Genomic DNA, 553,924 nt, shown 5'->3' with positions numbered 1-553,924 from the left:
AGGATTTTCTTAATAAGGCCCTGCTGATCTATAGAAGCAGCACCTACAAGTGTTATCACATTGTCTCAGTTGAGATGAATCCACAGCAGTTTCTTAGCTTAACTATGGTCAGACAGCAGCCATAACACGAAAGATTCAGAAGTGCTCCCGAGACTGATGCTTCCCTGTGAACGGGCTGAGGCAAAAGTTTATAGCGGGAAGAATAACACCATGGCATTGGGAACAGAAAGGGCAAGAAAGGAGTAAGAAAGCCCTCAGATTGATTAATGAGCTGGTGCCACAGATGCCACTCTATTATAGGACGTTGTTACCAGGCATGGAACAGCAGCACAGGCCTAGAATCCTAGCCACTCACAAGGCAGAGACAGGAGGATTACGAGGCTGAGGCCAGCCTGGTCACTATAGTGACTTAGACCACGTCTCAAAATCCAAATTAAAACACACACACACATATACACACACCAGTTTTTAAAAGGGCTGGCGATGTAATACAGCAGAAGAACACTTTTCTACTATACATGAATAGGGGCTGAGGGTTTAGCTCAGTGGCACAAGCACCTGCCTGGCAAACACAAGGTTGTGAGTTCAATCCCTGGTACCAAAACCAAAACAAAACAAAAAAATTAATCTATGATACATGAAGTCTTGGGTTCCATCCCTTGTACCATACCAGAAACAAAACAAGATAACAAAGTCATCAATGTCTAGTGTTTTCCCAGACTATAGAAAACAAGAGATAATATTTTTAAGTACCACAAAGTCACAAAGGATGAACTTTTGTAATTTTTCCAGACATATAGATGTCCGTAGTTACCACCTTACTCTTAAAGTGTGATGAATTGTGTAGGGAATGAAACACATTTTAAAGGTAATACAAAATCTTTCCGTCCGACCAAGGGTTTGGGCTGCCGTCTCACAGGATCTGACTGAGTTCTCCAGTGTTGGTTCCACTTGGCCAGTCACACTCATTGAGCGTTCAGGGTGACTCTAAAGAGAAGGTGTGGACAGGGCCAGGCACTCAGTGAGTGCTGTATAAATGCCCTTGGGGTTGATTTGCATCTATTAGGAAAAAGTGGCTACCTGGGGCTGTCTTAAGAAGCTTCTTTCTGGGATGTACTTAAATGCTAAGTGTATTTCTGTGATTAATTGTTCTGTTCTCCAGGATTTAGAAACTTGCCTCTTGAGGACCAAATTACCCTAATCCAGAACTCTTGGATGTGTCTGTCATCATTTGCCTTGAGCTGGAGATCGTACAAACATACGAACAGCCAATTTCTCTATTTTGCACCAGACCTAGTCTTTAATGAGTAAGTACCTATTAATTAGCCTCGATAAAACAAACCGCAGAATTATTCGTTACACTTTTTTCCCCATTAAATAATTTCTAAACAGATGTTCACGTGTGAAGAAATCTAATGAAATCAATGTTTTTCAGGAGTAAAAGTCTATATTGATTTTTGAGAAGGTAAAAATCACTTTTTAGGACATTTCAATGTGCACACATCTGCGTATATGTAAATCCTGCCTAATTTTATGTGGGAATTGTCCCAGACAAACTAATCCAGGTGGCTCTAAAAACTCAACTGGTACAAAGCCATGATTAATAGACAACAGTCTCCTTTGGTATCTATCGCAGTTGAGAAGACGATCTAATTTCTAGGAAATGTGTGTGCATGAAAGTGATAGTTTTTGGGAGCTTTTCATAATGGTGCTTTTGTTCGCCGTATACAGCTGCTGCATGTGTTTTGATGACAATCATAATTATCCTTCTTTTCAGTCACCAAAGAAGCCAAAATGTGATTCTGTCATGAAACATTTTTATTTTATGAGGCATTTGAAAAGATTGAAAGAATTTTAATAGAATTCGCTTTGGCTATGAATTTCCCCCCTGTGTTAAGTTTGTATTTTAACAGTGTCTGTGTTCCCCATTAGAAGATTTCATTTATATTTATAGTCAGTGATGCTTCTTTATAATTGTTGGGTCAAGAAATATTTAAAAGAGAGTGTTGGAATTATGGTAGTAACCAAGCCATATCCTAACAGATGGTGCTTTCTCTAGCAAAAGAAAAATGGGGACTTCAGGAAAGAGGGAGGCAGATAACAAATGGGTTGGTGATAAAAGGGGGACACAGTGCCAGGATACCTCAGTACCATCCGTAGTAATCTGCCTGAGAGCACAAGTCCACCCCATGGTGTGCCACGGAGATAATTTCATCCTGAATAAAAATAATGACATCACTTGGATCTCGAGGTGGTCCCTGTCTTGGCAACCAGTCAGAAAGACCCATTCGAGGACTGTGTAAATTTTCACCAGAAACCAGAAGTAAAGCCAAATAACTGACATGCACATTCTAATTCACTTGTTTTCCTCAGTAATCAGCTGATACATTATTAATAGGAAGCTAGTTTTATAAACCAAAAGAAAAAAATACTAACGAGGATTCTTGTTGCAAGGGAGTGTGGATAGAAAAGAATCTCTCTCTCAAAAAAAGTCTCTCCTGGTACTCATAGAGCCTCCACATTTGAATCTGGTTCAGCAGAAGTTTAATACGATCCATGTAATCTATCCATTTTTCATAAAATATAATATGATTTGCCCTAGTTCTTAAGTGTACGGTTTACAGGCATTCGTAACATTCATGTGGTGATCTGTCTCCTGTACATTCTCATCATTCCAAATTGAAACTGAGCCAATTCAACTGTGATCCTCCACTCCTGATAAACTCTGCTCTATGAATTTACCTGCATTCTAGATATCTCCTAGAAGTGGAATTACAAAGTTTTTGTTCTTTGCATTGAGCTTTTTTCACTTAGTATGATAATTTCGGTGTTTCTCCATATGGTAGCAGGTATGCAAGTTTCATTCCCTGTTCATGGCTGCATTGTATTCTGTGATTTGTATGCAGAGTTGCTCTTCATTTTCCATGTTTTTCTTGCTTGTAAGCTGGCCTACGGGCTACTTCTGTGTGTCACCTCAAAGTCTGTCCTCTGGTCAGTGTAGCCGTCAATTCAGACACAAGCATTTGCACAAAATCTGAGTCACCACAAGTGCACATGCCAGCAGAGGTCAAATAAGACAAGCTCACACACTGCATGCAAGCCTCCCCACCTTTTTTCTTTTGCCTCTATTTAGTGCTACTCTTTGTGCATGTTCATGCTTTTCGTTGGTGGTTAAAATGGCCTCAAAAATGGCAATGAATGTCATTTGGTGTAGCTAAATTCAAGAAAGCTGTAACTGCCTTCCAGACAAGTTATGTGTAGATGGAGCTATGCTTGGGCCAGAGTTAGCCTGCTCCCAGCCATGAACTCAGCAACACTGAATAAACAATGCGAATAAGGAAGGCATCTGAACAGAGACACACACATAAAAGAAGGTTATCTGTGCATCCGTGGGCCAAAGTGTTGTGGCCGGTGGTCAGTGGACCCTAATCCTTTATTTCTCCTTGGAGGAGTGGTTCCGTATTTACTGATTCAGGGTTTGTTATGACGTGCTGGAGTGTAACACTGCAAATAAAGAGAACCGACTACATTTTGTTTTTCCAAATTTGTCTCGATGTCATACAGATCATGTTTGTGTTTGAGTATTGTGAGTAATGCTACTGTGAACAAAGGCATACAAAGAGTCCTCAAGATGGCTATTTCTGCTTTCAGTTCATTTGGACATGTATTGAGTAGAATTGCTGGACATAGGATAGTTCCACTTGCAGCATTTTATATTTCACTAGCAAAGGATAGGGTACCAACTTCTCCATACCTTGCCGCCACTTCCCTGTCAATAGGCTACCAGGTCTGAAGTGAGGTCTCATTATAGCTTTGATTTGGAGCTCTCTAGTGACTATGGGCATATTTTTGCCTGGTTATTGGCTAGTGGATGTTTTCTTTGAAGAAGTATTCATACAAGGCATGAGCCCATTTTTCAATTGGATTGTCTTACTATTTTTCAATTAAAGGCATTATTTATATATTCTGGTAATTAAATCTTCAACAAACTTATGATTTATGAGTCCTTCTTCTCATGTGTAGGTTCTTCTTTCTCAAAAGTATCCTTCGATATACAAATGTCTTAAAGTTCATGAAGTCCAACATGTCTTCCTTCCTTTTGTTCCCTTTGGTTTTGGTGTCATGTATTTTTAACATTTGAGTGTAGAGGATCCAAACAAAATACATACATGTAAGAATCTTTTTCAACAATCGAAGCATAGGAGAAAACACTTTCTATTTGAATTTTTCAATGGTACCTCCTCAGTGAAATCACAATGTTTTAGACATTTTTGAGGGCTAGCGTCTAGAATTGTGCCCAAAGCATTGTTGCTACCTCGTTAGTATTGCCGAATAAATAGATGATTGAACAAATGAACCAAATAATCTGTTCATCAGTCTGAAAGTAGATTTCTCCATTTACACTTCTAACATGAGGATAACATTCCTGATAAAGGGTTGCAATATGTGATCCATTGTTTTCATGCACAAATATATGGCTGGAGTATAGAAGAGGAGTTAAATGTAACAGTTGGCTAATTGTATTGACCTTCAGCTTTGAAATGCAACTGCAAACTGCTAACAGTCTTCTCTTCAGCTATGTACTAGCCATATTTGAGCCAAAAGAAAGGCAGACCGTAGGGAATCATAAAGGAAGCCGCCTTTCTGATTTTTCATTAAGCACTGGGATGAAAATATGAGTTAATAATTTTAGTGTGGAATTTTTCTTATTATAAACCCCAAACTTTTCCACTGTTATTAAATGTTAAGTATTCAATTTTATCTTGAAACCACTTACCCTATATTGCTACAGATCACTGCAAATATTCAGATTTCTTGTCAATTCAACACACATATTAAAACTCCCACTGAAGCCTGTAATGAAAGTTTTCCAGTTTTTTCCCCTGAAAAGGAGGTTCAGTGTTAGTCGTTTTTTAAAGCCTTAGCTAGTATTTTAAAATTAAAAGTCTATTAAATACATACAGAGACAGAGAGACGGAGAGAGAGAAAGAGAGAAACACTATCTTCTTTTCATTGAGAAAACAAGCAGCATTTGAAATTTCCATTTTTTAAAAATTTCTGGGTAAATCTGTGGAAATAAAGTTTACAGCAGGAAGTCCCCCTCCTGTGCTGGGCCTTATGAAAACCCAGGAAACCTTCACAGACAGAGGCGCAGGTCTGCAGCAGGTGTTGGTCCTTGCATGGAGTGGCCACTACCTGCCTTCTCTGCCTGGCTCTGCACTCTTCCCTGGTCCTGGATAAAGAAAATCAGTGTCAGATGTGGGAAACAGCCAGCCCCTGTCTACAGAGGGCAGGAGTAGCACAATGAGGAAATATGTCTCTTTTTGCATGAAAGTAGGTTGCAAAGACCAGTCTCCCTGCCTGACAGAGGAGACTTGGCAGGGCAGTTTAAGGGACTGAACACACAGAGAAGCCTGAGGAGGGTTGATAGCATGTAAACAAGTCATTCAAGCTTGTGGAGGACAGAAAGGACAGTTCCTGCATGATATTTCCTTCCTTCTTTCTAAAAAACACTACTACTTCCCCTTTGTCAGCCTCATCCTGATACTCAGCAGGGATGTGAGTAGAGGGAGACTTGTAAAACAAATGGGTGCCAGAGTGCTGCGGAATGACTTGACATTTAGGGCTCCGGAGGGCTGAGCAAGGTAAAAACCAGAACCACGAATTGACTTCCAGCTCTCTTCTTGAGCCATTTTCGTTTTAGCCAAGCCTCCTTTCATTTTGTTCCCTCTTAAGCAATGAGAGCAGTGGCATCAGCTCAGTCTGTTCATTCAATGCGTATATCTTGAGGAGTATCATGCTGCCACCCGTCCTACATAGACCCTGGGAATGCAGCAGCAGATGAACCCAAATTCCCTTGCTTGGTGGGGCTCCCACGAGTGAGCATGGAGAGGGAAGTGGGGAGCCACAGAGGCCAAGGCAGCAATGTGAAGAAATCAGCTGCAGGGTCCACGGAGTGAGCTGCAGCAGCATCCAGGGTCACAGGGCGCAGTGGGAAGGAGATCTCCCCAGGGTTTGCTGGAGCCTGGTGTTGGCATGCTGACCTCCTCCTGGGGGAGCTTTGAGGGTACACATTCGTGTTTGCAAAAAACAACAAAAGATTGACAAAAGATTCCCTTCGTGTGCAGTCCTTCACACCTGCTGCTCACTCTGGGGGAAGATTGGATCTTCCTCACTCTCATCTCTGCTCAGGATATTCCTTCTGCAGAGACCACCCCTGACCTCCCGGCTCAGAGCAGAGCTCCCTGCCCAGGCCCTCTCCATTCTTTCATGCTTTAATTTTATTCCTTGTATGTCCTTGGCCCCCATCATGGTGTTCTGGGGCAGGGGTTGGGGGCTGGCTGGCCGCCTGGCTGGTCTGCCTTTGCATTGCCAGCACCCAGAAGACTGCCTGGCATTGGAAGGTGCATGAGGAACTAATTTTAAAATGCTCATTTCGGCATTATTTCCTGCTGCCTCGCAGCCTAAACTGCGCTTCAGCCTTTCTTTTTGCTTAGTCCTGTCTCTGTGGCACTGCTCCTGACATTGGAACCCAGGGCCTCACTCAGCTAAGCACAAACTACCATGGGCCAGTCAAATTCCCAAATTCTTCAGAGCCCTTTTTTTCCATGTCAATCTTTTTGTTGTTTTTTACCATCTATATGCATTCACCACTCCAGATCTAACTCCTAGATCACAGAAAGTATGCTTTTTAAAAGTGACCCTAAGTCTAGCACAATGCCTTCTACACAGTCGGCATGCATTAACTACATTTGGTTTGCTAGTGACTACTTTTCCTGGCACAAGGGTCAGAAGCAAGATTCCCAATGTGCTCACCTCTGTCATATTTTGGGGCTTAACGTGAACTTAATGAAAAAGCCATTTTTGTAGATCTCTTTCTAATTTTACTTCAAGAAAACTGCTTCATGTTAATATTTCTTGCTGATGTTTCTTGTAGTGTACTTGAGAAATTTCCTGAGGAGTTAATGAAGCTGGGTAATTGCCAGTATGGTATGAAATTAAGACAAAACAAATACGAGACTGCAAGTGGGAAGAACTGCCTAAGCTATCTGTAACTGTATGAGATGCCATAGAGTCGTAATGATGCAAGAAATATAGCCAAGCTCTTTACTCTGGCTAACTAGAGGGAGCTATTTTTCATTTTGAATAAAAGTCAAAAACAATTTAGGAAAGTATGTTATCTGTAAAAGGCTTGGTGCATCTAATATTAGCATATTGCTTTTTTTTTCAGTGTAATGTGCCCAAGGGCTTTGGTCTTTCAGCTGAAAGCACTCTTCTTTTCAATGTAAAATAATCCTTGAAGTCAGTTTATTGAAAATTTGATGAGTAGAGAAAAATGTTTTTCTGCAGTGACTCTGTTGCAAGACTCTGTTACCAGGAATGAATCAGTCAAAAACAAGGAGGGATCCTGGCTTCCTACTTTGATACAAATCACAAAACACAAAAAATGTAATTTTGACAGCATCATGCTGATTGGAAAAGGGGAACAGGTGTCAGTATGCCTTGGTTTTATGAAAAGGTTTTCTGAACTTGAATCTCCGTATCCATCCAGAATCAAAACGAGCCACATGATTATCCCTTGGACTCGTATCATGAATAGGAGGTGAATTTGCTTGTATGTTGCCCCCCATGTTACTCATGAGCTGCAACTGACATGTCACTGCCCACTTCCGTGGACCCCACAGTGTGGATGTACTATCAATCAAGTAGTTCGGGGGGATTTGAAGAATTCGATCCCAGGCTGAACTCTTCCAAAAGGTGTTACATTAAACACCATCTCCAATAGATTGTTTTATTTAATCCTCTCAACTGAGGCAGGAATTTATTTTCCCTCTTGTTTTAAAGATGAGACAGAGGTTCAAAGTTTTCAACTCTAGGATCTCAGACCTAAGCTCTATGCTGTTCCGCTACATGAAGACTTCTGCACTGCTGGACTTTGGCTTTTTGGTCTGCTGCAGTGTAGACCTCTGGAGCCTCATAATGTTTTTGGATACTGTATATGTTTGGAACTCTGTTTAACCACTTGTCACCTCTCATAAAAGGTATCTTTGAGAATAGGTAAGAGGTTGTCGATGTGCAAATAGCTCGGATGGGAAATAAAATGTTCTTAGAAAAACTGAAACTGTGGCTCAGAGTTTACATTGTCTCTTCAATGTGGCAGTATTTAAAGAGCTCAGCTACAGAAGAGTTAAGGCCCAGTCCCTAACTTCATTGCTGAGGACCCTGATAATGTTGAATAGATAAGTTAATTTTGCAGTCTTCATTTTTCTTCCATAGGGCAAAGAAATTGGAGTATATGCGTGGTTTGCAGTTTTTTTTCTCAGCATCTGCTTTACATTTAAAATTATCTAGATACCAAAGAGTTTTTGTTGTCTAAATTATAACTATTGGTAGTTACCCACATTAGGAATTAAAACAGTTTTTAAAATGTATCAGTTCATTTAAAATCAACGACAAACCTTATTGCATATTCTACAAATAACATTATGCAGTGGTGCCTTGGTTCACAAACCCAAATCATGGAGAAAATTAAATTCATGAACTGAGGCACCATTGTATAACATATGAGTATCTTTTATGAAAAATAAACTTCTTTCCAAAGCAAAATATTAGAAGAGTACCGTTGTTTGCATCTTTGCAAAGCCTTGTCATCTATCATCCTTGAAGACAGTAGCATTCTCGTATCTGCTTCTTACACTCAGTCTGCCGTGCTAGGTTGTTGTGGACAACACTTATGTGAATAGCTCAGCCTCATGCAGATGGGAAGTAAGGAAAGAAGGAAGAGCTTGGGGAGGCTTCAAGTCCTCTCACTCTACTTCAAGACCTGCTTGTCTCGATGATCTTAAACCTAAGCCAGGCTCTAACTCTTCTTGGCCTTGGGGAAGCTTTGCTTGAGACCTGGATCTCTGTTACTTTGTGAAAAAAAGGCTTAGTAATTTATATTCCAGATACCACACATTCAAAGCTGGGCAGAACATAGCCCCTGCATTTAAAGGAGCCTAGGTCTGCTAGTAAAATACCCCCTGAGCCTACCACTCAGGGCTCACTATTCTTGTGTAACCCATCATTTGCAAATAATCATCAGAGAGATGTTATTGCTATTTTATAAAATGCACATGCGTCAGGCAAAGAGGTGTTATGACTTAGCCAAGTACATGTGGCCGTCATCGAGAGGAGTGCTCAGTTTGAGCACAGCCTTGCTCTCCGAGCTCCTGCTGTTTTTGTGTTATCCGTCCCGTGTGTTGCAGAAAAGGGATGGGAAGGTCCCTGTGGTCCCTTCCCTCTCCCAATGGTTTGCAGTGATGTTCTACTTCACCGGTGTGACTCTCTACTCTTGCCTCTCTGAAAACTTGTGGTTAGAATGAGGTTTAAAAAGAAGACAGTGTTATAAATGAGTATCTGAGTCACCTCCCCCAGTGGGAGGGTAAATCTTTTTTGGTGGAGCTAAAAGTTTATAATGACTAGCATTGTCTCAGTCAGTTGTAAAAATGGTGATTATCTACAGTCTGCAGAGCTCAGCGTTCACTGTTGTAAGGAATTTAGAAAAGGGGTGAGTCTCCACCCTCCAGAATCCGGTGTTGTGGCTGTGAGTTACTGGGCAGCTGAGACGCAGGAGCATGAATAGTGCAGTAACTAGAAGAAGACAACGGACATGTGATAAATACGTTTTACAAGTGAGTGCTTTAGGAGTTGAAAGAAGGCAATTGTTTTGGGCGAGAGTGGTCAAATAAGGCTGCCTGGTGGCAGCCTCTAGCTTGCAAGGCCAGGCTGTCCTCCAGGAGGGTAGGATTTGGGTGCACGTAGTAGGGGGGACCCAGGCATGAGAAAAGATCCAGACAGAGATGAATCTAGAACCCAGATTGAAGCTGTCAAGCCACATGAAGACTTAGATTTGCATACCCGAATCCACATGCCTTTCATTCACTGTTTCTGTCTTCCCTGCCTCCCTCTTTCATTCCCCAGGATTGAGTCCAGCCTGCAGGGACTTAGAAGAGACAGTGAGCACGTTCCCTCTCCTTCTGTCTTTTCCTGCCTTTGTGTTTCCGTCACTGCCTGGCTAGTCTGTCTCCTTCCCTCCCGCCCTTCCTTCCCTCGTCTTTCCACTTCTGCTTCATCCTCCTTCTCCCTTTGGCTCTGTAACCCTTTACTGTTTCTCTCGTAGAGTACAAGAACGTCACCAGATCTTTCATTTATTAAATAAAAAGTCCACCTCCCACTTTCAAGTGAAGTGCAGGAATGGTTTCGTAAACTTTTCCAGAGGGAAGAGAACTGACTGGACAAAGTGACTTTCTTTAGTGTACTATAAATTTTTGTGCTCTTTTCTTTCAGTGCTTATGCTAATGAAAAGCTCCCTCTCAAAGTGGCAGCCTTGGTCTTAAACTCATTGAAATTTCTGTTTCCAAGATTGCCTGATGAAATGGTGTTGCTTTTTTCTACTGCAATCATTACGAGTTTCCCTGACCGCTTGTCTCAGATCATTTATGCCACTGCTGCAAAATCCCCGAGACTGAGTAGCTTGTAAACAACAGGTGTCTGAAGGTTCTGAAGGCTGTTAGGTCTCTGGCTTGGTGTCCAGGGCAGGCTGCTGTCTGCTGCTAGATCTGCTGTGTCCTTCCAGGGATGGAAATCCCGAAATTTGCCCCTTCAGACCTTTGCATGAGGGTCCTTGTGCCATGGATAAACACCTCCCAAAGGCCACCTCCAAACACTGTCATACTGGCAGGCGAGTCTCAGCATACAGGGCTGCAAGAGATACATTCACCTAGACCACGGTGCTGCTTATTCCTTTTTCATGTTGCAGGGGACATTGCTGCCAGCTGAGTGGTCTTCCCCTCTCACCTGACAAACACACACACATGGCTTCATGCTGAGCACTACACAGAATAAGGGACAGGCATTGCACCTCATTTCTCTCTTTCACGAGGTTGCCAAGAACTTGTGCTTCAGGGGACCTGCTAGGGTCCTACCTGCTGGAGAATCACAGGGTGCTAACACTTTTGAGGTGCTGACCTTAACAACCAGTGATCCTAAGCAGTAAGTGCCCAAACACAACAATTTGTCATTAGAGAGAAACTATATGGCGTGGCGTGGTGGTGCATGCCTATAATCCCAGCATGGATTAGGTGCATGCCTATAATCCCAGCATGGGCAGGCTGAGGCAGGAGCACTGCCACATGTTCCAGGCTAGCCTTGGCTACATGGTGAGTCAAGGCCAGCCTGAACTGCCTAGTGAGACCCTGTCTCAAAAAGACAAAAGAAAGAAAAAAAAAACCTATATAGACATAGGGAAAATTCACAAAATTGCAAAGGGGAACATACAAAAATGTGAGTTGTGTATTTCTGAGCGATCTTAACTAATGACTTTAGAAGTGGATGCACAAGAACTGTTTAGGTTATGCGTTGTGTTTTCGTCATTCTGTGTGCCAGTTCTATGCACAAGGCATGTCACTGCTGGTGTAGTAGCCTGTCGGTGTGACATTTCCTTCACCCAATAATGAATGATGGAGTTGTTCATAATGTCCTGAACAGAATCTGCTTTGTGACAGATGTTCAGAATCAGTACTAAGAAAGGACACAGCTAATCTCTAATAAATTAATTAAATTAATAGATTTAAACGTTTTTTGGCTATTCAGACAGACAGTGTATCAGATTTTAGAATGATTTAATCACCAGCAAACAAAACTCCTTGACACCCAAGATAATGTAACCTTGCAGTGTTTTCTAAGGTTTAGTTTTCTTAATGGAAATCACAGCACATGATCTTTTGCATCTTTGGAGTTTTTCGGCTGTGTTCTTCTCACAAAGGAAGACTTTGGAGCGTGAAGGAGTCTGTTGTCCTGTAAAGTGAGCAGAGTCATCTTGTGTGTCCCCACCTTACAGATCTACATGCTGGAGTCACCTCCCCAAGTGTGAGCGGCTTTCTACTATCACATTGGAAGCTCGGCTGCACACTCTGAACTTGTAAGAGTAAATGTGCTTCTTCAGACTATGCCAGGCTCTCAGGATAGCAGTCTGTGTAGTCACATGGTGATTTTTACCTCAGAATATGGCTCCTTAGGTTTCTAGTTAATACAAAAAAAATCTATAGCAAAAAAAAAGTGATTTGCTGTCACTCTTTATTATTTTTGGTTGTTGTTGTTGGGATTTGGTCTCACTGTATAGTTCAGGTTGACCTCAAATTCTCAAGTGATCCTCCTGCCTCAGCCTCCTGAATGGTGGGATTACAGGCATGTGCCACCACGCCTGGCCCAATTTGCTGTCACTTATCTAAATGGTAGTCTAGTAATATTTCTAAATCAGCAGCTGACTTTGTTCACATTCTTGAAATGCAATACAGTATGCCCTCTTTTACAGATGAATAGATGTTGGTCATTTATTGAAATTAAACAGTACTTTTAGGTTTAGACCCACTCAAATATCCCTGAATGAAACTGTAATAGCTTACTGAAAGTTTTATGTTTTCTCTTTAATCAAATAGGTTAATATGTACAATTCCCCAAATTTAGTATTGAAATCTATAGCCCACAAGTGTGAGACTTGATAATAATAGTAATAATAATAATAATGAGCATCTGTCACTAGAGATTGTTGTTGTTTATATCTTCTCTATCACACAATGATTATTGGTATCCAGGGGGATCAGTTGGCTCCTGGACTCTTGTGGATATCAAAGTCTGCAAAAGTTCAAGTTTCCTGTATAAAATAATGTAGCATTTGCAATAACTTACAGGCATCTCTAGATTATTTATAATACCTAGAACAGTGTAAATGTTATGTAAATAGTTGTTATACTGTATTGTTTAGGAAACAATGAGGAAAAAAGTCTGTATATGTTCATGTCAGATGCAGTTTTTTCCTGAATATTTTTGATCTGTAGTTGGTTGAATCCATAAATGTGAGACCCACAAATATAAAACCATCCTTTAGTGTTTCCGACCCTTTTAAGCATTTATTAAGTGTCCATGAGATTCCAGGCATGCTGCCTAGTGCTTTAACCTGACTGTATCTGGACTGTATCTTCCTGTGAAGGAAGGACATATCCAGTGTTCATGCCTCTGCCTGCACCAGAGACCTCCACTGCTGGTGTAGATAATAGATCGTATACTAGGATTGCTTTTTAACCCCCTGAAGTTTGCTGCATTCCTGATCTTACTTCAGTGTGCATTTTCTAGACGTTTATCTTGGGAACAGCTGCACAGCGTATGAGACAGAATTTTCCTCCAGATTTGCTTCGCAGTCACTTTGTTAAATGAATTATATCATTATTGGCCTTGGAAAGTTCACAGTTGAAGAAATACTAATGATAAACCTTTGTTTAACCCCCAAAATTTTGATCGTGTGATTTTATCATAGATACTCCCAACTTCCTGTAAAATCTGAATTTTCACAGGGGATCATGGCCACATATTTTTTTTCTTCTACCAAAAATATGTATTCTTATGAGATAGGGGCCCCCAAATTATATAAGAGAAATAGATGTAACTTTCAGCCTGCTAGATGTCTGATACACCAAGCTCGTGTTCCCCAAGATTGAGGAATGAATTCTAAGGAACAACAGAGATTAAGAGGTGGAAACATTACGGAGGGAGGGTCAGCTCCTGAGAGAGACAGGAGGGGGCGAGTGAGCTGACTCCTCAAAGGAAGTTCTCTAGAGCAAAATCATCAGGTGGGTACAACGTGGGACAAAACTATGATCAACCAGTAAGATCACACCTCTAGCCACTGAAGTAATATTGATCCAGTGGGGAAGCAGGTCACATCGCAAGAGTGTGTGGAAAGAACAAGGACTTTCTTTGGTGGAGCTGAGTCAGATGGTCCTGTCATCCACTCGGGTGACTGATGTCTGTCTGAACTGTACTGGACCAAGCAGTATCAGTCATTGTGTTTATTTAACCTTGGGCAGGCATGCAGTCCTGGCCACCTCTGTCTTTATCTTGGAGCTCGGCCTGCAGGGGATGCACCTCCAGCCCAGGCATAACCTGTTCTCATCTCCTGCACTGCCTCCCTCAAGAACCCAGTCCTGTCTGACCGCCTGGAATATTTCTACCTAACTTAGCTGTCTGTGATACTTGGATCCATAAGAAACTGCTGACCGTGTTGAGTATTGGAAAATGCATGGTCCAGATGAATACTGTAGAAAATACTGTGCTTAATATTTATGGTAAAAACAGTTTTCCATGCTCTGAAACTGTCCACAGTAAATTATGGTTGCCACATTACCAGGAGCCTTTGAGTGTTCAGATCGCCACCTGTTATTTTGACCAGTGTGATGTTCATTACGGGCAGAGGAGATTGTGACACTGAAGTCCAAGGACAGTTGTATGAAAACATCCCTTCTGGAACATCAATTAAGGTGACGGACAAAATACTAAGTAGGCTTTTAACCATTTACTAGAACTGAGGCCAAAACTGACCGGCGGAGCACTGATCTATCTTAAGGTTTCAGTCCAGGAAAGCAGACCACAAGCACCATTCCCATGTAGTTCCTCAGTCCCAGCTGCATGGAAGCTGTGTAGATGCTGTAAAAATGAGCAGACATCAGAAGCACAGCTAGCAAAATGGTCCTTGGTAAATCTTGCTTGTGAGTTAAGGGGAAAAAAAATGTAGTAAGACCTTGAGCAGGGCAGTAAACTGAAATAATTTGAATGCCCACATTGAGGTCATTTTTATTCTAATTAAGGTTTAAAAGGGAGAAAAAAACCTGTTTCTGTGACTGTTTTTTAGAGAAATAACAAGCTTGAGACAGGGACCATCTGTTCCACTGACCGTGTAACAAGATGTTAGATTTATTCAGATGTAATGGTGGGAGGTGGACAGTATCAGGGTGAGGTCTGGGCTTTCAGATCAGCTGTGATCTCATGATATTTAGCTCTGCTGCAAATGGGTGCTGCTGCTGCCTACATTATGACACTAGAACACACACATTCCTAGAGGCAATTGATTGAAATAATAGCGTGTTAGCAAACATGCTTAGTGACAGGTCTCCTCTTGAGATTCCAGAGACTTGAGAACACTCAACCCCAATTAAGCATTGCTTTGTTTTCCTAAAAAAAAAAAGAGCAGTTCAATGTCTGTGAAATCTGTTGGATTTACCTCTTCACAGTTGCTGCCAGATATTTATTTACCATTCACATAATTACGAACCCATGCAGCTTATAAAAATATCATAGAAAAATATGTGCCCTACTTTCAAGGAGAGAGATAACAGACCACAGTAATGAGAATTGTCTGATGTTTGGTGCAAGATCTAACATGAAATAGCTGTTTTATTTCTGTAATTGCTTCCTGAACAACATGATGTCTTACCCACTGGAAAGATGATCATTTGCCCACCTGAAAGTGTTCAGTTGAGGTAGAGTTTAGTGCAATATTACTAAAAGGTCTTAAAAAAAGTCACTGTACTTATCACAGGTTCTGATAGGTAGAAGAGCTAGGGACCCCTTGCGTGTTAGCATTTATAAAATCAACCAGTGTGGAAGGATTGCATTGATTACAATTGAATTTGTGGGGAGAGAAAGGAATGATAAAGGAAATTCTATTTCCCCTTCTCCTGTAGGGCACCAGCACAACAACAGACAGGTCTTTGAGGAACTCTTTCTGGTGACCTTTAGAAGTATTTATTAATGAATTTTTCCCCTTTCTTCTTTCAAAAAGTATTGAGTTTGGCTTGCAATAAAGGCACAGATATTGTAAGACTAACAATATATCAAGACACAAAAGATAAAAGGCAAATTATAAAACTAGAGGAAAAAGAAGACACACTGTGTATTTTGAGAGAAGACTGAAACACCTGAACCCTAAGAGAAGTAACTTAATGTAATACAACTTTCAGTGTCTTTCATAGCAAGTAAAATCATGGACTTCAGACGTTCTTTTTTGCTTTGCTTTTTGTTTTTAATTTGGAAAACGTTTTTAGTAGTGAAAAAATACACATAAACTGACAATTTAATCTTTGTAACACTCTTTAAACGTGCAGTTCAGCAGTACTCAGTACACACTGTCAGTAATAATCAGTTTCCAGCTCTTTCACACCATAACACTGAAGCTCTGTACCACTCAACGATTCCCAGTTCCCATCTCTTCCATCTCCTGTGACGGCCAGTCCACTGTCTGTGTGTTTGACTCTTCTAGACACCACACACATGTGCAGTCATGCCATTTGTCTTCTTAGGACTGCTTTGTTACTTGGAATATATCATAAAATACCATGTGTGTCTTAGTGATTTTTCTCATTGCTGAGATGAAATACCTCACGTGCAGAGATAAGAAGGAAAGGTTTACTTGGCTGACAGTTTGTGGAGGTTTCAGCCCCAGTGTTGGCTAGCTCCAAGGCAGGGTGACACATGGCAGAAGGGCCTCACAGAGGAGAAATAGTTCACAGTTGACAGAAGGCAAGAGGGCAGCAAAGGAGTGAGGAAACAAGTGACAACTCAGCCCTCTTTCTGTCCCTTACAGTCTGTCCAGACTACACACCCTGAGGGCTGGTAGCACTCACACTCAGGGTGGGCCTTCCCATTATCCACACCCAAAACCCAATCAGTGGACTGATTCAGAAATGACACACCCTTGATTCCAGCATTGCACACTTAATTGCAGCATCATACACTCTAGATCCAGCTACCTGTGAAAGCCCCACCCATGACCACGTGAGACTTTGGGGGGATATCTAGACACAAGTCATAACAGTGTGTCAGAATTTTCATCTTTTTCACAGATGGATAATATTCCTTTCTGTGTGTCACATTTTATGCTAGCCATTCATCTGCTGATGGAAGCCTGAATTGATTTTTTTTCTTTTGGCTACTAGGAATCCTGATGTTATGTACACCTGTCCTTCAACCTGTGTTCTCAGTTCTTACAGAGATTCTTTAAGCAAAGGCATTAAAGAAGCTTTTAGCAAGCCCAAAGTTTAGGAACAGTGTTTTGCATGGGTCTGTCTATAAGGATGGCAAGTGATAAAAAGTGGGGGGAGTCATCTTCAGCAGCTGTTTGCAAAGGTATAGGGATCTCTCACAAGGGGCTGTCTCTTAGGAAGCACATGTAATGTTAAATAATTATCACTGTAAAATGCAGTGCCTTACAGGGCTACCCTGTGACTTTTTAGTAATCAGGTTCAATGCCGAGAGTCAGACGTGTGAGACCATTAAGGAATGAGTGGTCAGCGCTGCCTGGCTCCATTCCCGATGAGAATGCAGCAGAGCACTTGATGAGGTCAGTGTGAGCATTTGTGATGGAGGCTGCTGACGAGAACCCAGGAAGGGCAGGGGAAGAGGAGGCCAAACCATCCCACAAGTTTCCAGGGTGGAAGATCTTAAGAGCCCAGCTCACATTGTCACTATAGACGGCCCACACAGCAAAGGTCCTGGTAGACATTTAGGCTAAAACTTAGAGCATCCAAGTTCTTCAGCTCCTCCATGTCGGGAATGTTGTGTAGTCTGAGCTTGTCTAATATTTGCGTGTATCAGAGTAAAAGAGAAATCCAGGTGATGATTACAGGTTGCTCATACATGGATCTCCCTATAACCGTGAGTAGGCTTTTTGAGTAGTATTTGTCTTAGTAATATAAGCAAGGACATGCATACCAAAACAAGCATGTTCCATTGGCCCGTAGGTTCAGTAGATTATTCTTGTAATACAAGATAGGGCAGCACCATGGACATACATAAAGACAAAATTGCACAAGTCCTATGAAAATTGTTTAGAGTGTTTAGGTACTAACAGCAGGCAACTAGCATACAAATCATTTACATTATGCATGTTTTTCCTGCTCTGATTTTAATGGGACTTTTTCTAATTCCTGCTATTAATATGTGAATGAACTGTTTGTAACCTCAAGTTCTCAGAGTCAAGAAAGAAGTGTTGTCTAACTCTGAATATTCACACTTGTTCCAAGTGGAATTTGGTTTGGAAAAGTTGTATTGTTTTAATTTAACATTTTAAAACTATTTCAAAAATGATCATTTGATGTTAGTTTAGTAAAGTGGATGTTCTGGGAGAGGACCAGACGAAATCACAGCTATAAATAAAATTGTTTTCCCTGTTTGAAAATTTCAAGTTTCTCAGTCTAAGAAAATTTCAAGTTTACAAACAATGCTGTTGAAGTATTTCTTTTAAAATATTTTAGGGCTGTTCTTTTCCTAGAATTTAATCCACATGCCTTAGATAGAAACTACAACACTTTGCCCACTTTGGTTCTTGTACTTACTTATTTACAAATTCGTGTTTATTCTGTCCCACAAATGAGATGTGTGGAAATGGGTGACACATACAAAGACTTCAGTGCCCACGGTCCAGAAGTAGACTAGCACCTGTCAGTCATTCACATCTTCACACCAGCCTCTTTCCTACCTCAGGGGACTTGCCACCTCTATTTTATCCCACTGTTCAGAATGACTTTTGATCGCTTGCTTTTGTATTTTAGAATCATCTTACATTCTGGCTTCTCTTTCCCAATATAGTCAAGTGAATTTGTATATTCTATTCGAAGTGAGATAAAATTATAAAATGAAGACAAGCGTGTAGCAAAAGAGTGTTTCTGCAAAACAATGTTACAACACTAATAATAGTATCAGGTCAGAAAGATTGTCCTTGTTTCACTTCTTTGGATATGCATTTATGTACATTTCCCCTAATTGTGCAAAAATGACTTGATCTGAAATGTGTTTCCAGGGTGCCCTATTTTCACGCAATTACAAGCCATATTGAGTGCACAGTACTCCTCATTTGGAGAACTCAATTTCATGCCATGGAAACGGCAGTGGAATTTGAAACACAAAATCCCACCACATAGTGGGGAGCAAGAGATAAACAAATGAGTGATGATAATAGCAAAACCAAGCGCTCACTCTCTCCTAGCTGAATGACTGGAGGAAAAGGAAAGACTTTTACTGGCCTCATCAGTATAGAGAGAGGAAAAGGCCTGAGTTTGGCAGTGAAGTCCCGAGATTTGGCTCCTGGCTTTCTCATGTATAAAATTTCACATCAAGGACTTGGCAACAGGGCCTCAAAGATATGAGTACGAGATTTAGCCATAACAAATGCAGCTGTGGAGTATGGGGGACGCTCCAGTAAGTGACAGCCAGGGGCCATACTTGAGCAAAGAGTTCAAAGAGACATTGTTCGTATCGCAGTGCCAAAAAAACCCTCTTCCTTTAGGTGCGTTGTCACACATGAAAGCCCTGATCTGTTTTCAGGTGGAGTCTGAGTTTCTAACCTTTGATCTGTGTGTGGAAGTTATACTAACACATCTGGGTAACAGAAACACCTTGCCAAGGAGGTGTTGGTTCTCGTGTTCAACAGGAGGCAGGTCACCTGCACCTTCTGCACAACTGTCTTATCACTGGCATAGTTTACTGTCCTATATAGAGAAACAGTAATGAAACATTGTCTTCCTATGTTGTGATTTTAAGAATTTAATGCTTCCTTGGCTTATTTCAACCAGACTGATCACTGTTCTCTCCGGTAGTATATTCCCCACATTAAGTTAAAAAAAAACAACCAACCAAAAAAACCCACTTTGTTATGAACTTTATAATTTAAGAAATTCTGTACCATTGATTCCTGTGTCCCTGCAAGACTGGAATTATTAGTAGCCCAGTTGGTAAACATTCTAAGCCTGAGAGTCGCATTACACAGTCCAGGACCACAAAGCCAGCAGCTGGAGAATGACAGGCTATGCGTTGCAAGGCCCTCCTGTGGCAAAGCCAGGGTGCCTGTTCTGCTGCTGGCACAGTTAGATGAAGAAATCAAACTCGTACGACTCCATTTTTAGAACTGCAGTGTCACATGAATGTGGTCCGTGGACATCTTTGTTTGCAGTCTGCTTTATCTCCATTGTTATAATCTGAACCCATTAATCCCCCGCTCTGTCTCTCCTTGAAAACTTTTCAAATGCCACGTCTGATTTTGGGCCACTTGATAATCTTACTTTTGGTCATTGTGAATATCGTCTTAATCATCATTATCATATACAAGTCCATGCTGTATCTTCCATTTCTGTATCTTCCCTTTTTCTTTCTGATTTATTCAAGAAATACTCATATTGCAAATATTGACACTTAGCATTTGATGGCCATTTTCTCCTTGACATTCAAAATGATTAGTTGGACACAGATCCTACCTTTAAGAAGCTTATAGTTTGCAGTCAGGATGACAAAACTGAAACTTTTTTTTCTCTAAGCACATACAAATTTTGCATTTAAGAAAATCTTAACATACACAGGAAAGCTCAAAAGAAGAAATGAACAGAGAGTTCATAGCCAGGATAGTTTAACTCAGAACAAACGCTTCAGTTGTCCCACCTCACCCCAGGCCACTGATCGCAGATACAGTTTGCTTGGTAGTAAGGGGGAATTAGAGTACAAGCTTGAAAAGAGCAAAAACTTAAAATCCTAGAAAATTTGGGGTCTGTGGTAAAGCCCCTTGCACAAATCCAGGGCTCAGCAAAGAGTTCACTCTAACAGGAACAGCAAAACTCATCCAGCTAGCAAGCCCAGGAGCATACCAAGGAAGCAGGAAGAAATAAGACACTCAAGCCTATATCACATCGTGTATGCAATCTAAATTTGATCTATATGACTCTCACAGAGAGGATCTCAGCTGATAAATTCACATAAAAACTACCAACAAGAACAAGCAAAATACTTACGTTCATGAGTGTTGTGAACACTACAACTTTCTGTAGAGTCCCTTCCATGAGCCAGCGCTTGGGGTTCACCCAGAGGACAACGTGCCAGGATAATGCAGAACTACAAAACACATATGCTTAAAATATCTCTCAATGTAAGGATATATATTTTTCATAAAGGAAGAAATGTTTAATGAAAAATAGTGAATTTGTCTGAGAAAGAACATTTCCAACTTCCTCAGCATGAAAAATACTGCCACTAAAAATGAGGCACTAAATCATGGTCTAGAAATGAACACAGAAAAAAGTATTTTATTGGAAGATACGTCTGAAAGAAATACCCATAATGCAGTGCAGAGAGCTGAGGTAGGCAATATGGAAGATAGGTAAATGTGGAAGACCCACTGAGAAGGTCCAACATACTGCAAATAGAAGTTCAAGAACGAAAAATGACCAGAACGGGATGAAGGTGACATTTAAACAACAATGACTAAGGACATTTCAGAAATTGAAATAATAGCTTCACTTTCAAATGTAAAAAGGACATTGTGTCCTGGTCAGGAGATAAAAGTACGTCTGTACCTATGAGAACATCATAATTAAACTGCAGGCATCAGATAAATGGAAAAAGTTAAAGCCACAAAAGAGAAAATGTAAATGTCTTAGGAGAGAATCACAATTAGACTAAGTGCAAATTTCCTCAAAAACTGTGATGAAGACCCAAGTGTAACTGGGAGAGATATTTAAAAGAATTAAGGCGAATTCCCTGTCAAGTTGGAAATCTTTAGCTTTAAATTACCCTCCAAGAATGCAGGTAAGAGACAGACATTTTAAGAAAAACTAAAACTGTAAGACAAATTTCTCTTAGTAATTAACCCTCCTGAAAAACTGATAAATATTCTTCAATGAGAAATTGAACCTATAAAGAGTAAAGTGATGGTAATCAAAGAGACACAGTGGTGGATCGAAACAGGTGTGGTGTGTGTAAGTATGAGAGACACTCACTTCCCTGGAGATTTGAACACAAGTCAGAATGCTCATGCTAAAGTGCCATAACATGGCAGACAGGAAGCAGAGAGCAAAGATGAAACCATCTGAATTTCGTCTGTTTCTAATGGAAAAGTTATTGATCACCTTTAATTTTAAGAATCAGAGTTTTAATAAAGCATCAAAAAATGTTTTATACATACATACACACATGCACATATATAAAGTCTGTTAAAACATGCGTACATCAGGAAAAGAAAAATGTATAAATATTTTAATACTAAATTTATTGAGGTGTCATGAGGTGAATACAGTTACCATCGGTGCTCAAAGTGGTGGCTGTCAGCTTCCAGATGTTCATTAGTACAGGGAACTGCTGATGTGTGTCTACATATTTTTGATGCACTCTGAATATATACCTTCTGGATCCAGTAGAGGAGGACAGAAAGAGCTTTAAAAAGTTGATCAGTCTAACTAAAGGAAGGAAAGTATAATCAGCAAAACAGACGAAAAAGGGATTAGGGAAGAAAGTTAATAGAAAGGAAAATTCAAATATATCAATAATAATAAATGGAACAAATTAAACTGTGCTATTAAAATACAGAGACTGTCCACATTTTTACTCACCTTTCTGCTATGTAGGATTCACACAGGTAATTTGAAAATAAATACCAGGCAAGCTGTAAAGAGAGTGAAAAGGGGAGAGGGAGGAAGACATTAGGATCAGAAAAACGTTTAAGGCAAAAAATACCAGAATAACATTGGAAGCTGGGTATAGCAGCCTGTGCCTGTGGTCCAGCTACTTGAGAGGCTAAGGTAGAATCAATTATGCTCCATTTCCAGTCCCTTAAAATTTTAATTTAGAGACAGGAACTTGCCAGGTTGCTATATTGTCCAGCAAGGGCTCAAACAAGGTGGTCCTCTTGCCTCAGCCTCCCACAGTGCTGGAATTGCAGGTGTGTGCCACTATGCCTGGGTTATATACTATTTATTGATGCATGCATAGTAAAATGTATATGTCTGAGAGGAACTGATAATCCCTCAACTGGAGTAGTTCCTGTGAATAAAAGAGATGAGGTCAGAGCAAGGAGGAAGACAGGGTAGGCCTGTTCAAGCAAATACAGCAACAGTATCAGCATCTGTTCATGTGGGTAGCTTTGGACGGTGGATTATTCTGAATGTATTAAGATGTTTCCTTGGTGTCTGCTGCTATTTTGTATGTTTAAAGGAGCTTCTTCATGTAACATAGGGAGATGATGGGAGAAGGAGGATACACCATAATCATTCAGAGCGAAATGTACCAGGTTTCACCCTGAGCTCCTTAGCGCTACACTTGGAGCTGAGCTAGGAGAAACATCCACCACTCATGAGGAGTCCTGGATGTATCTTGGAAGACTGATGTGACATTGCTGCCCCACAGACGACTGCTTATGTGCAGGGACCCTGAGAAATGTGTCCCCATGGTGACCTCTTTCTCTGTCTTTGGTCCACCAAGTCCTTTCCTTTTTTTTTTACTACTAGATTATCTTTAAAAAAACTTTTTGCAGTCTGGTCAAACACTAGTAACTTAGGGCCTTCCAGTAGGTTTTTACACTGAAGAAAAACATCTAAAAACTAAAGTGATACCTTGCTTCTCAGGGAAAGAGAAAAAAGTCACTTCTGTGACTGCATCAGTGCGTTGTTATGGAAATGAGTGGATCATAGAGGGAAGGGGTTGGTGGACCACGGGTGTGTCTGGAAACGTGTGCGTAAGGCGCCAGGGTCTTATTGCTTGCTTGGTTATCAAAGCAATTCCACGTAAGGTTTTCTCCTTTTAATCTTTCTGTTTAACATTTCCTTTGAAAACCTTTTGTGACAGTAGGCAGCATATTCCATGACTTCAGTAAGCAGCAGGGTCCATGTGGCACTAAGACTGGCTGTAACTGTCCTCTGCCTCGCATCCAGCCCTATCCTCTCTCATTGTGGTCAATGCTGGACACCTGTGGCCAGAAAGGAACAAGAGGTGGTGAGCCTCGCCCCATCTTAGCAGCGTCTTTGCTTTGCATGGGGTCTCAATGTGACACACGTGGACGTTACATAGAGCACAACTCCCAGCAGAAACTGCAGTGCAGCATGCTCCGAGTGGGACTGGCCTCCGTGCTTTACGTGTGCTCTTACAGGGTGCTGGGAAGGGCACAGCAGTGCTGGACTTTTTGGATTTTTGCAATTTACCAGTCACCATGAAAGACATCTAACTTGTCTTTAAAATATCTGCTCCATGTTGAAGCCAAGAGATATATTCAGACTTCGGTCTGCTGTTGAGCTGCCCGGGGTCCCCCAGCCTGGGCGTGATGGTGCATGTTCATATTCTCAGACGTTTGCCCCTTTTGCTTTGCAGAGAGAAGATGCACCTGTCTGCCATGTATGAGCTGTGTCAGGGCATGCACCAGATCAGCCTTCAGTTCGTCCGGCTCCAGCTCACCTTTGAGGAATACACCATAATGAAAGTCTTGCTGCTGCTTAGCACAGGTACATTGATGCCCACCCGGGTACTTGTTCTGTATCATCAGATCACCTTCCCTGTAGGAGAGTAGACCATTGATTGTGTTCAGGTTGTTGGCACCAAGAATAATGGTTTCAAAGTGATGGGAGGAGGGTGCTGGCCTTGGAAGGATGGAGTTACTTGCTGAGGGTAGAACTCTGTGCATGTGGAAGAGTGCAGCTCCTCATTCCTCCACTCATGCAGCCACTAGGTGCTTGCTAAGTACCTGTTAGGTATACAGTACGGTCAGACCATCCACTGATCAGCGGGTGAACAGTGCAATTTCCACCTTTGGGGAGCACATACCAGAAGCCAAGTTCAAGGACAACTTTGATGTTCTATTAGAAGTGGGGTTCTGCAATGACAGAGGTGAGGAGAGTTGCAGTGGCTCGGAGGAGGATGAGCATTCAGGAGCTGTAGATTGGATATGAGGGTCATGATGCCGGTCCTTTCTGGACAGGGAAGCTGCATATGGACATGTGAGAAATATAAACAAGCCATGGGGACGCGGTTTGGCAGTGAAAATGGCTGCCTGCTAATTTTTAATTTTGTGTTTGGATTTCATTTTTCAAGGCGTGTCTGATTGTGATGGGTCAGGAGGAAGTGGGGCAGTTGGAATGCTGATTGGGCACAATTATCCAGGGCACATTGGAGAAATTGTAATGTTAGTAGCAGGTGGGCAGCACAGGGCAAAGCTGTGTCTCCTGGCTTCATGGCCCTGTGTCTAGGAGGAGTGAGGTGGATTGAAGGGAGGTAAACAGGCAGAGACAAAACTTGGCCTGATGAGAAGCACAGAGAGCTGCTAGAGGTTGTGGACACAGGGCCTGGATTTACAATTGATTGTGTGACAAATAGGGAACAAGTACGCTCAAGAAACATCACAAGGTTGGCCTTGGCCAGTGGCCAGAAGGAGAAATACAATGGATGTAGGTCAGAAACTATGCAGGTTTTGAGCAGAGAAAAATGACTGCCATAGTCATGATGCTGCTAAGAGAAATCTATCGATGTTTGGAATTGGATAATTCGAGAATATAGTCACACACTACCAGGAGTTTTTTGGATGGGTTAACTTTGTAATGCCAACTCTGTGTACTTAATAGATGGCCAGAAGATGGAGAAGATCTGGGGCTAGTACTCAGGACATGGATTTGAAATAAAAATTACCCTTAAGGAAAATTGTAGTTGAAACTCCAGTGATACATGGAGTTGCGGGAAAGAGACATGTCAGAGGCAGATGGCACAGAGGCCGATTCGCAGAGCGATCAGGACTTGGGAGAGCGTATACTACAGGAAACCTAGAGTATCGGCTTCCCCGAAGGAGTACAACTAAAGGGATGGCTTACACAGAGACAATCGAGAAGGGCAGGAAGGCTTCTAGAGGTGGGCATCTGGCAGGTACCAGACAGCCCAAAACTTGCTGTCTGGGAATGGTGCCAGATTGATGGGAAACCTTTTTAAGCTCATGGAAGGAAAGAGTTGAGGACAGAAGGTGCCAGGGAGACAGGAGAGGACAGGGTTAGCCTTGGAAAAGGTCTCAGGCACTTGTTCCTCGGACCAGAGTACAAAATTTCTCAAACACAGAGAAAAGAATCCATTCACAGGGGAAAAGAGCAAGGCCCAGAAAAATAGCAGGAGACAGTTCAGAGAGAACAGCTCTGAGGCAAGTGCTGTGGCTGGTGAGGAAACAGAAATGTTTTGGGTGTCAAGAGCCAGCGGGGAGGCCAAGGCAAGTGGGCTTTCAGAGGAGCAAGTTTTGAATGTGAAGTGGAACAGAGTGTCCAGTCCCTGCATGCTCAGCCCTCATCTGGGCCTGGATCTGGTATCAGAGGTGTGGGCAGAGGTCCAGTCTTTGGAAGAGTGCTTTGGAGAAGTGGCCTTATGAGGGAGATGGCCAAGGTGGAACAGACCCTGAGACATGTTATTTCCAACCAAGAGTGACTGGGTCTGAGGTGGATAGAAAATAAAGAGATACGGGGCGACAGTGGCGAATACTCCTGCCTCCCTGTGGAGCACCTCACAATTTGCAATTCCATTTTTTCCTGTATTATCTCACTTGATGCTAAAAGCAACCATGGGAGATTGACAACTCCACTGTAAAGTAGGCAGAAGGAAGCATCTGAGCGTTACATGCTCAGCATGTTGTGTGAGTCAGGGCCCAGACCTGAGGCTCTGGACTTCACATCCAGAGTGATTCTTGCGCTGCCAGGACCCAGGAGCCTGGGCTAATGGCCTCAGGTCAGGATGGCAGCAGGCAGCCGGCAGAAGGAAGTGTAGGCACCATCACAGAGGGGCACCCTGAGCCCTGACGGAGTGGCGCCAGCAGTGCACAGCTGTGTTGTGTTTGGCCTGCACAGATGAAGAGTCTGCTTTTGGCCTTTTGTTTTCTTTTATTTTCATTGGATCTGACTGCCCAGGGCAGGGCGTGTTCCCCCCAGTGTGCCGCAGGTCCCACCATTCCTCACTACTTACGCCCAACCCCACTTCCTGTAGCTTTTTCGTTTCCAGCTCCTCATCTTGAGATAGACAGGAAAAACGAACAAACAAACAAACACTAGGCTGTTTCTCCTGTGCCATTCTCTAGTGGTGTGGACCCCTTTCCTAATTTTTTCCTTTGTGCAATATAACTTTGGAAAAGTAATCTTTCAATCCAGTGAAAATAGTTTTAGTCCACTTTCAAACCATGTCATGAGCCATTCCTAGTTCAAAAAATGTTTAAAATGTTCTGTCTAATGCAGTATAGGTTTTAAATGAAGTCTTATTTTCTAAAAATGCCCAAGTTGCTAATTCTTCACATTCTTCTGTGTCCATTTAGCCCTTTAGCCTCTAATAGATTCTGGTATCATTTTAAAGTTCCCTTAATTCATTTATTAGCTTTCAAGTAGCTCCGTGCTTTCAATTCTGAACTTTTAAGTGCAGAAAAAGTACAATGAAAAGGCAGGAGAATGTAACTAAAGAATTTCATGAGTCACAGAAACTGCAGGCTGTAGTGGGCTTATTTTGCTAATCTGTGATTGAATGCATTAAAATGGTCCCTTTTGTTTAGGAATGTGAAATTGCACACCTGATACCTTCTGTATATCAAGACAGGGTTTTTTAGCAATGACATCAAAGAATCTCATATTGTTTCTGCTTACAGAGGAAAACAGACCAACTTCTACCCCAGTTGTATCTCTGTTCTTCTCCAGCCCATAGATTCTGGATGTCCTCCAGCAGCCCTGCTGCATTTAATAAGTAAATTCAGAAATTCTGGGAAGATCTCCAAAAATTGAGGTTTTGCTTAAATTCCCTTTATTTGTTGGTTTGTTTCAACTTCTAAAAAATCTGGCTGGGAAATTGGTACGATATATTTCACTTACAGCAGTCAAATGTAAGAAATAATATTTGATGCAAAGTGTTGTACTCTTGAGACTTTTGTGTAACACAGCCATCAGAGATGGGAAGGTCTTTGATTAATCTTAGTTGCTATGTACCAAAGAATATTGGAATAGAATGGTGACATTTATTCACTCTATTTAAATGGCAGACTATTGCTTCGTGTATAGGATTACGTCCATATAAGTATCTATATTGGAAAATTAAAGGCTTGCTTTATACAGTTTTATAACAAAGACGTTAATTTGTGGATGGGCAGTATAGGATATTATTTGCAAGCTTTTAATTTCCTTTAGAAAATTTTAAGTTACCATTAAAATTTTAAGTTACCATTAAAATTTGGGTAGAAAATAAATCTGTAGTTTTACTATCAACATACTAGTTACTACCATGCTTCTTTGTTTGTATGCTTTTAAAGCAATGCTTTTTAATTTTAAACAAAAATCCCCACCCCACCTCCCAAAAAAGAAAAAAAATACCCTACTTGTTGTAAGATGATGGCATTTAACTCTTGGTGTGAAAGTCAGATATTTAAACCACAGCTAATACTTTGGCACCCACAGGAATTTGTACAGTCACTGTCGGGAATTTGTTTTTCCCTATAAAAAAGTAGATTTAAATGAACTATAAATCAAAAGTCTCAACAATTAGACTAAAAAAACAATTAGACTCAAGAAGATTATTAACATAATAGTAGAAGTTAAACTGCAGGATAATTCATATTTTTAGGATAACAGGCCTTATTTGGAAACAGAAGTTATGCCTGCTTTCAGGATTGCAGTGATACTGAGAAACTGTACAGAACTATTCCAGAGTGCTGATGACCCAAGGCAATTATTTATACCAGTTATTTAAAAAGTAGTAAATTCAATATGCAATAAACAAGCAAAAGTAAAAGCACTTTCAAACTCAGAATGCTACTATCCCAAGATGGCTTTTCATTAGGTCTTTCTCCCCTAAAAATGAAGTTCTAGGTGAGCTTCCTTTTCAGATTTGAAGCACACACAATAACCACCATTGGCCAGAGTGAACAGAAAATGGTGCAAGCAAATTTTGGAAGTGGATGCCTTTGGTTCGATCTCTGCCCCTTCCTCTCCTTCCCTTATACCCTTCCTCAATGAAGTACCTTCCCATGAGTCCTAGAAAAGGCATCTCCTTTCACCAGTTACAGGCACAGTTGATCTGCTAGACATCTCAATCTCCAGGTTTTCTTTGTGAAGGTGTGGAGGTGCTGGGGATGGGACCCAGGGACTCACACGTGCTGGGCAGTCACTTTGCCTCTCAGCTCGGGAGTTCGCACCCAAAATATTTTTTTAAGTAAACTTTATTTTGTTCAGCTATAAAACCTAGCCACTCCATAAAAGTAAGGAAGAAAGCATAATGCTTAAATTTTCTCTCTCATGGAAGGTTAAAAAATATACAATTTTCTCTCTTTGAAAATTTTAACTTGTGCCTCAAATGTGGAGCCACTGTTGGTGTTACCCCAACAAAATCTGTACCCAGACTATCTCCAGGTCATTCTGGGGTCTCAGGGACAACATCCTCATATTCAGGGGTCTTGGGGCAAAGACAGAGGAAAGTGATTTTCTGGTGCAGCATCCTGCCCTTGGGAGACAGCCATTGTCCCAGGGTGCCTGATACTTGAACTCACAGTATGAAGATAGTGCTTTCTAACGCAGCTTTTCAAATTGTCCTGCAGAATCAGAATGTATTTTCCTATCTCTGAGGTGTTGGCAAATTAGAATTCGTAAAATACTTTAATGACAGGCCAAGAGTCACGTGGCACTGTGCTTAGAGGGCAGGCCTTGAAAACAGACAGACTGCCATGTATACTACCCCTGCTCTGCCATTATTCAGTGTGTGTTTGGGTACATCAGTCAACCTCCAATGTAGATACCTTATCTGGGAAATGAGAACAGTGTAACGGCTTTGTTCTAATATTGGTGCCAAGATCAACTGAGCTAATATATGCAAAATTACACGCATCTGAGACATAGTAGTTGTTTTGTATATGTGCCAGTGCTTATCAGAATATAGCTGCTACATTCATTCAAAATTGCAGTTAATTGAGATGTAGTACCCAACCTCATAGTCAGTATAAGCTGAAAATATTCCAGGCCATTTATCTGCTAAGATGCAAAAGCTGTTTTTCGTCCTGGGAATTCATGTCTGTATTCCTTAACAGTTCCAAAGGATGGCCTCAAATGCCAGACTGCATTTGAAGAAATGAGGACAAACTACATCAAAGAACTGAGGAAGGTGGTAACTAAGTGTCCCAATAATTCTGGACAGAGCTGGCAGAGGTTCTACCAGCTGACCAAGCTTCTAGACTCCATGCATGATGTAAGTAGAGCCCTTGGTTCTTGTTACGTGAAGGACCAGCAACCACACACACACACACACACACACACACACACACACACACACACACACACGTGCTGCTGGCCAAATGAAACCAGAGAACTGAGAGTTTTCAGGGCTTTGGGAGGAGCAGGGAGGGGCGGTGTCCAGTGGGAGGCAGCAAGAGTTAAATCTGACTAAGGACATTTTTCTTTGGATAACCTTTCAAACAAACCCCATTTACAACAAAGGCTGTGGCTTTGTGCCCTGGACCAGGAATGGACCTCAGATTTGCTACAGGTGTGAGATTGAGTTTCACATTTTTGCTTGCAATTTAGGAAATGTTTGGTTAATAAAAATGTTTGCTTTAACATTGCACAAATAATGTCCATCTTCCACCACTGTTAATCTAATAACCCAATCTTTCAAAAACATTATTAGTGGTTCAGGGCCAGCTGGGTTCATCTCAGTCTTTGCCAAATTTTGAATCCTATATTCGTGATTCTTCATAGGAGTCACCTTTCTTGTCTTATGTAAATACAGAAGAAGGATTCTGAGCTTGTTTCTGATCTAATTAATTAAAGATGAAGCTGAGATTTCTATTTGTTAGCAGCTTCTACAAAATAATGATTTGGGTAACTTACTTTGCACATCATTTAAAATATGCTTCTTGTTTCGCTGTGTGAGGAACTTACCCAGTTCTGGCTCGAAGTATCTTGTATGCAGTCATGCTAAATTAGTTCTTCGTGTTTGTGAAGTTTCCATACTTTCTTTGGGAGCATTTATTATTCAGATTGGGTCTATACGAATTGAATAATAAATTATTTTTCAAATATTTCCTGTGAAGGAAAATGTTGGCAGGCGCAGCAGCCAGTATTGCATTAGGTAAGGTTCCTATCAAGATAATGGTTCATCCTCTAGGTGTCTATGCCAATAGAATGTTCTCTCTCTGGTGCTAATGGCATGGGGTTGGTTAATGAAAAAATATTATTTTCTTTTTCTTTTCTTTTTTTTTTTTTTTGTCTTTTTCCTTTTTATCAGTACTGGGGATCGAAGAAAAAATATTATTTTCCAGTGTTTTATATTGAGTCCCTTGAATGTTCATTGACTTTTGCGTTCTCTGAACTTTCCCTGTAACAAGATTCAAAATTTCTCTCAAGGTGAACTCAGTGATAAGTAGTTTTGCTTAGTGTTGGGGCTTTATAGAGTGCAATTTACTGGGAAGTCTTGGAAATCAGAGATGACGGTAGACAAGGCTTGAAGAACAGCTCATAATGCTCCATCTGAAGGGAATTTACAGACAGCTGAAGCCACATTTCCCCATCAGTTTAATGTCAAAGCTGCACATTACTTACATGAGGATGCAACAAATTCTCTGTGTTCCACTGATTTCATGAAATGGCCTTCTCTGCAGAGATTAGAGTGGGGGTTTGTGGGAGATTTTTCTTAATGAATTTTCTTAGTTGTATGGCAGGCACTAGTGCGGTACCTAAATTAATATCTAATGATTGTTACAGCACATGAAGCAGCACAGCACAGTGAGGACACTGAGTGGCCACACCTGAGGTCTGTGGGGCTCCCTCCTCTCCTGGCCATTTGTAGCACAAGCATAGTGCAAGGGCAGGACAGGAGCGCAGTGGGTAGTGGTCAGACAGTTAAGTCACAAGGGCTGGTTTTTCTGTAAAACTTACCAGAGAAAACTGGTGTCATTTGGGATTTTTAAGATAATATATGACATATGATAAACTGGGCAGATTCAAAGCACACAGTTTGGTAAGTTTGGATCTCTGATCAAGTACCGATTAGTAGATCATTGTTTATCAACAGATAGTACTGATGAAGCTATTGACACAGTAAAACTAGCAGGCACACCTGTCACCCCAAAGTTTCCTCCTGCTGTCCAAGTTCTTTCTACTTTGCTTTCTGTCTGTTTAGATCAATTTGTATTCTCTAGAGTTTCACATAAACAGTGTCATGTACGAGACTTGTTATATGTGTAATTTTACTCACTGGCTATGATCATGTTGAGATTCATCCATGGTATTTCAGTGCCTAGATCAGTAGTTCAAGGATTTATTTTGTTTTTTGAGTATTTTTTTTAACTGAGTAGTAGCCACTGTATGGATGTTCCACAATTCTTTTGTGAACTCAACTATCATGGACAGTGGGATTATTTTCAACTTGAGGCCATTACAAATAAAACTGTGTTAAGCCTTAATAGAGGAATTTTCAAATAGACATAGATTTTTCACTTTCTTGGGTACTACCAAGTAGTAGAATGTCTGTTTATCTTATAAGTATGTTTTTACTTTGTAAAGAAAATGACAAAACACTTTTCACAGTGTATGTACAGTTTTACATACCCATAGAGGTATATGAGAGTTCAAATTCCTGCCCATCCTACCTAACCCTTGGCATGTTTAGTCTGGTTGTAGCCATGTGATGGTAGCAATATCTCTGGGGTGGTATCTCACTGTGATTGCTTCATGGCTGCTTATCTTTTCATATGTTCATTTACCATCTGTCCTTAGTTACTATTCTCTTGTTGCTGGGCAAATACCCAATACCCAGAATGAAGGAAGGAAAGGTTTATTTAGCTCACAGTTTGTGGAAATTTCAGTCCATAACCAGCTGGCTCCAAAGCAGGGTGGCATGGCACAGGGGCAACACTTCAAGGCAGCAGAAGACAGCAAAAGCAACAAAAGCAAAAAAGGAAGAGAGCAAGCTTCTTTTCCTTCCTTATAATGTAAGCAGGCTTCCACACCCTAGAGCTGGTGTATGTAGGACTCATACCATTTCCGTGCCCGCCTCTTACCCAGCCTGGGGATGTTTACAAAGTAAGGACCCTGGCCCCCTGTTGAGTTACTTAGTTAAACTTCTAAATGTCTCAGGGTGACACAAATATCCACCATTACACCATCCTTACACCTTCTTTGGTGAGTTGCTTGTCAAACTCTTGCTCATTGTTTTCTGATTGTTCAGTTCTGTCTATACTCTAGATTCTGATCTTCTGTTGGATAGATATCTTTTCAATTATTTTCTCCTAATCTATAACCTTTTATCTATTGTAATTTTGAAGAGCAAGAGATTTTCATGTTAACAAACGTGTTAGTTTTCCATTTCTATAACTAATGCCTGAGGTACTCAGCATATAAAAGGTTTGACTCAAGTTTTAGACGCTTCCATCCATGATCAATTGGTTGGACGTGTGGTGTAGCAGGAGCCTATGGTGATCTGGGCACAGAGAGAGCAAGGAAGAGACTGTGATACCATGGTCTCTTTAGAGTGGCTGCCCCAATAACCTGATAACCCAATAACCTCCCCACAAGGCCCCATGTGTCAAGTTTCTTAGCACTTTCTGCTTGTACCACAGGCTGGGGACAAGGCCTCCATACATGGCCCTTTGGGGCCAATTAAGATCCAAACCGTGGTGCTGAAGTCCAGCTGGTCCTTGCTTTTTAGCACTGTGTTTAGCACTATATCTAACACATACCTATGCACACCACTGTCATAGAATTTTTAACCCAGGTGTCACTGTCCTCTGACATCCTATATCTCAGAGACCATTTTTGTAGGGGATTTTCCTGAGCATTTTTGTTGATTTCAAACTGAAGAGTAAATTTAGTCCCTCTTATTGCACTTGAACCAGGAGAAAAAAGCAGACATTTTGGAATCATTTTAATCCTAAAAACTTTTCACAGATTTTTAAGGTGGCCTCTCAGAAGCATCCTGACTACTCTATGTCTCTGCTCCTGACAGAGCATTGAAAAATAATGTGTGGCAATGAAGGCAGACCTTTTAAAGCTTCCAGGGATGCACATGGCCCACTGTCCCATGGCTCTACCATGCATGCCACAGGCTCGCTGCCCCTGGTCTACAGAGACTTCCCCTAAGTTCATGCTCACTCAGCCTTGAGACTGCCCACAGCTGTTTCCTTAGAGTAAGTTAGTGAATCAGCATTCATTAAATTTTCTTCAGGGGAGCAAAGAGCTACCGCACACCAGCTCTGTATTTAGAGCCCAGTTTTGGGTCACCTTGTAGAAAAGAGAACATTATTTCTAAGGGTCTCACACATGAGAACCATCAAAACCAATTCAATGTAGATCACAAGTTTTTTGTTTTGGTTTGGTTTTTGACTTGGGTTGGTTGTGGTTATGGTTGGGTTGGGTTGGTTGTGCTGAGTTGGGTTGATTGGTTGTTGTTGAGTTAGGTTGGCTTGGTTTTACAGCATAGAGGTTTGAACCTAGGATTTTCACACTAAGCTACATTCCCAGCCCTTTTTTATTTTATTTTTAAATTTTAAGACAGGGTCTTACTAAGTTGCCCAGAATTTTAAAAATCCTTCTACTCAGCCTCCTAGAGTGCTAGGATTATAGGTATGTGTCAACACATCTGGGTGTCGATCCCAGCTTTGCTTTTAAAATGTGCATTTGAAAAATGGGTGGGGATGTAGCTCATGTAAAAGCCTTGGGTTCCATCCCCAGTACTGAAAAACAAGTACATAGCATGCTGGATTCCACACGCCCACACACAGCGCTCAGGACACACATAGCTTTGTTCACGTGGTGCACACGCGTGTTGGCAGAACAGCAGCAGGGTGAGGGAAGGAAGACGTGAAAGAGCAGCTTGACAGTTAAGTGCTTGAATTGGGCAGCAGCCTTAATGACTGTCAGCCCTCTGAACCTAAGAACGACTTCAGAGAAAGCAGCTGTGGTGAGATCCTTAGGAGTAGATGTGTTTTTGCATCGTCAGTGTTGGATGTTGTGTGTAAAAACATTGTGATTTTTATTCTACTGTCGAGAATTGACAGTGACCATTTTGAAGCTCTCATAGGAGTCCTAATAATTTCCTGTGTGTACGAGAAGCACATTTCAGTGTATCTAATGGATTTATTGCTGACTTGTGTTTATAGAGAGCAAGGATAGACTATATAGCCAGTGTATAGAACAGAGAATATAAAAACCATACTAATAGTATCTCGAGGCAGAATTGCTCTTTTTCTATTAAAGAGTGTGCACTTGTGATTTTCAGTATGTACACTTAGCAAAAGTGCACCCTAGTTCTAGCAATATGGCTATACCTCAGAGGCTATAAAATAGGTGGGTGACATGAACCCAGCCCTGGATTAGCTTAGATTTCACTGAAGTGGCTACAGCGCAATGCAAGGTGGAAGATAATCAGGTGCTGAAATGGGTCCCCTGAGCCATGGGACACTTGATAGCATGTGCATGCTTCTACATTCCATCCTTGATTGGCAAGACTGGACTGCGGCCTGAGACCAGCAGTGCAAGTATGAGCCGAACACGTGTCCTGAGGGACCTTACTTGTCTGGGACAGGAGGATGTTGGCCTCTTTCGCAACCATTTGTGTGTCTGAAAGCACAAGACTGCCAGACAGCGTCCGGAGGTCCCAGGGCAGCAGGCTGAGTGTGTGAAGAGGTTGGCAAAGGCTGAGCAGCAGGCTGTTTGACGCGCATCCTGCGTGGATACCGAGCCTTGGGAAAAAGGTGCGGAGCCAGCTGTGCTTGGCAAGGGTGTGGAAGAGTCCTCGGGGAGGCTCAGAAAAACGTTTGTGTAGAAGAAGCCTGAAGAGTGATTTCGCAGCATTTCCAGGCAGCTGGTGGCCGCTGGAATCTCCTAGACTCTGTGCAGTGTTCCTGACGCCACATGGGAAGATGGAACGCTTCCTGCGGCCAGCAGCTGCTGTGTGCAGGCCGGGCTGTCCTTCAGAGATAGGAAACCAGCACCGTGAGGGTTAGAAACAGCTGCACTGTTCTTCGGCTCCCTCTGGACTCTTCTTTGTTGTCCTGGAAGGCATCGTGCGTGTGAGCCACACTGTCACACGTCAGGGCCATCCACCTGGTTTTGTATGAAAATGTCCTGCGTGTTTAGCAGCACCCAAGATGAAGTGTTAGGGCTGCCTGAACCTCAGCCAGGCGGATTCTGATTCTGCGTATGGTCATCAAACCTGGCTGAGAGCATGCCTGGGCCTGGCAGGCAGCCTGTGCTACTCAATTGCTCACTGTTCCCTGTGTGACAGAGGGAAGGCTCTGAAGACCCCTGCTCCATGGTGTTGTCGGGGCCACCAGGGAGAAAACTTCAGAGCCTGGGTTAAATTCTGCCATCGCCAGGCCATCATTTTCTAAGGCTTACTTCAAACAAAATCTGAGTCATTTCCTTACCTTCTTGGAAAAGGTTAATTTAAAACATCTAAATATGTTCAGTGGCTAATTGTTAGATTAAGAACAGTGCTTACCAACTGTTGGTTGACAGCCAAGCAATATCCTAAGATGCGGTTAGACCACATTTTGGAGAAATGAGAGGAAGGATCCTGCAACAGAGGAAATATATTGTATTGTAAGTTGTGGCAAAATACACAAAAGCAAATTCTACCATCTTGTTTTGAAGTGCATGATTCAGTCATGTTAAGTACATTTTATCTTGTGTAACCAATGTCTAAAATTTCTCATCTTACAAAACTTAACTTCTACGTGCATTACACAAAAGCTACCCCCTTTCCATCTCCCAGCCCCTGGCAACTACTGTTGTACTTTCTATCTCTAAGTTTGACTCTTACCTCTTCATAGGAATGGAATCTTGTAGTATTTGTCTGGTATGTTTGGCTTGTTTCCCTTAACGTAAGATCGTCTGGGTGCATCCATATTGCATCATGTGTCATAATGCTCTTATATTTGAGGCTGAGTACTACTCCTTGGTCTGCACATATCCCAAGCCGTTTGTATACTCGTCTGGCAGGGACACTCGTGTGGCTCCCTTTGACTGTTGTGAACACTGCTACTGTGAACATGGGTGGGAAATGTCTTTGCAGCCTTGCTTTCAGTTCTTCAGAGCATATTCTCATAAATGTAGCTGGTACAACCTGTGAAAATTGTATGCTTAATTTTTGAAGCAGCAACCAAACCGGTTTTCACAGCAGCTTGGCCATTGCACACTGCCAGGAGCCAGGCTATAGACTCTGCTTTATATCCTGGCAAACTTGGCTGTCATTCATTCTTTCTCTTTCATTTTTTTTCTTTTCTTTCCCTGCCTTCTCCTCTCCCTCCCTCCTTCGCTCTCTTTCTTTGCTTCTTTCTTTCCTTTAATCCCCCTCCTTTCACTGTGGCCATCCTAATGGTGAGAAGCCAGTCCCATTGTAATTTTGATTTGCATTTCTCTAATGATCAGTATCTTTTCAAGTGTTTACTGACCATTTGTGTATCTTCTTTGGAGAAATGTCTGTTGTAGTCTGTGGCCCAATTTTAATTAGTTTCTTTGTTACTGATTTGTAGAAATTTTTATATAGCTTACATATTAGCTTCTTATCAAATATATGATTTGCAGATATTTTCTCACATTCTGGTTTTGTTTGGGTATTAAAAATCTCGTATGAACTATGATAGACAGACCATAGTGGCTTCTTTTAACCCTCAACCAACAAAATCAAAGTTGTATCGAAACTGTCTTATTACAGTTCACTCAGAGAGGGGAGAAGGTATTTTTTTCTGACATCACTCTTTTCCTGTTGTTACACATTAGCCTTGCATGAGTGGCATCCCCTGCAGGGCATGTGTCATTGCTCAGGGTGGGTCCTGAAGCTGATAGGAGTGTAGCGTCCTGTAGGAAAGCTGGTGAGACATGAGGGCCTCTCCTTGCCTCCCACATCCACCTAACACCTGAGATGTGCCCTGTCTTGGGCCGAACTTTCTAGAAAAACAAAAAATTTAGGTAGAAAGAACCAGTCAGGGCCATGCTTCTAGAGGATCTCGTCTAAATCACACCTGACCCTAAGGAATCTCTCCCTAATCTGAAATGTATCTAGAGGAGATTTTGGAAGACGTCTCATTGTTTAACACCTGTGTTAATAAATCCCCTGCTTATGCGGTTGAATCTTTCTTCTCACAGCATAATAATCAGGATGTAATCCCAAGGCTTTGCTTAGTGCCTTTTTTCCTAAATCATGTTATTAATCCTTCTAATGCCTCTGTGATGTGAGGGTGAGTAAATATTACTATTTAAACCTAATCATCCTGTCTTAATTCCTTTCTCTGTAAAAAGAGAGTAATAATAATATTTATGCAGATTTTTGGCTATTTTTTAATGGAGAAAGGAATTAAAACGAGGTGCTCAGTGCATTTTCCCAGGATCACAGGTGAGGCCGGAGCAGTGCAGGGGGAGATGTCAGCAGCACCTGAGAGAGATGTCACTTGGAGTGGCAGGACCAGCCTTCCACTTGGTTAGTTCCTTTGCCCCTGGCAGAGTCAGTGTCATTCTGCATGTCTCCACAAAGTGGGCGTCATCAAGGCCAGTGTTACAGTGTGTGACCCAGGTAGTAACACATGGGAGGGTCTGACTCTTGCCCTGATTTTGGTTACTGCCATCTTGAAATTCATCATAAACTTGGAACAGAGGCTGTAGGCCCCATGAGACAAGCAGCCTGTCCTGGGCATGGTGTCAGCTGTCTAGGGTGGTGGTGATCAGAGGCGTGTAAGGAACCACCTGTACAGTAAGGATCAGTAGCAAGTGTGCCGAGGGGTCAGGGCAGCAGAGTTAACGGAAGCAGAGAGCCCAGGTGGACCAGGTCAAGTGCCATCTTAGCCTGCAGGGAGCACCTTTTAATGGCCAAGAAGATGCCAGTTGGCCAGTGAAGTTTACGAAGGTCACAGGCCTAGAGAGGATGTATCATTACATTACATCCCTGCCCACCATTTTCAAATTCAGGGCACTTTTGCAGTGACTCTCAGACCTGTGCAGAACAGCAGGAAACACATACCACCAATGTGCTCATCTGTGTCCAGTTGGCCAGGTGACTCATCTTCAGTCTCAGCTCTCACACTGTAAATTAGTGCCTGTCTTGAGACGCGTGCATTGGCAGTGTGCACTGATGCACAGAGATTCAAACAGAAATGGGCATGAAACAAGGTTATGCATATATCATTTGATGAAACATTGTCACCAGCAGGTGGTGGGATCCTCACCTTCTATTTCCCGCAGGAGTAGGGTATTGACCAATCGGTAACTTTGTTTTAGTTTTTTGTGGGACTAGGGCTTTCACACTGCACTGCATACTCAGTCCTGTTTTGTTTTGTTTTGTTTTGTTTTGTTTTGTTTTGTTTTGAGATAAGGGCTTGCTAAGTCACTGAGTTGCCCAAGCTGGGCTCAAACATGCCATCCCCGCCTCAGCCTCCGAGAGTTGCGATTACCAACACATGCCACCGTGCCTGGCTCTCACGGTGGTTTCATGGGCCATCACTACTGTAACTGTTGGGAGTTGGCTGAATGCGTGTAACCTACAGGAAATGTGAGCTCAATGGTCAAGGACCTCTGAAGGAACAACCAACCATGGAAGCCAGGGGAGGCTCTCTTTAAATGACAAGGTCTACAACCTTTAAGCTGCACAGTGTCACCTGGTGTCTGGCTCACTCCCCAAGGACCTTTCCCTGCCTCATTTCCTAAAGGCTGGAAGAGTCTTTGTGAGAAGCAGAAGGTCACATCTGGCTACCACCGTCTTTCTCAACTTGGAGACCATTTCCCATATGCCATGCTCGTGTGTTCCAACAGACAGGAAAAAACCCTTGTTCTCTCAAAAGCTATTGTCACATCTGCAAAATGTCTTCTCATCCAGGGAACAGACAACTTTTTGGGTAAGAACTAGGTTGCTATTACAGGTTTTCTAGGCCATAGGTTCTTACAACTATTCAACTGGATGACTGTAGCATGAAAACAGTAGTGGTAACATACTTCAACTACTTTGCATAATTTTAACACATCAGGAAATAACATTTAAAAATTTTTTCAACCTCTTCAAAAGTATAAAAAATACACATCAAAAACTTGCAAAAACATTAGGCCAAATATGGCCCGTGGGCCATAGATCACTGACCTCTGTTTAAGTTAGGAGCATCATAGAATGAAGGAAATAAAATAGGCCACCCTGACGTAAGCATTCCTATTTAAACCTGCCCTGGCTACTGGGACCTGCCCCTTAATACTTCAGGTTCTGTTGGCTTACTTTCCCCCCAGAAATTGACACAAGAATTTAACTGCTTAATCTAGATTTACCCTAATATTGAGGTTGGTAACATATAAACAAGATGATTTAGATTTTTTGGTTTGCTTAGTGTAGTATACATTTGCAAGAAAGATCTAGGAAATATTGAAAACAAAATTAGGGAAAGTTCATACTTCTATATACAGTAACATGCCAATGCATTTCAGACTCAACCCTTTCATTACATTTCCTTTGTGCGGCAATGTTCTAATTATCCCTTTATCTTTAAGCTCTGCTTTCTTCTTCTCCATTGTGTCATTTTTCTTTGTGTTTTTCGCATGTACAATAGACCTTATTCACAAGAAGGCGGAGTTGCGGTCTGGAAAGAGGCTTGTAATACAAGGAAACTTAAACAGGGTGGAAATTAAATAAATTTACCAAAAAACTAGAAGGAGAATGAGCCGGTTTTGCTTAGCACAGCATCCACATGACACTTTTATGGGATTTTAACATTCAGCACTGACCAGAGATCAATGATTGGGGTTGAATTTATTATAAAAATGGTGACGAGGATCATATAACAATACATAACCCTCAGAGGCTCCCGGAAGGGGAGTGGATGCAGAGTTTGCAGAAAGGCCCTGGGTGTTCCTGAGTCATGGGACGGCATCCACTTGCATCCCAGCTCCTGCCCCCTCCTGGACCAACCCAAGCTTCCCTGTCTGGGTCACTCCATCAGGGCAGGCTGGACAGTGCTTTTTGCTGCAGTGTTGAACGTGCCCTATCCCATCCTGGCAGCCAACCTGGCATTTTCCAGTACAGCTCACGTGATGATACAGCAGGGCTGGTGACCCCATAGAGCCCTGTGTCCTGCCACGAGGACACCTGAAGCTAGGTGTCCCCATCTACTGCAAGCCCATCTGGGGCAGAGGAGAGCATTCTCTTCAAATGAGGAATCAACAAATGAGTCCATTTGTGCACAATACCTCAGAGCCGCAGGCAGCAATGTCCCCAAGTGCCTCTGCCACACTGAGTGTTCTCACTGATGAAGCTTTGGTCACCAGATACCTTTGGATATCTGATGATACAGTTCTTCAGGACTTTCCTAAGCTGAGCCCTTAAGAGAACCTGCCAGCAGCTCTCAGGCTATCAGCCAAGTGGCTTAGATTATGTTTACTTTGGGTCTGGAAACAAAACAGATGCTCCTAAGGCTGTGGCAGGGAAGGGACTTGTTACCATGTCATACTTCACTGACGTGTAGTCAATCAAAGAGGAGCAGGACACTGGCTGCAGCAAGCCCACCTGTATACTTGCATGCATCACACCTGCCCACCCAGCTGGAAAGAGGGTGGGGTCTTGAGCCTGGGGTGTGTGTGTGTGTGTGTGTGTGTGTGTGTGTGTGTGGTATCTGGAATCGAACTCAGAACCTTGCACTTGCCAGGCAGGCACTTATGCTGCTGAGCTGTTCATAACACCCATCATTTACCATTGGGCCACCATCTTACAGTGTAGCATTCAGTGGAATTAAGCACATTCACGTTGTTGTACCATCATCATCACAGTGTCCATTCACTTCCTGTGGGCATCTGGATTGCTCCCAAATTCTAGCTAGAGTGAATACGGCCACTATAAGCATATGTAAGATATATGTGTATATCTATACATATATCTATCCAGATCCCTGGTTCAGTTTTTTGGGCTGAAGGCCTGATTGTGGAATACTGCACTATATGGTGAGTCCATGCTTAATTTTTTGAGAAGCTACTCTTCTGTGTCCCACAGAGCTGATGTATTTCACATTCCTTTCCCAATGGCACCCACAGTGTCCAGTTATTCCACATCTTACAAGAAATTACTATTTCCTGTTTTCTAATGGCCATCCTATTGGGTGTGAGGTATTGTCTAATTGTGTTTTTGGTTTTAATTTACGTTTTTGTAATGACTGGTGGTATTAAACATCTTTACATTTGTTTAGCAGCCTTTTTGAGGGGGGTGGTACCAGGAATCACACTCAGCACCTTGTCGTTGCCAGGCAGGTGTTGGGCTGCTGAGCTAGCCCTGGCTCCTTAGCAGCCTTTTTTATACCTGGATTGGAGAATTTGATTTGTTTTTTAAGCTGGATTTTTCTGCTGTTGATCTGTAGCATACATAAGCATGCTATTAAAGCCTTAGTAGATAAACAGTTTGAAAATATTTTCTCCCCCTCCAAGGGTTGCCTTTTAGTTCTCTTGTGTCCTTTGATGCCCAGTCTCTAACCCCAGTGTCATCCAGTTTATTTTCTGTTGTTGTTGCCCATGCTTTTGGTGTCAGAGCCAAGAATAAGCCCGCTTCATTCTGCATGGAGGCCAAACTCCTTATATAATCGCTGCAGGTCGTTTTCCAGCATTCACAAGTCTATTTCTGGAACACCTAGACTAAACAGTCACTGGCCGCTTGCGTCCAGTGAAACTGTTAAAGTATTTACAGTTGAATCTGTGGATTTTTTGCCCCAACCCCATCAATACAGCTGGCTAAGGTTTTATTTTCTTTTTTCTGTGAGTGGCACCGGGCATTGAACATAGGACCTGATACCCCGGGTCACACACTTTTCCACCGAGCTGCACCCTGAGCCCTAGGTGATTAAATTCTGATCTTTGAGAACAAGGCTTCAAGCCGAGCTCATGGTGCTTGTTTCAGGCAGGGACCCATTTTATTTAGGCAGACAGTCTGTACTGGCAGCGAGACGCACAAGTGAGTGGGCTCTGGAAATCACTCTGGAAGGAGCCCAGCTCAGAGGCCGCTGTCCTGGCTCTATCTCTGTGAAGCAGTTGTGTGGCCCCAAGTGACAGGCGGGGGATCCATGCCAGGAGGCATCCTGATATGGTGGCTGGTGGAGGGCACAGCCCAGTGAGTCAGTGCCCGCGATGACAGGCAATGACTCTGCAGAGAGCAGGGAAAGGGCACAGAGGGAGCCCAGAACCCTGCAATGGGATGGAACCAAGTGCCATTGGCTGCCCTGCGACCTTGCTGGGCTCCTCCACCAGTGACAGCTGTGGCCCATCAGCTAGGAGATTAGAGTGGGGCCTTCGCTAAACTTCTGTGATCCCAGCAGATGCGTTTTTGCCCTGAATGAATGAAGAGTCCCTATATAAGTCTTTGCCTGATTCCCAACAGTGTGGGACTCTCAATGCTGATTATAATTAGGGTTCTTGCCTCCCCACCGAGCCTGGTGTTTACCAAGGAAAGCTGACTGGGATGAACACTGAGGCTGCAGCAGGCCAGGCCATTTTTGGGGCTTCCGTTGAAGAGGCTGGCACTGTCAGCACTCTCAGGGTCCAGCTCTTAACTCACGCCCTGCTCTGTGCACCTCTGACCACACTGCTTTCAGCATGGGTCACATGCTGAACTCCCATTAAACCCAGCGTAAACACCCTGGGTGAAAGCGAGATCCCAGGAGAAGACAGCAAGAAGTTAAACGACAAGCCCCGGGGTTTGCATTATTCAGGGTCACTAAAATAGAAATGGCTGAGGGTAAGCCGGGGTCCGGATGAGTCAGAGAAACCAGGACCTGGGAACCCAGGCAACTGTGAGTCTCTTCAGAGACCTCCCCAGGTCACTCAGCAGTGCCACCAGGGACCCTCTTGGAAATGTGCCTCTTCTTGATGGGAGAGGGGAGCACATCTTTAATAGAAGTACTTAGGGGGCGGAGACCCTGAGGTGAGGTTGCTCACCAGGGCAACTTGGTGAGATCTTGACTCAATAATAAAAAATTTCAAGAAGTGTGAGGATGCAGCTCAGTGTGGAATGGCCCTGAATTAGATCTCCAGGATAAGAAAAAAAAAAGGTAGTTTCTGCCTTCAAGGAGCTGGCAGGCCCCTGGAGGAGCTACACCATAAATAAAATTTAACCATAGAGATGTGAACAGTGGAACAAATAGCAAGTGATTGTCATTTAGCTACCCAGCTAAGTGTCAGCGGTGAGGTCAGAGGAGAGGGAGGCCTCCCCATGAAGAGGTGACTGCAGCGAGGGGGTAGGTAACAGGAAGAGTCCCTGGGAACCATGCAGATGTAGCCCTGGCTTGCATCATTGGTGAAGAATAACATTTTAAAAAATTACTCCATGCCCAATGGGCATCCAAGGAATGCATAGAAAATCTCCCACAGCGCACTGTCCAGTCACTCTAAAAGGAGTCATTCTGAATGGTGGCCTTCCAGAGGGTCTGGATTCCCAGTGTCCCAAAACTGTGGCACATCTTAAGCAGTTCACATCCCATTCACCACCCTCTGTGGCCCACGTAGGGATGCACAGTGCAGTTCACATGTGACCCACAGCACCTCTGGTATGCCGTGTCAGCCCACCCCACCTCTGCTGACTCTGCGTCTGGGGCAGTGGCCAACCCTGCACTGAGAAGGGGACTGGGAATGCCACCTGTGAGGACCTGTGCTTCATACCCCTCTGCGTCCTTGTTCTTGGACTGTCTGGCTGGGCAGGAGCCACATGTGCTTATATTCCTTGGGGGCATGCCGTGTGTACTGCACAGGCACACAGAGGCCACTTTTCTGTAACCTAGCAGTGTGGCTTATAAGCCAGTGTCCTTGCTGAACTGACCTCACTGTTTGATGTGGGACTCTCATGGCCTCATTCCCAGCTCCTCAAGTTCCGCCCCATGCAGCTCCTCCTGTCGTGTGCCTGGCTTTTCCAGCAGGGAAGGTGCTGTGTCCTGTAGCACTACTCTTCCCTGATCACTGACTGAGGACCAGGTAGGGCTGGGTCTTACCCTGGAGGCCCCTGGTCCACTGGCTGGGGCAGGCCAGGGTCAGAGGAGGGCTGGAGAGGGCTGAGGGTCCATGAGTGCTTGGTGGCAGGACCTGCTCCTGGCCTATGTTCTCCTCACTCAGTGACAAGTGTCTCCTGGCTTCTGTTCTCTTAGGTGCTTCCTGAGCTCCACAAGTGCAGACCTGACTCAGGTGTGAGATCTGCAGAGGCTTCTGGCCTTCCTCCCAGAAAGGGTGGCCAAGGCAAGCTGAGGCCTTCCGAACAGCCAGCCCTGCGGTTGGCTCTGCCTGCTCTAACAATTAAGATGATTCCTTTCCTGAAAGTGTTAGTGACTCTCCCACCCCTAGGCCAACCCCATGTGAGGCTGTGACACTGGCCACCTTGCTCAGGAAGGTGCTGTCCCTCTGCAGCTGACCGAGGCAGCATAGAGGCCCTGGCTGGCAGCTGACGACTGGGAATGAACAGCTTGCACTGTCTGAGGAACAAGAACAGAGGTGGGTGGGAAGCGCCAGCCCAGGTGAATATGCATAGTAGGCGAGAGGTGTCTGGGACACCTGTCCCCAGCCAACCTGCAAGGAACACAGCCCATACTGGCCTCTCCACACTGGTCCTTTTCCTCAGCATCTCCCAGGCCACGGACACAGGGAGGCAGGTAATATGAATAAGGACAGAGGCAGCCAGCAGGCCTGTCCTATCAGTAGGTTCACAGTCGTGTCTCCCAGCGAAAACGCTGAGAACCAACTTCCCTCTTCCTCCTCCTCCTAGCCCACAGGAAGCTGTGCTGTTGGCTGCTGTGTGCAAATCAGAATTATCTAGGCCATAATGGTGATTCAGAGTGTCGTGGTCTCACTGACAGACTCTCCAGTTGTTGTCCAGTGGCTGCATGTCACAGACTCGTTCCTCCTTTGGGTCCTATCCAAAGGCCTCCGATTCTGAGCACCTCCCTGTGCACCAGCTTCCTAAAGCTTCACCTCCTCTTCTGTTAAGACTGTAGCCCACCTAAAAGCCCTAGGGCACGGAGACAGGGAGCTTTTATCATTGGACATGAACAAGGCCTAGATTCAGAGCCCTGAAACTCATGGTCACTAGGTTGACCCATTCTGCTGGCAATCAGTGCTGCCTAGACAGAGATGCCTTGTCTACCTTTTGTTTAAAATTTTTGATGTATTTTTCATTGATCCATAGCAGCTGTACCTAGCTGAGGTACAGGGCGGCATTTCAGTACTTGTATAAAATGTGCAGTGATCAGAACAGGGAGGTGGCACACTTAGCACATTAGACGTGCATCGCGCCATTGCTTTGGGAACATTCTCAGTCCTTCCCATGAACTTTAAAGTCTTAATTGTTTCTCAGCCATACTTATCCTGTTCTGTGCCATAGAACATCATAGTTGCCCCTTCTATCCAACTTCACTGCATACCCATTGGCTGTCCTTTCTCAGTCTGTCCATCCATCCCTACACTCTTTCCAGGCTCTAGTAACCATTGCTCCATTCTCTGTTTCTTTGACATCAGTGTTTTGGCTGCCACATATAAAGTTACAGTGTGCTATATCTGGCTTTCTGTGCACAACTTCCTTCACTTAATGTGTCTTCCAGTTCCATCTGTGCTGCTGCACATGACGGAAATTCACTTTATAATGGCTGAATATTATTCCACGGTGGACAGCTGCCACTTTTCTTCATGCACTCATCTGCCCAAGAGCACCTGGGTTGATTTCACTCCTTGGCCATTGCAAACGGTGCTGCAGCAAATATGACAGCAGACATCTCTTTGTCATACTGACATGCACGCATCTGGCTGTCTCCCGAGTGGTGGGTCCCTGGATCACAGGGTAGCTGGATCTCTAAGATGTTTTGGTGGAACCGTCATACTGTGTCCCATAGCGTTTGAACTACTTTACATTCCCATCAGCACTGTAGGGGAGTTCTCATTCTCTGCGTCCTCTCCAGTATTTACTATTTGTCTTTTTTGATAACAGCATTCTAAATGGGGTAAGTTGCTATGCACTATGATTTCGATTTGTGTTGCTCTGGTTATCAATGATGATGATGGTGGTGGTGGTGTTTTACACGCTTGGCCACTTGTGCATCATGTATGAAAAATGTCTACCAGGTCATTTATCTACCTTTAAATTGGATTATTTGATATGTTTTTCTTTTGTTTTCTTATTGTTGAAGTTCCTTATGTATTCTGGAAATCGATCCTTTGTTGGATGGGCAGTTGTCTTATCACTTTAATTATTTCCATTACTGTGGAAAAGCTTTTAAGTGGAATACCTGGGTCAAGTGGAATCTCTGTTTTAGTTTTCTGAAGAGTATCCATACTGATTTCTATATTGATGGTACCAGTCTACCCTTCGAAAATAGTGGAGAAGGGTTCTTTTTTCCCCCACACCCTTACCAGCATTTCTTACTGATTTCTTGGAAATAGCATTCTTTCCGGAGGGAGATGGAATCTCAGTGTCATTTTAATTTGCGTTTCTCAATGACCAGAAATGTTCAACATTTTTTCATATGTTTATTTGCTGTTTGTTCTGAGCTGTTGGGCTGCTGTTTTGAGAAGCATCTATTCATTTCAGATACCCATTTTTGGATTGAGTTTTTAAATTGTGGGAACTTATTTTATGTTTTTTAGTTCTCTATATATTCTAAATATTAGTAGTTTGTCTGAGGAATATACAACTCTGGGAATTACCTCTTCACTCTGTTGGGTTGTTTTTGGTTTTGCTATAAAAAAGTTAATTGTTGTTGATTCTTTGCAGTATTTCGTGTGCGATTATGATTTATTCATAAAGTTTTTGCCAACAACTGTGTCTTCAAGACTTTTACTCTTTCAGCAGATCTAGTGTTTCTCCTTTAATATTTAGATCTTTATATGTTTTTATTTTATGTCAGTGACCAGTGAGGTCTGGGTTTAACCTTTGGCGTGTGGAAAGCCAGTTTCCCAGCACCATTTATTAAAGAAGCTATTTTTCTCCCAGTGCAGGTTTTTGGCCCCTTTGTCAAAGATAGATGACTGAGTGTGTTTGTAGTTGTTTCTGCATTTTGCATTCTATCACACTGAGCCTTGGATCTGTTTTGTTTGTTTGTGTTTCTGTTTTACCAGTACCAGGCTGGTTTTGGTTTTGTTTTTTTATCATGGCGACTTTGTAGTACAATTTCAAGTCAGGGACTGTGATGCCCCCGCCTTGTCTTCCTTGACCAGAATTACTTTTGCTATTCTAGATTCCTTCTGGTTCCAAATTGATTTTGGATTGTTTTCTCTAGTTCTACCAAGTATGCTCTTGGTATTTTGATCTGGATTGCAGTGAATCTGTACAACAGTTTTATAAGTATGGCCCTTTTCACTATATTGGTTCTGCCTTCCAAGCACAAGGGCTGTCTTTCCATTTTCTCACGTTTTCTTTGATGACCTTTTTCAGAGTGCTGTAGTCTTCAGGGTAAAGGTCTTTCACTTCCTTTGCTGCACTGATTCCTAAGTATTTCATTTTTCTTGATGCTATTGTAAAGGGCATTATGTCTCTAATTTCTCTCTCACTGAGTTTTTGTACAGGAATGCCACTGATTTTTAAGCACTGACTTAATATACAGATATGCAATTAAATTTGATTAATAAATCAAGTCTTTCGGTGATTTTCAGGGTCTTCTACATAGAGTATCCTGTCATCCACAAATAGTGATAATTTCTTTCTTGCTCTTGTCTCATTGCTCTGGCTAATGTTCCCAGAGCTGTATTAAATAGGACTGTCAATAAGAACCTTTCCTTTCTTTCTGTCTTACTGTTCTAAGACTTCTAATACTTAATTTAATAACAGTGCTGAAACTGAACTTGTTTCTCAGAGAAAATGATTTTACTTATGGTATTGAGTTTGTCACATATATTCCTTATGTAACATGAGAATTTCTGCAGTTGTGTTCATCAGGAATTTTAATCTATAGTTCTCTCTCTCTCTCTCTCTCTCTCTCTCTCTCTCTCTCTCTCCCTCCCCTCTCCCTCTCCCTCTCCCTCTCCCTCTCCCTCTCCCTCTCCCTCCCCCTCCCTCCCTCCCCCCCATCCCCGGGTGTGTGCACGCGTGTGTGTGTGTGTGTGTGTGTGTGTGTGTGTGTGTGTGTGTGTGTGTGTGTCTGTGGTGTCTGGTTTTGGTAATAAAGGTAATTCTGGCCTCAAATGAATTTGGAAGGACACTGACACTTTTTATGCTTTGTAGTACTTTGAGAACTGCCAGTGGTTCTTTAAAACTTCAGTAAAATTCAGTGAAGTTCCCTGGGATTTTGTTGATTTCATATTACTGATGTGATCTCATTACCTGTTACAGTTTTGTTCAGGTTCTCCATACAGTCTTCGTTCTATGTATTTATTCTAGTTTTTCCAATTTGTTGACATATATTGTTCATTACAGTTCCTAAGGTGCCTTTCTATTTCTGGTACATCGTTTGTAATGTATCCACTTTTATCTCTGATTCATTCTCTGGCGTCTTGGTCTCAATAGTCTGTGTGAAGGTTTGTGAGTTTTATCTTTTCAGAAATACAATCCTTGTCTCGTTGGTTTATTTTAGTCTCTTTATTTCTACTCTGATCTGTTACTGCTTTTCTTCTACTAATTTAGATTTAGTTTGTTTTTGCTTTTCTAATTTCTTGAGTTGCATCTATAGGTCATTTAAAAAAACTTTTGAGGCATTTGTTTTAAACTTCATCTGAATGCTGCTTTTGATATGTCCTATAAGTTTGGGTATATTCTATTTCTATTATTACTTGTTTCAAGAATTTTTAAAATTTGATTTCTTCGTGGACCCAATGGTCCTTCAACAACAACAACAACAAAAAAAAACTAATTTCCATTATTTATGCAACTTCCAAAGCTACTCTTGCTGATTCCTGGTTTTACCACATTGTGGTCAGGGAAGAGACATGTTATAATTCTAATTTTTAAAAAATATGTTAGATTTCTTTTGTGGCCTCGCATGTAGTCTCTCCTAGAGTGTTCCATGTGCTGAAAGGAATGTGAACTGTAAGCTGTTGGGTGGGCGTCTAGAAGTCTCGAGCAGTGGTTCCATTCGGCTTATGATACTGTTTAACTGCAGTCATTCTGTGTTGGACTGATTTTGGTCTGGATGGTTATTCATTAATGGAAGTGGGATTTGAAGCCCCCAAATATAAATGTATTAGATGATATCCTTCTGGATTCATTTCTGTTTTATGTAACTGGGTTCTCTGGTACTGGATATATTTATTTAACTTACAAATGTTATTTCCTATTGTTTAACTGATCCCTTTATCGTTATGTGGTGACCATTTTATCTTTTGGGTTTTCAGTTCATTATTTGTATGGTGTATCATTTTCCATCCCTTCATTTTTCAGTCTATGTTTTTCCTGGTGAAATGAATTTCTTCATTTGGTCTCGTATTTTGCTTTGCTTTGCTTATTTTTGCTCATAACCCCATCTGTATCTGTCTTCAATTTGGGGTGTCCAATTCATTTCCACCCAAGGTTATCTTTGGTAATTAAAGACATATTCCCGTCATTCTGTTGTTTATTCTGGTTGTTTTATATATCTTTTGTCCTTTTTCCTCTCATCTGTCACTGTGGCTTGGTAATTAACTACACAGAGACATTTAATTTCTTTTTCAAGTGCCTGCTTTCCTGCTGACTTCTTCTTTTTTTTTTTTCCTGCTGACTTCTAAACTTTTACATGGTTTTATAATGTTGGCGTCAACCTTTCACATGTAGATGAGAGCTCCCTTGTGAATTTCTTATAGTTACTTGAGGGGTGGTGATGAACCCTTTTTTTGTTTGCTTGCTTTGGAAGGTTGTGATCTTTCATTTCCTAAGTATAGCTTGGATGTATATATTTTTGGTTGGTACTTATTTTCTTTCAGAGCTCGAAAAAGTCATCTCATTTTCACCTGGCATGCAAGGTTTACACTGATAAATCTACTACTGGTCTGATGGGATTTCCTTATAATTCCTCCTGTACTATTTTTATTAACATGTATTAATTGCACATATTACTGGAGTTTACATCATACTTCTGTACACATAAACAACATCCATCAATCAACTCTAACCCCACATCCACATACCACCCTTCCTAATCTCTAGTAATCACTATTATACCAAATTATTTTTAGGTTCCACATAAGAGATAATGTGATATATTTATCTTTCTGATTTGTCCTGAAATTGCATCCATTTTTGCTACATATGACAGAAGCTGTTTTTTTTTTAATGGAAAAAAAAGTAAAATTTCCAAACAGTAGAAAAATAACAATAGTTAATACATTGCATATTGTTATCTTCAGAGTACTCAGAGTACAAGTCAGAGGCATAAAATTCTCTAAATAATATTAGCACTAGTTTCTTTTAGGTCATAGAAAAGAACAGTTTATGCTAATATGCGTTGGTTTTCATGGCTGAGTAATATTCTGTATGTATCCATGTTTTCATTATCCATTTATCCCACTGATAGATTGATTCTGTGTGTTAGCTGTTGTGAATAGTCTAGGTGAACACAGGTGTGCATCTCTTTAGCACACTGACTTCATTTTTTTGGATGTGCACCTATGAGGACAGCTGGATCATACAGTAAATGGAGTTTTAATTTTTTAAAGAACCTCCATAATGCGTATAGTAATATACATTCCCACCAATAATGAGTTCCTTTTTATGCGTTGATAATAGTATTCTGACAGAGTGAGATGGTTTCTTAGTTTTATTTGAATTTTCCTGATGGCTAATGATTATCAATTCACAGCATTTGCCCAATAGACAGTTTTCTGTGGTTATTATTATATAATCTGGATATTAATCCTCTATCAGATGAATACTTTGTAAATAATTTCTCTTATTTAGGTTGTCTTGACTCTGTATTTATTGTTTCTCTTGATGTATAGAAGCTTTTTAGTTTGATGTTATCCCATTTGTCACTATTTGCTTCTGGCATCATACTTAGAAAATTATTGCCTGTAAAAAGTCTTGAAGTGCTCACCCTATATTTCTTCCTAATAATTTCATAGTTTTAGGGCTTACATTACGATTTTGCTCCATCTTGAGTTGATTTCTGTACAGGGTGAGAAACAAATTTCAGATGTCTGCTTGTGGCTATCCAGTTTTCCCACTTATTGAAAAGAAACCATCCAGTGCATGGCTTTTGGCACCTTTGTTGGGAATTCGTTGGTTGTAGCCTTGCGAGTTTACTTCTGAGACCTGTGTTCTGGTCCATTGGCCTGTATGGCTGTGGTTAGGCCAGTACCACGCTGTTTTGGTTACTGTGGATCCAGTATGAGACGGAATTGAGATGTTTCAGCTTCGCTCCTTTTGCTAAAGAATGCATTGGCTATAGTGAGTCTTTTATATGTCCCTATACATTTTAGAATGGTTTTTCTAGTTATGTGCAGAATAGAATTAGGATTTTGATGGATTTTGTGTTGAATCTGTAGATATCACTGAGTAGTATGATATTTTTACAGTATTCTTCCAGTCCTGAAATGGGAATATTTTTTTTTGTTTGTTTGTACCTCTTACACTGTATTTGCAATTTTCATTGTAGAGGTCCTTCACATCCTTGGTTCAGTTTTTCTAAAGAAAAAATTTCTTGAAATTTTTCACTGTGAAAGGAAATGTTTTTGTGATTTCTCAGCAAATTCTTTGGCCTGTAAAAAAGCTACTGATTATGTAGATTTTGTATTTGGTACTCTGATGAATTTCTTTCTTAGTTCTAGTCTTTTGGTGGAGTCCATAGGCATTTGTACATATAGAAGTGTATCATGTGCAAAGTAGAGTAATTTTGAGTTCCTTACTTATGGCTGTTATTTAGTTCTTTTGCTTAACCGGCTTAACCACCATCTAAAACTTCCTGTACTATACTGAACACAAATGTTGAGAGCAAGCACTCTTGTCTTGTATCTGATCAAGGAGTATTTGCAGCTTTCCCCCATTCAGCATGATGTGACTGTAATGTAATGCCTTTATTAAGATATTATCCTTCTATAAGTAACTATTAACAAAGTTTATGATGGTGAATGTTATCAGGTGATTTTCCTGTATCTTTTGACTTGATTAGGACTGAACATCCCTCATTTGTTGATGTACTACCTTTAGTGATTTGCCTGTGCCGGACCATCTTTGCTTATTGAGATGAAGTCCATTTCATCACTCTGAGAGATTTTTTCTGATTTGCTAGTATTGCACGAAGAATTTCTGGATTTATGTTTCAGAGTTTCAGTCTATAGCACTTTGTTGCTGACTGATTTTAGTGTTGGGGCATTTCTGTTTTGGTAGAGTGAAGGTGGAAGGCATCTAACCCTTTTAATTCTATGGAATCTCTTGAGAATGATTAATGTTATCTCTTAATTGAGAATGATTAATGTTATCCCTTAAAAGTTCAGTAAAATTCAGTCCTGTGCCTTTCTTTATTGGGAGGCTTTCTATCACTGGTTCAGTGTCATGTGGTTAGTCTGTTAAATTCTGGAAAGTTACGTGTCCATAAATTTGTCCATTTCTCTGGGTTTTGTTTATTAGCATATAGTTTTCTATAATCCAAAATGATATTTCTATTGATTCTAGTATCTCCTTTATCACCTCTGATTTTATTTCTTGGTTTAGAGCTAGAAAGTCCCACACAAGTCTCACGTGTGGACCAGCAGGGCTTTGGAAGACGACTGGCTCCTGGGGCACTACACCGAGTGCGCGTCAGGAGCGGGACACGGCCAGGGCCACGGCCTGGAAGGGTGGACTCCCATCCCAACCTCTCCTTCACCCTACTGCCTGGACACTGGGTCGAGGACCCTTTTCCTTCACCCTCCTGCCCTGGAGTCTGTTTCTGCTTCGTAGTCTGCCACAACAAATCCCTCTTCTTTTAAATTCTAGGCTCAGGTGTCGCTTCCTAGTGACAGGAAAGTGACTTAACAGTTAGATAAAGGCTTGCCAGGTTTCTTTGTCTTCTCAAAGAACCAGCTCTGTGGTGTTGATCTTTTCTATTTTTTTCTGCTCTCAGTCATGTTATTTTCCTTCCACTAATTTTAGGTTTGGTTGTTCCTGCTTTTCCAGGCTCTTGAGATGCATAAAAGGTTCTTTATCTGAAATCTATTTTCGATATTGCTATTTATTATTGTAAATTTCTCTCATAATAATGAACTGTTTTGGCTTCATCCCAAAAGTTTTGATATGTTTTCATTTTCCTATGAGAAAGTTTTAAATTTTCCTGGACTTCCTAAGTGGCCCATTCTTTTTTCAAGTGTGTTCAGTCTCCATGCATTCTGTGTACTTTCTAAAAGTTCCCTTGTCTTCTCGCCTGATCCCATTGTGATACAGGTGATTATTTCAAACTTTTAAATTTGTTAAAAATAATTTTATGGCCCACTGTGTTGTATGCTACAGAAAGTTATATGCACTGATCCAAAGAATGTGCATCCTGCAGCTTTTAAGAGGGAATATTCCATACATGTCTGTAAAATCTGGCCTATATAAATTGATGTTTCTTAGTTTTGTTTTGAATTATCTGTTCATAGGTGATAACAGGCTGTTGAGTGTTACCATTGTCATTGTATTGGAACCTGTGTTTCCCAGTCTAATAATGTCTTTGTGCCTAATGATGGCACACTCAACTTCATAAAACAAAGAGATTTTAAAATCATTTTCTTGTTGTATTAGCACTTTCATTATATAATGATTTTGTTTCTTACAGTTTTTGTCTTAAAGTCTATTTTGTTTGATATACACGTAGCCATGCTTACCTGCTTTACAAGTATCATTTTCTATCTTTTCAGTCTGTGTGAGTTTTGTAAAATAAGATTATGGCAGTGCCTTATTTGGGGTCTTTTAATTTAGGCAGTTCTTACATTGTAATCAGATAGTTTAGTCCATTTACATTCAGGGATATTGATATGTAAGGACCTAATTCCTGTCACTTTGATTTTCTTCTATTAGTTTTGTGTATTTTCTGTTTACTATATATCTTTATGATTTTATGATCTACTGTTGATGTTGGATTCTTTTCTATTTATCGTTTGTATATCTACTCTTCTTTTTTTTTTTTTCTAAATCGGTACCAGGGATCGAATTCACAACTGCCTGCTTGCAAGGCAGGCGCTTATGCCACTGAGCTAAATCCCCAGCCCTTATATCTACTCTTCTAATATAATTTATACTTTGCTTCCATGAGAGTAGTTATCTTTCCCTCACTCACAAATGTAGGAGTGTTTTAATCATGTTTGAAAGGCTAGACAGATAATTATGAATACTTTGTTTTCGATCTTAAGAGTCTTATGTAGTAATCTGATTGACAGTTATTTTCTTTTAGGGCTTGAAACATGTCAGTCCATTTCCTCCTTGTCTGTAGGGCTTCTGCTGAGAAATCCTTGATTAGACTCAAGGAGCTTCCCTTAGATGGGACTTGTTTCTCTTGTACTTTTGGCAGATTACTCCATGCCCTGGTAAACATTTTCTCTGGTCATGTTGCTAGCCCTGTAAACCTCCTTTATGGAAGGTGTTTCAAGCTCTGCAATTCTTTTTTCTGCCATTGCAACTGTCAACTGTGTTTTATTATTTCATGTATGGAGTTCCATAATTCTTGGTTGCACCCTTTTTTGTGCTCGCTGATAAATTTATTATTTCATAAATTATGTTCCTAATTCTTAAACTTTCTACTTACGATTTTTGGCACGCACTGTGGGATGGAATCAGAGCCTTCCCACTACGCTATCGCCCGCCCCTCTCTTTGGAAACTCCGGGGGTTTTCTTTTCTGTACATGTTTGCAGTACATGATGCCGCCTACCATGGGGAGTCTGCGTGGACATCATACATCGTATTTGTGCCATCCTTGCCGCTCCTTCAACTCTTGATCTGCTTCAAATTCGGAAAAGCTTAATTTCCATTTTCTCTTCAGTTCTTTTTAATGCTTTTTCCCTTCCTTCTGCCTCCATCTCCTGTTCCCATTTGAAAAAGATTGATTTCCTGTTATCTGTCCTTTATTCTGCTGTGTTTTAGATCTCACATGTAAGAGTAACCATGCAATATATAAACTCGTGTGTCTGATTTATTTCACTTAACATAGTCTCGAGATGTGGCTAAACATGCATCCCATTTAAGGCTTTGGGATAAATACCACATCTTCTTTATCCATTCATTTGTTGATAGACATACAGGCTGTTTCCAAGATTTAGCTGTTATCGATTTTTGTGCTGCTAGGGTATATGTGTATCACCATATTATGGCTTTCTTTCTAGAACATTCCTAGAAGACTCTTAAGACAGTGTAGTAGCTTAACATTGTTGTTGGAAATGTGAGTTCTTTTTCCCCACAACCTCACCAACATTTGTTGATTGCATGTTAACCATTATTTCTGGAATAAGATGGAATCTCAACATTAAACATTTTTCATGTATTTATTTGACCATCTGCACTTCTGAGCAGTATCTATTTCAGATGCCCATTTTTTTGATTGGTTCTTTCACTTTGAGGGGTTCTCATTTTTTGAGTTCTTTATATATTTTACATACTAGTCTTTGAGACAGTGTCTTGCTAAACTGTTTAGGCTGGCCTAAGATCTTCCTGCCCTCGCCTCACAGTGTATTGATTTGTCTAGATTGTGTTCTATTTCATTGCCTTAGAGTCTCTTGAATTGTGTTGTATAATTCACCAATTTCTATTTCTCTGTGTCTGCTGCTGCAGAGTTTTATTCCTGTAGCAGCATCATATCAACGTGCCCGGTCTTTCTCATTCTCTGTATCTGTGGGCTGACCAGTTTCACACGTTGGCTTCACAGCTTTCTGCTAGCAGGGTGTCCGAGGGTGCTGACCGGATATGCTGTGTTGGCTGTGGTTCCAGAGGGTGCTTTCGTGTAGCGTCTGTGTAGCTTTTCAGTCATAACCAGCAGTGGCAATGTTAGCAAGCATCTCAGTGACCTACACTGCAGGCTGGAACTTCCAGCTGCCAGTGGGGATGCAGTGGGGTGGACACCCTGACAACTCTGGGCAGTGTGTGGGGCACACCCATCAACTGCCACATGGTGGACTTTGAGTGACCTCCAGATGTTAATGTCACCTGCCACACACTGAGAGTGGTTACATGGGCAGGGCCTCCATAGGCCAAGAATGGCCTGATACTAAATGATTCTTGGGGCCTGGGTCTTAATAAGCTGAGCTTAAGAATTCAATTCTTAGGGGCTGGGGATTTAGCTCAGCAGCATAAGTACCTGCCTTGCAGGTGAGTTCGATCCCCGGTACTGATAAAGATGAAAAAAACAAAAAAAAAAAAAAAAAAAAAAAGAATTCAAGTCCAGCCCCTCCGAAGGATACCAGGGAGCAGGGGGCTCAAGCTAGTGCCCTGCATCTTCGTTCTTGGTGGAGCAAGGCATGCCATTGGTTTTGTTCTCCAGAGAAGTGTAACAGTGTGGACTCAAAAGACTGCTTGGGCCCTGCTGAGTGAAGTTCCTCTTTGTTCATAGCTGATCACAGCATCTCCGTTTTTCTCATCTCCTATGTTCTTAGCTTCCCGCTTTGTTAAGGCTACAGTACCTCAAACACTATGCTGAGGGAGTTGTATTTTTCTTGTTTTGGTCATTTTTGGTGGAGGGAACCACATCGTTAGTCACTGTTCTTGCTGATGTAAAACTCTTTAAAGCAAAAAAAAGCATCCGTTCACAGCCCATGGATTATGAAAGTGACACTGGCCCAGGGGTACCACAGGGCCCTGCTGTTTGAGGTGGCATGGCTGCTGCACCACACATGGAAAGCCATGTCTAGCCAGGCTCTAGCTTTGATGGTGCTGGTCTACAACAGGAAAAACATATACACATAAATAGGGCATGATAAAGAAGTATTTTTCCCAGAAAGGCAAAAAATATGGCTCTCTAATCCCCCAGTTTATACAGAGGGAAGTACGAGCCTAATTCCACAGCCAGATTTGCAGAGGATAATGATGTTTACTGGTTGAAGGAAAGGAGGACTGAATTAAAGAGGAGTAGTACTTCTCAGCATCTTGCATAACTGGCAGCTTGTTCCATGTGGGTGAGGTTCCTCTTTGCCTATGTTGAGTGCTCTGCACAATACAGAGGCTCAGGGATGATAATATCTCAGTTTACAGATGAAGAAACAGACATAGCATTCACAAGGTGTGAACGGGTGAACCTCATTACGTGTTCAGAGGAGAGTAGTTTGTGCTATTTCCCAGCTTATTTGGCTCCCGCATCCTTCAAGTACAGACCCCTTACTGAATCTCAGAGTCCTGGGAACCTTCCTAGGCAACCACCACCCTTTAGGCTAAGAACAGAAGAATACTGGCATGGACACAATGAGACTGTTGTTGGCACCTGGATTGTGTTGAAGGTCCCACAGTTATTTGCTCCCTCAATCAAAGCTTCCTAATTGAGTTTTAAAAATTCATTAGGAGATGCGGGGATTTCACTAAGCTGTTCAAGTGCTTGCCTGGTAAATGTAGGATCATGAGTTCGATCCCTGCTACCCAAAAAAAAAAAAAATCATGAGGGGAAATTACAGGCTTGATTTCACCAAAATCACATTAAAACTGACTTAATTTTATGATTGTCAACATTCATGTTTGTCTGTTGAGATATGAGGTGTGTCAGGGTCACAAATACCTGAAATGAGCACTGTATAAGAGAAAGGGTTGTTCCAGGCTTACCGTTCTGGAGGTTCCAGTCCATCACTGGATGTCCCACGGCTTTGGGCCTGTGGCGAAACAGCACGTCATGGCGGCAGCCCCACTGTGCCCTCCAGACCCCTCCCCTAGGGGCCTCTCCTGGTAAAGGCTCCACCCCCTTCCAGTAATGGAAGGGGAACAACATTCAACACATGGGTATTTGGAGGGATACTTAAGATCCAAACTCTGTAACACAGGGTATGGAAATTAAAGTTTACAGACCACTTTTTTCAGATCAGAAATTGTATTCCTATTAAATGTAGAAGCAGCTAATGCTGCACCACCGTGTGTGTGAAAGAAAGACAGACTAGGAGTCATCCAGGGAAGATGAGCTGGAGGGACAACTTATCACTGGAGGCTTTCATGTTCTCCCAGTCGGACTGCACTAGAAAATGGCCCTGCTGACCAGTGAGGGATTCTGGGAGGCTTTGCACTGTACACACACACACACATACCAGTCTCGGCCAGCAGTATCCCAGTCCCTCTTCCCCTGGTGCCCCAGATCTGTTCCCGCTTCGCAGTTACCTAGGTCCCAGCTGAATTTGTCCTGGAAGAAAGGCAGTTGCAACACAGGTGATGGGACCACCTTCTCCATCACCCCCAGCTTGGTACATTCAGTAGCCTGATTTCCCCCCAGGATTTCGGTGTATTGCTCTCTGGGTTCACATCAGTTAGGATACACAGGGTCCAGGGCAGGATGGACATGAGAGCCTCACGTGTCCCGTATCTGTGTGTTGCAGCTGGTGAGTGACCTGCTGGAGTTCTGTTTCTATACCTTCCGAGAGTCCCAGGCCCTGAAGGTGGAGTTCCCTGCGATGCTGGTGGAGATCATCAGCGACCAGTTGCCAAAGGTGGAATCCGGCAATGCCAAGGCCCTTTACTTTCACAGGAAGTGATGGACGACGTCTTACCAGAAGAACTTTGCCTTAAGTTTTCCCCGTGTTATTCCACACCCATAAAGGACTCCAGAAATCATGATCGGTTCACACTTGTCAGCAGTCTCTCAAGGTTAAAATCACGTCAAGGGTTCGGAGCTGGGAAAGCCATCTGACACGGATTTGGCAAGACCTGAGCAATCTAAAGGACTCGCCCCTCTCCAGCCCCCAGCGCTTAGAAACACGTTCCTCTGGATGAAAAGCCATATCTAGTCAATAACTCTGATTTTGATATTTTAACAGATGGAAGTTTTAACTATGCCATGTAGTTTCCAGTATCGTTCGCTTGTTTTAAAAGGGTTCAAGGACTAACGAACTTTTTAAAGCTTACCTGTGGTTTGCACATAAAACGTATAGTCAATATGGGGCATTAATATTCTTTTGTTATTTAAAAACAAAAAAAGAAAAAATATATACAGATTCCTCTTGTGTAATAACAGAATATGTGGCTTGGAATAGCAGCCCTCTCTGGTATACACACTTAGCATCCATTTATTATTTAATTAGAATGGATAAGATGTTAAAACAAACGCCTTGGTTTCAATTTCTAGTACGTATTGTGTTGGCTTTACAAATAATTTTTTTGCAGTCTTTTGCTGTGCTGTACATTACTGTATGTATAAATTGTGAAGGACCTGAAATAAGGTGTAAGGAACTTTTGTAAATGAGACACATACAAAAAAAAAAAAAATTAATGGTTAATAGGATGAATGGGAAAGTATTTTTGAAAGAATTCTATTTTACTGGAGACTATTTAAGTACTATCTTTGTCTAAACAAGGTAAAATTTTTCTTTTGTAAAGTGAAATGTTCTGCATGCATAATGAACCGTTTACAGTGTATTTAAGAAAAAGGGAAAGCTGTGCCTTTTTTAGCTTCGTATCTAATTTACCATTTTACACAGTCTCTGTTGTAAATAACCACACGTAAACCTCCTTGGTTGTCTGTAAGCCTTTCTACTTTTTCTGTACTTTTTTCTTGTTTCGTTCTTGGTCTCCCGCGTGGAGTGTTGGTGAGACTTGAGCACTTTTTTCCAGCTTCTGCTTCACCCTACTTCCACCAGGGGGCGACACGCCGGGTGTCGGCAGCTCCTTGCAGGTGTCCCTGGACAGCACCTATGGGACAGGGGGTCCTGGGGGTGCTCAGTTCTTGGAAAGCTGCCTCTTTTCCCCATTCCACAAGAAGCAGAATCAGCTCTTAGAGGAGGAGGCTGGAAACTCCGCTCAGAGAGCACAATCCTCCACCCTTTTCAAAAAGCCAGTTTCTCCTGTGGGGTGGGGGATCCCATGCACTGTCTACATCTGTCAGAGGTCAGGTGGTCACTACTGCTCCTGGAAGGTGTTTGGCACTCCTGGAACTGGTTGCGGGAACACGTAGATTGTGGCGGGTTGTACTGGGACAATCCATCTCGGCAAAAGTCTATAGAAATGGCGTGGAGACTGGAAGATCATTAGAGGGTTTTTAAGATTTTTTTAAAGGTAGGTTTTAAAAATAAATTTTATACATAAACAGTTTTGAAGAAAAAAACACTACAGATCATATAAGACAGTGGCACTAAAATTTTTAGTTTATTAATCTGTCTGGCACTGATGCAATTTATGGCTTTTCCGTTGCCCTAAATCACAAACATGTATCTTTGGAGAAACTAACAATATGATTGCACTACACTACTTTGAATAGAGGCCAAATTAATCCTTTAAAAGTGGTGATAGTAAGCATCACTTACTCAGTGAAATCGCATTTTCCAAAACCTAAAAGCTGTTGCTCAAGCTGAGGCTGGGAGGAGGGATCGGATCCACAGTGCTCCAGGGTTCACTATGCAGGCAACATTACCTACCCTGTCTTTTCGGAGACACCTGCCTTACGCAGGGCGAAACCTGTGAAAACGGCACTCAGAGGGAGGACTTTTCCTTACAATTTGCAATTTCAAGAATTTAGTTTCTAGGCAGATCTTCAAACTCAGTCCACTCACATGCACAGCAATATGAAGGCCGCACTCTAAAGGGGATAAAGACACAGCATGCAGACTGGGCGTTTCTGGGAAAAGAAATGGTTATAAAAGCAGCTGTTAGTTCAGACTACTTCTTATGAGATCGGGATTTCAACTTTCATCAGGTATGCGATGAGACGGTCTGCAGCAGCCCTTTGTATTAACAAAGTTACTGGCGCTCCATGTGTCTCCAGGTAACTTTGCTTGATTAAACAGCAAAGCCATATTCTGAACTCACTGTTGAATGCCTGTCCCAGTCCAAATTGTTTGTCTGCTCTTATTTTTGTACCATATTGCTCTTTAAAATCTTGGTTTGGTACAATTCATAATTCACCAAAACTTCTTCATAGAATTAAACACTAAATTAGTTTAAAATGAAGCAATTTATATCTTTATGCAAAAACATGTCTGTCTTTGCAAAGGACTGTAAGCAGATTACAATAAATCCTTTACTTTAATCACCTGTTGTTTTGGAAATGGTTCATTTGAGTGTCTTTAAGTTCAGCTAGACTTTGTGCCATTCCAGATGCTGATTATATGTGGTCTATAGCCAAATGGGCCAACAGTTCTGTCCCTTGCTCCAAAGTGCTCTATGGGAGTGACCGGTTTCCTCTCTTTGGGGACCGAGTAAACAGCCTGTTACTGCTAACACTGGGTTCACTAACATATCCCATGACTAGTCAGTATCTGTTACCATGTAGTTATCTACCTACACACGTATCTTCATAACCACAAGAAAGCTCATTCTTCAGACTTGAGACTCACCTGAGTGGACCCACGTTGTCCAGTCTGATTCCAAAGTCCTGCCCTGCCGTGTCTGTCTCTCCCTGGCGGTTTCTTGGGTTTGTGGAAGCCAGCTCTCAACTCCTCCTGGGCCTCTCTCCTCCATTCCACTCATTAACAGGGACCACAGAAGAGCAGAAAGCAATTCAACATTTATTTCCCACAAGATAAATTCAAGTTTGTTTCTAGCGTGTCATTTAAATGCTGATTGTTGGTTTCAAAAAAAGAAAACTGATAAATTTGACTCTGCTTTAATACAGTAATCTTGAATGCAGTACAGCCAGTCAACACAGCACAAAACAGTTGTGTGCACATTTTTTCACAAGACACTTAGCAATGGAGAGAACTTTATATTTCTTCATTTAAGAAATGTCACCTTTTAAGGAGCATGGTGTTTCACACAAGCCATCTTGGGCAGTAAGCCTGCAGAAAGCCCCTGCCCCTATGCTTTTTTGAGTTGAGTAGGCTTATTCTTGGGTCAAGGATGCCTTTATTTTACTCAAATTTTAAAAGCAGTCTCGGGACCAAAGAACCCAGCTCCACATTTAGGCATCGTTAGCTGAGGACTGGCTGTATTGCTGCAGTGGAACCCATGCCTAGTCTTGCACATAAACTGAGGGCTTTGTTTACTTCTGCCTGCTGAATACCCTCCAAGCAAAGAGACAATATTGTCTCTTACATAAAAGTCAATAGACTTTTTGATTAGCGTAAGTACTGTACACACAGAACTAAACAATTTGATTTTTGGTACCCCTGGCACTTTGAAGCCATCCAGTTGCTGGAGTGCCCTTCGTGGAAATGAACCAGTGGATTCCCAGACAAGCTGGTTAAGAGGATTCAGATTTGATCTCAATATTCAGCGTGGGCCAAGGGCATCCAAAGCCAAATGAAGTGTGGGACAAAAAAGGAGGCAGTTAGCAAATGCTGCGTGGCCACCACCCTACAATTCAGTCATCAGTAAACCAGCATTTACCATTTCTTCTGAGTTATAAGTTGGCCTGGGAGTTTTGATCGGGGTTGGGCTCAACCAAGCTGGGCTTGTGTTTGTGTGGGTCAGCCTGCCACCATCTCAGCTGTAACAGTTTTAAATGATCTCATGCACTCTTGGGCCTTCAGCAAGTGAGACAGAACTCTAAAAAAGAAGGTGAAAAGCTACCCCCCGCCCCAGTCTTTGGTTGTATTTAGGTTCACTTCTAAGGTCAAGCCCATAGTCAACAAGGAGCTCTTAATACACAAGAAGGAGCCAGACAGCCCAAAGATTAGGATCATTCCGTCAGTCTGCCACCAGCATGTACTCAGATATTCTTAAGTAGGGTATGTGGTTCTGAGACCATGGTTTCTAAGTTTCTCCTTCTCTGTAATACTCACTTTTGTGGATCCTGACCTGGGCCAGCCTGACCCATCTGGTTCTGAGCGTGCTCCTTCCACCTGGCCTCTCAGCATTTCCATAGCAGCTAACTCTCCAGAGAAGAAATCTGGATACTGAGACAGCGCACTGAGTCTTCTGGATATATCCCATCACATCCAGCACTCAAGTCCAAAGAGAAGGTCTTTCATTAGATAACAATCAATCAAGTTAATCTTCAGATAGAAAAGTGCTCTGTGATATATTCTGCTAACCAGTAAACAAAGACACCAGTAGCATACATGAAAGCATGATGAGAATAAGCTTCCTGCATGGACCTTTGGAGAAGGGGACTGAAGATCTAAGGTATGTGCATGGTAAAGCAGTAGCATCAGCTGGAGGAACCCTCCGCCACCACACGGGGCTCGCTTCTTTTTTGCTAAACTCTTTTCTGCCATGCACCCCTCAATTACATGGCATTCCCCAATTAACATGGTATCCCAAGAGCTTGGTGCTTCTCTCACTGCTTCACGGAAGCAAACAAGTGTGGAGAGGTCAAGTGATTCACTCAAGAGATTGAAAACAGAAACATTTCAAAGTAGGTTGTGTGTAACTCAGAACACGCTCCTTTACAGGGTATTTATAGGTATTGGTTTCCTAGAGCTGTTTTTAACCAAGCAGCACTGCAGTGCGGGTGCCATGAGCTATGCAGTTAGCTTTCACAGCCCTAGAGGCCAGCAGTCTGGCGTTCTGAGGGCTCTGAGGCCAGTGTCTGCTCCGGAGCCTCACCTCAGCTGAGTGGCAGCTGTCTCCTGTTTCTCCTCACATCATCTTTCCTCTGTGCCCATCCTCCGTATCCAAATCTGCCCCTTGGAAAATGACACCATTCCCACTGGATTAGGGCCCCACCTTACTGCACTCAATTCAGCCACATCTGGAATGACCCTGTTTCCAAATGAAGCCACATTCTGACCCACTGGAGTTGGACATGTCAACATCCGAACAGGATGGTGGGTGCAACCTGTAACGGCCACTGTCTCTGCTGACCCCGGAGATCAATGGTGCAGTGAAAAGGGGTAATTCATTCACTGACTAACCTACAGCAGATGCTTTGCCATCTTAGCATGTCTAACATGAGATTCTTCTTCCTGATTCACACAGTCACTGTCAGGAGAAAGTGAGTTAAAAGCTCATCACTGCAGACACCCTTCTTTCCCTACCACTACCCCCAGATGCACACATCTGTCACCCAAGAAAGTAGGAGGCGGCAGCCACCCACAGTCTCTTTGATTCTCCTTACCTGGCATCCCTTTCATGCATGCAGGGAAGGCCCTGTGGGCGCCACTGGCAGATGCAGGCCCTGTGTCCCCCACTGCAAATGAGACACACAACGTCCAGGTGCCCTCTTTTGCCCAAGGTACTGTCATGGCCTTTGCATGAACACAGGTTGCAGACCTGGTCCCAGAAGTGGCAGCTGGCACTCCCAGCACCTAGCTGTGGGGCTGAGAGGCTGGTGTCCTGACACAGGCGTGACTCCACGCACAGAGGAGTGCCCGGCAGATGCTTGGAATCAGCTAGACTCATCCTGCAAAACACACCATTTCTCTTCTGCGGAAAGGAAGATGATCCACCAGTGTAAGAAAACACCTTCTCCCATCTCATTGCTAAGTATATTTTGGGCTCTGCCCAGGAGAAAGCTCTCTGCCCAGCATCCCTGCCAAGCTGGGCCGCACTGTGCTCCAAGGTCGTGCTCTCACAAGGAAACACCTGTGGCTCTCCTCTTGCACTACCCTCTTTCTCCCCAGATAAACACAGGCCAGGACTCCTTTGCTCAGGGCAAAGGAGCCTTTGCAGCCACACTGCTCTGGAACTTCAGTATCATGACTGGCATCTTAGGGAACACAAAGGACCCTCATGAAAAAAAGATGCAAGTCATAGTCACAGTAGTAAAATAAAGGGACCACAAGCTCCCACTCACTGAGCACATACTGGACAGGTCGCTTCTGTTAGGTCACTTCAGCTCCAATCTTTGAGTATGATTTGTTTGTGCAGGAGACAGGAACAGAAGCACGGAGGTAGTTTACCTTGCCCAAGGTCAGGTGGCCACACTTAGTGGTAACTTCCTTAACCAAACAGTGGTAAGGCACTCTGGGTTACATACACCAGTGTGAACAATGAGATCGTCCTTGGGCAAGCAAATTCATCAAGTCCTGGCGCAGCATGTCATGTTTAATGTCCCCTAGGGACTCAGCAATTAGGAATACTGCCAGCTGTCTCGCTCAGTGCTCCCTGGGCCCACTGCCCATACATGTTTTGTTCCTACAGTGTTTTTTCCTACACTGTCTTAGTTACATTTTCACTGCTGAGATACAATACCCAACACCCACAACTTAAAAGGAGAAAAGTTTTATTTTGGCTCACAGTTCGTAGAGGTTTCAGTCAACAGTCAGCTGGCTCCAAGGCAGGCAACATGGCAGTAGGTCATGGCAAAGAAGAAACAATTCATGCCATGATGGGCAAGAAGGCGACAGGGATCAAGGGTGGAGGAGTATATGTCTACTTATATGTGTGCTTATTTCCAGGCCATGTACCCAGGGCTTCCCCTTCCATCATCACCCCACAAGCTATAAAGGAACTCACCAGTGGATTAATCCATACCACACAGCCATGATCCGGTCACCTCCTAGAAGTCCCACCCAAGAGCCCATGAGGCTTTGGGGGCACATCCAGATATAAGCCGTAGCAGACACTTTACCTCTTCTCACAAACCAAGTTTCCCTCCTCAATGAGAAGGGGCAGGAAAGTAGCTCAGAATACATGGCACCGAAGGTACAGCCTTCCCACCTCCAAAGCCAAGCTGGAACATACCCAGGTCTTCAGGACAGTTGCTGAAGGGTGTCCCTGGGCTCCTCAGAAATCTCAAAACCCCCCATGGAACCCATAATTTAGTATTTAAAATTGTGTTGTACAGAAACTGTCCCTGTTCTTATTCACAGCCAAAGCACTTTTCAACAAGCACACCCCACTCCTACCCTTACCTCCTTGCCTCAGTTTTCTGTAACAGAATACTTGAGATAATCAACTTGCAAAGACAAAAGGTTTATTTGGCTCACAGTTTGGGAAGTTTAAGTCCATGGCCAACTTGCCTGCTTTGGCAGCATAACATGACTGGGAGCACGTGGTAGAGAGCAAACTGTTTACCCTGCAGCTGAGACACAAAAGGTAGTAGAAAAAACATCCTGCAGTTCCTTTTGAAAACATGCCCCTCATGCTCTAATAACACCCAAAAAACTCACTCCCTAAGTTTCCACCACCACCCGACAGGCTGGAGATTAAACCTTAACGCAGAGGCTTTGGTTCCAGGTCCAAACTACCGCAGCTTCCAACGAAACCCTTAGATGGTCCACACAAGGTGACTTCAGAGCTGTCACCCAGCAAAACAGCAAGCTTGTGAATCAGTTAACCGGACTAAAAGGCAACAGACACACCCTTCTTTAGATACATCCTAGAAAGAAGTCTGACCGGCCCGGGAACCTCTGCAGGGAAGGGAGACACCTTTCTCTCCCCACTCATCAGCATCTGTGCAGCCAGCTTCAGTCTCCTGGGGCCACTAAAACTGTGCTCCATGCTCAAATGGAAAATTTGTTCATTGCCCAAAGTGAAGCAAGGCTGAGAAGCATGACAAAGATGAGAGCAGGGCCTGACCACGCTGTGGTGCTTGTCAGCCTCAGGCCCAAAGCACCCATAGGATCCTCCCAGGAGGCCTGGGAACTTGAGCTGCCAGCCTCCAACCCTGTCCAGGGGCATCGGTGCTGAGACCTGGACAATAGGGGATGCACTGGGTGACGTGGGGGAGACTTGCCCAATGAAGCAAGTCAGGAGGGCCAGCTGCTAGCACAAATGCAGCTCCCACCCTGTATCAGAGTTCACTAGAATAACAGGTGCAATATAGTATGTTTTTATTTCTTTATTTTTATGATTTACAAGGCAGGCTAACAGTGGCTGCCCTGCAGTCAGGTGTGGGAAGAAACCGAAAGGGCCGTCTGTGTGCTGCAGACTGGAACGATCCAGTCAAAGCTGGAAGACCTGGAGCTCCCTGCAGAGTCCTGCTGGAGTCCACATTGGGCAGCCTGAAGGGTGTGTGCACAGCTGGAGAATCTGCTGGAAGCCGGTGAGGGCATCAGAAGGTGATGGCGAAGACTAGCTCCTCCAAAACACCAGAAGTGAGACTTCTTCCTCCTTTGCCTTTTTAGTCCACTCAAGCTGCAAGACAACTGGTGGTGCCACACATGGGGGGCATGCTGTCCCCCTTCCTAAGTTCATCCTTCAGCCACAGCCAGAAGTGGGCATTTCTAATGCAGGTAACTCCAGTTAACTGTGCTGTAGCACTGCTACTGTCCCGCCTGCCTCTGGGAGAAAGGGTCGTGCAGCAGAGTGGCAGCACCTTAGATTCTCACGTACCAGAGAGAACCTTGGCCCCTGCCTCCCAGAACACCCCGCTGAGGAGGAGAGCAAGGCTCCATCAGCAAGTCCTACCTGTGAACCCGTGTGAGCCACCACCAGGTGAACGTGACTTTCCATCCAGGGACTGCAGAATCACAAACGATTTCTGGGCAATCAGTCCTACCGCCCCTGCTCTCACAGGAGGCCACACAAATCCAACAGTAAATTACATTTTATTCATTTACAGAGAGATCTTGGGTAAAAAGGTGGCAGTGGGCAAATAGCACTCAGGTGAGGAGCCCCGAGGAGGAGCCTGTTATAAATACGTGGTGTGCTCAGGGCCAGTGGAGCAAGTGTGGGGTCCCCAGGCAGCCGTGCGGGAAGGAGCAGGCTTGGAAAGGTTGAGACCAACCCCTGCAGGAGCAGACAGCTGCGCCCCAGCCTGCTCCCCACTCCCGCAGCCCAGAGCAGGAAGGACAGTTCCCTTTAACATCCCGGCAGCAGGTGCAGGGAGGAGAGGGGTCCTCCGTGGAGCTGGCAGCATGGCTGCCAATGGAGGAGGCAGACAGCTGTCCTCTCTCTCCTTCCACAGGATGAATGATTAAAACTCCCCACATCCTGGTTCTTGACAAAGGAAAAATCCGTTCTGTGAACCCGATGCTTGCCTACTCATCCGCCTGTCTACGCAGTTCTGCACGGCAAGTTCCATCCATTCCCAGGCCCTAGAGTGTGGCAGGTGACTGGTGATTCCCGAGTGTGGTCGCAGGGTGTGAAATGCCACTCCCAGGTGGTTGTGTGGGGCCCTAGAGGCTGGGGCTACAGCAGCTTGACGTAATTCTGGGGAATCAGACCCCTCTTGCCATTCAGAGTCCCTTCGAGCCAACCAGGTTCCCTCGAGGTTTGTACTAGAAGGAAGAGAAAGCACGGTTAGCAGCATGCCCTGTCCCACACCTGCTGCTGACTGCACCTCGGGTGTCACTGGAGCCCCGCAGGGAGCAGCCAGGAGAGAAGGGGACTACAGCTGGGGTACCCACTAACAAAGTCTGCACAGGGGGAACTGCTCTGTCCCATGGACTGGCCACCAAAACTCTTCTGTCTTCCTGTAACATTCTCTCCTTACTCTCTGTGATTCCCATCTGCCCCATCCAACCCACGAGGCACCAGGTGAACTTTGTAGGCACAGGGCAGAGCAAGTCACTCCCCCATCAAGGTCACACTCAAGCTTCCTACTGCCCCGCCCACCCTACCAGCAGCACCTCACAGTCCCATAGCGCATCTTACTGTCTGCTGCCCTGAATTATTGGGGAAGCCCTACGTCTTGGCATGAGTGGTGTCCTCATACCTGGAACTCTCTCTGACCTCCTCACCAGTAAGTTCTTTCTCCTCAGAGACCTGTGGACAGCTCCTCCCCTGGATGTTGGAAGTCAGTCAATTCCTCAGCACTGACAACCTCTCCAGGGCATCACCCAGGCCTGTTCTCACTGGCTCACTGGATGAAGAGTCTGAGGATAGGCCTGGCCTTTCCCATCTGGGCACAGAGCTGGGCCCATGGTAGGTGCCCATAAACACTTGTGATGCACACATGCAACCAGGGTTGACCAGTGAGGCACAAGTTACTGCCCCACTCACCAGGGTGTGGAAATCAAATACAGAGATGCTTAGTGGCTCTGAGAGTCCCACAGCCACAGCCAGGAGCAGCAGTTCTGTGCCTAAAGCAGAGAAGGGCTCCCTGCAGCTCAGCTCAGGAACTAGCTCTAGGACGCGGCTTCTGATTCCAAGCCACAGGAGCTACTTACATCACAAACAAGAGTGCACACACTACCCGACACACAGTGCTGTTCAACTGACTCCTACTGTGCACAGTACCCTCTCTTCTCTGTCTTTTTGAAAGCTGGCTGACCAACTGAATTCATAATCCACTATTTTGTAACAACGGAAGACACTGACCAGCCAACTCTATGCCCTTCCAAACAAGGTACCCCCACTTCTGACAGTGGAACTCAGTGAGGTAAATGAAAGGATTGGGGCCCAGATTGGACTCCGTAGCCGGTAAAGCCTTGGAGGCAGAACCCGCCCCTAGGAATTTACCTGTGGTTCTATCTTCCCCACTCCTAGGAATTTGCCTGTGGCACGAAATGAATTCCAGTGGGATACCTGTGCATCACTAATGCCCCTTAGGCTCCACCCCAAACCTAAGCTACATGTATGTCCCCACTCCACGTGTCCGACGGAGAGATTGCCAGACCCCAGAAAGAATGCCAGCCCCCAGAGGTGATGCCAGACCCCAGAAGGTCGGGGGTCTCTCCCTGCATTCTTAAAATATGGGTCATTTATATTTCATACTTATCAGCCGCGCCACAATTCCATCAGTAAACACCTACTCCTCCTCTTGGAAGATGTAAGTGTGCATCCTGGCTGTCTGCATCATCCTGGCCTTCTGCTGTTTCTTCACATTCACCGAACTTCCTGCATTAGGCTCTCTACAGGCTTGCTCCATCCACCGTGTCTGGATAGCACCAATCAGGCCTCAGACATAGGCGTCAGCATCCCCTCTGCAGACCTGCAACTCTCTCCCAGACCAGATGAGGGCCTGGCACACGCCCTGCATATTGCACATGTGTCAGCCTCTCCTAGCCTGGGATACAACACGAACACATCACAGACGTTTAACCTGAGAATTCTCATGGCACCCACCACAGTACCAGCCTCACACACACACATGCACGCGTGCAATTGCTTGTGTAATTTACTTGTGTAATGAATGATATACAAACCAATCAAGGATATGCTCTCAAGCTGATATGGAAGCACGTCCCTTGCTTCATATCCTTGATTACCTTCACCCTGACATTGTAACACAGCAAGATTTGTAAAGGTTTCTCAACTTTACCTACACCCTCAATGCGGCAAGGCCACCAATGTGCAGCCGCTGTCAGGGAAAATGATTAGGTTCTATGCAAAGGGCCCCCTCAGAGACTTGGCAAAGTGGCCTCCTGAGGGGACAGGTCCTGGGGCTGAGGCGAAAGACCTGGAGGAGACTCCTGGCTGATACATGCTGGCAGAGAAATGACTACACCCTCGCAAGGTACACAGAAGCCCTCTGCACGTGCTTAGCATTTCTTCTCCTGTGCATACACATCCTGATAAAAGCACAGGTGAGGCATGAATAAAAGATAGGATGAGCAGAAAAGAAAGACAGAGAGGAAGGGAGCAGAGGGGAGGGATTTCCACAATGTGTGGAAAGGGAGACTTAGACAGAAAACCAGGGCCAGGCCAGGAATCCTCCCTGTCCCTATCGACATACAGATGCTCATCCATGCCCCTGTTGTCCACCTCCCAGCCCTTCCCAGGAGTCCTGCTGACTAAGAGAGAAAACCCCTGAGGCTCCTGTATCTCCCAAGGGGCTAGAAATGGCCCAGGGAGGGCAGCAGTAGAATCAGACAGAAAGTGTTGAACCCCCAAAACTGGGCATCCCCTATCCTGCAGCTCCTGACCCAGACCAACCACAAATGGGCCCTTCTCTGTCCACCATGCTCTGTGTTTAGTCTCGGTCAAGGAGCCTGGGCCTGTTTTGCACAGCTGGGCAGCCAGGCATTGCAGAGCAGGGACACTGACCGACCCTGAGGAGCAGTGGCTACCTTGCACACAAGCTCCAAGAGGTAACACGCTTGGGAAAGAGCAGGGAACATGACCTACAGACAGCTGCTTCTAGCTGTCCAACACTGGGCTGCCACCAGTCACAATCTCCTGTAGGGAAACGGGCAAATAACAGCTCCACAGTTCATTCCAGGAGGCTCGGAGGCGCACACAGGACACAGGTAGATGGAACAGGACTCACAGACCCTGGCCTGCCCCTTGCAAACTGCAAGACCCTGGGAGAGCTGTGTGTCCTCAAAACCTGATGACAGTTCTCAGCAATGCTCCTGGCATTAAATGTTTTTAACTGTAGTGAAACAGGTACAGAAAATGCACCACTCTGACCATGTGAAAGCATACGATTCAGTGGTGTTAGGCAAGTCTCGCCATTATATAGCCATTCTACCTGTGTAGAACTTTTTCATCTCAAACTGAAGCTACACACACATTGAGCAATAATTTTCCAGTCTCCCTCCTCCAGCTCCTGGCAGCCTCTATCTGATTTGACATCTCTATGAATTTGCCAAGCTAGGTATTTCACATAAATGGCATCACGATATTTGTCCCTTTGTGCCTGGTTTATTTCACCTACTGTGTCTTCAGGCTTCATCCAGGCGGTAGCAGGTATCAGGGTTTCCTTCCCTTCATGGCTGGTAACCTTGCTTTGTATGCGGAGGCTACATTTTGTTTATCCTTTTGTAAACTGATGGGCCTGTCTCCATCTTTTGGCTACTATAAACACAGTGCTGCTGCTTTGTCCTGCTGGCTGCTTTACACCCTTCCAGAGCAGTCAGGAGCTCAAATAGTAGGTTCTCTGACCCCAGCTATAGTTAAAGTGAGGTTTTATCATACAAGTCCACACCTCAAGTAAAATATTTTGACTTCTGAGCCTCACTAGCATTTAACATCCGGCACTTAACATTGTTTTTTCCTAAGATTCCCCTATAGTGCGCATATATCAAGAAATATATGGGTTGTAAGGGCCACACAAGATCATCTTTCCAGGATGAGGCCAAATTGTTTTTCAAGGATTATTCTGTCTGTTTGAGATCTTTGAATTTTAATTACCGGAGGCTTTTAAGGATTAATCAGGGTCGCACCTGCTCCCCAAGCAAATGGGGACGTCATGTCTAGGCCTATAAACCAACACAGAACCAGGGGCCACAAGAACCCAAGCACACTTGAGAGCCCTGAGCACGTGTAGGATCGCCCTCTACAGGCCCTGGAGTCCTCCCAGGCAGCCGATCTGATGGATATCTGGTTTCTACAGTTTCCCAGGCCCAGGGAAAAGGGAACAGGGTCCCTGCAGCACCTACAGGAACAGCTCCACCCCAACAGGATCTTGCAGACCCTTCCCTAAAAGTACAGAAACAATTCATCAGCCAGGAACTTGCACCCCTTTCCTGCAGCCCAGACTCTACAGTGAGAGCACAGAGCAAGGACCAGCTGTGAAACTATGTAATTACCAAAGACCACCCTGCCATCCGCTGGTTTAGAATTTCTCACTGTGGTACACATTCCAAGCCCTGTAACTACTGCCAATGTGGCCAAAGGGTCACTCTGACCTGAATTTTGTTTTCTTCAACTGGTTTCCCTTACTGCCTGTGGGAACAGAAGAAGGATTTGCATGGCAAGAGCTTGAAGGCATTCCGGAAGATTCCAAATGCAGAAGTGGCCACAGGAAAACTGTCTCGGGTGTTTCAGGGACACTGAGCGCCTATCACTAGTCTGCGTAACGGACACTCCTGTGGGTTCAACACTTGTAAATGGTAACAACAAAATGTAAACAACAGTTGTAAATGTACTTGGAGCACTGCCTGGCTCCACAACACTGAGGTCCCATGACCTGCCTGTATGGCTTGTTCTGTGTCTGACTTTAGAAGAAAAGACCCCACATCTACTAGAGGAAGGGCTTCACACAGCACTTTCTGGAAAAGCAAGGGATTGCTTTTAACTAGCTGAGTGACCAGCTGCACATGGAATCAAGGGAAGTGCAACACAGAAAGCAAGCAGCCTGCTCAAGTGCCTTCAACCTCCAGTGCCCTTTAAGAACCACCCCTAGGAAGCAGCAAGTCTCAGGGTACCTTCTGCTGAGCTCATCAGCACCCCTAGTAAAGGATCAGGGAGGCTCTTGCAAGACACATAGCTCCCAGCAAATGACATGTCACCTATTTGGTTAAGGAAGGGTTGTCAACATGTCAACAGGCATCTTTGGAGTACAAAGTCATGAGGGGCAAAGGGAGAAACTGCCAAGACTCCCTGTGTGCTCCAGCCAGCAGGCCTAGACTGAGCTGGACACTTGTACCACCTGGCACCAAGTTAGAGGGACACACAAACAGTGGGAAACACAGCCACATCCACAGCACACCATGATGCACCCTGCAAGGCACCACAGTTAGCAAGATTTTTTGCACCTGTAGGCGAAACTCAAAAATCGCATTTTCCAGTAGTCCCAAATGCTAGCCTAGTGACATATGGAATCTGGGGAAACGGGGAGGGGTGACAATTGGGCAGATATCTTTGAAAATTAGGACAATGAATCTGATGCAAACATTACCGAAGGAACGTGTCTGGGATCACACAGAAAGTAAAACAGCCCAGATCAGACTTTGATAAAATGATTGCAAAGTATAATCACTTTCTCTCTCACAAACACACCCAGATACTCTTACGTATGCATGTGCACGTGTGTGCATGTGCATGCATGTGACTATGTACACCTTCATGTATGTGAATACTCACACCCTTTTTTCAGAGCACTTCTGCAAGTTATGAAAGGATTTTAGAGCTGGAGAATTAAGTCTCATGGGTCGCTGACCTCCTGGCCTTCCTCCTTTCCACTGGCCGCAGACCCAGACTTCAGCACAAAGCCTCATTCACACGGCTGTGTGGGGCATGCACGCTCAGCACAGGTCTCACTGGTCTGAGTCCTTGTTGGTCACGGGCTTAGGGTGAGAGCATCTGACCCAGGTCTGACTGCTCAGTGGCTAGAGCAGGTAAAGCAGGAGGAAAATTCTAGAGAAGTCTTCTCAGTGCTAAAACAGAAAAGCACAGAAAAGCCTCATTTCGCTCAAGCTGAGTGTGGCTAGGAGGCCTCCAACTGGCAACCATTTTGCCCAATACGGGAGGTGAATGTACAGGTAGAGCCAGGGTCCACATGGCCAAGCAGAGAACACTTCAGCAGAAGATGGAAATGCTTTGGTCTTTGACAGATGAGAATGTGAGCTAAGCAAGTAGAGCACCCCGCTTTCAGACCTATTACTCTGTAAGCCAACTGATTTACATGACTGATTGCATTTGTGTCCAGTTTTGTTACCTGCAGCCTAAGGCATTCTTACATATCTTCTGGCAAGGTAACCATTTCACAAAAAAATCCTATGCAAAAAAGTTCAGAGGCGCCTAAGGTGACCCTACAGGAAGTAAAAATTCCTCACCAGTTTTTGAATGGCTGAGTCTCACTACTAGTATCTTGGCTTTCCCTTCTGCTGTCTGCTGTGACAACATGTGACAGGTGTGGAGTGGGGCAGTTTGTGATCACACTCTCCTACCACAACTGCACATGTGTGTATTATGGTTGTGGAGGACAGATTATTGCTTCTACTCCAAGAACAAAGTTTCTTCACAAAGTATAATTCTGTCGTATGTCAGGGGCTGGTGCTGTTGTTTGTTTTCTGATGCTATCAGCCGTCTCTGGCGCTCAGGAGCACATACCGTGATCTAGCCTAAATGAAGCAACTTGCTTTCTAAAAAACAATCAGCAGCAAATGTTGCATTACTGACAACACACCACAATGCATTGTGTTGATATATTCCACAGACTCCAAACATTCTGGCTCATCAGCCATTCCATTCCAAGCATCCAAGGTTCCTGCTGCTTCCCTGGAACTCTTCTGGGGAGCTCCACCCACACACGACATCAATGTTTCCACAGCAACCAATGAATTCCATAATGAGCAGACTAGGGAGGGAAGAAAACTACAGCAAGGGGGGAAAATACATACACTGAAGCATGGGAGAAATCTGTGAAATATTAAGCCAGTCACAGCTTCTAAACACTTGTGTATGAATGATAAACATTCAAATAAAAATTCCCACTGCTGTTTCAGTATGCGAGGTCAATACCCACATCTGGAGATTCATATGCTCTTCAGGATGGGAAAAAACTAAAGTGTAGGAATGGTAACGGGGTTAGAAATCAAAACAGATTCAGCAAACCTGAAGCACTGAGGAGGCTCAGCCAGGGATTCTGAGAGAACCAAAAAAACAAAGGAGGTAGATCAGAAGTATTTCTTAACTCCACGCAGTACTAGCTCGTTCCCATAAATTATGTGAAAAGAGACTCATCATCAAGACTGTGGAAGGAAAGTTCCAGTCCTCAGCACAGAGCCCCTGGTGCTCAGGATCCGGAAGCCAAGGGCCTCAGCTCTCTCCTGCTGGGGGGTTTGCACAGCCCTAATCTGTGACCGCTTACTTACTCTATGTGAGAGACACTCAAGGGTATCTCCCACCACCACTTACCATCCTCAAAAATTGCTCCTATTTCAAAAGATAATTCCGAGCTATGTTCTGCTTCACATGGGTACACTGCTCGAGCTTTCCGATTGATGACACTGCGGAAGAAACGCAAATGAGATTCACATGAAAATGTGAAGAACTGGGAGAGAGAGCCTCCTGGTCCCGCCCAGCCCTGCCTCCCATTCCCCACATCTCATTTCAGGTCAACCGTGAGGCAACTCCTTCCAGAAAAGAAAGGAACAGAGACAAGAACATCAGGCAAAGTCTCAGCACTGGATTCTCAGGTAAACGGTGGGCTCCAAAGGCAGTGTTCTCCGTGGGAAGCCTCTGGGAAGCTGCTGCTGCACCACTGGCCTAATTCTCCTCCCAGCCTGGTGGGAAGAGCTTGTGCAGTGACCAGTGCTGTTGCAACCACGGGGTGCATTCGCCTCCTAAGCACTTCAGCTGCTCGTTGGGAAAAGCATCCCTGTGTGGACAGGCCAGCAGCAGAGGAACATGCTGAGCATGCTTCCAGTGAGCCAGGGCAATATTCTACTCTGTGTTACAACCCCAGCCATTTTTTAAATGATACTAGGGATTAAAACCAGAGCTTGCATTTGCTAGGCAAGCACTCAACTACTTAACAATAAAATCTGCCTTGTGGTTGTTGTTATTGTTGTCGTTGAGACAGAGTCTTAGTAAGTTGCCCAGGCTGGCCTTGAACTTCCAATCCTGCTGCCTCAGCCTTCCAAGCCTGGACTTACAGTATGTGCTACTTCGGTAGGCTCTGGTGTTTAACTGACCACCAGACCCCATGCTCCCCTGCCTGTCAAGACTTCCTATGTGCCCTTGTGGGAGGAGGAGGGAAACCATACTTTCAGTCAGATAGGAACCAAAGTAGAAGCCAGTGCTCTGCCTCTTCGGAGTTGGGAAAGCCACTCGGAGTTGAGAGTGACCTTTGCCAATTCCCCAGACAGACACTCACTGGCTAAAGGTCAGGTCCTCTGACCTCCATAGAGCCAGCTATTGAAAGGGTCATGCAAATTAACATTTCCAGAGCTCATTCTGTCTTTCTTTAAACCAAGAATATGCATTATATTCATGTACAAAAGGTTCTTTCAAAATGACTAGTTCTAAAAATGCACAAGCACCAAAAAGACAGAGCAGGTTCAGGTAGGTCTCACGGAAGGCAAATTCCTCTGAAAAATGCACAACTGCCTGAGTGTGTCCACAGAAGGTTCTACATCCACTACAGACTGAAAGTATTTCTTTAAAAATTGCTGAAAACATACTTACTTTGTTGTCTTAATTCTGTGAACAATAAAGTATAATAATTATTTACTTATCAGTTTACATTGTACGAGATATTAAGTTATCTAGAAATGATTTAAAATATACCAAAGGAAATACAAAGGTTACACGGAAATACAATTCTATGTTGTCTAAGAGACTGGAATACAGGCAGATTTTGGGGCCAGAACCAGTCTCCTTAGGAAACCAAAAATTGACTGTGCTTGCTAATGAAATAAAGCAGAGAGCCATACAAAGTAGGAAATGTTGGCTGTGAGGTCCAGGATGCCAGGGGTGTCTGGGGAAGCCTGTTCCAGCACAGAGCACAGGTTTACAGAGCCCCTTCTGGGTACCACCGTTGTATTTTATATATGCCTCAAACCACATACCTTTCCGGTGGCTTGTCAGCTCTGTTGGCAGCAGGAGAGGTGGGAAAAGGAGATGAACTGGGTGAAGGAGATGGAACAGCTGGGTTGGGGCCTGATGTGGTTGGAGATTGTGGGTTAAGCCACTGGGCCATAGATGATCGAGTCTGGCCTGGGCTAAGGATGGAAGTTGAAGGACAGGATTAATAGCATGAAGGCCACAGACCTAACCACACAGCAACCCAGTTGAGAAGACCAGCTCCTGCATCTCTCCAGACTACCAGGGACACAGACATCTCTGTGTCCTCCCAGGTCTTAGCCCAAAGTACCTATCGAACACCCAAAAGTCAGCCACAGACTGAAAGCAGGGCTATCACACTGCACTTCTGCAGATTTGTGGGGAAGATCCACTCCTGTCTAACTTAGTGCCACATCTGTTCGCTATCATGTGCCCAAAATGGCTTGGATGTTCGAGGTACATCGTCTTGTATTTCTCTCCTCATAACCTGAAAATGCATTTAATGCACCTACCCTATCAAACATTTTAGCATCATGGTACACCACAGAGTATCCATCATTTCTCTTTGTGATCATACAGCTGGCTGGGAGCTGTAGGTCAGGGCTATGCCCCAACACCAAGAGTGAGTACCCCGTCACCTATCACCATGAAATGATTAGAATTCAAAGCACAGTTCCTGTATAGTGTCACTCTGACATTTTCGTAGAATTGGAGAATCCTAAGTCAAACCATCCTAAACTGGGGACCATGTACATTTCTTTCCTATTTAAAAAAAAGGCAGATCACAACAATCTTAACTGAAGTCTTTGACTGTGGCTGCCAAAGATCAACGCACAATATTTTAATATTTAAGCACTCTCAGTGGGTCATATATGTGTGGCAACACAGAAAAAGAAAATTGACATTAAAAGTTAGGATTTCCATAGAAAGAAGGAAGACAGGCACTGAAGAGTAAGAAACCAGTGAACAACAAATGATTCAAGCACTTGGTTCTACCAAGGTGAAAAAGACCATCCATAAAAGACTTCTGGAGGGATCTGTAAATACATAAATATGTGGTGATCTGAATTATTCTTCAATGATCTCAGACACGGAGCCCTGTGTCTCCAGTATATGAAGTTTCCTTCAAAAGTATAGTACAGAAAACTCTTCACTGTGTAAATTTCTCAATACATCCCCCATGCTGGGACTCAAACCCAGGGCCCTGGGGATGAGAGGCAAGTGCTCTACCACCAAGCGACACTGCCAGCCCCTTGACTGAGTTATTTCAACACAACTGCATTCAACATGTGCCACAGCCAGACACTGTGTACCACAAATTCATCCTCTTCAGCATAAACCAGTTCCCATGAGCAGCTTCCTTGCTCCGCATTCCTGAGCCTAGGCTTTACCTCTTCTGTGGCAGAACCAATGCCATGGTTTGTCCCCATTAATGCAGCAGAGCTCCTGGGCTGTACCCTTCTGCCTCCTCACCAGAAAAACGTTCCACTTGCACTGCTCTGTGTCCTCACTGCCAGAAAGGTCTTTTTACTAGTCCACAGCTCACTGTCCAAGGCTGCCACACGGAGCAACGGCAGGGCAGGTCCACCCCGTTCTACCTCCCTGAGAGCCTCATGCCTCTGCTGCCGGCCCAGCAGCCTCCCTTCTACAGCAGGCCCTTCTCACCTCTGCCGCATGTTGGCCTCTCTGCCTCGGCTTCCTCCTCCTCTGCCTACACAGGGGACTGGGTACCTCTGAAGCCGTGTCTCACCTATGCATGGCTGGGTAAGCTGGGCCTAGCTGCTCTCTGATTGTCATATATTTCTCTTGCCCTTGCAGTAAGAGCAGGTCCTTAACTGTTTATTTCTGTAGCCCTCATTAACACAGCTGCAATGATAGGCACATGAAACTTTCACCCGACACACACAAACCAATCCTGAAGTTCAAAGACTACAACTGGATTGTGTGAAGAAGTGCATTATTCACTTGGTAGACATTTAATGCACAAGTTTCTTAACTTATACTCAGAAAAGAGGGAGAAAAACAGCAGCAGCAAGACAACATTACTCTTTAAAGAATTTACTTATAGGCCGGGGATTTAGCTCAGCAGCATAAGCGCCTGCCTGGCAAGTGCAAGCTCATGAGTTCAATCCCCGGTACAAAAAAAAAAAAATTTATTTACAATTCCTCCGTCCAGCTGTTTATCTGGGAGTCATAAAACCTATTGCATCCCCCAAAAAAGATCTAAAAATCTTGAAGTATCTGAATCATCAGCTACAAAAGGCACTCAATTCTTCAGCAGAAAATGACTCTTTAATGGCATATTACTAATCAGGACGACAAAGGAGACCAAAGCATGAGTGAAGTTCTGATAGAGTATTTAAGGCTACAGTTAAGCCAAACAATTGCCATGAAATCTCCCAGCAATTATTCAAGGTGCTTCTACAGTGGTGGTGGATGACCAGATGCTGTACCACAGCTCTATCAACTCGGCTTCATTGTAAGAGGTCAGGAGATTAAGTGATGGCCATCCATCTGCTTAGAGGGAGGACAGCTGCAGGGCAAAGATAAACAGTGTGACTATTTACAAGGCCCTTTAAAAAATAAAGATCATAAGTTGCATAGCTATTACTTAATACATCTTTATTTTTAAAAGATTCACTTTTTCTTTTCCTACATGATGAGACAACATCCCTTGGTTTTTGAAAGTGAAAGAATTTTGGGAAGAATCAGTGCAGAAGATAAGGTCTGTCCCTTAGTTTTCCCCATTCTGTTTCAAACTAGCAAGTCAGAAACAGCAATCCCTGGCCAAGGTCAAATTTTAAAACTCACTTGTTATGTTTCTAAGACCTTTCTGTTGTTGTCCCACATACATATATGATATGTAATCCAGGAGTAACTGTTATGGTTTGTGTTTGGATGGCTGCTCGAGCCTCATGCTATCATGGCTGAATCGAGCGTTGTGATTAGCTTGTTGTCTAGTGCTAGGATTGGTGATGTGAGTGCTGCACCGGCTCAGGGGCAGAGCCAGCACACAATGTAAAGGCGGGAAGGAGAGGTGCTTTTCCCCTTTTGTCCTTTTGTTCTTGTTGCTTGCAGCAGCCATTCTCGGCCATGCCACCCTGCCTTGGAGCCAGCTGAGTATGGATTGAAACCTCAAAAAAAACTGTAAGATAAATAAACCTTTCCTTGCTTCGTTTTGGGTGCCAGGTATTTCGTCTCAAGAATGTGAGAAAAGTAACCAATACAGTACTTAACCTTTCAGATTTTTCAATTAAGTTTACATTTTGGTATCTGGCTTTTCCTTTCACTATCTCAGAAGCCTCAGCTAGACCTATTTTTGGACTTCAAAATCCTACAGGGGCACAAAGGCTGTGTAAGCTGCAGCACTCATCCGAGGTGCCAAAATGCAAGTCTGGAGAGTGTCCTCATGGAAACGAAGCAAGAGTCTTGCAGGCCTGCAAGCTATTATGGAAGAGAAAACCTGAATAAGCTTTGGAGGCCAGAGCAGAGAAGCTGCCTAGAGGAAAGGAACTGTTCACAGCTCTGTCCTCTGGGAAAGAGCAAGGGGAGGGTCTGAACTCTACTCATACAATGAGCCAATGCATCTGTCAATAGAAGTCAGAGGATGAGCATTCATAGGGATCTCCCAAAGCCTCTGAGAGCCAAAAACTGTAAAGACGAGCTTCATTATAATAATCATCTCTCATTTCCAGAATTTGAATAATCTTCCTAAAAGGAATAAAGAAACTTCAATACCTACATTTTCTCAAAGGTAGAGAAAAATATTGACATTAAAAAGATTTTCTGATAGTTATATCTTTCTTAAATTTTATTTTAAAACAAAAAAAAAATAAAAACAATGATACAAAATTTCAAAATAAATAGATTAACATAGTGTATATAGTTATCTTCAAAGTAGCTGCCCAGATTATAAGATGTAGCCATGAAAAAAATGATTAAATAATCATTCTTTTTGATGAGCTTAGAAACAGTATAATTTTCACACATATGTATGTGTATGTGTGTGTGTGTGTGTATAAAATCTTTCCTTTCATTTCTCCTTTCCCCTATCCCTGTTGTTCTCTCCTTTTTTCTTTTTTTTTTTGGTCTTTTTCCTTTTTATCGGTACCAGGGATCGAACTCACAACCGCACACTTGCAAGGCAAGCGCTTATGCCGCTGAGCTAAACCCCCAGCCCCTCCCTGTTGTTCTTTCCGTTTGAGTAGTTTTTTACCCTTTAAGTTACATAATACCTACTGTATATTTTGGATTTGTTTACTCTTTCCATTTTTTACACTAAGGATATAACACGATGTTTATATATGTGAGTCTGATTTATTTCACTTAGAGTATGATCTCAAGTAGCATCTATTTACCTATAAAAGCCTCGAGTTTATCATTCTTTATACCTGAGTAGTACACTCCATTGTAGAAAAATATCACATCTTTTTTATCCACTCTGTGGTTTATAGGCATCTGGGCTGTTTCCAAGATTTGTCTATTATGAATTGTGCTGCTATAAATGTGGGTGTGCATGTATCACTATATGATGTTTTCACTTCTTCTGAGAATATACCCAGAAGGGGAATAACTGGGTCAAATGGAACCTCTAATGCTAGTTTTTTTGAGGAATCACCACACTGATTTCCACAGTGGTTGCACCAGTCTACACTCCCACCAACGATGAAGGGTTCCTTTTTCCCCATACTCCAGCCAGCATTTATTGTTAGTTGATTTCTTGATAATAGCCTCCTGCCTTACCTTTGTTGCCCAGGATTGTCTTTGCTATCTTAGGTCTCTTCTATTTCCAAATGAATTTTAAGAATGCTTTCTCTACCTCTGTGAGGTATGCTAGTTGAATTCTGATTGGGATTACATTAAACCCATATAATCATTTAAGGTGTATGGCCAGTTTCGTAATATTGGTTCTTCCTATCTGTAAGCAAAGGATATCTTTCTGTTTCTGAAATCCTCAATTTCCTTTTCAGAGTACTGTAATTTTCAATGTATAAATCTTTTACTTCTTTTAGATTGACTCCTATGAACTTTTCTTTTTTTTGGATGTTATTGTGAAGGGTGTGTTTTCCCTAATTTTTCTCTCAGTGAGTTCATTGTTTGCATACAGGAATACTATTGATTTTTGATTGTTGACTTTGTATCCAGCTATGCTACTGAATTTGATTATTTTAAGTCTAAAAATCTTTTGGTGCAGTTTTTGGGGTTGTCTATGTAGAGTGTCATGCTAATCACAGGAATGCAGGGTTGGTTCCATACGTAAGTCAGTAAATGTAATACACCACAACAGACAAAAATCACATCTAAATAGATGTAGGAAAATTATCTCAATAAATTCAGAAAAAGCTTTTGATAAAGTCCAAAACTCATTCACGATAAAAATCCTACAGAAAATTATAATAGATGGTCTTTACCTCAATCTGATAAAAACCATTTATCACAATCCAATAGGCAACCTCATGCTAAATGGACAAAAATTGAAAGCTTTCAAACTAAAATCAGAAACAAGGATGTCACTATCACCACTCTTATTCACTATAGTTCTGGAAACATTAGCCAAAGAAATTAGACAGAAGAGACAAATTAAAGTTATCACAATAGGATAGGAAGAGTGAAATTATCATATTTACAGTATCTTGAAGGAATATTAACTAGGCCTATCTTTATGGAATCTAGCCCATCACACAGGCCTGACAGTTTTTCCCAACCAGGGCTTCCTAGTACATCCTTACACATAATAAGGTCACCACCTCTCCTGCCCCTGCTTCTATCCAATCCACAAGTAAGGCAAAGACAGCTCTCCACAGGTTTCTCATGTTTCTGCACACACAGTGGACAAGAGGCATGGTGCCTCTGCTTTGTTTGATCTTTCTGAGGCTATTTGTATGGCAAATAGCCTTGCAAGATAGAGACTGTATGTCTCTGGAATGAAGCATAGTAGTCTTTATCCACCAGAAAAGATGTGGGCTTTCTGAGCTCTGGGAAACTGTCCGATAGCACCCCGTAAGCAGTTGTTACCTGGCCCACACTGCCGCACTCCATGAGAAATGGGACCCTGGGAACAGGTGCAGAAGAACACTGACATTTCCACTACTGTCACTGCTGTGATTAGCAGTGTCCTCTGGGGCCAGCCATGAATCCCATGTCTTCTACCAGCATCAAGTAGATCCTGACAGACTGAGCAGTTTGCAAACAAGGTAAAATTTCAGAGCATACATTGTTCTTGAGAGTCTCAGCCTTAGAACTGAGAAAATACTCAGGTTGAGTGTCTTTAAGTTAAAGAGCGAAAATGACCAGATTTGAGAATAAAAAGCTCAATACATGCTACAATATAATACATAAACTGAGTAACCTTCTCTATCAACGCTCAAATTTAAAGTATGTTTTAAAATCTATTTATTACTTCATTCCCACTGCCCCTTTAACTTACGGTTTTTGATTAGCAAGACTGGCTTGAGCACAAACCACCGATTCTATTTAACGTGAGCTACTGACTGTTTACACAAAGTGAGGGCCACAAATTCCTTGAAAGCCAAGTTGTGGTCTGCAAAAATGGAGAAGTTCACTCTTCCTCATAAGCTCAGAAACCACATTTACCAAAACAGAAACGAGTCTAAGAGAACACCAAAGCCTGTGTGCCATCTTTCCAGATCAACACTGAACTGTACATTGTCCTGTACGGTGGGATGAGTCCATTTTCCCAAGAGCCCACATCACCGGAAGGTGTCTTCCTCGAGCAAAGGAGAAGCAAAAGTGACAAGAGCATCTCACTAAAACACATCGAGCGTCAAACTCCTAACTCAGAAACACATTTCTGAGAACACCTGTAAGTGTGTGTGACTAGGACAACAGTGAAATTTGCAGGACTAGAGGTGTGGAGGCAGTAGAGGAGTTGAGAAAGACAAAGGCTGGAGACGGAACATGCGTGTGTGTAAATGACAAGGGAAATCTCTGCTATAAAAAGGATCAGAACTCCTGCTTTGGAAAAACAGGCTGAATATCCTGGAAAGACACTATAGGTTTTGCAGGGCTGGTGAGACCCTGAAGCACAAACAGGAAATTATGGCAGGAGCTGCCTATGTGTACACTTTATGGAGTTTATCTTATCAAATGTGAAAAATCAGCAGTCCAGGCTGCTTCTGAGTCCAACTGTGATCCGATCTTCTCCAGTACCAGACTCTATGCTCCACGCATATTAAAAACTTTCTGGCAACAGAAGAGTGCAAATGTTCTGGGAAGGCGGGAGGGGGCGAGGGACTTAACTGTGAAAACTGGCCCCCAGCTGCACGGGGCCTCCGGAGAACTCCTGCAGCTGACAGCCATTTCTTACACAGCACAGACGGGTCTGGCTTCGGGTGCCACTGGTGATATAAACACCCGATTCCAGGCTCTTGGAGCATTGCGCACAATTTAAAATTCAAGGAGATAAATCAGGGAAAACAGTGTCAAGAAATGACAGCTTCTCTGAGTGACTAAATCCCCCAAATACCAAGATATTTGACTATGACTATATGAAATCAGAATCAAATCAGAAGTTTGCACTGGGATGAAAAGATTTTAAAACCTCATTTGCAAGGTCTCTGAGCAGGAGCTAACACATTAGTGAAATGATCTTTCATGCCAGCCTGGGAAAAAGTACAACATAAGTCTAGAACAGCTGTCCTGGGCAAAAGTGTTTGAAAATGTTAATAAAGACAGAAGGAAATATTGTAGATCTGTATATGATTGGGAAATCTCTGTTCAAATAAATGCCATAGTTATTCCTTAGGTGCCAGAGAGGGAACATTCCACAGTAAGCACTTTGGCTCCAAACAGGCACATGGAGCGGGAAGCCGAGGCCTGTGCCCAGAAAGTCTCCATCATGTCAGCCCCATGACTGGATAAGGAAGCTTTCACTGCCCAGAAGGAGAGCCCCTGGGTCATCACTGATGGTCTGACAACTACTTATCAGGCCCAGCCGCTCCAGGCTTTGGGGACACGTAGGGGGTGACACCACTAGCTGCTCTTCAGGAGCTCCAGCAGTTAGCAATCAGTGCACCTGGATGAGTGCCTCCGAGAGGATGCCCAAGGCCCTCCCAGGAGCAGGGGAAAAGGCCCTAAACCACCACTCAGACAGGCATCAGGACTTTGGGGTGGAGGCGGTGTCCACATGGGGCTCCTGTGACCTTTGTCAGTATCACCCTCACCTCTGCACCCTTCCGTGTACACTGCACTGTGCTAGATCAACTCACATTCCCTTCCTCTCAGTGACTTCTCACTCCACGACACCTACATGTGAGAAGACTGAATCTTGGAAAGAGTGAGATTCAGAAGTAAGCCCTCTTTGGACGAGAGAGAACAGAGCTCAGCGCCTCGGGTCCACAGGGGCTGGAATACAACATGAGGAGAAGGATACTTGGGGCAGGACCACGAGTTACTGGCAAGGGAGGACTGCCGAGGAATTACACTCACGGCAGCTGTGAGTGCCTGCAACTCTGCCATTCCATAGAGAGCTCTGGGTTCCAAAGCTGCTGCTGCTGCCACCACTGGCTGCCTGCAGGCTCATCTGCAGTTTTGACTTCCTAAGTTTGCTCCTTTTGGTGGAATTAAAGACAGGAGGCTACTTGCTAGCCAGTGGCTGTGGTAAAAAGGAAGAGAAGTCAGAGGTGCACAGTCTGCATCGTTAGCCCCTGCCTGGCTCATCTGCCGCTGAAACCTGGCCACATAACTTAGCCTCCTCGGGTAAAATGGAAGAGGTCATTATTCACAGGCTGTAATCTAAAATGCATAGCACTGACAGGAGAACCTTAAACACTCAATAAATGCAGCTCTTACGAACAGCTGTATTTTGGAGTCAGGCTGCCTCTACTCTAGCGCTATGTCATCACTAACAAATCATTTTGACAAGAGTAAATAAGTTACGAAAGAGGAAAAATTTACACAGATATTAAACAGATCTGATTATTGAAAAAAAGAAAAGAAAAGGTAATTAAATACAATGTGGAATCCTGGAACCGGAAAAGAACACTGCTGGAGAAACTGGTGGAGTCCATATGAAGTCTTAAGCTAACAGTACTGTACCGATATGAATTTTCTTTAAAAATAAAAGCACAATAGTTCTACAAAATGTTTACAGAGAAAATAAATGAAGGGTCCACAGGAACTCCATATTATCTTTGTAACTTCAGTGTAAACGGAAAACTACTCCAAAATAAAAATTTTATCTTAAGCAGAAGGTTATAAAAAGGAGAAGTCCAAATAAACTCTTTAGTCACTGAAACACTAAAGGTCTTTTGAAATTATAAATCATGCCCCTGAAGGCAGCCAGAAGCATAAGGAAAATGATGCTGGTTCCACGTCTGGCGAAGATGTAGGACAGTTCCCTCGGAATCACCTGCCACTTCCATACTGCAGGGCAGGGAACTGCTGCTCTGAAAGCACTTTTTGGAAACACGGGCTTCGCCAAGCAGAGGTGTCTGGGCTATAGATTAGAATAAAAGCCGTGAGCTTGCTCTGCAAAGGGCTACACAGGAACTACTCCAGGCTTTCCAGGCCACGAGGTCTCTCCCAACTACTCACCCTGCCACTGCTGTAAGGCAAAAGCAGCCACAGACAGAACGCGATGGCCCGCACGTGGCCACATTCTCTCGAAACTTACTGACAAAAGCAAGCAGCTGTGTGCGGCTCCCACGCTCCCCAGGACTAGTTGGACCATGTGACAGCTTGTTTGGCCCGGCTGAAGGAGGCAAAGGCGGCTTTAGAAGGCCCTGCTCCCCTCCAGCCTCCCCGTGTGTGCGTGGGGCGAACCTGCAAACACCAACTGCTTCACAGTCAAAGTCCTCCACCCCCACTGCCTCCCATCCAGGAGGGAACAGGCCAGCTCAGCCAGCCAGCACACGAATGCTATCATTTATTCACCCTTAAGAAAGGCCCATCTTTTGAGGAAGTATATGAGTAGGGGGAGGGGGAGGGCCCTGGAAAAGTCCTTGATGCCTCACTATGAGGATCAAGCACACTGTGCACTTGGTCTGCAACTGTGAGGTGCTGAGGTCCCTGATTGCTTCCATTAACAAGAAAGGACCACCCTCCTATCATCTGACATATCACAAAGTCTACCCCCGAGGGAAGCGTTCTGGTGATGCTACCAAAGAACTGTTAGAACTGTGTCTCTGACAGATCTTCCACTTGGAGACACCTTAAATCCCATCTTCCTTCCTTCCAGATGATGGCTGTGGAGTCAGGTAAGAGGGCTGAACCTGACTGAGCTTGTCAGATGAACAGAAAGGCAACTGCAGCTTCATCTGAGAAAACTACGAGGCTTCAGTGATCTGACGGTTGTAGTCTTGCAGGGTCACTCCTAGGAAGGTTTCTACCAGCTTAATTCTTGAGTGGAAAATAGCTGACACCTACTGTAAAGGCTGAGCACATAACCGGAGCCAAGCATAGCTCAGAAGGGGCATAAAATTTGGCTGCTTAAAAAAAACAACCTGTGGTTACTTACCAAGCTGATGAACGGGTTACCTGTTGTGACAGGTGAGCCACACAGTGTGCCAACTTCCAGCTCTAGCAGAGTCTCAAAGGCTTTCTCATGCCTTGGCCATGTAGCATTCAAGGACCAAATCTCAGAGATCCAGGGAAGCCAAGAGAGGAGGCCAGAGAGAATCTTCCAATCATTACTAAGAAAAACAGTTTGGGGCCACGATTCCAAGACTACCAATGCTATCTCCCTGAGCGGTTTAGCAAGATGATTATGTAACTGACGAACCAGGAAGCCGGGGCTAGGATAGACTAAGAAGATCAAATTAGGTTCTCAGAGGGGAGGATAATCCACCAAGTGGCTGTCTAGAGTCTTGGGGGACCCATAACTGGGTTTTATTACATGCCATATCTTGAAACCTCACAACCATCCACAGGGGCAGATGTAATTACTCTCCTTTTACAGCTAATCTTGCTAAGCCTTAGTTTGCTTAAATAACTATATAAAGTCTCTACGGTTTTAAGAGGTGGGACGAGGAAGAAAATTCAAACCTGCTTAACTCAAATCAATGCCTTGCCAGTCTGAACTGCCTCCAGCTTACAAAGAAAGCCCAAGAGGCCCCTAAGATACAGCCAAACAGATCATAAACAGGAAACAATAAATTCCAACACAAGTATTAAATAAGATAATCTTTACTGTAACCAAAAAAAAAAAAAAAAAAAAAAAGAAAGAAACTAAAAAGAAAAACAAACCCAGAACAAGACTAACTTAGGATCTGATGATTTTTAAAGTCTTAAGCAGTCCAAAAGCTACTCCAAAATTCAAGTACGAGTATTTCAGAAAGTCAGTTTTTCATTTGTGGGGCTTTACAATTATAAGGATGATCAACATTCTAGTTCAAAAATAAAACCTTCCAGTTTCACAATTTGTAGTCACAACATAGCAAGAGATATAGCTCCAGCCACACACAAATGCCCAACACCCAACACAAACACCAAAATCACTCTAGCAAGCCACAACAGATCCATATCAAAGGACATAAAGTCGCTCAGCAGTTGGAATGACACTGCTTCTATACAAAGATGAAAGGTAAGAACTTAAGGAAATTAAAAAGGACAAAAGTTGTACCCCTAGAATAAATGTCAATAGATCAATGCATTCCTCTGGGTAAAGTATGACCCTCAATCTCTCTTATGTTCTAGATCTAAAGTGACACCAAAGCCTCATGTGTGTGAAAGGTTATCGGATTATTGGGCACCAGAACCATATAGCAGCCCTATGATCAGCTTCAATCAAGAGATTAAATGATTCTAAGGGTAGAACGACTAACCATATTCCTGGTAAAAGGACTATGGATGTTTCTATAGTGCAAAAATCAAAATTCCACATCTCTTGGCTAAGATGGGTGGAGGGAGACACTGTCCTCCCCAAATCTCCCCAACCTGTTGGGAAATAAATGTGCAACAACCACATTCAAAGGTTGATTCCTCACAGATCACTGTAAACCACAGCCGCGTGGCTTAATGCAGAATTGGGGTCCCTCTGCAAAAATGGAAGTGACCAGCTCATGGCCAAACTTGTCACACTGGGTTCAGGGATCCAATCTGAACAATGGCTCCATATGCATCTAGACAATTCCATTCTGTACAGTAAAACCAGCCTGCAGTAATCCTAAAGTATCAAGACAGGAGAGGTGGGAGTCAGTTCACCTATGTCCCCCACTAGGCAAGCAGCTTAGGCCGGTTTTCCTATGTGCACTGCTCCCCTGGTTTCACTAGCTTTAAAAATGAAGCTTTATCTACCCTGCTGGATTGAAATGAGCAATTGAATAAACTTTCATTTAAGAAACACCTAAGCCAAAGTCTGGAGGCCCATGTACCTAATGCTCCATGGTCCCTGATTCTAATAAATGTAAGAGTGGAAGTAAGCCTGTCCACTGCCTCAAAACATCAGTCTACACTACAGAAACTGGTCCCCAGGCCTCCAAGTGATACAGAAAGAGGAAATCCTCTGAGCAGACTTTGAAGTCTGCTATGGACCCACAGCAAGGCACCAGGCGACCCCGCTTTTCCTCAGACTCCACCTGCCTTAGATTCCAATCTCTGCACCTGCTCAGTGGCCCCGTCCTCCTGCGGTCCAGGAGCAGGCATGGCTCCAATCCCTCCTTCAGAGTGAGAAGTACCACACAGCACATCCTTCCCCGGGAAGGCACTGGCTCCGCTGGAGATTGCAATTCCTGGAACTCACCACATTCGGGAACCAGGGTCAACTTAGAAGAAAGTCGACTACAGGTATTAACCTTATGAGGAAATAAAGCTGGAAATTCTTATAACTAGCAATGCATTCCTCGGGGTGAAGTATGACCTTCGATCTCTGCTACATTCTATATGTAAAATGGGACCCAAGGCCTCACATGTGTGAAAGGTCACTGGGTTATGGGGCATCAGAGCTGACTTGATGCGAGGAGGTGGGGCCCGGGTAGAAGAGGCCACCATGGGAGTGATTCAGAAGGGCGCATCTCCTCTCTTCTCCCTCAAATCCCTGCCTCCTTTCTGCCAGGGCGTGAGCTGCTCTCCTCCGCTATTCCCCTCCGCCATGCTGCCATGCTCTGGAGCCAGCCAACTATGGTAAACGTAAGCCAAGATGAACTTCTTTACCCTCAAGTTGTGGTTATCAGGTATTCTATCCCAGCAACAAGTTAAGTAACTAAAACAATCTCTTTTTAAATTTACATACTTTCCCTCTTCTTATTACCAGTTATGTGCTCTTTTTAATTTGGAGCAAAAAAGTAAAACTTTACACAGATAAATGTCCTGATTTTTCTCTTCAAATAATAGTCACAATATTATGGTTAGAATATGAAAAAGATACCAACTTTTAAGGTGAATTTATTGCCCTAGTCCAACAGATTTGGAAGCAGTGAGAATAGTGTCCATGGGGTTGTGGGTGTAGCTCAGTTTTAAGAGCACTTACATAGCATTGAAGACACCTAGGTTCCATCCCAGCAAATACACACACACACACACACACACACACACACACACACACACATACACACACACACACACACACACACACACACACACACACACACACACGACTGGTGAAGCCTCTTAGCACAGGGAGGAGAGAGAAGACAAAAAGACACAGAGTACAGGAGGAAGTAAAGACAAAGTGTGCTTGTGGCTGTTGCCTGTAATTTTTAGGGATGTGCTAAACTCTTCAGAAATCCATTGAAAACTCTTTAAAAGTATTGTTTTTCTAAACCTTGGATAAATCAAAAACTACTGCAGGAAACTAAGCCACAAATTATATTCAAAGAGTAACTTGCTATCTCCTAGCAAAATTCATCACCTTGCTAAACAGTAGTCCTGGGGCACTGGTAAAGTAATCCAAAATGCCAAGTAGTTGACTCTGGGAAACCTCTATTTGGTTAAGTTTACATTAAGTAAGTTGATAACAGATACAAGGTTTTGTATGGGAAATGGAGGGTTCACAGAGTGACCTGGCTTTTCTGTTTGAGACAGGGTCTCACTGCATTTTTCAGGTTGGCTTCAAACTCCCGAGCTGAAATTATCCTGCTACCTTAATCTCCCAAGCAGCTAGGACTACAGGCATGCTCCACTGTATCTGCCTTTTACCTAGTGGCTTCAAATAACACTATCAGGCTAGAAGTACAGTTCACTGGTAGAATATGTGCTTATTGTGCATGAGGCCCATAGGTGGTCTCCAACACAGAAAGACACAAGCAAAAACAAGTAACTAACCACCCAACATCAAGTATGCATAGGCACAAATCTTGGGGTACAATGGTGGCTCAGGGCAGTAGCCAGGATACATGTTTTGGGAATGTCTTAACATTCAGTACAAACAAAGCCAAGCCTCTCAGCAGGTGGGAAACTACTGCCTTGCTGGCCTGCCGGTCCACTGTAAGATATGCCTTAGAGTACAGATATCCCCAGCTAGAGAAACTAGGGAGCTGCCATCCTGCATATACAGAAAAGAAGGTGTGCCTTTCATCTGAAATCTGGACAGAAAGCAGAGAGCAATGCCTGGTATTTCTTAAAAGAAATTTTCTTCTGAGGCAGAAAACCTAAAAGGATTACTTGTCAAGGACCCAACTCCATCAATTACAATTGAAGAAAACCTGTTTAAAGAAAACTACTTTATTGGGGGGAAATGACTTCGGAACATTTGAAATACCTTGACCTATGATGTAATATCCTCAAAGGAGACTGAGCTAGCAATTCTTCACTGGCAATGAAGTCACCCATCACCTTACTGAGTGCACAGGTAAGTAATAGTTCCAGATAGATTGACTGCAATGAATAATACCCACAAGTCATAAGCATCAGCAAAAACTCAAGAAATCCAATTCTGCTGCATTGTTTTCCACCTGGCAGAGGCCACAGATGTATTTACACATTGCATCTATCAGAATCACAGCTGCAGGCTTTCCTCTGCAAATTTCCTTGCCAGGGATAAGTTATAGGATTTCTGTACAAGCGGGCAATTGGGTTTTATGTGACCCACGTACTGTTGGACTCTATTTCGTGGGACCTGAGATAAGTGTTACTTTTGGAAAAGAAAATCAACCACTCTGGTTCTAAACCAAGTAACACAGGCATTCCCTGCTCTGTAACACCCTGGGCAGGGTTTTAATGACCCCATCTCACCAGGAACTTGACCAGCATTGACTCAGAACCTACAGTACTCAACACTCAGGGATGAGGAAAGACAGAAGGGATGTGCACACATGCACACACACCCACATGCACACATGGGTGGAGGGGATATAGAATATACCTTACAAAAACTAAGGGAACAGTGCTACAAAGAGAAATTGATGAGACAATTTTGGTGGAATTCCTGGAGTAAGAGTTTTTGATATTTCTTTATCAGGAAAAAGAAAGATGAATTGGAAAATAAATATGCTATCATAAGAGACAAGGAATGATATGCAGACAAAAATGGGATTTCAAAAAGGCATGCATTTTTATAAACACAAAATAATTCAAGAAACTGAATGACCCAATAACAATGTTTGTATCCGAAAAAGTTTAGGGTATAAGATTCAATTTCTATCACTGAAAATTTTGTGTTCTAACTTGTGGCAAAGGAAAGATATGTAGAAAAATACACACAAATCACATAAATATCAAATAATATAAAAGGCAAGTAGTAACAATACTAAAAGACTGTCTTTAATTGATGCCAAATAACGAGTATCAGTAAACAAAGGTGTCACTTAAAGGCCCCTTGTAGAACAGAGTATGAAGGAAGACACCCTGGAGATGAAAACTAAAGTACACCCTGTAGACAGGTAAGAGTATCTTAAACAAGTAGGCAGGAAGACATTCAGGGCGTAAGGAATCAAAATATTCAAGAAGCATATGCAGAGTACCGGAAAGCACACCACACTACAAGTGTGTTTTTGCTAGTGCATGCTTTCACACTTATATACAGAAGCTACAATCACTGATTTCATGGAAGCAGAGCACAGATCTGGTGGCAAACCTATGACACTCATCTTGTTTTTCTTTTAAGAAAAAAGATGTTAAAGTATGACTATTTTTTGTAAACACAATCACAGTATTCAGGTTTAATTGCAGTGTTGGTATTTTGTAAGAAATAAGTGGGTCTTGTGTTGCAGTGTGGCGACACGTTTCTCAAAGGTTCACCATCGTTGGCACACAGTTAGTTTAATAAAATTAGTTCAATAAAACATTGCCTTTAAGTTACTATTTGCCTTTTCGTATATTTGATTTTTATGTGGTATGTGTGTATCTTTTATATGTCTTTCCCTTGCCCAAAGCTAGACAATAAAATTAAAGACTACGAAGAGTAAGAGGGAAATGGAGAGAGGATGTTAAGTGGTACAGCCATGTGATTGAATGAGGGGCCACTTTGAATGCTCTACAACACAAGTAGGGTAACTGGATGCATATTTCCAGAAAAGCTGGTGCAGACAGTCTGGAAAGGTCCAAAAACACAGCAATGATAAATATGTGAAATGATCAATGTGCTCATTACCCAGATCTGACCGTCACACTTTGTATGCATGGACTGAAATGTCACTCTGTATCCCATAAATATACGCAGCCATGGCATGTCAGTTAAAATGAAAACATTTAAAAATAGGCAGAGAAATCATTTATTCTAATTATACCCCTCAGAGAAGCCATCCACAATGAACACATGATAGAATCAGGAGGTGCAGGAACACAATTCCCCAGGTCAGGGATCACCAATCATCATCTGGGAACTTCCTTAGAACTGTAAACTCTCAGGCTCCCTCTCAGATCCAGATCCATCAGCTTAGGACGGGTCTTCCAGCACGGCTTTTTGGTTTTGTTAACCACTTCCAGGACCTCACGCATGTTAAGCATGTGCTCTATCCCTGAGCTGCAAGCCACAGCCCAGGAGTATGGGTTTAACCAGCTCTACCAAGTGACTCTAAGGTGTGTTCAAATTTTAGGAGTGCTTTTCTCTACAGCAAAGACCCAGCTAGGCTAACAGATGCTCACTTAAACCCTAAAACATTACACCAGAAACTTTCTAAGACCCAAGAGAAACAGGATGTGTTTCACCCATTACACTGAAAAAAAAAAAAAAAAGAATCTAGTTCCTGAGGCAGGGGCAGGTTTACATTTTAACAACAATCTCCTTCCCACTATGTCTGCCCACCCCGCTTTCTACACCTCAAGGTTGGTGTGCTTCTCATGACATTTTCAAATGTGCACAAATAGGAAACTGGGGAATTCACTCCTCATTTGATTTATGACCAAAAATATCAAGCTCTTCTTGTTTCAGGCCTGGGCATGCTACGAATTGAACATCGGCAATCCCACAGCTCATAATGTCACTTTTCTGCAAAATCACTGTGGAAGAAGAGGACTAAACTGTTCTCTACTGCCTGTGATTCACACTTACTGAAAGAAATAATTAGGGATCTCGCTTGCACTACAATACACACAGCCTCAACTCCATCTCAAGTGCAGCCAGGATTAGGATTCTGGGTTCCTATATAACTAGTTTTATGGTTGCGTATAGCAGTAAATTAAAAAAGACTTCTAACTGTGACTAAGAAACAGTAAAGACGGCCTGGAGATATAGCTCAGTGGTAGTAGTGCTTGCCCAACTTGTATGAGGCACCAAGTTCAGTCCCCAGTACCCAGAAGGTGTGGGGACAGACAGTAAAGGTGAAGTTTAAGTAGTAAACACACATGACAATCTAAGGAGAGAAACAAGCTCATCTAGAGAATATTTTCCCATATTTGGGTCCTTTGCTCTGATTTAAGTTAGCTTTTCAACATCTTCAGGTTGCCTCAAAATCTCCTCATGCCAAATCTCTCCAGACTCTCTTAATACTTAATAGGTTCATAATGATTTCATGTGAATTCTGCTGTATCTATAAAAAGCCACGTAATGTGAGGGACACTTTCCAATCCATTTAAAGTACCAAGAATTCCAAGCCAGGGTCAGATGACATCATTATCTACAATTTATTTTTAGCAACTTTGGTTTAAAAAAATCAATGCTCTCTGCGTAAATGATAAATATATTTTTGGATGTAGTCTGATTGACTAATCAAGTAATACCTTATAATTACAAAAGACTTTGTTTTTGTCTTCCCTGAATACTTGTTTGAAATCTGATGTCCTAATGAGGTCCCACACCAACCCCCCACTCTGCTCCAACCCCACAGCCTGTCAATACAGCAAAACAAACTCTTATACACTCAAATGTGTTCAAGGCCTTCTGTATTTGTTTGCCCTTGGATTTGTATTATATGTCCTAATATACCTGAGCTGATCTGCCCATGTCTGGCACTAAACCAAAACACAGGATATAAAATCAGGTACTTTCGTTGAGTCTCCATTATGCAGGGAGCTATGGGGTAAAATAGAGCAGAATGCTAACATGAATGCTGATATCAAACATTCATGTAACTAAAATATCGCTCTGCAGGCAGTTTCAAGAGACCATCCATCACATGCATGCATTCTCAGCTCTCTCCAAGTTTGCATAAGTAATGACACAATATCATAAGTAGAACAGTAACAAAGTCTGTTTGAATGACCCAAAAGTGCCACAAACTGAACCAGGAGGTCCAAATTCAATATATAGCCCAGGCTGGCCTTGAACTCATGGCAATCCTCCTGCCTCAGGCTCCCCAGGGCTGGGATTACAGGTGTGTAAACCTAAATATTTGAAGTACACAGATTCTTCCTTAGCCTATGGCCCTTTCTCCCTGGGGCAGCTACAGTGAATGCAGCATAAATAGTTCTAATGGCTTCAGGGCCCACTGGCCGAGTAAACATCAATCCCAAGGGGGTCACAGTTCTCTTTCCTCAGCACCAAACTGAACACAGCACAGCAACTTACGTAGTGGCTACCAAGTCCCCGCAGGTTCCTCCATCTGCCAGGAGGTGATTTCTGTCTGATGCAGGGAGCCCATGCACAGCTGCAGCGGTAGGAGATGGGGAAGAAAGTGAGTCCTGACTGCTGGTGGGGGTATCCTCCTTTGGAGAGTTAGGACCATCACCTAGACAGAAAAGAGGATCGACTGTCAAACAGACAAAACAGTAACTCTGCTAATAATTACAAGCCATCATTGACTAGTCAATCAAATTAGATTCCAAATTGCATTAACAATTCAACCCAAAAGCATTTGAGTGTCCTATGTTTGCAGGGTAGGGTGTGTGTGTGTGCGTACGCATGTATGCCTCAAAGATACTTATAGTAAGTCAGAGGCTGCTATAGTTTGGAGGTGAAAAGTCCCCCAAAAGCCCATGTGTTAAAGGCTTAGGTCCCAGTCCATGGTATTATTGGATAATGGTATCAACTTTAAGAGCTGGCATTTTGCTGGAGGTCTTGTGGTCTCTGAGGCTGTGCCTCAGAAGGGGACGGAGGGACTCAAGTCCCTTCCCTATCCTTTCACTCATTCCTAGGTAAGAGGAGAGCAGCTCCACCACACCATGATCTTTACCATGATGTGTGGCCTCACGCCCAAAGCAAAGCCCAAAAGCAAATCGGTCAAATGGTCATGAACTGAAGCCTGAAAAAGTGTGAGTCAAAACAAACTTTTGTCTCTATAAAGCTGATTCATCTCAAGTATTTGTTTTACTAAGGGAAAGCTAAGTAACATAACTAATACCTAAAGATGAAGGTTTTCCTCTACTATACAACATAATCATCAACGTCAGATCAAGCAGAAGAGAACACCTTCATGGAAGCCACAGTGATGTCCTAATCCTGAGGAATGTCGGCATGAATCCATGACAACAGGAGGACAGCCTGGAGCAGCACACCATCCCTGCAGACAGTCTCATCTCTCAGCTTCTCGCCACCTGCTGGTTCTTTCTCCAAGCCATTTTCAGTCAGCATTTTATGCATAATAAATTAAACAATTCTGAACAGTCCTTGCTCTTGAGCTGGTATCTTGGATTACAGTTTCTATTTGCCCAATTTATTAAAATCTCTCACTTAGAGAAACTTCCATTACTCTCTTGTCTGTTACTTTTTTCTCATTGCTGAAACCTATACCCAACACCCAAAATTAAAGGGGGAAAATGTATTAAGCACACAGTTTGTAGAGGTCTTAGTCCATCACTGGCTGGCCCCAAGGCAGGTTAGTATGGCAGAAGGGCATCCCAAAGGAGAAACACTTCATGGTGGGCAGAAGACAGCAAAGCAAGCAAGAGGCAAGACAAGCCTCTTTCTGTTCCTCATGCTGTATCCAGGGCTTAGGGCAGGATTAGGGCAGTATCAAACCAATCAGCAGACTGATTTACTAATCACCCACCCTTAATCCTAGCACGTGAATCAACAGAACATTCTAGATTCAGCCACCCCTGAAAACCCCCCACCAATGACTACATGAGGCTTTGGGGAAGGACATCTAGATTCAAACTATCAACACTTATGAACATCAAGTCTTGTAGTGACTGTACAAGATAAATTCAAACCAAAATAACAGGCATTTTCTATAGGATACATGATATATACATTTATGAAGGACCATTTTATGAAACAGGTTTAGCATCATTTGTACCTGAATGATGAGCTACAGTGGAAAACACAAAAGACAGAAGAGAGAGCTCTCACGAATAACTTTTTCCTTCAACTAGTCTTCTTGCTTCTACAATGAAACCCACCTGAACTGCACCTATCACAAGATGGGCTTGAAGTCGAATCCGTAGTTTGTAATCAACAAACACCCCCAGAGACAGCAAAGTTCTATGGAGAAGGTACTAACCTGACCTCATTCTGCAGGCAACAGGGTTAGAATAGTTGGTCAAAAAGTTGCTACAGAAACAAATGTTACTCAACAAGGAAGTCTTTGCGGGCAGCCACCAATACCTTCAGGCTGACTGAGCCCTCACGCTGCCTCAGCCCTGGACCCTAGGACCAAGTATGCACAGATGCCATGAGCAGCTAACAATACCCTCTCATAAAACTATCCTAGCTGGTTTTCAATTCTCCTGAAAGTAAAGCACCATCTTCAAAATCCAGGCTCTGATTAAGCCAGATCTTAAGATTGTAATACTAAAAACTGAAAGTAGACAATAAATTTTATTGATTCCTAATCCAGCTTAGACCTGAGAGACTGAGACCAAGCATGAGACAAAGAGAGAATATTTTAGAAATGGAGATTTAGAAAAGCTAGATTCTGAGAACTGGGAGTCAGAGATGGTATCCATGACAGAGGAAGTGGGGAAAGACACATGAAAGACTGTGTAGAAGATTTTAGACGAGAAGGGCTTTCTGAGCTCTTTTGGTCATAAGGGTATTGCAGGAAGATGGGGCAAGGTGTGGACTACCTGTGAGGGCTGAGTCTCTTTGTAGTCATACACTGCCCCTGTCCACAAATACACAGTCTAGAGTCCAGTTTCACTGCTCTTGCAGCAAAGTCATTTTTTTCTACAGCTCTTCACCACACACACATTTAGTAATGGGAGAAATTCAGACCCTAAAGAAGGTCCAATTTTCAGGCAAATGAACCACAACCCACTGATAGACCACAGCTATGATTCCTGTTGATTTGCTGTTTCTGGAATACAGTCCACTTTGGAACAATGATTGCTTTTTTGCTGTGCTTGGAGAACCCAAATCCATTCAGTTTTTTCTGCAAATGAGCCCAGGGGAAGCAAGGCTTGAGGCTCCAGCATTCCCATGTCTTACTGGTACCTTTTAATCATCATAAGCAACCACTTCCTACAAAATTAAGACGTTTCAATGTGACCCTCAATAATGATTTGCATTATAGCTGTCAATCTGGGGCTTGGCTGGAGGTAGCACAGCCTCATGGGTTCTGGGACAGAGCAGGATCCTCTCAACAGTGAGTCAGTCCCATGCAAGTGGCTCTGGGCTTTAAGGATGCATCATCTTGACCTTCAGTTTGCCTGGGCCACACCCCCTAGCTGCAGGGTAGGGCTTGCCAGGGAGTCAGAGCAGCTTATTCCCTGACTCATTCCCACCAGGAGGAAGATGTCAATAGAAAGTAAGTTTGGGGCCCTGCAGACCAAAGGTTTAATGTTACTTTCAAACAATACCAGGGACCTATTTTACAGCCAGAAACAGTAGCTCATTTCCGGTGTCTAATCCTCGCTCCGAGCACACTGACACAGCACAATCATTCAACATATTGACTCACATTCTATTAAGAGAATTCTCCACTCCTTCTATCATACAGTGGCAATCTGAACCCTCCAGTGAAAGTAATATTGGGGGAAGGGGCTCTGTTTTCACAGACTGGCCAAATGATGAGATACCTCCCTCTACTTTCCAAGGGCACAAAACTCCTTCTCCTCCTTCACTGTTCAGGGGAAGTGAATCACCGAATTCAAGAAAGGAAGAGGGTCACAAACATGTACATAAACATTACTTGTGAGCAATTCTGAAATTTCCCCAAAAATCAAAGTACCACTTTTTAATTAGTATAATCCTAAGAAAGCTTTTGCCAATTTCTCTGACAAACATGAAAAGTACTATACAACTTCCACTTGACAGACACCCTTGTGGGCTCTCGCCCGTCATTTCAGTGGTCAGTTCCCTAGAGCAGGTGTCACCCTTTAATTGGCATCTAGAAGGACCTCACATGTGAGTAAAAGAGAAAAACAGCAGTGAAGGACTTTCCCTAGGAGGAAACCCCAAGATGAAAAACTCATCACAAGATGATCCACTACCACAGGGAAGAGAAAGCAATGATGTCCTCACCACGTAAGCTTAATTCTCACCTCTCCATACAGCACCTGCCCAGCTACCTTCCGTGCCCTTCTCTCCTCTCTCTCAGTATCAGCAGCCCTCAGCTGTCAGTTTCACAGTGGCACAACAGTTTCACAGCTTCACAGTTTCTGAGGGTGCCCTTTGTCAACCCTTTAAGAGCACCGTGCTCTGCCAGCCAAAAAGACCACCTCAGGAATCCAGTGGCCCCTGCCACAAGAAATGTCATGAATACGGGAAGTCACTATTCCTGAAACAGAGAAGAAGAACTAAAATCTCAGTGTCCTCGCAAAATCGGCAAGCAGCTTCTCATCTTCTCCTTTCCCTGGCACAAGGGTTTCTCACCTTCTTTTTTCACTCAGCTCGCATTTCCTGAGCTTCTGTTTATGGACTCAGCCCACCATGAATAATACTGAGTCACAACGGGAAACCATCAGTCCCTGACCCAAAGGTGCCCAGTGACAGGAAAAGATGAGCAGGCAAACACAGCATTGGTTAGAATGTGTGGATCTCAAGGAGGCTGCAAATTCAGCAAAATGAGTTTCCAAACCTGCCTGGCGGAGAGGTGAGGACATATGGGAATCAAGCAACAGATATAGGGAGAAATGACAACTCGACTTTCAAGGAGGGAGACTCTGGTAGGGAAGATATCAAAGTTGAAAGATCAAACAGGAAGGAACATGGCAGTTTTCAGAGGTCCAAGTAGTTAGGATTGGTTGGAGGACAGGCTCAGAGGAAGGAAGCGGGTATACAAAGAAGCGTAAGGAGCTTCAGTTACAGGCCAGGGCTTAGGAATTTATTCTGCAGACACTGAGAAGCTACTGCACAGATCAAGCAGGGAATGATATGATCACAGAGTGGGTTTGAGAGCTATTCAGACATAACAGTTCAAAGAGTTTTGGCCCAGACAGGACACTGTAGCCGGTAAAGCCAAGGGGCTCTATCTTCCCCACCCCTAGGAATCTACCTCTGGAGCCAAACTAGTGTCAATGGGCTACCTGTGCATCCCTAATGCCCCCTCAGGCACCACCCCTAACCTAAGCTACATATAGGCCTCCACTCCACGTGTTCCATGGAGAGATCACCAACCCCAGGGCGGAGATGCCACGCCCCGGGGGATGGGGGTGTCTCTCCCACATTCTCAAAAAAAGGTCATTTATATTTCATACTTTTTATCTTTTCAGCCACTGCTGGTCCCCCACAGTTCTATCAACAGTCATTACATACTGATGGGTGCAAAAGAGAAACAGGGAGTTTCCCAAGTTCTCAGCAAATGTGGACAAAAGGACTTGCCAGAGGACATGCCTTTCAGGACAGCTCTGAAAGAACTGCTCAACACAACTGCTCATAGGCACAAGGTTCCGTGTTTCCCTTCCATTTCATTCACTTTTGTTTGTTTCCCTCTTCAATATATTTCCTAACAGTTAAGGAGTCAGTAACTGCTGCCTCTGCATCATTTCCTAGCTATTCTTCCACGTAGCCTGAAAGGTTAGAAAGACATAAAAGCACAGAAGGCTTCTGCTGTTCTTCAGTAACTGCGGGAATGGACTGTCCCCACACAGGGGAGGATATTCCGCGTTCCTGATTCCTGGCTTATGTGTCAGCAGAATCAAGGAAGAAATGGAGAAGACAACAGAAAAGAGAAAAGAAAAAAAGCACGAGAAGAGCAGATCTTTGTCCATGCATCTGTTGATAGACACACACGCCATTTCCAAGATTTACCTATTATAAGTTGTGCTGTTGCAAACATAGGTGTGCACATACCCCTGCGATATGATGCTTTAACTCTGCTAGCAAGATACCTAAAAGGGGGTATCTGGGTCAAAGGAAATTTCTAGTTTTAGTTATTTTGAGGGCACATGCATTTAAATATTGCATGGTTTGTCTTATATGGGAAAAATATACAGAGAGAACTAGAAAACAGAAAAATAGGAAGGAGGATGAAGTTTAATTCCTCAATTTATCTGTTCTGTTGTTTCGGAAACATTTTAATACATATACTAATTTGCTTCATTTATATTACCAGTTTCTCTTTGTTCATTGAAAAGAAAGTTTTGTGCTTTTGTTTGTTTCTTCTTTTAAGAGAATCTTGTTATCTATGGCTTGTACTCTGAGTATCATAGTGGCCATTCTTTTAATGACACACACGGTATTATATTGTTATTCTGATTATTTTGTTATGAATCATTTAATTTTCATAGAAGAGTGATTTTTACATTTTCTTTACTAATATCTACTTATATTACATTAAAATGAATGATCAGAAGAGATCCGGTGTATTAGTTGAATTTAATATCAGCGAAGCTTGCAGTGATGCATTTAGTTAGCTGGGAGACAGCTGCAGGCTGCCACTGAGGGCTCAGTGTCAAGCCAAAATCATCTCAGATGCTTCTAATTATCAAATAGTTAATCACTAGGATCAAAGAAAGATTCACTAAAAACAAAGGAACTGCACTTGTAATAGCATAGTAACACTTTTCTACAAAGGCCAGCCAGGAAATTTCCAGCCAAGATGCCAATGAAATTGTAAGTGGAATTGTACCTCCTCTCCTATATATGCCAAGCAACACCAAAATCATAACATTTTAAAAATAAAAAGATATGCATGCACCCAAAAAATTGTTCTATATATCTGTGCAACAAAAACAAGAAACATTAAGAGACAGCAGAAAGCTAAAAGCTCAAAGATTCATTTAACCCAACAGAACCAGCCAGCTACTATATAATCCTGTGGGTCTCAAGCCTGGGGCTGCAGAGCTAGAATTTTCTCCCTTAGTAGAAGGAGGGGCTGAGAGAAGCTTCACAAAGTAAATGGAGGCCAAAAAATCTATGATTAAATGCCTTATATTCCCAGGATTTGACGTTCCTACTCCTTTATCCCTGGGACAAGAGTTATGAATCTGTACTCGTAAGAAGTGGTTCTCAGCCAAACACCTAGAGGTAACCAGTAGAAAAGGAAAAACAAAACAAGGGAGGGAGGGAGGGAGGGGAACATGAGAATCCAACCTCGTATAACCACATACACGCATGCGTGCACACGCGCATGTGCACACATGCACACACACACACAGAACTTCCACAATGCACTGGCAGACAAAACCTTTTAAGAACAAAAAGAAAACTAAGTCAGAAAATTCAAATAAGAAAATGTAGATAGGTCACTGGAGAAGATGGCGGACAGATAACAACAGCTACAGAGGCTCTCTGAGATAGCCAACTTAGATTCAAGGAATGGTGCAGTGTGGGGAGTCCTAAGCAGAGGCAGATATACCCTGCCGACGCAGGAACCAACTAAGCTGAGAGAAGACAATTGGAAATGCAATCCCAGTGCTATGACTGGAACAGCTAAAGTCTCAGTGCCGAAACTGGAACCCGCAGCTTGAATACCCTGCCGCTGCCACGCCTGAATTGGCACAACTGAGATAGCCTTCTAGTTTCAAACTCACTAGAGACGCAAACACTCTGAGAGTGGGAATCGGCAAACCGAATTGAGAGCAGAACTGGTGGAGAACCCTGCATCAACTTTCAGTGAGTAAGAGGAACAGGGACCTTTCCATAGACAAAGAGGCTCCAACAGAGGACATTCTGGGACCGGGCAGACTGGCCAGATCAGGACGCTGCAGGGACTTCAGTCACATACTCCCCTCTCAAGAGGGATTGGTGGGGTGTGCTAGACCTGGGTGATGCCATGGCCCAATAGGCTAGCCCAAACCAGGTCCCTGCACCTGGCAGTGCATCCTAATGCAGTGAAGACTTCAGCAGGTTGACCTGGAGGGGCGGGCCCATGACAGGCTGCCTGGGTCTGTATCTCCTATACACTGCAGTGGGCAGGACCACCTAGTCTGCTCGCCTCAGACAAACTGAAACTGACAAAGAAAGAAACTGGGCCTCCTATACATGCCTGTATGGAAGGAACAAAAAATATGAGAAAAGGAGGCAACCAGAAAGGGTCCTCAGTCCCCCATCCTAAGAACACTGATCCAGGAAAGGTAAATGCAAAGGAGAATGAGAACAGAAAACATGCAATATCAGGCAATATCAAGCATGGCACCAATAGACATAAAGCAGTATCTTCAGGACCTCATAGATGAGTTCAAAAGTGAAGTATTTAACCAAGCAAAGTAAGACAAAAGTGAAATAGTTAAAGAAATGCTAAGCACCTCCCAAGAAAAAACAGATGGTAGAATGGAAGAACAAAAAAAGGGGGGAGAATTGTTTGATGGAGAAAACATAGAATGCATGAAGCAGGTTCAAAGAGATTACCAGGAAACTAAAAACTCTATTGAAAGCTGGCATAACAGCTTGAAAAAAAACAGCAGAAGATATAACTAATAGTGTATCAGGAATTCAAACCCTTATTACTCGCACCACTCTACTTGGTTGGAACTTGTTCCATCCTAGTTTGTATACAAGCACTGGATCTGAGGGCACAAACAGCTGTCCCGAAGATATCAGGACATAGCACAGTAGTCATCTTTAATTTCCTATTAATTCAATCAGGATCCCTGTATGACTTATACTGTTGTATCATGACTGATCTTAGTTAAATCTGACTTGTTTGAATATTGCTTATTATTGATAGATTTTATTCAAAACTGTTAGGTTGCTGGTATCAAGTTGGGGAGTATAGACAACTATACTGAAAATGACAATGACTCACCATGATATCCATTCTGATTTGATTACTGTTTTTGTAGCTCTACACTATCTACAAAGTTGTATTTCTGTTAATTCTGTTATGAACTGATATGTTCAACTATACTTTATCTGATGATATAGCCAATTATTCAGTTGATGATAACAAGAAACAGCACAGTGACCATGGTAGAACTCCTTATATAGCAGTTTTATATGTCTTTTTAGTTTTATGTGTCTATAGGAATATGTTTAGTTCTGTCTGAATATGCTATGTTCTGTTTCTCCCTCTAATATAGAAAGGATAGAAATACATGTTAAGACTCATGCTTGCATAAAACCTATAAACAGTTTATGAGAACTGATCTTATGACACATGATGAAATGAACAAATACTTTGAAGGAAAGAAAGGGGCACTGCAGTACCCAGTGCCGATTCCGGAGTGTTATGATGTGAAATCCAACAATATTATTAATCTTTGTTCAGAAGGATTTTAATCTAATAAGTTTTGTTAGGTCTCAACGCAAACAAAGATATGGAGAAATGCGTACATGTTTAAGTGTATAGGATTGATAGCCTTATTACTTAGTTTTTGTTGAACAGGTGAACAGAATTGTTTGCAGTCTCCCTGGTTGAATTCCCATTTATATGTTCCACTTTTGTATCTTGAACAACTATTTGTAGGGGGACAATATGTATACATCAACTAGTGATTTATTACTGTTTATTTCTTTTCTTTGAAAGTATGTACTATTTCTGCTCATTTTCTATTTTGTTTTATCTTTCTTTAAATAAAAAAAAATGTAGATAGAGGGAGGTGTTTAAAAAAAGAAAAAGTAAACTTCAATGCCCAGTGATCCACTTATAGAATGCCCACAACAATGGAACATAATAAAACATGTTCTCTTTGAATTCTTGTTCCTTGAATCTTTCTTGGTAACATACATAAATTTCATGAAAAACTCAAAGAATTTCAATCTGGTATAATGAATTAAAATGTGTTAGATGTATCATGTATGTACCACCAACGTGTATGCACAGAAAATTTAGAAATTTGGAGATGTATAATATGGAGCATAGAAGTAGAATTGCCAATATCCAGTCTCTAGAAGAAACAAACTGAAGGGAATAAATGTTCAAAGAAATACTGAGCTATTTCTTAAAAATAAAGAAATTTCAAAACACAAATCTAAATGGCTTAGGCCATTTTTCTTCTCAAAAAAGAGAAGAAAATTCTATACATAAAATATTACCATGAAATATATGAATCTCAAATACAAAGAAAAAACAAAAAATTATATATAAAGAGATCATATTAAAAAATAATTATAGAGACATCAGAGTTGTCAACAGCAAAACTAAATACAATAAAATAGAAGTAATTTTAAAGTATTAAAAGAATTCTGAGTAGAAAGCTGTATATTTAAGATGTCAAATTGTCATTCAAATGTGAGGACCTAATAAAAATATTATCAGACATAATTCCCAAAAGTCTGCCATCCAACGAATTATACTGGTAATGAGCAAAGAGAAATTACTCAAGACTTCAGTAAAAGAAGCAACACAGTATATTTAACTATCTTGATAATGTCTATTACTGCCTATAAAAAGAAAATGAAGAAAAGGAAAAGGAGGAAAAATGCAGAACCAAAATTCTAGAAAAATACCAACATGGGGACAGGGACTAGGCAAGAGGAGTTGAAAATCTACTCAGTTGGGTCTCACTGAAGGTAAAGGGAAAAGTATACATAAATAAAAAAAGAACTCAACAGCCAGATGTGGTGGCCCACTCCCAGCACTCAAGAGGCTGAACAGGAGGATGGTCAGGAGTTCAAGGCCAGCCTTTTGTTTGTCTCAAGCAAACAGAAAACAAAACAAAACAAACAAAACAGAAAAGAATTGAAAAGATAAAGATTCTGCCCCCAAAATAGCAACAATCACTTTAGAAACAGAGAATATACATCATTCTTTTGGAAACAACAGAACATTAGTTTAAAAAAAAAAGAAATAGGGAATAAAAATATCAAAATTAAAGTATGAAATGACAAAAATCTTAACAATAGTACTCACAATATATAAAATGGATTAATCCTGCCAATTAAAAGATTCTGACTCTTCCAGTGCATTTCTTAAATCCTACAATATGTTGACTAAGAAACATGCTTAAAGGAAGCAAAGGTTGAAAACTAAAAGATGGAAACAGGCAAATATGAGCCAGTGGCAAGGCGGTGATCTCAGTAAATCACAAAAGGTCATGTTAAACAGGTAAAGTGACAAGACGGTGCAATAAGGTAAACCCCTGATGATACAGCTGCACGCGACAAATGACATGCATGGAAAAACAGAAAACTCAAGATACTGTAAGTGGAGAACTTAATGTGCTCCTTTGACACTGATGGCAGGCAAGAAAATAAAAGGAATGGGGATGTATATGTAACCAACAACACAGAGCCCATCCACAGGTTTTTTCCACACACACACACACACACACACACACACACACACACACACACACACACGGGCACGCATGGGCACACACACTCCCAAGAAAGGATAGATCCTCTTTTAGTATCGCAAAGAATATTTTTGCAGGAAGGCTACAAAGTCATCAAATTCCAAACAAAAAATATTAAGTAAATTCTCTTTTCAGACCAGAATTACAGAACAATCAGCAGTTAATACATAAAGGATACATTTTGCAGTTTCCGTATGCTAGTGAACTATAGCTAGAAAATCATAAGGGCTGGGGATTTAGCTCAGTGGCATAAGTGCCTGCCTTGCTAGCAGGCAGTTGTGAGTTCGATCCCCCGGTACCAATTAAAAAAAAAAAAAAAAAAAAGAAGGAAAGAAAATCATACTGGAAATTAAATACTTTGAACTCAATGATAATTCAAAATATGATTTCGTATTAAAATTTGTAAAGGTATACCAAAAAAATCAGTTTTATAGCTTTAAATCATCGGAAAACAAGAAAGACTCAGAACATCTTTTGCCATATTTAAACAGACAATCTTCCAACTTTTACAGTCAAACCAGAATCGTGACTGTTTATTCAATGTAAAATCAATGTGAAGCCTCAATAAAGGCAGAATTTACTGAAATATCTTGCTGTCTTTTTTACATTGGTGTACTCATCCCACAGGGATTACTAATAATACACACAGCTAACCCCATAAAGTATAAAGCTAATATTGTTAACTATTATTTTTATTATTTATTAGCATGCAAAGCTTGTTTAGGGAAAAAAAAATGTCCCCAAAGTCATCATGGAAACTGAAAAGAAAATCTGATCTGGCATATAACACTGACTCTAAATACACAAATAAATCACCAAGCTAAAAACACCTAGCTTATTTTTGAGGGCAGCCTCAAGCAAAATTAGACAGATTTTTCTCAGCAGGGGGCGAGCAAGAGCATTGTGGCTGGTCTGTGCTCCCTGCCCCAAGGGCAGGACCCATTCACCTGTCCTCCTGCATTTCCGGTTGTTCACCCAGTGACAGCGAGAAGAAACCTGTAATTGTTTGTCTCGCCTGCTTCTTTGCCCAACTGATACGTGTGTTCTAAGGCTGCGTCACCCAAGGAAGGCTAAAGCATCGAAAATCTAGGCTTTGTCTCCATGTTGAACAGAGTTCAAGAAGATGCAGAAGAAAAGACTTCCTCAACGACAAACGTCTCTGCACAAACATCCCACATAGAGCAGACATCTCTGAGAATAAAGTCCAGGGAGAAACAGGGAGCGGCTTCGGAAATGCTGCAGCAGAAGGAGAACTCATTTTGTGGGGTTAACTTGTTTCAAACTGTTTAAGTCTGATTCAAATATAACCTTTGAACTAGGTAGTAGACAGTCATGCTCTCATTTCAACCACATGGCAGACACTATGACCTCAATAAAGTCTTTCTACAGTCACCTTCATCCTCACGGTACTCAAGACGTGCAGAGCACTGAAAAGAAGAAGGGCACTTATTCATTATCAGGAACAGAACTACCAAGCTCATTCCAGATACACCCTGGCACAATTCCCTCTTTGCTAAAATAAGGTCTGGGTTGTTAAATTTCATCACATCAAAAACTGACAATGACCATTTTGACCTAAACCCCTGGTCAAAATGCCACTGGACCTGATGTTGTAAACAAAAGCTAATGCTAAAAAGCAGATGTGGAGGTGACCCACACAAATAAAGTGAAACCTGTGCGATGGAACTGGTGACAAGCTTCCACTGACTTTATAAATGGGATGGGGATCCAAAACTGGATTTTAAGACTGATACAGACCAAAGGAAACACCTAGAATGCATGGTTTCATGGGGAGCACGGGGGGAGAGCAGGGCCAGCAACACTGCTCTGCAGTGTTGTTCCCACTGCACAAGCATTTGGTCTCAGAGACTCACAGGGAATGAAACATGTCCAGCTTCTCACACTGGGCCAATCAGAACAGTGACCCACCTCATTTGGCATTCTGCTTTGCAACAAGGACATCCAAGGATGTTCTACTTGTCTACAGCCTTATTTTTCCTACCCAAGTCTTGGATGAGCACGGTAAGTTTGCTGGTTTTTAAACTACAAGGTGAAACTACTGAGAAACATTCAAGACTTCCAGTTCTGAATCGAGGAACATGATCTCCAGGACAGCTTCCATATTATAACTTGCTACTGTGCCACAGGCAAGATTACAGTTCCGCCCAGTATTTTCCTTTGCACCTTGTTTTTAGCACTGGGACTCCCATAATTACTGACCTTCAGATAGCAAGACAGCCAAATACTCAAACTTACTATGACACTGAGAAAAAAGGGACATGAAATTGCCCATACAACACCAAAGAACAATCTCTTTTTCCTGGCTGGATTAGCTAGGCTTGATTTCCTCTAAATAATCCACTTGTTGGTTGCAGAACCAAAGACTTACTCTTTCACAACTTGCTGAGGTGCTTGGCTGGACCAGAACATCTGGCCTCCTCTAACTAGAAGATCCATTACCCAAATAGCACGACCAGTGGACAGCAGAGCCGCCTGTAAGCAGCATTATGTCAAACCCAAACCTAACCAATGCCCAGACAGCCAAAGAAAACCTGGTACTCCTCCTACACCCTTCATAGATTAGTTAATAATTGGATTAAAATGGCCACAGACCTCAGCCAATGTTCTTTATCAAACATGACCAACACAGCAGCCAGCACAGGTAAGAGCCATACAAAGAAAGAGTCACAAGTAGGACAAAAACAAACAGATGCTATACAGAATTTGCAGGCCAGATATTGATTCTCATCTCCTCAAAATCTAAACCAGAGAATGACACTGTATTTTGTTATATGGTGTTATAAAGTTTCCCTTAGCTAGCACAGAATATAGTACATTCAAACACCGCACACCATGTACACACAAACACACACACACACACACACATCCTTAATTAAATGAACTTTTAAAATACAGGTTAGGAAAATCAAAGTTTGACTTTAAAATTAAACTTCCAAAATTGCAAATATTTTGGATATCTTTAAAAAGCAAATATAACTACATCACTCAAAAGAAATTCTTTTCTGTCCATACAGCACCATGTAGAAAAGAATGACCATTGCAAAATACAGTTCATATCCTTTGGTTAGAAAATGTTCCTCAGGTCTCACATTAGGAAAGACATGGGAGAGGGAGGCAGTAGCCCTGCCAAGAGCCCGTGGAAGAAAGCAAACTAAGGTGCTTGTCAGTGGGAGGTGCCAAGCAGAAGGGAGGTTCCTTGCAACCCACTTAACCCATTCTCAGTTACCCTGCAAGTTTAATGTCAACCCACATCGGGGACAGGATGCCCGCATTCCCTTTACTTCATTTTGCCCTCATGAAAAAAGGCAAACAAAAATGGGAACCACAATGAAGCCACATAACATACAGATCACTGAAAGTAGAGAGCTACGAACGATTCACTGGGGTGGTACAGTTTCTTTACTGTAAATCTACAAAAGGAAATCAAGGAAACAGCCTCTTCTACCCTCCAATCCCCAGAGCACAGAACTAGAGAGAGGTCTGTATCCTCCTATACACGGAATTTAAACAAGGCAACTCCTGAACTATAAATCGAAATGTCACATTAAGGCGTGAAAAGATGAAATGACACTGCCATAAACTAATGAAGCAGATTTTCTACTGCCCAAGCTCTTTAAAAATTAAGCATGATGCCTGCCTTTAAAAAAGTTGCTGGACAGCTTAAGTATGCCCAAAACCTGTACTGGGAAAAGCTGATGAAGGAATCAGCTGTGTTTAATCAATCACAGGACAAAAAAATACAGTCCCCATTATACAGTTACAGCAGCAGCTAAATAGGCATTGGGTTACAACTCAAGGAGCCACCTCTGCTACTTGGAAAGGCTGGCGGAAGTCTGTAGCAATTCAATTATAATGCAAGTAACACCAGTTCACTTGCAGTGTTGGTGGAAGTCAAGGCAAATTGCTGTACTCCATAAAGCAGAGAGGATTTTTATATCATAATCAGTCCTGAGGCATTATTTAGAGACTGAGATTTCTGCTTACATCAACAAGCAAAATGAGACGTAACAACCATCTACTATTATCTGTAGACCCAAAGAGTAACAGGTACTGAATTGAACTGTCATCCACAAACTCCCGAGGATGTGCCTCTGTGACAGCTCTGAAAATTGAGAATTCTGTGCTCAGAACACAAACTCTAGGGCAACACAGATGATGAGGGCAGCCAAACTCCAGCTATTTATCTGTCCACCACTCCTAGTTCTTCTCACCTAAAGAATGTCAGCTGTTATCTACTGCAGCCTAGGTATTATGTTAGACAAAAATAACTGACTACATTATATTTTCATTGGAAGCCTATCACATCTGAAAGTATATTTAAAGCTCTCCTAGCTCATACATCAGGCCCTTAAGAAAATGTAAGCTAAAATTCTTGAAAATTTACTACATATTGGGTGGTTTACATCCATTAACTCAGTTGTTCTTGGCAAAAATTGTATCAAAATTTTACTTCCCAAACTCCTGAGGCTTAGAGGAAGATTTGCCAAGATCATAAAAGTCATCAAGAGGAGGCCAGGGATTTCGATTCAAGTTCTTTTAAATCCAGACTTAACCACAAGCAAGCCAACCGTTCAATGACATTCTCTACTGCCTTAGTATTTCATGTAACAGTGATCCCCGAAACTCGAGAACAATGTAGTTATGAAAGACCAGCCCAGGTAAAAGGATGGTTTAAATCTAAAAGGAAAACACTAAGCAACAAGGACTGGCCTGGCTCACAGGAATGCTGATGACTTTCTCCACATCCTCTCTTCTAGGTGTCCGCTGCTCATTCCTCCCACTTCAAAGTCTTAAACAACATAGCAAACGTGAAGTGTGTGCACATGTGTATTTACATGAATGCACAAGTATGTGTCACAACTAAGCGCCACAGAAAAGAATAGGTAACAGACATGTATAAAGAAAATCACCAGCACTAAAGATCTCTCAACTGCTAAGAATCATCACTACAGAAACTATTATTTTTCTAGATTTCTACACCTACACATGTATTTTCAGTTTTCTCTTTGAAAGTGAGTTTATTTTAAAAATTCTGTCTTGCAACTTCTTTTTTATCATTCAAAAGTATATTATGTACTGGTATATCATTTCTATGGAAACATCAGCACTGGAAAACTAAAAACCTGAGTGTGGTTAGTAAGGGATTTGTATCATGTAATTGTGCTCAGCTAGACAGAGAATGCCTGCAGCAGAACACAGGTCCTCGTGGGAGCATACATGTATAACAGAATACATAGAATACTTTCCAGCATTCCATCATTTCTGATAGGTATGGACAGTAGTAGGAATATGGCCCAGCCTCACTAATACTAGCAGTTATCAAATCTAGCTTGAATCCAACTCAATAGATATCAAAAACTAGAGGCTGAATTATCTGAAATTCCCCATACTTTACTATTTTTGACCTTTACTATTTTAGTAAACAGAAGGAAAAAACAACTCACTTGAAATGGTTGCTCTTTAAATAATCTGTGGCCTAAAAATGGCAATCTCAAATGGCTCATGCTGTTAATATCAGTAGTTAAGAGATCTGGTTTGTAAATGGAGAAACCAAGCCAAAGGGATACAGTGTTTCTACTTTGCATCTTTTTATGTTTGTTGATTTTTCAAACCTAGGAATGTACTATTTTTTAAAAATTAAAGAAAACAAGGGGGGAGAAAATAGTAAAATGACAGCAAAATTCAGCACAATATATTCAAGCAGCACCAAATCTCCGATTGTGCTCAGTCTCCGAATGTATTACTCAACTGCCAAGCATCGGGACCCGAGCTCACATGTCTGGCTGCCTACATTAGAGCAAAATGCTTTTGCAGCACTTATTAGCACTGCACTAAAATGGCTTGCCACTCTCCCAAAGGGTGAGTGCCTGTGTTGATTACAAGGTGCTGGTCCCAACTTTAAAGTCATGGTCATCCCCAGACATTCCTTCTCAATCTCTAGGGTCAAGACCACAGTATGGATTCCTTTGTAGTGAAACTATTTTTCTAAAAGAATAAAAAAAAGTAAGATGAGTCATCTTGTCATTGTAAAAGAGTAGGTCAACACATTGCCCAGCATGCATAAAGAAATCTCTGAAAGTGTCTGCCAACCACAAGGAGAAGTGGCACTTGTGTGTAGGCAGCATTTTAGCAGAGAAGTGAAGAATACACACTCTGGAATCAACCTGCCTAGGATTGGGCCTGGCTTTAGCTCTACCTCAAGCACTTGAGAGATCTTTAGTGCTGGTGATTTTCTTTATACATGTCTGTTATCTGTTCTTTTCTGTGGCGCTTACTTGTGACACATACTTGTGCATTCATGTAAATACACATATGCACAAACTGTACCACTTTCCTGAAGTGTTCAATGGGGATAATAATAAGTCCTAAAGGATTGTCTTATGTTAATAAATATTGCTAAGCACCATATACAGCATATCATACAGTAATATGGAACTGTATAATTTCTGAATTTTTTATCATGTTCTTACACACACTGGTAAAAAAATTGAAGAAGTATAGTTTTACAAGAACCAAGATAATAAACAGAGACTTAAATAATCACTGGTTCTGTTATGACCCAAAGAATCAAAATCACAACCACGGTTCATTTCAACATTCACAAATTATGCTACTGGTCTTAGGGACAATTAGTAGATCCAAAATATCATCCCAAGAATCCATTTGAATAGAACTGAAGATTTTTTCTTCCAGAGGTAACACTGTCCTCTTACAAACAGGAATGCAGGAATATCAGGGAAAGCAGAGTGAGTATTCAGAGGGAGCCAGGCTACAAAAATGCTATCTGGAGCTAATAAAAACCAACAGAGACAAGTCACAGTAAACATAAGTAGGAGTATTCTCTACAGTTGTACTGTTTATGTTGCCTCAACAGCTGGTAAAGATTCACTAAGTAAAAATTAACTGCCCATGAGTCTGTTTCTGCTTTACTAATTGCAGACAGCACTTTTTATCAGGGTAGTCTCTCATAAGGGCCTTCAGGAGTTTCCAAGCAGCACAGGTCAGCTGAAATTAGCCACACTGAAGTAACACCTTCCCCTCCAAGAGTTCCGCTCATCTTTCTGACTACCAAAGAAAATGCTGCAAATCAGTCACTCTTGACAGCCTTAAAAATTCTATTTCATTCAGGATAAACAATACTTTGGTTGGTTTGAAAAGATGTTTCTTAGACAGCCCGGCTACCTCCTACGCTGCGAGTTTCAAAGAGGGCTATAAAGAGAGTGACAGCTGCTGGAATTCAGAACTAGAAATTAAAATAAAAGCTATTAGAAGTGAAGAAAAATCCACTCCACAGGGAGACAAGCTTTAAAGAATTTTTCTCCCGTCTAGAAAGTCTAGTTACCTGCCATGAACTTATTTTCACCACAGAGCAGTTAGCATTTTTTTAAAGGCTTAAATAAGCTTTCTTTCCCCCCTCTCCTCCACAGACAGGGGCAAATGTTCATCCCACACAGCAGCAGAGTTGAGATTACACAGGAAGTCGAGAAGTCGCCTTTTGCTTTGTCACTAGCACGGGGGACCGGGGGTGCCGAGCTTCATGGGAGGCTCAGGGAGACACCTACGCAGGGGAGGCATCATGCATGAGTTATCAGCACCCCACGACTCTACGATAGCCCCCAAACTTCTGGCTGCCTTTTCTAACACACTGATCTCATCACTGTAAAAGCAAGTTAAGAAATAATCTGTCTGCATTCACTCTGTCACAGATTCAAGCTTCTTCTGAGAGTTGATTTCACAACACACTAACTCCATGTCCAGGATGCTGAATTTGCTCTAAGGAGAAGGCCAGCAACGGCCTCTCTGCTTGGCAAAGTTATCCATAGCCAACCTGGAAGTCAGGTTGCCAAAGAAAAGAGAAGGATGGGGAGGAGGAGGAGTCCAAGCATAGGACAGAAATCTGCTTGTGCGTAGCTACCTGGGTTGGCTGCAGTTCTACGCCGAGCTGATAAAAGAAACCCCGACAGCTGCAGGGTGCCACCGAAATCCACCCAGCCACGGTTCTCCAGTGGTCTCCAACGCTGCTCACTCTGTAAATGTCCTACTGAGAGTTGCGGGAGGGTAAGGCAGCTATAGGACTCCCTTATAAAGCGTTTTAGCAGCTCTCTAAAGATGCCCCATGGGAAATGAGACTGATGCTACAAAGGTCACCACAGGCATCAGCGCCCCTCGGGCTCCACAGGCTCAGGGCCGGCGCCTGCCTCCTGCCGTGAAACAAGCCAGGAAGTCTCCCTCTACCTTCCTTCTGCCATGAAGACATAACACGGCGGCAGTTACTTCACATTTGTTTCTGCCTGCTGACTTTCAATGTGCAGTATCTATACTAACATTTTTTACACTTTTACTAAACCATATTCCAAGGGAGTAACATAAGAGTATGTTCTGAACGCACTAACCAAATAGTGTGTTTCCTTTTTTGGGAGGAAAAGATGGTCTAAATATTTTTAAATTGACATAAACAGAACAAAAGATGCACGTATGAGAATAAACCACAGCTGCTGACTTCTCTTTGGGTCTCTGCCTTCATTTCCCCACCTCATCTGTTAGGAAGTCCCAGCACTGGCTCAGCAGCTCTGCTAGGCATCCACTCTATTTTTCCCTCCTGAACGCTCATTTAGGCCCACACCACACCTAAATTAACTTAACCCAAAATAAGTCTCTCTGCCCTCTTCTTGATGTCTACCACATTCCAGAACGACAGTAACACATAACCAAATTTGCTGCAGTTAGAAATTCATGATCCACATGTTAAAAGTGCCTACCCAACTACACCTAAGACCAATCCTACTAATTGATTTACCAAGTTTTATTTCCAGCCCATGTTAAATCATCTTTTAAATTGCTCACGTGCCAAAGTCTCAGGTGCTCATGGGTGGGGCTTTTCAGAGGTGGATCTAGAGTGTATGGTACTGGGATTAAAGGTGTATGGTTTAGTTGGCTGTAATTATGGGTGTGGACATGGAAACCCCACGCTGGGTGTGGCTTCTACCAATCATTAGGTTTGTAATCTGAACAGCATAAAAGAGAGAAACACAAGGCAGCAGCTGCTGCTGCTTGCTGTCCTCTATCCACTGCACCATGAACTGTTTCTCCACTTCAATACCCCTCTGCCATGCCACCCTGCCCTGGAGCCATATTATGGATTGAAACCTCTACAGAACTATGAGCTGAGATAAACCTTTCCTCCTTTCATTTTGAGTATCAGGTATTTTGACCCAGCAATGAGAAAAGTAACCAAGACAGATATATTTAAGAACTAGTCCTAAAATGTCTAATCTTGTTTATACGAAAGCTAGTATAGAAGAAAACAATCAAAACTCATGATAATCCTCTTATCCACCACTTCCTAAACCACTGTTTAAAACATTTTTATGTCTTTAAAGAAAAATGTTTACAAAGATCACTTTGATCTCATGTAAATTCATGGACTTCTTTTAATTCTTTTGGGAGAATTACAACAAACACAATAATCTCTTCTTACATGAGTAAGACATGTAAAGACAAATTTGGAGTGGCCTAGAGAAAACAAACATACACCAATGAGATTAATAAATGCGATATGAAAAGGAGCAATACAGATTCTACAAAATAATAAAAGTCAAGAATCGGCATAGACTTCATTGCTGTTTTAAGTAAGAAAACTAGCTAGAAACTATAACCATTGTGCTTCACACTAATCATGAGCAAAGAACTTTAAACAAGTAACTAGAATTCTTTTGGAGGTAATATGTCTAACATAATTTAATTTTAATAATGACAACAATAATGAGCAAACACATTATGGCTAAATGTGCTAATGCCAATTAAAGTCCTTATAAAGATACTATGCTTCTTGGTTAAACTGAACATCTTTTCTATCGGGAATGAACTCAATAAAACAAAAGTCACATCTACTACCAGAGACTCTATCCATTTCAAAGTGTGGCTGGGACTCTCAGCTGCAAGGCCTATCCTACTGAGGCTCAGCTCACTATCTGCTCTGCTGGAAGGTAAAACTGAAACCAAGTCAAGACTACTTTTCCCCAGATTGGCTGTTTGGTACATAGCATGGTTTCACACTTAACACAGAAGAAGAAATAACATACCACAAACCACTTCACTCAAACACCACATCTGTGAGCAGACCATAGGGCCAGAGATAATCTCTAGTCTTACAATCCTCAAATCCTGGCAGACAGCCTACCTTACCTTTTAAGCAAAAACTATTTACCCTGGATTTTATTCAGTCAAATTTAACTCACACTACAATGAATAAAGGGGAGGGGTGGGTATATATTTGCATTTAAATTTTTACCAGACTCAGATAAACTAAAAGATTCTAGAAAAATGATCAACATTCTCTATAATGCACATTTTAAATAAAACTACATATAGGAAGTGATTTTATTATTACCAACAACAATAAAAAGATTAAACTTTTGAAACTTTCTAGTAGTGGTGATAATTAGATGATTCAGCCTACTTTTAAAAAAAGGAATAAAACCTTTAAGTGTTAGTATCAGGAACATGGGCTTTTTTTTTTTTGAGGAAATAGTTTTCAATATGCCAAGTGGCATTGAATAACATGACTTTCTTTTTTTGGTATCCATTTGCTATGTGCTTTTTTTTTTCCCAAAAGCATATTCATATTCATATTCTCTCTCTCCATCTATCCCCTTATTGTTTCAGAATTGTCACAACATCGAAGTCTATAGTAAAATACAGACCCTACAGTTTGTTGTCTCTGTGGAATAAGTCTTGGACACCCCTTGAATTTTACTAAGGCCTAGCTACAAGTAACTGACATAAGGATAAGAAATTTTCATGATTTTATATTATGCTATGACTCCCAAGATAAAAAAAGACAATCATTCATGACCAACTCATGGGTTTTCTGGCTTATAAAAACACATGAATTAACAAATGAAAGAAACCAAGACTCTAATCAAGGATTAATGAGGAGTTATGAAGTTCTTCATATGATACAAAATACATAAAACACTATAAAATAATTAACAGCCCCAACCTATAGGAACTAAATGTTTGACAGTCTTTTTTTCCTTTAAATCGAAGTCCCCCACCTCCCCACAATTACCATATCAGGACTTGGAGAGGAGGCTCAGCAGTAGAGTGCTTGCATAGGTATATAAGGACCTGGGCTTAATCCCCAGAACCAAGGAACAATACATTCTATTATCTAAAAATTAGTAAGGTGATGCTTGTACAGCATCTTGAGTTTTTTATATATGATGTGCTGAATGCTACAGATACCTCTTAGCTATGAAAAATCATTTAGCAAGTCAGCAATCAAAAGATTAGTCAGTCCTGCATAAATCTGATCAGATACAAAGATTCTACTCCTATGAATGCCAGAAAAGTAGAGGTGACTGTAAGACAAATGTTGATCTTTGGTCATATCCTTTATGAAATATATTCAGCCAGCTGCCGTATGCATCTGTAGATTCTTGATTTTTTTTTCTCCCTTCTACTTTCTGGCATTTGCTGATTTCACTATTTCTGAACGCTTTTACCAGAGGATAGGTGATATGTAAGAAAAGGTGCAATTCAAACCAGTCAGTTTTACTCCTTATTAGCACTTTGCTGAAAAAGAATGAAAGCCAGAAAACAGAGAGGAAAAAAAAGAGCTAGCTGGGATTAGAAACCAACATCTCAAGTGAAGCTCTGAAATGATGAGTTGGTTTTTGTGATTCGTGCCTTTCTCAGGCAAATTAGGGTGCAACTAAAACTAATGCATGTCTCCTGTGTGCACATGTCCTAAGCAACCTAAAAGAATACAGCAATAGGTCTCAGCCCCTGGTTTTACAACAGGGTGTTCTGGGTCTTCCTGTAGATATCTGAGTCCCCCAAGGGCAGCTGGCTCTTTGGATGTTAGGTATTTAACCATTTCAATGTATGGTTGCTATCATGAAGGTGTCGTATGTTTCCCTTCTCATTCTCCTCTTGCATCTTATGCTCCCAAACCAGTATAGCCTTAGTAAATCAAAGATTAATATAGGGAAGATATTTTTTAAAAAGAAGAATGAGGGAAAAAAGAAAAAGAAAAAGAATCTCAAGTTTTGGAAATGGGCTAAATATGAGAGAAGCCACCAGCGGAATCAGTTTCAGATATGCACATGAAAACGCAGACTTGGAGACTGGGTCACCTTATGCTCCACACCAATTCCTGCAGGGACACAAATCACCAGAGTGTGTCCCCTGTGTGGTTCACAGTCTTATTTTACAGGAATCAACACTGAAAACCCAGATGTCAGGGCTTTCTTATGCAAGCGGGCAATCTGGCAACACTGAGACAGGTGGCTGAATGTCAACAACGCGCTGGACTGAGGTGACTTGGGCGGGATGTGAAAACTACCATGTGCCAGGCTCATCGCGGCCCAATCTTGGTGGGGAGGTCCGTTTGTCAGCTCTGTCACATGAGGAAGTGTTCGGCCTTGTGAGAGAGTCAGACAACTAGACCAAGTACAAGGCAGGAGCTCTAAACTTCACGGCAATAATGACCTGTGCCTTTAATTTAGACACACATTTAACAGGAGACTCTATCAGCTTCTCTCTTAAAAGATCTGCTTTAATTTTAGTTCCTCTTCCATTTGTTTCAGGGTTATGTAACCTCACAGGAGGTCACACAAGCATCCCAAAAAAGAAATGTAAGCTGGTTTAAAAAATAAAACCATGCATTGCAAAGATAAACGCGAAACTGAAACTTGCATTTTTGTCCATAACAATCAAGCTTCACCCTCCCTGGTGATTATAACCTCAAAAGTTACAATCTTAAGGGAAACAAATTAAAACACAGGGGGCTCGGCTTGCCCTGAGGATACATGGCAGCAAAAGATCCTAATTAACATCTTACCATCTTCCAGCTCGAGACACAGATTGTACACGGCCACAGGTCTCTTCATCCTCTGTCCTTGTCTCTTTGATTGCCTTGGTGGAGCATTTGGGGGTGAAGAGGACAGGCACATGGACTCGGGGAATGTGGTATCGGGTGAGGTCCGAAAAATCTGCCACCAAAGCATAGATAGAGAGCATCAGTTGTTGGCTGTGAAGAGAAACCTATGTATTGCTATGTTGAGCCAACATCAAGTATTTGATTTGGCTTTCAATCAAGATAGGTTAGAGCCAAAAACCACATTCCTTCAAATTTGAGGAGTAAGCCAGAAAAGTTTTACTTTATTTTTAACAGATTTTAAAATAAAATTTCTCATTAAAATTAAATTAAAACATCAAATCATTTTGCTTCAACTATCTTTACCCAAACTAAACACGCATAATTATCTTTATGAGGTATAGATAGTAGCACACTCTTTATTCCCAAAGAAACTAGCCAGGATAAATTGTCAAAAACAAGTATCCCATTTAATTTTCACAGAGGGTTATATTTATGCTAAAATGATGCTCTTGATTTTTTTTCTAACTACAGAAACAGAAACATTTGACTGAAATATTTTTTACACATTTAAAAATAGCCTGTGCTTATGAAATTACCTTTGTGGATTTCTACTTACATTTTTTTCATAAAATGCTTCATAGATTTTATCAACTTATTAATACCTTCCAACTTCTATGAATAATTTCCCTCTCCATTATGGAACCTACAAAACTGGCACCCTACTTTATCTACAGTGTCATTCATGTATCAGCAATAATGACATTAATTAAATAGTGCTGCTTCTTTGCTTAGCGATTTTTTTCCCTTTGGAGAAAAGGAAAACCATATATATGATGCTAGGATGATATGTAATAGATCTTCCACGACTACCAAGACCTGGAATCAGAAGCTGTCCTCCTATGACACTGGAGACCTTTCAGCCTTCAATGAAGTAAAATAAATAAATATAATATAATAAAAACATCAACCTAACAGACACTTTCTCCAAAGGACTACACTCTTAAGGTGGAGAAAGCCAGCCAGCTAGCCAGTCAGCTTCAAACAAAACATAAATGTAACACTCTCAATAAAAGGTAATGCATGAAACATCCACCAAGGAAACAGCTGTTTTAAAAAGAAACATACGCACAACCTGTGACGTGAACAAAGCATCATGCACACATGTATTATAGTTTAAAATTAGGAACAGCATTGGAGTTTTAATTGCACAAAGTGCTCACCTAAAAATTATTAACACACCAACAAAAATAAGCAATTTCAACAGAGCGCTGTCTGTATAGTACCATACTGCCCCCTCATGTGTAAATAGAATTTTAAAACCACTTGGATTACTGTAGACAAATATTTGCTAGTGAAAATCTAATTTATTGCTCCAACTGGTAACCTGCTAACACCGTATTTCCACAGAAGCTTGTTCGAATAGGGCACTATTGCAAATAGCAAACTACTTATGGGCCTTAAAGTTCTTCTGTTGCCTAGACTACTGTCCACAGCTGGATTTACTCTGCCTGTCATTGTTCAAGTTACAGAAAGCTGCGGAGTGGTGGGAACATGAGAGCCCTTAGGTGGAGAAAAGCCAAAGAGAGCGAGCAGAAGACGGGAAGCATAATCCCACTGAAGGATACAGCACTGGTGACCACCACTCGGAACAGCAGCTGGACATACCTACACTTGATTTTCCAGATGTAGATGTCTCTGGAACACTACAAGAATAGGAAAGCAACCAGTACACAGAGCTAGGAGACCCAAAGCATGGGCAGGCCATGGGAAAGTGAGATACCAGGAAGTGGAACTGAACAACAGGCGGGCTTTCTGGAAGGTCAGTCTGATGGAATGGCACAAGCATCCAAAGTGCTTCACCTCTTCCTCCTCTGCTGAGTGGGTGTGTGTGGGGTCTCTGAGGGAGGTGCACGGCAGCCCCAGCTGTGGAGCTAGAGTGCACAGCCACTCGGTGTGCAGTACGGTGGTTCTGACCCTCCCACAGACTAAAAGGGGTCCTTTCTGGCTCTTCAGTCTAGATCCCAGGCTGAGGCCCAAACTTGGTCAGTCTCCAGAAGACTTCAGGCACTGTTCAGTTTCCACCAGACTTTCTGGAGATGAAGACAGGGCTTCGTGTTGTTTTCTTTTCTTTGGTTTACATGTAGCAGCTCCCAGGGCATTCCTTCATGGAGCCAAGGCAAAGAAACACTGATTTGCAGTCATTCCACAGTGGTCTCAAAACAAAAGTCACACTCAAACCCTAGAAAAAATTGGTCAGAAAAACTGGCACTGCATATACATAACTGCTCGGGCTATCTGTGTCTTCCTAGTTGGGTACAGAGTTATTCAAAGGTTCTAATGAACCTCCACTGCCTTGATAAAACATGGGGCAAAGTCTCGCAAGGCTGGGGCAGGTACCGACTCACAGGTGCTTGCTAGCGACAGTACTGCTCTGTCTTTGAAGTCTTACCAGCTACAGAAGCTGAGACATGGTCCTTAACGTACAGTGCCCTTCTGTTCTTCATGTCAATAACAAGGGCCATTACATCCTCAGCTCAAGTTACAATAAAGACTGCATGAGATCCTGCTTCCAAACTATTCAGTGCAGCACTCAGAACATGGGAACCAGAAAAAATCTATGCAGAATAAATCTATAATCACTTACAGTATGTAATGATAAAAAGTAACTCACACCCTTATTATTCTGCTTAACCATCCTTTACCCTTTTCAGAGGACTACGCATTTCTTAAGGTCTTGAATATTCCCCCATTCACACCTGAGCAAAGTCATTTCAAAGATTTCTGGAATAGCATTCAACCAATGAGCTAAAGGAAAGGATCAAGCGGAGCATTTATCCAAAATGCCCAAGTCACCTAGAACCAAACAACTGGTTTGGGTCTTTGTTTCTGTACTTTAATACTGAAATTTTAGATTTAAATTACTTCTTATTACATTGAACACACGTAACATTTAATAAATGCCTACTGGGTGCCAGGTTTTCTTGGAAGCACTTGGATAAGGTTAAATCAAAAAATATAGCATGCTTACATTTTTAAAAAATTATTATAATTAAAGACACATCACCATCATTCCCCCTCAGATTGCCTCTGGCTTTATACACAGTCGTTCCATTGTTCTTGCCACTTTCTGAAGCAGTTCTGGAAGTGCTTTTTATGAGTGTCTTTAATTGTGCTGGTGTTGGTGTGGCTGCCTTAATGCCCTGAACAGATTCAAAACATTTATCACCAACGCTGTTTTGATGTGAGAGAAGAGCTGGAAGTCACATGGTGCCAGGCATGGTGAGGATGCGGGGAGGACACACTTCCCACAAGCCTGCCTATGCACGGGCCGGTGCTCCACGGCTGCAAGCACTGTGCTTCTTACCACCCTTTGAAAGACACCCATGGAAGAGGATTTCCAGAACGGCTCCAGAAACTGAAGCATGCTTGGAGGAGTGGGTCTGAAGCAAAGGTGGTGAGTGATTTTGAGCAAGATTAACAGCAATGTGTGTCTACTATCATTTTTTTAAAGTTTCAACCATAGTTTTCGATCCCCCCTTGTATAGTTTCAACCACATTTGAGCTTAAGTACTTTCCACCATCATTATAAGTGAGAAAAGCTCAAGATGTAAAACATCCAGCCCAAGGCTCCAGAATTTAAAAATGGTAACACTGATATTTGAACTCTGATTCCAAAGCACCTGCTGCCAAACTACAAAAATATTATAGTTTATAAAACAAACAAAATGTAATTCCTAGGGGAAAATCGACATCAAATACTCCTTCGAATCTACTTAGGGCACTACTAACAGAAGACCACCACACCCACCTAGATGTTTTCAGAATACTGGTTTTCACCTGCATTCAATTTGGTTTTCTACACACTACCATCAACTCTAAAGGCTCTTTTTTAAGCTACAAACCTACCTGTGACATAGGATTTGCTCCAAAATGCCAGAAACGATTTTTAAAGGACATGCTTTTAAGATCTGGAAGAGGAGGAAATATTGAAACTATTTACTTTTCAATTCTGATCTGTTTTCTGGCAATCTGGTTCTAGAAATTAACATTTATTTCATTCTAGATTGCCAAAATATGTGCTATTTCCAAATACAACACTGATTTTCCAGTTCTTGCACCATGGCAAGGACAGAAATTCCTCTTACTGCTCAGGTCTCTTTGCAAGTTTCTTTCGATTTCCCTACCTTTTCTAGCATTCTGTTTGCTCCTGCCTTTGTTCGAGGGTAGATAAGCATGTCTTAAGTAATACTGAGAAGCAAGACATCAAGTCTATTCCAAACCTTTTTTTCCAGGATAAAAACATCTTTCCACACCTACATATTTACAACATAAGAAAGCATCAAACTGAGTAAGTCAATGCCAAAAAACAAACCTGCACACAGGCTTGTCAGGTAGAGAAGCGCTAGCTTATTCAGGTCTCCTTAGTGCCAGCACAAACAGAAGTCTGGCACCGCGGCTCACAGTCACAGCTTCCCAAGACACAACACAATGGATGTGTACACCGTGGGACTCAGCCGTGTGTGTAACCTGTCACCCTGCCACCAGAGGCCAAGCCTGGGCAGGACTGTATCACTTCTGCCAGAAAAACTCTGCAGGTAGCAGGAAATCAGGACAGGGTCTGAAAACGTGTAGTGGTACCCAACTCAATCCTGTCGCACTGAAGCCCACTGAATTATCAGTGTGGGTACAGGAAATTAAGGAGGAGAAGTGATTCTCTTTTTCCAAGGATGTTTCTACAAAAGAGTTCACTGGACTTTACTGCTATTGAAAGATCCTCAGTGTGGTTTTATACTCAACTTCCAAAGATGACCTCACTTCAGGGCTTAGCTACCCTATGAACGGCATAAAGAGTGCTAAAAACATGTTTCCAGCTGTCTGCCCTTGATCAGTGCTCCTCTAATGACTAAATACGGGTTTACTGTAACACACTCAACCAGACGCGATAAAAGGGACTGACAATGAAACATACACTGGTTGAGTTCAGGCGAGGCTGGAAATATTCTGAGGCTTCATGTTGGTTCTGGTCATTAAAACTCAGAATCTCAGCGCTGGAAAGCATTCTGGTTTTCCCTTGAGCCAACCCCTTTATTTCACAGTTGAACAAACTGAGGCCCCTGTGGTTAAGGATTTGCTTATATTCTCACCCCAGTCAGTGCCAGACTCGGGACTTGCTCCCCGGCCAGGGCCTCGGTTTCAACTGCCACTTCCCATTTTGTTGGCTCTGGTCCTTTCCCTCCAACAAAGCATGCTTTATGCATGTGCAGCCGGCCCTCCACATCTGTGGGATCCAACCAATTGCTCAAAGAAACACTCAGGAAAAAACTACCTCCATACTGACACATGCAGACTTTCTGTCATTGTTTACTCCACAATACAGTGTAAGTATTTACTTAGCACATTACATTAGATTGAAGGAGACAATTTACAACACTATACGGGGAGAATGTATCTAGATTATATCTACATATTAGGCTGTTTTATATAAGGGACTTAAGCAGCCATGGGTTGTCATCTCTGTAGGGTCCCCTGGATACCTAGGGACAATGTACTTCCTCTTCCGGGAGATTTTGCCCAACTGTTGCAATTCCTCAAAGTGGGTTCATAAGCAGGGCGTAGTGGCTCATGCGTGTAATTCCAGCTAAGGCAGGAGGATCGTTGTGAGTTTGAGACCAGCCTGGGCTACAAAGTGAGCTCAAGGCCAGCCTAACTGCATAGCGAGACCCTGTCTCAAAAAAGACTGGGAAAAAAAAAAAAAGGTGTGTTCACAGGCACTCAAAATCTCCAGTTGACACTAGAGCATGTAAGGATCCTGTTTGGAGTTTGTTACCAAGCGCCAGATTAAGGCACTTTCCACAGCCACAGGAGATGAGAGAGGAGGAAAGGACCTTCCAATTCCTGTGGTTGTTCATTCCACAGGCTGGGGCCCTAACTTAGCAGGAGTTTTTGGAAAAATTCTTTCAATTCTTATTTGCAATAATAAAACAGGATAGAAAGAAAAAGAAAATTAAAAGCGTATGTTTCAGAATACATAAAACTAAGAGTTCTTGTTTTTCTAAATTATGTGGGTGAATTTCAGGAGACATTTTTAGACACAATCCCAATGGGTACTAATATGTGTGGCATTCATACACTACTGATACCTAACTGATTTTGGTTTTCGTCTTAAAATTTTCAGAAAACAGCCTTTATCATCAGATTTTATAAAGAGGAACCACTCCTAGATCACTTATTATTCTAAATCATAGGTATTTTCAAGGGTGTTAACCTGGAAACCAACAGCAGTGCTCCCCTGACCCAGTGTTCAACGAAGACCAGAAGGGTAACAATGAGTAACTTGGATAGTACGCTGAGAACTAAGTGCCATTAAGAAGTTGTCACACGTATGCTACCAACTTTCTCACTGTTACATAAACGGAACCTCTCCTGATAAAGCCAAAGCTGTATCACTCCCATATTCACAGTGTGAACATAGATTCCCAATTATAAAACGCTGTTTTTTCTGGTTTGCAAACCTTTAAAAACACTCCAGGTGCAGTTTTATCCACTTGCACCTGCAAACATTTGGATAACGCAACCTACAGTTTCCAAAGTCAGAAGAAAGCGTTCTCCCAAACACAGCTGCACCTTTGGCTCTCGTAACCCCCTCATCTATGAGTATTCTTTTTGAGTAAAAAGTCGATGTGTAGCTAGAGTTTTTTCCTCCAATGTGTCCTTTGCTCATATGCAAACAAACCTTTACATTTCAGCAATAAAGACCCAGGATAACATTAACAAAATCTGTTCTACATCAACCATAAGGCATCCTCTGTGCACAATATTCCTTTGCTGTGTCTCTTCTTTCTCTTCCTTCAATTTTGGTTGCGAACTCCTCTGAGGCTCTATTTTGTTCTTTTTCACTCTTCTTGCTTCTGAGCCTCAAGTATCCCTCAGAAGCCACTTGATATTAAAAGGAACAATGAAATGTGAACACAAGAAATCTATCTGCAGCCCAAAAGATCTAGGTTCCCAGGGAGAGGTCTATACCCACCCGCAGGCATTGGGAACACTGAGAACAGGATCCTCTCTAAGTAACACTTGGGAATCATTAAACTGAATAGAAATAAATATATTTGGAACCAACTAACTCATGAAATTGTTGAGGTGAATGGAATTTTCCTTTGGAATAGAAATCATGACTTAGTCATTTGGGTAGGTTAGAATAACTAGTTCCACAGAAATTTTTTTTTTAAAAAAGTAATCTATGTGCCCATTAATTCTCCCAAGAGGAAATATGTGAATTTCAATCACAGTGAAGAATGCATCTCTTGAAGACATGTACAGATATATATACCTGAATCATCTGGAAGCTTCTCCAAATACATATGTTCACCAGACTAGCCTATTTAAGAGGTAATACATCACTCAATTTTTCCACATTAGCTCTAATAAAAATAAAATGCCCCAAAGCAAACCTATGGTTCTTATTCCCCCTTTGGAGAACTATGTTTTGAAGGTGGTCAATTGTTTTCCTTAGAGGCTGCACAGGTGTGAGAATAGGATGAGGTATCAGTGGCCTTTTGTTTAACTTCTGCTTCTAAAGTTTGGGGAATGGTTTGATTTTTTATTCTTTGTTCAAAAAAATTTTTTTCCAAATTATAACTTAGTTGTGTCACACAGGTGTTAACTGATATGTATTGTATTACTCAAAAAATGTTCATAAACAAACAAGAACATTTTAAAACATCTACTACCCTAAACACAGAAACATAAATGTTAATGGTTTGATAAGTATCCTTCAGGTTGTTTCCCCTACACTGTGTCTTAGTGTAAAGAATAAACCAGCCAGCGCAGTCCACATAACTTTATACAGATTCCTTAGGCACCTACATTACACGTTCACCCCCCTAACTACACATGACCGCATGGCCTCTGCTACACACATCTGTTAAGACTAAACTTTGGGACAACACTCAACCTCTAAACACATTAGCCTGTACCATCCAAATAAAATGTTTCTAATCAAGAATTTAAAATACCAAACAGCCCACTATTCTAGTCCTCACACTGTCAACCTGATTGTTCAGAGAAGTCGTGGACCAAGGGTCCACAGCAGCCTCTCTTTCCATTTAAACTGCACAACTCATTCTGATACGTCATAAATATGATGGCAACATACATTTATCGCTGTGCCCTAAAAGAAAGGAAAGTTCTTCCCCTGAATTATTGCTGACATCCAAATAAGTATTGGGCACTCACATCATTAAGAAATGTCAAGGACCTGTCAAATTGGGACATGCATGCTTACCTTTATCACAGGAAGGATTTCAAGAACCCAGCACTGTGTGTTATGATTATATATTTACTTGAAAATGAACACATTAAGATTTTTGTGTAATTTAAATTCCATGCAATAAATGGGAAGAACCAACAATGAATGCTAAATCTCAAGGGTCAGAGTTGGCTAAAGAGTGGGATTCTTCAATACTCAGTGTCTCCTGATAAGGCAGCATCAACAACAAAGAGAAAATAGGCACATTTACAACTAAGAAATCTGCCCATCACTACTTGTGGCAGTTTTGAAATAGGAGCACAATTCTTTGACACTATCGAGAGGTAGCACCCTACACACATACCCCAAAATTTAGGCAGATTCAGAACTGCGTCAGTACACAGCATACATGAAAGTGAATCCCAGGACTTCTGGTGCTGGAGCACAAAAGGCCCTTGACCTCTGCTGTTTCTTGGGACACCCCTTGGAGCCCTGAGCGGCCCTGTTTCTGAGGAAGCCTATGCCATAGCAAGAAGCCAAGCTCAATCACCCCAGGGGAGCTCAGCTCCCAGTCAGCCCAGCCACCAGCTCTGAGGACAAAAACCTCAAGATGATTCTAACCTACAGCCATTCCAGACTTCCCAACTGAGATCCCAGGGATTGGGGAGCAGAAGACAAGCCAACCTCACTTTGCCCATCTGAACTGATGTTTGACTAATCAGGAAAAATAAAATTGGCTATATTTCACTGCTCAATTTTGGGTTATTTGCTATGCTACAATTAAACAATAAGCAGACGACTACCTTAACCAGTTGATTTAAAAAAAAACAACACTTCATGGGGAGATCTGCCCCTATGTACATGTGCCCCTATGTACATGTACCTACTGCGGCCTTCCAGCTTGCTTCCTGAGGCAGCCAGCACAGGCAGGGCGACACAGCCAGATATGTCCTGTGCCCCACAGGCCACCACTGGAAACCCTTCCTTCAGGCAGCCAGTGCCCACCAAGAAAATCAAACACACCCCTGTGTGCCTACTACCATTGGAGGCGTCCCAGCGTAGACACACTGGCTGAGAAAAGCAGCAGTCCTACCACCAGGCACCCCAGCCATTGGGGAAGCCACAGTGTAGCTGCACGGGCCTGGAGAAGCCCACCCAACATCCTGCTACCTGCCTGGGAATCTGAGGTCAGAGAAACCCAGGTGCCTGTCCCACTCCCCTACACCGCAAAGGGGCAGCCAACGTGGGAAGTGCATGGGACTCTACAACCAGCTTGTTGGGAGGAACCCAAGAGAATGTCAAGACGAAGGAGCAGAAGGCAATCTCAGACTTCTAGCCCACAGAGAACAAGTCTGGGAGACACAGTCATGGAAAAAAATGGAAGTTACGCACCTGAAATCTCTGAGAGGATAGCAACTGAAGTAAAGAAACAACTTCATGAGACTATAAAAGTTATCAGATCAGAAGTACCTCAGGTAAAAGAAGAAATCACAAAAATAATGAAAGAATTGCTGAGCGTATCTAAAGAAGACATAGATAAAAAAAGAGGAGCAGAAAAGAGATGGAAACCTTGAATGAACAATATAGGAAAGAAGCACAACGCATGAAACAGATTCAAAAAGATATCCAGTAAATTAAAAAGTTGATCAAAAGCTGGAAAAACTGCTTGAAAGAGACTGAAGGTAGACTTTCAGACCCTGAAGACAGGATCACAGTTAGTGATCATGAAAGATCTCTTAAAAATAATAAGGAACCAGTATATAAAAATTCAATGGCTGCAAGATGACAGAAATAAAGATAATTTAAGAGTAACAAATAGTAAAGAAGCAGGGGTCAATGCAAATAAAAAATAAAAAGACTATTTATAGAAGTAATAGCAGAAAACTTCCCAAACATGGGAAAAGGATCTGGCATACAGATAAGTGAGGTATACAGAAATCCAACTAGCCATAACCAAAGTAAATCTACACCCAAACATACAGTAATCAAGATCCCAGAAATCTAGCACAAGAACAGAATATTAAAAGCTGTTAGAGAAAATAAACAGATGGCCTATAAGGAAAATCAATCAGAATCACAGCAGACTAATCAACACAAACCATCAAGTCAAGAAAAGTTTGTAGTGAAGTGTTTCAAACCCAGATTGATATACCCTGCAAAACTATGTTTCAAAATTGATGGAAAAATAAGATACTTCCATGATAAAGAACAACTGAATGAATTCATGACTACCAACTAATCCTACAGAGAGTGCTGAAGAATATGCTGGAGAGAGATAAAGATGGCCATGAATACAGGAACAGCAGCAGAGGGAGATCACCAAACAGGACAGGCAACTGAGTGAACGGGAAAAGTGGATGGCCAACAGCAGGAGGGTAGCATGGCAGAGATGAACCAATGCATGCCAGTTATAACCATTAATGTACATGGCCTCGATTCACCAATAAAAAGAAAATAGTGAAAGGGGATCAAGAAACAGTATCCACCAATACACTGTATACAAGCAACACATTTAATTCGAAAAGAAATTTATAGACTGAAAATCAGAGCAGAGAAAACAATGGTTCCATGTGACAGGAGACTATCAAAAAAAAAAGGTAACATGCCTATCAACTGCAGAATGGATAAGATATGGTATTTTCATAAAAATGGAAAGCTACCCAGCTACACCACAGGATAATATCAAGGTTCTTGTAGGTAAATGGATGCACGTCTTAGGTGAAATGGTATGCACTCATACAGGTGAACACCAAGTTACCTCCTTAGCATAAAAAACTGAAAGAGTTAGTGGGATCCAAAAAGCACAACAGATATTATGAAAATGGGGGCGGGGGGAGAATGCCTAAAAAGGGATGGTGGTAACCACTGTTGATTTCCTATTATCTTGTTTTTTGAATTCTTGATTGGTTTCATAATTTTGTTAGCTTTGGCTTTATTCTATCTTGCTTTGTTAGAATTTACTGTGTCTGATGGTATGGACAGCTATTTTGAAGAAAACAAATTTTTGTAGCCACTGTTGATTTCCTATTAACTTGTTTTGAAGTCCTATAATGATTTCAATTCTTTTGTTTTGATTGGTTTTGTTCTGTTTTGTTTTCTTTGATTTGATTGTATGTGTTTGGACACTATTTTGAAGGAAATGAGAGACATTATGGTAACCATTTTTGATTTCCTGTTGTCTTGTTTTGAAGTCCTATATTGTTGGCATTGTTCTGTTCTGATTTGCTTTATTCTGTTTTATTCTCTTTAAAATAAAAAGAAATGAAAGCTAAAAAACAAATTTCATAGATAATTCAACAAACTGGCATTCAGTGCTTACTGATGTGATTTACTGAGAAAAATTAGCACTTAAGAACCTGCCTAGAATATATACCTTAATATAATCATAAATTCAGTCAAATTAAAGATCATTTTATGAAAAAATTGTTCTGTACACTTCAAATCTGACAATGCCATGAAAGACAGAGTGAAACATGACTCAAAACAACAGACTAAAGAGATATGACAATTATCAAACACAATACATGGTTTTGGGTTGGATCCTAGACAGGAAGGAATTTCCCTACACAAGGCATCTTTTGAGGACAAGCAAAGTTTCCAGTAAAGCAGTGTTTGTCAAACATTTATGCACATACACATCACCTATGGTTTTATAAAACACAGAATCTGATTCCATAGGGCTGCAACCTTGAACAAGCTTCACTTCCAACAACTTAGTTGATGTCAATGCCCTGGATTCTGGGCTGCATTTGGAGTCATGATGTACTGAGAAGCACACTGTCAGCATCAAAGTTCCTCAATTTGTCTTTGTTTTTAAGAGGCACATGTTCAAGAATTTAGGGATAAAGGGTCATGATGCAAGAGAACTTGGTTCCCAGTGCTTCAACAGCAACAGCAAAGACAGAATTACAGTGCATGAGGTAGATATGCAAATGTTCATGGAGCCACATTCAAGCCTTCTGCAGGGCTGAAATTTTTCAAGACCAAATTTAAAAAAGAAAAGGTGTATAAGTTATAGGAATAACCTTGTAAGTTTGATATTTTATCTCAAAGACACAAAGGAGGAAACACAAAGTTACAGAGACTAACTAGGACATGATCATATGTATTACCAATGAGGAACCCCAAGGTTATAAAATAATAGTGTCCGTTGTTAATAAACTGTACATGACTTTGGAAGAGTAACTTCTCTAAGGCTTCAGCTTCCTGATCTAAAAGGGCTGTGCTGCCTCAGATGGTTTCTAGTATCTCAGATGCCATGCTATGACTCCGCACACCATTCCATCGCCACACTCCTCACATGCTTTAGTGGAGCAGGCCTTCAGTCTCCCTCCACGTTCAAGGCAGAATTTTAAAAAGAAGACATGCATAAAAACTGTATCATCCATAAAAACTGCATCCTTACAGCTGGAGCCAAATCAAAGACATCTATAAAGTTTTGAACTACTTAAGTACAGAAAATGTAAAGCTGAAGATTTTTCAAGTTGAAGAATTTAACCACGTATTCAAAGCAGCAACACCATTGCCCCTTTTTCAGATACTAGAAACTTATGTTTCACAAAACTAGACTTCAAAATATTTTGAGTAAAGCTGGGTATGCTTCTGACACTTGCACTCCATCACTCTCCTTGGGAGTCAGCTCAAGTACCAATGCCATTTGCAAAAATGTAACACACTCCCACCAGCTTCAGGCACTTGGGGTACACCCATGGACTGCCCCACCAGGAAGCCTGCACTGCAGGTGGTGTAAATGGCACAGTCATGTATGTACTATTGATTCAAGCTACCCAGCAGTGAGACATAAGTATTACAGCCCCATTGTGAATGCATTTTTGATGCACATGAGTGAGGACTGAGAACTAAAGTGGAGAAAGCCTTCTGACTACCCAGAGATGCCAACTTAGGCTCTGAAAACTGATTAGACATACAGGAAAGCATACAGCCAGACCAGCACTGGTTCACTACACACATGCAAGTTCATTTCTTTTAGTATAGGGCTTCCAAGTAGGAAAACATAACAAAATTCTGTACATAATGATTCTAGCAAGGGCTTGAAATGATCACTTCTGATATCCTTGTACAAAATGAAGAAATACAGTATAGATCAGATAGTCATAATGTTTTTCTTCTCAGAATCTCCTGACATTCTTAAAAATTGAGACTTTTTGTGTGGATTATATCCATTGATATTGGCAGTGTCAATAATGCTTAAACTTTAAAAGATGCAATATATTTTTAAAATAAAGCTGTTACATATAATGTCTTTCATAAAAAATGTCACCCAAAGCAAAAATAATTTGCTAATAAGACTAGCATTGTTTTATATTTTGCAAATCTCTCCCATGTTTGGCTTAAAAGAGAGCTACTTCTACATTGACCATTTTATAATACCTCTGGAAAATGCCACTAAAAAGAATGTGACTGAAAAACTGAAGAATGAGAATGAAAAGGACAATTACGAAAAAAATACCTTTGACCTCAGATCCCTGGAAGGGTCTGGGGGATGCCCAGGTCACACTTTAAGATACTGGATAGTGACCTGGATACCAATACATTCAGTGTGATGAACAAAATTGAAAATATCATACCCAAAAGACACCATTGAGTAGAACTACAAAGATGAGGGCTTCTCAAGCCCAGCATGACTGACATCTGACCAGGATAATTCCTCGCAATAGAGGACCTCCCTGGGCACTACAGATATTTAACACTATCCCTAGCTGCTAGCCAGTAATGGCATCCCCACACCCAGTGGTGACAACCAAAACTATTCCCCAACACTGTCACCTGGGGAGACCAAACTGCTCACGGTTGAAATCCACAACTCAAAATTCAGGGAAACATTTCTAGTATTAAACTCGTGCACTCTAGCTCAGTATTTGCTCTCATTGGCTTGGTTTTCATCAGCAGACGATGTGAGAATGGGAGAGATACTGAGTAATTTCCTGAGCAAGAGGTGCATCCAAAAAGCTTTCAACACACTGGGAACAAAGAGACCAGCAATATAAGATCCAACAGAAAGGAAAAAACATATGTTTTTGTGCAGCTGCACAAAATATGATGAGAAACATGTGCTTCAGTGTCAGCAATGGACAGTCAGTGTGGACAGGAAGCCCACAGTGGGGCCTCTGACTGGCAAACTGATAATGCTACAGATGGGCTTGGCAGACACAGGGCATGCAAGAGCACGAGGCTCACGTGAACTGGGCTGCTCACTGATCAGACCACATCCGGGATTATGTGTGGTTCTACATTCAGAGTCACCAGCTAACAGGAGTGTCCCCAGAGTGGAGGTAGGAAGTGGAAGGTTCAAAACTAAGTCACAACTGAAGAAACTGGAAAGAAACCCAACAGGCCACAGTCCTAATTTTTAAATGCTTAAAATACTCACACAGGGAAGAGGGATTAACCTTGTATTTGGCCTCTAAGGTTAAAACCAGAACTAATGGGATAAGAATATACAGTATATGTAAGGTGAATGTGAGCCAAGACCAAAAATCCTTAAATTGTTCAAGTTAGACAATTCCTAGGTAGATTAATTCAGGGGACAGGGAGTTCTGTACCCACAAAGCTTCACAAGTTGAAGCTGAGGTCTTCCAAAGCAGCTCAGAACTGCATGCAGTTTCAATGTTTGACTCATGAGTCTACAAGCCAGACATACAGCCATGCTTCAGACATCTCTCACTCAGTTATCAAAGCTGAATGAGTCACTCTCCCTTCTACAGAGCAAGGCTGTCAAGCTGACCTGTCATCCTTTCCAGCAGTGCAGGGTACCCCTTTCCTCCCCTCTGACACATGCAGCCTTTGCCATGTGGAATCACGGCTTCCTTCCTGCCCTGATCTGTGCACACAGCAGGGGGAGTCCCTGGTCCTTTTAAGGAAGGCCCCATCCAATAAAAGAACAGATTAGATAACAAGTACATGAAAAGGAAAAGGTTTTATGAACTGCTAATATGCATATTCACTGTAAATAAAATCATCCTTTCTTGGCCTCTTAAAATTAGTCTTTTACTTCTTCCATAGACAAGGAGACAGAATTCTGTCCCAAAGCAGAATGGTTAATCCCCTTCTTGAAGCTTATTAAGTTCCACAGCATCTACAACTATTTTAATCTTATTTTCCTATGTATTATATAAAAATAAGTAACCAAGAAAAACCATCCAGGTACCATGTTACTACTGAGGATAGTTATAAAAAGGCTCAGAGAGTTCCACCAATAAGTAGGTATGCTAGGGAAGGCCAAGCCAGAAAAGGAGGAGTGGGTGGAAATCTTAGTCCAGCAGGGAAAGCTCTGAAATTGCTATCAATATGGTGAGAATGTGAGAAGAGGATAATTAATGACCTGTCAGATTCTGTACAGTATTTCCATTTTCACAATTTTTATGGTGCAAAAAGATGTAGATACCATGGACACTCTCCTTTAAATATGCAACTTTTAAAGATACTGCTTGTCCTCTGTAGAAGAACACTCCTCTGGAAGTCAACAGGAAAACAACTCACAAAAACAAAGTATATTTTCATGAAACAGTGAGATGTGTCTATTGTGATTAAATGACACACTCCTAACAGACTAGTAAAGCACACTTCTTCCTCTGCTCCAGGGCATTTTCCGAAATGGCTGCCATGTGGGCCAGCGAACTGAGAGGGGAACACCTACACAATGTGGGCATCATCATCTAACAGGCTGCAGACCAGACAGAAGAAAAAAAGCAAATGAGAGGGAGGCACCAGCACATGGGCAAGCTTGATTCTGGTTCAGCAGGCACATGTTTTGTTGCTGCCATGGTCTATGGATATCACTCGCAGGGATCTCGAGCCTTTCAACATGAATTTGCACCAGGGAGCTTCCGGGTCTTCAATTTTGAAAGGTACTTCATCTATAGTCTTTTTAATTCTAGTTTCCGGTACTGAGTAGCTGTAGGATCCTTCTGCTGTCCCATGTGGATAATGTAACCATGTGGACTACCCAGTCTCTGATATCTCTGGAAAGCTCATAACTAACACCAGTTTATCATTTTCTGGTTCATGAATTTGAATATGGCACCGCAGAAATGATCAGACTCCACTGGGGCCAGCTGAATGGACCCAGAGGGTTGGAACAGAGTGACAGTGCAAGTTGGTTTCCTTGGTTTTCTGAAGTCTAGGATAACCAAGACATACTGTGCTATGCCTGATGCATTCTTAAGATGGGCAGGCCACAGCAGTGAGGGCTGGCCAAGCACCTCAGTCTCTCCAGCCCTTCTGAATGGGCTTGTTTCCTGATGGTATTATGGAAGTCTCAGTGTAGCTGCACCATTAGCACGGCAACTGGCTTTCTACTGGAAAAGGATTCCAAGAAGAATGATGTCAAAGCTGCCAGTCTCTTTGGATCATTAAGAGTTGCTTATGCCATAGCCTAATGATCAAAGTAGCCTCACATGTTTAAGGAAAGGAGACACATGGTAGAAATGGGTAACACTGAGGCCAATTTAAATCAACCACAATAAGACACAAGTATTTCATTTTTCTAACATCATGTATACATAACTAGACAGTAGTTTGGATACAAGCAAAATAACCACTCTCAAAGTAACCTCAAGATATAAAAAATACTTCATGATAAGCATAAGGTGCTCAAGAGACCATACACACTATACTTCTCTCCCCACTAGTTCCAATTTTTCTTACCCAAGAACAGCAAAGTCACACAAGACTCTCACTCATCAGAGGTGAAGTGCATGAAAGAGTGTAAGCAGCTCAAAGAATCACACCCATTGTTTAAAATTCCTTCAACTGAAACCTGGTCAGCCCAGCAATTTCCAGTTTAATCCAACAGACTAGTCAAATAGATGTTTTTAATATATGATATAGAACTAGAACAATAGCTCATTCAATAATATAAATTTAAGTATCGCATGGCTTGCTTTTTTTAAGCCAAGGAAGAAAATGACAAGTCAATGATACTGATGCATACTGAACATCAGAAAATTCATTTATTTAAGCCTTTCTTCTTCCGAACACCAAGTTCCATCTTTCCATAAGAAAACTGTGAGCAATAGTTTCTTTCTCAGAACATCTTTAAAAAGTTGCCTGTGTGCACACATACATATATGTAACTATCTAGATATATTAACACACGAGGAATCCTAATTGAGATATCATTCCACATCTCAAATTTTAATTAGCCATTCAAATATGAACTGAATGCCTATTATGGGACATGCAGAGTTTAGACCTCGGAATAAATGATTAAACACAAAGACCCCAAGGCAGAAATGTGGCTGCATGTTCCAGGAATACCAAAGAGGCTGATGTGTCTAGAGTGTAGTAAGCAATGCTATGAATGGAAAGTTGATCAGTAAATGGCATGAAATTTTTTTAACTTCAGGCAGAGTGAGGGAGGCTGTCAGCGTCTTGGAGATCATTCAATTCTAGTGTATTAGTTTTCTATTGCTGCCTAACAAATTATCATAAATTCCATGGCTGCAAATGCCACATTTAGCAAGCTTTGTGTTTTCTGATTTGTGCTGCATATAAGGCAGCTATCGATCATTTCAACATCTGCAGGGCCTGAGATATGAGCACAGCTCAGCTGGATCCCCTGCTTGGGACGCCCACTGCTCCTCAGACTGTAATCAAGGGGTCACCAGTCCAGCTGCATTCTGGAAGTCACTCCAGGGATGAATCTGCTTCCAAACTCCTACAGGTTGTTGGCAAAATTCATTTATTTGCCGTTGTATGACTAACAGTTTGGATTATCCACCCCCCCCAACAGTGGGTTAGCAGCTAGGTCAGCTTCTGAGGGCCACTGTGGGCCCTCGGCCCTTTCCACTCCACTGGAGGTTTCAAGATGTCTCATTTCTTCAAGGTCAGCAGAGGAATTTCCTGTGTGCTAAAATGAAGCCTTCTATTACAAAACACCAACACCTTTGCCATACTCTACTGGTTAGAATCAAATCATAGGTCCTTATCCACAAACCAGGACCCCCACTGGGGTCACTCAACAACATATCTGCATACTTACTGAGAACATCTACAAGCCTCATTTCATTTTTTCTCTTCACTCTTTTTTTTCCCCCATAGCAATGGGGCTAGAATCCAGACGTGCTCTACCATTAACCTATACTTGCAGCCCTCTTTATTTTTTACTTTGAGATATGGTCTTGCTAAATTGCTCAGGCTGCTCTCAAAGTTGTCGCTCGCCTGCCTCAGCCTCCAGAGTAGTTGGAATAACAGCTCCTGGCTCCAAACTCAGCTATTTTATTCTTTTAAATAGGCTTCAGAGTATTTCTTCTCATAGCTACAACATAATTTATTTAACTCTCTTTCACCCTTTCCCTAGTTACTCTGAAATATGTAATACATCGTTCACTACAAGCACCCAAAGCTTATCTTTCCTGTCTAACCATGATTTTCATAACCACTGACCCACGCTTTCTGGCCCTCCTATTCTCCACAGTCTCTCGGAATCATTCATCTACTCTGAGATGTCCAGAGTCCAGGAACAAGTGAGACAGCGTGTTTTCTCAAAGCCAGGTGCATTATAAACTCTGCTGGACAATGCCAGACTGTCTGAGAAGGGTGCTCCGACTCAGCTGGGCAGCAGCACAGAAAACCACTTCTCCCAGTTTATACATATAATGGTTTATGTCTTACTGTACATGTTATGTACTGATACAAGGGTGTATGGGGGTAAGCATTAATGTACGAATTACATAGAGGGTGTGGGTGTGTGAATATGGAGCATTATATGAGTATGTAGTTATGTGAAAGCAGTTTGGTAGGGTCTCAGGGAATAGTTTAATAAGAATTTCAGTTTTGGGTACTGATGGTGTGACGTTTGTCTCTTCCCTGAGTTTGTGTCCTGAGGAAGGGTTGTTTCCATTTCTGGTTTACAAGACCAGGGTAACTGCTTATATTACCAGGGCTCTTCATTTTAGAATTTTATTTTCTACTTGCCCTCCACCAGCTGCCTCTTGGTGCGGCTTCGCTGCCATCCCATACAGGTGCTCCCCATCTGCGGACTTCGGTTCACACTCAGGTCATTTTTCTCTTTGGAAAACACCCTCAACAGGACCCATCTTCCCACTGTATTTTCTGATTCCTGTACATAAGGAAGCTATCAATTTTGATAATTAGTTTTAGTCTCCCATTGTAATGAATCATTTCAGTGTAACTAATACTGTAGTTTCCCATATCCATTCTTGATATGAATATACAGTCATTTCTCCTTCCAGGGTTTGTATACCACTTTTCATTTTTCTGTTTTTCCTGTCTAGTACTTCCAGAATGACAGCTAATTAGTAACAGTGAGTCATACTCTCAGCATTTTAAGGATTTTTAAAACTGAATAAAATGCAAAATTAAAACTTAAATTATGTATTTTAAAACTTTAGCAAGTAGCCGCAATTTCTGGTCCATGAAACTTTCTATTACAGAAGAGCAGAATGACTGAGGGAACCTGTGCCTTTTAGAGGTTACAAGACTTTAGCCAAAGGCTCCAAAGGAGGGACACATGCATCCCTGCTCTGAGCCCATTCTGTGAAAAATCAAGCTGGGACTAAATCAGAGAGGAATTCCCTGAACATTTTGGAGACTTTAATTCACTGATCTTCTAAAATATTGTCTTCCATTTGATACCAGGGTGTTATTTTTGTTTTAACCTATTTTTGCTTTGTAAGGTTTGAATTCTGTCTTTTTCTTTTCCATTCAAAATTTTTATTAGTACATGTTTACAGTACATAATGATTACATTTATCATGGGGAGTTGGAATAGGTACACAATGTAAGTGAACTCTTTTTGAAACATTTTAGACAGTGAATGAATAATTCTTATAAACACATAGGTAAAAAGTAGTATCTTGAAACACATAGAAATTTGCATTGAAAAGCTTTACTATTCCCCTTTCTATCTACACTATACAAATGGACCATATATTTTTATTAAATTAGTTTAGTATCACCCTAGTTTATTTCACCTACAGCAGCACTCACATTCCATAGAGGGATGTTTGTATCACTGAAAGCTCTGAAAAGTTTGTCTTCAGTGACCCAGGGCAAGGGTTCCTAAGGAAGGTCTATTCATAGGCTTCAGAGGTGCCACAATGCCCTTAAATCACAGGTAAATCTGTATATACACTGGTTTTCGCAGAAAATAAGAACGTTACTTTTCATCGAATTCACACACACAAAAAAAATGTAAACTGTAAAAACTGGTTAAGAATCAATGACCTAGAGTAATGAGTGGAAAGGCTGCCAAGAACAGAAAACAATGGAGACTGAAAAAATAACTTACATGAGTTTGGATTTATCTGAGTAATGACATGAAAGAGTTTTCTTTAAAGTACGTGGAATTTGGATACAATCACAGCAGTTAGGGCTATGGATGTGTCTGGATGAGAAACTTGGTCCAAAAGGAACCACAGAGAAAGATGATCACATCCAGAAACAATTCTCACTTAAGGACCTTTCCACATCAATCCATCAAAAAGCATAGCTTACTTGTACTTAGTAGCACATTAAGCACATGGGACCTAATTCCTTCATTAAACTTTGAAAGAGATGACTAATCCTCTTAGTGGTCATTTTTCTCCATTTCCACCTAAACAAGACTGGCATTCCAGAGAAATCCAGTGTTCCGAGCCTCCCTAAGGAAAATACATCAACTTTTACTTACTGCTGAGGTAAGGGATGATGAATTATCCCCTAAAAAAGGATAGATAGATAGATAGATAGATATCCCCAAAATATATAAATAAATATATATATATTTGTACCAAGGATTGAACTCATGACCTTGCACTTACCAAGCAAGTGCCTGAGCCACTGAGCTAAACCCCCAGTCCTAAGGAGTCTGCTTTCAATATATGCATAAAGCACCAACGAATTAGAACAGGAGGGTAGAGGCTGAGAATAATAGACTGTAGAGTACAATCCAGATTTTATATGTGTTTCTGATGTGTACTGTTTCTTTATATGAACATACAATTACTCTCATTGACAAAGGATTATAAATCTTACTCATAACCTATTAATCCAACTACTTTAGAGATTTGGTTTGGTACAACCTATAGTCTGTGGCCCATGTACGATTTTCATAATTAAAAGTAAGTAATAATGATGACAAATACCACACCAGCTGTGAAGTTATTAGTAAGAACTTTCTTGTACACACTGCCAGGCACTGGCATGTGTAGCTCGAGTGACTATAAAAAGCTCATGAATTTATCAAATTAAATACTGGGATTTCCTTTGTGACTCCCACATACTCCAACAGCAGCTCATATAAGCACTTTTGTGCAATTTAAACTTGGAGTTATCCATGTAGTAATATTGACCAAAGTACCATGCATCATTTAACCTTAAAAAGAATTTTTAAAAATACAGTCTTGTTTTTCTTGGAACTATAGAAAGATCACAAGAAACTTTCTTACTGTGTGGCTCAACTGCCTGAAAGCTCTTTTGGAACAAGGCAGCACAGAAATAAACCAAACGGTGTGAGCTTAGGTAAGTTAATTCCAACTCTCCAACCTACAACCTCATGCATTTACCCATAAGCTGCACACAGACTGATATTACCTAAGTTGGAAGGCTGATTCAGTGTTCATATGGACTACAGCCTGCAAGAGTGTAGAATACTAGGTGTTCATTGAGTCTTCAATGCCTAGCCTCTTCCCTCAGCAGACTAGAGTGCTCAGCACAAGGAAACTTGCATTTTATAACCATATCTGCTCCATCCCCTGTCCTCTGCAGGCTTATCTCGTTCTACGAGCTCTGGAAAAAGTAAACTTCCAAGATGTCCAAACCCAAACACACACACTCAGGCCACGTTTCCAGGTCTCCATTGTTAAGTCAGAACTCATGGCTGTACTACCTTTTGCACTAGACATGTAGAAAGTAACATGCTTTTTCTGTCCATCTTTTGAGTCCACCCCTACAGTACACAGCATACAAGACAAGATTAAAATATTTCTTGAGTGAATAACTAAATGAAAAAAGGCTGTCAACCATAAATATCAGATCATTAAACTATTAACATGAGGAATTTCAGGTGTGTGTTCACCTGAAATTTCAGATGTGTCACACACACACACACACACACAGAGAGCCATTTAAAAGAATAACATAATTCCTGTGAACCCATCACTTGACCATATCCATTGCTAATCAATGACCAATCTGTAGCCCACATGGTTTGGTGCAATCCCCAAGACTGCTTTAAGCGAATTCCAGTCTGATCTTTTAAGAAGCTTGGGCTGATGAGGTGTGGCTCTCCTCCAGAATTCAAGCCTACTGTTAAAAGAAATGTTTGTTTCTTGGTGTTCTTGGTGAGAAGGTTCATTACATACTGATCAATGGAACTCACTGCTGTCTAATCAGGAACTGCTCTGGTAAACAGAGGACTTAAGACAGCAATGAAAGTGCGAACTAAACTCTCTCCCCAGATCAACAGAGAAGGGGATATCTTTAGTAGAACTGTTCAAGATATTTAAAAGGATGATCGTTCCACAATCTGCACAAGAAATGACGACCTTAAGATAGCTCATGAGAGGAGGAAGATGTTGTGCATACCAGGCAGCACACCTGCCTGAATACTACAAAAGGCTAGCGATCACCTTAAAAAGCTTTTTACACAAAGGATTTAAGGGGGAAAAAATCCAATGGGTGAAGGGAAAATTCTAGTTGGGTCCATGTAGCATGGGCACTACAAAGCCCAGACTGAGGCGAGGGAGGTCATTTGGCTGAGAAAGGAGACCAGCACAGGACAGATGTGATGGTACCTTCTAGACAAAATGTGGGACCCGGGGACAGTGCCCAATGGCACTTAGGGAGAACCTAGAAAGCTAAACAAAACTGATATCTGTACTCCAAGTCATGATCAAAAAGGAACCAACCAACTGTAAAAGCTAAACAAGGAACACTTTGGAGGGACTTTTCATCCTGTGCCAAATTAATCCAGTGACCTAAGACCGTGTGGCATGTAATTAACCTGTATTGTCCTTCAAAAAATTCAGTCCTGCACAGACATACATGCATACATAGTATATGTATGCATGTGTGTGTGTTTGTGTGTGTGTGTGTGTGTGTGTATATATATATATATATATTTGGCACAAAAATTGTACATGTGTAAGGTACAATGTGTAATACATATACACAGTGTACAATGATCAGACTGGGGTAATCATCCATCTCCTTAAACATTTTTTATCTCTTTGAGTTGAGAACTGACCACATGCACTTCACTGATGTAAGTGGAGGTCATTTGCACAGCAAAAGCGGAAAGGCTGTGAATTCCATGGCAGAGAACATCCTTGTCTGGGAGGTAGGAAACCTCACTCACACTCACCTCATCCTCTGGGTTCCATGCCACAGCAGTGTAATGATTAATCTTACTGTCAACTTGACTGGCTTAAGAGTCCTAGGAAATCAGTAAAGCACACTTCCCGGCCTGAGTGTGGGTGTGGCCCTAGAAACTGCGCCTGCTCCCTGGCCACCTTCCTGTTTCTCCACTTCCTGGCTGCCGTAGGTTGAGCAGCTTTCCTCCATGTCATATGTCGGGTATTACAGCAACGGAAAAGCTGACTAATAAGGGCACTCAATGTGCACAACGAGTGGACACACGGGCCTGACGCTGCTACCCTCAGAAAGGCAACCCTGTGAAGCTGGGTCTGGGAACTTGGATGTCAAGCCATTCTACAAATTCATAGAGTATCTACCCTAAGTGGTCAGGACTGGCCACTGTGCCCACAGTGTTTGCCCAGAGTTACATGCAATGTTTCACTGAACATCTGCTTGTCTCTGGGACTCTGGAATTTTGTAGATGCTAGGCAAAGGATGCCCATGTGACTAGCTCCCAAAAAAAATTCTAGGCACAGTCCCTAAGAACAGGTTTGCTGGACAGAAACATCACATATATATGGCTGCATCTCCACTGGTGGGGACTTTGCACCTTGTGAGCCCTCTGGAGAAAGCACAGCAGAGAGAAGCCTGCATGCACACAGTCCCCAACTCTCTCAGTGTCATCCCAGCTGGCTGGACTACACAAAGGTGTAAACACAACTTCATGCTAGGTCTCAAGGATCTTTCCATAAAGTTTCCAAACATGAATGTGGTCTTAAGGAACCACCACACACACATAAACAAACATACACATACACACAAGTGTGCACAGAAACAAAACACTCCAAAGAACACAGAAATAGAGACTAGAGCTACTGCAGGACACCTGAAAGAGGCCCGCTTCATTAAGTACCATTCCGTCCACTGTGACATGAAGTTAACCTTAGAAACTGAACGACTGGTAGGAGGCTAGAAATATTCAAATTTTTACGCCCCAGTTTGCATGGGAAACTGTGAATTCTTTGAGTAGCCACTGTCTGGCTACCATTTATGAGCCAAATATTCAACAAGGTAGGACATTGTTGTTTGCCACTTTAAAGATATAGGAGCTGAGATACTAGTATATGGCCAGCTATCAGTTATCCCTGACTAAATGATCCTGTTGTTGATTTGAGAAAAATTCAGAGGAATATTCACATAAGGTGATGAGCTCACATGGTGAAGACCTGACCATGGCAGAGGTGACTTCTTCAGTCTTCTTTTCCAGTTTCATACTCATATAGAAAGCCAAAGACCAGCATATCTCAAAATCTGTAACGTGGTCATCATTGACTACTTAAGCTATGAAATTATGTAAATTATTATTGAATTATTTATTTTATTGGGGTTTCATACTTTGCATGGCCAAACTGAGGAACTATTACTTTAGTGAAAGGTTTCCTTGGTGGCTGATCCCACCCGGATGAAAAGCAAGCCATGAACACTGCTACTTGACAGGATAAAGTGCAAGTCACAGGCAAGTGGCCCCTCACTGCCTCCCACTTTCATTTCCTGTGTGAAAGCATGGCAAATGAGTCAACAGCAAAAAGATAAGAAAGGCCATTGCTCCAGTGTTCTAAATCCAGCTTCTCTAGAATGTTAACAAAGCTTTTTGCTTCCCTGTAGGTCTCGAGTCATAACTTGAGAGTGCCCTAGATTCTGGATTATGTGTGGGTGTACACATATCCATGCTCCTTTTGATACAGGATATTTTCTGTGAACAAGACCCAAAACTTTCCCTAGATTTTCGAAGTAGTTAGTATTGTGATAAAGCTTCAGAACTAGCTAGAAGGCTACCAGATACCAAAAAGAACTTTCAATACTAATTGACCAAATGCATGGTAGATTAGAAGACCAACCAGCCAGAACACAGGAAAAAAAAGGGTGAATCAGAAGAGAGGCTCAGAGCTTGGAAAATAATGTTTAGTAAAAGACATTATGTGGAAATCAAGAGAAAGTTAAAGATTTAAGCTAGAAGTAGCCTAAGATGAAAACTGCAGAAGAGGATCTAAGAAGTTCTAGTGATAAAATTACAGAGCAAGAGATTCAGGTGGAGAGGCTTCAAAAGAGCACTTTCCAGTAACGAGGTCACCAAGAGTCAAGACTGCAGCTTCCATCTCTCATTCATGCATCTCCCGCCCCAGGGGCTGCAGCTCCTCCCTGTGGTTCACTACCTTCCTGTTCTGTCTACACTTGGCCGAGTGCAGGGACACGGAGCCCAGGGACAATTTCATAGCAACTAAGCCAGTTTCTCCAAACCCCTATCTCCAACTTAACAGGACACAATCAGACTCAGCCCAGATTCCAGTTTCACTCCCACTGAGTTTTTAAGTCTGCTTGTCACCAGCACACCTAGAGAAGATGGCAATCGAGTCTTCCAAATAGGGCTGGAGTAGCCCATCTCCATCATGGGCAGACTCAGAGGGACTCGTTTCACCCCAAGTATGTACTTTTACCAAGCCAGCACTACAGACAGAGGACCAAGCCAACACTACAGATGGATGAACCCAGAGGAGTAAAAAGGGAAGTAGCTGTGATTTCAGATTCTAGAAAAGTAGCCTTTTTCTAAGCTCTAGCAGTAACAAGAATTGTTGGGGCGGGGGTCCTCTGCAATTATCCTAATTTGGTGCAAATGGATATGTAAGTTGCATATAGCAGAGGCCTCAACACACTATACTTCCTATAGGTTGAGCAACCCTACTCTGAAAATATGAACTCTGAAATACTCTAAAATACACTGACATGATACTCAAAAAATTGCAGCATTTTAGATTTTGGATTAGAAATACTCAACTGGTAGAATTTATGCAAAAATATTCCAAAAATCTGACAAATTCTGAAATTTCAAACACTTCCAGCAATGAGATTAAACAGATCACCCAAGTCACACGAAAGCCCCAGAACTTGATGAAACTGTGGTTCCAGCCCAAGGATCTTACTGTAGGACCACCATGAAACAACGGTCTCAAGACCAGTTTAGTGAAAAGCCATGTGAAGAGCTAAGGATAGGCCCGGCACATAATCATCTTTCTGTCCACCATGTTAGCTACTATAATTATTGTTGTTCCCAATATTATCTTGAGAGCTATGGAAGAGATGTCCCGAAAGATTTATTTCACAAAGAATAAAATAGTAAACACCAGGGCCATGCAGAAAAACCAAACCCAAACACATTCACAGTAACTTCTTCCTAACGAACCACATCTCCAGCCCAACTACACATACACACACACACCACCGAGCCCACTCTCTCAACTCCTTGATTCTTGTTTTCCCTTCCAACTTTTCTTCAAGGTATAAAGATTATAAACAACTGACAGATGAGATGAAGAAAAGCATCAAATCGTTCATCATTATTTTTTATTCTGCAAATGTTGAGCCAAGGCCACGCTGTCAGCACTAGGTGAGACTCTGAGGGCTGCCTCTGCAGTTTAGCATCTGCAGAGCCCTTGGTAGAGAACGCAGAGTGAGCAGGACCCCAGAGGTCTGTAAGCCTCTACTCTAACTCCCAAATCCATCTCTAACATAAACACATTCTCTTGGAAATACTATATTTTTCCTTCTGCCGAATCAAAGGCTCACTTCCTAGTAAGTTCTGCCCCCTGTTAAGTGAGTATGCTTTCTACCTCAACCAAGAATAAAGGAATTAATCACCTCCACTCCTTCCTGAAGCTCTTTCGTTTTCTGGAGACTGCCCCAGTGCTTTGTCTATACTAGGTGCTCAACTGTTTTCTCTCGGCAAACCACTATACTCAGATGAGAAATTATCTACCAGAATCGTGAAAAATGGGGAAACAGAATTGTCAAGACACTCCCATCTTTATTCCCTTTTCCATCACAAAGGAAAGAGAAGGTAAGACAAAGATTTTTGTGCTTTTAAACCTTTAAAAAAAAAATCCAAAATGCAAAGCAGAGGAAAAAAATGTACAACTGTCAAATTTTCATGGCAATGCCAAAAAGGCCACATTCATGAAAATGTGGCAGGATAAGAAAATTTACCAAATATTCTTGCCATAAGGCTTTGACTTCTACACTGAGCAGTCTCTACTCAGACAGACGTAAGGCTTTTCGAAACTCTGAAGTAATAGTAGTAGTAGTAGTAGTAGCTGTTGTTATTTTTATTAAGACATTTATTTTTCTCTCACATGAAAACTGTTGCTGCCTAGCAACCCAGTGTCAGCAAAGCTACATCAAGAAGCATTTCAGACCAGAATTTTGTTCTTTAAAAGATTTCTTTTTCCCATTCAATGACAAGCATGCTCCACAACAGCAAGGTTCTTTGCACCTGATAGAAAACAGTTTGCATATCTCTCACTCAGCCTCTTCTACATTAAAGGATGACAGAGGTTAACTAAGAGAAGGTAGCTGGGATATGTGTTGTTTTGTAGCAACAAAAATGGAGCTGTAGGCTTCCCTTTGTGTCAAGAACAACCCACATCTGAAGGCTACTGAGACCAAAGTTGGGACTGAACAGGGAATCCCCTTCCTTCACTGGGCCTAGGAACAGGGATGCATTCTTCCAGCTTTTGGCAAAGGAAGCATACATAATCCAAGGTTAACAAGAGTAATGAAATACACTCTGATAAACCTGTGTGCCCATAATTTAATATTCTGGTGATAATGTTAAGGTAACATGGGAAGCCAGACATGGTGCATGTGACTGTAGTCCTGGCTTCTTAGGAGGTTGAAGAAGGAGGATCCCAGGTTCAAACCCAGGGCAGGTAATTTAGCCATACACTGTCTCAAAATAATAAATGCATACATACATACATACATACATACATACATACATACAAATAAACAAAAAGGGCTCGGGTTATACCTCAGTGCTCCCTGCTCCAATGTGCAGTACTCACGAGTAACATAATGGGAAAGGCACAGTTGTCTCCTATTATCTGTAAGGGTCTGGCTCCAGGACCCTAACTATGGATGCCAGAATCTGTAGGTATTCAGGTCCCTTATATAAAATGGTTTAATTTCAAATAATTTATGTACATTCTCACTCCTGTATATTTGAAGTAATCTCTAGATTAGTTATAATATCTAAATCTATAAATCTGTAATATCTAAATATATAAAATCTAAATATCTAAAACAGTGCAAATGCTACACAAGCAGTTGCTACACTCTATTGTGTAGGAGGAAATTAAGCTCCACATTTTCGGTACAGATGGAATTTTTCACCTGATATCCTCCAGCGTTTGGGCAACCCCACAGACACAGAAGCCATGGGCATGGAGGATTGGCTGTGTAGTCTTGTCAGCTTTACTCTTCTATTACTCTTCTATCCGGGAATATTCTGGCTAACCAGGCACTCTGCAATGCACACCACCATCACAGATAAATCAGGGTCCCAAAGGAGCCACTCGAAACGATGTGGACACTGGCTTTTCTCACAAAGCAGGATCACCACAAATGACCTCCATATTTACACCCAGAAAAATGTGACACAGCCTCCCAGGGTACCCACTCCAAACACATTGGCAAAAGAATCCTCATCAAGGAGACACTTAGTATGAATAAAATGTAATTATCTCTCAGCACCCTGCAGTCTAGAGAGTGCGCAATATACAAAGGCTAGGACTAGAGCAAACATCCCGACTCTTGGTCATTGAGAATTGATGAAACATCAGCACACATGAAAATCACACAAGGCTGAGGTCAACCCCAAGCACCACATTCTGCAACTCACACTGAAAATCCAATTAAAATGCTCAAGGAGATAAATATCATGTAGGTAATTCTGTTAGTGTATAAAGTGACTTGGCTGAGAGCAACACTTATATATCATACTTTACATGAATTGCCAATCTTTTGGCATTAACACCACAGTAAAGATATGAAAAGAAAGCCACCCTAATAATGTTTCTTTGCTGCTTATCAAAGGCTTGTCAGACTTTCTCAAGGGGAAGGTGGAGTCACATTAATGTCTGACATTAAAATGTGTAGGGTTTAAGAATGGGCTCAATGTGCACAGGCTCCATAACTCCCAGAGGGCCTGATACCTGTGTGAGCCCTTAAAGCCCAGCCTTTTTCTGTACATGAGCTAACAAGTAGCTAGACCAGGAGGGATCAGCAAAAGATACCTGACTCAGGGGCTAGCTGCCTGCCTGCTCCTGCCCTTTCAGGTGGATTCTGCCTTTATCTCCCGCTGCGCTGCACGGCCACCTGACAAACATGTAAGTAAGCCTATACCATCAGCTACTCCACAGCGCTCATTACAGCCTGATGAGGCTCTTGCTCTCAACAGAAATCTTCTCCCTTCAAGGCTCTTCCTCCTCTGCCTGCCCTGCTCTCTCATCTCCTGGGCAATGGTGGCAGCCTGGACAATGCCCCTAGGGCCATCAAGCTCTTTACTATTAAGAGTAAAACCTTGGTGTTTCTCAGGGATATTATTCTCATCCTACTGATGAAAAGTAAAGGCTTTGGGATGGAACAGTTTCAGCTCAAACCCCCACCTTGTTACTTTCTGGCTGCGTGCCTGGGAACAACTCATTTCTCATTTGAGCAAAGGCAGTGTATGCACAAAAGCTTTTGTACCTGTGTGATATACACTCACATATACTTATAGAATGGTCATTTATATGTTCTAATATGTATTTTAAATGTATAGAAAAAGACAAAACTTTCACCCAGAACAGGTTACCAAATATCCTTAGAGTAAACCAAAATGCATACTACCATGAGAACCCAGTCAGTATTTTTTATGCCAACTTGAAGTCTTCAACGTTACACTTTGTACCCTGAAATTCTCTCACCACTTCATGCACCAAATCTCCAACTGTCTCCGGGGTTTATCCTGCTGAACCCTTATACCTTGAATTCACCCTACTCCCACCCAAGTCCATTTTTCCTTACTTTTATTAATGACACCAACATTCCCAGAATGGAATTTTTCTAACACTGACCCACAAGTCTGACCCACTGGCTGAACTGTTCAGAGGTGCTCTTCACCCTGGAATTCCCCATCTTCCTGGCTGTGACCTTGATCTGAGCCATATGACCTCCCACCCGGTCTTTTATTCCCGTCTTCCTCATGCAGTCCCTTCCGTCACAGTAAGCCCTCTGAAGAAGTTCACTTGAAAATGGTAAGAATTAAATGTAAAAGTCCTTTAGTCATATCCTCCCCCTTCCCAGCCGGAATCTCTTTCCATCTTGCCTCACACTGCTTCACCATGTTCCCACAAGAGCCCAGGGCACATTCCTCCTCAGTGCTTCTATGATGACACGCTCTCCCCACCTGAACAACTTTAAGCCATCACCACCTGTGCAAAGTGCAGTCTAAAACTTATTCACGCCACTCAGGGAAACTCAGCAGATTCCTTCTAGCTGGAAGTAAATTCTTTTCTGAAGTCTCAAAGCATTCTCTCTCTCTGTCTGTCTCTAGGACAACTTGGTCTCCACTACACACTGCAGGCACTTCTGGACAGTTCTCCTTTCCCCTCCTGGGATTCACAATCTGCATTCCCTCCACATGTGAGGCCCAGGGGATACAGGATGTGGGGGTGGGGTGCTCTGAATGAATGTATAACAAGTATACATTCTTAAGAACGAAACTTAGGCAAAACTGACACAGTCCAAAGCTCAAATTCCAATTTAAAATCCTTGGGAGGTATATAGCAAGCACTCTTTTGCTACCTGAGAAACACACTTTTCTGGTTTGCAAGGGAAGAAAGATCTTGTTAATATTTTTGGCCGATGGGTATCTTTTAGAACAACATATGAATGTATCACATGTAAATGAAGCCAAAACATATGCAGTACCTTTCCTATGGTACATACATAAATTTTATTGAAAAAAACAGCCATAAAGCTGAGAGAAATTATGATCTCCAAAACAGATTAACAAGGGATTTTCTCCCAACTCCAAAATCTAGGTAGTATTATTTTACTTTCATTACACAAAGTTTCCTCTTCACTTTAAAGACTTTCCTGGAGAACATTTTTCACATTCTGGGAAGGGGAAGGAAGAAAGGAAGGAAAAGGAAACGTCTCCCCGCTTCTCATCGCCCTGCTGGCTATTCCCCCATGGAGGCTCACTCAGATGCCCCTTTGTTTCCTCTCCAGTTTACCCTTTGATTTCCATGCCCTCATCCATTATTGGAGTCTTTCCTTCCTCACAAGTCTATTCTCTCTAGCTTTCCTTCTCCTTACTCTGGTTCTTCTCATTCCCAAGCATTTAACCAGGAAACTACATCCCACCTCTCCACTTCAGAACTGACACCAAATCTGTGCAGTGGAACTGTGGCTTTGCTGTCAGGGAAACTGCATCAAACACAGACACCCACATCCACATGAAGTTCCGCTGGACAGCCACCCTCATCAGCATAAACACTCCTCGTCCCGGAAGGGCCAGGACTCCAAAGATCAGGAGCAAAACGCAGGCAGTGGATGTGTACAAGGGGAAATTTGGAGAGGAAAGCAGTGAGGATGGAAAGTCTGAGTTGTCAGAATTGTTATTTAATCCCACCTGAGACCCCTTACCCCCAGCACACTGCTCTCTGCTTCCAAACCTCAACCCACGCACACAGGGAAGAACTGAAGTCCACGTCCAACTCCTCTCTTCTCGACAGTGCTTTAATGAGACCATACTCTAATGAAATAAGTCACACTTGTATGTAAACATCATACTGTCTCCCTAGTGAAAGAAACTGAGAGGAAGTAAGATGTAAAATCTACAATAGATAGAAACTGCTCAAAAGGAAAGAACAACTGAGATGAGGGAAAGGAGAAAAGGCAGGGAAAAGAAAAAAGCGTATTTTTTCTAAATATATTTTACGTATGTATATTTTGTACATATATGTATACATTTTATACATATATTTTAATAAATATTTTATACGTATATTTATATATACTTATAAAAATCTATATACACAAAAGATAGCTAAGACAGTTACACCATGAATTTAGTTAATTAAGGAGAATGGTTTGTGCGTATACTGTTTGATCAACTTTGCATGTGAAAGAAGAGCACACCCCCCCACGTTCTGATGACCCTGTTGCCACGGCTTATGTCTAGACATGGCTCCCCAAAGCCTCATACAGTCACAGGTGGGGTTTTCTGAGGTGGCTGCTCTAGGGTGGGTGGTGCTGGGATTGAGTGACACTGGGATTAAGGGTGCCCCACCCAGCATGTGGGGGCACCACCCAAAGGCCGGGTGCCTGGATGGATATGAAGACAGGCGTGGTTGCTGCTGACACCTCTTCACTGCTCTGCCTCCGTCTGCCTGCCATGGGCTGTTTCTCCTCTGCGAGGCCCCTGCCATGCCAACCTGGACTGCATCCAGCCAAATACAGACTGGATTATCTCTGAACTGTGAGCTGGAAGAAACCTTTCCTCCTTTAACTTTGGACACTCTCAGCATTGAGAAAAGTAGCTAAATGTGAGAGGGCAGGCGGCAGCAGCACTCGCCTATCTTTTGAATTAGTACTTATCTGCAGTACGGAGCACCCATATTTACCTCGAGGAGCAGGTACAGGTAACTTAACATATGTGGATTCTTTTTACTCTCCCTCCCTTTCCCTGTCTCTCCCCTTCTTCCATCTCTAAATGCCTTTTGCCAAAGATCTTTCTTCCTGTTTCCTATTGTCTATATTGTTTTTCAAATAAAAGAAGTTATATGATATTTAATGTGTTAGATTTATTTCATTTACCATTATATCTCAAGAGGTACTATATTTTTTTAAATCTCACAAAGACATTAAAGAAACAGGCCTTGCACAATCCTTTAGAAACTGGCAGGAACGATGATTATGTTTGAACAGGGGGAAGTAATCTGAGAAGGACTAATGGCAATGTGTCTTTTCCTCTGATACTTTAAGTTTAACCATTCACCTTATGCATTGATCATACCTTTGAAATGCTGCACAGTTCACAAAAACTAACATGTAAATCAACCCAGACGCCTGTCAGTGAGTAAACGAAAAAGAAAATGTGGTATATATACATGATGGACTATTTCGCCATAAAAAATAATGAAACCCTGTCATTTACAGCAACATGGATTGAACAGGTCATTATGTGAAGCGAATTGAATGAGAACAGAAAGACACAAGTCACACATTCTCACTTCTTCGCAGGACTCATAAGTCAGCTTTGCAAAACAGAATGGGACACTGGTCAGTACAGCCAAGGAAAAGTGGAAGGAGGAGTGGGCAGAAAGAAGCTCAGCAGGGGTCACTAGCACAGCATGGAGGAACTAGCTCTGGTTCTTATTCAGCACAACAGGGTAACTACATTTTAACAATCTATGATGTTTTTTAAAATAAATAGAAGAGTACAAGATTCCCAACATATAAACAAAATTTTCTGAAGAAATGCTAATTATCCTGATTTTACTGCTACACATTTATACGTGTATTGGATTACCATAATGTACCCCAAAAAGATGAACAAACATTATGTCCCAATAAAAATGAAACAGAACAGAGTTTTCCACAAACACGGTAAGAGGGAAGAGTGTACTGAAGTTATTTGTGCTCACCCTGCCCCCAGGAATATGTGTCCTCCCCTCCCAGCCAGTCAGGTACCCTGATGGAAGACAGAAGGGGTTTACCCTCTCCCGACTTCCCCTTTTCTTGCTATCCACAACACTTGGTCCAATCAGGAAGGTCCTCTGCAAGGCTGGGTGACCACTGTAACTGCAGTGCAAATAGACGCCAGCCCTGGCTCGCAGGTGCCTGGGGCGTCTGCCATCCACACTTACTCAGTGACAATCATTGCCCTTTGAGAGTTTGGATCCTGTCTCAGAGTCCCATGCATTAAAGGCTTGATCCCAGCTGGTACTAACTGTAAGAGGTGGAAAGCACTCGGGCAGGCAGTTAGGTCACTGGGGCATGACCTTGAGTGGGAACTCAGGACCCACCCCTCTCTCTCTCCCTCTTCCTCTCCCTCACCATCTCCCTCACCCTCTCCCTCTCCCTCTCCCTCTCCCTCTCCCTCTCCGAGGCTTCCCATCCTCCACAAAGTGAACAGCTCCTCTGCTGCAAACTCCTGCGCTGAAGTACCACACTCCCACAGGCCCCAGGGCGACAGGGTCAAGCAATCAAGGGCTCGGAAAACATGCACCAAAATAAACCTTTCCTCCCTCAAAGTTAATTATTTCAGTTATTTTGTCACGGCAAACACAGTTCTCTTCCTCCATCTGACATCCTTTCAACTTTAATTGCCTTACTTTCTCTTATTTTCTAAACTGCAAAGTTCTAACTTGATCACCGGTTCCAGGGTGCTGCAACACACAGAAGCTGAATGAGAAATCCAAGGGCAGGACTGCAAACAGCAACAAAAACCCAGACAACTCACTATCACGCAGCTGGTATTCACTCTCATCGGGATTAAACGTTTTTTTGTTAATACCAAGAAAGGTTCAGATGTACAGAATTCTATCAGAGAACTTGTTAGGAACAAGTTCATCACAGCAATGAAGGAAGAAGAGAAGGAGGGAGAGAAATGGAGAAAGGGAGAGAGGGAGTAAGGGAGGGAGGGAGGGAAGGGCAGAGATGAGGAAAGGAAAATAAATCCAAGAGGGTAACATCACATGGTAACCAGACAAAAGCAAGAACTCTCTTGAAGAGGAATAAAATATCATCTTACCTTTTCATGGTTTTCAATTAGAATTTCCACGACAATATTCTGAAACTTCAGATCCATGATGGCAGCGACAGTTTCTTCCTGTGGCCTCATCAGTGTTGGTCCAAACACCACGCCTAAATTTGCCACAGTCATTAGATTCTGCTTGGAGTGACTGGAAACACTAATATTGATGAGGGAGGGGAAAAAAGATCTGTTTAACTAGGGGGCTGGAATCATAGAATGCGCAGAATTTTCAACTCTGTCCCCTTAGACTTAAGAAATCACACAACTCAACTTGTCCTCCTGTCTGCTCTGACACACCCAGACCTTACCACCCTCTATGTGCAGAGGCCCAGCTACTATGTTACTTCTACTCCTTGGATGCTCTGGTCACAGCAGCCCTCTAAGTAAATCCACATGTGTGCCAAGCTTATTTCCACCAAACTTTACAACATCCTGTTTTGCCTCCGGTCATTATATTCTGGCTGCCAGGGCCTAGTGGCCCGCAAGGCACCTTTGTAAAAATTAGCTTCAAAGTCTGCAGAACCTGATCAAAGAGCAGCGCCCTATTGGCTCCTGCAGCCCAGTATCACTATGCAGCCTACAATGTGGACTCGCCACTGAACTCAGGTCTAAACACAGAGACCTCACTCCCCAAGAGGTTCAGCTGGAATCTCATATTCAACATACGTTCTCTCTCCTGACTGTATTTTGTGGGGATTTTTTTGCCACTCATATCTGAAATTATCTTGTATTTTAATTGTTATCTATTTATCTTCCCCCTGTAGAAAGCTTCAAGAAAGTAAGGACTTTCTCAAGTTCAAATGTGTATGCACTGGCACTAAAAAAGGCCATTAAATAAATATTTTTGGATCAAATAAATGAACGACTATTTCTGACAAGTCACAATACCCTCATGCCTTCAGTCTTTTATGTTATAGTCCTAAAACAATACTCCTCACCTTGTCACCGCTAGAATTTTACAGTTATAAATAATCTGAAAGTCATTTACATCTGAAAACAAGGCTAATTTCTTCCAACAAATCACTAGATGTTGTTTGGTTTTTAAAGACAAAGGACAAAAGAATGGACCCTGTGAAATAACTGCCCAGTACTTCATTCAACATAAAGGTCATGTTCACACTGAAGAGTTAGGTAGGTGTGAAAACAAGCGAATTTGCTAACCGACTTACAATTCCAGTTCCAGAACCTGCATATGGGGCAATAAATATGTAACGCTCTTTTCTTTCACTTCAAATCAAACCCCGAGTTGCTGGCAGTGATGTTAAACAAATAATTATACAACTTCATGGAAACATCATATTTCACCACTCTTGTCCAAAACACACAAAATGAGTCAAATGCCCGGACTGCCCTTCCAAGAGTGGTCCCTGGTATTGTATATACAGCTTGGGCTCCAGCTCAAGGACGCGGCACTGCACCCTCAGCAAAGTGCAAAGCGCGAAAGGAGGAAAAGAGCCTTACTTTGTTAAATGCTTCACCAAAATATCCAACATTTCTTTATTCTTCTCTGGCAGTTTGTGCACCAAGAAATGGATAGCATTGACGCGAGATTCTGGGCTGCCACTTTCTGTGAAGAGAAAATAAAAATAGTTAATACAGTACTCACAGAATCAAGTATGTTTCCCCCAAACGATTGTAACAGCACATTCACTGGAGAGCTAAAAAAGTGTAACCTTATTTTGCCACCTTTAAAAGACAACAGAAAGCCTATCTTTCCCACCATCATTGATCTTCTAAAATGCCCCACCCTGGCTAGAAGGTAATGTTCATGTGGCTCAAATTACCACCTGTCTCCCAACTGTGTCTGCGAGCAGACGGCTGCGACAGTTTCTCTTGCTTTTGTGCATGCTTCGAGTCTGCTCATGGTTCACTGGATGGAGCCCAATCATTGCCAATGAGCCCACAGTGCAATGCAAGCCAGGTACCAGCGAACAGATGATTCCCCATTGAGGTTCTAACTGGGTCTCCCAAAGAGACCTGCTGAAGTCCTAGCCCAAGGACCTCAGAGTATGACTTGATCAGCTGCAGTAAGACATGGAAATAAATGAATGCTTCAGAAGGAAAAAGAGTATATACTCCTAGCGCCCTAGAAATGGAAGTCACTGTGTGGGGCCACAGAGGGCAGGCCCAGAGTAGCTGGCTATTTGGGAGGATTTGGGTAAGCTCTGGGTAAAGGAGCTATCCCCAATTCTCTGGCACCTGACCCTGAGGCACACAGGGAAGAGAACATTGGTGTGGAGCAAGAAGGCCCAGCCTGCAGGAGGGGGTAAGAGGGTCCGGGCTTCCAATGAATGGTTTGCAGATGAAAAGCACCATGGGATTTTTCTATCTTTAGGAGCAGAGCAAGGCCAGAAAGAGGCAATGAGGCCTCAGATGGCAAATTATCGGGATTCAGTACTGGGCTTACTACACAGCCCTACTGGGAAACAGTCTCTGCAGATGTCATTTAAGAAGGGTTGGGTCCCTTACTTCAGTAAAATTAGTGTCCAAGTAAGAAAGCAATGACAGAGGGAACATGGCCAAGGAAAGGCCGATATGAAGGAAGACGTTGCCAACAAGAAGACTGCAAACCAAAGAACTTGAGAGTTTCCGGGAAACACAGGAAGCTGGGTTTGGCGAAAAGGATCCTTGCCCTTCTGGCATCAGGGAGAACATACCTTGGGTTCAGACTTCCAGCCACCAGAATTGTGGCAGGACTAAACTTGGTGTGCAGTACCGCTGTTTACAGCAGCTCCAGGAAACTAACCTCTTTCCCTTGCCCCTTAAACTCTGGAATTGCTATCAGTGGCTCCTACTAACTACATACACAGAGCCCTTTATCGTGTCCTTGATGGAGAAATTATCAAAGAAATCAATAAAACAGTTATTAACAAAGATAAAGTAGAGTTTTCAGGGGCGTTAAAGTAACTTGATGAGAATTAAGTGCTCAGTATATTGTAACTTTGTAACTTTTTGAAATCATAATTTTCTCATGATGAAAATTGAGTATCTGTTCTGTGAAACTTTAGATAACAGAAAAACCAAGTTTAAAAAAGTCACTAAAAATCTGAAATATATGTGTGTGAAATAACATGCACTCAAGACTATAAGGAACTTATATAAATCAATCCAAGAATGAAAGTATGTAACCCAACAAGAAAACAGGCAGAACCAACCTCACATAAGGGATATAAATGTTATGTATGCAAATATATACTGAACAAAAAGCGAGAGAGGAGGGAGAGAAGGGAAAGAGCATGAAAACAGGAATTAGGATGTGTTCTGTGCATGTGCCAACTCCCCACAAGGAATGAAAACATTATGTAATAAACACATGTACTAACGAACTAAAAAAAATATATATATATATATTTTGCTACTAAAAGCAAAACAAGCAGTGGACTACAGCAAAACTTCACAGAAAGAGCAATAAGCATAAAAATGGATTTAAAACTTTGTTAGAAATAAAAAAAAAAAGGAAACTACTATTTACCCACCAGAAGTGCTTTTAATGAGTACATTTTGACAAGAGTCTGAGACTATTCAAACTTTTCACATGCAGACTAAGTAGGGATTTTTAGGGGGTAGTGCTGGAGATGGACCCCAGGTTGTCAGAGCATATGCCAAGCATGCACTCTGCCCCTGAGCTGCACCCTCAGCCATAGGTGGAAACGATTAAATGGCACAACTGCCTGGAGACAACGCTCCTCAGTACTACTAAAGCTGAACAAACATGCCCTGTGACCCCAAAGTTCCACTGTATTCATATAGAACAAGGAGATGTACAAATCAATGTCCATTAAAAGACTTACACCAGAATGTCCGCAGGAGCAATCTTTGGAGTCACCCCAAACTGGAAGCAACCCAAATGTCCATGAGTCATTAATTCAATAAACATACCCTGTCCTATTCATATAATGGACCGCAGTGAAGGTGAATGGACCAGTGTTTCCTACAGTATGCACAACTCACAAGATGAGCACAAAGGTAGATTAGTCTTTCTTTCCATCCGACTCCAACCCTATGACATGTACCAACACCAGCCCAAACTATCAAAAGCTGGAGAGCAGTCATACCTCCTAAGGGTGAAAAGTGATCAATCACAGTGGTGTGATGAAGGGCATCTGAGGTTCTGATAATGTTTGATCTTCATCAAGGGCTGACTACATGCATATTCATTAATGGTACACATTTGTACACATTTACGTTACACTTCGACAAGATTTGGTTAAATGAAAAATAACCCATAAGAAATGTCACCATGAAGTACACTGGTAGATCTTAACTTCACAGACGACTTTCCATGACACTGAGTGCAGTGCCACACCATCGACTTTATGACCCTTCACTTCATGCTGCTCCCAATGTCTGTAAAGTTAAAATCGTTCCAGAGCGCACTCCTAACACCAGTCAGTGTCTGAGAGTGAGGAACTGGGTTTTTACAGGAGAACTGTCAGACAGCTGCCCCAAAAAAGAATGGAAGCAGAGAGACTACCCAACTAAGACGCATTTGATGTTTGATGCAGAGGAGCACAAATAGTTAAGCCATATCCCCACACAAAAGCTTTTAAATATAGACTGAATTTACCACTGAAAGCAGAAGTACAACCACATAAAGAGTTAGGTGATAAATTACAGCCCAGTTCAATATCTGGAGTTACAACCAAGACATTCAGGAGTGTTGCAGAAAATAAAAGCAATAGAAACAATTTCAGCTCATAGCTTTGTTTAAAAAAAAATTAAAGTAGAATTCCGAAATAATAGTCAAAAATTTCAAAGGATCTTGAAGGATGAAAACTGTGTATTTTGAAAACTAAAAATTCTTGCAAACTTTGTACTGAAAAGCTAATTCTAACTCAGGAGTCTATCTTCACATTAATAACTATCTTTCTCCAATGAATATCTAGTTTAAATGTTTTAGGATTCATTTTTTCCTTAGAGATGAGTTACAAAAATCATTTCCCATCCTCTAGGGACACAGTCATTCATTTCTAAAATTACTAGATTCAGTTTTGCAAAGTAGTCAAAACCATCCACTTTCTTCATTGACAGTCCCTGCCCAAAACAATTCTTTGAAAAAACATATATTTTTTCCAAGTATTTTTCTCTTTAAAAAAGGTATTTCAGTAAAGCTTAAAATAAAACACTTCTGACATTAATCAGAGCTTTCTATTAGCAGACATTTTCCATATAGCTATGACATAATTTAAATCCTTTCTATGTATTTCTAAAATAAAATACTCCAGGCACACACCTATAATCCCAGCAATCTGGGAGACTAAGGCAGGAGGAGCAAGCTGGAGCCAAGAATGGGGAACTTAGCAAGTCCCTAACTCCCAAAAAATAAAAACACACAAAAAAGGCCGAATATGAAGCATAGTTCAAAGGCCCTAGGTTTGATCCTGAGAACTACAAAGAAAAAAAGTTATCTATACTCTATGTGTTGTTATATATGGTAAAAAAATTAGGGGCCTAACATTTTTTAAATTATAATAATCAATTACTTGCCAGGAAATTATGAACTTACTGTAATTTAAAAAATATTTTGACTGTGAAACTGTAAATAAGCATTCATTGTATTTTAATATCTACTTGATATTAAATCTATTATGATACTATCACAAGATACTGATAAAAAGATATGATCAAACTTACTGCAACTTCTCAAAGACTCATAGGCAAATAAATGCTAAATACTGAAATGCTGTCAATCATACTGTAATTTAAGGAAGCACTTCCCAAGGGCCAACAGAGCTGCTATCAAGGCACATTGAGCGTCCCTCTGAGGTCTCTGTCTACTATGAAACGAATCCACCATGCTAAGGAACACAGGTGCCATTAAACATCCTATTCCTTTAATTCCCAGTTTCTGAACACTTCCCCACCAAGAATCTCATGATTTTGCTGTGTTCCCTATGCAGATTTATCAGTAAGAATACGATACTCTGATCAGACAATCACTGATGCACCAGACCCTGTAATAATGATGTTTCTCATCAGAAATGACTCTAGGAGTTTGTAGCTACTGATTCTGCTTCCCACAAAATTTGAGTACTGGATGAACTTATACTCAACACAGCAATACAAGCCGCTGAGTCTTTTTTCATATAACCCAGTAGGCATCTAGACTTTAGTTGTTCTGCTTGAGCTAGGTTTAATGCAAGTCCAACTCAGAAGCAGGGCTCCATGCTCACCAAAAATGAAACATCAGCACTCCAAACCTACAGATAGACACAATCTTTTGCATTCCTGTATGGACCAAGTAAGCTGGACCCTTATCTTACAAATTTCTACACCAAAACCCAGTACTATACAGGACTCTCAAAGTGGATAGTCTCTAGGTTTCTTTCAATAATATAAACAAACCAGTTAACAGTTTAAGTATTTCAATTTTCTGAACAACAAACAATTCTTTTGTGTGAAACCTATGTAACATTCAGCAGTAGGTCAGTAAATTATTTTTTAAGAACAAGAAATCAAAAAATTTAGCTTTCTGAAATGACAAGGTAACAGAAAATGCCACCGCCACCACTTCCTACCCCTCCCAACTCCATCAGTATATTTCAGTTTGTTAGTTGTCCAGGTAACAGTTCCTGTTCCAGTTCTGGTTATTTCCATCTTTTAGAAGTGGCTGGTCACTGTGATGCACAACTGGTCACTATGATGTATATTGTAAAAACCAATCCCCAACTGACAAGCCCTCTGCCTGCCTCTGTAGCTCCCAACTGCTTATGTCATATAGACCCCAGACCATCAGAGATCAGGGCCTGAGATTCTGAAAAGGATCCCGGTTAGTGCCTGTTGATGTAAATAAACCTGCCTCCAAATCCTGGGTGTGGTTTCGGTATTTCTGCTTGCTGTTGCAACAGAAATGAAATTCGTATTTGTACAATGAACTCAAGAAATTAACTTAGAGATTCTCAACAGGAAACTACTGAAAAGAAACTGGTGACAGAAAACTAAGGGAGCCAGCAGAAACCATCAGGACTCCCAGCAGGAGGAGAGAAGAGACAAGCTCCACACCACAGAACAGATGGGAGCAACCGAACATGGCTGAGAAGAATCGGAATTTAGTTTCCATGCTGGTATAAGTAGCAGTAACAAAGACTAGTGATGGTCAGTAATTTTAGCAATCAGTTTAGCTAATAGATATTTTAGCAAGACAAGGTAAGCTGCGCCACTGCTAATGGAGAGTGATAGTTTAAACCACAATCCCCATTTTCTAACAACATGAAGGGGGAAGACTAACTTCCACTATCTGAGTTCTGTAACTGTTTTATTCAACATATGCAAAAGATTGGAAGATCTGTTCCCTCATTCTCACATAAACACAAAGAATGGTGCTCACAAGAGGTAGGAAAAACTGAACTCTACCCTGGAATCTTTAGATCCTAAAAAGAAACCCATTTAGTACATGTAGTTTTTCATTAAATAAGGTTACATTCTAACCACAAATGAACTTAGTAAAACCCATGCCAATAATTACAGTAGCTACAATACTCCTCTGGAACAGTGCTGTTATTTAAATCATTATAAGACTATTACAGAATCACCAGAGTCAGGAAACAAAACACAAAGTACTGGTTCAACAATCAATCTCTTACAGTTGTACAATTCTTTGCATCATTGAGATCAAAAACGCCTTCAACAAAATCTATCACCATGGACTTCATTATCTCTTCCTCCTCTAATAAAATCCACAGATATTAGAATGCCAAATATCTTTTTTTCAGTTACAGGTATGACAGTATTCGTGATGCTAACTTTCAATAATTTAAGACTTTATTCCATAATCATTTCATCTTTCTCCAATTCTGCAAGAAGTCTAGATTAAAGCTGGCACCATTCTGCTTTTTCCAGTCTCTAAGGCAAACAACATGAAACAATTGTCCTCCAACTAAGTTTAATTTGTCTTTCCCTAGTATGCCAAAAATGCCACAGGGAAGAAATCAAAACAACTAAGCATTTGCTTGAGTTTTTGCCAAGAAAACTTTCCTGCACTTCCTCGATCACATAAATTCTCTTTAAGATGGGGATAAAATAAAAAAAAATTTCTTCATCCATGTAGAAACAAAACTGAACAGAACCCCATATTCTTGCCTTTTCCAAAAATCCATTTCATAGGTATAGTCCAAGGGCACCCACACATTTCTGGTCTCTCCAGTATACCAATAACTTTAGCCTTGCCGGAAGAGAGACCTCACAAGAAGACAACCTTTAAAGCTATGTTCAGGCAGCAGGCACACAGGACCCAAAGGGACTGCTCTAAATTTTTCAACAGATTAAACTCTGGAACACATTCAAGGGGGAAAAAAAATAAAAGGAAATTAAAATATGATTTCAGCTACTGTCAGTGCACCTGTGCAAACCAATACTGAAGGGTTTAGCCAGGGGAACTGGGGTTTTGGATTTTACATTCAGTTTCCTATAATCTGGTAGTTTACTTAACATGTCTCAACCTTCATTTCCTTAAACATTAAATACCAAACACCAGGACACTTCAGAAGACTTGGATGATTAAACAGTATATGTCAATTATAAAAAGTGAGCTGTATGATAAAAGACAAAAGAGTCCTGAGTGAGTTTGACTCATAAAAATCTAACCACAGAGTAAAACTTCACCAACTACAGACCTTTTTCTTTTACCATTTTATCATGTATAATTCTAGTCTGTCAAATACTGTTTAGGCTTCTAGTATTATCTCATAATATTCTTTCTGTCTATAATTTCCAATTAAATGTCTTGGTAAACTATCTCTAACCCATTAATCTCTCCAAATCTGCTAATCTCTGCAACCTCCTGCAAATTAAAATACTTCTGTGTTTTGGAAGCATTCTGTTCATGTAATCATTATATATTTTATTGTATAACAAGAGCATATGCCCCAAACCTTGCTACAATACTGGCTCCTGAGGTCAGGAATCCTGTTGTGAAGCTACCTATCTAGTACATCAACAAATCACACAGTAAGGAATAATTAATATTCATGAATGAATGAATAAGTACATTGCCTTTTATTTTCCAAAAGGAAGGAACAATCAGTCAGCTTCTAAAGTGATTTCTATTTTTAATAGAGAACACAGTAACACTAAGATAAACTTCTCATATGTAAATTTTTAGTTCGTATACACTGCAAGGCACAAAACTGTGTCTGTACCCTCTACAGAATACTTACTGGCTGGAACAATGAAATCCCCATGTAGCTCATAGGTCATGAGAGGTTCTGGAAGACTCCTATACAAAAAGAACAGCTCAGAATTACCAGACGAATCCAAACAGGTCACATATGTGTTTCTTTTCTTTATAAAAGGATGTTAAATTTGTTGTGCATTTCTTAGTTAATGTGAAAAATTCTCCAGGGAACACTCTAAAACATATCAAAAGTACACATAAATCAAGTGGCTCACTTTATGAACTGTTATTTGTACCAGGTACTATCAAAGCTTAAGCAGCCACAAATCCCTATCAGCTATTATACATCTCACCTTGGGAAGCACCTTCATGAACACCTGGTTGATGTATGTGACTTCCTTCCACACAACATATTTGAAATCAAAAATTCTAACTATAGGGATGTAATTTTGAAAATCATCTTTAAAATGTTAATTAAAGGGATCATCAAAAAATACACAGACAAGAGCTAGGGGTGGTTCATTAGTAGTCCCTTGGGTTGATCCCCAGGGCTGAGAGAGACAGGCAGACAGACAGAGAGACAGAGAGACAGAGAGATAGAGATTAAGCAAAACAAATCCTCTTAAATACATCCAGTATAAAATTATTTTGTACCTATATGTAAAAGAAACATGAAAACATTGAAGACTTAATTTATTTAAAAGATACAAACTTAAACCAGTAATTTAATAATATACATGTTGGGGCTAGGGATTTAGCTCAGCGGCATAAGCACCTGCCTGGCAAGCACAAGATTGTGAGTTCAATCCCCATTCAAAAAAAAAGAATATACATGGTATTTTAGTTTTCTAGACAACAAATTATACATGTAAATGGTATTATATTCTATCCTGTGATCAACAGAATGTTAGTTCAGTAAATCTTGTTAATTTCTTAAATCTCACAAAGCCAGGTTTTTTAATTTCACAAAAATGCAGGTAACACTTAAGACAAGTATCAATCTGCACAGATTTTCTGGAGATTAATCTGGCAAGATACTAAGAACTTTTGCAAGTTTGAAATTCTATAACTCTGAAATTCCTCTTCAAACATTTAAAACAAAAATCAAAGATGTATACATACAAAAATATTAAACATATGCACAAGCCAAGAATAGCACCAGGGGTAAATTTCACTTAATACTGACTAAAAAGTTCAACTCTTCAAGAAGTTACAACAAAATTAAATATTCATGAATCCAATAACAAAGCTTCAAACTATCTGAACTCAAAAGCTAATACACTGCAAGGGCGAAATAGAAGAATCCATAACTACAATCAGAGATTTAAATAAAACAAGTAGACAAAATTTGTTAGCATACAGAAGATTTGAACAAAAATACCAACCAATTTCATCTAATTTACATGTCCTTCACCAACAGTACATTCCACTCCAAAGCAGAACACACATTCTCAGTGCACAGACTATTTGTTTTCCAAGATGAGCCATATTCTGACTCATAAAATAAATATAATTTCAAAATGGTCCAAGTTATGCAGAATATGTGTTTGATAAAAATTAAAAATCAGTAACAGAAAGATCGGTGAATAGCCACAAATAAGGGAAATTAGAAAGTACTTGAAACGGAATGAAATGAAAATAAAACATCAGATTTTGAGAATACTGATAAAGCAGCAATTACAGGAAATTTACAGTGTTTGACATCTACATTACAAAAGCAGAAAAATCTTAAACCAATAACTTTACTTTTAAGATGGAGCTGGGGAAAAAGTAAATGACACTCAATGTAAACGGAAAAATAAAGATCAGAACAGAAATCAATAAATAAAAAAGAGGAAGTAATTAAGAAACAGTTCCTTGAGATGATCAGTATAACAGGTAAATCTACCTAGAGCAATTAGGAAATAAAAGAGAAAACATAAATGACCAATGTCAAGAATGCAAACTGTTACTGCAGGTTCTAAACATATTACAGAAAGTACACCCTTTGACAGCTCAGCTGGTAGAGCAGAGGACTGTAGACTCAACAGATACCATAAAGAGAATAGAAACAGTCCTATGCCTGTAAATTCAACAAGTGAAATGAACAAATGTCCTACAAGATGGAAAACACTCATGAAGTACTAGGCAACATATGGAGTCCTGTGTCTGCGAAAGAAATTATGTTGGGAGTTAAAAATATGATCTATAAGAAAACTTTGGGTCCAGATGACATTGCTGGTATGTTCTACCAAACAAGAAAGAAAGGATATCAGTTCTGTACATATTTCTCCAGAAAGCAGAAAAGAGATACTTTCCAATTCATACTGTGGGGTAATTATTACACTATTATCAAAATTAAAGACATCACAAAAAAATTACCACCAAGATCATGAATAAACACAGATGCAACTAGTATAAATAAAATTTTAATAAACCTAATTCAACAAGATACATAAAACATGTCATGACTAACTTGGCTTCACCACAGAAAATGTGACACCAGGATAGCAGTTTTTTAAATGCTATTTGCCTTAACAGTAAACTAAAACAAAAGAAAATCATGTCATCATCAAAACAAATAATGTAGGAAAAAGCCACTAGACACATGAACACATGCATATGTGGATATTCACACACACAAAAAAGCTAGAATCCACACCTCACATTTTATTCAAAAATGAATTTAAGGTATATCATAAATCTAAACAGGAAACCTAAAACTAAAATATCTAGAAGAAATTTAAAAGAAAACTTTAGTTGCCTTAAGATTCTTGATATATAGGATACAGTAAATAAAATGTGACATCAAAATTAAAAACTCTTTGAAAAATACAATTAAAAAGAATAAACAGATTAAGTCACACACTGAAGTAAACATCTGTAAAACATATATCCAAAAAGGACTTGTATCCAAAATACTTAAGTACAGTATCTTGCAAAATGCAGTAAATCAACTGTATTTTTTAACTGGACATAAAACAGGGGTAAGAATGTAGCGTACTGACAGGGAGTATTTTCCCCATTAAGGCCTTACGTTCAGTTCCAGCAAAACAAAACAAAACAAAACAAAAATTTAAAAATTGAGGAAAATAGATGAACCTGTTAGAAATAGATGAAATAAATTTCACCCCAAAGCACAAAGAGATGACAAATAAACACACATAAAAATGCTAAACATAGCTAATGACTGCAAAATTCACATCAAAAGTATAATTAGGAACCAATATGTATCTATTAGAACAGCTAAAATGACTGACTACATCAAGAGTTGAAAAGATTCACAGAAGTAGGCTCTTATGTACCTTTGATGGGAATGTAGAATAGATCAAACTTTGAAAAAAGAAAACTGTCAAACCTCCAAAAGTTAAGTACACACTTACCAGATGATCCATATATTCCAATCCCAAGATTTACCCAAAAGAAATAAAAGCCAATGTCCATTTAAAGATTTATTCACCAATGTGTATAGCAGTGTTATGTGCAATACCCAAAAAGCTATAAACACTCTAATGGCTACCAAGAAGCTAAGGGATTAAAACCAAATGGAATATCCAGGGGCTGGGGATTTAGCTCAGTGGCATAAGTGCCTGCCTTGCAGGCAGGCAGTCGTGAGTTCGATCCCCGGTACCGGTAAAAAACAAAAAGACAAAAAAAAAAAAAAAAAAAAAAAAACGAAATGGAATATCCATACAATGGGCCGTTAGCTTTGCAGTCTCAGTGAACAATGAGAACATGCTATGAAACAGGTGAATGTCTAATCAGTTAGTAATTAAGTGAAGGAGTCTGGAATTTCTTAATATATATTTGCACACATAAAGAATACAAGGAATGCAAATTCATATATAATGACAGAAAGCAAGCCAACAGTTACCCACAGATGAGGCCATGAGAAGGGAGGGGTCCAAAGTAGGCATTTCTAAAGATGGGAGGAAACGGGGTGGGGGGGGTGCTTATTTTCCTGTCTTCATTATGATGGTAGTTTCCCAGATGTATAAATACAATAAGCTCATCAAAATGTATTATGAATATATAAATATATATATATACGATTATACTCCAATACATGTCAATAAAGCTATTTAAAAAACAAATGTGAAATATTCTCTTTTTTTTTTTTTTGGTCTTTTTTGTTTTTATCAGTACCAGGGATTGAACTCACGACTGCCTGCTTGCAAGACAGGCGCTTATGCCGCTGAGCTAAATCCCCAGCCCCTAATGTGAAATATTCTTACAAGTGCTTTACATACAGCTTCTGGTACTACAGTATAACAAACATACACACAATGACAACCATATAGAAACTTAAGGCATGAGTGAAGAATTAGCTATTCTCTTTGCTTTCCCTCCACATGCACATTTAAAGAAAAACACCATCAATTACATCACTAAAAGCAAGACAAAGAAAAGCAAAAAAGAAGTCAAGAGTTTTATTTTAAAGTATGGACAAGTGGAAAGTGGCAAAGACGGAAACCAGCTACCCGCAAGGAAGGAGCGTTACAGAGTGCTGCCTCCAACACAGCGAGAGATGAGAATGCTTAGAAAAACCACCCAGAGTACTTCTTCTCCAATAAAAATGAATGTGTGTCTAAATATCTTCTACAAGCTACTTATATCATTGCCACATGTCTAGCTAGGCAGTGCAGCATAAGAAATAAATATCATTAATGCTAGGGAAGCAGTAATAAAAACGACAAGTTGCCCAATACAAAATTTATTATCCTGAATCGCCACATCTCTCAGCCTCCCACCCAGCATGTTTTTAAGCCATCTCTCCTTGCTGTTGGGGGATATAAATCATAATATTTGCCTCAGCTAGCATTTCCTTCTCCCAAAAAAAGTCCCATTCAAATTTCCAAGCTTTAAAGAAGTTTCCTCCAGGTAACATCATTCCACTGGAGACATCACAGAAGAGCTCGTTCATTGCCTCACAATGGGAAACTGCTGTGATGAACACACGGGTCTGCAGAGATGAAAATCCTTCAGAAGGCTGGTCCTGAGAGCTCTACAACACTGGAAATGAAGCCTTAAGTCGCTTCAAGAAAAAGGGAGCACGAGGCATAGGTCCTGCATGTCTGCATGTCTTTTTCTTTTTCCAAGACTCCGAAAGTTTTGCTTCCTGTTTTAGTCTGGTGTTTTCAGGGTTTTGTCTCCAGTCTCCCATATGATACAGAGTGGTTGGGTTATTTGCAGTAAGAAAAACTCAAGAGCAAGAGTGTTTTGGTGAGAAACACAGTATTTCAGCTCTGTGCTTGCTGCCAGAGTTACAGGATGAGATTCCCACTGCAGCAGACTGGCTGCCTCCACTCCATCCCCTGACCATCACGTATCAGCACTGCCTCTTGAGCTGAAATACACCCGTTCGCTTTGGCCCTAACTCTGTAGCCAACGTGGAGGTAGATTAAAGAAGTCTTCTCCCACTTGGTCCATCAAGAGGAAAAGTGTCATTAAATGCTAATTACTGCATTTTCAAGTTGCTAAAAATAGCACAAGGGAGCACAGAAACCTAACTTTCTAATCTTCCAAGGCATCTGCCCTCTCATGATAATCACCTCCTCACAGTCAGGTGGTGCATGTGCATTGTTAGGAGTGAAGGTTACAACAGCAGCATCTCATAGTGTCATTCTGTAGGCAACGTTTGCTTCAACAGGATGAAATAACATAATGAACACAAAACCAGGGCAATAAGAAACAAGCTTCGGAGAATACAAAAATCCAAAAGAAATTACATGTACTGAAGAAAATTATGCTCTAGCTTATTAAGCTAGTTCCTCCACAAGGGAAAAGGGAAGAGTCACGTGAAGAAGGCGGGAAAATACACCTACTTTCTACAAAGAACTGGATATTTAGCCTTAGTTTCTACCGGTAATTGAATCATCTTGATCAACTCCTTTACTCATACCAAGTGTGAGTTTACCAGGCAGTACAATGGATCTGAGTCAAACTTGTTAAGAACGTAGAATTCACTACCAACCAAGTTAACACAGGCAACTCACTATATTTTTATATTCTCCTTCACTCTTTCCTTCATGCACCTGACACAACCTTTCTCAACCTCAACATTGCTAACATTTTAGATTAAGTCATTCTTTAAGGGAAGAACAGGTTATCTCATTTCTCAAAGGATGATCAGTGGACCATTGCTGCCTTCTACCCATCAGATGCCAGCAGTGCCCTCTCCAGCAGGTGTGGTAACACAGCATCATCTGCAGACACTGTCAAATACCCCATAGGTGGCAAAGTCATCCGCACTAGGGAGACAGTGTTCTAATATTTCACCAGCAGGTATGATCCATGTATACTAGAGCAAGAGGGACACATAGGATACAGACCAGGACATGACTGATGAGTCACCTTGATCCTCATCTAAAAGATGGGCATTATCAGTGACAATCCTGCTGGTTCAAAGGACACAGATTTAGCCTTAATTTTATCCCTTTCCCAACTAAGGGTAACAATAATTCATTTAATGATTTAACAAAAAATGTACCATAGCTAAAAAGCATCTTTGACTAAAGTATTCAAAAACAGGAAATATATGAACCCATCAACAAATGCTACTGTAATCACAAAGTAAGACCACCTGAGAGCATACAAAAGCAAGCATACAGCACCACTGTAATGGATTCTTGGAATCAATAACTCAGGATCTGAATTAAGTATGTACACAGATTAAGTATGTACAGGAAATATGATGGCTAGAGAGACATGTTAAATGACACCATGAGTATATAATTTACTCTATTTAAGATGCAGAAAATTCTGCTTTTAAGATGACTCAGCACTGAATCAGGAGCCCTGTGGCAGAGCATTGCCCAGTGTGCCTCAACATGTGAAGCCCAGGGTTCAATAACCAATGGAGTTAAAAAATCCAGGTTCATCAATGAAAAGATTCCATTGGTGAGGGAGAATTGTACAGATGACAAGAAACTAAGCACACAGACCACGTGAAATGTCGACACTGTTTATTCCTGTGGTATCTAAACTAAACACAAAAGGACTTCTAAAAAAACCAAACATGAACTGAGTAGTGGAAGATATTCATTTTGAGGGGTATAATAATTATACTCTGACTGAATTTTTGAAGTCTTACATCTTTTCTTGAGAGATATACTCAAGGAAAAATGAGTCCAGTAACATGAAATTTCAGAAAATTTTTCAAGTATTATCAAAAACCAGTGTCAGGATGCTGATCACTGAAGAAGGGCGATGAGGCGCTATGAAGACTCTTTACCGCAATGTCTCTGGGCTTCTGTAGTTGAATTTTTTGCTCATTTCTTAAAACAATAATTAAGCACCATAAGGAGATTCTAATATGCTCACTGGAATTCAAGTAATTTTTACATGAAAAACCACTGAGGTAGCGCTAAAATAACCAACCTTTGGAGAGGACAACCAGTTTTTTGCCATATAAAAATTGAAGTACCCAAGAGAACCACAGGATAGAGTCACAGTGACTCTTGTTCAGTCTTTCATTCACTTCTTTTCATGCTCTCCCTACTTATGCTTCACTAAACTCCAAACTACTGATTATTAAATTCTTTTTTAAGGAAAGGGGAATAACTCGCTAAAATGATTAAGCCCTTTCCTAACTCTAGTCATGTGTTTACATATCATAAACGATCAACTTAAACGTACCTCAAAACCTTATCAAATAAATCTCTTAAGTAGCTTTATATTTAAGTATTATAAACTTCTTGTTCAAACCAATTAAATTCCAACCTAAAAAATCATCATCTTAAAACATAAATAAAGGAGCCAGGGAAGTCAACCAATAGCCTCCATTACTGGTTCATAGTGTTTAATTCTTAAAACTTCACCTGCAATAGAAACTATTTTCAGATTCAATTGTGTTCTGCTGCAACTGATGTTCATTGACGCCTTACCACGGCTTCAGGAATACTGTTAAATGCCTCATAAATTTTCTCCTTTTTAATAAGATTTATCTTAACAATTGGTATTGATGTACCCAGTGAGCGATCTGTTTTAGGTCACCTTTCCACAGAGAGAGGACCTTACCTCAAATACTGTTTCAGGGCACTTGTTATGGTCTTCACTTCCCAGTCTACAGAATTCTCCAGGTCCAACTCATTGCAAGTTTTTACATCTAGTGACCAAGCAAAGAAGAGAAACTCATTAAAACGCAGAGCACTCAAAGGCACTCTTAACAAGCTCATGAAGCTTCCATTTTTAAATACCAAACCACTTCATACAAAATATATATCTACAACCTGTAATATTATAAGCATGTTCTATTACTAGACATTCATAGCACTTCAGAAAAGCACAAAGGCTAGAGGTTTGGGCTAGAGATAAAGAATAATTAGGAATATAGCATTTCAACATCCCTCTGCTGCACTTATTCATGAATAGCTAATGCTACCATCAATAGTATCGTGTTAAAGCTATTAGTCAGTAGCCATGGCTGAGGCATGGAACATTTTCGGGTAGATGAGTTCACTGGGTGGCACTACTGCTATCACATGGCATTACCTATTTCATGGCAACCAGAGGATGCACCCATTAGCATAAAAACAACTATCAGAATGGCAACAGGTCATTGTATCCATTACACTATTTTTATGTAGAATAACACATGACCAACCAAAACAGAGAATGTAACAACACACACTTAAAAGTCATTTTTGGTTTAACCTAATTAAAAATAATACATGTCATACAAGTATTCATGAATCAAAACATTATAATTACTTCAGTAATATGTATAATTTTTATATTTTTAAATATCAGTTAAAATATGTTTACAAGAAAAGTCACCTAAATTGGGGAAAATGGGTCGTTTATGAGGAATCTTTCACACTGATGAATTCCAGTGTACACACTGACCCAGGCAACAGTTACTAGACACTTCTATGTGATACCACTGACAGTCTTTCTACACTGAGTTAGTTATCTTGTGCTAAAAGTGTTAAAGATGAACTGCTTCCAAATGCCATATAAAATACTAAGTTTTAAAGAAAAGATGTGTAATGCAAAAGAAATAAGGGGTAGAGGGCAAGGAACAGTGAGAGTCAATCTGAGATTAATTGAAAAGAAAGCATGGTGGGAGAGGAAACCTCCCTGAATACAGCGGTGTCTTTGAACATCTCTGAACGTCTGGCCAGAACCCTCAGAACCTCTGCAGGAAAGGACCTTGGGGGCAGGGCATCCTCCCATTCCTTCAATGCTTGTGCCAACCTGGGCCAGCAGGGTGTCCCAAACCTATCTCAACTTCTGATCCTCATCTCCACCACTGACATCAGGTAAATGCTCTCACAGAACTACTGTGAGAATCAAAGCAGCTCAAGAACATACACCTATTTTCATGAACTGCGCTAAATGCAGCAGGTAACTGCCACAGCTAAATCACTAAAAAGCCTTCAGCAGTAGACCCTACCCCAAGCAATTAGGTGGCAATAATGTTATCAAGCCAACAACAAACTTTCCTACTTTTCTCATTCCTATCATGTAAAAGGGGAAAGATGAAATTCATGGAAGAAATTTCCTCCCTCACTCTTAAACAATGTTTCAACCATGACCCCAAAAAACTGGTTGTAGTAGTTTTAGTTTTTTCCCCTCTCACTTACACTGTGGTTGTCTACGTAAAGAAGGAAACATCTTGCTAGCTCTTCCTTTCTAAAAGCACTAAGAAATAAAGATTGTCAAAATGGGACCACCACGTGAAGTTGTCTAAAAGTCTGAGGCTTGGCCATGATAAAGAATGGATGACAACTCGATGTTACAATCAGACTTTTTGAAAATAAAACAGGAAGTGATGGTTACTTCAAAGCCATAACATCATATAGATGAAGCCCATTACTCAAAGGTCTGGAGTCTTTTTTAAAGCACTTCAACATTTCTTGATTACAGCAAGTGACAGCAATGTGCAATAAACTACAACAATGGCAATTGACACTGATTACATTTTGATCAGTTCCTACAATTCAGAACTCATTTGTTACTGAGCTTGTCAGACAAGCCACAGATACATTCAAGAAATCAAATTAAGCACCCTGATTAAAGATGCAATCCTTTATAACTAGGACTAAATAATTCTGTTCTAAAGGCTTTGCCAACCAATTACTTCTGTAACTGAATATTCTGTCTCTCATTAAATCAATTATTTAAATCTCATTTTAACATACAAGTCAGATAACATTTTCAATCAACTTGTTACCGGCAAATCACCATTTTAAAATCCAAGAGGCTTCTAAAGGAAATCTTTTATTTCCAACTGTCTACCAAATTATCATTCTACATTTTGAGAATTGTATTCTTTCCATGGAAAAATAAGCCATCCTTCTAAATTCATGGAATAAAAAATATCTGTCACATCAGAAGCAAATGACTACACAGTGTCTATACTATTAATCCTCTATTAGATTTTCACTGTTTTCAAATAACTCAATCACCCCCAGTAGGCCTTAACAATTGGTGGAGGCATTGGAATTAGGTAGAATTTGTTAAGTTATTTAGAATTCCAACATAAAAATACATTTGGAGTGTTAATTTATATGTTCTGCCATAAATGAGGGAAAATGTGTGTTTCCTTTCTGAGCAACATAAATAAATACATCTTGTGATTAGTTAAAATCTAAACTAAATAGGAACAAAGAATATTTGACTTTTTGTTTGGGAGGATGTTTTGTGCTTGCATTACCATTGGTCATTTCTTCCAAACTGAAACATGCAACACAACCTAAATGCAAAGTTCAGTCTTATGCAGCAGCTAACATCCTATTCGGCATGAACTTGAGGCCAGCTTTAAAGTACTTGAAGAAGCACAATGACTCAGTAAGTTTTGAAAACATGCTTTATAATCAAAATTCAGAATTGTTCAGTTATGTTAGCTCACTTTTGCCCCCTATCCAAATGACTAGTCATCCTGCAAGCAACATAAACATGCTAATATTTTAAAAGCAAAATTCTGAACAATCATTTTTAATGGTTCGATGTCTAAAAATAAATGAAACAATGCAGCTGGCTTTGCAAGTAAGATTTAGAAATAACCACCAAATCCACCAGACCACACGTGTTACTACCTCATAGCCTCACAGGCACTGGCTTCATCCCAGGGTGGGAAAGAACACGCTCCTAAGATAATTCTAACTTGAATCAGTTCTCGTCTACCACTCTCTACTGTTAGCTGTCTTATAGTTCCACCTCATTTACTAAAAAGCCATGATTGCCTCAAAGACATTTTACCCCTTTTTCTCCCTGCCTTCTTCAACTGTTCTATATTTCAACTCACTCAGAGGGGCTTTTTGCTTCTTCTTGTTTTCAGCAACTTAAGCTCAGCTCAGGGCAAAGCTCAGAGGCTGGTGGAATTTCAGAATGCTGTCTCCTGCTCCCAGCATGAAGGAAATGCAGAAGGCCAATAACTCCCAGCACCCAGGAGGAAAATACCAGCCCCCTCTTCAGCTGGCCTGAGGGAGCTTTAATGAGTTCTCCATCGAGACAGTTCTTGGGTCAATGGTTTTCACTATTTCATGCTGATGTGAGACAGAAGATGAGGAAAAGGAAGGGGAAGAGTAGGATGGGGAGGAAGAGGAGGAGGAGGACGAAGGGGACAGAATGGATGGGGAGGAAGAAAGGAAGAGGAGGAGCTGGAGGAAGGGTCTGAAAGTAAGAGGAGTTGAGAGAAAAGAGGATAACGGAGAGAAACGTTTTTCTCTATTTTAGTCTTTAATGTGAAGGAGAAAATAAACCACGAAAAGAAGACAAGTAACGAGAATATGCGGCAGAGTCAAGCACATGTTCTTTCTTTAGAAAACCCCACCACATTTTACATGTGAGTATTTAAAGAACACTTAAAACATTTTACACAGAAAATGCAAAACATTTTATGTAAAAATAGCAATCATTTTTAAAAACTAAAATAAATAGCTCTCAAGAGCTAAAGCAAATCAAGGAAGTGCTGCTTGAAAAATGCGATGGCTTAGAACTTTTTCTCAGACGCTTAAAAATTCAGATTAGTTTTCATTTTTAAGAAGAAAAACAGCACAAACAAAATGGGCTTTGAAAAAAAATTCAAATTTGAAATAAACATGTTACTTTCAGGAATAATAATAGAAGGTGCCAATTGGCTAAAAAAAAAACAAAATTAAAAATTTGGCAGGTCCACCCATTTTGTTTTGTCTTGCTTATTTTTTCTCTTTAGAGAAACAACGTACAGAGGCAAGAAAAGTTGAAGCTATCTATGGGATTCCATACACATGAATTTCCAAAACCCTAAAACACGTTTTTGGAAAATGTATTAAATTATTTCCATTTGGACACTTAAATAGAAATAATGTTAAGGAAACCTTAAACTGATTAGGAAACTAAATACATCTACTTTGTCAAGAGTAATGTTTGTGTTGGTAACAAAGTAACAAGAAAACAACATTAATGCAAATCCAGTTTTTTATCCACAATGTTAAATTCATACTAGGGATTATTTAGATTAATAAAAACAAATTTATACTGTACAGCCCTCTTACATGAATTATTTAGTCAGGAAATAACAAGTCAGGATCTTTCTCTCATGCCGATTCTCAAACTTCCTGTTTGCAGAATATTACTGAAAACATAGCCTTTCTTTTGCCAGCAACTTGAATGAGGTTGTGACACACTTGCATCCTGGCTTCTCTAGTCTGATGCTATGGAAAGCAAGGACGGTTTCCAGGTCACGAATTTTTGGAGGGGATATTTAAAACATCTCGTAAGCTAAGAACTGTCTTGGGACATGCCCCAGGAGGAGGGAACCTATCACCTATGTTTGACAGTGTCCTGTGTGTAGGGTTTTATGAGATTACGAACAAATTTGGACCTAGCTTAGCATGTTGGGGTGACTACAGAAACACTCTTGTTCAAACTTTCCTTGAACATGAACAAGAAGGTGACAGAAAATAATGCCAGGATCCTTAATGGCCAATTTATCACTAAAATGTACCTTTCAGGCCAAATCTTCCATTTTGATACCAACAGAGTTTTCTAGTTCTAATCACTGTAACACTGTATTGGAAACGAGAGAAGTGTTTCTAATTTTAAAATTAAGTAAAAACAGATGCTGCAGCCCCATTAAACTCTTCCAGCTGCTACTGAACCCCTGGCAACCTGAGTCTATTTAATTTGGAGCCCAATAATGGTAAAAAGGAAAATACGTCTGCCAGAATCACACACCCAAGACAACTCGAGAGAGGCAGAAAATGAAAACAGCTCATGAAAGGAAATGTATTCTAACAGGGCTCTCCAAATGACAACGGCCAATTTTTCCTGTGGTTAATAGCTAAAAAAGGTGGTTGCTTATGAAATCCTTAATTCAAAGACAGCCAAACAAGCAAGTGCTATCCATAACATGTCAATGGACTTTGCTCACCTTAGTTTATGCTTTCTAGAAATGAGTCTTTGCTACAAAGCCTTAAGATGCAGACAGGTTTAAAAGCATTCACAGCACACCTGAGGGCACTGCTAATATTCATTAATTAAAGTGAGTTACTGAATAAATTAATATGGAGCAAGGTCAGGATGACAGAATGGTCTGAGGAGCTATCATCACTCAAGACGCAGCAGGCTTTGTGGCAGGGGAGAAGTGGTGTGTCTTACAGGTGGCACTGAACTGACAACAGTGCGTAATGGAAAAGTGCTTTGTCATTCACATAACGTCTGGGGTAATGAAATGAATTCACTTTCTGGCTTCCTCTAGTCTGCAATGCCAAAGAACACTGTGTTATCAGCACAGATGGAGCAGGCATGGTTCTGGAGAAGCGCCTGGTGCAAACTACAAACAAGCCACTGTGCATACCAATGAATCCCTGAGACTCAAACCCTTGCTGTCAAATGACAGTTTGGGAAGCTCCATAAAAATGACTGAGTCCCAGTGGTCTTGTCCAACCAAATGTACTGTCAAGATTCTGGACAGGCAATTTGGAAGTCATGCAAATCACAGAGGCCTGAATGCCACTTTGCTGTGGGAAGCAAGCAATGGGAGACATTTGCCCAGGAACCAGCCCATGAGTCTCATTTTTTTTCCCCTTTACCTTTTAATAAATAACGACAAAGGAGATCATCTAAAGTGATGCAAATGCTAATCTGACAGTGTTAAGTGTCTGTCTCTGCTCAGGAGACAGTTCATCTCACAGAAGAATGGGTTTACCGGTATGAGGTACATTACTATGAAATATTAAGTTGTGAAATCAATGAGCATAAACAAATCAAGGAAAAATGATTAGAAAAGAGGCATACCCATCAACATACTCAGAAGTCTCTGGACCTTTGAACTCACCCCCACAACTCTGTACAATCCTTGGTCATTTATACCTATTGGGAGAGACACAATGTTAGCAAAATACAAGACTATTATATTTCAAAGGTAGTCATCATTAAACAGTGGCATCAGAATCTTTGCTAACTCACATTAGCAGCATTCCTGTTGAAGACGAAAATAACACGACGAAAGTAAGTGTTTACCAACTTGTTTTACCAGCTTTGTATTCTTGAGCTGTGGTTGGAAAAGAAGCTAGAAAACAATGTTCCATGTGCACAAAAATGTAATGAATCAACATTAACTGAAAGTCAAACACCAGCGGTTACATTAAAATCCATCCCAATGCAATTTGTAAAGATCCATCCAAGCGTTTGGGTTTTTTTGTTTATTTACATTTTTCTTGGAAAGTTTTAACCTTTTAAAAATATGATTAGTAATAAAAAGCAATCATTGGATGATTCCTTGAAGACTTGGAAATTCAGTCAAAAATAAAGAAGAAATGAACTTTAAAAAACCATACTATGCCCTGCCCAAGTGGGCATCATTACCCACTTTACTGTAAAATAAACCAACTCAACGGATCATCTCTCTGCAGAGATCTAAACATCAGGTGTCCTTGAGCTCAACAGTCAGAGGCAAGAAAAGTTACTGTCCAACATAACCTAGAGTACTGACCAGCTGCCCTTATTTGGATTCTGATCAAAGCAAGCTTATTATAAATAACATTTTTGAAGCAATAGTGAAATTCTGAGGGGCATTAAGCTTATGCAATAAAAATGCCTATTTAAGGTTGTATCCTGAAACAGGTGGAAGTAACCTATCTTAGATTTGCTCTGAGGAGTAGAAAGGGATGGATGAAGTGACCATGGTCAAAGCTACACAACTGCTGCCTTGGTGATGAGACTATGGGAGCTCACTTTATCAATCTCCCCACGGATTTACACTTGAAAACGTCTGCCTCATCCCCCCTTCTTCCCCCTCCTCCTCTTTCTCTCCTCCTCCTCCTCTCTCTAGCTCAGCATGAACTTCTGCACTATGAATGCTAAAATAAGAACAGAACAAGCTGACAACTCCTATCTCCAAAGTTTCCACAACAAAATAAGGCACAACAAAAAAGCCATTGAACTTGCAAAGGGCTTTAACATTCTTCTTGCCTCCTTGACTAGGATAAGAAAAGAATACTTGACCAAATCTAAGGCAGTGATTTCAGAGATTTCAATGATACAGACAGTCCGCTGGGGCACATGTGCCACAAGTTTGCCACCATTTGTTTAGGGACTGTGTTTGAGTCTAACTCACTGCACAAGTTCAGGAAACCTCTGAGTCCAGATGCTACTTTCAATTTCAAGGGCAGCATCATACACCTTATGCTATGCTGGGACGGAAACAAGATGATTCCAACACATATCCTATAAATTACGATGTTATGCGCCTGCACAACCTTTCTTTACTCCTTGCTAAGATCAAATCTTTTTCTCCTTTTTATTGATTCACCCTTATTCACCTTTTAAGATTCTCAAATGTCCTAGTCTTCCTTTGGTTATGGGCCAAATTGTGACTTCCTAAAATCTGTATGTTTAAGTCCTATCCCCCAGTATCTCCGAATGTGACTGTATTTCAAGATAAGGTCTTTTTAAAAAGTAATTAACTTAATACAAGATCAGCAAGGTGTTCCTTAGTTAAATTCAATTGGTGTCCTTAGGAGACAACACTTAGAGACAGTGATAGAAAGAAGACCACATGAGAACACAGGAAGGAGAAAAATCAGGAGAAAGGCCTCAGAAGAAATCAATCTTGCCAAAACGTTATATTGGGCTTCTAGAACCCCACAGATGCTTCATCGTGACAGTTTAGAAAACTGATTCATACACCTTTCTCAACGCTCTCACTTGATCTCAAAGGAAGAGGAGGAGGAGAGCACAAGTGACTCTCTGGCCCTGTAAGAGTCTGCTCAGAAAGCTGAAGAATCCAGCAGCAGATATAACCTTCCCGTGGAGACACACTCAGGCCACAAAAGAGGAACATAAGGCAGTACAACCCTGCCAGCAGTTAGAAAAAAAGACAAGCAAATTGCCAAAAAACAAAACACAACTCTAGAGCCTGCTAAAGGAGAAAGACTGAGCCTCTTCCAGGAGCCAGAGAGTGAGCCCGCCTAGTTTAGGACACCAGGGGATTTGTTCAATACAACTCTATTTAACAAATTTGACCTCAGTGCCAGAAGCCAAAAGAGCAAGCAATGAACTGCAGTCAAACATGTGCCTCTGTGAAAGGTGCTTGAAGTACACGGAGAAATGAAATAAGAATGTTACTTCAGCAATAATAATCACTCTATGCCGGTAATTACTATCAGATAATTGATCAAGTTCAAATTCATCAACCTGAGAGAAGGAAAGTTAATTGCTAATGCATAATGAAAGGTGCGAGGTGGAATTAAAGCTGCTCAACAGTTTTTCTTTTTTTTATTGAAATTTAAATAATGCTCCTACAAAAGCTGCTTGGAAATGGTATACAAAATAAGTAAGTCTTACAGGATTTTTATTTCCTATTATACTGTTCTTAAAGGCTCTGGACTACAAAATAAGAATTGGAACATACATCACATCCAGGAACACATACGTAGTCACACAAAACTGTCAATTACAGGAAAGAACACGAACCCACCGCCACCAAGTTATATTAATGGATTTATTTATCACATCCCTGCCAGCTTTTCCAAACAGTCTTCTTTCAAAGAATCACTCCTTCCTTCCTTCCTTCCGTCCTTTCCTTCTTTCCTTCCTGTCTGTCTGTCCATGTTTCTTCTTTCTTTGTTTCTGTGGGGAATCAAATTCAGACCTCATGCTAGCCACGCAAGCACTGTGCCACTGAGCCATATCCCCAGCAGAATCATTATTTCTAGTGAAAACAGCTTTACTTTTTCCCTGTCACTTTCCAAATTCAAGGGGTCAATGTCCACTCTTTCTTTAAAAGCTACAGATTAATCTCTGCCTCCTCAACGCAGCTTTGAACTTTATGCCCATACGTTCAAGAATCCCTGCCAAGAAACACACAATGCTAATCCACTCCCAAAGCCACCTTCTCTTCCTTTGGTCGTTCACACCACTTTCCCATCTGTGGTCCTCCACAGCCCACTTTAACAGTGAAGGACAAGTCAGATCAGGTTGCGTTCCCCACTGTAACAAGCACGTGGGGCTGAAACACAGGGGCACCAGCTACGGCCCCACCCCATCTACTCACTCCTCCCAGTGTTCATTCACCATAGAGCAGACCGCTGTCACCCCAGGACAAGCAAGTTCACCCCTCCTTTGTGATTATATTCAGGCTGACGGCTCCCCCAGCAGGCACACGCTACCCCTCATTTTCACAAATTTACTCTCATCTGCCACATCTATTTACTCCTCAAATACCTGCCACATGCAATTCTAGCTGCCCAAGACTGAGCGGAACAGTAAAATACAGCTCCATTTAACCCGTCAAATGAAATCCCTTTCCTGACACCTGCCCCCAGAATTGTTATTTTCCCAGAATTCCTCTTAATCCAGTATTTATGCCACGTAATTCCATCATCTTAGTTAAAATTCTAAAAAAATATGACTTCACGTATCTGTGTGCACATACACTATGACGCACGGCCAACATCACCTTTAAAATTTTGTTTAAATCTACATTTCAAAATGCACCAACCCATAGTATTTTTAAATAAAAATAGAGAACCCTTGTTTTATCCTCATACCCCACCCACACAATGCAGAGACACAGTACCTGGAAAGATACTAGGCCAATCTAGTACCTAACTTAACTATTTTTTCCCTGTGGTTGCTTGCACAGAGTAGGTAGAGGCAAAAAAGCTATGGCTACATCAATGTGACTTGAACCTAGCTGAGAAGTATCGCCCCCTCCTGTGTGCATGTACTCTCTCTCTCTAATATGTATATATACAAATATATGTACTCGTGTATCTACGGACACATCAATAGATCTATAGAGTCACTGTTTCTACTCATAGAATGTTAGAAATGTGAAGTTAGCTTTAACTTTTTTCCTGTCACTTTCAAAATTCAATATCTATATGACTATATATGTATTTCATATATACGTTTGTAGACATATCTAAGTATATTTAGAACTATATAAATGACCTAAATAAAAATCAAGTTCTGAACTGAAAGTCAAAATATCCAAAGGATTGTAACTTACTTGGAATATAAATATAGGTATCAGCAATGGACATCATTAATAAAATACTTTCTGACCTTTCACATAAATGTGTCACCTTGACAAAGTGTTTATAGACCCAAATGTTTTTTACTAAATGAAGTTGGTATCGCTTCTCGGCCTTTTGGCTAAGATCATGTGTACTAAATGAAGTTGGTTCTGAAGGGTAGTAAGGGTAAGCTGCTCTCCATCTCAGTAAGGCGCAGCTGATATCAGCTGTCCCCTGGCAAGATGGATGCAGAGAAATCCAATGTGGCTCACTTCTACTTCCTATATCCTCCAATCTGCCACAGCGCTGTCATCAGGTGAAACATACATCTTCCCTGGAGACAGGGTCAGAGTTTCAGCAGCAATAGTACTGCCCACTTGTTTGCTTTTCAGAATCCAAGTGATATCACCAGAGCCAGAGTCCATTTGGCTCCGGAGGATACCGGCACAGAACTGCTGACCTCTGTGGGCACCCCACAGGACCATGCATATAGACCAGTGGTGGGAAACCTACAGCACACATGCCACAGTGGGCTGTCTGCATCACTGAAAGCTCTAAAAGGTACATCACTGCTCTAAGCAAAGAAGGAATTATTATAAGGGTTAGATGCAAAAGGAAAATAAGATTTAGGAGGGCTTATGAATTCATTTAAACAGTGGAACTGGGGGCAAACATTGGAGGGGCTGTGCATTAGTCTGTGTTCTGCTGCTATCACAGAATTCCTCAGACCAAATGATAATGCACAGAAATTTACCTGGCTTATAGTTCTAGAAACTGGAAACCCCAAAATCCAAGAGACATATCTGGTGAGGAGCTTCTTGCTGTTTCCCCAAGGTGGAAGGTAGCAGTGAAGATAGTGAGAGAGAAGGGAAAGGAGGAGAGGAAGGGGAAGAGGAGGAGAAGGAGGAGAGGGTGGAACTCATCCTGTTATCAGGAGCACACTCCTGCAACAACAATCCCACTTTCTGGGTAACAACATTAATGCACACATGACAGTACAGACTTCGTGACCTTGTCACCCCTCAACGTTATGCTACTGAGGATTAACTTCCAATACAGAACTTTGGAAGACACATTCAAACCACAGAAGGCTGTAACTGGCAAGTAAACACACCGAATAAAAAGAAAACGGAAAGTGGCTTTTAGAGTAAGTAAAAGATAGGTCTTTAAAAAACAAAGATAAGCAGGAGAAAATATAAAATGCAAAGAAGAAGAAACTGGAAAAGAATGACAGCGGATCAGAAAGTCGGAAAAATGTAATTTTGTCAGTTTCCTAAGAAATATTGAATACTTTCTACAATTTAGGCACTGAAATAGAACAAAGTAAAAATACACCATAAAATTAAAGAGAAAGTAGAGAGCTGCTTGAGACCAGCAGGGCCACAAAGTCTTTTACTGCCTGGCTTTTCTTCCTGCCTTCTGGAGCAGGTCCTACAGTTGGCAACTCTGTATTCTCTGATAATATTCCAAAAGTTCCTCAACATACAGTATTCAACTAACAAAGGAATGGAATAAAATAAAATAAAAATACTGGATTCATAAACTAATGATTAATTAGCAAGGGAATATGGAAAGAAAATACCAAAGATAGAAAATATTTCTCAAATATATGTAACATAAATAATCTACTATGTATGAATTGTATAACTAGATGAATAAAGGCTCAAAGTGAATCACACACACTTTTGATGGCAACAGATTCCTCCAAAAGATTTTCCAGCTGTATGTTTCTACAGAAATAAATGACAAACTCTATGGTCTATAAACTAACATTTGCTCAGCTCCCATCCAATAACCTGCAGAGAACCCCAGTGGAACAAGATACTTAATATCTGTGAAGTGATTGAATCATTTATTTGCACTTGTGTTGACAACACAGTAGAGGTCATTAATGTTCATGTTCACATTTACAGGATTTACATCAAAAGTCTGCAACACTTCATTTTTAATGAGGCACGTGTGGATAAATATATGCATGTGCATGCACAAACACAAATATAGGATTATATATCTCTCTAGCTCTGCAAAGACAAATTCCCCTGAGTTGTGTAATGAAAAACCATACAATTTTATGCATATATAAATACTAATATTTTAAGTATGTCCTAATTATAACTATGTATTTGTATAGTTTATATATGCTATAAATATTAACTAATGTTGAAAGACAAAGAAAAATAGAAAAGCACAATGATTGGAAAAACTTGAAAGGAAATTCCTAGCCACATGCTAAGAATGACATGCTATAAAAGGCAACTCATAGAAAAGCAACCAAAAAATTCATAGATACTAGATACTGTTTCTGGTCATAGGTGGATTACAAAACTGTGATAATGTGTTCCTTTCAAATTTTGACAACTTATCCTCAGTATACACTATTTTTAAATGCTTGGGTCAATATACACACTTTCTAGACTATCTGTCACACTGGGTTACATAAAAATGAGCAGATATACACACAAAGACATCCTTCCAAAACATCCATCAATTCTTAACATTTTAAGGTTCTATTACAATATGTACTTATATTAAGTTTATTTTAAATACAATCAGACAGAACCACGTATGATTTGTCTCATCCCATCCAAGGTACACATTCACTAACATTAATTTTTAGGAACTGTAGTATTATAGTATAGATCTCAAAAGTCCCCAAAACCTTTTATGTGTGTGGAAGATGACAGGATGGATTATGGGCACACTACACTCATCAGTGATGAATCCACAGTTGAATCAGTGATGAATACACATGCTCTTAGCAGGTAGACCCTATTGGAAGAGCCAGAAGAGATGGTCACGGAGGTCAGGAACTGGCACGGTACATCTCCCTCCCAGGGTCCTCTCCTAGGTACCCTGCTTCCTGATAACCATGATGTGAGCAACTTTCCTCTGCCAGACCTTTCCACCAGGCTTTCCTGCCCTGGAGCCAACCAACTATGAACTGACTCCTCTCTAACACCTGTGAATCAAACAAACCTGTTGTCTTAGTTACTTTTCTCTCATTACTGACACAAAACACTCAGTATGCAAAGTTAAAGGAGAAAAGGTTTATTTAGTTCACAGTTTGTAGAGGTTTCAGTCCATAATTAGCAGGCTCCAAAGCAAAGTGGCACAGCACAGGGGAAACAGTTCAAAGCAGTTAAAGACAGCAAAACAACAAGAGCACACAAGGGGGAAAACAAGCCCTTTTCCTCCCTTATATTGTATGCAGGCTGCCTGCCATAGGGCAGATGTAGCATTTACACCATCTCCCTGCCCTCCTCTTGCACAACTTTAGAATGATTACTACTCCCTGCTGAGTCACTTAAACTTCTAAACTTCTCAAATTGACACAAGGAACAACAGCTTAGAGAAAGAAGTAAAGGCATGTCCTTTATATCTTAGAATGTGGAACTACTGAGTTACTTAGTTAAATTCTACACTTCTCAAGGTGACACAGTGAATCAACCATTACAACATCCTGGAGCATACACACCATGCTGGGGCATGTCTTCTACAATGGTACATAGACCTGCTGAGTTAAGCTTTCAAATGTCTTAAGTCGACTCAATATATCAATCATTATATCAATCATTAAACCTGTCCTTGAAATAGTGGATGCTGAGTATTTCATTCCAGCAGAAGAAAAGTGACTAAGACACTGTATTCACTCCTAAAACCCAACCCCAAGAATGAATTATTTTGCACATAATGCACTAAATACTACAAAAAGTGGGGTAAGAGCCAATTAATAAGCCATAAAATAGAAGATTATCTATAGCTATACAAAGATGAAAAGCTCAAAACAGTACCCACTAATATTCAAAATAGTACCCACTAATATTTTAACCTTTATAGACTGTGTTACCTTTTTTTAAAAAGTACATTCTAGGAACAAATTTGTTCAGGTTGTAAGACAGGAATTATTGCAAGTTAAAATTACCAACATCCTAGAAATTTTCACTTCCTACTGTGTGACCTGGAAAGCTGCTCTGTGCCTCAGCTTCTTCCTCCAAATAATAGAGTTAATGATGGGAAAGGGTTGTTTTGAAAATTAGAGATAATGTTGTAAAACACAAGCATAGGCCACATACATAATTAACTCAAGCATTCATTAAAAGCCTTAACTGTAGCATAAATCTGAAAATAGGTATGCACAATACAGGTAAGTCCCCCTAACCAAGGCATGTAAGTCTTCAATTCACTTTCATAAAGTAAATCATACACCAGGAAGAGAGCCAACATTCATTGAGTAAGAATGACTCATGGGAAATATAAAACTGCAGCCCACCAGTAACATTTGCAACTTCTTCCCCTGGATGATAATTATTTGGGTAGCAGACAAAAAAACATTACAGACAGCTACTATCTGCCAACAACCTATCTGCCTCTGCCCCTTTATGGGGTCTTGTATTCCTCTGCCCATCAGCATTCAGGGACTCGGCTTGAGGAAGCCGATCGGTACTCTGAAGACCAACCAGCCTCCACACCTGCAGGAACATCTACAGCAGTCTCACGATCTCTTTCACACGGCCTTCTTCCACCCAGACAAACCAGAAGCCAATTGCAAAGAGATGGTCTGGCACGTAGCGGTGGCTATGTTCACAAGGCTGGCCACCACCTCCACTTCTGCTTCCCACGGGAGAGAAGGACAGACGGAAGAAACAAAAGCCAAGTGTCAATTCCAGGTTTCAGCCAGTGTTTTGGGAAGTACTGGTAATTCAGGACTCTAAACTAGGTTTGGCTACATCTCCTCCTCTCAAATCCAAACACAACAGGTGGTTGATTTATGAGTTACACCTCATCAAAATGGACCACAGACTACATGTGACTGGCTTTACTTCCAGTTCACAGGCAACACAGGAGAAATGTTGCATCCCAGACTAGACCAAATAGTCTAAAGCCCTGGGTAAAGCATGCAGACAGGGACTAGAGAGAAACTACAATGGAACATGGAGCTTCCTTGTTCATCAGGACCACTTGGGGGCCAAACACTGCCAGAGATCTTAAAGTGACCTGTCCTGGGATCTCAGTGGCACCAGCTGAGATTCATTTCAAGTGCCTTCCAGTTTTTCTGTCACAATATGAGCCTTGGCAAAGGGCCTATCTCACAGCAAAACTGAGGTCCCTTTTGGCAAAACTCAGCTTCTCTATCACCAGTAGGTTGCATCAACTCTTTTCTGTCCCATCCTTGTGGTTACTGTGGCCTGATCAGGCCTACAACCTCCTAAACAAGTATACAGCATAATTAAGGAGAGACGATGGAATACGATTTTGGAGGCTTCCAGAAAGGTTAGAACTCTCTACCAGACAGCCCACTTTTATTTGGTTTTTAAATAAAGGAAAGGGATACTGAGGGAAGGCAGGAATGGAGCAGGACTTTGGGAAGTTAAAGACTTCTCCAAGCAGTAAACTCTTCCAATTAAGAGAATTGTCTTATCTCTAGATTGACATTTACAGCAGGATCCAAATGGCTGCAGCTGAAGTCCTTATCTTGTAAGTTTGGATCAGAGCCAGGGGTCCTCAGCTGCAGGCTTGCTTTGACCTTTGAGGTATCACAGCGTCACAGGCCACTACAGGTCTCCACTGGGACCCGCAGTACAGAGGTTTGCTCACTGCACACTTGCTGCCACTTTCCAAGGAAGATGCATAGGCTTGGGACAGACTCATGCAAATACAGAAAGCCAACTGATTAACTCTATATCCTGCTCAAAGCCACTTCATGGTGGTCTCCATCAGTGGCCATAGGGCAACTGGACTGACAGGAGCCAGAATCCCAGTCTGAGCATTGCGGCTTTCCAGGCAACCTGTGGCAGGCTTATCCTAATTTGTTTCTAGCCTTAGATCTACCACGATAATCAAGCCTAGTGACTAACAACTTTATTTGCTCAGCTGCCTAATGAGGTTTCTACAGACTAAGAGTGAAACAGTCAAACATAAAATGCTGCACATTAGGGTTTGATATCTTGTCCAACACAAATCCCAGCCTGACATACCTGGCAGCCAGAGATTTTGTGAGGTACTGTAGATTCTCAGGCAAGGCGCCAACCTTCCCTGGATACTTGTACATCTTCAGGGGTTTATGAAGGAGTCGGCATGGAAAGGAGGCAGGCATACTTTATAACAGCTTAATCGAAATCTAGGTGAGTGCATTCACAGAGTAATACTGAAGTCTTCCCTCCTCCACTGGCTATGGCTCCCAACTTTCTGTGCTCTTTAGAACCTGGTCTCTCTCCTTCCCAGCTCCTTCAGAAGATGGGCCAGTAGTCTCTCCATCTCCTCACTCATGGTATTAGGAGCGCAGGCCTAAAAACATTGAGTCTTACATCCGAGCTGTCCTCCGTGGCTTTCCAGCTCTGAGACCCCCATGAGGAAATCATGGGGTGGGAATGCACTTGGTGGGAATGGGAATGGAAAGCTGCTAGAGCTCTTACAAGACTCTTGTGCAATAAGCCATTAAAATGCTGAGTACAACCTCGCTGTCATCATCTTCTTGACCTCCCAAGCGCTTCATGACTTCAGGAAGGAGGTGCTTACACCGGGTTGTCTTCCATCTGAACTTTCGAAGCCTCCGGCACAGCTGACTTCCTCCTTTCGGTCTGCACCTCAGGCTCTCCTGCTTCTCCTGCTCTGCCCCCAGCTGCCTTAGGTCCCTCAGTTCTTCTTCCTGTCACCCTCTCAAGGCTGAGAGTCACAGAAATGCTGTCCCTCGTTTCCTTCTCTTCTTCCCTATCTCCTCCTGAACAGCAGCTCTGGCTCCTCAAACAGCACCTCTGTGAAAGTGATGTCCACTAGCTCTCTTCTTGTCTCAGCCTCTTTCTGACAGACACAGCACAGGTACAGTGAGTTCAGAAAGTGTGAAAGCAGTCCACCCTCCTGCCAACAGCCTGCCCGCTGGGAACTCTGTGTCTTGCCTACAGGCAGCACCCAGCTTGCTGGGAAGCTCGGTCAGTCCTTCCTTCTCCCTTCCCTTCCCTCCTATCTCCAAAAGCTCGTCAGATCCTGTGCAGTTCCCAAGGCCCTCATCTACCCATACCTTCTCTTCCATCTACATCTTCATTTTTATTTAACGTTGAAGTGATACCTGAAGACATTAAAGTTGTGCACATTTACAGAGTACTGTGTGATATGCTCCAGCATACACCTCCCTTAGGTTGCATCTATGTCAATTTTGACACATTTATGCCCTCGAATATTTATTATTTCTGTATAGTGAAAACATTCAAAGTCTTTTGCCCTTTTATCCTCAGCCACTCTGCTGTGCAAACTTCCGACTCCTATCTATACCTTAGCACTTCCTCCTTTATCCCCTCTCCATCTCTGCCTTCTCTGACTTTTCTCAGCCTCTGTAACCACCATTCTGCTCTCAGAAAAAGTTCAACTTTTTAGATTCCACATACGATAGAGATGATGCTGCACTTGTCTGTCTCTAGTGGTTATTTCACTTAGCCCAGTGAGCTCCAGATCCATCTATGTAGTCACAAATGACAGGATTTCACTTTTTACAGTTGCATGATATTCCTTTTATATGAGCATGTACAATTTCTTCATCAGTCAGAGGGTGAGGTTGTTTCTACTTTACTACAGTGAGAAATGCAGCTGTGAGTATGGGATGGCAAAGATCTCATATATGTACTGATTTCTTTTCCTTTGGGGATACACCCAGTAGTGAGACTTCCAGATCACATGGTCATTCTACTTTCCATTTCAGGAACCTCCATACTGTCCACCCACTAAGAAAACACCATCATCTTTTACCTAAATTATTTCTCAAATCCAAGCATCCAGCAGCCTTCCATCTTCCTCTATTTCATCAGTTCTCCTCCCTGTCAGAGATCTCAACATACTGCTATTCAAACCTGTCAGCAGCTCACCCCAGCCCACAAATACCAGGCAACCATGCAGGACTGCACCTGGAACCTACCACACACTGGATTCTGCTGCCCACAAAACATCTTTCACACAATCACCGGTCCTCTTCCACCAACACCCCAGGGACAGCATGAACACCTTTTTTTCCAGTGTCTCCCTCTAGAGAAAAAACCAGGTGCACTGACAACTTTGTAGAATAGAGATTACGTCTCCCTTCAGATCAAAGGGTATACTGTCAGAAAACCCAAGTACTGTAGGTTCAGAGTTTCACTCCTAAAACATATCCAACACCAGCAGGAATGAGCTGGACACCCCACAACGGCCTTGGGAACTTAGGCTCACAGAACCTGCACAAAAGGCAACCCTCTAGAGGCTGAGAGTCTCTGCGCTGGGAGCCTTGGGTCATCCACCAGTCTCCATCGAACTGTACAAGGGTAACTTGGTAAACACGGAAGCAGCACAAAATGTCTTAAAATTAGGTTGAAGCTGATTTTTAAGAACTAGAATCATAATGCCACCATTTTTCCTGCAATATCTTTCCTGTGGCAAACACTGAAATTGAAAGTGTTGACTGGAGTCCACAGAACATGTGGCTAGGAATAGGTAAGTCAAAAGTAAGCTAGAATGGATGGAACAGCTCAGTAAATTTATCCTCAAACTCATCACTGATTCAGTTTGAGTTTAACTCGTGGCAAAATTTTATTAATATAAACTGGAAACAAGATGCAGACTCAAGGTACAAGTCAGCTGTCACTGGTTTATGAGGCTCCTTGGATCCCTCTGTGACAGAGATGACATTACAAATGCCTATGGGGTCTCACTGCTGCCACCTGCCTGTACCGCAGATGCACCACAGCACCAGGTACGGAGCCAGGGCCCGCCAACCTCATTTCTCTGTCTGACACACGGTCTTGCTAAGTTCTCCAGGCCGGCCTGCCACAGTATCCTGCCTGGGTATCTTCCTTTTTCTGCTCTATGGCCATTTTATTGCTCAAGACGTTTTACTGTTCATACATCCACAAGCCACAGTAATAAGCTAAAAGACAAACCAATTAATGTCACTACTTGTGTCAAAAGCTATGTCCAACTGCTAAGCTGAACTCAGGTGATTTACTTCCCTGTGTGAACTGCTGTTATCATGGTGGGGGCAGTTCTTCAGTTCTCCTGGATCCCTGAATGAATACTAGGCCTACTTAAGCAAAGGTGGCCTCAATGACTAGACTTTTTTACCTTCAAATAAGTGACTTCAGTCTACTGAGTACTCCGCGTGTGCTGAGTTTTAAATAGTCTCTTTTCATTCCCACTGTCATATGGAGGAGCAACCATCGTTATCTCATCTCACAGGTGACAAAATGAAGTCATGAAGAGGCGAAGTAACTAACTTGACCTGATCACAGATTAATAAGTGGTGAAACTGAGATTCCATCCCAGAGTCACTCTTCAATTCACCCTGTTCAACATTACCCTAAGCATGCACAGAACTTAGACAAAACATCATGCACTTCATCAGTGCTAAAGAGAAACACAACATCTAGCCTGCTCACTGTGTAGGCAAAAGAGCATTCCTAAGCTTTCCTGTCCAAAAACACCTCCAACATACCGGGAAATACGCCACTGTCGTTTTCTTGATTGTAACCCATCCTCCAACCCAAAAAGATCCAAAAGCTAGATCATTTATAGGATAACCATACAAAGTCCTATTAATTTTCTTCTTTCCTATCCCACGGATGCATTAAAACAGGGGAAAATGAACAAAGCTACAAGTAACAGAAAAAAGGCTGGGAACTTTAGAGCCTAAAAAATCTCACTGGACAAGGAGAAACTAATGGCGATTACCAAACTCTCCACCACATAAGCAAAGACTTCAAGTGTAACATCTTATGTGAAGTATTTTCTCCTGTTAATCTGGAAGCTAATAAGTTTTCAAAGTTTTCTTAAAAGTAATAAAAGTGCTAATTGGAAAAAATGAATATTCAGCCTTGACTTGCCTGGGCTTCATGTTTCAATTTTTGCATTTGCATTTCTGCAGATACAAGACTTTCCAGCTTCCTCCCACGAGACTGTCCTGTGTTCCCTCCCACACTCACCTCACACCCATTCGGATGAAAGAGACAGCCAGCAAGAAACTCCACTTAGCTTGCTGTAAATTTCCAGAAGACCGCTGTTTTTTACTTTCTACATTTTGCATAGAATTTGCCCTTGGCAATTTAAGATTAATGTGTAATAATGATAAAACATAATGCAGGATCACTTTGGATATCTCCTTCTCCCACCCCTCAAAGATTAACGCTGAAACTATCCATTATCAACTCCTGCCACAGCCCACACCATCAGCCCAAAGTGCTCTGGAAGCAGAACAATCCTCAACTCAGCTTCAGAAAGATTCCCCCCAAATCCGAAACTTTGCTCTTCAAAGGGAGAGAAACTCAATTTTCCATGTGACAAATCAAGAACTGTCACATCTTATATGTGGCATCCTACTTCTATCCCATGAATTCACAGCTTGGTACAATGCTGAATATGATTAACTGACAGCTTGCCTACACCAACATTTCAATGCAATACTCTAGAAATTAAAGCGAATATTCAAATTATGCACATATGGAAGATTTTTAAAAGAAACTTCATAAACAAAAGTAGCATACAAATTTAGTTTTAAATCATAATGACTATTTAAAAAATAGCAACTAAAAGATGTTTTTAAGCCAAAGAATCTTTGTTTTTGCTTATTTTAAAGTGCATGTAGTTGAAGATTAGGTATCACGCAGGTCCAGAAAAAGGCAGTAAGTACATGGTTCCTTTTTAGAAAGGAGAGATATTTATTCAAGGAAATTACTTAGTTACACTGTAAGCTACAAAGCCATGAGACCCTTTCATATGTAACATGATCATCTTTCCATGTGTAATATATTAATCATAACTCAGAAAGGTAATTCATAACAATGCAAACAAATCTTACATATACCAGTAAAGGCACTAATTCCAACCACACAAAGAATGAATAAATCCAATAATCTTACAAGTTATTGTATTTGCCAAGTTGTCAATGTGATATTTTAGTCAAATTTCTGAATGCCCAAGCAAAAAGCAATCACTTTTTAGGGCTTAATGTGTGTGCAAGGTCCTGACCATATTTCTCAGTATGAATATAAAGAATTAAGAAAGACATGTTCTCCACTCCGAATAAAACTAAAGCCTCATAAACAAAAATATAATGAACAATACCAAGCAGTATAGCTGCTAAATATAAAATGTGCGTATTTCAGGATTAAAAAAGAATACAAGGGAAGGCTGGATGGAGGAATACAAGGCAAGCTTTTAAATGTCCACTGTTCACAAAGACTGGCTCTCTTCAGTCTTCACAAACCTGGACATTGGGTAGACAGGACACTATATATCAACTTTCGACTTGCTTTTTTATTTTTTAGGAAAGAAACCAGGGGCATCAGACATTAAGGATCACTTCACAAGCATCTTATCATTCACCCTGGAGCTTTAACCTGACAATTTATCATCCAAAGGCAAAGGAAGCCTTCCTCAGTGGTCCAAGCACCTCCCCTCCTCTCACACTCCCACCCTGTCTCTTCCCTTGTCTCGCTGGATTACACAGCACTCAGATACACTTAAAAACATCTGTATCATGACCCTTTCCCGTGCTCAAACTCCCTCCTTCCAAAACCCCACACTTGTGAATCTGAGCAATTCCTTTTTTTTTTTTTTTTTTTTTTTTTTGGTGTAATTCAGCTTAAGAGTTGTATCCTTTCTTTTGTTTCCTGGCCATAAGGGACTCACAGCTTAAGAGTCTGCCATCAGTCTTGGAGAAGACTTTGAACTTGGCCTTTTGAGCAATATTTAAACAGTTAAGACTCTGGGACTCTTAGGGATGGATTGAACACACTGTGTACCACGAGATGGGATCCAATTCTTGCAGGACAGAGAGTGGTAGAGTGTTAGTTCTCAGAGACATGTTAAGACTTCTAAGAGGTGGCTCCTTAAGATGTTGGCAGCCTGTTCTTGAAGGAGATTATGGGGCTCCTCCTCCTCACTGTTGACCATGAGAGAAGTTTGATCCACCACATACTCCAGCCATGACATCTTGCTTCACCACAGGCACAAAGCCAACCAAGACTAACAAATCATGGCTTGGAATCTCCAAAAATACCACCCCAAATAAACCTTTTCTCTTTACTTGTTGGGGGAGGTACAGCTAGGGGAGGAGCCATGAATCGGAACGTTTCAGAAGGCCGGGAAGGACAAAGGAAAACCCCAAGTCCACCCACCATCTTTCCTAAAATATGGACAAAACAGTAGGCTCTATCACAACAGCACAGAGCATGGTGGCTGCAGGATAATACTGTCAGCGAGGTTAAGGAAACGGAGCAAGTGATGGGGCCCCTCCCACAAAGGGGACTTTTAAGGTCACCACCACACAGCACACATGAGGCTTAACATGGCAACAGCAGGTAGTAGGGATCGGAAGGGAAAGAAGTGCAAGTAAGAGCTCCACGAGCACTCCTGGATGAGCCAGGACTCCCTACAAAGCATTTCCATTTGGCTTCTGACACATGAAAGCATGGCCCCTTTCAGTTATGATGTTTCTTCTTTCAACCTCCTATTCAGGATAGAAGTTGAACTACACACTCATATGTCCTCTCCTGTAACACCAAAACCTACTTCCATCTAACCAGGACCTGCAAAAACCCCACTCTCAGGAAATCTCCCGTGGTTTCTCTTCTCCCTTAAAAGCACATCAGAAAACTCCTATTTCTGTGTGACTGTTCTTTTCTTACTGGAATCCTCATTGTCCACAGCAATGGTCAGCCATGACCCTGGTATATGTCCCCGGGTCAGCCATGGACCAATTTCTTTGTTACCCTTTGTCTCTCTAACTACAACTTGAAGGTGGAATTCCCTGCACATCTCCATCTTACATACAAACAAACGCTACATATGCATGGCAGTACTATGGCAAAACCAAATGGCTGCATGCATGCAGTCTGCCCACTGCCAAATCTATAGTCCACAGTCAGCTTAACACCACCCCACCCTCAGCCAAATTCTGAGCAGCCCATATGGCGCTACTTACAAATTTCCAGACTAACCTCTTTCAACCTGTAACTCTGCTCTCTACTGTCTTCTACTACTTACCAGTTACTTCCCAATTAAGTGCAAATCCCTAACTATCTGCTTTTCCTGTTTCATTGTGCCTCCTTTCCAACGAAGTTTGGTCTGTCTTAGTCACACTTCATCATCACATCAGAGGGATCTCTAAATGCCAAGATACACATTTCTATCCTTGAATCTCAGGAAGCCTACCGGTAAACACACTCTTCAATTAACACTGAATCATTCCAACTCATCAATGTGCACTCAGATTCTCTCCATTTGTGCAAACCTGTAACATTGCAATTTTAGCAACTTGGATACTTCCTTACAAATATCCAAGCTAACATGTTGTTCACAAATCTCTGTCCCACCTACCATTACTGGATGAGGAATTATATGGACCCAACCTTTATACACATAACCCAAGGCCTAGGGCAAGGCTATGTATACCCTGTAATTGTTCAATAAATATTGGTTAGCTGACTGGCTTCAGATTAGAACAAAGGCTAAACAATGATAAGTCATCTGTTACTGAGGAAAGGAAAAGAACATTGGGCTATGTTCTTCAAAACTTTCTATTTTACTAGTTTAGCCTGGGTTATTTTTAAAAAGACCAAGTATCCCCATATAGCAGGACACTATCAACAGGAAGATAATTATATATCCAATATCTCCAAGAAGTAAGCAATGTTTCCATTAGGACAGTGGTTTCCAAACTTTCCTAAAACATATTAGGATCACCTGGGGACTTATTTTAAAAAAAAAAAAAAAAAAAAAACACCCTTCCTAGTTCACACTCTCTAGCATTTAAGTCAAGGCTGAGTATGACAGTCCAGCATCAGTATTTTTAAAGGTCCTGGGTGATTAATGTGAGCAGTTTGGGAAGATTCATTTCATGACGTCCTTTGGCTCAGTACACACACCACAATTTCCTTTGGCTCAGTACACACACTACAATTTCCTATTGGTACAGGTGATACTGACTATATTCCCAACACTTGCTTAATGGATGAAGGATCATAGGATTTGGCTCCTACATACGCTGCCACTTCATGATCAAACAGCTCCACATAAATGAATGATCTGATCCTGATACAGTAGTAACACTGAATTTTTCCCATCTCAAAATTAGAATAACCACTCAATATTCACACCCATGTGATTATTGTACGTTATACATCTTGATAGGTTAGCATTTCACTACACTAAAAAGTGTTATTTTTCTTACGGTACTAAGAACTACAGTAAATTTTAGACATTTGCCTGAAGACTTGCAACTATTTTAATGACAGCATGAGTACGGTGGATAATATTTTAAATATCAAGAGCTACTTTTTTAAAGGCATGTCAAGAAAAAGGTAAGCAAAGAGATTAACTTTACTGCTTTAATCAAAACATAAAATGGTAGTTCTCAGACAAAAAGTCATTTAAAACACTAGGAGCGGTGTTTTAAATAACTCTTCAATAACATCTTATTAAACGCTGCTGGCCATTTGGCACGTGGTCGAAGGAGGGGCTCAGCTACTCATCCACCTGGGCAACCATGACTTCCGAGGTTCGCAGTGGGTTGTGCTTTGTAGGTCTTTTGAGGTTGAGTGGATCCAGGAGGCTGTTTATGACCAATTGGGGGCAAGCTCACTTCCATGTCAAAGCATTCACTCGCTGATCTGAAGTCCTCTAGAAGGCAACCACGAACTCTGAAGTGGGCTGCTCCAGAAGCCCAGGTGTCTGAGTGATGAGCCAAGTCCCTACTAACACCTGAAGAGCGAAACATTACGTCTCATGCTTTAAACCATGGAGATCTGCAGGTTCTTATTACAAGAACACACACTAGCTTTATCCTGACAGAAAATGTAAGACAATACCATCTCTGGCATAACAAAAGAGCAACAACAAACAGAGCTGCTGTGGGGAAAATCATTAATAGTAATATATCCTGAAAGAATTTCCAAATTTAAGGCAAAAACTTCAGACTCTACAATGCTCCTCATCATTTTAATAATATGATCTACTGACTCTTACACTGCTTTTAGTCTATTACTTCTCTGAAACAAAAGGTTTCGATAAGACCGACCTTTGGGAATGAAAGACTTGTGAAGGAAATCATGACTTCTTTCCTCCTTTTCGCATCAAAAACTCTATCACAGAATGCATACCCTGAAAACAAACTATAATAACACACATGCAGATTCCAATATACTCAACTGAATGGATACAACACTCCATAAAACTATACATCCCAATTGGAAAGCCTGCAGAAAGATCTCTATCTGTTCAGACAAATAAAGTATGTAAGAAATATACCTCTGAGGAAATAATTTATTGAGATTAAGCCTGTAAATGATACAGTTAAAGATCTAAGGACATCAGGGGGAAAAAGAAACATGAGCGCTAAGAAAGAAATATTAAAATTACAGTAATTTTTCAAATTTCTGAAGCCCTAAGAAAATGAACCAATTTGTCCGTTCAACTTCAGCATAGGGTGAAATGAATGAAAACTGCTGCCAGTCTGATTCACTGCTGGAATAATGCGAAAGAGAGGCTTTCTGTGGCTTGAGTTGTTATTGATGGGTGAACCTCCAAATGACAAAACAGTAAATATTCATCTATTATCAAGCACTCTACTTTTACAAGTTGCTGTCTGGCTTTCTAATGAAGACCTTATACTGAAGGAAAATGTGAACATAACACTTCATCCCACACCAAGTCATCCAAAATAGGACGAGAATATACATGAGTTAATTAAATATTCAATTTACCCCCATGTCACTGGGTCTCTAAACAAAGGAAACTACTACTCCCACAAACAGCTTCTTTTGCAATGTTCACTATCTGGTTTCTCCAAAATTTGCTGAAAGGGCTCAAAGTACAACAGCCCTATTTTGTTCTCAGGAACAAAGAAAAGCTCCTTAGACCTTTGGTCAGTAAAAGGAATAACTTTAAGTTTAAAATAAAAATGACCTAAATATTTATCAGCATGTGAACAGGTAAACATCATGATATAACTATATAATGAAATATTTACATACATATAATGGGATATTACCTAGCAATTAAAACAAATGATCTAAGATTTCACCAAGGAGAGGAATCCCAAAACCAAAGTCAAGACAATAAAACTATATGATTCTATTAAAATGAAATGTTGTAATTTGTTTAGGCAAAACTTTGGTGACAAAAAAGCAGCTCACATATCAAAGTGGGAGTGGGAAGTGACTGCAGAGAAGGGAATTTGGGGGGAAGAGGAATCATAAATCCTCTATGACTGTAGTAGTAGTTACACAACTATATAGTTGTCAAAATTCAATTATTTGTAGAATTAAAATTAACTGTGTACATATTACACTTCAATTAAGGTGTGGAGTTTTGTTCCATTCTTTCACGGTGCTGGGGACAAGAACCCTTCCCCTAACCGACACACACAGTGTGAAAGAAGAGTTTAGCAGGCTCCCAACAAGACAAAGGAGAAGGGCGAACATCTTCAAGGCGCTTGAACCAAAAGCCGTTAAGATCATCTGTACAACACCGATGATTCTTCCCATCATTTTTAGGAGCTGTGCCCCCTGGAATTCATACACTGAAGCCCAAACTCCCAGGACTCTCGAGATATTTTGAGATATGGCTTTTGAAGAGGTGACTGCATGAAAATGAGGACATTAGACCCTAATCCAGTATGACTCAAGTTCTTTGAAGAGGGAGTTTAAATACGTACAACAGGAACATGCACACACGCAGAAAAAGCCACTTGTGCACACAGCACAAGGTGCCGATCAGCGCTCCAAGAAGAGGGGCCTCAGAAGAAACCAAATCTGCTGACCCTCTGATCTGGGACTTACAGGCAGCAGAAGTAGGATAAAGGGCTAAGACCCCCCACCTAGCCTGCAGTGTTTGTTATGGCAGATGCAGAAGCAAATGCAATTCTCATCTCAATACTGCCTATATGGTTTAACGAAAAGAAGAATGACTCAGTTTCCCCCACATACCCATAAGGAAAAGGACAATCCCACAACAGTATCGTATGAGTAAACTGACTCTCACGCCCAGAATGAACACTTTGCATTAACACCTTTCATGCTACAATGCTTAACCACGCAATGAGTATTTTAAGTAAACTTTTAGATTTTACGTAATTATATCCTTTCATGAATAAAATTATTTAATCACATTACCTCGTGTTTCAACCGCACTGATGCATTTTCTCAGAATGGTGAATCCCACTGCATCCAACTGTGCACCTAAAAGAAATAGTTACAAAATATTAAGGGCACAAATGCCAAACATATCTGCCTTCCTTACAAAGACAGGAAAACTAGTATATTGAATCTAATTTGTACTTCACTACTTTAAAAAAAAAACACCTAAAGGCCATGTATTTCCTGTGCAAATGATGGAAACATGGACTTCACACGCCTAAACCATTACTTGCTGAATCAGGACAATGCACAAGTAGAGTTGTCATTATTTAAAGTAATTTAACTGATGCAGCTTCTTTTAAACAGTTGAAAAGAAACTAACATACATCTCTAAGAGAAGCTTCCCCTGAGCAAGATGTGTCTTGCCAAAAATTCTAATAGTAGTTCAATTAATGAAAACTACATATATGAATGAAGGCTCTTAAATTACATGAGTGTCTAAGAATATAAACTTTTAACACAGTTGAGAAATTTTTTAGAAAAGCTGTAAAAAAAACATTTGGGCAATAAGATTTAATTAAAATTTTGATATTTTACACCATGATCCAAGCTTTTAAAATAATATTTATTTTCACAGTAGATGAAAAACAGATGATTCATGTGGCAGAGCCGATCGTTTTGAAAATATAATTTTATATTTCTCCTAATCTCGATGCTTGCCTATGAATAGGCTGACATATTTGTTCGTATTTTAATGAAAGCCAAAGCCTGCTTCAATTAAATTAGGAAAAGCAGAGCCCTGAGTCACCACACTCAGAATCCCGGGAAGTTAACACTAAATCTTCGGTTTTCACTGGGGGTGCAGAACAATACCTGAGTATGAACTGTACATGCAATCCATCATGCTAAGCTTGAGGAGAGTTTCAATGGGTCAATTAGGTGGTGGCTCAGTCTGCAAGAATTCACCCTTCACAAAGTTTTATAAAACACAAATGCTTCTCTCTGCTTAGCAAAACTATCCCCACCACCTCCCCAAAAAAGCATGTTTCAACTTTTCTGTAACAAAAAAATAAACAGCAAGAAGCACAGAACCTGGAAGAGTAGGGAAAAGACAAAGGAAAGAAAGGGCAAAGGAAGAAGAGGAGGAAAGCAGAAGAGATGAAGGGAGAGGGGAAAGGGATGAGCAGGTGCTCAGTGATGTGCTGCCCGAGGCACCTGACCCACAGCCAGGCAAGGGGAGACACCTTCCACTCAGCATGGGCACACTGATCACCATTATTTTGAGTTCATACATTACATAATGTAGTCTTTCCAAACTGTGACTATCTGATTATGTAACATGAAGTTCTCTGAATATATCAAAAATAAAGTCCAGCAAACTGTTCACATTTTTATCTCAGTGTTACTCAAGAGTACAGAGCCACAGAGCACTTCATTTTCCTCTAAGTATACACAGTGCACACGAAGGTCCTTGTCCTCGAATACGTGCACATTATTTCTTAATTTGTTGCTGCTATTTTCTGAAGTGTCCTTGCAGTATACTATTTGTAAAAACCCTTACCCAGATAGGGCAAAGAGAATGGGTACCAGGGTCTGAATGGAACACAAAAGCTGCCAAAAATCAAAAGCGAGTCACTTTTATCAACCAAAGTGAGAAAAGTAAATACAGCTAGGAGGCTGTGAAAGAAAGATTTGTCCACATGACTGCCTGAGAGTAACTATCACAAAAGACTTTTGTCAAAACCACAAACTTCCCACTAGACCACTGCAACCTTCTACCAAAACTACACAAAATTAAAAGTACTTCTACGAGGACCCCTGCCAACAACTCACTGCTCCATCTCAGGCTGGAGCCACTCATTAATCACTATAGACAAAGAATCTTGTTTCAAAACACCTGATGTAATTCTCATTTCTTCCTTTGAAGTTTGCTTTGCCTCGACATCTTTAAATATGCCTGTAGTTTACTGTGGCATGCATATCAGCATTGCTATGCTCTGCTACGCCCAAGTTAAGGACTGTTGTTCTTTGGAGAATCTGATTTTTTCTTGACAAAGAATAGGGTAAGAAAGTTGGGAACAGGATTTTGCAACTCAATCAGGAATTGCAAGGTCACACCCCAAAGTTTTACATGATTTATGGCTGAAAGAATAAACAGCAAAGTGAACTGCACAGAGAAATCACATAGAAGAGCTCACAGATAAGAAAGATTAAAGGAGGCTGTAGCAGCCCAGATATTTTGAAAACGTCTCCAGTGGATGAGACAGAATACACACGACAGTTAGAGGATGAACTCAAATAGGGTACAGGAGTGTGCCCTGAGCGACCCTGGTGTCCATAATGATCACAAAGTAGCACATGAAAAAAGAAACCAAACTATCATTCTTAAAAATTCGCACTTACTTCCTTCTGGCCTTGGGATGATGGCTTTATTAAAACTATGGAACAGCTAGTGAGAAAAAAAATAAGAGAAAGAAATACGGTATTTTTAACAAAGCAATAAAAATGATTGAAATAGGTCCACATAGAGCCATGCAAAACAGTTTCTAGAAACTTCACACTGGTTAATATGGTATAATAAGAAATATATTTTGCCCCCATTTTGTGGTACAAAGTTCCATAACTCTTGAGATGGCCCAATAGAAGCATCTTTTGTTACTCACAAGGAACCTCCTGGGTTTATGTTAATGAGGTAACTAGGGATTGGGACAGGGACAGAGCCTCCAGATGGGGCTGGACACTCGGACATGCTGACCTTCACTGGGGGCCTGCAGGCTAACACCATAAAACTCCTAGTAAGTGACTACAAAGAGCTACTCTGGGAGGGTGGTGCCCCCTAGCGGGTGGGAGAGCTCTGTGATCCATTCTAGCAAATCAGTGAGCCCAAGGAGGGGTCATGGGACTCCTTCAGCACAGCCTGTCAAGGGGAGACTGCAGAGACCCAGAACTGTGAAGGGATCATAAAAACTTGGGGGATTCTTCTAACTCCGGGCCGAAGGGTCAGAACTGAGTTGAATTGTAAGACACAGAGTTGGGGTCAACAGATGAGGGCAGGAAAAAGCCCAATCTGGTGTCCTCAGTGAGCTCCTACAAAAAGCCTTCCCAGTTTACTACACATCACCATGCTTTCACATGCAAAGGAAAATAACAAAGAAAACCTCTGAGTCAACTTCTCTCTCACAGAGGTATGCCAAAGAAGCCAATATGATGAAGGGATTATGGTCCTTAAGGAATTTACTGGAATGTGTTGAAATCTGAAATGCTTGGCCTTACACAGTTATCGGGTGACAAACTGTTGTTGGCTACTCAATAAAATGAGCCTCATTTGTTCACTATTATCCTTATAATCTGGTATTTACTGAAAAAGACACCTCTGCCCATCATTTAAATAAGTATGTCTGAAATATCAAGGTGCTGATTCTGAGCAGCCTCTAAAAATCTGGCGGCTCTTTATTTATAAGGCATATAGCACCTACCAAAAATATGCCCTCGCTCACGGTTCCCCACATAAAAGGCAGCTCCTCACCCCAGTGTCCTATGCTTCATTAAAGTGCTTGCAGTGAGCGGGAACTAACGCTGTCTCTAGCACATCTGGTGAGCTCTGTGCTAAAATCTCTCACTGTTACCACAGGAAACCCCTATCCTACATTCCCCAGGCACGCTTTCCTTTTGTTCTAAACCCTTCAGAAATGGCAAATGCTTTTAAACCTACCTGATACCTGCTCTGAAAGCTTCCTGGGAGTCACAGTACTAGATGCACTTTATTTTAATTACTTCTGTGGTCTTTTCAATAATTTTCCTCACTAAATCCCTGATTCATTAGGTGATCTGCAAAATTCTCAAATCCCAAAAGCCACCGCTCCATAGAAACGAGAACAGTGCTTGAACAAAGTGGCAAAAGACTGAATTCAGGTGCCTCCCGACCTGTATCTCTACCTTTTATTTATTCCTCAAAGCAACACAAAAGCCGCACAAAAACACATGGAGACCTGTCTGTCATCCTAGTACTAAGAGGCTGAGACAAGAGGACTGCCAATTCAGGCCCCGCCTGGGCAACTTGGCAAGACTCGGTCCCCATGCAGAAAATATAAAAAGGGGCTAGGAATGTAACTTAGTGCAAAGCCTCTAGATTCAAGAAAATGAGAAATAAAAAACTAGTGATACACCAGTCAGGTGTGTGCTGCTGCTACCCCAAGCCAAATTACTAAACTGCTGAATACAGAATTTCCAAGATGAGTTCAAACACCAATTGCAGCAGGGAACTTGTGTCAAATACTATAAACCAAAAATAACCCAGAAATGTACACAAGGCAGCTCTGCAGGATCTGAAGTAGGGCTCCGCGACCGATGATGCTTACAGCCTCTCTTCCACCCAGAGCTTCTAGCCACTGCCTCCGCTCCTCCTCCGAGAACGCTTGCATGGTCAGGGACACGCCAGGCCTGGAAGACACAGCACATGCACAGCAGGTCAGCAAATCACTGCGGCAAAGCTTCCGTTTCCCCTTGCAATTGTTTTCCCGATGATTACACTTTCTCTTTTTTAAATGTTTAACTATGGTAAAATACACATAACTTACAACGTACTATCTTCACCCTGTGTGCGTGCACGATACAGTGGTATTAAACAATTCGCACTGATGTGCAGCCACCCCACCACCCCACCTCTACACAGCAACTTCTTGCATCCCACCGACTTGGCCCCTGGGGATCACTGCCGTACCTTCTTCCCTCCTTAACTGGGCAAAGGAAACAGATCATAATAGCATTTGCTTTTGTGACTGGCTTATTTCACTGAGCATGATTTGAAATTTATCCATGATGGGGCATGAATCAGAACTTTCTTCCTTTTGAAGCTTGATAATATTCTACTGTATACATATAGATCATATTTTATGCATCCATTCACACATTTATGACACTCTGGTTGCTTTTACATCTTGGCTACTGAGAACAATGCTGTTACGAACATGGATGTAAAGATATCTACTCAACTCCCTGCTTTCAATTCTGTTGAGCATATGCCCAGCAGTGGAATTTCTGGACCATTACGATGCATCTATATGGATACACAGAGCCAAATGAACAGAAGAAAAGATGTTCCCTATCATATAGCATCAGGAAAGTACAAATTAAAACAAGATACTAAAACATACCTAAGAGAACGGCCAAAATCCAAACACTGAAAATGCTAAATGCTGGTGTGGAATCAGGAATTCTTATTCACTGATGGTGGGAATGCAAACTGGTACAGCCACTTTGAAAGACAGCTTGGTGATTTCTCACAAAAGCAGAAGTACCATGTCACCCAGTACCAATGTTTGCTGGTACAATATTTATCCAAGGTTGTTGAAAAACTCATGTTCACACAAAAACCTGTACATGAATGTTTTGAGCAGCTTTTTCATAACTGTAAAATCTGGAAGTTACCAAGATGTCTTTCAATAGATAAATGGATCAATAAATTCTGGTATATCCAAGGAACATCATTCAGGGCCAAAAAGAAGAGATATGTAGGACATAAAGGGACCCTAAAGGTGCAATACTCACTGAAAAAAGCCAGTCTGAAATGGCCATATGATGTGTGATTTCAAATCTATAGCAATTCTCGAAAACTCAAAACTACAGAGACACAAAAAAAATCAGTGTTTGCCAGGGATCAGATGGGAAAAGATGAACAGGCAGTGAAAATACTCTGCATATTATGATGGAAACATGTCATTAATACATTTGTCCAAACCTACAGAACATACAACTCTAAAGACCATAATATAAAGCATGGACTTTGGAGAATCGTGATCCGTTCCTGTAAGTTCATCAATTAAACCTGCAATGGACCCCCCAGGACAGTGATATAAGAGCTATGCATGTGTCAGAGCAGGGTGCCTATAGGAAATCTCTGTACTTTCCTCTTAATTTTGATATAAATCTAAAACTGCTCTGTTTAAAAATTAAATTTCAAACACTTTATTTTAAATGCAGAGTCATTACCTAAAGAACACACACTGGAGGCACGGAGATCTGTCTCCCCACTACTCTCCCTCTTTCTCCCTCTCTCTCTTTTTCCCCTACCCACTCCTTCCTTTGGCTGCTGGGTGGAGAACAGACTAAAGCCAAGAGTGACTGCAAAGAGAAGAGCAGAGAAAGGAAATGACGACATTGAGGAGGAAAAGAAACGTGCTTCAGAAATACGCCGTAAGTGCCACTACATGTTGTGAGCCACAGAATAATTAGAAATCTGTAGCTCCAGTACAAATTATAATAAGACCAATCAATTACAATTAGCATAAATAACCAGTAAAGGGATTCAATGGAATTCCAAAACAGTATAGCAAATATGGACCTAACAAAGTGAAACTCACAAGTCCAGGTCAAAAAGAAAGCCCTTGCTCTAATCCCCCTGTGCTAGCCCCACTGATGCTTTACGTAGACACTGGATATTCTAAATCAAGCTGCACATGGAGCAGAAAACAAAGATGAAGAACGACTGATTCTGGTCACTTGGAACATAAGAAATGAATGATAAAGAATTTAAGGAACTATGAACTAGAATTATGGATACCATGATGGAAGAAAGCATTTCCCAGAGTTCCAATTAAGCAAAAATATGAAAAGAATGAAAGTCCAACGTGGCACAAAACTTCTGTTACTCTAGTTGTTGTCTATAAGCATAGTGACTTAAAACCGACTACCTCGCCCCGGTGGAACACAGGAAGCCGTTCACCCCTTCACCAACGCCTACCCCTAAAACACAAGTGTGGGGAAGACAAACATCACACGCTCAAAACATGTCTGAACCATCCTAAATCTCCCGAGTTTCTTTTTTAAATAATCAACTGCTAAGAAATCATTAAGCACAAATAAGACATTAAGAAATACTGGGAACATTTCAATGTGATGTTTACAGGCTAGCATCTCAAGTACTTCAGTTTCTCTTTTAGTTTTGGGGACTTATGCAACTGAATATCCCTAATCTGAAAACATAAAATTAAATCCACTACAAGGGGGTCAAGGGTGTACCTCAGTGGCAGGGCAGGTGCTTTGTATCCAGGAGCCATGGGTTCAAAAAAACGTACTAAAAAATGGTCAAGAAATGCAACAAATATCTAAACCTTTCTAAGCACCAACAAGCTACATTGAGCATTTCAGGTTCCTGATTACTTTACATGACAGATGCTCCATCTAAACAGCATCTCTCTGGTAAACTAAATTACAAAATTTCCATAGTTCTCCTAACAAGAAAAGACACATGGATGCATTGGGTATAGAAGACTAATATAAGGCAAACACAAGGATAACAGAAAACATTTTAAACGGTGTCAGCTTAGTCGCCTTTAATGAAGAGCAGCCGCTGCACCTTCACTCCATGCAGAAGCTAAGTGAGCAACATCCCCGACGCCGTCAGAGCCCCAACTGGAACCAGAAGGCTCAACTGGGGCTCCCGGAGCGAACACTGCTGCTATGCGCCACACTAGCAGAGCTGAGAACACTGCCATTCACTGAATCTAACCTTTCACTTCAAATGAACCAAAACCCCAGTGCCTACGAGGTGCCAGGAGCAGCATTAACCTCTGAAGAATCTGTCACACACAGTGAGCCAAACTGACTCAACTAATAGGAAGGCAATGACAGAAACTTCACGAAGGGGTAGGTGAACCAGGTAAGAGGCCAAGCTGCCAACTAGTATTTCTTTATTTAAAAACATAATTAATACGTGTAGAGGATAAGGCTGGAGCTGAAACTGGCAGGAGAAAACACGGTAAACAAGTTGTTCCTAAAGGAGCACGTCAACCTCTTCCTTTAAAAGTAAAAACATGGTATACAGTTCAGACAGCAGACTGGGCTCAGCCTCAGAGACAGACAAGGAGCTGCCATCTTTAGTCTACATTTTATTCCCATCTACTATCTTTAAATCGCATCAAAACAAATTTTACTTGATAGGCCACTGAGCTTTTAAATTCAGAAAACAGCCAAAAGGGTAAAAAGAAAGACATTCACAAGTACAACGAGACATTATTTAAGTGGAGGAGTTACTAAATAAAAAAAGATTAGCAGCAGCTACCAAACTTATGATGGTAGCAGGAATGTGCCACCACTTTTCTAAAAGAAATGTTGAAAGGGGACAGGAAAAAACCAAATCTACGTGTTACAATTACACACCAAATTTTAAGGGAAGAGGAAAGTGCCAAAGCTAAACAAAAGACTTTTAAAGGTCACCAAAATATTAACAGTTGTCATCAATTTCCCATAGGAGATTCGGGAGAAAAAAAGTACAGACCTATGAATTATATATTTTTCAGAGATTTTACATGTATGTTGCCTAATTTTACTCTAGGTAACAACTTTATGGCAAATTTTTCTGTCCACCAAAGAGATACTGCAAATTGAGCAAACAGCGAGAATACAGTAGAAGCAGGACTGTGTATTCCAATAAAAGTAAATTCAAACAACTCATCATTGGCTGACTTGATGCTCTACTTGCAATGGAGGAAACTATGACAGATCATCATTCATACCCTAACAACAATGAGGAGAACCTTTGAAAATACAGTTTTACTGTTTTTAACAACCCTAATGAACCCAAATCCAGAAAATGACAAGCCAATACACCTGAGACAATGCATCAGAGTGAAAGCACATTCGTGGGTCTGTGCACGCAGCTGTCTTCATCCTTACTGAAACACAGGGCAAAGAGAAAGACACTGGCAACACAGAACACAGCAGAATATTAACTGCATCTTAAAAATAGCACCCAGTGTGGCGCAACAGTATGGAATTCCCAGCAAGTGCAGACACAGAATCTGAACCTGCAACTCTCTTTCCCACCAAGCTTCCCCAGTCTTTATTTGAAGTCCAAGCAGAATGGAAAGAACTGACCGTTTCCTCCAATCACATGACACCTATGATAAACTGAACCAAAATGAAGCAGCAACAAGGCCCAATCTCAGCTCACTACAAACTCAGCCCTCCACCTGAGCCCAAGGGAAGAGTGGGCATAACGTTAGCCAGGCAGCAATATTACTTATTTTAGGGTCTGATGTTCTCATAGACATAGTATCTGGAAGTCAGTCAAAAACATTATGAAACATGGCAAGAGGCAATAACATAATCTAGAATCAAGAAAAGAAGCAGTAAATAAAAGCAGACAAAGAAAGAGCCAGGATGTGATGGGACCAAAGCAAATATAAATATGTAAATATATGTATCAAATTATAATCTGATAAACAGATCATGTAATCTAACAAAAAAATACCAAAACAGAAATATTAAATGTAGAATATCAATAAGCATTTGAGATATTAACAAGACACTTGTAAATAGCACATGAACATCTATATCATAAACATACAGGAAATTTAATTTGGGACTGAATCCTGTTTAAATACCAAACTTTATGGGTACAAAGAAAAGTAGCTCTTAGAAAGAAATTCATGGCTTTAAATATCTCTATTCAGAAGCAAAGCCCAGAATGAATGATCTATGCTGTCAATTTCAGTAAATAGAAGCAATGTAAAGAAAAATTGTACCCAAAGGTTTAAAAAAGGAAAATAAGAAGTTAATGAAATATAAAATGGGTGACATGGGTTCTCTGAAAATATTAACAAAACTGGTAAGCCTCGAACAAAAACCAACCTTTGAGACCCATCCTCAGTCCTGTAAAGGGACAGGGCAGCAACCTTTTCTTGCCAGCATAGGCGATTTTCATGAAAGTAGCAGTCTGCTGCTGAACATGCCCACTTTCAGTGACAAGGACCAGTTCATTAAAACTGAACAGCTGAAGGGTGAACACCGTATCTGGACAAAGAGGCCACAAACGTATGACTGTAAAAGTGAATATAACCAAAAAAAAAAAAAAAAAAACCTCTCCTATCAACTACAATCTCCATCAAGAAAATACACACACACACACACGCACAAATATACAGGGGAACATTAAAAAACAAAGGGCAACAAAAACGCCCCCTTTATCTGCCAACTCTCCTAAAGCAGATTCAAGGGAAACCAACGGAGGGGGAATGCAAACACTAACGGAGGAAGAATAGCACAGCTACACAAAACAATAATGAAGAAGAGATAAAGAAACTTGGAGAATATAAAGAGGATGCAACCTAAAAGATAACAGAACTATCATACAAACAGAATAATGTGAACAGGGGAAAAACAAAAAATTGGAAAAGCTCACCAAGACAGTTCAGGTCATGAACAAATTTACCAAAGACAAAGATTCCAGGAAAAGGTGTTGGAAAGAAATACCAGAGGTAAAAAATTGTAAAGAATTCATAAACTGAAGAAATGATCAATGTGAAAACAGGGTATTTGACATCAAGGACAAAATGATAAATCGTGACAAGAAAACTTTCAGAGAAGCCCTAAAAATGATTATAGAAGAAAAATTCATTCAATAGGCACTAGGTAACACTAAGAAGACTAACTTCAGGCCAACTGGAGTTAGAACTATGAAGACAGCACACACGGGCCAAAACAATCTGTTTCCAGAAATCATAACAGAAAACTTTTCAAGTATGAGAAAAGATTTCAATGCACAGATAAGTGAGGCTTGCAGAATATCAACTAACTATGGTGCAAACAGAAGTCCTCCAGATGTCCAACAACAGCAACAAAAAGAACCTTAAAAGCTGTCAGAGAAAAACAAAAAATCATAAATAAAGGTAAGCCAATCAAGAGTACAGCAGTCTTCACAACAAACTTCAAAGGCCAGAAGAGCTTGGAATAAAGTATTTCAAACTGCTAAAAGCAAATGACTTCCAACCCAGACTAATATATCCTGCAAAATTACTTTTCAGAATTCTTGGAGAAATAAGAGCATTCCACAACAAAGAACATCATAAGCAATACGTGAAACACAAAATCAGCACTCCAAAAAATACTCAAGATTATTGCAGACAAAGATAACGAAGTCAAAAATTCAGACAGGATGAATACACAAGTAGTCAAACAAAAAAGAAGAAAAATAAAAGAGTTATCAACAGAAAAAGAGCACAATGATGGGGCGAAAAATCAGTAACTTTCAGTTATAATTCTTAATGTAAATGGTCGCAACTACACATTTAAAAGGCACAGATTGACAGACTGGGTCAAACACAGAATGTAACTGTCTGTTGCATCTAATAAAAAAATCATAAAATAAGTATCAAACCAATTCATGGAAGCTTCATTCTGGAGATGCAGGAATGGTTCAACATATACAACTCAATAAAAATGACTACTACATTAACAGAAAGATGGACAAAAATCACATGACTATCTCAACAGATGCAGAAAAAACATTTGACAAAATCCAACAATGAATCTTGATTAAAAACTCTGAAGGAAATAGGTATAGGAGGTTTTTAGCTCAATCTGATAAAAGCCAAGTATGACAAACCAACAATCAATATCATATAAAATGGAGAAAAGATGAAAAAAAAAAAGCTTTTCCTCCAAAATCAGGCACACGACAAGGATTCTGCTGTACTTTTGTTTGATATAGTTCTTGAAACATTAGCTAGAACAATCAGACAAGACAAAGAAATACAAGGGAGAAGTTAAATTTTCATTATTTGCAGATAACATGATTCTCTATACAGAAGACACCAAAAGACTCAAAGAGTAATAACCAAATTCAGTAACAGGATAGAAACTCAACATTCAAAAATCAATGTTGAAAAAAGTCAATATTGCTCCTGTAAATAAATATTAAAACTCCCTGAGAGAGAAATCAGGGAAATAATACCCTTCACAATAGTATCAAGTAAAATGAAATACATGGGAATCAACCTAACCAAGGAAGTGAAAGACTTCTAAAATAAAAACTACAGAGCTTTGGGGGGAAAAAGATTCAAGAGGATATCCAAAAATAGAAAGATATCCCCTCTGTTCCTGGGCAGGCAGAACCAGTATACTTGAACTAGCTATACTTCAAAAAATGTTATTTAGATTTATTGCACTCCCAATCAAAACACCAATAGCATTTTTCACAGAAATACAAAATCCTAGAATTCATATAGAAGCAGAAAAGACCTAGAATATAGCAAAAGTAATTCTACACAACAAAAGAAAGGCAGGAGGCATTATAACTCTAGATTTCAAAGTTATACTACAAAGATACAGTAATGAAAACAGCATGTTACTGGGGGTGGGGGAAGAACCAGCATTGTGGATCAACGAACAAGAAAGAAACTGCAGAAACACTTCAGACACACTCAGCTAGCTTATCTTTGACAAACGGGCCAAATACTTTCACCAGAGGAGAGAAAGGCAAAATGCATCGAAGATCTAAATGTGAATGAAAACAGAAACAATCTGCTGGAAGACAACATAGGTAAAATTCTTGAAAACACAGATGTAGGCAAAGATTTCCTGAACAGAGCCCTGATTACACAAGAAATAATACGAAGAATCAACAAATGGGATCACTTAAGCTGCAACGCTTCTGCACAGCACAATGAAGATATAACTGCACAGAGTGAAGTGACAACTCACAGAATGACAAAATACTTTCACCAACTGTTCTTCAACCAAAGACTAATATCTAAAATATATAACAAACTCAAAAAAATAGACACTCCCCAATTTAGAAACCCAATTAAAAAAATAGGCATCTAAATGAACAAGAACTCCCCAGATGAAGAGGTACAAACAGCTAATAAATACAGTAATTCCTTGTTTCACAAATGCTTCACTTCACAAACAGAGGCATTCAGAAAACTGTGCTGCTGTTCATGAACTTCACATCTGGGGATGAACATAAGCAAGGCCATCTTCCAGAATCATGGAAGAAATTAAATTCATGAACCAAAGTACCACCGTACATGAAAAAATGTTCAACACTGCTGGCTACTCAAGAAATGCAAATCAAAACAACACTGAGATTCTATCTCACTCCAGAACGAATGGCTATCATCAAGAAATCAAATAAAAGCTGAGGAGCCTACAGGAAAAAGGAAACCTTCTGCATTGTTAGTGGGACTCTAACAATGCAAACTGGTACAACCACTATGGAAATCTGTCCAGAGACTCCTCAAACAGTTAAGTACAGAAATTCCATCTCCCACAGCTATTCCCCTACCAAGTATCATCCTGAAAGAGTTAAAGACATCCTATTGTAGCGATACATGCATACCCATGCTTATCACAGCATGATTCTTAATAGCTAACTTGGAAACAGCCTAAATTTCCATCAACAGATGAACAGTTAAGAAACTGGAATACCACCTGGCTATAACAAAAGATAAGTTTGCATCATTTATAGACAATGGATGCAACTTAAAAATATGTTAAATGCAATAAATCAGACATATAAGCTAAAATACCATCAGGTTTCTTCCACATGAGAAATCCAAAGTATAAATAAAGAGCAAAATAAAGTGCAGATAAAAGAAAATGGGTGGATAAATCTTTTGCAAACAGGAAGGGGACCCAGAGTGGAAAATGGGGCAAGGCAAGCGTAAAATGGTAAAGTGATAAAGTGTTATAGTTATGATGCTATGTACATGTGTCAACCGCCTACAATGAATATAACCAACCTGTGTCACAACACGAACTGAAAAAAAGAGGAGGAAAAGAGAGGATCGAGAGATGTTAGAAGGAAGGAGAGAAAGGAGGGAAAGAGAAATAAAAACAATTGAGATATGTTCAGGGCCGGCATGTATTCCCTAAGATGAGTACTATATACAGTGCAAACATGTAGTAACAAGAACAATTATAGGCAAACAACCTATAAGCCTCAAGTTAAGGCTTAGCAATTAAAAAATCTGCAGTACTAAGCAGAAAAGAGATCACTGCAGATCCTATGGAAATGAAAAAGCCTAATATGAAGAATGCAAATGAAGTCAACAACTTACAGGATATAGGTCCCTTTAAAATTACCAATTTAGCATAACACATATAAGAACAGGAAATTTGAGGATCCTTTATGTCCACTAAGTAAACTGATACTGTAAGTTTTCAAATTTCTACCCTCTCGTCCAAAAAATTTCCAGGTTTAAGATGGCTTCAGAAGTGCATTACCTCCAACACTGAAGAAAAAATAAAAATAATCTTAAACTTCTTCAAAAATCAGAGAAGGAAGAGAGGGAAAATCCTCAATTCTTTTCCAAAGTCATTATTATAGCTCTGATACCAAAATAAGACAAAGATTTTTTTTTTCATTTTTTATCGGTACTGGGGATTAAACTCACGACCGCCTGCTTGCAAGGCAGGTGCTTATGCCGCTGAGCTAAATCCCCAGCCCCAAAGATTTTTCTTTTAAAGGACCAAAACACAGCATGTCATCATAATAAATACAAAATTCCTTAAGCAAACATTAGCAAAGTACATATGTAAAAAGTACATCATAACAAAATAGAGCTTATCTCAGGGACATGGGAAACTGGGTATCATTTTCCACATTAATAAATTAATGAAAAATACTATATTTAATAATCATTTCAATATTCACAGAAAATATTACATCAAAATTCAAACATATTGCCAATTTAATTTGGAAGTAAACGTAACATTCAATATCAAAAAGATGTCTATAAACAATTTTCAACTAATATCATATTTTAGGGTCAAATAATGAATACTTTTCCCCTAAGATCAAGAATGAGACAAGATTCCCAGTACCACCACTACCATCCAGTGTTTCGTTAGAGGTCTTAGTCATGCAGATTGCAAATGAAGAAATAAGTCCACCTTTATTATTCATATATATCACTGTGTACATAAAAAAAAACCTGCTGTCAAACCTAGTAAGTGAATTTAGCAATACTGCAGAATGCAAAAACCAACTACATTTCTGTACACTAACAATGATGAATTGGAAAATAAAATGTTCAACATCTAAAAACAAAACACAGGGAAATTTACAAACATGTCCGTAACATTTATGCTAAAAACTATAAAACCTTAATGAGAGAAACTAAAGATCTAGATACATGGAAAGGTATGTTCAAGAAATACACCAAAAGATGTATCACCTTATATCACCTAAAGATAACATTGGACAAGGCGCTTTTGGAGGTTTTTCTAATTCTACCCAGTCATGTTTTAGCAATTTCATTTAAATTCTTTGAAAATAGCTTCCTTTCCTATTTTTTATACACTGAACTCTGACCTTGTGCTTGCCAGGCAGGCGCTGCATCACTGAGCTATACCCCTAGCCCTCTACACTGAACTTTTAAACTCTTGACACACCCACCATTCCAGAATGGACAAGTCCACACAGAGCTCTCACATGTGCACGTATTGATTTCCCTGCCTGTGCTATAACCAAATGAAGCTACACTTTGTTATTACAAAATACACCTTATTTGTGTATTTATGGAGAAGAAACCACTGGTTGGAGTCTGTGTCTTACCAAATGTTTCAAGATATGATCTATCAGCAGTGGTCACTACCAAACTCTGGACCAGAGGACAGCAGGATGGATGCTGTTAGATGTTCAGCAGTCAATCACAAACGTCACCCCTCTCCTGGTCCCACACTCATGCCACTCCAAGCATCACACACACACATACTCTTGTGACCGTTAAAATGTCTCCAGATTTCGCCAAATCATCCCTGGACACCACATTACCCAGGCTGTTTTCAGCTGTTTTCTGAATCTTTGATTAAAAGATGATCTTGCCATGTTTCAAGACATCCTGTGATTCCTTTCTCCTTAGCCACCCTCTAAGCTGCTCAACTGTTTCCTGATCTTCAGAGTCAGTCTAGGAGCAATTTCAACATTTGAATTAGCATTCCTAAAAGCCCTAAGTTCAATCACAGGTCATAACAAGATAAAGGAGGAGGAAGAAAATGGATTTAAAAATCACTGTCTCTAGTAAGCTTTTCCAGCTGGCCCCACTCACTCTTGCTTCTGTGCTTGCACGGTCCCTCACACTTCTAAACCACTATTTGTAAATAACCCCTCCCCTCTGCGAGTTCTCCTAAGCTGAGGCCTTTTGGCTTCTAGTTTATTCTTATATCCTCAGAGCCAAACCGAATCGGCAATTATTCAGGTGCCTAGATGAGATGCATGGCAATATAGCTTCGTCACTGCAGTTGGTATGTTACATAAACATTCTTATTCTTTGGTCCAATTGCACAGGCACTGGAAGCAATATGCTCTTAATTCACTCTTTTAATGTGAGAAACAACACAGTACCATGTAAATCAATGCTAAACAGAAACACTGGGTTTAAATAAAAAGCACTCTAGCACCTAATATTTTGTATACTGTTCCCCCCACTGCTGTCATCTTGCACATTTAAATGGGTAAATTATCAAAGAAAGAGGTATATTGCTCTCCTTTTAAGAGTGATCTGGTAGGAAGGCAAAAATCACTCCAAAGACAGGATTTGAAATGTCAGATTAATGAGAAAAACGGGAAGCATTTTCTTTAAGCAGTGCCTGAATGCAATGTGTGGGAGAGCTTCACAGAATGGCAATTATTTACTGAGCAAATGTGTGGGGATCACAGCACGAAGTGGCACGCGACAAGTGTGCCAATGCAGCGAGGGGCCTGTTCCGAACCCACTGTGCTGAGGCGGTGGGGAAGGATGCCCTCCAGAGAAGACATGGCAGTGGAACAGGCTACCTGGCCAGGGCCAAAGCAACTACACGAAATCCTGCTTCTCCAGCCTCAGACAAAGGCCCAAGATTACTCACCGCCCGTGGTATCTGCGATGTGGCTGGCAGGAAGCACTAACACTGAGTGTCACTAAGACCCTTGTTTGGTCTTATTTTGGTATTTCTTTACAACTGTATTCATTTTGGCTAAAAAAAGAAAACTCAGACATAATTCCTACCATAAAATCAACTTTTGAAGTGTACAATTCAATAGTTTACCATACATACACTAATTTGTGTAACCACCACCAAATTAATTTGAAGACATTTCTAGCATCTACGGGGAGAAAACCCCATATTCCTTAGCCAGTGTTTCCCATTTTCCCCCAAAACCTCAGACACAGGTTTGATATACACCTGTTATAAATATTTTATATAAACAGAACCCTCTAACTGTGGACTTTATGACTGGCTCCTGGCGTCTTTCACTGTTTTGAGGGTTCACTCAGACTGCGGGTGTGCTGGTTCTTCCTTTACACTGCCACAACATTTTTCACTAGATGGACACATCACATTTTACTTAACCATATCGGCACACAGACGGGTAGCTTGTTTCTACTTTTTGGCTATTATAAATAATGTATCTGTGAATATTCATGGACATGTTTTGGCATAGACACATTTTTACTTCCCAAATATCTGGCTAGAAGTAAAATTTCTGGATCAGCTCGCTGTTATGTTTCACTTTTTGAAGGACTGCCAAACTGTTTCTGAAGTAGCTATACCATCTTAAACTCCCACCCTCCCTGTTTAAGAGATTCAATTTTTTCACATCTTTGCCAAAACTTGTTATGTCTGACTTTGTACATGCAGCTGTCCAGGTGAGCAGGAAACGGCATCTTATCACTGCTTTGATTTGTATCTCTCTCATGGCCAATGATCTTTTCAGGTCTTTATTCACCGCTTGTGTATTTTCTTTGGAGAAATAACTAATTCATATCTTCTGCCCACTTAAGTTCATGTATTTTTTTATTGTTAAAAGTACTTCCTATATTCTGGAAATCAGACCCTTATCAGATATATGATTTTCAAATATTTTCTCCCATTCTGTAGGCTGGTTTTGGTTTTTGTTTTCCTTTTTTCTTACTGTAAGTGTTTTTAGAACTTGTTTTTAGGGGCTGAGGATTTAGCTCAGTGGCATAAACGCCTGCCTGGCAAATGCAAGGTCATGAGTTCAAGATCCCTAATACCAAAAAAAACCCCACTTGTTTTTGAAAACTACCTCTTAGCTAAGAAAATATTCAAAGTAACCTTTTAGTGAACTGAGGGAGAATAAAATGAAGCACATATCCATCCCACAACTAATGAGACAGTAATGACTTATAGATCACAGCTCCGACCCAGATTAGTCATTTCCCTTTTGTTCTCAGTAATTGAGTCCCTAAGAATTAGATTAGCCTGTGGATGCTGGAAACAGGACAGCAGTTTTCTAACTGAAGGACCTAAAAGCCCACCTTGCAATGAGGTGTAACTATATAGGATGCTGTTCAGAACAGCGGTGTGTGGGCAGAAGTCACACGTGCAGCATCTGGGAAGTGTTCCTGTGACCAAAGTCAATGCTACAAGGCAAACAGGAGCAGGCCTCCTGGAGATGAAATTCCTGGGAACCTGAGCTGCTCCCAAGAGAAGGCAAAATCTGACACCAAAATACTTCTGTGAAACCTGAGCTGGCTGGCTCCAGCTTCCCAAATGAATAAAAAATAAACTTCAAAACTTCGACTGACTCTTCCTGTTACAGGCAACAAAACCTGAGCTGAACTCATGCAGTTCAGTGAAAGCTCCTGATTTACATATGCACAGATCAAATACAAGCCCCAGAACTACGCTGCCCCTTATTAAACATCACCTACTCTCACAATGCTACCTGGCTGCTCTTCTATCACAGTAAAAAATTGCAAAAATAGGTATTTGGAAAGAAGGCAAAGTTTCTTTATATTAAACCTAAGCAATCAACCATGAAATTGCTATATAAAGGGTGCCAATGGGAACGCTGTATAAACTCCCACCAGAAACCCATTTACAAAATCCGCACACTCAAAACGGGTTTAAATGTATTTTTCTTTAAGTGGAATGAAAACATCAGAGCTTGTGCTACAGCAATGCAGTGGAGAAGAAAAGGATGGCTGCCTGACGCTTGCTTGATTGAATCTAATCCCAGTTCTGTCACTTGTGAGCAACAATTCCATTCCATTTAATCCAGGACAAATATGGTACACGTCTGCCACAAATAAAGCATTTCATTTGGAACTGCAGAACCAAGCAGTGCTAAATGAGACCAAATTCTCTCCTTCTTGGAATTCATAATCTAATAGACAAAGAACAAATTACTTATAATTCCTAGTGGTCTCCTTGGCCAGAAATGAGGGAAACAGACGAGAAAGAGCTGATCTCAAATCTCTCACTAATTAAGGCCTTCAAAGCACCAGAATTACAGCTCCATGTACATTCAATCCCATCCCAAGCCCGCTGGGCACTAAGGCTCCCCAAGTGGATGAACACTGACAGTGGAGGAAGTGGTTCCTGCCCACCCAGAGCCCCAAACCCTCTACTCTGGAAACAGCAAACAGGAGCACACGCTTTGCTGCTCAGAAATTAGGGAATAAACCAAAAACAACAAACAACAGGCATCAGAAATTTTAAAGTAGCTGCCTGACTGTGAAGACTGTAAGAAGTCACAAAGAAAATGTATTCTGAACACTTATGAAGAAGCTAACCCAAGAGCTTTTTAAATGGGCAAAACTAACATTAAACACATACTGCTTTGCAAGTATATTTATATTAGCTTTTAAATGACACTAAACTGGTACACCTATATAAGATGTTGGATCCCATAAAGACAGTATACACCCTGCAATGAAAATTAATGGGTTCCAGGGACTATAGTTTAATGGTAGAACAGTCACACAACACTCATGGGGTGCTGGGTATTTACCCACCAAACAATTACCCACCAAAACAATTTTTTCTTGAAAATTTTACAAAAATCAATCAATACATCCTCCCCCAATTTTGGTACTGCTTGGAACGTTTATTAGACATCCCAGCAGGCAGCTGAAGAATCTGGAACTCAGGTAAGAGATAATAAATTTTTGAGAGTTATCAAAAATTTCATATAGTTATGCCACTTAAAATTATGAAGCTGGATGAGATCATAAGGGAATGTGCGTCAAGGAAAAGAGATCTAAGGACTGAGCCCAGAGGACTCCAAAACTGAGAGGTCTGAGAAAGCAGGGACTGGACATGGAATGGAAGAGAGGAACTGAACCAGCTGGGGCAGAGGGGGTGGTACGTGTGGAGGTTTGAGAGCAGAGAAAGAGGGGGTCCCCACTGGAGGTCCCCGGATGAGATCCAGCATTGCCAGAGCCCAGAGCTGAGAAGAATGGAGGTGAGCGGGGAGAGAGCATGGGGGCCTACACTTGGGGCTCCAGTTTAATACATGACATTTTTAAGCAGGGTACCGATAATAAACATAATTATATTTGTCTTTTTCAAAGCTTACTCTGGTAGAGCGGAGAAAGATTTGAGCTAAGAGTGGACAAGAGTGAGAGCTGTAGAGTGGGAGCTCGGAGAGCCACATAAGGAAGAGTTTTAGACATAAACCTGATGCAGGGAAGTCTGGAGGGGAGGCTTCTGGTGTAACCGGGTGGTGCCATGCTAAGACGGGGAGCAGTTTTCAGGAAGTAGGATGGTGACAGGGTGAATGCTACTGTAGCTGCCCACGCACTATGCCTGACTTCCTTCTGTGTTTCTTTCATCAGAGACCCTGAGTGAGCTAATGCAGCATGATCCAACCTGAATTCATCACCACCCCCCTCCTGCTCCTCCCCACTCCCCATCCTAGCATGGCACCACCTAATTACACCTGCATCCTGTTTATGTCTAAAAATCTCCCACAAGAGCCAGGGATACAGCTCAGCAGCATGGCGCCTTGTGCCTGGCAAGCACAAGGTTGTGAGTTCAATTCCTGGGACCAAAATAAAAAAATAAAAATCTCCCTCACATGGACTATCCCCTGCCCCAGCTGGCTCAAAATAAATCCTCAGTAATCAGCTGAGACATCACAGCCTCAGCACAGCATCTCCACTAGCTTATGTCCCACGGTCAGGAGCCCAACACAAATAAATGGATGGCAACATAAATAAATGAGAGATATTATAAGAAAAAGCAGCAGCTGGACTGGTAGGGACCCAGATCCTCTCGCTCTGCTTAGCAAGTTTTCTTTCTTGTATTGTACACATAAATGTAAAATTTTGCTTGAAAAGTCTCTCTATAAAGCAGTTTAAAAACCAACAGAACAGATCATCTTTTAGTTCCTCGGTAGTTACAGGAATTTACTTATTAGATACTAGCTTTTACATGAAAATATGAAAATATTTTTCATGAAAATAACCCCAAAAGACGCACTCCCTGATCCATGAGCAAAAGAGAATACAATCATAACGTTACAATCATGGTTACAATCACAGCAAGGGCTGCGCGCTTCAAGGAAAAGCATTCAGTGATCAAAGTCTTACATAAAACACGGGGATGGGCAAAAATAATCAACTGCTTCTGAAGAGTTACGAAAGGGCTAGAAATATCCTGCTTTCAAAGCAAAATTAATTCACCTTCCTAACATTTTTTTTTAATAATCAACGCTGCAAATTCACCTCTGTCAATTACTTAAGCAACATCCTAATTGTGTGGTGACCTGCTGGGGCCTATAGCACAGTGGTAAAAGCTCTGCTTCTGGGGGCCAAACATAGAGGTTCGAATCATAGCTCTTCCATTCCACAGGACCTTCAGGGATTCACCCCCCACTTGGCAGACAGTGAGGATGAGATGGGACAGCGCACACTGGCTCCAGGCTCCACAGAATCCCACTCCTGCTGACCTGCAGGCTTGTGCTCAGATTGTACAATACAGACCAAAGCTCCTCTCTGGTTTTGGAACAGGTTCTTTTTGACTTCCCACATTAACCTCTTTTATACCAGTCATATCTTAGTACTCAACTGCTTTCAAACACGACACATTTTGACACAAAAAATTGTCCTGGTATTGGTCCTCTGTCTGGGTAAGCTAGAACTTGCCACTACCCATTGCTATGATTCCAGCCAAAACAATTTGTTTGGCACTCATCACAACTCCAGGAACCAATTAATAACAACTGCTGAGACATCACTTTCTTTCTTTCTCAATCTTGTGCAAATGCTTATTTCCCTACTTACCTTTTTCCTGGTCATGCTAACTTTATCTTAGCTCCTGAAGGCACATTTTTATGCACCTGGTTATCAATTCTTTCAGTTCCTTTTTAGCACATATCTTTCCTCCATGTTCCAACTCAGCTATCACATCTAAAAGCAGCTTTAATTATTTCTGTCTTCTTGGATCCTGACCTGAACTGATGTTTGCTTCTAAAAATCGCATCTCATAAGCTTTTATTATGCAAACATGAAAGAGTCTTATCTAAAAATCACTGCTGCCAAAACCAGGGCTGGCAAGGAACCACTTTCCTGCTTGATTAAAAAAGAAATGTTCTAGGAGCACCACGATTCCCTTAGCACTACGGAAGAGTACAGAAATTAGCGGCAAACAGCAGTATTAATGGATGAACTTGCTTCTGTACAGCCTCCTCTCTGACACAAGATTCTTTGATAAGGAAATAAAAGTCATCGAATAACAAGAGATAACTGGTCTTTGAACAGAGAGTGTTTGTGTAAGACTGTTCATCACACGCAGACTCACACCCTGAAAATACAGCCGAGCCTTAAGACAGTCCTATCATGGCTACGACCGCTCCATCTTAGCCCTGGCATCCACTTCCTCTCTGTCCTTTCTTGGCCTCTTCTGCCAGAAATCAGAACTCAGATCAACACTGAAATGCTCTGAGGGTACTCTTTCAAATGATAAAAGGCTCGAATGACTTCAAACTTCGGCCACCTTGAAGCTGTCGCTGCGCCACCACACAGCCACCAGGACCACACAGCACAGGGGAGCCACAGCCTGGAAGAGTGAAAGATGGCATCGCCCTGGGCCGGAGAAACCACAGCTGCAACCAACTCTGTTTGTTAGCCATAGTTTAAACTGATTCTTTCATCACAGCTAATAATGCTGATAACTCACCGGTCAGCAGCTTCTATGTCAAAACAAAACCTTCTGTCGATTGAGTCCGTGTGCCTTTTGGTACATTCTTTCAGGAAAAACACTTCTCCATCCCCCTGAAAAATAAAAAATAAAATGAAATAAGCTTAAAGTCCTCAGAAATGTAAGCATCTATGCAATGAGCCACTTACCCTGGGGGAGCCAGAATTCACATTTTTAGTCTCTATCCAAATTTCTTTCACATTCTTCTATCCTGTTTTCTTTCAAACTACTTTATTTTAAGCATTATTTAAAATCTAAGTATCAATCACTTTTGGTCATTTTCCTGCTCTCACTGTTTTTTACCTGTTTTCTCTGACTGTATAAATATTAAATCAGACTTCACCAATGCAGCATTTAAATGATAAATAAGTAGTACAGTTTCAAGATGCTAGAATGTTATTCTCTTACTGTATTATTTTTAAGAGTGAAAAATTTGTCGTTACTTTATATTACACCACACGACATGTCACAGTGAATTTATGGCCATTTCTGACTTATAAAAATTGCCATTCAAACCAGAAAAGATAGAAGATTCTACAGTCCTAGTTACTAGGGAGGAGGCTGAGGATCACTCAAGTCCAAGAGTTCGAGGCCAACCTAAGTACGACAGCAAGAACATATCTCACTAAGACAAAAAAAAAAAAAAAAAAAAAACCTGTGGTTCTATATGAATTTGTATCAGGCTGCAAGGACACTCAGGGCCTTCGATCAGATGTTACAATCATCTAAACCTATCATCTGTAGTTTTCCTGTTTCCTAAATCAACCACTCTGAATCTAAATTTTTGTTTTACTCTAACACTACTTTATCTGACTAGATTGTCTCCTCTATGAGCATAAGAGGAGGAAAACAGGAGACAGGCAATTCAGGCAGAGAGGCACTCCGTAAAGAATAACTCTAAGCCTAAGTATATACTCCCAGAACATTTTACTATTTTCTAGGTTATTAGGATCGCTAATGTTTTAAATAAATATACAAATAGTCAGAAATCATATCTATATTCCAAATATCATAGCATATTCTGATGGGGCTTTGGTTTGGCTGGTTTTTGTTTTTGGTACCAGGGATCAAACTCGCGACCTCACACTTGCCAGGTGGGCACTTATGCCACTGAGCTAAATCCCCAGCTTGTATACAGTTTTTTAGCACTTAGAGACTCAAAGCGAATGATCTCACTACACAGAAACAGCTCAGACCCTGGATTCGCTGACAGAAAGCTCAGACTCAGCACTGCAGGCCGACCCGACTGGCCCTCAGGAGTGCTCTCCTCGCTCCACGTCTCCTCCGCAACCCTTGTACAGGCATCTCATTACCTTAGTGTGTTCTTAGCACAACACGCTTGAAGCACTTTTCAGGAATACCTACCCGGAAGTGAGCTTACTTCCACATTTACCTATTTACACTCATTACCAGTGGGAGGAGCTCGTCTCCCGGTGATCATCATCATTAGGAGCTACATCTTCTATTCAAAACATGCATCGGGCTGGGGATTTAGCTCAGCGGCATAAGCACCTGCCTTGCAAGCAGGCGGTCATGAGTTCGATCCCCGGTACCGATTAAAATAAAAAAAAAAAAAGTCAAAATATGCATCAAGACTCTTTCCTACCAGAAAGAGTTCCTGGGGGCTTGTTGCTCTCTTTTTACTATCATGCTTTGTCATGGTTTATGTCTGTGGCCCCCAGGCCTCATGAGTTTGCATTGTACATTTGTGATTGGTTCATTATCTAGTGCTTGGATTGATGATGTCATTGCTCCACCCACATAGGGGTGGAGCCAGGACATGATGTAATGTCAGGAAGAAGGTGTGTCTTGCTCTTTGCTTGTGCCTGCTTGCTGCTGGCGGCCGCCATGAACTGTGGCCCAGCCATGCCCACCTGCTTTGGAGCCAACTGAGTGTGGACTGGAACCTCCAAAAACTGTAAGAAATAAATCTTTCCTTTCCCAACTTGGGCTTCAGGTATTTTGTCTCAGCGACAAGTAAAAAGTAACTAAGACATGCTTCAATTTGCAGCTAATTTCTTTGGAAAGAGTCGTTAATTGCATGGAAAAGGCCTACATAAGAACTTTCTAGGTCTGTTTGAGTGAAAGCAAAAGTCAATATAGATCAAGCAATGAACAACATATGTGCAAGGCAGACCTCCCGTGTAATTAGCAGAAGAGCCTTACTGCTGACCCGGAGTCACAAAAGCGTACTGAAGGTGCAATGTTTACCTTCCAAAGACAGTGAAATAAAAGTTTCCATTGTTTTCTTTAAAAAAAAAAAACTCTTAAGGACCCAGGTATGCAAGTCAAAAAACTATGAATTGTTTTCTTGCTGCAGTATTTAAAAACAGAAAAAAAGATTTCAATCTTTAAAAAACAGATCTTATTACTAGTGAACATAAACTATTGCATTGACAATTCCAAAGCTTCTCTCTCAACACAGACATAGAATAAAGACAAATCCTTACCAGTTTCCCCCCAGATCTGTGCTCAAACGGGATGATATTGAACTTCTTGGCCGCTTTCCTGTACATGCAGTAGTGTTTAACCCAACTGGAACCAAATGGAGCTGGTCCTGCAACAAAAACAAAATCAGAACTTTGCATTTTTCTGCAGAAACAACTAGACATGCACAGCTCCAAACACAGGCTGGCAGGGGAAAAACCCAGTACACAGTAACAAGTACAGATCAACAATAACGGTGGACTAGATCGAAGGGGAAACCAGAGGAAATAACATGATCTGCAAGAATCATTTGAGATGCAATTTTAAGATATTTTCAGCAATTCAGAAGTGATTTAAGGCATTCATTTTTAAAGTGTACTAGAAAAACCAACAGTTATCTCATGGATGAAAATCTCCTAACTGTAAACTCTACTTCTTGTTTCTATGAGCTCACAAGCGTTACAAAAGTTCCATTCAATATATATGATGACTCAATGTTCAATTCTGGCTTTTCAAAATAACAGAACTGTAGAATCACAGAGCTGAGTAAAAGCATCCCTAGTAGAAGCCCATCCAGGGCTTTAAACCTACTAATAGCACTTCGGGAAGCAGCCGCTTAAAGCAAAGCTTTAGAAATCAAGCATGTTTGGTGAAGGGTGTAGCCCATAGACGATGCTTGCTTATCGTGCACAAGCCCTTAGTTTGAATACCTAGCACCAGGAGAGTCACAGACAGACAGACAGACAGGAAGAGTTACAGTAAGACAGAGTCGGAGTGGGGAGGAATATATGAATGAAGAATGTAAGACTTAAGAAGGGGTGAGCCATCGCTACATGCACCAGGACCCTGTCAAAACCTGTTTTCACTCTTCTTAGAATCACTATTTCCAGTCAGAGAGCTCTTAGCCTTCCATGTCACGGGTCCCCAACATCTAGAGTGCCACATGCCAGTACAAGTCAAGGCTGGGGATACAGCTCAGCAGTAGAGCACCTGCTTAGCACATACAAGATCTTGGGTTCAACTTTCAGAAAGAAAACAAAATCTAATTACCGTAAATCTCAGATTACACTCAACACAGGCTGACAGTTTTTTCTTTCCCCAAGAGAAGCCAGGTTCTTAAAGAGCAGTAACACTTATTAGCACCACAATTTTCCTATACAATCAAATAAACCTTGTATATCTGCAAATCACAAATGACAAACTCAGGAGAGGGAAAAAAATAACTCATTTAAAAGAAATGCATGTAGTTTCCAGAAAAGTTAATTAGGTTATGTTGGGAGAGGAAAAAGAAGGGTTACAGATCACAGATTTCATCTGGAGGGAGGAAGAGAAAGGGAGGAGAGGGGAAGGGAAAAAAGCGGGGAGGGAAAAAAGGGAGAGGAAAGGAGGGAGTCAGGGAGGGAGGAAAAGAGTCCTCTGGTGTCTGCAGAGGATGGACTCCAAGACCCACGCCCCCCACACACACCAAACTCCTTGAATTCCCAGGCCCCATGGCTAAAATAGCAGTGTGTTTGCACATACCTATATATATATACAGTTTAAATAATCTCTGGATTACTTAGTATACCTACTACAGTGTCAATGCCATGGAACTAGTTGTACCATGTGGTTTAAAAGAAAAAGAAAAAGGCCTGGACATGTCCAGCACAGATGCAGTGACTTGTGCTTTCTGTTGTTCTCACAAACATTTTCAATCTAGTTGCAAGCACAGAAGCAGAACCCACAGGGACCAAGTGCTGAGGGCCGGGGGGTTGCGACTGGCTGTCCAGCAGTGCTCGGAGACCTCTTACTTTTTTCCTGGACATACAGGTAGCCTTCTGCTGTGAACTGACTTGCTCGTTTGTGGTCCTTGGGGTTCTGTCTGATTTTGTTCATGAGCTCTTCCACTTCCGATCTTGTTCCTTCAAATCGATTTCGGGTCTGAAAAGTATAAGACACACAAAAACATTTCAAGTTCTTATGAATTTTTTCATGTACATTTTTAAAGATTCTGGGTAATAAGAATTAAATATGCAGGATTTTTTTTATACATCTGTCAAAATATCCCAATTTTTTGTTCAAAGAATGATGGTAAAATAATTAACAGGAACATGAGCCACAGGAACCAGAAGTTCTGTGTTTTTGAAATTTTCTAACAAATGAATAATTCTATTCAACTGAAAATTCCCCACTGTCAGGTCTCACACTATTATTAAACCCTAGATTTACGAAAAAAAAAAAAAAACAGGCCAAAATATTTGTATCTGAGAAATTTTTGGCAACACCCAGGCTGTCACAATTACACTAACAATCTAACCAGTGAAAACTTGAATTTTTTTTTTTGCAAACTAATAAACATGACTGTCCATTTTTGACAATTCTTCCCTGAGAAGGGAGGAAAAAAATCTCACCTGCAAATAAGAACTTTGATATCTGAAGAGACCAATCACGTTTCTTAAACCCAGGAGACTTGGTCTGTCAGTATTTGTCACACAGCTCCCCTGGAACTGTGCACGCAAGGTGAGATGACAAAATTACCACGGCCACTGTGACGAATCAGCACACCACTGGGAGTCTGAACATTTCTTTTACCCAGACTGGAAAGTAATTGCATTAATCTCAAAAAACTGCTGATGTGAAACCGCAGAGAAGCTGAGAGGGAAAATTATTATTGAAATTTCTCCTCTCTCTTCCCTACAATGAAAAGGGTTGCCCGGGGTCTTAAGAGTAGAAAAATGGTATGAGAGTACTTTCTTCTAAGGGATGGCGAGTCTCGTGAATGTAGGCTGGAAAAGAGAAAACCTATCCACAGAGATTTTACACACAAATGAAGAGCTAGACAAGGATCAACAATTTGGGTATGCACCTTTAAGAAAATGCAAGGCTCTTTGGTGAAGTGGTTCTTTCTTTCGCTGCCTCTCATGTCTGAAGGGTTTCTTGTTCCTGTCCCTGTCTGGATGGCACTCTGAAGTCTCTCTGCCATTCTGCTGAGATTCTTTCTAGCCCTCACCTCACGTCTACATACTTGTGTGTGTGTGTGACTCTTGCTCTCACTCCTCCCCGCAGTTAACCCCATGAGTTTGTATCCAATAGCCTCATTATTTCTGTTTCAACTCACATTAGTTGTTGCCGCTTAGCCTGGCCCGAGCCCCTTCAGGCTGGCTCCTCTCTTGACATGTCCTCTGATGCTCTCAGCTCACTAGCTGGTGTAATGAGGCATCTCAAGTTTTTGTTCCTTCCCCAACCCAGTCCTACACTCAACTCTTTCTCCAAAGGAGCTCCTCTCAGTGGAGGAGAACATTGGCAACCAAGACCTGGGCTGTGTGCTCATAGGTAAAGTATTCTAAACCCTCCTCAAGCTTTCGGTAGACGGACTTTGGAAACACACACGCACACAGACATATGTAAGCAAACATCATTATTTCTACATCTATGTAAGTACAAATATCTGACGCCACATCCATAAATCTAACCCCACACCAATGCTGCAGGTTCTTTCTGGCCTATCCCATTCCACATTGGTTCATCTCCTCGCAGACACATATTTGCTCATTTTTCTTAATTAACTCATCTGTACAACAGAAGCAGCCGCCCACACACTCCAGCATCCTCACCCACGCAGTGCCCCTCTGGCCACCCTGCCCTCTCTCCTCCGGGCTCTGCACTATGAAGGGAAGGTTCACCTATTTTTTAGATGTTCCATGTTCGGGTCAATGGTGACTCAATTGAAGTAGGGATGAAAACTTTGTAATCTGAACACAAATCATTACACTAGATAGACTAGCACTTGCTGATCCTGAATTCTGATTTTGACTTTTGTAATTAGAGGTGTCCTCTAATTACAATCACATTAGACATGAATGTCACAGTAGGTCACATTTATATACTTAATGTTGTATCTGAGGTCTAGGGCTGCAGAATAGTGGCACATATGGGGCCCTGGGTTCAAGCCCCATCACAACAAAAACAAAAAATATTTTAAAACATTGTTACTATAAGTACTGAAAAACACTTTATAGTGCTTTAATCCTCACACTAACCTATAAGGTAGATCTCAGCCTACCACTATCCTATAGCAATAGATACCACTGCCTTGATTTCCTTCTTTTTCTTTATGTGGCTTAGCAAACAAACATTTCCAAATGAACCAGTCTTAAGTTATTAAGCTTTATAAATTAACCTTTTTATTACAAACATATCGGGGAGATGGATTCTATCTGGGGACCAGGGGAGACTCCAGACACTTGAGCATATCTGGAAAGCTGAGGTGTCAGGCTGAGCCACAATACTGAAGGGGTAGAGAAGGGGAGAAGGAGCTATGCACTATGCATTCTACCCAGTAATACAACTCTGAAGGTCAAGGTAAATAGGGATCTGAGAACACACAGCCGGTTTTATTTATTTTTCCCTTCTCTCCTTCTTGGTGGTCCATTAACTACTCAATACTTTGCGTTCATGCACAAAGTGAAGGCTGCAGAGTGTAATAAAATCAGTAGAATGTTTGGGAAATTACTACAATACACCAGGAGTAGACTCCATGATGCCTGCTCTGATAACCTACACACACACACACACACACACACACACACACACACACACACACACACATTATGATTTGTGTCTACATGTCTCCCCCTAAACCCTCATGCAGTCATGCAAGGGTGGCTTTTAAGAGGGGGGTGGATCTAGAGTGTGTGATGCTGAAATCAAAGGTGTGTGATTACTAAATTAGTCCACTGATCAGTTTGGCATAGTTCTGGCTAAGATTTAAGGGTGTGCTGCACCCACCTTAGGGTAAGCAACCTGCATAGGATAGAAGGGACAGAAAGAGGACTAATGCAACTAATGCATTCTCACCTGCCAGTTTGCCATGGACTACTTTGCCTTTGGGATGCCCCTCTGCTATGCCACTCTCCCTTGGAGCCAGCTGAGCATGGCCTGAACCCTCTACAAACTATAAGCCAAATAAACCTTTCTTCCTTTAACTTTGCCCAGCAACAAGAAAGTAAGACTGAGGGGCTGGGGATTTAGCTCAGCGGCATAAGCACCTGCCTTGCAAGCAGGCGGTCATGAGTTTGATCCCCGGTACCAATAAAAAGAAAAAAGAAAAAAAAAAGAAAGAAAGTAAGACTGGCACCAGGAGAACAGGTGACCAAGGTGTGAACACTCGTAAGGTACCATCTACCAGGCGAGGAACAGACAGGTGACTATCAATGAGAGGAAAAAGGAGGCGAGATGTCCCGCAAGTGGCTGAATCTGAGTTCTTACAGTTAAGGGGACTCCCCCAGCTATCCACAAGTTGGGATGGTCCAGGGAACCAGTCACATCAGGACATTCCCCAAATCCTGTAGCTACTGGTCCCAGGCACAGCATATAGCAACCTTCTCTAATCCAACACTAAATCTGAAGCTACGCTCACCTCCTCGGCCTGGAGTAAGGCTGCCCACGTTTCAGGCTGGCCCCGCCCTTAAAGCAGTCAAACTTGACAGAGGATTTTTCCTGAAAATTAGAACACTGAGATTCCACCTTAATCCAGTAAGAATGGCTATGATAAGAAAATCAAATTCCACAAATGTTGGTGAGGCTGAAAAGAAAAAGAGCCCTCTGTCTACTGCTGGAGGGGATATAAACTATGGAAGTCAGAATGGAGATGCCTCAAAACTAAAAACAGACATTCCATTGGATCCAGCTACTCCCCTTCCATCTATCTTCCTAAAAGAGTTAAGAGACACACTACAGGGACACGCATCCCCATGTTCACAGCAGCACAGTGCTAAATCTTGGAAGCAGCCACTCAACAACAGATAAATGGTAAGGGAAATGTGATATTCATATAGAGTAGTGCCTCTGCCATAAAGGAGGATAAATTTGAGTCATTTGTAGGAAAATGGATCACCTTGAGACCACAATGTTAAGCGAAAAAAATCAGATGCACAGACTTGAATACCACATAGTTTTGCTTTTATATGAGAAACCCAAAATATAAATAATTCAAAGAGCAAAATAAAGGCTGGATGATAGGAATCCAGGAGACAGAGCTTTTGCAAATGCGAAGCGGAATAAGAGATCGGAGAACCAAGATGAAAAAAGAATTAGATGTGTTACAGATGTACCTATGCCAACTTCCCACAAGAATACAAGCACTGTGTACTGTAAACATGTACCAATAAAAACTTCAAAGAACAAAGGATGTTTTCTCTCTACACCTCCTTTATATCACCTGTCAAAATAGAAATAAAGCAAAACTCTACATCGTAAAACTTTTATGAAGCCTAATGAGATACAGTCCAAATAAAACAAGGCAATCATCAGCATTCCGTAACAATTTAGGCAACACTACATTCATTAAGTCACTGAAGAAAATTAAATTAGTATTTCCTAAGGAAAAATATTTGCACATATTCTTAAATGTTTCTTAGCCATTCTTAAGTTTCTCCAAGATATTTGCTATGAATCTCAGAATTTCTTACTGTATTTCCTTCCAGGAAGAATTCTATTCTGGTCTTCTTCCTTACCCTATATTCTGAGTACAGAGATCACAAGAGTTTGAAGTTACTTTTTAAAAGAATATCCTTTAATTTTGATGCAATTTCCATTCATCTGAAAATTCTATTTCCTGAAAGCCATCTTGCTACTTTCTTGCTTTTCATTTATTACTCTAGATTATAGAAAATGGATGAAGACTGCATCCCTCAAAAAAAGTATAACTATCTTACAATAGAAAAGGTATAATGAGGTGAAGGAAATGGGCTGTTTTCACTTCTAAGTAATTTATCATTTTTCTTATTTTAAAATGGTTTTGCTATTTGTTTTTTTTTTTTGCTATAATAAAATCCCAAAAAGTTGATCTAAATTATTTATCACATTATAACATACAGATCGTTAATTCTACAATTTGGTATATTTCATTTACAGCATAAAAATAACGTAAGGAGGATTTTCTTCTGGCAACAGTAGCTTTATACAGCCAGCACTTTCCCTTCATTACACTAAAAGCTAACATCAGGAAATGAGATGAAAGACCAAGAAATAAGTAAATGACAGCACCACTGAGGTACCACAGACGGTACAGGATGCAGGGCGGTGTTTCAAAGGTGCTAGGACTTCGGATGGAAAAAGAATTAGCTAAAAGCAGAACTGAAAGGCAGACACACAATGGCACACACCCATACGGCCAGGTACTCTGTGCTTCAGATCCAGCCTGAGAAACAAAGCAGGACTTCAGCTATGCAGCCCGGGTTCAATCCCCAAAACTGCCAGAAAAGAGGGGCCGAGAGACAAAGCCCAGAGGACACCCACGGGCAAGCACTCCCAACAGTACAGGTGGGGCGGACACCAAGAATGGCTTATACGAGAATAAAACCAAGTTAGGGGTGTCTGAAGAAGGTGAGGGTTTAGAGTGACTCACCAAACAGCATCTTTAAGTGTCAGAAAACACAGAATGATACTGAAAAGGGGTTTCTGGCAAACAGGTACCTGTCTATTTGTCTTTTAAAAGTTATGCTATGTCATAATCATACCATATACTTAAAAATTCTTTCTGCTGATCTTGGGACCCTGATCACAAGAAAATGAAAATCTATTCAATGACTCTAGGTACTTGAGCCCAGCTAAGCATCCACATGATCTACAAATAAACTGATGCATAAATTACACAAGGGCTTTTATCATCTACCTTTCCATATACAGAGAACTAAAGAACGCTGCAACAAAATGTACATAAAAGGCATCCGTCTAGACCTTCTACTTGTGCAGTACAGATGAGGCACCAGACACCACGCAGATGTCCAGCCGTCTGTCTGTGTCCCCTTTGGTGTGTGCTGTTGCAGGGCTGCCTGCTCAAGCCCTGACAAGGCCTCCATCTCTGTTAACTCTGCCTAAGCAGCGTCTTCACTGGGGCACGTCTCAGATCCACTGAAGGGCTGAGTGGGAAAGGCCTTTACTACCCAAGCAAAATCACACCTGGCACCATGCTCGATGGACTTCTGTAAATCTCTGTATCTAACACCTGACTGAGAACATGCAGCTTCCACAAGAAAACCACGAAGGCCAAAAGCACCAACACACCAGTCAAATGTGTTTAGTCCCTAAAATGAAGGGAATAAACTCCCCCTGCTCCGTAAGTCTGTCTAGGAATAAAAATCGTGAGGAGAAATTTAGCTCATGGTAGTTTAAAAGCTCTAACCCTAAGCCAGCAAGCTCTACTGTCAAGGTAAGGCACAGCTTACAGCTGACAGCTTGGACCAGTTTTCTTAGAAGTGCATACAAAGAGCCACCAGGGGGCAGAATTTTGTGAGCCTTGATTTAAGGGACGAGCAGTTGTCACACAAGAGCTGACCACTAGGTGGCAACACAGCCCCACTTTCCCATTACCAACGCCTCAGTCAGCTCCTAGTTTGATTTCCAAACAGCAAGCACAGGAAAAGTACATACTCCACACATTTTTTTTTTAAAACACCAGAATCTTCCAATTCCTTACATTCTGAATGTTGATTTGTAGTTCCATTTTGTAGTGATTGAAGTCTTTGGCAAGTTCATGGCCCTGATGATAAAAGGTAAACATTCCCTGGAAAAATGACAGCATCTAAGACAAAGGAGAAAGAGGGCGGTTAGGACAAAGCAAAGGTCAGGAGGACAGGGAAAGATGCCCGGTTATACCCCAGCCTTTCCCTCCTCTCACTGCCTTCCACTGAGGTAACTTACAGGAAGGCACTAGAAGTCAAGTCACATCATTTACTAACATATCTTTAGAGAAAATCAGATTTTTCTCACATATCAACACCATGAGACCATTTTTATAGCATGCTCTATTAAGTGTTAAGTCATCAATTTGTCCATAATAGTCCACAGAATCCAAACACTCACTGGTTAATAAACCTTAATCACATAGGTCAACCTGTGAGGAGGTAAAATTACAGAATCGAAGAGCTCAGATCTCCAGTGGCATCCCAGGCACTGCAACCTCTCTGGCAGGGCAGAGGCAGGACAGTAATTAAACTCTCAGCTCTGTACCACCTCCCGGCCTGCCCCTTAATTAGAGGGCAGAGTCGGGCACCGTGTATTAAGTGTCTCTAGAGTGAGTCAATCCGACCTGCAGAAGGGGTCCTGAAGATCCCCAGACTCATTCTCTTCCCAACACCGCATGGATTTGGGAATTGAGGCTCTGACACCACATGGCCAGCCCACTACCAAGCTCAGCAGCCACCTGCCATGGGCAAATCACTGATACTCGCTCTATTTTGCTTCCTTATTTACTAAGTGGGAAAGCAGGAACAGCTCATCAAGTTACGGCACGGAATAGAGAACAATCGAGGCCTCGGAACTACCTGAACCATGACCAGGCACTGCACATGTCAAATAAATGTAAGATTATTATTTCACATAAAAGGAAAACTATAAAGGAGGTTCAGTAAATTTTATGGCTTCCTCTGGCTAATTTTTAATTAATCACACCTTGGCAGTTGCCTCCAAATTACACACATGAAGGGTAAATTGTATGGTACTTCCATTATAGCTCAATAAAGTTGTTTAAGAAAAAACAAAAAAACTGCATATTAACATTGAGAATTTTAAGTTCCAATATTTACTTTGCTAAACTGCAATGTGAAATACCCTTCAGTTTGATTCAGAAAATATCTGTATTCATATGTATTCACCTAAGTCAAAAATCATGCGCTAATACAAAATATAAAAAATGCTAAAGTCACTCACAAAATTGCTTCCACTATCCCACACACAGGTTTTCCACTTAAAGAGGGCCACAGGATTGTGAGTTATGTTAGAAATCAGTTTAAAAATTACTAAGAAAATCAAAATTTGGACAAACCTTACTAAAGGTGTCTCCCACAAAACACAATTACTTTGTCACATTCTAATACAAATTCTTTCAGGGGGATTTTTAAATGGTGGCAAACACTGCAAGAAAGATGCCAGAAATGGCCCCCTACAGCTCTCCTGGAGCAAGAGTCATCATACACGGCTACATCACCAAGGCAGAGGACCCTTGGTCTGACCCTGCCCCAGCTCAGCCAGGCATCCATACTCAGCTGGCTCAAACTGACACGTGACAGCCTCTAGCCACCGTGCCGCAACACTCAGTGGTCCCATACTCACAGGCTCCACAAACTCGAACTTCTTTCTTTCTTGTATCTCCTGAAGCTTACAGACATATTCAAGGGACAGTTCGTAAAAGTGCTGCCGGTTTTGCTCCAACTGGAGATCTGCCTGTGTGGAAAGAGGCCGAGGTTAGTGGACCGAGAGACGCAGACAGGTGACCAGCTGCCCCAGGTGGGCACCTTCAGGCCACCGGCCACTGGGCGCGTTGCCTGATTTTGGAAACCACGCTGCACTGCAACGTGGTCACAACCTTTCACGTCTCTCTCACCTACAGATTCTATCCTGCCACAAGGGAAGGGAGTGGCTGCAACAGGGGACCTCGAGGTTCCCCCAAGTCTGAACCCATTCCTATCACACTGCGGGAACTTCACCGACCCCTGCTCTGTGTGCTAATGCTAACCACCACGAATCGGAGACCTGTTTGGCTCCTGCACCAACCACAATTGACACCAAAGGGAGCAACGTACACAGAGTCACGCCACGTGAATGATGTTTCCGCAAACGAGTCCTGCGGGAGTGAAGTCAGGCTGCAAGGCTGGGAGCCCCCAGAAGCGCAAGGCTATGTATCACCTCACACCTGCACGCACACACACTCATACACACACACATAAAGAGGCACATGCACACTATAGTGTACAAGGGGAGCAGGAGAAGGTACAGTGATGGCGAGGCGGTAAGGGTGCAGGAACTGTAAGTCTTGTACAATATTATAGATGGAAATGTAAAACACTGTAGCTGCTGCAGAAAACCTCATAGCAGTCCCTCAAAGAATTAATGAGAGAATTACTATATAGCCCAGCAACCCATGTTTGGTTATGGATTAAAAAAAATGTTAAAAAAGACTTGAGCTGGGCATAGTGGCGCATGCCTATAATTCCACAACTTAAGAGGCCGAGGCAGGAGGACAGCTACGAGTTCAACACCAGCCTGAGTTACATAGTGAAACTGTGTCTCAAAAAAGAGGGAGAAAAAAAAAAAAAAAAACACTCCAGCAGTGTTATGGTTTTGTTCGGATGGCCCCCCAAGCCTCACTGCAATCACAGACGTGGCTGAATCCGGGGCTCTTGACTGCTTCATTGTCCAGCCCTGGGATTGGTGATGTGAGTGCTGCATCTGCCCAGCATACAGTGTGAGGACGGGAAGGGGACATGCTTTGCCCTCTTTTGCTCTGTTCCAGCTTGCTGTTGTAGGTGGTCATGAAATCCTGCCCCACAGTGCCATCCTGCCTTGCAGCCAGCTGAGTATGGACTGAAACCTACAAGAACTGCAATAAACAAACCTTCCTTTGCTTCACTTTGGGGATTAGGTATTTTGTCTCAACAATCAGACAAAAAGTAACAAAAACAAGTAGATATTTGACCCCTGTGCTCACAGCAGCAGTGTTTCCAGGAACCAAAAGGTAGAAGGACCCAGGTGTTCACCGAGAGATGAAATGACAGGCAAATGTAACGTATACACACAGCAGAATATATTCCGCCTTTAAAAGGGAGCACATTCCCACACGAGCTATAATCTGAACACTGAGCATTACCAATCAGATTTTAAAAAGATAAATATTATATGATTCCTAGTACATAAAATACTGAAGCCAAGGGTTTAGCCAAGTGGTTTAAGCACACGCCTGGCAAGCACAAGGTCGTGAGTTTGATCCTTGGTACCAAAATAAATAAATAAAAGTTAAAATAAATAAATAAATAAATAAAATACTGAAAATTTAAGTCAGTCTCAGTGGAGAGGGTGGGGGTGCTGCATGGGGAAGGAGTTACTGTTTATGGGTACAGTTTTAGTTTGGGAATATTCTAGAGGTAAGAAGTGGCATGGCAGCAGCTGTACAACAGTGTGAAAGTATTTACTGCTACTAAACAGAACACAATGGAATGTAACCGTGTACTTTTACAATTATCTGCTAGGTTTTTTAAGATAAAAGTATTATTCTGGTATCTAATTACAAATGCCATCATCAAAGGCTTTGAGCTAAATAATGCTTAAATACTAAACCTGACTTTCTACTTCAAAACTACCATAGATCTGGCCTCCGATAACCAGTTTTCATATTCAGCCCCTGGCAGTTAAAGTCTAGAACGCCATAAAAACCACTGCAGTTTTGCTGAATACTGAATGAAATGAAGACAGGGGATGATAAGCAGTTTCTTGATGTTATTAATAGGAAAGCCCTTAAGAAAATTTTATAACAGGGTCAAATTTCCCAAGTTGCTGGGGATTTAGCTCAGCAGCACAAGCACCTGCCTGGCAAGCGCAAGGTTGTGAGGTCAATCCCCGGTACAAAAAAAAAAAAAAAAATTCCAAAATTGATTTTGTGTTTCAGCTGATTCTTCCGGTTCCTGGTACTGCAGCGACCCTCACGTTGCCAGCAACCTCTGTCACTGCCCCTCAGTGTTCTCAGTATCCAAATTGCCATTGCTTCGCAATGAAGTCTCCTGAAACCTGGAGTCACAGAGAGCCCTGCTGCACAGAATCCCTTCCTCCACCCTAACCACGCACAAAAGGCCATCGCTGTCCTTTCACCACATGCCGTGGCTTGTATGTGGCTTGCGTGTGTCTTCCATGGGTTCAGGTAACAGCAGCTTGGCTTCCCTGGGCCAGAGGAGGGAAGCCTTGGGAATGAATGGCCATGAGATGATGGGGGCGCCACTCCAGGAAACACGGCTGCACGTTTCACAGGCCTGCTTTAGTGCCTGGGAGACCAGGATGTTACAAGCCTTGCTCTCCCTCTGGATGTCACCCTCCTGCCATGTGTGGCCTCTACATGAGGCCCTAACCAGAGCAAGCAGATGCCAACACCACGCTCTTAGACCTCAGAACTATGGGTTAAGTAAACCATTTCTTTATAAAGCGCCCGGCCTTGAGTGTTTTGTTACAGCAACACAAAACACACTAACATAATGTATCAAAAAAAGCAACTAGTTTTTACTACCAAACAATTTCCACTTGATTAATTTTTGGAAATTCTTGCTGTAAGACAGTAAATGTGTGCAAGATGAGTTTTGCAAGTATTTAAAGGACTTCTCTAGTTATATTTATATTGAAATACTATCACTTGGCATCTCATGAAAGGAAACTTCAACAAAAGTCTTTCAGATATATAACAGTACAAATATTAAGAAGAACTGAGCGATGAGAAGGGAGATAGCAGCTATTAAATCCAATAAAGAAAGCAGCAAGTCCTAATAGGATTATGAGAATAGCCAGCATGGTGTATACTACCAATTTTCTGCTGCTATTTTCATTTAAAACAAGAAGAAATTCTAAATTAAATTTCTAAGCCTTTATTCAGTACTATTCTCAGCAACATTTATTAATCTCTGGACCACCTCAAGTCAACTCATTAATAATTTTCTGGTCTTTTCCAACCGGCAAAAAGTAATGAATGTCCCAATCAAATAATTCCTGTAAGATACCACCTTCTCCCTTTCAATAGAAGGCTGCTTTACATGGGGGTTTGTACATTTGAGAACAGAACAAAGTAGAAAAGTGTATGTAATTCAAATGAAACAAAATTATGCACCTCGAGGATCTCCTCAAATTTCTCACCTTCAGGAATGCCGCACCTACCACAGTGATAGACACACCTTCGACCTGCTTTATCTACATATTCTATTCGTGTAAGGTATATTCTTTCTGATGGGTGGAGGCAGGTTTTATTTGTTAGTTTTGTTTTTGTTTACAAACATTGAGGACTGAATCCAAGACCTTCGCAGAGAGCTAGAGCCCTAGTTTTCGCTTGTGATTTTTTGAGACATGGTCTCACCAAAGTGTTCAGTCTGGACTCGAACTCACCCCCTCCCTGCATCAACATGTGCCGCTGCACCCGCATTATTACAGGTGGTGAGGACAGGGTATGAATGAAGCACCACAGCTGCCCTCAAGGAGCTCACATACCAGTGGAAGAAGCCACACAGCAAAGTCCATGGTGTGCCAAACAGCTGCAAGACTATCAAAAAAGGCAGAGAAGGGAGAGAGTTTCAACAGGGATCGAGGGACAGCTTCTCTAATCAGGTGTCCTCAGGTAGCAGGCCTTTGGAAGGATATCTGAAGGAGCACGGAGTGTGGATGCCAGGTGATAACATACAGGGCAGGCCCTGGGATGTACTCAGCGGTGGAGCAGTTGCCTGGTATGCACTGAGACCCTGGGCTCCAGCCCTAGCACCAAAAATAAAAATTAAGCAAGAGGAAGGTGACACATAACAGCACTGTGCAAGGAATACACCTGTGCGCGAGGGTAACTACAGACACACAGGGTCGTGGGGGTCCTGGAGCTCTGCGGGCACAGTCAGAAGTACCTGGAGAAGGGTACGTCCTAAGAAGCAACCACACTCTCAGTTTATTCTGGAGTCCAAGATGACTAGATGTGAAGAGTGAGAGAAACGGACCCAGGACGAATCCTGCCATTCTGCACAGGCGACAGTTAGAACAAGACACTTGTTAGAAAGTGAAGTGGAGATGGAAATATACTTGGAGCATAAACATCCTCTTCCAAATACCTGAGAGCAGAGCGAACAAAGACCAGAAGTGAAAGCTGCCAACAGCGCGGCCATGAAAGCAGCAGCTGTCCCCATAAAATTGACAAAGGGCAGGAGATGAGGGAGTACCCGTGAGCGCTGCATGATTTTCCACACAACATGGAACACGGAGAGAACGGAGCCCTAGCTCAAGTATTGTTGCGGGGATTAATTGGTATAAAGCTCCTTTCTCTTCATATTCTACAAGCGCCATCCCAACGTCAGTCAAGGGTATTAGAGAGACAAAAGAAAATGTCACATGTGGATAATGTCAAACCAACCACACAGGATCTCACACACACACAGTCTGCAACCAATATACGACACTCAAATATAACCTGGGTTTACATTTACAATAGAGTCAGGGTCGCCGCCGGGATCACTGGATGGTACTGCAGTAAGTACCTAATATACTGGTGCACGATAACCAGATAGATGCCTTATGTGTTTTCAAAAGAGGACCACACTCCCGCAGGATAAGTCCAGATCCTAAAGTGAAACATTTTTACTTAAAGCCTATGTTCCAAATTGCAATCAACTGCATTTTCTACTCAAGCCTGTCAGTGAGAAAAACAAATAGCAAGGGATTTTAGAAAGAAAAAAATCAGAGATAAAGTATAAATTCCTTCTCCTTCCATAGGGCTCCCCATTAAAAAAAAAAATCTATTAGCAGAAGTAAAATAAATGTTCTCTTACCAAAGAAGCTAAACCTCCTGAGTCCTGGGCATTAAATAAGATTAACACAGTCTTCATATAAAGTAAAATGGTACTATAAAAGCTTACTGAATTCAATTCATTTCTTCCAGAAATCTTGAAAGCCAATTAAGAGTTCTACTCCTACACATAACCTATCTATTCCTCAGTAATAGTTGCTGAAAATTATTGTCCCTATTAAAAAAATACTCTGTATCAAAAATTTTAATACTGAGAATCCAAGGTTAGTCCGTCTCTGTCAGTCATCATTTCATCCAGTTTCAGTGTTTTTTTTTTTCCTTAATGTGTTATAAAACTTGTTCTATCTCTTTATAATCCCAGGTAGAAAGTTCCAGAAGTAAAGCACATTTTTAAAAAGGCTGTACTGTTTTTTATGGGGGAATTACCTCTTGTAAATGTGAGTCTTTCTTCTTGGCTGATAGATTCAAATGTTTATCAATTAGGCTGTAATTCTTCTCTGTCTCTTTGTCAAATTTCTTTTTTTCTTCCTATGAATCAAGAGAAAGACAACTATGATTAAACAATAAAATCATGCACACAGTTAATCCACTGGGAAGCTCAAAATATGAAAAATATTTATGAATAAAACAAATCACCAACTGTGCTGGTGCTCTCTGAAAAACATCTGTAAAACTCCGGTCACCGCTTATAAATAAAGTCAGCATTAGAATTGCAGGCAGTTTGCTTGTTTCCCATTAATGGGTTTTTTCCCAAACTTGTTGTTTTCCAAACTTTCATACTTATTATGTCACATACCAAAAAGAACACACAGAAACACATAATAAGAACACAAAGCTTATAAAAGCAATCTTGGGACAGATTTTGGCTTACAAATGGAACTCTTTTAAAATTCAGCAAGTTCTGTTGCAGATTTTTTTTTAAAATCACAGTATTTACTTTTAGAAAACACATCTTAGGAACAATGGTCCAAGATGAATTAACAATAAGAGCCTCTGACAGAAACCTCACCTGCCCTCTCCAACCTCACCAGTGATTTCTGTAACACTACTTCGAATGTATAGCAACAGGTCAACACTCTAAAGTAATACTTAGGGGCCGTGCTGAGCACCTCTGGCTAACATTACACCCTTTCCTCAGGCGCTGCTTACAGCTAGCATTTGCTTTTTGAGAAAACAAGTGACAAAATTATAGGCAAACTATCTCCCAAGTTGTTTGGCAACTTGTTAGGCTTTCAATAAACATTTCTGAGCATCAGTAGGAACAGACTAGGCCTGTGTCAAAATGTTTCCACTCACTTCAAACTGGCTACCACCTCCTGGGCAGGAGCAGCCCCTCCCCCATCTTCAGAATTATTTTTTCTAAAGCAAAGACAGTGAAGTATTCTTGCCTTTTCTGGTATGAATTCTAGGCAGGCAGAGACTCAACAAAGAATAGGAACTCTAGTCCTTTGCATTTACACACACACACACACACACACACACACACACACACACGCACACACTTTGAATTTATGTCCCCCCCGCTGGAGGTCACTTGTTCTAAGAACCAAGGACAGGACATCCTCAACCAAGTCATCTAAAGACCCTAACTTTGTCCCCAGATTCATGGAGGGAAGATTTGGGAATGGGCGTTTCTCCTTCCCATGTCTGTTTTCAACTTGCACAACTTCAAGAGAAAAAAAAAAAGAAAGGAAAGGAATCTGACAGCACAGAACGTAAATTTTCTTATCAGTGTGATCAGGGATTGTTCTGTACTGACTCACTCTAGGTAATCCCACAGCTCCTCTCTGAGAAGAAGAAACAAGCACTTTTACTTTCACCTCTTTTGTTGAAACAGAGTCCTTCACTTTTTTATAATCGAGGCTTTTGTTTAATTCACAGAATTTTTTGTCTAAGCTATTACTATTGTATACTCTTTTCTGCTCCTCACTATGTTACTCACCAACTTGCAATAAAAAAACAATAAACTAAAACAAATTTATGCTCACTACCTCCAAACCTCCACTAGTGTAGAAAGGTTGATGTGTGGAGTACATTGCTTATTGGAGGTGACCCTGTGCGATGGTCACAATATTTCCTGAGCATCGGTTTCTCAGGTTAAAAAAAAAACTTGGAGTGGAAGCCAGGCTGCAAATCACAACCACCTGGGAAGAAATGCAGAAACCCTGAGGTCTTTACAGGCCAGGAATATGCAACAAGATTTTATCCACTGATCTAATGCCACTGGAAAGACAAAAAGGGACAGAAGAAGGAGCAAGCTCAAGTCAGCAGGAAACATCCAGCTCACTCAGCAACGGGGGTGGGGGGGGTGGATTAACATGTGGGTAAAGAAAACGGTGACACAAGGCTTTCTGAAGGAAGAATTCAGCCTGACAAACACCACGCCACCCACTAATGAGTGGAGAAATGCATTTGTTCGTACATGTTACGGCATTATACAAACGCTGTTGTGTTTTGTTTTGGAATCTCAGGACAGGAATAATGATTTCTCCATGTATTTGTTCTGAATGTGATTACAGGATATTGTTTTGTTTCTCTGTACTCATATGATTTCTGGTACTGAAATAAGAACTTTAAAATTATTGTCAACTAGCAGGAAAAAATGGGGCATTTTTCTTTCCAACAGCTTATTACAATGAAGAGAGAGTATATAAATGGACTGGCATAATCCAAGAAGTTTGTCAAGGATCAAATTAACTATAATGTGAAAATGTTTCTTGTAAACCAACATTGCGAACTCAAGAGTATCTAGGCAGGGAATAGTACAAAGACTGAAGCTGACTGGAAAGAAATATACTAAGCAAAGGCGGGCAGTGAAAGGCATCCCCTCCAAAGAGACAACGCTACCCCGCTGCCCGGACCATCTCTTCTAGGAATATGTGAAAAACCTGATTTTTAAATGGTAGCCCAAAAAAAAAAAAAAAATGCATGAACATAATAAATGAGTAAGCTAAGCAAACGAAGTTTATGTTTCAGGTGAAATATAGCTATAAAGAATTGAGCTTATTCAGAGTTATAAAAGTGACATGCAAAAACGAAAATGATAAACGAGACGACAGTAAAATTAGTCAAAAATAAAACCTATAGTGTATGATTATTTGGCAGATGAGATTCAAGACAGAATGAACAACAACTGAAAAAAAAATAAAAATATATATATATATTCCATCATGTGTCACTGGGCTAGAAAATCAGCCAAACAATAGTGCTGGTAAAATTGTATAGTATTGGAAAACAGAAAGAGAAAGCCACCTCATATCAAAATTGATTCCAGATGGATTTAAAGAGTCACAAGTAAAAAATGAAACTACAATACGGAGTATTAGAGTCATCGGATGTCGGAGGAAGAACCTTCTAAACAAAGAAATGAAGTCATAAGAATCTGTAAAAATCAAAAAACAACAAAAAAATGAGACAATTAGGCTAACACACAAAGTGACTGGACCTGCACCCAGTATGTCAGAAAAAAAAGAAAATATTTGTAGCACACAAAGTATTTAGCGTTTAAGAAAAAAAATTTTTTTTTGCAAAAGCAAAGCTGAATTTGAATTTAAGTGCCCCATTTTTCTGCAGGTAACAGAAGGTTTCTGCTTTCTTTTGGGAGCAGGAAGAATTTTTTGTTTAAGTTACCAGTTTACTTTTTGAGTTTTCTGCATTTTACAAATATTCTAAAATGAGGAAGTGAAAGGTCTTATTTTTGAGCTATAAACAATTTTCTTTTCATGTTTCACTAATCTGAAGAAGGTGAAACAGCTCCTCGGTTTTTTGTTTTGGTCTTTTTAACACAGAGCTGGGATTGAACCAGGAAGGCCTCTGCACTGAGCAACATCCCCAGGTTTTTCATTGTTTATGGTGCAGCAACGCCTCCTTAAGTCACTCCATCCCCCAGGATGGGCTCAGAGGCCTGCTTCAGCCTCCCAGAGAGCTAGGACTACAGGAGTGGACCTCCAGGCCTGCTTAATTCTTAAGAAACTCCAACTCTTTCGCCCCTTTTAGTTAAATAAAGAGGTAGGATAATATTTGCACATGAAAATGAAATACACATTGCAAGCAATAACCAGCAAGAACTTTCTTTAAAGCACAATTCTGCAATCCTGGCTCATCAGTCCTGCCACTTTGTCTTTCCAGTCCTCTAAGCTCCTTTAGCCTCTTTGAAGAAGTGAAAATTCAGCTTTTCCTCCCTCAGAATCCAGCCCTGCACCCCACAACGAGCACAAGTCCAGGAGGAGTCTATGGTGGGGAGATGAACAGTGGCCCCCGCTGCAGTTGTGCTCTGCAACTTCCCAAGCTCTTCTTGTCCCCCAGTCCTCCACCCGGCCCCTCCCAGCCACACAGTCTGGCAGGGAGGATCATTACTGGCCGGCCCTGGCATGTCACCCTGAAGTCCAGGGCATGGAGTGGACAAAAATCTGAGCCACTCTTTGGTAAGCTGACAGAACACAAGACGTAATCGAGACAGTAAAAATAACTGCAGCGATACCCAGCCAGCTCTGTTCCAGATACCTCAAGTACTGCTGACAGGTCCCCTCGATTCTTACAACAACCTCCAAGCAGACGCATCGCACCTCGTGTCACAGGTAAGAAAGCAGAAGTCCAGAGGTCTTCACTTAAGCGTCCCAAATCTCCCAGCTCATGAAGGCACTGGGAAAGGATTCAGACCAGGAAGCAGCCAGCCTTCCTCTGCACCTGTCAGGCGTCGAGAGGCGGGATGCGGGGCAGAGTGTAGGATGTGGCCCCACAACCACCAGCACAGGGCATTTTTACTGCTTTTTTTCCAATATCGCGGCCTCCCATGGAGCTGCTACCTTCCCGAAGGGCAGCAGGTGCTCTACGTCACTGTTATGGCCCAGGGTCTCTCACACTATGCCAGATGATAGGTAATAATGTCTATTTTATTACTAAAATAAATAGAATTAAGTCAAAGCAATGTATCTGCTTATCAAACACAATTTGAAAAAGTTATTCAAGCTTGTTTGCTTTTTACTCATATTTTACAGTCACAGAGTCTTGGCAACAAAGTTTGATTAAAAATGGATTCACTAGACAAAGGCTTGGAGAGAACAATAAAGAGAATCAGAGGTGAGAATTGGGTAAAAGGGTTCATGAAGGGAAATTTTTAATAATACATATGAAGTAAGCATTTTTCAGACCTTCTGTTTCAACTTTTATCCTGTTGAATGAAATTCTTGTTAGCTTGTCCCAAGATGGCATTTGAATAAACTACTGTCAATATACTTTAGTTTTCCAGATTAGAGGTGTACTCAAGAGACTCAGAAGGAATGGAAGTTCAGCCCAGCCTGGGCACCTTAGCAAGCCCTGTCCCAAAATAAAATGTCAAGGGCTGGCTCAGTAGCTCAGTGGAAGAGCATTTGCCTAGCTTTGGTGAGGCCCTGGCTTCACTGCCCAGTAACACACACAAAAAAAGGAAAAAAATAATTATATAAATACATAAATACAGGGCTGGGGATTTAGCTCAGCAGTACAGCGCCTGCCTGGCAAGCATAAAGTCCTGAGTTCAACTGCCAGTACAAAAAAAGTTTAAAAAAAAAAATATATATATATATATATAATGCATACAAATACAGATCAAAAAATTAGTTGCATTTACTTGATTATTTGCATGCTGTCTGTCCAAACCACATGGCACTGCCTGGGCAGATGTCAGAAAGAGCAATTTTAAATTTTCCAGGTAAGTCATGCTCCGGTACTTCTCCACGATTTACTCAACGCACTCAGCTTCCATGTTGTTCCACATCCAACTTAGTTTCCATGGCAACATCAGCATCCAGGGGCAAAGGCTAAGAAAGTCTCACGGGATGCTGGGGAGTAAAACGCCAGAAGAAAAATAAGGTGATCCACAGGAAAGGAGGTGACAAGCTCCCCTGGGCGGGGAAAGGGTAAAAGGAGGTAAGAAGCAAGCCTAGAAGAGAATCCTGAACAGCGACTTGGAATGTGAGAACCCAGCAAGCCTGTAAGGAAATGCAGCAGAGCCCACGGACCGCAGGGAGGCAGCCATGCCGCCCAGACACGACTCGGGCACAGGAGAACACCTCCCACTTTCTAAAAACCCATTCCCAAAAACCACCTCGCAGCTGCTGAACCACTCTTAACTGTGTAATTGGCTTCTGGGAACTGGAAAAGGCAAGAGACCCTCGACCCAGAAGAGCATCGACAGAAAGGCGAGGGCATTGGCAGAGGGCGAACAGGAACACAGAAAATAAAAATGCTGAAGCTGATACCGAAAAATCTTGACCGCTGAACCTTTGAACTTTTAAAAACACTTATTATTATTATTTTTTTTTTTTTTGCCCCACATGAACATCATTTTGTGCTTTTTGTTCTGTTTTGTTTTGTTTTTTCCTAAGGTCTTTAACTCAAGAGAACAAAGTGTTCTTCTTTGCTTTTATATTGCTAGAGATTGAACCCAGGGCCGCACATAAGCAAGGCCATGAGCTGTGTCACCAGACCTTTTTCATTTCTATCCTGAAATACAGTCTTGGCCAAATCGCTCAGGCTGGCCTTGAATTTGCAGTCCTCTTACCTCAGCCTCCTCAAAGCTGAGGTTCCAGGTGTACACCGCTATGCCCAGCTGAGGGGAGTGCTAAGCATCTCCCAGGAATGCACTGACCAAAGGAGTGAAAGTGTACACTTACCAAAATAGGGCAGGACATCTAGAAAGCACAGACACACACAATAATCAAATGTCCAAACTACACACACTTGATCCTGGTTCTTACACCATGATTAGTTGACCCGCTTATTAGATTACCTTCTACAGAACAGCACAGGGTGGTAGAAGTAAAAAATAAAGTATAATCCTTGAAAGATTTAGCAATGTAATGGAAGCTGGGCATGGTGGTATATGCCTATAGTCCCAACATCCAGGAGGCTGAGGCAGGGGCACCGCTGCAAGTTTGCAACCAGCCTGGGCTACAAAGTGAGCTCAAGGCCAACTTGAACTACATAGCAAGACCCTGTCTCAAAAAGACCAATAAAAATAAAAATAAAAATAAAAATGGAAAAAATAGACAACTATATTTTGTTTAGTATGATTTATTAAAAAACTGTCAGCTAAAAACAAGCCTCCTGACCATTTTTGGCTTCACCTACACAAAAGGACACAAACCCCAACCTTAGGGCAGGTAGTTTTTGTATCTGTAAGGGGACTCCTGAGCACTAGCTGCAACAGGTATCATCAGTAGGCATGAGCTACCAAAGCACAGCCAAAACACACTCCACTGAACAAGGATGCAAGAAAAACCATTCATCAACTTGCAGCACAATGAAGGGGTAAACACACGGGACTTCACAATAGAAAGCAGTCACCACACAGTGCAGGGCATGACCTGAACTGAAATACTCTGGCCTTTTAAAAGGGCAATTTATTTTACAAGCTGCTCTGCAGGACAAGCATGCTGTTAGAATCTGGGAAAGCTTGTTATGGCAGCGGAAGAGTCCACTGGAGGTCAGAAATGGGGAAAATTCACTAGGGCATATGGCATATTAAAATAAATTTGAAATATATATATATAATCACACACACTTAAAACTGCTTGCTTTTAATCTGCATAATACCATCTTTGCCCTGTACCATCTTTACCCTGTACCAATTGGATAAGAAACACTCCGCGTGTCCATCTAGTAGCTGCCAATGCAATGGTAAAAGAACCAATACATTCGCACTTCAGAACAGCCTGAGGGGTCACAGCCATAGCAAACAGAACCGTCCAACTACAGAACATCTGTCAGATCTCCAAATCCTTCATCTGACAGAGTCGGTGCTCTGCCCACCGTCGCAGAGGGGAAATGGGGCCTCTGGTCCCCCGAGCCGGGGTGGGGGTATGAGATGCATGAGCCCCTTGGTGTGGGGGTGTTGACCGCCACTCTTGGCCTTCCGGCCTGAACCTCGATCCTTGGTCCTTCATTAAAAACTCTGGACCCATCAGAAATGCCAAACAGATTTCTGAGTCAGTTAAAGGGAAATGGAGTCTATAAACAGAAACTGAAAAGTTGGGAGATTTGGGGCTCTTGTGTGTGCTTCCAGTTACTAATTATTTATACTGAGGGACTTTAATAGTTTTTCTGTTTGTTTTTTTAGAAAACTGTTTAAAAACTCCTCACATCCCCAGCTCTGTGGGAGAAAAATTACAAATATAAAAACTCTCTTACTAAGACTGATGTTAGGGTCTTCTCCACAGCTCAAGCCCAACCGGGCCAACAACACACAAATGCGTCCCCTTCCACCCCCACATACATACAAAAGATTCAGGAGCAAATGGTGGGAATTTTCTAAAATGGCTAACTACGAAGCTCAGATCACAAGTCATGGAAGTTCCCAATTATATCCCAGGAGCACCCCTCCAAAGGACAAAGTCCCGTGCTAGACTCAGCAATCCCACGTAATCCAAGATCACCCAGTGGAGTCCCTGCTTCCCTCACCTATGAGTCCCCAGCACAAAGGATACACGATACCACAGAAATACTGGCACATAATAAAAGCTTAATAAATTTTTGGTAAATGGCAGGAAATTACATCCTAAGAACTCAATATTCTCTTCCTAGTCTTAATGGCATCATGGGAGAGCAGTGTGTCTCGTCTTAAAACCCTGTTTTACTGCTACACTCCTCCATAAAACAGAGGCACACAGAGAAGCAACTGCGCTCCCCAGCGCGCTAAGGTCCTCCCATCAGAGGGATGTGCTGTTTGGTGAAAGACAGTTCCTAAACTTTATATGGAAAAATAAGGCCAAGGAGACCACTAGAGGTTTTACAACTCTGTCCAGGTGTTTTTGTTTTGTTTTCAGTTTCATCTCCCCAAAGGGGAAAAAGCACATTTAAAATATAAAACAACAGATGGTTGACGCCAGCATCTCTCTTGAAGCTGCCAAATGTGAATAAAGCAGACAATGAAGCAGCGGTGGCATGGACATTTTCTGTTTCCAAGTGCACTCCAATTAGACACGAACCTTTACGGCTCCGAGCTGCTCTTTTCTGAACTTTTCCAAAGGCTTAATCAGGGTTTCGGTTACACTTAATGCCTAGAGAACAAAATGATAACAAAAGAGCACAGGGTTAGCTTTCCAAAAAAGGAAAAAATTCATATTGCATTTCCCTCTTGCACCCCACCCACAAATAAAATGAACACCACATTTCACTGCTTCATCTCACCCTGCTGATGCAACAGTTAAATCACTTCTCAGCTTATTGAAGCACTACAACCTCATAAATATCTTTTAGGGATGAGGACGTGGGGTAATTGGCCTGGGGAAGGCAACCCTAGCCTCTTCAGTGAAAGCACAAGAGCTCTGAACAAGGACGGGTCTATCACATTCATTAACAGGACATTTCTGTTGCAGATATTTTTCCGTCCTACTCCTCAGAAATTTAAAATTCAAATAAATTCCTTTGTTGGTAATCAGACTACATTAAGGAGAAGGCCAGGATTGGGGCCCCTCCTTTAAATACAACCACTTCGCCCTTCATGGCTGAGAATGCATGGGTCCTAAGGATTTAGGGGACAGGAGCAGAGAGGGGCCCCAGTGGCTGGGGCAGGGTGGGAACATTTACCTAAGGAGAACAAGCTTAATAACAAATGCTGCCAAGCAGGGCTTTTTCAGTCTCTACTTCCAAGAGACTGATCATTTCCCAAATTGCAGGGGAGGGGGTGACACCTGAAAACACTACACAAGATTATGCCATTCATTTTTTTATAAACACTCCACCCCCAATCCAAGCTTAAAATTACAGAAAATAAAATAATAATAAAATGACTTGCAAAGGAACATGATGGGGCCTGGATCCAGGGCCTTCCGCAAGCTGGAAAACCACTTCACCACAGAGCTACACCCAAGTCCATAGCAAAGGATTCTGAATTTAACCCAAACCTCCTCGACCACGTGTTTCATTACTCAAGGATTTCTTCCAAAGAGATCCCTTGGACTACAGGGCACAGTCATTGTAAGTGACTATACCCACTGTCAAGATACCCAGCTAATTTAAGAGTATAAAACACAAAAGAAACTGTTTCCAACTCAAAACCAGTAAGGCAAAGGATTTCCGGAAAATCCATTTGCATAATTTTGCAAAGGTCAAATGCCTGCATGGTTAGGGCAGAGGAAACAATGAAATTAACTGAAAGGGATATGGGGTAGAGGAGGACCATTTTTTGGGTTCAATAGAAAGTCACCAAAGTGTTTTAAGTAGGGAACTGACACAGAGGCAGTTAGATCTGTTATAGATTACTGTTTTCTGCTCTGAGTAAAGAGAGATTTTTAAGGTGCAGAAAACACAAAGAAGAAATTTTGATCAAGAGACTTCCAGGGTGGTAAACGTAGGAGATGATGGTGGCTTGGATGCAATAGTGACAGATTTGGGATAACACTTTCTAGAGATTTCAGAACTCACTCCCAGATTTCTGCATGAGCAACTGGCTATGTTCATTACACTTATATAAGAATATTGTTACGGTTTGGATCATAGATTCCATCTACTACCACCACCACCACCACAGCCTATTTGCAAAAAGCTTGATCACCAGCTTGCAGCATTGAAATATGGTGGAAACTTTAGGAGGCAGAGTCTGGTGGAAAAAAGTTAATGGCTGGGGCCACACCCTCAGGGACTATAGTGCCGCTGACCCCTTCCTGAATTTTGTTTTTTTTTTCCTTGTCTCCACGAGGTGAGCAACTTTTCTTCACCAAAGCTCCTTTGGATAATGCCCTAGCTTACCACAACCCAGAAGCAACAGAGCTAACCAACCATAGGCAAACTCTGAAACCATGAGCCAAAAGAAATCTTTCCTTAAGTTTATCTCAGGTATTGTCACAGCAGTTTACAAACTTAATTCTTCCCACAATCCTAGTCTCAATCCAAACTGAGCAAGAACCGAATCAAATATGCCTATATGGTCAACACTGAACCACTGGATCTGATTTAGTTCTTGTCTAATTTGATTGGCAACCAGAATCACGGAAAGAATTCAGTTTGTGAACCAAAGCACCACAAATTCTATTTATTGGGATAGGAATATCTTGTGGAAAAGCAGCCAGAAGAACACACCAAGGGCTAATGTCAAATTTGAGATTCTAAGAAACATCGAAAATATTTAAATAAGTAGTGAAAGATGAGGTTTACAGCTTGGGAGAGAAGTCCAGATCAGAGGCATCTGGCCTTTACCAACAAGTAGCTGCCATTTGAAGTCACACAAGTAGATAAACAGGACAGAAAAGTGTCCCAGACCACACATCTAGGCAAGGATAAGGTAAGCCAAAAAAGAAAGAAAGAAAAAAATACAGCAATGGAGACTAGAGGAAACTACTAGGTATTAGAGGACTGAAGAAACGGGTTTAGTTGTGTGACATTCTAACAAGTCAGAAAAGGATGAGACCTCCATCCATGGCAAGGTGGGAGAAAGCGCCACGAGGCTAGAGGAACAGATCACTGACAGGTGAGGACATGCAGAGGATCTGCCCCTCTTCAAAGGGCAGCCATGGAACACAGCGCACAAATTGACTGCCGAAGGGGAACACAAGGTAAGGGGAAAAAGGTTTACATCCTTCTGCTTTTCCAGTTTAGTTTCTAAGATGGAATATCAGTACTTAAGAGATGACAGCATGTCTAAATGCCCACGTGCAAGTCCAGGAGAAAGGATTCAAAGTCTCTAACGTGGGAAGAGATGGCAAGCTGATCATTCCTAGAGAGCTGCCCGTCACAGGTGTAAAACTGGTTCTTTACTTCTAACAGGTGCCAGAACTCGTGGGTCCATAAACTTCATGAGAAAGGCTGAGAGCATTGCTACCAGTTGATTCTTTTCTTCCATGAAGTACAAGGCAAGGTCACTTACAGAGTCTGGGCATCAGAAGTTTGAAGAGATGGAGAATCAATAAAGGAATCATGCAAATGGGGCTCAGCATGAAAGAAGGAACATTCCAGAGCAGGGCTGAAGGCTCCATGACAGCGGTGAGAAGGAGTATGCGATGGCCTTGTTTCAGGATTTTCTCCAGCTATGAAAGGAGAAGGTGGGCAGCTGGGTTCATCTTGGGTGAGAATTTCCATGAGCTGTACACGCAATGACATCATATGATGTTGTAGGTAACATGCTGGCGGGCTGCACAGATCTGTGGGGCACCTGAGAAACCCCTTGGGCAAAGATGTGACACAGAGAAAGTGTTCAGAGAAGGCCAAGGGCACGCGTGTGGTAGCTTTCCACTCTTGGACAGAATACCTGAAAGAACAACTGAAAAGGAGAGAGATTTCTTTGGCTCACAATTTCATAGGTGTCAGTCCATGGTCCCTGGCTCTTTATTTTGGACCTGCGGCAGCACAGTACACCATGACAGGGAACAAATGGTGGAGGAAGGAAACAGCCTACCTCACAGAAGCCAGAAAGGAAAAAACATAGGAAGACACCAGAGTCCCAACGGCCCCTTCGAAGACACAGCCCAATGATCTTTCTCTACTAAATTCCAAATCCTTAAGATTCCACCACCTCAACAGCCCTATAGGCTGATGACCAAACCATCAATGTACTGTCTTTGGAGGATATTTAAAATTCAAACCTTAGCAAGATATAATAACCCCCTCCAAAATAGGCATTCCATGCAGAGAAGGAGAAACAGAAAGTCAGAGCATAGAATCCAGAGAGGATCACAGAGGACGCCAGACACATAGATGGCCTCTAGTTGCCATCAGAATAGGAAAATACTTGGAAAAATCCAGGTGCAGGCATCAATAATATGGATATGCTAAAGCCTTTTAAAATGAGAGCCCCAAAATTCCAGACAGGGGGCTAAATACTTTCCTTACAGAAAGGGCCAAAGATCACACATGAACACCTTTAGATCACTATATCTGTCCTTCATTAGGAAAATTAACTTGACACAATATTCACCTAACCTCTAAGAGCTAACAACACTAGCATGGGAAAACATACAAGGGCTTCTGCCTTCCTGTTTGCAGCTCAAAAAGCAAATTTTCAAAACAAGGAAAGAAGTGGTGACAGATACAGGTATGTGGAACTCTTTGAAGATTTCATAATTGAAAGTACTCTTACAAGGTTAAACTTTATTGTAATTTTTCTTTCATCAGAAAAGACCGATTGGTAAATCTGGAACAGATTCTAACATCTAAGAAAATAATGAAGCAACCTCTTAATGTTTTAGTAAGGCAACCAACGCAACGAGGACTGTTTTCTTCCTTTTCTCAAAATAGATTAGATACTCCATGGAATCTTTCAGTTCCTTTTATAATTTCACAGAAATATTATATAAGGTTTGTCAGTAGTGTTACTGATGTTTTCTAATGCCAAAGCACAACAATTCCCTGGAGACAAGTGATTACTAAATCTAGAACAGCCCTTAAGACTCCAAAGCCAATTTAGGGTGATTATAGTTTCTCAGTTTCAAAGAGACCACTAAAGTAATAATGAGAACAGTTTTCAAATAGCAATTAGAAATCAGATAAAAGACAGCAAATACTGACTGGGATCCTCTAACCACATATATAAGATAATACTGCCATATTCCTCCCATAAAACACTTGCCCAAAAAACCCACAGAATTCTCTGCTAACAAGCCTTGGAAAGCGTTTTGGACAGTCTCACTTAGGCAGACACCGGAGGCAGCTACATGGATATAAAACACGTTAATGAGTCAGGTGCTCTCTTGGCCAGGGGAGGAGACAGCTAACTTCTTCAGTAAAAGGCCAAGTAATAAATAACGTGCAACTGTAGACAGGAGCCCTCAATGCTGCCACGCCAGCAGCAAAGCGGCCACAGATAGGCATGGTGGCCACCGTGTCCCAACAAAACAGGAAACAAGGTGAATTTTGCCCGTGGACCATAGTTCACCAGCCACTGCCTATAAGGAATCACCTTACCATGGCATAAAATATATCATAGCATAAAAAGTTTTACCTTTGTGTCTTTATTTTCCAGAATTGCAAACTGAACCAAGTCCTTCACACTACAATCCTAGCCCTTTTTTTATTTTGAGACATACTAAATTGCAAACTGAGCTCCAACTTGCAGCCCTCCTGCATCAGCCTCAGAGAGTACTAGAATCACAAGCATGAGCCGCCAAGTCCAGCCCATCTTGTGTTTTTTACATATACACTTGCCATACTTGCATTTGATCTGAGGCTGGGTAGAAGGTGGAATGCTGAAAGAGAGAATCACAGTTTCAAGGACCTCTCACACACAGAGAGGGTCTCAGGAGGAGAGCCCTGGATTCACTGGGAAGAGCCATCTACTGGACTCCACTTCTGCTTAACGAGCATTAGTGTGAAGAATAATAATAGGCTTAAAGCCTCTAAAATTTTTCATTAACTGAACCTTCTACATGAATCAAAAGAACCACCAATAGCACCGGAAGATAATGAGCGTGGTATTAGTCAGCTTTCCCACTGCTTGGATGAAACACCCAACGCTCACAGCTTAAAGAAGGAACAGTTGGCAGAAACGGCCTGGTAGAAGAGCGAGATGGAGGAAAGTTGCTCACCTCATGTGCAGTGAGGAAGCAGAAAAAGGGAGAATCTGGGGACAAGAATACACCCTTCCAGCCTCGTCCTCAATGACTGGCCTCTTCCGGCCAACCGAAACCTCCAACAGCACATTCAGCTCTAAAGTCAACAATGGCCTGATCAGTACAGGCCCATGACCCAAGCACCTTCCAGATGCCCCACTTCTGAACTGAGACACTGTAAAGCAAAACCATCGCAAGAACACACACAGGTCACACACTGCTCAAATCCAAAGGAGAAAACCGTCCAACTCCATATAATCACATCAGAACCCACCTCGATAGGATGGTGACCATATTTTTGGAAACACACTTCTGACCAGGATAAAGTAGGAATGTAGAATGCTAAAAAGTCTTAGTAGAAAGAGGTAAGAACATCAGAGGCATTTAAAAGAGTGGACAGGAAGACAATACTTAAAGGAACTTCAAAGCTGTCGTCCAATATATGAATAGACACAGAGAAAAAAATATATTTTGGTTTGTTTGAAGTAGGAAAATCCACCTTTGGTGGACAGAAGCTGTAGAGCAGGAGATTTGGGTTTGCTTTCAGCAAGAACTCAGTAAGAACCACAATGTACCAGGCTGCTTTCCAAGGTGAGGACCTCTAGGTCCCTCTACACAAACAGACAGAGGATTGATGACCAGCGTCAGGCATGCTCCTCAGAGTCCTGCCTGGGAGAAAGGCCTAGGACACCCTCTGAGGTCCTATTCATCTTAGACTTTGGCATTCTAAACAAGCTGGGAAAAGCCAAAGTGCAGAACACATTTCCATGTGTTCTAATGTCGCTATGCTGTGGGAATGTTCTAGACTCCATCAGAACTCCACAAGTCAATGCAGAAGAATAACATGATTGATTATAAAACAGTAGGGGTTTAAAACACTTCCAACACCTACCCCAGTCTGAAACCCCTTTTCATTACACATTGGAACTTGGACATCTACAAGGGAAACGAGTTAGGTTTGCTACCCTTCCAGTTTAAGTTAGAGCTAGGAAATCTGTTGACAGTATCAACTGATCAGTGAAGGTTCAAAAGCTGCTGGAGTTGAGGGAACAACTGCAAAGGCTTTAAGCTGCCCCTATGTTGGAGATCAGAGGCTAAGTTCTAACATTGTCAATTCTAAAAAGAATAAGCCTCAGGCCAGAAACCCATATTCACCACCACCACCACCACCACCCCCGCAAAAAAGGCAATGGGGGGCATAACTACCTCCTGTGATATCTTTACTAACAATTTTAAAAGTCTCAATCTAGGTAAAACAATGAAAAGTCAGTGTAGGTACTGAATCCTGCCTTTCCAATTACTTAGTACTAACAAGGATAAACCAAGTTCAGTGGAACAGAAGGAATTACGCCCATTCCCCATGGTCCTTGTTATTTTAAGCCTGGATTCCAAGAGTCTTGGCCCTCAGAGAAATGCATCATCTGAGAGCAAAGGAGAATTTCCACTATTTTCTCCCATGACCTTCTGGATCCTTCCCCCTTCATTTCACTAAAGGGAAAACGCTGCTTTCCCATCCCAATTTCAAGAATAACAGCAAAGAAGCACTCAGCAAAGATGAGTCCTCATCTTTCCTTGAAATAGAACCCTGAGAAAGGTTGCCAAGGATCTATATCATGTATCTGGACATGGCAAATGGTTTTCCCAAAATGATTCCTCAAAAAAAGAAGTTGCTTCGAGAAAAGAAGGTTCTTACAGAGCTTTTTAAAAAGTGTACTTCCTATTCTTTTGACCAAACACTGAGGAATTTTAGTGTGACATGGCCCTGATCACACCTAGTTTCAGATGCTTAGAGATCACAAATAGGACTGGGTTACAAAACTGATAAAAGAAAAAAGTGAGCTAATAGATTTAAGAGGTTTCGTTTTCATGGAGATAATCTCAAAGTTCTCTGTTCAGTGTTTGTAAGGATCACTTCAAAGATAAGAAAACCTTGAAAATATATCTCAGCGGTGAGTATTCAAAAAAGAGTAGCTGTATCGCAAATAGGTATTTGTGGCTTGAGATAAAATTCCCTATGAAAGAAGCACCGAACGATTTTTAAAGGTACCACATCTCAGATTAACTCAGGCAGAGGCAGCCATTCATGCACTAGGAGGTTATGCTGAAAAATTAGAAAATATTAAGATCAAAAGCACCAAGAGTTGGAATTCTTTTCCTTATGGAACAAGGAGGGGCGGGGAATATTTCTAAGTACATGCTGGTCTTGTGTTGATTTTAAAATATGAGCACAATTTTAAAATTTTAAATAATGAAAGCAGATATCTGATTATCTAACTGATGCACGTACGCATACCTAAAATGCACACAATCAAGGTGACAGGAGTTTTGTTTACTCTTCTCACAGGAAACCAGTGTTGTCTCACAATCTGACATGTAAAGTATGTCTAATGTTTTCAGGCAACTCAGCACCCGAAACCCTTTCCTGTGGAAGACGGAATTCGCCTACCTAACTAGACAGAGATTGCCTCCCACTATAAAAGCTAAAAAAGGGGCAGACACTGGCTTTCACAATCATTCTGCAATAATGTACCATCACAGAGCATTTTTCATATGCTTCATCTACAACTCTGATTTAGAAGCCAGTGCTTCAAGAAATGTCACTGACCAAGGGAGGTAATCCTAGGAGTAGCCACGAGGGGCAACGGTGTTGGGGTACAAACTGGGGTCCATACCCAGAATGGTGTCTTCTCAAAGCCCAACTCTGTGGTGCAAGTGAGCATCATCCTTGTCCCTCAAACCCCTTAAAGATATTGCAAGTCACCTAGCAGTCTTTTAATCCCTTTCTGTGCGTAAGAACTAGTGCATGCCAATGAGAATCCAGACTACCCAGGCTTAGCATTCTCTCAGTGTCAGAACCCCATAAACAATCTCCAAGTTTCTAAGGTTACCCTTGTCAATCTTCCTACAGTTTCCTTCTGACTAGACCTCTCATTCTTCATTATTTACATTACTCTCCATCCACACTCAAACTCTGGCATCCCTTTCCCCATCCCGTCACCCATGTACTGCTCCCTTACCCATCAATCTAGGCACGCGTTGCAATGAGATTAATATGGCTGATAAACTCCTCTTATTTTTAAATAGCTGAAATAACAAAAGATCAGAGAGAATACTCAGAAGCTGCCAAAATATGAAAAAATTTCACAATTTTGGTAAAAGAGTCTTGCCACTATGGAAAAAAAAAAAGCTGGTATTTTCTCATTTTGGTTCTGTATTAAATATTTGTATCTTTGGACCACAGAGGGTAAATTTTTTTCTTCTTACTCAAATACTCTCAACTCTAAAACAGGAATATTCTTGCTCCATACCTACTTACTATAATACAGAAATAGAAAAAGGTACCATACTTGAAGACATTTCAACCTCCAAATAAAACCCTGTATGGCATTTTTAAGTACATCTCAAGCCAACTTAATCCACCTAGTAGGAAAAAATAATGTATAAAAAGCAAATGAAGTTTTATAGTAGCAGCTCCAACTCACTAGCTAGAAACCGGTGAGAATTTTAATAAACTCATATACAACGTGCTAACTGGGAGAGACACAGGCTATACATTAACTCTATAGGTTTGAAATCTGTAATTAGGAGCCAATTCATATATCTTAGAACTCATTTGGCCAAAATAGAAGGGAAAAGAAGGGAGGGGGGAAAGGGTGCAAGAGAAGGAGGAAGTGAAATCTAACATCATTTTTAAAGTACATTAACTGAAACATGATAGTGACAATTATACTCAAATAAGGCTCTGCTAGCAAAAATATTTTTAAATTATGCTTAGGAAAAAAATTAAGACAAAAGCTATCACGTATACAGCCAGCATAGCGCCACATGCCTGTTAATCCTTTGGGACGCTAAGGCAGGAGGACTGAAAATTCCAGCTGAAACTGAGCAATTTAGCAAGACTGTATCTCATAATTTAAAAGATAAAGGGCTGAGAATGAAGCTTAATACAAAGACCCCGGATTCAATCTTTGGGGGAAAAAAAAGCCCCTTCCAAAGAGCCAATGACAATATTAGAAATGAGTTCGCCTAATAAGGATGTGCACGCAGGACAAGGACCTCGTTTCTATTTTTTTAAAGAAAATAAATACTTGGGCAGAACATTATGAGACAAAACAGCCCCACAGAAATAAGTGAAAAGATAAGGCTGTCAGAAAGCTATAAAAGAGTCACAAGACAGATGCTGAAATTGGTTTTTTGTTTTTTTGGTTTTTTTTTTAGTTTTAAAGAATATTTTTCATTTCTTAAGTGAATGATAGTTGTGAACCTCATCAGGTGACAGACTTGAAACAGGAAAAAAACTGAAAAAGCAGCAACGTTCAGAAACAGCATCTCTGACTGTACAAGAGTCGCTCTGGGCCCTTCTGTGATGGACAGGCTGCTTGAGTGACCAAGAGAAGAGGGGCTGGGGCTGCAGACCTCTGGGTAATTCACTCTCTGCAACGCAGCCACCAGCCACACATCTGCTCTCGGACCTCATTCCCACAGCCAGGCATGGTGCCACACAGCTGTAATCCCAGCACTCTGGGAGGCTGACGCAGGACTGTACCAAGTGGAGGCCCAGCCTAGACAACACAAGGAGACCCTGTCTCAAAGTTTTAAAAATAAAAATAAAAGGGCCAACAGACAATGCAGCTCAGTTCAAGGGCCCTGGGTCCAATCCCCAGTCTGTGGGTCTGTGAGGGGCTAGGGGAAAGCCTATGAGAGGCGAGAGAGGCAGCCTCAGCACACAGGGGGTCAGCCTGGCCACAGCAGGAGGTGGCAGGAAAGGGAGGTGGGTGGGCTGCTCAGTCCCGGCTGTGGGCAGGATGATCAGGAAGTCTCCCTCTCCCCAGGAGCCGCCTCCTTGCCACCGAAACCCCCAGAGTGCACTGCTCCCACACAACTGTGGCCACACCCAGTGGGTCTCCCCGTCCTTTAGTGCTGCTGTTCATGGACTAAAACATACCACCAAGCAGAAAACAGCCCGTTATTTTATGTACTATCGAGGGAAAGAAGATGCTAATTCAATTTTTTTAGTTTATGGTAATGAACTATTATTTTAATTTTTCATAGTTTCTACCTTTCTAAAATGAACATGGCTTACGTTTTGTATTCTGAAATGCATTTTAGGTTAAGGTAATAGAGTTTAGCTATTTTCCTGATTCAAGTCTGTCACCTGATGAGGTTCACAACTGTCATTCACTTAAGAAATGAAAAATATTCTTTAAAACTAAAAAATACCTGATTCTTAACAGAAGAGCTTAATATTTGTATATTTATTGAGAAAGCTCTTTTAAGGTGGCATATTTTAATAATATACATACACAAGAAAGGAAATAAAGTATACATGTTAAGACTTTTCTGCACTTTCTTCCAAGCCAGATTGTTCTGAATGACTTTTCATCTTCGTCACCAAAATCTGGTTTTCCTCACCAATTTGTTTTGTTTTGGTTCCTCTGTGCCATACACTTCAGTATACTGAAGATACATTATCCCCATACTCTTGGTACACTAGGGTACCCAGATACCTCCCTTCCCTAACCAGCTACCTTTTCTCTGCCCTAACTAACCCGAGTCCTCAATGGAAAGTTTTCCATCATTAAGATCTGTATTTTTTCCTTCAGTGGTTTTGTTGTTGTTTGGTTTTTGGGGGTTTTTGTCTAGCTTTTTTTGGCTGTACTGTGTGTTTTACTAAGTGGTCTTTAAATGGTTTGCTGACTGAAATTCCGAGAAGCCGCCACTGCCACATAACTACGAAGGAGAAGTAAGGACCACATTCCTCCCCCTTCATGGCTGCCACCTGGTAGACAGCAACTGCAATGCATGCTCATCTCACTAATGTTCCAGGAAGAGGGAAGCAGCCAGGGCACAGGGTACGGTTAGCAAGCTTGGGGCACTGGGTCCAATCCATGGGAGTGGGAAAAATGTGGCAAGAAAGCTGTTAGTCTTATAAAGAAACAAAGCCAAGAGACAATGTTTTGCGGAGTCCAGGAGCAAGAGAAAGATTCTACTTCATCTCTGTCTTCAGTTTAGTGAATGATGCAGAAGGCACTCCACCTGACCCAGCTTCAAATAAAGTAGTCAAAACTCAGCTTCCCAGAATTCTGCCTTAGTACTTTGCTTTAATCCTTTTATGCTGAGTCTTCAATTTTTGGAACAGCACATAACATTGCAACATAATTTAAAAATTTCTCTTCGAATTCTTGTTAATTGAATTTTTCTAGATAATATATCAATTTCATGTGAAAATTCAAAATCGTGTAACCTTCAGCATAAATGGCCAAAGCCCTGAGTATTTTCATGACAGGATCTAAAGAACAATTCAGGTGTCCTGGTTTGTCCACCTCATGCAACAGAAGGTTCAGCTAAACCAATGGCCAAGGATGAATCAGTCCTCCAGATTACACAACGAAGTGAATGAGCCGGTCACATGCTGGCAGCTCTTGTGGGGAATGTGTGTGCGTGTGCGTTGGGGTGAAAAGGAAGAAGATCCAGAGCCAGTTAATTCCTCGGAAGAGGAGAACAGGCCCCGGGGATATGAAATACAGGAAATGCGAGTTTCAGTTGGGAAGTAGAATCTGGAGGAGAAGGCGGGGAGGCCACAGATGACGGTGAGTCACCCACGCAGAGCCACCGCGTCCTGGGTTAGGCCTGTCAGTGAAGGCCGGGGAGGGGATGGCCTCACTTGTTCTGGAATGCAGAATTGTGGTCCTCTGCACTGTAATCTCTACAGGATTTGAGGTGAGAAAAAAATTTAACTTGCAAAAGGTACGTTCCTGACAAGCAGATTTTATCACAGTGTCCTGACCTGACTGAATGCAGAATTGTGGTCCTCTGCACTGTAATCTCTACAGGATTTGAGGTGAGAAAAAAATTTAACTTGCAAAAGGTACGTTCCTGACAAGCAGATTTTATCACAGTGTCCTGACCTGACTGAATCATATCATAGGTTTTAAGGAGTAAAGATGAATATTTGAAACAGCAATGCCACCAAATGCTAAAGGTCAGTTCCAAGGGAAAAAAAAAATCCTCCTAAACAAGTCATGGACCTGAGAAATGTTTTCATCAGTAAGTGCAAAACAGATTTCCCACCATTTTGAATGTGCCAACAGAAGTCCATATAAAAAATGTGTCATATGATCTGAAGAACTGATTAAAATAACTTGATGACCTGTTTATTGTTACAATTACAGGACTAAAGGAATAATCGTAAGACTGGAGGAATAATCTTTCCAATGGCATACCATGTCCCACAAGTCTCCAAGTGATAAAAACTTGGGCTGTTAAAGATTATTTTTAATCTCTTGGTTGACAATAAAGTCATCAAAAAAAAGCCCTAGTTTAAAATTCATATTCAGGTAGATCTAGCTTGAAGATAAGGACTATCAAAGAAACCTCCCTGGCATCCAAGCCCATGGCTTGGCACATCTTAGTCACCTAGAGGGCTTATTACAGCTTGGGCCAAAGGACAGGCCCCAGAGTTTGACTCTGCAGGTCTGGGCAGGGGCCTGAGAATGAGCATGTCTCCTCTGTTTCCAGGAGATGCTGATGGAACGGGAACGCGCTCTGAAAACAACAGCCCTAGGACATACTACAGAAGGACAATCACGCAATTTTCTCCCCAGAGGTAAAAAAGAGAATTAACTGAGTTGAGTATTGTAAAGCTTATATTACCAGATTATAAGTTTTAGAATACTTTAGGACATTTCTGAAAGAAACAATAGTTTGCAACAAAAGTCAATGTCAAAAATGCAAGCAGTTATGAAAGAACCTGGAGGCGATGAAACAGTGGTGCGTCAGGAGTGAAGCCCGGCAGAGCAGAGCTGAGGCCCCACCTAACAATCAGAATCACCAAGCCACACATCAGCACTAGAGTTAGCACCTCCTCCGGACTCTTGTGGGACACAAGCTTAAGGCATATGGCCCAGCAGGTGTTCTCTGTCCCAGTGTTTTCACAAGAGTGAAGCCTGACAGAGGGAAAACACACACACATACACACACACACACACACACACACACAGCCCGGACTTGAAGGCCTACGGGCCTGCCTGGGAAAAGTCATCTTGCCCAAGTGGAGAAGGGATGCAGCAGGTGGACAGGGCAGCTGCTCGATCTGCCTGGTGCCTGCCAGCCCCTGCACCCTTGGGATCACAAGGAGGCACTGCCCAGCACCGTTTCAGGAATCTCTGGGCACCACTGCCAAGCTCTCCTTTGCAGACCCTCAGGCTCCCACTGCTTCAATTTGCCAGAACCCTCAGAAATGGTGCCAACACTTGTAGGCTAGCAAGGAAAATAAAATAATCCAATAAAGGGACCCATGTGGAGAAATAAACACAATATGCAGGGCTTTTTAAATAACATCATCTAGAGTACAGGGCTATTTTAAAAGCCCTTAGATTCCTGGACAGCTGCCCACCTCAGAGAAGTACACCACGTCCCACCGAGCAGAGAGAACATCCCCAGAATCCTGGCAGACAGTCGCCTGCCAGCCAGGCAGAGCTTCCGCGGGGCACACATGCAAAACGCTGGCATGCCCACAAGTCAGACTACTCGGTTCACAGTGTGGTCCTGAAAAGGACATGTTGGGCTTTGGATCAGGCAGGCACATCCGGTCAGGGAAACTGGACTTCTAAGTGCAGAAGGAAGTGGTGACTTCTTCATTAGACTACAGAGCTCCCCACTTCCTTCTCCAATACTTCGTGCTACAGGCTTTGATGTTTGGTTTTGCAGGATGCTAGGGACAGAACCCAGGGCCTCATCCAACACTAATAATTCATTTTTACAGCAATGCAGCCAGACCTTAAGATGGGGAGGAGGGATATACAAACACAATCTTCCCTGATGTTCAGATTCAGCCCGTTTCCCACTCAGGGAGGAAACCAGCACTTCAATCCATCTTTCCTTACCTAATTCCCATTCAGCCTTCAACTCAGCTCAGAATCCACCTCTCCATGAGGCCTTCCCCTAATTCTCCACTCCTGCTAAAGGTGCAAGCTTTGGGCCTGGGGACAGCCAGGGACTCCAAGGGGCAAAGAGCTACATCTCTGCTTGGCAAGGCCTACGCACACAGTGGTATCTGTTCAAGTTAATGCGCCCTATTTAAGTAACAGATTAGACACATGGACGCGGATACCTGCTGGCTCAAAACCAACAAAGAACTTGTTCCACTATTCAACCTTCAAGATAGGGGACGCTGTCCCTTTAAAACCCAAAGCCCTATGTAACATTTAAGATATGGAAAACTTTTGGAAATAGTTGTCATGCCAAGCTCGGCAGTGCATACCTGTAAGCCCAGCTGCTACAGGAGAATATCAAGTTACTGAGAGAAAGAGCAAGAGAGAAAGGGAGAGAGAAAGGCCAAAGACAGATCCATCCAGTTTAGACATAAAGTCCCAAGGTAACAACAGTCTGATTTAAATGTGAAGTTTTTCCACTTCTATGAATTTCATTATTATGCTTGAGAGGATGCTATTCAGGAAAACAGCATCTTAAGTATTTTTTAATGGAAAATTAAAAAGAATCAAAAATTCTTATCAAGGAAGAAAAAAAGAATCTTCTTAAAGTGACTTGAAGGTTACTCATGAAATTACACACTCATCATGAGGTAGGAGGGTCACTGGGTTTCAGCCCAACCTGGGCAAGTGAGTGAGACTTTCTCAAAATAAAAGCCAAAGGCTGGTGATGCAGCTCCATGGGGAAGTCTGGGCTCAAAAAAAAAAAAACAAAGTTACCTGGCAGATGTAATTTATTTGAACACGGGACACTGTTCTTACCAAGTGTCACCTTTCTGAGATACGTATTGAGGTATTTGTGACTGGAATGATGCAGAGCTTCCCATCAGAACAATGGGAGAACAGCAGGCACACACTGCTGGGTGCTGAGTGCGTGTGCTTGCGTGGTACTTTGCTCTACATCTGGGCATGCATGTTGTTATCCAGGCTGCAAAGAAGAATTTTCTGGCAGGCTGCGCTACCCTCCGCTGCTTTCTGGCTGGAGACAGTGCTCTGTCACTGGCAGGTGGTTCTCTCCTCACTGGTGGGTTGGAGCACCCCATGCTCTGGGTTTCATCCTCTACAGATTCCGCCCCTCTCACTACTGCCCATTTTGAGGACCCAACGCCTTCACACTCCTACCTCCCCAGGATAGAAACCCTACCAAGCACCGTCACACAGCCCAAGGTTGAACTCACAAGTCAGCTAACAAAAACTGTAAGAGCCCTGCTCTATCACACAGGCTGAGCTAAGGCCATATTCCAGTTTCTTGACTGCAACATTTCAAGTTGCCTAAAATGGAAACAGAATATGAAGGCAGGTGACGGTCACACAGTGTCTCTGTAGAGCTAAAACCTAGCTCCACTCTGCCCAGAACTCCCCTCTCCCAGACGCAGGACAACCTCACACAGTCCAGTCCGGGGCAGAAAAGGCTTGAGCTCTCTGCCACTTTCCATCTCCACCAACCGGGGCCCACCTCTGGCTTCTTTCCCTTCTCTGTTCTGCTCTGTAGCCTGCTATCAATTGTCAGCCATGCTTATTTATTACTGTCACCTCCTCTTCCCAGAGTCTAACTGCCACAAAGACAGAGACTTCAGCTGGGTGTGCCTAAGTGTTCTCAGACACTAAACAGTCACTCAAACGCAATGGGATAGCTATAAACACTTTCTGGATACACAGGATCCCAGAAAAGAACATCTAAACAACAAGGAAATTTGAACACACATACATGCACACAAATTGAAACTACTGATAAAGTAAGGCTCTCCATCACCAACCTATACCCATTTCGTGCAGTAGAAAGGTGACATCATGGCATTATTTTTATCCTCTATCATAGTTAGTCTTTCCTAAACAGCTTAAACTTCAGTAACTTGGGACCACATGAATAACAGCTGAATCCACCAGCATTTGCCAGAAAATTAGGCCCCATGGAAATTATGACATACACGAAATATATCAGAATTTAGGAGACAATACAAATTGTATGAGGGCCTTTAGAAAGCATTCATCTGTTAGTTTAAATTCCGATCAGCTTCCTCCTTCTACTTCACCCATACTCCAAGTCCACTGGACCAAAAGTCCCCCCACACACACATCTGCCTCCATCAGGCAGACCACAAAAACTTCTAGCAAGCTGATGCAGGGTGGGGACTCAGAGTGCCACATCTCACACACACCAGCTCTGCTTTATATGCTGCCACGTGATCTTGAACAAGGGCCTGTGCCACAGTTTCGTCAGGTGTAAAATAGGGTGCAATGATAGTATCTGCCTTATAGTCAATATGATTATGAAATGACTCAAAACTAGATAAGCAGCTGAGAACAGTACTGGCAGCCAGGTGAGATTATCTGTCTTAGTTACTGCAGCCACTACATCTGAGCCCACTTAGACACCTACACTGTACTGTCCCACACAGTGCTCATTCTCAAGAACCTAGAAAAATTAGGGATTTTTTTCTGCCATTGTTGTTTTTGTTTGAGGTTTTTGGTGTAAAGGACTGAGTCCAGAGCCTCATGCATGAAAAGCATGCTTTCCACCACTTCAGTCTGCAGTTTTTGTATGCCTAGAGAAAGCAGGGAGAATTGTGTGTCACAACTCAGTGGGGATCCTACTGTCGATCTCTGAATGAATGAGTATCATTAAAAAGGAAACATGAGCTCTTTAGAAAGGTGAGCAAACACTACATGCTATCCACAAACTTCACAGCTGAATAAGTGTTAAATAAAGTCACCGCTCAAGGGACAGGGCAGAGCATAAGGCCCATGGGGCACATCTGATGAAGGCAAGGGATTCTTCTTAGTGTTCTAATTGTAAAGTGTATTTCAGGAGCTTACAGGCCTGTCCCTCCCAATGCAGTGGAGAAATCTATAGTGATGAGCCAGGCCCAACAATCACCCTGCCTCTGAGCTGGCTTTTCTGCGTTTGGCTTCATAAGAAATTAATGCTCTGTCTGAGGTCCTATTTACATAAAAATCCTACTGAGAACTAGAGCTAAAAGCACCTAGCCCCCCATTTCATAGATGAAATGGTGTTTTGGTCTAAATGGCCTTGGCCCCTCCATTCTGGAACAATGAGACCCCAGAAAAGCCAATGCGACGGAGAGGGAACAGCAGGGTGATTTTAGAGCCTGACTCACCTCTGACATGTCTAGGCTGCTTAGAGAGTTAGGGTTGGATCTCAGGCCCGAAGTCCCTGAAATCTTCTTCTCAATGAGATCATGATTATAGTTCTTTCCACTAAACACCCTACTACATACACCCACAGATAAATGCAATCAAAACTTTTGCCAGAATTGGTTTTTAAACACTGATTTCCGCCCCCCCCCCATATGAAATCTGATTTACTGAGTTACATTCCCGTACTCACCATAATTTCTCTCTGTTCTTCGAGATTCTTCAAAAAATTTGAAAATTCACGTAAGGAGGCATCTGGAAGGAGAAAGGAGTCAGGATTGGCAGCGCAGGCCGAGGAGGGCAAAGCCGGCCTTACGAGATCATACCGTACCTATGCAGCGCTCATCGTCGGTCTCCGCATCACCGATGAACTCGAACTTGAAGTCTCTGAGTGAATGAGCAAACTTCCTCTGGGCTGCCGAGAGACCTGCAAAGTGGGGTACGAGCATTAGCTAGATTCACACTTGTAAACCAAGGGTTCGAGAAAATTCACTCCCTCTAAATGGGTAAGGGTACTGGGCTGCCCTGCACCTGGCCACTGAGATGGCACAAGCCAGTTCCCATCAGCCTCAAACTGGAACATCCCAAGTGGCCCCCAACTTCTGTTCCACGCCCTGGCACAGAACAGGCAATGGAGAACCACTATACACACAGAGACAGATAGATACAGACACACACCGTCTTCATCCTTAGATGGGATTATTTCACATCATCTCCCCAGAGCACTTACTTTACTTTTTCCTGCTCATGCAGAAATTTGCTCAGAATTTGCCCAATTCCAAAGTTCAGGCTATGGCTGAGAACACACACCTGATAGTACCTCTTGGGGCTGGGATGAAATCTGGCTGCCTGCCGGGGTTTCAAACATAAGGTCTTCCCAAAGCTCAGAGTTAGCCAACTAGGTGCTTTGTGCTAATTGCCAAATAACCACTCCAGCCAGTAAAACCCAGAAGATTTTAAAAAAAAAAGTTCACAAAAGATAGCAGCAGAGAATAATCCAAAGGCCAATGAAATGGTAGAAATAATTCTTCAAAAGAACTAGAGGTTGTTCTTTCTGTTCATTAGAGATTAAGACAACAATGGAAAATTCTAGTAGGTTAACAGCCATGAGTATATTTCTGGGCAGCATGTGGGTAAGCTCTGGGTTCAATCTCCAGCACTGCAAAAACAGGAAAGAAAAGCAACACTTGTACTCTTTGAGGGTTAGTCACTAACCCAGTGTGACACACCTACTTAGCTGGGAGCATAGCTCAGTAGTAGAGCACTTGTCTAACATCCATAAGGCTCTGCATTTGATCTTAGCATCACAAAAACAAGTAAATAACATGAATGAACATTTATTTTAAGAATGACATACCACAAAAGGTTTGGCGTATACATAATCTCATTCAATGTTTTCAAGAGATATACAAAGTGGAACTGATCCACATTTCTAACGAGAGCTATGGAGATACTAAGTAATTAGCACAATCAGTGCTGCACAGGTAACAACTGCCAAGACTTGCTGTTACTCTATCACTGTCTGTCCAGGCTCGCCACGAAGCTGCTCACCGACTCACGCTCTCTACTGCTGCTGCCGCCTCTGCACAGTGGAGACTAACAGTGTCCTATTATTTGAAAATAAAATTTCATCTCCAGCAAACTGAAGCCAGGAATACAGCTCAGCAGCACAGTGCCTGCCTGGCAAGCATGAAGTCCTGAATTTGATTCCAGGTACCAAAAAAAAAAAAAAAATTAAAATGGGGAAATGCAACTGTCAGCTACTGACTGAAGTCCCTACTCACTATCAATAAAAATGGACAAGGAAGAGAGCAAACCAGGAATAAATTGAGCATTGTTTCTGTAAGATCCTAAGATATAGGAGGGGTATATTTCTCTTTTCTCTACTGTATGACAGCTAACAAATGGAATGGAAATGAAAAATATTCTCATGTTATAAAATGCTAATTTTTTAACTTAATCATTAGGTATAAAACCTATCCCAAAGCTTCCAAAGACCAGCTGTTTGTCTTATTCCCAAACTTTCTAATAATGCCCACCAGCGCTTTCAGCTGCTGTCACATTTTGTTAATCAAACAGACTTTTTTGCATTCACAGCCAAACTGAGCTGAAGGTCCAGAGATTTCCCCATGTACCGCTCTCACACATAGGAACAACCTTCTCCACTGTCGGCATTCCCAACCATCGTGGTTTTTGAAAGTTTATTTCCCTCCCATCTAATTCATGTTTATCTTATGTTCTCAAGGTTATTTTCTCTTTATAGCGAAAGATCCATTGAGGGGCCTAAGGACAAAAGGCAGGTTGGAACATAACTTTGGATTTTACTTTCTTAGCCTTGATGGATGCAAGAAAAGCACAGTTGATGGTGTGCAACGTGACATACCGCAAGCGTGGTGTAACCCCCTCACCTCTCCTGACACAAGCATCTCTGCCATGCAACTCTGCAGCTCCTCCTATGAACAGCTCATCCATTTTCCCACTGCTCACACTACACAATTCAGGTCCTTTCACCTCAAGAAACTGCACTCCCCCATTCAGCTCTTAAAACCCTCTGCATGCCACATGAAAATGCCCAGGCCAGGTCTGCAGGACAGTAAGACTTGTGGACCTACGGACCCTTGCTTCCCTAGCAGCTGCCCACCACCCACAGGAGCTGGGCTTCTCTGGTCTTACAGGCAGCTGTGTGTGCAGAGGTCACGTCCAAACTGACATTCAAAGAGGCACTGCTTCACGCTGCCAGGTTTGGGAGTAATCACTTATAAAGAAACAGAAAGCCAGCACTGAATTTGACTAGATTGAGATTTTAAAGGCAAAAGAGTGAAGATCAGCATATAGTTAAATGGCAGGAAGAACTGTGACCCATCAGTTGCATAAGGCAGAACTCTAATAAAAAGAAAACAGGCAACACTCGGATAGGCATACTCTAGGAAAGGAAGTGAAGGCAGGTCCAGCAGCCCAAAGCCACATGAAAAATGCTCAATCCTTAGGGGTCCTAAAAGTGAACATTAAAACTTCAAGATACTTCAAAAGTTAGTTAACTCTGGCAACTCCAAGTGATGGTGCGATTTCATGTGTAGGATCAAATCCTCTAACCCTTCCAGAGAAAGAAAATTTGGCATTAGTTGTTTGTTAAGTTCTTTGACATTTTTTGGAAAACCTGATGATATTCTACAACCCAGGAATGTTGGCGAAATTCCAAAACAGCTCTCGCACATGGGTACCTGTGAATGTGTCCTAGAACCCACTGAAGGGGTCACAGTGATCTCCAAATCCTAGAGAAGACAAGTATTCGCCAACAGTGCAAATAGGTGAACTACAGTAAGCAGTTATACACTGTAAAGTTAAAAAAACACTAACTTGCACATCAACACAGAGGATGCTCACATTCTGCAGAGAAAGAAGCAGTTCACAAAAAGAATATACACAGTAGGGTTCTCTTACAGAGTTTTAAGACAGGCCACACTAAGGTAATTTTTTAAGGTATACATAGAGGTCATGAGAGCAGAGTAGCAAGTGAATCATCCTAACATGTTCGCCTCTGCATTTGCAAGAGAGCAATGGTATCAGAAAGGTACAAAGGGATGAAAGAGTTTATTTTCATAACCTCAGGGGTCCTGTCAGTACTTGGTTTAGCATTCTTCTTTAGGTTGCACAGTTGTGTATCAATGCCCCTACACTTTGCCATAATCGTACAGTTAATATTTGGGGGTACTGGGGATCAAATTAAGGGCCTTTTGTGTGCTATGTACATGTTTTACCACTGAGCTACAGCTCTAGCCCCAAAATAAAATTTTACAAACCATAGCTGGGTGTGGTGGGATATGCCTGCAATCCCGATACTCTGGAAAATTGAGGAAAAAGAACTACAAATTCAAGCACAGGATGGACAACTTAGCCAGATCCTGTCTCAAAAAACAAAGGGGCAAGGCTGGGGCATGGTGACATATGCCCATAATCCCCCACTCAAGAGGCTGAGGCGGGAGCGTCAGTGAGAGGCCAGCCTGGGCTACAAAGTGAGTTCCAGTCTGCCTGAACTGCATAGCAAGACCATGTCTCAAAACAAAAACACGGTGGGGTGGGCAGAGGGCTGGGGATGTAGTTCAGGATGATGGGCCTCGGCTTAATCCCCTGGAAGAGAAGGAGGGGGGCAAAAAAAACACCTGAAGTTTGGCTCTTTAGGCCATCTGAAATCAATTTTCTCTTGCAACATAAGCACAATGATTCTTAATCTGCCATACCAGCAGTCACCAGGCCACACACCCACACTGAGCTTGCACTAGGCTGAGATCCGTGAAAGCTGCTGCTCCCCCGGCCACATGCTCACTCTGCTACCCCGCAACTCCAAAGCTCAGCTCAAAACTCCCCCTCCTCCCACCAGCCTCCCCAAAACTCCACCACCCTCTTCACCACTGCTGTGCGTTTGTGCCCCAGACTGTTCTGGAGGAGGAGGTGGCGTCTCCTCCTTACCATCGCCTTCCTCGCTACACCTCATCTCCCAGAGATTGATTTACACTCTTAGGCCTCACGACACATTCCTGAAACACACAATGCAACTGTGAACCTGACATAAAGAGATGAGCATCCTTACAAACTTATCTCATGCTCCTATTGCATATATTGATATCAGGCTTATTTTTCATAACCAGAGAATATTCCATGTAGCCAATGTATAGTTTGCCAGGCATATGAGCTGATCATATGTATTTATCAATAGTTTTATTTATATATATAGAAATATGTGTTTTTAGATATTATAATCAACATACTGTATAAATTATGCCCCACTCTTGGAGCAATTTCTGAAAGTATTTTAAAGACAGCATGCCTGTGGCCAAAATCAATGCTCTCCTGAAAGTTCAATTTTAAATGTAACCAGTTTTGCAAAATTCATAACTCATAAGAGTAACTGGAATGGTTTATAATAATTTGACTGCATGAACACAGCTAATCTGCTATTTCTCCATCTGTAAATAGCAGTTAACCCCCTGCAGGAAGGACTACCTTTCCATCATTTGTTCATTTTGAAGTGTAAGCATTTTCTATCACTCATATTCCTATTGCATTTGATTGCTTCCTGTTACCAGTTTCTTATGTAAAATTTTACAGTTTAAATACCTGACCACAGCAAATTCTATTCAAGAATTACAAGCTTTATCACTCTCCCATTGTTTAGTACATTTTAAATTTGTTATTCAATTCAAGCTTTTACAGCTGTCTTCCATTTCCATACATAATATAAAATAACATACTTTCCTAAATTTAACACGGTCCATTAAATGCTTTTTCCTTCGAACCCTGTTATGCATGAAACTCACTGTTTCTGACTGACTAAATGCAAAGTACAGCAATGATTCTCTATTAGAGCCACAAGAAGGAACTAACCTTATTGGGTGTCTGCTACACACTTACTAAAATTATTTTATTTACTCCTTCTAGTGAGCCAGCAGAGTAGCAGCTGGTGTCACCATAAACACGTACACACACATACACAGAGGCACACGTGTATACATATACAGGTACACAGGGTCAGAGATGAGAGCCTTGATCAAGACCACAGGCCTCTTTACATGCTGATAGAAGAATATACTCCTGGCTCTTTCTGCAGACTTCCATCCATGCGTTCTCCTGACACCATTCTGACTCCAAGATAACTTCGTGTTATTCCCAGGCCCTCTGCCCAGTTCTCCACTGGCAAGAAACCATCAGCCTCCCAGTGGCTCTGATACAGAATTCCAACTCAGTGGAAAATTCGTATGCATACACCCCAGGCCCCATCCTCACCCTCACATGCCTGACAAAGCCCTGAGTACATACGGAAAGAGAGCACAGCTAACGAGAAAGGATTACTGGGCCTTGCACTCCCTCAGACTAACTTGTCACTGCAGGTATTTCCCGACTTTTGTTTTTAGGCCCTCAAACTACAGACAAATTGGAGGGAAAATATAGGTGAGATAATTCTCCCCAGGGTTAGAAGCAATCTGAGAGATGAGAAATATCTGAGACGTGGTGAGATCTAAGACAAGGAGAACCTAATCACAGTTAATTATTTTTTTAAACTTGGGGGCTTTGCCCAATAAATTTATGTTCTGATAGATGAAAATGAAACTTATACTATCCAGGTGTGGTGGCACATGCCTGCAATCCCCGCACTCAGGAGGCTGAGGCAGGAGGATTGTTTTGAGTTCAAGGCCAATCTGGGATACAAAGTGAGTTCTGGGCCAGTTTGAACTGCATAGTGAGAACTTATCTCAAAACGACTAAAAAATTTGTACCTATTAATGGGATAGCATGTAATGTTTGCAAAATGTATAAACTGTGAATTAGCAAAATCAGATTAAATATATTCCCCCCACTCACTCATTTCTTACTAAACACATTCAAAACCCTCTCTTCCACCTTTTTGAAACGTACAGTATGGTGTCATTATCTACAGTCACTTTATTATGTAGGAGCACACAAAAACTTGCTATGTTAAAAACAAACTTGTATCTAACTATAGGGACCCACCGGCCAACCTTCCCCATTCTCCCTTGCTAGTCTCCCCTGGCTGGTATACCACCAGCACTCTAGTCTCCACTTCAAAACACACTTTCTCATAGTCAACAAAGGAGTGAGATCATGAAGCAGTTATCTTTTGGTCTGGCTTATTTCACTTCAGGTTCTCTGCTTCCATCCAAGGTATCTCCAATAACAGGATGCCATTCTTTTTATGACTCAATAGTATTCCACTGTGTTCATGTACTACATGAACCATGCATCAGGTTATTTCCACCTCTTCCTCACTTTGAGTTCTGCAATGAACATGGAGGTGCAACTTTTTAATCAGAAACTTTCCTTATAGAGAACGTTCACCTCTTTGGTAAAAATTATTCCTATTTTGTACCTATTGTAAATGGGATTGCTATCTTGATTTCTATTTCAAATAGTTTGCTATTGGCACATAAAACTGCTACAAGATTTTGTATACTGATTTTGTAGCAAATAAAGGTGCTAAATTTATTATTTGTTTTTACTAGAATCTGAGGTTTTTCTACATGTAAGTCTATGCTGTGCGCAGTGACAATCTCACTTTCTTTTTCCAGTTTGGATGCCCTTTCTTTTTTCTCACCTGACTATTTTCGCTCACAGGATTTCCAGCACTCTGTTGAACAGAAGTGGTAAAAGTGGGCATCTTTGTCTCACTCCAGATAATAGAAAGCTTGCTTTCTGCTTTTCCCAAATTCAGGATGTTAGCTGTTGGCTTATGTATGGCTTTTTTATGCTGAGATCCGTTCCTTCTGTACTTCACGTTTAGCATTTTTATGGTAAAAGAAGGCTGACCTATGTCTCAGTCACTTTTTCAGCACTGGGACACAATACCTGACGCCCACAGCTTCAAGGAAGAGAGGTTTATTTTGGCTCGTGGTTTCAGCACACCGTCTCCTGGCTCCCAGGCAGGACTGCATGGCTGAGGGCATGACCAAGGGCAGCTGCTCACCTCACAGCAGTCATGAAGCAGCGAGAGAAGAATCAAGAAGCAAGGAAGGGAGAGATGCACACTTCCAGGTCACATTCTAGGCCCTACCTTCTGGGATCCCCACTCACGAGACCATGAGACTCTTGGGAACATCCTGAATCTAAACCGTAAGTTCTGCTCCTGGCCCCCAAGATTCAAGCACATCTCTATGCAAAAGGCATAGTCCATCTCTGAGAGTTGCAAGTCTTAACAGTTTCATCACCGCTGAAAAATCCAAGTCCAAAGTCTCCTCGGAGACTTAAAGGAAACTCTTAGCTTGAGTTCCTATTAAAATCAAAAACAAAGGGGTTTTTTTGGTCTTTTTCCTTTTTATCGGTACCAGGGATCGAACTCACAACTGCCTGCTTGCAAGGCAGGCGCTTATGCCACTGAGCTAAATCCCCAGCCCCTAAAATCAAAAATAAAGTTAAACACTTCCAACATACAACAGTGCCAGACAAACATTCCCATTGAAAAGAGGAGGAATAGGGATAGAAGGGAATGGGACCAAAGCAAGGCCAAAACCCAACAGGGCAAACAACAAATCCTGCACTACACGTCCAGTACCTGGGGCAAAAATGTAACTTCAGAGGGCTTGGGTAGCCTTGTAACTATAATTTTAACTGGTTGTAACTACCGTGGCCTCTTTCTTGGGGTGGCTCACTGAATGCTGCTTTCCTCAGCTGACATTCAGATTTCTGGCATCTGCAACTTCCTGGAATCTCGGTTGTAATTTTAGCTTCATCCTTACTGTCTCACACTGCTTCTCAGAGCATACTGCCTGGCATCCTAGGCCTTCTGGAACATGGGATGCCTCCCTGGCCCCACAACGATGATGCCAAAATCTGCTGCCAGTTCAAATGGAGGTGCAGAGGGGCCTCCTTGAATTATGGTTGCAGAGGTCTCTGAGTACTGGGAAGGCTAGGCTCAATAAGCTGGGTTCCCTAGGGCTTTTTCACAAAGCAGTGTTTTCCACTTTTGCAGACAAGAGTGGGTTTGCTCACTCAAAATATCATTCATCTGAGTCATTTGTTCTTGATTCTCAATGCCACAGTCTCAACGTTAGGTTTCCTTGAAATTCTTCCACCAGATTAATTAGTCCATCACTCTTAAACTCAGCCTACCTCAAAGTCTCAGGACATGGGCAAAATGTAGACAAATTTTCTGCTAGAGCATCATACAGTCTTGCATCCAACTTGTAGTAGAGTCCTTTTTCCTAACTGAAACCTCCTGAGCCTGGTCTTTACCATCATCTACATTTCTATCTTTTGAGCTCTGACCAGAATCAGGCTCAGCTTATAGGGTTCTATAGCATCTCCAGCTGGTATCTTTAGACCTTTCCAAAATTCTCCCTCAAACAAGTTCCAAATTCTTTTAAACAAACCACACTGCATCAAAGCAATGACCTGGCTTCTCTGGTACCAAAATATGTCTTAGTTATGTTCTCATCAGTAGGCCACAAACCTGACACAAACAATTTAAAGGTTGATTTTGGCTCATGGTTTTGGTCTACAGGCCAGGAAGTAAAGAGAAGCAAGGAATGAGGCAGGGAGATGCAGCCTTCCAAGTCTTGCTCCCAGTGACCCACCTGTTTAGGGCCTAGCTTGCCATGAGCCATGAGCTCTTGGGGGGCATTCCACATCTAAACCATTTATCCAAAATGCTTATGGTTTAGCTCTTCATTATATGATGTGGTGCCTCACATTTTGTATTTGGGTATGTTGGGAACATCCTTGCATCTCTGGGATGAATTCCACTCGATCACAGTGAATCGTCTTTTTTAATGTGCTGCTGGATTGAGTTTACTCCTATTTTGTTGAAATTTCTACACCTACCTTGATCAAACACATTGGCCTCTAGTTTTTGTTGTTGTTGTTGAAGTTGTATTCCTTTAATGATTTGGGTATCATCTTAATGCTTGTCTTATAGAATATTTAGAAGAATTTTTTCCTCTTCAGTTTTGTGGCATAATTAAAGAAAATTTGATACTAGTTGTTCTTAAATAATCTCCAGTACTCAGCAGTGAAGCTTTCTGTTCCTGGTTCCCAGGTTTTACTCTGCAGGGAGACTTTTTATTACTGATTCAAGTAATAAAAATTACTTGTTATTAGTCTATTTGGTTTCTATTTCTTGGTTATTTAAGCTTGGTAAGACGAATGTGTTCAACGATTTATCCACTGCATCTAGGTCAAATTTATTGGCATATAGTTGCTCACGATAATCTCTAATAATCCTATATATCAACAGCAGTTTATATTCAAGTTTGGAGAGTATCGAGACATTGATCCAAATCCCCACTGCTTGCTCTTAATAAATCCATACATGAGAAAAGCAGTTCTTACAGCAGAACTACCCTATTAATGACTTGAGCTAAGATCATGAAATAACAGATAAATGAAGGCATTTGGCTACACTGAGTGGGAAGCCTACTCTGTTCTTACTGTATTTCTAGGTGCATGATAGCTGCATTATATAAATACAGTAGGGACCTAACATTACAAGCATAGCCTTGGTCAAGGGGTAAGTCTCCAACTGCTTCAACTTCTATCCCATCACAGCAAGCACCAGTGGTGGTGTTTGAAGAAATGCAGCATGTTCTATAATCCAGGCTTGGAAAGAAAAATGAACAGTGAATAAAAGTGCTTTTCTCACTCATGAAACTTGAAGTACAGGATGTTTTAAAAATCATATTGGATTCCAAAGCTCTTTCTTAACTAGACAAATTGCACCAAGAAGCTCATACTTCTTTGCCAGGTAGAGACCCAAATAACTAGGCTATCAACCATGCAAAAGTCTGCCAAGAGAACTGCCCCTCTATTCCGCACATCAAAGCTCGCAGCAAAATTCGTCCATATTTTATTTACAGAGGAATGGATATAGGCTTTAAGAATTTCATATCCTTCATGCCAGATTCTTGCCAAGGAAATAATGATGGTGTTAATCCAAGTAACTTGGAAGTAAAACGAAATGCCTCTAAAACGGTGCACTGGGTTTTTTTAGTTTTATAAAACCAGCACTGGTGCTATACACAGCTGCCCTATGGCTTCTCTATACAAGACAAAAAAAAAAGGTAACATTTTATATGTTTTCAAAAACTAACATTCTCTAAAGTCCAGAGTCTATCATGGGGCAAGTCTAGGACTGAAGACCTAACTGTGGGCCATTCTAGTAGCAGCTCATGAGCCAACGGTCTCTGGTACCATTAAAGTGTTCCTGGCTTTAGCTCCCCAAGTCCAACACTCCTGAGCTGTCCATGCAGTGAGTTCTTCTTGGTTACAGAATGAACAACACCTGAAGTCACCAGAATAACTTCAAGTGACTAACAGAGCAAATGGAAAACACCCTGGGACTGATTACAAAGGTGCATATGCCTCCAAACAGAGTCATTAACCTGTCTCAAAAAGCCACAAGAGCACATGGTCGACTACCAAATACTGTGCTGTTTACCAAAACAGCCAATTAATTATGATGAATCCAGGCTGAGGATTTAGCTCAGCAGCATAAGTGCCTGCCTCGCAAGCGCACAGTCCTGAGTTCAATCCCCAGTACCAAAAAAAAAAAAAAGATGTTCTATTTATGATGAATTCTTCAGAAGGGAGGGAATTCCACAGAAAAGTCCACCCCGGAAACCACCGTCCCACCTTCCCTAAAGCACAGTGTGCACTTCAACTGTTATAGCATACATCCTGTGAAAGCAGAGAATCGACTGGGGATAGGTACCCTATACCTGCTACAGCAGGCCAGCAAGTGAGAAGAGGCTGACCATCACCTCGCACACTGGTTTTGCAAATGTCTCTGCCCACGAATTGCTTGGTTCAGAGAAAATCTTTGTTATAACAAGAATAGGGGAAAAAAAAAATCAGATGAAAGTTATCACTCAAGTATTAATTTCCTACTCATGCTATAACAAATTGCCATACATATAATGGCTGGAAACAACACACTTACCTTAAATTCATGGAAGTCAGAACTCTAAGATGAATGTTATGGAGCTAGAAAAATCAAGGTACCAGCACAGCCAACTACTTTCTGAAGGTTCCATGATTCCACCTTGTACAGACTGCCCACATTTCCTGGCTCATGCCAAGCCATCAGCCACATCACCGATTTGTCCCTATCATCCTATCGCCTTCTGTGACTTTTAAGTACCTCTATTGATCATGCTGGGCCTAAGAACAATCCAGGAGACCTCAAGGTCCTTAATTTGCTCAACTGCAAAGTCTTTTCCCTTAAGTGCATTTGAGAAGTCATTTTCACCATGTAAAATAACATGGATTGCAAAGATTAGGATGGGACATCTCTGGGAGGACCATCATTCGGCCATCATAGCCATGGATTTTCAAGTGTTAACCCTAAACTAAGGAATTTTGAGAGGAAATGATTTTGGAGGCAACCTAGTCAGAGGTCCTCTTTTGCAGAAGAAAAATCTAAAAGCCACAGTAAAGTAGACCCAGAGTGGTTTATTAAAAGGAGAAAGAGGTGGACATGGTGGCTCATACCTGTAACCCCAGCACTTGGGAGGCTGAAACAGGATGATCAATGGATGGTCAATGCCAGCATGGGCTACAAAGTGAGACCCTGTCTCAAAAGAAAAGAGACAGACAGACAGACAGACAGACTCTACTCTCACAAATCTAGGTTCAAATGCTGGCCAGCTTCCAGGTATGTGGTTTGGGGCAAGACACATAAGCCAAGCATCAGATTTCCCGTTTATAAAATGAAAATAAACAGAATGTCACATCAAACTAACATAAACTCTCATTTCTCATTCTTCAACAAACTGCTTGGCCCAGAGCCACCATGACCTAAACTGGCAGGGTTTATAGTATACGGCCCTCCCCAGCTTCATTAGGGGAACTGACCTAAGAACAGCACCCAGGCTGGTCAGAAAGACAGGAGCCACACAGAGAAGAGAGACAGTGAACGCGGGAAAAGGTTCCACAACTGGTAGAACTAAATGGGGTGGGGGGGGTTGAATTCATTATTCCAGCCTTACAAATTTTATAGCAATTTAATAAACTGTAGCAAAAGGAAGTAAAGTGACCACAATTTTATGTATAAAAATAAAGCAAGCACAAGTGCATGCATGCATGCATGCACACACACATACATACCCCTCTGTGAATCAGTAAGACACTGTGTTCTCCTCCACCACATCTATCTCTCATCTCACTCCTATACTTTCAAGGACCCAAGTGGCCAGAATTCCAGTACTCTTTCCTTAGAATCTTTACACCTACATTCCATTTATATTGTTCATGCACTCAGACATTTCCACATCAACACTCTAGCAGGCATGTTCAAGGAGCAGATGATACAACAGCATACAAATCATATCAACTGGGGTGACAGTGGGGACAGGCTGAGGGAAAGTAGACATGAGAGAGGACAGATGACAGCAGAGAAGCTGCAGTGCACTGCATGGTCCATGACATGAGAAATAGCAAGGAAGGCTGGGGGAAGTGAACAACAGGGAGAAACTGGGCAGGTGACCACAGTCCTCGGTGAGGAAATGGCATCTGACCCATGGCCTGAAGAAGGCAAATGAGCAAACAAGGCAGGTGACTAAGAGACATTTACAGACGGCAAGAAGCCACTGTGGCTGAAGCTGAGTGGAGAACAGACAGCCAAAGCGGTGGGCAGGAAGGTCAGAGCCCATAAGGGCCAGTTCGGGATGGCTAAGCTGTCAGGGCGAGCCCAGGAGGGAACCTCCACAGGGCTTTGCGCAGAGCCAGGCCAGGACATGGTGCTTAGCAGCATCGTTCTCGCTGCTGCCTCAAGAACAGACTGAGCTTGAACATAAGCAGCAACAGGAAACCAAGTCGCCCTGACCCAAGTGGGAAATGCTGATGGTTTTTAAAGGTTTTCTGGAAACCCAGGTCTCAGTCTAATAATCTGAGGATATTATGTGCAATCGTTTCCCCAAGGATCGCTTCCCCAAGGCACCTTGGCAGCTTCTTGACCAGAGCACCGTGAAAGCCTAGTTTGTGAGCACAGCTATAACTAGCAGGGAGCTCCTGCTCCCCTGTGTTGTGGGCTGCATAGGGCTCTCCGACAACTTCATGGTTGAAGTCCTAACCCCTAACTTCCTCAGAAGGTGCCTTTGAGAGGAGGCAGGGCCTTGACAAGACAAATCTGTTAAAGTATAGGTGTAAGGAGTGAGTCCTAGAGCAACACACCTGGCATCCTTCAAACAAAGAAAAGACGTGGACAAGACACCAGCAGAGAGGAAGACAGTGTGAAGGGATGCTGGGAGAGAATGGCCATCTACAGGGCGGGATGCATGGGGGGAGCACAGGCTTCCCTCAGCCAGCACAAGCAGTCATCCCGTAACATCTGTTTCTAAAGATCGGGAGCGTTATGCTTAATGACAAAAACAGTGTATTATTCAAACATTTTGGTACCAAATGTAGCAACTTGGCAAACAAAATGGTTTCTAAGATATTCTATGAAAGGGAGACAAAATCCCACATGCAGCCGTCACCTCCTAAGGAGCTGCCTCGTGAAGACAGCATACTCTTCAGGCCTAAAGTAAATGCAAGCATCAGCGGGGACTGTGAGGTCAGGTGTCCACACAGCTTCAGGAACGTGAGCTTTTTCACCCTTCTGCCACCTGTGTCGCCAGTGGCACAAGTGAGAACTGCGGTTGCTGAGCAAAGCCAGGAGTGACTGTGCAACTCCCATTGCCAGAAAACACTTCAATTTTTTTCACTGAAAAAAACATTTTTAAGTTTAAAAAAGACATCCTAACTGTCTTTGTTTGTGCCCTAATGCGGTCAGAAGAGCTAAAAGAAAAAATGCCGGAAGAAATGGTCAGTGACCCACTGGGCATCTTTGACTGGCTCAGCAGAGCCCAAGGTGTCACATGCCTGTGAGGAGGACAGGCTGCTGCCTGAAGGATCTCAACATAGGTCACACACAAAATAAATCTCCACATGGGACAAACGAACCCAGGGGGGTCCAGATTACAAATTCCATCTGGAAGTCAAGCAAAGACAAACTCAGAAAAACATTAACTAGCCATCCAAAGGGTGAGACATTTACAGCTAAATGGACGCACCTCAGGACCACGCCCTTAAATGAAATAAATCAGACATACATGTGTAAATACCACATTGTTTCTCTAATGGAAAAACCCTAAGTGCAAATAAGGATCCAAATGTATAACAGATAGTGTGAAACAAGAAAATGTTCAAGTGGGAAGGGTCACTAGGGAGGGGAGAGAGGGAAAGGAAGAAAGGGAAAAAAAGAACCAAGATACATCATGTGCAGGCACATATTCTGTATGATGAAGGCAATCATTATGTATGCCTAAAATAATGTACCAACAAACAATAAAAAAAACCTCACACTGAAAAAATAGATAAAAATAGCTATTCAGAAAACAGCCCAGAATAGGGGGATCTTAGATAGGGTTCCAAGCAGTAAGTATTGTTTTAATGACTACGAACTCCAGAAGAGACACTGAAAGCATTAGGGATACAAGAGGACGCCTTTAGACAAGAATCAGAAGGACTACACACATATACTACATGACTGGATGAGACAAGTACATGCAGCGTGGGACCAGGATTACCTTCCAACTCGCATGTGTGTGAGTTGCTGGGACTGAAGCCCCGCTGTGACACAGGTCCTGTCCACATTCTACTACTCAGACACATCCGCACTCTCTTTGTTCTATTTGGAGACAGTCTCGCTAAATTGCTCAGGCCGACCTCAAATCTGTGATTCTCCTGCCTCAGCCTCTAAGAGTAGCTGAGATTACAGGTAAGCATCACTATACCCAGCCAAGTTAATTAAGAACTTTTGAAAGCAAAGACTAAAGACTTAAATAACCAAAATATAACAGCAGAGAGCCCATAGAAAAATAAACAATTTGAGCCGGAGATTTAGCTCAGTAGTGTAAGCACCTGCTTGGCATATGAGAGGTTGTGAGTTCAATCCCCAGTAGAAAAAAGAACAACTTGTCACTATTACCATGGATAGAATGGACTCACCACATACCCATGGTCTGAGATCTGCTAAGTCTGTGACACTAAAAAAATCTGGCTTCTGGCGTGGCTTCTCTGTCACTTCTACTGCCACATCTTTTCCTCTATGCTATCAATTCTTGCTGTCAACACGGCTGTGGCTCGGATCTCTGGCCAAGTCATGGCCTAACAGGGCTCTTTCTGGCATTCTTTTGACTTCAGCTTTCACTGCTTTCTCCTTCTCATTTTCCAAATTAAGTTTCTCAAGGGAAGCAGACTCGCCCTGCTTGTTTCCCACAGTGGAGCGGACAGGTATCTCACCAAAGTCCAGCCACGCATCCTAGGGAGTAGAGAATGCCCTCCTCAACACAGGGTAGGCAGCACAGTTCCAGATGGAAGCCTTGAAGTGGGGAACAAGTAAAACAGCGACAATGTGGTCCCAAGGCCAGGGACTGCAAAAATCATCCCTTAGAAGCCAAAATTATCTCTGAAGGTTTGACCACACTGAACATGAAATTCTAGCTGGAAAGGCCCTAAAGGTAGGCATGAGTCCATCTGAAACTGCAGCAGACAGGACCTGAGTCCGTGAGATGGGCCACTTTAACCTAAGGATCTGTGTGCAACATGAAAATCTAACGCTCATATTTAACAAGGAAATTGTTTCCAAACACTTGGAGTGCATGTGCTGATCCCTGATGGCTGGTCCCGCTCCAAGGAAGTTCTTTGCCTGTGTTAGTTCACTGCATCCTCATGGTACCCGAGCGATGGCTACACCCTGGATTGTATAGTGAAAACAAAGGGGTCCAGAGGAGACCACAGCGTCAAATGGTGACGCCAAGGTTGGAACCTAGGGTCAGTCCTAATCTAAGCCAAGGCAATACACTGCTTCAGCATACAGAACAAAATGTGACTCAGGTCACATTCAGCCACCAGATCCTTTCATTAGAATGTTCTTTTAAAATGAAGCCGAATCACTAAAATGTCTTGACTACATGACAACATAGAGGAGTGGTAACAAAAAACAAAACAAAAAAGCAATTTTGTAGACCATTCCAAGGCCAAGGAACATATTCCAAGAATGGTGGGGAAGGAAGCAGGGACACTAAAGAACACACAGCCAGCAGAAGAAAAAGGGAGACAATGCAAATCTGAATGTGGCAGCTAGAAGACCAGTGTTAACTGGGCAGTGAGGCCCAGCTCAAGGTCAAGGCCTGCGCACACCACGATCCCAGACAGCACAATCCACACAACCTACTGCCTCGTGAAGCCACCACCACTTCTGCATTTAAAAAAGGCATCTTGGGGCTGGGGATTTAGCTCAGAGGCATAAGCGCCTGCCTTGCAAGCAGGCAGTCGTGAGTTCGATCCCTGGTACCGATAAAAACGAAAAAGACCAAAAAAAAAAAAAGGCATCTGGTCAACCAAGAAAAACTATACAAAAAGTTTACATGTGCACAACCCCCGCCTGCACTGATACTGTAACTAGTTTTCTTTTACATTCTTCCTACTTTTCTATACTTAATACTCCTTACTGAACAAAATTCTTTTCTGATGAGAAAGAGTTCCAGTTGATGAAATAGAGGATGGGATGAACAGATGGATAATATCTGATCATCAGGATGGGCCAAGCTCCAGGAAATTGCCTGGGAGACAAGATCACTCCTTCAGGGCTGGGGCTTAGAGCCCACCAACACCCACAGACAGGACTCACTGCCCAAAAAGCCAGCACCTTACACACAGCAAGGTCCCATCTGTTAGACACTCCTTAAAGAACCCAAGAAATGCCACCAGGGAGGTGCCGAGACAGAACAGACAGGAGAAAGGGAATAATTCTCTCCAGAGGCACTGGGGTCCAGGGCCAGCACTCACCAGCCAGACTTAGGGTTGCAGTTAGGAAAAGTGAAAGCACAAAGAAAGGGCGGCCCTGGTTGCTAGAAGCTGTGGGACTGACTCAGGAGCACAAGGAAGATGATAAAAGGCTCCAGGAGGCACAAGAAGGTCCTAGATTTGAGAAAGAATGGCAGAGTCCCTGGGTGGCTCAACTGGCACCTCAAGAATTTTCTCTAGATCAAAGATTTTTCAATCCATTCTGCTCACTGCTGAATCTACAGGCCCTACAATAAAATTCTGCACACAGACAATGTGCTCAGTTGACATTTGCTGGATTAGCAAAGGGTTACAGCCTCCCACAGTGGCCTCATGGTGACTCCAGAGCTTATTGCCAAACACTCCATCCTCAAAGAGCCCAAGCTGCACTGAGCACCCCCATCCTGGCTGCTGCCACGACCCACAGAAGCACTGCATACAGCACTGCACTGGGGTTACATCTGGCACAAATGTAACACAGCTGTGTCTCTGGCCAGGCCCAATGTCTTCTCTGGCTAAGTCTGTCTCCAAAAATACATGGCTCTTCCTACCAGGTATTATATAAATAAAACAATTAATGTAAAAGTTACTTAAGAACTTAGAAGAGTGAGGTCTCTTCAATCCAATTTCTGACCCAGAAGCTAGAAGACTAACTGTGCCTATCAGTTCATCTTTACCAAATTTCAGCCTAAACGATCAATGACGATGACGACGCAAGCCAGGCGTGATCCCCAATGCCACCATGCACTAAACAGAATCCACTTGTAAACAGCAAAAGAAAAGAGAACATCAACTTCACTACTAATGCAGAAATGAAAATTTTAAGTAAGTTTTTACTAGACGGCTAATAATATTTTAAATAATGAGACTCAGCCTTTGCAAGGGTTTAGGTAAATGAACCCTTTCATATATTGGTAGGGCAGAGAAGCGAAGAGTGCCTTTCTCCCCTCAGTGAGGGGGAAGTGCAAGATGACCCAGCAAACTTAGTTCCCTTCATGTCCACACAAAGATGGATGTGTAGGACTTCCAGAGAAACCATGCTAGCTAGCCCGGCAGTTGTTAATAGTATGTCGGTCCCCATCTCTGAAAATCTGACATGTTTAAAAAACAAATGAGGTACTAGTTTAGCACAGTGACTAAAAGCATGAGCACTGGGGTCAGCGTGGCACTGACACACCAGGGTCACCAGCAGCCAGCTGTGTGGCCCTGGGTAGGTGACAACCTTTCCATGCTTTAGTTTCTTCACTAATATCCTGGAAATGATACTGGATTTTCTATTACAGTTTGTAGAGAAAGAAAAGAATGAACTAAGAATTACTAAGTAATCCTAGCTAGGTAACCCACGGAACCATTAAAAAGAAAACAGAAGTTCAGAGAAAAAGCCATGCTGGGCATGGTGGTGCATGCCTAGTGCCAGCACTCAAGAGGCTGAGGCAGGAGGATTGCATCAAGTTCAAGGCCAGGATGGACTACATCATAAGTTCAAGGCCAGACTGAACTACAATGAGACCCTGTCTCTCAAAAATAAAACAAACAAACAACAAAAGAGAGACAGATGAGGGGATTATTGGTTTAAAAATTTTAGGTATTTCAGAAAGTAGATTAAAACTTCTGAGAGTACTTGCAGGTAAAGTTCAAGGACAGAGTTCGTCAATTATCCAGAAAAAGAAACCAAAGTGAAATAAAGCATGGCTTTCAAAAGAGAAATGCATAGGAAAACTCCAAAGCAAAAAAGAGAGAAGCCAACCATAAGACAGACACAAATGGAGAAAGAAATGGAGAGGGAGAGGAAATGACACCAAACTCAGAACAGGAAGAACTCAGAATCAATAAAAGGCACAAAGCTTACAATGCCCAAAACCACAAATACTGTTTAGGTTGTTAAAACCAGTGAGAAACCTTCTCCAACCAACCATGTTTGGCTCTTCCCCTTCACCAAAGGCCCCGCACACACCCAGGATACCCCCAGGTTCTCCAGCTGGTCTGTCTCCCCTGACAACACAGCCTAAGCTACATCTGCACCACTCCTCGCTGGCACTGTGCCTCCTCCCTCCCCTGCTCTCCAGCAGCAAAAGTTAGCCTGCGATAAGGTGTACCAGGGCACAGTGGCACTCGCCAGGAGTCCCAGCTACCAGGGAGCCTTAGACAGATGACTCCCTTAAGGCCGGGAGTTCAAGGTCAGCCTGAACCACACAGGGAGACCCCATCTTCTCCACAGTAATAATAATGTGTATTTTCTCCTTAGTCCTCTGCTTAAGACTGTCAGTAACATTTTGTTGTATTTGGGATAAAACCCACTCTGTCCCTGCTCAGCTTTGCATCTGGTCACCTCCTAAACGCGCATCCAGCTTCTCCAGCCTTGCTGCCAAGAGGAGAAAAAAGCTTAGCCTTTTCCCTCCTTCTGGTGTTGGAATATGTTCTGCCTCCTGCCTGCAAAGCTCTTCTCCTGCCTATCCCCAAACCCTGAGAAACTCGCAGGATCGCTCCCTGGGCTCACCGCTGTAATAATGGGGACTGCAGCTGTCACACACGTACACAGCAGACACACAGCAGCTGCCATGTGCAATCCATCACTCCCATCCTCAACCAGCTATGATTCTGATTCAGCAGATAAATGAAAACATCATGCAAAGATGCACCAGAGGAAGTAACTGTTAGAAACCTAGCAACGCTAATCAATGTAAACATTATAAGCCATTATATATACTAAGACAAAGGGTATCAACAGGTAAAAAAAAAAGTGAATGGAGAACCAGAGGAGGAGAGGGAAGGGAAATTAAAAACAAGCTATGATATGTACATGTGCCAATCCCCAAGATGACTGCAAACTGCATGAATTACAAACATGTACTAATGAAATAAAATGGAAAAAATATTGTGTATATATTGATTCACATTCCTCAAAAATAAGCTTATTTTCCAGTTATAATCCTGCATTCTTATGACTCCAGATTTACTTTTTTCCCTACCTTACACATACACAAGTAAAGAAAGGATGAGGAGGATTTTTATGAACTTCTGGACCATCAGCATCTTCCAAGTTCCAGTTCAAACACTTCTCGGGAGACAGGTTAACATCTGTTATTCACCAAGCTATGTCACAGAAAGTCAATTTATCAGCATAGAAAACAACAAAAATCTGAATCACAAAAAAAAACCATGGAGAACAATTCTGAAAGAAAATGCTGGGCTGGGGATTTGGTTCACCAGCATAGCGCCTTGCCTTGTAAGCATGCAGTCCTGAGTTCAATCCCCAGTACCAAAAAAAAAAAGAAGAAGAAAAGAAAATGCTGGCTTGCTTTCTTTTCCTGCAAACTGATAAAGCGAAGATGTCTTAGTCACATTCCTTGTCCCTAGGACAAAGTATCAGACACCTCCACAAAAAGGAGGTGAGGATTATCTGGGTCAGCTGGCTCCAAGGTAGAAGGCCCTGGTAGTGTAGAGTGGAGGACAGCTGCTCACATCATTGAGGCCAAGAAGCAGAGGGACAGCAAGGAGAAGCAGGGAGGGGGACGTGCTCTTCAGGTCATGCCCAGGACTCTCACCTCTCGGGCCAGCCCATCAGCTCTATCACCCTACAAGGCACCCACCTGCCCAAACCCCAGCCTAAGAGCGCTCAAGGCCTTCAGGGGACATTCTCAAGCTAAATCAGAACAAAAGGCTAGTGCTGCTGCTCAATTACTATTAAAATGTATTATCTGACAAATATGGAAAAACCCAAGAATCTTGTGTGTAAGTTCTGAACTGGACATTCTCATATCAAATCCCACTTATACCCCAGCACTCTGACCATGACTGCATAACTGCTGGAGCTCCATAATGCACATGGAGCACTTCAGATTATTCAATTTTTTCTAACTTTGATTTCTGTACTTTCGAATTTTTATTTTCTCCAAGTATTTTTCTGGTATAAATCACTTATTGTTTTTATTTTCCCTATTCCAATTTCATCAAATTTCAATTTGATGTATAATAATTGTCTTAAACATTTTTGTGACCTCTTTTTTGCATCATATCACTCAATTCCATACACTTTTTCCATTATTTCGAAGAAATACATACGTTTTCTATTATTTATATACCTAAAAAAGCACACAACCCATTGAACTCAACATTTTGGAAATAATCAGTTAATACTCCTATTACTCATAACTTTTTATTAAAAATGGAAATTCCAGATTCTCTGAGCTGCTCTTCCAGTGCAACCTTTTGAACCATACACTTCAGCAACACTACAGACTGAAGAGAGAGCAAATCTAGCCATCGAACTGTATAAGCTTTACTCCAAATTCTAAACAAGTGGCTTCGGCACAGTCTACACTGGAATTTCACCCATAGTGATGATAGGGGTTTGCCAAAGTCCAGTAAGCCTTATTCCCGTCTGAGTACATATCAGAGATTTTATTTTTTAAGGAGGGTAGAGGAAGAAAAAAGAAAAATCAGAAACAAAGCAAGCCCCTCCTTGCTGATGAGCCCCACTCCTCAGACCCCCCAGGTCACCATTCATCCAAAGGGCACAGCAGAGCCTGTTTACCCCTATTTACTATGCCTGGTTCTTGTACCACTCGAGGAAAGTAGCAAACACTTCTCATCTCAGATCTCTAAAGAGTTCTGGGATTACTGTGACTCTGACCCAATTTTCTGTAAGACCCTGAGAATTTTAAAATATTACAAGCAACTGACCAATTAATTTCTGGATTTATCCATTTTTCCAATTGTATGACACAGAAAACAGCTTTATGGGAAACACTGTGAGAAGCAGCTGCCAATCCAGTAAAAAGTCCCAGGCAGGGCCAAGCTAGAGAGGTTAATGTGTTTGGGTGGTGCCACTAGTTTAATTAGCGTTTACTTTCTTTGAAGGAGAATGCAAATGGTGATAACCTTTTGCAAGAAGAAACATTTTATAAGATCATTCAATTATTCATAGTTGAACGAAAAGACATGTTAAGATTTTGTCAAGAATAATTAATGTTAAAATCGAGACAAAGACACAACATGATACTCAACCTCAGTCAAAAAGATGGAATTCTTTTCTTTATTTGACCAGGTTTTACACTTCAGGTATAAAGTCTTCTGGGAGTTAATGCAGTAAAGCCAGAGCACTAGAACAAACCACTGGTTCTCTTCTTTCTACTACAACACCAAGAAACACTGGGTTCCTTCCTAGGGCCCACTCTTGTTTGGATTCAGCAATTAACTTGCATTAGAACCTCCAAGTTCAGTCACTAATCTGACTAGTTCTCAAGTTTCCTGACTTATTTAAAAATAAGACTGCTGACTGATGCAATTTGCTGCATGCTGAAAAGCAAGTGCTACATTTTTCTGACATCTTAAACTGCTTTTAAAAATCCAGCATTTAAGAATGAACAAGAGGCAAGACAGCATACGTTTGTTTTTCATTGCTTCTCCCCACAAAGCACTTTAAATCCTACTAATAACATGAAAGACAACCAAAGAATTCTGAAAGGTACTAAGCAGAAAGGAAACCAGTCTGGGACACTGAGAGTATAGTTATAACTCAGCCAAAGGGTGCCTTGCATCCTACCACCCTCTTACCCAATCCAGTTCCGCCACTGCCCGACTCATCCCAGCAACAGAAGGTGATGCAGGAACACACTCGCGTTCCTACCCAAGATCAAAGAAGAGGTCCTCAGACTGCAACAGGCAAGTCCTGCACCATCCAAAGGAGGGGAGCAACATGAAGCTCCCCAGTGAGCGGCAACTAGAAGAGCTGCACATACAACAGAGCTGGCAGATTCGAGAAGGTCCAGCTGCACATGGCTTGGCCTAAGATGCCTCTGTAGCCCCACAAGTCTAAGACTCAGTAGCTTGTTCTGGAGACATTAGGAAGCCATGGGGTACACTAAAAAGCTATCATATCAACACAACACCAGCTCAAGAACAACCCTCTGTCACCCACTCCCACCCCATCCAGGCCCCCACAGGCAAAGGGGATCATGGCACCATCTAGAAAGCCCCTGTCTCCAGAGGCCTGAGACTACCTTCCCCTACTGGGACATACCCATAGCCCAGTCTAGGGAAGTCCCTCTAATCTCAGGCAGCATCAGACAGCATGAAATAGGAACCCCAGAAATGTGTAACCAACCATGCAGATTACAATATTATCAAGCAAACTCAAAGAACTGCCAAAGCCTATGTGCTGAAAGCACAGTCTTGCTGAACAGAAGATTTCAGTGCAAGCCAGCTGCCCAGTAAAATAGGGAACATATCCAGGACACAACTGAGAATCACCTACCATATCAAGCACCAGGAGAAACACCATTTGAATGAGGAAAGCCAATCAAATGAACCTGACTCTCAGGTTGGAATTATCTGATAAGGGCATTAAAGCAGCTGCCATAAAAGTACTTCAACAATTACAAAGTTGGCTGAAACAGGGGGGGGGGGCTTCAGTGAAGAATTGCAAGTTATTTTTTTAAAGAACTAAACAAATTACTGAAAACAATGACAGAAATAAAAATTCACTTGCTGTCCTTCACAGAAGGGTCCAGCTAAGAATGTATCTGTGAAGAAAACATAGAATTCACTCAACCTGAGCAATAGAAAAGTGGAGAAAATAAGCAAAGCCAAAGATATCACATTTGTATCATCAAAGTCCTAGCCACAGAAGAGAAATGGAGGCAAAAAGACTATTCAAGGAAATAACAGCTGAAAACGTTTCAAATCTGGTGATACACATATACAGATTTAAGCAGCAAACTTCTAAATCAGAAAACACAAAGAAATCTATGCCAAAGCTGGGATCAGTGGTGAAGTATAACAACATTGAAAACAAAAAAATCTTGAAAGCAGCTACCGTGGCTTATGCCTAGAAGCCGCCCCACTCCATCCCCACAAAGCCTCATAGGATCATAGGTGGGGCTTTAGCAGAGGTGGCTGGATCTAGAGTGCATGAAGCTGGGACCGATTCATGGTGCAATGCTAGGATCAAAGGCGATAGGGTTAGGGGTATGAGTGCTACCCACTCTACGAATCCAGAATAAAAGGGGCAGAAAGTGCTGTGGTTTTCCCTTGTTGCTTTGCTACTATCTACCTACCAAGAACTGCCCTCCTCCATGATGCCACCCTGCTAGGAGCCAGTCGGTAATGGACTGAAACCTCTACAAACTGACTTAAATTAACCTTTTCTCTTTTACCTGTGGTTGTTGGGTATTTGTCTTGGCAACAAGAAAAGTGACTAAGAGAGCAGCCAATGGGAAATGACAAATTATCTACAGGAAAATACCAATTCAAAAACCAATGGATTTCCTATCTAAACCTTGCAAACTGATATAGTTAGCAGTTACAAGGAGAACAATTACATACAGGACACATAATTTATAGCATTATTCATAATGGTCACCACCTAAGGAGTCAAATACAGAGAAAGTGCAGGAAATTTGCCCACAACACTAAAGACCTAGGAAATCCAGCCGAGGGTCTGGATCCCATGGCAATAATTTACATGAGGTCAGCTGAAAACTCAAATCCCACGACAATGACTCATACAAGTCTATTTCACAGATCTACACTGGAAAGGCCCAAGGGTCAGCAGAGGAAGCTAGAAAGCCTATGCCAGCAGGGTGAAAGATCTGTGCCAGTAGGCTGAAGGTTCTGGAGTGGAGCCAAGAAGCAAAGCTCAAAATAAGGACCAGGGCTCCCCGGAAAAGTACCGCAGCCATCCCCAGTGACAATGAGGTCCCAAGCTCCTTTAACAAGAGAACAACTAAGTACACAGCAGGAAGCCAGCGTGACAAGCTTCTCCTAGAGACTAAACAGCACACATCTTCCCCTCCAGAGCCAGGAAACAAAGCTCAAAGTAAGGACCAAAGCTCCCCCAAGGAGAATTGCAGCCATCCTCAGCGACAAGGTCCAGAACTCCTCCCATGATAACAGCCAAGCTCATATGAGGGAAGCCAGTTTGACAAGCTCTTCCAGGAGACCAAATGGGCTCCAAAAACCACCACCACTTAGAAGAACCCACACACTTCTCTTCCTCTCCAGGTCTCCTCTTTATGGTGACAACAGTCCTCAGGTGGGCCATCCATGCTTGGCACCACACTGACACAGTTCAGCTGGTATGTAAGTGGAGCACCAATTACCAATCCACTACACAAACTAACAGTAGCAGTATGTTTTTCAATTTTTAATCTATATCCAACTAAACTATCCTTCCAGATCAAAGGGTAAACAGACCCTTTCGGAGGAAAGAAAATTAAAAGAATGTGGTACAAATACACCTGCTTTCGAAGAATCAATGACCTTTAAGCAAAGAATTCTATTTTTCAATGCAAAAGATCCAAAGTGGTCTACAAGATGACCACTAATTTCAGTGTTTATAATTTAAGCAGAGATGACACACGTAAAACAAAAATACAAGTAATAGCAAGTCTTAAGTAACACAACCAAGGACTAATAAAGATGCTTTGGAACTAGGTATGAGTATTTTGTGCTACTCTGATGAGAGATAATTTCAAAGACAGGGCCTGACTTAAACTGGCTTTTGAAAAATGCACTACATTTAAATAAGCTGGTAAAAGAGTATGTCCTTTATGAAAAACCACACAAGCAAAACTGAAGAGATGTGAAAACAGGAAGTGTACTCACTGGAGAGTACAGGGAGGGACTCCTCCTGACACTTACGAAGCACTTGACAAGGGGACAAAGAACAATGAGTCACAATTCCCGGCTCTCAGCCTAACGAGAGAAATTCAGAGAAAAACAGAGAAAATGGATAGGACTGGAGGTCAAAAAGAGCAGAAGAAGAGCATGGCGGTATACACCTGGAGTCCCAGCTATTTGGGAAACCAAGGCTAGGGGATGGCCTTAGCGTGGGAGTTCAAGACCTGCCTCAACACTGTGAGACCCAGTCCCAAATACAAGCAAACACACCCGAGAAGGATGGCGCTGCGGGTACAGGGTGCCACGAGAGAGGACCGTATGGACACATTTCAGGAAAACAAAGCAGACCAACTCTTGCTGGGAAAGACAGGGGAAGTTTTACAGGGCGGATGACACATGGGTCAGACCTGAAAAGATGACAGAGACGTGACAAACTGGGAACTTTTAGAAAGGGTAATTCAGATGATGAGACTAACAAAAAAGATTCCAGACAGGCTGTGACACACAGTGTAACTGGGGCAGCAGCAGACAAGGGCCCTAAGCCAGCTGGGGTCAGTGATAAAGCCCCAGGATAGGAAGGTACGTTTTTCAACTGGAGGGTAATAAGAGTCTGGAAAGAATGTAAGAAGGGTGACACTGGTGAGAAAATAATTTTAGTAACTGAGGACACTTACAGACCAAATAAAAGGAAAAATGGACAAGAGGAAGGAACATCAGTTAGACTACTCCATTCACTGCAGGTCAACGGAAGTCTGAAAACGCCTCGGCAGGCTCCAGTTCAGACCCTGCAAATACAGAGATGGTTCCTAGGATTATCCTTGCAAACCGGGGTGATGTCAAGGTGCAAAAAGAAGGGAAGAGGAAGGAAAGCATGTTGTGAAGACATTCAGAGACAAAGGCGACAAAATTCTGCAAGACAGGAGCTAGGTAGCATGAAGAAAAAGCCTAGAATGAGATCTGCACATAAGAAAGAGAATTTTTAAAATGCGGGCAGTATTCCCATTGTAGTCATAAGGAATAAAGGAAGTGGGGCAGCATTTGGGTGCAGGAATAAACTGCAGTGCATGCACTTGCTTTAGGACCCCATGCTACTGTCATCTCCTGTGAGAAGACTCATTCTCTTGCCAGCCAGCCCCACTGTCACCAGAGGGGCCCTGGTGCTGTGCAGGGGACAAGCTCATGGCTCTGTGTACTTCTAGCCCCCCCCCCACCTTTTTTTGGGAGATGGTCTGACCAGGTTGTTCAACAGCCTCAAACTTAAGGTACTCTTGCCTCAGTCTCCTGAATAGCTAGGATTTTGAGTATGCATCACCACGCCCAGCCTCCCCTTTGTAATTCTACTGCATGCTACCCAGTGGGGCTTCAACAAGTGTTTAATAAATGAGAAATTACATGCTTTCACAAAATCACTATAAATTTCCTGTCTCATTCCTAGATTTCTTTTCCTCTACTACCAGAACACAAATATATGCAGTTCTAGACATTTTCTTTATTTTTCAAGAATTTAACAAAGTTAATCACACCTTCATAAAGCGCCAATGACCACATTACAAAAGTCAATGGAAAAAAAATCAGAAGCTCCAGCAAGTTCTCATGTGCCCATTCAGACTCACTGCACACCAACCTGTGTCAGGCACTACAATATATACTACAGAGCTTCCACCATCCAGGAACTCACATTCCAGAAGGAATCTGTGCCAGAGAACATGTTACAAAGGAAGACCAATCTCCTCCAAAAGACCCAGGAAGAATACTCGGTAGGACTCACGGGCAGGCCAACAGCAGAGCTATCCCTCTGGTGACGGAAGGAAATTCCAGATGGCAGCAGAGCTCAGACCTTCATATAACAAGTTTTTATGTAAAAAGGGGTAGACAAGGATGCAGACATGGCCAAAGGAAACATGCAAAAACACTAACATATTTTTACAAGGCACTTTCAAAAGGACACATTTAAATCTACAAATGACCCCTCTGACTACTAGCTGCTGTCTAACTAAGAAAGCCACAGGGAGGAAAAAAATCAACGTTTTACTAGTCACAACACTTATATGGAACTGATTATAGCCATTGGCAAAAGGAGCTGGAAAACTCAGAACATGCTTTAAATGTTGAGTCAGTTTTTTTCTTTTTATGGTAAAGTGCAAATGATGACATAATAGGAAACAAGCTGCATATCTATCAGAGGGGGATTCGTTAAGTGAATTGTGCTCCCCTTACATGCTAAAACATCAGAACATTAAATAATGTGGCCAGAAGCACTTCACAGCACTGGCATAGTTCACTTCTGCTTTTTTTTTTTTTTTTTTTTTAAATCAGTACCAGGGATCAAACTCACAACCACACACTTGCAAGGCAGGCGCTTATGCCGCTGAGCTAAATCCCCAGCCCCTCATAGTTCACTTTTAACTGCATGACTAACTGTTGGCTATCCTGCTTTCTCAACCTGTTTCCTTATCTATTAAATGGGAACAATGGAGCACTACACAACAGAGATAATCCACAACTGCAATGCAACAGCATAAGGTATGACAACAATACACGTTATATGATTCCCTTTCCAGAAAATACAAAAAAGGCCAAAATAGGACAACCCACTCAGGACCCCTCCTGTCTCTAGGACAGCAGCTTTCTTTCCCTCAGTAAATATATTCTGCTCAAAAAAAAAAAAAAAAAAAAAATACTTTGGTCCTAGAGGTCAAGACTGTGGCTCTAATGTTCTTCCTACTTACAGCACCCGGGTATGGATTCATTAAAATCTGTCCATCCACTCACCTATCAGCGCACACTTCTACATATGTGCTCAATCTCAATTTTAAAAGTTTTTAAATTGGGAATAATTACAGGATCCTCTGCACAGGGATATTACGAGACTTAAAAATCAGATATAAAATGTATATAAAATGTTTTCTGCCTAACACACAGATGAGTGTACAATATTTAAGTCCTCTTACAATCCGCCCAATACCAACCACATAAGAAGCTCTATTAAATATCCATTAAAAGGACACATTTACCAGTGAGATGAATCACTCAACCTCTGCAGCCCCAAAACCACTGCATAATTTTACAACGTACTTATTTTGCACTTCGCAGTATCATCATGTGTTCAAGCCGGTCCTGTCCCTCCCTTGACTCCTAACTCCCTCAGGGCGGAGAACATGGCAACCTAGGAACCCTTTCCTCCACACAGACACCGGGTCGGTCAACACACGTCTGCTGATTCAGTGACTTGCAGAATATTGTAAGAATTAAAAAGGTTTGAACATTTCAGAACATTTTAACTGGACAACATAACATTCCCCCCTCGGCTTTATTGTTTAAAGTGCTAAAAATCTGCTTCGGGGGTGAATTTTATGTTAAAAATGCCCACATGTTCCTACATGTTCATTTATTCCCTCGTTCCACAAACAAATCAATGCACAAAGGTGCGTGGGACCAGCTTCCCACATTCCAGGAAGCTTATGCTAAGGGCGCAGGCGCAGAGGCTGCATGGACTTGTTTCTGCAAGGCACCTCGGCAGAGGGCAGTCATTGATTCAGGTGGTTTTCGCGGTGTTCCTGACTCCGCGAGTCTCAGATAGCTTGAGTCGTATGCACATAACCTAAGAAGTGAGGGACCACTCATGCTTTCTAACCATAGGAACAGATCGGAGTACTTTCATCCGCTGCCCACGGCCCAGGCTAACGTGGACAAACTGCTTTGTCTGTCTGGCTAACCAGCAGCAGCAGGAGATCCCAAAGTATTTCTTTTCTCAAGGCCCAATTCCTTCCCTATATGTGGATAATACTAAGACACCAAGCATCCTGCTTCTCAGCCCTGCTTTGTAAGTTTAATTCCCAGGACATGTTCTTTCTATACTATCAGATTCTAGTGGTTTTCCGTTCTTTGTAATCACAGCTGTGTGATATACAGAAGCATGTTTATATTTTACCCAATACAGCTACCCAATTACCTCCAGTACTCCCGGAACTCTCAAAAAGCTGTTATCCAAGTTTATAATCTGAAACTTAAAAGCACACAAAGAAAAAAAACCTCACCAAGAATGAAACAGCAGACACTACAGGGCAGAAATTAGACCAACAAAGAGCATTACATAAGAGATTTATGAGGCCATGAATCCAGTAAATGTGAAAAGATTACATACATGAAAACAGGACTCAAAAACAAGTAAAGAATGGTAACACAAATGCACAAGCACCCATTTAGTCATCAGTAAACATCAGGTTCTTTCATAAACACCACTACACTCCAGCAGTTAGCAGGGTAGGTTTCTATGTTCCACCACCTCCACCAGCTGGCACATTACAGGGAACCAAGCCTTACTAGTCAGCTCCACCACACCACAAATGTTTATTCACGAGAAATACGTGTGCAAAATGAACTGTGCTTTAAAGCAGAAAATCTAGAGTAATCTGCTGTCTTATCCACTGCTTGTGGGAATATAAATTTGTACTTCAAGAAAAAAAATCATTAGATAACAAAGATCAACAACAGAATCAAGCATTTCTAGCCCAGATAATATTTGAGGAACTATCTTGATCCAGGCCAGCAAGATTCACACATAAGAATGTTCATTAAAGTATTGTTCTTAATCCCAGCACTGAAAGAGGCTGAGGCAGGAGGATTCCAACCTTGAGTCCCAGCTAAGCAAGTCTGAGACTCCGTAAAGTAAAAAATAAAAGAGACAGAAAAAAGTAAAAAAAAAAAGACAGAAAAAAGCTTATCCAAAAGTAGAATTACAGAAAATATTCAAAGTATCAACATATGAGAATGTGAAATTAAATGAACCAAAGCCAATGCAATAACCAGAGTAAGTCACGCTAATGATGGGGAATAAGGCTTGGAATATGAGTGTGGAAAGATGAACAAAGAGGTGCCCAAATCAATCTGCACAGTGACATCCACATGTGAAATAGGAAAGCCTTCAAGTTATTCAGGACAAAACTGTGTGAAACAGCGTGTTATTCCCAGGGTCACACTGCCCAGCAGATTGTCAAAGACAATTTCCTATCAGGTTATGTGCTATATATGAATGAAAGCAATCAGAAGTGTGAACAGAAAGAGTAATCAAGTTAAAAATTGCAAAGCTAAAATTCAAATATCTGGGATCAAGGATCCACAAAAGCTTCTAACTGAAAAATGCTATAGCAGAAGTGTCAGGAGCTACAGGGTGTTCTCAGAGAAGGTCCATCTCCTGCAGCAACTAATAGTGTCTGGTCCTTACCATGCAATCCTGCATTCCTCAAAGTACAATAATGTTCTACAGCCCAAGGCTCTAGCTGTCTTTGGTCAACCTGCATCTAAGGATAAAGAACAATGGAGATGGAATGTGCTAAGTCCCTGTGGAAAGCTTCAGGCAGGAAGTGGAGCCAGCCCAGCGAGAGGTCACATAGGTCACACGGGCACAACCAGCAGTGCTGTAGGGGCAGGACTGCCCAAGGCCCCTGGAGCTCAGATCACACCACAACCTGCCCCAGGTGCTACAGGATTTCATGTTTGCCCTGCTGAGTTCCAGACTTGCTTCGGTCTTGTTCTTTTCTATCCCCATATTCCATCCTATGGCCTTTACTGTGGGCCATTTTGAGTTGAAAGACTTAAGTTTCTTTTTCATTTTTAAAAGGGCTCACAGCTAAGTCTTGAGCCTCAGAGAAGACTCTGGAATTGAACTTTTCAGTAGTGCTAGAACTGTTAAGACTGTGGTGACTTTAGACATGTTGTATGAGACAGACATGCGTCTCCCAGCAGTCACAGAGGGATGTTTATGGTTTATATCCAAAATGTCCTAAAGGTCTCACATTCAGCGATGGGGGCTGGTTGAAAGGGGTGGGTTACTGGGGACATGATTTGGAAGAGTGCATTCTCATCCCAGGCTCCTCTCCACTTCCTCTCTGCTTCATTGCTACCATGGGCTGAGCAGTTTCCCTCCGCCATATACTTTTACCATGTTGTGGCCGTGTAGCCAGCCAGCCAACCAAACACAGACGAAAGCCACTCAAAATGTAAGTCAAAAACAAACCTGTCCTCCTTGGGCGTCAGATATTTTGTCTCAGCAGTAGGAAAGCAGACTAATACACAAACTGAAGAGTTATAAAAATAAAAGATTTTTTTTTCAAAACAAGGCCCAAAGACCTCATAGAGAAATCAAATTAAAACTGGAAAACACTCCAAAACTACCTAACAATAAACAGGAAAACAGAGCAGTTTAGTGTAGAATAATCATACAATAGAATACTATCCATTAGCAAAAACAATTACAAAGTCAAGCTACACAACAAAATAAATATGAAAAACAATATGGAGTTTTCTGTTTGTTTGTTAGTTGTCCTTCCAAGTACAGAAGACTGTATAGTTTTACATCATTTTCATTGTTTTTAAAAATAATATTATTACTCATGAACTCATACATATATAATAGAAAAATGCATGGTGATAATATACCCAAAATCCAGGATAGTGGTTACTTCTACAAAAGTAAACAGACAGGATGGGGAGGGTGATACACAGGGGCCTTTGAATTCTTGTGATGTTTCTCATTAAATAAAAATTGGAGATCTAGATTACAGAGTTCAGTCATAGAACATCCACCTGGAATACTCAATGCCCTGAATGTGATCCCCTGCATCTTACATACACACATCCATGCGTACATCTCACACACTTCCTTCAAATATTAAAATCTGATAAAGCCAGTTATCAGTGCTTCTCTATTTATTCCTTTATTCTCCAGTTACTATGTGTGTTTACAATAGTTTGTTCAAAAGGGACATGTTCAAAAGAGACAAGAACAAAATGCAACTTGGCAAAATTTATTTGCAAGAAGATCAGAAGAAAAACAACTGATAATATAGATGACTTTAATATAGATTGTTATAACCCGTGCCCTGGTATAAAATCCAAGGAAACAAGAGACCGAAAATTTAGGTCGCAAAGGCTTTATTTCCAGGCCTGGTGACAAGTCTCCGGGAGCCAATTTGGAGACTGTGTCCCAGAGACTGAAGGAAGGACTTTAAAAAGAGGCTGGAGGAAAAGGGTGGGGGGAGAAACAAAGAAACCTACAGAGCCATCAAACTTGTTGACCCGAGTCTGGAAACTGTATTGCTGTCCACTTAGCTCTGACAATCTTGGGAGTTCCTGGTGTTTCTCAAATTACTCCCATCCTACAGACTGACATTATCTCGGAGTGGCACATCTGCAGCAATATTTGGAGAAGAAAGTCGACAGTTAATTATCCCAGGACAGGGGCTGGGGATTTAGCTCAGCGGCATAAGCGCCTGCCTTGCAAGCAGGCAGTCCTGAGTTTGATCCCCGGTACCGATAAAAAGGAAAAAGACAAAAAAAAAAAAAAAAATTATCCCAGGACAGCTCGTTTTTGCTAGTGGGTGCGAAGGGGTCAAGAGTTACAAGAAGCTGAAACTTAAGTTTTACAAAGATCTGATATCTAACTCATTTGATGCATACAGAACAAAAGGAAAGCACCGATTGGGGTTTGGGCCATAGTATTTCCCGGTAATTTCTTTGAAGCTAAACAGTTCTTAAAATTGGGGTAGGCTCATTTTATGACAGATCATCACCGAGTCGGGAAGCGGTCACCAGAAACCCAAATTCTTTATAGCCTAGCCTAGATAGATAGGTGAGGGGAGAGGGAGGCAATAAGGCGCCATACAGACCAGAAAACGGCGGTTATGTGTCAAGGTCAGGGTAAAGGGTTAAACTCATATGCAAATCTCTCTGCACACAAGCAGGTTACTTTAAACAAGTGTAAATTAATGGGCCATTCTAGTTTTCTTTAGCTCTTTAGCGGAGAATAGAGGCGCCTAACAGTGATTAACAACCCTTGTTAGCTTGTTTTAGCACAACTTCTGTAGTTTGTAGAGGGCAACAGTGGTTAACATATCAATTAGGTGAGATTCTTGCAATTATTTACAGAGGAGAGTATTGCTCAACATATCAATTAGGTCACTTAACATATCAGTTAGGGAAAAAGGATTAAAAAAAAACACATTTAGTAAGCCACGTTGCAGGTTTGCTATAATACACATATAACAAAGCTATTTTCTTAGAGTACAACATAGATGACTTTAATACCAGCCACCAAATGCAGGCTTTGCAGGGCTTGACACAGAAGGTACTCAAATAAATGCGTATTTGCTGAATGAACTGGACAAGGAAGCAGGACAAGTTGAATTACTCATCCAGTCAGTTGTGAATATTTTCAAATATGTTTAATGGTATCTGAGTATCTGTCAACATGAGTAATTATTACTAATGCATTAGATCTCTTCATATGAAACTATCTTCTACCCAACAGCCCATCTTTAGGAACAGTATTGTTACACACTGAATGGGTGATGGCATTCAGAGGCACGGCCTAGGGGTGGTGATGAGGTTTGAAGAAGCCAGGAGGGTACTGTCCCAAGGAATTAGGGTTCGTATTTGTGAGAACTCAGAACAACACACAGACGAAATTCACAGTTGTGAACTCAGAGCCAGCCTCAAGAACAGTGAGGAGAAGAACGTTTGTTTTTAAGTCACCTAGTCTGTGGTATTTCATTATACCAGCCAGCACTAAGACACCAGGCTTTTTTAGATCTATTAGTTGTGTTCACATCTTTCTTAGCTGCTAACAGCCAAGTATCTGACTTGAGCCCTTGCAGATTATTGCTAACTAAAGGTGACAGTCCACATCCCATTTGGATCTTGTCTCCGGGGCCAACAGGAATGTTCCGATTTTAAAGTATTTCCATCACTGTTTTATGGATCAGAACTTTAGCATGCTTGGGAAAGTGTCCAATGGGAAATGAAAAAGTGTCAAATTTTTATACCACGTGTCTGTATGGTTCTATGCAGGGCATTTAATCATCATTTACCTGAAAATCTGATCACAAACAGGTAACCAAGCTCCCTTCAATTTCAGAATGGGGATGCTGCATTAATAAGGAAATTCATTTAAATGCGCTGTTTATAATATGTAGTGAACATAACCAAGTGGCACGCAGTCTACTTATATCCAAATACACATTGATAAAATATCGTTTAGGTAATGATTACACCATGCTGAATTTAATATGACAGCTATACTTTCTTCCATAAGACTAAAAGGAAAACAGAAAATGCATACCAAACAGCTTCTTCTCCCAGCAGTCATCCCCAAACAGCTGGAACTGCTAAAAGGGGAGAAGCCACCACCCAAAATACAGCCGCCCCACAGTTTCCAGCCATGTCCTCAAATCCAGGCAAACATCATTTCCTGAGAAAAGCTGCTGCTGTTGTAGTAACAGCAACAAAAACCAAATGGGCTTATGGCATCAATGCTATAATTGCATTATAATGCAATTCCCTAATATTAATTGATGCCCTCATTGAGACTGGTTTTGTTCTACTTGAGGGACCCTCCACAATTTTCTTTAAGGCCGTATATAATCAACAATGATACATTACAGTTTTCTCAAGCACACAAAAATATCTAGCTGTCCTGGTGTTACACAAATCAACCAAAGAAATGCTAATTATAGCCCACAACGAGTCTCTGAATATTTTTACCTATAAAAGAGATCAAGCATGGCCATTGTTTGAGAAAACGCAGACCACGTACCAACCGCTGCTCAAAGTACACACAGAACATTCCCAAAGTTGGACAAAGGAACGCGTAGGCCGGAGGAAGAGAAGGGGACATATCTGCCCTTCCCCACCCAGCAAGCTCATCTCCGCACCCTGGGTTCTTACCCCAAGAACAAGATGTGAGCAGAACTTTTCCTTCATACTTTTGCTTGACCTCAGACACTGGATCTCAGAAGAATCTACTCTAAAATACAAAACAAAAGAAGACCTAGGAGGGTGTCAGTGTGGGCTCTTGGGGTTGTGTTTTCTCTGCACATATGAGAAGAGGGCATGGAGAGGAACAGCTGGTCTGTTCAAAGTAAATCCTCAAGGTTTCACATGCCTAGGAGCTACTTGGTTTTAAACTCCTCAAGATTTGGCCATGCCCCTTAACCTAGTCCTACCCAGGCACCCTTCTCGGTGCCTTCCCAAATCTCAGACCTTCTCACTTCACAGCTTGGCATGAACCCCAACACAGAGCTACTGTACTTCCCCCTGGAAAGTCGACTCTCCCAAGGTTACTGATGGCGATATCAGAAGCCTACAGTGCAGCTATTACTTTTTCTTTGGTTGCGCACACAAGGTGACAGGAATTCCTTGGTCACCGGTCATGGGACCAGGTGGCTTGAGTAAAGGACAAAGGACAGAGTATAGGAGGTGGTAAAGGTTCAACCAAGAGACACCCCACCCCCAGAGAGAGGGGCACGCCTCAGGAGTCCAGAGCTAAGGACTAGTACAGGCGGTCCTCATTCTTATCCCACCCAACAAACTGCTTGTGCTGCCCAGAATCCTTCCACGCCTGTCCACCCTGGCAAGCACAACCCGAAGGTCCTCAGCTGGTATTCACAGCCCCTCCAAGTCTACCTTGCCCATGCCATCTCTCTACCCCAGAAGGACTCAAGGTGACCTTCACAGCCTCTCCCTCTGCTGATATTTTGCTGTTTCAATACCGAAAATATCCTTTGCTAATACATTCTGTTTACTCTACCTGTACTCATGCAAATACTGTGCCAAGCATATCTCAGATACCACTTAACAAAAGCTGAACTTCCATGCCACTTCTTCTAGGACACAGCACCTGATCATCCAGCTTAACTAGCCTCTCTCGCCTGCAGCCCCCAACACTTTAAGCATTACCACCTGATCTGACTTCCACCATTTATTGGCAAGATAAAGACTGGATGAACAAGAGACCAGTCTTCTTAGGCACAGGACACAGCATTCCAGGCTCCTTTAAAATAGAGAGTGCTAGACAAAAACAAAAAAACAAAAAGGGGGCTGGGGATTTAGCTCAGCGGCATAAGCACCTGCCTTGCAAGCAGGCGGTCATGAGTTCAATCCCGGTACCGATAAAAATGAAAAAGACAAAAAAAAAAAAAAAAAGAGAGTGCTTCAAGAATAAAGGAAGAAGCTTTAATACAGCTAACAGGGCCAGAAGTGAAGGTAGGAAGTAAAAAGTGTGCTCAGCCTGAAGTCCAAGGAGCCCAAGGGCGTGACTTCAGTGAAGCCAGTTGTCACAAGCGGAAAACAGATTATAGAGGTTGCACAAAGAAAGAATGTCACAAAGAAAGAATGTCAAGACTGAGTAATATCTCTGTACCCGCCTTCTCTCCATCCATACTCCCAAACACAATGAGCAAGTTTTAATATATTCAACATAGTAATTGTTGAATAAGTTAATGCAGACAGAAAAATTAATTTGCGCCATAATTATACAGACCTGCATAAGCTCTATTTAACGTACCCATTTTATTCTCAGTTATCCTGGGGCTGGGGATTTAGCTCAGTGGCATAAGCACCTGCCCTGTAAGCAGGCGGTCGTGAGTTCGATCCCCAGTACCGATAAAAAGTTAAAGTATTCTCGGTTATCCTGTGGACTGTTACAACTTCTTTTGCGGTACTGCAAATGGAATACTAGATTCTCCCGCATGATAGACAAGCGCTGTACCACTGAGCCACACCCCAGCCCAAAATGAGCCCTTCTTTTTTGTTTGTTTTTATGAGATGAGGGTTCCAGGATGGTCTGGAAGTCATGAGCTCCAGTCATGTTTCCGCCTCTGCCACCCAAGCAGCTGGGACTACAGAGACACAATGCTACTCCAGGCTTCATGGAATTTCTCTCTTCCCCTTTTGTGCCTACAAACAAGTTTCTGACTTACAGAAAGAGATCATTAAAAAGAGGAAAACCATTTCTATCAACTTTGAAATGTACACTACTTCTGGCCATTTCTAGAGTCTTTCCATGAACCCCTCAGCCAGATCCCAGCACTTCTGTTCTCACGGGGCAGCCACACAGCTGGTCACACAATCTGAACTTCAAGGCTGTTTCCAGATTTACAGGAGAAACACAATTAAAAACAGTACTTGTTCTGGTTTTGCAGTGACATTGGTATGGATTACAGTTATTTGATATAACGCAGCTGCTCGCAGGCTCTCCAGCTCCTGCTAACAAAGTTCCTTCCACTGAACAACCTACTTTGAAAACCCACTTAGAATCTCCACAGATCCCCAGCCCAGCACCTGCCTCTGCCTTCACTATGACAAAACAAAAGCAAACTAACAAAAAACCACCCTCCCTTACGAAGATCAGGAAACCAACAGGTTCCGAATGATCCACCTCAGAAAAATTCTTAACAAAACATACCAACCTCAATTTTCCAAAAATCAGAAACAAGTTTGTCCTGTAAAAGGAGTTATACCCATTCATTTACTACAAACTAGATTTAATTTTCAGAGATAAATTATGAGAATAGGAAGTGGTTTGCATACCTAAAGGATTAAGAAAATGAGCATCACTGAATAGTCATCCATGGGCCAAAGCACTTTTAGTTATTTTTTAAAGTTATTATAACATTAAAATCACTAAGTACAAAATTGTCTACAATGAATACAGTCATTATGTGTATCTAAAATGTGACAATCTGACTGGAGAAAAAATAAAATAAGATGAAACACTAAAAATTTATTTAGTAAAAAAAAACTCTAAGGACAATTCTTTTAATGTAAAATCACTCTTGAGGGGCTGGGGATTAGCTTGTGGCTTAAGCACTTCCTTGGTAAGTGCAAGGTCATGAGTTCAACAGCTGGTACCAAAAAAAAAAAAAAAAAAAAAAAATCCACACTGTTCAAAGTCATAGCCAACAGAGAGAAAATCAAATTCACGACTGCCTAGTAGTAAATCTCAGTAAGATTGTTATTTTCATTTTAAGAGAAAAGAGTTCTCATATAAAATAGTTTAGGAGGCAGAAAGATTGCCTGGATCAGCATGAAACCATAAACTGCATACACACATCTATGCTACATATTCCCAGAGTTTAAGAGGAACTTGATTCATAAATATTTCTTTGCAATATGTTGGTCTAAAAGTTATATACTGTCAATTTAAAGGACATAATACAGCTTTCACTTGTGCTTAATATTCTCAAATAACCTTTGAAAGACAACGAGAGTCTACTTTAATAAATTATCAGTTTGGGGATCAAAGGACAAAAAGCAGCAAAACAGCATAGCAGAAAAAATGAAATGCCACAAGCCATCATTTGAAAACTGGGAAATCTGAAAGCAGAAATCTAGCCCTGTGGTTTTATTCTTAGATTTAGCAATATTTCAATATTCATGAATCCTGATGCTTCAATCAAAGCTTAATCCTAAATTCCAAGAACTGAACAAGTCAATACTCAGAATTGCTCTTTCCCATTGGCTTAGATGCTATTATACCTGCATATATTCTACTCTCCAGACTGTTAGACAATAATCATTCATACACTTCACCACTTTGTAATTGACTAAAGTCTGTATTACAGGAAATATAAAAGAAAATACTTCCTGGATCTTTTGAATCTTAAAGACTAGCTGAGCTGTGAATACCTCAGGAATGCTCTCATATCAACCAGGAAATCTCCACACATGAATTTTCCGTCTTTCCTTCCTGTTTGGAAACTGGTCTGACCCCACTGAGCAAGTCACAACCCAGTATCGGGCATCTCACGTGGAACCAGCATGCAGCAATTAACTCTTGGTGATGATGGAGCAGAGAAGCCACATACTCTCAGCCACCAAGCACCTTCCTGTTACCTATCCAGCGATCCAAACACAGTTCTCCCAAAGCACATTTCCCAACTGTGGTTCTGGCTGAGCACAGGAGATTCTTTTTGCTGGCAACTGCTTCCACCAAGTCGTACTCTCCACCTAGCAGCAGCAAAGGGCCACAGCCAAGACTTCAGGGGAGGAATCCGCACCTGGAAATGTGCTCACTGCACATGAAGGATAAAATGCACACAACCAGAAAAATGTCCCTGGAATTCCACAGTGCTGCACAGTTATCATAAGGGATCATGTTCCTCATAAAAACTGCAGAGCAAAACATGCCCGATACTTCTAACCACGCTGCACAAACTGTCAATAAGAATGGTAAGAATTTCCAGAGACATGCATTTCTGTAGCCACACTTTGTCATCCACGACAATTAAACTTAATATACTCCAATCACCGCAGGACATTCACTGTAGGCAATACGGAATATCACATAACAGAATTGAAGGATTCTCTTCATTGGAATTATTGCTTAAATGCATTTCCCCTTTGTAGTTCAAGGTCACAAAAACAACTTATTTCACAGTACTTCCAAACAGATATAGCTCAACTATCAATTTAGAAGTTTTCAACTTAGAAATTCAGATTTAAAGCAGAAGCCTAGAGTTTGGCATTATGTACATATTAGGCACTATAAAAACCTGACCTCATTATTGTATTCCTAAGAATTCAGCTTTGGTGGAAATACTGATGTATATACAAAGATGTGTTTATACTGCTATCATTCATGGTAGCAAATATAGCTGGAAGGAAATCTAGATTAGAAATTTTATGACGGGGGCTGGGGATTTAGCTCAGTGGCATAAGCACCTGCCTTGCAAGCAGACAGTCGTGAGTTCGATCCCTGGTACCGATAAAAAGGAAAAAATGCAAAAAAAAAAAATTTATGACAATAAAACCAGTACACTTAGGAAATGTACTAAAACAGCCCATTAGCAATATTTTTGCTAACATATTTAGTATGGCAAAAGAGTTCCAACATAATAGGGTTAGCCTTATTTGTTTAAAAGGAAAAAGTCACAGTATGAACACAGATTGAGGTTCAGGGAAAGCAGTACTTAAGACATAAACAGCTCCACCAGTTTTTAATTGTGCATGTTTGACACAAGATATGATCTGACATTCTGGATTGCCAGGCCTTGACCCCTACAAACATGAAGTGTCCCAGTTTGGTCAAAACTGAAATGGTCCAGAGGTTGGGGTTATAGCTCACTGGTCAGATATACGCATAAGGCCCTGGATGCAAACCCTGAACACATACACAAAGGAACCAGGGGTCACCGCATTATACACTTGCACTTTTGGCATCCTTGTCAGTAAGGTCACTGACAATTTTCCCTTCAGTCTGAAGGATTAAGGTTCCAACTATGAAGTCCAAGGGCTGAGTTCTTCCTCCTTCAAGGGCCAGAGCCCTGCAGGATTCACCCTGCTCCCAAAGCCAATGTTCCTCCAGGCCTGGAGGCCCTTAGCCCACCCCAGACCTGCTCACAGAAGCAGCTGCTCTGGTAGGGCTTCTCAGGACGTCTTCCAGTTCTGTCACTGCAAACCTTTTCCATCCTCTGTGCTGTTCACCCTGTGGCTGCTTCCGTGCCTGGGCCACAAGAAAAGGCTGACCAGTCACGACCTCAAATGCTTCCCTCTCCCTGAAAGAGAGGCAAGTGACTTCCCCTTCCAAGTCCCTCTTCAAGGAAAACAAAAGGGGAATCCCAGGAGACAGACTCCTGATCCTTTGGGCAATACTGTCACTTCAGTCTGGGGTTTTCTAGCCTCCTCCTTCTCAAGACCCTAGAGCCCTGTAAGATAATCCTAACAAGATGGTGATGGCACAGTATTCATCAAATCTACACACACTGTCCTCCTGCTCACCAGCGTCCTTTCTCAAGTCACATTTTCTTTCGTTCTCAGGAGAGCTACTGTCATTCCCAATGTGGTGGATTCTAGTGGTCAGCTTGTAACACTCAGCTGAACTGAGTCAGTGCAATTCTGGGTGTGCAAGCCTCACCTGAGGATTGTAGCCACCAGCATAAAAGGAGAACCACAGGAGAAGATGGTGCTGCTGATTCTCCTGGGGAAGCTTGTCACATTGGTTTCCCGATTTAAACCCAGGTGTTCTCATCCTGGGACAGCTCCAGTCCTCACTGTCACCAAGGAGGAGCTCTCGTCCTTACCTGGAGCATTGCTTCCTGGCTCCAGTGTAGCTCCCTCAGCCTTCTGGCACAGATCCTTCATCCTGCTTGGGCAGACTTTCCGGCTTCCACAAGTGACCTCCGGGCCTTCCCACTGCAGGTCTTTGATACAGACTTGCCTGAGACATTGTCATGAGCTCTAGACCTCCAGCTGAACTCGTGCAGGACACTACCGTGGAATTCAGACCCTCAGTTGAATTCTCTGGGTCTCTAGTGTGTTAGTGATCTCTTTTGCATTTGACTTTTTGGGTGACTATTATAAAATAATCCTATAAATTACGTGTTCTGTATTCAATCTATTCCCTTGCAAACCCCGACTATAACACCGAATAATCTGACCACATACAAAAAACTGGGGGTGCAATGCTAGAGGAGATAAATGAAAGCATCTCTCCCTCAGCACCACACACTGCAGACGGAGCTGAGGCTCTGACCCAGATAAAGCCAGCTCCACACCCCAATGCACAGAGCCAAGGGAAAGAGTGAAGTTAATAAAATGTTTAGGTTTTATAATGTTCTAACTTTCCTTCAGTGAGCCTGTATCCCTTGGAAAATGAAAGTGAAGCATAAACATACCTGTGAGTATTTATAATGACCAAAAACTGACAACGGACAAAAAACTAAGGTGAATTTTTACAACCCCATATAAATATGCTATAGAGCTGAACGTACAATATTGTCTCACTTATACTTTGGCAACACTATAGGTTTTAAGAATCTAGAGAAAATTCCAACGAAATAGCTAAGCAGTGTTTGTAAACAATATTCAGAGTAAAAAGACATCAGAAGAAGGAAACTTGGGAAACAAGTGATTACAGCGTTCAGAACCTTAAGACATTGTGGACAAAAGGGATGGAAAATTACATAGACCCTTTTTTTGAAAACATGATAGATAATAATCTATTGGGAAGAAAATAATCTGAGCTCAGTTCAAAAATAACTGATAATCTTCCTCCAGGAGCAGCTTCTGCTCTGATTTCGCCAGCAGACCAGTGCGATCACCATTATCCAGGCTCCGCATTGAAGGAAATGCTAGGTCACCTCTGCCCACTTCCTCTTTCCTCCCTTCCTCACTGAACAAAGCAGCCTTCTTTCTCCAGAGTGCACTCCTGAGTCAGTCCACCCGCTGGCTCTGGACAGCTTGTCCTACCACTTCAGTCTTCCTCCTCTACCACCAAATTCGCTGAAAGGAAATGCCAGTCATTTCTCCTGATCAATGGCTTCCATTACTAATAGTAATAAGTGCCAGCTCTTTGAGCTTTGCAACAGGCAGAATGCAGCACATGCATGCAAATGGAGCACCTGGGCATGAGCAGCATGGCACCCTGCACGGCATCTCCGTGAAGCAGAGCTCCTCCAGCCTCTCTTTGGGCCGCCCTACACCACAAGCTCTCCAGTACCACCCAGGATGAGAGCTGAATCAAATCCAACACTTAGGTTCGATGTTGGCTTTACAGGGAAATCCGATGTGGTTCTTAGCTAATTCAGTTTGCAACCAGAATCATGGAAAAGAATTAAGCTTGTGATCCAAGGTGTCACTGTACCTCACTGCCCAGAAACCTGCTAGAAAGGCACAGACCAAGAGCCTACTGCAGACCAACAGAAACAGACGGAGGCTGGGGCCCGGCAGATGACGGGTCACTAATGGTGAGAACAACTGGTGCCAGAAACCCTCCTAACCACCCCAGCTGACTCAATCTCTGTTCCCAGAACATGGTCTGTACCAGTCTCTTCTGCCTCCTGCTGCATAGGGTCAGTTCTCCCGTTATCTACCGAAATCCCAACCATCTTTCAAAGAACAGATCAAGTCTTTCTGCCACCATGAAGTCTCTTCAGATGCCTCGGAGACTAAACATTCTTGACATCTCATGAACTCCGACTGAACTTATTCCCTGTACCACTCACTCAATACTTACTAAAATGACAGTGCAGCAAAATGATGACACACGCTGCAAAAGCCTCCAGGGCAGGGATTACAAATGGACTTCATAAGGTGCGCCACACTCAGGCAAAAAGTAGTGACATTCAGGAGCCGTGCGTTAAGACTTCAGTGCTACACCCAGGGAGAAAAAAATTTCAGCTATCAATTACCGTATCTTTCTCACAGGAAAGTACTACTGTGTACCTACTATAAAATTTTCATTTTCATTTCTTCTCTAAGGTTTAAACTGAAACACACAGACACACACAAAGCTACCAAAGAGCCAGAGTCAAAACAGAGGGGCAGTGAGCGTAACTTAGCCAGCATTTTAATGTTAGGTTCACTGGCAGGCAGGTCTGTCTCTACCTCTTCTCTTACAGAACTCCCATTTCTTGGCAGATCTCAGTGCGTTCCATAGCAGGTTGAGGGATGATAGCACCTTGCAATCATAATGTACACCTTTCCCCAGAACCCAAGCTACATAACAATAATATGCAGGATGTAAAGTAACAGCTGACCTAGGGCACCCACCTCTTTTACTCTTACTCTTGCTCTCAAAGTTAAAGAAACCCATTAAAAAAAAAAAAAAAAAAAAAAAAACCACCTCCGAGCTAGGCTTAGAAGATAAGGGTCCATGTGTCTGAGGTTGTTTTGCTCCTCTCAGGGCCAATCCTAACAGATGTTTCTAATAGAATCATCCCTATTTCAAACGTTCACAGTTGTGTGACAAAGCCCCCCACCTAAACCAAGCAACTCGAAGGCAGGAAGAAGGGCCTGTTGTGACCCTTACATCACCTAGGTTACTATCTAGGCACAGGTTATGATAAATGCTAACCACACACTGGCTGGTCCTGCAAAGTCCTTTTCTGAGGCTCCAATTTTTCAAGGCAGCTCCTTTCTTATAGGAAACAACTTGTTTCCAGAAACAAGGCTGAATAACTAGCAGTAGTTATTAAAAACATGAAATCAACAGTATAAAAAGGAGCCGTAAGTATAACCTCATGAGTGCCACTCAGAGTAATTCAAAGCACCGTCCACTCCCTAAATCCCTCCCAATTCACATTACTATTTAGAGAAGCAGACTGTCACTACCAGAGCTGTGTTCAGGTTGCCTCTGGAAGCCACACACACACACACACACACACACACACTAATCACCCTTAAAGCCCAGCCAGGGTGATTCACAGTTAGGGATCTGCCAGTCGGACAAGAAGATGACATCTCCAAGCCCTAGGTTCAACCAAAGGCCACATTTAAAAAACACACCCTCACCAGATGATTCCATCCAGCCCCAGAGCCCTTCATTCTATTCACAAAGCCAGAAAATCCAACTTCCTAATGGTAAAGGGACACAAATACACAGCTGAACTTTAAATCTAATATATCTGTCTTAAAGCTAGTGAGCACTAATGCTGTATATGTATGTCCACAAGAAGAAAGCTGACTGCGACAGCTATCAGGACATCCCATTACTTCCTGCTGCCAGCTCAAGCCCAGCCACAGTTTTTCTGAACTTGTCAGTGATGGAATTTGGGTCTCAGTGTCACTGCAGCCCAAGAGGACAGAAAGACAGGCTCTCCCACAGCAGGGAACCCACTCCGAAACTTTCACTGTGGTGTCACACCCTGGTAAAGCAGAGCGCACACTACACACTCTCACCCGCACAATGATGGTCCAGTGCAACCCACATCCCAGTGCCCTGGCTCCCAGCGGGTCCCTGTGAGGCAAGGCTGCTGCTTCCCATCCAATCTTAACAGTGCAGCGCAGCTCCAAGCCCATGTGAATTAAACACAGACACACAAGCAAGCTAATGGGTCTGGAGATCTCTTCCTCCACCATTTATCAAAAGCCTCACAGTGTGATTCCCGGGCTGCCTGTCTGTGGGAAGCCCACACAGGGCGTCTCCAAAGAGGAGGAGGACTCACACTCAATAGAATGTTCAGTAAGATGACATCCGCAAAAGGGCAGCTTTTGGTGCACAGGGCACACCAGCTGAAACTGGCAAAAAGTGAACTTTTAGGCAGAAGCCGCAAAAAGATTAGAAGGAGACATACTTTATATAACCCAAAGTCTTAGAAATTACCATAACTCGCTGCATCCAGAAAAGCAGGGAAGCTAACTCTAAGTATCTAAATTCATATCTGGGTTTTGTGCCCACCACTGTCACATTAAATTTAACCTTTCTGTGCTTCAATTTCCTGGTGTGTAAGATGAATAAAAGTCACAGCACAGATCAAATAATGTGACATCTCCAGGTGCCTGGCACATAGTAAGTGCTCTATCAGGGTTCTCAAACAACCACTCCCACCGTCATCACTGGTTACTGCTACCGTCCAGATTTTATGTTCTCTTTCACATCACAAGCCTGTGTAGGGGGAATGAGACTAAGGCTCAAGTTTGTTCTTTGTTTTTTGGCAGTCTGAGCAAGATACAGAGCAGCAAACAGTAGGTTTCTTCTGAAGCCTCCCTCATTTCTAAAGGCTGGGGACCTCCAGGAGGAGTGGTACAAACAGGAGCCCTGGGCTCCAAGAGCGAAGCTACTGAGGGTAGGGACCACGTGTGGGGCCAATGCACTGGCAGAAGAGCAGGGCGAGTGCTGCTGTCAGCTCCGACCTGCACGAGCCCTGTACTGACTCGTCAAAGGCTCAGAGAAAACACACACATACACGGCCAACACGGCTCAGAAAAAGCATTATTTGATCTCCCACAACCAGTTTTGTAAACTCCTGATGGTCTGCTTCCCACAAAATAAACAAAGCCCCAGGAGAGAAAGAGGCTGAGCTTAAAAGTTAAAAATAATTAAGTATGCAATAAAATGGAGAAAAGGAGGACAGAGAAACTCTGTTCCCAAAAATTCCTCTAACTCCTGTCCTTAAAGACATACTTTCCACCCTCCTGTCACAAACCCAAGCTGAGTTCTCCACTACACACTTTTATACGCAAACCAAAGCCGTCAAAGGACATCTGATAGCTGCAGGAACAAATTCTGCCACCAAAGTACAGTTCCTGCTTACATAGCCTGGTAATCTTAGATTTCAGCTGAGGACTCAGGACGAAATTAGGTAAGGAATGGAGAACACATGGAACAGGATATCAACTCGATCTGACCAGAGTCAAACACACATAAGGCATTTAACACATACTTCTTAAGATGACAATACAGAAATAATACTAGTAAATGCAGCTGAATTCAGACTGCCAGGCTCCGTCCCAGATGCCTAACATATAGTAACATATTTCATTCCAGAAACAATGCTTTAAATACTTTTATTCCCATTTTACAGCTGAAGGTGCAGAGATGCAGGTGACTGGCCAGTCACACAGCTGAGTGGCGGGACTGGACTGAATCACCAGGCAGCTAGGTTCTGTGCTCCTAACAGACAGGTTGCCGCTCAAACCTACTGCAGGCTACGCTCTAGAACTAAGCAGAGCAATGCTGAAAAGGAAACCATCTGATAAAGGAGCTTCCAGAAAGTCTCCAAGCGCCTTATTTTCATAGTACACCATCCAGAGTACTGACTCACATTCTCTAGCTCCAAGAATTCCCTCTCTTTCCTATCAGTACACTTTGATTTAAGGCTTTTATTACTCAGAGCCTAGGCTCTGTAATGCTGTTATAAACCTTAGCCAGGAAAAACAGATCATTGTTTTTAAATCTTTACTTATAACATCATAGCAACCGTGGAAACCACACACTAGAAAACATTATCATATCAGTGTTTTATGTCACAACTCAGAATGCAACATGTAAGCCCACACAGAGATCTACACTGATTCCTAGCACAAACTGTAAGACACATCACCATTTCCCAAGCTCACCCTGCACAGCTGGACTCCTTAGCAGCTTTCTTTACAAAGAGGGTAACATCTATCCTCTGTTTCAGCTCAAAAGTTATTTCCACAAAATAAACATAATTTCTCTTCTCAAGGATGAAACAAAATTCAAACTTGTGATGAACTAAGTAGACGTACGATGAAGCTTTTTAAAAATACCATCTTGTGCATCCTTAAACACATGAAAGGAAGATCAACTCACACTAAATAAGCATATTTTTAGCAGGAAAACTTTGGGGTTTTGTTGTTGTTGTTGTTGTTGTGGTACTAAGGAAAGAACCTCGGGCTTTGGGTATACAAAACACAAATTCTACCACTGCCCCCTATCTCCACCCTATTATTTTAAATATTTCCAAAGAACCCTGTCTCAGTGGCTTCTTACTATAAAGAAGTGTCCCCCTCCACTAACAAAAAAGAAAACCAAGGACATTTACCCAGCTAATTGGTACAGAACATGATTTTTACCACTTGACTCAGTTCAGTCAAAATCTTCGCTAGTAAATTCCAAGAGTTCCACCTAGCTGCCTATATGTACTGCTTTTGGAATCCTAATCAGTTCCGCTCACCCAATGACTCAAACTAACATATTAAGCGATATGAACAGCTGCATTCATGTACCACCCCAAGAATAGCTTTCAGGAAACCAAGCTCCAGTTGGACACCACATTTAGTAAGCTCCCTCAACGAGAGAGAATGCTACAGGGAACATCTCATTAACAAGGAAAATGCCTGCGAATGCTTTATAATAATATTTATAAAGTACATATTCTCTCCTAGAAGTGACCATTTATGCCCTAGGAGTTTAAACTCATTTTCATTTGAAATTCTCTGTGTGATAAACGATTGTTAATGCCTTGTCAAACACTTGACCGAGGCATTCTCGGAGGAATGACAGCTCGCTCCCCATAAACCACAGACCACGTCATGGGGGTTTGAGCTCAGTGAGTCAATAATCCCGGCTCAGTTTTTTCATATTGCTTTCTCACTCACCTATCCCACTTTGCCCTAAACTTCTGACCTGGGTGTAAAACTATGGTTTTCAAAAAACGAAACTGAGGCCGAGTATAGTTCAGTGGTCAGCTCTAATCAGAGCACACACAAGACCCTGGATCTGATCCCCAGGACCTCCACTAACAGCACAAAAAATGACCACATGAGAGGAGTATTGCAAAGTCAGTACAGTCCACAAAGCAAAGGTGGGAGAGTGTGTGCCTAGCATATGTGAGGCCCTGGGTTCCACGCACAAAAGCAAGCTAAAAGACAGAAACACAAACCATGACATTTGGCACGTGTACACTGGCAAATATACACTACTACCAGCTACAAAGACAGAGTGTCTAGGGAGAGGAAACTGACGTTCCTGACAGGCCTGGTGAAGTCTCACATGCCCCATCAGTTGGGAAGAAAGAAGAGCCCAGCTTTGAAAGCTGGCATGCCCTTGTGGGCACAGCACCTCAGCAGGGAAGACTAAGGCCACCTTGAATTAACCTTAAAGAAAATTACTCATGCGGTTGCATGAATAGAGCAAAGACAGGAATCATAAAAAGAGGTCCCTACATAATTAAAACACAAGTTCCCCCATGTATAAGTTACTGCTTATACACGGATAGAACAAAACAAGATTCTGACTGGTTCTAGCATGATTAAGTATGCACTAAGCTCATGTTCCAGGTCTTTGCATGTAATATTTAATTCTCACAATACAACAAGCCTTGAATATGTAGTATTTTCATTGGTATTACAGGCTGCCAATTACATGCCTCCAAAATTCATATGCAGAAGTCCTAACTGCCAAAGGTGACTAAATGTGGACGCAGTCTTTAAAGAAATAAAGAAGTCAGAAAGAGTGCAGGGTGGGCTCTAATCCAGTATGACTGGTATCATAATAGATTAAGACACAGATACAGGCACAGAAGTAAGGTCATGCCTTAGTTCGTAGTGCTGCTACAGTAAATTGCCTGAGACCAGGTAATCGATAGCAATGACCTCATGGTCTAATCACCTGTTAGAAGTTCTCTTCTCAACACTCTTGCATTGGGGAACAAGTTTCCCAGCATAAGAACTCTGGGTGAACACACTCAGCAGAACAGACACCACAGTTTGAATCTAGAATGTCCCCCAAAGATCCCTGTGTTAAGGGCTTAGTCTCCAGCTTGGTACTAGTTGGAGGCAGTCAGGCCCGGTAGAAGGAAGTTAGGTTATTTAAAGTGTGCTCTTGAAGGGGTCACAGGACACTGGTCTCCTCTCTCTGCTTCCTGTTCACCATGAGGTAAGCGGCTTGCTGCACGCTGAACACCACCATTCCAGGGCAAATGCAAGGGCACCAACAGTCACTCTGAAACCTCCAAAACTGTGAACCAAAATACTGTAAACCTTTCCACTTTATAAGCTTGTTATCTCTGGTGCTGTATTCATGACAGTATCAGAAAGCTAACCCAGAGACCACGTGAACACCGCCATCTAAAATCATAGGGAATAGCCTCAGAAGAAACCTAGCCTGACAGTACAGGCGATGGTACTGTGTTACGGCTGTCCTCGTAGATGCACAACTGCTCTGCAGAGAAGACACTGAGCCTCAGGCCAAGGAATCCAATTAAGGTCATAGAGCAGATTCAGAATCAGAATCTGAACTCAGAGCAAAACAATACAAACTGTTTTCCAAATTAGGTATTTAGCTTGGCATAAGTAAGTACTGAATAAATAATAGCTACCTTTGGCAGAGGTGGTGACTATAGAATTAACTCGGGCCTTAGCTCTGAGCTATATCCTTGGTCCTCTTTTTACGTACTTTTTATTTTGGGACAGGGTCTCACTAAGTCACTAGCTTTGCCCAGGCTGCGTTCTAACTTTCAATTCTCCTGCCTCAGCCTCCCAGAGTGTTGGGATTACGGATGTGCTCCCCACTGTACCCTGAAACACTGGCTACACTTTTTCATTACACCACGTGACTCTAAATTAAGTGCATGAAACAGATATGTAGCCATATAAAAATGTAATAAGGGCTATAATTCCTAAGTGATGTGCTTAACAAATACTCCTGCATCAGCAACTCTGGAGCTTGAAAGTTCACCATAGTAGATTCCCCCATCACACAGTGACTTTTCAGTCCAGGAGACACAGCCATGGGCAGCAACAGCAAGAGCACAGAGGAATGGCTGGGGCAAGAACACATGTACACTGCATCTCTCTACCACCAAACATAACCGCTCCAAAGCTGAGCGCAGCGGTGCACTGGTTGTCTCAGCTATTTGGGGCTCCAAGGCAGGAAGACAGCTTGAACCCAGGAGTTTGAGGCCAGCCTGGACAATGCAGCAATACCCATTCCCTCAAAAAGAACCTTTTTCCTGCTTTTCTCAGGCCCTTAGGTTGTTACGGAAAACATATGCATAAAAGACAGTGATTTTTCTGTCCCGCACAGTTCCTGACGGGAGGACAGCTGTCCCCTCAGGGTTTCCTCTCCTCCTGACCCCACACGCTTCTTAAATCCAGCCCCTGGCTTACGAATCTGTGCACAAGGGAAAACAGATTCCATGCAGCTTCCTGTAGTTTCTTACATGAAATGATCGGGAAACAGGACAAAGTAACCGACATTTAAAAAAAAAGATCACAAATACACGCCCAATTTTCAAATAATTAAAAGATAATAAAACATGTCTTTGGGACTCAGGAGAATTTCATGGATCTTTAGAATAATCATTGTAAGTATTAATCATCACTTCAAAAAGAGCTTGTTAACACAGAAATTCCAGGAAACCATGGAATTTACTTGATAAAAGCACTACGGCACAAATTTAGAGTAAAGTGCTTGATATGTACTTATCTTCAGTATTATTAAAACCACAAAGAACAGCGAACTACAAGAATGTTAAATTCACTTTTTCCACCTGGTCTTAAAATGAAAAAGTTAAGTTCTGCACTCACACATATTAAGGCTCCACTTATATTTCCCCCAAACTACTTACTTAAAAGAAGTTAAATTAGTATTTATCAACTTGGCCAAGAAGGAAAAGAAAGTTTTCAGAAAAAAGAAGTCCTAGCTAAATAAATTTAGGAAAAGTAGTTTTTCAACAAAGCTAAACAGCTCCTCTTTACTGCCTGATTTGGTTTAATATCACCTCTGGATAATGCATACCCAAGATGGAACAGACCATGTCATGAATTACAGAAAGACTTTGATTTCAGATAACTGTTTTCAAACAGCTTCTTCTACCAACTCTCTGAGAATTGCTGAGTTAAATCCCATCTTGTGCTTTTAAAAGACCTAACATATAGACACACAGTATACTGCGTGTCAGGAATAAAATATGGATCCCCACTGAGATACACTCGTCCCTGTTCTAATGCACATTTCTAGCACTATGATACAGAAACACATGGTTGTGGATTGTGCCAGTTTCACTGAAAAACATTCTCTAACTACAAGTTAAATTCCTCCCATGTTATGAAGAACCACAGCTACTAAGAAGAGTGAAAAGTGTTATGAACTCCCATGTTCCTCCACGTACCTAAAATGTAACCAGTCTACTGGAAGGATTAACCTGGAGTCTATAAATACCTACAGATATTATGAACTGAGAGTAGCCAAAAGCCCTAAATGATAAGCAAGGTACATAATGTATATTTTTACAGAAAAGCAGCTCTATGTTTATTAGATACTTGGTGGCTCCCACTGTCCAAAATATATTTCGAAATACTCCCAGTGGACAGGTATGCTAGTGAAAAATAACCTATACCACCTCAGTGAATCTGAGCACATAAAACACATCTCGGGGCTGGGGATTTAGCTCAGCAGCATAAGCACTTGCCTTGCAAGCAGGTAGTCATGAGTTCGATTCCCGGTACCGATAAAAAAAAAAAATCTCGTAAATGTTTGCAGGATCAATTTTTCCCAGTTTGGTGGTGGTTAGTTCAAAAATCACCAGGTACGGTGGGACACACCTGTAGTCCCAGTGACTCCGGAGCTGAAGTTGTAGCATCTCTGAGCCCAGATGTTCGGGGCCAGGCAACAGAGCAAGACCCCATCTCTTTATAATAAAGAGCTCCCATTGCTATCTGGGAGCTGACACACAATTAGCCAGCACTTCTGAGGAGCAACAGTGACTTCAGAGTGTCCTGGACATCTGTGCTTTGCAGCGTGTTTTTCTGATCTCTGTGGTTAGCTCAGACCGGTGTCCCCAACCTCCATCTCTCTGAGTCTAAGAACAAAATCTAAACTTCTTGAAGAGGTGTGGAAGGCTACTTTCTACTTTCCCAATGTTACCTCACATGATTCCTTTCCAAAACCAACAGTATTGATACCCCCAATATATTCTGTACTATACTTTTTCAGTTTTCATTTTTACTAATACATATGCCCAATATAAAATGTCTGTGTTCCTTGTGGCGAGTTGGTACATGTACTCAACACATCCCAATACCTTTTCTACCCCTCTTTGTTCCCTTTCTTTGTCCCTCCCTCCGTCCTCTCTTCCCCTTTCCATTTGAAAAAGATCTCCTTTCTTTCTACTATCTATCTTTTACTTGGCTCTTTAGCTTTGGGGTTTCTCATAAGAGAAACCATACAACATTAATGCTCGTGTGTCTGATCTATTTCACTTAATATCATGGCCTAGAAATATGGACTGCTTCATGAATTTGACATCATCTTTGTGCAAGGGCCAGGCTAATCTCAGCAGAATCCAACTTAATTTATGTGCTGCCAGTGAAAGCACTCTTGTATTACACCTTCCCACCCAGTTTTCTTACATACTTTAGACATTAGGCACTTACCTTTACCTTCACTTTCCAGGAAACCTTTCCCAGCCATCTAATTATCCAGCATTCTATTCCTGTAAGAGCACTTCTCATAGGGCAGTCTAAAATCCTGCAGCAGACCCTGGGCAGAAGGTCAGTGAGGACCAAGAAACTGTATATTTAATCAGTACCACAGGAGATTCTGATTCCCACTTAAGTTTAAGAATCATTGTCTATGTAAGACTTAAGTCATGATCCACGCTAATTATTCTCAGTGCTGGCTACATTTTAGACTCACTTGCAGAAGTCTCAAACTACCAACGCCCAGGCTTCTCCCAAAGCAAGTAGAATAAAGTCACTCAACCCTTTTTTAAAAAGGGATGTTTTGAGTTTACCAATTAAAGCCAGTATAGAAGCATATCCCTGTAATTCTAGCTACTTGGAAGGCTAAGACAGAAAGATTGCAAATTCAAATCCAGATTGAGCAATCTAGTGAGATCCCGTAAAGTAAAATATAAAATGGTCTGGAGATATAGCTCACTGATACAGTGACCCAACCCTAAAGAAAGTTTCCCAAGAGATTTAAATGCATGGTGACAAACACCACTATACCATAATATCCATCAATCTTAAATTCTATCCATTCTTATCTTGGGTCTTATGTTTTCATATCATTATTAATTCATCCTGATTTTACTCTCCAGGCAGTCCCTACACTCTATCAAAGTTTATGTCCTGTTCCCATTGTATATCTCTATTAACTGTAACTTTTAGCAAATGGGATAGAGTAGATGAGATTACCTGTTCTTTGATTAGTGATGGCTTACCCAAATACTTACCCTAGTTCACTTAGTTAAAAAAAAAAATACAATACAATTTTTGTTGCTATCTTAACTATACAACCAACGGCTATTTTTCTTTGCCTACACTATCAAAATTCCATTCTGTACTTACTTCAATTATTCTTGTATAACATAGCAATGCTAAAATTGTGTGCAGTTTACAAGAACATATTAATTAGTAGCGTAGATTTTGTTTCCGGTTTTTTTAAGACAGTCTCATTATATAGATCAGGATGGTTGTGAACTCACTACGTATCCCTGGCTGCCCCTGAACTCATGGCAATCGTCTGGATTGCCTGCCTCAAACTCCTGAGCGCTAGAATCCAGGTATGTGCCATCATCCCTGGCTTTAGACTTTAAATGGAAGGAATTTCTAATGGTGGAGAATCTGATTGTTTCTGATCAGAAAATGAGCATAAAAAAAAGACAAGAGAATGAACAAGAAAAGACACAGCCAACACAGGCCTACTGCTAGGGAAAAGCAGAAGCAAGTGGCTACTCAGATTATTTAACTCATCCAATTTTTGCTCTGGTAAGGCCTTTTAAAATCTTTTTTATTAGTGCATCTTAAAATACAGAAGGATGCACTTCACTGTGACATATTCATATATGCACATATTTACTATTTATAGGTACATAAACATTTTGATCTGAACCTGCTGCCCACCCTCCGCCTCCTGATTTCCTTTCTCTTCTCTAGCTGTCTTCCTAAGCGCCCCCTGATCAGCAATGTTCAGTACTACAGAAGGCTAATAAGCAGCCTAGATATTTACAATGGACAGATTTCTCAATTCATGCAGGCTTCAGGCTTTTACATTTTAAGAGGATAATTTTACAAGCCTAGCACCACTGTTAACTCCCCAACAAAAGTCTTCATTCCATTCATGAGAGTACACTGCTGCTCCAATGGGGGGAGACTCAAATATCAAGCTCTGAATCAGAGAGGAACCACTGACATAATACCGCAGGCTCATGTGGTTTGGATCCAGCACTGCGGCCACACCCACCCAAAAAAAGTACCAAAAAGGCCACATGCAAAAATGTTCACAGAATACAACTTGTGGTCAGTGAAAAAACTACTATCAAAAAGGGAAAAACCCGTGGGCAGACTTAGCCATCTCAAACAAATGTTAAGTCCAAGACACTGTAAAGAGATTAACCCTGATTTATAAGATAAACGGCCTCCCAGAAACCACTGCAGCGCTCAGTGGAGTGGCCCTAACTTCCTTCACGTTGCAACGCACATGAGTTCCAAGCCTGGCAGGAACTCCCCTGTCTCAGCCATGCAAGGCCCACGCAGCATCCAAGAACAGCAAGTCTTTCCAAGCACTCCCAGAGGCAACTACAACAGTCCCTCCTTTAACAGAGAGCCCTGGCAAAAATGAGACAGTCTTTTCTTCACCAGCTATGTGTTCCATGTGGTCCTCAGACAATCAAGCCAGCAAGTCCAAATATTGTCTTCTATTTTTTAAAAAACTATTTATCAGGAAAGAGACAGGGACTTCCAAGAGAGACTTTGGGGAAACTGTCTTAAAAGGAACCCAGTCTGAGAGCTGAAACAATGAATTAGAGACAGAGTTCAAAATACAAGGGCAAATGGGATGGATCAAAATGAGCCAAAACTAAAATCCATAATGAGGAATCGGGTGTCTCTGACAGAGTGAGCCCCTCAGAAGCAGGTATGGACCTATGAACAGCACGCCTGTATGTTGCAGGACTACCTCACAGCTTGGGAAAGCCCAGAAGGGCCCTTCCCACCTTCCCTGCCATCCCTACACTGGTTGCTGTGTCCAGAAGTGACACACAGAGAAGGATGCAGGCTCACAGGAGCTGCACTCCACTCCTGACCCTGCCAAGCAGAAACCCTGTAAAGGTGGACAAACGACGAAGCTCTCCAGAAGCTGATACTGTCATCTGTAAAAAGCTCTATCACTGCTAGTTAACTGGCCAGGTATCGTAACTGACACACTTCCTCACATAACTGAAAAATCAGATGAGCTAATAAGCTGTTTACAAATAGTCTCTGTAAATGTGCGATGTAGATAATGCTTATCATCTTCCCAAAATAGAAGACGAAGCAGCAAGTTGAGCAGCAAGAGCATGGAACGTGAAGTCAGCTGGACCTGAGCTGCCCAACAGTGTGGCCACTAAAGCCGCAGGGGCTACTGATACTCGAAATGTGCCTGATCTAAATGGTGACAGGCATCAACATAAAATGGAGTCCCTAGATTCCACGTGAAAAAAAAGAGTAATACAAAATAGCTAATAATTTTTATATTGATTACATGTTGAAATAGTAGTACGTTAGATATACTGGATCCAATAAAATATGTTTACAGTTAACTTATCTCTCCTTTTAGTTTCCAGTGAGGTTCCTAGAGAACTTTAAATTACACATGTGGCTTGCATTATAGTTTCCATAGACAGCAATGGGCTGAGCTTTGATTTGTGAATGTACTCTGCCAGTTATCTACTCCGGACAAGTTATTTTACCTCTCAGTCTCAGGTTCTAGGTAAGTAAAATGGAGAAAACTGCTCTGAAAACAAGATAATGTAGAATTTTTCTGCACAATACCAGGCGCTGGAAACTTAACAAATTTGATCACTAATTCAACTAATAGTACCTACTGTGTGGCTAGACATTGAAAAACAAAAACCACCAACAACCAAAAAAAAAAAAACTCTGCTGCCACAAAATTTACATTCTGACAAAAACAGACAGCAAATGAACCTACACCATACACTGAAACAACAGAGTCTCTCTGGGCAAAGCACTGGAGTGTGGGGTGGGTCACCAGTATAGTTACATTATCAGCATCAAAATGGTCACAAGGGGGGAAAGTGCAATCACTATGTACTGTAAACATGGAATAAAAAAATTTTTTTAAAAGAAACAAAAAAGCATAAGTAAAACTTATCCCTAAAATACTTTTCAGCAGCTTGCCCAAGGGAAGGCAATGACGTCTGTGTTTTCAGAGTCCTCTTTCTTAACATGGTACTGATATTCTTATAGCCAAGGTCCCTGCTGTTTACAAACAGTGAGATGGAATGGAATGCCCTGCAGTTTCCTAGGGGAAATTAAATGGAAAGGCACACCATGAACACAAAACATCCAGACAGTTTATAGCAGAACCAGTTATATAAAAGAGAATGTTTTAAAAAGTAAAAATAAACTTAATAAGTAAAAATCTTAATAACAAGATGACATCTCAAAATAACAAGTAGTTCTGATATTACAGCTTTGGTTTTGCTTAAATAAGTTTGCTTTTTTTATATCGCTGGGAATTTTTCAAAGCTGTCATTCTGAAAAGATGTTCAACATTTCTTCTTGGATTCTGTTCATTATAAATCTAACAAAAGAATTCATAACTGTGTACAAAAATCCTACTTTTATCCATCTCTTTCCTTTTTCTTTATGTGAAACAAATTTAGTAGTACTCTTATGGCTTCTATCTAGACGTCCTGCAAAGCTTCACGCACTCATAAGGAGGCTTTTTGGAGGTAGATGGATCTAGAGTATGTGAATACAGATTAAAGGGTGTGTGATAACTAAATCAGTCCACTGACCAGTTTAGCACAGTTCTGGATTTGGAAAATGGGAAAACCTGCTTGGTGTGAGTGGCACCAACCAACAGGCTGCTAGCCTTGGGTGGAATAAAAGGAAAAGGGAGTCTAATTGCAGCTGTGGCACTGCTTTCTGCCTGGCCTGGCCTGGCCTGGCCTGGCCTGGCCTGTTTCTCCTCCGCTGTGCCACCCTATTTGGAGTCAGCCATCTATGGACTAAAACCTCTACAAACTATAAGCTAAAATAAACCTTTCCTCCTTTCACTTGTAAGTGTCAGATATTTTCTCCCAGCAATGAGAAAGTAACCAAGACAAGTACTGTACTTTTTGGTGGCACCATACTAGGAATTAAATAGAGGGTCCCTACACTGTGTTACATACCTGACCCTTATTTTTTATAGCGACACAGGATCTTACTAAGGCATTAAGTTGCCTACACTGAATGCAAACTTGCAATCCTGTCTCACCACCTTTACTCACATATAAGAGTGACAATTCACCACTGGTGATAGACTAAAGAAAATTTTGTACATACCTTTCAGTATACTAAATATAAATGATCATTAAGGAATGACAATGGAAATTCAATAAAAAAACACATTAATGACTCACTGACCATCCCTACTGAGCTTTTCTTTCCATCCTAGCATGGACCCTCAGGAAGTATCTGAAGGGTCTCAACACTTCCTAAATCTGTCTTCATGTTCCAAAAATTAATCAATTCAACTGAGGTCAAAATCACCTTTTAATCAGGCTCTAATTCCCTTAACCTCCTCAACACACGATTCTGATCATTTTAACCAGATATAAAGAACAGTATTTACTGCAAGAGGAGCTCAGATGGCATCCTACAGTACAAAGTTACCTATGAAACACACTTGAAAACAAGACAGGAATGGAAGACCTTGGACACTGTTTCATGCCTGATTCTCTGCTCGACCTAACTTGTTCCTTGTCAGGAACCTCCTACCCTAACATCTTAGGCGCCAGATGGGTACTTACTCAGCAAGTATTTATCCAACACCTATGAGCCATGCACCCTGCTGGATACCAAGGGGAAATAAAATGAGCCGCTGTCTTCAAGGCCCTGAGTTCATGGAATCTAGAACATAAGCCATGTAAGAGGCAAAGTTTATAGGGATATGAGGTGTTTACTAGTACTAGTGCTTAGCAGAAAATTGGAATCCCCAAATTATGAAACCATGCCACATCACCTCTACTTCACCTCTGTTTTAACTTCAAATTAAGCACTAAGGGGAAGCACTCTCATTCATATGAATTATTAAATTGTTGAATCTCAATTTCTTTTTTTTTTTGGTCTTTTTCATTTTTATCGGTACCAGGGATCGAACTCACGACTGCCTGCTTGCAAGGCAGGCGCTTATGCCGCTGAGCTAAATCCCCCAGCCCCTGAATCTCAATTTCTGACCCTATCCTGATGTAAGTTTATAACATGCATGAAGTAAACATTTTTAAAAACAATTTTAAAAGGAAAAAAAATTTGAAATATGATTTCCTCATTGACTTATATCACAAATATAAGAAAAATTGACTTCTATAGAAACTCAATGCTACATGAATTTCATCCATCAACACATGGGACAGTCAGATGTCTAAGTGACCACAGATGACATATTTTCATATGGACAGAGTAAGAGGTCCAGGCATTCCTTGCTGCTCCACGGCTAGTGTTGGGTGGCCCAACTTTTCATTCTAGCTTTCCATGTTCTGAGATCTACTAAATTCAGTATCTGTTACGTAGACTCTGAAATGTTTTAAAAGACACATGTCCACACGATCTCAATTGATCATGTCTATGACTATGCCTTACAACTTTAGAGAAAATGCTTAACCTAACCTTCTGGATGACAGATTCCTCACAGATGAACCAAGAGAAATTTATTTCAGAGCAAATACATTCACAACACCAGCACCAAGGGCTGGAGATATGGCTCAGCTGCACAGCAACTGTCAAACACAAGGTCATGAGTTGGATTTCCAGTACCAAAAAAACAGAAGGCAAAAAACAGTGGAAGAGAGATTATCATCATCAAAGAAAACACAAACACATCTAAACAGAAAAGGGCTGTGATTTGTAAAGAAAATGAAAGGGCAATACAATGAGGAAGGGCATGAAATAAACAGTAAATTTAACCAGAAGTCCAGACTGACATTAAACGTAAAGCAAAACAAACACCTTTTGCTTTAAAAGAATCAAGGCATGCAAGCCTTTGCCCACCAGTGATAAATCACCATGCGGACATTATGACAATAACATCAGGCTTTTTGACTCCTAGACCAATAATGTCATTACTTTCTAAACTCCCCTTTGGCTAAAAACAGCTTTTTTGTACTTGTAATACAAAATACTATAAAATAGTACAGGAACTATTTCAGATCATTTCACTATGACACCATAGCTTTAAAAAAAATTCTATCATTTCACAGAAAATTATAAAATTCCCTCAGTAATCTTTGCAAACATTGTAACTCCATAGCTTTCTACATGAATAATACCCCGAATCAGTTTTTCAGTCATGTTTTAACAGCAATAATGCATGTGCTTTTAGAAAACTAAGGGGTCAGGAGGGGTAACTGGCAGAAGACTCACCTGTTTGGCAGAGCACCCTTAGGGCAAGCGACTTAACATCTGTAAACCCAGGTTAAGCTGCAAATAGTATTTATGCTGAGTAACACTGCACAGGACTGTAGTAAGAAAACGCTCACAACACTCAGCACGGTCCTTGAAGCACAGCAAACACTCAAAAAAAGCAAAATATAAAAACACACACACATCTTCTACTGCTGCAACCACTGCCATTATCATCATCAGCCCAAGGAACCAGGACATTTTTTTTTTTTTTTAGTAATTCTTAATGTTTCGTAACATCCAGATTTATAACTAGATTATCAGACCAATTAAAATCTAATAGGGAGGCCAAGGCAGGAAGATCTCTGCCAGATGGAGGCCAGCCTAGGCTACACAGCATGAGTTCAAGGTCAGCCTGAACTTCACAATGAAACCCTGTCTTGGAAAAAAAAGAAAACAAGAAAAAAAAATCTAAAAACGTCTCTAGAGTAAAAGTTAGCCACTGGCAACTGTTTTAAATTGAGAGGTTTTTTTTAAGCGTAGCTTCCTTTAAACAATCCACAGTACAGAAATGTGGATATGCATACACACACAAAGCAAAAAAGGCGGGGAGAGGCCTATTCCCTTTAAAGGAATCACCAAAGCCTCTTAAATGATCTGTTTAGTTACATCTAAATTACAGTGAGATCAGGTGTGCACGCAACACAGTGCACCCACAAAGCTGAATATGTATTCATTCCATCTTATTCTAACTTTTCCAAGTATGATCTCAGAGCTGCTATACATTCATCAAACAAACGCCAGGAGCTAAAAGACAAGCAACGCACTTCATTCTACGGTGGCCCTCAAGGGTCTCCAAGGATCACATGCTTACTGATGTGATGGCTTCCCCAAGGGTACCAATCCCTCATCACTCTATTCTCACTGCATGCATTACACTGAGAAGAATCCAAACCCTTTCAGGTTTAAAACGTTCAGAATTAAATTTCAGAAGTCACGAAATGCAAAGGTCTATTTGTTTTCTGGACAAAGAAGCATTTTAAACTCTTGTTCCAAGATCTCAAGTTAAATCAGTCCTGCACAGTCAGGCAGACACTGCCAGAAAGCATTTGACTATGTTATAGCAAACAAAAAGCTGTTAGCTGTGGTTAAGTGACACATCCTGTCTCTGGATGCACTGCTGCTCACCAACAGGCTGATGTGCATAGCTATACAAGCCTTTCTGAGGTATCAATAGCAGCATCTGTCCATTCTAAAGAATTTCATACTTAACATAACTGTTCATTTAATCAACTCAACAGCCAATAGATCACATATTAACTTTTGGATCCACAGCTAATATAAAAATGGGAAGCAGGAAAATATTCCCAGAGAATATCATGCCATTTCCCAGTGAAAATAAAGGTAGTTAGCAAACGTATCTGCTGACAGGAGTACTCACCGGATTTCCAATTTAAAATCACAGCTAAGGATTACAGCTCAGAGGCACAGCACAGCCGCACACAAAGCCCTGGTAGGGTTCAATCCCCAGGACCAAAGAACAAAAGTAAAGTGAAACCTGAAATATTTAAAATTCGGGGAAATTAAGTTTTCTTTTTTGGGGGGGCCGGGAGGATACCAGGGATCAAACTTAAGACCTTGAGCTTGCCAGGTAGGCACTTACGCCACAGAGCTACATCCCCAACCTGTTTTCTGTTTAAAAGGGAAAAAATATAAAATTTCTTAATCTTCTCTGCTGGATTACACTCATGAAAATTAATTTTAATTAATATTTTGTTTCTTCAAAACTAAACAGCACTGTCAGTATCAGAAATTTTAATTAGGCAGGCGATCTCTATCTAGTGTTTAAAATATTTCCTTACTTGAAGTTGGGCATGGGGGTGCATGCCTATAATCCCAGTACTTGCGAGGCTGAGGCAGGACGGCTGTCTTGAGTCTGAGGCCAGCCTGGGCTACATAAGTAAGTTCAAGGCCAGCCTGCACTGCACAGTGAGACCCTATCTCCAAAAGACCAAAAGAAAAGATTTCCCTACATGATAAGTTAAAACGTTATAAACATTAACTGGTTTAACCTGAGGGTTTTCCACACTATTCTCTCCGAGGTGAGGTACTGTCACACACCCTCTGGAGAGCCTCACACAAGGTCCTAGACTGCACTTCCACGGTCCACTCATCGCATCTCTCCCACCCCATGCATTTGGGTTAAAATTAACCAGCCGAGCACTGCGGGGAAAGGCAGTTCATTTCAACTGCTACCTCACTTTGCCCTCACTGGTTTCCCATCAGAACAAGTCTAATAAAGGGCCTTTTCAAAGCACAAGTTCTCTTGCGTACTGGACCTGAGTTTTCCAAACACTGACAGCTTTCTGTGCTTCGCATGTGCCACCTGACACATTCAGAGATCAGTGTACACCAGTGAGACCATCAGCCACCATGAGTGTCACTATCAATGCCATCACCTCCATACGCGTCCCTCGTCCCTGTTTCATTTTCCTTTTATAGTAAAAGCACCGTACATAAACTCTACCCTTAGGATTGTCTTTTGCTTGTTTGTTTGTTTGTTTGGGTTTTGTGCACTCCCAGGGATGGCAGGAGATCAAACCTAGGGCCTAATGCAGGCTAGGCAAGTGCCATGCTCTACCATCAGCTACACCCCAGCCCTCTTAAAGGATTTAATCTTCTTTGCTGAGGTACATCATATTGCTGGTGACAGGCTCTATAGTGCATGATCAAATCTTTGAATCAAGCATCTATTTCTTTCCTCTGTTTCTACACATCTTTTTGTTGGGAACCTTGGAAGTGCATCCAAACAGAGAATTGCCGGCCACTAGATCCTCCACCCAAAGGTAGGTGCCCGACTCTGGCTGGCCAAGCACACCACTCATCATCTCAGAGACTCATCTGGTCCAGGTGAGTGACCCAGGGCTGGTAGGGCTTTTGTGGAGGACAACCACAGGTCCAGGTCTACCTGCAGCAAGGCCAGTTTATACCTGTTGATCTGGCATAATTTCACTCTCCAACATATTCATGTTTAGACTACAAAGTCGGCTATGTTCGAGTCCTGTGTATCTCCCCAACTCGCATGTGTTAACAGCTTGATGGTCAGTCCAGAGCACTGCCAGGACATGGCAGACCTGGGAAGGGAAAGGAAGTCAGCTGGCATGACCCCTTCCTCAACGCTGGAAGCAACAAAGCTGTCTCCAGGTTCATAATCACTGCTCAGAGAACCACTGCTCTGAGGAAAAGGGGTCACGGTTCCCTGGAACTGCCATAGCAGTAAGAAAGGTGAAAGCCTCCAACTCTAGTCACCATGGAAACAGTGCCAACTGGGAACAAAGTAACTGAGGGAAATACCAGCAACTCAGAGAGAAAACTCCTCACCAGCGACAGTACCCAGAGGCACAGGTCAACAAGTGAGGAGAAACCATACTCACAGAGGAAGCATGAAACGACTGCAGATTAACATCTTCCTCAGGAGACACAGGGAAGAAATTCTAGTCGGACCAGGGAGTTCAGCCTAACTATGGCAGTGGACACGGGTGTGATTCCTGTCCACCTCAGAATTTAAACAGGTATCTACCTAAGAATATAAGGTCAGGGCTTCTAGGGGTGTGTGTGTGTGTGTGTGTGTGTGTGTGTGTGTGTGCACGTGTTTAAAGAAAAGGATGTCAGAGCGTTCTCAACACGAAAGTATCCCCTTGGCTGGTCTATAAATTCCATTCCTGTAATGGGATAATTAAGAAAAGCAGGCCATGGCTGTTTGCTCTGAGGCTTCCCACAGATGCAGACCCATGCTGCCTGAAGAGCATGTTCTTCTCACCGAACCTGCCCAGCAGTGGCCAGCATTCCTCACATGCTGATAAACAGGAACATCACTTTGCTCTTCACACACCGTAACGATGAAAGTCTAATACCAAACAAGTAAAAATGACTTTAAAGATTTTGACTCTGACCAGTTGTTTCTTACTGTCCTGAAATATACAGCGGTTTGTTCTAACGACTCACACTGAGCCCCCACAAAACAGCCAAAAGAACACTCAGGGCTGGGTGCGGAGTCCAACGGCACCCAGCATGCCAAAGCCCTAGGTGGAATCCTCAGCACTGAAACCGACAACAAAACACAAACAGCGGAATGAGTGTCAGCGCGTCACAGACCAGCTAGTCTTTCTGAATGCGTTTTTGGAAAAGGATTTAACTAAACTAAACACAGCTACAGATATCCACATGGATGAGCTCATAAATACGACTGAGGAGAGTAATATGAAACCACTTCATAAAGCCTAAAAACATGCAAATACGTTATTTAGAGATGTGGGTGACTGTACTAAAATGCCTAGTCATAATAACACAAGATCTGAGATACCACCTGTCTTTTGGGCAGAAAGAGAGATAAGGAAAACAAGTAAATACACAGATAGTATGGTTTTTGTTTGTTTTTTGAGATGGGATGATACCACGTGACCCAGGCTAGCCTTCAACTCAACAGCCTCCTGCCTCAGCCTCCCAAATACTAGGACTACAGTTGTGTGACCATGCTCAGCTCAAGATTCTTTACATTTTTATATTTCTAAAACATCGCCAACTTTATTTAAAAAGGGGAAAATGTCTAGTATTAAAATAAGTTATTGCTCTGTAAAGGACAGGATGGTAAATAGGGAGGAAAGGAACATGGACAAAAGAACAAGGGGTGGAGGTAAGGGACCAAGGATGGAGACAAACATTATTTTTATGAGTGTTAGTCTATGTTGTGTACTGGAGCCTAAAAGCCAAAGAATTCCTGAACATATATGCTTGTAACATAGATTCTCAAATTTTAGTTACACTAATGATTCCAATGGGCCTTAAAATCTACCAAACTTTAAATCATGGCTCTGTGCTGAGCTCATGGTTTAATTAGATCGTCCAATGTATACACATTCCAGACAATCTAGATTTATCCTAACATCCCCAGCACAAAACCGTGGTTACAGCCTTTTATGAGACAGCTGATTTTTGTGGTTAACAATTTGGGAGTCAGAAAAACCTAGGTTTGTCATATTCCAACCCCACCAATGACAAACTGTATGTATGATGTGAGCAAGCTGTTTCTCTCCCTAAATTCAGATTCCTAACCTATCAAATGCAGTAAACAACTTCACTCATGATTCAGTTACAGTGCCTGTCCTGAATTTGGCACAAAAGAAATAGTAAATGCTTACCAAAGGTGACAATTATTACAATTATTTCATATGTTAAACATTACACATTTAATAATATACACATGTCAAATAACAAAAACATTTTCCAGTTCTAGTCGGTAACTGCCTGTTCACTTCTGAAATGTTATTTTTAAAGGAACATAGAAAAACCCAACACCCTTATTCAGCATTATAATCTACAAACTTCAAAACATTTTCCTACCAATCTTGAAATAAAGTCAACTTGACCAGACAAGTTTTCTTTAAACAAGAATTTAAAAAGGCAAATTCAATGGTAGACAACACTGCATTCCTTAGGACGTCTTAATAATTATATTTCTAACAAACTTTATAATGGGAAAAGGCACCCTACTTTTATTAACTGTGGTCAAATGTACGCAGTTTACCTAGCCACTCACATTGTCAACAGTCATGAAAAGCACAATTTGTGGAAACCTAACAGACTACACCGTATTTTTCATACATGCTCCCTCTCTTCCAAAGCCCACACTGTGCAAAACTAAAAGTTACAGATGTGGCAGGTGATAACCAGCTACTGGAGTCACAGGTCACAGAATTCAAAACAACTTCTTTGGAATGTGCCCAGGGGACTTTGAGGATCCCTTTGTACAGAACAGGATTACCTAACAGCTCTTAGGAAAATCCCTCTGACAGATGTCTCCGTCTTATTCTCACTGTGAATTTACCAGAAGACATACAAGCACCACCAGTTAAGCGGTTTCCAGTATGGTGAACACTGGGCTTCAAAAGTCCTCATCAAGTTTCCTGGAATCTTAAGTGTCTAAAGGCTGCATTCAGTGGTGGCGCCATCTTGGCACTTAGAACAGAGCTTCTTCCTCCTCAGCTCTCCCACATCAGTCCCGGATGAGAGGCCAGCTGCTGCCAGCGCCACTCACAGCTGGAGACTCATCTGCCAACAGCCCTAGAGGTGCCTCCCACTTCACCTTCAAACTGGGAACCTGAAACAAATTCTAAAGTACATTTCCCCTTGACACCACTCAACTTTGACTTTAGCTGGCTGAGGCAGGAGGCTCCCAAGTTGCAAGCCAGCCTGTGAGACTTTATCTCAAACAAAACTTTAAAAAAGATCTGGGGTGTAGCTCAGTGGGGCTTACCCAACACACTTGAGAACCTAGGTTCAATTCCTAGTCCCACCACAAAAACAGAAGAGTGATCACAGGCATCTCAGGGGAGGGCAGGGTGGAGCAGGCAGCATGTCCCAAAGACAGTGAACATCAGGTTACTGACAGAATGGTCCCATGTTCTGAGTAAACTCGGCTGGGCTGGCGGCCAGCTCCAAATGAGATCCACTCGAAATGGAGTCAGGGACCACCTACAGTGAGAAAAACAGTTCAAGCTTTTAAAGCCTGTCTGGTGTCTTAGCTCAAGCCTAAATGTAATTATTTTCATATCTCACCTACACTGATTTAGAGACTAACCCTACAGCAAAACCCAAGAAAGAGTTTAAGACCCACCCCAGGTGATACCCCAAACATTGGGAGTTCACAGTAAATTCTCTGGAGCAAAGAATAACGAGTTATATTTGCAAATTTTTTGCTTTTTCAAATTACTGTTTATATCTCTACTTACCACTTAATTGGAGCAAAATTTACAATTATTACAACCTCCCCATCTAAGGAGGTTAAATAGTAGAAAACCAACACACACTGGCTCATATTATTTAACAAACACCCGAACATGGGCTTCAGGCACATGATGCTGCCACTGTGGCATCCAACATCCAGATGTGATCAGCTCACTGCTCCACTTCGTCCAGCCTGGCTTCTCCACCAGCAATAGTTCAGCAGTCACAGCCTGGCCCTGCCAGGAGACTGCACAGCCAGCTTTTCTGGAGCCTCTAACAAAAGGGAGCCTTTCCATACAGTCTCCAGAGGACTCCCTATCAGGTTTCACCAGCCAGAAGAGGGGTCCTCATTCTTAAACCAACTACCAGCGGGGAAATGGGTTTCCCATGACCACGGTAGAATACAGGGAGTTGTGATTCTCAACCCTGATTGCATGTTGTTATGTTTTTACAGGGGAGGGGGTTTTTGAGCAGCTAAATTAAGATCCACTGAGTTAAACTAGTCAGAATTACCCCTCGTTGCCTCTCCCTGAATTGACTGAAAAAGGGGAAGCACCTGAATAAAACCTGATTAGTGAAAGGGTAGGGGGAATACAATATCTGGATCTATAGAAAAATGTACACAACCACTTCAGAAGTGTGTTCAATCCTCAAGACTCTCTGCATCTGTCTCATTTTAACAAAAAAAAAAAAGAAGAAGAAGAAGAAAAGAAAGAAAGAAAGAAAAGGAAAAGAAAGCAAGCTGAGGTACAAATTTACAAAGTGAAATTCTTTGTCTCCCAAGTTTCAATGTTTAATGTAAAGAAATTTCCCCCAAAGAACATTCTGCAAAACAGTAAAGACAGCCAAAGAGATTCTGTTAAACATTTTCCTAAAGCAAACAAAGCAAAAGTCATTAAAACCAAGGCTTAAAAATAATAGCAAAACTAAGCCTCCAAAGACCTAGTGCTAGTCCTGGCTCTACCACTGACAAAGCCCTCTGCATCCCTCCCATGTCTGCAGTCAGCAAGCTCACTTCAGAGGGCCCCTCCAGCCTCACACACGCACAGAGCCAAACTCCATACAGTTACTAAAGAGCATCTTCTACACCCATACCGGCGCTTCGTAACAGTAAGGACTGTTTAAAAACTTTTTTCCTACAGAAGAATATCTATTTCCTCTAGAAGCCTAATGTAAAATTTATGAGAAAAGCACATATGGCTTATTGCTGTTTCCGGCAAATACGAATTATATATTTGTATGAATCATAAACACCTAAAATTACATAGACTTTTGTAAGCCATGAAAGGCTTACCAAGCTTAAATGGCACATAAAGAGGACACTGGTTATTCTAGGAAAGCAGTGACAATCGGAAACAAGAACTAAAAAGCCATTTCAACAAAGAGTCCATTGAATTGAGTACATCTCCAAATCTACCATAACAGTCAATGACCCTCCTCTCCGGAGCTCTGCCCACCCTCGCTGTTATCTCCAAAAAACACTCTACACACTAATGTCCAATACTGTGTCTCCTCCGACTCTTCTCCATTCTGTCAGGTTTCTGCTGAAAAACCTTCCATATTCTCCAAGGGATAAAGGCCACACTCCCAGCCTTGTTTTCCTGGCCCTTCACAATCCGAAATCAACCTCCCCATTCACCTCGTCTACTCCCTGAAACACAATCTCTCTTTTTCAGCCAAACTGGTCGTCCTGTTCCTCCAACACGACACATGTTCTGGTTTCTTCTCAGCTATTTCCAGTCTTACAATGCTCCATTTCTTACTTAAAACACCACTGAGTTCTAGAAGGCCCAGCAAACCTCCTCCACCCTACACTCTTGTCCCAGGCAACATTAGAATTTTTGTCACTTAACCTTTTAACAAACACGCCTGCATTTCCTTTTTAAGAATTTAGCATAGTGTACAAGGCTCTAAAATGTTCCTTAGCTTGAAGTGACTTCAATTACAGAAATAAACTCAAGGGCAAGGGCCTCTACCTTATTACTTCTTTGTCATTATCTCAATCACAGCATTTAACAAATTGTAGGTGCTGAATATTTGCTGATTGCTAAATAATTGAACTCAGCAGTAAGTAAGTCTTCAGGTCTTACCGGCTTCCACCTTCTTTAAATATTTATGGAAGGTATCAACGCTCTCTCAAGAAGTTCCAATTACATAAATCCAAGGAGTATTTCGTACATGTGGAAGGGCAGGCTCTTACAGAGCAATTAGAAAACGATGTAAGAAAAAATTCTGTGAATACACAGAAAGCCATTTTTTCAAAAATAAAAAGTGTAAAACATCTGGAAATACAAACAATCTGACCTACTTAGTTGTTATTCTTTCCGCAGTTCCTCCCTCTAATGGTCTTCCCAACTCTGGACCCCATGTTCTATATTAAGGCTCAAATAAGTAAATGGCCTAGACCCTGCTGGCAAATCCTTTAACTCTCAATGATACAACCAGCTACTGCCCTCATGCCAACAGTTTGCCACCACTGGCCTACCATGAAATTTCAAATGGCCTCATCAAGCTATTGACAAATGCTGTGGAAGCTTAGTAATATTTCCAAGAGGTACAGCAGGAGAAACTGAACACAAAGAATTACACTACACAACCTGCCCAATTTGCATGTGGCCAGGCCCTAACAACTGGAAAGGAATCACACACTTCAATCTACTGACTTAAACCCACCACATTTAACCTCAGGAATTAGAAGTAAACTTTATGAAGCAAGTGGAGAAAAGCCAGGGTCTTCTCGATTTGCCAAAAGCATGTGAGCTAAAGCTTTGTTTCTGTCAGCGTGAAGAATGTAAATTAATAGAGCAAAACAAAATACCTTGATTGCTCTCTTAAGCAGTATCATCAACTAGCTTCTTTGGGTAAAGGACAAGAATCCAGAGTAAGACAGGAATTCACAAATTCCAGAAAGTCTATATTGCCAGAAAGACGGCTAACAGCTGCCCCCTATCCCAGATGCCCTGGCTGCTGCTGGACTAAGAGGCGCACTTCCTGCGGGCAGAAAACCTAATGTGCGGTCACATAAATAGTTATCTACCAGTGACCAAACTGGCTTTGCCACAGCCTCTCTCTTACAGCTCCCCAACCCCAGGGAGAACTGCTACATCCAGTGAGAAGGCACACTCAACCCACCAGTACCCAAGAGCCCTAAAATGTGTTTCTGTCTCGCTAGGCTCACCCCTCTTATCTCTCACTCGCCCACATACCAGGCCTCTAGGTCCTGAAGGCGCGCCATCCACCCAATCGCTTGCTCAAAACAAAGTATTCCCAATCCTGATCTTGCAACATCAAAGAGGCCGGAGATGCCAAAGGAACCTTGGAGATCATCCAGAGAAGTTGAGTGACTTGCTTTCCAAATTATAGGGATGGTGCACTAAATTCTTCCCATTAAAATGTATTTCAACTCATTCATTAAGTATTAACCGGGCCAGGCGCTCTGTAGGCAGATGAGACTGGGTGGCATGCACTGTAACCCTCCTTCCTACACATGGCGAGGGGGAACGTGAGTCAGGGTATTTTTCTCAGAAGTGAGGGCCACAAAATATTGTACAGGATGCAAACTTGCAAGGCTGGGAATTACTGAACCATGAACCTATGTAAGTCATAGAGACGGTACCACCATAGCCTGCAGGGTGCTATGGTGCTGAGCAATCTTTTAAAGACAAAAGGGGGACTCAGCCGACATGGAAGGGGTCCAGGGCGTGGCTGAGCTATCCTGCTCGCTGGAGCCTACCCCTGGCCCTGTGTAGCAGCGCCAGGGAAATCCAGCCCAGGTCTCTCCCAGAGCCCTCTGGACTCCTCTAACCTACACTACCTCTCCCTCTTCCTTCTGACTCTTCCAAAACAGAGGTCAAGAGAGGAAGGCATCGCGCAGGACCAGGGCCGAATTCTTTCTCTGCAGGCAGTGACCCTCTCGGCCCCCGACCTTTGAACCTTCCCGGCACTGGAGGAGGGAAGGAATGTGCAGAGCGCGCACTAAGCCAGGAGGCCTGGGAGAGTGAGCCGGCCCGGACGATCAGGTCAGGGGAGATCACAACCACTGACACAGATAAGGCGCTAAAGGAGCCCTGAAGCGTTCGACAGCATTGAATTTCAAGAAAGAAAAAACAAAACAAAAACCACCTAAGAAAGTTATTTTGAGAGGTTTCGAGCCAAAACTACACAAATTGACGCCTCTGCCTGCAAGACACGGAGCAGCCCCGGTGCGCGACCCCGAGCCCAGGCGGGAGGGCCCCGTCGGTCCCGCGGGGGTGAGCGGGCACCGCGCCAGGCGGGCCTGCGGGCTCCTCGCTCCGCGCCACGGAGGGGCCTGGGCGGAAGGAAGGGGGCCTCGGTCCCGCCGCCGGGGACGTATGGCCCCGGCCCCTCTGAAGCCGACCTCCGGCTGCGAGGGCCTCAGCTGTCGGTGCCGGGTCCTCACTTACTTTTGGTAGCAGCGATGAGGTTCTTCCCGTCTTTAATGAGCTCTTTGATGAACTTGTTGGTCCTCTCGAGCTCCGCTTCGTGGGCACGGATCCGCTCCCGGAACCACGGGCTGTCCAGGTAGCAGTCGCTGAACTCCAGGGGCTGCAGCCCCATGACGGCGGCGATCGGCGCGTTCAGCCCAGCCCGACGCGGGCTCGCGGCGGCGGCCAGGTGCGAGGTGCGAGGTGCAGGGTGCCGGCGCGGGCTGGAGGCCCGGAGGCGCTAGCAGCGCGGGGCGCGCGGCGCGCACATCCCCGCCGGGCCGGCGGCTGCAGCGAGCGATCCGCGCGGCGCCCGAAACCAGCCAAGCCACGCCGCCGCCGCCCAGCCCGGGCGCTCGGACTCGCCCCGCGCTCCTCTCCGCCGCCGGTCCCGCTCACCCTTCTCTTCCCTTTCTTTCCCTTCCCTTCCCCGGACGCCTCTTCCTTCTCTTCCCCACGCGCAGTCGCCCCTCCTCTTCCTTCCGAGGCGTCCTAGCTCTAGAATTGCGTCCCTCTGCTCTCCTCCACCCCCGGGCGCCTGCCCCTCCCTTCTCCTCGGCTCCCGGCTGCGGGGTGACTCACCGGCGGCTCCCCAAGCAGGGAACCCGACCGGACGAGGAAGGAGAGCAGTCCTCGATCCGCGCAGCTGAACCACAAAACTCGGGCGCGCGCGGGCTGCCTGCCACGCGTGGATCTCCGAGTCCAGACGTGGCCCAACCTCCCCGCGCTCCCAGGGTACAGTCAGCGCGCCTGCGGCTCCCCAGAGGCCCTCAGTCTCTCTGCTCATACACACGGTCCTAAGGCTGGGGTGGCCGAGCCAGGGAAACCTTGTTTCTGCTGTGTTCCCAGTGCAGTGGCCTTAAGGAGGGAAGGCGAGCTTTATTATGCTAAAAATAACCAGTTTTTTAAAAAAACAAAAAACACCAGGATAGGCGTGGCTTTCACCAGGTGGAGGTGATATGCAATAGAGAAGCCTTCCTAGCCCCAGCGTTCTGAAACGCAGCAGTGGAAAGTTAAGATATTTTGAAGTACTGAAATGTGTGCCTAAAAGGAACATTCACTCATCGAGGTGACGCTGCATAATAGCAGCTGAAGTTATTAAGCAATTATTACGCATCGGCCACGTACATGCCTACAACTCCAGCTCTAGGAGCAAGGAGGCTGAGGCAGAAGGATCACAAATTTGAGCCAAGTGTAGGCAATTTTGTGATTTAGCTAGACCTGGGAATGTAAGTCTGCAAAGGCCCTGAGTTCAAATCCCCGGTACAGCTATATAGTGTATGTATGATCTTATACATAATAATTTATGTATAAAATTACCAGTATTGTGTAGGCCCACAAGGAGAACTGCACACATTTTTCACAAAGTCACAACATAGGTGTACATATATCAGTTGACTAATAATGTTAGTATTACCAAGAAACTTCAAAGTAATTCTTTAAAACATTTAGACTCTGAGGGGGTAATTAAAAGTCTGTCTGGACAAGGAGCAGTAGGAGGGTAAGAATAAGTTAAATAAGCCTCCTACTCAATCAACTCTTCTGTTGCAAAACAGCAGGGAGTGGCCTCACCCAAATAAACACTAAGGTCCATCCTGGGCTTCAGCATGGGTTACAAGTAACTTCCATTCCTTGAAGCTTCAGTTTCTACCACAATCAGCAGAGAATTGGCCTCTAGAGAGGAAAAAAGAATAAAAGAGGCAGATAAGAGGAAAAGCTACTCAAGAACAGAAGAGGTGTAAACAAACAGGAAAGGCTGACCTTTGAGGACCTCAAAGTCCTCAGTTCTCTGGTCAAAGGGGCTGGGGCAAAAGGGGCTGCCTGAGGGGTCAAACTCAGAGGTCCTACCTGCCTGGCAGTTCCAGCAGCTTAGAGATGTCCCTGAGAGAAATACACACACACACACACAACTTGTACAGAAATGTTCATAGTGTTCATTGATAGCCAGAAGGGATGCCAGCCCAAACACCTTTTGGCTGTTGAATGTATGAACAAAATGTAGGTATATGCAAATAATGGAATTTTTTTTTCCAGTTCTGGGGGATCCAGAGATACATCCCCATCCCTTTTTATTTTGAGACAGGATTTCACTAAGTCACAAAGTAGCCCAGGTGGGCTGAAGTAGCCTTGCAGACTCCCGGGATCACAAACCTGTCCCACCACAAGGATGGAATATTAATCCACACAGGAAAAGGCATGCAGTACTGATCCATGCTATCACACAGTGAACCACGAACACATTAAGCTAAGAGAAAGAAGCCAGTCGCAAAAGCCACTGATAATATTATTCATTCATGTGAAACCTCCAGAGCAGAGAACTCTGCATACAGGAAGTAGACCAGTGTTTTCATAGGGTAGGGGGACGTAGAAGGGATTTCTTTTGCAGAGGGTAGTGAAAATATTTTAAACTTATAGTCTGCTAATGGTTGCACAACTCTGCAAGACACTGCATTATAAACTTTTAATATATAATATAAAGACACTGTATTAAAAACTTTTAATGAGTAGATGTTTTTGGTATGTGAAATATATCTCAATAAGGAGGGTTTTTTTTTCCCTTTTCATTTTAAAAAACAAGCTGCTCCAAGCAACTGCCTGTCCTTCCTTACCATTTTCCACTCCCAGACATTAAAACTGATTTACTAACAGTTGTCCTGCTCTCTGTGCATTGGAGACAGGGACATCCCAGCTGTCTTGATTGAGATGATCTGAACAAAGGGATCCGTAAAATGCCTGCGGAAAGTTATGAGGATGAGGTGAAACAGAGGAGGAAGGCGGAGAGGGGAGAACTGACTGGAGAGAGGGAGGAGGAGAGGAGATAAATATAGCCCTTCCCTGTGGGAGGGGTCTGTGGGTAAGGGAGCCCTTCCGTCACAGCCTGACCCTGAGGAATACCTCCAGGAATGCAACCACAAAAGCAGATGTTACCAGGTTCCCAGTTTCACCTGCAGTTCATTAATATGTGTCACCCTACGGTTCATGTGAGGCGCTGCGCTGGGTGCTAGTGATGCAGTAACACCCAGGGCAGTGTCTGTCCTCCCTGGTCTTAAGAGGGAGAGCTGTATTCAAAAATCAAGCATACGAACATGCCCAGCTGAGAGGTAAAGTGCCAGGGCTGAGGTGTGGCTCAATGGGAGAGTACTTGCCTAGCATATATGAGGCCGTGCGTTCCATCCTCAACAAGGCCAAAAGCAAACACAAATAGAAAACAAATGAAAATACCATCAAGTTTGAGAGAAGAGGTCTGTGAGAGGTTATAATTGCAGATTGGCGGTGGGGTCCAGGAAGGCCTTTTAAAAGAAGTGTCATTGAATCAATGTCCAGAAGAATCAATAGGAGCGCACAGTGCCGCAGGCCTGTAATCCCAGCATTTGGGAGGCAGGAGGATCACTGCAAGTTTGAGGCCAGCCTGGGCTACATGATGAGTTCAAGGCCAGCCTGAACTGCTCAATGAAACCTTGTCTCAAAAAAGACCAAAAAAAAGAAAAAAAATCAGTGAGAATTAAGCATTACATAGGGAATCAGATAGATCAGTCTGTGCCCACCCCCAGGTGTTACCTTCTAGGGACTAAGGCTGGTTCCTGACAGCTGTGAGGGGGGGGGGGTGGTCCAGCAGGGCCAAGCTGTTCACACAGAGCCTCCCCAACTGCATTTAGGACTATGGGTTGTACTCAGATACTACTGGAGGCCTTGGGCAAGCTTGTAATCACAGTATGTCAGCAGCCATGCAGGGAATGGGGATCCAGTCCGAAGACTGAGTTGTCTGGGTGACTTACGCCTTCAAGGTGACACTGAAGACAGAATAGAAATAAAATTAATTTTAGAGGGAGTTCCCAGGACGGGACAGGAGCCTGCATTTTGGAAATGGGGTGGAAGATATGAAAGATGGCCTCACAGGCTCCCCACACTGTAGGGCAGGCAGATGGTAAGTCATGAAGTAAAGGAACACGAGATCAAAACCAGCATGCAGGTAGTGGTAACTGGGGTGGGCAGTTACACAGCCAGACTTGTTGAGTTTGAAGCGCCTGGGAGACACTGGGGTACATATATTAGGCAGGCATTCACCCCCAAAATGCCCTCTCTATCCTTAGCTCAGATCCTGAGAAAGTTAAAGATGGAGTCCATGCGAGCTGGTCAAATTTCAGTCCAGGCAAAGTAGAGCTTGACTCAGAGGAAACTCTCTTCTGTAGGTTCCACTGCACAGAGAGTGCCTTGCCCAGGTGAGTCCCAAAGTCGCCAGCTATGAAGTCCAGCCTGCCTTCTTCTGAGTCTTTGGAATGGTTCAGGCTGCCAGTTGACTGAACATTCAGACACACTATAACAAAGAATCGAAATTCCAGTAATAAGAGCCTAAGATACCTCTTGCTAGCTCTCCCTTCGCTGTCCTCTCACATACGCACAAGAGGTCCAGCAGTCAGCAGTGCACGTGATCCTGCAGGGAAGGAGTGCCTTGCACGCTCCAGTGGCCTCACAGTACCAGGCGGTGGCCTGAGCGCCCTCTAGGCAGAGAGGAGGGAAAATGTAAAAGGGCCACTCCTTCCCAAGCATCTCCTACCACATTTCTGCTCTTTTATCTCTTTGCCCAGAACTCAGTCAGAGGGCCACACCTTTCCGCAAACAAAGATGGAAAATGTGGTATTTTATCAGGCGCTGTCCACTGCCACCCTACATGAAATCTGAATTTTCCCACAAAGGGAAAACAGGTTTTGAGCAACCACCTGCAGTTTGTGCTGCAGGCTGACACCTTTATGAGCAAGGTGTATAGATTACAGTCATGGCAAAACACAGATGCCATAATTTGAATGACAAGAAATAAAATATCTTTAGATGTCTTCCAAACTGGATGTGCGTGGCTGTATTCTCTCACCAATGTTAAAGACAAACAACAAAGAAAAGAATATGCTAACATGCTGCATCAATGAACAATTGAACTATGTCACTGAATACCTTACTGAATACCTCAGCAGAGGGGTGGGTCTGGCTTCTGAAGCCCTTATCGATACTCCAGCTCTCACCCTCTGCAATTCTCTCAGGTCAGTCCACCTTGCCCTGCACACTGACTTTAACCTCCAGAAAGCATGCTTCCTGTGCACTAAGCAGATTCAACATGTCCAGGCTCCCTAAAAAAATACCTCTTCCTAAGTAAGCACAACAGTGCATACCTGTTAGCCCAGCTTCTTGGGAAGATTGCATGTTCTAGGCCAGCCTGGGCAAGTTGGCAAGACCTTGTCTCAAAGGAGCTCGGGATTATTTAGCTCGGTGGGGGAGCTCATGGACAGACCCCTGGGGTCTAACCCCAGTACAGAAAAAGAAAAAATAACAGCAACAGCAACAAACCTTCCGGATCTAGAAAGACACTCCCCTATCACAGGTACTTCAGCTGTCATCAAACCAGGTGAGGACACTGCCATCCCTGCAGGTCTGTCACTCAGCTGTTATAGTTAAGCCAAGAGAAGACCAAGTAGCCAAGCCACACTGAGGCTGCCATTTGAGCAGGGGATGCTTAATCCAAGGTACCAGGAAGCCACACAAATGAGCTTGTGAACTAGCGATCAGTAATACATAGAGCTGTGGTGCTTGTACAACAGGGTGAAGGTTCCTAACTATAATGCACCTATACATGTAAAAACGGTTAGAACGATGTTTTATGTTATATACCATATATTTTATCATAAAGAAAACTATGAAGCAATAATAAAAAATGTTCCTCTCCTCTTTCTACTTCTCTGTTAATACACTTTTCTTGAAGATGAATTATCATGCAGTAATAATAATTGCCCGAATGTGTTGGTCATTCTCATTTACATTTTTTTCAATGCTGGGAATTGAACCTGACAAGGGCACTATCACGAAGTCACAATTCCAAGCCCAACCTCTGCATGTTTAGAGGACTTTTCTCTTCATAGAGCCTAGCGAGAGTTCATGACCTGAGCCTCTGAGCAGTGCAACTTGAGAAGAATGACACTGGGAGCTAGGTAAGCACTACAGAGACAACCCAGGATCAAGCCAGAAGCTCTGTGCATTCCAGGATTACAGTGGGATGTGCAAAGCTGCTGCTCAGCTGCAGAGCACTGGGCAATCACACGCCAGATGCTGTGCTATTGTACTGGGGTCCACAGTGGGAAAAAACAAGCGCGCACAGTTCCTGCCTTCATGGAGTAACACCCTATGAGGGAGAGAGACAGACAGACAGAGACACAGATAGAGAGAACATCAAATCATTGGCAGCATAAATGTCCAGGGGAACTGAGAAGTGCCAGGAGCTAAACATGGTTTGAGTACAGAGGACTTTGGACTACGCCAGCTGAGGATGAGACAGCAGAGCTGAGACCTGCAGGATGAGGTGTTAATGGGCAGAGGTGCCCATGAAGTTGATGTGATGATACAGCCTGCTTAGACTTTGTGGGAAACCAGACTAAGAAGCTGGAAAAGGCCAAGGTTGGAGTACCACGGCCTCAGAGGAGGCTAGAGAGGGAGTGACAGCCCAGCCCAGTTGCTCTGCACCAGGCTGGCTTCTTTCTGGGAGATCGCTGAGCATGGGCTTCAGACTGTCCTGGTTATGTCAAAGCAAGAGCACCTTTTCCAGCACTCCTAGCCTTCCTAGCTTAGGGACAAAGCTTGAGATTTCCAAGGGAGTTCTGGAACTACTGTGCTGACCTCAGGATTCAGTAACAAATACTGATTGAGTTCCTGGGTAGGCAAGGCACTGTGGTTAAGTACTGCAAGAAATACTATAGAAAAGTCCCTGATCTGAAGATATGCAGGAGCTGCCACACTCTGCACTAGCCTGGGGAATGAGCGCACTGCTGCTTCCTACAGCCAGTCTGACAACCTCCCTAAGAAGGGGGTGTTCCTAGAGAAGCTGGGAGGAAGTGAGTGTGCAGGGAAGGTTTTTCCAATCTTCTGCATTAACATGCATATCCTCTGAAGAAATCAGAGACTCTGCCTGTCAGCACACGCTGGCATCCTTCCCTGGGGAGTCACCAGGGGCAATAAGTGCTTCCCCACCCCCATCCTGTGCAGACATGGCTGTAAGAGACACAGCCACATGCTCCGCATGTCAGCAGGCCTTCCCCAGGCACACAGAGCCCCTCAGGCAAATGTGAGCCTCTTGATTTGTGGATCAACTAACCTAAGCAGTGACCTCCGTTTGCCCAGATAACTGAGATAAAAATAATTAGAAGGAAAGAGAAGGGCTCTGAAGAGTATGCATTTCCCAGCATGACAATGTCCCATGTGACCCAGAAAGAGGTTTCCACAGGGTGACCTTCAACCAGACAAATATGTAGCCACTGGAAAGCCACTCTTGGCCAGAGGTGTATTCTGAGCCCACCAACGCTTCACTATAGTGAGGAAATAAAAAGTGTGCTCTCGTCCTTTAACCCAATAATTTCAAACCTAAGAACAGAGCTTTCAAGACGCGTGCGTAGGGGAGAAGGAGGAACAGGAGGAGGTAGGGGAGGAGAAGCGGAGAGGAAGCAGCCACAGCCAAACAACTGGAAAATAATAAATGAGAGCATATCCACTTTAGCAAGGTTCACAGGCTTCCATGCTATCCACATGATCGATTTTACTCTAAGTGGTGGACGTGGCCTTTTTTGAATACACCTTGATTTCCACCTGGGTAACCATGTGCTCCTACATATGTAGTCCTAGTAAAATTCCTGCACCTGCCTGAGACTCGAGACTCTAAAGAGACCCATGATGAGCCCATCTGTCACCTTTCCTCTTGGGACTCATGTCAGCCGAACAGACTTTGACTTCTAGGCACAGTAAAGCACTGACAGAAGAGACGATACTCACCTGGATCAGTCTAGGACCGTCAGGAAATCTGTAAGGTAATTAGAATTTTTGATCTACTTGAAATGTAATCAAAAACAGCAGCACTGCCATTGAAGGAACGGAGTAGCCTATGGCACATACTGAAGAAACCAGTCATTAAGTTACCTTTGATCACTTTACTCTGGTAGTACGACCTTATGTCCTCTTTGCCTGGAACTGGCCTGCTGATCCTATTAGCCTGGCATTTCCTTCCTTCTAGCATTTGCCATACAGTTTTTATTTTTCAGCGCAAGTTTACTATAAATAATTGAATGGAAAAGATTTTCTAAAATCAGCAGGGATGGGTTTGCTAAGCCTCTATTGTGAATCTTTCAGCTCCTGCCAGGGTCACATCTAGTGAGACATGGGTGGAGGGAATATGGCTCCTGCCTGAGATGAGATAACCACAGACAACACGCCTCACCTGCCCGGCTCCTTCCAGAAGCACTGTATGAACTTGTATTTTCAAGAATAGCACTTGCTGGTGAAATAAAGCTCTCTGGAACTTGATCAGGTTGGGACAGCAACCCTTCCAGTAACCAGTGGCCCAAGAACAAGGAACTGATAACACTACTCTTCTGTCTCTTGGCCTTTTTTTTTGCTATTGAGGATGAACCCTTAGCCTTTCAACTACAATACATGCCCTGCCCATTTTTAATTTTGGGACAGGCTCTCATTAAAGTTGGTCAGGCTGGGCTCAAACTCACAATCCTCTTGCCTCAGCCTTCCAGAGTAGTGGACTTACAGACACGCAACTAGGTTCGGATTGGTCTCTGTAGTAACCTACAACATGAATGAAGTTGCCAGGCCCCCAGTCAGCAGAGTGAGCAGAAAGCACAGAAAATTATAGGTGAGTATAAGATGTACAAGAAATCAGAGCCCGAGCTGAACAGTTGTGAAACATGGAGAACAGTCTCAACTTTATCACTGAAGCTCCCTATTCTTTATTATACTGTACAAATCTAGAATCACTAAAATATTTCACAGTTTTCTATTCCTTTTTTTTTTTTTTTTGGTACTAGGGATCAAACTCATGACCTTGAACTTGCTAGGCAAGTGCTTATACCACTGAGCCAAGTCCCTGGCCCTTTAGTACCTATTTTTTTTTTTATAAACACAATGAAACTTTTGGCAGAAATGAAAGAAAAAGATGTGTGCATGTTTAGTGAAAAGGACAAATTTCCCTTTTCTTAAAAAAAGTTGATCAGACCCTTGTACAGAGTTTGTAGTCCTGGTACCGTCCTCCCCGAGAGCTTCACAGTAACTGCGTGGAAACTAGAAGACCCAGGCTGCTGTGGACGCATCAGCACTCACACACTTCACCTCTCTTAAGAAATGCAGGCCAGAGCTAACCGTTCAAACACCACTGTTTCACTGATCTGACCTTTCGCTTAAGTCAAGTGATTGTTCTAGTTTTTTTCTTCTTTCGTCCTTGTTGTTTTGTTTTGATTTTTGCGGGATCAGGGATTGAACCCAGGGAGCGCTAAGCTACATCTCTAGTCCTTTTATTCCTTTTGACTTTTTTAAAATTTTGAGATGGGCTTTCATTAAGTTGCCCCGGCAGCCTTGAACTTGTGAGCCTCCTGCCTCAGCCTTCTGAGTAGTCACCACATCTACTTTTTTCCCTCCACTTTGTTTTTTCTTTTGTGATACTGGGGATTAAATCCACAGCCTTCACACTGAGATAGACCCCAGAACCTTTTTATTTTTTAAATTTTGAGACAGGTTCTCACTGAATTGCTAAATGGCCAGGGTGGGCTTAAACTTGTGATATTCCTATCTCAGCTACTTTCCATTCATTCCGAGATGTCTCGTGGCTTTCCACAAACTGAATTGTTCATAAAAAAAACTGTTTGCCTTTGTAAGCAGTTGAATGAAGCCAGATTTGTATCAACATGGGCACGAATAAAGCTCTAGAGTCTTCCAGTGCACATCCACTTCCAGTTCTCATCGGGTTCAGGGGACACTGGTGAAAACATTCTCTGCCCTCTGCCTTGTTGTTAGTTCTACCCAAGATCTGCAGGCTGCTGCAGAACTAACATGTCTGATTTCTAAGTGGAAGCACTTAATTTCTGGTGTAAAGCTCTGTAGCCCCTTCCTACTCTGCCTTAATAACTAGAGCTGCGCAACATTCTAAAAGTATGTAACACCACTGACAATTATTTGCTTAAATACAGTTAAACTGGTAAATGGTATATTATACAGTGCATCCCCACAAAATGATGGTTAAGAATTTTCGGCCTCAATTGTTAGTGGATTTTTCCTTAGAACCTAACTAATAATTGTTCCTGAAAATTCTACTAATTTTGTGGAAACTGCAAATATCCTAGTCCCCCGCCCCCCGCCCAGGAGGTTTGCAAATAGCCAATCCCAGAGCGTTATTCAGTTCTCCTTGTGCTGATTGGCTGCTGCCCAGGCAGCTGTGCCAACATTCCCACATGATAACATGCTGCTGTATCATATCTCAAGTATTCTTTTCTTTCCTTTCTTTCTTTCTTTCTTTCTTTCTTTTTTTTTTTTTTAATCGGTACCAGGGATCGAACTCATGACTGCCTGCTTCCAAGGCAGGCGCTTATGCCACTGAGCTAAATCCCCAGCCCCATATCTCAAGTATTCTTAAAGCCCTGGGATCCCTAAGACAGGGCCAAAACAACCTGCATCTTGTAAGAGTTTATTAACACAGTATTTTATTAAATTACATGACTGCTGGAGACACAGCATATTTAGGGTTTAAACTATAAAAATAGGCATTTATAGGCATTTTCCTGACCATATCTGACATTCTTTTTACAATCTGCAGGTGCTTGTAACCTCTGCAAATTTCAGGGATCTATTGTATACATATTTTGCCACAATAAAAAGCAATCCCCCAAAAAAGATTTACCATCAAATTCTTCCAGTATTAACAGGAATAAGAAAAACTAGGGACACCTATTGTTGGGGAGAACACAAATAGGTACCTTTTTCTAGAAACTGTTTTGGTGATACTTGCTAAAAGACTCGATATACTGTGTTCTTTACGTTATTCATTCTTCTTGAAAATTTCTTGAAAATTTGAACTTTTTTCAGTAATTTGAAAAGTTTTGTGTAAAATGATCAGAATTCTAACTTTTTTTAAAAAATGAGGTCTCACTATGTTGCCCAGGTTAGCCTCAAAGTCCTAGCCCCAAGTGATCTTCCTGACTCAGCCTCCCCAGTGTCAAAATTACCCTGAGGTCCAGCTTTCAGCATAATTTTCTTTTCTTTTCTTTTCTTTTCTTTTGTTTCTTTTCTTTCTTTCTTTCTTTTCTTTCTTTCTTTCTTTTTTGAGACAGGATCTCCTTATATAGTTTGGGCTGCTCACTTTGTAGCCCAGGCTGGTCTTGAACTTGCAACAATCCTCTGGCCTCAGCCTCCAGAGTGCTGGGTTAAGGCATGCACCACCTTGCCTGGCTCAGCATGATTCTCAAAAGGCAAAAAATTTAAACAGTCTAAATTTGACCATTGTAAATTTTTTAAATAACTTAGAATATATTCATGCAATGGCACAATCTAAGTATTTAAAACTATAGTGTAGAAAACTGTAGTGTTTAGTGACATAGAAGAAATGCTCAAATGTAATATTAAATGAAAAAAGATACAAACTGGGTGTGATGCCATGTCCTGTAATCTCAGCACCTTGGAAGGCTTAGGCAGAAGGGTTGCAAATTTGAGTTTAGCCAAGCAGTTTAGCAATTTAGCAAGACCCTATCCCACCCCACCCCCCAAAAAAACAGTGCAAAGGGCAGGGCTTCATCCCCCACTTACTGGAAAGATAGGGGAAAAAAAAGATACAAAGTCTAGGCTTTTAGTTGATTACTGAGTCCCTAAGGGTTCACTACTATATATTGTCTTGTATTTCTATATAACCTTAGTTTGATGCCATTCACTTTAGATGAATTTACACAGATAAAATTGCTGATATTGGTAACATCATGTTGTAGAAGTCTAACCTATTTTCTCTAAGTATCTTAGGAGATAATTTACCTGTGCCAAAACCAAACTCATCAAAGTAACAAAGTTTACAGAAACCTCTCCTCCAGTTTCTTACCTTCCTTGGATTTAGGTTTCCTCCTAACCATTCCTGTTTTACACTTGCCATCTGAAGGCTGTTAGTGAGAGAAAATTGGAGAAAAGGAGACAGACTTTGGTTAGTTCTGCTTTCTCTGTTACTGTCTTAGCATTACATCAGCTTCCCTAGGGTCTTTTTGTTTTGGTTCTTGCTATGAACGTGTCCTTAAAAGGATCCTTTTCAGTGTTTTACTGTTTTTCACACCTCTAAACTCACTCTGGATTCTCTTTCCTGCTATTATTATCCAAGGGTCCCCGTGCTTCCTAGTATTGAGGTGCAGGAGCACATCTGCATATTATGTCACGTTCTGTTTTCAGTAGGAGAATGCCTCTGCAGTTACTTCTGGTGTATGTACACAGTGCTCTCATTTTACCTTCCCAGTGAAATTATTTAAGATAATAGTATTTAACCTGAGTACGAGGCACCCCCAAAGGTATGACAAGACTTTCTGAGGAGCACTATTCTCAAAGATAATTTTATTTCCAGACTCAACTTCCATTTGTCCTTTTTCCAATAATTGATCTGCCTTAAAAAACATTTTGCAAACTCTCCTTTCCAACTTCCTTTTCATGTTAACATGTTTCCCAAGGAAGAGAAGGTTGAAGAGCACAATGCAAATTCATTTTTCTGCATCACAGCCATGGGTGCCATTGAAAAGCTCTGAATATCTCACAGGGTGAGGTGGTAGGAGGGATGTCAAGTTCCCGTTAGTGGCTTGCCTTCCATGCCCCTAACATAATCAGAAAATGCATAGTTTTTGAAGAAAAGATATCTGAAAGCAAATGAATACAATGCCTTAAGAAATACTGAGCTGGGAATGTAGCTTAGTGGTAGAGTCCATGAGATGTGAGGCCCTGAGTTTGATCCCCAGCATTACCCCACCCCTCAAAAAGGAAAGAAACATTGACTAAAGAATGCCTTTGCTTTCCTCCCCTTTGAACATACACATTTTTTTTACTCTCCCAAACCCCTTAGAATGTGTTGTCAGCTGGAAAGAGAAGCACCTTTGGGCAGGTTAGTCACGCTGCCTCTTTAAAACATAACTGGAATGTTTTCCAGTATTTCTAAGATTTTTGAGACATACTGGATAAAACTTGCGCAGAAGACATTTCACATGACTTTTTTTCACAGCAAGTGTGTGTTATTGAACAAGGGAGGTAAGAGTTATTTTACCAATTCACCTGATGAAATCGTGAGTGATTTCACTTGCTGATCATCTTTCTGTTCCTCTGCCTCCTGCCCTAGAAAATGAAGCTAATTTCTGAGCTCTCCACTGAGCTGTTCTGAAGATTAAACAGGGTGGTCACGGGTGTGAGCACCACACAGTCCAAAGAGCAGGGCCTGGGGCCTGGCGAGTGCCCTCCATCTGGGCTGTTCCTCCTGCTTGGCCGGCCTCTTGCCCGTTTTTCCAGTCTGTCTTGCCTCCTTTTGTAATCTCCTCTAATCTCCTGGCTTTAAATGCTCTCTCTGCCAGTGATCCCTAAAATTCTATTTCCACCCCTGCCTGCCTACTCCAGAACTCCAGACATGTATTCAGCAACCTACTGGACATCCCCACTTGGACTCTTTGTTTTTTGAAATAAGGTCTTGCTATGCAGTTCAGGCTGCCTTTGAACTCACTATCGTGACCTCAAACTCATAATGATCCTCCTACCTCAGTCTCCCCACTGCTAGAATTACAGGTGTGCACCACCAGCTCCAGGTTTTTTCCACTTGGATTCTTGATAGACATCTCAAACTCTGCTCTCCAAACCGAATTCATGTTTTGTCTTTCTAAGACTTTCCCGCCATCAGCCCTCCCCTAGTTATTCAATGTCAACGCCATTCTTCCAATTCTAAAGTCTAAAAAACTTGGAGCATTCCTTGCATTCCCTCATACCCCATATCCAATCCATTCCTCTGCAAAAAGACGTAGCCCAAATCTGATCACAGTTCACTTCTCCCACTACCACCTTGCAGGGACACTGTCATATCGCTCCCAGTCACAGTAGACTCCTGCTTCTGCTATTGCTTTCTACAGTCTTTATTTGCAATGAAGCAGTCAGAACGACAGTTCTAAAATGAAAGCAAAGATCATGTCATCACTCTGCTTAAAGTCCTTTGACAATTTCCCAGTACTAACATGTACCAAATTGTTTTCATTTGCTTTCTGAGGATAGAAGTAGCACAGGTCACCATTTAAAAGTATTTGCATTTTGATCCAATAATATAACCTTTAGGAATTTATCTTTAGGAAATGATCAGGAGATGACCAAAAAATTAAGTTCGAGCATGTTGATGGCAACAATATTTGTCATGGGCAAACATTAGAAATAGCCTAAATATCTTAACAACAGGAAACTGCATTTGTAATCCTGATAGCTAGACAATAGATAATCTTACTTGGTTGAGTATGTTTTCAAAGGAATCAAACTGCTATGGCTTATATCTGGATGTCCCCCCAAAGCCCCACGGGGTCAGAGGTGGGACTTTTTCAGAAGTGGATTGATTTAGAGTATGTGAAGCTGGAATTGATTCATGGTACCATGTTAGGGTCAAAGGCACTAGGATTAAGAGTGTGAGTGCTAAGTAGCCTGGATAAGACACAAGGGGCAGAAAGAGCTGCTGTGCTCATCCCTTGCTTTTGCTGTCTTCTGCCTGCAGCAAACTGTTGCTCTTCTGTGACGCCACCCTTCCGTGGAGCCAACAGAGTATGAAATGAAACCTCTACAAACTGTAAGCCAAATAAACATTTCCTCCTTTAACTTTAGGTGGTGGGTATTTGCCTCGGCAATGAGAAAAGTGACTAAAACACAAACACATATGGTCAGTGGGAAAAAAATGTATGAGCTAGCAAATAAACTGCAAGACCAATTTTGCAAATTAAAAAAGTACATGTAAAGGGAACAAGACTGGCAGGATATGCACCAAAAGTACTAAAAGCAGTTGTCCTACAGGAATCCCACAGAGGTGGTCATGAATGAGAGTGGAACAAGCCTGGAAGAGCCCCACTTCCCATCAGCAAGTAGGCTTGGAATTTACCAACCCAGGATCGGAGAACATGCTAACTATAGAGACTTCCTGCAGCGCTCTGCCTCTGCCTGGTCTGCTCAGGCAGCCTTCTTCTTTGCAGGCTGCAAAGGCGCTCAGCGCATTTCACATACATACAGAGGTATTTTAATTGAATTTATTGTAACAAAGCCATGCTTCTACAGCATACTTAGCAAGTCAGAAAAGAAAAATCTCCTAATGCTTTCAGGAATTTAACCCTTTAAGTCTCTCCCAGATTAGGGTGGGTTGAGCTACTTTTTACAACTGATAAGAGTTTCTCAAGAGCTTCTTATCAGTTTTTACTTGTTTGAAACAGTTGCTACAAACGCAAGATATAAGTAAGTTCCCTGTCCTGCTCTGTGCCTAATACTGAGTTTTTAGCTTGTATTTTTCTTGGACTTACATGCTGAGTTTGAATTTTAGTTCTGAGAGCCAGGCACAGTGGCACACACTTGGAAACCCAGCATCTGAGGAGGCTGAGCAGGAGGAGCAGAAGTTTGAAGCCAGCCTGCGTAATTTAGCAAATTAGTATCTCAAAAAATTAAGAAAAGGTAGAGGATGCAGTATAAGGGCCTTGAGTTTAATACCAAGTGCTGCAAGCTGGGAAAAAGTGTTTCTGGTTAGTTACCTAATGAGTTGATCAAAAGAAGAAAAGAAAATTTAAATTTTCACATTTTCTTCTCTCCAGGCCTTACTCAGAGGATGCATTAAGTTGATGAAAAGTCTAAGAAAGAGACAGGCATGGTGATACCTGTCTGTCATCCCATCCATCAGGGAGGTTAGGCAGGAAAATCACAAGTTCGAAGCCAATCTAGGCAACTTAGTGCGATCCTGCCTTTAAAAAGAAAAAAAAAATCTTATCACTCATTCTTTAAATGACCAGAGCATAGATACTTTCTGAGCTACCAACTCTTTTTCACTGCAAAGTAAAACAAAGAAACAAAAATACAAAGCTCTTAAACCATAGAATAAACTACTAGACTACTCAAAATGACCTGAAAGACAAACTTGTACATTTTTTTCATGAATCAAGTAATAAAACTCAACCACAAAATGTGTCACATACAAAAACAAACTGACTTTAGGGCATTCCATTGTCCTAAAGTTTTGAGTTAAGGCAAGGTGATTAAATCACCCACACATTTAATAACAAGGACGTGAAATTTCACAGGACTTTGGTTACGAAACTATAAGTATGTGAAAACCTAGCCACAATGTGAGAACATTGCTCTTTTGTAATATAAAACAGAACTGAGCAGAAACAGACCAAGGAAAGATGGAATGATCTGATTCTATGTTTATGAAAGCTTAGAATGTGTGTGTGTGTGTGTGTTTTCCAGACTATTTTATATTCTTTGAGAAAACAATTCTATTGTTTTCCAGGGAAGGAGAAAAATAGAAATTACTAAAATAAAAGTGAGCTCACCAGTACCAAACAAGGAGCCAAATTCTGGTCTTGATTTGAAGTGAAATAGAAGGAATGGCTGTTCGGGTTGTCTCCTAAGACATGAGCACAGTATACTGATTCAATTTAAAATCTGAGTGTTATTAGCATGTAGAATAAAAACAAAAAAACAAAACTAAAAAACCTTTCCGGGAAAAAGGAAGAGAAAGAAAAGTACTTGCTTTTAGGTAATTAGTTAAATCTAAGGTGGAATTTCTCTTTGAATTTACATTATGGGTCTCAGTTGCAGAATTACGATAGTTTAGAGGAGATCTCAAGAAACTAATGTCTAGGCTTTTGTTATTTTCATAGTGACAGCTAATTTTAAAATTGTACTTGCACAAAAGAGAATTAGTCTATTATAGATTCAAAAGTGCACTGATTATATTTAAAGAATCTTGTCCATTGATAATGGCAATCTTCATCTTTATAGTATAGTTATGATCTAGTTCATCCATACTTACAATCCCAGAGAAGTAAAATAAATAATTATTTCTCAGTACTACTCATCCAAACTACATAATAACTCTAAGCACAGTGAAGAGCTGATACGTGGCCCCTAGAAGCCTCATGAAAACTTAAAAGATGGGGTGTGTTAGTCAGCTTTCTGTCACTATAACAAAATACCCGAGATAAATAACTTAGAAAAGGTTTATCTTGGCTTGCAGTTATAGAATTCTAGTCCACGGTTAGGTAGACCTGCTGCTTTCAGGTCTCTGATGGTGGTGTGAGATGGACATGACAGGGAATGTTTAACGGAACAAACTGCTTACCTGATGGCCAGGAAGCAAAAACAAGAGAAAGGGCTGGGGTCCCTCTGGGGCACAGTCTCAGTGACCTGAAGACTTCCCGCAGCCCTTCCTTCCGAGGGCCCACAGCACCTCCCAAGAGTACCAGCCTGCAGACCGAGCCTGACCCATGGGCATTTGAGAACACACAAAGGTGTGCTCGATAACTGACACTGTTAGTTGCGAATTCCCTTCCTACTCAAGAGCCCTATAACTCGGCCTTCAATGTGAACTTTGCAGCTTTTGCAAACTTACTCCCTCCCCTTCCCACCCCTCCCCATCTTCTTCTTGGAAGATTTCCATGTTGCACTGAGCTCAGAGGCACCTGGCCCAGGTGCCACTGACGTGGGCATCCTTTGATGTCTGCCCGTTCCCGCTGCCCACATTGGGGCATGGCTGACACCTCCCTGACCACAGATCCCTGCCACTCAGCCTACTTCTGAGCTGCTTTGGGGCACTCGGAAACCTGCAGGGAAGAGGGTTTCAGGAAAGTGTTGGGCCCAGTGTCCTGAAGGGTGTGGAGATGGTCTCCGTCACCTGCCCCAGTGTGTGGGCCCAGGGGCCTTGGCAGCGGGGCCAACTGAAGCCAAGTGGCAACTCTCTCTGTTCCAAAGTCCTCAGTGTCCTCTCAGCTGACTCAGGGGAGTGGACAGAGTGGCCATCCTCTCCAGACTCCTCAGTTCTGGTCACATGCTTTCAGATTCTCTTCCTCTTTCCAGTGGCTGAGCTTTTATTTCCTTCTGGGTCTGTTACAAAGCTTCCAACTGTACAATTTACATTTATGGTATAACCACCATACCCTGAGTCCTCCAAGTCCTTCTTCACATTGAGTTTAAAAATTTTGTTTTCTCTCTCAAAAAATCTGGCCCTTACTCCGAAAAGCCTAGATTCTCCTTTGGTTTTAAAACGCCCTTCAGAAGCATAGATGTCTTTGTTCTTGGAGCTATGTCACCTCAACTCTGAAGTAATGAGTTCTGTTGATTCAGTGGGTAATAAGAGAGATCTGGTAGTGGAAAGGGGAACCAAAGACCTGAGAAGAGAAGAAACATCAATTATGATCTCTGAATTGTATTTACTGGGGAAATGTCTATTTGGAATTATGTGATCATGGTAATCAGGGTGATACCGCCCTCTAGTGGATATTTTAAAATGTGCAGGACGTGTGCAATAGACATGGTGACACAAATTAGGCCGCATTTGGTGGATGGGCAATCAGGATGGTAAATACCCCACAGTGCGCAGAAAATCCCCTACAAAATGCTAACAGCCAGCTGTTGAAAAACCCCAGAAGCATCCTCTGCCGGGCCTTTCCCAGGCTCTGAGTCGGTGCAGCCCTTCTTTTCGGCATAAGGGCGACCCACTTACTCCTAAAAGCTTGAGTTTCTACCTCTCACAATCCCGTGGGTCTAACCTGCTCTCCAAGCTCTCTTTTGGATCTGTCCAGTGCGAGCTGTTTGAGAGGGGAGTGAAGTACCTACTGGGCGCAGCCGTGCACGTTCTATCCTTTAACTTCTGATTCCTCTTGTGTCCGGGCTGCACGCAGTGGGTTAAAGATTTTGTTTCTGAGTTTGCTTGACCAGTTTTCTACAGGAAGAATACACAGAAATTACTCTCTTGCTTCACATTGTCAATCCTATCACTGCTACGTGCGAGATGCTGTGTTTCAGGCCTGTCATTAACTCCAAGGCTGGGGACTATTTGCTTCCAGTGGCTGTTGACTTTTCTCATTTGTAAAAATGCTTGCCAAAGTAACAGTCTACCTCAAATAAAAATAATAAAGGGGCTGGGAGTGTAGCTCACTCTACAGTGTTTGCTTAGCATGCGGGAGACCCTGCATTACATGGCCCAAACAGCAGTAGTGGGTGGCAGGGGGATTTGAGCACTATGGGCTTTTCTCCTTCTGCAGGTTGGATGGTGAAGAATACAGGAAGTGTCGGTAGAGTAGGCACCACTGCCTTAATTCATGAAAGTCCTCCAGTAATTTAACCTCCCATTATTTTTGCACCTTCGGTGTAAATGTGAACATAGTGGAAAAATCAAGGAGATTCTGCACAAGGTTTTGGACTTGATTTCCAGAACAGGAAAATAAGTAAGAATTAAAAGCACTTTTTTTTAAATTCTGGTACATTTCACATATTTTCCTTCACTTTTAATGTCTTTCTTCACAATTTGGAAGTCTGTGGAGTGCTGGGTGTGGTGGCCCATGCCTGTAATTCCAGCACTTAGGACGCTGAGGCAGGAGGATTGCCTCGAGATCAAGGGCAGCCTGGGTTGTATAGTGAGTTCCAGGCCAGTCTAGACTACACAACAAGACCTGTCTCAAAACAATAACAAAACAAGAAGTCAGTGAAATCTTCAGCCAAGAAAATGACAATAATGAAATTAGATTTTTTATTACTTTCTGACATGTGTTAATTATCGAGCTAGACACAATAAAAAAACATACATTTTAATTTATTCTTCTGTGTTCTACAAAAGATTAAGCTATCTGTTTCTGTTTGTCGATATACTTGGGAAATATTTATTGATCATCTACTGTGTGCTAATTTCGGCTCTATATACAAATGAGATGAAGGTATAACGCTGAGCTTTCACAGAGCTCACATTACAGGTCGCCAGCTGTCACCGTGTGGTCCTTTGTGAAGAAGGGACCCCTTAAAACTGTCTCAGGGAATCCAGGAGGTCAAAAACGTCTTCATAATGATGCTAACGCATTATTCGTAGGGGTTTTTTCACGGTATTCACCTGTGCACTGAGCACAGCTCTCACTGTTGGAGCTGCATGTTTGCCTACTCGCTTTTTCGTGACCTGTTTTGTTGGAAGAATAAGTGGAGGATGAATTATAGTTTTTTAGTCTTGGAAACTTGAATAGATATTTTTCAGAAAACAAAGTAAGTCTGTAACTTCTAGGAATGTAAATGACTGTATTTGTTGTCAATGATAAGTTCAAGGTTTCAAGTGAAAATTAGACTTCGAAAATTTTACTGCTGTGAGCTTGAGACCTTCCTACAACATAGAAGATTTCTAATGAATTTAATAGCAGTAGTAATAAAGTGATTTTTTGATACTGTTTAATAAAATGTGTCAATGTTTGGAAATTCTACACTAAAATATTGGTGAACTAACATTTTCCAGACCAGGAATTTTTCTGTTCTGTTCTGTTCTTTTCCCTCCTCTCCCCTCTCCCCTCCTCTCTCCTCCCCTTCCCTTCCCTTTCCTCCCCTCCCCTCTTCCCTCCCCTCTCCTCCCCTCTCCCCTCCCCTCCCTTCTCCCCTCCCCTCCCCTCTCTTCCTTTTTCTTTTTTAGTTTAAGGCCAGGACTTCCAAATCCAAACACTTTAGGAGGATTGCAAGTCCAGCCTGGGCAATTTAGCATTCAAGGCAATCCTGTTCAAAATTTTAAGAAGGAGGGTGGGTTGTGCATATAGCTCAAGCCTTAGGTTAAATCTCTAGTACTAAAACAAAACAAAATGAAACAAAACAACAATGACAACAAAAGAGTCAAAGAAAACTAATAGTAATTCCTTAAAGGAGGAACTTGTTATAATGATATGGTAGCATAAAATAATACTGGGGTTAAGAAATACCAATACTTAATATGGCCTTTGAGGACACTAAAACCGGTAGCTTTTTTTTTTTTTTTGTCTTTTTCCTTTTTATCGGTACCAGGGATCGAACTCAAGACTACCTGCTTGCAAGGCAGGCGCTTATGCCACTGAGCTAAATCCCCAGCCCTAGTAGCTTTTGTTTTGTTTTTCTCTGGTACTGGAGATTGAACTGAGGGCCTCTGCACTGAGCTAACTTCTCGGCCCTTTTCTGAGCCAGAGTCTTGCTAAGCTACTTGTTGCCCAGTTTGAGCTCCAACTTGTGTTTCCCTGCCTCAGCCTCTCAGGGTGCTGGGATCATAGGTGTATTAATTCGTGCAGTGTTGGGAATCAAACTCAGGGCCACACACATGCCATATCACCAATCCCCCCTGTATGTATTTTGAAGAAAAAGACAGACTTTACATTTCTTGCTGGCTAGAAGATTAGTATGACTATCATAAAATAAACTATGGAAGAGTTAAAGCATAAGGTAAATTCAAGACTGAACTATAAAAACAGCCTTGGTTGTAGAATAAGGGAAATTTAAGATATTTTCATTTCAAAGACAGGAAGATTATTGGGAAACAAATCATGGTGATAAAGTCAACCCACTAAAGTAAATATTTGGCAATAAGGAAAATTGAGGAAAAGAAAAACTGGGGAAAAGGGGACAATTTACAGAGAAGTAAATATGAGGTAATTACAGTTATTATATCACATATCAGTTAAATAGTAGGACTAAAACACAGAATCAAGGGCACTGATAACTCAAACAATGCATGCCTTTGTCCTCAAATGAATACATAGTGCTGCCAAAGTAATCTCAATGGCCCACAAACCTCCCCAGTACTGGACGAGGAAAGAACAGACATCAATCTGTCATACGAAAAAAATCATAGTAGAAAAGTTTCCACATTTAGGGAAAGATTTCAATATTCAAGAGTAATATATAACCTCAAGTAACCATGACCTGAAAAAAAAAATCTCCATGATGCATCATAATCAAAATCTGATCAATTCAATAAAAGCAGAGAATATTGAAGCCATCAGAGAAAGATAACACGTTACTTAAAAAAATAAGACTATCCAATTACAGCAGATTTCTCAACACAAATCTTCAAGGCCAGGAGAACGTGGAGCAGTTTTTCAAGACTTAAAAGAAAGTAACTGTCAACCTAGACTCCTGTATCTTGTAAAATTAGCCTTTAAAGTTGAGGCCACCCCCCTCCAGATTTAATGATCTAATCCAAAAATGGGCATCTGAGATGAATACAAAATTCACAGATGAAGAAATAGAAATTGCAAATAAATACATGAAAAAAATGTTCAACGTCATTGGTCATTTGAGAAATGCAAATTAAAACAACACTGAGATATCATCTCACTCCAGAAGAAATGGCTATCATCAACAAATTAACCAATGACAAATGCTAGCAGGACTGTGGGGAAAAAGGAACACTTCTGCATTGGTGGTAGGAATGTAGACTGATAACAACCATTGCGAAAATCAGTGTGGAGATTCCTCAAAAAACAGTGTGGAGTAGACGTTCCATTCAACCCAGCTATTCCCCATCATACCACAGCAATGTATGCGTACCCATGTTTATAGCAGCACAATTTGTGATAGCCAAATTTTGGAAACAACTCAAATTCTCATCAACCGAGGAATGGATTAAAAAAAAGATGGGGTATTTCTATGCAGTGGAGTACTGCTCAGCCATAATGTGATAAACTCAAGCTTTTATAGGTAAATGAATGCAACTTGAAAACGTAAGTGACATAAATCAGACTCTTGTGTAAACACCATATTGTCTCACTAGTGTAAGAAACTGAAAGAGTAAGATCCAAAAGTTACAACAGATATAGCAAAAGGGGAAGAAACTGCTACAGGGAAGTCACTGTTTGATCAATCTTGCATGCCTGCATCCAGTAACCTGAGAAATTATTTTGAAGATAATGATATGCAATATAACAACCATTGTAAAATTCCTATCATCTGGTTTTGAAATGCTATATTCCTATTGCTTTTTGTTGCTCTTGTCATTTTGCTTTTGGTGTTGGTTTTTGTTTGCTTCTTGATTTTTTTGTTTTATCCTCTTTAAAATAAATTCAAAGACAATCCAAAAATGGGCATCTGAGATAAATACACACTTCTCAGATGAAGAAATACAAATGGCAATGCAGAAAGGATAGATGTACATGTATAGGCTTGTACATGCCAAGAACTTCTCCTAAAGAATTTATTAGAATTGATACTATTACGTGTGATGGCATAAACAGCTATTTTGAAGAAAATGAGACGTTATGGTAGCCACTGCTGATTTTCTATCATCTTTTTTTTGAAGTCCAACAATGCTTTTATTCTTTGTTTTGATTGGTTTTAGTCTGTTTCCAATTATTTGATTTCAATATATGTGAAGGTATGGACAGCCATTTTGAAGAGAACAAGAGACATTATGGTAGCCCTTGTCGATTTCCTGTTGTCTTGTTTTAAAATCTTGCGTTGCTTGTATTATTTTGTTCCAATCTACTTTGTTCTGTTTTGTTTTGTTTTATTCTCTTTAACATAAAAAAATAAATTTAAAAAAGAAAAGAAGGAAGGAAGGTATCAGCACTGGAAAAATAATGTGATGACAGGATTTATAGTAATATCTCTCAATGTTAATGGTCTTAATGCTCCAATTAAAAGACACAGACTGCAGGAAGCCTGGGCCGCCCAGAGGTCCCCTCCTGGCTCTGAAAACCCTCACCAACCATGTGCTGAGACCACACCTCCCCGGCTGCTCCTGGCAAAGACCAAGCCCACCGGGGCAGCGGCAGGGCTAGTCCCTGAAGACCCAGGAGGCCATGGAGGAGAAACTTCTGCAGGGGACCTCCCCACAGCCTTGGCAAGCCCTCGCTGTGGCTCTTGGCCCTTGGGGACATTTTCAGGCCACTTCCTCGGCCCCACTGGCTCTTGGTCTGAGTCAGACCATCCTGTTGGCTGATGGTTCACCTGGGTTTCCCCCTTATTCTCATAGAGAATGCCTCTTATCTCTGCACATTGAAACCAGTCTTGGCATCCACCTCTTGAAAGACCTGGGCAAAGTCACCCAGCTAAGGCTTTTGCATGATAGGTGCTGATGGGGTAGAGCAACACAGAACTGCTGAGAAGATCCAGTTTGGGAGAGAGAGCTCGGGAAGAAGCAACTCTGCAGCCGGACGTGGTGGTACACACCTGGAATCCCAGCACTGGGAGGCTGAGGCAGGAGGCTCTCTGTGAGTTCAAGGTCAGCCTCGGCTACAAAGTGAGTTGAAGGCCAGCCTGAACTGCACAGTGAAACCTTGTCTCAAAAAGACTAAAAAAAAAATAAATAAAACAGCTCTGTACTTTAAAATTACACAGGAGTCATCTCAGGCTGATGCAAAGCAAAGGCTGCAGAATATCAAAGACAACAGTGGACACCGAGAAGTTTTCTAAAGCAATTTTATATGCATTAGGCCACTCCTCGGCCCCACCAGCTCTTGGTCTGAGTCAGACCATCCTGTTGGCTGATGATTCACCTGGGTTTCCCCGGGTTTAATCCTCACTGCAGTTCTGTAACTACAGACGAGGAAACTGAGGCTCTGAGGTGAAACAATTTACATAAAGTCCTACAGCATTAAGTGATGGTGCTTAAACTGAAATGTGACCATTCTGATTTCTCCATTCTATTCTTCTACTCTATGTCCATTTTTTAAAGCATCAAAAAGTTTTTACTATTCTTTCAACTAGTAGTTTTTAATGAACTATAATTGTTTTCTAATATAATAATCAATAGCAAGAATTAACTAACATATGCATGGCAAGAAAGTAAGTTTAAAAGATTAATTCCATAAATTTGTCATTTTACAATTAAAATGTGTGTTTATAAAGAATGTGAAGTTACCCAGTATGGAATGATAGCCCTGAAATATCTATTTCTCAAAATAAAGCACTAATGGAAACTGTAAAACAGGGCTTTCACTTCTCTTTGCTGACTGTGTGTGGCTCTCTGAATTGCAGCACAGAACCCAAAACCTCCCATTGTATAGAAATGCACCCCGCTTAGGGAATTCCTGGCACCAAATTGACACAGATTTACTATGCGTCCTCTACTTAGGATACGATATATGGCTGGATAAAGATGTTCAGTATTTACCCTGAATACGTTTTAGTTTTAACACTTATTCCACATGATAGTCAATTCATTATTTTAAATAGTAAAGAATAATTAGTGGGTAGGTTGTAAATGTCCCAGGAACCACGATTTTCAACTGACAAATAACTGTGTAAAATGAATGATTTACAACTATTAACATCATTGTGTTACTTGGCATTTAATTTTGCAGTGTCTAATGATAATTGTAAAGTACTAAATTCTACTAATATTCTATTTTAGAAATAAAACATAGAATTTTTAGTGAACAAGTATCCATGTGAGTTAGATCTTTTTCAAAATGTTGAGATTACTAACCACTGTTAGTTGTTTTTATTAAAATTAAGCCTGATACCTAATTTTTATAAAAGATTTTTAAATATTTAACTTGTTAACAAAAATTGAATTGCATGATTAAGAATTCTTTTATTCCATCATGAGAATAAAGGCTAAATATTTACCTGACATAAGCTGGTACTGAATGTTTTTTATTACTAATGAATCAGTAAAATTAGCCTCTTAAGGTTATCACAATTGACATATTTATTCTTTGAAAATATCTTCATACTAAGATTGCTTTGGGATGATTAAAAAGTAAGTGTAAAGTTTCGTCCATTGGACTTACAGGAGAAAACATGATATTCACCAAAAGAAATCACATACAGGCCTTTTTGTTGGTTTAAAATGTGTACTCCCCAGCAGAGGTCACTATTTCTCCAGGTCAGTGGGTTTGTTTCATTATCCTTAGAGATGAGAAGACCTGGCTGAATTTACAATAAAAATCAAAAGGCCAATGTAGGAAATGCACTTATATACGTATACGTTGCTGTATAAATACAGGTAAATCTAAGTAATTTATAACTGTTTATTATTTTTTAGCACATGTTTACAAGACATAATGACTACATCTATCATGGAGAAGTTTGTACATGCACACAGCACATCTTAATTCTCTTTTTGTTCATTTCCCTTCCCTTCCCATCCCTCCCTCCATCTCTCATTCCTTTTCCTATGCACAAAACCTCTATTTCCATTTTTTTTTGCTCACTTCTGTGTTTTAATCACTTTCCTACCTTCCTCCTCCATCTCTTGTTCACTTTCCCACTTAAAAATCATCTCCCTATTTCCTATGGTCTTTTATTCTGCTCCTCATGTATTGGGTTTCTCCTATGATGTTTAAACTCATATGTTCACTGTATTTCACTTAGTGTTGTGGTCTCAAGGTATCCATTTACCTATAAATGCCTTCTTTATAGTACTTCTAATAAGCACTGTTATAGTTTATATCTAGATGTGCCTCAAAGGCTCCTGAGCTCATAGATGGGGCACTGAAAAGACTGCTTTATGGGGTGGCATAGCTGACTTGCTATTAGGAGGCAAGGTCTGGTTGGAAGAGACAGGACGGGGCACTGGAAGGGTGCATTTCCCTCCCGGGCTCCTCCCTTCTGCTTCCTGGCTTCCATGAGGTGAGCAGCTTCTCCTCTGCCATGTCCCCTGCCATGCTGTTTCCTCTTTGGAGCCAGCTAAGCATGGACTAAAACATGGGTCAAAACAAACTTCTCCTTTAAATTGTAGGCCCTGGTAACAAGGAAAGTGATTAAGGCAAGCAGTGTCATGCCAATCTTCTAATTGTCTACGGATATATTTAAATATATATATGCACATATTTTCATATTTATAGTTTTTATATATACTAATACACTACTTATAAAAGCCAAAAATAAAATATTCAAATATTTATGTTTTGTATAGAAATCTTTTAGAATAACAAATTTTATGCCATCATAAAATCTAGATAATATTATGGTTCCTTCTAAGAATAAGAACTTCATAACTAGGATTGGCCATCTAGTCTAATACCAAGAGTTAAAAAGAGATGCACACACACCTGGAAGTGAGCATATTTACACACATTCAGAAAGGATTCACTCTAACCAGTGTCCAACACGCCAGAACACACAGTGACTCTGCGGCAAGGGAAGACAGGCACGTAGATGGGCTGGAACCTTCAGCTCACCGCCCACATGGCCAGGAGGGAAGTAAAGGGTGGCTGATCAGTGATGATCTTGTGAGTCAAAAACTCTCAGAAAGATCCCCAGAAGGAAGACCATGGCTTATCTGCCGGACTCTGCACAGGTTGGTGGGGAAGGTTTAAGCCAGGTGCACCTCTGAGTCCACTGAATTCTGCCTGCCCACGGCTTTCAGGACGAGGGTCTTCATCACACTGTTAAAGCTGTAGGCCAGCAATAATCAGATTTGATTGAATACACCTACCAAATAAGAGCTTTATGTGAGGGACCGCAAGTGTGAGCAGAGATAAGAGGGAAAAAGTGTCACAGTTTTATGTCTCTCACCACATAGCATACAAAGCCTGATTAATCACTGGGACTTTATTATTTTTTAATTCCACTACAACTTCTTTGCTCATATAATATAGTTCGAAGTGAGAAATGATTTAGTGAGTATATCCTGATCAATAGAGGTGATGTGACTCTACTGGTCACCCTAAAAAAATCACATTCATGAATATGCTAGCGCCACAGCAGTGTCTTGGTCACACACCATGCAGACTTATTTCATTACACATGACTGTCAGCAATTTTCCTAGTGAGCACTGTAGTCAGAAGGTGACATCCAAACTCCCGATGCACCTGAAGCCTGAGCCCTCTCACAGACCAGGCCTTCCTGGAGCTGCCGCCTCTTCAGCCTGGCCTGTGTCCTGCTCCTCGGGCACAGTGAGCACTCCCCTTCAGCACGTTAGCCCGCCCCTTCGGACCTGCAGAAATCCTCGCATTTCCTTTGCTGTCTTCACATCTGGCTGATGTCCTGCCCTATGCACTGCGTGTCTCCAAACTGATTTCCTTCTTTGCGAACTGCTCAGCCTGCATGTGGTGTTTCTACTATATGTTGCTGTGTATTTTTTTGTTTTCTCTCACCCAGAACTTAATATATACTACTCCAAACACATACAAATTTTCAAACCATATTTCCTTCACTTCTTTTGAAGAACTCTGAAGAAAACCCCTAAGAAAACGTTCAATATTCAACAAAACGTGTTGTTTTATTACTCACTTCTTACACAGCATGTAAGTAGGATGTAGAATATCAAAACAAAAAGAAACTTCCTCTGTTAAAACAACAGTAATATAACATGTTGTATTGTTCTGTCTTCATTTACAGTTCATTTTTTATAATGATTTCAAACCAATTACATAGTCAAAATAATGTTCTTAAGGGGGCCGAGGATTTGGCTCAGTGGCCTAAGTGCCTGCTTGGCATGTGTGAGGTCATGAATTCGATCCCCGGTACCAAAAAACAAACAAACAAAAATAATGTTCTTTTGTAAAAGGATTGTTCTATCTCTCTGTTTCTGTCTCTGTCTCTCAGGAGTAGCTGAAATCAAACCTGCAGGTTTTCTGAGCTATATCCCTAGTCTGTCTGTCTGCTCTCTTTCTCTCATTTCTGTCCATCTCTCTGTGTGTGTCTTTCTGTCTTTCTCTGTCTCTCTCTCTCTTTCAGACAGGGTCACTCTATGTAACCCAAGCTGGCCTTGAACTCACAGCAATCCTCCTACCTCAGCCTCCTGAATGCCAGGATTACAGGTGTGCACCTCCAGGCCTGGCTCTTGATCTTTTCTTATTTTAAGACAAAGTCTCCCAAAGTTGCCTGGGTGTACCAAAATTTGCGATCCTCCTTCCTCAGTGTGAGGAAAAATGAAGTCCAAGATGGTTTCACTTTGATTCAGGCCGAGCATGTGTGTGTGGGTGGGTGGGGAAGGGTGATTTCCAATGGCCATTAAGCAAGTCAGCAAGATTTCAGCACAGGCATAACTGTCAGTTTCAGTGTAAATAACTTATTCGTACAACCAGGGTTGTTACTGACACATAGACAATATTGTATATTTTGGTATAAATGTAGGCTGCCACAAGGGCTGGCGGGAGACTAAGCATCCAATGGACCGCAGCAAGAATGACTGGCTAGGGGTGAAGGACTGTTATGTGTTCACAGAGAGATGCAAGCGTAGCTGGACAGACAGGGCACAGGGACAACTGGGCAGTGGCTGGTGGCGGCTGACAATAAAAGACGTTTAATGCAGATCAGGGCTCTGCATTTCTACTTTCAGCTGCCTCAGTCTCAGCTGAACATTCCCAACCACAAGACAGCCTCCAGAAATGTTGTGCTTACAGGCACGTGCCGCCACACCCAGCTAAAAGACGTGCCCTTAAGCTATGTGTGTTAAACATCAAAATAGATAGCTTTCTTTTCTGATGTGGTACACATTTACTCAGTACTTCAAAAGATTAATTTTTGAAATCTTATTCATCTAGCAGGAAGACACTATATTAAGTAAGAACTATAGTCCAATGTATGTTCTCTTCTATAAACAGGAGGAGTTTAAGTAGTCATCTCTTGAGAAGAGACTAAAAAAAATTTCATGTCACTCATATTTCTTTTCTTAAAGCAAACTGAACTTTTAGTGTCACTACTGTCAATTTTTTGTGTAGTTGGTTGTTTAACATGGACATGCTTTCATTCTTATTTCTATCAAGTTGTTACTTTTTTCCCTAGGGTGGAAATAAGAAAAACAATAATATAGATAAAGAAATCTGGGGATATAGCTCAGTGGCACAAGCAGCTGCCTGGCAAGCACAAGGTCCTGAGTTCAATTCCCAATAAAAAAAAAAAAAAAAAGAAAGTAAAGTGTGTGGAATCTCTCTTTGATGATACAAATCCTTATGGGCAGGGGACTTGGCTCAGCAGTTTAAGTGCCTGCCTGACAAGCATGAAGTCGTGAGTTCAACCCCTGGTGTAAAAAAAAAAAAAACCTGGGACTGTGCCCAATGAACACACCATAAACTTTTAGAGATAAAAGGCTCCTGATAGTTAATGACAAAGTAGAAGTGTAGTCACTTATGTGCATGTTTTTTTTTTTTTTTAGCTTGGATATGTGTAGTTTTACTTCTCTTTCTTTTGATACTAATTCACTTTCCATCTTAAAATTTTATCTAAACTTTGAGAAAAACACAATGGTATATAATGTTATGGCCCATATCTACATGTCCTCCTAAAGTCTCAAGCACTGATAGGTAGGTTGGGCTTGAACTCAGCCTCCCAAGGTGCTGGGATTACAAGCATGACACTGGCTTGAGCTAAAAACCCCTTTTTAATGGTGAAGAAAAAGAGGCAGTCAAAGAGCAAAGATCCTAGAACAAGGATATTAGTAGAGACTCTGAGGACACATTTACAATCTTGAATTTATACACACACATATATAAACAATTATATGCATATTAATATATCCACTTATTTTATTTCTAAATATTTTCTAAGAAACTCATAGCCAAACATAATCCAAATAAAGTCATCACTAATGATAAGCTTGGACTGGAAAAGCTTTACAAAGACTGCTACAGAACTAACAGTAGCAAGTTTTATTCTTCTTTGTATTGTTTTGTGGTGCTGGGGATTAGCCTGCCAATGCCAAGCGTGTACTTTACCACTGAGCTGCAGCCTATTTCCTGGAAAAATTATTATCAGACTCTGAGTGAAATGGTTTAGAGTTTGGTTAGATCTAAAATCAAGAACACAAGCCAAGGAAACACCAAGTTACATAAGGGCTGATTGCACCTACAAGACCAAACTTACAGAGCATTTATTTTGGCACAGATTAAATGCCAACACTTCAAACATGTAAAATATGATACTTAAAATGAAAAAGAACCCTATGATTTGTGATCTTATGTGGTAAAATGGTTAAAGGAGGAAAACAGCAAAGCTTCTAATGGCAACTTTTGAGCCTTCTCTTTTTCACTTCTGATTTTATTTTTTTGGTGGTGAAGTTTCAAACGGATCACATTAATGCAATATTTAAAAGTAAGGATCTAATGCCTAAAGGATCTTTTGCCTAAAAGCAGTGATCTTATTCTAGCGTGCCCTATAATGAGGTGGAGCCTCTGCAGTCTTACACACACAAGCAGTCTGTGTAACACCTGGGCAAGTTTCTAAATATATTCCCCCACCCAATGGTACTAACAGATCTATTATTTGTCGCCAGGGTTTCTTGGCCCGCAGCCTAAGTGAGTTGACCTTGTTCTTGAATAAAACAATGGACCCTGCTGCCTCCCAGGGCTCTCTGCAGGCCAGCACAGTGGACACCCTCCCCAAGAGACAAGCTTGTTTCATCTCAGGAAATCTCTTTAATAATAGACTGAATAAGGATCAGATAAAAGGGAGAAGGGCCGTCTTCACCCAAAACCTAACACTTATAATTAGTATTGCTACTGATTTTGTACACTGCTAAGGAAAAAGCACCAACCAAATTATATTAAGGATACATTTTACCCAGGGTTTATAAATGAGTCAAATTTTCACAATAGGATAAAAGTGACTTTTTGAAATTGAGAAACTGAGTCTTCTTCAATTTGCTTCAGTTAAGAGATAGGAGCAGAGGCAGAGCAAAAGATTGCACTCCTTTGCAGGAGCTTCTAACTACAGCCCTTAACTTGACCGCTTCCTAACACCCTGCACTCAGCACCTGGGCTGACCTTTCTTTCTCTGCCGCAGTTCATTCCACTAGTGATGATTCTGTTTTTCTTCACAGTCTTCCATGTCCCTAGGTACTTCTCTGCCTTGGGGCCTCACCTATTATTTTTCTAGCTTTGAAAAGACTTCTCTACTTCTGAATCTTCATAGCTGATGAGCAGTTTTAAATTCCAGCCATGTACTTAACAGGGTATGTGAAAATAGGAGAATTCAGTCTAGATAGGTTCTCTCAGTTTAGATTTCTAAGGACCAATTAGAAGAACTAATACAAATTAAATGTTACATATTAGGCGTCAATGAGTCACTATTGAGAGATGGCCAAGATAAATATGAGGAAGAAAGAAACAAGTCAAAGTCAAGCAAAGGGCACTGAAAGAGGACAAATGGGAAGAGAAAATAAACTTTAAGTGTTTGTAATCTGACCAGCTTCTCCTAACCCTAAAAACATAGTTCAGAGGAAAATATGTTTATAAAGAATATAGAGTACAGAGGGCCCTAAGTGGCCAACAGGAATACAGACAATGTGATTGTGGGATACTTTATCCTTCTTGGTTAAAAAATTTATGATATGATGGAACTGAGGTCTCAGTTAAATACGGTCATTGCACATGGACCTGTAAGAGACTAAAAGGCCTGTGAGAGGTGTTCACTAATATGCTGAAAAATTAAAATAATTGATTAAAAGATAATTAGCCAAAATAGTTAGTTAAAAGGATAGTTATTAGCAATAATGTCATTCTGTACTGAGCTCATTACCCTAGTAACCAAGCACCAACCACATAGTTATAGATTAACTGACTGCATCGTTATGCTGTTCTGTATGCGTCGCCCCCTGCAAGTAACCTGTGCGCTATGTCAACCTTTGTAAGAGACAAATGATGTTGTGTCAACCATTGTCCCCTTTATGAGAGACAAATGTTCCTGGAATTGGCAGACCAAGGGCTATGAATTGGCTAACCACCCCCACTCTGAAATGTCTCTGACTTCAAGCAAAGGGGAACAGAGGCCCACCTTGTTTCTGTTTCTCATCACTATGTACTTAATGATCAATGAGCTAATCATAAATGAACTATAAAAATCAGTCAAAATTCTAACTCAGTTGCACAGCTTTGCAAATTCCATCCGCACTGTGTCGCTGGGCCAGCTAAAATAAAAGCACTTCTTTTAAAAAGACGTCTTGCCCCGTTTATCATCTCAGGGTCTTGCCCCATTTTTCATCACCGGGCCTTGTTTTTTGGGTGGGTTACAACATTCACAAGTTAAAGCGGGCTTTTTGATGTATGCAGGGCTCACAGGGCAGACACACAGGAGACTAAGCAGCAAGGCTCGGCACCTCCAGGGAAGCCCAAACATGATGGTCAAGCCAGCAGAGATTACAAAAGGAACAGATTAAGGAAGGTCAGACATGGAGCTGTTTAAAGAGCAGACCAGCAACCCAGGCATGGTGGTCGTTCCAGGTTCTGGGAGGAGGAGGTGTGGTGATCTCTGTAGCCTAGGAGTTCAAGGCTGGTGAGATCGCTTCTCCAAAAGAAAGAGATACAATTAGTCCTCCCTATTCACGGATCCCACATTTTCAGATGAAACCAGTGGTAGATGGTGAAGCAGCAAAAAGGAGAACACACAGGAGAGGCCAAACAGGAAAGCTGGAGGAGGAAGAAACTGGGCTGAAAGGCGTCCTTCCCTGATCATTCCATTCAAGCTACATTTCAAACTGAATTATTATTATAATCATTGCCTGAGGCAGGCAATGGAATTCAATAGTTAGATACAATGTTAATCTTAAGAGGAAATTTGATTTAGTTCTCATCTGGTTTGGTTTGTGACCAGACTCATGGAAAGAATTAATTACGTTTAGGAACTGAGATACATCAGTACTTTTGATCCTGATATTGTTACTCTTTTATATTAGCAATGATTGGGATGTCGCACATGTGAAGAAAGAGTAGTTGGGGGAAAAGTAAGCACTTTTTAAAGTTGCATATTCCACTAGTTAGTACCAGGTACCATGACCATGACCATGATTCTACACCAAATTAGACTATATCTGTCACATAAGAGAGGTAGATAGTTTTGTGGTTGAAGCAAGGTCTATGAGATGAGACAAAATTGAGTTCCAACTAATGATTCTACCACTTAAGAGTACCATGTCTCTCAGAGAAATGATTTTTATTTGAGTTTTCTATTTCTAAAAAGATCTAATACTTTGAGAGATTTGTATAAGAAATTAAGACAGATAATGCATAATAGAGTGCCTGCTTTACAAAACGTACTCAAGCCAGGTGTGGTGGCTAAAGCCTGTAATCCCAGCACTCGGGAGGCTGAGGCAGGAGGATCACTGTGAGTTCGAGACCAGCCTGGGCTACAAAGTGAGCTCAAGGCCAGCCTCAACTGCACAAAGAGACCCTGTCTAAAAAGACAAAACAACAACAACAACAACAAAAACCCCCAAAAACATGCTCAATAAGTGGGAGATAAGTGGGAGCTACTGAAATTTACCCTCCACAGTAAGGCACTTCCCTCTGTGTGGTACTTCTTCATCTTATTACTTAACCTTGATACAATCTGACTTAGTGTTAGAGCACACTGCACAAATCAGTTGTCATGGTTTGTGTCTAGGTGATTCCCCAACGCCTCATGCCATTCTAGATTAGGTTCTTTAGAGGGGGCTGAATCCAGAGTGTGTTATTGGTTCATTGTACAATGCTAGGATTAAGGTGTTGTGATTAAGGAATCTGGCACTAACATGATCCACAAAAGTTTTTATTTATTTATTTTTCAAGGCACATTTAATTTAATATAAGACACAAGAGGCACAAATACAGTGAAGGAACACATTACCCCAAGAACACCGAAGACAGTGCTTTTCTAACATGTGCCTGCTGAATGCAATGAGGGTTTCATAAATTTCATTACTGAAAAACAGTGATGTGGTGGGTCTCATCACAGCCAATGTGCTTGTACAATTTAGTTGTTAAATGAATTTATAATGCTTCAAACAGTTTAAGCCTGAAATTTGATCCCACTCCTTCATGTTGGTACAGTGCTTACTTAAGATTATCAGAGCCATTCAAAGAACAAACCATTGATTAAAGCTCTATTATTAATTTAAGCTCTATTAAATAATGTAGAACTCTAAGATAAATGGTTAAATATATGTACTACTTTACCAACACCTGTTAATTTCTCTCACGACTATTAAAGTTGGTTCCTAGTAATAAGTCCTTTAAAGGCACTCTTTCTGGGTTTTGATCCAGAAGTTCAACAAAGTCTTGTCTTACTGGCAAAACTGATATACAGTGTCTCTAAGTCGCTATGCTCAAGGTTAACAGTGATGCTTTATTCCATTTTTACATTTACCTGGAATTTTACATGTTCAGTTCATGATTTGAAATCTCTAGGTTTGCAATCCTCCAACCATCTGAAGACACAGTGCGTCACACACTAAGGACTTCTGTTTCTCTGTCCATTTTCTTCAAACAGAAACATTTCTCAAGTGTCTACATGTTCCAGAGGGTGAATTTTCTAAGGTGGCCTCTTCCTTGGAATAGTGCAGTGGCAACAGTTCTCTAAAGCAAGGGGAAGGGGAAGAAAAAGGCTGAAACAGGTTCATCTGGTTGGTTTCACATTAACCATTACAAGCTGGACGGTATGTGTGAGAATGTGGTGTGCTTTTTTTTCCTCTCAAAAATTCTGAGTATTAGTGTGGAAGTGAGTCCGTGGCTGTCCCACCACAGCTTTCTCATAGTGGGACTGGCAAGGAAGTCTTGACTGGGGAGGATTTGTTTACGTATCAGGCGTAAACTTCCAGGCACTCAGTTCATTTTGGGTCTGTTCCAGTTTGTCTTTAGTCTGTTCCAGTTCACCTTTCATATTTAGGAAAAATAAGCTGACTGCTGGTCTACCGCTGTTGATCTCAGTTGGGCACCTGGCCAGTGGACTTGCTTGAGGTGCTTGCTGGATTGAGGGGTGCTACTCACATTAGGAGGGTATTTTCCGTGTGCAGGCTCTTTCTGTTGGTGCTTTAGCTGTTCCTGAGACTCCCGTAAGCCAGTTACATCATTTAGTTAAGGTCTCTATACCTGCCCTGCTCAGCTTGAACATAAGCTTCCTGTTGTTTCTATCTTCGCATTAACTCATCTTGCGATGCAACTCTGAAGTCTGTTTTGCTCAGTCAGACCTTTTTGGGAAGAGGTTCTTCACGGTCATTTTGAGTTCTATGCAGACCTTGGCCACAGGGGTGCCGGTAGTCACCCAGGCCAAGGCCACCTGCCAGCTGCTGGTCTCATGTTCCTTAACAAAAGTTTTTAAAACTGCTACCTTATATGAAACAATTAAAAGACAGGAAGCGCTCAAACAGATTCATTCATGTAACGAACAATGATGGAGTAGCCACAGTGTTCTAGGAATTTTTTTTTAATGAGAAAAAAATAGAAATAAAAATAAAACTGTTTCAAAACAGGTTAACAGGAGGGTAACAATAATTAATACATTGCATATAGTTATCTTCATGGCAGTTACTCTGAGTAAAAGACATAGGCATGAAATGCTGTACGAACAATATTAACACAAACCTTTCTTTTCAGCGAACTAAGAGAAATTAGCTTTATGACTAATTATCTTGTGTGTGTGTGTGTGTGTCCCTTTATTTCCTCTCTCCCTCACAAGTTTCTCTTTTCTTCTGTAGTTTCTTCCTAATTCACAGTATCTATTATACATTTTGGGTCTCATTCATTCATTCAGCTTCCTATAGTAGTGAGACAATACAGTGTTTACATAGGTGGATCTCATTTATTTCACTTACAAGTATAGTCTCTAGTTGTACCCACCTACCTACAAAAGTCTCCTTTATCCTTCTTTATGGATGAGTAATACTCAGTTATGTAAAAAACACCACATCTTTTTTTTTTTTTTAATCTATTCCCAGTTGATGGGCATTTGGGTTGTTTTCAGAATTTAGCTATTACAAATTATGCTGCTATAAACATGGGTGCACATATATCACTGTAGTATAATGTTTTTAATTCTTCCAGCAATATACCAAAAAAGGGATGGGCCAAGGATTTAGCTCAGTGGCATAAGTGCCTGCCTGACAAGTGCAAGGTCGTGAGTTCGATCCCCTGTACCAAAAAAAAAAAGAGAGAGAGAGAGAAATAGTGGATAAAAGACCTCCAATGCTAGTTTTTTGAGGAATCTCCACACTGATTTCTACAGCATTTGCACCAGTCTACATTCTCATCAGCAGTGGAGAAGGGTTCCTTTTTCTCCATAGCTCCTCTTGTTATTGGTTGATTTCTTGATGATAGCCATTCTTTCTGGAGTAAGGTGGACTCTCACTGTTGTTTTAATTTGCATTTTTAGAATGACCAGTGATGTTGAACATCCTTTCATATATTTATTTGCCATTTGTGCTTCTTCAGTTGAGAAGTGTGCGTCTCAAATGTCCATTTCTGGATTGGGTCCTTGAATTTGGGGGTTGTGATTTTTTTCAATTGTATACTCAATTATATGTTCTTGAGGAACAATTGCCTAAAATTTTTGTCCCACTATGTGGGTTGTCTTTTCTCTCTATTGGTGATACCTTTTGCTTTGCAAAGTCTTTTTTTTTTTTTTGGTACCAGGAATTGAACTGATGACCTCATGCTTGCCAGGCAGGTGCTTGTGCCACTGAGCTAAAATCCCAGCCCCACAAAATCTTATTAATAAGGTGAGATCATATCTTTGATTCTTTGTAGTATTTCCTGTGTAAAAATACTACAAAGTCTGGGTTTTGTTCATTAAGTTTCTGCCTACATCTACGTCTTCAGGATTTCTACCTATTTTCTCTTCCAGTAGATTTAATGTTTCTGTTTTAATATCTAGCTCTTGTACCTGTTTTGAATTTAGTTTAGTGCGTGATGATAGACATGTGCCTAGTTTTAGTCTTTGGCCTGTGGAAAGCCAGTTTTTCCAGCACCATTTATTAAAGAGACTATTTTCCTTCCAGAAAACATGTTTGGCTCCTTTTTCATTTCCTTCTTTCTTTCTTTCTTTCTTTCTTTCTTTCTTTCTTTCTTTCTTTCTTTCTTTCTTTCTTTCTTTCTTTCTTTCGGTACCGGGGATTGAACTCATGACCCCTTGCTTGCCAGGCAGGTGCTTATGTCGCTAAGCTAAATCCTCCAGTCACATGGCTCATTTTTCAAAGATAAAGTGGCTGAATGTGTTTGGAATTGTGTCTGCATCTTCTATTCTGATCCACTGATCCTCAAGTCTGTCATTTTTCCAATACCAAGATGATTTTTTTCACAGTAGCTTTGTTGTATGATTTCAGATCAGAGATTGTGATGCTCCTAACTTGCCTTTTTTGCCCAGAATTGCTTTTTCTATTTTAGGTTTCTTCTGGTTCCAAATAAATGTTAGAAATGTTTTCTCTAAAATATGCTAATGATATTTTGATTGGGATTGCATTAAATCAGTGTAACAGTTTTGGGAGTATAGCCATTTTCACTATGTTAGTTCTTTCTATCCATGAGCAAGGAATATATTTCCATTTTCTGATATAATTTTTAATCTCTTTGCTCAGAGTACTGTAACTTTCAATATATAGATCTTTTACTTCCTTTATTAAATTGATTCCTAGGCATTTATTTATTTATTTTTGGATACTATTGTAAAGAGTATGAATTCCTTAATTTCTCTTTGTGAATTTGTTACTTGTATACAGGAATGCTATTGATTTTTGAGTGTTCAGTTTGTATCCAGTTACACTGCTGAATTTGGTTATTAAATCTACAAGTATTTTGCTTAAGTATTTGGGGTCTTCTATGTAGCCTATCATGTTATCTTCAAATAATGATAACTTCGTCCTTTCCTATATTTATGCCTTTTGTTTCTTTCTCTTATCTAATTTCTCTGGTTAAAGTTTATAAAACCAAGTTGAATAAGAGTGAAGACAGTGGGAACCCTTATCTTGTTCCTGATTTTAGAGTGAAAGTTTTCAGTTTTTGTCTGAAATATGAAGTTGGCTGTTGTTTTGTCATAGATGGTTTTTATCACATTGAGATAAATTTTCTGAGATAAATATTCCAATTTTCTTAGGATTTTTCTGCATCTATTAATGTGATCATATGGTTTTTGTCCTTGTATCTATTAATACTGTGTATTATATATTTATTTACATATGTTGAAACCATCCCTATGTCCCTGGATGAACCCAACTTGGTCATGATGTATAATATACTTGATGATTTCCTTTGCATTTACTTAAGCATGTTCTATGAGCTACTGTGTAGGTCTACTTTGGAGAACATGTGCATCTGGGAAGAATGTGTATTCTGATGTCATGGGATGGAACACTCTATAGACATCTACTGAGTTCATTTGTTCAGAAGTTGGCTTCAGTTCAAGTATTTCATTGTTGATGTTTTTGTGTAGCTGGTCATTTTGTGACAATTTGGCACTGAGATCTGTGGAGGACCATCTGAATAATTCTCCTTGAATGAAGAACAATTTTCTCCATTTTGGCTAAACTTGGCCCTCTTTCCTTATATTAATATTACAGAGCTGCTTAGAATTTTTCCTTATCCTGTCAGTTGTCTTTAAGCAAGGTAAACTGGTCTGGTTGAGGTGCCAATGTGTAGTCTCTGAAGCAAGATGACAGAGTAGTGCTTCCCCACTCCCATGGCTCCCAAAACACATGTGTGAGCTGGGCAGGAAGGAGAGTCAGGCTGCACGCTGTTGGCTGGGACCCAGCCCCAAGATAAGAGGCTATGACTTCCCAGGGCATAAAAGATTGCACGACAGCTGAAGCACAGACAACAAAACATAAGATACGATCTCAAATTGTGCTATGCAGGTCACTCTTTCTGCATACTCTTCTCTCTGCATATTGCAGAGATGCTTTCAGGCCTCCCACTTAGCTCAGCTCACAGCACTTGTGTACTTCCCACCATTCTCACAGTCACTCAACCTCAAGCTACTCCCTTCTTCACGAATAAATAAAACCTAGGTTCAGTCCTGAGTCGAGGCCTTTGTTCCAGTTTAGCATCACCCCAGATGAACTCAAAACCCCCTTGGTCTCCACAACTTGTCTTGTTGTCTTTAATCTCAACATGGGTTGTACTGGAAGTGGTAGACTGGAATTAATTAGCTAGAATTCCAATCACTTTGCCATGGGATTACAAATATAAACTACCCAGACCATGACAAAATCTAGGAAGAGCTCACTATAAGATCCCCCAATACAACTGTATTAGTTCTTATTTGACTTTTCATATCTGTTAATATTAGTTTTGTATAGCTGAGTGCACAGGTATTTTATGCATATATATTCATGATTTTATCTCTTCCTCTTGAACTGTTCCTTTACAAGGATGTAGTGATTTTCTTGGCTTGAAATTCACTTTGTCTGAAAGTAGAATAGCTACCCCTGCTTTTTTAAGGATTCCTGTTTCATGGAGTATTGCTTTCCATCCATTGACTTTCAGTTTATTAATTTCTTTTTGAATTAAATGTTTCTTTCATTCAGCATATAGTTGGATCGTGCTTGATCCATTCTGTCAGTCTATTTCTTTTGATTGGTGAATTGAGACTATTAACATTGAGGGTTATAACTGATATGTAATGACTTATCCTTGTCATGTTTCCTGTTGTTGGTTCCCTCTCCCCACTCTGTTTAATTGTTTGCCTTATCTGATGGATACTTTCTATGGGGGTTCACAGAGTTGTAGTCTTTGTTACCTCTTTCTAGAATGTCTTTCAGAACATTTTGGAGTGTTGGTTTGCCAATCATAAATTTCCTCAGGTATTCTTTTTTCATGAAAGTATCTTATATCTCCATCAATTTTGAAAGATAGTTTTGTGGTTTACATCAATATGGGTTGGAGTCTGTTTTCCTTTAAGGTTTAAAATACTTTACTCCAAGCTCTCCTTGATGTGAACATTTGTTTTGAGACATCAACTGTTATTCTTATGGGCTTTTCTTTATGGGTGATTTGTTTCTTTTACCTAACAGCTTTTAAGATTTTAATCTTGGGGAGAACATGGCAGACAGAGAGCAGCAGCTATGGAGGCTCTCTGAGAGACCCAGCTTAGAATCCAGGAATGGTGCGGAGTAAGGAATCATAAGCAAGTGGAGATATGCCCTGCTGACCCAAGAACAAACTGGGCTGAGAGAAACCAACTTGGAATGCAATCCTGGTGTTATAACAGGAACAGATAGAGCCTCAGTGTGGAAGCTGGAGCCTGCGCCATTGGAAGCTGTGATTTGGGTTTCCTGCTGCCGCTGCTGCATCTGAATTGGCTCAGCAGGGAAAGAGACTCGCGAAAGCTCTGAGAACGGGAATCGGTGAACGGAGTTGAGAGCGGGATGGGTGGGGAGCCGTGCATCGACCTTTGGTGAGTGAGGGAAACGGGGACACTTCCACGGTCTAGAAGGCTCCAACAGAGGACATTCTGGGACCAGGCAGACTTGCTGGAACAGGGCGCTGCAGTGACTTCAGTCACATATCCTCCTCTCAAGCGGGATTGGTGGGCAGTGCCTAGCCTGTGTGATGCTTCTGGCTGAGACCCAGTAGGCTAGCACAACCCAGGTCCCAGGAGGTGCACCCTGGGGGTGAAGCCTTCGGTAGGTTGACCTGGAGGGTGGGCCCCACATAGGCTGCCTGGTCCTCCCTGGTGCACTGCGGTGGGCTGGAACACCTAGCAGGTGCAATTCAAACAGACTGTGGCCGACAGGGAAGAAGCTGGGCCTCCTGTATATGCTTGTATATAAGGAACAAAGAATATGGGAAGAGGGAGCAACAAGAAAGGCTCCTCGGCTCCCAATCCTGAGAAACATGCAATAGCAGACATGGCACCAATAGACATAAAGCGCAATCTCCAGAGCCTCATAGACGAATTCAGGAATGAAGTCATTAATGACCTGAAGCAAGACATAAGCAGAATAGTTAGAGAAATGCTAAGCACCGCCCAACAAAAAACAGATGGTGGAATGGAAGAACAGAAAAAAAAGGGCAGAATTGTTTGATGGAGAATATAGAGAAAACATAGAATATGTGAAGCAGGTTCAAAAAGACTACCAGGAAACTAAAAACTCTATTGAAAACTGGCATAACAGCTTGAAAGAAACTAAGGATAGATTATCTGAACTGGAGAGCAGATTTGTAATATGGGAGCATGAAATGAAAAACTTCTTAAAAATAAAGAAACAAACAGCAATAATACAAAGGCTAGAAGATGATGAGAGGATTTATAACTTAAGAATTAAGAACATAAAAGAAGAGGTAGGGACACAAACAAATGAACTACAAAAGCTACTCGCAGAAATAATCCAGGAGAATTTTCCTAATTTAGCAAAAGGTAAAGATACTCAGATGTATGAAGCATACAGGACCCCAGCCACCTACAACCCAAACAAAGCTACACCCAGGCATATAATAATCAAAATTCCAGAAATCCAATACAAGAACAGAATACTAAAAGCCGTCAGAGACAAGAAACAGATCACTTACAAGGGAATACCCATCAGAGTTACAGCAGACTTCTCGGCACAAACCATCAAATCACGAAGAGCGTGGGGGGAAATAATTCAAGCTTTGAGAGATAATAACCTCCAGCCAAGATTGATATATCCTGCACAACTATTCCTGGAAATTGATGGAAAAACAAGGTGCTTCCAGGATAAAGAGGAACTAGGGGAATATGCAACCACCAATTCAACTCTACAGAGAATACTACAGGATATTCTAAAAAAGAAAAATACAAAGAATCCAGAAATAGTGGCAGGAAGGCCACAATGAATGGAGCAGAAAACAAAATGAAGAAGACAAACTGACAACTAATGACAGAAAAAGATCTCAACAGAAATGAAGCAGAGAAGACTGGATGGCAGGAACAGCTATTTTGGAGAAAACGACCTCATAATAGGTAATGCTGATTTAATATCATCTTGTTTTGAAGTCCCATCAAGCTTTTGTTTTTCTGTCTCCATAGGTCTTAACATGTTGTATCTTATTGGATTTTATTATATGTGATAGTATAAACAAAAACTTTTATAGACAAGGAGATTATACAGAAACCATTGTTCATTTTCTGTTAGTTGATTCTAAATACCCTGTAATACTGTCATTCTCTTGAATGGTTTTACATGATTTTGATATATTTTATGCTATATTTTATTTATTTTAAGTTATGATATATTTGATTTATTTTATATATTGAGTATATGAAGTTATACTCAAAAATTTCAAGGGAAGAGATACTATGGTAACTACTTTTATGTCGGGATTATCTTGTGGTGAAACACTATTTTGCTTAAATGGTTATATTTTGATCTGCACTGTTTTGTTGTTATGCCCTCTTTTATCTCAATCTCCATTTTATTATTTACTTTTTTACTTTTATCCTTTTAATTAAGGGAAAAATAAATAAAAAACAGCAGGACATATTATAGTAACCCACTTTGATTTTCTATTAACTTGATTTGAAGCCCTGTATTGCTCTCACCATCTTGTTTTGACTGATGTTCCTCTATTCTGTTTTGCGTGATAGTACCAGGTTCGAAAGTTTAGGCAACAGCTCTGAAGATAGTGGGATTCATTATGACACCCATTCTGGTTGACTATTATCTACTTTTGAAGACCTGTAATGTCTCCAATGTTTTGGTTTTGTTCTTTACTGTTTTGTTCAATTTTATTATAACTGATGATATAGGCAATTCTTTTTAAGATAGCAAGAGGCATTATGGTAACCATTGTTGATCACCTTGTATTATGTTTTTACATTATCTATTATGCCCACCCTTTTGATTTGACTGACTCTCTTCTGTTATGTAACATTTGGTTTTACTCTTTTCCAAGGAAAGTAATAAGAACTGTGGGAGTAATGGAACCCAAAATGTGTAATAGTCATTGTACAAAAGAGAGGAAAAGAAAGTGCTCTAAACAATATAACTGCATGTATATTTAAGTGTATAAGATAGACAATGATATTACTGAGTTTTGTTGGATCATTGAACAGAACTGTTTGAAGTCTCACTGTTTGAATGTCCACTTTATATGCTTTAATTTTGTAACTTGAACAAATATTTCTAAGATGACAATATGTAATCCATTAACTACTGTTTCCTGTTTATTTTTTTTCTGAAACTCTGTGCAACTTGTACCCTTTTTCTGCTTCTTTTTCTTTTTCTCCTTAAATAAAATAAAAAAAATATTTTAATCTTGTTTTGAATTTCTGGAATCTTGACTATAATATGCCTGGCTGTATATTTTTTGATCATGACTAATTGGAGTTCTACGTGCTTCACTTATCTGAATGTCAAATTCTCTTTCCCTGCCAGGCAAGTTTTCTTCCATGTAATCTGTGAACAGATTTTTTTTTATATCATTTGTACTATCTTGTGCTTTTTTCATTGACTCCAGTCAATTTTAAGTTATTCTTTGTATCACCTAGCATTTTATGGGTTGATATCTCATGTTCCTTTGCTATTTTTAAGAAATCTTTCTCTTTGAGATTGCTAACTGCAGGCCTGTCTTCTATGGCTGAGATTCTGTCCTCACATTGGCTCATTCTTCTACAGATACTTTCAAAAGGATTTTTATTCTCTGAATATCTGCTTGAATCTGTCTTATGGATGTCATTTTTTCCTATGTTGGACATTGATAGTTTCCATCATTTTCTTAAGATCCTCTTTTTTAAATCTGTATGTGCTCTATAGTCACTAAGCGTGGTTTTTGTTGTGGACACCATCTCTGTAGTTAACTCAGGAATTATTTCTGATTTGATTTTTTTCTAGAGCCTCATTGAACTGCTTTGCTGTTACCACTTCAGAGAGACCAGGTTGGTGGCTTTTGGCTTGTCCCAATTCATTGCTCCCTAGGTTTGCCTTTGGTGAACTGTCTGTGGTGACATCCTGTTTAAGGGTCTTCTCATTCTCTTTTCTTTTTTAAAAATTTAATTCCTAGGGTGATGCTTGTAAATTGCCTATGATGAGTTGCTTTATTGCTAGTATTTAGAACCCTCAGGCAATGACTACTTTTCCGAGGTGTCTTCCTGGTGTAGCTGTTTTGGGTTTTGAGTCTGTTGTATGATCCCACCTTTTCAGTTTGTTGGGGATGAGAAATTGCTGCCTGCTTGGCCCTGTCCCTTGTTCATCAACCCTGACCCACAGTATTTTCCATGACCTTTAGGCAATCTCAGTCTGGGGATACCAGGAAAAACAGGCGGTTAGAACAAGTATGTCACTTTTGGCTAAAGTGGTACCATCAGCAATAACTGTACCATAAAATGCAGTCTAGAAAATGATGAATTAGTTAACCATTAATTTCCACCTTTAATAGTATGAACTAGATTTGTGGTTATATAACAAAATCTAAACAAACTAGAAAATGACGTGCAGTAAGTAAGTCAATTTTATCCTTGGGGGTGAAAATGTAAAAGGGTTATGGAAAAAGTAAATAAGTAGAAGAGCAAGAGATTAGAAGCAAAGCTGGAAGACACAAGGAGATCATGCAAACTTTGGGAAAGAGAAGAAGGAAAAGGAAGAACAGAACACAAGAACTGAAAAGAAACTAGAAATAAAGTTCACAGTCACATAAAAACAAGATCAAACAATGAATAAGGAACAAACAAAACAACATCAAAAAACAAAACAAAAAGAACGAGAGAGAAAAAAGTGTCCACTTCCATGTTTGTCTCTGCTGTTACTCTCATGGAGACAGAGTCCAGATCTGCGCTGATCTATCTCAGCAAGCCAGCAGTAGCTTTATGGCAGAGTAGTAGATAATCTCAGTGAAGCTACACCTTTATTTCCCTTGAAGTTCAGGATATAATCAGGCCATGGGGGCCCAGACCGGACTTGTTCAGCCTGCAGCAGTCAGCACACCTTCTATGGGCTTTAACTCATCTGGCAGCTGCTAGATGAGTCCAGAGGTTGCTCTGTCTGACTTCTGAGCTCAGCTGGCCCCTTCCAGGCAGGCTCCCTGCCACCTGTTCTCTCCCATGGGTCAACCAAGCTAGCGCTCAGTACTCATCCCCAGCTAGTGCTTCACAGCCACACTCCCTTCCACTGCCATGTCTCTCCATGGAAGCCTTTGGTGTTGTATGCAGTCACCACGTGTCCACAGGTCTGAACTGCTCCTCTCATGCAGTGAGCCCCAACTCAGGGAGCAGGCTCTGCCAGCTATCTTCTTTTTCTTCTTCTTCATTGAAGTTTCTCCCTTTGCTCTCCCTGTGGGCTTCAGTTCTTACTTCAGAACCTTCCTGGGTTCAGAGGACCCACTTTCCTCCTTGTTTTTCAGTGCCTGGATGGCAGTTCTCAGAGAGGCTCTTTGCTGCTTACCACCAATCTGCCATCTTCCCAGAAGTCTTAATACCACTAATTTTTGTACTCAAAGAAGAAAAGCCACTTTTAAAAAATCACAAAATATCTCAAGAATCAAAAACAAAATTATTTATGAATTTCATAATTTGGCTCACTTGAAATTATCAGACTTTTCTCAGAAAGCTACGTGGGTTGCAGAAGAGGCATTTTCATTCAGGTTTGCTCAACAGCTGTGGACTGAGCCACCAGCTACAAGAGTCAAAGCAATGTTCTCTTATTCAGGTTCTCAAGTATAATTAAGATTATCAAACAGCAAAGTCCAGCTCACCCATGGTGTAGTCAAGAAGTAGACTGCAAGATTGTGGCATCACCAGCTGACAGCTCCACTGATGCTCGGGGGGCAAATTCTTAAATTCTAATTTTTAACAAGTCTCACAGGAAATACTACTCACATGTTGTCTTAGTTACTTTTCTCATTGCTAAAATAAAATACCTGACACCCAAAGTTAAAGGAGGAAATATTTATTTTTGGCTCACAGTATGCAGAAGTTTCAGTTCATAGTTGGCTGGTTCCAAGTCAGGGTGGCACGGCAGAGGGGCATCATGGAGGAGAAATAGTTCATGGCAGGCAAAAGGCAGCAAAGCAGTGATGTAGGGAAGAAGCAGCAGCAAGCGACAAGCAGCTCTCTTCTGTCCCTTATACTCTTGTCAGGGTTATCCGCCCTGAGGGTAGCGCTTACACCCAGGGAGTATCTTCCCATTATTCATGACCAGAATTATGCCAAACCAATCAGTGTCCAACTTAGTTACTACACACCCTTGATCATACAATTAACCCCAGCATCATGCCACCTCCAAAAAGCCAACCTATGACCGAATAAGGCTTTGGTGGGGACATAGAGTACAAACCATAACATATTTTCTATGAATTGCTTGATCCCAAGTTATTTTAAAGCCAGTGTTACATTTGTCACAGCATTACCTTGCATGCCAATGAAATATACAACAGTTATCAGGAGCAGATTCTGTGCACTATTTGGTGATTTCCATCCCAACTGCTCTTATCTTCACAAAACTATTAATACTTTTTCCTCCCTCTACATACAATAGTTTTAATAAGTTTTATTTGTTCATTAAATTTAGATTAGTAATTTAAATGCTATCTTCCTCCTATTTTGAAAAAAGATTTATGAAAAAGGTGAGTAGGGAGCCGGTGGTTTAAATTCTGTTTCTAACGTTCCTCTAGTACAGTTTAACGGTACTCCTACTTTTACCTGGAAAAATCATAACTACAGAGCTGAATTTCAAAGATCCTGCTAATAAAATCAAACTATAATAGAACACCTTTAAAACCACCTTTCTATGACTGGATTTAAGTACAAATAATAAATCTCTTTACATTTTACACACCTCTGAAATAGATCACCCCAATTATATAACACCCAATATGTACACTATTATCTCCATCAAAATATTCACAAACAAGAGATATCTACGATTAATAAAAATTCTTCTTATAAATCATAGCTGAGATAAGTCTAAAACACTAACAAAAGGATGTCTTAGAAGAAAATCTTGCAAAAATCAAGTAATTGTGTTTAACATATGTAATAGAAAGTCTTCAAATCAGGCTATAAATACTTGATTGCTTTGGGGCTTCCTGTAAATAGCTCTTTATTCTCTACTTGCTCTGTGCTATGGTGCTGGTAACTGTCAAAATGAAGATTAATTGACTTGAATTTTGCCTGGCAAGTTTAATACTATCAGCTACTGCTTTGAGATAATAGTCAACATAAGCGCCTGCCTGGCAAGCAGGAAGTCATGAGTTCCACCACAGATACAAAAAAAAAAAAAAAAAAGGTTAAGTGGCTGACCAATATTCTATAATAAATTGTAATATTAGGGTGTTGGGAAACCAAACAACCAGCTCGCCTCCCTGGTAAGCCACTGCGGTGTGGAAGGCTGCAGCCACCCCAGGGTGAGAACCATCAGCGTCTCCTGAGATCTGCGCCATGGGGGAACTTAGGGCTCTGGGAAACCAAGCAACCAGCTCACCTCACTGGTAAGTGGCCGTGGTGTGGAAGGCTGTGGCTACCCCACAGTGAGAACCATCAGAGACTCCTGAGATCTACACCATGTTGGAACTTAGGGCACTGGGAAACCAAGCAATCAGCTCGCCTTCCTGCTAAGCAGTAGTGATCCTACCAGCACGTGGGCTGACAATCAAACACCCCACCTCTGCCCCCTCCCTTAGCAAATGGGAGCCAGAGAGATCTGAGCATCTCCTGGGAGGTTGACCATATGCAATATAGCAAATAAGGGAGATTTCCTTCTACTGCCTCTTTAAAGGCAAATATTTTTACCACTGTTTTGCTTTATTCTGATTAATGGTACTGCTCTATTCAATATTCTGTTTTGATAAGTTCTATAATGTTCCATATTTCATTTTATTTTGCTATACCTGACTGAAAGAACAACTATTGTGAAAATAATGAGATATACTATGGTACCTATTACTGTTATCCCGGTAACCTGCTGTGAAGTTCTGTACCAATTTCATTACACTGTCTAAACTGGCTTTGTTCTGTCTTGTTCTGTTGTATTTTATTACCTTCAAAATAATAAAAAACTTCTATTAATAAAAAAATAAATTGTAATAGGCTTATAAATTTAGCCCCAAAATAAATAGTAGAAATTATCAGTGAACTTAAATATTTAATATTTTACATGACTAATGTACATAAAATTGTTATTAAATTATAATAACTGTATATTAACAAACTTGATAAACCCAGAAGTTGGAGGCAGGGAAACTGAGGTAGGAGGATCACATATTTGAGCCCAGCCTAGATAACTTAGCAACGTTGGTAAAATCTTATCTCAAAAAGTAAAAAAACAAAACAAAAACACAGCTAGGGATTCAGCTTTGTACAAAGGCACTGAGTTTGATCCTCAATATCAAAAATAAATAAATAAATACCCATCTTAGTTACTTTTATCTCATTGTGAGACAAAATACCCAACACCCAAAATTAAGGAAGGAAAGCATTGTTTATCTCATAGTTTGTGGAGGTTTCAGTGCATAATCAGTTGGCTTCAAGGCAGGGTAGCACAGTGGTTGGGAAAAAGTTCAAGACCACAGAAGACAGAAAAATCAACTAGAGAAAAAGCAGGGAGGGCAAGTCTCTATCCTCCCTTATGCTGTAAGCAGGCTATCCACCTAGGGCAAGTGTAGCACTCACACTATCTACAAGCCCTCCTCTTGCACAGGACAAGGGTTTTTACAAAGTGAGGATCCTGGCTCCCTGCTGAGTCGCTTTCAAGTTGACACAATGCATCAACCATTACAATACCCATGTCCAGATTCTATACCTGGAAAGATTCAGATGCATCCTCTTTAAACCTGATTTTCTAAAGCGTTAATATTGTCAGGTGTGTATGTTAAAGGTGAGGAAAATCAATTATTTCCCATTTCTGAAGCTTCCAATTTTGTATGAGCAATATTTGCACTTAATTTATTTACAAAACAACATATTTGGCCTTCTCTGAGACCTTGCAGTGAACCTAATATTTTAATTTCATATTTTAGACAATCCTGTATATTGTAATTACTGCTCACATTTTCACACTGGGAATTACTGACATTCTAGGGAATGAAGACTGCCTAGCTAAAGCTATTAATTATTATTAATTAAATACCTTAATTAACTAACCAGCATAAAAATTCTTAAGAATTTATAAATTAAATATGAATAAGTTATTTTCAAAAACCACCCAAGAATGGCATACCCTTGACACTTTATAGAAAGACAGGAGGTAGGTAACAAATTTTAAGCTGCTATGATACAGGAAGTCATGATATCCTACACAGCAGCACAGCTTAAATAAGAGCCACACCTTCAATCCGTAGGTGTGGGCTTGAAGATGAAAGCTCAGCCAAGTCAGATCCAAATTCAAGCTTGGATTATTCTACTTCTCTGTGGGGTATCCCCTAAAAATGGCATAAATTTTAATTTACATATTTGTCATAATCTGTGAACTATACCCCATGAAAAATAAGGCATTACACTTAATATTAAATTATTTATACACTTACAGCTACCATGCTATGCCAATTGGAGGCAAATAGATAATACCAATTTATAAATGAAAAGATTTTATGTTTCTAAGGAAGCTTATCAAAAATAAGTTTGGTTGAATGAAGTATAAACTGTTACTCACCAACTGAGAGCAAGTTGTTTCTCATCCTTTTTTATTGATGGGTACTCTGGCTTCATCTTCAAAGGTGAGGCTAGATTCTTCTGAGCAGCAGGTTGAATGAATGTTCTGTCTACTTTATTAAATACTCAAATCTAATTGCTTGATTAGTTTGATGCCAAGAACATACGACATTTCACCAAACTTCAGAAATCAGTTTCAACATGTTTCTATATGATGAACTCAGCAATGAAACACTGAAACATGCGACAAAATGGATGAGTCTCAAAAGCACTTTGCCAAACAAGACACCAAACACCTAAGTCCACAGTGCATGATTCCACTTACGGCAATAGAAATGCTAGCTACGGACAGAAAGCAGATCAGAGGTGATATGGGGGTTGGGGCAGAAATGCTGAAAATGGCAGGCGCAGACTTTTGATAAGAGGGAAACTATAGTAGCAGTGTTTAAAAGATGAAACACACTTACCAAAACCCAATAAACTCCAAATTTAAAATTATTTTCTGTACAAATTTTTCAATATAAGTGATATGCTTAAAGAAATTATGCAATTAGGGCCAGAGATTTAGCTCAGTGGCATAAGCACCTACATAGCAATCCCCAGTACTGGGAAAAAACAAAAAGAAAAAATTATGCAATTAATGTGAATTTCTTCAGAAGTACAAGGGAAAATGCATTGCTCATTTATTGGTTAGGATGATGTCAAGTTTTAAAGGTATCAGATTTAACTTCTTTTTTAACAATAAGAATAGCTTTTTTCTTATTACATGTTTGTAGTTCATGCAGTTTACAATCATTTTGGGGAGTGCTTACTTATACATAGCACAGCATATAGATAGATAGATAGATAGATAGATAGATAGATATAGATAGATATAGATAGATAGTGAAAGAGTTTTGGCCCAGACAGGACATTGTAGCTGGTAAAGCCTCAGGCAGAACCAAGGAGCTCTATCTCCCCCACCCCTAGGAATTTACCTCTGGTGCCAAAAGAATACCAATGGGTTACCTGTGCATCCCTAATGCCCCTCAGGCACCACCCCAAACCTAAGCTACCTGTATGCCCCCACTCCACGTTTTCCGCGAAGAGATCGCCGACGGGGAGCGGGGGATGATGATGATGATGGGATGCTGCGCCCCAGGGGATCGAGGGTGTTTCTCCCTGAAGGTCATTTATATTTCATACTTCTTATCTTTTAGCTGCCGCCCGGTCCCCCACAGTTCTATCAGATAGATATATAGATAGAGAATTGCTTTTAATCATTAAACCCTTTTTCTCTTCTCCATAGCCCAAAATTCCTCTATAGCATTATTTCAAGATCTGGCATTTCATATCTAAGGATTGTAATAACTCTTCCTATACTTTAAGTACTAATTAAGTCACTTTTTTTGGTACTGGCAATGGAAGTCAGGGCCTTGTACTTGCTGTGCTCACTCTTAAGCCACTGAGCTATATTCCAGGGCCCTTAAGCCATTTTTAAATGTTTATAGTTATGGAATTTTCCACATGAGATAAACTATGCGTGCCCCACCTCTTCAGTAATCAGAACATCAATGGCTAGCAAGATCAGGGCCAAAGCCAAGAGCATACTTGAAATTCTTGGCCCTTGATCATGGGTTTAGGTCTTCCCAAAAAACAAAATACACTGAGATGTCTATAAAAATTATTAATAACTCAGAGATCAATACCACACTAATTAGAAGGAAAAAACTGTTGGGTTATATCTGGCCGGGTTTTTATAAAGTTATGAATCTCAACATGAAACCCTCTTAACAAGGCTAGATCATAAAATTTAAAAAATGTAAAGATAATTTTTTAAAGTGATAAAGAAACTGAGACTCACAGACAATACATATTTTGCTCGGGATCACCTGGTTAGTCTTCACTAGTGCAGGACCTTAAATATAAATCTTCTTCCTCATCGCCACGCCCCTGTCTCGCCCAACATTACAGTGAGCACAACATCAGACATGTGGTGTCCTCTCTTTCCTCCTTGCCTCTCTTCCTGGCACATCTTCACTGCACTGTCTGTTATTGTTCTTTTCTTTTTTTTGATGCCGGGGATCAAACTCATAACCTTGTGCTTGCCAGGAAGCACTTAGTCACTGAGCTAAATCCCCAACTCCTAAACATTTCTTTCTTTTTTGAGATTTTTTTGTTTTGTTTGTTTTGTTTTTGGTACTGGGGATTTATGACCTAGAACTTCCCAAGCAGGGGCTTGTACTGCTGAGCTAAACCCCTGGCACTGCACTGCATTGTTGGTTGATGCTAAGTTAATGAAACACTCTAAAGTCCCTTGTAGTTTCCCTTTGTATCCGCCATCTGCCCCCTAAACATTGGTATGAATATTTCCCACTATCACACCACTGAGAATGAAAGAATTTCAACTAAAAGATTCTCTGAAAACAAATTTTCAAGAAGCAGTGAAATCTAGAGCCTTGAGGAAACAGGCATTTTTTTTTATGGACAAAATGATTGCTTGGTGAAACAAAGGTAAGACAAGAAATGTTCAATATATAGAATAAGCAGTTAACACTGTTGCCTATAAAATGTTCAAAACGTCAGTTTTAGGAAAGTACAAAAAGACATTTACTTAGCAAAGTAAATACTGGAGGTTTAAGAGCTATATATTTTAAGGAAAAACATTTTTAAAAATCACACTACTGTAACGATTGAGTTTGAGGTCAGCCTGGGCTACACCGTCAGTTTAAGGTCAGCCCGCACTACACAGCGAGACCTGTCTCAAGAAAAAAAAAGAAACCAAAGCCAACCCCCCAAACACTAACAGACTAAATCAATCTAAAATTCAATGGAAATTATAATGAATATATATAATTATATATTATGTATAATTATAATAATATAGAATGAATATATAATGAAACTATAATGAATAACTCTGAGGAAGTAAAGACGACGAACAGCAGAAGCTATATGTAAGTTTAGAAAAAAAGACCTGCAATTTTGTGTGTGTTGTTAAAAGAAGAAACAAGGGTGTGGCAGAAATGGAACAAAAGATTCGTCAGAATGGTCCAGTTTTGGTGCAGCCAAATGAAACTGCTGAGCAATAAATACTGGCGTCATGTGCCTTACTACATCCTGCAATCCCTGCTCTTGGGAGGCCAAGGCAGGAGGATCCCAAGCTCACCCAGGCCCGTACCACTTAGCCATACGCCGTCTGAAAGTAGAAAATGAAAAGAGCTTGGATACCAATGGGTCTGAACTGGGTGTGAAAGAGGAAGAAGAGAGGGAGCGAGGGAGCCAGGAAGGTCGCAGACTGCTCCCTCCCGGGCTCTGCGGGATCTGCGCGGGGGCGCAGTCGCCCAGGCTCCAGGCTGCGCATGCGCTGTCTCCTCCACCGCGCGCGCCGTCAGCCGCCCTAGCTTCCTTCTCAGTTTAAGCGGCCCCTCGGGCAGCCCTCGGGCCACCTGTGTGGCTGCCGGCCAAAAAGGCGCTCTTGAAGGTTTTGAGGCGGCGGCCATGAGGCTGCGTCTGCGTCACCCCCAGGTGTCAGAGACCTGTAGAGTGGATGGAGAAGGCTCCACTGAGGCCTCGGGGCTGGATCCCATCTGTGGTTTACATGGAGGCCTCAATCCATCGCCCGGGGGGGCGGGGCCAATAGGGTCACTAAGGTCAGGGAGGGGCGGAGTCACCGGGCCCTTAAGGTCAGGGAGCCAATCAGGTCACTAACATCAGGGAGGGGGCGGGGCCAACAGAGGCACTAAGGTCACGGGGGCGGGGCTACTGGGTCACTAATGTCAGGGAGAGGAAAGGGACCAATCCCATCACTAAATCAGGGAGGGGGTGGGCCACTGGTCCACTAATCCAGCTGAGCCCTGGGACTTGAAGAATTTGGCGAAAGGTATAACTTTTTTGAATTCTGTATATATTCTAGATATTACTCTTTTGAAGAAATGGCTGACAAACGTTTATTGAATCTTGGTATTAGTTCTTGTGCAGTTGTGGTTCTGTTTAGAAAGGGTTTGCCTATACCTATATAATTAAGAGTTTTACCTATTTTGTTTTCTAGCAGATTGTTTCTATTTTAATCTTTAGATCTTTGAACCATTTTTCTTAGTGCATAATGAGATCTAGGTTAGGTTCAGTCTTCAGGTTTAGTGATCCTGAAGAAGCTGCCCTGGCAACTTTCTTCAGGCCGGAAGGACCTCCTGGGCCTCAGCTGTCCACTTCTCTCTCATTCTAGCCAATTTTCCATCTTACTAGATGGAGTGGAGTTCCATCATGCATTTGCTTAGGTCCAAATTTCCTTTACCTCCCTCCAGTTGGCTTTCTCTCCTCCCAGCCCTGTCTTCTGTGGGCCTCTCAACAAAGAGATTCATCCTGTTTATTATATCTGTTTCCACAGCAAGTCTCCATGGTCCATTGGGAAGGCTCAGTATTCCAAAACAAGAAAGCATCTCCCTTTCTGGTATAAGGAACTCCCTTCCAGGCTATCCTAACCATTTACACTCATCACCCACCTGAGGATAAATCAAAGGCATCTCTTTCTAGCAAAGGAAATGAAAATATAAGGAAATGATTGAACTTACTTTGTTTTGCATATGTGCCATGGTCCTAACCTAACTCCCTAATTGTCATGATTTATGTCAGTGGCCCCCCCCCCAAAGTCATGAATTATGGACTGGACCAAATCTAGCATTTGTGATAGGTTCATTGCTTAGCACTCAGATTGGTGGTGCAAGTGCTATATTCATCTAGGGGTGGAGCCAGCATGTGATGTAAAGGTGGGAAGAAGGTGTCTCTCTCTTTCTGACCAGTTCATGGCTTGCTGTTTGCAGCGGCAGTGAATGACTACCCTGCCATGCCATGCTGCCTTGGAGTCAACTGAGTATGCACTGTAAGAACTGTAAGAAATAAACCTTTCCTTCGTTAACACTGGACATCAGATATTTTGTCTCAGCTATGAGTAAAAAGTAACTAAGACACTAATTAAATTAGGGAACTAATTAAATAAAGCATCTATAAAGCATGAAAAGTTTCAATGAATATTTTTTGCATTCTAATTTAATCTTACCCCTTATTTCATGTCACTTCAACCTTAAAATTAGATCTTTAAGTTTTTATTTCCCATTTCCAGATTTGTCTTACTTCAGACCTCAATTCTCGAATAGTTCCTAATAGCCAACATTTCCCTTTTATTTTTAAAATTCACTTTCAATCTCACTTGTCAAAGAACCTCACATTTCTGTCCTTTGTCATGTGCTGTGTTTCCAGTCTGGGAGCCACGTAGGACCACTGTTGTTCCTCCCACCCCAGTCATGTTGACTCCTGCTGCTCCTTGGAGCCACCGGACATCTCCATGAAGTCTCACGCTGACTTTCCTTCCTCTGAGATGACCTCTCCATCGTGTCTGTGTGGTATACTCTGTCATCTTCCCAGACAGTGCTTGAGAGTCAGCCTCAGAATGAGACCAACTGAGACACCTTAGTTACCACTGCAGCCCCTGGCGTTCCTGATTCTCTTTCCCAGATCCAAAGGTGACAGAAGTATTCTCACCTTACACACTATGCAATGTACTTAGTACATTTGTCATTATTGTTTATCTATCAAGGATGTCAACTCAGCTGGGTATGGTGGTACACACCCATAATCCCAGCACTTGGGAGGCAGAGGCAAGAGGATTGTCACAGGTTCCAGGCCAACCTATGCTGTATAGTGAGTTCAAAGCCAGCCCAGACTACATAGTCCCTGTCTCAAAAACAAGCAACCAAACAAAAGAAGAAGTGAACACAGGACAGGCATTTTTATTTTGTCCAGGGACAAGATGATACCTGGTAACATAATAAGCATTTAGTAAGCTATGCAGTCCATACATATGTAGTTTGTAACTATAGATGTATAGTATCACCCTTCTTTACCATGCACGTGTATATGTCTGCATGTATATACATATATCTTATTTAAGAAATAAGATTTAAGAGAAGATATACATAGGTACTCATGCAAACACACAACCCACAGTACAGTCTTAAGGAAAGACTTTCCTGAATGTAACATTATGTAGCATTAGAATACGGTAGAGTGAACTCAGATCTTTCTCATTTAAATGGTTATGTGACTTATACTATTTCCTCTGCTATTGATGTTAATACTGTAGAATTATACAAATAACATGTTTCTTGCACAGAGCATATAAAACTGAACTATCAGGAAAAATAAATCCAAGTCAGAAGAATCATAGAGAATAAAAAGTCACCATATGACACATACTAACCCTGAAAGATGGTTAATAGAAGCCGGATCACTTGAACTCATGCCATATTTCCTTAATTTGCCCAAATACTCTCTCACACATTGGACTGCATACAGGTTTAGAAAGTCTGGCCACATTCACATACCCAGAAATACAGCAAATATAAATGTGAGGGTCAGTTACCTTCCTGAAGCGCCTATGAGTCCCACTCAATAATGCATCTCAATACATCATTACAGTAAAACATGCAAATAGCCAGGGTTTATTGTCATTTTCAGTGAGGGTGGACATTCTCAATCTCCTGCCATTTGCACCCATTTAGATACAAAGATGTTGCCAACAGATCCTTTACATCCCACTCTGCTTTTCATTCAAAAATTGGGACTGGAAGTGCTTTTAGATACAACAGTGGTAGATTAATTCTATCATTCTGGAGCTGCAGGAATCCCTGGTGCAGCCAGAAGCACACATTAACTTTTCCCAGTAACACTACACAAACACTAGATTAGGAAACCAAATGACAAATAACTCACACAGGTGAAAGTACAAAGGAAGTTTATGAAGCCAGAAGGAAATGAAGGAGAAGCCACAGCGAGTGGTACATGAAATTTATCTGCTAGTTTCAAATAATAAGGAACCACAAACCAGTATTACCTCCCCTTTGTGCCTGAACAGCCCAAAGACACTGTGTGGGGACTGACTCAACCGAAAGAGGGAAGAATCTACCTCACTTGTCAATCAATACCCACCTGTTCCTTGTCTTTGGCTAATTCCACATTGAATCTTGGAGTGACTTAAGCTCTGGGCTTGAGTCACACGTTGTTGAGGCCCAAGTCCTTGTGAGCCTAAGGAGCACTTACGTCTACTCTTACTCTCACTCCTACAGAAGCCCTCCTTCCTCCTGGCTTTGTGTTTTGTTTTTCCATGCAGTGGAGAATAAATAGGTCTTAGTTTTTTTTGTTTGTTTGTTTTTTGTTTTTGTCTTTTTCGTTTTTATCGGTACCAGGGATCTAACTCACGACTGCTTGCTTGCAAGGCAGCCGCTTATGCCACTGAGCTAAATCCCCAGCCCCAATAGGTCTTAGTTTTTGGGAGAGATTGAACTGCATCAGAAATTTGTAATCCTATTATTACATTATGAATTCATTTGGAAATACAACAGATGGTAGGAACAGCTACCTACATAAATGTGTACGCAAACAGACACACCCAGACTCAGTCAGAACCTCACATTCATTTTATATGAAATGCACTGCAGCCTTGCTTAACGATGGACCCCTGATCAGCAAAGCCTGAATGAGATGACTTCTAAGGCTGTGTCTTTCCTGCCAATTATTCACTCATTCGTTCAATGTTTGTAGAACTATGTATTCCCAGTACCATGCTAGGTACTAGGAAAGCAAAGGTAAATAAAGCCTAGTTCATGAAATAGACTTTTAAAGATATCATTTCATTTATGGTTGACACAGAGATATAAAATCATACTGAAGATATGGAAGAGAAAGCATGGCTAAATCTGGCTCAGACATCAGGGAAGGCACTAGAGAGGAAGGGGTGTTTGACCCTATGTTGTAGATATAAGAACTGGTGGGGTAGGGGAAACCACAGCATTCCTCGAAGAGAGACATTGAGGGCAAGGGTTAGAGCTGTGAGCAACACAGCCTTCCCCCAGTATTCAAAAGGATTGGCCCCAGGACCCGTTGGATACTAATATCTGCAGATGTTCGAGTTCCTGATATAAAATGGCATATAACACCCTGTGGAAGCTACGCACATCATCTCTGACTTGCTCACAATCCCTAATGCAATGTTCATGGTTGTGTTGTTTAGACAGTAATGACAAAAAACCTGTATATATTCATACTGAGGTTGGTTTTTAAAAACATTTCTAGTCTAAGGTTGGTTGAACTTTTGACACAGAGCAGAGACACTGAGGGCTGACTAGGCTGCAGGTCTGTTGTAAAGAGAACACAGAGGATGCAAGGAGAGACTTTTGGGAGGAGAAACAAAGAACAAACAGAGTTTGTAAGTTCATGAAGTTTGGACTTTGTCCTGTGGGTAACAGAGCGCCGCTGAATATTTCCACCTACCTGAGTAATGAAATCAGATTATGTTTACAAAGATAATGTCTCGATTCCATGTAGGAAAAAACACCCCAATTCCTACTGTCACAGAAACTATCACCACACCCACTTTCCAGCGCATTTGCACGCATGCACATAGACACAGTACAGTCAGTTTTCAGACTACTCAAAAAAGGCCAGTGGGGGGGCTGGGGATTTAGCTCAGCGGCATAAGCACCCGCCTTGCAAGCAGGCGGTCGTGAGTTCAATCCCCGGTACCGATAAAAATGAAAAAGACAAAAAAAAAAAAAAAAAAAAAAAAAAAAGGCCAGTGGGAAGGGAAGTGTGTTTTTATAATAATGCGGCATCTGGCTTCCAGCAGGAATGGATGTGTAATAATAACACATGACATCCTGAGCTTTGCAAATTTGAACAACACAGGAAAAAAAACAGTCACTCTCTTGGATGAGCTATGAATGATATTTCACACTAGCTGGCGGCATCCGTGGATCCTGGGACCATCAGTGAAAAGGGTCAGAAATAATTTGTTGTAATTGTGGTAGAATTTTAACTCAGGATGGTGATTATAATGGGAAAGGAGAGGGAGAGAGGGAAGACACAGCCTAAAGCAAAAAGTGGTTGCAGCCAAAATTTCTGTGGAAATTCCTTAAATTACTCATAAAGTACAACTCACATATACAGTATCAATATGCATTCTTATTTATAAATGTAATCTGTGCACAACAATGTTTTTAGAGAGTACATATAAATGAGTTTTGTACTATTTCATCATACCAATGTATTTTGAATTTGCATCAGTTAAATGCATGTATAATGTGAACAGTCTTGTAGCATTTTAAATGGAAAAGCACACAAAGATGGCATTTTTAAAACGTACATTCGAACAGTCTCAAAGTTGTTCTTACTGTAATGTAACTGTTCTGCAAACTTCTGTGCTGTCTTCTGCAGGAAAAGAGCACCCATTTCCAGAGTTGGGATATGTCCTAGAAATTTAAAATGCTCTGTCTTGTGCGTCAGGCTCTAATGAGTGTTTGGTATTTCTGTATGGTTAATTGCTACTATGGGGAGCTCAGATTATTGCATTGTACTTTATATCTCTCAAAATATTTTGCATTTCAGTCAGATTTGGGCCAGTACATTAGAGAGTGCATTGTACTTGCCATGCTGGATGTGGTGGCACACGCTTGTAATTCCTGCACTCTAGGAGGCTGAGGCAGGAGGATCACCAAATTATAGCACTGTCTAAGCAACTTAGCACCCTATCAAAACCCTATCTCAAAATAAAAAATAAATAACTGGAGATGTAGCTCAAAGTGAAGGCTCTAGATTCAATACCCAGTACTGCAAAAATAAAATAAAATTAAAAAGTCACATATTCTAGAAACAGCAGCTGAAAATGAGTGGCAACTAAGAATGGGTTGGAGAGATTTTGACAGAGAGCAGGATGCCAGGGAAAGTAACTGGAAAATTGTGTGCAGTGATTTCCGGGCGCCCTGATAACAGGTCAACACGGATGTCTCCATCTAACGGCTCTGTGGGTCACTGAGAGGGCACTCTCAAGAGCCTCCTTTTCCATGTGTCCTCCAGCTGTGGATGCCACCAGCAACTGAGGTCCACTGGCTGCCCGGTGGAGACTGGCAGACCCCACTGGGCAGGCCCAGGGAAGAAGGCTGCTGTCCGGGCTATCAGGGTGATGTCACTTTTATTTCAGGGAGGAATGCCTTTTCTGAAACAAAGGAAGCTGACTTCAAAGACTTGTTTTGCTGTAAATTTGGGTTCAGTAATGCCCAGAAGCTGACTTTGAAAGACTAGCACGAAAAACAGCTTTGCCTCTTACTATAATTACTGCCAGCAGGGCTGTCACACACGTCGGGAGGCTGCTGCATTCTGAAAAATAAATCATCATCTGGTCCCCAACTCTCCCTCCTTCCTAGGGCAGGTCTTTTTTCTTTCTTTCTTTATGGTCTTGCTATGCAGTTCAGACTGAACTTGAGCGCACTGTGTAACTCAGGCTGGCCTCAAACTCATGGCAATCCTCCTGCCTCAGCCTCCCAAGTGCATCACCAGGCCCGCTGGCAGGCCTTCTTTAGGTACACACTCATACACACACTCATGCCCAAGAGTGGCCAAAAGTCTAACTTTTGGACTTCAGCGCTACTGAATTCTAACCCCAGCTGAACAAGTTCTTTATAATTCACTTGCTTAGCTACAAACTGGGGGAAATACCTTTAACCTGTACCTCCTGGTGTTGTCCTAGGAAATGAACAAGAAAACATCATTTACTGTGCCCAGCACAGTGGCTGTTAGGAAGAAAAAATGAGTATCATTATTATCATTCTTCTTTTTCTTTGTATTATAGTTTTACATTGTTGTCTGCTGATTTTTAATTATAATATATTTTGTGAACATATTCTCCCATGAGGAACATTCTAAGATATAAGTTTGGATTAGACACAGAATTCTATTGTCTAGGTGATAAAATTAACAATATGACTTAATGCAATTTTCATCCTATTTTTATTAGTTAATGAGAAGAAATATTGCTTGGGCTGAGACATGCTTAGTCATATGGACCTAACCTAAAAATTTGTTCTCTTTCACTTCATTTAGATAGAGAAGCAAAAGTTCTGTTTACCAGGTTAATTTCCTCTATAGGTCAGCACAGGCTTACTACAAAAGATACATTTTTCAAAAAAGCTAGATGAGCTAAAGAAATGAATAGAAAACAAAACAAAACATGAATGACCACTTTACTAAAGAATTAGAGTCTATGGAAAGGTTTCAATCAGAAACCTAACACATTAAAATCATATTGAAGTTATGGGCAGTAAAACTGACCTATATAAGGACAGAATTTCACAACTAGAAAATCATGATGCCTTCAAAGACACCTTAAAAACAATAAAAGACCATGAAAAATAGATTTAAAAACTAATAGACAAGGGCTAGGGATGTAGCTCAGAGGCACAGAGCCTGCCTGGCAAGCACAAGGTCCTGAGTTTGATTCTCAGTACAAAAAAAAAAAAAAATCCCTACTGGGTGATACAAAGAAGACTAACCTAAGAATAACTGGAATAAGTGAAAAATCAGGAGGTAACACAAATGGCATAAAAACTTGTTCATGGAAATAATGGCAGAAAACTCCCCAAATATAAGGAAAGATACAAGCATACAGAGAAGCAAGACATATAGAACCCCAAATAGCCATGACCAAATGACAACCTTTTCATGCCACATTAAATTTAAAATTCCAGGTGTCCATCACAGGACAAAAATCTAAAACCTGATAGAGAAAGGCAACAAATCACATTCGGAGGTAAACAGATAAGGATAACGACAAACTCCTCCACACAGACTTTATAGACCAGGAGTGCTTGGAGTGAAATGTTCCAATTCTTAAAAGATAACAAATTTCAATCCAGGCTTATGTGCCCAGGAAAACTTTCTTTTAAAGTTGATAAGTAGCACCTTAAGAAATTCATGACCACCAAACCAGCATTACAAAAAAATTTAAGAATATACTCGAATAGAAAATGAAGTAAAAAAAAATACCAATATGTCAGGAAGAAAGAATCCCTGTGGTGGGATAGACAGCTAAGCAAAACGGGAAAGGCAAGGAAACCAGCAACAGGAAAATCATGCAATGCCAGGAACACGTCAATAGCTCTCAGTAATAACTCTCCTCGTGAATGGTCTCAGGTCCCCAATTAAAAGATGCAGATTGGCAGAATGGATCAAGACATGAAACCCAGGGCTGGGGAAGTGGTAGTTCTTACAGAAGGATGAATAACTAGGAAAATAAAATCAAACAAGAAATATCAGAGTTGAACCACACCTTTGCACAAATGAACTTCATAAATATCTATAGGATATTTCCCCCAGTAAGATCAGGGTACATATTCTTCTTGAAAGCACGTGGGACCATCTCCAAAACAGACCACATACTAGCTCATGGATCGAGCTTAAGTAAGAACTGTAATAGTCCACAGTATAGTGCAGCTAGAAATTAATGGCAAAAGACACCATAGAAACTATTCAAACACATTGAAATTATATAATACTCTAATAATCAATGGATCACAGATGAAACTAAAGAAGAAATTAGACAGTTTCTACAGTCAAATGATAATGCCAGTATAACACACCAAAACCTATGGAACACTATCAAAGTAGTCATAAAGGGGGAATTGATACCAGTGGATTCCCACATTTGGAAAAGAGAACATACTGAGACAATCCAACTCGGTGTGCCTCAAGACTCCTGTTTAGCAAAACAGGAACAGCTGAAACCCAAAGCTAGTATAAGGAAGGAAAGGATACCAAGCAGAGGAGAAACTGATGAAATCAAGACTAAAAAAATTGCCAAGAATCAATTAATCGAAGGTTTGGTTCATTGAAAGACTGAACAAAATAGACAAATACATAGCCAAATTTATTTTATTAGCTCTTTTTCTGTTTGTTTTTTGGTTGAACTCATGACCTTGCACTTGCCAGGCAGGCGCTTATGCCATTGAGCTAAATCCTCAGCCCCAAACTTATTTTATAAAGGAAAGAAAAGACCCAAATCTATGAGTTAGAAATGAAAAAAGTGAAATCACAATATATCCTGCCCAAATACACAAGATTAGAGTTAACTACTTTGAGAACTTGTACTCTAAAAAAATGGAAACTCAGAATAAAAAGATAGATTCCTAGATAAATATGAACTACCAAAGTTGAACCAAGAAGATATAACAATTTTAAATAAGACATTACCAGTCAGGGAAATTGAAGAAGTAATAAAAAAATTATCACGTAAGATAAGCCCAGATCCTGATGAATTCACTATTGGATTCTATAAGAACTTTAAAGAATATCTAACACCAATAATTCTCAAACTATTCAGTGATATAGAAAGGGAATCAGGGCTTCAAAGTCATTCCTAGAAGCCTTGATTCCAAAACCAGAAAAAGACCCAACCAAAAAAGAGAGTATCAGCCAATTCCTTGAATGAATATAGTGGTAAAAATCCTAAGATAATGGTGAACAAAATGCAACACATCAACAAAAAGAACACACATCATGACCAAGTAGTATTCATTCCAGAGATGCAGGAATGGCTTAATATACGTAACACACCACATAAATAGAAGAATGGATGAAACCGTATGATTGGCTCAATAAATGCAGAAAAAACATTAGACAGAATTCAGCATCCATTCATGAAGAAGAAGGAAGAGTAGGAAAAGGAGGGGGAGGGGCAGGTGGAGGGGAAGGGGGGGAGGGGGAGGGGGAGGAGGAGGAAGAGAAGAAGAAGAAGCCCTCAAGGGAATAGGAGCATGACCCATCTATGACAAACCCATGACCAACATCATATATAATAATGGTGAGAAGCTGCGAACTTTCCTTCTAAAATCAGATCAAGATTTGTCCACTGTCACCACTCTCCACAGTTCTCGAAATACTGCTTTGTGCTCTATTCCCCCAGGTCCGGTGTCCTAGGGCCATGAGAGTGTGCGGTCTGGAGTTAAGTCAACAGCCTGGCTTTGAAATACCAGTGTTAGTCCCTCTTGATGGATGTATTTAAAACTTTAATAAAAATACTCTTCGGGTTGTTGATGTGAGGTGCCTTACCTATTTGCACCGTGAGTTCTATTTTAGAGGAAACCAGTTCTCCACCTACTCCCGGTGACAGCTGGGGTAGACGGACTTTCTGCACCATGCTTCTCAAAAATCTAGGTCTTCGACTTGTGTTCGCAGCCACGTCCCGTCCACTCAGGCCCAGACCACTTTCTGCCGGCAGAGGAGCTCCAGGCAGAGGAGGAGCAGGAGGTAAGGAAAAGCGCCTCGGCTCTGTTCAGGGGCAAAGCCACCAAATAAGCGCTTGAGAGCCTCTGGCTGCAAAAAACCGGCCTGAGCGCTTGCGCCCTCTGGTGGACATCGTCGTTACAGTCCGGATCTGTGGAACTTTTGACTCTCCTATCCCCCCTGCAGCACCCAGTGCCAGGACTCGCTCAGGACTCCCAAGCAGGGCTGCACTTCCCAGAGCCCAGCTCTTGGGGCATTGCAGGAGGCAAGCAGTTCCTGTCCAGTTGAGATTTTCTCCTCGAAACTGAGGCTTGAACCAAAGGCCTATTGCCTTGAGGTATATCTCAGTAAAATTTTTGTATTTTGAGACAGATCTCAGACTTTAACAGTGCACCCAGAGAGGCCTGGCTATATCTGCCCCAGAAGAGGGGTTCCCCTGGGCTCTTCATGGCCCTGGCACCTTCCAGCCCTGTCACAGAGGGGTCTGGGGTGCTTCCTAGCAACGGGTGAGGTGCTAGACAGGCATCGGATTCTCCTGCTGTGCACTGCTCTGTGTTCTTTGGGAACTTTCGTGAGGCTGGGTTGTGTGGCTGGAGGGAAGATGACACAGGTAACTCAGAGCTGGCTGGGGTGCAGCTCCAGGATGGGGGCAGAACTTCTGTGGGGAGCAAGAAGGGGAGACAGGTTTCAAAGAGGAGAGAGGAGGGCGGACAGCCTTTCTCGGGCAGCACAGGCTGGATCCCCCAGCACAGGGAGCAGATGGACTCTGTAGAGCACATCTTGGGTGGCTTGACTCCTTTTGTCCTTCCAACAGCCAGGGACCACTCCCCTCTCCATTTTCCAGGCCAAGGAACTGAGACATAGAGAGGCTGAGTCCTGCATCTGGGTTTGCTGTGGCAGAGGTGGGATGGAAACTGACATTTCCAGATCTCTCACTGGGGACCAGTGAGCACATCTGTAAGATTCAGGCCTCAGGGAGACTGCGTGGAGGGGACCTCTCAGCCAGCTCTGCCTTCCAGCCCATACCCCGGGGAGGCCCATCATATTCTCGACTCCTTCACAGGGTGTTTGAGCCATTACCGACTCTCTTGGGTTCGGTCTGGGGTTTGGGCCTGCTGCTTAGCTTCTGTGCGCCTCACTTTTTCCATTTGGACTGAGCTGGTGGCCTCCCATTTCAGTGACCATCTTCAGGTATGGATTCTGATGCAGGAGCTGTCCCAAGCTTCTGATAGATAAGCAACCCTGAGGCAGGGCCAAGAATCTGCAGTTTTGCAAGGGGACACTAGGAGTTCTGATGTAGGGAGCTGCAGGGACACATTTGTTTCTAAGCAGCCCTAGAGGGGAGGGACCCCCACATTGAGTGTTGTATTGGAATCTCGTGCTCAGCTCTGATGAGTTTCTTTTGCCCAAATCCTCACCTCCTTGGAGATGATGTACAAGTCGCCTGCTACATCTGAGACGGAGAAGGTAGCCAAGAAGGGAGCATCATCTTGGTGTCCAGGATGCAGACCAGGAGCTCCAAGCTCACGGTTCATATCCAGGTGGATGTCTACAAGGTGGGCAGAGAGGCGAGGGGCAGACAGGGTGTCTGCTCCTGCTCTGCTCGTGGAAGCGCTGGTCAGGGGAAATGGCTCTGCGCATGATGACATTTATTGTCTGTTGGTTTGGTCTACTTGAGCACGGAGAAGGCAAGCAGGTCCATAGGTCCCCAGCTGTGGGGTCATGGGGCATGTGCTTATTCTCCATGTTGAGGGACTTCCCAGAGCAGCAAGATTCTCCATAACTAGCTCATTTCCAGCTGTTGGCCCATGCCAATACAGGGACACCCAAAAGCAAGACTAAGGGGGCCCTCAGCGTCCCCCTTGCCATCTTCCTGGCAGAAGCCCTGGCATTGGTCACTGAGTAACTCCTTGTGTGGTTTAGGGCTCTTCTCCCATCTGCTGCAGCCCACCTCCATCCTCCCAGCCCCAGCCAGTACCTGAAAGATGGGAGAGGTAAGTTAGAGTGTCCCAGGGGGCTGAGCCAGGAGCAGGCCGAGCCGAGGGGGCACTGGGGACTGACACTGAGGGTCTTCACACCGAGCGATACCCCCAGTCCTTTTTTTTATCTTTTGAGAATGGTCTAAGACATTAAGTTGCCCAGGTTGGCCTCAAGATTATGACCTGCCTGTCTCTGCCCCTTAGAGTGCTGGGAGTACAGCTAAGTGCCACCCTGCTGCTCAGAATTATTTTGGAGGCATATTTAAGTGATTGTAAAGATGACAGAAAAACATGCAGTAACTTGTAAGTCAAATCAAACGAATGTCTGTTTCCTTTTAATACTTACTAATCATGATTACACAAGACGCTGCACCCTGTTTATACTGACATAGGGCAAGTTTTCTTTTCTTAAGCCAGTGACGGTGTGGTCCAGACTGGCCTCAAACTCATGGCAACCCTTCCTGCCTCGGCCCCTTGTGCTGGGATTCCAGATGTGCACCACTATGCCTGTACAGGTCAACTACTTTAAATTAGATAGCTGACAACAATCCTCTCCTTTGTTTCAAATGCAGTAATTGATATGCTACATTTTACTTAGCTTAATTACATGGGCCTATAAAAAATTTTACATTTTACTTAATTACATGGGCCTATAAAAATTACCACTTATAGTGGCTGTGTGACAATATTTTCCCTATAAAATTGTCAAAGAAATGTTATTGCTATAGGCAGAAACTCAAGCACCAAGATAAGAAGCCATATCTGAAGTATTTTATTGTTCACATTTATCCTATTTGAGGTTAACACTACTTCATTTGACAGTTTAAAAATTATTCTGTAAACAAAATTAAAAATTACAGCAGCAACAGCTAAAAAAGAACACCGTGTATGATAAAGGAACATTCAGAATAAGCAAAGGAAATGTGAACATGATTGTGAATTCAACAATGAGACAAAAACCTTCCAGTGTCTGTAAAAGAATTAACAACCCAAAATCATAATCATAATTAAACAAAGAAGCAAGAATTCAAAGTGCAGGTGTGCTAGTTTTCATTTCCATATCCCTTCAGGAAATAGATAGAGCATACTATTCTTTCACATATATAAAGTGACAAGTTCTGTTTTAAAACATTTAGTTCCATTAGCTTGCAGAGTTTTTTTTTCAGTTTACATTATTTCTACATTGATTTCATGGGAAGATGGTCATATGTGATACACGGTATAATTTCTTCAATCTATGAAGAGTACAGAAACAGTAAAGTTCATTTTTAAGTTTTTTTTGCTTTATTTGTAATAAGTACCAAGAAGCTGAAAATCCCGTATCAGAAGCATCAGTACTTATACTCTTTCAAAAGCAAAACAACCAAGTCTATACCGAGTCCCCATCTACTCGAGGCCACATTCAGATCCTCCGTAACCAAAGATGCCTCCACTGGTGGGGACTTCTGGCCAGCTGACACAAAAGCTGAACGATCTTCGTGCAAAACTGGCCCGGAATTGGCCCCACTTGGTTAGATTTGAGTGTTATTCTGGCATTCCATAAAAATCACGTACATGTTCCTGTTTGGGACCCTAAATGTTTTCTCCTTAAATGAGAACTCGTGTTGATTGGATTTTTAAAGAGGGTTTTTATGAAGATATTTCAAATATTAAAAAAAAAAATACCTGTAAGACTTGCTGAAGTGTAATGGGATTTACCCCCACCGACCAAGCCTTTTACATCTAAAGACAGTTATTTGTGGCATCTCTCGTTCCTTTTGGCTCTAGTTGTATTTAAAAGCCCAAATACGTAAAACAGACAGCTGCCTTACTTAACGTTAAGCAGCATTAGGTTTTAAGACCACATATACAGCTCACAGCAAGATTAGTAAGTTCTAATACACACATATGATCACAGACAGACTCATCTTTTCCAGGGAAATTCACAGAATGAACTGCTCGCCGGTCGCCCTCCCCCAGCAGTGTGTGCTGAGCCTACATGGAGGTGTTTAAATAGTTTCCAACAGTTTTCATTGCATTCCATTATGAAAATGCTAGGCTTTGAGCCAGGTACGAATAAATATTTAATTTAAAAGGAAAAGAATCCCCAACACAGAGGAACATAAAAAAGCCCCCACCCCCTGCTCCTCCGCTCGCCCAAGCCCAGGGTCAGCCAGACAGGGCGGAGATCTCATAGTCACTGGCCGAGGTCATGGGCTTGCCCATCATGCGTGTGTTCTTGGCGCTGGTGATCCTGGCCATCATGCACACGGGCTTGTCAAAGTACTTCACCAGGGCAGGCTCCGTCAAGAGGGATGCCAGGAACTGCTCAAAGGTGATGGCCCAGTCCCGGTCCAGGCTGGTGCTGCGGGGCAGGGGTGCGGTGCCCTGGCCGCTGCGCACCAGGACCGTGTCTTCCCCAATGTCCTCGCAGTGCAGCTTGTCCTCCTCGTGGGAGCCGGCACTCAGCACCGAGTAAGAGGACATGGAGCTGTCGTCCTTGGTGTCATCGTCGGAGATCAGCATGGAGGAGCAGGCCCCATTGTCCCGAGGCGAGGAGTCCTCCAGCTTGATGTCCTCCATCTGTCCCCCGAGTGGGTGCTCCTCGCTGTCGGTTGGGGGTGGCTCGGGGGCCTCCAACCCATAAGGCTGGCCTGGCCCCTTCTTGGGGAAGAGTCCAGCTGTGATGGGCTGCCCACTGCCCACGCCTCCCGCCTCTCTGACGGGCTGTGCAATGAAGAGCTTGCCCACCTCCCCGATCTCCAGCAGGAGGCTGGTCACTGCCGCCGTGGCGTGGTACAGCTCCTGCTCGTTGGGGTCCTCGCTGAACATGTTGTACATAGTCTTGCACAGCTCGATGAACTGCCCCTGGGGAGCCATAAAGAGAACATGAGCACTTGCAGAGTAGAGGGGCAGGACTGAAAAGGCATTTTAATGAGGACTGCTAAGTTCGCCCCAGAAAGTCCTCAATAGAGGGTGGCTGGACATGGGTACAGTCTCTCTGCTCGTGCTTCCGTTTTTTGGGAGGTAGAGAATGGGATGGGATGTTGGGGCTTTCCTTTAGGATCTTTGAGCTGAGTTACCTGCTCAAACCTTTATATTTTAGTCTTTTAAAACTGTGACAGTGTCTCCCTACAATGCCCAGGCAGGACGAGAAATTGTGATGTTCCCACCTCAGCCTCCCAGAGTGCTGGGATTACACTCCCAACTTCCACTGGCAGAACGAGCGCACGCATAACCTTCCCAGACCCATCACCGAGAGTCAGGAAAGACTGCTACACTTTCCCTTCACTGCAGTAACTTCCGTGATGAAGAACCTAAAGGAAACCCCAGCCTCCTCTCTCTGGACCCTGCACACCCTCATCTCAGCTGGTCCCAGATGAGCTCCCAGCCCCCCTCCAGCACACAGTCCTTCACCCCGCGCAAGCCTGATCTGGGCATCTGTCAGCAAGTGGCCTTTTCATCCTGCGCTCCAGGCAGGTACATTGCTTTCCCCCTCATCACACTTTCGTTCTTTAAGGGAAGCCCAGTGAGTGGAACAGCACAGGATCACTTCCAAGTCCCTGAAGGCATTTCTAATGATTAGGACAAAACGCTGGGACTTGCAAACTTACCTTGTGGCTCTAACTTTCTCTGACGAGGTCACTTTCTTACAACTGAATATATTTTTAGTGTCTAAAGACATACATAAAATACATCCGAACAGAGAAATTGAATACCCCCCACAAAATTATCATTTTCTTTGAGGGGTCTTCATTCCACATTTGTGTGTGAACAAAAAACAAAAAAAACAAACAAAAAACAACAACAACAAAAAGCCAGCTACAAGCTTAGAAATGAATGAACTGAACTTACTTGATTCAGTTTGGGTAAATCCTTTGCATTCTTTGATTTACATTTATTTTCTGCAGTCCAGAATCTCAGATAATTTCGATTTTCTTGAGAATTTGCCTTCTTCCCTAAAACCCAAATGTCAAGAAATGTGGTGGCAGACCAAGAAATAAACAAGAAGGCAAAGGCAGAAGGGAGCGTCTGTACCTTTGTCCGACTTCAGACTCACTGTAACAAAGCCGTCGTCTGCGCTCTGCTTGCTCCTGCTGTCCAATCCAACAACTACCCAGAAATACGGAGAAGAAACAAAGGAAACGTTACCCAGCACAGCCATAGACTCAGCCTTTCTACCAGAAACCAGAAGAGCCTCTAGGTTAGCAGACAAAACGAGCCACACCAGCAGACCCGGTTATACTCAAACTCCGGAGAAACAATGAACATGTGTTTTTAGTATACATTGATCCCTAACATTGTAAAGAACGTATTCACACTAAGTAAATCTTTTTTAAAATCTGGAATTCAAATTTTATTGGATGTCCCCTATTTCTATGACAACCATTTCTCTAGACGAAAGGTGTCCCCAGATTTCCTTCTTGCATCTGGGGCTCAGGACACAATTAAAAGTTAAAGACAGGTGGTCACATATTCTTCCGAACTCAAAAATGGCGGGGTTGGCTGGCCCCAGGGAATGATTCCTCTCCCCTCCCTGCAACATCATCATCTTAACTTTGCATGTAGGTTCTGCAAAAACTCACTTTTATGACATTAAAATCTATTCTCTTAGAAGAAAGAAAAACAAATTTTTTTTGCTACAATATTATGTGCTACAAAGTCCTTCAAGATTTATGATTTGGAATTTCAAAAATTTTATTTTTGAGGAATTCACTTATGGCTGTTTTGTTTTTAAAACACTATACTAGGACATAGAAGGGCTTCAAAAGAGGGCAGTTGGTAGGGCTCGGTGCCCCACTCAGGTGACAGCTGGCAGAGAGCACTGCGGTCCTGCCTCAGCCACCCCAAGGTGGTGTTGCCAGATCAGCAGCCCCAGCAGACTGAGGACCATGCATTTTGTCACCGGGGAATTTTTCTCCACTCCTCTTGTTTTTGAGACAGGGTCTCACTGCGTACTTTGGGCTGGCCTTGAACTCACTACATAACCCATGCAGGGCTTGAACTTGAGATCTGGGATGATCTTCCTGCCTCAGCTGACCAACTGCTGGGATTACAGGCATGCACCTCCATCCCCAGCCCTCTCTCTCTTTTTTTTTTTTTAACTTTTTATCGGTACTGGGGATCGAACTCACGACCGCCTGCTTGCAAGGCAGGTGGTTATGCTGCTGAGCTAAATCCCCAGCCCCGCCCTCTCTTTTTAATATGAAAATGATTTAGGAAACAAGTAGATATCCACATATATTTAATGCAAAGTAAGTCCATGCAGTGGTTATTATATAAATCTTTAAAAACCATGCTTTCAAAGGCTTTTTAATGACATTCACATTTTCACTGGATTTTCAAATGCAAAAAAAAGGGATATTAAATAACATACACACCAAGTTTTAGAGATTGACATTTAAAAAACAAAAATTGTATAGTTGGATTCCACTTTTATGTGTATGTGTGCACACACAATTACATGTATTGCATAAAACACTGAAAATAAGTATTTCAAGGTATTAGTAAACAGTTACCTTTGTATGGTTATGCTCTGAAGACAACTTTAGCTTATCCATCATAGGGAACTTGTACCTGTACATAACACATCTTAAATCTTCTTTTCCCATTCCCCTCTCCTCCCTTTAACTTTTTCCCCTCCATATTTATAAAAGATGGTTTTCATTTTTTTCCTTCAAAAAAAAAAAATAGGAGTAAAAATATAAAAAAAAGCTCTTCTCAGCTAATGGCCTGTCCAGAACTCTGACACTGAGTTGGACTTGGCCTTGAGTTGCAGCTTGATACAGAGCAGGGACTGAGGGAAGTGCTGCCTTCTGACAGCAAGCCCAGCTGCCGGGCTGCAGAGCTGTTCCCCAGAAGCCTGACCTAGCAGGGAGAGCAGCGCACAATACTGCACAGAGTGGGCTTTTCCTGACCCAGCAGGGCACTGTTCATGGCCCGCGATGGCCCCTTCAGAGGGCGGAGGCTCCTGCTCCCCGATAGCTGCCAAAGCCCAAAAATCCAAAAGGAAAGTAACTGAGTAATGGGCCGTGTCCACATCCTTCTGGGTTGACTGGCAGTGGAGGAGCCTTTTTCCAGGAACAGAGGGCCCTGCAGAAGGTAAGTACAGAAGCCGTGGTGAGAAAGGTCGCCTACCATGTGTGCATTCTGGGGTGATGTCTTCGAAGAAGTACTGAGTGGCTTCAAAAGCAGAATCCGGCTCGTCTTGATCAGAGGACGGCTCTGGAAAAGGAGCAAACCTAATTCTCATCCTGGTGTTGCTACGACTCCATGAAATGAGACAGAGAACGAAAAACTACAATTACAAAAGCGGAGTGAGGCCACATCACTGGGGTGCCACGAAGGCTGCTGTCTCTAACATGTTGGCAAGGGCTGTCGCTCCATTTCTTTTTTTTTTTTTTTTTTTTTTTTGTCTTTTTCCTTTTTACCGGTACCAGGGATCGAACTCACGACTGCCTGCTTGCACGGCAGGCGCTTATGTCGCTGAGCTAAATCTCCAGCCCCTGTTGCTCCATTTCTAACTGCATCTTCCCTTTAAAAAAATGACACACGAGCGTCTCTTCACATCTTTCTTGTTATGGAGAAGTTCCCAAATTCTTTCAATAATACTTTATGAACCAATTTCAGGGCACTGCTATATAGAAAATCCCCTAGCCTGCAATTTTGCCATGTCTGTAGTATCAATTTCCCCTTTTTCTTTTTTTAAATCGGTACCAGGGATTGAACTCACAACCACGCACTTGCAAGGCAGGCGCTTATGTCATTGAGCTAAGGCCCCAGCCCCGCTTTTTATTTTCTTAGTATTTTCTGTGTACATCCCAGCAGAGACTAGTCTTGTGCCAAGCAGAACTGGAAACCTCACCACCTGCTCTTGCACTGTGAAAAGGGCTCCCCTAAAACCAGGCTTAATTTTTGCACCCCACATGAGACCCAGTGCTCTCTGTTCTTCCTCTGGCAGTCGCCTGTGCTGTCTTCTACGATTTGAGACAGGTGAATGATCACTGAACCACGCACATGCTGATTCAGGAACTTACACGGGCTGTCCTTAGTGACCAATGAATGGGCTCGTAGATCAGAGAGGCAAACAGGTCACACTGAGAAAGGGATTTTGTGCCGGGTCCCGGCTGCCGTACATGGGCTGCTCTGTGTGGCTCACTTACCTGGTAAGACATGCATTTTGTACAGGAGTTTGAGCTTCTCTGTGAGGTCTCCATGGCACGCAGCACCTAGAAGTGACAGGAAGCACCAGTGTGCCATGCTGTGTGTGGCAGCAGTCCCTTGAGCCCTAACACCTCCTTGAAAAGTCTACTTGTTACAAACTGGAACCAAGGTACTGCATAACCAAAGGCCTGGCCAGGGCATATTGGGCTTAGGAGCTTTGGAGTCAGGGCGTGCAGTTTCAAATCCTGTGTACTTACTATGTGCCGTAGAAGAGTGAGCTTCTAAAAGGCTCAGTTTCCCCTCTTTGAGGTGGGGTGATAGTGGAAGACTCTGATCTTAACACCAGGACCCCATGAAACTTCGGGACCATGCATGTTAATCCGCATAAAGAAGATAGGATGGGGCCAGCACATAACAAGCTAGGGTTAGTACTGAGGGAGGTCATGGAATCAGGAGTCAGCCTCTGAAATAACGAGAGTTCAACACAAACTCCAAACATCTCTGAGTCTGCTTCAAATTACTCATTTTAGAAACTGCTTTTTAAGTTTTTAAGTTCTAAGTGTTTTCATGGATTTGAATCTATCTACATTTTATCATCACAACTTCAATCAAAAGAATCCTGTCACTTTTTCCTGAAATCAGAAAAATGCTTTGTAAAAATATACCCTCAGAGTACTTAAAGATGAACTGGATTTGGAAAAAAAGGAAAAGAGGACTCACAGAATCTGGGCCGGAAGGGACTTCACAGGCTATCTCGTCTGGGCTCTGTTTAGCATAGGGCTCACCTCTGTCACCCTCCTGAGAGGGCAGGCTAGCATCTCCTAACCTCTCTCAAAGACACGGACCCATCCAAGCAAGAAGCAGCCCATCCCAATGAATTCTTACCAAGAGTTCTCCTATAATTTTTATTTAGTCCAAAGATCCTTAACCCGGGGCCTCAACTTTACAAAGTTCATTAACCCCATAAAAAGCAGCATTTTGTAATTACGTGCCTATGCTGTTTCCTAGGAAGCAAATGTCACAGTTCTTATCAGTGCTCAAAGAATCCACAACTGCAAAACGGTTTAGGACCATGCGTTTCTCCTCTCTTCAACCCTTTAAAGCCACACAGAACAGGCCTTTGCTTCTCCTGGAAGCAAATGCAGGTATCCAGACAGGCTGCTCTCTGGAAGCAAATGCAGGTATCCAGACAGGCTGCTCTCCCTCCAGGGCAAGGCTATCCTCCCAGGTGACACATCTCCAAACTGCTGACTTCCTTGTATTTCTGGTCTGTGTGGGCTACACTTCTCTTATCTCTGAAGTGAATTCTAAATCAGTATCTCTCTGGATAGGGTTCTAGAAGAAAATCTCTTTTGCTGTCTCAGTGTGGTAAGCTTCTGAGACAGACAGACAGACCTCACTTACATCCTGGGCACAGCACATACTCACTCTGTCTCTTAGTTCAGTTAATAACAGACCTTTGAAGATCAGTATAAAGTAGCATATGCCTGTAATCTCAGCACTTGGGAGGCCGAGGCAGTAGAATTTTCTTGAGGTTGAGGCCGGCATGAATGACATACCAAGACCCTATCTCAACCCCTACCCCTCAAAGATGATGTTTATTGGCTGAAAATTAATGCGTCCACCAGTTACCTAACTTTCTGAATTTTCATTCCTTGAGCTGAAAACAGGAACAGTAATAGCAAGCAGTTAGTTTGTGCTGTGGTGTGAATTCTTGTGTTCCCCTGAAAGTCCTCCAGCAAAACTGCCTCCACTGCCATGCGACGACCCTGCAAGGCGGCCTTTGGGAGCTGATGAAGTCATGAGGACTCTGACCAATGTAATCATCGTCCTCACAGAAGGCTGTTTGCTTTTCTACCGCACGAGGGCGCAGAAAAGGAGCAGTCTATGGGGACAGAGCCTGGACAGAAGCTGTGTCTGCCGCACCTGCTTTGATCCTAGACTCTCTGATTCCAAAGCTATGAGGGAATAAAATTCTGCTGTTTATAAGTTCTCTCATCTACAGGAAACTAGGACAATTACTGTAACTAAGACAAGTGCTGGAATTAAAACAAGTACTCAAGCGTGACAGTACCGCGTCATCCTAGCTGCCTGGATTTAAACACAGGGTGCGTAGCTGTACGCATTTAGTCAATCAAATGCACCCGAGTCTCCAGGGCAGCACCTGACAGCGTGACTGCTGCGAGAGTGCTAGCGGTCACCTCTGTGACTTCAAGGCAGCTGTTCATATGCAGGGATCCCTACAAGCTCAAAAGCAGCAGCACAGGCCCTGATCTTGCTGCAGCCTAGTCTGTGACCCACCTCGAAGCAAGGACAGGTACTCGGCACTCTTACAGCTTTTCAACCCAAGAAGAGCTCCCTGTCTTAGAGACGTTCACTTCCTTCAACCTTCGTACGATTAAGGGTGCTCTTCAGAATCAGCACCGGCCCTGCGCCTCACCTTTTCTCTTTCCTCAGCACGTCATTTAAAGTATATGGTCCAGGTTGGGGATACAGCTCAGCAGGACAAGAGTCTGGCTGGCAAGTGCAAGGTTGTGAGTTCAATTCTCGGTATCAAAATAAAAAGCATATAATCCAGAGATAGACTGGTACAATGAAGAATAAAAAGGCATTCGTTTTGCCAGCATGACATAATGCTTGCTACCTGTATGACCTCATGTCAGATGGACCGACTGTACTACAAATGTCTACTACAAACAGAAGAGAAGTCCAGTGAGAATACAGGGCCATAAACAAACTGGGTGGTGAGGTGGACTGGCGGGGACGGGTGTGCGTGCGAGCTGGTGATGGATCTTCCTTCATCCCAGGAAATGGAGAGCCTTTAAAGGCTTCCCCGTCACCGCAGGACTGTGGTCCTGAAGGCAGCACTGAGGAGCCCGGGTTATCGCCCCATCATCCCTTTCTAGATTCACATGCAGTGTGAGAGGACATCCTTACTCAGCCCAGAGACGAACTCTCGGAAGTTGATCAGGGAGTCCCCATTTTCATCTAACAGCTGGAACAGGCGGGAGGCCAGCACGTCAGAGTGAGCACCACAGGCCCAGGGGAAGAGCAGCGTGAACATGCCCTTGAACTGCTCGAAGTCGATGCGGTACTGCTCCAGGTAGGGCAGGCTGGGGTCGTGCCGGTCTAGCGCGTTGCTGCTCCCACCCCAGTAGCAGCTGGTGAGATGTTCTGCCTGGAAAAGGCCAAACATAAGGATCAGTATCTGCTGTCCCTGGCCCCGAGCAGACACAGTATCACAGTCACGCAGTCTGTAAGTGTGTGGTCTTCCGGCTCCACACATCTGTGAATAGTGCTAGAAAAGCCACTCTATGGGAACCACTGAGGTGAGAAGAGAGATCTGGAATCAGCAAGCAGAAGCCAGGCAGCCTCTGAGTCACTGGTGGAGTCGCAGGAGGTCCTGCGACTCCAGGAGAGGTACTTCCCACTTTAGGAAGACTACGGGGATAAACATATCTTTCTCCTTTGCTTACAGATACTGAGAAGGTTGTGAATCTGGGGACTTCAGTTCTACTCTCAGAAGTAGAAAAGAAGACCACTGTCTCTAAAGCAATCACCACAGACTGTTGGAAACTGCAGCTAATCAGCTAACAAAGAGGAGCTGGAGGAGGGAAGCAGCTGGCTTATGGGCAGTGCAGCCGGGCAGAGGAAAGGGGTTGGTGCCCAGGTTCCCCTGGGCTGTGTTCCTGGCTGCTGGGAGGAAGCAATGGGCTATCCCAGGGAGGACTGGGGGAGATCACAGTGGCCTGCAGTTCAGAAGCCTTTTCTGATCCAGCCATGAGGGGAGCCAGGCAAGCCTTGGGGAGAGTTGAGAAGAGTTTCACAGAACACTTCCTCCTTAACTAAGCACCCAAGTTACTGAGCCAGGCCCAGACACCAAGCTCATGATCGTCAGAAGAAAGCAGACCATACAGATCCTCTCCCCTGTTCTCTGCTGAGACTCCACAAACCACCCTTGGCGTTTTAGGCCAGACATCGAAACAGAAGGACCAAGTTGGAAAGAATCTAAGAAAAACTAGACGAAGGGGCTCTGAATGGTATTTCCCATCAAATCTACTTCAGTGCAGCCTTTCACCTTTCCCCCAGGTTTTACGGCTAAGTCCAAGCAGTAAGCTTCCTGGGAGAAAAGCTGCATCATTCCTTTGTATTAGCACGAAAGCACTCAGAAACTAGCACAGCAGTGACTCAGTAAGTGTTTGTGAAAATTAATTAAAGCCATTTCCAGTGCTCTGAGCAGAAAAGAAAGCATCCCTGGCTGAAGTTGTTTTGGTCCCTGGTACCACAGACCCTCTCCTCCCTGTCTCTGGTACCAACCAACACCTCAGAGTCCCTTGTAAGAAAAGCTTGCTTTCTTTAGGCATGGGCTTGGGGTTCAAATGACACACTGGGTTGCTGATTGCAGGCGTGCCGAGGGGTCTAGGTACGACAGGGTTTTGGTGATCTCAGGACCCGGCACTTCTGTGTGAACAGCCCTGCACCTCCTCTGCCCTCCTTCAGGGGCCCTGCAAGTTCCACCTCCTCTTTGTACCACCACGGCCCTTTGTCTGCTTATGGCCTTGCTGCCCCAGGGCCACTCCTGATTCTGAATAAATGCCCAGCATTCTGGCACAAGTCCTCAAGCCCCGAGAAGCAGATGCTTCTAATCTCTAGCATCCTCCTAAAAGCCAATGCCAGTTACCTCATTATTTTTCCTTTTGGAAACAGAAGGACCACTTCGTTATAAGCAACCATCTCACAGACCCGGAGCATTAGCTACAGATGATCAACAGGCACGGATGCAGGAGTGCTGAGCTGGACAGTGACGTCACCCTCAGGGGTCGAAAAGGGACTGGGGGTGGAGAGGAAGCTGCGGCCCATCTGCTGGTGTGGCTGCTCCTGGCACACAATGCACATCCCTAACCAGCTGAGGAAGCCAGGGTGCTTCAGCCTCTTCCAGCCTCTGTGTCCTCATCATAAGGACGAAAGGACTACACCGCATTGATAACTGATCACTAATTTATCAATTCAACACACTAGGAAGTGAACTGTACTAGGTTCCAGTGAGACACAAATAAGGTCGTGGTGCCCTCTAGTGGCAGCCAGGTCTGTCGGACTATTCATGAGAATCCCTGCAGCCAAACTCTCAGTCTGCAGGAACTAGAGTTCCTTCTTGATCAGACTTTTGTCCTTTATTGTTTTCCCCTATACGATCTTTGCATTGTTCAAAATGGGCAAATTTAGTTTTGGCAGTAATTACTGTCATAAAATCTGTGCTTACATCAAAGACATCTTTTAAAAATTTCCCCATCCATTGTTACATTTCAGTCCATGAGGTTGACAATGACAAAATGGAGAAAATATTTTTTCTAGGAGCGGGGTATGGTGGTGCATGTTTGCAATCCCAGGACTCTGGGGTTCCAGCCCAGGTGGGGCACGTAAGTGTTCTCACAAGACCCTATCTCACAATTAAAAAAAAAAAATTTTTTTTTTAAAGGGCCAGGGATGTAGCTCAGTGTGAAGGCCCTGGACTCAGTACCTGGTTTCGAAAAAAACATGTTAGAAGAAAGAAATTTTGCATTCTTTAGTTGCTAGATAATCTTATCACAGACCAAACCCGATGGGAGTTCAATTTTAAAATGGAAAGCACAGAAATGTAACCTATGTTTTATTCCTTAGACATTTAAAAAGCTTTACTTTTAGCTATATATTATTTTTTCTTAAAAGTCACTTTATAGCTTAATACAGGGAAATATGTAGCATAAAAATTTCAGGCAGAATTGAAACGTGGTTATAACTGTCCTAATGAATTTTAGAAAGCAATAATCTATTTTCTTAGGTTCAGGAAAAGAACTATAATATTATCTGGAGACAAAGACAGATAAAACATCAGCGTAAATTTAGTGACAAGGAATCTGTTTACTTTCACACTAAGTGATCCAGTTTTGTACCTTTGATTCCCTGGCTTAACAGACAGAACACTAAATTATTAAAGTGAACTTTTTTATTCATTTGAGAGGATGTGTGATTCCTTTGAAACTCACCTTGAAAAGAGCATACAGTTCCTCCAGCTCATCAATGGTAAAGGAAGTCTCGGTCACAATGGTTCGTACCTATCAAAGAAATGAGCACAATGAAATTTCACATACTCAAAAAATACCGTGCTGGGAAAGTCCTTAATTTTCTTCTTTCAAGTTGTTATCAATTCTGTCAAGTGGGAATGCGTGAGCCAGCAGGAGAGAGACCAGGAATGGAGAAAAAAGGGCCCCGCTGTGTGTCAAAGGACTTACCACGTTGCGTTTTGTGGTATCCTCCAGGGTCTGGATGACTTTCAGTCTCTGTTTGAATCTCATTTGCTCAATTAAGTCTGCCCGAATAGTGCCAAATTTCTGGGGGAAGAAAAGGTAATATTTCTAGAAAAATCTGCTAAGGCATACAGTGTCCTGTATTGTCTGCAGAGAGGTGGAAGCATTCTTCATGTACATGTCACCCACAGTTTGCCAGATGACAGGCAACCGAAATGACATTTGGATTTACTTTTTTAAAGCCATGTAGGGACCGCAAATAAGTATCTGTATATCCTCATGCATTTCAGTAGCAGAACTGAACTGTAAAAGCAAATGTGTCTTCCTGAAGATAGTAGTCATTAAGAAGAAAGTTTAAATCACGCTACCTGTGTATGAAAATAAAAACTCTTTAAAGGGAGAGTTGTTGTGACAAAAAGGAAGCTAATTACTAGACTTGGTGGTTGGAAGAAATGTTTATGTGAGGCTTCCCATTCCTTCTGTTGCATTCATTTATCTGTCTGGTTCAGAAATCCAAGCTGTTATGCAGGGTGGGAGATGCTGTGAGCTAAGACATCTCTTCAATCTCTGAAAGACACAGTGTCTTGGTTACTTTTCTCTCGCTGCTGATGCCCAAAAATTAGGAAAGGGAAGGTTTATCTAGCTTACAGTTTTATGGAGGTTTCAGTCCATAATCAGCTGGTTTCAAAACGGGGTGGCGTGGCTGAGGCCAGCCATTCAAGGAGGCCACAAACAGCAAAAGAGACAGACACGCCTCCTTCCCGCCTGTTACACTGCATGCTGGTTCCACGCCTGGGTGAGTGTAGCACTCACACCACAGATCCAAGTGCCAGACAATGAACCAACCAGGAATGCCAGACTCAGCTGTGTCCATGATTGCATGAGACTTGGGGGGTGTGCGTCTGACATAAACGATGACACACAGCATCATCTGTGTGGTAGGTAAACTAAACTTCAAAAGCCAACTGAATCTATTTGTAGGCACAGAAGGAACATGGAAGGCTTTAAATCTCTTAATGATACAAAATAGAAACCAACAGCTTACTGGAAGCTTCCCACGGAAGTAATGACTGCAATGAGTAAAAACATTTACAGGATAAAGGAAAGGTGACAGATAGTACAAGCATTGACAAGAAGGTGCAACCGAGCTCGACTACCAATGGGTATAACCATTTTGAAAGTCTGTCTAGCAGCATCTGTAACATCTGAATCTGTGTGTTTCTAATTATGTACTGATCCTAAGTATGTACACCCTAAAGAAACTATGTATCATTCCTAAGTATGTACATCCTAACGAAAAGTATGTATGATTTGGAAGTACATGTAGGCTTTGAGATTGTATCCTGAGTGACAGGCAAAGCCACAGAGTTCTATACAAAGGAAATACACCTGACTCTGGTTCGGAAGGACCATTCCGACCAATACTTCATGTCTCTGATTTGCTGCACAGCACAGTGGGGGCTCCGTAAAAGGGCTAGGTTGCTAGATTCCACAAACAGAAACAGGAAATATAAATTATCAGATTAAATTCAAATTTCAGAGAAACACAAGAAAGATCCAGCCAATAGTCTTGTATTTTACCCGACAACCTGTAACCAGCACGGCTGTTAGAGTGGTCCATGTGGTGGACTCTGAACCGTCATGTTCCTCAAGTTGGAAGTTACAGCTGAAAGCCAGGCCTTCTAGCACTTTTTACTGTCTTCTTGCTTTAGAAGGACGAATCAGGGAGTTGAGCTTTGACATTCACAATCCTTTCTAATGGTCAGAACAAGAGTACAAGGACATCTCTGACCCTGGCCAGCTGACTCTCCTCCAGGAATGCAGAGCGTGGGTCTGGACCTAACAAAGAGCTGGGCGAGGTGGTGCACACCTGGAATCTACTGGGAGATGCTGAGGCAGAAGGTCAAGCGTGTGGCCAGCCTTGTCTCAAAACATAAAAAGGGCTGGAAATGTAACTCAGTGAATTTGATCCTTTTAAAAACAAACTAACCCCAACAAAGCCCAACAAAACCAAGTTTTAGGGGAGAAACTTCCTATCTCTAGAGAAGTGCTTTTTAAGTTCTGAATCAGCTTCTTTTCAATGAGAGACCCCTTATTGTTTTTTTTTTTTTTTTTTTTATTTAAGAGGAAAAAGAGAAAAACACAAAACAAACCAAAGCGGCGTAAGGGTACACGCAATACAGAACTACAAAACAAAACAAAACAAAACAAAACAAAAAAACATAACAGTAAGAAATTACCTGCTAGTAGATTACACACTATCTTCTTGAAAATAGTTCCTCAAATCACAGTATCAAAGAACACAAGGTGGACATTCAAACAGGGAGACTGCAAACAGCTGTGTTCAATGTTCCAAAAACATTGATAAAGTCAGCTATTTAACACCCCCAAACACACTTGCTGTTATATCCGTTAGAGCTCTTTTTCTTTTTTTTTTTTTCCCTCTCTTTTTTACAACAAAATTTACACATCTTGGATTTTATTACTCCTTAGTGCTTATTACTTTCTTTGGGGGGGGGGGGAAGAATACAGTCAAATATGGCAAAACAAAGCTGTCAGTCAATACCAAGGATAGACATAGCACATGGTGTAGAACAGAGTACAAGTTTATCAACAATGGTTATCAACGTTGTCCCTTGTTTCCTTAAAAAGAATTGTCTATCTTATTAGATATTATAAAGTTGGACAAAACAGTAGAGAACAAGACCAATAAAACTTAGGCATTGTAAACATTACAGGACTTCCAAAGAAGACAATAGTCAAACCAGAATGGGTATCTTAGTGAATCTTATTGTCTTCAAAGTAGTTGCCTATGTCTTCAAACTTGATACTATCATATAGAATGGAACAGAGTCTAATCAGTCAAAACAAGATCGTGGGAGTACTACAGGACTTCAAAACAAGTTAATAGGAAATCAAAAAGAGTTACTATTTATATATCCTAATTTTTTTTTGAATTTTTTCTTTAATTAAGACAAACATAAGAAATGACTAAATAATTTTTTTTTGAAACAATAAGGGGGAGATTGAGATAAAACAGGACATAACAATATAACAATAGAGGTCACAGCATGACTGTTTCAACAACCTAGTACTTCACCATCTTATAACCTGACTTAATAGTAGTTACCATAGTGTCTTTTTCCTTGAAATATTTGGATAAAACTTCATATACTCTAGCTTCAAATATTTTCATATCAAGAAGCCCAGAATAAAGCCTTCCTAATTAATGAGTGAAAACTTTATAAGGCTTCAAGGCCACCTAATGGGGAATCATGATTACCACATATTTTTATATATTTGAATCATTATTTACATTAGGGAAACTATTCGGTATTCACACATGCGAGATTGATTTATTTCACTAATGAGTATGGTCTCAAGCTGCGCCCATTTATTGATAAATATCTCAATGTGATCCTTCTTTATAGCTGAATAATACTCCGTTTAGTTTCACTGAACAACCTAATTCGCCAGTTGCCATTAGCGATTAAGAACCATCACAATTAACTCACTTTAGGTTTAAACCTGTGACTGAGAAAGAAAAACTCCTAAGGAAGGTAAGACTTTTTTGGAGCCCTACAGAAACACTGTTGAATGCCCTGTGAAATACGAGGCACAATCACAATACATTGTGAATACTGGAATTTTAAAAAATTATCACAGCAAAAGAAACTGCCATATCAAATGTCAGTATGTCCCTCCTCACTTCGAACACAGTTACCGTTCTTGATACTTTCTGAGCAGTTCTGGAAGTCCTCTTTCGGGTGGGTGTCGCTACAAGGTGTGACCAACACACAGTGAATGCTGCTGCTGACCCACTCAAAGGAAAGGCAGGCTTGCAAAAACATCACAGTGAGTCCGCATCAGCTCACTCACCTGTGAGTGATCTGGCACCATGTGACTTCTGGCCCTTCTCCAAAGTCAGAATGACCGTGCAAGGTAAACGTTTCAATATACTCAGGATACTGAGGCAGCCGTGACAACCCAACTGAAGAAAGAATTAATGGAAGAGACTTCCAGAATTGCTTCAGAAAGTGGCAAGAAAGTTGGGAAAAGTGCTTCGAAGCCAACAGGGACTAATTTTGAGGGGGATTAGTAGGAATGCATCTTTCACTATAATATTTTTTAAATTACCATATTTTTCCACTTAGGTACCTAATGATGGATTGTGTTTACTTCAAACTAGGCCATAAGATGCCTGTGATCAGTAAGAAACGTGAGCAAGAGAGAGAAGGAAATGACATTTTATTGCACCTACAACGGTCAAGGACATTCAAATGCTATCTCATTTGCTCCTTACAATGACCTCAGTGAGTTGCAACTGCTGCCTGCACTTAACAAAAGAGAAAACCGAGGCCTTGTGGGGTTAAATAAGCCCCTCAAGGGTCCCCTGAGGCCACACAGTAACTTCCCAGCTCCACTGCCTACACTCTGTCAAAGGCACCGCGTTCTTCCTCATCCCTAAGGAGAACAGGACAAATTTTGGAGCTAGGCTAAATTTAACTTAAATTCTTATTCTCTTTCTAGCTGGCTGTAAGACGGAGCAACCTCATAGAGCCTGTGAACCTCAGTTTCTTCTGTAAAACGAGACTCCAAAGCTGTGCTTACAAAATTGCTGTTATGAGACAAAGATACACTGACCTCTAGGAGTACTGACAGCAATAGCTACTGTTCATGTCGGTTTGCTGCTAAAGAAAAGCACTGTTTTCTCTGTGTTTAACTCACAGGCATTCCTCAAGTAGAAACCACTGTAGAACTACTCCCTGGCCAGGCCTCTGCCTCTTGCCATGGCAGAAAACAATGACCCCACCATTGGTGCCCTGAACTAAGATGCAAAGCAAGCACCCTGAGATCCTGCCTGGGTACGTCTGGAGGCCAATGTGAGCTATGAGAACAATACAGGAATGCCTCCACCCACCCTTTTGGAGGGGCTCTCACACAATGAAATGCTAAAACTACAGTGAACAAAAACCACTTGTCTATCCTGCAGCCAACATCTCCCATTCCCTTGGCAAAGGCAAAGACCTGGGTACGCCATGGCCTTCTATACGCAAGCCAAGTGCTCCAGCTGCCCAGTTTCCCGAGGTCCCCCCACCCCCGCCCCGTTCCCACTGCTCCACGCCCCGAGTGCCTTCTGCTTTGAGGCTCAACTAGAAAGTCACGTGATCTGTGCCATCGTCCACAGCACCACCCTTGACTATGCACCAATCATGTCAAGCTGGGCCTCTGAACAGTAAACGTGTTCTTGACAGCTAGGCACTGACAGGGTGCACAACTAGCTCGACTTCTGTCAATGTGTATTTTAACCTTCAAATGGGCAAATATCTTCCTGCCAGGGCTATCTGCAAGCAACCAGCACCCTGCTTGTAGCATGGCAGGCTCCCAGTGTCTGGCAGCCATTGCAGTTAGCATCAGTGAGCCAGACCTGCAACGCCTAACTCTTCCGTCTGTCCTTCGCACGCACCAGGCTTAGAGTCCTACGACCATGCTTCCTGCTTGCTCAGCACTTCTCAGACTCAGGCCAAACAGCCATGCACTGCTCTGAGGTCTACAAGGGCCTCTGTGTCTCCCAGGAGGGCAGCCAGGTCTGTAAGTGACACTTTCAGGCTCTTTGTCCTCTTCTGTTTAACTCCATCAAACACGCAGAGGTTCAGTTCGCGCACCCACCGAGAACAAAGCTGTGTCCTCACGCCCTCCCAAGGTTCCTCCCGCCAGGGGCTGGAGAGGACAGGAAATCAGACTGCACCCCCGAGGCACTTATGAAGTGCAGCTCTCCTGTCTTCTCCCCAGCCCGATCCGCGTATCAGCCGTCAGCGCCCTGGGGAAGCCAGGCCCGAGCATGAGAGATGAATGCACTTTCCGTATTTCTTACTTTTCAATTTTCACGACTAATTATCCCAAAGAGCAGAAGGAAATGTGTTTTATGCCCCAGAACACTCAGATTCCTCATCTTAGCCCCAGATCCAATTATTCTTGGCCTTGGTGATCAGGGGACCACTTTTGCAAGTTGGGCAGCGATGCTTGGCTTTTACTTGGCACCAGAAATCTCATAGGGATCTTAAACAAACAAACAAAACCAAAAAACCAACAAAAAAACATATATATTTAAGACTCTGGCTAGAAATTCAGATTTAATTGATCAGGAAGGGTGAATTTTTTCTTTGAAAGTTGTATTTTTAAAGGCTTGCCTTTTTAACTTTCAAAAAATGATGCAATGCACACGGGTAGGATTGAGAACCAAAAAATATGATGGTTAGGCAGGAGGAGAGAAGGTAGGGAGGCACACGGGGTGCGTGTTAAGTTCTTCTGTTTGATATAATCAGTGCAATGACATCAAGCAGAGAAGATAAAGGCCAGGTGACACAGGCAGTGACATACACAAGAGGGTTCTTCCCAGGTGGAGGAAGGAAGCTGCTGCAGTGTCCTGAGGCTGGATGTCTGGCAGTCTCAGGTCCTTTGTTAGGAATCAGCCAGACAAGACATTAGCCCCTGGGTCAGCAGCCCCTGGGCTTGTCTCAAAAAATCAAAAAGAAATACTTTCCCATTAAAAATGGGCCAAAAGGGCTGAGGGTTTAGTTTAGTGGCACAAGCACCTGCCTTAGCAAGCGTGAGGTTGTGAGTTCAATCCCTGGTACCAAAAAAAAAAAAAAAAAAAAAAAAAGGCCAAGTGCCAACCTCAGCATGATTACTGTATCTGCTGTGGAGGATAAAACTGAGATTCCACATTCTAAGCTTTACTGCTTGTCCAGAATTCTTTTTTAACAATAAAAGTTTAAGGGATCCCTTCAGAAAAACAATCCACATGTACAAAAACTACCACTGACCATCTCACTGGCTCATTTTCTGAAAGATCAAGTTGTTGAGATTTTTTAAAAATACTACCCAATATTCCTGGGGCAGCGATTTTTAAAAAATGTATAAGGGTAATAACCAATTGTGAAGAGAGTGAAGTGAAACAGCACTTTGTAATCACTAAAGGTGAAAATACAATTTGGGACTCTACAGAAAGTGAACAGTGTATGCCAGGAGCCATTCACACTTTTTGCTGCGAATTTGTTTCTAAGATCCTAGAGATGTGGTATCTACGTATAAGTTCATCATAGAATATGATACTTGTAAATTTGGAAGAAATTAGAGTAACTGTCCAAGAAAAGGGGGTCAGTAAAATAAATTTTGCTGACCCAGAGTTAATATGAGTTGCTACCAGATTTTTTGGCTTCAGAATGAACACAATAAAGAACTGGAGGGCCAGGGCTGGTGGTGCCGTTTGCTACTAAGGTACGAGACCCACTGGAATCCGAGGCTCCATTCAATGTCCATCTCTGGAAACAAAAACTGTGAGTGATTAGGTAGCTGCTTACTTCTGACTAGTTCTCACAGTGGAGAAGGTAAAACCAGTGAGTCATGTTATGGTCTGAATATTCTGTCACTTTCAAAACTCATGTTGAAACTTAATTCCCAGTGCAACGGTGCTGGGAGGTGGGGCCTTATGGGAAGTGTTAGGCTGGGAGGGCTCTACCCGGAGGGATTAACACCGTGCAGGAAAGAGTTCTCTCCTTCTCTTCTTGCCACACGGGACAAGGTATGCCTCCCATTTGGAAGATGCAGCATTCAAGCAGCCATTCTAGAAACTGAGATGGTGCCCTAACGTGCACCTTGATCTTGGACTTTTTAGTGTCTAGAATCACGAGAAATAAATTTCTGTTCTGTACAAATGGTCCGGTCTGTGGTGTTCTGTGATGATGGCCGCTAGCAGTGCAGGGAGAACATCAGCAGGTTAGCTCCCCATGCTAAGTGCCACCAACTCACTGCCAGGCCGGAAGCCAGGCCTACCTCATAGGAAGTTCCAATGAGCCGGAAGATGTCCACCGCGGGGTAAGGCTCCACGTCGTCGCTGAGCAGGGAGTGGAGGTGGGGGATGGGAGGCAGCGTGCTGTCTTTGTTGGTCACACTGTCCAAGTACCTGAAGGAGGAAGTGCTCGGCAGTTACTAGAGACGAACCAGGAATTCTCCTGTGATAAATCCGCCACCCGCTTTCTGAAAACTGCATTCTAAAATAAAAGACTAAGATGTTCTTAAAAACCTCTAGGATTTTCCTCACTTCTAAAGAAAAAGCATATGGAAATAAATGCACAGCCGCAGAGATTTTATGGTTACTGTCAACTCACTTAAGACTTGTGAAATGGGGCTGGGGATTTAGCTCAGTGGCATAAGCGCCTGCCTTGCAAGCAGGCAGTCGTGAGTTCGATCCCCGGTTCCCGTAAACAGCAAAAAGACAAAAAAAAAAAAAAAAAAAAGACTTGTGAAATGAAAGAGAAAGAGAGAAAGCACAGGGAAGAAAACCAGAGGTGGTTTGTAAAGTCGGGAAGCACTGTACCTTCCCAAAACAGTCATGGCCTCCCCATCGTCCTTGCAGTTCAAAAGTTTGTCCACATTAGCATCCAGCACCGCGAGGGCCAACTGGAATATCACTTTGATTCCTTCATAGAAGAAACAGTCCACAACCACCACCGCGCTCTCAAAGGGCATCACACTGAGAAACAGCGTGAGGAACCACGACAGGGAGATGGTAGAGATGACACCCAGGTCCTGCATGCAGTCATACAGCTGTGGGACATAGTCTCGGGCCAGCTCCTCGAAGACACCTTGGTCCACCAGTGCACCTGAGCAGGGGTGACACAAAAGGGCACTGATGAGCCAGCTCTAACTTCTTACTGAAGAGCCCAATCAAAACATCTGACTAAAATAATCCAGTCATAGTCCAGCTCCTTTTTACTAACTGTTCTTCATCACTGTGTTACTAGACCCTAAGGGTACTGACATAGCTCAGCCACCAAGTTAGTTCTGGCTGCATCTTCTTTTGGGTTTTCCCACCGTAAAAGAGAACAAACATGTAACAGTAAGGTAACAGTAAGGGCCGATGAAAAGGCTAGTAGTTTGGGTTTGTTATTGTTTTGCCCATTCAGTGTTTGGTTAGGCATGAAATATACAACTTAGTAGCTTCAATGTCCTCCAAGCAGCTTACTCAGTGTGTAATTGATCTTATCGTCAAGTAGACTGGATAAGAGACTCCTACAGAGCTGACTGGACCACAGAGCTCTATACTCATCAGTGGATGAGTTCACTGATGTTCATAGCTGAATGTACTATCAGGAGGCAGGACCCAGTTAAAGCAGGTGAGTCACGGAGAGTGTGACTTTGGGAGGTACATCGCTTAGTGGTGAGCTTGCCCTGTGTTCTGTTTCCCAACGGCCATCAAGTGAGCAGTTTTGCTTTTCCATGCCTTTCTACCAGGATGTTTCTACCATGGAGACAACTGATCATGGACTGAAACCATTAGCAAAATAAACCTCTGCTTTAATTGTTGACTTCGGGTATTTTGCTCCAGCAAAGGAAAAAATAAACAATATACTTGATAAACTTTTTACTAAAACAACAACAAATCTTGAAATGCATGGTCCCCGCACAAGAACCATTACTTATTTTTTAAAATTTAAAAGCATTCCAGCTATATACATTCATGATCAACTTACTGACAATTTTTTTTTGGTACTGGGATCAAACTTACTTCATTTTTAAAGAATATAAATATGTATATTTTTGGTACAATCTCACACTTGTTATGCAAGTGCTTATACTACTAAGCCAAATCTTCAGTCCCTCAAAGAATATTTTTGATGAATTAGATTTTGGACAGAATATAATCAGGCAGAAAACAAGAGAGAAACTTAAAGCATACATTGTACAACACCAGCAATGAGAAGTTTATTTTGCTAAAATGAAATGTCTGGTACCTAACAGAATGATAATGAGTAACAGCAATAATTCAATGGTCGTTTGCTTTGCAACAAAACCAGACCTGAAAAATGTCTAACTAAACTTTGGACAAATGTTATTTTCTCCACTCCACTTCAAAACTGTTTTGAATACTACAGCTTTCCATAGGTTCCATCCTCTTTATTAAATCATTGGGGGTGGGGCCAAGCCTCTACTTTAATGGTTGGTATGTTGAGTGTAACTCCCACACGTTACAGTGTGACATCTAATTCAGGTGCTTTCTAAAAGCATTCCTGTAACAGTGATATGTGTAAATCCTTTTAGGTTCTGTAGGGCTTCTTTATTTACAGCCTATATTTATTCAAGCTCTCTCACTTCCAACTTGGAAAACTGGTCCTTTGCCTAATGGTGACTGGAAATAGTGTGCCAGCTGGGATGGCTCTGAAACATGTCTCTGGTGAGACTCGGGGAAGATCTGACCACACCCCCACGTACCCACGACTCTGGTATTGTAGTAATCTGGAAGCATGCGTTCGCACAGAGCCACAAGCAGCCAGAAAGCCTCCTCTTCTTTGGCATAAAGCAGCAGCACGGAAGTGACAATATTCATGGCCTGATGGGATGCAGGACAATGTCACCAAATATGTTTCAAATACATCAAGTACACTTTAAAATAAAAGTGAATTTTGTTAACTTGAGCTGAGGGCCAGCAAACCCCTTCTAGAAAAGAACAGACGGGATTCTTAGGCTTTGCAGGCTACACATACATTCTGCCAATATTCTTCTGATTTTTTTGTTTGTTTGTTTGTTTTATGACCCTTTAAAAATGTAAAAAAATCATTGGCTCTTGAGCCAAGGATGATTTAGGTACTAATATATACCAGACAAGGCCTTCAGGCATATTATAGGCAGATTTTCATTTCAAAAATTGTTCAAAGGTTGTTTGATGAAGTTTTTAATCCTTACCTTAGAAAAGTAAATATTTACTTTTTTACCTTCATTGTGGTTTCTATAAACAAATACACAAGGCTCAGGGCTCTCCTCAGAGAACAATGAAACCTTTCACAGTTAGAGCCCTTCCCATTATTTCCATCTGGGTAGAGATGGTCCTCATAAGCAATTTAAATTCTAAAGCAACCTCATTTTATTTAAAGATGCTATCAGATGGCTCATAACCACTCCACAGCTCAACTATTTTAATAGCCCTCTTAATTAAAAAGCAAGATCAAAAGATAAATGTGAATTCTACTCTATTAGAAGCCAACTCTCTTGTACATGTCTTTTGATCCTCTAGAAACCTGCAATTTTTCATCAGACATCTACAATATAAATTTCAAAAAGGTATCTTGGTCTAATAGGTTCTTTCTTACAAGTCTAACTCCATATGTTCTTAAGTGAAATCATTAAAATTCCACTGGAGGATGCGCCTGTTGACTCTGGTCCATGACCATGGTCACAGTTGATGACCTTATAGTCATCAAGCAAGAGAGGTTTTTCAAGGTTCTACTTTGTAAGAGGTTCTGGGGTGGGAGCTGACCTGTGGAGGGTGAGAGGTAGGGCAGGATGATGGACCGTCTCAAGGGGTTTAAATGCTGGAATCTGGGAGAAAGGCAAAGATTTAAAGGTTAATTCATCAATTTGGGGGCATATTGAGAGTGAGCTCTGTCACCAAAATGTGGCTTTTCAAGGGGACAAATGTGCATGTGTGTGTGTGTGTGTGTGTGTGCAGGAGGGAGATGAAGGTGTGTATAGGAGGGGAACGGTGTGGGGGGGTGTCCCAGAACAGGAATGAGTCTTCCTTTAGTTTTCAGAAATGCCTCTCCTGATGAAGCAGTCTTTGAATCTAAGGTCACACTACCTTGGTGCTACCCAAATTGTTACTTTACTGATAAAATAATTTGAACTGCTATGTGGACAGCATGCTTTTGTTGCTATTATGCAGAGTTAAACATTTATTTATGTATAGGTTAAACTACAACCGTGGCATTGATTTATTTAATTTTTTTCTGGTACTGGGGTCATTGAACTGATGACCTCATGCTTGCTAGGAAGGAACCTGCACTGCTGGGCTGAACCCCCGGCCCCACCCGGGGCATTTAAAAGCTGTACTCTCATCACTGGTTCCGAAGACTCAAAGTAGGAAGACAGACCTACAACAACCTACAACCTACAACAGAAAGACTGTACTCTGGAGGACCTTTCCAGGGTCACCCAGCTAGACAGTGGCTGACCCAGAAAGGGAACAATTGCCTTGTGGCTCCTCTCTCAGAGTAGTAATTCTGAACGCAGCTGATTTTACATGTCACGGACAATTTGGCAGTCTAGAGACAATTCTGCTATAATAGGGAGGTTCTATTGGCACCTAGCGGGTAGGGATAGGGAAGTTACTAAACAGCCTACAAAGCTCAGGGGAGCCCCACATTAAAGTCATCAAATCCACAATGTCAGTGATGCCAAGACTGAGAGGCACTTTGGTACGAGGAAAGTTCCATCAATTACAGGCTTCCTGCTGTATTACTTATTGGCTAATGAAACAAAATTTGAATGCATAATCACTCTGTGATGTTTACCTGGCAATATCCTATGTTGGGATTTCTGAAAGCATAAGCAGTTAAGACTCTCCGCAAAGCAGCGATGCCCATTTCATTCTGGAAAGCTGGGTGTTCTGGAAGAGAGCGGTGTAAGTCCCTCTCGATCTCCTCGGTGGCGAGGTTATACTGCCCCATGGATTTCTCCACCAGGTCTTCATAGTAGCCGGGATGCGTGGCCTTTTCATTGATGGCACCTGGGAAATACACAACAGGAAATGTCCATAAGGTGGGAGCCCTGCCCTTTGGTTTGCAACCACAGCTTACTGGCTGAACCCCTTCACCTTTCTAGGGCTCAAAGGAAATTGGCAAAACCCAGTGAGATCACATAGATGTGGTGTGCTTTGGTTGCAGCTAGACTGGTCATTTGCATGTGGCCCATTTCTCTCTTTCAGTTCCGTAGCAAAGTGGTGACATAAAATGCCCTCAGGCACAGGTTTCCAAGCTGTCCTACTGCGTGCCACGGGGCCTCCAGAGACAATCCAGAGGGGCTGCACAGGAGAAGAGGGGAAGGAATCCAAAGTCCAGGCTAAGTCTCCCATCCTCTCACCACTCTACAACCACAGCAGCTTTGCTTTTTACTTTATTGGGGTTTTTGTTAAGATTTTATTTGGCAAACAATGGCTCTCAAAATAGTCTGGCAATTTTTTGCTACAGATTTGTCTGTAGAGGACTTAAAGAGCATGTGAGGAAGGAGGAGGGTGCAGTCCACTTGGAGGTATCTAAACTTGCAGGCACTGAGAGGGCTCCCAGGAATACTGAGCCCCTGTTTCAGTGGGAGTTCTTCGGGTAGGGAGGAAGAGGGAAGCGAGTTGGGTTGAGGATCACTGGTTTAAGATACAGTCCTTGTATCAAGGTTCCTGAGAGCAGGGAAGGGGGTTTGGAAATGGGGAAAGAAGAGGGCCAGGAGGAGAAGAGGAAGTAAAAATGATTAAGATGTGACATGTGTATGTTCCAAGTCCCCAAGAGGAACATCTTTATTTTGTATCACAAACACAAACCCATAAAAAATAAAAAGACGAAAAAAAAAAAAAAAAAGATTTCAAAAAGAAAATGACAAAACCTAGCATGCCTGCAATCCCAGCACTCTGAGTCTGAGACAAGAGGATCAGAAATTCAAGCCTAGCAACAGGTAATTTAGCAATTTAGACTCATAAAAAATGAAGGTGCCAGGCATGGTGGCACATGCCTATAATCCCAGCAATTGGAGGCTGAGGCAGGAGGATCACCATGATCTCAAGGCCAGCCTCAGATACATAGTGAACTGAAGGTCAGCTTGGACTACATAATGAGATCCTGTCTCAAAAACAAAAAAACAAAGCAAAGCAAACTGAAGAACCAAAACCAAAACAACTAAAAAACAAAAGCAAAAGACCGGCAGTGTAATTCAATTGGAAGGCTCTTGGTTCAAATATCTAAGGCTAAATCTAAATATAAATTTATACTGCTGTTCAGAGAACTAGACAGTCACAAGCAGAAGAATGAAACGGCACTCTTAAACCATATAGCAAAATCAACCAAAAAGAGTGAAAAATTTAAACACAAGATCTGAAGGCATAAAACTACTAGAAGAAAACAAGAAAAATGTTTCTTCACATTGGTTAGGGCAGTAGTGGTAAACCTACAGCACATGTGCCACAGCTGAGAACTCTACAAGGTTGCATCACAGGGTTAAGACAATTATTTTTTTTTATGTGACACTGATCATAGATAAAACACACAAAACAAACCAATAACCCCAAAGAAACATTCTATCAAATTCAAAAGATCTAAGCAACAACGGAAATCACCAACAAAGTGCAAAGGTTACCTATAGAACTGAAGAAAATATAAGACAGTCTTTTATCTGGTAAGTAAATATCTAAAACACAAGAATATATAAGGAACTCACAAACTCTATAGCAAAGGAAAAATAAAATTTAAAACGCCAATTAAAGATGGGCAAAGAAAATGAGCAAATGTTCTTTCAAATGAGGACATGCAAAAACCAAGTATTGAAAGGGAGCTCGAGGTCATTAATCATCACAGAAATATAAATAAAAACCACAGTGGAAAAAAAATGAGCTCATCAAGGTTTCAGGATACAACATCCTTATACAAAAATCAACTATAATCTTTAAGTAAACAATTTCACTTACAATAAGATCAAGACGAAGAAAGTATTTATGGATAAATATAATGAAATAAGTATGACGCCAGAATAATGCAAATTATAAAATGATGATGAGAAAATTAACAAAGACCAAAGTAAATGGAAAAATATTCCACAGAAAACTCTCACAAGTCTCACAATTCTTATAACTTATAAAGGAAAAATGATCTAATTAAAGCTGGGCAAAGGATTGGAGTAGATATTTCTACAAGGATAATATATAAATGGCCAATAAGCACATAAAAATGTGCTCAAGATCATTAGCTATCAGGTAAAATGAATCAAAACCATCATGAAAAATCACCTCACATTCACCAGGATAACAATCCAGCCCTTGGGAAGCTCAAGCAGGAGGATCACCATGAGTTAGAGGCCAGCCTGGGCTACCTGGCCAGTTCAAGGCCAGCCTGGACTATACAGAGAGACCCTCAGTCTTAGTTACTTTTCTCTCATTGCTGAGACAAAACACTCAACACCCAAAGGAGGAAAGGTTTATTTAGCTCACAGTTTGTAGAGGTTTCAATCCATAACTAGGTGATTCCAAGGCAGGATGGCACATGGCAGAGGGCTAACAGTGCATGGCAGAAGACAACAAAAGTGCAACAAAAGAGAAAGAGAAGGCAAGCCTCTTTCTGTCCCTTATATTGTATTCTGTCTATCAAGATTAGGGCGGAGCCAATCCAATCACTGAACTGATACAGCAATCACCATCCCTTTATCTTGGTGCCATTAATCCCATCACTGCATTACAAATCAATCACTCTAGATTCAGCAAGCTCTGAAGAAGTCCACTCCCATGACTAGATAAGGTTTTGGGGGACCATCTAGACAAACCATAACACTCTCAAAAAACAAAATGAAACAAAACAAAATAACAACGACGATGATAAACTCTAAGAAGCATTGGTGAAGATGTAAAGAAATTGGAAATGTTATATATACATTGCTGGTGGGAATGTAAATAAGAATCAAAAATTTTGAAAATCTTATCTTAAAAGTTTAAACACAATGCCAGCATAGGTGACAGAAATTCCACTCCCAGGTTCATACTCAACACCAGTGAAAATACATGTCTACCTAAAACTTACACATGAATGTCTGTAGCAGCCACAGTAGCCAAAGAGTAGAAACAACCTAAATGTTCACTAATTGATGAATATATTGAATCTAGTATATCCAAATACATAGAATCTAGTGTATCTGCAAATTGGTGTAATATTTGCAAAGGAATGAAATGCTGACACATATTACAACATAACTGAACTTTGAAAACATCCTATGTGAAAGAAGTCAGTCAAAAAGCCCTCTGAATATCACAGGATTCTCTTCACATGAAATGTCCAGAGCAGACAAATATGTAGAGATAAAAAAATAGATTAATAGTTGCCTGCAGACTGGAATTGTCTTGAGGGGAAACAGAGGTGTAAGGTGTTTTTGGGAAATAATGACAGTGTTCTAAACAATTCTGCCAATCATTATACAATTCTGTGAATACACTAAAAGCCGTTTAATTGCACACTTCAGTGATTTTGAATTATGGCTTAAGTTACATACAACTTAGAATACATAATGCTCCAGACAAGGCAGCATCTTTTGTTGCAAGACGCACTGTGCTTCACTGCAGGGGAATCCCTGGGCTTGGTTCCTGGTGCTGAGGGTTGCAGGAATCATGAGAAGCACAGGGAATCCCAAGGGTGGACTCCACTAGGGGGCGCTGAGCTCTTCACATAGACAAGCTGGTCTCCACCCACCCTACCACTGGATGTGCGGAATTACGAGCAGCAGCGCACCGATCAGGTCACCCTTTGGTCACATGTTGCCCATCATTGTTTTTTTTTTCTTTCTTTTTTTTTCTCATCACTGTTAAAGCAAACCCTGTGGTGTAAACCCTAAATGCATTTCTGCAGCAAGGTTATGTTCTGTGGTGGTTCCCAGTGCTTGTTTTGTGTTTCATTTTCACCAAAAATGTGGCTATAAATAACTTCTAATTTGAATGAAGAGGATAAAAATGGAATATCTCATTTACTCGTCAGTGATCCGAATCTGGTTGCCAAGGTGACTAGTTCACCAAACACAAGGGAGACAAGCAGCTGTATAGTCATGATCTTCGTGGCTTGATCACTGATTACAGAGGAGCTGACTCTAATTGGGGCTTTAAATGAGGAGCTGTGATTGGCCTCCATGTGGAAAATGAAAAACTAGACCAGCACAGGAGGACAGAACAAAACTGATTTTGCACCACACAGATAAATCCAATTATTTTCAGGATTCTACCTTTCACTTCTGAGCTGTGTCTGCATCTCACTATGGGCAATCTTATCACTTAGAAACAATGTTAGGGAGACCGTTAGGTTTATATTTTCCTAAAAAAGCTTTTCTGTAAGTTTGCTGACTATTCTTTTAGTCTTAATGTCATTTTTTTTTAAAGAGGGTTTACTAATGTTACTTGTGTCTGACCAGCTGAAGTTCCTGTGAAAACAGCCATAGAATCCTATTCAGGATGATCACCCAGCAACTACTTCATCTATTAAAGGCTGCTGAAACTCAAAGGAATGTCTGGTACAGGAAAGAACCTGAGGATGTCCTGTGTGCTGGGGGAGCAGTGGCCGGTAATCTAAAGGGCTAAAATACTAAAGCGGAAAATTCCAGAAAGAAAAGAATCATACGTTATAAATAACTTACTGCAGCACTTATAATTGTTCTATTTTATTATTTATCACTTATTTTGCTTAATTTATAAGTTAAACTTTATCACAGGTATGATAAATAGGGCTTGCTATTGCCCGTGGATTCAGGCATCCACGAGGACTCTTAGGCCATGTCCCCTATGGATAAGGGTGACACAGAATGTAGATTCATCAGGAGTCTTAGACGGTGTCTCCTATGGATAAGGAGATTCTGAATTTTTAAAAAAGAGTCAAACAGATGGACGCTGGCATTCTGGTGAGGAAATGAGACGTGGTTTTGAGCTAAGAATTGGCTGCTTGAAAACTTCTGACTTATGAGGACCTGAGGTGGCAGGTAGGAAGGAGGGAGCCCGAGGTCCCGTGCTCGGCACCAGCGCCCTGCACCCGGCCGTACCTGACAGTAGCAGCCAGAGCTCGCCCCGCATGCTCTCCGGGATGCCCTTCAACACCAGCTCCCGCGTCTTCTCCGTGCGGTACATGCAGACCCCCTGCCCATACTCGGCAAAGTGGATCTTCCAGGCTTGCTCTTTCAAAAATTCTTTGGCCTGAAAGATAAAATGAAGTACAATTTCATCACAAAGTATCTGGAGGATGCTGAAGAGACTTCCGACAGAAGTGGGGGACATGGTCACCTTCTGGACAGAATGAATGAGAACAACTACTCCAGAATCCCTGGGATTCTTCCCCAATTCTCCACAGCTACTGTACCCTGTGGCTGCCACGAAACTTTCCTACGGTCATGCACCTGAAATGTGTCCACACACATGGCCTGTCATATCTATGGTTTATGTTTACACTCGCAATGAACAGCAAGTTAATGTGCTCTTAATGTGAGCTGAGAACTCACTTACTGGCTGACACATACAACAGTTAAAAATCAGAAACAAAGAAGTCCCTGCACCCTCCATAACTGTTTTAAGCCACTCTGCTACCTGGTGACATATTTAGATGGCAGCTGCCCTGCTTACAGGACAATCTCTGTTTACACAAATAGCTCTGAGTTCATGTGTATTAAATGCTTCTAACAGTTTTAGTATAAAACAGCAGCAAGGGTTTCAGGGACGACCAAGAAGCACCCACCAGTTTCGGGTTGAATTCCTCAGGAGACCGCCGCCGATACATGGTCATCAAGGTCTGTGTGGCCGTGGGGACACTGTTGCCATTTAGATTAAACTGGCGCTCTCCGTCGGCGTCAGAGCCCGTGCTTCTCTGGGAGCTGGAGGACACGAGGCTGCTGGGCCTGGAATACACCTGCGGGGGCAGAGTGGAACAGAATGCTGGCAGACACCGGCATCGAGGGAGGGCCTCTGGATAGACACTAGGGACTACACTGTGGTTCCCTACACTTCCTGCAGCTGCACAGAACAGGGAGAAACACAGCAAGCCAGTATTTTGCCTGGGATTGGCAGGGTTCATGGGTCACAGCATTTCAATGCTCAGAGAAGATTCCCCTTACAGGTTCCACACATTAGGGTGACCATGTGGTTGGTGGTCTGTCTTTCCGATTTATACCAGTGAAGTGTGCTGTTGTTGCATCAAAACTAACAGGGCTGTGGCACTTCCTCTTTATGTCTGGTGCCCCCAAATTGCCCATGTAAGTTAAACGCATCAGGTGGGTAGGGATGGGGATGCGACGTGTGACCTTGCCTCCTCCTCCTCCTCCTTTAGAAATAGTGTCTTGCTACGTAGTTTAGGCTGGTCTTAAATTCACTATGTAGCACAGACCTTGAGCTCACAGTGATCCTCCTGTCCCAGCCTTCTGAGTGTTGGGATTATATGTGTGTACCATGCCCGACAACTGCACCATTTCCAAAACATGCTTCAGCTAAAACCAGCCTGCTCTATCATTTTAACTTGTCACACACTGTATCTTCTCAGCAATCCTATTTCCCTCAATGTTGGTCCAGGACTTAGTTCAACAGAGACCCAGACATATTTTTTCATAGTTAAATCATCATTATGACGCTTTATTTCAGTTCTGAGATTTTTAGTGACGTCCATACCATTGTCAATGATATCACTTGTTATGTGACCAGGAGAAGTCACTTAATAATAACATCCATCAATGGAGCCGGAGGGCTGGTGTATACCTATAAATAAGTATAGTGCTCTGGACAACTGAGGCAGAAAGATTATGAATTTCAGGCCAACCTAGCCTAAACAACAACTCAACACCAGCCTGGACTAAACAGTGAGATGGTTACAATGAAAACAAAAAACAAAACAAAACCCCTGCAAAATAAAAGGCTAAGACCACACAATCTAGCCGATTCTTCTGGTTCTGTGATCCCAAACATAAACTCCTGGAAATTTAAAGAGGATCTTCCTGAGACACTGCACTGGGGCTCAGGGGAGGTGTAAAGCTCAGAGAGCTAACAAGACAGATACAGAAGTGAATACTCTGAGGCAGAGGTATTGGACTAATCCCAACACTTTGGCGGGGGTGGCTGCGTAGGGGGGCTTCCACAGACCTCATCGTCGGAGCTGTTGTAGCTTCCTGCAAACTCTCTGTCTGAGTAGATCCTGGACGTTGTCTGCTGCAGGAAATCTGAGATCCTCTGCACCAGGAAGTCTCTGTCTTTCAGATTAGCGAACAGGAAGGTCATCCTGTTCCTGGTGCTGATGGACAGAGGACTGGGGAGCACACTGGAGCTGTCGGCCTTTTCAACAATCGTCACCTGGAGGAAAATGTGATGCACAGAGCATTACTTTCCAAGAATGACCCAAGAGCAGCTGAGGAGAGGCACTAAAAGAGAAAAAAGGTACTTTGAAGGCTCTGTGGGAACCACTCATGTTTTACAGAAGCAACTCAGATTCTCTGACGCTTCCAATAAAATAAAAAGTGGCACGACAAATCAAAGTGGAGTTTACCTTCCTGGTTCTAATCTACACTGGAAGTGACCCATGGCCCCCCAACCCAAGACATTGACAACACTGAGGCATTTCTGGTTGTCACCGGTAGGCAGAGGCCAGGATGCTACCAAACATGGTGTGGTGCAAGGCAAGGGCACTGGTAAGTCTGGCCACAAACATCAACAGTACTGAAACTGAAAAACTGTTGTAATGCACTCTGTGTTTTTCATAGAGCAAGGACTCCTCCTAGCTGCTGCATCATTCCTAAAACAGATGATCACTTTATTGAGCTTCATATAAGGACAGTGCTGAAAACACCACCGGGCCTCTAAGGGTCCCACTCAGACTGCAGGGCTTTGCACCCAAAGTTTCCAGTCATTAGTTCCTAGACAGCCATGACACATGCAGCTTACTTGTGACACTATTTGCACTAGCAGACCACGTGTGTGGTGTGTATATGTCTCTCTGTGTGTGCAAGTGCACAGTGAAACCTATCACGGGAAGAACCGAAAGAAAAACATCAGATTTAGTTCTGAACTGAAGATCTATGTTGGTGGTTTTTGATAGAATTCTTATCACCTCAAGCAAGGTTCAATGTGTTAAAACTGTTTTCTTATGCACATTAGAAAAAAGCCTCCAGGCAAGCACTTAGTCTATTTGCAACAGCTTTTACTATGTATCTAAAACAGTCTATTTTTCCCTCTTCATGTCTATCTGCCGGCAGTCTAGACACGTCCAACTTTAACTTGTACATTGGTATTTTCATATAAATCTAGCTCCTCAAAAGCAGAACCTCAAAAAATGTTCCCTACGGAAGCATGAGAAACATACTGAAGCTATCTAAAAAGTTACATGGCTTCAAATGCCATGCATTATATGATATATATTGTATCTATGTGGTAAATATATTTAGATAAAATTTATATATTATTATAAATGCACATTTTAAAGTAACCCCTGAGACACCTGGGGTGCACACGTAACAGCTTTTTTTTTTTTTTTTTTTTTTTTTTTTGCTATACTGCAAAACTGCTAGAGAAATGTAAAAAAACCTCTGTTTCATGAAAAGAATTTTATCTTGACAGTTGTCTGAACGCTTATTTTTAAAGGTTCTATAAAAATTCTTTTTTTGATATCAAACTTTTGCTGGTTCCTCAAGTAGTTAAATAAATGCCTGGGGTCAAGTCTCAGATGCCAAAGGAACTGTAATTTCAAAGTCTATGTTGAAACACAGACAGTTATGTGGCTCTTAATAACGTCAGGTAGAAGGGGTCTCTACCTTGCTGAATTGTGAGTACAGAAACAGGAAACCTTGTACACGCTTACATAGGTTATAAAATGTTTTCCACTGATAAGTGTGTTCTAGTAAAATTCTGTCATGTGAGCTTTGTGCCATCAGGACAAGAAAGAGCTATGTGAGTTTTCTACCGTAAAAATAAGACACAACTTGGCTTATAAAACAGACTAGAATTTAATCAAGTCTTGGTGGTTAATATCGAACCTTTACGAGGTAATTTACAGTTAGGGAAGAAAAAGAAACTATCTGAAATCTCTTGTCTAATGAGGCACCTGATGGGATCACTTTGGTTGCCAGTAATTTCTTAAAAATCGAAAGCAACATGATTCTGTGTGAATATTAACTTCTGCAGATTTGGTCCATTTAAAAGCAATACATGCCCTGTATATTAATAATCTTCAGTCAATATTTCCTTTTATTCAAAGTTAAATCACACAATTCCCAATGCACACAAATCCTGAAAGTGGCCTTTTCAAATAATGGGTGTGTGTGATGTTCTGGGGGGCTCCTGGCTGATCCATCAGCTTAACTCAGCTCCAGAAAGCACTGGCTCAGAGAGGGCACAGATCTGAGGAGGTCTGGGGCCTCATCCCATTGCTTTCCTGACTTACCATTACAAAAGGTAATAAAACTTACATTAGGTCTCCACCTCTTCTATTAGTTGGGTGAGTTGGGGACCCCCCCATCAGTACCACTGTGGGATTCATCAGGTCAAAGGGAACTCACTTTGGTCCTCAGTGTCACCTGCAGATGGTCTTTCCTCTGATTTACCCTGCACTATGAAGGAATGACCTCTGCCCTGCTAGGGAAAACCAGCAAGTAGAAGGCGATGCTATGGGAACATCCTGTCAACTGCCGGGAGGGAGCAGTCACAAGTGCTGGTGTCCTGGATTGTGCTAAAACGTAGCTGCACCCAGGACCCGGGAGGTGAGGGTGGGAAGAGAGGGCTCACAGCCTCTCGCTCCTCCTCAGGGGACACAGCGCTGATATACTCAGGGTCACAACTGGACCCACAGACAGTCTCAGTCCTGGAGTGAGTCCCCCTAGCCATTCTGGTACTCTGCTTTGCTGCAAGCAGCTAGCATTTGATGAAGAAAATTAGACATGGAATTAGACAAAGAGAATTATGTTTAGTAATGAGCTTTGGTAAAGACTACTTTTAAGAAGGAAAAGCTGGAAAAAGTTATAAAGTCCATTTCACAACCAAATGTGGGAATTCACCCTCAACAACTTACCCTGGCCTTAGAATATGGGTAATACTAGTTTAGTAGATTTTATATAGTAAAGAGAATCAAATTTGCCAGTTGCCAATTTTATATTATTTTCTTTTTGGTTTTTTTTTTAAGCAACAGGGTCTCACTATGCAGTTCATGCTGGGCTTGTACTCCGTATACAGTCCAGGCTGGCCTCAAACTCATGGTGATCCTCCTGTGCACCACTAGTTTTGATCCACCAAGTCAGCTTCTGGGAATTCATAACCTATAACTTAATGAAATTACATATATCACTGAGGAAAAGCTGGAAACAAAGAAAAGGTCCAAAGTCCTTTTCATTTATTTTGAACCAGCTCTTGCTAAGTCATGAAAGTTTTTAAGGCTGTGCTCAAACTTGGTGATCGTCTTGCCTCAGTCTCCTGAGTGCTGGAATTACAGATGTCTACCACCAATGCTGGCTAACAGCTATCTTTCCAACAGCAGTTACCAAGCAGCTTTAGGCCACCCCATCCCCGCACAACAACAAAACCTACATTTAACAAACACCAGGCTGTTTCTGGAAGAAGAGATGTCAAGGTCCTAGAGTCACAGCTGTGACATCAAATGTTGCCAACAACAAATTATCAACATTCACCAACGGTTAAAAAGCTAATCACCTGGTGGCAAAATCCAAATAAATAAAATAGAATTTGTGGTTTGCATAGAAAGGATTACAAATGAAACTCCTAAAACTTACCTCACGGAGTGGGATAATGAGGCTACATAAGTTCTCTTCCTTGCTGGTAAAGCAGATGTAATTTGTGGACACAAACATCTGCCCCAAAATATGCATTTTGTTGAATGGAGTCCAGAGGGTACAGTCCGTGTGGCCGTCTAATTTTTCATCTTTGGGCAGCCGGAAGAGGGCACGGTACCTCTCACTCTTGGCCCTGGCGTCGAGATCGCTGGAAAATAAACATTGTAATTCATGTCAGGCACAAAAGAGGCGTGTGCACCTGCTACAGACTGCGGTGACAGAGGGCCCCCCAGCCGCCATTCACCTCCTGCGTCCTTTCAGTTGTCTCTCCCATGTTGAGCTACTCGGATCTAAGGACCACAAAATCCTTTTCAAATATTTAGGTCTCCCCCCTTGGATGGCCAGCTGACAACCGATACCTATAAATATTAAAGACCCTGGGAAAAACTAGGTCTGAACAGGAAATTCGTGCTTTCCAAAGAATGGCATCATTTCGGAGACTATTAGAAAGAAGGGAAGTGGAGGGTGTGAGGGAGAGCAGAAAGGAAAGGATATGGTAAGACTGTTACATGCACGTATAAAACTGCCACAAGGAAGTATTTTGTGAAGTTAACAGGCACTGATAGGAAATATTTTTTGAAAGATGCAACCATTTATAAAAAAGCTATTTCATTCATTCTAGTGCTTTTTCAACCCTCATATTTACAGCAAGACCTGGTGAGAATGCAGATAGCCACGCGAGCCTGCTGGGTGCCACCATCCGCCCTGCACAGACAACAGTGCTACGTGAAGACACAGAATGACCGCTTTGTGCACCACTGTGGTTTCCAGTCTCAGCGGGGTCTTCTGCTGTCTGTCACCTCTCCCCTCGTGGGTTCTTTATCTTGTCCAAGCCTCCACCCCACTGCAGCCCCTTGGGGTCTAGTTTCTGGTTCTACAGAGCCAAGGCTGAATGCATGTGCTCCTTCGACTCCTTCCCCTCCACCTCTGAAATCACCTCTATAGTCCCCCTAGGAACTCTTAACTTCCTGTCTCTGTCTCAAAAGAAGACACATCAGCGGCACATAGCAGCGTGCTTCTTGAACTCTACAAAGTCATTTTAAACTTTTACTCTGCTGGTCCCATGCCCACTCTCAACGACAAACTCCTCACCTGCCTTTTTCACCAAATTCTGTGTTCAAACCTTCCATTCTACAAAAAAAGCAACACTCCTCCTTAAGGAATTTCACTGAGTTTCTTGAAAAGGCAGTCAATACCTGCTCGCCCACCTCCTTTCTCTTGCTTTTCACGGCTACTTAACTCATTGCAGTTAACTGGATCTATTCTTGACCACGGTGTCAAAACGTGTCTCAAATTACCGAAGACACTTTAATTACAACAAGCGCTCCCCAGACTCCAATTACCACCTGCACAGCCACGATTTCTAATTTCGTATTTCTTACTGGGCTGATCTCTAATGAGATGTCCTGTGTGCAATGCGACCCAATGGAAGCTGAGCTGTTCCACCCCTGCACAGACTCCTGGATGCCCGCACTGCAGCTCCACGCAGTCACACTTTACAGAGGGCACCAACGTTTCCCTGCCTGGCTCTGTAGCCGCTCCTCGCCCCACACACTGCTGCCTTTCAGCCACAGAATGGACTCACTTTCCTCTGTGCTTTTTGCTGTGCTGGAAGGGGAACTTCTACCTTCTGCAGAGCCCACTTAGAGCAGCCTGCACTGGGCCACGCTCTCCTCAAATGTGTGCATGTGACACCGTCCCTAGCACAGCGTGCAGAAGGGGTCTGTCTGTCTCCCTTACTGATCTGGGGGTGCCTCTGGCAGTCTTTCTCATGCTATATCCATGTCCAGAAAAAGGTTAAAGTAAATGAACGAATGCACAAGTCAGTGAACAGAAGGGATTTTAGTTCAAAGGTCTGTAGGACTTGAAGTCTCCATCACGTACCGTTTTAGAGCAGATACTTTTTTTGGCGACTTCTTTTTCAGTTTGGGCAGGGAACGATCTTGTTCAAAGCCCTCATTGTCTAAGAGCTGCCTCATGGCTATGTTGGCAAGCTGCTCCATTAACTTGAATGTCTCGTTGATGTTGAGGAACACGGAGAAGAAATGCTCGCTGGACCGAGTGCTCACTTTGATCACATCAGGCAGGAGCAGTGTGGCGTTCTTCTCAAGCTGGGTGATATCCACCCATCGGATTACCAGTTTAGCTACCAGAGAGAACAAGGCCAGGTCAACAGCAGGAGCCAGAGTCCTAAGATACCCTGGCGTCTGCAAGCCCACCTTCGCTTCCTTCCTAACTTCAGGAGCCATATTTGAAACTTGTAAATTTTAGATCACGATTATGACAGACTAAGTCCATGTCTACCAAATTAATTACATCTTTAGTGAGTCTTTGTTATTTAATGACTTGTTTCCTTACGCTATTGAGTGGACAATACTTGATTGAACTCACTTGTCAAATGATAAGCCAAAACAAGGTGACTCAGTTAAATTTACAGATTGACTTTTGCTGGAAATATGATTCAGTTGATGAGTTCAGGGAAGCCTCAGTAGACTTTCCAAAGTTTCCCACTGAGATTCTAGACCACTTACCTTCTCTCCCCATAAGGAAAGAATAAAAGCACAGGTGGTTAATACTGAGGTACACCCAACCCTGCCGGGGGACCTTCCCCTTCCAGTAGCTGCAAGAGTAGTAGTTGACAAGCTTCTCCTCCTCGGGCATTCCAAACAGCCTGTGGAATTTCACGATGGCCTCTTTAAACTTCTCTGTGTCGTCATCTTCCTTCACATCATTGATTTTATTATATTCTGCGATGATGCCCTAATCAAGGATCAAACACAAAGATGTAACTGGTGTTAATATGACTAAAGCTAACTGATTTGGAAAGAAAGAAACAATTTCGAATGTCAGATTTTTTTTTAAAGGGGTAAATTCTGTCCCAAGGCAACTCTCAAGTTCTAATTAAATTAGCAAGTAGTATTTGTGTACTGATTTTCCAAGGACAGTATGGATTTTATTGTTGCAAATTATTTTAAACTCCTTTGGAATAAGCTTATAGTTTTATTTCACAAATGAGGAGATGTAAGAATTTTGCTAGTTCTATCTTGTTTATTAAGCTGATCATGAGTGAACCCAAAGGTCAATTTCTGCCTATATCAAAATCAACAAGACAATCATCACAAAAGGACAAAAGAGGAAAGGAAAACCAAACGCATGTCACTAGCTGATACCTGGCCATATTCATTGACTCAGGGCCATTCATAACATGGGGGAACCCAGAGAAAGGCACAAGTCATCCTTTGACCGAGAAGGAGTGAATATGAGAGCAAAACTTATTAGACACGGGATTTTTTTTTGACATCTGCACAGGAAATAAAATATTTGCATAGCAAATGATTGGCTTAGGCTACTGTTCAATCATCAAGTAGCTTAAGAAGCCATTCCATGGTTACTCAACTTCACAATTCCCTGAAAACTGGCTTCCGTAGCTCTTGATTAAAAAATAAAAATAGAAAGAAAGAAAAGAAAGCTCCCTTGAATTCTGCCTTTGTGTGATCACCGAATCTCCCCAGCTTATCTTTGTGTTCTCTGATCTCAAGGCAGGACTCAAAAGCATGATCTTTCCAACAGACAGCTGAAGGTGGAGGTCTCTGCAGTCACTTTCTTCTGTGAGGACGTGGGCAAACCCTTCAATTCTCCTTCACCTGACCATGCTCTCCTCTATCCCTAGGGCAGAAAGTTGAATCTACTTCACCAAACCTAGAATTCTGGCCTTGGGGCTATTATGCTTCTAGTATATCACTAATGTTTCCTACAAATTTATCTTCTGACAACAAAGCTTGACTAAAACACCTATTATCAACATTCTGAGTGGTTCCCCACAACCGCAAGTCTAAAATTCCAAACCATGCGTGTTTTGGATCCAACCAACCTTGTAATTTTCTTTTACTTACTATACTACATCCTACTAAAGTTTCCCAGCAGGAACTCCACGCCAGCCTGAGGCACCCTCTGGGTCTAAATGTGTTAGTTCTGTGCATTCCTGTTCTCTTGTCTGTGATCCTGCCACTATATATGTCTGACATCTAGAATAAGACAGTTCTGTTTCATTAATCCCATCAAGTCCCAAAGCCTCATTTAATTCCTGCCTCCTTATAAATCTCCCAACCATGATTCTTTCCTCCCACATTAAGTATTAATAACTCTTTCAGCATTACGCATTGAAATTATTTCCTGAATTTTCTTAGCATGGCCAGACCTTTCTCCTTTGTGGCCAGCAGCTGCGTAATGAGGTGTGATGGCAGGAGGGAAGATCGCAGTCTTCCTCAACCTCTACCAGTGCTAGTTAAAGATGACAACTGGACAACAATTCCAATAGCAAACAGTGGCTTTACCCACGCAAACACAGTCCCATGACAAGTCTGCAGCCCTTTGTTCTACTAGGAAGTGCTGCCCAGGCACACGGTCTACGCAGAGCAGACTTCTCATTAGGATGGGATTATTGTGATGGCTTCCCAGCCTCCTACCAAGACTCTTTGCACACTCTCATTCTTGATGGCCTCTTTTGGAACACAGATCTGAGCTTCCCATCTTGACAACTACCACAGACCATCAGTGAAAGGGAAAAGAAGGCAGTGCGATTCTCACATCCAACTTGCCAAGACAGCATAAAGATCGTGTTCTCTGTGACTAAGCCAACCTTACCTGGATACTCTCTTGTTTATATGCTGGCAAAATTTTGCTTACCATTAAATATGAGAGCCAAAAATAATGAACATTTTTTATCACTAGGATCTAGCATCTGAAGAACATTCAATGAAATATTAAAAGAATGTGTTGCCTCCCCAAATTAGAATGTATCTTAAGGGGCCATACCTTGGCCTTCACTGTATAATCCACAATTGCATATTTAAAATCAGTGAGTCTCAGAGTTGACAATGCTTAGGAAGTTAAGAACCAAGTTCTTGGCTCCCTTGTCTGTCATCACACAGGATGACACCACGTCTTATACCGGAAGTGTAAAATAAAGTTCTTCTCCTCTAATTGCTTTGGATAGTACTTCTCTAACAGAACAGAGATACTAAGCTTGCTAAAGGCAAAAGGAGACCAATTTTGGACCCAGGCTATTCCACAGACAAACAGGCTTTGGGAGAGTGCTATGCATTATAAAGGACTTCAGACAACCAGCAGAAATGCATCTTGGAAGGAAAAGAAGTCAGTTTGCAAAGCAAAAGGCATAAAAAATCCATTTCCGGTTGTCAAATATACCATCAATGTTTCAAAGCTGCCAGTGCCTTTAGAGGAAGATAAGAAAAATTAGCTGTAAGAAGGAAAGAAGGAATAAACAGAAAGAGAACCTGCCAAGAGCCAGCAGCAGCCTGGCTGCAGGCAACGTCATGGCCATGAGCCTGGGGATCCCTGGGTCTAAGCCTCTTCAGGACCCCTGCAGACGGTGAGGGAGAACTCAGAAGGCAGCGATGTGTTAACTGACCAAAGGACAGCCCATGGTTTTTAGTGGAAAAACCTTAATTTCAGACTATGCTATCAAAAGAGTTGCTAAAAACCACACTTTCAGAATGCACATTTAAATTTTAAGAAGAAAATGTTTTTCAGTATGAGACATTTACGGGAACATGGAACTGAGAAATGTCACTGGGTCTGATACACTAATAGACCAGGTCCTGCCTACTAATGTCCACATAAGGTGAACGAGTAGCCCTGCTTTGAACTTCTCCACTTTTAGGAAAAGACAGGATTAGAATACCACGCCTTTTGATTTATTTAATTATTTTTGAGTTTGCTGTAATTTCCAGCCAGGACCAGATGGCTGAACAAAGGGATGGAATGTCTCCTTCCCAAAAGTTCTATGTTCTTCTACACAACATAAAATAGGCACACTAGGGCCAGGGGTTTAGCTCAGAGGCATAAGTGCATGTCTGGCAAGCACAAGGTCCTCAGTTCAATTCCCAGTACCCCCACTCCCCAAAAAAGAAACAAACGAACCAAAAATATGCACACTAGTTGCAGGCAGCAGTCCCTCATGACTTTGGAAAATTAACACAATCCAAATAAGTGGGAGGGTCAGGGTTAATTTAAAGCTACCTAATGGTATGGACAGGTATAAAAAGAGAAGTTAACTTGGCAAAAAGAATGGTCAACCTCATAATCAATCAAAAACAGAAAATTATAATATTAAGCTTTTAAGCCATTTTTTTAAGTGCTGAGGACTGAAGGCAAGATGTTTATACTGAGCTAGTCCCAGCCCTTTTTTCATTTTTGCATTTTAAGACAGGATCTCACCATTTTGCTGAATTGCTGAGATGGGACACAAATGTGCTATCCTCCCGCCTCAGCCCTCTAGAGTACTGGGATTACAGGCATGCACAACCCTGCCTGGGCCTTTTAAACCATTTAAATAACTACAATTCTGAAAATAAGAAAGGTGCAATCATACAGGGCTCCTAATATAATGATAATACCTACTGATGTCCATTAAAGTGTTCTGTCCTCATTATAAAGTTTTAACTACTGAATACATTAATCCATATTTTATCTATTTCAAAACAACAAAATCAAACCCCTCCACAGCTTGTGGGAGAAGTCTATGAACCAAAATGTTACTTCTACTTTTGTTTGTACCTGCCTGCCCCACTCACCAGTCAGATGCTAAAGTGACTTCTAGACACAGATACATATTAGATTCAATGATGGACTAAATTTACACAGCCATACAGTCAATACTAGTAAACAAAAAAAAGTATAGTAACAAATTATGTGTACATTGGGGTTACTATTACAAATTACAGGCATAATATCGTCTAGGAAGAAAGATACACACACTATATAAAACATTTGGATCATGGCTGCTTCAGCAATTAACTATTACTTTTATAATTTACAAAAGTAAATTTAGATCCCAAAACAAGTAAGCCTGTTGAGTCTCAATTATTGGACAATCTGAAAGCATAAACCATTCATTTGTACACAAATGACATTCTTTCGCACATAATTGCATTAATAGCAATTCCTCCTCATAATTAGTTTCAGGGCAATTAAAGCTGACATTTTTTAGCATGCAAATGGTGACAAGAAAGGCTCTTTGGCATAATTAGCCCTTAATTTATTTATTCACTCGTTTTCCTAACTGTTGCCACTTTCAAGTTTTGGCTTTTTCTACAACTATTTCTTTGTGTCAGCCTCCCAAAGATAAAATATTTGAGCGGACTAAGCGAGGTCCTCCTGCAGTGGCCCCTGGATGTAGATCCTGCTCTGTCTGTATCTCTATGTCTTCCCCTGCTCCCCGGCAGACTGCTTTCATCCAGCCCCTCCTACATGAGCCAATTAGGACCCCTCTGTCTCTCCCCATTGACATGATTTGCAAAAATTTACATACACAACTTAGAAGTAAAAAGCAGATATTATGAAACTAGCTTTCATCAATAAGACAGCTCAATTATTCCATTTTTAAAAAAATCTCAAAGCTGCCTCTCATTCAGTGATCCTTTCCAAAGTCTCTGTCAGGCAATTTTTACTTTTAAACTATTCTTTTAATCTCTTTAGGAAGGATGGAGTAGAAAACTGAATCACAAATCTTGACACAATGCATAAACATTAATTTGAGAGGTAAGAAAGAGGCAGAATTGAAGGAAGAGGCAGGTTACATGAATTTTTGTACTCCCGTGGTTCTCACTTTTATATGGTCATTCAAATTCAGCTCTCTCCTTCAAAAACATCAGACCTCTAAAAAGTAGAGGTTCCATCATATTAATTTCTTTTTCTGATTCTAAAATTAATACGTGTTTGTGTAAAAGTCTAGCAAAGTAGAAAAATAAAACAAAATTGACTATCTATGGCATTTTAAGGAGAAGCACTTTGTTGGAGCATTTCCTACAACTCCTCCTTATTCTGGGTTTAAAGACAGACTTTTAAAGTATGTGCAGAATTCTAGATTCTATCGTAAGATTTCTCTAATACTAGCTAAGTAAAAATTTAAAAATTTGTGTGACAAAAACTGTTATGTGCAAAGTCAGAAGATACACGAACAAGGAAAATATCTATGACATGTACCACCAATAAGGGCAAACGGCCCGTCTCTATAAAGAAAAACTGATCTAAAGTCCTATAAAATATGCAAAAGACATGAGCCGTTTAGCAATAAAGACATTAGAAAATGGCCCTTAAACTTATGAAAAGATATTCAGATAAACAACCCAAGTACAAATTAAAACACTATCAAAAAAGTATTTCTCTCCCATCAAATGAGCAAAAACTCAATGCCTGATAATTTACATTGTTGGTGGTAGGGAAAGAAACATTCCCGTGCTTGCCAGTGGGAATGTAAAATGGTACAGTTCCTGTAGAGGGGAATGTGGAAATATTCATTGAAATAATATACGCATTTACCTTTTGATCTAGAAGTTACCAATACAACTTTAATAATATTTTTTCAATAATACTAAAAATACATGTTTTGGACAGATTTAAAGTTAGTACCAAAGGTCTCATGTTCAGAGGTGAGGCTTTCTGAGGGTGACTGCATTAATGGGGCACCGCAGTCATCAGTGGGTTAATCCACTGATAATGGCTGGAGATGTGGGTCACTTAAGGGTATGACGTGGAAGAGTATGTTCTTGTCCCCACTTCCTTCCTGCGTTCTGTTTCTCTCTTCCTGCCTGCCGTGGGTAGGACAGTTTTTTCCACCAGGTCTTTACACCATGTGACTTTTGTCTTGCAGTCAGCTAACCATGGATCAAAACCTGTAAAACTGTGAGCCAAATATACCTTTCCTCCTTCAAAGTGCATATGTCAGATTTTTTTCTCCCAGCAACAGGAAAGTTGACTAATACAGTACACATGAAAAAATATATTCATACAAGTTGTTTTGGCTGCAGAACATCAGAAACTACCCAAATGTCCAAGCATATTTGAATTAGTCATGAAGCATACTCACTGATACACAAATGTGAAAAAGAATAAGGAAAAAAGAAGAAATGTGGGATCTTGGATTGGATCACGGAATGAGAAAGGGACCTGGGACTGAAAACAGACAAAATCCAAATAAACTCTGTAGTTTCACTAATAGCATCGCATCAATGTTAATTTCTTAGTTTTAATAGAGGTACCACGATTATGTAAGATGTTAACTTTAAGAGAAGTTCCACATAGGATACATGGAAATTCTCCACTATTTTTGTGGGTCTGTAAATCTAAAAAGTATTTCAAAATTTAAAAATAACCCAGAACTGTCAAAATGTAAAAAATGTGGAACCATTCTATGAACTGACATGGTATGTGATTGGTAGATTTTAAGGGAAGAAACAAAATGCAAAGCAGTACACATATATGAAGTCTATGTATAAGCATTAAGGGGAAACAGGAAACATACAAATATGCTCATTTTTACAGGAAGAAACAGGAAGGGTAAACTGGAAAACAATGAAGACGATTCACTAAGGGAAACTTACTAGATGGCAGGATTCAAAAGGGAATGATAGCTTTTGACTTCCAGGAGCATGTCATTATTTTCCATATTCAAAAAAGGAAATAAAGTCGATAGTAGTGGGAAAGCAAAAGAATCTATAACTGAAACCAAATAAAAACAAACAGCATAGAGATGGTAAAGCTGAGCCTGGGAGACAAACAAGAAAGTACTCAACGAATAAGGGAAGGCATCCCAGGAAGACCAAAGGCCACCGATGAGTGGTATCTGAGCTATGTCAAGTGTGAGTACCAAAATAATTAAGTCCAGTAGTATACACAATAGACACCTACAAGTCCCCATCAATAATAAATAAGTAAAGGGGGGAGGGCTCTCGCTCACAGAATAGTAGTTGCCAATCTGAAAATGAGAGAGACTGCTGGAAACTGGAAACTCATCCCCTCCACAGTCACCATGCTGCAAACCATCACAGCAAGGATCGGCTGATTAAAAAGCCACCAACTGGATGCTAAGTCAAAAGAGAAAGTGTGAAAAGGAATAGGTTTATGTGTAGCGCTAACATGCTTTCCTACAGAAAATTATTTATTACTTGAAGAGACAGAATGAGTAACTCTGCAGTGGAGAAACTGTACAGCACCTTGACTGGGCTTAGAACACCCGGGAACGGACAGAGTGAGCACCAGGAGCCTCCAGAGCCAACCTCTGGGGAAGGACATAAGGTCACTCCTGCTGCATCTGCCCAGGACCGCTTACTCCAAATTGATCATCAGGGAAACATCCGATGAAACCCCACATGAAGACTGCTGTTTTAAACAAGAAAAACAGAACTGCATACTTCAACAACACTCACACCACAGAAGGTAAGGAAAGGCACAGAAATCTTCAAGACTCCAAGAGACCAAAGACACAAAAATCAAATGCAATAGCTTCCTGGGTTGAATCCTGCTCTGGAATGAAAAATATTTTTGAAAGCTGTAAAAGTCATAATTCACCCAATTATAAGAAGAATCTGTGCCAGAAGTTAAAGTATAGTAGTATTAAATTTATAAATAATGTTACCTAATGCAACTGATAACTGTAGTATTTTATAGAGAAGGTGAGTTTAGGTAAAGGGTAAGTGGGTGTGTTTTCCACAGTTCTTATTTTTGCACCATTTCTGTAAATTTGAAGTTACTTCCCATTAAAAATGGTGTTTGTACTTTCTTAGGAAAAAAAAGATAAAACACTACTACCTGTATTTTTCCTCTGACGAACGTGGTGATATCATTCTCGTTTTCGAAGATGGACAGCGTCTGCAGCAGGTTCTGCTCCAGCCATTCCCAGTGCTCTGTGATCTCCTTCCTGGAGCCTCCTGTCCAAAGGGAAACGCGGTCATGTCAGCTGTCATCACCAAGACCGAAGCCCGGGGTCCTCCCCAATACATGACGCCACCAAAGCAGACGGTATCTTTGTAAGACCTCTGACTTTACTAAAACCACGGCCTCTTCCCAGACACACAAAAGCCAGTCTGGTTTCTTTTTTTCATTTTAAAGAGAAAAAAACAAAACTGAACAAAGCAGATCAGAGCAAAACACTGCAAATAACACAGGATTTCAGAACAAAACAACAGGAAATCAACAGTGGCTACCACAATGTCTCTTGTTTTCTTCGAAATAGTTGTCCATAACTTCATACACAATAAGTTAACACAAAACAAAATAGTATAAAAGCAATTTAAAGAATGAGAGCCTTACAGGCCATCAAAGCCAGAAATAGGAAATCAATAATGGCTACTATAATGTCTCTTGTTTTTTTCAAAATACCCTTCATACATACTGAAATCAAATAAATGCAAACAGACTAAAACCAATTAAAACCAAGAATAAAAGCATTACTGGACTTCAAAACAAAATGATAGGAAATCAGCAACGGCTACCATGATGTCTCGTTTTCTTCAATGTAACTGTTCATACCATCACACAGAATAAAATCAATTCTTGTAAATTCTTTAGGTGAAGGTATATATGAGTCTATACATGCACAACTATCTTTTCTGTATGAGAGGGAAAACAAAACAAAGTATAAGAAAAACAAGAAACAGGAGTCAAATAAATAACAAAGAGCCCCAAACAGTAACAATGCAGGCTTTCAAAACAAGGTGGTAAGAACATAACAAATTTTGTTGTTTTGCATATTTATCTTTAAAAGTCTTACTTGAATTACCAGATATAGTCATGAAAAATTGATCCAATACTACAGCTGTTAACTGTTTTGCTCCAAGAACTAATAGAATTAGTATCAGGTGAGTGTGGAAACATCTGGGGCCCCGGTTCAGGGTGGAAGGCAATGCTATGCCCCACATCTGCTTTCCTGGGAGTTACTGCTTCTCTTTTCTCCCTTTTGGAACGTGCCCTGTACTTCACAGGGTCACAGCTTGCTACAATACAGGGTTTTTGTTGCTAAGCTGTGACAGTATACGAGCAGTGGTGCCAACAGAGGGTTGATGAAAACTCTCCTAGCAGGAGCAAAAAATCCCCTTCACTCACTTCCATTATGAATGAGATGTGAAAATGGATCAGCGCTACGGAGCAGCAGCTGCTTTGGGATGCAATGGGATGAGGTCATCCCTTCAGCCTCCAGCCAAGGTGCCACATTTTGGCCAGGAACGAGAAGTACACATCACTTCACCCGGCGATCTCCAAATTTAAACAATCCTGACAGGAAATACAAACTGTATAACCAGCACCCTGCTTCCTGCCCACACTGTGAGCCAGAACATAGATGCTGTCAAGACGCAGTTATAAAATATTAAATAAACTTCCCTTATGATTGCTAGAGATCTTACACAAAAAGATTTCAAGTTATCCACGTTATATATAGAGCCTGGATGTACCACTCTTTTCAGAGCTTGAGGATGATTGCGTGATTCCATTGATTTCACCCTTAACCAGCTTAGATTTCCAAGTTATCTTTTAATTGATTTCTTAAGTGTCTCTCCTCTCTGTCCCTTTTCATCAGTAATTTGACACAGCCCAGAATCTTAATCTGATTCCTGACAAAGAAAGGCAGGAGACACAAATGTATCTGCGATCATACTCAGAACTCCTTCAGTCATTCGGAGAAACAAAATCTCTTAGCAGAATGAGAGGTGTGCTTGATGGGTTTCAGACACACTGGGAAGGATCAACAAAAGAAATCTCGAGTTCATTTTCTTTAAGACAAAACACTAAATTGCCTACAGAGGGTGCTGGTGGGGCCAGCTGAGCAGTACAGCACTTGCTTACCAAGTGTGCAGCTCTGGGTTCATCCCCAACATGACAAGTAAATAAAATGTTCTAAATGGATGCTTACATAGCGAATACAAAGCAGATTTCTTTATGGGGAGCAGTCCTGGGAGAACGCTGAAGAAAAGACTGCTCCTCTCTGGGTAATTTTCGTGGCTCATTTACTTGTGGTCAGTCAACCGTGGGCAAAAACAATAATACAATGATTCTGTACTATGACTTCAAAGTGACAGCTGGAACTCATGACACCTGGTCACACACCCCACCCTACACACACACCAGCCAGGTGGATGACTTCGGGCAGTTTAAACCATTTCAGAGGTTTTCCATGTAAAATGGACACATTTAAAAACAAAATGAACAGGTAAGTGTTGTGAAAACTCACAAGGGATCACATTTCCAGGTACACTTGGGAAAGCAGAAAATACTTTTCAAATGTGAACCACAACACCTATTTGGAATATTTAGGAAATGAGTTAATTTGGTGAGTTTTTCAGAGAGCTTTAGAACATTCTCAAGTTAAAAATTTTAAGTAGCAACTCAAACATTTGGCTCCTTCCTTGTCTGAGAAGTGGTCCCTACAACCTCGAGCTGAAATACACTGCAGATCCCAACAACCCCATCCGGGTTAAGCTCCAGCTCTGCGTCCTCCCCACCCCTCTGTGCTTCTTGGAACTGTCAGGTGTCCTGCACAGAGGACAGAGGACAGAGGTGCTCCTGGGAACCTCAGACAGCTGAGTCTCTCCAAGCCCACCGGGCATGATTCCCAGCCTCTGACTTTCTTCTTCTCTGCTCCTGCCTATGTGGACCCAGACGTCTCTTCTGGAGCTGGGGCCAGCTCAGCCACGATTCTCAACCAGATCTCACCACTCAGCCTTTCAGCAGGTAGTCACAGTGTGAGTGGGACTTGCAGTTCCCTGCTGCACCTGGCACAGACTCTAACCCACCCTCCCGCTGAACCTCACCACTTCCTGGTTGTAGAAAAGCCCTGAGCAGAGACCCGGGCCAGGGATTTGAGCATTGCACAAGCAGTGTCATGTATGCTCATCTGCTACACACACACACACACACACACACACACACGCATACACCTGCACACAGTAGAAATGCTATGTGTTTGCACTCACCCATTCAGCAAATACTTACTCATGTCTCCATGGCTTACATGAAGGTCCACGTGGTTGACGTGTTTTTGCATGCCCCTCCCCTTTCACATACGCTTTTGTGTCACTTAATTATGGGGATATGTTTTCAGAAATACACCATCAGGCGATTGTGCTGTTGTGTAAACATCTTGGACTGTCCGAACAGAAACCCAGTGGCAGAGGCTGCTGTACGTGCAGGCCACATGGCACACACAGCCCATGGCTTATAGGCTCCCAACTGTACTGCTGTACAGTTGCATTGTGCTGAACACCATGGCTGACTGTCACACAATGGAAGTATTCGCCTAGCTAAATGTACCCGAACAGGCTTACTTACATTGGCACTACCCAAATACGTGTGTAATATACGTCATTAAGATGTAGTCACTTGCCCAGGTGAAAGGAAGTTTTCAGCTCCACTGTAATCTCAGGGGACCAATGTCATATGTGGTGTGTAACTAGCATCACCTGAGGATTCTTGCCCTGACAACCAGACTTTTATAGCCACTGCTTCCCACCGGCTGCCTTTCCTGCTGCCCCAGGCCCACCTGCTCTGCACCAACATCCACCTTTGCCGTGATTCCCACCCAATATCGTTTTCACCAATGGCTCTTTCCCCTACTGCACGTCTATGGAGAGGCAGTGCCCACATTTCAGCTTCATTACTGCTGCCAGCTCCCACTCCCACTGCTGTTGCTCCTGCTGTTTTTCCTGTATCCACTGGGGTCCTCCCCAGCCACTCCCTGCTGTGTATAGGGTTAGGGTCTCCGAGTCTGGGTGCTTTGCCTGTGTCTGTGCCAACAAGAGGTTTTCTGGCTACAGTCAAACCTAAGATCACAAGCATTCCAGAAGACTGGATTTCAGGTAAGGAATAACTAACATGGCATTATATGAAAAGACTATTATATGATTTCATATCTATTTGTGGAAGAAACAGCCAATGGCAAATCATGTACAGGAACTGAAATATGGGATATTAGTTGTTATGGTTGTGTTCACACCCCCCCCCCCAATCATCATGCAATCATGGAGGCAGCTGAATCTAGTGACTGGTTCATTGTCTAGTGCTGGGATTGGTGGTGTGAGTGCTGTACCTGCCCAGGGGTGGAGCCAACATATAATGTAAAGGGAGGAAGGAAATGTGCTTTCTCTTTTTTGCACTTTCACTCTTGCTATTTGCAGCCACCATGAAGCATTGCCCTTCAGCCATGTCACCCTGCCTTGGAGCAAGCTGAGTATGGACTGAAACCTCTAAAACTGTAAGATAAATAAACCTTTCTTTCCCTAAGTTTGGGCGCCAAGCATTTTGTCTCAGCAATGAGAGAAAAGTAACCTAGACATTAGTGTACAAGTATCTTTTCCATTTACATTTCATCTGAATACGTTCTTAACTGCACAAAGAACAAAGAACAGTGTCTGGCCTGGGAGTTTGGAGACCAAAGGTATGAGGATATCTATCAAGTAGGACTGGATTCACTCTGACAAATGATACAAGTTCTGAAAGTGCCAACCCAGTAAAAAAGTATTTTCAGGAGTGCGAGCCACACCTGTCCCCTTCTCATTCCAAAACAAAGATCCATGTTATCTCTTAGAGACCTCAGAGCACATGTCCCAGATAGTGTGAAAACAACTACCCTCTTTTATGGAGCACACTTTAGGGCACAAAGAGTCTTCATTTTTCAGTAAGTACAAGTGCTGCAAGAATTGAGGTTTTGAAACTTTTTGTTGTTGTTTAAAGTCAGATAAACATGAAATTCTTTTGCCAGTAGTCAGAAAGAAACTGGTCTATTTGCCCAGCAGCTTGTATAAGATGTGTTAGAGATCAAAACAGGAAAGAAGGGCTTCCCTACTGGTTTTCTGAAAGGCCACTTCACAGAGACACTAAAGGAAAATCAAGCTGATACGGAACAACAAAGAAAACTAGAATAGAGCATGTGAACCTTTCAGGAGACCCAAGTTACAGCAGTCTCCGATGGCAAAAACTAGATCAACACTTCATGAGATTAAGTTTAGTTAGACATTAATTTCTAAAACATAAGAAATCTGTCATATAGAGTTGTCATTCCAGGACACTAACCACAGCTCTTACACGTGTGTCTGGGTAAATATTAAATGATGGTGGAAAGTATTAATCATCCTAGTCTAATTCCTCATATAATCCAAAATGTATCTTGAAGTACATGAAGTCTAGTTGAAATAGAGTCTTAAGACAGACCAACAAAAGATTTTATCATGTTTGGCATCCGAGGACCAAGAACAAAACTTTAAGGCTGCATTCTTAAACATCTTGTGACATGTGACAAGAAATACAATTTGGTTTTAAGTCTGCAGCACTGACTTAAAAATTTGAATTCCACAATATCCAATATAGTAAATGTGTGGATGTACATAACTGTGTATTTGTATGCAAATACAGAAATAAAAAACCATTCATGGTACAAACCAAAACCAAAACCCACTAAATCTAGGGATTAAAAAGCAACAAATGTCATATTTTCATTTCTAGAGGAAGCTGCACAGGTCACTGAGCAAATTCAATCCTCCAAAGAATAGCATTTTAAACTACTCAAATAAAGGGAACTAAATGAAAAAGTGGTCTACTTTTATAGTTTTATCTAAATACAACCATCACACAGAGCTGTTAATTTCAAACTTGAAGTAAGGTAAGAGCAGTCAGTACCCTCAAACCTTAAGTATAACTACTTACTCTGTATTTATGAAACCACCACTGTTTCTCTATGCTCAGAAAAATTGTCAAGTTGTACTTGGAAAGAGGAAAAGATAAAAATCCTAAAATAGTGCTGTGACTGGAAATATTTTTAAGAATAAAGAGAAAACTTTATTTTTTTCAAAACTCATAGCTAATTGATGCCATAAAGTTTAAACACTTTGACAAGGATAATACTCTATTCTCGTACTTACAAAGGTCAGCGACCTCGCTTAATTTACAACACACACCATGCTTGCACAGCAATCCTGTGAACAGGTCTAGTTTTAATCTCGTCTATGGATGGGGAAACTGCAGCTTTTATGTTTCTGTAAAACCTAACCCAGACTTTTGGCTTCAAAACCCAAGCTCCTAATTCCATACTTAACTGCCTCCTCAACCATATTACAAGTGTGGTTAGAATGAAGATACGTTAGGTTACCTGGAGTTTTGATAACAAGTCTGGTTATTAGGTAGGGTGGTACTACATAATGCCATAGACCAGACATGGAGGTAAAAAAGGTACATCCAGATCCCTTCACAGCCACATTTTAGCTTTGGGATCTCTGGGTAAGTGACATAACCTCTTTGTGCCTCATAGTCCTCATTTGTATTATGTAATTGACAACATTTGCCATGGTGGCTTGTGCTAGAGATTGAGTAAGATAACAGATGTAAATACTCAGCACAGACCCTAGACAGTTTTGCTATCATCCACTATAAGCAGTAGTACATAAAGACCTTGACTGGAAAGGTGGTTCAGAAAACATTTTCTAATTTCTGATGTCAAGACATAAAGAAACCAGCTACTCAACTTCTCCTGACTGGCAGAAGTTCAGCAGAAAACTCACTGTGGCCCCCAGATGTCTGATTGTAGTGTTTATATTACTGCAGCAAGGCTACTACATGTTAGTACAACTCAATGATTATGAGCTTCTTACATAACTGCCTGTAATCGCTTACGGCTCATAACAACATGCTCATCGCTTTCTGATCACTTTGAGAAGAGGTAACTCACCTGACTTTGGGAGTAACAATCCCAAGTGGCTGACACCCTTATTTTACAGAAGAGCTGCATTATTCTCCTACCCAGCCAGTGGGGTTGTTAATGACTACTTATAGAGGGAAAATGGGCTAAATATATTAAATATACACATATTCTGACACAGCTGATCTACTTCTATAAGCGTAATCCTAAGGAAATAATTAAAGGAATGTCCAAAGATTTTGCTAAGAAGGATTCTCATTAAGGTTGGGTAGGTGTAGCAAAATTAAAGGGAAAAAAAAAACTTTAGATTTTTAATAATACCCTACCAGTTAGAAAAACTCACACACACAATAAAGTATCTATTTATCAAAACTGACATTACAAATTGGTATGGAAACTATTTTCAATATGTAAAATACAATTTTCATTTTTATTTGTTTTTAAGTCTATGTACACACACCATATATATTTAACATATGACAAATATAGTATATATATTTACATGTAAAAATACATAAAGTATGTAAAGTGAATGTGTGTGTATATATATATATATATATATATTAGATTTAGAAGGTGATATCTGCAGTATGCTATCATTTTTTTCCTTTTATTTTTTCTGTATCTATATTCTCTAATTGTTATAATCAACAAGTAGTACTTTTTAAAAAGCAATTTTTTTTTAAGCTGCTGTTTTCCTAAGGATACAAACACAATCCTTAAGATACACAGAACAAGAAAGGGCTATATAAATCCTGCCAACTTGTACATTGTGTCTGTCTCATGTGGTAGGCAACTGAACTACCCTACATTTCTGTATCTTGTAGAGACACAGCAAGAGCCACCAATGAGCAATTTTTAATTAAATTCTGGGTCTTAGAGCTCTTCACTAAAAAAAGAATGTTTAATCATGTGAGCCAGCATGGTGCCACTTAAAAAGTCCTGGGACAAAGCATGCAGACTTAGAAGTTGGCTTGAGCTCCACGTAACTAGCTGCAACTAGGAATGTGAAATTCACTTTGCCTCTCTATCCTCCTATGAGAGTGGATGAGGGGGTGGCTGATGGATCCTTCAGCTATAAAACTAAAAAACCAACTAGGTCCAGATATGATCCTGCAAAGGTAAAGAAAAGCAAAGCTAAATTATTATACAGCCACATCTAGGTAACTAGGGCTGTGCTATTAGTAAGGTGTTAATCCCGCAATACAGTTCAGGCTGCCAAGGGCCAAGTGCTTTCTTTATTGCCAGTAAGTTACACTGCATCCCACAGATTCCTCTCACCTAGTTTCATGGGACTCAAGTCTAAGGTGAATCATACATCTAGGACTTAAAGCTAATATTCTGCTGATCTACATATCCACTCACACACTGATGGAAGAAACTCCTGTTAGTTGAATTCAATTTATGCTTGTTGATTTTAAGACATGAAACAAGGTTTTATAATCCTATGGTTGCTACAGGACAATGAATTAAATTCATCCAATATTCTGCTGGAGTTTCTTTTGTTGACAATTCATGAAAATTAAGCATATGTGAAAGCTTCCCATGTGCTTTCCTGTCAAACACCAACTTTGGAATTTATGAAAAAGGACAATAAAATTACAAACAGAAAGGTCAGCATATCAAAGAAATCTTTTTGAGGCAGCAGCTTCCACTTTTAAAATCTTCTCATGAAAGGAAGTCAGTAATTTGGATTTTAATTGGAAATCATTAAGAAAGAACAGCTAATGAGTGAATCGGACTTTTGATAATGGTTGTCACTTCCATGGAGTCTTCCATAAGGAAATCTGATGCCATGACTGTGGTTAATCGATATATACAGAAGCTAAACCATTCTGGGTTGATTATAGCTGGACAATAGAATTATGACAGACACTCCTTACATGGAAAATGAAAGTACATCTCTTTGGGGTATAAATTATGCCATTGGCAGTTATAACCTAGTGTTCCTTAGCTGTAGCTTGGAAAAAAACATTAGGCATAACTTGGTTTCGTAACTGTAGATTCTACCCCACGTGAACATTCATAGAAAGACCTATTTCATGGAATGGCAAAGCCCCAGAAACAGAGTAAGTAGTTACAACATTCTTTCATTCACAGGAATGTGTAAGCGATTCACTACAGTCAACTGTCTCCCACAGAGCTGTCTGCATCTTAAGCAGACTACTTCTAAAGGAATATAACTACAGTGTTGGAATTCCACATACTTTTAAACCCTTTTGAAAGCATTACTAGGTCACCTGAGCTTTCTAGCAGCTTTAAATCACACCAGCTATCTTCCCTGATTAAGAAAGAAGCCTGGCCTAGAATCCTGTATTTTCTTGGGAATTCAGAATCAAATGGAACTGTATAGTAACTGTTCACATTGAGTTATAAATGGCTATTTACTGTATCCTCATGAGAATGGGACTTTCTCAAGAACAGAGACCAGGTGTAATTGTCTTGATATCTTTAGATTCTAGCACAGCACTTCCTACTAAGTAGAGATCAATTTTAAAACTGAATAAAGTCAACTGAAAGCACTCCCAATGACCAAAGCTGGAACAATTTGAGCAAAATTAAAATAGCACTGGGTAAATACCCAAACTATAAAGTACAAATAATTGCATAAATTAATAACTGAGGGTAAACAAACCTATGGAGCAGAATTTTTAAAAACTACATAAAAATATTCTAAAAGAGGTGAAAAACACCCCATTCCTTAAAAATACAGCATACCTGACTTTATTCCAGAGCATACATTCTCCTTGCAAAGGAGAAGAAAAGAGTGACTTCAAAATGGGGAAACCAGCAAAACTCACGGAAAGCAGGTGATCTAGGACATGAGCGGTCAAAAGTTTCTGTTGATAACAGGTACTTGTGATATGATGAGATAAAAATGGACACTTTTTCTTGTGACTTCTCATAAAACCCATCAGCCCAGTCTCGTCACAAGAAAAACAGACAAAATTCAATAGAGGAAGATTCTATTACACAAAAGAGCAGGGTTCCTAAAGTTGTCAAGGTCATCTGGTCTTCCAGAGCCATGAGAAGCCTACGAGGACACAGAACTCAGTGGAAGAATGGTATACTAGAGAACTCCTGGAGTGGAAAAACTGAGGAAATGTGAATAAATTGCGGACTTTATTTTATAATTGGTTCACTGATTTTTAACACACATACCGGGCTCACATACTAATATTAGTGGAAACTAAGGATGTGGGGAGAAAATGGAATTGCTGTGAATTATAGTATCTGTTCAATTTTTCTATAAATCTAAAACTGTTCTATAAAATGTATTAATACTAAAAATATCAAATAGAGCAAAATAAAGTATTCAGTGCCCTTGCTTTTTCCTGAGTGTATTTTAAAAGCCACATGGAAGCAAATAATTTAATCTTAAATTATTTTGGATTAGAAGTTTCTGTGAGTGATCTAATAATATAGGGTTCCCTGCCACCATTTTGAGCACAGAACAGCACACAGATGATCAGCAGGAGAAATGAGTGATCTCCACTCACAGGAAGTACTGCTTAGTACATTCAAGGAGGTGCCATGCTCTTCAGCTCCCAGCTTCCCTTGCAGTTAGGCAGGGCCCATGTGACTAAGTCCCGCCAATGGAGGAGTGGAAGGTGATGCATGCCACTTCTGGGTCTAGGAAGTTAAACGCAGGTCTGCCATGTTCACCAATGCTGCTCTTATAAACTGACCTTGGATGCTTTGTGTTCCTTCCATTGGGTGTCACACAGATGGAGAAGGAAGGTTATGTGATTCCAGTGAGACCTCAGAGCGAGCAAGAAACCTGCACTGTGGAAGCCACCAAGAGGTTGGTTCATGAGTTGCAACAGCTAAGGTTCACTGCCCTATCATGCCATGTGGTTGCATTCAGCGAGTACTTATTCCTCCTTCCCTTCTGATGACAAGTTCGTAATCCGAAAGTTTCTCTGTGATCTCGAATGTCTCAGGACACTGCTACTTACCACAGGCAATGGTCCAGTAGACCAGAGAGTCTGGAGTCTGGTACAGGATTCGGTAAGGAGCGACCCGGGCACTGGAGTCCAACACCACATCAAGGGTACCCACCAGGAGGCCTAAAGAGGGAGAAGCAGGAAAACAGGTTAGGATTTCCTGACTGCTTCCCCAACTTCCCAAAGCCAGTGTGAGCACCCTGCACTGCCATCTTCCATTGGCAGCGCCATTTCCCACGTCAAAGTGCCTAGACAAAACCTTCCTCTTAGAGTGGTGCTGCCTCTAGGTAACCTGTTCCACAACTTCCAAAGCTGAAAAACGTCTGTGGGTTTCAAAGCTCCCAATATAGTCCCTGGTGTACAGTAATTATGAGTGCCTGTTCACAGTAAAAGTAACTACAGGAGCAAGTATTCATCTGCTGGGGTCTCTGCTTTGTCCGTCTTGTGTTTGATGTGTATTCTTCCCCTTCTGGCTATGAAATAATCCTTAACTCAGGTAACCGGGCAAGGCCATAGGAACCATTGCCTGTGTTTCGGATTCAGCGTGCCAGCGTCCTCCACCTATTACTTTAATTTGCCCAACTTCTCTTCTGTACTGAAAACTGTAGTGCAGTTCAGTTCAGCGAACACTGGATTTCCACTCTGTGTAAGACAAACCTTGCGGGCACAAAGCAGAATGAGACAGAGTCCCTAGGGCATCTGTAATCTAGGAGAGGAGAAGGTCACACAGTGTTCTAACGTTGTGTTTAGGAATGAATGAACAAGGGACGTGAAAAGGAAATTTTCTCCTTCCAGCAGTAGTTCATTGCCACGTGTAACACCCACCATCATAGCCAGAGATGACCAGAACCTGCTCTGTAATGTGAAATGATGCAGTAACAAGACTGAGGATCAGGACATGCATTTTTGGTAGCACAAAGTTGATTTCTGTGGATTGCAAACTTCAAGAATCCACTTATCACAGCTTCTCATATTGAGAAAAGCCTGACTATTCAGTAAATGTGTTCAGTGATTTATTTGTGAAAAATACCAATGCTCACTGTAGCCAGGCTCACTTAAGAAGAGGCAGTGCCTTCTCTTTTCAGGAGGGAAGCTTACCAGGAAAAAGAAATGAAGAGTAGGGGTGGGTTAATTTCTTCTTACATTAATAAGCCAATAAAGGTAGAAGGTGCCTAGGAGAGAAGCCCGCCCAGATGGCCTGGTTGAGGCGAACCAGCTGGGCCCGAACAGGCACAGACCCATTTCTGACATGAATTCTTTTCAGTACTCCAAGCAGAGTTGTCCAACATAATACTGACAGCAGGATTCTGACAGCTTCGAAGTGTGATGCTGTTATCAGCCCAAATTTCCCTTTCAGTCACCTTTCTGATATCCCCTTGTTGAAACTCCCCTCTTCTACGACACTGAGCCCATGTTGGACACTAACATTTTTGTACACCACTCTGAAATACACACACACACACACACACACACACACACACACACACACACATACCCTGCCACAGGGTAAGTGTCCACCAAAGATCCATTAGAGGCTTGGTCCCAGAATGACCCCACTGGGAGATGAGACTTCTGGAAGGCCATCAGGTCATTCATGGTTTGTGTCCTTGAAGGGGACTGTGGACCTTGGTCTCATGCTGTCTCTTTTCTGCTTTCTGACCATGAGGTAAGCAGTCTGCACGCCCATGGGCTCCCCACCATTGTTGTTTCTCATGGGTCTCTGGTGACAGAGACCCAAAGTGATGGGTCTTGGACTGGAGCCTCCACAACTGTGAACTGAATAAACGTCTTCTCTCCTAAGTTAATTATCTCAGGTATTTTGTTAGAGTAGTGGGAAGCCAACTAGAGCAATTCCTGTAACTAACCCCAAGCTACATAGAGCCAGCCTAGAACAGACCTTGGACTCAGAAGGATCAGTTAGGACTTCAGGCCAGATGCATAGTTTTAGGGCATGCTGATTTTATTTTAACAGCTCCAGTTTATCCAAGTGCAAAACAGAGATAACAGTAGCATCACAGAATTGTTTCTGAAGCTTGAGACAGCAGGACTTAGGGGCAACAGGCTGTTTGGAATGAGAGGCAGGAAACCTCAGGACCTGCCAAGCTGTCCTGATTCACTTAGATTGCAGTTGGGCTGGGGGTGGTTGGCAGGAAAAAGAGTCTAAAGACCCACTAATACTTTTGCTCTGCCCCCATGAGAAAGCCCCGAGTTCAGGCCTAACTACAGCAGGCTTCTTGACAAGTTCTGCTGAATTCTGCTGAAAACATCATCACATGTATCTCTAGATGTGTCATTTCATAATAGTTTCCTATGGTTTGTCTCTTACTGTAACGAATACTCAGTACGCAGAATCCCACTGAAATTCACTTCCCTCAGCTCTGGCAAGCCCAGGGTAATAGAAACAGTTAAGGACTAGTGAACTGTTGTTCAGAAAGGTTCAAGTTCAGATTTGGTTCTATTATAGCCTGTTCTGTGGAGGGACAGGCCATTTACCTTCTTGTTGCTTTGATTTCCTCCGTTGTAAAATGTTCACAATAGCATTTGCCTTCCTGAAGTAGAGTTATCAATCAAGAAGCCTAAGTGAGGTAGACCATGGGGAAGTCTTACAGTTGTCCTTGGTCACCGTCCAAGGGTAAAGCACTCATTTAGATTCCCACCAAGCCACAGTGACCATTAGCTGACTTGAACATAGCAAAGAAAACAATTCTAAACTTTTTCTAAAGTGAAAATCAATTCCTTTGGTCTGACTTGTATGAAATACATCTGTGGAATTTTCCAAAAATGTGTGTTTCCACATCATACAAATCCACAGTGCTTTTTAGTTTGCATTATTGAGAAATGGATTTACTATGAAGATACCTAATTACTTTCATTGCCTACAGATTAAAAATAGTATATTAATAACAAAAGAAGAGAACAGTGCTAGATAAAAAAGTTGAGTTTCCTCCTACATTAACTAGATATCAATTATGTATCAGTGAGATACTGTTATGGCTTTTATCTAGATGTCCCCCAGAACCTCACGTGTTCCTAGGTAAGGCTTTTGAACCTGCTCAGGAGGCCCAAGGGAGATTTTCATGGGTGAGGTCCCAAGGTTAAAGAACCCACATGTGCAACACATCAGCAACAAAGGCAGGCAGAGAAGAGCACAAGAGTACAAGGGAGAGAGCAAGAGCCAGAGCCAGAGCCAGAGCCGCCTGTGTCTTTATTATATAATTCTTATACAGGTTGTTGTCTCATATTTATGTTCTCACATAGTGCTGTAACCAGCACATGTGTATTTGTCTGTGCTAAGTCAAGGTTACATAATTGTATCCCACTGTGCACCTGTGCTAGACAAGCAGGGTCACATCCTCAGGTGTCCTCTGATGCCCCTGAGCTTTGAGTCTCTCAGTGGTTTCTCACAGACTGGATCATGGGTGTGTGATACTGGATTAATCCACTTACTGAGTTAGCAGAGTTCTGGGTGTAGATAATAATTTACTGAAAGAGAAAGACAGAACCTGGGTGTGGATGGCACCAACGAATAGACTGGTAGCCTGAATGGAATAAAAAGAGAAAGACGGAAATCTTGCTGCTTCCTGGACTAGCTGTTTCTCCTCTCCCATGCCACTCTGCCACATTGCCCTGCCTTGGCTGGTTATGGACTGAAACCTGTACATACTGTGTGCTATGATAAACTTTTCTTCCTTAAACTTATGTCTGGTATTTTGTCCCAGCAATACAAAGCAACTAAGACGGATACATTGACTAGAAATACAGATGCATCACTCATGGTAACTGAATGTTACTACTACTTCTTGAATCAAAAGAAAAAATAAACCACAAAGACTATACAAATGTCACATTTGTTGGTTCTCAGGCACACACATTTCAGGTTGGGGTGGGGAGCTTAAGTCAAGGACCACCCATGCAGTTTTATAAGTGTCATGGATAGAGATGCTTCCAAAGTCAGAGCTAGGGCTGGAATGCTGCGATTCTCACTCTGCCTCTGCCAGCTCCGATACCCAGCTTCCAGGACCTCAGTTTCTCCATCCTTGAGGCTCACTAAACTTACATACTCTGTAACATAAAAAAGAAACATTTCTGAAATGGTCCAACTCAATCCATGTGTCCTTCCTAATGATTCTAATTAAAATCCATCTTTAACATCCTTTATTCTAACTAACAAAACCTCTGATGTCAAAAAAACCCAGTCACTTAATGTAGACCCCATGGAGCGAGATCTGATTAGAGAAGCCAGCCTGCACCAAGTCTAAGAATACATTGTGAAAGGGCAGCACCAACTTCCACTCAGACTCAGATGAAAGCTAACAAACAGGACCACAGGGTCTAGGCTGAAATATTTTTAAGTAGTTACAGACAGTACAATAGTGGGATACTCACATTAGATGTGTTTAAATTAGAAAATGTTTTGTGAAATTTAAGGCACTGGATATCCAAACAAAATAACACTGTGAGTTGAGATATGCAGATGGCCAACCAAATCAATAAATACTTGATTTTTGGATTAACCCAGAATACTGAGCCCTTGTGTGGTGGATTAACTTATTGTCAACTTTCAAACTGTCTTTTTTTTTTTTTTTAATGGGCACCTTGTAACATCAGGTGAACTGAATCAGCATGGTTCTGGTGTGGAGGGTCCACCTGAGGATTGTTGCAGACACCATAAAGAGAACCAGAGGGGAAGATGGTGTGCTGTTGATTCTCCTGGAAAAACTTGTCATGCTGGTTTTGCTGAAAGGAACTCAGTTGTTCTCATCACTGGAGGAACTGGGGTCCTTGCTGTCACTGAGGATGGCTGCAGTTCTTTTGAGGGGAGCTCTCGTATTAATTTTGAAGGTCACTTCCTGGCTCCAAGACAGATCCCCCAACCTGCTGGCACAGATCGTTCATCCTGCTGGTGCAGGCTTTTCAGCTTCCACCACTGACTTTTGGGCCTTCCCAGTGCAGATCCTTGACACAGACTTGTATGAGACATTGCTGTGGGTTCTAGGCCTCCAGCTGTACTCGTGCAGGACACTGCTGTGGGATCCAGGTCCTCAGCTGGATTCTTTGGGTCTCTAGTGTGGACATATCTATCACACTCTTGCATTTGACTCTTTGGGTGAATATTATAAAATAATCCTATAAGCTGTGTTCTATATAAAATTCATTCCCTTGTAAACCCTGACTACACCAACTTGGATGCTTTTGTCGTGGTGACCAGGCTTTTCTTTCCGTTAGGAACATTAGTCTACACTCAGCACTCACCCCTTCAAGACATAAACACCAAACTGATTAGCGCCACTCCTTTTTCATTCTACTCTCCCTGCTTCTGCTTCTGCAATGCTTTATTGTATTTAAAATTATTTGCAAGGCTAAGGCAGGAGGATCCCAAGTTCAAGCCCCACTTGAGAAATTTATTGAGACCCTGTCTCAAAATTAAAAAAAAAATTAAAAGAAACAGGACGTAGCTCAGTGCCAAGGCCCTTGTTTAATCACCAGTACTGAAAAAGAAAATTATTCTCACGTCATGTCTTGTTCTAGTTCTTCTTCCCAGACTAGGAATTCCTTGGTGGCAGCACCTAATTCTTCATGACCAAAGGCTTTATGCTTTACTTGGAGGTCAGTAAACATGAAGCTCCTCTTTGGTGAACACACAAATTAGGTATTTTTTAAGACCTAAATAGTAAACTATTGTGTTGGTTTACATCTACTGATACAAAGCCAGGACTCTAAGAAAGCAAAGTACTCGTATACCTATCCTGTACTTACACAGAAAACTGGAAGCAGTGATCAGGATTTTCTTAGAAATGTATTACTCACTCTGAAATAGCTGTCAAAATACTGAACCTCTGCATAGCTCCCACACAAAGTGCTGTTCCAACAACTCTTCTAGTCAGCTATTTCTGGTGTTAAACAACCTCTGATTGCCTGAGCTCACTAAGTCAAATTATGGCCCTTGAAATAACTCTTGTCTGTACCTGTGTATTAGGTTAGTCCAAGGGTATCTTGTGACACAAAAATGCTGTTCTAGGAGATTCAGAAAAGGTTCTGCCAAGTGGGACATTTCCACTTCCCACGAGGCCATGACACTGGAGTGTGCAGTCCTGGGAGGACTGGGGAAGGCTGGCAGGCTGGTCATGCTGCAGAGGGCCCCATCACCCTCAGAGGGCAGGAATGGGGCTGGAAGGTGAGCACTGAGGACTCTGGAGGGTGCTCAGGAAAACCACCAGTCCGTTGTTGAGCTTGGGTCACTTCACTTCACGTGGAGCAGGACGGGTCCTAACGATCACTTGGACCGCCATGATGCCCTCAGCCATGAAGACCCACAAGGGGTGAGGTCCAGATCTCTGAAGTCCATGACAGAATGGGCAGAAGAGAGACGCTGGGCCAGCCTCATACCCCAGTCACTTCTTAATCTCTCTCTGCCCATTCTTTGTGGTACAAACCCTAGTGCATACCCCAGGGAGCAGTTGGTATGTACTAAGCACTACTGTTTGATAAAATATTAAAAGCCACAGAAAAGTATGGGAGATTACAAAACGTTCCACTACTTTGGTTTTACCATCTTGCCTTATGTGTCTCTGATCTATATTTTAAAAGAAAGATCTCTTTGTATTTAGTCCCTCAATCCCAAATTCCTCTGTATTCACCATTCTCAAACTGTTTTGCATTCTTTCCATCCAGATTCTGACATATTTATTTTCCCATCTGTCTACATGCAGACATGATGAACCTTTTAGTTTTACGTTAATGATAAGTAGATACTGCAAAACTTGCTTACACAATCATATATTTTAACATTTACTTATAAATCTGATTCATTTTAAATGCACATTATTCCAGTGCTTAAGTACAAGACAGCATTCATTTTTCTAGTAAAGTGCATTTGAGTCCATCCCCATTTGATTGCTAATATCCACTGTAATTATATTCTGGACACATGAATCCTTAAGCACTTGTCTTTAGAATGGTGGTGTTGAGTTTTTTAAAAAAACTTTATCAGATGTTACAAAATTGCTCTCCAAAGTGGCTGTGCCAACTTATAATCTAACCAGGAAAGTAAGAGAATGCCTGCTTCTCTGTAACACTGTCAACATTAGTATTGCCAGGATTTTGAATTTTAACCACTCAAGGTGTCTACGCATACCGCCAAGGTATCTATTTTCCTTTAAATTTGTGTTTCCCTGATACTGATGAATTAGAGTACCCTCTCCTGTTAATTCACTTTCTAGTTTCCTTTACAGTGCATTATTTGCCTTTCCTAGTGTGCTGATATTTGCTAAGAGGTATAGATTAAACATTCAGAGTTTACTATGGAGAGACTTCCACTATTATATTCAATTCATTTTAGCAAATATTCCCTTCTCTGAAGCCAGAAAAGCTGTATACTTAAGCTTGCTTCTTTATATGTGTCTTCTGGTGTTTTTTGTTTTTTGGTACCGGGGATCGAACTCACGACCTCACACTTGCCAGGCAGGCACTCATGCCACTGAGCTAAATCCCCGGCCCCTTATGTGTGTCTTCTACACAGATCCAAACTTTGGACCAGTCCATGCAGCCCCTGGGCATCACTGCCATGTGTGGCTTCCTCTCTGGGATGATTGAAGTTTTCCATGGCCACCACTACACCCTTGTTCTTCTGCCTGCTGCTCCCTGGATGTAACTGGTACCTTCCCTGGAAAGCTTAGCACCTACGTGGACTACATGACACTGGGCAGAAGTAATTCAACAAACGCATCTAGAAACGCTTGCTGGTAGATGGTATGAATTCTAGCCGCACTACTGCATGTACACTATTTTTAACCAGCCCTGTTTGCTTGCTTGTTTGTAATGCCTTCGCTGCTTTTGCAAACTTGTCCTTTTATATTTTTCTTTCCTGGATAACTTGTATTTCCCTAAATATTCAGGTAAGTCTCAGCTCATGCCACTTTCTCTTTGCCTTCTATTCCCTCAGCACCTGCTTGGCTCACCCCATCTTACGGCAACTAACAGTTCCCTGTTCTGGGTTCCATACTTTACATTATTAAAGTAACGAGAACGTTGTTTTCCACTTAAAAATTAAAATGTACTATTCTCTCCACTGGGCTATGAACTCCTTGCAGGCAGGTACTGGCTTATTCATGCTGGGATTCCCAAAGCCTACAGTTACGTTAGGCACACTGCACTGAAACTTGTTACACAGACTACATGGTTTTAACTTGATGGGTTTTAAGAGAAACTAAATAATTACTTTCAGAACTGCTTCATACTTCTACCACAGACCCCATCTAGTAAGAGTAAATCTGCCTTAAATAAAATCGTCTAAGAATCTTAATCAAAGACATCGAAGGCTGCCGGCTGGAAAATCCAATCTTGAAGAGTGTGCATTAAACTCATCTAAAATGCTTTACCTTGTGAAATCAGTTTTTCTAATTTCAGAAGTAATTGGCTGTTATTCTGAGATTTCTCTAAAATTATGTTGGAGCAAAAGCAGGGATATTTAGGGAACAGATGAGGCTTCCTAGTCTTCTTTTGGAAATTAGTCCAGAGATAAGGAATTGTTGCTCCAAGTCAAGAAAGCCCAAAGATTCAGTTAGCCAATCAAAGTACTTGTGCCCAACACCTTGCCTGCTGACCGTGATGTTTGTACATCACACTGACAGAGGGACCAGGGAAGAGATAAAAGAAAAGGTTTTCTGGGGAGCAGTGTGGAATGCAAAAACTGCTAGGTGAAGGTCAGCCCCGTGCACTGGTTCATAGTGTCTGCATGACAAGGCACAGCTATACATGGGCTAGGGCTGGCATGCCACGTTAGGGACAGGAGTACTCTACAGGTGACTGCTGTTCTCTGTGTAAGGAAATTGGAGAGGTGGGAGTCCAAGAGCATTGTTAGGGAGGTGGCTGAGGCAGGACACTGGGCAGTGTTTTCTCTTTCCAATGTCACAAATTATCACAGGTATTCTAAAGTCCAGGTATTACAGGGTGTCAGGGAAACAGACTAAAAGAGAATGGCTAAGTATTCAATCCATCCCAGTACCAGCCCTCTAGCTGCCACACAGAATAGCCTGGAAGCAACTTTAGTGTCACAAGTATGATTCTCCCACTGTCTCCAACATCGTTAGGTGAAAAAGTCTTTTCAACAAATTTATTAGGAAATACTGGTGTAAGTGGGTCATAAAGAACTCTTTCCTCTCAGCTTCCATAGCTGTTCCTGCACCATGGCACACGATGGGTTTCCCAAAGAAAGGAGCCAGTTTATAAGGTGCACACACAGAGACTCATCAGCATTGGTGGAAAGAGGAGCTACTGAGAAGGGCACAGGTGTAGCAAAAACATTGCCGACTCCACTGAAGACTACAGCGCTTCTCAAACCATTGGTTAACAGTCAGTTTTTGTCTGTGTGTTTTAAAGTTTCTCCTCTGTTGCAGGTTAAGACTTTTGCAAAATGCTGTGCATGTAAAATACTTTTTAAAAGTACTCTATAAAGTCATAAAAATAACTGCCAACTCCTTTAGTTTTTAAAAAAATTCCTCAGATAAATTACTCTAGATTTCCACACACTCAATTTCAATTTCTGTTCTTAGCCGGAGGCAGCATAATGGTAACAAACAGTTCAAAAGCCTGTAATTTAAACAGAACCAAATATGGAATGAGAAGTTCTAGGGCAATCATTTTCTCAGGACTCTGTTTATTAGAATCATAGCCATCGTTTTAAAGAGAATATCCAACTCTATAACTTGAGAAAAGAAAACAATTTATCACAACGCAATCTAAAATAAAAATCAGCATCACTTGTCAGTGGAGGTTTTTTCTGCATAGTTACTCTCGGGACTCTGGTTCAAAAGTGCTGCAAATCTGCGTTAGTGTATTAGGTGATTCCCCCAGAGACCCTCACCTCATTTCTTACAAAAAGGGGAGCAGGTTAGAGGGAGTGGGGTGGCAGAGCCAAGAGAGGCAGAGTACCTGCTCTGTGATCTGGACCTCAGGTCTGTGACATTCATGTTTTTAGGAGACCCCAAACCCGTGGCTTTCATATATGCAACACAAAGACAAAGCACAGGCGGGTTTATAAGCAAACAGAGCAGAGAGCTGAAATCTGAGCATTTTCTCTGCAAAGCCCTTGCAGGGCAGCCAATCAGCATGCGCTCTTCCTCCCCAGCACCCTGAAGGCTAAGTCGGCCAGGAGCTGCTCCAGTTCACCCTGCAGGTGCTCTTAAAGGCACAGGCTTTCCTCCCCTGCCTGCCTGCTGTCTGGCACAAAAGCAGAGCAGTCAGAAAGGACTTTTCCCCTTCCCTTTGGGGCAGTAACACAGAAGGCAACATTTATTTCTGGATACAAACCTTGCTTTATACCCTAGTGGGGGCCAACTACAAAATTTTCAGGGCCCAGTACAAAATGAAGATGTGGATGCCTTTGCTCAAAAATTCTTAAGACTTTCAAGATGGCGACAGAGGACCCCAACCAAACCTGGGCCCCTCCCTGCCCAGGGCCTTGTGCTCAGGCTGCAGGCCTAGGAAGCTGGTCCTGCCCCCAGCAAATGTGCTGGCGACTTGATCCCAGAACCAACTTGCTGTTTCCATGCTTCTGTCTGAAATTTAAGTCCACTCCAAAATAGGCTAACGATGTCAAAGGGATAGAACACATTGAAAAACACTCCCAGCATCTGTGTGATCCAATTCCTCAAACGAGCCCCTCTGCCCTGTGAGAGGAGGCTGCTGCTGTTGCATTAGATTTACTGCTGCTTCATTTATGCAACAGGAAGGTGCATTGATTTTATCTGGTCGGAGCAGATCTGAAAACCTGAAACCCATAACCAAGGCCTGCCAAGGTCAGCCTCCAGAAAGCAGGGGACCTTTGGGGGCTGTGAGAGCAGCTATTGGCTAGGAAGCTCACCCTGTTTCTAGCAGAGAAGCCAAGCCATCCCCTTCCACATATTTTGGTGCAAGGCTCTCTGTCCACCACATCTCTAGGATGGGCTGCATTTGTAGAAGCCAATGCTCCAAATGACTGTCTACCTTTCCACTCGAGTATCCTCTTAGTACCTCTGTCAATAATCAAGAGCATCTATGAGCTCAAGAACAACTGCACAGTGGAATATAATGAAATAGAAATAATCCTGAATTAGAAATTTTACACAGGTAATAACCTAGACTAAGTAAATTTACTATTTCTATGAAGTAATACTTAGAATTAAAAGTCATGCCCTCAATAATTATCAGCTGGCACAGTAAAATGCATCTAGTATGCTATGTAAAAACAGCACAAAATAATTTTTGTTTTGTATGATCCTAATTTGTCAATAAGTATAATCTCATCTATATTGCAAATTATAATCTAATGTTATTTTATTTTAAAGATCACAAAAAATGTTAACATTAGTGAGATAATTTTACATTCTTCATACGTTTTGTGCTTTCAAAATTTTGCCAGATGTACAACGACTACTTTTATAATGAAAAAACAATTTTTGATTTTTGTTTTTGGTAATTACTTTCATCCTTATTTTGAGTTTTCTTTACTCAAATCATGCCACCAAGTAAGCAGATGGTTACTGTGCATGTTATTACTACATCTTCATAGATGGCCATGGGTTAGAAATCTTGTTTGCTAGGATGTCACATGTGATCTCAGGGTCAACTCTAAACCCAATTCCATGGAGAAAATCTAGGGTTTGCATTTTAGATTTTTTTAAAAATTGATTTCCTCCCTTATTTAGTATATGAAATTCATAAATGCTATAAACTGGCACAAATTCATATGTATAACACTGTATTGCTTAACACAGTAGTAAGAATGACATGTTTTATACCCTGCTCACCTTAAATCAAAAAAGTTACAGTCTACAAACTACAAACACTAAGTGAATTATATTTGCCTCACCATTTTCATCACTTGCGTATTCATTAAATCTGTCAGTACCCACAGTGTTACTATGGGCTGTGTAAGTGAAGAAAGAGGCTATATTTGCTTATAGTAACTTATGAATGTCTGGAAGGTTGCATGTTCACTGTTAACAATGAAATGATACAGGAAATGAAAATGACACAGGAGAAATCACACCCTTTTGACTCTCAGCACTGCTCTCCCTCTCTTTCCTTCCCTCCTCTTTCTCTGGTACTGGAGATCAAACCTAGAGCAGCACATATCCTAAGCAAATGCTCTAACACTGAGCTATATCCTAGTTGTTTTAACTTTTGTTTGTTTGTTTGTTTTGAGCTAAGGTCTCAGTAAGTTATCCAGGCTGACCTGAAACTTGTAATACTCCTGCCTGTGTAATGGGGATTACTGGCATGCACCATGCACCCAGCTTAGAACTGTATTTTTAAAGTTATTATAATATTGGGACTGTACTTTATAAAACTCTGTAGTCATAAGTATGTAAAATGTTTCCATATTATAGTAACCACAGAGTATTATAATGAGGATCCTATTGTAAGATATTATAAAGATGAGAATATGTATGTCATGGCTTATACATAGATGTTTCCCCAAAGCTTCTTGTGCCCACAGGTGGGGCTTTTGGGAGGTGACTACTTGTGTGACACTGGATTATGGGTGTGTGATATTGGATTAGTCCACTCATGAATGGGATGGTGGGAGGTGAACCCAGATGGAAGCACTGTGGGCATGGCCTGGAACAGTATATATCCCTCCTCTTTTCATTACTCTCTGCTTCCTGCCTACCCTGCCATGGACTGTTTCTCTTTTGCCAAGCCCCTCTATCATGCTGATCAGCTTTGGAGCCAACCAGCTATGGACTGAAACCTCTACAAACTGAGTCAAAATAAATCTCTCCTTAAAACTGATGGGTGTCAAGTACTGTGTTCCAGGAATGAGAAAGTAACTGAGACAATGGCAAACCAATCAGCTCCTGCTCCTTTTTATAAAGGTCCTAAGGATTAGTAAGAATGCGTGTGAGAAAGAGGACTGGAGAGGCAGAGACACTATGTAGAATATGTCTGCCTTAGTTTGCCTTTGACCAGGGACAATTAGGTCAAACATAGGACTAAAATGCTGCCTACGGTGAAAAGGCAGACTAATTGCATACCAGACAAGAATTTGAGCTAAGAAATGTTAAGAGAAAAACCCAGTATTTACAGGAGCAGAAACTAGAAGGAGAAAGAGTCCATGAAAAATGGAATGTATCAAGCAGGTCAGAGTATATAGATGCAGACAATGCGGTAAAAATAGGATGTCAAGGGTGTGAAAGCCAGTTATCAAAAAGAAGAGGAGTGTGCAGAAATGTGGAGAGATGCCAACAAGTAGCTATGTGGCATGTCAGAAGCCAGAAACAGGAGAGAGCCACTTCCGTCCAGCTGTCTTGCTTCTGGTCAGCATTCCAGGCCTGGTTTCCAGTTTCATGTACCCTGTCAACACAACCCAGGGACTTGGATTCACAATAACTTGAATAAGTCTCTGTTCTTTGTGACACAGAGTGCCCAACTCAAACCCTAAATAAATAAGCCCCTGGGCTCTATTTGGACTGGCTCTTTGGGCACACGTTCCCGTCTACACTACAATATGCCAAGTATTACATAACAAAGTCCCAAAGCATTAGCAGCAATTTAATAATATGCTTTCTAACCTTGTATCCAAATTCTCCTAAAACAGATAAAAATAGCAGTGACAGAAGTATAATTAAAACAATCAAGCTACTTACAGGGGAGAGACACAGCAGCAGCATGGCTTGATGATGGGGGGTCTTACATGATCTCATTGCTTTGAGAGTCCACCATCCACCTGCCTGCCCTTCTCAGAGGCCTTCAAGTCCAGCTTAACCTTGAGCCTTTCCCAGACAAGACTATGGGATATTTTGCAGGAAATTTCAGTTTGTGATGATTAAATGAAAGCAATCTTCATTTAAGGTCCTACACCTACTCTTTGATTTTTAGGCAAAAACCATTCACACAAATAACATACAATATAGTCAACCTTCAGATCTGGGCAGGATTGGTCCCAGGGTCCCCCAAGCACACCAAAATCCAATGATGTTCAAGTCCTTAACATAAAATGACACAGTATTGGTTTCTAACAGTATTTGTATAACCTCCTGTATATTTCATATCATCTCCAGATTACTTATAATACCTAATACAATGTAAATGCTATGTAAGTAGCTGGTTTAAGGTACTGTTTATGTAATAACAAAAAAATCTGTATGGAAGCATTTTTTTGCCCAGTATTTTTAGTCTGCAACTTCATTGAACCCAGAGATGAAGAACCTGCAGGCACAGAGGGCCAACTGTACTTAATATATATGCTCGATTAAAGCACGCTCATTTCAGCTGGGTATATCATAAGGACTCTAACAACAACAACAACAACAACAACAACAACAACAACAAAACATCCTCCAGTATTTGGCCTCTATCTTTGAATTTAGTGAAACAGTGATGCAATGAAAAGAGCAGGATTGCATAAAATAAATACTGCCAAACTCTTTGCAGGCAACTACATGCAAAAGTTCCTTTAATGACAGTATTTTTCAGCCAGTGGTCTCTTTGAATAAACATAAGGGTATTTTGTTTCTGTGGATTACAGCACCTTAAATAACGCTTGGGATTCTGCAGAGAATCAACGAAGTTTGCTGACTCAAAAGACGCAGACAGAAGATTTTGGCCAACTTTCTTTTTTGTCATATGTATTGAGATCAGAGGGATGGAGACAGAAATTAGAGGGAAATAAAAAGCCTTTAAGAAAAAAACAAAAAACCAACATGTTCTTCAAACTCTGCAGGCCTTCCTGCTTGACAGCTTCTACATAAATGATTTAAAGAATGACCACAGTTCTTCCCTGATGGCTAATTCACCATTCTTTATCCTTTTACACGTGACTTCACTTTCCCGTCATGGCAATATTTCATTTATGACTGTCAAATTATCTTCTCTGCAGCATGTCATATCCTGGACAGCATAAACCTTCCTCTTGCACTGACCACCCGTGAGGGCAGTATCAGGCATCTCACTGCAGAACTTGCTGGCTTCAAGTCTTTCCTTTGCTGCTGGAAGGTCAGACAACAGATCAGGTAGATGTTGGAAATCACTATGAAATGGATCTGAGCAGGATTTAAAATTAACCAATTGGCTTTCTATGTTTATCTGTGAGTCTGTGCTAGGCCTGAGCCCTTGTCTGGCGACAAGTAAGAACCTCTATGAATCACTGGTCCTGGCTGAGGCCTGTAGTGGCCCGTGAAGCCAGAGATACCTCAAAGGGCAAGATAAGGCCACAGCTGAGGACACTTTGGCTCCAACATTAAGTAAATAGAGACTTCAGCTGAAGAATGTTACTCCTGCCGCTACACTTCTACCATAAATATCATCCTGTAGATAAGGTGGTTCTCCTAAATGGACATGATTTACTACTTGGCAAAGTCTTTAAAGTGACTCCCAAGGTCCTGCTCATTTTTCATGCTTTCCTCAGTTTCCCCACCCTTTGTTTTGGACATAATAAAAATGGACGGTCCAGAGAAGTCTTTTGTCTTAGCCCTCAGTCTCGAGCTCAGCCAAAGGGTTTTGACCCTTCTGGAGCCCTAAAATCATACCACTTGTCTCATTTAATTTAAGCCTTCGCTGTACACTTATTTGGGAGGTTGGGGATCTAGGTCAGGACCTGATAGATAGATGGACACTTTGCATTGCTCTGCTGCAGTGTGAAGATGATATGATTGGGGCCTGAGTGTGCCCTGGGCACAGCGCACTGCAGTCAGGAGAGGCCAGACATGAGAGTCACTCATTCTCAGGTGCCCACTAGTCATTCTCTGAGTCCACTGGCCACAGTTGCCCCATGATGCTCCAGGAAATGGGGACAAGCTGGGGGCATACTTATTTTCCTGGCCCTTGGAGCAGCCGGGGTTCCAAATGCATCCTGCAAATGCTGGCACTGTACAAGTGTGCCACCATGTGAAAATATGAGGAAAACTTCATAGTAGACTCAGCAAAACACAAGCAAGCTTTCAGACCCCAGTGCCTTATACCATAGTATTCCTGGATCGTTAATTTCCGTGCACACTGTACTATATTCCATTGAATCAACAGCACATGATTTTCCCATAATCTAAGAATTTACGCTAAATGTACTTCACTTTATTCACATACAGTACATGAAGTCTTTTCTTTTCCTTTAAGGAAAAAGACACGTCTAATATAAACATCAAGAGGTGACTAACGTGACATTTGTCTGATCTTTGTTTCTCTTTGTTCAAGTTCTTGGAAAACTGGAATTAGGATGGAACAAGTCCTCCTTTGTGAAAGCATGTTTGACCCTGGTCTTCACTTCTTGTTCCTTTAAATGAACCTTAAGGAAAACTGAGTCCGTGTCTCCCTGTGAGATTAATACCTCCTCTGACCTTTGGCTTTCCCTAATGGCGCAATAAGTAGGCAACTATTTGAACACTTTCACAACAAATGAGTCAATTGTGAAACTACCAGCATGTATATTTTCAAATAATTTCAAAAGAGATCACCAAGGGAAAAACCTAAAAAACTCCAAACAAACAAAAATCTAAACAATTTAAATTTAAATCTAGGAAAGTACCCAGCAATCCAAAAAAAACAAACCATTTAGATGTCTGATCAGCTTCCTTGATGGAAAGGGGCATTTCTAACATGGCAGCTTCCTCTTAGTGAGATGCAAGGAAATCAGCAGATGGCCCCAAGTTCCCATTTCCCTGCTCACAAGGTGTCTATGTGGCTCACAGCCATGACAGTGGCCACTTGCTTAGTTGAGTCAAGGTACAAAGTGCACACAAGAGTTTACCACAGGCTGGGTGCTGACGCTGAGGACAGCTGTGAAGTGCACCTTGGTGCTGAGCTTAGTGGGAAACAACTTTGCAAAGCTTTAGCCCAGCAAGGTGATGTAATCCTTTGCTGCTTGGAAGACTGAGGCAGAAGGATCTCAAGTTTGAATTTAGCCTCAGCAATTTAACAAGACCCTGTCTCAAAACTGAAAAATAAGAAGAGCTGGAGACGTAGCTAAGCATTCCCTGAGTTTAATCTCCAGTACCATAGTCAATTGATCATGTAAAAAATATGGAGACCTTGGATGAAACTGTAATTCCACTGCTTCTTAGGGTCATGACTTTGAAGTAAGAAATCACGTGTTTTCATTCCCACAGTGAAGATAATAAAGTGCCTTCCGAAATGGGCGTGGTGGTACATGCCTGTAATCCCAGCACTCGGGAAGCTGAGGCAGGAGGACCAGCCTGGGCTACACAGTGAGACCCTGGAGAGAGACAGAGACAGAGACAGAGAGAGAGAGAGAGAGAGAGAGAGAGAGAGAGAGAGAGACAGACAGAGACAGAGAGAGAGAGAGAGACAGACAGAGACAGAGAGAGACAGAGAGAGAGAGAGAGAGAGAAGGACAGAGAGAGAGACAGAGACAGAGAGAGAGACAGAGAGGGAGGGAGAGAGGAAGGGAGGGACAGGGGATCTTCTAACGTGTTGTAGTCAGGATGAAAGGAGATGCATACAAAACATGTTTGTACAGTGCCTGGCGCTCTTGGTGTGCATTCAATCAATGGTCCCCATTGTAAGCACTAAGCATGGTGAGGTGACCATCAAGGGGAGAGACACAGGGTGTGTCTGCTCAGTGACTGGTCTGGGAGGGACATTGGCTTGACAGCAGCCCTGGGCTAAGCTGTCTGAACTCTCCAGACTATACCCCTACACTTCCTGCACAGAAGGTAAGGGCTGGAGAGAGTCAGGTGCAGACAGACAATCAGTCAACTGCCAGGGCCATGATACTAGCTGTGCCAGGGAGGAGCATGTAGTCTGCTCCTACCACTTCTTTCAGGGGTAACATCCTCTCTCTGAAGGGCTTGCTTTGGGAGGGTTGGTTTCCAAGGTGACCCACAAAGCTTCTAACCTCAGTGACAAGTTCCAGCCTCAGCACACTTTCTGTTTGCTCTTCCATCCGTGAGATCAGTACTCTGTTTGCTCTCCCAAAGGGAAGGAAGCCCTGTGATGAGCTGCACAGAGAGCTGGGCGTGGCCAGAGCAAACCCCCCACAGCACCAAGGCCTGGCAACCAACGCAGCTCCCTTCCTGATCTGCAAAAGTCGCTTTCTCACCAATGTCAGTGCCATCGCTCAGGGTGGCCAGCTTCTAAAGGAAGTTTCCAGATTTGCAGTGGTGCCTAGGGGTGGCTGGGGAACACGGTTCCCATCTCCAGCAGGAGCTTTGTTTTTACACTGGCTGGCTTGGTTACAAAAGGGAAGAAGTGAAATTAGCATGGACCTGACAGGCCATGCAAACACATTTCAATGAACCCTTAAAACCACCACCAAATGGCACCAATAATGGTGAGCAGCAGCAATGGCAGGCCATCTGCTACCCTAATCCCTTTACATACACACAATTCCTGATTTGTCCTTGAAATAGTCTAGGACATATGGTGGAGTACGATCTCCATTCGACGACAAAGGAGACCCGGAGAACTGCTGGGACCTGGCTAATGGGAGGGTGGAGACTAAGTGGTAGCTCTGGTCCCCTGGTTCACGTGCCAGGACCCCAAAGCCTTAGTGGCACCAATCTATCAGCTTCTAGCTGCAAGAGATTCAAGGATGCTCAGAAGGAAGCCGAACAAATAAGGGAAAATTCCAATCTATTTCTTCCTTAGCTACGTTAGATCCCACAGCCTCCTTCTCTTTTCCATTTCTTTTAAACTAACAATTTATCAAAATTTAAGTATTATCCTTAACCCTACTTGTGTAACTGTTAAACTTTACCAAATAGAGATGCTTCATGGATAAAACAGGCACTGCCCTAGATATTGGGTGACAGCTGGGGCTAGGGTTGAGTGTGTGCTTCAGAATTTATGTGCTGGAACGTGAGGCTTTTAGGAATTAGAATTAGATGAGGTCATGGGATTGGGGACCCTCATGACAGGATCAGTGGCATTACCAGAGGAGGAAGAGAGACCTGAGCTATGATGCTTGCCCTGCCTTTCTGTGTTGAAGCTCTCGCCATGTTACAATAAAGCAGCAGGCCCTCACCAGACTCAGGAGCCATGCTATGGGACTTCTCAGAATCTGAAAGCATAATAAACCTGTTAGCCCGCTTCTGTTAATATAATGAAATCCCTGAGATAATTGACCTATAAAGACAAAAGGGTTATTTTGGCTCACAGTTTTAGTGGTTCTGGTCCAAGATCAGGTAACCCCCCCACCTCTGGTGGGGAGCTGGGTAGCAATGGCAAGGAGCACATGGTGGAGCAAACTGCTAATCTCATAGCCAAGAAGAGCTGGGGTCTCACAATCCTCTCCTAGGACACATCCTCAGTGACCTGCAGACTTCCCATTAAACCAACTTCCTAAAGGTTCTACCACCTCTCAATAGCCACCCTTGGGACCAAGCCTTTAACATATGAGCCTCTGAGAACACTTATCCAAATCACAGCAGTCTCAGTTCTTATAAGTTACCCAATCTCAGGTAGTTTATTATAATCAGAAGACAAATTAAGACAGCTAGGCATAATGTTTCTGACCCCGTTTGAGCCACCTAGGAGCCTGCAATGGTCCAATGCATTCCTCGCTTCCTTTATTTTTTTTTTAATCTTCATAAATCTCTATATTCTGGAACTTGGCTACAGATTCTGTACTGAGAGCCTATTTGAGCCTCTTATCTTTCTGCAAGACTTACCCATAACAGGATGATTTTTCCCCACTGCACAGGATTGTTCTCCACTGTTTGCAGGCCTGTCTAACTATCCTGCCCCAAATCCCATTTTCCATTAGCATCAGGTAGAGTGAAGGTAACTGAAACCAACCTCCTTCCATTGGCTAACAGCTGCCCATCTCTACCCTGCCATTGGCCAACTGCTTCCTGCTGCTCCATTACTAGACATCATGCCCAGTCTCCCTGGGTCTAAGAACCTAACCACTATTCTCCAAGGTCTGGATTTCTCATCACCGACCCAGGACTAAGCCCTCTCCTGTCCTGCAAGTTGCATTAGGCACAGAGTCTGTTTCTCAATCTACAACTGATGCCCAATCTTTAGTAGCACAGACGCCTGGGGAGTGAGAGAAGGTTTACTTAGGCCTTGCTCAAGCTTTAAGTGTAATAGCTTCACACAGCAAGAACGCAAGAACAGGGACATGTCTTAGAAATTTCCCTGGTCACTGATCATTTTTCAACAACTCTTTTGTTCTCCACAAATAAAGGCAGAGGGCACTTGAAAGAGCAGTGGCAATGTAAATGGCATCCAAGAATCACTGTCAAAATATATTCCCTTAACCTTTCCAGTTCTAGTACTACAATAGGTGAACCATGGCCATAACAAAGCCAAAGCCTACAAACGTTTTTGTTCTGTCTGAACTTAGGTCAGAAGTCTAATATGCTCCAAACAGGTAATTCACTTATCATTCAATCATGTATCATCCTGCAAATATTTACTGAGTGACTACTGGGTTTCTGGCATGGAGCTGAATGATGACAACACCAAGCTGTTCTTCAGAAACCTTTGGTTTAGAGGAGGAATAACTAGTAAATAACACATGACCCATGTGATTCTGATCTAATGAGACTCCTTAAGTGATTTTGTCTCAACTTCCCTCTCATCCTTCAACTATTACTGCGCCACCTAAATCATTAGTTTCTGCTCTATACTGTTATTTGCTTTATTTTTTTTACCTTACTTTGAAAAGGTTCCCACTACCATTTTGCCTGAAATGTCACTTTTGTCCCCTCCCTGGATGTACTGCCGATTCTCTTTTCTTCTTTCCTAATCAGAACATTAGAATCCATGTGTAATTCTCTTTCCTATTCGTGAGTTATAGCTTGTTACTCTTTGGGGTTCTCTCTTATCTCTCCCTCACCCCACTTTCTATTTCGTTCAACCTCCTTGGAAAGGATGAACTTAATCTATTCTTAGACTATCAATTTTAACTGTGGTGGAAATCATACTATCTACTAATTAAGGTCCTTTCAAATAAGAAAGGTCTTACAGTCTGAGGGATTATGAAGCTTGAATTATAAACTCTAATAAACTCCTAGTAACTATCTCTTGAATGCCGTTAATTCCCAGTTCCTCCTAGGCCCCATTTACTGGAATGTATAATCATCATAGTTTCAGCTTGGATTAGCAAACTGTACTGTCCTTTAAGGAGGCAGCACTCCCAGCAATCCTGGCATCAAACTTACATCACTCCTTCCCAGCCTTTGTCATTCCTTCCTTACAAATGGGCCAGGCTCTTAAAATTACTGACATAATTAAATTTTAATGTATAATCTCCACAAAAAAGCCAAAGAACAAAATGTTACTCTTTTATGACTGAGGTAGCAAGATTTCTGAGAAAAAAACAAAACACTGAAATTAAGTCATGAAACCAGCAAGTGATGGTATAATTTGTGAAATGGGAAAAAAAGAGGCCCAGTGAATTATCAGCCACTGCAGTTCCCAGTCACTGCAGGTTAGATGGTCACTGTACTCCACCTTCCCTCCTTCTTTCCACCCCTGAGCCTCAAAAAGTGCCAAGAAAAGAGACAAAATATGGGCTAAGAACATAGTTGGTCTGGTAATATAGTTCAAAGAAGTAACTGAAGCATCTTCATCTGGCATCACCTCCCTGAAGTTCCTCTACAGACAAGAAAGATGTAGGATGAACCACAGGAAGTTCCAAGGTCACCAGGTAGGTGACTGAGATTTTCTCAGAGACAATCTACGACTGTGGTGAGCTAAAGCTTTCGAAGATTTTCCTCCCCCAAATTCTCTTTGAATCTGGGAATGGAGAAGCATTTCTAGGACAATCCACAAGTCACTGAAAAACAGATACGTACTTCTCTATAAATATTCAAACTTCAGGTGTGATAGCACATGCACTGTGGGAGACTAAGGCAAAAGAGCTATAAATTCAAGCCCAGACAATAATTTAGTGACTCAGAGAAGATGCTGTTTAAAAAAAAAAAAAAAAAAAAAAGGCAGGTGGGGGACAGGAGAGGGAGTTCAGTGGCAAGGTCCTGGTTTAATCTCCACTATCACAAAAAGAAACTTTGACACAGCACAAACACCATTAAATTAAAAGACAAAATAGTAAAAGGATCTGCAAGTCAGATCACAAAGGATTCGTGCACCTAAAGCATAAACAGTGTCCAAATACTGATAAGAAAAGGAGCAATCACCAAACCCCAAGTGGGCAAAAAGGAGCAACAGTTTACAGGAAAGGCAATATACATAGCTCATAAACATAAAAAACAGTTCAGCATCACTTAAAAATGCAAATTAAAAACATGCTGAGACACCATTTTTAAAAATACACTGAGATAACATTTTTCCTTTCAGAATGGCAAAACTCCAGAGTATGGTAACACATTCTGTTTAGCAAGACTATGAAAACAGGCTTTCCTCACACATCATGTGTGAGTGTGTAACTCAGAAAACCCTTTGGGAGGACAATTTGACACTATCTGTCAAATCTCCAGTACCTACTCCCAACAGCCCCATAAACTCACTTGGAGTTTTTTCCCAAAGATATAGTCCACTTGGCCAAATGAGAGATGTACAAGGTTATTTACTGTATCATTTGTTTCATAATCAAAGTGTGAAAACATCCCAAAGGTCCACTAACAGGGAGTAGTCAAGGAAAAAAAAAAAGAAAAAGGAAAGACACTGTCATATCACGGAGTCACAAAAATAGAAGGATATTTTAGGTTTTGATACAGGAAAATATCATGTTCATTGAAACAAAAACAAAACAAAAATCCCACCATTCAGTTTTTCTGCAGAAAAGGCTGGAAGCAGGGTGGCACAGAGCCACGCACAGATTTTGCTGGTGCATGCAGAAAGAATCTGGGAAAACGAAGAGCTCGGTGACGGGAGGGGCAGGTACTCAGGGGACTGCATTGTAGGACTGAGAAATTCTCCACTGTGCACTTCTCAGTATTCTTTGGATTTGGGAACTATATGAATGTATTATCACTCAAAATGTTTCTACATTTTAAAAGTGTCTCTGTGACTATGTCAAAAGGTGTTCTTTGTTGAAAACACTAATATGTCGTCAACCACTAAAGTTGCATGAGGTTTGAAGGCATCCACGAAGGGTCACCATGTACAATTGCTGCTTCTTTTATCTTGTCCCAGAAGTGACTCACTGTGAAGACCCTGAAGGTAGAACATTCTCACAAGGCTTGCTAGTACCACCTTCTCTTCACATTATGTTACTTAACGACACACACACACACACACACACACACACACACACAAAACCAAGCACAAATTCATGCTCCAAGCCCATTTATGAGTATAAAACCAATTATATTTAATAAATCAAATACAGCAGAAGTCAAAGCCAATGCAATTTTGGAATGACCACATGAACTTATTGTGAAAGAGGAGACTGTATTACTGAACCAGCAAGATTGTACAGTAGCTGCTATGACCCAAGTTCTCTAGAATTCAGGGTCATTCATTTGCTAAGCCACAGAGTTGCTCCACCGTTTTTCTCTATTCAAATTCAGGAAACCACTGTTCAGTGTGCTCTGAAATCACCCAACCTTCTTGTGCCCCAATGCATCTTTTTCCTCTTCTTGTTTTCCAATGGTTCATAACAAACAACATGGAACCCATGCGATCACAAATCCAAGTACTAATTCAAACACCCAAATGGGGAGGCAGCAGTTAACCACAGGGCAATCATGCTGATAACCTAGAATAAGCTCATTTCAAGTTACTTAGTATTAATATCACAATGAAAATGAAAATGTAAGATTTAAAGAGTCAGAAAGAAACTAGATTCTGAGCTTGTACAACACCCTAGAAAAGTCAGAACCTATCCTGTTGTCCCCAAAATAAGACTGCATCTTATATTGTTTTGCTCCAAAAAACACAACAGGGCCTATTTTCAGGGAATGTCACTTCTTAAAAAAAAGAAAAAAAAATCACTAGGGCTTATTTTCCAGGTAGCTCTTATTTTTGAGTAACACAGTAGTGTACAAAACACTGTTGTAATTGGTTAGAACCCAGCCCGCTGTCATTAGTTTGAAAGCAGTGGTGCCTCTAACTTACCACCCCTGCCCAAGACTCTGCCATGATTTTTATGCTGCTAAGGGATCAAACTCTTCGGTTCCTTCCAACTTTGATTTCTCCCACTGCATCAGCAGCCACAGCTGGGGCAGCAACCTAGCTAGGTCCCACTCCTGTGCCCACTCCTCCTCTCAAACCCTATCCTAGGACAGAGCCTCAAGACCCTAGGACCTAGGAAGGTGGGGTGGACGTCCTAAAATGACCTAATCCCCACGCAGAACCCACAACAGGGCACAGCCATATCCATATGCATTTCAAAGCCTCTCTCATGAAGTCTCAACAAAGCCCAAGAAATGATTTTAGTTTTCACATCTGTGCTGATTCTTGCTGAATTGAGTCATTCAAGCATAGGGAAGCAGCATACATTTTCTGCACCCAAAATAAGCATCAAGTAGCTGTTTCACAGATGAGTAAGTGAATGAATGGGGGATGCATTACCCAGAGACTAAAAAAAGGGGAAAATGAGAGCCTATTAAAGTACTATGTGCTGGTAGATTCCACCTCAGCTCTTAGTTGGCCTCCCTTTGGTACCTCTGATAGCTCTGTTTAATTGTGCTAGAGCAGGATTACTTTTGTCTGATTAAAATCTTTCTCCACAGATGTTCTTTAAAAACACTATTCTCCAGAAAAATGAGTCAAGTTTCCATGCATATTTATTTTAAAGCAGCTGCAGGTGCAGTATAGGGAGTTATTCTTTATGTAGCCTAAATCTAAAACAAGCAGGTCGCACTGGCCTAAAGCTCATAATGCAATCACGATAAACACAGTTCCACCAAATGCAAAAAGCACAGTGACTGTAAAGGTCACTGGTTACATACTTCCCATACATTCTTCTGATACATTCTCAAAATCAACCCGGATGTTGGCTGTCATCCAAAATAAGGGCAAAAGAAACAGAACTTTCAAATTCAACCAGTATTCCAGTTGCACTGAGAATTTTTTAAACTTTAAATGGAAGAAACAGTGCTAACGGACAGCTTTCAATTAATTTCAGTTAGCCATTTTAGAAAAGGCTATTACCTGTGATGACAATTTAGGTATAGGGAATGCAAATACATTTTCAGTGCTATTCTGGGGCTCAAGCAAGATCCTTCTGGCAGTGTTTTCTTTCTCTTCCTGTTCTTAATTCTTACTCCTTCCTCTGTTTGTATTTTCTCCCTGTTATGCAGTCCTTATCTGCCACTGCCTTGCAACTGCCATTAATCAGATGTCCACTTCACTGACATTTGTTTCACAAAACAACAGAATAAAACCACCTCACTGGATTTCAGAATGCAAAACTCTCACAAATATAATGTAAGTGAAGATGTACCCTGGCTACTTTAACTTTCACATTAAAAATATACATGGTGTGAATAAGTGCTCACAGTATTAGTGAGTCTAACTAAAGCTCTAAGATCTTGATTATACAATAATGGGATTGCATACAACTGCACTCCCGAAGTTCAACTTTGTCCATAAATAGCAAAGAGTCTAATGCAGGAACTAGGGGACCTGTAGTCCCATAGAATAAAATCTGAATTCTTTTTCCTCTCAGTTTTTAAAACAGACTAAAGGGTTTTTCTCCCTTACTGTAGTCCTTTGTCAAAAATCCTCCTGAGCAATTTCACTCAGATACAAATAAGCACCCTCTTTTAAAGAAATATGACTGTCGATTACTCAGATGTTTTGTTGTGGTCTCCAGGAAATAAAAATCTCCAATTATTAACAGGAGGCATGGATTACGCTTCCCTCCTGCACAGATTCCTGGCTAATTAGGTAAGGAAAAAAAAAAAAAAAAAGACTTTACCCATGTTGACACTGAGACAATCAACTCCTAAAGAAGAAAGGCTTACTTGGGCTCACAGTTGTAGAGATTCAGTCCATGGCCATTTGACATGGTTTAGTTACTTACCTTGCTGCTGGTTCACAATACCCCACATCCACAATTTATATAAAGAAGAAGAGACTGATTGTGGCCCACAGCTTCCCAAGTTCCAGCCGGTGGCTGGCTGGCTGGAATGCAGAAAAGGCACTACCCTGAAAGGACTTGTCACAGAGCAAAGCCGCTCCTGCCATGGCAGCCAGGAGGCAGCAGGGAAAGGGAGGAGCCAGGGACCAGGTCCCATCTCCAAACAGTGCACTCAGCTATTGAACTCACAGGTGGGTGAAAGCAGTGAGGAATACACACCTCATGATCCAACTACCCTGCAAAAGCTCTGTCTCTAGGCACAGAAGAGTTCTGCAGATCCATGCCACAACAGCCCTGGTGCTTGGGGTCTGTGGCAAGGCAGAGTATCATGGCAGAGAACACGGGGCAGATGGAACTGCTCGCTTCATGACTGCCAGGAAGCAAAGAGAGAGAGAGGAAGAGGCCAGGGTCCCAACAGCCTCTTCAAGACACAGACCTATTCAAATAGCTTGAGTCCTACTCTGCCTCCAGGCACTAAAAGGCTTTTTCTGAGAGTTCAGCCCCTGACACAATTAGCCTGTCCAGAACATGAGGAGTGGCTCCTCCTCATCAGTCAATGCTGACAACTGATGCCTTTCCTACCGTTTGATGGGCTGAGTTGGCAACTCTGAGACCAAAGGCATTCAATCGGGAAAAGGCTCTCAGCTTTTGGTGGTTGGAACCAGGGGAGCTTAACACCCACCACAGGCAACAAATTTCAATGATGGATACTTTCCATACCAAAATGGAGATGAAACAGTGCAGCCAGGCCTCAATCCTAGCGGAACAACCATCCATCCTGAACATGCTGGGAACTGCTGTCCGAGCAATCCATCATACAGTACTTGGTTGTCACCAATGAGCTCAAGTTAAATGATGCCTGTCCTTTACCCAAAGATGACAAGCCACATTCCTACTCAGACATGGGGGCCACTTATACTGTTTCTGAGGTTCCAGAAATGCAAGGAGAATGGCAGTTAAGGCTGCAGTGTTCAAATGGGTGGGTCTCAGGTAAACTGCCTGAGCTTGTGTACCAGCATCTCTGCGCTTGCTGGCTGAGTAACAAGGCTCAGCTCCCGCCTGCCACACAGGATAATGGTGCATGTTCCACGCTGAAGATTTTGTTAAATGAGCGAGCCTGTGTAAGCCATGTGCTGGGCTCTCATTAAGCATTTCACTGTTATTACTCAGGTTATAAGAATTAGTTATTACTATGTGCAGTCTCACTGCTAACAATACAGAAACTGTTTTACTACTCACTTAAGAAAAAAAGAAGTTTCTGAAAGCACCAAAATGATTCACGAAAAGGCAACTGTTCTGCAAGCTGGTGCCTGTCTTGCAGAATGAACACTTGAGCTAAAACTGTCTGCGATTCCACAGTAAAAACAAAACATAAATGCACCAAAGAACACCCCGTATTTGCAGAGTCCTTTGCTGCATTCTGATCCATGGCTGAGCCAATCTTCAAGAAAATCCTGAGGAGCAGATTTTTCTCGGTCGGTTATCTATGCGAAAAAGTGAAGGCAGTGGAGTTTGGTCTGCAAGGCAGGTCTTCTTACCCCTGGTTCTCTCTCCTTACTGCTGCACCGTAAGGGAACAAACCTAAGTGGAGTCATGGCTGAGTCTAGTGAGAAGGAGGATTCCTTAGGGGTAAAGGAAACTGCAGGGACAGGACCAGAGCCAAGCGCCATAGGCTGCAGCTAGGGAAGAGTTAGGGAACTCTTTCTGGTAATGGTCCTGACCTGCCAAGTTCCAGGTGGTTTTGGGTGTTGTTCTAAACCCTTTACACTGATAATGGAAATAACCCCAATACACAGGCATTCACTTTTTGTTCTCCTTTTACAGATGAGAAGACGGAGACTCAACTTATCCCAAATCACGCTAGTATGGAAGTAAGAAGTGGCTTTTGCAGGGAGTGAGCTATTCCACACCTCTGAGCACTTTGTGCGGCATAGAGGGACCAAATCAAGGGGGATGGGTGATGCTCAGTCCAACCCCGGCGCGGCTTCCTGGTGGCCCAGTTTGGAAGGGACGTGTTTTCCGAGGTGCACGAAGCCCTGGGTAGCATCTGTGCAGGTAGAGGCTCCAAGGTCATGCTCTGTGTTGTCTGTACTCTCAAATACCAGACTGCTTCCACAGGCAGGACCACTAGAAAATACCAGCTCAACAGAGCGCTGATAACCTTGTGAATAGTGTGCATTACCTAATGGGTTCTGACTGTTACAGGGGCATGGGATTTGGAGACATGGGGTAGATCATACCTCAGACAGTTGCCCATCATTGTCAGGCACCTGTCTGAAAAAGCCAAACACTGTTACCTTTCAGAAAGCTGCAAATATATTTAAACTTACAAATACATTCTAGCTTAATACATACAAAGGAGATGTGGTTTCCCCATACCTGTATTTCCAGCACTCAGGAGGCTGAGGCAGTAGTCTGAGGTCAGACTGTATTACCTTGTTAGTTCAAGTTCAGTTTGACTACAGAGGAAGACCTTCTCAAAATAAAATAAAAAGATATCAGATCAAATATAACTGCAAGAAGACTTTCTGGGAAATCAGACTTTTTCTCAATTACAATATTGTTACTGTTTACTCACTCATGTTTTTCAAATCCTAAATAAAACTCTGCTCAGTTCTCATCTCATTAAGCACTTACTTAATGTGCTGGAAAAAAAGCTGGTCTTGGTTCAATAACATCAGTCACCCCAACACCAGTTAAAATCAGTTCCAAAACAGAGCCAAGGATGACCACAGTCCTCCAAGCCCTAGAATTTCTTCACTATAGAAGGAAACAGGTTTTCTGTGGCCACATGTGGTTATATTTGAACTTAACACTGGGACTAATTTGAAAGATGCTAAAAAATAAACACCAGGGAACAAACATTTCTACTGATACAATTTAATCAACTGTCTGTATCTGTAAATTAGAATAATATATATCTTGGTGATACCACACAGCACAATCACCAGAGTAAGTAACAGACTGGGACAGCTATGTCCAAAGGGTACAAAATCCACCCCCTTTTTGGTCCCCAAACTTCCAGTTATCACCCTGACTCTGGAGCTCGGTGTTAGTCTCCATTTTATCACCCTGGACTCTTATAAGACTGCTCACATTTCTGGGGAAGAAACGTATATCCAGAACCATAAACTATACATTTAACAAAGGCAGGAAAATAAAGGCCAAACTGGAGGACTGCATATTTCAAAATATTTCAGGAAAGACATTTCTTTACACAACAAAAAAGACCCCAAAGCTTCTAGTACTTGGAAAACTGACCTTTACAATCAGGCAACACCCTTCCCTCCTCCACCCTCTCCCTTCTCGCTTCCCTACAAATTAATTATTTGATTTTTAAATGCCAGGAGGTATTACATTTCCAGGTACTAATCTTTCCTTTATTTAGCTGGTGTCAAGACCGGACTTGCCCAAGAAAAATCAAGTCTTCCCATAGAAATCTCTGGAGAAATGTTTTCTAGAACCTTCAGAGTTCAGGGGGCAAAGTGAAAGTCTGATATGGCTTGCTGCCTGTTACTTTTAAGCAATAACCTCACAACATCACAGTAGACAGCACTAATTCTGACTACAGGTTTTCACACATGCCTGCTCCCAAAACCAGCCTCCTCCAGATGGTACCTGGAGGGTCAGGTAACAGGCAGGCTGGCTTTCTCCTATTTGTTTCCAGCTTTGATTTTTTCCCAAAATGAAGTCTTAAGATCCATGGAATCTAAAAGAATCTAAAATCCCAAGGTCTATAGAACTGCCTATGCTTTCTGCTTAACTGTGCGTGATACTAAAGTATTATACTTTTTTTACTTTTTCCAAAACAAGAGGCATCTAGAATTTAAAATGCAAGTGGCTTGGTAATGTACCACCCCAGTCTGTTACTATAAAAAACACTTTGCTTTTCCCTCTCTCTCACTGGAACACACTTACTTGCTACAGGCTGCCACAGAACTGATGGCTCAGAATAGACTTTTGCTGCTGCAATTATTTCTGATTTCACGTGAAGGTTGAGCACACTTTGATGAGAACTCCATGTGGGTATCTTAATACCGTACTAAACCTATCCGTGCATTTTGCTTTCCTAGACTTTCAGTATGTCATGGGACCCGCACAGTAAGGTGCAGGTGAGAAGAGAAGCCGTCCCCACTTTTCCGAAGGACAATAGTCTCAAAGGAGTTTAAGAATCACAGTCATTGCCTCGCAAGTGTGAGGTCATGAGTTCAATCCTTTGTACCAAAAAAAAAAAAAAAAAAAAAGAATCACAGTCACACACTTAGGAGACAGCATTAGTGAACTCCTTCCTTTTGGAAAGCCCTAGAGGTTAGCAATCACTAAAAATGTCCCAACTCTTTCAATGCAACTCACAATGAAAAGTAAATAAAGAATGTATCTATCTGCCATAAATGATCACAAGTGGGGATGCATTTGCTTTAGCATTTCTGTGTTTGTAGAACATTCCTGAAGTCTTTCAAAAATGATCATTCCTAGCGAAGCCTGCATTTCCTAAACTTTTCATAAGTACTCTTTCCCAAGCATTGTGGGTCTTTTAAAATAACAATCTAGTTAGTAAAAGTAAGGGGGAAAACTGTGTATATCTAAAGGCTTTACAAAATCCTGTGTTCATCTAAATTTCAATGAAAATGGATTATAGGAACAATAGGAAAAGTCTTTTTTTCTTTTTTACTTGGTTGGTTGTTTTTTGAGGCAGTGTCTCATTCTGCACACAGTTCAGGCCTGACTTGAAGCCACTATGTAGCCCAGGCTGGCCTGGTGAACTCATGGCGATCCTCCTGCCTCAGCCACAGCATGCTCAACAGAAATAAGGAATATGCAAGTGGTCTTTAAAGGCACGGCCTCAGCATCCAATTGTACACAGTCCTTGTGACAAACTAAAGGACCACATAAATGAGACTAAGAGCTGTCCTTGGCTAGCCAAAGGTTTCACTGGCACTAAAGAGGATGAGGCGGGGTTGAATCACAACTCAGACATTTCTAGCAGGACTGCAACCTAAATCATTAAACTGTGAAGAAGTCACAGAGTGCTTGTGTGGGCACACACCCACCCCGGAGTGACCCATGCATCTAGAGAACAAGACCGGTTAGGAGGGGGACAGAGGCCCCGTGAAGGGGGCAGAAGCAGACACAGCACACAGCCAAGGGAGGGCGGGGTCACCTCCCCTGAGGTTACCAGCTGCACTCCAGTGGGGCCCTATCTGAGGAACTAGAGGTGGCCCTGCTCCAACAGGACAAACAGGAAGGAAGAGAGGCTGCAGTTCTCAGCCTGAGGATCAGGACGCGCAGAGCACAGGACGGGCAGATGGCTGGATGCTGGCTGCACATGGGAAACACTGGCTCACCATCCTGATCTGGGTCCCTTTGGGTCTTCCTGGTGATGAGAAGAGGGAGAATTTGCAGAAGGGAACCAGAACCAGGCTGTGATTTGTCAGGGCTACATGTGGACGCTGCGCAGAATCCTAGGGAGAAGCTGAAAGGTGAGAGGTTGCTGGGTGACATCTGTCCTCAGAAGGAGGCAGGGTCCTCCCTCTGTTTTGACTCCGGGCTGCACCCTCTCCATCCCAACCCATCCCTCCTCCTCCTCCCCAAAGCCCAAGCACACACATAGGCCCTGCAGGTCTTCCTCACTATCAGAAACCCGTAACAGCACTTAGCTCCACATCCAAGCATTAGGATAAGAGTAAGCGACAGGCACTGAGATTTTTATTTCACAGAGAGTCTTCTATTCATATTGTTGAATCATTTGTAGGAAGCAGAACATCTGAAAGGCCAAAAATTACCTGCAGATGATTTCAGCCTTCTTACAATCTATAGTAATTGTGCTGCAAACATAAAAATAAATCCCTGAAAGTGGTTTTGGTGGAAAATTCAGAGCAGAAGAATATAAGACTTCAGGGTATTGGTTGTTAATTTTTTTCATTCCGTAGTTCGGCTGGCCTTGATCCACTTGTAACCCAGGCTGGTCCTGAACTCACAGTGATTCTCCTGCCTCAGCCTCCCAAGTGCTGGGATTACAAGGAATGTGCCGCAAAGCCTGGCTGACAATTAATGTTTTGATTCACAATCCATTTTAAGGAGCTGTAGAAAGCACCAGAGCCTGAAGCCTAGAAAAATACACATTATTCCATAAATCCTGTGTATAATTTCCACCCAAAGATGTTACAATCTCGTGAAAACCTAACAGTCTTCTGCCTACAAGAGAAATTAAACAGATGTCAATAAAGAAAAACTGTCTGCTCTTGACATAAAATCACATTAATAAAAATCAATATGGCATGCCAAGTGTACGTTTTCCTCTCCTGGAAGCCACTGCCTTTGAGGCTGCCATAGTTACCGTAAGTGCGGTGTCTTCTATTTCTCTTCGTTTGTCTGCTGTTCCACATAACCTACCGTGTGCTCCTAACGTCATCACTGGGCCTGGCTCCTCGCTGTGGCCTCAAAGGAGGCCTGAAGTGGAGAAACTCTGGAAACCAATTTTTTTTTTGGGGGGGGGGGACCTGTCTGGGTTTTCAGACTGCCCCCCTGCACACTGTGACACTGCTGTGACTACTAATCCCGGCTACTGAGGGCCTGGCAATGCCTCCTTCCTCGGCTGATTCCTTCCAAAGCATCCAAACTGGAATTGGCTTTGCCTGGGGCTTCACAAAGAATGCCCGCGTAGGCCTTCTCCCCTGTCTCTCTCTTTGCCTCCCTTTTTAGCTCTTTCTTTACTAATTCAGTGAAAACTGAGCACAAATCTAACCTCTGACTATTACTATCAGGGTCTCCTCAAGAAAGATACTTAACCATTGAGCACTCAGTTTTGGTCACCATAACAGAAAAGAAAGTGTCTAATCTACAGGGTTATGAAAGTCAAGAAATGAGGGAGAATGGGGGACAGGGGAGGGGACAGTGAGAGGTGAAAAAAGTCAAAGTATGTTCTATGTATGTGCCACCTGCCAATGAAACTCACTACCCTGTACAATTAATACGCACTAGTAATTTTTCTAAAATCAGTGTTCTCAGCTGAATGCCAGAACCACAAAAGGAGTACAGCAAACATTAAGTTTTAAAAATGTATTCATGCATTATTAACAAAGTAATATAACCATAATAATAATGTTCTGAGACTTCACTTCAGAGCACACAGGTATGAAAAGTTATTACCAAGATGCTTCAAGAAACAGTGCACTGTACATTATTCATTATAGCAACATATACATACATGGGATACAATGTGAATGGAAAAGAGTAAATAAATTAATAATTTCTTTTTATGCTTCAATTATATAGCTCAAATGCAAATCTCTTAAATCCTGGTTTTTTTTTTATTAATGACACTTAGTTCCTAGGTTAACAACAAGATTTAATTCACTTGTGTAGTAAAGTGTATAGTGTTTTCTTTATTAAGAGGCATTAAAGGCAAACAATCCAGAAAAAAAACTGGTTAAGCAGAGTGGAGTGCTTTTGTTTAAAGTGTAAACAGCCGAGTTCTCAAGGTTCTCTTGACCCTCCCTCTAGCAAACTCCTGGCTAGGACAAAGGTGGGGCAGGAGGGCTCAGCCTCCTCGGGTGCTGTGGACTGTTCACTTGGCTTCAGGTTCCTGGCACCAGACAGAAGAGCCACCTTTAACTGAAGGAAAGCTTCTAATCCAAACTCCAGTGGGGAGCTGGGAGCACCAAAGAGAATCTCTGGAGAGGATCCCAAGGCCAGGACACTTTGCTATCTGATGCTCCCTGAAGTGATGCACAAGTCACCTTCCAGCAAAACGGAGAAATGTCAGATGAGAGTAGTAAGCTGTCAGGGGTGAAGAATACTTTGAAAAATTATTACAGGCAGCTGTGTTAGACAGAAATATTATAAGCAGTCAGACAGAGCTGGGCCCTCAAAGGACTCAGTGTAGGAGATGAGATACCTTGCAACTGTGTGAGACACACACCTCTTTTGTGTGGGCCAAGCCTCAAAACAAATGATCAAACCAATACACCCACATCCTAAGGATTGGTGTTTTAAATAGGTCTCTATCCCCTGACGAAGCCAAGAGTCACCATTCCAACCTTCTATAGGAAGAGTCACCAGGAACAGTCACCAGTTGCATGCCTGCTTGCTACATGACTCACTTCCCTATTTGTCCCCAATTTAGTCAGTTTTACCTGAGCAATTAATCTCATTGGTTGGCTATAGTTCTGTCCCACCTTAGGCCCATCATGCAAATTCCTGAGTCTTCCCCACCTCAGACCTGCCTCATTTTGCAGTTTTACCCTATAAAAATCCCTGGAAAAGACAGTCTTTGGTAACTCACTTGGGACCCCTTCTGTCTCTCTCACAGAAGAAGCTTTCTTTCTCTCAATAAATACATTGTGCTGTTAACCTCTTAATTTGTTCTTAAAATTCATTCTTTGATTTTAGAGAACTCGAACTCATACCAGACACCTAATAGGCTGGGAGTTTCATTCTCTCGTATCAAAATGACGACACTGTCCCTTGAGCTCTTCAAAACACACATCTGACAGAAGGGAAAAAAACAGATCAGAGGAAAATGGATGCCAGACTTCTTCATAGTCTGTGGTCTAATTACTGGAGGATGTTTCCAAACCAGACCTGCCTGTACTAAAACTACACACACACACAGAAAGGAGCGCCTTCTGCCCAGTGCCTTCCCTGGCGACTTCAGTGGCAAGCAGGAGAGAGAATAGAGAGGAAAAAGCAAGGACAGGAGGAAAGGCGGGGCCTCTAGGAGGAAAAAGGTAAATAAATGCTAGTATCTACCTGCAGAACTTTCAAAGTATGCTTGAAGGTGTTACAGGCAGCTAAATTAGAATATTATAGGCAGTTAAATAAAGCTGGGCCAATGCAGAAAACCAGCTATCTTGCAATTATGGGAGGAAAACAAACACCTGCTTCAGCCTTGGGCTAGATCTCAAGGTAAAAGACAAAAACAAATGCAGCCACACCCTGAGGATAAAGATCAAGGATTGATATTCTAATTAGGTATCACCTTATTACCTTGATCACTTTAAAGAAGCCAGAAGAAGCCATTAACCCAATCCCCACAGCCAAAGGCCCTGTTCCCTGTGTTATGTGACTCACTTCCCTATTGGATCACAATTTAATCAATTTTACCTGAGCAATTACACTGGTAATTTTATTGGACCCCTCTGTCTCTCTCTCAGACAGAAGCTTTTCTTTCTCTCAATTAATACATTCTGCTCTTAACTTCCATTGTTCCTAAAATTCATTCTTCAATTTTAGAGCACATAAACTTGTATGAGAAATCTAGTAGGTTTCTCCTGTATCAAAAGGAAGGGAAGGAAGAAATGGGGAAGGATGAAGGAGGGAAAGAGTCAGCTATGCACAGCGTAATCATGCTCAAAATGTATCTTCTCCAAATAGCCGGAATGTTTGAGTTGGCTTTGTTAAGCTGCCTGAATTTCACAGGTAACAATCCTTCAACACCGCATCCTTCAAAGGTGCCCTTCCCTGTGCCCTTCCAGTTGCTCACACACTGGTGGGAGTTAGAGCTGCCAACTGCCAGCCCCGGGGACACCAAACCGCCAGGGAGGGAAACGGCTGGGCAAAGGGCCCTTTGTGCTCATTCTGCTTTACATAACTTACGACAATGCTCCGAACAGATGCTCACAGATCATGAAGCTACATTTTAAATGAGAAATTCAAACTCAGAAAGGAGAAGCAACTTTGCATAGCACATCTCCGTGACTGGAGCAGCTGTGACCTGAATCCAGTCGTCTGCTCGCTAGGAAAGCACTGACGAGCTCCAGCAATAAAGGCAGAGATCACGAAGCACTGGGCGAAGGACAACCTTGCAGTTTTCCAGTTTGCCGCTGGCATTCACTGCACCCCACTGCTCCGGCCTTCCACCCCCAGACACAATGCTCAAAGTGGTATCTACCATAGAAGTGGTACCTACTCCAAATTCCCCCATTTTTCTCCATATTGGGACTGAAACCAGAGCTTGCACACTGACTTGTGTCCCCAGCCCTCCACATTCCTGATCTACCAGACAGGCTTCTGTGGGTGGGTCTAGGAGCGTGGTACAATTTCACAACCTAACATCTCCACAAAGTGGTTCCTGTCTGCACAGGAGGAAGGCAACCCGGGACAATGTACGCAGTGTTGCTGGAACAGAAGGTCTGCCTGGACCTCTCAAATTCCTCACATTTTTGCAGAAAAGTCTCTCTCAACTTTTCTCCTGCTGACTTTTTGAGATTCATTTACACACACACACACACAGAACATGTCAAAAAGCATCTCAAGTTTTACACAAGCTACATATTTGTGCTCTCTGATTATTTTTAGAGGCCAAGCAAGGCAAAGTGTCCTGACAGACTGATATGATTGACCAGTGACTGAGTCATTCTGGAACAAAGTTCTCCTGAAGTTGATAATAAGAAGCAGGGGATGGGAATTCATAGACTAAGTAAGCAAACTCTGCTTCTAGCTGTTCAAGTTTCTTGCTAGGAGTGCTTGTCTATTATGCAAAGTTTATGAGCCATAGTCATACACAGCTATAGACTACTGCCATCTCCAACACACAGAAGTTACAACTTTAAGCTCCATTAGAACCTAGGACAAATTTCAACATGTATATGGAAAAAGCATTAACTGCTAAATTCACCTCCTCACAAACTTTGCTAACAATTGTCAAGATGAAAGCAGTTACCTGAGTCTGTTAACCAGCTTGGTTTTCAACAATATTTCTTTGTCATTTCTTTATCCCCACTGGCAAACTCTGGTTACTTTGAATAGTTCCTAAATCAGTGACATTCCCGGACTGTCCAGTGCTCTACATCAGATGAAATGACCTGACACAGGCTTCATCAGACTGCACTGATACATAGTCCACATCCATACCCAACTCTCCTAACTTTAATCTTCCAGGTTGGATCATGAGGTTAATAACAGCAGAAACTTGCTCGCTCTCTCTCTCTCTCTCTCTCTCTCTCTCTCTCTCTCTCTCCCTCGCTCTCACATCTCTCTGAACTTAGCATCCCAAATACTGAAACACAGCCTGACTCGAGCTTCCTGTAGAGGACATCATACTTTGGATTTTGTGTGAAAACTGTACTTGTGATTTTCTGCTTCCGTCTCCAATGACAAGCCTGATACCCTAGTTCACCTGGCATCTATGAGGCTCCTGACGATCTCATTTTTACAGAGACAGTGTCCAGAGCTTTTTTTCAGATTATCAAGGAGGGAGGGGTTATAAGAAGGAAAACAAGATTAACACACACTACTATAATTAGTCTTGTAAAGAACGCTAAATAAGCACAAACTCAATCGATTTCCATTTATTAGCTGGGGACCAACAGCAAATCACTTGGCCTCTCTAAAGTCTTGGTTTCCTTTTCTGTAAAACGAAGATGCAACAGCACTTGCCTTTTAAATAAAAGATAAGGTAATCTGCACCAATATTCACTAGTGTGAGCTATATGAATATACTTTAAGATACTAAATAAAAAAGAGACAAATTACATCTCCTGGGGGACAGAGAAACTTGAGGAAGAGGTCTAAGCAGCAGTTATTTTGGGAGGAGTCATCTGCTTCTTCCAAAGCTGGCTGCTGAGTGCACAAGAGTCTGCGAGGTTTTATTTTTGTTTTTGTATCATAATCATGGATTGGACAGATGAGAACAAGAATCAGTGCCACCAAAACAGGGAAGCCCTTTCTCAATGTTAGACCACTAGCATCCGACAAGTGTCAATCTGCGGTAGGCAAAACCATCCAGAGGTTAGAGCTCAGTTTCAAAAGATATCAATAGCTAAACTTAGAAGTGATTTTGATGGCAATGAGAGAATAGTATCTCCTATAGAAAATAATGTTATCTTCCATTTAAGATTACTTCTACAAAGTAGAAGTACAAGGGCCAGTACACAATCAAAAGGAGCCAGGCATAAAGGGGCACCTAACACAATGAATGAAAACTCAGAGAAACACAGCAACAAAATAGATGCTCAAGATATGGATTCAAAGATGTTGAATTTAATGGAAACTTGGAAAGAACTACCCTTGCTCAAAACAAAAGGACTAAAAAACAAGATTGAGAGTTACAAAAGTAGGAAATTATAAAGATAAATCAAATGGATAATTTAGAACTGAAAAGTTAGTTAAGAATAGTTAGGCTTAAAAGTGGTTAAATGTACCTGAAGAAAGTAGTAAATTGGGATGCAGATCAGAATAATCTAAATGGAAAAATCAATAGACAACAGACATGAGATGTAACAGGATCAAACATACATGTAATCAGAGTGCCAAAAAAGAGAAAACTGATGGAAAGCAATATTTGAAAAGACAGGATGAGAAGTTGACAAAATAAAACACAGGTTAAAGAAATTATATTAGTCCTAAACAGGATTTTTTAAAATACACAAATGGACAGGCAAGGTGGTACAGCACTTACAAATACAGCACTTGAGAAGCTCAGACAGGAAAATCACCTTCAGTTTAAGGCCACCTTATGCTACACAAGGAGACCATTTCAAAAAAAAAAAAAAAATCCACAGATATCTTAGTCATAGTAAAACGACAGAAAAACTAAAGTCAAAAAGAAAATCTTAAAAAGCAGTCAGAGAAAAAAAAAAACATACCACCTGCAAAAGAATAACTCAGAGGGACAGCTTACTTCTCCAAAGAATCTATGTAAATCAGAAGGCAATGGGACTGCATCTTCACAGTGCTGTCAACCATTCAGCACAAAAACATCACTCAAGAATAAAAGCATACTGCATACTGAAAGGTTTGGCCCAGACAGGACACTGTAGCCAGGAAAGCCACAACCGGAAGCAGGAAGCCCCATCTTGCCCTGCCCCTAGGAAGTTACCTGTGACGCCATCTTCCCGCCCCTGGGAATTTACATATGGCGCCAAACCTAGGACCAATGGGCTACCTGTGTTTCCCTAATGCCCGCCTTAGGTTCCACCCCAAACCGAGGCTATTTACAGGCCCCCACGCCGCGTGTCCGCTGGAGAGATCACCGGACGCCAGCGGTGGGGTGCCGGTCATCTCTCTCCGTGTTCTCAGAATAAAGGCCGCTTTTTATTTTATATTTCTCATCTTTTGTTAATATTTTTCATCTTTTGGAAATAACTCCTATCATTTGTTGCCGTGACTCGATCGGCAGGCAACTGACTCTTGGGCCACATACCCAGAGTTTCCTCGCCGATAACCAGATAACATCCTGGATTAATCCCGAGCTTTTTCCTCTCCCGAGACGTTCCTGTCGCCAGCCGCCTGCACTCCGCATCGGCCAGACTGATTTCAGGTGAGCACTCCCCGGGGAACTTTTCGCACTGGGCAGCCCCAGTGGAATGTTCTCCCCGTCTGCGTGGGTCTGTGCATTTTCACGTCCTTAGGACCGCCCAGGGCAGGGTTCTTTCTGGGCAAACCTGCGCCCACAAAATCTCTCACGTTCTTTGGGTTCGGATAGCCCAAAGCAGAGATTTTTGGGACCGCCCACACTGAAAGAATGCCTCACTTCCCTTAAAGCCTTGCGCTTTCACGGGCAAAACTGTTACTGATCCCACGTAGACTCCATTCGTAAATCTCAGTGACGACTGGAGTTTACGGTTTGGAACCGTTCCGCCGTGTGGTACCACAAATAAGTGACGACTTTTTCTGGACCTCCGGTTTTTTTTCTTGCCTGAATCAGTCATGGGGAACATATTTTCTAACTCCCAAAAGACGCCTTTAAAATGCCTAATTTCCAATTTACGTACTCTAAAACTTAAAGGTACCATAAAAACTAAACAACTAACTTTTTACTGCCAGGAGGTCTGGCCAACCTACCCGCTTATCGGCAAGCCTTGGCCTCGGCAAGGAACATTTGACCCCTGCATTCTCAGGAACTTGTATGATTTTTGTCAAGCTGGCAACAAGTTATTAGAACTCCCTTATGTCCAAGCCTTTCTTATTCTGAGAACACGCCCATCTCTCATTAAGTCTTGTGCTCCAGCTGAGATACTTTTAGCTAAGTCTACTGCGCCGCAAACTTTTCTGCCCTGCCCTCCGGTGTTTTCACAGCCACCGCCTGCCTACCACCAAACTCGTTCCCTGCCGTTACCTCCCGCTGGACCACTCTCTCCTTCCCCTATGCCTGATTCTCTCAGCAGCTCTAATCCCTCTCTGTTGCAGATACCTCCCGCTGTGCGATCATCTCCCTCTCCACCTTCCAGGACCCATAACTCTCCCAGCAGCTCTAATCCCTCTGTGTCGCAGTTATCTCCCGATGTTCAATCCTCTCCCCCTCCGTCTCCAGGGACCCATAACTCTCCCAGCGGCTCTGATCCCTCTGTTAGTGCTTCCTCTCAGTCTCCGACTTCTTCCGAGAATTCTCTATCCCCTACAGCATTCTCACCGCCCGCCCACCATACTAGGTCTCGGTCGCTATGTCCTTCCAGCAGGTCGCGTGATTGTTCCAGCTTGCGCGGGGAACAGTCGCCATGTTCCAACCCTCTGCCACGTGGCATGGCGCCGCCATGTTCCAGAGGGCCACATGACGACAGGGCGCCGCCATATTCCCAGGCACCGCCATGTTTCGGGACACGTGACAGGGCGCCGCCATGTTTCCAGGGCCCTCACTGTCAACAGGCGTCTCCTTGTGGCTCCTCTTGTGAACTACAACAGCCGCCTTGTTGCAGTGCACATGACGCTTCATTGTGCTGCCGACAGCAGTCCTCTAGCTGCAAGGCACACAGTGAGACGCCATCTGCTCGTGTTTCCCAGGGTGACCGGCAGCAGCTCTGTAGCCGCTCTACAGATGATTGCTCACATGCGCCTACCGGAAGGATGGCTGCTCAGTGGCCCTCTGCTCCGGAATCTCCTCAGGCTCTGCTACCGCTTCGGGAGCAAGCTGGCCCCAAGGAGCTTGTTAACATCCATGTGCCTTTTTCCGTTTCTGATCTATCTCAGATCACCCTTAAATTAGGTAGCCTCTCTGTTGACCCACAGAATTATATCAGGCAATTTAAATTTATTACTAATTGTTATGATTTACATTTTAAGGACGTTTATAATGACTCTGGGCCTATAGCTGTGCCAGAGCAGGTCAAGCGTACTAACTATAACAAACTTTTAAAACAGGTCCAGAAAGCTAATCAAAACCCAGCTGTGTTCCTAAATTGGCTTTCTAATCCTCACGCCCTGCAAGCAGTTCCAGCTTTGCGCACTGTGTCGGGCCGCCTCCCAGCCCCTCCCCCATGCGCCGTCCCAGCCCCTCCCTCCCCCATGCGCCGTCATCGCCGCCGCTGTCACCTTACACGTTTCCGGGGGCAGTCCGAGCCCGCCCCTGCGCGCTACATCCCAGCGCTTGCCCCACCTACTGGGCGTGCTCTGCCGGAGCACCGTGAAACAGCAGCTCAGCGGCTCTGCTCAGGCATGCTTTTTTACAATTTGGCTCCGCTCAAAAGATGCTTTTATTACAATTCTCAAACCATTTAATCAAGGTTATTGGCCACCTGATAATTTTACCAGCCTTGTTTATCAATCAAAACCTTCACCAATCTCCTGTTTAACAACTAAGGTAATAAATTTCCTTTTTGCTGGGAACCACTAGCTCTCTTTCAAGACAAGGGTTTTCTTCAAAGTTTTATTTTATTTGTCTTGGTTCATACTACTGCAAATAACAACTTTAAAAGTAAATGTGTTCAGAATTTGACAGTATTAGATCAGTTTTGATTTATTCATAAGATTGCTAAACCTTTACTGCAAAACGTTTCCATTAAAGCCTTGTTTGGCAGACTAAAGCTTTGTTAATTCTACGTGTCACCCTATAAAAAAAAAAGTGATATTCCTGCATATTTACTTAATTCTACTATAGTCCAAATCCCAAACAAAAAGACAAAACTTGACCTTCAAACCTTATAGAGATCTTAATATGGTTTTTCATATTTTTAACACTTGTGACACTTGGAGTTCTGAGACAGGTAAACCTACACAAGGTGGAGCTGCCTGCCCCCTCCATGGACCACGCTCAAATGCAGCAGAAGATACTGGACAAGAAAATGCCCCATCCTGGCATTCTTTGAGACCTTACTCCAGGGCCGCTGGACTGTCCTAGCCACCAGAGAGTGGGTAAGCCATCCTAAGTTCTAGCCCTCACAGGAAATGTCGACACTGCCAGATTCGTCACCGACAGAAAATCGCTGCTGGAGGCTGAGGGGGTTCAGGGCAACAACAGCCCCCTTTAAGGTGTCTGTCTCAGATTCCAAGTCGCACTACAGTCTCAGGTAAGACATTCTCTATATTTGTGGACATAGAGGCCATATATACAGAGTTCTTCCTGAGTATTCAGGCTGCTATATTAAGTCCTCAGTCTCTATGATGGGGTATTGATGGTCAACCTATGCCATTTATAAACAGGGCCTATTTTGTGCAGGTCCCAGTCCTAAATCTTAAAATGCCTTTTATACAGGCTAACTTAGACACACTGAGGCCTCAACAGCTTCCACCTGTTGTCGCTGGTGGACCCTTCCTCAGTGATATAGACCACCCCCTTCCTATTTTATTCACCAATTTCTCAGGTAACCCTGGTCAAGACTCACAGATACGTTTTTGTCTTCTCACTTGGTTTATACTTTCTCAGGATACATAAAAGCCTTTCTCATACTTGCTAAAGTTCTGTTACAGCAAATCATTCCAAGGACTACAACCAGGTTACAGTGACCCATGCCTAAATCAAAGTTGCTGGACTGCCATCCTGATTTCACATCACTCAGGCTAAGAGGTGCCCTTCCAACCCTAAATCTGATCATTCTGAGTGGTCATCTCATCTTCTGTCGCCTACTCGTCTCCGTCTCACAAAGGCCTCGCAGCCACAGTTAACAGGCTAAGTCATGTTTTGTTATCCACTTTGGTTCCTAATTTTTTACATTTTATTAATGATCATTTTTACAGCAGGACTCTTTAGCAGTATTGCCTACAGACTCCAACATCATGCATACCAGAGACAAGCCTCACCAACCTACCGTCTTAACTTTTATGCTTTCAGATGGGGGAGTAATCACCTCTCATAACTCCACTCCTCCTAACCCCATGTTTAATTTTCAGAATTCTGCCTCACCGTGGAAATGTTTCTACCTCAACATGGTCCTGATAGAATGATATGTCTAAATCAAAGGCACCTTTCCCTCTACCTCACCTGGGTCCTTAAATATGACAGTGCCATGTCTCCTCATAACATTTTGTCTCTTTGTTTTTCCAGTCTGACATACGTGCATTCACCAGTGAAGTTGTCCTGGCCAAACACCTGGCACCAGCGTCTACCTGGGCATCAACCTTCATCCCGTCGACTCCCCTAGGCTCCAGTACAGCGCCCTTTGCCAGCAGGAAGTAGTTAAAGAGAGAAATCTTCGCCCCATTTCATAATAATAACCATAAGACGGGATATGAAAGGTTTGGCCCAGACAGGACACTGTAGCCAGGAAAGCCACAACCGGAAGCAGGAAGCCCCATCTTGCCCTGCCCCTAGGAAGTTACCTGTGACGCCATCTTCCCGCCCCTGGGAATTTACATATGGCGCCAAACCTAGGACCAATGGGCTACCTGTGTTTCCCTAATGCCCGCCTTAGGTTCCACCCCAAACCGAGGCTATTTACAGGCCCCCACGCCGCGTGTCCGCTGGAGAGATCGCCGGACGCCAGCGGTGGGGTGCCGGTCATCTCTCTCCGTGTTCTCAGAATAAAGGCCGCTTTTTATTTTATATTTCTCATCTTTTGTTAATATTTTTCATCTTTTGGAAATATCTCTATCATTAGTAATCACCTCTCATAACTCCACTCCTCCTAACCCCATGTTTAATTTTCAGAATTCTGCCTCACCGTGGAAATGTTTCTACCTCAACATGGTCCTGATAGAATGATATGTCTAAATCAAAGGCACCTTTCCCTCTACCTCACCTGGGTCCTTAAATATGACAGTGCCATGTCTCCTCATAACATCTTGTCTCTTTGTTTTTCCAGTCTGACATACGTGCATTCACCAGTGAAGTTGTCCTGGCCAAACACCTGGCACCAGCGTCTACCTGGGCATCAACCTTCATCCCGTCGACTCCCCTAGGCTCCAGTACAGCGCCCTTTGCCAGCAGGAAGTAGTTAAAGAGAGAAATCTTCGCCCCATTTCATAATAATAACCATAAGACGGGATATGAAAGGTTTGGCCCAGACAGGACACTGTAGCCAGGAAAGCCACAACCGGAAGCAGGAAGCCCCATCTTGCCCTGCCCCTAGGAAGTTACCTGTGACGCCATCTTCCCGCCCCTGGGAATTTACATATGGCGCCAAACCTAGGACCAATGGGCTACCTGTGTTTCCCTAATGCCCGCCTTAGGTTCCACCCCAAACCGAGGCTATTTACAGGCCCCCACGCCGCGTGTCCGCTGGAGAGATCGCCGGATGCCAGCGGTGGGGGTTGCCGGTCATCTCTCTCCGTGTTCTCAGAATAAAGGCCACTTTTTATTTTATATTTCTCATCTTTTGTTAATATTTTTCATCTTTTGGAAATAACTCTATCACATACAACTGCAGACAACACGGAAACTGAGAAAACTACCAGGAGACCAGCAGGCTCAACTCTCGCTAAAGAAAGAGCAGGAGCATTTTTTAGTAGAAAAGTGATTCCAGATAAAGGTGGAACAAGAAACACAGTAAAAATGGTAAACATGTGGAATTCCAACTGAATATGGACTTTTCAAAGTAGCTGTACTGACCTTGGGTTGAAATGTTAAGAATTAAGAGATACAATGATAGTGTATAATGGAGGGTGAAGGTAAACAGAGTGAAAGTATTCCATGGCCCTTTCATAATCCAAGGAAAAAATCAAAATGTCTATTAATATAAAGAAGTTCCAAGTGACGACATTGTTTGATAAGTAAAATACGCTTTGTAATTTCCAGAGTAACCACTGAAAGAATAGTGAAATCAATATAAAACTTCTAGCTAAGTCTTTAACCAATGTACATTAAAAATAGAAACACTGTATCCCACCAAAATATTGGATAAGTAGAAAAAAATAGAAAACACTTAATAAAATAGTAGGTTTAAACCAAATTGCTGGTATATTAGTAATTCTGTCAAGAGGCCAAGATTTTCAAAATGGATTAAGAAAAACAGCTATGTTATTTACAAGACAATCTAAAACAGAGGTTACATAAAGGTCAAAAGTACACCTATAAAGTTACCATACAAACACTAACTCTGTAATCCCAGCTCTCAGGACAATCTCTATAATCCCACCACTAAAGTAAGAGGACCTCCCAGTGTGAATCCAGCCTGGGGCCCTTAACCAGTTCAAACCTGAACTACACGGCAAAATCGCCAAAATCGTGTCTTAAAAAAAAAAAAAAAATGCAAAAAAAAAAAAAAAAAATCCCGCAAATAACCAAATAAATATTTTGTAATAGTAATAATGAGATGTTAAACAATTTTAAAGATATAGGAGAAAAATTTCATTATGATAAAATGCTCAATTCGCTAGCAATATTATAAATGTATGACAATAATATAAAACCATATAAAAATTTAAGAAACTATATTAAGAATAGTAAAATCAAAATTATGATAAAAAATTGAATATAACTATAATTATGGAATCAGAAAATTTAAAATTAAGATAAGGAATAATCTGATCACATACCAAGCGATTAAATGAATGTAAATAAACCATTTACACAGCAACTGCAAGATACATCTTTTCAAGCAGAACAAGCCGACATTTTTTTTCGACTACCAGCAGGACATGAAAAGTCTTAGTAAATTTCAAAGCTCTAAAATCCTGTAAAATAAGTCTATGGTTTCTGACTGCATTAAAATAAATTATCAACATGTTTGAAAATTAAGAACTCCACATCTAAGCAATTCAAGATCAAGATGAGAATAGAAAGAAGCTACATATCAACATTTGGGGAATGCTGAAAAAGCCCTACTTAGACACAAATATATATGGTTCTAAAAATGCACATACTTTATTAAGAAGGCTAAAACCCAATTAATTATCATTTTTAAGACAATTTACATCTTTTTTTTTTTTTTTTTTGGTCTTTTTCATTGTTATAGGTACCGGGGATTGAACTCACAACCACCTGCTTGTAAGGCAGGTGCTTATGCTGCTGAGCTAAATCCCCAGCCCCAAGACAATTTATATCTTAAGGAACAATAAAGACAAAAGCAGAAGCTGGGCATGGTGGTGCACACCTCTAAATCTATTACTTGGGAGGCAGAGGCAGGAAAATCTCAAGTACCAACCTATAGCAAAAAAAAGGAAGAAAGGAAAGAGAGAGAGAGAAGGGGGGTGGAAGGAGAGGGAAAGAGAGAGAGACAGAGACAGAAAGAGACAGAGAGAGAAGACAGGGTAATACCTATAATCCCAGCACTGGGATTACACGTGAGAGGGTGAGGCAGAAGGATCACAAATTGATCCCAGCCCAGGCAACTTAGGAATTTAGTGGGATCACTCAAAATTTAATGAACACAGCAAAGGGTTGAGGATGTAGCCCAGAGGGAAGCCCTGGGTTCAATCCCCAGTATGGGGGAAGGGTGGCACTGTGGGCAGGAGAGAAAGGATCACAATTAATGAAACAAAATAAATATACAACAGAAAAGGTCAATAGGTCTATAAGTTAACTCTTTTAGAAAAAGACACAAGACTGATAAATTCCCAGAAAAAGAAATTAAGAAAATTTCAAATAACCGATACTGGAAAATTTTTTTTAAAGGCACTATTTCCTCCTGCAGACATTCAAATATGACAATACCATTAACAAACTTATGGAAATATATTTGAATATCTAGATGAAAAGGGAAAACCTAGAAATATACAATGGTAAAACAGAGTAAAAGCCATGTTTAAAAATGTTTGAATATATAATTTCATGGTCATGAGTAAAAAAAAAAGTTTGAATAGTTCTTTAATATACAAGAACTGAAAATTTAAAACATTCCCTGGAGAAAACTTCAAGGCCAGACAGGCCCACCGATGAATTCTACCAAGCAGGTAAGGGTGAAATAATACTGTTATGACACAAACCCTATAAGAACACAAAAATCCTAAGAATTGGACAATGATATTAATAATCATATAGAAAGAATACTGTATCACAGTCAAATTGGATTTTATATATGCAAGTTTGATTAAACACTTCATAATAAAAGTCATCACAGGAACAAAATACAAGATCATATTTCAACAGACATAAGAAAAAGCATCTGAAAAAATCCAACATCCATATAATCAAAGTCTTGACAAACTAGGACAAACTAGGAAAAACAACTCCTTTATAATCCACAAAAATAATCATAATTAATGACGATCAATCATCATGATGTACTGCAAACATGTATGAATAAAAATAAAAATCTGAAAGAAAATGATGAGCAAAGTTTAAAGTCTTTCAAATCAGGAAAGGGAAGAAGATATATACAATTATCACAATAATGCACCCTTGTGCATGAAATCTTAGCATGTGAAGAAAGAGGAAGAAAAAATTTTAAAAGCGTACAGATTAGAAAATTATCAGTATTATTAGATAATATGGCTGAATACATAAAAACTACAAAAGAATCTACGGTGAATTATTAGAATTCACACAATTCATTTGTTGCTTTAGCTATGTTCAGGATACAAGATAAATATACAATGTATTTCTATATCCCAATAAAATAGAATTAGAAAATGAATTTTTAAAAAGACATAATATACAACAGAATGAAAAATATTCAATACCTAGGAATAAATCTAATAAGATGTATAAGACCTCTACATGGAAAACTATGAGATCTTGAGACACTTAAAAATATAATTAAATAGGAACATATAAAGTTCATGAACTGAAAAACTCCAATAATGCTATAAATGATTCTTCCAAAACAGATGTATAGATTCAATATAATTTCAATTCAAAATTCCAACAGTTTCCAAATCCTTTGTTCTGTGTTGGTTTGCTTTGTTAGATCTAAATACAATGACTCTAAAACATGGTATAAATGTAAAAGTCAAAGAATAGCCAAGAAACTTTAAAAAACAAAGAACAAGGTAAAAGGAATTGAACTATTGAATATAAATTCTTACTATAAAATGACAGTTTGGCATCAGTACAAGAATATACTAACCAACCAAAGAGACAGACCAGAAAGCCCAAAACAGACCACCCACATTCGGATCATTTATTTATAATAAAGAGGCCTTTGTTGTATCTGGGACAGAAATAGTTTTCCTAATAAATTAGGTTGCTTCAGGAGCATGTCCAAAACACAAATTTTTAAAATAAAACCTGGTCTTTAACTCTATGCAAAGATTAATTCCCAGTGAATAGTAGATATAAACTTGGGAGTCAACACTTGTAAAGATCTTAGAAGATAATCTTAGAGCCCTAGAGGAGAGAAAGATCTACTGACCAGAACATAGTAAGACACTAACATAAAGGAAACCAAATCTCTGAAGGATCCAGATAGTAAAGTTTTAAAAACCTCCTGCCTTTAAGAGACAGACTAGGCAAAGAGGAGAATGATTTTACCATATGCTTAACCAATGGGCTCACAACCAGAAAATTATAACAATTCCCACCAATCAGTAAGAAAAAGACAAAGCATTACAACTAGAAATGGGCAAGAGACTTGAACAGCCACATCATAAAATATTTCAAATGGCCAATAAAGACATAGGCGAAGGTACTCCACATTTCACCAGTCGGCACAAAAACACACTAAACCCACAGGGCACTATGACTGTGCACCTGGCATCATGGCTAATGTGACAACGTCTATGCTGGCAAGGACAAAGAGCAAAGGACACCTTCTTTGCTGCTAATATACTGGTACGACCGCTTTGCAAACGTTTTGCAGTTATCTAACAAACCCAATGCTACACATGTTCTATAAACTAGCAATTCTTCATTTGGCTATGGACCAATCAATGCCCACAGGTGCCATGAAATCTGCGTGAGAATGACCACAGCCATGGTATCCAGGCTGCCACCAAATGGACCGTGGAGAGGCACTCTGGCAACACACCAGGCAAACAGCGGACAACTCAGCTACAGTGCGTTCATGTAGCAGCTTCCTGCACAGCAAAGAAAAGTGGACAAACCAGAGGCACAAGCAGCAGTGTCTGTGAATTCCACAAACTCAGCGCTGAGCAAAAGGATCCAGACACACATGAGCACTCTAGTCTTCTTGTCTCAAAAAAAAAAAAAAAAAAAAAAACCTCAAATCACACTGTATTTGGGGATGTGTTATTTCTTGAGAAAATGCAATAAAATCAAGGCCGTGTTTATGCAAACTCTCACAATGGTTTTCCCCTTTAGGGCAGCCTGCGAAGCACACGAGTTGTAACTTTCCGTCTGCTCTTTTAACCTGGTATAGAGAAGCACAGGAGTTGTAACTTTCCGTCTGCTCGGTGTTGTAGCAGGGTGTTGATTTTACCACAGATGTGACTGCATCCTACACCTTACTTTGTGCACTTGTCTGCATGCTTATGAAATCCCCATTAAAAGGGATTAAACGAACTAAATGCATGTACAACAGAAGGCTTAACTACATAGCGTATGAAACTGGGAGCAAAACAGCTTTTTACTTTTTTAAATCACGAAATGTCTTCCCTTTGGCCCAGCACTTTGAACAGACTCTACGCTAACATCTTCCGAAGCATCGTCCTGGGCACACATGGAGCACCTGTGGCCAGTGCACCTAGGACAAGCTTCCCAATATCTGTCACCATCCATTTGCTGAGCAGACTCCTTACTGCCTCAGTCCAGGTATTGTAAAAGTCCCGAGTTCTTCCAGGTAATCAACAACTGACACCTCACCCGCTACCCCCACCCCCTCTTGTTGTCCATTCCCCTCTTCTGTCCTCAGCTCAAGCCTCACTTTCTCAGGGACTATTTCCTTTGCCTCTGGCTCCGCCCCGAGGCTGCTGGTCCGCAGATGGCAGGTACACTGGTCTTTTTCAACTGGCTCCACCTCCCACATCCCAGAAGGCTGATCCTGAGGGACCACACGGCCTGGCTCCCCTGTCCAGCTGGCTTCTGCCGAGCTCTGCTTGTGGACGAAACAGGAGAAGCTGAGCGGCTAGGAGAGGAGGCGTCAGGGCCTGTCCACTCCTCTCCCAGGAGACAGCCACCCTGGGAGAGGAGTGGACAGGCTCTGACGCCTCCTCTCCTAGCCGCTCAGTGGCCTCCTCTCCTAGCCGCTCAGTGTTTGTTGACAGGCTGAGTTCTTCCTCTCAGGCTCCAGCGTTCATGGGCTCCAATGACATCATCCTGACTTCTTGCTTTTCCTCCCCACTGCTACGCCTTTCATTGAGTCTCATAAGCTTGCCTCCATCTTCCTGAGTTACCTTTTCACTAAACTCTCTCCATTTGAACTGGACAAGATTCTGCTTTTTGCTGGGACCCCACACAGCAGCAATTTTACATTCATGTGATTATTTCATCAACATCTATCTTCTGCTACGCTGTGATTTTCATGAACTGGCACTGCAGAGACTGTCAACAAATACTTAATGAACTAGCAAGTCAATGATGAATGAATAACCTCACATTAGGATCAAAACATACTACATATAGTACAAAGATTTCTGAAATGTTCCTGTTATGCTTGACGTGAAACAGAACTATTAGACCAAGCAGTCTACCTCTGTGGGTTAAAACTAGCTCTTGTTGGCAGGAATATCTGGACTCATGAACATAATTTTAACTACTCCAGAAATAAATGCAGTAATTGTGAGCTCTAAATTTGAAAGATATAATTTTATCTACCTGAAATAAGTTATCATTGCAAGAGTCTAAGTGGTGAACTACTCAGTAGACTGTAGTCTGTTACAGCTGTAAGTATCATAGAAACACAAAAGAAATCTCCACACCCTGAATTTTTCATATTTTATTGCACATGGCCAGGGACAATAAATATTTACTGGTTACTGGTACAGGAGGGGTAACTCCAGCTCACACTGTTTTTTCTTGCTAAACTATTTACTTAGGTTTACTAGTGAATGATCTAGATTGATACCAGTATTCGACACACAAGTTATACCAGTTAAATAACTAGTAGTAAACTGAGGTTTACCAGTTAAATAACTTCTACAAAATGATCTAGAAAACTGTGATTCCCACACACTGGTCAGTATTTCCATAATGGAGTCAGAAGCTCTACAGCTTTTCTCTCTCATAATAGAAAAAGGTGCCAAAAAATACTAAGATTACTCAGAGGCCACCTGGTATATTAGCAAAACCTTTCAAACATATGCTAGTATATGCTACATCATATAACACTTGCACTTTAATCTTCAGAAAACTAGTTTATATATAGCATAATCACAATGAAATACATACTATATCAGGAATTTTTATTCCATAACATGGCACTGTAAAACAATTTACCAAGCATGCCAATTCTTTGAGGATGATATTGTCTCAATTTTGAAGTCACCGATGGTCATCTTTTTGCTTCAGTTTACTTTCCTAGTTAAAAGTTCCATCTTCTACAGACTTTCACTAGAATCAGTATCCCCGTTCTGTTTATTCTCTCAGGGAGGTCCAATTTCTTTAGTATGGTAAGAATTCCATATGATTTATGGTCTCCCACCAGGCAAATTAGTTAATCCAGGAAGATCCTTGTAACACAGCACTACTTGGGGCACGGGTCTGAGAGATCGTTTATTCTGAACCTTATGACAAGACTTCAGTTATCAATAATACCACGTAGGAAGCTTTGGAAAAGAAGTGGCCAAGTTGAATGTGTTATAATGCAGTTAACACCGCCAGTTCTTTTTACAACCAGAATCAGAAAATTTGCTTTGTTTTGTCTAATGAGGTGCAAAAAAAGAATTTCTTTTTCCTTACTCATTCTCTCCGGTCATAACTAATACAGGAAATGACCACATCAGCTCCTACTGATTGCTTTCTTGGAAACAAAAGAGCATTTTGTACCTAGTCCAGCACTTGCACATAAAGACAGTGAACTAAAAATTAACCATCCTCCATTCTTCTCCATATTTTTAAAGGAGGGAGGGGGAAATACTGCATTCAGTCCTTAAGGAAAAATACTTCCCCCTCCTCGCCCCAGACTCACTCTTCCCCATCTTCATCCACGTCACCCACCAACGGGGCGCCCAGGACGCGCAGAGCCCACCACCAGGCAGAGTCCTAGAGAAAACAAGCATCCCTGGCCCAGCCTGAAAATCACGACTCCGCAGCCTTCCACACCCCGGGCGGGACAGGCGCGCAGGTCCCCGGGGACCGGGCGGCGTCCTCGGTGCCCGCAGCCCGGGGCGCGCTCGCCCTCAGGGACGCGCCGGGGTCCTTACCCGCCAGTCCTCCGCCGCCGCCACCGTCGCCGGCGTGCCCCTTCCTCCGCTGCAGGATGAAGTACGGGTTGGCCCTCTCGGTGACCCATAGAGCATTGGCCAGCAGCACCTCCTCGGGGTTCACCCACATGGTCCCGGCCGCCGCGGGCGGACGCACAAAGGGGCGGCGGGCCGGGTCCTGCGCACACGGGCGCGCACAGGAGCGCGCTCCGGGCCACTCGCGCGCCCGCCCGCCCGCCAGGAGCGGCCCCCGCGGGGGACTTCACCAGCGGCCGGCCCGCGGCGTCCGGGCCACCACACAGCCCCAGCGGGCGGCCTGGCACGAGGGCGAGGACGCGGGCCCGGCGAGCAGCATCCTCCCCGCGGCCGCGGACGCCCAGGCCCGGTGCTCGCTCGCCCGGCGCGGCCCACGGCGGCAGGAGGATGCGGCGCGGCTCCGGACCAGGCCGGGCTGAGCTGGGGTCCGCCGAGCCCGGGGCGCTTCGGTCTCTAGCTGCCCAGCGCCCCGGAGATCACCGCGATCGCGCGCTGGAAGGGCGCTCCGGACACTGCGAATGAATGACGACAGCGCCGCTCGCTCGGGGCGCGCCCGGCTGGCAGCAGCGCTCTGGGACGCGGGTCCTTCGCAGGCGGCTTCGAGGGCGCTTTCGGGGTTCCCTGTGCGGCGCCCCGGGCCCCACGCCCATCCCAGCGGGGAGGACGCTGCCGGCCCGCGCGAGCGTGTCTGCGCGCCTGCTGCGTCTCAGGCCGACGCTGTGTGGGACAGCGCCACCCCTCTTCCCGGGAGCCGCGTATCCAGGTTCCAGATCTGGAGGTGGGGAGTCGGAAGTGGACGCAGCCAATGGTTGCCGATGTTTTTGTTTCCTGCATCCCTAGGGCGAGTCATGCGCTAAACTTGTCACCGCCCGTGGCCCCGCCTCCTCTCCTTTCCATTGTAATTAAAGCGGCCGGGCTAAGTGCATTACATCACTGCTTGCCTTGACCTGGAGGGCACGAGCCTGAGCGAAGCTGGAAGCAGCCCAGAAGCTAAGACTAACTAATTCACACTTACAGCTGTTTTTCCAGGTCGGACGTTTGGACCTTTGAGGATGGAGCATGGCAGAATTGAGAGATCTATCCGCAATTAATAGATGGATTCATATTTTTAAAAGAAAGTGAAATCAGAGGCACACAAAACAGACGGCTTAACCCCTGGACGGTTTCACTTTCCTGCCTACCGAGAGTTCCTGTGATCACAGTCTATCCTGCTATCTGATGACCTTTGGTTCACTCACCGTGCTGATTCAAGAGGAGCTTGAAAAAGGCTGCCTTCCCCAGATGACTGGAGATGTCGCCAGAAAGCTTTATCCAGAAACCTTGAACAGTCGTGGAGCATTCCTCTTTCCAAATGAACAAAGCGTTCACAAGACGTTTTTCTGTCTTGCTGTGGTTTAAATGTGTCCTTAGGAAATTTAGGTTTTAAGGGTGGGGTCCTTAGAAGGTGTTTATGTCTGCGGGCTCCACACTCCTGAAAGGGATTAGGACCAAATAAAAGAGACTTGCCCAGCAGCCCTGGGCTAGTTTGCCCTTCCCTATCTTGTGAGGTTGCAAAAGCCTCCTTACAGATGTGGGCACAGTGATGGTGGATTTAGCCTTCAGAATGCGGCAGAATACATTTCTGTTCTTTAACATAGCCTCAGGTATTTTATTATAGCGGCACAAATGGATTAAGATGTGCGTGAACTTCACAATTGTAGCTGTGGTTCCCAGAATTAGTTCAGGGCCGGGCCACATCCACCCAGCTGAGGCCGCCCCTGCAGCTGCTGGTTCCCTTTCCCTACATGAGGACCACTTGGTGTAGGAGGGCCCCTTGCATTGCTGCACGGACTGATCTTCCTGCCCCTTTGGAAACTAGAATAGACTTCTAGGCATTTTGCAAAAGTCACATGTTTAACACTAAGTCAGAAAAGTCGCTTGGCCCTGCCAGTCATTGCATAATGACTTAAGGAAATAAAATCCGCAAATAAAAACAACAATAATGGGTATTACTAATCATGCATTATAAAATAACACACACGTGTTTACATATGTATAACTTTTAATATTTTTAACTACTTTCATAGATGCTCTTTCATTTTACTGACTGGCATATTAAAAAAAAAAATACTCTTACTTGACCTGTGTTTATACTGATCAAACTTGTGGCTTCACACTAACACCTCTTCCCTGCCCCAAAGTGTAAATTTAACTTAGCCTTTTAAACTCTGATGGTACTAAACTGTTATAGTATTTACTGGCACAATTCAAGCATTTGTTCAACACACACACACACACACACACACACACACACACACACACATTCTTTCCCATTCTTTCCCTTGGTGGGCGTTGAACGCAGGGTTTCTTGCAGCAAGTGCTCTACCATTAGTGAAGTCCTCAGCCCGTTTTTACTTTTTTTTTTTTATATTGAGATAAACACTCTAAACTTCCCCGTCTGGTTTTGAGCCTGTGATCTTCTTGCTTCAGCCTACCAAGTAGTTGGGATTATTGGAGTGCACCACTACACTCCATTTTACAAATAATAAGTGAATGTCAACTATAATTCCTGGAGAAAAAAGAGAACATACAAAAATTCCTGCTTTTGTGAAAATTAAAACATGAAATTAATACCAAAAGCCATTTAAAACTTGCCAGGTGTGTTGGCACATACCTGTGATCCCAGCACTCAGGAGGCTGAAGCAGAAAGATTGTGGTGAATTCCAGGCTAGCCTGGGCTGCACAGCGAATTGCAGACCAGCCTGGACTGCACAGTGGAACTCTGTCTCAAAAAAACTTAAAAAACAAGCAACCGTATCAACCTTACAAGAATGTGCTTTAAGAATAAGAGGAAAGAAGAAATGTCTTTAAATGCTTCTTTTCTTTTTCTTTCTTTTTTTTTTTTCCGGAAGAATGAGAGCATGTTTTCATGAAGCCGGGGCTGCTAGAATTGTAATGAATGGTAACAATCTATAGTAGAAGACCTTTGCAAAATATGAGAGAAATGGTGACTTGCTGGTCTCATACTAGTAACTGTCTTATTAAAATGTGACTTTGTAAAAAAAAAAAGTCAAACATACTGGAGCTAGATATGACATAAGAGAGCCTAATTAATCTAACTGGTTCCTCTAGAAATAGATGAAGATGTTTTAGCTTCTATTCATTCTCATTGGTTCCAAACCACTCGAAGAGGAGGGACAGTCCAGCAGGGAGGGTAGGGGTCAAATGTGTTATTGTATATCTATCTCTGTGTCTTCCCGAGAGTTCCACTTCCCCTTTTTGGAAAGAATCAAACCACCCCAGGTTCTGACATCCTGGCCCTAGAGCAGTTAAACTGGCCCACTGCTGAGTGGCAGATGGGACTAAGGGGAATGAAGGAGGGTAGTGATTTTGTCTCCAGCAGTTCTCACCCCCGATCCTGCAGTTTGCCTTGGTGTGTTTTCCTCCTAATCTTGCTTCTTTCCAATATCCTAAGTCCTCTGTGTTGCTTTCTTGGGATTTACCCCAACTCTTGGAAATATCAGGGAGTGTTGGCACTTTTTTAGTTCTGTCTAGGCAAATTCAGTGCCCACTCCTTCAGGACCTAGTTCTAGAAGTAAGGACAGGAACACTGCATGAAACATTCATCTTGCTAGCACCCTGCTGTCCCAGGCGGCGTGATCGGCCAATGGAGACTCCATTCTATTGCAGCAGACGGAATTCACTCAGGATGGTGATAAAGAGCCGGTGTTTCCAGGAGAAACCTGCTCCTTCCTCCAGGTCTATTAGAATGTAATATTTTAACAGGACCAGTTTTCAAAACAAACAAAGGAAAAAAAACCCCTGTCTCCCTTGTCCAACCTAAAAAGATGGCAGCTCCAGCAAGTTCTTGGGAATCTCTCCTGCCTAGTGAGGAAAGAGTGGCCAAGTGAGGTAGCAAAAAATGGTACTGATTTGAAGATCCAAGACTTGAGTAGCTTTCACCTCTGGTATAGTCAGTTCTTGACAGGGATCTGAGTTGCTAATCCGGTTGGAACCAGTTACCATAATGCCATCCATCTCTGCAAGTAATGGAGCAGTTTGGTTCAGGATTCACCATTTGATTCCCACAGCTTTGAATGGTTGTCACCTGTAGCGTATAGCCAATATTTAGTGTGGTTGGATGGAAGAGAGTTCTCCAAAATCCCTTGGACCGGTAGCAGTACCGCTTCGCACTCATTCTTCAGTTTGCTCCACTTTTGAATTCTGAGGGGCTCTGGAAATTTTTTTAAAAATGAATGAAATAGTATTTCTGTCCATATTGAAGTCATTTAGTGAAGATGATCTATTTTCCTGGAAGGAAAGATGGAAGGAAAGAAGAAGGGATCTTCTCCTGGGGAAAATGGAGCAGATTCTGTATTAGTACAGATTCATTTTAGATGAATCTCTATCTGTCATTGAAGCGAGGAAGATTTTCATGGCTGGGAAAGAGTGATAAAGACTTTATTTGAGCCACAGGTCAGAATAAGGTGATACTGTATTTCAAATGTACTTGCTACAAGTTGCTGGAGGGCAAAGATTATTGTTACTTCCTCAGGCTTAGCACCTGTCAGACTGTCAAGGAGAAGGGTGACCTGACAGCTGTACTGAGTTTCTAAATTTCAGTAGGCTCCAGATTTATGGAGGAAAGGGCTCTAAAAGACTTTGATTATGGTTTCAAGGAGCTCCTCTTTTTATAACATTTTAAAAATTATTTTTTTAAGATGGGGATCTTGCTAAAATCAGCAAGGGTCTCAAACTTGAGATCCTCCTGCCTCGGCTTCCATAAAGAGCTGAGCTGAGCTCTTCATGTTATATATAAGGGTGTTAAAGCTCAGAAGAGAGAAGGAACTTGATGAGGGTCATGTGAGTAATTCACAGAAAAGTCAGAAGCTGGGCTTGTTATTTAGAAGACTACCGTAGATCCCAATTGCACTTTTTCCTCCTTTGCCCACATGTTCTTTGTCAACTTGTCCTAAAGAATGTAAACAGTTCCTATTTATATAAAGCTTTTGTGGCCATAACCTGTCACGGATGGGATGGATGTTGAATGTCCGTTCACTGATCGCTAGATATTTTTATGTGCCAGCCTCAGGGAGGTGGTGGTAGAGGAGAGATGTGGAGTGTGTACGTGAGGGACAGTTCCCAGAGGAAAATCAGAGCCCTGTTAGAGCAAGGGACGAGGCTGCCGACCATCTCCACAGCAGACTTCTGTGCAGCCTACTTCTGACAGTTCGTCTTGCTAATAACTATATTTTTGGAGTTTAACTTAATATTGCATAAGTATGACGTATTCTGTTTTGCTTTCTACCAAACCTAGTAGTTTGAACATTTTGAATCAAGAGCAGAGATTATTATCATTAATTATAAAAATGAAACAAGAAAGAAGTTACTGCAGGGGCTCACAGAGACTGTTAGGGTGCCCTTGCTGGGGTACCACCTCACCCTCAGAATCTCTGCTTCCCTTTGACATTTGTCTTGAGGCTTCCCCCACCCCACGGGCCAGCCTCTCTGTCTACTCTTATCAGGTCGTGTTAGCATGCACACAATCCATAGTGGCCTCTCTGGTCCCATCTCTGTGTGATTCTCAAACTCTAACTCCTACCACTAACTGGTTGCTTTATCTAGACATTTGTTCACCATAATTCATGAAGGAAATTGTTGTGCCTTGTCTACTTATCCAAGGAACAGTCTGTCATCCAGCCTGTGCCCAGCTGCCATCTGGTCAGATCACCAGTCAGAGGCACTTTACACAGGTGCACCTTGTGCACTTCTGAGACCTCACACATTCTCAGGGAGGGTTAATTTTCATTATAAAGTTAGCTATTCTGAGAGACATCGTTTACTTGACCATCAATACTATAGAAGCTGGAAGATGCCTAAAGATTTCTTGGCCTTCCAAAGCCAATCAATCATAGCAGAAGGTCCTTAATGTGGTGTATAGTTGTGGGTTCCGAGGACTAGAACCAGCCTTCCCCTTCCTGTTAGGGACCCAGTTTATTTGTTTCCCAACTATGCAGTTCTTTTGCCAGAAAACAATTTGTACATGTTCTCTCTCCATAAAAATAATCGCAAACAAAACACTAGCAAAAGGATTTTTTAAGAAATCACAAATACTAGCACCAAACACATAAATGTTAAAGATAAGAAGCAGATCGGACCACAGAAAGCAAGCTAATAGTAGTTTGAGTTTGTTTATTTATTTATCTGCTGTATATGTGCCCACCAATCTAATAAATAGTTCTTTTTGTTCTTCAGACAAAAGACTATCCTTTTTACCTCTGAGGATAAGAACTTTCTGTTTTTATAACTAACATTCTTATTGATCTTTTTGCTATAAAATATTTTTGTTCACATACATTTGTTTTTAGGAAAGAAGATTGTTAACTGCACATAGGTTCTCCTAATCAAGGCTTCAGGAAAAATACATACTTTTTAAATAGACTAAAATAGCTTAGTTGTCTTTTTATTATAACAAAAATATTTTCATTGGAGAAATACTATATTCTATTTTGAATCTCCAAACTTCCAAGCATTTTTTGGTGTGCTTGATTAAATGATTCAAAAGAAAGAAAAATATTTAGACATCAGTACAAACACAAAATAGCACCTACTACTAATTAATCAGCTATTTTAAACTCTAACATCGATTATATATACATTATAAGTGACAAAATCCCTTATTTTCAACTTCTTGGATCTTTCTTTGTTCTTAATGTTCTCAAAACTTTCAAAGATTATAAACCATAGACAAAATCTGATCTGAAGATTTCAAAATTTTAAAAAAATTTAGGTACAAAACATAAAATGGGAAAGTAAAAGACCAAAACCCTCATTACTGCCCCAAAGGAGAAATTCTTGAAGTTTAAAGATAGGAGGGCAGTTGAGCAAATCTTTAACAGGAGTAAGAAAAAAGCAAAGGAAAGAAAGAAAAAGAATTTGGTGTTTGTTCATCCTTAAACTGCCCTATGCTCTTTTTAAACACATAAGATTGAATTTTTAATAGAATGTATTGTCTTCAAGGATTTTTTAACTTCATCTATAAATTATAAACCTAAATAGATATTTTCATTATAAACTTATACTGGTAAGGATTTTGCTTTCTTTTTCTTTTCTTTTTTTTTTTTTTTTTTTTTTTTTTTGGTCACTTGCAATCCTCTTATAGGCAGTGAAATGCAATCTTACATTAAAAGGAACATGTTAAATCATACAGATTTCTGTTTCAATGAAAATACAGTTTCCTTTTAATGGGAATAACTCAGTGAATCAGATTAGCATTCTGTCTCTGAGTGCATAACTTTTAATGCATAATTTCCTCTTTCTTCTCTTATATCCCATCAGTTCTCACTCACCCAAAATGGGGAAGGCACATCCTGAAGACAAAAATACACATCTTTTGACTGTGTCTTTAGAAAACCAATCCTCACCTATGAACATGAAGTCATCATAAGGAAGAGTTTTGAAAGAAATGAGAGAATCCTTTTCTGATATGCTGGTAGGAGATCACAGAATTCTAGATGAAGATAATTAAGTGAAATAATGCTGCATTAGAGGTTTTATTTTAGTAAATGAATTCTATATAACTTTTTAAGGATGAAATAGGACCTCCTTGAAGCTGGCATCAGATGACATGTGGATTTTATTAGAACTGGGAGCAACTAATCATCTGTATCATTACTTTTTATTTTATGGAAAAAATAAAACAAGATTTCATAACAAAATAATAGAAGAATAACAATAATTGATATATTGCATATTGTTAGCGTCAAAGTGCTTACTCAGAGGGCAAAATGTGGGCATAAAAAATTCTCCAAATGGTATTAGCACAAATTGGGGTTGGGGATTTAGCTCAATGGCATTAGCACCTGCCTGGCAAGTGTGTGGTCGTGAGTTTGATCCCCAGTACCGATTTAAAAAAAAAAAGATATTAGCACAAATTTTTCTTTTCAATGGACTAAGAGAAATTAGTACTATAATTTAACTTGTAGGGTTTTTTCTCTTTCTATTCCTTGCTTTCCTCCTTCCCTTACCCTACTTCCTCTTTCCTTTTGAGTAATTTCTTCCCATTTCACAGTATCTATTGTACATTTTGGTCCTTATTTACTCTTTCAGTTTCTCACACCTGGGAGGCAGCAGATGTGTGAGTCTGTAACACTACCAGTCTGTACACACTGGTTGTTCAAGAGATTCAAATTAAAACAACATTGAGATTCCAACTCATGCTAGCAAAAATGGCTATCATCAAGAAATCAACTAAAATGAAACTAAAAAGCATCTCTGTGTTTCCCATTGATTTCACTTTCAAGTATAGTCTCAAATTACATCCAGTAACTTATAAATGTCTCAAATTTGTCCTTCTTTATGGCTGAGTAGTATTATGTTGTAGAAAAAGACCACATCTTTTTCATTTATTCCTCAGATGATGGGGATTTGGGTTGTTTCCAAGATTTAGCTATTACAAATTGTGCTGCTATAAACATGGGTACATATGTGTCAGTGTTTTTAACTCTTCTGGGAAGATACTCAAAAAGAGAATAGCTGTGTTGAATGCAATCTCTTACCCTTGGATTTTTTTTTGTTTGTTTTAGGAAAATCTATACTGATTTCCACAGCTGAAGAAATACAAATGGTAAATAAATAAATGAAAAAATGTTCAACATCACTGATTGTTCAATAGATTCAAATTAAAACAACACTGAGATTCCATCTCACTTCATATAGAATGGCTATCATCAAGAAATCAACCAATAACAAATGCTAGAAGGACTGTGGGGAAAAAAGGATCCTTCTCCACTGTTGATGGGTGTGTAGACTGGTGGTGCAATCACCTGTATTATAAAAAGTGTGTGTGTGTGTGTGATATGAACTATTTTATAAATTTAGACATATCCCAACTTGCAAACCTTCAAGTTGTGAATCTGCACAGATACCAATGGACTTCATGTTATAGATATTCTGAGATGCAAACAAATCAGGAAAATACCTCATGTGTGTCCCTGACACTGCCGCTGTGTGCTTACAGTACAATAGTGTATAGCAGGACAGTGTTCAGTGAGAGCCCAGAATGCCTGGAGTGAGAGGCAAAGCAGGAGTGACATAGAGGGAGCTCCTAGGAAGTGCAAATCAATAACCACGGAAATAAAAGTCAGGCCTGGACTGAGGCAAAACTATGGTAGAAGTTGCTCTCTCTTGTAACATGAACTGTTTAACCATTGGCCCAACTCTACAGAACAAGGACAAGATCATGGAACATGTGGCATCTACTGTGCCTAAGAAGTCAGCAGTAATATCTGAAAAGCATCATATAGTGATAGAGGAGATGGAGAAGCTTTGCAGGGTGTGGATGCAGGATCAGCATCAGCGTCAAATCCCACTTAGCTTAAGGATAATTCAAGAAAAAGCTAAAAGACTATTGGAAGACTTGGAGAAAGAATAGTGTGAGCATGATGCATCTTTTACTGCCTGCCACGGATGACTTAACAGATTGAAGGCTGGAGCCAACCTTCACAACAGAAAAGTAAGTGGTGAGGCGGCGAGAGAGGATACCACAGCCAACCAAGAATTTCCAGCAATACTTAGAGAAATCATTGAGGAAGGTGCTTATTTACCCCCACAGGTGTGGGACATACATCAGTGAGACAGGACTGTTCTGGAAGAGAACTGGGGAATGCAGTCACATCAGTTAAGAGGAAATAGTGATGCCAGGCTTCAAGGCTGCAAAGGACAGACTTACCCTGTTGCTGGTGGCAATGTTTCAGGTGATATAGAGCTAAAAAGCCTCTCTGGGTTTCCCATTCAAAGAAGCCAAGATTCCTCAAAAACATAGGCAAGGGATCTCTCTGTGTTGTATGAAACAGTAACTCCAAAGCCTGGGTTACACAGGCCATTTCCCAGGACTGGTTTTTCCATCACATTAACCCAGAGATAGAGAAGCACTGTTTGGATAAATATAACCTATTCAACATTCTTTTGCTGCTTAACCATGTACCATGTCATCCCTAATTCATGGATGACTTTCATCCTAATGTCAAAGTAGTACATCTGCCACTGAACACTATGGTGCTTTCCAACCTATGGACCAAGAAATTATTGCAACTTTCAAGAAATATTTACATCACACTTTTTGTCAGGCAGCAAAGGCAATGGATGAAACAGGAACAATCCTGTGACAATTTTGAAAGGATATAATATCTACAAGGCCATAAAAACATTGGCTTAGCGTGGTGTGAGGTCTCAGCTGTCACTACCACAAAGGTTTGGGAGAACTTTTGTTCACAGTTTGTTCACGAAGTTCATAGACTTGAGAAAATGGGTAAGGAGCCCAAAAAGGATTTCAACAGCTCAGCTTAGTGACCCCGAGCAGGAAGCTCAAGCTGGGTCTGCAGGAGGATAACCTCACTGAACTCCTCGCTGTGCAGCAGGAGGAGCTGACTAGTGAGGACCAGGTGGAACTATAGGCTCAATGAAAAGATGAAGAGCCCAGAAGAAGATGGAACTGAAGGACCAAACAGAGTCACAGCACAGGAAACAGCAGGGAATCTTATTATTTAAGCTTGGGTGTGATTTATTTCACTTAATATTATTGTTTCAAGGTGCACCCCTTTTTCCACAAGTGAGTCAAGTTTATCCTTCTTTATGACAAAGTAGTACTCCATTTTGTATAAATACCATGTTTTCTTTATTCATTCATTCATTCATCTGTTGTTGGATGTATCGGCCACTTTCAAGATTTATCTATTATGAATTGTGCTGCTGTAAATGTAAGTCTGCACATATTACTGAAATATGAAGTCTTAAACTCTTTGGGGAAGATACCTAGAATGAAATAGCTGAGGAATGGAATTTCTGCTTTTAGTTTTTTAAGGCATCTTCATTCTGATTTCTGTAGCAATTGTACTAGTTCACATTCTCACCAATAATGCAGAAGGGCTCCTCCTTCACTCCAGCATTTGTTATTATTTGATTTCTTGATGTTGGTCATTCTTTCTGGGGTAAGATGGAATCTCAGCGTTGTTTCAATTTGCATTTCTATAAAGGCCAAACATGTTGAACAGTTTTTCATGTATTTATCAGTCATTTGTACTTCTGAGAAGTGTCTATTCATTTCAGTTGCCTGGTTTTTTTTTATTGAGTCTTTTCTTTTTGGCAATTTAGTTTTTTTCTTTTTGCATTCTTTGTGTATTCTAGATGTTAGTCCTCTGTCTGATGAGCAACTGGCAAAATTTTATTTCCATTTTATAGGTTATCCACTGTTTACTTTGCTATGAAGAAACTTTTTAATTAAATAGGATCTCATGTTGATCCTTGATGTTCTGTCTTGTACAATGAGTGTTCTGTTTAGAGAGTCCTTGCCTATGCCTGTATTTGAAAGTCTGATCTATTTTATGTTCCACCGGATCCAGTGTTTATATTTTAATATCTGTATGTTTGATTCTTTGGTCCATTTTAGAACATGGTGAGAGATACGAGTCTAGATTCCATCTTCTATGTGTCTGCAGCCAGTTTTCCCAGCACTGTTTGTTGATGAGGCTACCTTCTCTCTGGCATGTGTTTCTGACCCTTTGTCAAAGATCAAAGGGCTCAACTGCCTAGTGCTGTTTCTGCATCCTCAATTCTGCTCCACTGACCTGCAAGTCTGTTTTTGTGCCAATGACACGCTGCTTTTATCACTACAGCTTTGTTGTGTAACTTGAAATCCAGCATTGTGATGCCTTCTGCTTTGCTCTTGTTGCCCAGTATTTCTTTTGCTATTCTGGGTCTTTTCTGGTTTCATGTGAATTTTAGGATTGTTTTTTCTGATTTCATGAGAATGCTGTTACTGTGATTGAGACTGCATTAAAGCTGTATGTCAGTTTTGATAGTATGGCCATTTTGATGATATTGGTTCTGTCTATCAAGAAATAGTAGATATTTTTCATTTTCATTTCTTTTCTTTTAGTACCGGGGATTGAACTCATGACCTTGTGCTTGCCAGGTAGACGCTTATGCCACTGAGCTAAATCCCCAGTTCATATTTTTTCATTTTTAATGCCCTCTTCAATCTCATTTAGAGTACGATAATTTTCATTATAGAAGTACTTCACTTTCTTTGTTAAAATTAATACCTAAACAGCGTGTCATGGTGCATCCCTGTAACCCCAGAATTTGAAAGACTGAGGTAGGAGAATTCCTGTGAGTTTGAGAGTTTGAAGCCAGCCTGGGCTACATAGTAAGTTCAAGGCCAGCCCAAGCTGTACAGAGAGACCTGGTCTAAAAAAAAAAAAAAACCAATTGCTAAGTATATCATTTTTTTTAAAGCTATTGTAAATAACATTGTTTTCCTAATTGCTTTCTCAGTGGGTTCATTACTGGTATACAGGAACACTATTGACTTTTGCAGGTTGATTTCATATGTTTTTTTGTTTGTGTATTTTTTTGAGATCGGTTTTGCTAGGTCTTGAGCTCAGTTATATGCAGCCCAGGCTGGCCTACAACTCACAGTAAATCTGCTTCAGCCTCTCAATTCCATGGCTTATAGACATGGACCACCACGCCCAGCCTTCACTGTTTATCTGTGTGTAGACTAGGCCCTGCCTAGAAACGTGATAATACGTAAAATCCCACCGGTCCCCCACACCTTTTCTGAAACTTGGAAGGGGAGTAGGGAGAATGCAGATGACTCTACAGTTACCTCTTAACAACGTTGTCCTTGGTAGCTGCCAATACAGACCTTGAGTTTCCTAAGTAGGTTGAGCAATGCTTTCAGCAGAGCCATTGCTGTCACAGCTGCCTCACAGTATGTTAATTTTATGAATCTTCCAGGTTTTGAAAGTTGTCTTTTAAAACTCTTTTTACAGTTAAAACTACAAGTATTTAAGGCATGTTAATTGTCCTCCTCCAACTAACATACTGGTTATGACAGCTTTGTCAAATGTTGTTTTTCTGACCCAGGGTTCTTTCATAAGAATTGATCTCTCACCATTGTTGGAGGATTAGTTGACATGATACCCAGAGTAAACAATTCTCATTTTGACTGCTCATCCACTGAACATTCTTCTTTTCCTTAAGGAAGTCTCAAATGGCAGCTGTGTTTTCTCAGCCAGCACCTCCCCAGCCCGCAGCTGTCCCCTTTGTGGTGGGGACCCACCAAGATGCAGTGAGATCTCCTGCCCAGCACTGGAGCTGGCTGCACTGCATCCTTTTGAGGAGATTTTCTCTTCTTCCTATCCACAGAACCCTCCCAGTCTGCTTGTAATCTTTATTTCCTACCTGTGGTGGGTAGGATGGAGGAAGGGAAGACAGAAATTTCTGGACTCTTTTCACTTTCCCAATTAGGTCAACACTCTCATGACACACATAACACCCAGCTCCTTCTGGGATACAGCTGTTTCTACTTGAGGTGTGTGTGTGTGTGTGCGTGCGTGCGTGTTTGTGTGTGTGTGTGTGTGTGTGTGTGTGAAACAATTGGGGGAAGGAGCTTTGTATACAGTGGGCTGAATGAATATGCCTTTCCCTAATTCATATGCTGAAACTTTGACCCAAAAGTGATGGAGTGTATTTTATTTTCTTATTCGTCTTGGATTTTTGAGGCAGGGTCTCCTTGGGCAGTTCAGACTGGCTTGAATCACTTTGTAGCCTAGAATGATCCTCCCACCTCCACCAGGTGCTGGGATTATAGGTGTATGCCACCATGTTCCGCTAGAGTTCAGAGATGAAAGCTTCTAGGCCACAATTATGTCTTGAGAGTGGCACCCTCATGAGTGGCATTAGTGCCTGTTATGGTTTAGCTATAAATTATCCCCCAAAGCCTCACGCACTTAAAGGTGGAGCTTTTGGAAAGTGACTGTACTAAGGGTGTGCTATAGCTGATTTGTTGGTAGAAGGCAAGGCCTGGTCAGAAGTCATGGGCCCCGTGGGCATGGCCTAGAATGGTCAGTCCCTTGTTGGCTCCTCCCTTGATGCACTGCTTTCCTGCTATCCTGGTGAGCAGCTTTTCCTCCATAGGTCATCCCCCTCCCCTCATGTTTTCCTGCCTTGGGGCCGGTGGGCTATGAGCAGTAAACCTTTCTTCTTTTAATTTTCTGGTGTTGGGTATTGTGTTTCAGGGACAAGAAAGTAACTAAGACAGTGCCTTTATTTAAAAAAGGCCAGAGAGTCCAGAAATCATTGAGGCTTTTCTCCAGAATCCAACTATCCAAGCACCCCCAAACACTGAGAAAACTGCTATCATTGATAAGCCACCCAGTCTTTTTGGTTGTAGCAACCCAGCAACTCTAACCAACACAGAACATCTCAGTGACTGTGTCAGCATTACTTGGTGTTCCCATTAGGACAGGGAGTTTCACTTGAGTGAAAGATCTGTATGCTCCTTACCATTGAATGATGGGAATCTCGTGGTGACAATCCTACCTAGGAGGCTGAGGACAAGAGAAATTGTGCATGTAGGTGGTTTATATTTATTAAACATTAACTATGTGCCAAAGCCATATGAACCATTTTCTTTAATCCCCATAAAAAGCCTATAGATAAAAATTGGCTACCCTTATTGAAGTATTATTAAAATAACACCCAGGAGAGTGATTTAATTTTTTAAAAAAGAGCTAGAGCAGCTTGATCAAAATCACAAAAGCAGAAGGTGGGAGAGTCAAAAGTTAAAGCAAGGCAGCCTAGATACAGCCTTCAGTCTCAATCATTATATTACTTCTCCCTATAAATATGTTCTATTATTGTTTTTGTATACTATAGTTCTCTCAATATTAATCCTTATAAAACATCATTAAATGATGGAATTACGCCCACACTACCTTTAATGGCTTATTTTAAATACTTTATATTCAGATAGGAAGGCTCTAAACAGATTTTGTTAACTCTGAAATGATGGTGTGAATAGAAATGTGATGGGGAGGTCCCTCCACCTTACTATTAGTGGAAACCACGAACACTGCTAACTCTTGTTTTGTTTTGTTTTGTTTTTGGTAGCAGAGATTGAACTCACACTCCTGTGTTTGCCAGACAGGAGCTTACACCAATGAGCTAAATCCCGGCAACACTGCTAACTCTTAAATGGACTCTGGGCTCTACTTCTTTTCTTCATTTTTTAATTCCAATTTCCACTAAGAAACCGAGACTCCATAGTGGATTGTTTAAAGGACTAGAATGGATTTTAGTGAACTACTAATCTGATGGTGCCCTACTTTGAATCCCTAAATCAGTTTAGTAATAACTTAAAATGCCCTATAACGCTAGTAAGAGCTGATCAGGATTTATCACTTATCTAACGAATCCTCTTTTGTTAAGGAAAAAAAAATCTGTTGGTAAAATCTTTGGTAGCGATTGCAGGTGCAAACATTACTTGCTACATTCCTCCTCCACTTGGAAAACAAGGAAAATAAAAAGGTAAAATACCTTGACTCACCTGAGCAAGCCTAATGTCATCCTGTGAAGCAGTCTATATCTGTTTAAAGTGTTAATAAGGCACTGAGTGTGTTCTTAAAAATATAATCTCCACTCTCTAATGCTAATTAAAAAATCGAAAGACATTCTCTAGTGTGGGGTAGTAAAACGTAGTCTTTTATTCCTATTCTTTTTTCCTATGTAGAAAGTAAGAAGAATCTGAAATGTTCAGTCCATCCCCATGGCAGCTGGGCGGCAGAGGAAACAGATTCCAAAGTCGTGTGTAAGAAGCGGCAGAAGGAGACCTGTTTGCTCAGTGTAGGTGACTTCTCTGGCAGTGCAGCATTGTAGGATCACTCCCCAGGTCAGGGAGATGACATTCAGGAAGAGATAGCGTGGCATTAGACATCAGGAGGTTGTTTAGGAAGGATTTGGGGTGAAGGATGATGGAGGGGAGCAGCCACGCAGCTGACTCAGTGCCTCCTGGTATCTCTGAAAGGTGATAGAGTGGCCGAATTTGGCAATATCTACAAAATATCTAAAAAGAAAAGCTCTTCGGAGTTAGAATCTCATTTCTAAGAATTTATTTTACATGTACACTTGGCTGTGTGACAAGATGTACATCTGTGTTCTTGTGTTTTGAAACAAATATCCTTTCAGAACGAGGTTATGGAAAGAGTGCCATTTCCTTATAAATGAGATAAAAGCAGAAAGCTTTAACACAGTGGTGAAGGTTTCAGCAGCTTTTGCCCTGGTGTCCCGAGTACTGCCATCTCTACAGGCGATCTTGTCTCCTGTAGTAACTTCCTGTCTCTGGCCCCTCCATTGTCTGAGCTGGTGATATTTTTGCTTACAGGGCTTTCTAAAGGAGGGTAGCGGGCACCAGCCTGTGTAAGACACACACAGAGGTGAAAGATAAGGAAAAAGTCAGAGGTGTGGCCACTCAGAAAGCTCCCCTTGGCCCTCCTTGTGATACTTTTTTTATTTAAAGAAAAAAAAAAAACCACAACAGTAAAAGGGTACAAGTAATACAGAATTTAAAAAAAATGAACAGTAAGAAATCACTAGTTAATAGATTACATATTGTCATCTTAGAAACAGTTGATCAAGTTACAAAATCAAGCATACAAAGTGGACATTCAAACAGTGAGACTGCAAACAGTTGTGTTCAATGATCCAACAAAAACTTAGTAATATGGTCATCTATCTTACACACCTAAACACACTTGCAGTTGTATCCTTTAGAGCACTTTTCTTTTCCTCTCTTTTTTACAATAACATTTACACATTTTGGGTTTTATTACTCCCACGGTTCTTATTACTTTTTTTGGAAGAGAATAAAATCAAATGTGACAAAACAAAGCAGAGTCAGTCAAAACAAAGGATGGACATAGTACATGATGTAAAAACAGAATACAAGGTAATCAACAGTGGTTACCATAATGCCCCTTGCTACCTTAAAAAGAATTGCCTATATCATCAGGTATAATAAAACTGAACTAAACAGTACAGAACAAAACCAATAAAAACTAAACATTGGAGACATTACTGAATTTCAAAAGAAGATAATAGTCAAACCAGAGTGGACATCATAGTGAATCTTATTGCCTTCAAAGTAGTTGCCTATACCCTCAAAACTGATTATATCAAACAGAACAGAGTAGAGTAAAATCAGTCAAAACAAGATGGTGTGAGCAATACGGGGCTTCAAATCGAGTTAAAGGAAATCAAAAAAGTTACTATAATATATCCTGCTAATTTTGTAAAATTCCTTCCCTTATTAAAAAATAATAATAATAAAATAAATAAATTTTTAAAAAGGGGGAAGATTGAGATAAAAGAAGACATAACAACATAATAATACAGGTCAGAACAGAACAATTTAAGCAACATAGTGTTTCACCACAAGATAACCTGACTTAATAGTAGTTACCATAGTGTCTCTTTCCTTGAAATATTTGAGTATAACTTTGTATACTATAGCATCAAACATATCAAGACAGTGCAAAACCATTCAAGAGGATGAAAGTATTACAAGGTATTTAGAACCAGCTAGCAGAAAATGAACAATGGTTTCTATATTATCTCTTTGCCTATAAAAATTTTTGTTTATACTATCACATATAATAAAATCCAATAAGATACAACATGATAAAAGCAATAGAGACAGAAGAACAACAGTTTGATGGGGCTTCAAAACAAGATGATACTAAATCAGTACTAGCTATTATGATGTCTTGTTTTCTTCAAAATTTTATACTAGCAACCAAAAAAAAAATGAAATATTTAGGAATTACTCTCCCAAAAGAAGTGAAAGGCCTATACAGGGAAAATTATAATACACTGAAAAAAGAAATTGAAGACAATCTCAGAAAATTGAAAGACATCCCTTGCTCATGGATAGGAAGAATAAATATTGTGAAAATGGCCATTCTCCCAAAACTGTTATACAGATTTAATGCAATCCCAATAAAAATACCATCAACATACCTCATAGATCTTGAGAAATCAATCCTAAAATTCATCTGGAACCAGAAGAGACCTAGGATAGCCAAGACAGTTCTAAGCAGCAAGGCAAGGCAGGAGGCATCACAATCCCTGACTTGAAGTTATACTACAAAGCAACTGTAGTAAAATCAACATGGTACACGAATACAAACAGAGCTGAAGATCAATGGAATAGATTAGAAGATACAATCACAACTACAAAAACCCTCAACCACCTTATATTTGATAAAGGGGCCAAAAATGTCCACTGGAAGAATGACAGTCTCTTTAATAAATGGTGTTGGAAAAACTGGCTCTCCATATGCCGGAAACTAAAACTAGACCCATGCCTATCACCATGTACTAAATTAAAATCTAAATGGGTCAAAGATCTGAATATGAAAACAGAAACACTAAATCTGTTAGAAGACAAATTGGGTTAAAAACCTTGAAGACATAGGGGTAGGTACAGAATTCATGAACAGGACTCAAACCGAATGGGAAATACTTCCCAGTATCAATAACTGGGATCACCTCTTATTAAAAATTTTCTGCATGTCAAAAGAAATCTCCAGCATAGTGAAAAGAAAACCCAAAAACTAGGAAAAAATCTTAGTGAACTGCCCCTCAGACAAAGGACTTCTGTCTAAAACATATAAATAATTAAAAAAAATCAGACCCCCAAAATTCAAAGATCCAATCCAAAAATGGGCATCTGAGATGAATACACACTTCTCAGATGAAGAAATACAAATGGCAAATAAATACATGCAAAAATGTTTACCATCATTACTCATTAGGGAAATGCAAATTAAAACCACACTGAGATTCCATCTCACTCCTGAAAGAATGGCCGGAATCAAGTAAACCACCAACAACAAGTGCTGGAGAGGCTGTGGGGAAAAGGAACTCTCCTGCACTGCATAGACTGGTGCAACTCCTTGTGACTACTTCAGAGTTTCCCACAGCTAAGTAAAGTCCTACTGGTCTACCAGGGGCTCTGCAGTCTGCTTTTCAGCCTCATTCCCACATTCCCCTCTCACTCTCTGCTTTTGAGCTTTACCTCTGCTCTGTGATCAGCGATCTATTTCATTTTCACATTTCTTTGTCCTGGTAACTCATCTCCTACAATATTCAGAGAAGGCATCTCTTAGACCTACAAGCTAAGTCCCTCTTTACTGATGCTTTGTAGCACTGACTCCCTTCTCTCTCTGTTCCTTTTCCCGTCTTTCTGTCTCTCTCTGTCCTCCTTAACCTCCATGCGCTTTGTTAGGACTGACTTCTGGGTCATAAGTCGCTGGCACAGGTCCTGGATGACATTGTATCTCTATAAAACATGTTTCAAGGGAACGGAGCATCTCTGAATGTCCTGAGGAGTCTGATCTCTGTTCGCAGCACTCAGAACTTTTTTCTAGTTAAAACTCATGATTGGAAAAGGCCCATTCAAGGGCCCTGAGTGGGTTTTGTACACTAGGCATTCACTTCACAGAGATTCCTGCTGGCCCACCAGTTTGCCTGCTTTCTGGAGGAAAAACTAGAGAAACACTTCAAAATATGAGCAGTAAGGGAACAGATGGCAGAGCTGTGTACTCTTACCCTGGGAGCTGAGTGAACACTCATTCATTCATTCTTATCTAGAGGCAGCCCCTTGCTGTGTTCAGGGAAGGAGATACAGGAGATGCTCTCCTGGAAAGCAAAACTCGTTGTAATAGATGTGTAAAAAACCCCACAACTGATGTTTGACTTTGAACATTTAAAGTTTACCGGTCCATGGTGATATGTCCTGTGTTGAGACGAGTGTGTGAGAGAATCAACACTTAGCTGGCACACGAACTTAGCAATCAGACATCTCAGCCTACACTGGCTTTAATCTTTTCTAGTATTCTCTTTTCCAAATTGTCAGTAACTCTTAATCTGTTTCTGAGAGAAGTAAATGTATGATTTCAATGTACTGTTTTGTAAGAAAATCTGTTCCATAATAATTTTTGAGAACTCAGATATTTGCTAAGGTTCATTCTGTAATTACTGAGTATTGCGGTAGGTACATTTTAAAAACTATTTTAAAGATATTCCTGGAAAGGAATAGGCAAGTAGGAAAATATCAAATAAAGCAAAAATTTCATTTTCAGTATGAAAAGCATTTCCTATTTAGTCTAAAAAGATGAGACACCCACCAAGACTTAGAAATACAAATGCTGCTCCTAAAAAGGAAGCTCCCCACACCCTCAAAGTGCATTTAGGGCTAAAATCTAAAGCATACATTTTTCAAAAAACACATTAAGAAAATATTCAACTTGTCTTAACTAGGCAATTTGGGAATGTACAGGACATTGAATACTGATTTGAGTCGGGCAAATCTGGAAAACCTTGTAAGAACTGTGAAAGATAGATTTCCTTCTTTTGACAAAATGTCTGTGTATGATAGGCAAGTTTCGGAAGCTGTAAGATGTTTGATTGTTTGGAACTGGCACACTTTGCTAAAGAGTAAGAAAGGACAGTACCAGCTCTGGTGAATTCTACTCTATAATTAAGTCAGTCATAGCCATTTTTGTTCTAGAACATCCTGTAAACTTTAATAGTACTGAGTTCATGCTAACATGCTCTCTCGGCTTTTAAAAAAAAATTTCTATCAGTAGTGATTGCATTCAGCAGAATCTAAAGGTCAGACTGATCAAATCTAGTGTGGTCTGGCAATCAGATCTATGAATAATTCAAATGGTAAAGCTAATATGCTTTTAAAAAATTAATACTTCATAAAACAAAATTTTATTCTCAAACTCAAGTAGCACCAACGCCATGCCTTTTAAAAAATTTTATTTTAAAATAAGAAAAATTAAAATGATGGTACAGAATTTCAAAACAAAATAAAGAGATTAACAATGGTTAATATATTGCATATTGTTATCTTCAAAATAGTCACTCAGATTAAAAAATATAGGCATGAAAAAATGATCAAACAATGAAAGCACAAACAGTTCTTTCCAATGAACTAACAGAGATTAGTAGACAATTATCTATCATATATTATAGATAATTATACTATCTACAATATATCATATTATGATAGATCATTATTCACTAGTTATATATATATATAATTTATATATATAATTGTTTCCCTTCTTTCTTTTCTAATGGTGATTTCTCATGATGTGCAAAAACTTTTTAATAAAATGAGATCCCAGTTGTTAGTTTTTTGAAGTACTTCCCATGCACTTTGGATTTTCTTCACGAACTGCCTACCTACCCCTATGTCATCAAGATTTCTACCTACTTTGTCTTTCAGAAGATTTAGTATTTCTGTTTGAATATGTAGATCTTTGATCCATTTTGACTTTAGTTTAGTGCATGATGATAGACAGGAGTCTAGTTTTAGTCTTTGGCCTGTGGAAAGCCAGTTTTTCCAGCACCAAGAGGCTGTCTTTCTTCCAGTGAACATGTTTGGCTCCTTTGTCAAAGATAAGGTGTCTCAGTGTCTTTGTAGTTGTGTCTGTGTCTTCTAATCTATTCCATTGATCTTTAGGTTTTTTTTTTTTTCCTGGTACCATGTTGATTTTATCACAGTAGATTTTTCCTGTAATTTCAGGTCAGAGATTGTGATGCCGCCTGCTTTGTGTTTGTTGCCCAGAATTGCTTTTTAACAAAAGGTCTCTTCTATTTCCAGATGAATTTTAGTAATGTTTAATCTATATCTGTTAGGTATGCTAATGGTATTTTAATTGGAATTGCATTAAATCTGTATAACAATTTGGGGAGAATGACCATATTTACAATGTTTGTTCTTCTTATCCATGAACAAGGAATGTCTTTCCATTTTCTGAGATCTTCTTTAATTTCTTTTTTCAGAGTACTGTAATTTTTAATATATAGATCTTTCACTTCATTTTTTTTAGATTGATTCTTAAGTATTTCATTTTTTTACATGTTATTGTGAAAGGTTTTGCTTCCCTAATTTCTCTCAGTGAGTTTGTTGTTTGCATGTAAGCAAACATGTATGCTGCTGATTTGCTTAACTCTAGTAGGCCTTTGGGGGAGTGGGGATCATATTGTTACTGCTGCTTCAGAATTTTCAAGGTTGCCACACTCACCTGTTAATGGTTCACGCCCCAGGCGGAGTTCTGTGTCATTAAAGGTCTCAGAGGCCCACTCAGGTTCTCCCACTCAGGTATGGGAGAGAGAGCTCACTGGCTGGCCAAGATCATCTGAGTCAGGGTAGTAGTCACTGATGCTCTTGTTGGCCTGCTGAGGTCCTGCCTGCATGCCTTTTAATGAAGCTTAAAGTGTACGTGTTAACTTACCCTAAAATATGTCAATAACTATTAGAAGGACATTTGCTGTGAATATGGTGATGTCTTTAAAATTTTTTCTTTTATTTGCCCATGTTTACAGTATATAATAGTTACATTCATCACGGGGAATTGGTACATACACATAACGCATCGTGATTCTTTCTATATCCCCTTCACCTTCTCCTCTTCCTTCAAATCCTTCTTGAATTTATGTGTGTATTAGCTATTTTGACTAATAAATTTATATTTTGCCAATCCAATAACAAATTGATTCAAATAAATTTCTTGGTTAATGTTCATTGAGTTGACTAATTGTTTAAAACATTTGGCCAAATTTGCATTTGTATTTAGTAGTTAGAACTCTAGGAGTTCATTAACTAAACCAAAAAAAAAAAAAAGGTGTATTAAATATCAGTAACTTTCTAGGGACTATGGAGTCATTTCTCATTAACCAAGAAATTGGTCAATTTGAATAATAGTTTTGTAACATTTCGGAGTTTTATTCAGCTGGCATAGCACTTTCTCCTTTTCTCTCATGGGCACACAGAGAACAAAGAACCCTTCACTAAGGTGATCAGTTCCACTGCTGATGCCATGTGTCCTATTTCTGAAGAGATATTAATTCATGTTAAAGTGAATTACCATAACAAGACAGAAGAGTACCTATTTAGCATTCAAGTGGGCAGGTACATTCAGTATTCAAGTATGCAGCTATATTATACAACAGTACAAAATCTTGAAGGACTAATTTTAGTTAGAAAAGTATTTGTTAATAAATTAAGGTATAGAAATTAAGGCACATTGTGTAAGTTCTTTTTCATTTTAGCAGGGTGCATTATAACAACTGTTATGGTTTACGTCCTCTTGCCAACACATTTGGAGCTTTTGGAAGGTGATTGGATTCTGAGTGCTTATTTTGACTTGCAGTTAGGAGGTAAGACCTGATTCAACGGGGAGGTCACTGGGGTGTGGCCTGGAGGGATTTGTCTCTCTTCTTGGCTCCTCTCTTCACTGTGCTTCCTGTCTTCCATGAGGTGAGCAGCCATTCATCCACCAGAGCCCTGTGCCATGCTACCCTGCCTTAAGAGCCAGCCGACCATGAGCTGAAGCATGAGCCAATATAAGCCTCTCTCCTTGTAAACCATGGGTGTTACATGTGTCTAATCAGAGAGAAAGCAGTAAAATACAAATATACAAGGAGTGAGAACCAATGGGCAGAGACTAGCAGAAAAGATGTTCATGTTAAAGTATGACTTTGAATATGTTACCTTAAACTCTGTCTCCTTCTATTCAAAATTGGAGAATCATGGCAAATTTGTATTACTGTTCAGAAAAAAGCACAAATGAAAGAAGTTTTTTATCTGCAGTGATGAGGATTGAACCCAAGGGCTTGTGCATGCTGGGTAAGCACTGCACTAACTGAGCCTCGCCTCCGACACTGCACGAAAGAACATTATATGGAGAGGAAACTTACTGGAACTTTATATTATATATATACTACATGTACTTGTGTAGCTTCTGTCATATAAGTGTGTATACCACATAGTAAATGTATACATACATATATACATACACATACATGTATACATACATCTGTGTGCATATAGAGATACATGTACACAAACATTCACACCTTGTGATCCTCATACAAATATTTAAAGGGAAATAAAATATGGGATTTTAGAGATGAGGGGATGCTTGGTTGATGGTTGGGAAGACACGCATAAGTTTCCATGGAAGAGACATGTTATGAATGGGGCTCTGAAAATTAGCTGTCCAGTGACAAAGATGAGGGCAAAGAGAAGTCAGTAAGAAAAGCTCTTGCAGAAGGAAAGTTTTGCATAGTGGTCCCAGAAAGGCACTTTCTTGGGTTTTTAGTGCTCAGAAATGCTGTGAGTCAGGGAGGAAAGCCAGTTATATGAGTCACTGCATATATCACCACCTGTTTGTAGATGGTCAAGTGGGAGTGACAGTGCAAAATGTCAGTGTTCAGGAGAATGTCAGTCCCTCAAGGCTATGTGGGTCTTAACTGGCTGAACCTGTGAATATATTGCGTTAGGTAGCGCAAGAGATTTTACAGGTGTGGCTTTTTAAAAAATCTTGAGCAAGATGAGTACCTGGGATTATTCAGGTGGGTCCAATCTAGTCCTAAGTGACCATCAAAGGAACGTCAGAGTCAGAGCAGGACTTGAAGGTACCACCTCGTGGCTTTGTAGATAGAAGGAAGGGGCATGACATAACCTTCTAGGCCGTTTCTAGAGGACAGACGAGAAGTAACTGTTTTCCCTGACTTCCCAGAAGGAATAGAGCCTTGCTGAGGTTGGATGTTAGCCCAGTGAGAGCCATTTTGGAATCTGACCTCCAATAATAATTGGAAGGTCATTTTTTTGGTTGCTGTTGTTTTAAGCCATTCATTTTGAGGTACTTTGTTATGGCAGCAGAAGCGAATGGATACAGAATGCAGGAACATGCAAGGCGCACAGCAGGGGACACAGGTGGAGACGAGAGAGGCTGGCTCTGGACAGGGAAATTCTGGTGAGTGTTGGTGTTGAACACTTTCTCTTACATTTTATATGTATGCACATGCATGCACGCATACTCACTTTTTAAATAATAAAGTTTTCTCACTTTAACCTCACACTTACATCCTTCCATGTTCCCACGTGCTTCTCATTTTCTCCTGACCTAAACAGGAGCTAAACAGGAGCAAAACACAGCAAAGCCTTTCCCCTACTCCCCATTGGCCTAGTGGGAGAAGTACACTGGTATTTTCAAATGTTAAATTTATTTGCTTTTTGAGGTTGAGGGTGTTTGTTTTTGAAACAAGGTCTCGCTCTATAGAGAAAGGGGCTGAGGTCCCCCGACCCTCTTTGGTGTCACCAGTGACAAAACAATCTTCCACTTGGTTTCCTCTTATAGTCTCATCATCTAGTAATGCCTTGTAGTGGGGACCAACTTTACCAGATGGGCCTTTGAAGGACACCTGTCCTGACTGTGGCAACAGGGTTCTATAGAATCCAGTGTATCAGAACTAATTGGAATTTCTAGCCTTCAGCAAAGCCCTCTTTGGAGAGGATTTAAGCAGTGATTTCTTCCCCATGGAAGCCTAAAACAGTTGTACACCACTAAAGGCTTTAGAGGAGACACATATTTGCAACTGTGAAACAGTCATGGGAAAGCACACAAGGTCTCCTCTGCTGCAGAGGCAAACTGATGGCCTCACCTCCTCCGTTCAGGCGATGGTCAAATTCTTTTATTATCTCAAGCTGTGATGGAGTAAGTCTATGAAAGCAGGAATATCCATGCATTTCCTCTTTTACTGTTTTCAACCCTGTTTCCCCATGCTTTCCTTCAAGAAATGAAGGATTTCTTTTTGTTTGGCTGGAAGCAAAATCTGTCTACATAATTATTTATGAAAACAAAACCTGGAAAATGGAAGAGGAAGGAGAAGATGGGAAAACCTTGGTGTTTCAGAGCTGGAAAAAGCACTTTTCTTCTGGAGGGAAGTCTTTAGAAGGGCTGAGCTAGAGTAGTTTTGAGTGTGAAGAGGGGAATAAGAGAAGGAAGAGGAAGCTGGGTATAGTGGTGCACAATTGTAATCTCAGCACCCAGGAGGCTGAGGCAGGAGGACCTTGCTCAAAGCCAACCTTGGTGACATAATGAGTTCAAGGAGAGCTTGGACTGTATAGAGAGACCCTGTCTTACAAAACAAAATAAAACAAAAGAAAAAAGGATGTTTTAATTAATGTTGATTTGGACTGCATATTTGGATTTCTTCTTAACCTATGTTTAAATAAAGAATGCAATTTATTTGTAATTATTGCTACCAGTTGAAGCATATTCTTAAATATGATACCAGTACTGAGCCACATGGCTGCTGGATATACAATTTTACTCAAAGCATTTCATGGCTGTTAACTATGGACATGGCCAGTAGAGGACCTGAGAGTAGTAAGACCACTGGGAGAGCCCACTCTTGGAAAGTGCAAGGGGCTACAGTAGAGGTCTTGCACATGTCACGAATGAAATAAATGGCATCGGGTACAAAGAGGGAGCAGATAAGAGATTTACGCCAGATCCATGTTTTAAAATATGGCGGCAGGGTGTGCTAGAGTAACTGGACATGGTCTGCACTGGGAAAATTGGTCCAGCTCCAGAGAAGTTTCCCAACTGACTGAGGGAGGTGGGAGTGAAAGAGGGAAGAAAGATGAGTGTAGCGAAGAGTGGAACCAATCCCATCTCCTTCCCACACAGGCCCTGAGCTGATAAATGTTCCGTGGCTGCAGTTAAGGTTTCATTTGCAACCTGGGCAAGCCCAGAAGGCCCGAGGACTGTTGTGCCTGTGAGGCTGACTCCACTGCAGGAGAAAACCAGAGGACAAAGTCAGCTGACTGTCTTCCCCAAGAGGTACAGTACAAGATTTCTTAAGAGGAGCTAAAAGTGAGCTATTCTATTGCTAAAAATACCGCAGGAGAGTGCCAACTTCCTTCAAAATGGAAACTCACATGTTCGTGCTTATGGCAGAGTTGGTGTTGCCTTACACACGCAAGTGTGTGAGCAATTTCAGTGTTATGTTTAACATGAGGTGATGGTGCATGGTGACTAAGTAGGGACACATTTGGGGCTGGCCGTTGTCACAGAATGGAGTTGGTTGAAAATGGGGAAGATGAAGCCAAAGACATGAATGTATTTTTAAATTTTGCTTCCTGTTCATGTATTTTAGTTTCTGTCTCATGTAACATGAGTTTGAGAAGTGAAATGTAGGGCAGCATTGAGCCGGCTTCTCTTTTCAAAGTTGATCATTAGATGAGAAAGTGTTCCTGTGCTTTGGTTTGTCCATTAGTGAGGGAGACGTGGGAGAAGAAGTAAAAGGGATATTTGCTGTGTGTCACTGTTCTGGGCCGAGTATTGGTGCTGTCCCTGGCTGAGAGTGGCAGGTGGGGACAGTGTTGGGGTGAAGTCCAGGAGCAGGCTCCCTATAGGTATCTTACTGTGGCTTTAGTGAAGCTTTAAACTATCCATAGCAATTCACATTCATCCCTATTTCACCCTGACTAAGGCACCGTATTAAATATCTTGCTTATTATTTCTTTTAATTCTCACAATGTCTTTGTAGGTAAGGTATTCCTGTTACCTTGAGTTTTGAATAAAATGAGCAAAAAAAAAGTAAAGGCAGAAAGAATGGTATAAAGATTAAAGACAGCTGGCTCCTAGAGTAACACTGCAGGTGCTCATACCCTGATGGGACCAATCACCAGCTATAGCACTTTAGGCAAATCCCTTTATCTATAGACTCACTTACATCATATTTGGACCAGTACTTGAGCATAAGAAGTGCTCCATGATTGTTAACCTTTATTTTCACTTGGTGAAACGGCAGGTGCCCTTACCTGCAAAGCACATCAACTGGTTGACCTTGAGTAACCAAAGCAGGGAACAGATTTGGTGACTGTAGGACCCCGAGTTGATGCCAGTGAGTGAGGAGCACACATGGATTGGGTATGAGGGCTGTGTAGGTACCTAGTGTCCCACCAGGGCTTGTTCCTCTTTCAGTTCCCATTTGGGGTCTGGGTGGGATTAAGTGGGAAGATGACGAGTGACAGGCCCTTATGATCTCTTCAAAGGGCAAATCAAGGCTCCCAGAAATGGGTGTTCTACAGAGCTATGACTCACCCAAGGCAAAAGGGCACCCACATCCCTGTAATGATGCAGCAAGCCCAATAAAAAGAGACCTTACCAACAGGGTTCTGTTTGGGGAGCTCTTTATCCGTGTGCTAGAAATCAGAAGCCTAGTAGTAGGACCATTAAATAAATAGATATCTTTATGATATACTGCTTAGAGTGTTCTTTAGTTAAGATTTGTGACCATGGCAAAAATATAGTTTAAACAGATGAAATTCACGCATATCACGAAAAATTCATGAAGTATTGATCCCAATAAAGCAATGGATTTGGTTTGTACTTAAGCTTATTTTTACTACTAAGATGTATACGTATACATATATGAGAATAAACCAACCAAACAAATAAAACCAGAATAAAGCCAATTGGAACAGAACAATGAAAGCAATACAGGAGTTCAAGACAGGATCATTGGGAATCCACAATGGCTACCATATTTCTTTTGTTTTCTTCAAAATACCTGTGTATACCATCAGGCATAATAAAGTCAAACAAAACAGAATAAAACCAATCAAAACAAAAGAATGAAAGAATATTTTAAAGAGAATGATACCAAAAAAATAAAATGGAATAAAGCCAATCTAAACAGTGAAAGAGATACGAGATTTCAAAACAGAATAATAGGATATCAACAATGGTTATTATAATGTCTCTTGTTATCTTCAGAATTGCTGCCCACGAAAATAGCAAAACCAGAGGAGGAGCAAAGATGATGGATAGATAACAACTGGCTACAGAAGCTCCCTGAGATAGTCAACTTAGAATTCAACATAATACAGAGTGGGGAGCCCCAAACAGAGGGAGATGAATTCTCTCATCCCAAGAAGAAATTAAGGTGACTTGCTGACCATCTGAGGTCCCAACACAACTGGCTGACTCTATGACTTGCCGGAGTCCCACCGCAACTGGCTGGGGTCCTGCCACGACTTGCCGAGCTGTCCAAGGTCCCACTGCTTCAACTCACTGGAGGCACAGTTACATGGAGTTCGAGGGTCAGTGAGCCAAACAAAGATCTGAGTTGGCGGGGAGCCTACATCAAGCTGTGGTGAGTGATGGGAATGGAGCCATTCCATAAATAGGGGGGCTCTGTCAGACAACATTCTGGGATTGGGCAAGACTGGCAAGTACAAGGGGCAGCAGTGATTTCAGTCAATTGTTCCCTTCCCAATCACGATTGGTGGAGTGAGCTAGGCCTGAGTCATGTGACTAGGCTAAGACCCAATAGGCTATCTGAGGTCAAGTCCCTGTATTGGTGGCACACACTAACCACACTGGCCCAGGGGGGCCTTGGAGGTTTGGCTGGTCATGAGGGGAGGCAGCACAAAATAACATAGTAGTGCAGGCCACAGCAGCTTGACTGATCTGGAGGGGAAGGGCCAGCGTACACTGTCCCTGTCTGCAACTCACTAGCACACTGCAGTGTGAAGGGTCATCTAGCCAGCGGGCTTTGGAAGAATTCTAACCAACAAAGAAAGAAACTGGGACCTCCTGGAAGAAGCAAAAAAGATGGGAAGAGGAAGCAACAACAAAAAGTTCCCAGGCCCCAACCCTGAGAACATTGACCCAGGACAGGTAAATACAAAGGAGAAAGAGAACAGTAAACATGCAATATCAAACACAGCACCAGTGGACATAAAAAGATATATTCAGGACCTGATAGACAAGTTCAAAAGTGAAATATTTAGCCAAATAAAGTAAGATATAAGATTAATAAAAGAGATACTAAGCACCTCTCAAGCAGTCACAGATGGAAGAAGGAAGGAACTCAAACATAGGAGGGAACCATTTGGTGAAGAATATAAAAAAATATAGAATACATGAAGCAGATTCAAAAAGATCACCAGGAAATTTAAAACTCTACGGAAAGATGGCAAATCAGCTTGAAAGAAACTAAGGATAGATTATCCAAACTGGAGGACAATTTTTCAATGTGGGAGTATGAAACCAAAAACTTTTTTAAAATAACAAGGAAACAAACCGTAACAATACAAAGGCTAGAAGATGACAAAAAGTTCTATAACTTGAGAATAAAGAATGTAAATGAAGAAGCTGGGATACAAAGGAACTACAAAAGTTATTCACAGAAATAATTAAGGAAAACTTCCCAAACATAGGAAAAGGAAATGATATTCTGATATATGAGGCATACAGAACTCCAGCCACCTACAACCAAAACAGCTACACCCAAGCATATAATAATCAAGATCCCAGAAATTCAATATAAGAACAGAATATTAAAAGCTGTTAGAGACAAGAAACAGATAGCCTACAGAGAAAGGCCCATCAGAATAACAGCAGACTTCTTGACACAAACCATCAAGTTGAGAAGAGCCCTGGAGTGAAATATTCCAAGCCCTGAAAGAAAATAACCTCCATCCCAGATTGATATACCCTGCTAAACTGTCTCTAGAAATTAATGGAGAAACAAGATGCTTCCAAGGCAAAGAGGAACTTGGGAAATTTGCAACCACCAATCCAACTCTACAAAGAATACTGCAGGTCATTCTAGAGAGAAAGAAAAGTACTAGGATTCCAGGAACAATGGTAGAGAGGCCTCAATGCATGGAGCAGAAAATGGAATGAAGAAGATAAGCAGACAACTGATGGCAAAAAAAGAGCATAAGAGAAATGAGGCAGAGAATATTTTATTCAAAACTGATATGATTGATAGTATCAAGTCTGAGAGTATAGGCAACTACACTGAAGATGACAAGATTCAACGATACACATTCTGGTTTGATAACTGCCGGTTTTTGAAGTTCTATATTATATACAGTTGTGTTTTTATTAATGTTATGCACTGATATATTCAATTATACTATATCTGATAATATAGCCAATTCTCTTGGAGATAACAAGAGACAACACAGGAACCATAATAGAACGATTTGTTATATGTTTATTTTGTTTCATGTGTTTATAAGAATATGTTTTGTTTTGCCTTGCTTTGTTTTGTTTCTCCCTCTAATATAGAAAGGATAGAAATACATATTAAGACTCACAGTTTATGAGAACTGACCTTATGACACATGATGAAATGAACAGATACTTTGAAGAAAAAAAGACACTAAAATGCCCAGTGATGATCCTGGAGTGTCATAATGTGAAATCCAGTAATAGTATTATTCTTTGTTCAGAGTGATATTAGTCTGGTTGGGTTTATTTAATCTCAACATAATTGAAGAGATGGATAACTGCATGTATGTTTAAGTGTATAGAATTGATAACCATATTTCTAAGTTTTTGTTGGATAGTTGAACAGAACTGGTTGCAATCTCACTGTTTGAATCCCCACTTTATAAGCTCCACTTTAGTATCTTGAATAACTATTTGTAAGAAGACAATCTGTAATCTTCAACTAGTGATTTCTTACTGTTTATTTTTTTCTTTGAAATTATATATTATTTCTATCCATTTTCTGTTTAGTCTTTCTTTAAATTAAATTTTTAAAAAAAGACACTATAGTACCCAGTGCTGATCATGGAGTGTCATGATGTGAAATCCTGCAATACTATTATTATTTGTTCAGAATGATTTTAACCTGCTTTAGTTTGTTTAATCTAAACATAAATGAAGATATGGATAACTGCATGTATGTTTAAGTGTATAGGATTGACAACCACGTTACTAAGTTTTTGTTGGACCGTTGAACAGAACTATTTGCAGTCTCGCTGTTTGAATTCCCACTTTACATGTTCCATTTTTGTATCTTGAGCAACTATTTGTAAAATGACAATATGTAAACATCAACTAGTGATTTCTTACTGTTTATTTTTTCTCTGAACCTATGTATTATTTCTACCTATTTTCTGTTTTGTTTAGTTTTTCTTTAAATAAAAATTTTTTAAAAATTGCTGCCCATACCATCAGATATAATAAAATCAAATAAGTCAAAACAGAATAAAACCAATCAAAACAGAACATTGAATAAAACAAAACAGCAAAACAGAACAATATTGGATTTCAAAATCAAGACAGAAGGGAATCCCTCATGCTTGCTATATTGCATATTGTTATCCTCCCTATAGATGCTCAGACTACCAGCCTTAGACCTGCAAAACTCAGTCAGACAATATGAGCATTAAGCTGTTTTGGTACTTTGGCTACTGTCAACTCAGCCTGTCCTCTGAATCAGCCAGTCGCTCCATAGGGCGGGGTGTTCTTGTCTCCCAGCCCATGCACCAATTGACTCACAGGACGGGTGAACTGACATCTTGTTTCTCCTCCCAGGCCCAGCATGGGTTCCACTGACTTACAGGGAGGGCAAATTGGCTTGTTTCTCCTCCTGGGATGCATAGCTTGTGCTGGCTCATGGGAAGGGCAAATTGGCTTGAGGACTTATATTTTTAAATAATTGCCTTTAATTGTCAAACCACCAAAGACTCAAAATATTAGTGAAGCAGGCTGTTTGCGCTGCTGGGGAGTTGAAGCCATGACCTCATATGTGTTAGGTGAGAGCTCTGCTGCAGAGTTATGACCCCAACCAAGAAGAGGCCACTAGAAAGAAAGGATAATGGGCAAAAAGGAGCCAAGGGAAACTGGGATTTAAAATCATACTGTTAAGAAAACTGCAGCTTCAGGAAACAGTTTACTCAAACTTTTTTTTCTTCCAGGAAACTCACCAAGAATTTTCTAAAGGTCTTAAAGACAATAAACCTGAGAATTTGGCCCTGGATCTTTCTACCTGTAAATTTGTGTTGTCCCCACCCTCAAGGAAGTACAAGCAATATCAGTGGACAGCATATCTCAGCTTTAAACACATGTACGTGGCATCGTCTGCCAGATGGGTAATGTGACAGACAGTGGGAACACATCTTAGATAAGCCATTTTGAAAACACCCAAGACCCCATAAATAAACCACATTCCCATCTCACGAGAACACCCCTCAGCTGGCTCTGTATCTTTCAGAGTTTCATTTTTGCCTAATATAATTCTTCCCATATATCCTGAAAATTTTTCCCACAGTGAGAGTCAGCTGACCTGTGAATTTATTCCACAAGTATTGGTTGGATTCCATATCTCAGCTGTGGGAACAGTCACAGACTCAGTCTGGTGACAACACCAGCCACTTAGGTTCATATGCTCAGTTCATTTACTTGCTATTGAGCAAATTTAAGGAGGTTATTAATTTTGGAAAAAAGTAAAAGGATTTATTCAAAGCTCCCAAGAGTCTGAGGAGGTAAAGGGGTCCATTTGGCTCAGATCATCATCTCCCCATGTATACGTGTGTTAGGGCCTTTTAGGGCAAGCAAAAGTGTGGGGAGAGGATACAAGGACAGACAAGTGCTGGCTTGTGTCTTCTTGGACCTGGGACTCTCTCTTCCCCACAAAGAAATGGAACTGGACTTGGTCTTTTGGTGCCAGCATCTGAATATTCTGTATTGATCTGGGCTGAGGAGAGGTGAGCTGACTATTTATACCATAGGCCTGAGGGAGTTTGGGAAAAGCTGCTTGTCCCCAAAGAAAAAAAATTTAACTTTTAAAGTTCCATTTTTCAGTGGCAGTTAGAATAAGAGAAGCCAGCCCATATAAAGGCATTTTAGGTTTTTAATTTTTTGCGTGGAACATAATTGTGTTCATGCCTTGCTTACAGGTCACTGCCTGTCCTGAGGCTCTTTATCTTTGTTCTATTTTGATGATACGGTGTTGCATGGGGTATGCAACACACCACTGCTTTGTTGTCTGAGAAGCTCACTGGGTTGTCAACTCAGCTCCTGTAATGAATTAAAGAAATTAAGTTTAGAAAGGGAGATACTTTATCTGAAAAAAAGGTAAAAAAGAAAGATAGAAAGCTGTGCTGTATCAGGGCAGGGGGACAGAAAAATTGAATAACCACGGACCATTTTCCTCAAATAAAATCTTTCTTCTATTATGTCTTTCTGCCGCCTCATTGGTATCTGGAACTTGTCACAACCTGATTGGCTCTCTGGACAGTCATAGATAGATCCCAGGCCCCAAGACCCTAATCTGGGTCCCCTTGTCTACAATGCCTTTGAGTGGGCTTTGTTTGTTTTTTCCTTGCCCACTTGTCCTTTTCTGTGACAGATTAGGAGAAGCCTTACAGGTAAGGTTACTGTCTTGGTTACCTTCCCCTCATTTCCTGAGACAAAATACTTGATCCCCCAAATGAAGAAAGGAAAGGTTTATTTGGCTTATAGTTTTTGGAGGTTTCAGTCCATACTCAGCTGGCTCCAAGACAGGGTGTCATGGCAGAGGGGCAGCTGTTAGGGCAGACATAAGTGACAAGAGCAAAAAGGGCAAAAAGGGAAAACCAGGCTTCCTTCCCTCCCTTATAGGTCGGCTACCTGCTCCTGGGTGGGTACAGCATGCACACCACCAATGCCAGTGCTAGACAATGAACCAGTCTCAAATGCTAGAACCACCCCCCATGACCACATGAGGCTTTGGGGGGACATTTACACACAAACCATAACAGTTACTTAAAGCTAGTGATTAAGGGGATGCATGTTATCTAGTGCAGCAATATACTGACCCTAGAGTGGGAGTATCTGTGTATATGTATAGATGTATGGGTGTGTGCATTTTTATATATTAAATAAGAGTTCTGTCAGCTCTGCCTCTTTATTTTATTTTTTTTATTTTAAAGAGGGTAAAATTAAACATAACAAAACAGATCATAAGAAAACAATATAAGAGATACAGATTTCAAAGAAATACCACTGGAGATCTTTACTGTCTATCATTATTGTCTCATTTTCTTTCAAATAGTTGTCCACATCTTCACACACAGTGAATTCATACAGAACAGAATAGTATAAAACTGATCAGAACAGGATGGTGAAGGCATTTTAGGTTTTTAAGACCAGACAATAGTCTTCCTCTTGTCTAATTAATTGCTTTCTGCAGTAAAATTTTAACTTCTAGTCAGGATTAGCCAGAAAGCCCAATAAGGAACTTATTTTTCTCCTCACCTTCAGACCTCTTGCACATACACTAGGGATAGAACCCATGGCCTTTGTACCTAGTTAGATTTTTTATTTTGAGTCAGGGTCTTGATACGTTTTGCAGGCTGAAGTCAAACTTGCAGTTCTGCCTTGGTCTCTCATAGTGTTGGGATTTCAGTATCCCCCTGGCTCTCACCTAAGGCTCTTTACTTTTGAAAGGCTCAGTACAGTCATCCATGAAGAACCATGGAGGCTGGATACCTTTTCCAGAACCAGTGCCCTGCCAATTTGACAGTCTGAATAGTGAGACCCTTGTGTAAAGAATCTAGTATGTAGTTATATTATGAGTAAGAAAACTAGAAGTTGGGTGATCAGCCACAGTGACAAGAATTAAAGTAAAAATAGGCAGTGAACTTTGGACTGAGCTTGAACTTTCTCAGACAATGTGGAATGCAATCTCACCCTACTAAACTCCTGAGTTCTAAGCTCCTGAGTTTCCAGGAAGTTAAAATGCAAATAACCAATTTTTAAAAATCCCAGTTTCCTTTAAATCCTACAAGCTGAGTAACTGAAAATCAGCCAGGTATGGTGGCACATGCCTCTAATCCCAGCATTTGGGAGGCTGAGCCAGGAGGATTACTGTGAATTTGAGGCCAGCCTGGGCTACACAGTGAGACGCTGTCTCAAAATAAAAACCAAGGGGATACAGCTTAGTGGCACAGCATCATCCTGGCAGGTGCAAGGTCCTGAGTTTGGCTCCCTGTATCAAAATAAAAACCAAAGGGAAAAAGCCTGAGTTCCAACAGGTCATTTTAAACCCACAGAGCCACATCTGACAGTTGACCATTAAATAACTGAACAATTTTCTTGCGCTACTGATCCATAAAAAGTTCTTAATTAAGGTTGATGTGGAAATTCTCCTGTTTGGATTTTCTTCCTGTAAAATTAGAACTTTCTTTTCTTCTTCTTCCCAATAAAATCTCCCCTAACTTCCTCCTTTTGGTTTGATACCTCTTGCTTTGGCTTTGTAAGACTGGAAGCTCTCTGTATAGAATGACTGCTTCACTTGGTTGGCAGCCCCTAAAGCCATTAGCAACTAGAGAGCCACAATCAGCCTGGGCCCCTCACTTCTGTTTTGATAATGGTGTTCTCTTTTTCCCCTCGTTGCTTCTGTTCTCTAGCTTTGACCGACAGCCTGTTATCTACTTGATATGTTTGACAATCTCCAGTTGAGAGTGAATGATCCTGAGACCAAAAGAGCAAACCATTAGAATGGTTTCTGTGGATTTTCCAAGGGGACATCTCTAATCTAAGCATTTCCTAAGTATCTTGAATGGTTCAGAATACAGAACACAATGGATCTGATCTAACTAGTGTTGAAATCTAACTATTTGAAATCACCAAGGTGATCTGTTTTGAGGTATGGAAAGGGCCAGCATTAGCACTGGAACATACTACTGTTATCCTTTCCTTTCTAAAGACAACATGATCTTCAATGTGAAAACAGATAAAAGATTTTAAAAGTTTTAAATTTTTATTAGTACATGTTTGCAGTACAAAATGATTTCATTCATTACGGGACATTGGTGCATGTACACAATACATCTCAATTTTTTTTTTTTTTTGGTACCAGGGATCAAACTCATAACCTTGCACTTACCAGGCAAGCGCTTACACTGCTGAGCTAAATCCCCAACTCTTTTTAATCCTTCCCTTCCATCCCATTAAAAAAAATTTTTTGCCAGCATCAGATTCATTTATTTATGTCTTTATAAAGTGAATTATAATATATATGGATTAACAGTCAGACAGGCAAAATATCATATTAAAATATATAAGACAATTATACCAAATCAAGGTACACTTTTATTTGTATTGTCCATGCTGGGTTCCAATAACTTTCTTTACTCTCCTTTTTTATTTTGTACTTTTAAAAATATATTAAGTTTCTTTTTTTATTTTTTCTTTAAAGAGAATAAAACCAAGCAAAATAAAACAAAAAAGCCAATCAAAACAAACCAGTGTAATCAAAACAAACACAGGACTTCAAAACAACATGAAATCAATATTGGTTACCATAATATCTCTTGTCTTTAAAATAGCTGCAGATACCTTTAGATGAGGTAAAAATCAAATAAAACAGAACAGAATAGAACCAATAAAAACAAAACAATGAGTGCAATAAAGAACTTCAAAACAAGAAAATAGTATGTTATCTTGGTATCTTTGAAATAGCTGCCTGTGCCATCAGATATAACAAAATCAAACAAAACAAAATAGAATAAAATCCAACTCAACAAAACAATGAAAATGATACGTGGCTTCAAAACAAAATAATAGGGAATTAACAGTGGCTACCACCTTCAGAAGGAGATCCCCATAGATGCCACAATGCACATCATTATCCTCTGAATAGATAGATGATCAGATTACTGGCTTTAGACTTGTAAAGTCAGTGAAACACAAAATACTACAAGCATTAAATTGTATTTTACCTCAGTAGCTATCATTGCAACCTGTGTTTCTCCAGATTGGCTGGTTGCTTATAGTGGGGTGGGGTGGGGTGGCTCTTGTTTCCCAGACAGTGGGCCAGAAGGGGCTGGCATCTGGCTGTCCCCTCATCAGCCCATGCATGGCTCTGGTTTGCTGGGAGGGCTTGCTTTTTGGTGACTTCTTGTTCTCTTTCCCAACAGTTATATTGAGTTTCTTATATATGAGAAAACCATATAATATTTAAGCTTGTGTTTCTGATTTATTTTGCCTAACAGCGTCTCAAGGTGCATTGGTTTTTCCACAAATGACACAAGTTTATCCTTTATGAATAGGACACATAGTCTGCTTCCAAGATTTAGTTATAATAAAGTGTACTACCATAAACATGGGTATGAACACAGCATTGTTGTATGATGTCTTTAAAATGTTCAGAAAGATACCAAGAAGAATAGCCAAGTTGAAAGGAACTTCAATTTTTAGTCTTTGAAGAATCTTTGATTCTCACAATTCTACCAATTTACAGTCCCATCAAAAATTATGTAAATTTTCTTTTCCCCTATAGTCTCACCAGCATTTGTTATTGGTTGATTTCTTGATGATATCCATTTTTCCTAGAGTGAGATAAAATTCCCATGTTGTTTTAATTGGCATTTCTCCAAATGTCCAGTGATGTTGAACACTTTTCCATGTATTTTTTTGGCCATTTGTACTTCATCTGAGAAGTGTCTGTTCATTTCAGATGTCCATTTTTAATCGTGCCTTTAAATTTGGAGGTCTAAAATGTTTGAGTTCTTTATAGATTCTAGATATTAGTCTTTTGTCTGAGAAGTAGTGGCAATTTTTCCCCCATTCTGTGATTTGTCGCTTCACTAAGTTGTTAGTTTTTTTTGCTATGCTGATGATGCTTTTTAACTTGATATAATTCCATTTGTTGATTCTTGGTATTTTTTGTGCAACTAGAGTTCCACTCACAAAATTTTCACCTAAAACTCTATCTTCATGTATGTGTTTTATCCCTTTCATGGTCCAGCAGATTGTTTCTGTTTTCATATTTAGATCTTTGATCCATTTTGATTTTAATTTAGTGCATGATGAGAGATATGAATCTTAGTTCAATCTTTGGCCAATTTTTCCAGTACCTTTGTTAAAGAGGCTATTTTTCTTCCAGAAAAAGCATTTGGCACTATTGTCAAAGATAAGGTAGCTGAATATGCCTGGAGTTGTTTCTGTATTCTTTTATTTTGATTCATTAATTCACAGGTCTGTTTTTTAAAATTCTGTGCTATTTATTACTATAGATTTGTAGAAAAATATAATTTCCTACTTTGATTCCTATTGTGATGTTCCCTGCCTTGCCCTTGTTGCCAGGAATTATTTTTGCTCTTTTAGGTCTCTCCTGATTCCATTTGAATTTGAGGGTTGCTCTCTGTAG

At 41.6% G+C, this 553,924-nt stretch overlaps 3 protein-coding genes, 1 long non-coding RNA gene and 1 pseudogene across 13 annotated transcripts in view; 1 reads left to right on the top strand and 4 right to left on the bottom strand.

Annotated features, from left to right (window-relative positions):
- The window catches only part of Nr3c2 (nuclear receptor subfamily 3 group C member 2), a 323,634-nt gene extending 262,000 nt beyond the window's left edge, over positions 1-61,634 (top strand). For 4 of the 5 annotated variants that reach the window (XM_063224380.1, XM_063224382.1, XM_063224379.1 and 1 more), the window contains exons 6-9: positions 1,163-1,307; positions 23,992-24,122; positions 29,693-29,850; positions 58,990-61,634. In XM_063224380.1, the coding sequence (XP_063080450.1) occupies positions 1,163-1,307; positions 23,992-24,122; positions 29,693-29,850; positions 58,990-59,145 (590 nt within the window). In that variant the 3' untranslated portion in view covers positions 59,146-61,634. Of the gene's footprint in view, positions 1-1,162; positions 1,308-23,991; positions 24,123-29,692; positions 29,851-38,968; positions 48,464-58,989 lie in introns of those variants that run through there. The other variant, XM_063224383.1, reaches the window with a different exon arrangement.
- A 5,619-nt stretch (positions 61,635-67,253) lies between these two features.
- Positions 67,254-339,677, bottom strand: Arhgap10 (Rho GTPase activating protein 10). Of its 6 annotated transcripts, XM_063224389.1 has the most exons (24): positions 339,347-339,477; positions 338,744-338,853; positions 267,556-267,651; positions 267,418-267,479; positions 249,526-249,597; positions 240,986-241,087; positions 235,363-235,473; positions 233,729-233,833; positions 227,061-227,190; positions 225,294-225,400; positions 222,823-222,917; positions 204,486-204,567; positions 202,531-202,576; positions 200,164-200,229; positions 178,812-178,886; positions 172,605-172,692; positions 164,650-164,708; positions 156,956-157,061; positions 155,492-155,651; positions 120,249-120,399; positions 96,390-96,549; positions 77,554-77,706; positions 75,899-75,990; positions 67,254-68,649 (listed from the first exon to the last, which is right to left on the bottom strand). In XM_063224389.1, exons 4-24 carry the CDS (start codon positions 267,418-267,420, stop codon positions 68,561-68,563), a joined length of 2,052 nt encoding a protein of 683 aa, XP_063080459.1. In that variant the 5' UTR covers positions 267,421-267,479; positions 267,556-267,651; positions 338,744-338,853; positions 339,347-339,477; the 3' UTR covers positions 67,254-68,560. The 6 variants fall into 6 exon arrangements, with proteins under 6 accessions (XP_063080459.1, XP_063080454.1, XP_063080455.1 ...); XM_063224384.1 differs by lacking the exon at positions 338,744-338,853 and having other exon boundaries at positions 339,347-339,663; XM_063224385.1 differs by lacking the exon at positions 339,347-339,477 and having other exon boundaries at positions 338,744-339,305.
- Positions 339,678-374,006: 34,329 nt separating this feature from the next.
- On the bottom strand, positions 374,007-389,914 carry LOC111753559 (pre-mRNA-splicing regulator WTAP-like; annotated as a pseudogene).
- Positions 389,915-405,555: 15,641 nt separating this feature from the next.
- Tbc1d9 (TBC1 domain family member 9) lies at positions 405,556-515,404 on the bottom strand. The gene is made up of 21 exons (XM_063260837.1): positions 515,252-515,404; positions 463,042-463,152; positions 452,212-452,330; positions 444,132-444,360; positions 443,485-443,746; positions 441,541-441,748; positions 437,912-438,118; positions 436,521-436,691; positions 435,835-435,985; positions 430,584-430,798; positions 428,509-428,626; positions 426,614-426,899; positions 426,070-426,199; positions 418,219-418,317; positions 417,973-418,041; positions 414,887-415,127; positions 411,949-412,014; positions 410,924-411,010; positions 408,824-408,898; positions 408,641-408,744; positions 405,556-407,653 (listed from the first exon to the last, which is right to left on the bottom strand). Exons 1-21 carry the CDS (start codon positions 515,379-515,381, stop codon positions 406,955-406,957), a joined length of 3,777 nt encoding a protein of 1,258 aa, XP_063116907.1. The 5' UTR covers positions 515,382-515,404; the 3' UTR covers positions 405,556-406,954.
- Positions 515,405-548,627: 33,223 nt separating this feature from the next.
- The window catches only part of LOC134478704 (uncharacterized), an 11,960-nt gene continuing 6,663 nt past the window's right edge, over positions 548,628-553,924 (bottom strand). Inside the window, exon 2 of the long non-coding RNA XR_010051486.1 lies at positions 548,628-548,808. This is a non-coding gene — a long non-coding RNA (uncharacterized LOC134478704). The remainder of the gene's footprint in view (positions 548,809-553,924) is intronic.

Source organism: Cavia porcellus, unplaced genomic scaffold, assembly GCF_034190915.1.
Source record: "Cavia porcellus strain 051 isolate PalLab524CR breed Dunkin Hartley unplaced genomic scaffold, mCavPor4.1 scaffold_14, whole genome shotgun sequence".
NCBI lineage: Eukaryota > Metazoa > Chordata > Mammalia > Rodentia > Caviidae > Cavia > Cavia porcellus.
The sequence above is the reverse complement of the archived record's forward strand: the minus strand, read 5'-3'. Positions and strand labels throughout refer to the sequence as shown.

Coding starts and splice junctions, on each gene's coding strand:
- Arhgap10 (XM_063224384.1), bottom strand. CDS start 339,551: ATGAGCAGAGAGACTGAGGGCCTCTGGGGAGCCGCAGGCGCGCTGACT. Junction 204,568..222,822: donor GACATAGAAGCTGCTGACCG/GTGAGTTATCAG, acceptor TGTGTCTTCCAG/GCCTGGCGTGTCCCTGACCA. Junction 172,693..178,811: donor ACTTCTGAGTATGTTGATGG/GTATGCCTCTTT, acceptor CTTGGTCACTAG/ATGTAAAAACTTGCAATGAG.
- Tbc1d9 (XM_063260837.1), bottom strand. CDS start 515,381: ATGTGGGTGAACCCCGAGGAGGTGCTGCTGGCCAATGCTCTATGGGTC. Junction 418,318..426,069: donor TCATTGGAACTTCCTATGAG/GTAGGCCTGGCT, acceptor TTCTTCCCCCAG/AAATTTGGCACTATTCGGGC. Junction 412,015..414,886: donor AGAGTTCGTCTCTGGGCTGA/GTAAGGATGTCC, acceptor TGTCACTTCTAG/GTGCTGCGTGCCATGGAGAC.